This window comes from Dermacentor albipictus, chromosome 6 (genome assembly GCF_038994185.2).
Source record: "Dermacentor albipictus isolate Rhodes 1998 colony chromosome 6, USDA_Dalb.pri_finalv2, whole genome shotgun sequence".
Classification (NCBI taxonomy): domain Eukaryota; kingdom Metazoa; phylum Arthropoda; class Arachnida; order Ixodida; family Ixodidae; genus Dermacentor; species Dermacentor albipictus.
In genome coordinates this window covers 123085915-123634307 of record NC_091826.1, presented here as the reverse complement: position 1 = coordinate 123634307, position 548393 = coordinate 123085915, and the positions used below count along the sequence as shown (strand labels likewise).

The following is a 548393-nucleotide window of genomic DNA, read 5'->3' as shown; positions in this document are numbered from 1 at the left end:
ATTTTCGAGATATTTTCACAATGTGTGACAATATACACGGGCATTCAATTAAGTTTTTTACGCTTCAGTGCATACAACGGCATTTTCTTTAAAAATAATTGAAGCAATGTTCAATTTTTATCGCAACTTTCACAGAGCATATCTCGGAACATGTGGTATCCTTTGGAGTCGTTCTGAGTGGCCTGGCAAACGTACTGGCCACGATTCGTAAGTTGCCACGTGAGCCGTAAAGTAATGCATCAAAAAATCGCTTAGTGAAAGCATGTTAAACAGTCGAATAGGCATTTCTTTTACTCGTGTGAGTAATCTCCGCTGCTTCGAGTAACCCAGCTCCAGGACCAAAATTACGCAGCCACACAGGCGATTTCAAAATTACTGTGTGGTCTGAAAAAATGCCCCAGTTTCTCCCGAAAGGTGAAGCACCGATTACGATAGCAAATCAGTAGATAGCTATACGAAGTCAGGATAGTTGTTTTATCGGCCTCATAAACTTGTAAGCATTCGCTTACTAAATTAACAATAATCGAATGTGTAAGCGTGACTGAGCGAGGTCGCAGAAAGAAACAAACACACGGAGACAACGCTGTATGTGTATAATGCTTTTTTCTACGTCCTTCTTCACTCACGCTTACGCGTTCTATCGTGGATTGAAACCAACTAGTATTTTAACTAAATTAACAAGCATGGTGTCACGCGCGCACAGGTAAACATGAACGCATCTCTCTGGATGAGCGCGGAAACTTGATGTCAAAATACTGAAGTAAGGAATCGGGGCAGCAGCAAGCGAATTGACCTTCGTGCATCTCTCGCTTCAACGCGAACGAAACGTCGAAAGCACAGCGCATACGAAGCTACGGGGACTATGCGCACTCTGAAGTGCGCATAGTGCTGAAGAAGAGGCCCAGGCAGGCACGCACTTTCGCCACGTCGCAGATCGCATTCAAGGCACCCGATCGCCGGCAACGCGTCCCTGCGGCGTCCGCGATTCGCGTGACCAACGCCGTAGTCGGCGCCGTGGTTGTCTCCACTCTGTACAGAGCGGCGGGTGAGGAGGACGTCGAGGCACCCTAGCAGCCGCCGAAGAGCCTCCCTCCTCCCTCGCCTGACCACCGTGCCCCGCGCGCGACAGGAGAGGGCACGCATCCGGGCTGCGTTCCTCGCTCAGGCACGCGAGATTGAACCGCGTTCGCCGGCTCACCATCGCACACTTTAATTGCACACAACATACGGCACGTGGCGACGGCTTTATCGCCGTTGGACTTTATACGGAACCTCAAGCGGGACGCCAACGGCACAAATGCACCTGGAGTGTCCTTATAATTGCTATCGCAATAAAAGCACCCCGTAAACATCTGTGTGCAAGAAATAAGAAATGCAAGTTTTCGGTTGTGCAGAGTGGCTTCAACAGCCACAATTAATATATGCGCTGCGCAAAATATGCCTGCCACAGCATAGTTTTACTCATTTTTGTGCCTTTAACTTGCGCAATGACAGTACCGATTAAGTACAGTTCTGTCATAACAACAATGTTTCCTCATCATGCTTACTGTTTATTCAAGATGCCTCCTTTTGCCACTGGGTGACCGTGTAACGATTCGTTGCACTCCGTAGCGTTACTCAAGATGCTTCTGTACACGTAAGTACTGTTGTATTAGAGCGAATACACAGTTTTCCAGGGGGAAAAAATGTATTCGAGCATGAAACTGCGCCTTTGCTCCATACTCACCCGCTGTTCTCGATGTCGTCTCGAAAATTCGCCCATGCCACCGGGGCCAAGGCCGATGAACCACCAAGATGAGGAGCCGACGGCGGCTTGCCGTCGTAGATTTGCAGCCGACTGGTTCCTAATTCTGGTGCAGCCCAAGCCCATTTGCAGTCAGCCGCTTCACACGCAACCAAGAAACCGGCCAGGAAAGAAAGCGGAAATAATACACCAATAGCCATTCCCGAGTGCCTCATTTTGCTTTGGGTTTTCACAGTAGAAGACCTGCACATAAGGAAAACATAAGCATGCAAATATGATCCGTGATTTCTCGGTATATTGAGAAACACATGTGAATCATAATATTGGCCTTGTTTTGTAGTTTGGAGCATTTTGCATACATATTTTAGGGTTTCTGGCGTAGAATGATGTTTATTGATGCTGTAGGCAGCATTGTATGCCTTCGTGTGAACATAAGTTCAAAAAATTTGGAGGAGCTTAAACTACGCCTTTAAGAGCGGAACGTGATAGCGTTCAGAGGGCCTTACTGTTTTTCATGTTGCCCGGTAACTACGCCTTATGTAAGAGTAAAGTTTACCGGGAAACGCTCTGTGTCCGTACCCGGGATGGTGTGTACAATCTTCATGAGCCTGTCTGTGCATGGCCCAAGTCATGGAACAACCGGAGTATTTTGGGCTGCCGAATGCCAAGCTGAACATCCCACTCACGAAAGAAGAAATCAAAGCAGAAATTGCGGACATGAGAAAAATGCAGCTCCAGGTCCAGATCAAATAACAGCAGAGCTCTCATTTAACCTCAGCGATGACACCATCACCTCGCTTGTGGTATGCTTCAACGAGCAGCATTGGGCTACAGGAACGCTACCAATATCCTGGAAGACGGCCGAGGTTCGGTTGATTCCGAAGCCGAACAAACCCCTTAAACTGGATAACCTAAGATCGATATAGCTGACCTCGTGTTTGTTGAAGCTCATGGAGAGGGTCATCAACACGACACTCAGTAGATACTTAGAAGAGAACAACCTCCTACCTAACACTCAATTCGGCTTTCGCCCTCACCTATCGACGCAGTACGCCCTCTTGTACCTGTACAAGGACCTCCTTTAGACACCTCCCAAGTCACAGACAAGGAACATCCTGGCACTTGATTTGAAAGGAGCGTTTGATAACGTTCTGCATAAAAATATTCTGCAAAGCCTCGCCGACACCAACTGTGGCACCAGAAACTACAACTATATCAAAAACTTCTTATCAGCAAGGCAAGCCACTATAAACTTCGGTGGAATAAAATCAGATCCCGTCATTCTAGGCCCGAGAGGAACTCCGCAAGGAGCGGTACTGTCACCCCTTTTCTTCAATTTGGCTATCAAAGATCTCCCAGGCCTTCTATCCGGAATCCCAGGTATCAAACACACATTGTATGCGGATGATATCACTGTCTGGTGCAACTCGGGGAGTGACGCCGAGATCGAGGAGCGTCTTCAAGCAGCAGCGGACACGGTAGACCAGCACGCCAGCGAGAGAGGCCTCCATTGTGCGCCGGAAAAGTCCGAGTTGCTCATCCTGAAGAACTCGAGGGCACCCCTGGCGCAGAATATCACGGTGCATATAGACAACCACTCAGTAGCGAAATCCACGGAGATCAATATCCTAGGGCTGCATATGCCGCAGGGGCAACAGAACACCACCACTATGGAGAAGCTTACAACATCCACCGAGCAAATCCTCCGGATGATACATCGTATCAGAAATAAGCACCACGGCATGAAGGAAAGGGGACGCCATCCGCTTAGTGCAGGCTATCATGATCTCTCGGATAATGTACGGGATGGCATTCCTTAAAACCTCTCCAAGTCGGAAATTGAAAAGTTGGAGACACTGATCAGGAAGGCCTACAAGACGGCACTGGGGCCACCAAACTCCACGCCAACGGCAAATCTCATGGCTCTAGGAGTACATAATACCCTCAAAGAGATGTGGGAAGCACAATGCCTCTCACAACTCAATAGGCTTGCACTCACAAAACCAGATAGATATCTGCTCGAAAAGATCCATATTATTCTGCCCTATACGATAAACCAAAGGGAAGAGGTACAACGGGATGGGAGGAGACACATGAACGTGTACCCCATTCCGCGGAACATGCATCCCGCATATAACCTCGAAAGGAGAAAAGCGAGAGGGGAAGCCCTGCAGAAGAAATGGGACGAGCAACCAACACCCTTGACGTGAACGCTGCAGGGCCAAAGAATGGAGTGATGACTATTGTGGTCTCAACACCTTCAGAATCTATGGTGAACTGCGCCTCAATGAAAACATTCAACCCCACTCACGCAGAGGAAGCAGCTATTGCATTAGCTATAGCATCTAACCCCAACGCCGATGTGCTCACTGACTCCCAGAACGCCTGTCGCAACTTCAATAATGGATTAATTCACAGGTCACGGTTGTCATTGCTGATTAAGCATCCACCCAGCCAAGCCTCAGTCATCTGGTTTCCCGGTCACCTGGAACTACCAGGAGGAAACGAAGCCGCTCACAGGCATAACCGAGCTCTTCTATACCGGGCGTCTCCCCCTGATGACCTTGAAGGGTGCTGCGACCTAACTGCTATAGCAGTGTATGCTGACAATCTCGCACCATACAGAACAACCAGGAAGGCGTACCCAACACCACATAAATCCCTCAATAAGTTAGAAGAGAACACTCTCAGGAGACTACAAACTAATACATACCCAACGCCAGCTAAGTTACACCAGTGGTACCCTACACTATACTCCCTGCAATGCCCACACCGTGGAGAGGTAGCTAACCTCTACCACATGGTGTGGGCTTGCCAATTTAATCCCATAGTTGACCCCATTCCAAATCCCTCAGAAGAGCAGTGGGAGGCTATTCTGCTCAGCGATGATCCTGACCGTCAGCACTGCCTGGTAGGGAGGGCCAGCGCAGCAGCAATAACCAGTGGACTATCGGACTAGGTGGTCCACCCACGAGTTCTATGAATATTCTGCAAATAAAGATGTTTTCAATCAAATTACCGGGAAACACTGGCTGCGAACGCTATGCACGAACGGGAGCTTTCTGGTACAAACGCGGCCTCTTGCGTGGGTCGACGTCCTGTTATTGTTTCGCACTTTTATTATATCGGTCTGAGAAGAGCTAACATAAAGGACATGCATTGTCAGTATTTTTTCCATTACATTTGTTTGTTGGCTCACATTCACGAAATTAGGAGGAATAACGTTGTAAAGAAGGAAAGATAAGGTATGATCAAGCTTGGTGGTAGAGAAGTGATTGGTTATGCGTGATTCGCAATTTGGTTCGAAAATCTCTTTGCCGAGGCGATGTCCCACGCGGGACGCCGGGTTTTCTCTCTTCCTACTCAAGTTCATCCATCTGTTCAATACCGACTTTAATAAAGGTTAGATGTCATTCAAAAATTTTTCTTAAATTTTTATACCTCATTGGGACTACTTTGCGTTCTATTCACTTGACAAAAAAAGGCATTGACAATTTCGGTGCCTTCAATTGCCCTAATGCAGAATAATAGGTACACGTATGAGCGATTAAGACGGCAGCTACTGTTCTAACGCAGCGGTAACATCGGCGAGTTCTGAAATCCTGCTCACATTAAAATTAACTCAGTGTCCTTCCACTCAGTGACCAAGGATTTCCAGCGAAACTGTGAATGTGGGCCCCTTAATGATGAACTCTACCTCCAGGGCGGGTCGGTGCGGCATTGCACTATCTTAGGGATCAACCCATGTAAGGGGAGTTTTTTGCTTACGACACTAAAATTTCCTTGGAAGGCACAGTTATGCAGCTTCGCTGTAAAAAAAAATTTCGGCATTAGCTATCACCGTTTTCGTTAGTATGACCACATCAGCATTGTTTGTGCCGCGAAATGAAGACCGGTGATCGCGCTTGTTCACAAAGCTGTGAACATTAGAAAAAAAGAAGCAAAATATCTTCAACAGAGACAACAATTTGACGAACAGGTATCATGACCCAACAGATGCGGCTTCATGGGCGTGGAAAGGTAAACATATGTGAGGATCCACTTCTCAAACACTATCCTTTGACGGCAGAAATATGACTTAGTTTGCTGATATAAAAACCACTATAGCAAAAGGGAAGGAGCTGCCCGCCAGCTTTCCCAAATTCCATCAGCCTTTTTCCGAGATGTCTGAATGGAAATATAGTAATACCCCGTAGGACTCCGACACCAGTTGTTAGAGCTTCTGTTGTCTCAGCTTTTGAGCCAAAGTCTGTAAAAGAGCTGAAAGCTTGTCTGTCGTTACGGGCGCACCTGAATGCATGGGAAAGAGCCACACTCGAAGTTGGCGATAGGTTCTGTCAAGATATGGCACGAAGATAAGTCAAGTTCCGGCGATGCCCACAAACGGCTCTGCCGCACGTCGGCCACCGATATCCCGAGTATTCGACGCTATAAGAAATTTGGGTAGCTTTTCTCGAACTTGGCGGACGTAGTGACACCATGATGCCACGATACAGACGCAATATTTATGCTTTGCACATACTTCATTACGTGAACGAACGCATGCTCACTTATACCTAATCGTTTTCTTTGGTATACGCGCCGATAGCGAAGCTGTTTTGTCACACGCGATAATTATCTTCAAATGCACTGAAATATACGGTGTATAAGCAGCGCAATTGGACTGTGAATTATCCTGTAAAGTGTTGCTGTGGCGTAACATATAATGACGCTCTTTAACAATTAGTCCTGCATTAGGTGGGAGACGGCATGTGCTAATGTTGGCTTTGTCCATTTAAGCTGTACTTCATTTCCTAGAACATATACAAAGCGTTAAGCTGTTTTTAGTGCTAGCCGAGGCCAAGACTCGGTCCGGAAAATGATGTGCTTGCCGAGTACGGGATTCGAAAGCGGAAATTTAACCTCAAGTGGCTCGCAGTGCTCCGAATAATCAAAAACTTGAAGCGAATTGCATATCAGTCTAACGCCAGCCATCAAGATTAGTTCCGATCGCAGAAACGCGGACGCAGTTCGTCGATACAACTTGAACTGAGAAAGCTCACTCGGTAAAATGCAGAGAATTAAGTTGTAACTTCGCCAACTTCTGGGCGCATTAGCACTGGCATTATAAAGCACTGCCTCATGGTGCCCACGCGATGTAACCATGTCGTCTCTGACCTCACACACGTTGTTTACAATCTACTCGCGGCCAACAAACGAGAAGCGAAGCTTACCGTAGGGAGACGCCGGCGTCCGTCCGTCTTCGCTGCTCCGCGCAGCGCACTGGCTTATCGCGACGGGAACTACGTCACGTATTGGCGCTACTGGCGTCGTCGAGCATCCTCCAACGCCGCCGTATCCGGGCAAAGGGCGCGGGGAGACACAGGATTCGCTCGAAGCGTGCTCGTGTCGAATATCATTATGCGTGCTGCAGCGCAAATAGAGAAAGGGTAAATATCCGAGGACACCTAAGCCCTTCTTGTGAGTTGTGAATGCGAAAGGGTTATGCCAACTGCACGCAGCTGTGCGGTGCTTCGAGATTGTTCGTGGGCAAGCGAGCGCGTAGAGATGCTTGACCAACGCCTCGTAGATAGCACAAGGCTGGTGCACTTCGATCCGTGGTGACATGCTACCTGGCTCGACTGCTATAGTATCTAACGGGAACGCTCCCGAGTAAGCCGAGGTGATTTTTATGTCACCGCCTTCGTCACGCCAGGCTTGGCAATTGAAATTTCGCTCCAAGCAGCATGATGTAATAAAGCAGAGCACAAAGCCTAACTGCCTACGAGGCGCTGCTTTAGCCCAGCGGGTCTCTCTCTATTTTTTTTTTATATACGCTCGGCTTGAGCGTGGAGTCGTATGTTCGAAGCTCAAGTATTACGCGAAACGGGAGCTTTACGCTTTAAGTTTCACGCGCCAACGCTTTACAGGGAAATCTGTACATTACTAATCTTCCGCAGCTTTTTCGGCGTCCGGCAACCGAAACGGACTTGGCATCTTCTAACAAACCCATACTGGCGTAGTGTGGCGGCGCAGATGTCAAAATGAGAAATAGATTAGAACGCTCGCCGTGAACAATAACGTGACATCAGTGTTATCGCAATATATAAGCATGAGAGGTATCGCCACTAAAAACAGCTGCGTTATCGATGGCGCGGCACGTATAGTTCGTACACCCGAAAAACAACATGCGTACGAGGAGCGCCGGAGGGAACAGCAACGAGAATGCAGACGGCGCCGGCGTGGAACGACCACAGACAAAGAACGTTCCCGCCATGCTGAACAAAAACGACAATCGCGATCCCGGGCACCTCCGAACGAGGAACAACGCCAGACTGGCAACGCAAAAAAATGACACCCATTCCACTCTGCGAAGAAGGAATGACAGCGAAACAACTTTGTTTTTCGTTTGAGCGCTTTTACTGTCTTCAGCTTTCGCTGCCATTCCATCTTCTCAGAGTGGAATGGTTGTCATTTTTTCCTTTCGAATTTATTCTGTTTTACACCGAAGCTGTATAACTCCACCTCCCAATGTGTTTTTTCGTGGCCGTAGGTAGAAAAACTCAGCCCATCAGCGGGAGGCTCACACCGCTGGGTTGCTTGCAGCACCAGCAGATGGCACTCGCCTCCGCGCATTGGTGACAGAGGTGGCGCCGGCCGTGCAGAGAAAAAAAGAAAGAACCAGAAAGCTCGTCTTCGCGCATATATTCGCCGCAAGCATTTACAGGTAAAGATTGCGGTTGGACAAGCTGCACTTGCCGGAGGCTGACTGTAGCATACGAAGCAGGGAGTGGCGTAACTATTTTCATTTGCAAAAGAAGAATCCGCCTAGCAACTGATCGTGTTGTGACACTGCTATGGGAAGTCCACATATAGTGAGGACAAGTTAAATATACTTGGTAGCGAAGCTTCTGTGGAAGCCCATACATCCGAAACACGGCAGCCCATCGGTGGTTCATGTGGCTTAGCGCCATCTGTATGTGGAGGGAACACTTCCAGCGGAAGAGAAAATTATGTGACGCTATGTGTGTTAAAAATAGAAGTGACGTCATTTTGGTATCAAAGGCGCGAAATTTGTATAGGTGGCCTGTAATTAGAGCTGTATATTCAAACGCCCCGCCATTCGACTAGATGGCTGTTTAGAGCTTTAAGCGCGAATAGACAGCCGTACGGGGGTCAAAATCGTACCCCTGCACAAACATACTTTCTTTGGAGGCGGACGAAAGCTTCGGGTCCGCATTTCGATAGGTGCGAAATGCGAAAACACCCGTGCGCCTAGATTTAGGTGAACGTTAAAGAGCCCCAGGGGGTCCAAATTATTTAGGAGTCTCCCAATACAGCGTGCCTCATAATCAGATCGTTGTCGTGGCACCTAAAACCCCATAGTTTAATAATATTAAAGCTTTGGATGTAGAGTGCTGGTCACATCGTCGGACGTCAAGCCCGTCGGCCAGCGCAGACACGCGAAAGCAGCTAAAGTAAACAATTATCTGGCTGTCGTAACTCACCACATTTGACTGAACAGGTTAGAGAACAATGAAACTAGCCGCGGCACCAAATTCAGAGAAATGTTGACAAGCGAAACAAGACAACGTGGTAGGTGGGCGTATTGCAACAGATGAACTTTACGAGCGCGCTTTTGTGCACACTTTAAGAGCTACATTGCATTGCAAGTAACAGCGGCGTCAGGATGGGTGCTGAAAAAACTAATATTCATTGATAATAATAAAATAAAATTACATGGTCACATAAGATCTCCCTTAAGAGGTGAACGGCGAAAGCCTACTCCCCTCCTCTTATCCCTCGCCTGTTTCTCTTTGCCTCTTCTCCCTTTCGCTTCTTTCCCCCCTCTTTCATCCTTCTCTTCACCTATTTCTTCTTTCTTTGTCTTACTTCTTTTCTTTTCTAATGAATTGTAGCCGTTACAAGTTGCCGTAAGACATATTGGTCATTACTAGTCATTACAAGTCATTTCTGTCACTATTAGTCATTACTGCACACTAGTAAGCATATCTCCTCATTTGTAATCAGTTGTGATCATTAAAAGCAGTCGTTCGACATATTGGTCATATCGTAGTCGTTAGTAGTTATTACAAGTCATTAGGAGCCATTTCAGTCATTACTACTCATTACTAGACATTTCTAGTCATTTCTAATCAATTGTGGTCACTACAAGCCGTCGCTAGACATATTGGTTATCCCGGAGTCATTACAAGTCATTAATAGTCATTATTAGCCATTACGACTCATTATTAACCTCTACCAATCGCTATTATAACGTCATCATTGACCAACTGTCACTATCAATCATTTTCATTCTTTAATCTGTCTTCATATGCGTGATGACGCTTCGGCGGACACTCCGACGGTAAGGTCTGCTGACACAAACTTCACCATGAACCTAGAAAGGCTTTCGCCTTAAAATAGTTACATTTTCTTTACTGGGCAAGTATATATCATATTGATCGGGAATTTGACTTCGTTGAATGAATCTGTGCCTCGCTATAATTTAAAAAAGGCGTTTTTTTTTTCTTTACAAATGTTTGTTCCCTCCAACATAGTCGTCCTTCAATCGCTACTCCGTTGATGGAGGAAATGGAGGAAATAACTTTAATGTGTCCTGAGGAACCCCTCCCCACCCACTCTTGGTTTAGTGGGCGGCAGGGGTCGCGGGCCGCACCCACGTTGGGACGGGAAGCCCGTGAGCCTCCGCCCTTTCGTGAGCCCTCTGGACGGCCCGGAGCTGGGTCTGGTGGTCGTCGCTTTGCAGGGCGTCCACCCAGTCTTCTTCTTTAGTGAACACGGTGCCGCTTAACGCGGAGCATTGCCAAAGCATTTGCGCTAGCGAGCAGTAAGATTCGCCACAATCCGGACACTGCGGCTCTACTTCTGGTGAATAACGGCTCAGTCTGCCTCTCGAGGGGAACGACCCTGTCTGAAGCATTCTGAATATCGATGACTGTGGTCTCGTGAGTTTAGCGTGGGGGAGTGGGAAGGTCCTCCTCGACAGCTGATAGTGTGTTGTTATTTCGTTGAAGGTGAGCAGCGGGTCTCGGTGCTCCCCTCCCTCCCCGCCACCTCGCTCGCCACGATCGCCGCGGTGCGTGAGTGCTCGCGCGCGTCCGTGCGCCAGCTCGTTGGCGTTGGGAAATTCGGGGTGCACGTCGGCCCCCATGTGGGCTGGGAACCATTTGACGAGGTGCTGACCCGCGGCTCCCTCGCTGCCGAGGACGGCCGCCGCTTCCCGGGATATCGAGCCCGAGGCGAATGATCTTGCCGCCGATCGCGAATCTGTGTAGACGTGAGGACGTTCGGGGTCTCTCATTGCCATGGCTATTGCCACCTGTACGGCCACTTCGGACGTTACCCCCTTGACCGATGCTGCGTTAATTATTGTGCCATCCCAGCGTACCGAGACGGCCGCGTACCGGTCGCTGCGCCCATACTGGGCCGCGTCTACAAATGCCGCCAGGCCCGGGCAGTTGGCGGTCGATTTCAGCAGTGCTCGGGCCCTCGCCTTTCGGCGCCCCTCGTTGAATTGCGGGTGGACGTTTCTCGGAAGCGGTTCTACCTTGAAAGTGCCCCTTACCGCCGCGCTGAGCGCAATCTTGTGTGCGTTGCACTCTGCCTCGGCATTTATCCCTGCTTCTTCTAGGATGCGCCTGCCGGCCCTGGTGGTCGACAGCCACACGACCTGTGCCTTGGTCTGCGCTTCGATGATTTCTGATAGTGAATTGTGGACCCCTAACCGATCGAGCTGCTCCGTGCTTGTAGTGATCGGGAGACCTAGCACCTTTTTGACGCTCTTGCGCATCAGTGTCTCTATTTTGGCCGCGTCTCTCTTGGTCCATTTTAGCGCCGAGGCTACGTAATTGACGTGACTCATGAGGAAGGCGTGGTAAAGTCTGATGAGACTGCTCTCGCTGAGCCCTCCTCTGCGGTTCGTCACCCTGAGGATCAGCCGGAGCATGTTCTCCGTTTTGGACGTTAGTTTCATGACAGTTTGTGTGTTACCACCTTTCGCCTCAATTAGCAGCCCCAGGATTCGTATAGTGTCCACTCTGGGAATCGGCTGGCCGGCATTCGTATGTGATTTGATCGGTATTTGATCGATCGGCGTCAAATTCCTCATGCCTTGTTTTGAGGGCCTGTACAGCAACAGTTCCGATTTGTTGGGTGACAGACGGAGTCCCGTTTCCTTCAGGTACTCTTCCGTTGTGTCCAGCGCCTCTTGAAGAGCCTGCTCGACTTCTGCGTCGGACCCTCCCGGGCACCACACCGTAATGTCGTCTGCGTACAGGGCGTGATTGACGTTGGTCACTCTCGTCAGCCGGTCAGAGAGCCTTTTCATTGCCAGATTGAATAATAGTGGGGAGAGCACCGCCCCTTGTGGGGTGCCCCTCGCGCCCAGCGTGTACCAATCGGACGTGGCCTGTCCAATTTTGATCGTGGCTTTCCTGTCTCTGAGGAAGGAGCCTATGTAAGAGTGGAATTTCCGGCCGAGCCCCATCATCGAGATCGTTTCCATTAGAAATCTGTGTTTGACCGTGTCGAACGCTTTCGTTAGGTCCAGGGCCAGTATGCCCCTGGTGTCTCTGGTCATGCCGTCAATTATATGCTTTTTGAGTAGCAACATTACGTCCTGTGTGGAGAGGCCCGGTCTGAAGCCCACCATGTTATGTGGGAAGAGGCCCTCTCTCTCTATGTACCGGGATACTCGGTTATGTATGGCATGTTCGGCCGTCTTGCCTACGCACGAGGTGAGCGATATTGGCCGCATGTTCTCCGCCGCAAGTGGTTTACCGGGTTTCGGTATAAGTATGACCGAGGCCTCTTTCCACACCTCTGGTACTTCTCCCGTTTCCCACACTCTGTTGATTTCTTCGGTGAGCTTCTCGACCGACCTTCCGTCTAGGTTCCTCAACAGTTTGTTCGAGACCCCGTCCGGGCCTGTAGCGGAGCGTCCGTTGAGGCCTTGTAAGGCATCCCAAATTTCTGATTCCGTGAAAGGCGCGTCGAGTTCTTCGACCTCTGCCCCGGCGTATTGTGGATAGTCGCCATCGCCTGACGGGCCCAGTGGCAGATACGTCTCCGCCAGCTCCTTTAGGAACTCGCTTTCTGTTTTGCCCTGCTCCTTTTGCTTTTGTAAAATCCTATCGATTGCCAATCTCTGACTTCCTTTGGATTGTTTGTCGTCTAACAGTTGCTTTAGGAGGTTCCATTTGCGCCCGGTTCTCATTTGTCCGTCTACCGACGCGCACACCTCGTTCCACTGTTGCTTGGAAAGCTCGATCGAGTGCGCTTCGATTTCCCGGTTTAGTGCCGCTACTTTCTTTCGTAGTCTGCGATTCAGTCTTTGCGTTTTCCACCTGGCCGTGATGGAATTCTTTGTCTCTAATAGGTGTGCCAATCTCGCGTCCATCCTTTCCACGTTCAGTTCAGTTTGGACAACCCTCGTCGCGGTGTTAACGTCCTCTTTGAGCCTTCTAAAAAGACTGTCTAGATCCGCGTATTCGTTTGTGTCTTCCTTCCTTATTTTGCGGAAGGCGTCCCAGTCGGTGACCTTAAATTCTCTCGGTGGTGCCGCCCTGATGGGGATCGTGACCGCCAGTATGTAGTGGTCGCTGCCGAGGTTCTCATGCAGGTTGCGCCACTCGGCCCCTCGCACGTTCTTGACGAAGGTCACGTCGGGCGTCGTGTCCCGCGCCACCGACGTGCCTAGTCGAGTCGGATAGCGGGGGTCCGTCACCAGCTCTAGCGAGCACGTAGTGACTACTCCGTTGATGATGTTGGTGACAATTAGTTCTGAACCGGTTTTCGCCCGAAGCTTCGCGACCTATTTGGTCCCACTCCGGCGGCACGCGCTCCGCATTTTAGTCATTGTGTGTGTACGCACTGTGCTTTCCGCGCTCATTGACGCATGTCAACTACATGGGATTAGAAAGCTTACCTTCTGCGCATTCCAATGACACCTAGTATTATCGCCTAGTATGAAGTGTTACTTGACGGCAATAAAAACAGTCAGTGCGAGCAAAAAGCGGCGTTTTGCGGTGTTTTTGTTTCCGGCGAAACTGTTCAACATACCTAAATGAAGTTTCTTCCACCCCCGGCGCGGGTGCGGCCCGCGACTAAGACAGCGTAGTCCCGTAGGACCAAATAAAGTTTCTTGTTTGTTTGTCTTTCTGCCTGTCCGTCTGTCTGTCTATCTGCTGTGCCTTTAAATGAAATGTTATACAGGGTTTCTAAGAAGAGATATTGCGTGTAAAGCAATTAGAGATCTATATAGTGTGCTATCGCGGCCGAGACATGCGTCCGAGCCGGCCTACGGTTCGTGCGCCGCCCAGACGAGGCGCCCGAGAAGTCGTTCGTGTCGAGCGTAACAGACACACAACAATGCCAAACAGGCGCGTGGTGCCAAGAACCAATCTTTATTCGTATTGAACGCGCTTCTTATAGAAGTCGGGTTAGCAACGCCCCGACGCCACAGCGACGCGCCCGGCGCTTTAGTAGAACAGAAGACTCTTCCCTCTTAAAGATTTGTTCGTCTACTTATGGTATCTTTCACTGGTCGCCTCCATCCCCTAAAGCAGACTCGGGCAGATCCGCGGTTCTTCAAACTAAAGACGTAGAGGACAGGCGCGGAAGCCGAAAGTCTGACTCTCCCTGAGATGAGGAAATGGCAGATGCGAAATTACGTGAGTACTGTCAGGGTACGATTTTTCGCCTATCCAAAGCTCGCGCCGTTGCCGGGAAAACAGGCCAACGCGCCGGTGGGACGAGCGTTCGCCGAGACGCGAGCATGCACTGGCCTAGGTTGCGTTAGATACGGACCCTTTTCCTGGCATCACTCGAGTTCAGACCACATCCAATCGCCGTCGCATTCAATTAAGGAGCGCAGAAGTGCGTCTAACGCGTTCCCGGACCTGTCAGACAAGTTGGCGACCCCCACATCGTGCGCCGCACGTGGAGCAATTGTCCCACTGCTTGACTCTTCCTGAAAGTGCAACGGGAGCCTGGCACGGGCCCAGGTAATCTGGGTGCCGAGCTAAGTTGTTTTGCAGCTGTGAAAGATCGCTCGTCGAAAACAACCCGCCTAAGCCCCCCCCCCCCCCCCCCCCCCCCGCTGAGCGCTTACAAACCCGGAGGCAACGCCAAGTCACCTCTCGGACAATGGAGCCCTTGGAGCGACTCCCCTGAGCCGATTGTGACGGCTCTTGCAGGCTAGGGCACCTATCATTGGAGGAAAATGACGACACCTGAGCGGGCTCGACGATCGGCCGAAAGTGACATGACCCCGAGACACCCAAGGGGTTAAAAGCCAGAGACAGAGAGCAGAGAGAAGCACTCCTTCATTCATTCATCTCCTTCATGCTTCTTGCCACGGGCCGCGGCGTGCGATTTGCTGCCGGCCATCACTGACTTTGTGACTGTTAATTACTTTGTCTTATTACTGTCAATAATGTAAATAAACCTCCAGTTTTCATCTCAACGACGGCCAACTCCCACACTCAAAGGCAAGATCCAATACTTGCCTAGGTTGCGGTGGACGGTCGCCAACAGCGACTGCGCTGTGTTGTGATGACGTTGCGGGAAACGCTTCAGTCTCGACGACTGCTCCGACGACAGGGCTCGGAGCGCCTCAGAGCACTCGAAGAAGGAGGAAAGCGATCGAAACGAACCGGCCGAACGCAAGGCGCTCACCCTCTTTCAATCAGCGGAAGAAAACGCCGCTCGCGAGTGCAGTCTAGAGCACTTTGATACGGCCGACCGAAGATGCCATTAGGCTTCTTCTTTACGTCTTCTGGCTGATATCTGCTGAGAGGTCTTCGAGTACGGTTGCTTCTCCGTAACGACGGTGCAGTGTCTGAGTCATTAGCTGAGGTGGAAACTGTCCCTTAGGTTATTCTAGGATCAGGATTACCTTCGTCCTTGTCGACCTCGTGATAACTGTGCACTTACTGGTCCCCTTCACGTTGCCCAACCATGAGAAGCAACGCTTCACCCTGGTGGTTCTGTGCTTCCGACTGCCCAACTGAAGAGATCACTACGTGACACTGCCTTGTTTTCTTCGGACGACGGTCCGATGTCCGAGGTTTCGTCGTCTCAGCTGTGTAGGTGTTCAGGAGCTTCTGTGCCTTGTGATTGAGCGCGATGCGAGTTAGGCACAACAGTCCATCGTTGTCGCAAGTGGTCAACATGGGTGAATCGTACATGGTCGCCTATTCTAAGAAGATATGTAGCTTAGCTCGCAACTTCTTCGATGGTCCCCTCCTGCCGAAATTCCACTTCACCTCTCATAGTCTTGACATGACAGTCGCGTTGACATATATACTTTGTCGCCAACTGAGAAGTACTCGGCTGACCCTCTTTGCCGAGTGCGTTGCTCATTATCTCTGAGGATCCAACACGTTATTTGCAAAGCTTTGGATAAGTAGAGACAACATTACACGAGGCGAACGCTGGAAGAAGGCTTCAGCTGGAGTCTTTGGCGTTATCGAATTCGGTGTGTTTTGGTAGGATAACCAGAAATGACAGAGGCGCTTTTGCAGAGTACGATTTAACCCCACGGCGTAAGAATAGCGGACACTCGCATAGAGCCCAGCGGCCGAATTGACTGTAGCGCACCAAGTGAATCGGATTAACTCCTCGCGGTTTCGGTTTTGGGCGCGCGCGTTTTGAACGCTGGCTGGCACGCGCTACGCGGGCTGCGCTACTCGCACGCTTTTTTTTTTTTTTGCTTCTGCTGCTCATTTGCGCCCGGTCTTAGCGCGGAATCGTCTATTTAATTAAAATGATTGCGAATGATCTTTAGAAGCCTCCATCGAATCTGTGCCACGTGCAATTTCATAAAGTAGACGAGACACGCCTTGTAAATCAGGAAGTGTTTATCTCGTTCTATATAAACGCTCGTTCGAGGAATTTTTGTGATTCATGCACGCTATCACACAGCGTAATCAGCAGCAGTTCCCGTACGAAGCTCCGCTGGGTGGCATCAGCTGAAATAACTAAACTACAAGCATCCGTCAGTTTGGTATTTAGACCTTATAGGAATACTGCGTGTAGGGGGGACACGTGCGCAAGTTGTGAAAGGGTGACATTACAAGCAAAAGCAATTCGCTTTTACATACATGGTGTCTAAAATACCCGGCTCATTCCAAGCCATACTATCTATTAGGAAGAAAGCATCCGAGTTCCAAGCATTCCTCCATTCCCGGGCATTACTTCCTGCACTTTAGGAGCACAAATGCACGGGCGACTGCGCGTTTCCAAAACAACTTGGCCTCAGCTGACGCGATTGTACGCTACTTACACAGAGGAGGTCATAACACAGGCTCTTAGCCTGACCATGCTATTCACTCGCAAAATGCCTTTTACTCGCGCTCAAGAAAAATGCATGGGTGCAAAGCCTGTTTCAGTCGTTCAGAAGACAGAATGTTCGGGTTCATGGTTTTTGAGCTCCTCGGCGTTATCTCTTGCGACATCTGCGGCCGCAAGCAACACACTCCAGCGTTATCACCCTAGGCAATCACTCGCCGCGTCTTCGACAAGCGTGAGCACCAAAAAAAGGTATATGCTGCGGGGCCATAAAAAGTGTCACGAACTTTTCCCACTAAGATTCGGTACACGCTAAACTGTCACCATGGCCAGCTTGCTTTTCTTCCTTTTTTTTGCTAACTGTTCAGAACCGCAGGCGTGGCGAGCGTGCATCAAAAGAATAAAAAAAATAACCAAATTAGTTGCAATAATGTTCGAGGTCACAAAAAGCTCCAAAACTCGTCCCAGTAAGATTTAGTACACGCGAAACTAACTGTCACATGGCCGAAGTGCTTTTCGCTAACTGCGTCACAAAGTGGACTGCGGCGAGCGTGCCCGAAAACTACCGAAATCATTATAATATTGTGGCTCATAGAAAGCGTCGAAAACATCGCCCCGTTCGAGTGGTTAACTGAAATTAACTGCGCCAGGACGGCCGAGCTCTTTTTCGCTAACTGCCCCCCAACTCTCGGTTCTGTACCGTAAAAGCCACTATTGCTTCAGATGCGTCGCAGACTGTCAAACTAAATTTGTCTCCTTGCCGTAGTCCAATAGTGCAGTAGTGCAGTGTCGAAGTGTGGAAGGAACGCGAGAATACGAAGGGAGCCCAACAAACATGCTACATTCAAAAGAGACGGCTCGCCGAACGGGCGAACTTCACATGCGCGACCGGCCTCGCTGGCTCCGGTGGCCTGTCTGGCGCATGACGCATGCATCGGTCGTGCCAGGCGTGCCGTTAGCTTGTTGCTAGGTAACGCAAGAAAAATAAGTCGCAAAGTATAGGTTCATTTATACGTAATTTCCTTTTTTTTTGTTTTAGCGAGAGAGAATTAAAAAAAATAGAACGTTTTCTGTAAACTCATTTCACATTCTTTTTTTTTTCCGATGCTCGCGCCACCTAACAGACGGGGTTAACACTAGCTGTGACGTGTTTTCCGTTGCCAGTTTTCGCCGAGTGTCCTCTCTTGTGCGGCGTTGTCAGGGGGTGCTTGCTTCAGAAGCGCCGTCTTCATTGTTCTAACGAGCTTCTCTGCAGCGCCATTGGATGAGGCGTGGTATGGAGGCGTTTTCGTATCCTTAATTTCCCATTGTCGCGGCAACTCGTGAAAGTTATCCGAGGTAAAGGGCGGACCGTTATCTATCACTAATTTCTCGGGGTAGCCATAGGCTGCGAAGGGAGTTTTCAAGCACTGCATAGTTTTTGCACTAGTTGTTGCAGGCATCAAAACACCTCAACAGCTGCCATCATTCCTCCCGTATGGTCAATGTGAACGCGTTGCCAAACTCTTGTACGATAGGGCCACGGTTGTAATGGACCGGTAGTTTTGGCAGAGAGGACACTTTGACAAATGTGACAGTTACATACTGTCTTCAACGTTCTTGTCAAGGGAAGACCACCAAACATAAGATCGAGCTAGCATCTTCATCCGTATCATACCGGGGCGTCCATCGTGCAGTAGTGCCAGGACATCCTGTTGCAAACTCTTAGGCGCAATGACTCGATGACCTCACGTCAGACAGTATTGTTCAATTGAAAGCTCATCTTTGTGCATAAGAAATGCTTGTATTTCTCTAGTGCACCTGGCTGGCCATCTTGTGACCCTATATTTAACAACCGAACTCAGAAGAAGGTCGGGTTTGGTTTCTTTTGCAACCTGTTTCGAAATCCGACATGCTTCCCAAACGCCTTGAGGCATCAGGCGTAGCCATTATGCATAAGCAGTTCACTTGTCTCTTTCGGCGACCACTCCGTCCTTCGCCTTGTTCTTGCTTCTAGCTGACCCACGTTGCTACTATAGTATACGCCGTGCTTCACCAACCATCTTGCCGAGATGCCGCTGCGGCAATCGCATCCTTGTCTCCTGTTCTATCGCAGCGGAGACGTGCGTCCGAGCCGGCGTATGGTTCGTGCGCCACTCAGGCGGAGGCGTCCGAGAAGGCGTTCGTGTCGAGCGCAACAGAGATGGGGGAGTCCGAACAGGCGCGTGATACCAAGAAGAACTAATCTTTATTCGCACTGAACGCATATGAGGACAAATTCCACCACTGGCAAAGCTGGCGCCGCCGACGGCGTGACGTGGTAAGAGGGACCAAGGGGACACAGCGGCCGCGTCGGCTGTTTCGAAAGCGCCGAAGCGAGCTGAAAACGAGAGTTTAAAGTCCCACCTGCACAGCGCTTCTGATTAAGTGGGGATGTTTTGTCGCTTCGGGTGTCTGCTTGATGACACTTGAAAGTACTATAGTAGGTAGGGGCCGCGTACGAAGGCGTCCAAGATGGTAGGCTGCTGCTCGGTGTTGTAGGGCAGGACGTACACAACGGAGCCCCGTGTCAGCCTTCACACATACCCGCGGATGCGTAGAGCTTCGATCGCGAAACTTAGACGTGGAAAGCAGCCATCGGTTACAACTCAGGTGGGCAGCAAGTACATCCACGAGGAAGAGAGAGATTTACTTGCAGAAAGGCAGAGTTCGGCCTGAGCTATAACTTGCTCTGGCCTGCTACTCTGGGCTGGGGAAAAGGGACGGGGAGGAAGATTTCTGATACGGCGTCGGGACTGCGATGTTCGGTGAGTGGCGAAAAGCGCGCACTGATACGCTCGCCCGCGAGGGCTACCCGGCTAATGTTGTGAAGCTTTGGCCTATGAAGTAGTTGGTGCGAGATACTGGAAGGTTCATTGGAATGGGAAGGGAACCATAAAAAGTACATTAAAGACACGGCATATGCTTATGTGTGTGTTGCACCAAACAATTAAATGTACGGGATTAAGAAAAAGAAGCAGCGGGTAACTGCTCACTGAGAAGACCGATAAACATACAGTGCGACGAAACTTGAGAAATAATTATATTTACACGCCCAGGGCTTAAAGGGCCCCTGAAACGGTTCGGACAAATTTTGTAGGCGCGTAGGGTACAGCTTAAGCAGAACATTCGCACCACAATTTAAGTGAAGCGTTACGTATTAATGGAGGTGCAAGCGATTAGAAGTTACCCTCCTCCCTAGCTATGCTTTTCCTCCTCAACTCGCTCGCCGAGCGAGCGGTGCCAAATTCCGCCTTCACTGGTTTAGCGTCACGATGCGACGTCACATCGTTCACTTCCGGTTGTTTTGGAGCACGCCCCCTCCCGCGCGAGACCTCTCCGCTAGCCGCTTGGCCGTCGACCGACAGCTCTCGAAGCAGCGTGCGTTGCGAGCATTCTGTCGTAGCGCCGAACGTGTCCGGTATTCCGGTAACCACAGGCAAGCTGGTCATTTCGGCAAATGACTTGAGGCATAAACTCAAGCTGATGAAGGAACTTTAGCGTAGACGTACATGAGCAGCCTGATCGGTCTGCACGGTCCATACACTTGCTGGCGCAGCGCTTAACCAGTCTAACAAAGCGCTAATATTGCTCTAACCAAGTGTAAAACATTTTAAACATTTATAAAAACAACGTGTTGATGATTACACTCCTGCGAAAAATACACACCAGTAGCAAAGAATACACTTCGTTGCTGCTACTGTGTATGGTTGAGCTCTGTGTCACCAGGTGGCTGCACCGTGAAGACCATTCGCATTTGCCCTTCTGCTCATCTCGTGGCTCATCCCGGTACAGTTAGGCGGCCAGACCCTGTCCCCTTGCGCTTGCGTTTGCCCTAATACCGGACTTGCGAAACGCTATTGCGTTAGTAATCTTCCGGTGTAAAGTGACGGCCACAAACGCGCAAATCCTGGCGCTGATAGGATACCGGCAGTCCGATGCGCAGCAGCCAGTTCGCTTGTATACTGCCTTGCAGAGGGACACGATGTCGCAGCTTGACATATTGCCAGTCGCTAGGTTTGCAGTCCACAAGGCAACAAGGTCGAAACATAGTGCTCGCGAAAAGACTGAGACCGACTCTGACCGCGGAGCTCTCGTCAAAATGGAGTACGCTGTAACACAAGCAGATGACACTTGCTCTGTGCCGGAAGTGCTGAAGTGTACTGAAAAATTGTTCTTGTGCATTCTCTTCATGTTATTTTCTTTTTATAAAAACAAATGAACTAACATTCCAACAATTACGAAGATTATTTGTTCACCATAAAGTTGGAAAAATTATCGATCACGCGGCCTGGTCAGCCAATCGGATAGCTCACCCCACTGACGTCATATGGGTGATTTCCGTCATATGGGTAGGGGCGGCTTAAAATTCCGCCGAGCAGCGTGCTGCGATCGGCAGCGATGTGCATTTTTAAAACCTTATAATAAATTACACGCTTTACGTATAGCACTTAGATGTGTCAATTAATGATCAGAAGGACCTACTCTAACGATTCAGTACGTTTGTAGAAAATCGTCAAAATCGTTTCAGGGTCCCTTTAAGAAAAAAAACATTAAATCGTCGCGACGGGACATCACAAGTCGCCCTCGTAAACTTTGAAAGCCCTAGTTATAACGAAATTATTAATGAACAGCTCTGATAGTGTTGACGCAACAATGGTTGCTGGTGTACTGTCAAGTGCTCGTATGCTGCCACCTAAAGCTCACGGCAGGTGCGAAAACGCGCTCGCAGCGAAAGCGAAACATTGAGCACGGACATGCATGCAGATGCACAGTCGGTCACCGCGAATCCTTGCGATCCCTGCATTGAGGCTTCATTCTGGCATGTTCCATTTAGTTATACAGACAGCCCACTATAAGAACATATTTCACATAGTTCGCGCTCAGCGAATGCCGACCTTTCACGCAAGAAGCCGGTTCGAGGGACTTCATCGCGGCGACTGCGCGTAACGGGTGTTCACTGTACGTATTCGGTAAAGAGATATATAGTCTCTGCAAACTATTGTGTGTTTCTTTTGTTTGCCAAGATTATTATTTGGACAGAGAAAACTTCCTTCGTTTCGAGAGTACTGACAGGAATACTCAGGAGGGATCCCACATAATGTTCTTATTGAGCGCCGACATCCAAACCTATGAGGAGCGCGCCGCGTTGTCCCTCATACTACTCAAGCGTGGTGCTTCCGACAGATGGCGACTCCGTAAGCCCTCACCCCCTATAGGCTCCGTACAGTCGAGTTTGCGGCTACTCGCGCGCTATCTGACGCAGCTATACCAGGCCCCGCACACTCTCAAGTTCAACAAATGGCCACAGAGGGCGAAAAATCAATCGAGGCGTGTTTCAGCGTAAGCGCGCAAGTAGAGCTGCTGTAATGTGGTCGCATACTTTAATTTGTGCTTTTTCTGCTAGGGGCGCTGAACATTCTGAATTTTTTACTTTACACAAACCATTGACATAAACAATCGAGGTGTCTAAGGATGTTTTGTTACCTCAGGCAAATAGGCAGTTGATTTTTTTAAAATTTGATTGTTGAAGTTGCTTTTTAGTCATAGCGTCAAGGTTTTTGTACTTGTTTAACCACCGACAGCCGACAGCCTATTGATATCGACGTATTTCCTGGCCGTTGGCGTTCGAATACTACGGCGGTAAAACATTTTCGAAAGCATGCTGGTTAGAGATTATGGGGTTTTACGTGCCAAAACCACTTTCTGGTTATGAGGCACGCCGTAGGGGAGGACTCCGGAAATTTCGGCCACCTGGGGTTCTTTAACGTGCACCTAAATCTAAGTACACGGGTGTTTTTGCATTTCGTCACCATCAAAATGCGGCCGCCGTGGCCGGGATTCGATCCCGCGGCCTCGTGCTCAGCAGCCTAACACCATAGCCACTGAGCAACCGCGGCGGGTGAAAGCATGCTGGTTTCGTCTGTGAGTCATTACATAGACTTGCTGCAAAGAGGTCTACTCGGCAAAAAATAGTGCCTCATTTTGTTTAGGCGTTGATTATCATAATGAATGCGGCGGAGGTTGAGGGAGTACGCTTGAAGGTACGTTTTCATGCCGTTGATCTCCATAACACCGTAACTACGCAAACCGATGTCACAGAACACCCGATGCATCATTGTGTGTTCTCCGTCATCGCTTGTTTGCTGTACGCCTACTAATTCTTGCTTTCTTCAAGTGTTGTATCCTCCTTTTGTCCTTGTTCTCTTGTGCTTCACTTACAGTACGTCGTTCCGTCAGCTGTAATGCGCATTCGCAAAACCAATACGTTTGATAAGACGCAGTGGTTATCATAATTTTACTACACATGTATTAAGCTGGCACATATGGTTCAGATACTGTATGCCTGTATGCGGACTTGCACGACGTTGATGCGGAGATTAGGATAATTATGACACCCGTAAGGAAGAGGCAGCTGACGGCCGTAAGCTGTTGCGTTCTTTCCGCCAAACTACCCGGCCTGGTAGTGCTGTAAAGATGCTGTACAAAAGTGACACGCGGTGACAGGGAAATTATTATACTTAGCAGCCGACCATACGTTTTGTAGCTTAGGTCTTCTTTCTTGTGCGCTTGTGCTACCCTTATTAATGAGCCATTTCTTGACTATGTTCTTGACTATGTAACCGCGTTTGTGTGGATGCGTAGACGTGTGCTTTTTGTTGTACTTGTAAAATGGAAATAAAATATTTTCAGGCTTACTCAATCGTTAGTGTCGTGCGCGTTTATTCCAGTCGAGGCCATCGTGCCACCTGGAAACCGCATTCTGTCAGTAGCCCTACACGAAATGGAACAGCTGGAGTACGGCGGCACAACTCGGCGTAATGTCGGCGTAATAAACGAAAAACCGCTCGGGATGCCCTTAAAAGTCAGTTCAGAGTGTGCCTTAACTCGATATGACTCAGTGCTCCATGTATTCTGCTACGCCTCGATCGTGCTCCCGCCAGTTTGGTTGCTGCGTGGCAAACGTAGCGCCTACATAATGTAGGCGCTGCGTTTGCCACACAGCAACTAAACTGGCGGGAGCACGATCGAGGCGCAGCAGCCAGAAACCCAGTAAAGCTACAGAACACCTGGTAAAGTGTGTGCAAAACCCCGTTTCCGTTTCCTGTTGTACAGCGTCACCTGTGGTCCCATACTTTAGTTCACGACGCCACCGCTACGCTTATTTCCGTAGCACTGTGGAAGGTACAGTTTCCCTTCTCTAAGTTTGTATAGTTGTTCTGTGGTATAGCGCTACGACTGCACTGGGGAGGTTTTATCCGCTGTTGTAACCGTGGGGTCTGGGACCTCTGTCAGGCCTTCGTGCCTTTAGTCCCAGTCTCCCCTCGCTCGGACGAGAAATAATGTACATATGATGATGATGAGGTGACTCTGCGGCTTGGTCGGCTCGACGCGTATTCCTGCATGCGCACTGCATTTCGTGTCGGCCACGGTTTGGGGCCGTTTCGCTTTGTTAATTAGGACCATCCCCCTTCTTTTTGTTTCGGATACGTCTTCCGACAGTGCAGTGACATGCGCTTTACAGGCAAGCGTTGAAATTACAGAGGTGCGAAAAAGAACTAGTGGAACCGGCGATACTGCTGCGTAAGAGACTCACAGCCACGAAGGCCAGCACGGGATAAATTGGTACATGTTTCCTAGCAGGCTTTACGAACTAAAATGGCGAAAGAAATGGATCGCAGCTCTGAGGAGAGTAAAGCAAGTCATCGTCTGTCATCTCATTTGTTAGAAAGGTTTATTTTGTAAATCGTGCTACACGTGCGCGTTTCACTGTTCATGCGACGCCAGCGGTAATGGCCACGTCAGCTGCTCAACATTTAAAGGAAATTTGTCACAACTGTGCTGATCTCTCGACCGCTTATTGTAGCATTAGCATTTGGTATGATCAGGATAGCAGTGGCGTGTGTGATGAGCACTATTTTATGCTGAGGAAGCTTATTTTACGATGGCGAGCGCTAATTCATGACAATACTAGTTTCGGCAGCTGGAGTCAGTGGCGCTGTTTCACATGGTTCCTCTTTTCTTGCGGCTTTACATTTCTGAAATTGACTTGCAAAAGCCAAGCGCATATGCCAGAAAACGAATTCGAAAGCGAAATCCAAAGCATATTCATAGTCTCATGTGTCATATACAAATATCCAGGGAAAAGACGGGGAATGCGGGAGATGGAAATTCAAGACGATGAGCAAAGCGTGAACAAGGTGAATGCAGGAGCCAACGTTTCGACGAGTGGACTTTTCTTCAAGGCGACGTACGCTTTTCTCGCCACAGTATATATAGGTGGGGTTCTTCTAAAGGGGAGAGGGTGTGAGGCGAGAGGGTGCAGAAACGAGGGAAGGTATGTTGGCGTCTCAAATTAAGAGTAAAGGAACGCGGTGCACAAGGTCAAAGCCAGGGCCGCCCCTCACCCCCCACCCCGGTCTCTTAACCCACGCGTGTTAGCCGGCGTGTCAAGGGCGTCTGACACGCCGGCTGAAAAAAAAAAGGGGGGGGGGGGGATGGAGAGGAATGGAAAGGAAAAAAAGAAAAGAATAAAAGGGGGGGGGATACGCCAAGAAATGCAACTAAGTGTTGTTGTCTATAGCTTTTTTCAGTTTAGCATAGCGAATAGATTCTACAGCTCCCTTTGAAACATTTATGCCTATTGGTTGCAATGTCTTGAACTTATGGATAAGGTACGATTCTCTGTATTTTCTTTCTCGTTCAGAACGGAAATTTGATTGTAAGATGTAGAGCTTAAGTTCATCAAAGTTATGACCTGGTTGGTTGAAATGCTCGGCGACGGCTTTGGGAAGCTTTTTAGCTGTGTCCGCGTGGTGTCCGTTTAATCTGACGTTCATTGATTGTCCTGTTTCACCGATATATTGTTTCTTACAGAAGGAACAGTCAAGCATATAAATCACATCCGAACTTGTACAAGTGAAGCTAGATTTGGCTTCATGTGTATAACTATTTGCGGTGCTTTTAATTTCAACGTCACTTTGAAAGTTCCTGCAGGTTTTGCACTTAGGGCGACAACATGCTGTTATTACGGGGGAATGCCGTTGGCTGACTTTTGCGTGCACTAACATGTCTTTAACGTTCCTGTTTCGGCGATAAGTAACCCTAGGTACATCCGGGAACGCTTTTCGCAGACGCTCGTTACTTGGTAATATTGGGTGGTATTAGGATGTTGTTTATGTTTGGGAATGCATTAGAATATTTCGTTATAAAGGCCGGCGGTCTGTCAGATTCTAGTGTGGGCTGTCTCTTCGCCCATTCCGACTGTCCCTTCAATCTTGACGTGGCATCATAAGCTCTATCGAGAGCAACTTGGGGATAACTCCTTTCTGCTAGCGTTGATTTAAGGTCATTTAGGTGGTGGATATAATCGTGGTCTTCGCTGCAGATTCTTCTTATACGTTTCGTTTGTCCGACAAAAATTCGTTGCTTGCAATGTCGCGGATGATGACTGTTGTGGTCTAAATATTGCTGGCTATCTGAAGGCTTCCGGTAAAGTGTCGTTCTCAGTTTTCCGTTTTCTGTGTAACCGTCGTGTCCAGGAAGTTGATCTGACTGGGAGAGTGGTGAGCAATAAATTTAATACTCGGGTGAAAGCGATTGAAATGGCTAATTAAATCGGTTAAGGCGCTTGTGCCGTGTTCCCGTATTATAAGTATGTCATCAATGTAACGAAGATAGGGTAGGATTTCAGCAGGTCTGCTTCAAGCTTTCCCATGAAAATGTTCGCATTCGTGGGAGCGAATGGCGTACCCATGCTAGTGCCGAAAATTTGCAGGTAGTGTATAGAATCGAATTCGAAATAGTTGAGCGTGAGAACTAACCTAAGGAGCGATACGTAAACTTCAGGAGCGTGCGCGTGGGGATTGATTGCGAGGGACCTAGAAACAGCTTCAATTCCTTCACTCATGGGAATGTTGGTGTAAAGGGCAGAAACATCCAAAGTGACTAGAATAGCGCGGTAGGAAAGGATTTGGTTGGCGTTGATGCCGTCGATAATTCGAAGGAAGTGCGGCGTGTCCTGAACGAAAGATGGGGGGGGGGGGGGGGGGGGTATGTTTGACAGGTGGTGATTTAAGAATTTAGACACTGTCTCAGCGGGTGTGTTGTTATTAGACACAATAGGCCGACCTGGGATTTCTGCTGTAAATATTTCTTCCACCGGAACTTTATGTATTTTAGCAAGAAGATAAAAGCGGCCTGCTGTTTTGATCTTGGGCACTTGCACGATAAATGTGCAAGGTATTGAACATCCAGCCCACAATGCGTAAAGTGTGCATTACCATAGCTTGTCTCGCGTTAACTGGCATCAAGTTTTATTCCGCCGTGGTAGCATAGCAGGTAAGGTGTCGCGGTGCAAAGCTCGAGAACACAGGTTCGATTCACGGCCATGGCGGCCGCCTTTTCATGGGGGCGAAATGCAAAGACACCCGCGTACTTAAATTTAGGTGCACGCTAAAGAACCCCACCAAATTATTCCGTAGTCCAATCATCGTGGGTTTGGCACGTAATACTCTAAAAATTACTATTTAAATTTTGTTAATTCCTGCAACAAGAAATGTTGGCCCATTTTAGCAATGTACGACAAATAATAATAATGGATGGAGTTTCACGTGCCAGAACGTCTGCTTTCCACAGCTGGCTCCGTCACCGCTCATGATACGAGTGTGGAATTTCACTTTTGTCGCCGTAATGGGGAGGCCGCGGGGTATGAGGCACTGCTTAAGAGAAATATGAGCCATTCATTGTCTTACGTCATGGACAGATTTAATGTTTAAGCCATTTAACTTCGAAGAATCACAAGTGGCAATGGCGCGCGAATGCTGCTAATCACACTTCCGAACAAACTCGAGACATCGAACGCAAGCGACAACTGCGGGCACACGGTCAGTGAGGTCGTTCTCGCCGTCGCAGCCGAACGTGTGCGCAACCTCGTAATTGTTAAATATTTTAATATAAACACCGCGGCCGTACGTTTTCGCTTCGCTGGTTAACCATCTTCACGGAGTGGAAATATTCCGCAGCTGGCTCGTTGGCGCCCCTCTGTTTGCGCTCGTGCTCGGCACGCGCTCGTAGCACAAATGAGTCAACACAAGCTTCGCTTGCACCCGTCTTCACAGTAGTGGAAGGGCGGTCAATTTTTTGCACTTAGCGGCGGGCGGCGAGGGTCAAGGCGCTCATCGATCTCCATGCCAAAGACAGGGGTGCCGTGTTTGTGGACGCGGCAGAGTATCCACATGACAGAAAGGCATTCGCCGCTGCAGTCGTCGGGGCATCGACCGGTGCAACGAGAACAGCGGCGAGTGTGCGGACTCGAGGGGCGCATCAAGCCGAGGAGGTGGCCATTGCCCTGGCCATCGCCGACCCCGAGTTCACGACTGTGCTCTGTGATTCTAGGACGGCGGTGAAAAATTACGCCAGAGCAAGGGTGTGTGGTGAAGCCGCGCGTGTGTTGCGTGTGGTCGATCTCGCGAGTGAAAGTCGGTGTGTGGTGATAAAGTGGTTTCTGGCCCACATGGGCAGTGATGTGTCGGATCGCGGCAACGCTAACCACAACGAGACGGCGAACGCGGCGGCGCGAGGACTAACCAACCGTGCCGCTGCTACTACAGCCGACCCGTCGTGGTGGTGGGAAACCAAGGACAAAATGACTTCCTACAACGACATTGTGAAATGGTACCGACTAGAGCGAAGGACTATGCCGCCACCTCATCCGGGCTTGACCCGTAAGGAGGCGGTTTTATACCGACAACTTCAAACGGGGTCGTTATTCACCCCGGTGCTGATGAGGCACGTGTGTCCAAGTGTTTATGAAAGTGATCTGTGTTGTGTGTGCCGAAAGGAAAGAGCCACTGCAGCTCACATCCTTTGGGACTGTGCTAAGAATCCGCATGAAGCTGCAACACTAACAACGATCCCGCCGCGGCTCGAGGCCGCAACGAGATGCTATGACCAAGATGTTCAAACCCAGGCCGTCCAGCAGATCTCGGCGGCCCTCGAAAGGCAACGACCGAGCGAAACCGGAGGGAGGCTGCCACCCCAAAGGAGGGGCAGGCGCGGTCGACCAAAGGGAATAGTGCGGCCGCGGCCGAAGTAGAGGCGCCACACGCCGCGAAGACGTCATGGCCGCGTCACGGTAACGCCTCCATAACAGGGGAAGGCTAACCGTTCTGCAGGCATTCAGAACAAAGTTTCGTCACTCACTCACTCACTCACTTCGCCCCCATCGAAATGCAGCAGCCGTGGCCGGGAATCGAACCCACGTGTTCGTTCTTAGCAGTGCAATGCCTTAGCCTCTAAGCTACCACGATGGGACTAAGAAAAATCGGCACCTAAGATCGTGGTAATGTAAATCGAGCTCTTGAGTAGGCAGTAAACTGTACTTACCCTGCTATGCACGTGCAGTGAGCGCTCACAACAGCGCCGTCGTCTTTGACGACGCACCACGGTCGGTATGTTTTCGAGAGCAGCTGGCTGGCCTCCACCGATGCAGTTAAGAGGACGACGCCGACTCCGCGCTTGCCTGCCTTGAACGACATTACACGCTTAACTTTCCCACTTAGGAATGCATTGTAAGCGTCACTCATTTTGTGGTTCTTGAACTGTTCTTTTGAGTAGAAGCAAACGCCCTCCACTAAACATATCAAAATATCCGCTGCTGTGACAGGCGGAAAGTTTCTCGGGCTTGACGAAAAAGAAAATCGCACGACATCGTCGTCCAACGGGTCCGGCAGCTGTTGGCCTTCGAAGGACAGCTTGTCTTGGTAGCGATGCTGTGCAGCGTTGTCCAGTCCTCTGAAATATTCGCTGGACATGTCCGATAGCCGCAGTGCTGAGAGGTGCAAGCGATTAATGTCGACCACATAGAATAAAGAACCTCCACCACGCGCACGGAGACCATGCGGCGCGCTCGCAGTGCAGGCTTTCGAGACGAGAGCCAAGCATCCGGAAGTTGCTTGACTGGAAGCGTCTGAGGAGCACCAATAGGACGCGCGCGCGGCTTGTTTGCAAACATGAAAAAGGTATATATATATTAGGCATATGCATGATATATTCCATGCTGTATGACATGCGGTATATGAGGGCCATATTGCCGTAACCTTTTATCGCTAACGTTGCTCGTACTAGGATGTCAGGTCTTACATCCTTGATGAAATGGTACCTCAGAATTTTAAGAATGGCAGCCGACAAACAAATGTCACGAAACAAAACACCGACAGCATGTGCCAGTGACCTTAAATCTTCTCAGGCTAAATATTAAAAGTGTGAATTAGTAACAGCGCTCAAACCTGAAAATGATGTAATTTCACTGGCGCGGCCGTGGACTACCTCCGGGATCGGCCCAGGAAAGAGGTTTGAAACATATCCGATCGGAAAAGTGGTGGTAAAGTCTCTTAGCTGGCCGATGGCAGGATTCAAACAGAGGACCGCTAGCGCAACAGATCGTTTTTACTTAGGCAGCTCAGGCTTACTTCAATCCATCCTTCCCATACAGCTACGAGTCTTACACTACATTTTGTATTGTTACATGTTGCTATCGCATTCATTGCTTCGCCCTTATAGCGAAACTGTGATGTCTTTTCAGTATTTGTTGCTTACGTTAATGCGCAATTCAAATATCCCCTGTGTTTTTTGTCATAGAAGTACTCTGGAATTGCTAAGTATACCGTTGAAATTCGAGCGTCACCGTCTTATCATGGTAGCGAAAGTGTTCAAGAAAAAAAACGACATTTTAATATATTCATTAAAACAGCAATGGCTCTGTGGTTATGCTGTTAAGCAGATCAGCAAGAGGTTGCGGGTTTGGCCGCGTTTCTTATGAGTCGGAATAAAGAGCGCTCTTGTGCCGAGCACTGGTCACCCATTGCAAAGCACAAAGGCGGTAAAAATTACCCACGAAAGGTGTATTCTACAGAACCTCACTTCCGTTATGCTCGATTTGGACAACAAATCTCATCATTCAGTCCTTAACGTATTTGCATTTTAGCCACGATGTTCATTTACTCAAGCCACATACATATATTTGGGGCTAGCATAAAAAAAGCACACACAGTTCAGTAGTGTAGGTGCGCGAAAAATGTAGAGGTAGGAAAGCAAAGGTCATCCGCTACACTACAGAATTTCATTACACATTACCCTACAGAACTCAGTATGAAAGGCAAAACAAACAAACGCCGACAATAAATGAAAAGGTTTAAAGAAAAATTGAAAAATATAGAAGTTTTTCAAGCCTTTCTTATTTTGGTCGGCGTGTCTTTGACGTTTTTCAAACCTTTTCATTTTTGGTGCGCTTTTCTCTGTTTTACCTTTCATTATGCCTACTCCCGACAAGACGAATTGTCGTCGAACCATCGATTTCAGAACTCAGTATGAACTAACTAAGCTGCAAGACAGTAGTTCTTCAGCACCCTGACGAAACTGTATAGGTTCAATTTCTGCCTGCAGCAATCTGTCTTTTCGTAGACTACCATTCTTCTTATTTCCACATTTGCTGCATTCGTGTCATTGTAACGAAAAGAACAAAAAAGATTGACCCTCTGTTTTTCTCATCCTTCCTCATTGCATATAGAGTATATCGACTACTACAACGATGATGTCACAAGGTAGCACAAAATAGTTTATTGACGTCTTGCTAGCTCCACGGTGACATATTACGTGGTGACTCCGGTTGAAAACAGTGCGAGCGACGCTTGTCAATAGGAAGTTTTAGAAATAGTTTACTAACGTTACTCTTCTTGCCCAAACCCGAACTCAATTGTAGGTCCTTCGCGATCCCTCGTACTCTTTTTGCGTTCTTTTGCAAGCCCGCTGGTTGACATCCCTTAACTTCAGGTGCACAAGATCCGGAACACCAAGTTACTTCTGCGGCTATAGATGTAGTGCCCGTACCGAAACACCCAAGAAAGCGGACTGGAGATGCGGCCCCGAGACAGCGCAGTATAAGCGCACCGCATGGGCAATGCGGACGGTGTCTGTTAGGCTTACGCTTAGTGGAAGTTTGGCTTATTCTTATGCGGAAGCTGTGTTGGGGAAGTTCTGTCTTTTGGGTCACTTTCGTTGCTTCTTGCAGCTATTGCGATCATACGTACACGAGAGGTCATGCTGCCGCGGTTCGTGGTTCACGCACTGCCCGACGGCAGAGTTACCAGCGTTCAGCCACTGGCATGCGCATTGTGCGCGAAACACTAGCACTGCTACTTTGCAGTTATGCGCACAATAGACCCTGGTGCCCACGGTGGTCTGAGCGGGCAGTAAATTAGCAGCTACGAACAGCCGCGTTATTAATCGCAACGCGTATCTAGTGCACCATCGATGCACGTCGCCTCTAATGCCGCTGGTGTATGGTGAACTTGCGTACACGCACACACCATAGAAGGGCGTATGCGGGTGCGCGAATGACATCTGAATGAATGATAGCGTTGTGAGAGGCCTCGTGGCTGCCAGGGCGCCGGTACTGCAGCGCTGCAGCACTTAGATCGTGTGCATCGTCACGCCAGCCAGTCGACTCATATCGTTAAAGCAGTTGCCAACGAGCTCGAACGTACCGTTGACTGGTACGTTGAGCAGTATGAACGCAGTACGAACCTTCGACATTCGAGGCGTGCTACGTTGTTGGACTGCAGCTGTTATCGGGCCTCGCAGACAATGCACGCTACTCGGCCCTTAACAGTGTGAGTGCGCATCTATATATTTGTTTTCTTATCGTTTTCAGCTCACCAACTACGAACAATTCAAACAGCAGCAGTTCTTCGCTATCAGTGGTCCAACATGGAGCCAGCAGCCGGTGTTCCAGTGGAGCACCAGTGGTTTCAACGACAGCCACGTCGGCCACCCCGACCGGTGGGGGTTTGGCCCCGTGCTGAACTACTGGGGATCCTGCAGGTAGTGAGGTGGCACGTACTAGGATATTAATAAATCATAGCGCAATTGCCTCAAACAAGTCCTTTGTTTTTGTTTTTTTTCTATGGAATGAGCATCACCTTCACTACGATGGAACAGGGATAGAAAGCGGGTTAGTGTTTTGGGAGAATTCCTTTCGCTCGATTCCGTTCCCCTTTGATCACCCGCCATTCATGACCGGCAGATCCCGCTTGCAAAGCAGACGCCGTGCCGTTCGGACCAGTGATGAAGCGAGAAAGGAAATAGCATTAGAATAGAACTATATTATCCCGGTACGGCACTTCTGTGACCCGCACTAATTTATTTTAGCTTATAACGAGTGCACATCGGCATACTGAGATTCACTTTGGCAGCAAGTTGCTACGCGGAGAATTTTGATATGAAATTTACAGTAAAGTCGATGGGAACATAGATTATACGTTTATAATTTACCTAGAGTTTCTGTAATACTGTGCTAAAGTACTGCTCGGGATATGATATAACATGGATATCAGTGCAATAAGGCAGGAACTATTACCAGAATTGGCATGATGAATTATCGCAAGGAAAGGCAATACAGTAACGCATCGAAGACGATCAATGCTAAAAGCTGTGATTTTGACAGCATATTGCACCGAGACACTCGCATTATCTTGGAAAATCAGCATGGTGAACCCGCTATTAAAGTAGAGTGCACACCAATGGTGCTAGAAATATTTCGGCTACACTTATTTATTCACATATGGGCTTTAACGCGGGAAATGAATCGTGGTGCTATGGAAGAGGCGTTATTGGACTCCTCCACATTATTTTTAACATACTTGGGTACATTAACGTGCACCCAAAATCAAAGTATACGCGTGTTCTTGTATTTGGTCTTCAACGATAATGTGGCCGATGCGAGCGGGACGAACCTGTGAGCTCTGGCTTACAGAACCTCTTTTGACTGGTGCCTTTTGGTAACACTAAGTTCATTATATCAAAAAAATCAAATGAAGAGTGCCTAACTTTTCGCAGTCTGGCATACGGTCTGAAAGAAGCTACTCAGGTCCTCGCCAGCCACTTTTGTTTAAACAGCCATGTCTTTAGTAATTTTCTTTTGGTAATTTTTAAGAAACTTTAACTGCATATGACTGTCTATTTCTTCATCGAGCAGTGTTTTTAAACTTAGCCAGTATCTATTTTTTTCTCTTTTTCAAGTTTCGACATCACATGTATTCATACGCATTGCTTTCTTTTTCTATTAGCACAGTTCGCTCTTAAGCTTGTTTCGCTTGATAGAACCTACCTTTCTTAAGCTAATGTTATCACTATCCAACACCCACCGCTGCGCGCTGCCTTGTTTTCTGGAAGAAATACGCGGACCCGAGTTACACCGTCGGCATGCTCAAGAAAAAAAAACTTATATTTTAACTGAAAGAATTCGTTATTTCCACATTCGCTTTTTACCTGCGGTTGCTTTTGCCTGAGTGGGAACTTCGTTAAATAATGTCTGTTGATGGCGTTCGGACTAGCGCTTACCATCAAAATAGCCTAATGCTGTAACCAACCAGGCTGCGTACGACATTTTTCTTCGCGGTGTTCCCGACATTACGGTCAGCAATATAGCGTGCACCATATGCTTCAGCTATTGTAAGCAAACTTCTGAGACTTGGTCACCGATGTTCCACGCTGGAAGATCTGTGGCTGGCTTGTTTGGACGATGAGCGCGAAGTCGCGAATTCGATCCCGAGTGCGGCGACCAAACTTCGATGAGACAGAATGCAATAAAAAAAAAACACTCGCGTGCGTGTATAGGGGGCAAGTTAGAGAACCACAGGTGACCAAATATATTCCAGAGTCCCCCAATACGGTGCGCATCATAATCAGAATGCAGTTTTGGCACTTAAGACCTCAGAATTTTTTTTCCCTTACAGTCACAGATGCAATGATGTGTTGATACACTCATCAGATATGCAGGGACTTTTTTTTCGTTAACCAAATAGTTAGATGTCACCAGCGGCATGTAATATAATTCTACTTGAACTAGATTACATTGAGTGGCACACATTATTTGCACGAGACACTAAAATGATAACTTCGCTAATTAATAAAGTTTGCTAAATAGCTTCTACCTTTTTCTTTTTGTTTACGACCAATATTGCGGTATGTTAATTTTAGCCGGTCATTTCAAAAGTGAAATCCACTTCGAACGAAATATGATGACGCTAGTTTGGAGATATTCGTTCCCAAATTTTCTTCCCTTCGGTGCATTGAAGCGCGTTTTGGTAAAATGGTAAGTAGAACAGCGAATTTTCCCTGGAAGTTCGGCAGCGCTAATCTAGAGCTGGTCCTAGTTTCATAATTATTTACAAGAAAATGTGCCTTGGTAGATCATTGGCTTCAATTCGTATATGGCAATATGTGCCTTCAAGTAATTAGGTAAAAAGTTCATTAGCAAAATTTCAGTAATTAATCAAGTGCACACTTTGATTTTCAGTGGAGCTAATGTCCGCCTCTCCGAGTAATCCTGCCAAATGAATAGATTTGTGCAGCATGCCAGGGGCGTTGAAAAAAAGGTTCTGTTGACGTTAAAAAATACACACGGCATATGCAAAGCAATGACATTCACAATGGCAGGCGCAATATAGCACACACAATGACGACCATCAAACAGGCTGTTCATGCTTACAGGCATGCCACTAACATGCATACTTTCACTAGAAGGCTGACCTGTCGTCCATATAGCATACCAGGTCTGGCCTGAAGACTCCAGGTGTGCGGCGTTGCTACGCGACGCACAACTGCTCGTGCTCAGCACAAGAGAGAGCGGCGACGTCCAGCTCGACCCAGCGGTCTGACTGCGAGACGTCTGCTACACGATCGCGTTGACGAAGCTAACGATGCGGCATCCCGCGATAGTGAAGCACTTCACACGCACACTGACATTGCGGCAGGTGCCAGCGTGACAGACTACGCCAAACTCCGTAGGGTGGCCATCATTGCGTACAAGTTGCATGCTGCGCGCGTTTCTCTAAACGTGTCAACGCTGAAACGACAGCGCGCTGTGGACAAACTGCAATAGTGGAGCCACATCGGACCATATAATTAAGCAGCGCTGCGGTACCTGAAGGGCGCGTTTTGAACCGAAATGACCACGAAGAGTTCACCGAACTTCTGCTCTCTAAAAACATCAAAAACGGATGAAACGACTCACTGCGGCACTATTCCTTGACATAAAAGGCGCCTATGACAATGTAGCACATTATGCCATTATAGAGGCTCTGATTAAAGCAGGAATCGGTGGCCGCACTTTTCAGTGGCTGTGCAGTTATTTGACTGACAGGCATTTCTTCGTGATGACCGAGGAAGGCGCCACGACTCAACACCAAACGTTCTGTGGAGTACCGCAAGGCGGAGTGTTGAGCCCGACGCTATTCAACCTAGTGCTCGTTGGCCTAGTCAGATGCTTGCCCAACACAGTTCAAGTATCAATCTATGCCGACGACATCTGCATTTGGGCGTCTGCTGTAACACGACTGCAGGTACGAGCACGGCTACAAAAGGCAGCTACCTTAACATCACTGTACTTGCGAAAACAGAACTTAGAGCTGTCTTCAGAGAAATGCTGCCTTGTTACTTTCACTCGGAAGGCAATGAAGCGTTATTCTGTAAGTGTCAACGGACAAGCAGTTGCAAATGCACGTAAACACCGCTTTTTAGGGGTAATTATCGACCGCGACCTATCATGGAGCCCGCACGTTTCGTACCTAAAGAAGAGGTTGCTGACAATAATACATCTCCTCAAGTTTCTCGGCGGAAAGTCATGGGGCACATCGGTGCGATCAATGCTGCAGCTTTATAACGCCTTGTTCCTCGGCTTCGCAAGATACAGCCTCCCTGTGCTTGGAAACACCTGCAAAACAAACCTGCGTGTACTCCAGGGACTACAAGCTCAAGCCCTAAGGACGTGTCTCGGCCTTAATTCGAGGTGTGCGTCTACAGCGGCAACGATTGTCATAGCTCGGGATCACCCAATAACAACGTACTTGGTAACCGACGCTCTCAGAGCGCACATTCGCCACGTTGCCCGACTACCTTCTCACCACCTTGCCGCTCTACCCGCAGAAAGGCCACACGCAGCCATCAGTCGTATGATTGTTGCCAATCGCACCTCATTGCCAATTAACTACATGCCTGCAGCAAGACCATCCACACCTTTATGGTGCCTGCACAGACCTGAAGTACGCCTCACCATCCCAGGAATCACTAAAAAGGCTAACATGCCGTCGTTTGCCCTGAAGCAGGCCACATTACAACTTATACATGAGGTGCACAGCGGCCGCGTGCACGTTTACATCGATGGCTCAGTCACATCTGCAAGTTCAGCTGCTGCTGTGGTGATACCAACAAGATCCATCGAAATACAGCTAAAAACGTCGCATGTATCATCAACGACAGCTGCTGAACTGGTAGCCTTGCGTGCGGCTCTCCATTTCATTCAGGAGGAACCACCGCATGCATGGTCAGTCTTCTGTGATTCCAAGGCAGCCCTACAGAGTGTACTCTCAGCACTGCTCCATGGATCACATGAACAGCTCGTCGCAGAGATCAGAGAAGTACACCATCGCATAGTTGACGAAGGACACGATATCATATATCAGTGGTTGCCTAGTCACTGTGGCATACACGGCAATGATCGAGCAGACGCAGCTGCCCGATCTGCCCATGACGGCGTCAGGTGCGTTGCCATTCCACTTTCGAGAGCCGACGCAGCGAAAAAACTTGCCGTACTGGCAAACGACCTGACATTAGCTCAGTGGAATTCATCCAATTTCACAAGTGCACGACTCCATACCCTGGACCCTACTTTACAACTCCGTATTCCGCCCGAGCTTCCACGACGCGACTGTACCCTTCTAGTTCGTCTATGGCTTGGAGTAGCATTTTCAAATGCGTACTCGTTTCTTATCGGAATGTCCGACAACCCACTTTGTGACTTCTGCGGGTGCAATGAAACAATCGCGCACCTTCTTTGTGAGTGCTCTCGTTTCAACCCGCAAAGAGCAGTCCTCTCAGCCACCCTAGACAAACTGGACAAGCGCCCACTGTCAGAAAACAAGATTCTTGGACACTGGCCTACGCGAACATCAGCGCGATCGGCCATGAAGGAGCTGCTGCGGTATTTAAAAGACACTGGACTTTCTGACAGATTGTGACTTCACTGTGTGACTCAGGATTGTACGGTGCACTGCATCACAGTAGGAACGCCTTTGCGGGCTGCGTGACAGTGCCCACAGAAACAGTTTGTGTGTACGTGCGTGTGTGTGTAGTTTCGTTTTTTTTTAATCCTTCTCCCTCTCACCTATCGCTTCCCCTTTCCCCTCCCCCAGTACAGGGTAGCCAACCGGAGATAATCTCTGGTTAACCTCCCTGTCTTTCCTTTGCCTTTCTCTCTCTCTCTCTCTCTGCTCTCTAACACACTTCGTTGAGCAGGCTGCTGCGAGATATAATGAGTGCTTCGGGGAACAGAAGCCACGCGAAATAAAGGACCCTTTGAAAGGTTGAGGAAGTCCTGTCGGTCAGCGACGTTCCTTATGCAGGCTCCGATTGCGACCCGCAGTCGCCTCACAGCTCATCGGATGTCGTAGAACACCACAGAGTGCCAGCGCAATATCGATGACCGCGTAATCTCTCAACATCGATCTTATCTGTTACTCGAGGAAGTCCTTAGTCAAAGTAAGCCACAGAAAGCAGGGCACCCGATCCTATGCTTTTAATGTAAGAGATGAACACCTAGATGCGAGAATTGTATGTCAGAATGACTGGATTTCCTCTTACAAGAAAGGGGCTGGCAGATGGAATGGCACACTGTGGTATAAACTTTTTTAAAACAGGGTTGAAGTACCTCAGACAGGCTGGCCAACGTTTCGATAGGTGGACCTATCTTCGTCAAAGGCGGCCTCGTCATCCTCGGCGTGTTAGTTTTAAAGGGTTAGTGCAGTGACGTCACGTGCGGGTGTTGTCGCTGGCGGCTGGTTTTAAAGAGAGAGATTACAAGAGGGAACAGGCGCTGCCGTCCGACGTCTGTGAGCCTCATTCTCAAGACGAAAGGACAAGAGCGTGAGAGTGGGCACGCGGGGAGGAAAGAAAAGAAATAGAAGCAGAAAAAGGGGGAAAAGAAGGAAAAAAAAAGCAGGGGGGTGCCAGGGCCGTACCAAGACACAACAAAGGGGGGGGTGAAAGAAAAAGAAAGAGAAAAATGAAATCTTTAAGAAATACGGGGGCTTGGGAGCGTGTTGGGGATGCGAAGGGTTAGGAGGTAATCCGGGGGAGTCGTTGGCGGCATGTTTTTGAGGCATTAGAACGGCCGGTCAAGCAATAGGTCGAGTAATTTTGAAATAGTTAAGGTGGCGACGGGGAGTCTGCGGTGCAATGGTGGGGAGACTGAAAGGCAGCGGCATGGTCTTTCAAGGGGCACTGCCCCACGCGCTTAACGTAGGTGTCGTTACGGCGGCATCCAGAAGGCGATGGTTGAGGCGCCGAAAAAGGCATATTGACTTCGGAATGTGTTGTCGAGGGGGTTTCAAAAAAAAAAGACTAAAAAAGGGGTAAGGGGGAAGGGGGGGGGCGAAATCGGTATAGCAAACAGGAGGGCGACGCGTGCAGAAGCGGGCGCGGGCAAGTGTACATGGAAGAAGGGGATCGTAGTACACTTGGTATAGACGTAAAATCCTGAAAGAGTACATATTAAATTGAGTAGTAGGCAGGAAAATTTTTTTTTTCTTTTTCCCTTCCTCCTCTCTCCCCCTCTCCCCCTTTTTTCCCCCGAAATGAAAGAGTAGGTGAGGTTAAGAATTAAAGTTGGCTGGTGGCCTAATGTGTTTTGTGTATTGGTTGATGATATGAGAGTTTCAGATTTAAGTTACAGCTTTTAAAGATTCTAAGTTGCCGCGTGCCAAATTAATTCCTGTCGGGTGTAGGCAATTAAACTTGTGTATGAGGTATGATTCCGTGTACTTCCTTTCGCGAGGGGAACGGAAATTTGTTTGTAGTATATAGAGCCTTGCTTTGTCAAACATATGTCCATGTTCATTAAAGTGGCTGGCTACTGCTTTGGGTAAATTGTGTTTTGTGTCCGCGCGGTGACCATTGAGTCTTGTATTGATTTGTTGTCCGGTCTCACCTATGTATTGTTTGCTACAAGCGGCGCATTCTAGACAGTAGACTACATTGCTTGATGTGCAGGTGAAAGCCGAAGTTACTTTGTGTGTGTAATTCGACGCTGTACTTTTTACTGTAGTAGTGGATTGAATGTGTTTGCATGTAGAGCACCTGGGGCGACCACAGGGATTGGTTCCCAACTTCTTCTTTTTCTGTAGTTTGGCGTGCACAAGAACATCTTTAAAATTAGTGTTGCGTCTGTAGGCTACTCTGGGAGGGTCGGGAAAAATCTTCTTAAGTTTCTGGTTGCTGGTGAGAATCGGGTAGTATTTACTTAGGATGTTATTCACGTTTGGGAGTGCGTTTGAGAATTTAGTAGTAAGAAGAGGCGTTGTTGTTCTTGTGATCTTCGGGCGGGGCTTGAGGACCTCGGCTCGATCAAGTTTGGTTGCAGCGATGTAAGCTGTTTGAAGGTCACTGTTTGGGTGGTTCCTGTTTGATAGCGTTTCTTTAAGGTGATCGAGTCTATCTATGTAGTCTTGGTTTTCAACGCAAATGCGACGTAGTCGTGTGGCTTGGCCTTTAAAGATGCCTTGTTTGCAATGTCTGGGATGGTGGCTGGTATATTCTAGGTACTGTTGTTTGTCGAAAGGTTTCCTATACAGCGTTGTCTTTAGTTCACCATTGTCAATGTATATTGTTGTGTCCAGAAAGTTTATGCGCTCAGTTGAGGATTCTGATGTGAATTTTATTGTTGGGTGAACAGAATTTAGAAAGGATACATATTTATCTAGACTGTCTTGGCCCTGTCCCCAGATTATGAGTATGTCGTCTATGTATCGTAGGTATGTGTGGGGCTTGGTAGTGCAGCGCGATAGGAAATCTGTTTCTAGAATCCCCATAAATATGTTCGCGTAGGTTGGTGCAAAAGGCGTACCCATGCTTGTACCATGTATCTGTAGGTAGTAACTCTCTTCAAATTCGAAGTAGTTATGTGTGAGAACTAATTCAAGGAGAGACAGGTAAACTTCAGTAGAGTGTTGTGCACTGTGTTTAGACAGCGTTTGTTTTATCGAAGATAAACCATCAGGGATTGGAATGTTGGTGTACAGCGCCGTGACGTCTAGTGTTGCGAGAATTGTGTTGTGGGGTAGTGTGCCTTTAGTATTAATGTCTTCTATAATTCTCAGCAGGTGGGGCGTATCTTGTACAAATGACGGAAGTGTTTTCGGCAAGTTACCAAGGTAGTGGTAACTTGCCGAAAACACTTCCGTCATTTGTACAAGATACGCCCCACCTGCTGAGAATTATAGAAGACATTAATACTAAAGGCACACTACCCCACAACACAATTCTCGCAACACTAGACGTCACGGCGCTGTACACCAACATTCCAATCCCTGATGGTTTATCTTCGATAAAACAAACGCTGTCTAAACACAGTGCACAACACTCTACTGAAGTTTACCTGTCTCTCCTTGAATTAGTTCTCACACATAACTACTTCGAATTTGAAGAGAGTTACTACCTACAGATACATGGTACAAGCATGGGTACGCCTTTTGCACCAACCTACGCGAACATATTTATGGGGATTCTAGAAACAGATTTCCTATCGCGCTGCACTACCAAGCCCCACACATACCTACGATACATAGACGAAATACTCATAATCTGGGGACAGGGCCAAGACAGTCTAGATAAATATGTATCCTTTCTAAATTCTGTTCACCCAACAATAAAATTCACATCAGAATCCTCAACTGAGCGCATAAACTTTCTGGACACAACAATATACATTGACAATGGTGAACTAAAGACAACGCTGTATAGGAAACCTTTCGACAAACAACAGTACCTAGAATATACCAGCCACCATCCCAGACATTGCAAACAAGGCATCTTTAAAGGCCAAGCCACACGACTACGTCGCATTTGCGTTGAAAACCAAGACTACATAGATAGACTCGATCACCTTAAAGAAACGCTATCAAACAGGAACCACCCAAACAGTGACCTTCAAACAGCTTACATCGCTGCAACCAAACTTGATCGAGCCGAGGTCCTCAAGCCCCGCCCGAAGATCACAAGAACAACAACGCCTCTTCTTACTACTAAATTCTCAAACGCACTCCCAAACGTGAATAACATCCTAAGTAAATACTACCCGATTCTCACCAGCAACCAGAAACTTAAGAAGATTTTTCCCGACCCTCCCAGAGTAGCCTACAGACGCAACACTAATTTTAAAGATGTTCTTGTGCACGCCAAACTACAGAAAAAGAAGAAGTTGGGAACCAATCCCTGTGGTCGCCCCAGGTGCTCTACATGCAAACACATTCAATCCACTACTACAGTAAAAAGTACAGCGTCGAATTACACACACAAAGTAACTTCGGCTTTCACCTGCACATCAAGCAATGTAGTCTACTGTCTAGAATGCGCCGCTTGTAGCAAACAATACATAGGTGAGACCGGACAACAAATCAATACAAGACTCAATGGTCACCGCGCGGACACAAAACACAATTTACCCAAAGCAGTAGCCAGCCACTTTAATGAACATGGACATATGTTTGACAAAGCAAGGCTCTATATACTACAAACAAATTTCCGTTCCCCTCGCGAAAGGAAGTACACGGAATCATACCTCATACACAAGTTTAATTGCCTACACCCGACAGGAATTAATTTGGCACGCGGCAACTTAGAATCTTTAAAAGCTGTAACTTAAATCTGAAACTCTCATATCATCAACCAATACACAAAACACATTAGGCCACCAGCCAACTTTAATTCTTAACCTCACCTACTCTTTCATTTCGGGGGAAAAAAGGGGGAGAGGGGGAGAGAGGAGGAAGGGAAAAAGAAAAAAAAAATTTTCCTGCCTACTACTCAATTTAATATGTACTCTTTCAGGATTTTACGTCTATACCAAGTGTACTACGATCCCCTTCTTCCATGTACACTTGCCCGCGCCCGCTTCTGCACGCGTCGCCCTCCTGTTTGCTATACCGATTTCGCCCCCCCCCCTTCCCCCTTACCCCTTTTTTAGTCTTTTTTTTTTTGAAACCCCCTCGACAACACATTCCGAAGTCAATATGCCTTTTTCGGCGCCTCAACCATCGCCTTCTGGATGCCGCCGTAACGACACCTACGTTAAGCGCGTGGGGCAGTGCCCCTTGAAAGACCATGCCGCTGCCTTTCAGTCTCCCCACCATTGCACCGCAGACTCCCCGTCGCCACCTTAACTATTTCAAAATTACTCGACCTATTGCTTGACCGGCCGTTCTAATGCCTCAAAAACATGCCGCCAACGACTCCCCCGGATTACCTCCTAACCCTTCGCATCCCCAACACGCTCCCAAGCCCCCGTATTTCTTAAAGATTTCATTTTTCTCTTTCTTTTTCTTTCACCCCCCCCTTTGTTGTGTCTTGGTACGGCCCTGGCACCCCCCTGCTTTTTTTTTTCCTTCTTTTCCCCTTTTTTCTGCTTCTATTTCTTTTCTTTCCTCCCCGCGTGCCCACTCTCACGCTCTTGTCCTTTCGTCTTGAGAATGAGGCTCACAGACGTCGGACGGCAGCGCCTGTTCCCTCTTGTAATCTCTCTCTTTAAAACCAGCCGCCAGCGACAACACCCGCACGTGACGTCACTGCACTAACCCTTTAAAACTAACACGCCGAGGATGACGAGGCCGCCTTTGACGAAGATAGGTCCACCTATCGAAACGTTGGCCAGCCTGTCTGAGGTACTTCAACCCTGTTTTAAAAAAGTTTATACCACGGATTTCCTCTTAGTAATCTATGTAATCACATAGATTGTGAGCAGTTATTATTCACCATCAATTCAATAATAGCACCATTTCATTGCATATTGCACCATGGGATTGCACAGATTCACGTGATGCCATCCAGGCATGTGTGCACCTATGGGCGTGCGGCATGCGTAACATATATTTGTATCGTGAAGTGAGTGATTTCTGTGTAATATTGGGGGGAGGGCATTATTTTTTATGCAACGTAAATGCACCAAAGCAGTGAATGAATCAGACCAAATTAGTAAGGTTTTTATTATGTGTGAGAATGGGTTTCCACGTGATTCTTGGTACCCTGGTTAAACAAACTGTTATACTTAAACAATACGCTTCCATGGGCTGTCCTGCGCGGTTGCAAGCCTGTACATATCTGAGAACTACGCTTTCCTGAGAATATCGAGGACATTTTCTGGCACGTTGCCCATAATGCAGTCAATATCCTTCCTGAAAAGAGAAAGAAAAGTGCAGCTGAAAGCTTTTTTCACTTTTTTCCAAAAGTCGGCATAAAGCATTGCTCAAGTTTTGATGCGAGAGCATCAAACGGTCCATTGAGCAGAAAAGGCCGTTGGCTTTTTTCGAGTGAGGGGGCGTTTTCCAAGCGTCTCAGCGCGCTTGCTTCTCCGCGAGGAGTTCATAACTCAAAGGACCGCGCAGCGGCTTCCGACTGCACGTTAATGCGTTCGCATTGAAAACCCACACGAAGTGCTCAGGTGCCCTCGTATATTTTTTTATTGTGCTTGTTGGTTCCTGCGAAAATTTGTGTGCATGTCACTACGTAATAGCATGGTAAAGCAAACAGTAAATGAAGTCGAAGAAAGCATCGGGGAAATTAGGTGTGCTTGAAATTGGAAAGTAGAAAATAATAAAGAAAACGGAAATGAAAGTGGACGAAAAGATAACCTGTCGCCAATGAGAGCCGAACCTCCTACCTGCGCATTATACGTGCTTTGCACTGCTAACTGTGCTACGGCGACGCCTACCAACTCGTCCACTAAATTGGGAACTTATGTTTAGTAGATCTAGCCCTAGGAGTGTTAGTCAGCGCCACTCAGAGCCATGGTGGGCGGATGTGGAATATTTTGTGCCCCATTGCGTCACGTGACACGTGATTTTAGAAGAGCAGGCACGTGGCTATAAACCCTGGTATGCTACCTATGACATAGAAGCTCTCAGATACGAGACCCTCGCTATGATTAAACGAAAGAAGAAGGGGAACCGAGGGAACCTATTTTGTTATGTTGGGAGCATGGTTTGGCGGAGAAAAGGAATACACGTTCTGACAGCTTGAGATTGGAGAGTTGACTGGCTTTATTCAAAAGTAAAAGCATGTTTGCCGGGTGGTTGTGGCGGCGCCCCAGACCAGACGGGCAGCCGTTTCTGCCCCAAGAAAGAGAAGGGGGCAATGACCAACCAGGGCGAGGCACAGCTAGGTTAACTGGATTTATGGAGCAAGGGAAAATGACCACAACTGCGAGGCACGGCGAAGTAGCGGTAGGTCGCTATAACTATTACTAGACAAAGCCAACAGACAATGAAGCCAAGGAAAACGTCGGGGAATTTAACTGTTGTTGAAATTGAAACGTAAAAATGTAAAATGGGGGGGGGGAGGGGATAAACGAAAGGGTGCTCTCGGCGGTGGCGCTAAGCCTCTGGTCGGGCAGCTAGATTAGCATCTGTGGCGGACAAAGCATCTCCGCCGTTTGCATCGCTCTTTGTTCACAAAGAAAGCGGAACACGGGAACGCGTGGCTTGCGCAGAGCGCGTTCTCCAGCGGCAGGGGCGCAACTGAAGTAGCGCATGCGCAGTGGGTCCGAAGCCCACACCAGCGATGGACGCGCTCACCGCTCTTTAGAGACATGCTCGCACAAAGATAGGATGGTCGCCTGGTCACCGCCGTGTAGCATGCCTCGTGCGGCACTTCGCTTTCCTCCTCCGCTTTCGTCCTCATGCACCGCTGCACCCTCCTCCTCCGCTTTCCTCTTCGCGCTCTCTTCGCTCTGGACGTCTTTCAACCCTCGCTAGGCTCCTTGTTCTCTCTTTCATCCTTCGCTGTGCTCGTCCACTCGGTTACGCCGAGGGCCGCTGACGCTTAACGTAGGAACAGGCGCCTAAGATCTGCGCTTTAAAGAATTTGGAGGTCGCTTAAGTTTCGCCTTTAAGAGTGCAACGCGATAGCATTCAAAGATCCTCGAGTGCATCTCACGCTTCCCGGCAACTGCAGCTTGTGTAACCGTAATGCATGCCGGGAAACGTGCGGCGAACACTATGTACGATAGCGAGCTTTCTGATAGAAACGCGGCCTCTTGCATGGGTGGCAATGCGACGGAGGCGAGCGCCATCTGGAGAGAGAGAGACCAAATGATAAATCAAACGTAAGGAGGTTAAGCAGGAGTGAGCCCCGTTGGCTACCCTACACTGGGGAAAGGGAAAAGGGGACGGAAAGATTAAAAGAAGAAGAGAAAATCCACTGGGGATATCGTTCAGTCACTCAGTCTAGATCACAGACGCTGACTCAATCCGGTAGCTTTCAAATATCGCAGCATCGCAGCAGCGATTTTGTGGTCTTTTGTAGCAGCGATATGCGAGGCCACAGTCCGAAAATCTTATTCAAGGTGAACGGTTTTCTATGTAGTGTTGGGCTGCGTCAGTCCGCGATAAAAGCACAGAAACAAGGGCTGCTCTTTAGTGTGCTTTTTTAGCGGCTTCGTCAGCAAGGTCGTTGCCGGAGATACCGCAATGGCCAGGCAGCCATTGAAACACGACATTGTGTCCTTTCGCGATCAGATGATGGAGCACTTCTCGTATCTCCGACACGAGTTGTTCACAGGACCCGCGACGAAGAGATGACAGAAGACATTGTAATAGGTCGCCTTGAAGAATATCGCCCACCGATAAGCCGGTTGGATGTTAATGTAATCAACGGCACCTCGGAGGGTGACAAGCTCCGAGCAGGTCGATGTTGTCAAGTGAGAAAACTTGTATCGGATGCTTAGTGATCGTTATGGTGTAACCACTGTGCCGGTGGAGCTGCTCTGAGTGGAAGAGCCATCCGTATAATGTGGGACTCGGTCAAAGTAGAAAGTGTGCAAACAATCCAGAGCTGCTTGCTTCAAGGCCAATGTAGGCAGGTCAGTCTTCTTTCTTATCCCTGGAACCGTAATGCTATGTTCAGACTACGTTCGTAAGGCGCCGATTTTTCGTAACATACGTAAGCGGAAGCGCAACAAGCGTATGCGTCTAGTTCAGACTGCGAACGTAAAGGTACCAACGTGCGCAATTCTCGCAAAAATCGTGGGTGAGAGTGTTGAAGGGTCGGCAACATTTACGACTGTTATGTTACGACCGTTGCGACACAGCCAATGACCGATAAGCTTTCGGCTTTCAACAACCGGTGACGACACTTCCGCCCTCCCTTCTGCAGTCCGGGCGCGAGAAGTGCCATTCCGCCTTTCCGTGCGCACGATTGGCTGCGTTCGTGAAAATTTTTGCAGTGCGCCTTGCGAGACTGTTTTCAGTTCACCTGGTTTATCCGCCGAGGAAATCGATGGCCGCAGATGCGTGCTCCGAACTTCGATGAGTGGTCTCATTAGGTTTTCAAGGAAGCGGAACTGCTGGGGCGACATGCGCATGATGTTATGAAACATCGCAGCGTCACCAACTCGGAGCTTGGCGAAAAGGTTGCGAAAATCGCCTTCCGCGGCCCTGTCGAGAAATACTTGCCGCACCCAAACCCTTCTGCGTCGCCTTCGTCGTCTTTGGGCGATTGAATACATGACTATAAGTTTGTTTTGAGCGTGAATTTCTTCGATCTCGGCCAGCGCTCGCATGTTGGCAGGAGCCATATTGGACCGCTGGTGACGTCCATTCTTCAGCTCCAAATTTGATTGGCCTGTTGTAAAAGCCGTAATTTAAGCAGCAGTAAATGTGAACAAAGGTGCCGGCTTAACTGCCGTAACGTTTTTTACAGCCGTTACGTTCGATACGCCAAAAGAGCTGTTACGCGCGTTACGACCGTAGTGTGAACATAGCATAAGACGCACTTGAGGTTGTTTTAAACACTACAAAGCTGAGGTTGAACGTCCTGAGGGTGTGAAGCTCGATGGTAGGGAGGCACGATGGATGCTAACCTCGTTGGTGGTGGACGCCTGTGGTCGTCGTTCTGGCAGGCAGGCAAGAGAGCTTCATTGCATCCGTGAAATGTAACGAGCATGTGCCCTAAGCGTGTCGGTGCTAATGTAAGTTATGATCGGATGGTCTTGAGCCATTATAATAGTTCCTGCTGTTGGGGCGCTCCGCGGAACACCTAGGCAAACACGTAGTGCCAGTGCTTGCACGCTCTGAAGTTCTTGAAGATTTCACTTGCATGTTTTAGCAAGCACGGGACAGCTATAGCCTAGGAATCCGATAAATAGTGATCGATATAACTGTAGCATGGAGCCCACTGACGATCCCCATGTTTTCCCGGCGATGAACTTGATGTGATGTGAGCTTCTTCTTCAAGTGGGCAACCTGAGGGCTCCAAGAGAGGTCCCGGTCAACAATGACACCGAAAAACCGGTGATTTCTCCTGTGGGAGATAGGCTGACCATTGATACATACTGGATAACGAGTCATCGCTTTTCGCGTAAAAGCGACTAAGGCACATTTTTCTGTTGAGATGGTAAGGCCTTGTGTGTGAAGGTAGTCAGATGCCTGTGTTGCTGCTTTCTGTAGCCGTGCGCGAACCTGCAGGTGAGTGAGTGCTGATGTGCAGAGGCAGATGTCGTCGGCGTTGATAGAACCACTCACTGTTTCCGGTAGGGATTCGGCCAGCCCAAGAAGCGAGAAGTTGAAAAGAATAGGGCTTAGAACACCGCCTTGGGAACGCCCCGGCATGTGTAGTGGTCGGTAGTCGAACCATTTTCCGTACGTACAAACAAAGACCTTTGTGTCAAGTAGTTTCTGATCCATCGATATACTCGCCCTTCTAGTTCAACTACCAAAAGTGCGTATAGAATGCTTTGATGGGAAACGTTGTCGTAAGCGCTTTTCATGTCAAGAAAGTGTGCTACTGATAATCGCTTCCAAGATTTTTGCTGTTCTACAGATGCTACTAGATTGATGACAATGTCCATCGATGAACGGCCTCGTCGAAATCTCGCCGTAGGGTCAGGGTAAATTTTGTGGTGTGTAAAGTACCATTTAAGACGCATCAGGATCATACATTCCATGAGCTTCCCGAAGCAGCTGGCAAGTGCTAAAGGCCGATACGATGCCAGTTCGAGTAGTGACGTTCCTGCTTTTAGCAGCGGTACCAGGCGGCTGCGTTTCCATTCCTGTGGGACGACAAGGCACCCTCTCGCCATGAGCTATAAGAAGGCTGAGGAGTTATCTTCGTGCTTCTAGACCTAGGTGGCGCAGAGCAGTATACGTTATGACATCGGGACGAACACCTACAGAGCGCCATAGCAGCTTCTAACTCTTCCATAGAGAACGGAGCGTCCATACTTGTATCTCGTGGACCGGGGATGTCGCCTGAAGCCATGTCAGGGACTAAAACTGTGCCGCCAGCGACTTTCGCACAAAATTCCTCTGCAACGTCTATCTCCCTGCGGTTTTGATAGAGAGCAAGGGCGTTAAAAGGGCGTCGTTGCTGGGGGCATGAGCAAAGACCCCGTAGGGTACGCCACACACAGGACAATAGCTTGCGGAGGTCCAGTGACTCGCAGTTATTACTTCGAATAGGAAATTTATTGCTATACTTAGTCACGTATTACCCAAATAGTAGGCACAACTATTCAAGTTGAAACTATGAAATATTCTATAATCCAGCAGCAAGCCCTTCCCTGCAAGTCTATGAAGAGAAAATTGCCTTATGTTGATTAGGAAATCTTTAAGAGAGCAGTGAATTTAGCTAATTTTTCTGCTGGCTTAGTCCGTGCAAGCTGGCATATTTCTTAATCTACGCGCTAATTCATAACGAGTGTTGCCTATTAGTAGGGCTATACAATGTCTTGCAATTATACTAGTACTCGCTAGTTTTTCTAAGCCGTGCCTGAAACAAAAGTTTTTCAATAAATAATAAATTTCCCAGGCATTTTTTTTTTTGCTGGTGGCACTATCTATGCAACAGAATATCAAGCAGTTTCACATCAGTTCCAACTTTTGTCGAATGTGACGCCACTAAACATTACAAAGCGGGCAAAACGCGGATTTCTCCAGATTTCTCCATGTTTGGCTCAGTCTATAGTAGGATACAACTTTTAAAAAAAAACAGCAGTTGGCAACCAAGGCACACGGACCGCGCCAGGTTGTTACTCCGCCAGCCAATCACAGCAGCAGACAAAACTGTCGTCATGCGACCATTTCAAAAAGGCGTCGTACTTGATACCTCTGGAGCGTTTGCTGTTCGTTAATAGTCTTTTCATCGGCGGAAGCGATGAGGTGTGCAACAAACATGGGCAAAGTGCGTGGAGTCTGAGCATTTCAGTCTTCAAAAGTCCTCGGTACAATTCATTTCATTGCTGAACCCGTTTTACTCGTGAAACTTAACTGCCAACTGGAGTGAAACTTGACAGTAAATAGCTGCCGCGAAGCAAGCGTTTTATTTTGGTTCAATAAAGAATTAGGCTTTGACTGTTCCGCTATAATAGACGAGTGAAAACGTACAAAATTACGCACTTATAATTTTATTTTTGTCGCTACCACCTTATTTAGGTAACAGGGAAAGTTTGAAGCACGAACTATTTGCAGCCTCGCGGAGGAACAGTGGCTGGCGGTTATGAGGGCGTGGGCGGGGCTTCACTGCAGACAAGTTGTATTCGACTGTAGTCGTCTCACCTACCCCGCATTCCTTAAAGCACAGGTGTCAACAACCAGGCCTTCGACGTGGTCCAAGGCAGTTCACACATTTTTCGCTGCTGGGAGAAAAAGCAAGCAAGCAAGCACCGTGCACCATGACTGCATGCCAGCTATCCAACAGGTTAGGCTGTGCCCCGAAGATTTGCAGATAAAGTAAGATTCCAGAAATTTCCTGCGTGCTGACTTTTGTTAACAAGTGACCGTGGGAGCGTTTTTGAAGTGCACACAGAACTTACCCTCGCCTCCTCCTGGTTTCCAGGCTCGCACGACGACCTGGAAACTTGCTTACCTACGCGGTGATCTACGATGTGTTTGGCAGAGTATAGTGTATTTGCTCTATTCTACGCGAAGCCGTTTGAACGATAGGGTTATAGTAGGATACAGTTTAAAAAACAGCAGTTGGCAGCCAAGGCACACAGACCTTCGAGGTGTTGTGTTATTGCGCTAACCAATCACAGAAGCAAACGAAGTCATCGTCATGTGACGTTTTCAAAATAGCATCGCACTTGATACCTCCGGGCCGTCTGCTGTTCTTGAAGAGTCTTTTCATCGGTGGAAGCGACGAGGTGTGCAACAGACATGGAGAAAGTGTATGGAGTCTGGGCATTTCAGTCTTCAAAAGTCCTCGGTACATTTCATTTCATTTCATTTCATTTCATTTCATTGTTCATTTCATGAGGGCGTGGGCGGGGCTTCACTGCAGACTTAACTTGTATCCGACTATAGCAGCAAACAATAGGCGAGCCTCTGTTTCCGCGACTGCAGCGAAAATTGCGGTAGCCTGCGTCACCTGTAGCATTCCAAGCCACGCGCAACAAACCGAATGTCACGTGTTCCTACGCCCTGAAGTTTTGAAACACATGGTCTCCATTAGGTGGTCTTCCGGTACAAAGAAATGTCGTACTTACCCGCGTAATCATCGCTCTCTCACAATGCTTGAACCTCCACATTGCCCACTTTCTTTTTCGAGTAATCATCGGACCCTCGAAAATTACTGCAGGTGTCGCCATCTGCTTGTTGCCGTGCATGGCGCCGATCGAGCAGCTCGAAACGGACAGCTCGAAAAAGGCAGACAACGCGTGCACAATTCATGCTATGTCGACTGATGACCCTTAGAAAAAAGTACTTTCGGCGAATAATCTGTTTATGCAGTTCCGGCTTGTGCAGAGCGTGTGATCTTATTCCAAAGGCCAGTGTGAGAACTCGGCATAGGAAGCCTGTGTCATGGCGAGGTAGAAAAACCGTCCTTCGCGAAATGAACGAAAACGGCTGTCGTCGAAACTTGGAAAACGTCCGAGGGCCGTGCGCAAGGCTATGCGCGAGTGCTTGCGATGGCCGTTGAAAAATTTAATTAATCAGAAAGTGCCAAAACCACTTTCTGATTATGAGGCACGCCGTAGACGAGGACTCCGGAAATTTTGACCACCTGGGGTTCTTTAACGCGCACCTCAATCTAAGTAACAGTGACGGGCGTTTTCGGCATGGGCGATAGCATCACGGGCATAAGCGCTAGTTGAAGCTGTGGTGGACGGAAGCACGGTGTCCAGTGGTAGCGTCGGTTCGCGGCCATACAAGAGGTAAAACGGGGAAACACCGGCAGTTTCGAGACGGGAAGAGTTGTATGCAAAGGTAATGTAAGGTAGAGCCAGGTCCCAGTCACGGTGGTCGTATGAAACGTATTTGGACAGCATGTCTGTAAGGGTGCGGTTCAAACGCTCAGTGAGGCCGTTCGTTTGGGGGTGGTAGCCGGGAAGTGGTAAATTTATGCTGTATGCTGTATGCTGTATGACGTACACGGTCATAGGTTCGAGATAGGCCGAGGTGTCCTGCCGTTGGTGCGTCGTGGAGTTCTTCTAGAACGGTTGAGCGGAGGTGTTTAGGTATGACAAGTAGAAACTCAGAGCCGTCCGGATGAAGGTTACGACGATACAGAGTGCCGTCGCGGAGGACGAAGACGCGTAGTGTGGCATCGGCCGGAGAGTGTTCAAAACGGTCGATGAGTGCTCTGATGTAGGCGTCACGACGTTGCTCGTCGGGGAAATGAAACAGCTGCGACACAGAGAATACACAAGAAGCATTGGCAATATTGGAGGAGTCAGGGTCGTCAACAGGGTAACGCGACAGGCTGTCAGGGTCTTGGTGCAGGCGGCCAGACTTGTAGACCACAGAATACGAAAATTCCTGTAGCCTCAAAGCCCATCGACCAAGCCGGCCTGTAGGATCCTTCAGCGATGAGAGCCAGCAGAGAGCATGATGGTCAGTGACTACGGAAAAAGGGCGACCGTAAAGGTAAGGACGGAACTTCGCAATCGCCCAGACTACAGCAAGGCATTCTCGTTATGTTATGGAATAGTTGCGCTCCGATGGTGTGAGGAGGCGGCTCGCATAAGCAATAACGCGATCCTGGCCACGCTGACGCTGGGCTAAGACGGCACCTACGCCGTGACCGCTGGCATCTGTACGCAATTCTGTAGGGGCATCAGGGTCGAAGTGGGCGAGAATGGGTGGTGAGGTGAGAAGAGTGATGAGACGAGAGAAGGCGGCGGCTTCCGTAGTACCCCACGAGAATTGTACGCCTTTCTTTAAAAGATTAGTGAGGAGTCTAGCAATGGGCCGCAAAATCTTGAATAAAACGACGAAAGTACGAGCATAGCCCTACAAAACTTTGAACGTCTGCGGCTGTCTTCGGAACCGCAAACTCTCGGACAGCACGAGTTTTGTCGGGATCAGACTGTACTCCGGAAGCGTCAACGAGATGGCCCAGAAGAGTAATTTGTCGGTGGCCAAAACAACATTTGGACGAGTTAAGTTGCAGCTTCGCCTTTCGAAATACATCAAGTATAGTTGTGAGACGCTCAAAGTGAGTGTCGAACGTTGGCGAGAAGACGATGACGTTGTCGAGGTAGCAGAGGCATGTGGACCATTTGAAACCTTGGAGCAAGGAGTCCATCATGCGCTCAAAGGTGGCAGGGGCGTTGCATAATCCAAACGGCATTACTTTAAATTGGTATAGGCCATCAGGTGTGATGAACGCGGTTTTTTCTCTGTCCATATCGTCAACAGAAATTTGCCAATATCCCGAACGAAGATCATTAGACGAGAAATAGCTGGAACCGTGCAGGCAGTCAAGGTCGTCGTCTATACGTGGGAGCGGGTAGACGTCCTTTTTTGTAATGCTGTTCAGGTGACGGTAATCTACACAGAAGCGCCACGTGCCGTCCTTCTTCTTAACCAACACCACAGGTGACGCCCAGGGACTCGATGAAGGCTCAATTATGTTTTTATCGAGCATTTTGTTCACTTCATCTTGAATTACTCGGCGTTCCGACACAGAAACTCGATACGGTCGTCGGTGAATAGGCGCAGCATCGCCAGTAACAATGCGATGCTTTACCGCGAGCGTCTGGCCTAAAGGGCGATCGTCGAAGTCGAAAATATCGCGGTAGGATGATAATACTTGATAAAGGTCTTCAGCCTGCGTAGAGGACAGGTCCGTCGCAACCATTTTCTTTATGTTGGGATGGACGCCCGAGGCTGGCGCGAGGGGCATGCCATCGGTCGATAACGCTGCCACGTATTGGTCGCCGAGACAATCAATGGTGGCAAGGCAAATCCAATCCAAAGTTACAAACAGGCATGCGAGTGTGGTTCGCAGTAATAGTAAGTATACTGTGAGGCGCGGTGACAGGAACTGACAGCGTCAGGAACTGGTGGGAAAGACAACAGTTCAATGTAGGCTATGGACTTTGGCGGCAGGCGAAGAAAGCGGCAGTGGGGTGCATCAGAAGGTTCTGCGAGCATCGGCAACTCAAGGCGAAGGGTACTGGAAGAGCAGTTAATAAGAGCAGAATGGGCGGACAAAAAATCGAGGCCGAGAATGAGGTCGTGGGGGCAATGAGCAATTACGGTGAAGAGGACAGGAGTGTGGAGGCCGGCGATGCTGACACGTGCCGTACACGTGCCGATGATAGGCACAGTACCGCCATCCGCAACGCGGACGACGCGTGCCGACGCTGGGGTGAGGAGCTTGTTCAGTCGTCGTCGGAAGGCAGCACTCACAATAGAAAGATGTGCTCCTGTATCGATGAGTGCCGTGACAGGATAACCGTCAACGTCAAGAAAGTTTCGGTTAGTAGGTAACGTGAGCAGAGGATTTGAGGGCAGGGCCGACAACGCAGCTTCACCTCCAGAAGCTGCAGTGCCTAGTTTTCCGGCTGGGTCCGGGAGGCGATAGGCGGCGAAGAGAAGCGACGGGGTTGGGGTGAACGAGACTGGTGGCGTCGAGGTGAGGGCGAGCGGCTGTAGCGAAGGTTCGGAGCAGGGGCATCAGCGGTAGTGGGTTCATGGCGGGTGGCATAGGGTACAGGAGGTCGAAAGGTGCGGGAACAAGTGGCGGCGTAAGTCCGAGGAGGTGGTGGCCATCGGTTGCGGCAGTGACGGGCGACGTGGCCGATGCGACAGCAGTGGAAGTAGATCGGCCTGTCATATGGGGTACGCCATTCGGACGGGTTGCGGCAAGATGGGGCAGAAAAGGACTGCCGGGGACGAGGAGGGCCGCTAGATAACTGGGGAACGCTGGGTCGAAACGTGGAACACACGGTGTTCAGACCCATGTTTTCAAATTCCTGTCTGACGACCGGCCTGAATCATCGCAATGGTGGCTGCTGGCGGATCGGGAGGCGTCGTGGAGAAGGCTGGCAAACAGGCGGCCTCGAATTCGCGGCGATCAATACGGGTGACGCCGTCACAGGTGGCGGTCTGACGCGGTCGACCCTCACATGTCGACGTAGCAGCAGTGTTCGGTAGCCGCGCAATGTGGTGTGAGATACGGCGGCTCTTAGCCTGTTCAAGACGACGGCATTCTTTCATAATGGCGTCGATAGTCGAGACGTTGCCGAAAACAAGCAAATTGAAAGCGTCGTCGGCGATGCTTTTTAGCACGTGCCACTTCATCTGCTTCGGACATATTATCGTCAGCTTTACGGCATAGAGAAGACGTCGAGGATGTAGGAAACGTATGGCTCTGTAGATGACTGAACACGAGACGCAAGAGCCTTTCTCGCGGCAGCCTTGCGCCCAATGGAGTCGCCGAACAGTTCCCGAAGCTTTTCTTTGAAACTGTCCCAACTTGTTATTTCGTCACCATGCGTTTGGTGCCACACGCGTGGGGTGCCGCCGAGATAAAAGATGACATTGACGAGCATAATCGTTGGGTCCCACCTGTTATTAGCACTGGAATGTTCATAGAGCTTGAGCCAGTCGTCGACATCCTGTCCCTCCAGGCGAGAGGTACGGGGATCGATACCCCGCTCCTCCACCAGAAATGTTACGTGTGGAAGGACACAGACGAAAGATGCTATTTACACGCTATTTACACTGGAGCCAGGCAGCCAGGCTGACACTCGCTCGTGCCAAGGGCACCGACCAACTTCGTCGTTCTCGCTTCGGCTCGTCGCTTGAGCATCGCTCGAAGATACCGTAATAATATAGCGGGTCGTCACTGCGCATGCGCAGAACACTAAACGAACCATAGCGTATAGCATACGCACGCTTTATTTCTCAGATTTAGCGTTAGCCTCTTTGTGTGGTTTGCGGAGTTTGCGTGAAACATGGCAGCGGTCCGGGCTGCCCGCTTCAAATTGAATTTGGCGTTGCTTTTGTAAAATGCACTTCCTTCGTAGCAAATGATTGCGTAAACGGCTTTCGCTTGGTCTCAGGCCGCTTCTACGTCAGGGTGTTATGGATAACCTTGTGGTGTTTTCGAGATCGCTTCTCGTTTCGATCGAGTCGAAGCTTAATGAAAGAAACATTTGAGATGTCAGCACCACCTATCACTGCCGTCGGGAGATTGCCCCAACGACGGTATATGGCCTCTGATATCCGAAGGCATCGCAGTTAGAACTAATTAACGTGTGCAGCTTAGCGTTCTATATAACTGTCAAGTGCGGCGGAAGACGTTTCTAGCCGCCGTTACCGTACCTGCTGTATCACAGTAGGTGAACCTTTGAACTGGTCACCCTCTCATGTACTCAGTGGCGTAGCAACAGCGGGGGGGCCGGGGGCCCCGGGTGCAAGGGGCAGTGGAGGGGTGTCATATACGCCTGAAGACACCCCTCTTTCCGGCGGCTTGACTGGGCGCAAATTGCAAAGAATGCTCCGGTATCCAGTAGCCCGCGCTCATGCACCCGATGCGTTGCGCCGCCGAATTGTCGGCTGCAGCTCTATCAACACTCCACGAAATAATTGCACGAATGTGCAAGCTAAAAAATTTAATTCGCGAAATGGTCGCTAAACTACTCTCCTTAGCGGAACGTTTCGTGTGGGGTGCGCTCGTGCTGTGCGTTCATGCTGGGAGCAGGAGTCGCTAAACGTACAGTGAGGGGGTCCCTCTTCCGTTCAGAACGCGCAGCGAAGACGAACAAAGACGGCAGAAAGAGGGCGTTCAACCAGCGCGCCCGGCGCTCGCGTTTACGGCGACGCGTTCGTTGAGAGCGACGTTGCATAAGTGGGGCCGTCAAAGGTCGCGAATGGGATTCTCTGGATCGTCTTCAGACCCGGTTCGGCCGAAGAGTTTGTCGGCGTACGACTCGACAGGCTGTAGTCGCGGGCCCGCCGCGATGTTCGGCTCGCTTTTGCTTCCCCTCTCCCGCTCGCTCCGAGAAGCCGCTGCGAAACCTGCCGTTAATTATGTTTCACGCTTTCCTCTTTACCCTCGAAAGTTTCAGCAAACCGTTGTTGTTGTGTTACTTCATGGCACAAGTACAGTGTCTGTATCAGCTGCACAGAATTTTATTAAAAAGAAGGTGAATTTTGTAAGGACATTTCCCGATCGAGATTCTATGAAGTTATGTCTTTTTGTGATTACTAGGAACTCTCGGTAGCACGAAAAATATGGCAGATAAGTAATAACCAGATCCTTAATAATCCCGTAATTAGTACTTATAGAGGAAGTACTCTAATTCGAGAACTGGGGACTCAAAGTCATATCATTAACTCAACAGAAAAACAAAGTCGTTTTGGGTGCTACAACCTACAGTACTTTGGCACTGCGGGTGGCGCCCAGTATATGGCAGCAGCGAAAGAAATACGAAATAGTGGACCAGTGACGTTGGTCCCTTAATCCTCTTCATTGCTAGTGCAGACCAACAGTAGTGCGAGCTTTCGCTGGCACGAACTTCATCGCGGGCTTTTTCTTTTTTTTTTTTTTAATGGTGACGCCAAGAATCACCGCGAAGCGTGCTTTATTCTGTTCCCAACCATGCGGCGGTGCCGCAGCTCGGATAATCACGTTTGTCCGTATAGCAGCAAATGAAAACAAGGCTTTATTGATCAGAATGAAGAGAACTCGTAATTGTCATAGCATTGGCGCCCGCACAGCGGGGAGGCAGGTAGCGTTTTCTAATAGGGTGGGGAGATCAGCGTCACTGACACACAATTTAATTTTCGTTTTCGTTCAGGGCTGCCCACAGACAAAATACTGCGTGCCATAGTACCTACGACGATTTTTGTGAAGTTGTTGTTGGGCAAGATATGAATGTCGGGCTTCAATTTTGCAAATGCAATATTGCCGCTAAAATTGGTAATTAAAACTTTATTATAAAGATAATTTTTTTACTTGTGACGCGAGCCATATTTTCCACGATGCCGCATTTGTATTGGCTGCCAAGCCTTAGTCTGAAAGAATATGTGCACACATGCGCTTGTCACAAGTTATCAGTGCAGCACCCTGTGTTATTTGGCGTAGGAAAAACGGCGTTTATTTGCTGCATTCCCGATCTCTGGGAAAGAAAGCGAAGGAGAGGAGGAACCGGGGAACGTGCGCGGTATCCAAGGGGGCTGTACTGGTGCTGAAACCCGGAAATGGTCGATATCCTCGCCTTCCTCGTCTACACCAGGGGGGGGGGGGGGGGGTGAGAGAAGACCCTATGGAAGACCTATGGGCCCCGGGTGCCAGACGACCTAGCTACGCCACTGCATGTACTAGCTCAGATCAACGCTGCGTAGCTTCGGCGATTGCAGGAGCCGGCACTAATGCCGGCTCCTGCAAACAGGACATGGCCAATGGCCTAGGAGTATTTTTTCGCCACACCAATTCCTATTCATGTTCATGCAGTTTACAAACAGCGCTGAAAAAAAAGAAAGCGGCGCCTCTTACATAAACGACACCTGTTTTGGGATTCGCGAGGATAGCGCTTTAGTTGCCTACAGACAAAGCCTTTCCGTCGCGCATATATATAAAAAGCTCTGCGTATTGTTAGCACCAAAGTAATGGAAACGAGCTTGCTGGGGGGGGGGGGGGGGTTTCTGACCATAAAGAAATGGTCATCAGGTCACACGGCAACATGCGGTCGAAACAAAACTCGTGTCAGCGGTGCTCACAACTCTAACTTCTATGAACGTGCGCGTGGTCCGGGGTAGCTTACAAAAGCCCCGAGACTTCTTCGAGCAGTCGGGTCTCACCGCCCCTGCTCCACACGACCCAACAATGCCGGTGACAAGCTTTCTCGAGCAAGTCACTTCAAAACGATTTTTGTTTATTTTTACTTAGTCGCTCTGTTGTAAATATCTCGTTTTTACTCTGTACTAACCTTTACGCCTACTCTCTCCCTCCATGGACTGCTGACCGCTGTTTTGGCGTCGGCTAACTGCGCTAGGCAGCTAGTGCAGTCAACAGCAATTTTGTTCCGTTTCTATCTACGTGTTTATATGCATAAAGCTACATTTACCATATCAAGCATAGAGGGTTCCTTTAGCGGGCCCCTACATTGTAGAATGCTAAAAAAAGTTCACTAGAAAAAAAAAACGAAACTATAGTCCGATACAACTTTAGCAAAAAGGAGAGGCTCCGCCCAGATGACCCAAGCGCGACAGCCGATTGCCTCCGCGACTAAAATAGCTCCGCTCAAAAAATCGTACTCCTGAAACGCGCAATTCTTGGTATAAATAAAGACTTGTATTTTGATGACTGGTTTAGTAGAGCTCTGATGTGCTACAGCACATGCCGGATAGCGACAGAAAAATAACACCATGCCTTCTACAAAGCTGCCCGTCGTCTGCTCTTTAGCTTCATTGCAAGCGACAAAAGTATAGAAAGAGCAGCTCTGCATGGCTTTTGTGCTAGCTCGCATGTACACGGCGTATCTACTACTCGTTTTCCAAGCTTAAAATGAATCATTTGCTATTGAAAAAGTACTTATTTAAAACAATCCATTTATTGCTGAAGCACACAGCTGAGGCTACTTGGCCTAGTTCGAAGCGCGGGCAGTCATCTTCTCCGTCGGCGGGGTCACCGGCCATCTGGCTCATGTCGTCAGTCCAGAGTGTGCGCGCCCATTGGTGGATGCTCGTGTGCATCCACGTCAGAGGAGTAAACGCCCCCTTTTTTCTAAAGTTGTATCCGACTATAGTTGTTGATCAACGTCGCTCAATCTTCCGTCCATTTCAGTCTCTATTATTACACGGGTTGTGTTCCGCCGAGGTAGTGAGTACTGTAATCTGCAGGCCATCTACTGAGACGGTTTTCCAAGCAGCGGCCTGCACTTGCATGACAGCCACGTCAAAAGCAACAGTGACAAACCACAACCACGCCTATGGCCACCATCAGCAACACTGAGCATTTTACATAGTGAAAGGTTTGATTGAGCCATTGTTGAAAGTATCCACAGGGAGAAGGCCATCACGCACAGCAACAAACAATGGTTCCAGGCACAACTCGTCCCGACTAGAAGGGAGGAGGGGCATTTTTCTCGAATGTAGCAGATCGCCTGTCATAACAGGGACAGACCTTAGGCAGACCGGAGCATGCCGCGATGGCGAAGAGCAGATTTTCCCCCTTTTTTCCAAACATGACCTCGTGGTGCCGTCTGGCAGGAGAAACTGAACTGCACACAATATGGCAGTCGCGATACCTTCACCTGCATATCAAACACACTCCAAAGCATAGAGGACGCCGTCGTTTAGGTACTGAGGACGTCTGCAGCATTGGACAAAGATGGTTTCTCTGGCAGGTGATGAGGATGCAGCTACTGGCATCAACAAAATTTAGTAGTTGAATTTATGCTAAATAAGGGTGTGTCAAGTTCAAAGTCTTGTTTTTCTATACCGATATGGCTAAATCTATATTCAAATTACTATGTTTTTCATTTCTCAGCTAGTAAGATATATAGGGATCGACCTATGCTCGAGTAATTACAGTAAGCAGTGCAACCTTCTGCTTATACTATTAATCACCAGGCGAACACACTGCTTAGATTTAAAGACTGTTATATGGAAATTGGACAAATAAAGGCAAACTGAAATTTCACTTTTGCTCAGTTTGTTGTGTATTGCACACCACCTAAGCAATTGTGACCAAGCTGTAAGGCTGGTAATAGGAGTTTTATTGTTAGCCTTTAAACAGCCCCTAAACAGCCCCTGCTGATTGTCGCTATGACAATAGTCCAGCACGCCACTTCAAAAAAGATTTTTCAGCACAACCCCTTATCTCGGAGGTCATGCCAAGGAGCCGCACAGGTTCTTAATGTCCTTGATCGTGCATCAGTTCCAGCGAGCAGTAATGGCTGTGTATTTTGTTTTAACTTCCAGTATTAAAAATGGCTGTTTAAAAGCTGTTGTGATGCTTCCTCTCTTATTTCAAAAGTCAAATTCAGCACAGAGGCTCCTCTAAACCTACACTAGCCTTGGCTAGGCTTTACACGTGGTCCACCATTTTGTCGCAGCTGGCACTTAACAGCCTTGCAGCTTTCCCAAGATTGCTTCAATAGTAGTATATAAAGTATTCATCCAGTGTATACTACTCGTTTAAAACCATTTGAGCAAAAGTGAAGTGCCACTCCAGTTGGCCTTCAAGCAGCAGTCCAAGCAGAGAGGATTCTCGCACCACAATGCATAGGTGTGTGCCAGAAGCTTAGGGCTCACCAATTGTCTACAGTATTGGGCATGCACTTCTACGCACACGTCCACAAGCCAAGCCAAGATAATTCACAAAGCACTTTAATTTTCCTTGCCTATGAGTCAAAATATCCAGTTTTAGTCCAAATGTTGCTTGCCCAAAACGTTGCCATCACTCTGTGAGAGCAACATTACAGGTTGTTTCAGGCAGTAAAATGGGCTTGCAGTGTTTGTGAAAAAAAAAAGAAAGATGACTTCATTTCCTGTGCATACACACATGAGAAGAAAAAAAAGCGACAGTCCTTTACTCATGCCCTGTACATATAAGCAGTGTAAAAAGTTGATAAATTAGAATGCTACCCACCCTTTCCCCAAAAATGTAACCAAGGACTCCACTGCCCTGCCAACAACAACGAAAAAGGGGGAGCAGTTATGGAGGAGGACAAAGGAGTCGGTGACCAGCGGGAGTGAAGAGGACACGCCTTGCAGTGGTAGCCATTGTGGTGGTGGTGGTCTATCTGTACAGCAGCGCAAACACCACGCAGAGGTCAGAGTTCTTCGCGCATGTGCACCTTCTTCAGCTCCTCTATCCTCCTGACAAAGTCGGTCTTCTCGACGCAACCTTCGCACCGCTCGTCCCAGTCGTTGAGGATCTTTTTGAGGTCCTTGACCTTCAGCTTCTTTAGGTCCACTGTCTTCAAATCGATAACCTTTGCTGTAGAGGGAAAAAACAAAAAAATTTTTTGAATCGGTACACGAGTCTTTCCTATACATGTGCAACAGAAAATGAACACTAATAAACAAAACAATGCACATTACAATTTCACTGCCGAGCAAAGTGCGTAAAGGCTACTGACATCATCTTGAGTATGTTAATTTATGTTGCAGTTAATGAAAGTCATCAACCTTCATACCCGAGCAAAAAATAGTGAGTGCCGTAAAGAAGTGATAAATTTCTACCACCAGTTTCAGTTTTGTTTCCCAACAGGACACTGTTGCGACATGATGCAGTATGTGGTCATGTAGAAGCAGGACGATGCAAGGATTTTGACACTTGCTTCAGCTTGGTCAGTCGCCTTGTGTGCTTCTAATTATTGAGAGGGCCGATGCAGCAACATAGCAGGCAACTGGGCAAGCTGCCACAAGTGTCAAAACATCGCAATGACCTGCTTAAAGGAAGAAAAAAAAGGAAGACTTGAAAATATTGTTAGTAAACCTTCAAGGAGAACAAATTTCTGTGCAAGCCAGAAAGGCAAGCCATGCAGACAGTGTGCTGACATGCCCCTTCTATAGAACTCATAACTACTGTCAGAAGAAATTTATTTTTATCATAAATGTAGCGAATCCTGAGGTAACCCAGGCCTCTGCAGAAGGGCTTTAAACCGACCTTGTTAGTTAATACCGTACCTATTTGGTTATAAGACGAGGGTGCATTTGGGAGAACCAAGAAAAGGACTTAAGTAATGCATACTAATTGTAAGGTGACATAAAACAGCCATCAGATTATTCAGGCATGGCAGGGACTACCCAAAGTACTGAATTTCACCTTTTGGTGTAGCTTCATTACAGCATTTGACACAATGCCGGGAAAATTTGCAATAGGAAAATGTTTACTATTTCAGCACCTTGTGCTCTCACACACACACACACACACACACACACACACACACACACACACACACACACAGAGATATATATATATAGAGAGAAAGAGAGTTTTTATGCAGACATTAAGTAATATTGAAAAACAGTTGTTTTGAAATAAAAGGACGGTTTGTTCGTACATGCCACCAGTGGTGGTGACCAGGACGTGACAGGTGACACGTGGCCATTAGTTGCTGATTAACGAAAATTCCTTGCTAACTTTTAAAATTTTTGTTTCGCCAGGCTCATTGTAAATGGGAAAACGAAGTGAGCATCTCCATACAAGCCACATTACCTTTTGGATTGGGAAAAGTTAATGCAGAACCGTGGACAAAGAATTTTGGCTATCAGAGTGCAGGAAACCAAAATTGGGAGGCTGCAGCAAGCGCAAAAATGCGCCCGCTCTGCTTGCATCACCCAGCAGCGGGCAGCCGGCATGCTGCAACAGCGAGGAGTATAGAGCCACAGTGCACTGGCTGCCCGCTGCTGGGTGATGCAAGAACGGGTATGGCAGCACGTGCTTGGCCGTTGCCCATTCTTTGCTCGTTCACTCTGCATCTCCTACTCCTTTCGCATTCCCTTTGGTCGCTCTCCCATTGGGCAGCGCATCTCATTGAGTAAGCGCGCTCACTGCCTTGCTCATCTGCAGGATCTTCTGGCAGCCACACTGTAACTGGTACTTCGTCTCTCACAGCTACACTACAGTCGGTATGCAATTACAGTTATAGAATGGTTACATTAGTATTGATTAAATTCATTCGCACAATGAACGCACTTCCTTTCCTGAAAAATATGCACTACGTTCAGGGGTGCGTTCATTATGCGGGGTAAAATTTTGAACGATTTTTTTCCTGCGGACACTTATAAAGAAGTCAGTTTCGTTCGAAATGCGAACCATCGATTGCGATAGCAAATGTGTAGACAGCGACACGAATTAAGGATAGTAGTTGTATAGGCGTACAAACTTGCAAACATTCGTGTCCACGCAAACTGAGCGACGAGAACGCAGCACGCACAAAGGTATGAGCCGCCCGTCGACTCGGCCCCCGAAGCAGGTCACATTGAAGATGGGGTGAGCCGTGGCGGCGCAATGCGCAGTTTCTGCTGGAGTAAAATGCCACTCAATCTCCCCCCCCCCTGGCGCCATGCGCGCAACGGAAGACCATGTTTTTTTGTGCCTTCTTCCTTTGTACACGGGAGACTGAGATGGAGAACGAGCCGTGATCGGCAGTGCCCCTCGGGCGCGGTTGTGCAGTATGCAGTTGCTGCTAGAGTACAACGCCGTCGTCGGGCCTTCTGTCCTCCAGGTCTTTTGCGCTACGAAAGACTGCGCGCAAAATTGAGCCGCGATCGTCGGCTTCCCTCGCGCGCTTTCATTTGCACCTACGCCATGCGGCGACGACGATGGCAGAAATGCGCCTGGAGCGTCCATATACAGTCGCCGACCGATTTTCCGGACTCCAAAAATTCGGACATGCCCGATTATTCGGTCAGCTTCGTGGCACCACCATTCTCCCCATAGACCATAATGTATAACAACTGCCGAAAGTTCGGACACCTTGCAACCTCTCGTCTGATTTTTCGGACACTCCTTGAGCCAACTCAGTCGAGAGCACCATGCACCAACTCTGACCGGTGCATGGTTCGACTTGCTGAACGCCATTTTTATTTTGAACGGAGCTTCCTTGCTGCCCCACGAAGTGTCGCTACTGGAAATCCCTGCTAATCACTGTTTCTGCCTGGTTAGATAGAGTGGCTCTGCAGCAGTTCCGGTTTCAGCTTAGTAAGCCATGTCAAGACAATCCAGCAGCTGATTTGTTTCTTCGCGCAAGACGCTGCGAGCAGGCCGCGTTTTTCGTTTGTGCGACTGGTGTCGGCACGGTGGTGTTTGCTTTGTGTGATGTGTCGAGGTTTCGGTGATCCAATGCGGCATACGTAAACATTGCATCAAGGGTCTAATGGCGCCGACAGTGCCGGCGCAGACTGCGCTGGGGAATGCCGGCAAGCGGGTGCCGGGAGGACTAAGACTTGTCGCCTTCCGATGTGCTCCCTACTGACGCGGGAAATGTTCTGCCGAGACCTGCGCAGTGGTTGCATTGCGATTCCGGACACCGTCTCATTTGACAGTTTCATAGGTGCTGACACTGCTGTATTGACATGCGCAGAACTTGACGACGGCGAGATCATTCGTCAGGTTTCTGCTGCACCGCCGGACGATGACTCTGAGTCGGAAGATGACGCACCATGTGCTGCGCTGCCGTGGCATGCGGAGCGTGTACAAACAGTGACTGTGCTTTCAGCCGCTAATCGTGACCGTACGACCCTCTCCGAGATTCAGGCTTATCTGACAGCGCGTAAACAGAACAGCGTGCAACGGCGCATTCACGATTTCTTCCAAGCCTACTGCCGAGCCCGAATAAGTGCGTGGAAATAAAGGATTTCATTTTTTTTTCTTAATCTGCTTTTTCGGACACTTGTTTATTCGGACATTTTCGCAGTCCCCGTGAGGTCCGAATAAACGGTCGGCGACTGTAATTGCTATTGCAATAAAATTAGGATACACGGTGCGATTCGGCATATAACACAGTGTCAAACACAATTGCACTCGCCGAATGCCATATCAGACGCCGAATCGTATCGTGTGTCTCCTACTTCACGGCAGCAAGTTCAGAGTGCGATCATTATGTGAGAAAAAGAAAAAAAAAAACATTGCAAAAGTGGGGGCTGCATTCATTACGCGATTGCATCCATTATGCGAGTAAATACAGTATAATCGGTATGTGGCTATAGTGCGGTTCTATGGGAGGGTAAACGCTAATCACAAAATGCTGCACTATAGCTGGTCCCACACTATAAGTAGTCTGAACTGTACTTTCATAGCTTCCACAGTGCTACCTGCACTGTCTGAAATGGTGTACAGCGCCACTTTTGATGCTTCGTCAGTTCTTATGGCATTCAGCGCGAGTTGCCTGGAATTGTATCTCCCATCACAACTTGGGAGGGATAGCAAACAAATGACTGAAGGCATTTTCGGATCATGGCATTATTTAGGTCTACAGCAATACAAGCCAAATATCCCACGGAGGCAGGACTGTAATGAATCAACCTGACCAGCCCTGTGTGCAGAGCTGTTTTCTTACCGCCTGTTCTGTTGCTGTGACAGATTACTGATTATCTGTTCTACATATTGCATGTGATGAGCCTAAACCTACGCATTCCACGTCAGCCAAGGGCACATGAATTACCAACCCACATTCAACTGATAATCTACACTACCATCTTATCTCTCAACATTAACCCTATGCTTTCTTCCTTCCATCCCTTGTTACACGGCTCTTAATATTCCTTTTCAGTTTCTTTGCAGGCTTCAAGCTTTGTTCCTATAAACCAGTACCGACAAACCATTGTAATTACAAGTGCTTCCCTTCAAGGATATCCGCAGGATGGCATATGAAACTGCTGGGGAGATGCACTCTAATCCTTTTCTTTTTCACCTAAGTTTATATGGGAGATCTGGGTTAGCATTCCCACACAATCACTTCTGGGGATATATGACCGCTTTCCAGTGTCTCTGCATCAGATGGGTCAAAGTCTACAGCCACAGATGCTCCTCTCGCAGTGCCAAGCACACTTGACACAGTGCCAGGAATTCGGACACCCGCTGACGTGTTCAGTGTCAAGTTGGACAAAATTTTCAAAAATGATCATAATATTGTACATGAATTACCTACTCCTGTTTGGTGGCTCAAATAAGACTTAGCTATAAACACTCTTCTCAACACTGGAGAAGAAATTAAAATGGCCCAAGAGCTACACTTCAGGCACCATGTGAACAACTGTGCACACCAAGATTCAGCATCAAAAGCAAGAAACACTGGTGAAAACATAATCTAAGATGTGTCGCACAGATACTGAAACACTTCTGATGCGACCTGTGCTGCAAGTTTGAATAATGTGCATTAGGTGTTGCAGTAAAAAAAAAAAATGAGTTCGAAAGTGGCAGACGTTTGTTCTCAGTATCAGCATATCATGCAGCAGGTTCGCTTCATTGTCTTTCACAATGTTTTGCATCTAGCATATACTTAGAGTCACTGGATGGCTGCATTCAAAAAAAAAAAAATGTGGCAATACTAAACTTCAGAACTGCTGGCTGTTGGGCTGCAGACAGACTCAAGGCAACCGTCCTGTCCACATTGACTCCTAGCGACCATATTCCGTTCAACGACGCAACATATACTAAATTTTCAACAGACAGAATTACCTGGTGCATGATGGGGATAAGTACACAGGGCTGTGAAAGTGGTAAGCACGAGAGACACTGAACATGAGCAGGACACTCACGGTACTTGAGGTCGCAGATCTGGGCGTCCTTGGCCAGCAGCTTCTCGCACACCTTCAGAAGGGGCATGCCCCAGCTGAACGGCTTGGACATCTCGCCCACGATCCTTGTAGCCGACTCCTCCAGGCCACCAACATAGTAGCACTGTTAAAAAAAAAAAAAAGTCAACGATTACGATTTGCTAATGCGAAATTTCAGCGCAGCTCTACACATGAAATAAGTACGCCTGTCAATATTTCTTATAATGATTATATAGGTACATGGTTTATATTGGGAAGAGAATGCTGTGAGTAGGGTGGCTGGCATAGATAATCTGTCTCATGTGACACATTGCAAGTGGAGCGAAGTGTGGCACGACTACCTCGCTAATCGGGAGATCACGAGAGGGAGCACGTGGGTGATGCATGGGCACAATTCACAGCAGCCGCCGCACAGAGACATCCGCTCATGCAGTGCTTTGTTTCAACATACGGTAACAATGGACCGCATGCCTTATCGCATGCGGTATGCATGCATGCCTTACCGCATGCGTTATCGATAGCATCATCGGTGAACAGACGACGATGCGCTACTCTGGTGCCATCTTGTAGCAGTCGTCGCTGCAGAGCTTGTCTGCATAGCGCTATGCTTTTCTTCTCATGCTTTTGCCATACCTTCCTCCTCTGCTTTCCTCCTCACGCTCTCTTCACTATCGCTGTATTTTATCCCCTGCTGTGCTCCACATTCGCCCTTTAATTTTTCACTGAATCAACAGATTCTTATAATTTTTTTAAAGCTTTTGTACGTCAACTAGTTTGACAACTGTGACGTCGAATGGTGGAAATAACTCAAACTTTCAGCTTACCATTTACACACTAAAGACAACAGCCATACAATTAAGGTGATGTGGTGTCACACATCCCTATTCACCTTTTCCATGCAGTATAAACACAAGTCTGCCTGATGCCAAATTTATGATCATTAATGACTGACGCGCAGCCGCGCAGCCATACTTAAGCGACATTTGCATGGTATGTATTTACGGTGTAGCCTCTTAAATTCTGTGATTTCATGTGCCAAAACCATGACCTAATTATAAGGCACGTCGTACTGGGAGAGTGCGGAATAACTTACTAATTCGTGCTCTTTAACAAGCACTTAAGTCTATGTACCCAAGTGTTTTTGCATTTCGCCCATATCGACATCTATGATGTGGAGGTAGGCAATGCAATGCCATGGCTGCTGGGCCACTCCAGCAGGGATTCAGCGTTGTTGGTGTCGAAGTAAGCCCAGCACATTTCTTGCATATTCACTTTTCTATACTTCAATGTTACTCAACACGATTCTACTATTTTGTTTTGCTCGGGGGGTGGAGGGCATAATACAGGCAGTACAAAGTAGAAGAGCTTCTACTCTTCTACTTTGTACTGCCTGTATTATGCCCTCCACCCCCCCAACCCCCAGCAACAATACCGTTGGCACATATGTAGTAATCTGAAGAAATAAACACTTCTGATGATTCTGTTACACTTCTATGACATCAATTTTACTATTTGGTTTCAAAAAAGTACATACTGTATATAGCTGTCACTGTACCCCATTTGGTAGTGTAATGCATGCGTAATGTCGAGATAGTGTGTTTGGCTCCCACCGGCGGCTAGTTATCTTTGATTCTAATTTTGGTTCCCTTTTCTCCACTATTTTTTACATTTCGATTACAACCACAGCTAATGTCCCTGATGCTTTCCTCGACCTCACTGTCTTGACTTTGTATGGTCATTATATACACACACACAATTGATAGAAAGAAAAAGAGCAGGCTCAGAACCGCCACCAAAACGGCCACAATAATTGCCTACTCTTCAGAAAGGAGGATGCACACATAGAAATCGAAGATAGGAAGAAGGGAAACTAAAGCAAAAAATTATTCAGATCCCACGCACTGTAGGAATAGACGTTATACAAAGGATTTTGCAAGGAAATGGCTGTCCAGCACCGTTTGGGGTTCTTTGAAGGGTTACCAGATGGACCAACATGTTTGGGCGAAGCAAGCAGTGGTGTTTGCAATGAGCATGTGCGTATAGATGAAAACAAGATGACAATGTCGAAAGTACAACGACAACAATGCTACAAACATGCTCCGGTTTGTGATGCAAGGCAAAGATAAGAGCAGTACAAGCCTGTGGCCGAATGGAAACTAAGTGCATGCACATGCACTCTACCTCGTGCTTTAAAACATGGCACATGCAGAAACCGCCTACCTAACATCTAGTTGCTGTTGGCAAAGAGAAACGTGCCTGCAATCGTGGCCTAGTGGTTAGAGCAGTCAGCTGCTGCGCTCAGTGTCAGAAGCTTGATCCCTCCATTACACACTTGAATTTTCTCTTTATAAAACGAGGCGACAGGAACCTACCTACCTAATTCAAAGTGCCTGATATGAATCAAAGAATGCTTCAAGTAAAAAAAAAAGAAGCAATATGACAGATCACAAAGGCTAAAGTAAAAAAAAAACTATACAGAACCACGGAGGTGAAGGTTAACAATACAAATTTTCTTCACAGCTTCATTTCTTCAAAGGACACTAAAGGCTAATACTAAGTTGACGTGGACTGCTTAAATACCATTCCAGAAACCTCACAACGCTTTATTCGTACCAAGAAAAGACTCGGTTGACGAGAAAATTGCAGCTGAAGGGTTCGAATACCTTTTCCAAATTAAAATCTCTTGCCACCCTTTACTGCAGCGTTCGACAGAGGGCGGTACCAAGCCAAGACAGCTAAGTCAAGAGCGACGGATTCTCCGCTGCAGCTGCTTTTTGGCCAAGAGGCGTAGACCGTTTGCGCATCCCACAACATTACATGGAAGTTGAATCCTCTGCTACTTACAGTTTGTGCGAGTTTCGTGAGCCAGCAAAACCAGCGCAGCACAATGCGATAACTACTGAAACGCGTAAGCACGAGCGGCGTGGAGTCGATAAAAAACAACTGTTCGACTGGCTGCATCTTTGTCAAGGGTAATTTCTTTTGTCTAAAAATGAAATAAAACTGAAAAGCAGCATTTTATTTCATCTTACAATACAATGATGTTTTGTGCAACGAGTGGTTGAGTACTTGTGACAGAATTTAACTGAGGAGTGTTTTCGTCATCGGGAGAGTGTTTAAATTTCCCAGCAGAGTCTCTAATCACGTTCGGCATTTACCTAAATTTCTCAATAATTAAGGCTCTGTTCGCAATAATATTGACGCCTTAGAAATTCTCGAACACTAATCTATCACTTTAGCTTGACACATTAGCCTTTAGTGTCCTTTTAAGCTGGCGTCACTCGTTCATTGGTAACAAGACTTACTATGGCAACATAATGTACAAGAAGGGTAAAGTTGGCTATCCATCCACATATTTCCCAATGCTGCCACAGTCGCCTTCCGACACTATTGCAACACTTAGGCTACCACCAAAATTTCCAGGATAACTTATTCTTTTTCAGTGGTCACCTATGAAATATATCAATTGGGTTCTACTTTATAATGTGTTCCACATATGATGTGTGTAGTGACACGATATGGCAAGTTGTTTCACATCTAGCCTAGTACTCACTGTCAAGACTAGTTCAACCTATGAACTTTATAAAACTGGTGCTAGCACCCTTATTGCAAGAATTTGCAGCCTAAACATTGCAAAGTATTGTAGCTCAGTGGCAACTGATAAAGCTCCAAACCTCTGTGTAATTACTCAGTATGGACATATGGTGTGCCTGACTGATGGACTTTCATGTCTCAACACTACACAATGTGATAAAAACCTGATAATTCCCAATTTCTGCACCCTGATGAAAATTTATTAAGATATGTCGACGTCTAATTTTTGTTTACCACGCAAATGAATGCACCCATATATACAAAAAAAATTTCGGCAGACACGCTTAAGGCTGCCTACGTGTGGGAATGCGAAGGCATTGCATCGTTTGTAGACCTCGGAATGTCATGAACGCGCTCATGTTATATACTCATGGCGTGGCGCCACCGCCTCCCATTTGGCTGCGCCATCATGTGGCCAATGATGCACACACTAGGCACATATTTAGTCAGCCAGAACCGTGCAGCCATCACGGCATAAGGGAAGCGTGCTTATCTGGCAACCTGGAGGCCTGGGTTCGATTCCCACCTACACCGAAATGTACTGAATTTTCTTTTCAACGTCATTAATTTACTTTGGCTAAAGGAACCTCCCTGAAACATCCGACATCAATCGGAATATTTTCCGACATGTTTTTACTATTTGCAGTTAGCCATTTTTGGTACCACCTTTCGGCAGCACCAACAGATTTTCGTGTAAGGGGGCATATAATGCTTTCGCATTAATATGAATTCAATATCTACCAGTATTGAGCGAACAACTTGTTTCTGATTTACTATCTGCATTTGCACATATACTACCATTTTGCATTGCATCGAAATTCACGCACTTAGACGTGTAAATGGCAGTAATGGTTCCCAGTACTACACCAGGAAGCCAATTAACATAAAGCTCATGTTGGTCTGCATTGCGAGGGTACTTAAAAAACTATGTTACGTTCAAAGAAAGTTTGCCGATTCATCTGGTTGGTATTCCATTAATCTTGTTGCAAGAGTGAACAGTGCCAACTTCTAGAACAGGACCACAACATACAAGGATGGAATGCCCGACATGTATGACAACATAGACTTGTATCTAAAACTGAAGCATTTTTTATTGATGCTGTGAATGAACAAAACACTGGCTGTGTGCAAAGATTATTCTGTAATGTTAGGCAAACATGGTACCAATGCCCAGAATGCAAAGCTCTTGGTTAACTGAGATAAACCTGCTGGCCTAATCACAAAAGCAAATGTAGAATGCCATTGACATGCACCTCGGATAAGTTCTCCAGCTACAAAACCACTGAAGTCCAGTCCAAAGGAGGCTGGCAGCAAGTCTCTACATTCAAGAAAATCATTGGCAAGTTAGGTTTAATGATGCATCTCAAGCATTGGAGGAGCTGACTGCAAAACTTTACGTAAACAGCAGTAGCCAACCATGATGTGGTATGTATGCATCAAGCACACGTCGCTAGAACAGCTGGCAAAATGAATGGCAACAGTGTGCCGGGCGACATTCTCAATAAATTAATCTCCTTACCTTTTCAAAACTGCTGCATCTTGAACATGTTACACAACACTGATGGCAGTGAATTATGCACGAAAAAACTGGAAGGGAATCAAATGATGCTGGTCCTTTCTAGCATAAGGACTGAGCAGTCTGCTAAAGAGTGAGCATCTCATAACCAGGCAAAGAAGTTAAAAGTATCCATAAGGCAAGAAAAGCATGCTCAGTGTGTCGTCCCTGGTGTTTGCCTCTACAGCCAACCTTCAATGATTTCTTTATTATTAGTACGCTTCTATGTTATTTGCCCAGGAGGAAGTTTCAAGGGAGACCGATTTGACAGAACAGGGCACATTCCGATGATGATGTAATTGAGGATTCGACAAAACACTTTTTGATCAGAAAAAAGCATTGTTTGTAAAACAGGTCACTGAAAAATGCATACTGATGTTTTGGGGAGTCTTTGCAGGTTGTGAACCTCATTGCACATTTTTTTACGTTGTCAAGTGACATGCTTTAGTAACAATTTTCAGATTATAGCGTTACGGTTTATTTTTTGTAAGCTTGTATAATGTCCTAAACTAAACTGTTCCATACCTGCTTACGATACCCGACATTCTGTACAATGGTGCCAACCTTTTTGTCGCACTACATATCGTCAACAGTTTCCATCCTATGTTTTACCTAGGTAGCTTAAATTTTTAATGCAAATAACATTTTTGTTGAACAAATCTCCGAGGGCATGCTGATTAACCACACTTACATGTTTGAAAATGTTTAGTAATTATTTATCTGGCCTGTTCTAGCTTATCAGTGCTGTAAATGTCATTTCCTTATTTATCTATACAAATGCTCATATTATTGGCCTGCTGATACTAGTATGTTTTAGTAGAAGTGTCTATGTTACATAAGTGCATTATATCATGTTTACTTTGTGTTTTTGACCAATGAAAGTAAGTCAGTTTCAGTGAATTCTAAATCGTAGTCTAAAACTATCATTGGTGTTGCCGTTCTCCATTTCGTGTGTACAATGCATCTGTCTGACTGACGTGTGACCTATGGGTGCAGGGTGTTCCTCAACCTACAGAAAGCAGCTTCTTGCTCCATGTCCGCTCTCTATCATGTTCAAACTGTACCAAAAAGAGAAATAAACTTCCATTGTATTAGGCAGAAGGAAACGCCTCGACATGTATTTCAGTAATTGTTTCTATTAGGAATAAGTTATTTGTTAATATGAATGTAAATGTATGATGCTCAATACTGTAAAACATGCAAGACCATCAAGCATTCCTTGCTTTTACACTCACACCTTCCATCAACCCATGTATTAATGGGAAATACATAGTATTATTACTAATACAATATGTAACAGCAGCTGACTACCACAAACTCATTAAGAGTAGAGGATAAAGTCATGGCTTACAAAGCGCTGCTCTGGCCCTTTGACATCTTTGCAGAGTTCCATAAAGCCCGCTGTGATGGAGTCCTCATTGGTCCTCTCCTCGACTTCCAGCCTCGTGTGAAGCTTCTTGAGAACACCCACACACACTGCACGAAGAAAATAATGCAATCAGCAGGTTCCACAGAACACATCTAGAATACTGTCATCACATCAATCAGATATAAATCGAGCACAAACTTTACCTTATGGTGGAATATCACCCAATCGTTTGTTGCACTGTCGTGATCACAAGTGCATTCCAAAATTTGCAGGCAGCGTACTTTTGTTCAGACATAAAAACAAATAAGCAGGTGTTACAGTTAGACCTTGGCATATTATTAAATGTGGAAGCATGTGCGTAAGTGAGTTTTCGATTACCTTGCACAAAGAGCAACTGTAATGTCAAAACAGTTGAGTGCTCGACTGAGTCCATGATCGACAGGTAGGCACTGCCTTTTCTTGAGCATGTAGTTTTGAGTCTTTCTTCTTCCTCGCCACTACAGTACATTTCAGTTGATAGTCTGCATTTGTGTTGTGTTCATTCCTTCTTTATTCCACGTTTGCATTCATGCCTTTCAGTAACGTGAGCCCAAATGCCTCAACGTAGGGGCATGATCAGCCTAAGTTCATTTTCTGCCTGCTTCTAATGTTTCCTCTAACACAGTACCATATCTCTGGTATGCTTCAGATCGGTCAAGAGGCAACTGACAGGCCACTGACCAAAACGCACCAAAATGGCACGTAACATTGCAGCAAACACAAGTCAAGAGAATTACACAAGAAATGGCCCAGTGTCTGCTGCTCCTGCTTCCTGCACTGCGAATGAATTCACCCAAGCTTGACCAAGCTCATTTAAACACAGCAGATAACATCTCGAACTCTGTGATGGGGTTTACCAAGGTATTTTAACTTGTTCCGCGGAGTGGAAAAGCTTCCAGGCCTTCAGATTAGCACTAATATCTGATAAATCTTGACAGTTCCAAAGTTCCTCATCTTGCTTTTTTTTATCTTTTTTAATTCCGCATTTCATGCCCTCCCGTGGTATACAGGTGCACAACGAGGCGCATTCCAATAACTAACGCCAAACAAAGTGCACGAGATTGTTAACTTTCCGATGGCACATACATGTGCAAGGACTCACTGTAACCACATCTACGCCATGAAAGACGTCCCTCGCAATTGCGTAGGCTAATGAATGCTCCTTAGAGGGAACAGACTAGAAACAAGTGCGATTTCGCGCTTGCAAAGCCAGGTCTAGTAGCGACTACAAAATAAGATTTCTAGACTTGAAATAAGGTTGTCACGAACCGTACCATTTGGCAATTACGTGGCCACTAATCCCATACATAGTGTACCAGCATCGGAGAAACTGTCTACACGCTTTGTGCTCATTGTGAGCTGTTTGGCACCTACAGGACGAGAACACACACTTTGTTCTCTAGGAGGCGAAGCAATTGTGAAAGGTGATCTGCACCAACTGCACAAGCGACGGTACCGCACGTTCACGACTTACCTTCGCATTCACCTTCTTTCAACGTCTTCCCCGAGACAAGAAGTAACGAGGCTTGCAGGCACACCACAAGGATCAGCAGGAGCACTGGCACTTCAGTGCTGGATCGCATCATCTTGGCTGCCTCCTGCGACCACGCCGACACGACCCTCTTGACGCCGGCGGAGTCGACGACACTTGATTAGACTCGACGAGTAGCGCAAGCACGTGTATGTACCAAGCAAACTATAAGCGACGTGTCTCACACGCGCTGGTCAAGAGACCGGGGGCCGAAACAAACCTCTCCAAGCAACTTCTTTGAATGAAAATTCGACACGTCTAAGACAAAATTCGAAGGCGCCACCTACTGTAGGCCGGGATCGGCGGTATGGACATCTGGCTTCACGCGATTGGTTCGCTGTTATGACGTAATCAAAACGAACGCGTGTACGTAGACACATGCGTAGACATGTACAGGCTCCTGAATATTTCGCTGCGCGTGTTCAAAAACAGATTTTACGCTTACCGCTGTACTATTCTTAATAAAATTATGCAGAAATATTGCATTTTTGAGTCTATATCGTTTAGTACAACACTTGGCCGAGTTAATTGCTTGGTTTTCAAAATAAAAGTACAAAATTACCTTCACCTATGGCGATGCGAGCTTCTGCCGCGACGGCTTGAGCATAAACTTGTTCCCCTGCCTGCCGGCAGCTGCAGAAAGCAGCGTTTCAGGGAGGCTAGTCGCGTGTTCCAGGAGCGGGCAACAAACTCTAAAGTTTGTAACTAAAGCACTCTAAAGTTTTAGTTACAACAATTTCCGCAAGAGTTCTAGTATGCAAGCACAATAAACAAATTAAGGTTATTTATTGTAATTTAAAAATACTACTACACAACTTTGACTTCTATTTTGTATATAACCAATACTTTTAAGGCACGTAACATAACTTTTTAAATATAAAAGTAACGCTGCAAAGCTGCTTTTGCAAACATAAAGTAGTCATGCTTAATAAAGACGTTTAAAAAAACCTTCACTTTCTTTACTGATTATTTTTTTTTTACGTTTAAAATTAATTTTGCTTTCTGTCGTGTTCGCTATCCGATTGGGCCACTCAGCGTCGCTTCGGGCGCATCTTTGAATCGCAAGCATGGCGGCCTCGTTTGGGCTCTATTTCGGCAATACCAACCTTTGCCTGGCGATTCACAAGGTAAGTACGCCCGAGCGGGGTCGTTATTCACCGGCGAGACGTTCCCACCTCACCGTAGCTTCGAATGAAATCGCGAACTGCGACCCCCGGCGTGTGCGTAGGGCGAGACGCCTCGCGTCATTCGCGTGCACGTTGCGCGCCTCGTCGTGTGTCCCGCATGTGTTTAGCGGGCCGCTGCATCTCTGTCATTCACCCGGTGCTGGCAGTGGCGGCCCTCCGTGATGCAACGCTATCGCATCGCACTTCCCGCGCTGTCAACGACTGTGCACAGCGTGGTTTCGTGATAGTGGCATCTCCGTCCCATCTTGACTTATCGTAGCGTAAGGACCGCATGTCACCGCGCAAGCGTGTTTCACAGCGCGACTGAAATCCCGGTACTGATGATCACTGTAGCTATGCCGCGCTTTGCTTTCATGCCGTGATTGTCAGTGGTAAGCTGACGCCTTGTCTTGTGACAGCGTCGTGCACTGTGTCACATCGCTCAGGTTCACCTCTTCCGAAAGTGTCCGTGCTTGTTTATACAGCGGCATTGAAACCACTCGACGTATTCGCCGCTCTACAAGTGAGAAGCGTGCCTTTGCGGCCAATATTGTCTGTATTTACAAGCCTTTCCTCGCGTATCTCACGATTACGAAGGAGTTATCCTTTCCGGCTCTCATGTTGTGATACGTCGCGTGTTCTGTGGCAGAAATCGTTTCGTACGGCTATCTTCGCGAATGCCGCTCGCACTACAGTTATCCCTCGGGTATTGATTGGCCTGATACGTTTATCAATCCGGTTTATCTCGCGAAGGAAACGCATTGTCTGCAGCCTGAGCGGTATCGAAGCAAATTCAGAGCGTTCGTCAAGAAGTTTGCTTCAAATGAAAAGTCGCTTTAGAACCAAATTATTGATGCATTCCTCGGTATTTCCCGCTTTAATGGCGATGTCAAAATGATTACACTATGGTTTAAAAATGGCCACATTTAAGAAATTGGATTAATGTTATTACTTCATCATTTATTTTAACCTTAAAGTGCTTGGACATTACATAATCGGGGAGCAAGTACAAAAAATTAATAAAATCAGCTTGGTTGGCAAACAATTATAAGAAGCCGCTTTGGCACTGTGCTGCTGTTATTATGCACAGCGTTAAAGGTGGATCATGTAGTATTTGTTTGCTTATTACCATTGATGTAAAAAAAAAAATGATTCAGATGGGACACACATTGGAATCTATGTGAAGTGGTGAACTAATGCTCAGCAATGGTGGTGCGCACATTTGTGTTTTCTACCATCCTAAGTAGTGCGTAATGTCAGGCAGTGTTTCTGTTTGCGGACCTCAACAGTCACTTTAAGCACTTCCAAATTTCATACTTATGCACTACACCGTTCATTAGCTGTGCCAAAATGCAAACAGTAAATCAGGTGGATGCGCATCATGAGATGTTTACACAGTGATGTTTCAAGAATGGAGGTGATGTATGATGCTTGTCTAGCGAAGGATATTGAAGACAGATGTGTGCACAGAGAAGTATGACGCATTTCCTGCCACATTTGAGGATTCCATGCCTCTCATGCCGCAGTTGCACTTAGGCATTGAATATAATGTGCAGTTTCATTAAGAAGTCTGCCTGCTTTAAAAATATCCCTGAGCAGGCATTCTGTGTGAAAGCTGTACTGAGGGAACGTCTTTCATTTATTCTGTTACACAGCACGAAAGTGTGCCTACTGGTACATTTTGTCAGCCAACACATATGGCTACACTAAGATAATTTGCTGGAGCTTGCACTCATTGCACGTATAAACTTCATATATATATACCCACAAATGCATATAGAGAGATGCCAAGCCCAGAGGAGCAGGCAAAGAAAGGTTTGCTGTACCACTGTAACTTGCACATCAAAGAGAACACTTGTAATATCTGACTAGTCAATGTTAAATTCCTGGGAGCTTCCACATTGGCGCTTGTTCATGGAAACTGCTGTGTATATAAGCACAGAATAAGTGGCCAGCAGAGTATTTTGAGGAACAGCACAAACAACAGGACAAAAAAGAATGGCATCCTGTCATCTTCACTGTTCACTGGGGTTCCCACAAACCAACTAGCCCAATTTGGTACTCTCGGCTAGCAGAGGACATTTTGAATGGGACGGAAACAGAAACTTGGTTGAAAACTGTGAAAAAAAGTAACCATTTCCACATAAAAAATAAATCCGCAGCCCTCCAACTCAGTATGTCTCATAGCCTGATGTGGCTATAGCGCCGTGGTGGCTCGGTCGCCATGGCATTTTGCTGCTGAGTGCAAGGTTGCAGGCTGGACTCCTAGCCACGGCAGCCACATCCTGATGAGGGCAGAGTGCAAGAACTCACAAGTTGGTTACCCGCCGTGGTTGCTCAGTGGCTAAGGTGTTGGGCTGCTGAGCACGAGGTCGCGGGATCGAATCCCGGCCACGGCGGCTGCATTTCGATGGGGGCGAAATGCGAAAACACCCGTGTGCTTAGATTTAGGTGCACGCTAAAGAACCCCAGGTGGTCAAAATTTCCGGAGTCCTCCACTACGGCGTGCCTCATAATCAGAAAGTGGTTTTGGCACGTAAAACCCCAAATATTATTATTATCACTAGTTGGTTACGAATGTGTAACAGAAATGTTTAAAGGGCCCCTGAAACGGTTCGGACAAATTTTGTAGACGCGTAGGGTACAGCTTAAGTAGAACATTCACACCACAATTTAAGTGAAGCGTTACGTATTAATGGAGCTACAAGCGATTATAAGTAACCCTCCTCCCCAGCCATGCTTTTCCTCCTCAACTCGTCTGCTGAGCGAGCGGGGCTAAGCTCCGCCTACACTGGTCCTGCATCACGATGCGACGTCACATCGTCCACTTCCGGGTGTTTTGGAGCCCGCCCGCGTGAAACCTCTCCGCTAGCTGCTTGGCTGTCGACCCCAAGCGAGAGCTATCGAAGCAGCGTGCGTTGCGAGCATTCTGTCGTAGCTCCGAACGTGTCTGGTATTCCGTTAACCACAGGCAAGCTGGTCATTTCGGCAAATGACTGGAGGCATAAACTCAAGCTGATGACAGAACTTTGGCGTAGTTGTACGTGAGCGGCCTGATCGGTCTGCATGGTCCAGACACTTGTTGGCGCAGCGCTTAACCATTCAAACAAAGCGCTAATATTGCTCTAACGAAGTGTAAAACATTTTAAACATTTATAAAAACAACGTGTTGATGATTACACTCCTGCGAAAAGTACGCACCAGCAGCAAAGAAGGAAATGCTTCGTTGCTGCTACTGTGTATGGTTGAGCTCTATGCCATCAGGTAGCTGCACCGTGCAGACCATTCACATTTGCCCATCTGCTCATTTCGGCTCGTCCCGTTATGGCTCAGTCAAGCAGCCAGATCCTGTCCCATTGCGCTTACGTTTGCCCTAATACGGGACTCGCGAAACGCTATTGCGTTAGTAATCTTCCGGTGTAAAGTGACGGCCACAAACGCGCAAATCCTGCGCAGCAGCCAGTTCGCTCGTACGCTGCCTTGCAGAGGGACACGATGTCGCAGCTTGACATATTGCCAGTCGCTATGTTTGCAGCCCACAAGGCAACAAAGTCGAATCATAGTGCTTGCGAAAAGACTGACACCAACTCTGACCGCGGAGCTCTGGTCAAAATGGAGTACGTTGTAACACAAGCAGACGACACTTGCTGTGTGCCGGAAGTGCTTAAGTGTATTGAAAAATTGTTCTTGTGCATTCTCTTTATGCTACTTTCTTTTTATAAAAACAAATTAACTAACATTCCAACTATTACAAAGATCATTTGTTTATCATAAAGTTAGAAAATTTATCGATCACGCGCCCTGGTCAGCCAATCAGATAGCTTGCCCCACTGACGTCATATGGGTCATTTCGGTCATATGGGTAGGGGCGGCTTAAAATTCCGCCGAGCAGTGCGCTGTGATCGGCAGCGATGTGCATTTTTATAACCTTATAATAAATTACACGCTTTACGCAGAGCACTTAGACGTGTCAATTAATGATCAGAAGGACCTACTCTAACGACTCAATACGTTTGTAGAAAATCATCAAAAGCGTTTCAGGGTCCCTTTAAGCACCAGCTGTTGTGCTGGTTAGGCATTCTTGTACCCGATCTTGAGCACCAAACAAACTCTGCTTCTCTGGAGACTGTGTGCAAAGTTGGTGTGCTCTGCCACTAGGCACTCAAACGTAGCGTTGGCAGAGCGTGCACTTCGCTTTGTTGCTTTTGCAATTAAATGCACTTGGCGTCGACTCCAAAGACCCTCTATCTCTCCTTGCACATACTGCGCATGCATAGTTGATAGGGATTGTACAACTTCCAGGATACTGTGGACGCAGCTGGCGTGTCCCACCATTGGTGATGTGCGGAGGGCAACATCATTTGGTGGTGTTGCAGGGAACCATGACCGAACTGTCCTGTCTCATTTGTTGAAGCACACGCAGTGTCGTATGTGTTGGAACCAGAGACAAGCTGCCTGGGCCAAAAGTTAAACTGCTCCCAAAGCAATCAGAGAAGCCACATGGTCGTAATATCCTGTCAGAGCTTTGTCGCACTACAAGCTCGATGGTGAGAGCTCCTTCGAGTGCTCAGAACTAGTCAAATGTGTTCCGAGTACTTAATTTCAACCAGTTAGATGTAAACTGCTCCACAGTGGCACTCAAACTGTGGTTCTGTGCCTGTGTTCTCCACTTCGTTTCTACAGCCCTGCATTAGTTTATCATGAATGAAATAAGCTCAGTGGCAAAGGGGTAACTGATACTGAATTCGCTTTTATCATCTGAGGTGGGCATGTTATATTTTAACAAGTTGTTCCCTTTCCATTGCAGGATGGCAACACGGACGCTGTCACCAATGATTCTGGTGATCGAGTCACCCCTGCAGTTATTGCATTCTCAAATGGAGAGAAGGTTGGTTAATGTATTTTCTCTCTGTGCTGAACATTGTTACACCTTCTATCTTTGCTTGTAGGCTGATCCTCTTCTGAAAGTGCCGTGGAACTTGTGTTGCAAACTTTGCACAGCATCTGCAGCAGCGAAAATCCTTACTGCTTAGAGCCTCATGGCTTCAAAGGGGTGCTGACAATTTATTTTTTATTTTCCTTTTGTTGATTTAAATAAAGGTTTGGTACCTGTAAACAAATCGAAAAGCTGAGCCTTAGAGCAACCTTAAATAGTTAACATAATGCCTTTTCTACAGCCAGTTTCGTTTCTACTGTGTTGTGATGTCATGACGCCGTACGTGGTGACGTAGGATAGGACATAGCAACATTTTGACTCTTGCTTCTTGGTTGTCTGCACGCTGCTACATCGGCTGTCACAATGATTAATAGCACAGAGAACTTTGATATAGTGTTTTAGTGCAAGAACTTTTGCCCACGGACACAGGCAGGGAAGCACACAAGCGCTAACTTTTAACAGCGCATTTATTAGAAGCCGTATTACTATTTATATGATCACTATCATATACATCACTATCCGGCTTCCAATGAACATTCTGTTGAAAGCTGGCACTTGTGTGTCCCTTCCTGTATACATGTGAAAATGTTTCCGCGCTAAAATACTATATCAGAGGTATCATAAGAAGCCAACAAACACTGACACCAAGGACAACATAGGGAAATTACTTGTGCTTAACAAATGAAATAAAGAAATGATAAGCAATATCAGAGGTGTCACACCAACAAAGCCAAAAGTCAATCCTTGCTAAGCACCAAGAAGAACCAAACAAGTCAGAGAAAGTGTCAACACATTGTGATGTCCTCCACCCACGTTACCACATGCTGTGTCACGACGTCACAACACAGTAGCAATGAAACCGAACGTGGCTGTGCACAGGCTATTACAATCAATTGTTTATGGTACTCTCAGGCTCGTCTCTATTCTCTTTAGGGTTTACAGCTACAGGGCCTTCATGTAATGCAAGAAAAATGAATAGCTTAAAATATTGTCAGTACCCCTTTCATAGTAAAATGTGGTTTGCACAAGCACTATCTGTCTTTTCATTGACAGTACCATGTTAGAGTTGCTGATCTCTAGTATGTTACTACTACAGTATTAGACAGAAAGAAAGACCATTAGACAGGAACAGAGGAGACAGTGGGCACCCTGTCTGTCCAGCTGCCTTCATCACTGGGTCGAATGTGTGTTAGAATTGCTTAAGTAGATATTTTGTTGGCTGAGAAGCAACGCAACCATGTGTACCAACTACCTTGCAGGGCTAGTTTGCCATGCGGCTATAATTACACGCTCCACGCAGAGACACCAACCATGTGTAGGCTGCAATAATGATAATAGTGATGCTTTATTCAGAGAGAGGTGAACGGAACCAGAATTATAATGCACAATTGTGCTCACAGGAAAGCTTTGTATCCTGCCTTTCGTTGCTCTTTATTGGGTAGCTGTCAACTTCTTCATTATGATATGAAACCTCACTTTCTTGAGAGCACCATATTTAGGTAACTGAAACATTAACTTCCAGTGCAGCAATCTCAAAACGCATGCCAAGCGCAACACAGCTTCACACGTGGTTCACACCATCAGAACAGGAGGTGGTCGTCACAATACATTGCAAACAACCCAAGAGCATGGCAGTCATTCTGGTGCAGTGGTTGAATGCTGTACAATGGCTGCGTCTCCAAAGAGCTGCCAAATGGGCCCGTCCAATTGTGTGCTTTTCTTGGAAATGCAGGTGGACCCACTCTCCCCTTTTACGCCGCCGAGCATAGCATAGTGGTAGTGTGTGTGTGCATGTCTTTGGTGTCTGGCATCGTGACACCACAACCTCAGATTTCAGCTATGGGAATACTAGTCTCCTCGTGCACATCTGAAGCCACAAAGCACTCGGTAGGCACTCTGAAGTGACACAGTTGAGAGCTATCTAGTAAAATCATAAAACCTAGACAACATTTTCGTGTCAGTGTTCCTTTGAAGGGGCCCTGCAGCACTCTTTTACCATGGTAAATAATTAGTATTAAACATGAAACAGTGCTTCTTTGAACATCTCAGCCAAATATCAATCAATTCTATATAGCAGGAAAGACATAATCTAGCTGTAACAATTGGGCACGCTTTCCCTACGGCTCCTTCTAACCCCCCACCATGGAAAGTGCTCGTGATGTCGCCATGGTGCCCTCGTATGATGGCCAGGTTGGCGAAAACGTCACATGCAATGTTAACTTTATCAAGGCTCACCAAAGTTTCTTGACTACTAACACTATTCACGATGCCTTACGTATTTAAAAATTAAGAAATGCCACTGTGCTCAAAGCACTGACATAAAGGTTCACTTTTGTACTTCTGGTGATCGGCGGTCGTCATCTGCTGAAGTTGTGGCGCTTCCTGTGACATGCTAGATTGCGGTGTCGCTGAAGCTTTGCTGACTGCTACCGCAGTACGCGTTGGCGCGTAGTGGTGCGTCTTTGTCTATGTTGTAGAATTTGTGCTCACATAGGCTCACTTGAAGGAAAGCAGATGCACAGAAAGATCATGACGTTTTTCGTGTACACAGTTTCATGATTTGTGCAAACCGTGCTTTGCAAGTCATTCGATTAAAATTAATGGAAGACTACATCGTCGCTGTGCAGCTGTTGGCTGCAAAAGCGCTGAGATTGATAAAAGTACACTTGCACCGGTTGCTGCTAGACTCACAGCTTTGACAGTCCTGGTTAGAGAGCATCGTGCAGCTGGGCTTCAAGCAGCATGATTTCGCTGCTTGAAGCATGGGCACATTTATTTATTTTTTGTCAGCAGCCAGGCACTTTAGTGGCTGATGCAAAATGAAGTTCATCGTTGCGTTGACAACACGACCGAGCCCACTCGGCCACTGGCACAGTGCGCGTCAACTATGGAGAATACGTTACCCTAACTTCTTTGAAGTAATTTGAACTTGCCGCACCAAGTGCCAAAGCTAGAGCGACAGTGCTCGCAGTTGCAGGATATAAGCTCCGTACCAACCATAAAATGAGAAACACCCTATGAGTTTAGCCTGTCGAAGGCCGGAAGTAGTGGTACCTACGGGAACACCCAAACACAAATTTAAGCTATGACATCCAGTGCGCAGAGTGCTGCAGGTACCACCCTGCTAAGGCATTGCCTCCATTGTGCAAGCTGGTGAAGGAGCAGAAGCACCACAGGGAGGATGAAGGGCCATCTTTGAATGACAATAACACTGCTTCTAACTGAATGCTTTCAAATATTTTTTGTTGCTAAATATTTTAAGAAATAGGTCATTTCTTGTGCAGTGTTTTTGATGCCCTTGATAGAAAGTGTTGTGGGGCTCCTTGAAGTGTTGTGCCCTCACTACGTCTACGAATGTTTAAGATGTGCTTTCTTATTATGTGTAATATAGTAGTGGTGGCCAATATTGGAGGTTTTAAATATGAATAGCATATTACACACTAACAATTTGGTAGTTACGAATATAATATGTAACCAAATATTTTTACAACTGACTGCTATAATCTGGTTACTGTGTTTTGTCTGCTAAACAAAAGGGGTAATGCAAACCTTGCTTTCAGTTTTACAGTGGAAGCCTACAAGACAGCCTTGTGGTTTTGCTTGTAGCTTGTCATTTGTCATTTTATTCCAGCTCAGTGCAACTATAATTAATCCATTCAATTAGAACGGCATTCTTTCCTTGGAAAGGTTGTTTGGGAACCAGGCTCCAGAGAATTTGAGAGACTAGTTGTGCAGTTTTTTAAGTAACAATTAGTGATCTGTTGTTTAAAACTGGTCATGGTTATCCCTGATAGTCAGCTTTCTTTCTTTTCACTAGTCAGTACAAGCGTGGTACCTAATTTTACCAAGAGAATTATTCCTGCTGTAAATATGTGCGCCTTCATTTTACTATATCATATTCGATTGCATGCCCCTTATTTGTATTGGATTCATATTCGAAAAATTTGATCAGCATGTATTTTGAACTGATTCCTTGACAGGCTTGCATTTTTCATGTCTCGCACAAACAAAACTGCGTCAAAGTCTGTGGTGGCATTGCTTTGTCTTCTTAGATTCACACACACTCTCCCTCTTGAACTGCTGTATGCTCACCACTAAAGGAAATGAGCACAAGGGTGGTATTGTGCAAGCACCTCAATTTCCAAGTGTTCGCTTTACCTTGTATGTCACCGAGTAGAAAATGTTCAGTTTCCACTCTACCACTTTGCTATGCTGATGACCACTGACGAAAGCACAGTGCCAGGGAATCACCAGAGCGTAAGTGAACGTTTGTAAAGTGAGATGGTTGCGTGATCTCTCCCAAGTGGCCAGCAACCAGTGTGGACACTGCTATTGCAATCAGGCTTGCCGTGAAGTGGAGCTGTCGATTCTATTCCCATTCTATTCGACAGCAAGAATTAGCAGCATAATTTCATTCTTCTCAATTCTGAGGCTTTGAAAGGACAGTGCCTGTTCCAGGAACGGCTACATGTTGTCGTTAATTCTTTTAGTTTCTTGTAAAGTTCTCCACTTCTACCCACTAGGTCACCATGCATTTTACCATTCCTGACCATCTGGCAGAAATGCCTGAACAGTATTGTCTGTGCATGCTCCTTCCATTAAAAAAGAAAAAAAAGAACTCATGCCTTACGTGGTTCGTAGTCTGCTCTTGTCCTTCGTGTGGTTGTTGGCTTGGCACAGTGGTAAAAAGCAGCACATGTGTCAAGAAAAATGAGCCTTTGTGCCTCTTGTTCTGCTTGTCTGTTTGGGCACATAACCAGTGGCACATAGTTCTTTATCTATGCTTGTTTGTTGGTTGGTTTATTTATTTATTTATTTATACTTTCAAGGCCTATATACACTATAGGAAGGAGTGGTGGAACAGAACAATAATGCGCTAGGCTTACCAGTTGGCATGATAAATGGCTGTCTTAAAACTTGATGTGTCCAGAATGGCAGCAAGGGGTGCAGGAATGTGGGTTCAGTCTATGCATGTGCAAGGCAAAAGAGACTCGAAATACAAGCTTGTACAACACGGCGGCACCACAATTTTGTGTGTGTGGTCGGTGCTGGGAGAAATGCAGGAAGGAGGCACACAATTAATTGTCATTTTAGTGCCAGGTTGTAGTAGAAGATCTTGTGGAAAAGGCAAAGAAGACTGCTCTTGCGATGTGATGAGAGGTCTGGCAGGTTCAGTGTGCTCTTTGGGCACACACTCTGTGTCACATGCCTACTTACACATACCCAGTGGCCCCAGCTGTTTACTCAGCAAGACAGCATCTCCAATGTGGGTGGGAATAGTAAAGAATGCTTTGCTTAACAAGTAGAGCGACATCTATGGAAATGAAGCTATTCTATTTGAACTATATGGTGAATGGAACTAAACATAACAAAATCTAAGATTATGCATGTTGCCAGGAACACAAGCAGTCCTCCTCTTTATCTTTTGAACAGTGTTCCACTAGAATCCGTCACATCTTATAGATGCTTAGGTGTTCTTATATAATGTAATCTTAATCGGACAGTGCACACAGAAAACATTATTAACAATGCTAACCGTATGCTAGGATACTTAAGTCGCAACTTTTCCACTGTTCTTTCTTCAGTTAAGCTAACGCTTTACAAAACCTTAGCACGACCAAAACTTAAATACGCTGCTTCTGTCTGGGATCCTATGCATGTAAAATTAATCACTTCCCTGGAACTTGCTTAGAATAACTTGACTCGTTTCATTCTCTTTAACTATAATTCACTGCTAGCATAACAGCCATGAAAGCCAGCCTTTCCCTTCCGTCTCTAGCCACGTGTAGAAGACTTAGCCGTTTGAATTTATTTCATAACGTATACTACCATAACATTCTTCACAACAAATTTATTCTATCACCGCAATATATGACCCATCACATTGATCATCACCATAAGGCAGGTATTTCATTTTGTAAAACAAAAACATTTTCCAAATCTTTTCCGCACACAGCAATCGAGTAGAACCACCTTCCTGCTGACATTGCCTCAATCATTGATAACAAACGTATTGCGAGGCACTAACCACCATTGTTTAAGTCCATGCCTGCTTAAAATTGTTATTGTAACTTGCTGTATCTTGTTGTTCTCTTTATGATTGTATTTTTTTTTTCACTTCCCTCTGTAATGTCATTGGCCTTGAGGGTAAATAAACAAATAATAAATAAAGTAGCCCCAATTCCATTCTCCTACTGATTTCGTCGCAGTTTTGTTCCATCCCGAGCTTCTGACAACAGGTGGATTGTGGAGAGGAGAGAGTGTGCTGCAGGATGCTGTGGTTTGATACATGGGCATTGCTAACTTGCTAGTCAGCCAGCATGTTTGGACACGGTTTCAGCCTGTTGTCATCACACATGCGTGCGCCCTCCTTCCTCTTGCAGTCAGTGGGACTGGCCGCCAAAAGCGAGATGGCTCGCAACCCAGGTGGCACCATCTGCAACCTTAAAAGCCTGCTAGCTGCCACTTCACATGAGGAGGTGGAACGGATTGCAAGTGACAGCCCATGCAAGGTCAGCTTTCATTTGCTTCTTGATTAGGTTTTCGAGCGAAGCTATTGTGGACCTACCTAAATGCACTTCATTTCATGCATAGCAGGCACTGCTACTCTGGAAAGACTGTATGCGCCTGCGTTTTTAGACATTGATTATGTGTGACTACAATGAATTGTGTTGCACACTTGGTTGTAGTTTTGTTTTCAAAACAAACTACAGGTGAAGAACGAAGCATGCGAGTGCAGTATGTGTTGACCATCTGACGAAGACAATGACCTGGAGTAGCGACATCAACTCCCAAACAAAAGCCCACTGAAGACAATGGGCTGCTGTAGCACAAGGCTGTAGTAGAAACAGATCTGCATGGCCAATCAACATCCTTCATGGAGAGGTTGAAAGAAAAAGGAAGATGAGGACACACGAAGTCGGACGGTGATATTCTAGCGATGTGGACGAGGATGAAAAAGTTCTCCAAGCAACATGGTTCAATGTCAAGACCTGTTCAGTGTGGTTTTGTCCATGGTTGAGAGTCCTGAGTGTCGGTCAGCCCAGTAGGCTTATAACTCAACTCACTCCGACTCTGACCAACCCGTTAAGCGACCCCTGCCGAGTACAATTTTGGTGTGGGAGCTCAGAGAAAACAATACATGTTGCGAGTGAGTCCAAGTGAATTCTGTTCATTTTGCTGACTTATGGTGGGCAGGCTAACCTTAGCTGGTCCCTTGTAAGATCTTGTCGCATTTTTATGCAGCATTTCACGTTGTGCACATGTTTCGTGGGATATTGTTTATAAGAACAAATGTAAAGGACAGCCAGGCCCAATTCTTGAGAATGCTCGCATTCACAAAAAAAAAAAAAAGCGCTTCACATATGGAAGAAAGGTCAAACATGCATCAAGTAGCTTAATGTAACCTTAAGTCTCATACTTTTATTCCACAATATAGGATGTAATTATCACATGGAAGGTGCTCTTCCCCTTGCATACCCCCCTCTCAATCGCAAAATGTCCACCACTAAATGTTTTCTGGGGGAAAACCCTGGCTTGCACTCGCGACCAAGACATGGTGGGCTGCGCGTTGGAAGCATGAAGGTACACAAATGATACAAGTCATTTGATGTAGTTTTATATCCAGAAATAGTTATTTCATAGAAGTGGTCGCAGATAACTGCACTACGAAATGCACTGTGTGGGACTTCTATGACTGTACTAGTCGCATAGGTTGTTGCTTTATTTCTCTTGCTGTCTTTGTTCTTCCGATCCGTGCATTTTGTTAGCCTACTGGATAACACTTACCATTCTGAGTTCGTATGATCCTTGGTGCTGCTGTAATTGTAGCACACATGCATAGTTATTCATGGAACGTTGCCTGCCAAGTATAAAGCGAAGTGTAGATGTAGAAAACATGCGATTGCAGTCTAACCTAACCTATAAGGGTTCTTCTTTATTTATTATAGTTACCCTATTTACGCAGTGTCCGCACTTCTCTTATTTATCGGAAAATTGATTTGAAGATGGGAGGGTGCAGTAATTAGGTACGCAGGGAGATATTGCTGAGAGAACGTTCTGGGTGCTAACTAGAAAAATAGAAAGGTTGTTAAAATTGTTCTCGCCCCAGCCACTGTAAGCACCACATATTACCTACCTTTGTATTAAGATTGCAGGTTCTGCGATTTTTTTGTATACACTTTATTTGTATACACTAGCTGAACCTAGAGTTGCTAATTGAGTAAATAAATTAAGTCTGGGCTGACCTCTGATTTGTCACAGTCTGTGTCGTTACTGACATCGCTAATGGCTGCTTCATCACTGTTTCAGCATTTTTCGAGGGTGCGATTATTACTTGAGGGGGAAAAAGTTTTAATCTGTGATGCCCAATCTTGGGTGTGCGAATGTTGTGTGAGTGTGAGCAGCATGAGAGTAAATGCGGTAAATAGCTTCGTGTTTACCATACGGAAAAAAATGCAGCTTACGTTGTTTAACTTTTAATGGTAGCATCTTGGAAAACATAGTTTCTGCATTAGTTACCCTAAGTGAAGTAGATGTCCTGTTCCCCCAGCACAGTAACTGAGTAGCCATGGCATCATGCTAGTGGTCACTAGGTCACTGGTTTTATCCCCAGCCACAGCGGTCGCACTGCAATGGTGAAGAAATGCAAAGACACTTCTGTATTTAGACTTTAGTGCACATTAAGTTCAGAACCCTTCACTATGTTCTCTTTCGTGGCGTCAATATTGCTCTAGGGAGTTAAACGCCCATGAATCAAAGAAATGCAAATGGTAACAATTAAAAAAATGCTGTCCTTGTTAAAATTGATCCAGCAAGTGAAAAAATAAACTTGGGGATCTTTTGGCACCACATTGCTAACAACTCCTGTGGCTTCTGAAATGTTATGCATGATAGTAAAGTACTAAGTAATGGGGCTTCACGCGGAGGTACGGCATCTGTTGATCCCGCAAAGATTTTGTTATGTTCCTTTGGAGTTGATGCCGTTGTTTCGTATCCCAGCTGGGTTGACATGCTTTTCAGAATAAAGCTTAAAGTGTTTGCCACTGCTATTGCAGATCGTGGCGGAGGGAGACGAGGTGCACTATGAGGTGTCCTCCGCAGACGACGATCGCAGGACTCGGCACTCGCGCAACGATGTCCTGCTCTACCTCTTTCGCAAGATGCATGGTGAGTGCTTGCGATTAAGTTCTGTAAAAAAATTCACAAAAAATACTCCCTATGCTATTTTGCCGAGCCTTCTATTAATGTAAGTAGTCTATAGCTTATCTGTATGCAGGTAAACCTCAATATAATGAAATCGGTAAAATCAAGCAATCACGTTATTTTGAAATTTCATTATTTTGAAATTCGATCTTTTAGGCAAATAACTACAGACACCAACAGGTTTTTCTTGCACGGAAGAGGCCAGAAAAATGTTTCAAATGATTGTGCAGTTGGAAAAAGCTCATTCGAATGATAAAAAAAATTTTGTTGAATTTGGAAGTCCACTACAAAAGGTGCAGTTTCGTGTCGGGTCAACGGCATCTTCACATCAGTGGTACGAAGCTAAGCCCACCACGCTTTTGGATCCACTTTGCCCTCACAGTGGGACGACGCTATCGCGAAAAGCTCTGGCAATGGACAGTGAATGCTTCATCTGCCTCTCGCTGCAATGCCGTCTCCGAAACTTGAGATTATGCAACCTCCAGCACTAACCATGTAGGAATAAAGTGCACACTGCTACACCATCTCAGCTCGCACACGTGGCAAATTACCTCTAAAACAGGGCGCACAGGCCGTGTATGCGCTCAGCCATGCTGACAGCTATGCGCAGAGCCATGGCCATGCTAGAAAAGTTGATGTGCGCCGTTGATCACGGTACCATGCGCTTGCTCCCCTCCCGACGTTTGCTCTCGCTCATACGATAAGACGGTGCTCATCAAGCCACCGTTCTTCTCAGTTCACTCTCGTACGCTTTTACTTTTACCCAAAGCATGCATCCGGCGAGGCACGATAGAATCTCATCACACTTGAACATGATACAGAACATGACACAGCTCCACTTCGATGGTCATTCTCGATCATGCGGCGCATTATTTGAGATGTCCATTCGCAAGCAGCCGCCTGTAATTAAACCATTAGGCCATCTGCTCCGCGGAAGTTTACATTTTATTGTCTCGTATTCTTTCATGGTGGCAGGGAAATTTCATTATATTGAATTTCAACCTACATAGTGTTCATTCTCGGGCAGCTCACACACAAATGAAACTTAAGAAAGAAGGCTGGACAATTGCTGGTCCCGTGTTATTTCTCATGTTTCATTTGTGTGTGCTGTCCAAGAATAGATAGGTTCCAACTCACCCGCTTTTCCATCCTTCTTCAGTACACTTTTCTATGGACAGGAAGTTGTAAAAGGTTAAATACGTTAAATAAAAAAGGTTAAATTTTGGTGTAGTGTGAAACCATGTTGCTACGAAAACCACATTAACAAGGTTTTCAAAAATTCCCTGCTGACTGCTTATAGTTCCAGTGTAAAAATATTTCAGTACTACGGACTTCAGCACACCGAACTTTTCGTTTCAGAACGATCGTTGTTCAGTTTCTGTCTCATTTTAACAACGCCTGAGTGCTACGAACTAATATTAAGAAAAATGCAGATTCTTAGATTTCTGTCCTTACGGCAGCCGGGACAGTAGGCTAGCACATGACAAAGCACAGAAAGTGGACAATGTGGAGCATGGGTTTGGAAAACCCGAGACGGTGCCGGAAGAAAGAAACGTTGGGAGGGTTGTTTTTAATGTGAAAGCATCATACTGTATAGGCTTGTGTAAGGGCCACACCGCCAACTTGGCAGCCCAGAATTCGTAAAAAATGAAATTTCCAATGGAGAAGCAGTCAGATTCGGTGTCCCGATGCTGCACATGTGCATCGGCGAATTTTCACACACTGCATGCTTCTGCGTGCCGCTACTAGATGGCAACAGCTGCATGTTGACTTCTGATGCAATACTGTGAAATCTCATTGCTACGGACACCACACTAACAAACTTTTCGGAAATCCTCAGCTGACTTCTTATGGTTTAAATGTAAAAATATTTCAGTACTACAAACTTCAGAATGCCAAACTTTTCAGAATAACGATCATCATTCAGTTTTCGTGTCATGTTAAAGGGCCCCTCATTAGGTCTGGCCATTTTGAGCTGACAAGTGCAGAGCATACATTGCGCGATAACGATTGTGTCTGCAAAGTATTACATCACTACATGCCGTGGAAAGATCTGAAATTTCAAACCGAATGCCGTTTTACCTTCTCCTCGTGGCTGCTGCGTTCCAAGCCGGACGGTGACATACTCGCGTCCCTGCGCTTACGTACTCGGGTCCGCAGTGTGACGTCACTCATGGTTACACGTGACTTCGAGAATTATTCAAGACAACATCTGTTATCTGTGCGATCTGTTGCTTGAATTAAAGAATTGAAGTTTAGAGAAATAATGAGACACACTAATGGAATGTCTGCGTGCTTTTTTTTTTTATTTCGCACCGAAGCAAGAGAGATGTATTTCCACTTCGTCTGCTTGTTCCCACATTCGTGCGGTCACGTGCGCAGGTACCGAGACTCTATCATTTTCTACCGTGTTCCAGCGCGTGATCATGCTCTGCGATCCACTTGTTCTGCCTCGGTATTCCTGTAGCACTGAATTATATCGCTAGTCATGTTTCCTTGTGCACAGCGAACAAAATCGTGCACTGCGGGAACAAGACAACAGCTTGCGTGCGACGCCGTCAGTGGAAAAACGTAGTGCCAAAAAAAAGCATGAGAAAAAAAATGCAAGCTGTAACATATGCATCACGTGATCCTCGAGGTCCGGTATAGGAGAACGCAGGGAAGGAATTTTGCTTGTGGAGCCTAGACGGGGCGAGTGGAGAGAGCGTCTTGCTTGGTAGTGGAGCCCGCCTGCTGAAATCATGGGTTCGTTGCACTAAAATAATTATATCTCGGCTATTAATGAGCCGATTTGAAGAATTTTTTGCGCAGAACACTCCTTAGAAGACACGTAGTAACTTCCAGCATATAACCAAAATTTGCTATGGGGCCTGCTGAAGGGCCCTTTAAGAACGCCTCAGTACTGTGAGCTAATATTCCAAATTCTGGGGATTCTTAGATTTTTGTGTATCTTTCACAGCAGCCGAAACTGTAGGCTAGCAGATGACACCATGCAGAAAGTGGATGCTGTGGCGCATGGGCTCCGAAAGCCTGAGAAAGCACTCAATAAAGAAAAAAAAATAAACGCAGGAGAGAATTTTTGTTTCAATCTATTCCAGGGGCGACAACGCATCGGGCTTTGCGAGCGCATGCTTCGCCCAGGCAAGTGTCGCCCAGCAATGGAGGTGTTTCTCTTCCTTTTTTTTTTCGTGCTTCTTTCTGCGGCCATACTAGCTACGCGCACAAAGAAATTTAGCCTCTGTACTCATAGAGATGCCACACGGTCGCACTTTGCACTTTTTGGACGGTGTCACTTACGCGTGCTTTCGCTTTGAAATAGTTCAAGTGTCTGCCTCGAGTGAGACCGTTACGATGTCCACTGCAAGGAATGTGAAAAGAAACAAGCAAGAAACATTGTACTTTGGGAGCCACATGGAGCTTCCTTTTAGTCGGTAGTTTTCTCGGCAAGGCCGAGAAAACTACTGGCTATTTAGTACCGGCCACAGCAGTTGCATGTTGTGTTGATGGGGGTGAAATGCAAGAATGCCCGTGTATTGTGCATTGGGTGCACAATACACCAGGTGCAACCCCAGGTATTCAGTATTATCCAGAATCCCCCACTACAGCATGCCTCATAATCATACCGGGGTGCTGGCGTGTAAAAACCCAGAATTTGGGGTTTTACATACCATTGTTGGAAGCAGCGGTAGAAGGCTTCTTCCAGAATCTGTCGGACCAAAAACGTTTCATTCGCTTTGCTGTCCTCCACGGTTGCGAAACGTGTCTCCTTGAGGCCCATTGTCAGGGTTGTCAACTACCGTACTCTCCGGATCTTGCTCCAAGTGACTTTTGGCTGTTCCCTACTATGAAAATGGGCCTTGAAGAGACATGTTTTGCAACTGTGGAGAACATAAAAAGTAAATGTGACGGCTAAACTCCGACAGATTCCGAAAGAACCCTTCTACCGCTGCTTCTAACAACGGCAGGAGTGATGGAGCAAGTATGTGCGCATGTACAGGTCCTACTTCGAAGGTGATTAGGGAAGCATTGCCATAGGTCGTCACACTAGCACGCTGAACCACCATTCCAGGAACTTTTTAACTGCCCCTCATATTGTGAGGCCTTTTATTTCTAAAGCTAAATACAAAAAAGTTGAAGTTTCGCCTCAATGGCAAAGCATCGATTGCGACAGCAAATTAGCAGACAGCTATACGAAGTAAGGATAGTAGTTTTATTGGCCGTATAAACTTGTAAACATAGGCACACTAACTAAATTAACAAGCACGGTGTCACGCGTGCACAAGTAAACGTGAACACATCTGACTCGATAACCGCACAAACTCGCTGTCAAAACGCTGGCATGAGGAAACGTAGTAGCAGCAGCGAGCGAAGTGACATTCGTGCTGTCTATGGCTTCAACGAAAAGCGAGTGCCCAAAACATGTAGCACGCACAAAGCTACGAGCCACCGACGCACCTAGCCTCTGCCCCTGACGCAGATCGCTGTCGAGATACGGCCGCGCAACCGCATGCAGGCGCCACATGCGCAGTTGCAGCCAGTGTAGAACCTCTCACCTCCCCCCGGTGCCTCGCAATGTTGGGTGCCTCGTGCACGACGGAAAACAATGCGCCTCCTCCTCGCTTGCATCTCTTTCACATGGGCAAGATTAAGCCGTGATTGTTGGCTCAACTCACACCCCTTCACTGGCACATACAGCCTGAGGCACGGCCGTGATGGTGTTATCGCCCTTGGACTTTATACGGAACTTCATGGCGACGCCCATGCAGCTCTCCGCAGGCTTTTCCGCTCCTTTTGCATGTCTTGACGCCAGCAGAATGCTGCACATGACATTACCAGGGTAAAAGCTGTTAATTGGTCAGCAGACGAGGGACAACAGTGCAAACATGACAAAAGCCGGCTGTCTATTCTGAGAATTGAGGGCAGCTCCCCCATTGGATCCCACTGAAACTTTCATAAAGCTTCCATTCAGCTGGCGTCGCGCGACGATCAATTAGGGGCGGACAATAGAGGAGCCTTTCTTGCGATGTGATGATGCAACTAGGTTTTGCTACTGTGCATGGAATTGGTGAAAGTACTCATCAAGGAGGAGAGAGGGCCAGTGGGGAGGGTAGCGAAGGAGAGCAAGATACCATGTCTGTCGCGACTTGTTCATCAGGTGCCTGCAACTTGAATATTATTGCTCCAGAAGAATTGTTGATCTTGCTTTGCTGATGAGGAAAATTACTGCTAATAGAAAGACAACGTCCTAAGTTGAGGCCCAAGGTGGTTATACTGTATCTACACGAAGTGTCACATGACCTTACAAAGGTTCCCAACCGTCATGGTATGCCTCCAGCTTTTTTTCTGCCCCCAACAAGCTTTCATAGCTGTGCCCTCGAATTTGCATTGAAAGCAGACAAGGTAGCCTTACGATGCATGAGAAGCCCTTCATCAAGTGCTCCAGAGGTGTCGTTATATATCGGCCAAACTGAATGTTGCATAAAACGACTGCTTAAGGGAGCATGCGCAAAAAGTAAGCAAGAAAGAGGACAAAGGCGCACATATGATGGCCCATGTTCATTCTGGGCAGGAGCGGCAATGCTTCTAGACTTGCATTGGAAGCCTTCTTTTTTTAATCAAAAAGAGCAGAGGTTGTTGTATAAGTGAGCCGTTGATCACTCCTCTTAATTCAAAGTTCGACCTCTTGCTCTTTGCCTTTGACCTACACATGTTCCACTTGCGATGTTTCTGTGTTTTTATTGGGCGCATGTATGACAAAGTCATATACAGTCAACGGCCGATTTTCTGGATGCCTGATTTCTCGGACATGCCCAACAATTCGGACACCTCATTGCGGCACCACCATGTACCCCATAGAGTCAATGTTTAAGAACATCTGAAATTTTGTATGCAAGAACTCTTTGCCGTACGATTTTTCAGACTTTTTGCCATGACCGCAAGTCCAAAACTGCGTTAGCAAGGTCACGACCGCCTGCATTTTGTTATCTCGCTGCCGTGAACAGGCGCTCTCGCATGCAGGTCCACTGGCAGCTGTAGCTACCACCGTGGCAATGCTAGGCCTACCTGCTTCAACGTTTGGTACCAAGATTCCAGCTGTTCGGTGCCGTGTTTTTCATTGGAAGAATTCGCTGCTGTCAGCAATGGTGTTGACTCAGCTCTTGTGGTCCTCGCCAGTGGCTTTGAAGCTCAGAAAGCAGGACACATTGCATAATACCGGTTCCCAAAGGTCAGCTTTGCTTCAATACAGCCTTATTTCGCGGTGAAGCATACCAAGAGTGGGCAGGGGCAATTGTCACGGGACACAGTATGTATTCCTTAATATGTATGTCTTAGCATGTCTCCTGTCACAGTACTACGAGCATCGATGTGCATAATAAGTGTACTGGCATGCCTGTGGCCATTTGAGCCCTTGAGGGCAGTAAGAGTCATGTATTCGTTGTTTTTGGACGTTTTTACTGCCCCTAGGGAGCTCGAAAAATCGGGCATTGACTGTAAATGTGAAACCTTTCCCGCTTTAAGCATTTGAGTTTTACTAGTCTTTGTCTTTTCTTTCTTTGTGAGTTGTGTTTCGTTTTCTTTTTTTGCTTATTTTTCTCGTCAGTATTGCTACACTATTTCGAAAAATCATTATGTTTGTATTTTCATTGTAGACTGGTGCACAGCTTCCACTATGTAGCAAATTTTTGAGCTCAGGTTGTTCAGAAGCCATTTAAGTAATGCGAGACACTTGGCATTGATGTCGCTTACTCGCTTACAGAGGTCGCTGAAAGCCAAGGCAGCGATGAGTACCCTGCTGTAGTGACAGTGCCACCAGAGTTTGGCGAGGAGCAGAGGCAACTTGTCGCGTGAGTATTGACGCATCCCAATAACATTGTTTGTCAGTGCTCCTCTTTGCTGATGGGAAGATAAGTGCAGCAGTGAAATTGGGAGATGCGCATTCTTCCCTTTTATTGTGTGTGACGTATCTTACCTGTGCAAAATAAAATCGAACACAAAAGGATGATGCAGACACCACAAACAAACTCTCTCTCTTTGTGTCCCGTTTGATTTTGCACCTGTAACATGTATCACGATTCCAGCAGCAAGCTACAGTGAAACCTCAATAATTCCACCTTGCTTTATTCAAAATTTTCTTTATTTTGCGAAATTAGTGCAATCCCATAATTTGCAATGCAAATTATACTAGCTAAATTTAAAAGCCTGTGCTCATCCATCTCGATAATTTGTAGTTCCCACTTGTGGCCTCCAACACTAACATGCCTACGATGTACTTCTAGTTTTGCAGATCTCGAAGGCAGTGTCATAAATACGGCTGCCATGACATTGTCCCGGCACCTGTAATTAATTCTATCCTGTAATGTTGGCCACTTCTGGTGCTTGCAGTATGTTAATGTACGGCCTTCGAGATTGGATCCAACAGAGCTGTAACTGGCACTGTGGTTTGGACAGTTGATAAAGTGCTAGATTATGTGATATGGGAACTGATAATCCCCATGGCTGTACGAAGTGCCTGTGCTACGTTTTGGGGCAGTGCGCATTAATTTTTTGTGTTTCCACCCGTTGCAAAGAGGTGAGTCAAAACATCAATAAAGGTGGAGCTATACAAGCCATTTCTATTCTGGTTTCTCTTGTGCAAATACCAGCAGTGTCGCATGTGTCATCACGTTTTCTCCAGATTCGGTGTGCTGTGCATACGATTCCCACGTTGTGTGCATACAGCCAGAAATCTTGGCCATCTCTGCATTTCTACTAATATGCCCGGACAGCGGTGGGAGAGATGGACTAGGCCAACTAGGCTTCACTGACTGCCTGAGCGTACCATATTTTCCCGCATATAACTTGCACCCCCGATTACAAGTGCCCAGAAAGATGAAAACAAACAAAAAAAAAACTATCTATGTCTGTACTATCTAGGAATAGCCTTGTCTTACGATTTATTGTGGTGTGCTCATATTGATAACATCATTTTAGCATCGAATGAAACCCTCGGTTCTCTCAAGCACCATTTCCGTCTTTCCCCCCCTCCGCGCCACATGTAAAATCACTTGTATATAAATCAGTTATTAGACCAAAACTAAGATATGCATCTGTTGTATGGAGCCCGCACCAAGCGTATTTAATCTACGTATTAGAATCAGTCCAAAATCGTGCCACTAGATTCATTCACTTTTCCTTCGGAGAAACGATCTCCATTCGCAGATGCACGACTCATCTACGTCGTATCTTCAGCCAGTGGCTTTATTCCCCATCTCTTAGGCTACGCTGATAATGCTCAGCTTCTGCTGCATTCTAAAGTACATACTGCCCTCGAGCACGGCTCATTGTCATTATCAGAGTTCTGGTTCATCGGCGCTGTGTGCACTATTCGCAAACTACTACCGTATTCATTCGGATATAGGTCTACCTTGTTTTTTTGTTTTGTTTTGTTTTTTTTAGAATGTTATCTATAATTAGCTTTTGAACTATATTTGTGACCAAGGAATCTCGACCTATATCGTGAAGAAAGCTAGCAAGAGTACCGAGCAAACTGTGTTCCTCTGTCGCACCCCCCATAAAGCCAGTCTAGAGATTACCCAGATTGACTTTTAAGAAATGCTGCATATCTAACGCACTCGAGAGCATGCAGGACGACTCGTCTGGAACTTTCGACAAGGATGTAGTTTGTGACATTAAATGAAGAGCTTTAGTAGCCGACCTACTACCGTACCATTCGACCATTATTTTAATTGTAATTGTTTTTATTTCTCAGCAAATTCGTTATGTAGGGATCAACTTATATTCGAGTGTGATCTATATTCGAGTAAATACAGTAAGTGTTAAATATTCACCCATAAAGAAGAGAACAATAGGCAACCATGAAAGAGGAGAGAAGGGAGCTTCAACAGGCATGACTGAGGAGATGTTGGGATTTCCTAGGAGATAATGATGCTTTGAAGGACGTGGAACTTTGGCTTTGGTGTGCATTGAAATCCAGACAGTTGTGAAAAACTCAATTTTTTAGAAAACTGTATATATGTCATAAACTACCTTTTGTTTAATTATCAGTGCCTACTTTATCGTGAAACTACTTCAAATCAAATACTTAATGAGCCACAGCAGTGACGAGCAAGCACTGAAACAACCCTAAGTGAGCGCTGTTGTTGTGCCATCTAACCGGCCAGCACCATCGTGGTCTTATTTTGTTTGTGAATTCCTGTGCCTTTTCTTTTCTTTCTATCTCTCTCTCTGTCTTTCTCTCCCTGGCAGTGGGGGAGGCATGGTCAATGCACAATGCGCTTGTGAAGGGGGGCTCGTGGGGACTTTGCTATAACTTATGGGAACTCCGACATCGGAGCCAGCAGTTGAACTAGTGGATTACAAAGTGACTCGTGAGTGCAAGCGGTGTTTCGAGGCTTGGCTGAACACTCGTGGGCATGGTCGGCCGAGCCTCGAACCACCACGGCAACCATATACACATACGTAAGAACGGACCAGGTGTGCCTCCAGGAATGGTTTAGGGCCTTCTGGTTCCTGCAAGACCTCGACAATTCCCAGGCTCCACCACCTGGTCTGCCGCACCTTCGCGAAGCATACGTCTGGGAAGCCAGCCAGGTTTAGGGCCTTCAGGTTCCTGGAAGACCCTGGTGGCTCGGACGTTGCCTGCTCTGCCTATCCTCATTCGGTGCAGCAGTCTGCAAGGTTTTCTCGCCACCAGGGGTGCAGTGTCGTCGCTGCTAGCCGCTGTGGGCCAGTGCCATCATCGCATTCACAGAAGGAGGAGTAGTATGGGAACTCGGGCATCGGAGCCAGCAGTTTAAGAAGTGGAGGACAAAGTGACTTGCGAGCACGAGCTGTGCTTCGAGGCTCAGCTGGGTGCTCTTGGGCGCGGCCGGCCAGGACTGGGGCCTGCTGGTGGGGACTGAGGGAATACGCTGTTCCCACAAACTAAACCATTTTTCAAATGCGTTGCACATGCAAATCATCTAGGGTAAACAGCCTCGTGTGTCCGGGAATCGAAGCGTAAAACTGGGATGTGCCCTCCCTTTCGTTGGTGAGATGGTTCCTTCGCTTTCCAACTGCCATACAGCCACTGCGAAGCATTTTGATGACTCTGCACCAAACAGCAACTTGGGTCAACAGCTCCCGACAAGACAATGTCATTCAGGCCTAACCACCAGGGTTGTTGGGCGGCATGCCGTCATGGGAAGTTTGCCCTTGATGTATGCTTGTTTCCGTAATACGAAAAGATCTGGCGCGAGATTACGTGTACCAGCTGAACTGACGGTAGAGCACGTAAAGCGGGGTTTGCATATAGCAAAAGTTCGTATGTGCGCACATTCGTAGGAATGGCGAAAGCTCACATGTCCAAAACGTTCCAAACTGATGAATTTGTGGAAATTTGTTGAAACTGACAGCTGGCAGTGTCGGAGAGTCACCGTCGCACGCGTGGCATCTGCACTTCGTGACAAGCGAACACTCTCGTGGGCTCGACCAATTTCTTTCTGCAGCGCTGGAGTTGTAAAACAAAACAAAGAAACAATAATTTGGCTGTCGAATTTTGTTTTTCAGGCATGCTTCAGACATTTTTGCCTCCCCACCTATGTCCAAGAAAATATCATTTGGTGGCTGTATTTACTTTCTGTGGACAAACTGAAGTGCCAAAGAACGACAGTGTGCATGCGTTCGGTGTGGACCACGTGCCGCTGACAAGCGAACAGAGCAAGAGGCTTCTCTGTCGCCTAAGCAACCCTTGCCAGTGAGCCAGCATGCTGCTGCCGCATTTTTTTTCCCCTCTATTTCTTGTTTGCTCTCTTGCTCCACATCTCCTCCGCATCGCCCTCGTTGCTCTCCCCTCGGCCTAAGAACCTCGTTGAGAAGCAAACTCGCTGCCTCACTTGTTGCTTTGCTGGTGTTTGGCCATCCAGAAAATTTTGTTTGTCACCCGAAAGGCCACGTTCCGCCGGGGACAGCATGATTGTGCAACAACATGGAAGCCACCAGTCTGCACGCTGAACCCTGAATTTGTTCTTGCAACTTGCTCTCTGCCACAGCAAAAAAATAAATACTAGTAAAATCAGCCATTGCTTCATCTCGCCTCACACTGAGGGCAAAGTATTGGCGTTGTCTTGCCGTTATTATTGAGATTGATTTGTTTTGGCGCTGCCTGAGATGCCACCAAGAGCCTCAAAAGTGTTCCGTTTTGCTCACCATGTGGTGCCGCGGCATTTTATGCTGGCGGCAGTAAACAGATTTCGACTGCCGATGACAGTGTGTTAAAGCTCGACTTGTAACGCTGTTTTTAAAATATTGACCTTGTGCTATGGATATTTCTTTACGATAGTAATTATTTGGACAACCATGTAAATTTATTGGTACATTTTTCGTGATGTCGCGTCCATGTGGTTTCTCCATGCCGCGATGTGACAGCGCGACAGGGTCTGCCTGTCTGTTGCGTCACTTAAATATTGTGTGCATGTGGTTGCCGCTTTATGTAACCCTTAAGACCCCTGTCATGGTCTCCGCGCTTCAATGCCATTGCCAACAGCAGCGAATCTTTTAAGGGGGGGGACAAGGCACTGGATAACTGGCATAAATTGATTATTTTTTTTTAAACAGTTGGAATAAAATTTTTACAGTGAATGTATTTGACCAGCTTATTTCATAAATGTGGTTATATTTTTCCTCTGATGGACTGTAAAACCTGATAAAACCTGTGGGTCTTGTGCAGTCTTGACTAGCCAAGTGCTAGCTGTTACTGTTGAGTAAATACTCCCCATAACACTATAATATCCAAAACAGGATGTTCTTATTTAAGGCCTAATTAGCTAATCAACAGCAACTTTCACGGTAAAGCTAAAGCACACAGAATTGATTCTCAATGCTCATAGTGTGTCATAAGCTATAAGTCATTGTCTGATCTGCTTGAGTTGCATCTTCTTGAGCCAGGACAGCTTTCTAGCTTCTGCTGCTCGCATGAGCATTGTGCACACACTTTAGTGTTCCTGCTGAGCAGTGTATACCACACCGAAATGTATACACTGGTGTGATCAGAACAGACAGTAAACAAGAAGCGAAATCTATATTCAATCCTTTCATTGAATGCTCACACGCGCCAGCAGGTTTTTCTTTGATCTCATCTTATGCACCATCGAAGTATGTCTCCTGCAACGCTGCTGGCTGTGCTCCTTGTCATGCCATCGTTCCGAGATGCCTCTAGCGCAATGGTAAACCTTGGCATTGCTTTCGGTGCTTTGCAAAACTGCCTTTCTATTGCTGGCAGTGCTCCCATATTTTCCTGGTGCGACCCTCTGAAGCTTGTCTGTTGGTCATAGCATGATGGAATATGTATGTATCCTGTTTGTGCAGGTGTGCCGCCACCAAGGCAGGCTTCCAGGTATTGCGGGTGGTCAACGAGCCTACCGCAGCCGCCTTGGCCTATCACATGGGCACGGCCCCATCGCCAGATGTCTGGTGAGCATTCCCTTTGTTGCAACCAGAGGGAGGGGTTCAGTGAGATGCAAATGCGCAAATGTTCGTACCTGAAAAGTGTAGATACGGCATGGAAATAGAGGCTAAAAAAGCTGGCACTCAAGTGCCAGGTGGGTTGAAGTACAAGTAGGCAACCTAGTGTCGTCCAAGTGAAAGTGAGAGAGACAGAGACAGTAAATTGTATGCAAAGGATAAACATCAAAAAGAAGCCCATTGAGTTTTGCAAAGATAGCGAGCAAAAAAAAAAAGTCAAGAAAGAAAAGTAATACGACGACAGCAGAGCGATGTTTCAAATGGAAACATAATACAGTGAAACCTCTATATACCAAAGTTCAGTCTAAAGAAATTTTCTATATAACGACGTATTTCACTTTCATTACTTCTTGTCCAAGAACACCATGTATTTATAACCTCAGTACAGTAGAACCTCAGTGATAAGATCATGCCTGATACGAACTTAGGGATGATACAAGTTTTCCAACAGGCCCAAGTCAATTGACCTTGCAATGTGCTAAATTTTGCATGTTGCACACCACCTTTTGCGCTGCGGCAGACGATACAAATTGAGCTGCAGCATGGTCCCTGGCAAAGCAGGTGACCACACGACTCAGTCTTGCTGCATCAGCATGATTAGTGGCAATTGCGTCCAGGGACACTCTTATCTCTGCATTCCACGCCGTTCCCTGCTGCAGACTGCTACCGTAAACGTTTTCCGGCCGCTAAATTCCATGTGAACAAGAAAAGGCGAAAAGACCAGGCGATTGAGAACAGTGTATAACCACCCGTCTCATGTGAAAACGGCAGCTTGCACACTTTCTTATTCCAGTACCAGCACATCTCCACTCAGGCCGTCGCATGCCATATTCACAGCTATTGCCGCCAAACCTATTGCACTAAGCATCTTCACCTATCCATTCTGCAGTGGGGGGTGCGTAGTGCCATTGGTAGCGTGCCGCCGTTCCCTGACGGCATAATGTGGTCATCATGTTCTGCTTCGGAGGCATCCGGTGTCGCCCACCAGCTCGATTTCGCTTCGGTTTTGAGTCACCCTCTTAGAAACACCACGCAATAGGAAAACAGCAAAACAAGTCTCGGGCCGCCGGAGCACCACCAGCACATCGGCGATTCCTGCTGCAACAATCCGTGCAATGCTTTGCATTACGTAGATGTCAACAATAGTTCAGCCTGTCAAATGTTTTTAGTTACTTTGATTGTACGTTGCCCCAGTTAGTGAGTTCTTTCTCGCAGTTTTTTTCCAAACGTATGAACGAGGTTCTACTGTAGTTTGTGCAAATTGGCAAACATATATTCGGCAGGCTGCTTCGTGAGCGCTACATGACAGCAAGCTGCTGCATGTTTTTGTTATTCTAGGTAACTGCATTGCTTTTAGGGAGAAAAGCTTGACATTTTCCCCAGTCTTTTTTTTTACTGGTAAAGCAACGAGCAGCTTTTCAGGGAAATTAGGCGAGCATTTTCATGCGTAAAGAAAATCATGCAAATCCCACGTACTGCAGGAATAAATCTAAGCGAAACTTTGTTAAACCAGCGAGACAAAATTGCACATCTCGATAAAAGATGCACAGTCGACTTTAGTGAAGAACACACCTTGTAATTGTCAGCCGAGGCACGGGAGAAGTGTGGCACCCCACCCGCACTGACCGCAGCACCTAAACCTTCGAAAGACACAAAACTCAAAGCCCTCGCACAAGAGCACATGCGAAAACTGGTGTGCGAATGTGCTTTTGTGTGCTTGTGGTGTCGCGCACACATGCTACAAGGTATAACGCATGGACCAATCATCTCAAAGAGCTACCTAGTGTTGGCAGGCGAGAACTATGCGTGTGGTTGTGTCCTAATGCTTCAGAGCATTGGGCTGTCGTGCTGGGCGACCGAGGTTCGATCCCACACCATTATACAAGTAATTCTTTTATGCTCTATGTGTCAGCTGTTTAGCTGGACAGCAGGACAGCAGCAGCCACGGTCAGCAAAGTGTAGGAGGGATTGCTAAGGAAGCTTACCTTTAAAGTAAATTTTTTGTTGCAGAAAATTGCTCTAGTGCAACTATTCTCTGTTTCTTTCTCTTAGTGCTGTCAGTAACCTTTCCATGTCCTGCACGACGACTGTTGCGGGCACACAACAGTTGTTTGATTGCAGGGATTGCAGTTTAATGACGTTTGGTTTTCAAGAGATATGAATAAGTACCTTGAATCCTATGGGTGTTCACCAGCGTTACAAAAGCATTTCGCAATAATAATTCTGTTGTCTGGTTTTCATTATCACCGGATTTGACTGTATTGTAATAGACACTCAGCTGGGCACATTCACATGTGCTGTACAAGTGCACTGGTGCCTGCCCTTTGCGTATGCATATGGGCAAGTTTGCTGCCACGGCACACAACAAGCACTTTGACGCACACGAGGCACAGTGCAGTCTCTTGCTAAGATGGTGCGAACCGTTAGGGTTAGCATTGCAAGCAGTATATGAAAGGCTATCTGGCAGTGCGAACGACTTGCAATATTCGTGAGCAAAAATTAAGTCAACTTTTACGCCTCAAACGCAGCCTTGGGAAAGCAAATCGGTTCGTTTCTGCTTTTCACGATCTTGGGATACTGTCCAAGACCTGTGGATATCTCAGATAAGGCATGCTTTATATTTAGAATTATCAATATGTAAAACTATTTCCTTCGAGTGTGATTTATCCGGGGTCAACTGTAGTTCATTGTGAGCTACCGTTATAACTTTAAATTCTTCCTGGGGTGGGCTGAAAATGGCCATTTTTGATGCGAGATAATGTGTGTTTGGTGCATTCACTGTACCCAAAGTGCCACCTAGACAGACACTGCCTCTATTGGAGTCACCAGTGGGGTGATCATTGTGGTCAGGCACGTGCGTGGTGACCAACAAAGTTCAAGTTATTCGGCAAAGGCAAGTTTCAGGATCATAGTAACAAAATTTTAGGCCCGTAAAGAAAAGTATGGGCGCCAGCCACTACCTTCAATCAGGATCGAGATAACGGAAACATCAAATAATCGGAGTCAAATAATGAAAGTCTATAGAGCACTTAAAACTACAAAACAAAAATTAAGTTAGCGTTACTTTAGTAGAGTGTTTGAATTGTTTGAAAATTTAAATTGAATATGATAGACTTGGAGGCCTTTTGGGACTTCTGAATGCAGTCCAGTTCGAAGGCAGGCCCTGACAGAACTGAGCCTGAGTGCTATATGCCCTGCACTTTCTGCAGCCGTTACCTGCTGTATCGCCTGGGTGGTCGTACGGCGAGTGCGAGCGTGGTTGCAGTGTGCAACGGTGCCTACCGCATCGTGGCCCATGCCTCTGCACAACCTGCTCTGGGAGGCCGAGACTTCACCGCTGCGGTCGTCGACCACTGTGCCCAGGAATTCAAGCGGTGAGCACTCATTTTCAGCATCGATTAGTTTGCACCACTTGTCGTTGGAGATGGATGGGCGGCGCCTTTGTCTTGCACTGAACGTAAATAGGCTTATGGTGATCACATTCTTGTTGGTCCACTGTCCAGCTGTTTTGAAACGCACTGACTTGGTTGGGGCATTGCGTTGCCTCTTGCCATTTACCAGCTAGAGACCAGTAAAAGTTTGGGATTTTAACAGTAAAAGCTTGTGTGAAACTGTTGAGCAGTTAAAACGAATGATTGCAGCCAGAGCCGTGGGGCCGACCTGCGTGAGAGCCGGCGAGCACTGGCACGGTTGTGGAATGCCGCCGAGACGGCCAAGCACGTGCTGGCGACGCTGGAGACAGCCCAGTGTTTTGCCGAGTCCGTCTACGAGGGAATGGATATCAACCTCAACATCAGCAGGTGTGTACTTTGATAATAATGTTTCTCGGCTTCTGGAGCACCTGCGGACTTTGCGGTAGACCCTGAGAGGTGCAACATACTGCATTGTGTTTGTGTAACACCTTTGTTTCCTTGTCATTTTCTTTTATCTTGTCACTCCTTCTCTAGTCGTTATCATATTTACGTATTCGAATATAAGCGAGATATCCTTTTCCCAGTCTGCTCAATGCAGGCTTTTCCACGAGACACTGGAATCTTGCAAATGATGCTAACAGCGCAAGAGACGGAAGGGTTTGTCGGAGAAACTAGCAGTAGTTCATCTATATACCTTCCTGTCAATCACGGCACAAGCCTGTCCAACTTTAAGTTGGCAGAAAAAAAAACACATCCACTTTAAAACCATTGGCAATTTTTTTGAAGCGGAGATAGACTTCTTGTTTTCCCTAGTTACGGCAGTTTCTATTGAAAAATTGATTTTTATCTTTTTGATAAGTCTCTCGGATGCCGTCGCCAGCAGAAGTGCAGGATAACTTCTGTCTTTGAGACCACCAAACTGCTCCTGAAGACTTTCGTTAATTCTGTGAGCCTAAGACTTGGTAAGCGCGGAATCAAATGAATTGAAATCAACAACATTCTTCACAATCTTTTAATATTCTGACGCATGACTTGCAGAAGCTCGCGAAATTGTAGAAGGCCTTTACATACAAAAGATGTGCAGTGGTTGTATTTTGGAGCCGTCTATTTCTTTGTTCAATTGTGAGATGCAAATTCTTGGTGATTTATTTCATGGGGCCTAATGACATGCGCACGCAGAAGTTGTCTTCCTTTTTTGTGCTTTTAATAAGCTTCAGTTGTTAGACAGTGCTTATCCTGTGTCCTTCTTTTTTGTGCTGCCTTTGTTTTCCGTGCTGGTTCTAAGATTGCTGGCATGCATACATATGTCATAGGAGAAAACTTGAAATACACAGGGAAATAATTCTGTGGCTGTTCTGGAAAATTTGAGAAAACAACACGTTTTTATCATGTATGTTACGAGTCCATTGGTTTGACGTACTGATGAACCCATAGGCATTGTGAACAAGTAAGATTTATCTGAATTTAGTAAATTAGCAGCTTAATCCGATCACTCAGCTTTGAAGGCACTGACCTTGGCTGGATGGTTAGGGTACATAAAGCATGACCGGTCTAGAAGATAGCTGAGATGGTAGATTTTAGGGCCAGTGGGTGGGCTATGACTATGCTTCTCTGCTTGAACAATGCATCTACAATACTGCAATATAGAACAACAAAATAAATAAAATATAAATCCTGGATAATCCGGGGTATAGAGAAATACCATTGGCACAGACAAATTTATTTCCTTGCGTGTCCTCAATGTCTTAAACCAGGGCCCGGTTCGAGTCCCTGCTGGGCTCCCTGCTGAACCGATGTGCAGAGCTCATCGACGAGGTCCTGCAACAGGCCGGCCTTGATGCTTCCGACATCCACAAGGTGAGTGCTGACCTTTGTCGCGTGAGAGAACCAAATCTCAGTGCAACTGGGTGCACAATTATTTTGAACTGCACACTCATTATTTCTCACTCCTCAGCAGTGTTAGGCTTACCAAAGTAGGCACGCAGCGGTGAAAGAGGTTTGAAGTATGGCTTGACGCTTTCATGTGTATTTTTGGCTTTTTGCGAGTGCAGCTCTTCACAAGGAATGTTTATTGCACTGCCTGTTATTTCTTTCCTGCTTTTGCTGGAGTACAGTGCTAGGCAGTAGCAGACATCTTGAACAGGGATAGTTGGAGAAATCATTTTGAGACCTCATGTTTCATAAGGTAGCATGCTGATTGACCACATCTGTGCACCTCTGGGCCACATCTGTGCACATTAATGAACCAATGCAGTGAAGGACCGATTTTTCAGACATGCCCTGTAGCTCGGACGCCTTCACGGCACTGCCACGTACCCCATAGAGTCAATGTGTGAGAACGTCTGAAATTTAGGACGCAGAAAACCTTCACCATCCAATTTTCTGGACATTTTGCCATGACCGCAGTTCCGAAACGGCATTAAATGCCATTTTGATTATCTTGCCGCCTCAAACCGGCGCTCTCGCCCGCATATCCGCTGGCAAACATTCGCTACCAATCTTCTTGCTGTTGGGTGGCACGTTTTTCTTTGAAACAATACACCACTGTTCGCGATAGCACCTACTCCGCCTTTGTAATCCTCACCAGTGGCTTCGAAGCTCGGAAAGCACGGTGCATTGCATAATTGAGGTTTCCAAAGGTTAGCTTCGCCACAATGCTGTTGTGTTACGCGGTGACGCATATGCATTTATTGCGGTGAAGTATACCAAGAGTGAGAAGGGGTGACTGTCATGGGACACTGTATATTTTGCTTAATTATACACGCATGCACCCACCGTCTCCCATCGCAGTACGAGCACCGATAGGCCTAATAAGTGTGCTGGTAGGCCTTTAAGGCTATTTCAGACATACTTGTGGTGCTTAACCCTTTGACGGTCAATACGTAAATATGTGGCGCCGCAGACAAGACAGAAAAGGTGGATGCTGTATATTTATGGCGCCGTGTGTACGTTTAAAAAGCATGCCAATTTCCTAACTCTTTCTTTTCTGTCATGTGCTGCCAATATGTGGGGATATAGGGAATTTTTTTCGCGCGCCTCCCTCTCTCTGTTTTCGTTGCATGGTTTGTTTTAGCGCTAGTTTTCTCCCGCGGGTCTATATACTACAGCTCACGCATTGGGGAACACGCGTGCAGGCGGCTGTTTGGATTTTGTTTCGCAGGTGGTTTCAGCTTTTTGCGCTTGCAAAAGTGACGGCTATCTCGTTACTAATTGCTCTAAGGGCGATCGCTTGTTTCTCCCTCGTTTAGTGCTCACAGGGGTGCGCAGAGGAAGGATGCCGCCATGTGTGCATTTCCGTTTCTTTTGTTGTTTCTTTAAGACTCACAAAAACTAATTGCCCTAGCTGGTTGGCGATAAGATGAAGATTTGCGGAAGTTTGTCACGTGTTGCCTTTCTTGATGGGCACACAACCAAACAGTTTTCTTGAGTGTGCACACCTACGCAGTTTGATTACGCTATGGACGTACATATTAGTGTAAGAGCAGGAACATTTGAGGCTTGCGAAATATTCTCGTGTGCAGAATTTGAAAGGCTTGAACTATGTGCATAAAAATGCATCATATTTTTAATTCTGATAAGTTTATTTCCTTTTTTATTCTTGTTATTCATGAATGAAGAGTGCATATATACCAGCTCAAAAGATTTCTCATTTTGCGGTCACCGTAGAAAAATTACGGTAAATTTTGTTCGAAACAAGTCCCTAAGAATTGGAATGTGCAATAAAAAAATCGACCCTGGGCGGTCGCGTACGGCAAAAAAAATCGACCCTCAAAGGGTTAAAGCTCCTGGGTGCAGTAAAAGGCATGCATAAATTTTTTTCAGACTACCTGTTTCTTTTTTTTTTTTCTGACGTTCTTGTGGCCCCTAGGGAGTTCAAAAATCGTACACTGACTGTATTAATGCTTTGCCTGTCATAAACATGAATTAACAAATGCTTCCAAGCGCTTCACACTTGCGTATGTCAGAAGTCAGAAAATCTATATACATAGAAGAGCAGTGACATAATGAAATAATTCGAAAATGAGTCTTGCCGATATTGGTGTGTAACAATGACATGCCGTATTTACTCGAATCTAGGCCGACTCCGATTCTAAGAAAAAACCCCGAATGTCCGAAGCCAGAAAAAATAAAAAGACTTACACCTCAAATGTAGGCTGAACAAAAAGTGAGGGCAGCGTTCACAAAATGAAAACAGCATTTATTTAATATAATCATGTCGAGCTCACTACATCATCACCGCTGCTAGCCTCGTACGCTTGCGGACGTGCGCAAGCTTGCGCAGACAGTGCAGCACGGCTTGTACACGTCGAAACGTGGCGCAATCTCAGTGAACAACTCCTCTCTGTTATCGTGCGCTTATCTTCCTTATTGCTATCATCTCCTTGTTGCGGCAAACGCAGCAAGCATCTCCCGTTGTCCCCTCCAACAACGGACGTTTTTCTCATCTATGTTGAAGTCCTGCCCGGATTGAACGTTTGATGCTGCCTCTGCGGCAAGTATGACTTTTCAACTGAAAGCAGCACTGCAGCGGCATCACCTGTTTGAAGAGGTTTATTAGCGGCTCCTTATGCAAAGACACAGCGACCTGGAATGGCGAGGCAGCTCGAAGCACCTCCAAAAAGTCGCCAGAAATCAGCAGCCCAAGCTGAGCCAAGCCGCGCGTTGTCAATGCGGCTGTACCACGAGATGCATCTTCTTCACAATCTCCCCCCGGACAAAAAGAGCCATCCTGGCAACAAGAATCGGGAGGCAGAGGGTTGTGGTAGGGCTTGAGACCCGTGACGTGCGCAATGTCAAGTCCACAGCGGCGCTAGTCGTCAAGTGGTGACAGTGGCTCAATGAGAAAATTCACCAAGGATGTGTGCTCCAAGTCTTGGTAAGGCCTTTTGCATTTGAGTTTGTTTGGAAGGGGACAGACAGCCACACAAGAGAGCCTGGAGCATAGGTGGTGTTTGGAAGCAAGTCGGTGCAGTTTTCTTTCTGACGCTGCTGTTGCTCTGCCGTAAAGGTGTGCGCGCAAGCTGGCAGCATTCTTCGACTTGTTGGGCGATGTCGGACACAGGTAGACACTCAGAGGTGCAGCACGGTATGAAAAGACCGTGTCGATGGTATGCGTATGCATAGGCTCGTGGTCATACAGGAGGAAGAAAGTTTAAAATACTGTAGTGGCCTGGATCATGGCGTTGTACATAAACGTGATGAATAGAAGAATGTGGTCCCAGTTACCATCATCAGATGCCACGTACATCGAGAGCATATCACCAAGTGTGCGGCTAAATCGCTCTGTGAGTGTGTTAGTCTATGCCGTGCTTGTCCGATGAATAATGTGGCATTCCGAAAGCAATCCTTCGATGACTTTGTAGAATAAGGTGCGACGTCTATCACTGAGGAGTTCTCGAGGTGCACCGTGTTGAAGGATGCAGCGATGTAGGACGAAAGAGGCTACATCCCGCGCTGTTGCACTTGGTAAAGCAGCAATTTCGGCATAGCTTGTCAAATGGTCAACAGCAACTACTATCCACCGATTGCCGTCTGGTGTCAAAGGAAGTGGGCTGTATAGGTGGATGCCGACGCGATCCAAGGGTCTGGCAGGGCACGGCAGCAGCTGCAAGGCACCAGATGAGTGTAAAGCTGGCGATTTGCGGTGCTGACAGTCAAGACAGCTTCGGAACAATCTTTTGTACAAAATTGTACGTGCCACTCCAGTAGTAGCGGTTTGCAGCCTATCGGGTCATCAGTAATGTCTGCATTTGAGCTCGTTGTGGTAGGCAGCAGTTCAGGCTCTTCAGTTGCGGAGCCAGGCTCATTTGGACTGCAACTCAAGACTCATTTGGAGTCGGACTGCGAAGGCACCGTTGGTGCCATTCGACGTGTACTGTCTGTAACTTCACAAGAAGGACTTCTTGCAGCCAGCAGGGCGCTGTCTGGAACGCTTACTAAACAAACAAGCACAGAATGGCGGGACACTGTCCGGAAAGCAAATTCAACAAGCAAGAATGGGCCATGCACGGTGGTGCCAGAATGGATGTGATGATCGCGATGTTGATGCGACCTCACAATTCATACAAAGCCTCCAGGATTGGCATTTGCAGTTAAATCTCTGAGGCACGGTGCTGCAACCAAGGCAAGGCCTCAGGGATTAACATCTAGTGTGTAATCTCTGAGGCCGTACTTAATATCTCGTCGAGGTTGCCAGAAGAGATAATAGCAGCAGAGTCGGCGTACGCTAAAGCCACAGATGGAGTCCGGATAATCAAATACAGTCAACGTCCGAAAATTCAGGCAGTGCGAAAAGATGAATGCATGCAAAAAACCGCACCTTTTTTTCTTTTTTCTCGGATCTAGAGGTAAAGGGCGAAGTACCAATCTTCCGAAACCCTGCCAAAGCATCAATGAAGGTGCTATAAAAAGAGGCGTTCAAAAACTCTGTATGCAGCCGACTGCCGGTTTATTATGTACATGTGCATCGTCAAGCAGCCAGTGTTACAGCTGCAGTGGCTTGAAGAACTTGTTGATTGTTGTTTGGACGGCGTTCCGGTTGCATGCGATCATATTCGCCTCGATCTGAGGAAGGGTCATGTCAGCACTGTACACCGATGAAAAAATCAACAGTGCTCGCATCAACTCGGCACTTGTAGGCGGCACAGGCATTGGCTCCTCATTTTCAACATCATAGTCTTCTGAATCCCCCACAACCTGACGGACTATTCCCTCGTCAGTCAGTTCTGCGCAGAAGTTGAGCTCGTTGTCAGCGTCAACAAACTGTTCAAAAGTTATTTCCGTGGGTATGGTACTGCTTTCTGCGCTTCGATGCCATCGGCAAGGACGACGAAGACGGAGTGGGGGCCATCGAAGGCAAGCGAAATCCTCAAGTTGCTAACAGTGGAGTTCGCTGACGAGCGTCGAAGCACCTAGGCCTAGTGTTTCAGAGCACACTTGACACAACAGCACAACCACACACCACGCTAGCCAAAACGTGGCCTGCACAAACCGTGGCGCAAACAAACGAAATAGCGCTGCTCCGGAAACTCCGCCGTAAGCGGAAGTGCGGCCATTTGCGGCAATAAACATAGCCAGCGTGGCCAGACCAAATCGGTATGTGACGGCTAGATCTGGCTACTTGTGGTTCAAAGCGGTGATATGCCTCGGCTGCAAGTCGATTTCCTTCGCAAGGGCACTGCGCGAGGAGCCAAAGGACCTTCCGTCGCATAAAAAAGTCAGGAAAATTGGACGGCGGGGGGTTCGAGCGTCCGAAACTTCAGATGTCCTTATACATTAATTCTATCGGGCTCGTGGCGGTGCCGCGAAGACATCCGAAATATCAAGCATGTCCGAACATTTGGCCGTCCGAAAATTAAGTCGTTGACTGTATAGAGATGGTGGCTGTCCAAAATATTGGTTGTCTTTACATATGAAGTCTATGGGACCATTGGCGCTGCAACGAAGCTGTCCGAATTACCGAGCACATCCAGATTATCAGTGTTCGATTTATCGGTCGGCGACTGTATCGCAATTTATACTATAGTGTAGCACCAATAGTGTGCAGTCATTCAAAGTCGATCGCACAGTGCAGCAGGTTGAGGCTTACTGTAAAGCTACGTAATTGTGCAGCCTCAGTCTCTTAAAGGTGATGCGTGGAACATATTTCCAAATACTAAAATTATCAGTTTTTCAGTGCTTCGATGCCAAGTTTTGTTGGTTCACAGCATGCGGGTTCCACATAATTGTTTCCTGATTGTAAGTTTGTTATACTTGAAGTCTTCGAAGTGATTAGATTTTGTAGCGTCTGCCCAAGTGTGTATTGTGGTGAGAGGCATTGTGTTTCCCTTCTCCTTGCCTCACCAAGGTGGTGCTCTGTGGCGGCTCGACAAAGGTGCGCCGGCTGCGCAGCCTCCTGGCGTCACGCTTTCCCATGTCACAGCTCCTGGACACCCACAGCCCCGACGAAGTGATCGCCCTGGGTGCAGCCATGCAGGTGTGTTGCTTGTGTCAACTCGGTGCAAGTATCCAAGCTGAAATTGGGAGGAACAGTGTGTGTTGAAGAATAAAAAAAAAACACTCTGGGCAGGCTACCAGTTCTTATAACCCCTTCAGGCACCAAACAATTCTGTCCATTGAAAACTTGTTTTCGTTACATTTATTGTATCTATGGGTGGGACTACTGCGCCAAACGCCGAAGATTGACAGAAATCGCACCACACTGGGCTACAGCGGCTTTGGCGTGTGTGTTCCAGCGGTGGCCTCGAACAGCAAGCAGACTCATTCTTCAAAAGAGTACAGCCATTCACATTCCGCACACCGTGCGACGGCACCTGTTATGCAGTTTCTCGTAAGTTTTGCGCTTATAACACTAAACTTTTCAGTGCTTATGGCAAGCGGCCAGCCCGTGTGCGGCCAATTCTGGCCGTCGGTGCTGCTGTTGGAACGGCCGGGGTGGCTACATTTAGAGCGTGCTAGAATACAGTTGAGTGAGCCATGCGGTGTGGCCCTCCCTAGCTGAGACGCAGTATGCTGAGGGTGCTGCGAGCGAACTAGATATTGGAGAAGCGCAGACTGCAGCAGGTTCAGGTGGTCGGCGCCTCTGTCCCCAGGGCTGGTGTAATGTAAAACTGTTCCAGTCTGTTCTTGTGCCCACATGGGCTAGGCCCAAGCCATTTTGACCTATCACAAAGGGCTTATGGCGGATTTGGAATGAAAACAGATTGGAATAGCTTTACATTATTCCAGCCCAGGGTCAATTGCAGCTGTCTGGGTCTGCGGTAACATTGGTGACCCAGAAATTATGTTACTGCATTGATTGGAGCGCTCAATTTGTGAATGGTTTCCGTTATCATCGTGAGCGTCGATGTGGGACTACAGTAAAAGCTCGTTAATTCGAACCGCAAGGGGAAGCCGCTTCAGTTCGAATTAACGAAAGTTCGAACTAACGAAAGTGAAGGAGAACAACAGTACACTGCGATTTGGAAGCAGTAGGGCATGTCAGAAATTTGGCAAGTCAAAAAGTGATGGCGTGTGCCGCGGGCACACGCCATCTTCGAGTCGAAGCTCTGGGTCCGACTGTGCCACACCACCGATGTCCAATGAAACGAACGTTAGCCGAGGCTTAACACCATCACAATGAATCGCGATGGCCGATGCCTCCTAAGCTGAAAACAGAGGTGCACAACCGATGAAGACTGCCGAGACAAAGACGCTAAACATGTGAAGGTGGCGAAGGCCCTGATTCGTTGGTTCTTGATTGCAAGCGCAGCTGCGACGTACTTGATTCGCTGTGTTTTGGCGCTTGCCGTGCCATCTCCGCACAGCATTAGCAGCTGTACAAGATTTGCGAAGCCTCTGAGATTCGCAGCGGGCAAGAAGTCTTGGAGGTTACGCAGAACGGAGAGGCGGCAGCCGCCGCTGCCTTCTGGCTGACCCTGCGTCGGTTAGATTTTTTTCCGATTTTGCCTTCTCTCGCCGTTCTCTCCGTTTCGGAGGCAATACAGCCTTGTGTGTAGGCAGTAAGCGCGTTTCTCTGGCCGTGTGCCAGGCGACCGTAGTTCGAATTATCCGTGAGGGAACCTTCTCGTGTTCGAATTAACGGACTTTTTTATACATGGACTTCTGTGGAGCTTGGCCGGACCAAATCGTACAGTTCGAATTATCCATAAATTGGAATTATTGAAGTTCGAATTAACGAGCTTTCACTGTATATAGTTAGATCGTGGTTCCACCGATGTTTTTGGCTTTACAGGAAGGCATGCGCCATGCTGCCTATCGACCCACTCTTCCATATTCTAGTACGCTATAGCTACAAAACACGCTTCTACTGCCCCACTTTCTGACTGGCTTGCAGCAAGGCAAAACTTTTTCGGTTATGTAGAAATGGCTTTCAGGAACTGCAGTAGTTAGTAACTCTGGCTTCTCCATACAGTGTACTGGTGAAGGAAGATTTCCAGGCACTTCATCCACCCTGTCGAGACATTAAAGCAAATGTATTTATAAAAAATGTCTTGGGCTGCTCTTCTAAATTTTGGATTCGCTATTGCAGAGTGCATGTTTTTTTGTAGTTGCTACCACTAATTAAATATTTACGAGCAGTATTACCAAAATTTGCATGCGCTAGGTGGCTTCAGCATCAGGGTAATGTGCTTCAAAACTCAGCTTAAGATGCTTAAGACAGTTGCAGTACAGTGCTCATGTTGGTTTATTCTTTGTTCTGTCATGGTTTCGAAGCACACTGCCATATTTAAACACGATAGCATTAAGGACGCCATGTCACAGAAAATCCGGCTTCGGCATCTAGCGTCGTATGTCATTTTGGCAAAAATCATATGGAACCACGCATACCCAACCATGCAGGCTCTCCATGCAGCGCAAGGAAGTTACTGAACTAATCGAATTTCTTAAGGTAAAATACGTAAGAAAATGGTAAAGTACGACTTACACACAACCTACAGCCATGATAGCATCGGATTGTAATTTGAATATATGAGAAACTTACCTAATTCTGTTATGCGGAAACTCAAAAAGCACAAACCCCTTTTCCAGCATTTCTGCCATTCATAGAGCAGTCATAGTCTTTGACATTTGCGCATGCCGGCATGCACAAATCTTAGACCATAAAGCAGCGGGCCCAGTTCCTTGCAGCAGCTGCACATGGTTCTTGCCTCCGCTGCATCGTGGCCCGTGCAAGAGGCCGCGTTTCTACAAGAAAGCTCACCTTTGTGCATAGCGTTTGCGGCCAGCGCTTCCCAGTAAACATTACGGTTACATAAGCTGCAGTTGCCGGAAAGTGTGAGAAGCAGTCAGGGATCTTTCAATGCTATTGCATTCCACTCTTAAAAGCGAAGCTTAACTCTCCTCCAAATTTTTCCATATTCCATTATTCCACCAAAATTCAGATTGGCCTGCTCCAAACTGCTCCAAAGTGCAATTTTACTTGCTCCAAACTGACTTTGGGCAGTCCCACCCCCGTGCATGTTCAGAATCATCAAAAGCCTTCAGCTGCAGAACAAGTGAAAAATTTTGAGCGGCGCAGTGAGTTTTTTCATGTTTCCAGAATATGGACTTCATGCAAAAACCCTCGAATGGGATGTCAGATATGAGAACATCAGCAGTTTCCTGTCTAACGTACAATGAAAGCACCTAACAAGCCACTTGAAAAAGTGAACCCACTACACAGGTCGCACAGTCAACTGCAACTGGTGACCAATGCTCACACCAGCGAGCATGACATGCCCGTCGCCACACCAAAACGTCTCATGAATAGCTTCACCTTGCTCGCTCCACCACCCCCACATAATATAAACGTAAATTTCTTAGATGCCCTGCTCCCGTGCTACTTATTGGTTCAGTAAGCTTGCAACTGCACTCGCATGACTGAAAAATCAAACAGCAAGCGACTGGCGAAGCAGTCGCTTTTCAACCAGGGTGACCTTTTGCGACCAACTTGGTAGCACAAACTCTGCAACTTGCCAATGTGAATGAGCCCTTACTGCGACAGTGGCAGGCTCTCGCAGTGGACACGGCCATGTCCTCAAGCAAAACTTCTCAGTGCAAGCTACTGCTGTGACATTGCCTCCTGTGGACTCCGAAATACATAAGAAACTGCCTTTAACAGAGTCTGTGTGGTGCACAAAACATCACACAAATTGCAAGGCTCAAATGTTCATGATACCTCAGCGGTTAGTGTAAGATGGTGGTGTGCAAAGCTAATAGTTTCCTTTGCCCTTGTCACGGGTGGCTGGAAGGACAAACAGATGCAGCAAACCCAACTTTCAGCCTTTCACTGCTGTCATAGTAACAAAATCACAAGAGCATTTCAGCTCGTGAAAGATGAAAGAGGCTTCTGTTCAGAAGCCAAAGCTTTCTTGGATCTCTTTGCCCTTTAGGCTTTCTTCTTTTTATGTTTTTATGCGGTTGGGACCCTTTTTTCTTGTGCCACCCACTTCTGCAGAAGCACCCTGGTCTCTTTCCAGTTCCTAGCCATTAGTATCGGCTGCACTGTCATGACACATTCTGTGTGCACTCTTGCAAGTGTCCTAATTGCACTGCGCAATTTGCATTATCTTTTTCTGGTTTTCCACACACCTGTGTCATGTCCATTGCAGGCAGCTCTCCTGTCCTCTCGGGGCGAGTTAGTCCGGGACGTTCCCCATCACGTGCAAGTTCCAGCCCTTGCCTGCAGTGTCTGCGTCAAGGTGAGCTCGCAGAGAAAGCCAGCTGGCCTCTGCTGCCTGGCTTTTAAAGCATTGCATTTGCATGAGCATAATGCAAGAGTTTGTGTGGTCATCAGTCAAAATTCTTAAGAAGCAACTTGCATCATATATAAGGCTGTGCATCAAATTTAATACAAAGTTCTCCACTTATGCTTCAAGAGACACTAAAGAGAAAATTAGCTTGAGCTGTACTAGTAAATTACATTTTGATGAAGTGAAACAATGCTTTCTCAGCCTTAATTGGTGAACAAATTCATTTTGCTAACTCTGCATTGCTATGCCAGCAGCCATTGCTCATATCGGTCCGACTAGCAAGCAATGAATAGCTGTAACACTAATCGCCATTGTGTAGCTTATTCGTGCTGTTTGTAGTGCACATACTCCCTCCCACGTGTATGTGCAACTATTAAGGAGTTGGCTTTTTCGCAATGCTCAGTCGCATAGTCGCTGAGCTTGCTGCATGCCCTATAGACTCGTGTAAAGGCCGCACTTTCTTTTGCAACGTTAGTGAGGTGCAGCCCTTAAACAGGACCGAACCTTTTCATCAAAATGGTGCCGGTGCAGCCTTGACTTGTACACACCCCCCATCCCCGGATGTACCATTGCATCAGAGGTCACCGCACAGCTCTCGCCATCTAGTAGCGGCATGCGGAAGTACGCAGCGAGCGAAAATTCGTCGAAGCGCGTGCATGGCATCGGGGCACTGAACGCAATTGCTTCTCCATTGAAAATGTTTTCTTTTTTCTCACGTTTTTGACTGCCAAGTTGGGGATGTATGCATGTGCTATTGTTTTCAAGTGTGCGTCTCGACGTCAGTCCGGGATAGTTTCTGCAGACATTCTCTGGTTTGTGGCATTTTTCTCACACAAGAAAAAGAATTGCCAACACAATGCAACAATGGCACGCTTGCTGCTTTATTAGGAGCCAGTTGCAGATGAAACTGAGCCCGGCACAGCATGCACGTGGTTTTGAAATGTTTCAGAACAGACAGCACATTAGTGGCGCAGAACTTGGCGTCACTTAGTTACGTCACTGTTGGTGGGAAGGGCTAAGAAGCAGTGGTTTCAAATTTAAATTTATATTTAAAATGTGTACTGAGAGCCCAATATTGTGTGTGTGTGTGTGTGTGTGTGTGTGTGTGTGTGTGTGTGTGTGTGTGTGTGTGTGTGTGTGTGTGTGTGTGTGTGTGTGTGTGTGTGTGTGCGTGTGCGCACGCTAAATCATATTGGCTCCTCTACTTTTAAGTTGCAATGATAGGCCAAGAAAAGTGGCATGGCCATATGATGACTTCTTTAAAGGCCAACTGCAACACAGTTTTCAACAATTTAAAAAGCCCAGTTTTCAAGAATTTAGTCGCAGTAGCCACTGTAGAAAATTTTATGCTTTAAATGCAAGTAGGTGCATCACAATACGCTCGCGAAAATTGATGTTTTTCATACCAAAACTGAAAAACAAAGGACACCCCCCCCATTACCACACACCTGAAGTGACGTACAATGTAGACTGTAGAGAACCAGCCCCTGTATCATCTGCTTCCCTTGATTGTACCATGCCCATGTATCAGCAAACAGGCCCCGCATGTCTGCTAGCCACTGAGTTAGTATACTCTGCTAGCTGCTTCAGAGTATACTAACTGGCCAAGATGCTTCATGCTCTGTGCTGACACCGTTGTGTGCCTGCAATGTTCTTATAATGAAAAGCATTCTTTTCTGAGTCGAGCCTATCTTCTGTATCTGGTTGTCTACATTCAACAAGCAGGTCCTGGGTGCATCTAATCTCTGCTCGGAGATGAAGAGCACATTGGGGTGACCAAACTAAAAGCACAGATATAGTCCGGTGTAACAAGGAGGTGATCCACATGCAGCACAGTTATGCTAGATCGGCGAACGTCGGACGGTGGGACAGAGTGCACGATGCACTAGCTCGGCTGACCAGCCTACAGCTCACTGGAGCAGGCCTACAGTTCACTAAAGCAAGCATGCAGAGTATGCATCTTTGACAAACAACGAAGCATTCTGCCGCACACTGGTGTGCTTGCACCGTGGCACCGACTGGTCGCCGCTCTGCCACGGGCCATGTTTAATGCACTGAATTATACAGAGGACAAAATATTAGCGCCGCCAGCTTGGTGTATCTGACTTCGACAGCCGCTGCCCTCCGCGTTGCAAACACTGGACTACATCCCCCCACCTTAGCTCACCTTATAACGAGTCGACCGAGCAGGCAAATACTGCCATGTACAGTATAAGATGGGACGTAGAGAAGGCTCGGCACAAAGTGCACATAAAACCACGGCCAGACTCCAGCCTCTGTAAAGTTTTACCCGTGTAATTACCATATTTACTCGCCTAATGATCGCACTCGCGTAATGTTCGCACCCCTGAATTTTGTCACCAAAATTCGATTTTTTTTTTTTATTTCCCGTGTAATGATCGCACCCCGAACTTGCCGCAGTGATATGTCGTGTGCCAAATCTAGCTAATAATGATCGCGCTTACCATCTGTCAAATGCTACGCAAACGACTCTTCAAGACAAACCAAGCGGTCTGCACGCACCAAACTTTCTTTAGCACATGCCCCATTTCATTCCTTTCATTACTTTCCGCACTTCCATGACAAAACAAAACAAAAAAAAACCTACAACCACATTTGTCTTTATTATGTGTAGGCTTTTTATAATGGTTGTGGTCAACATCAACAACAATAAAGGCGCCTTTCGATTCTTCTCGTCTGCACTCGTGGGCACGCAACAAACCGCGAGCAGCAACGATAACAGCCACGTTTACACTGATGCATTAGAGGTGTACCCCATTCATACATCGACGCTGGTAACACAGCTAAGATATTCGCCCACCCTTAGCGGAAACGTGCCGTATTAGGATAGTAGTGAAGACAGATGTCGCAGTTTCCACAGCATGCTGGCCGTTTGTTTCTATGTCACTGGCAGCTAAGCGCTCCCATCTGTTTCTGTCCCCTCAAAGTGGACATTGCTACATTATTGCCACAAACTTGCCGATATTAACGATATTATTGATTACACATATGGAAGAAACTGTTTCAATGCACGTAATGTACTCACGAGAAGAAAAAAAAATCGCGTTTGGCTTGCTCCACCGGCCGCCATTTTTTTTGTGTGTGTCCCGCACTGCATACAGCAGCATCCGCCTATTTGTTGACCTGTTGTCATTCTGCAGCAAACACAAAATGGGAAAAAAAAAATTTTTTTGCGGGAAATTTAATCTGTGTAATGATCGCACCCCTGAATTAGCATCAATTTTTTTTTACAAAAAAGTGCGATCATTATGCGAGTAAATACGGTAAATATGTGTTCGCTTTGCCGGCACTTTTCAGACTGGTGCAGAAGGGTCAATGACTGAAGTGCTAGGACGAGGAACGCCAGTGCCTGCACGGTGGCAGCAAGCGGTGTCTCGGGCGGAAGGCGAGAGCAGTGTCATGCTTGAGGTGTATGAAGGCGGTGGCGACGGCCAAGATGCCACTCTTCTAGCTCGGGTGAGTAATCATTGTCATCAAGAGTTCGGCAGCATGTTACACTCCTGCAACACGTGAAGGCGAAAGCCTGCTGAACACATGGAAGTTCGTTAGGTTATACGATCAGAGGGGTTGGACATATTGCAAGATATAAGAAGTCGCAGGGTGAAGTAAAGATATGGTGCTGTAGGTCGACCTCCTCAGTGACACATGCAAGCACTTAATGCACTACCTAAAGATTCTTTTGCTCTTTAGTTCATGCTTTCTTTCATTTCTTCATTCATATTCAGCCATTGCATCTTTGCTTGCTACGGGGCTAGTAGCCTGTCCTGCAGTGACTGGCGCTACTGTGTGCGACCTGCGCTGTGTGTGTTATGCTTTATTTTACATTTATCATCTTGCTCTTTCTTTCTTCTCTCCTTCACTTCTTCCTGTCTTTCGTTTCTGTCTTCTCCTTTCTGAAGAGAAGGCAGGCGTTGTGCCCCTTCCAGTTGCCAGCCTGCTTCTCGCTTTCCCTTTCCTGCCATGTGTATACAGCGAAACCTCGTTATTACGAACACCACATTAACAAATGTTTCAGAGATTCCCTGCTGACTTCCTATAGTTTCAATGTAAAAGTATTTCAGTATTACGAACTTCAGAATAGCGATAGCGAACTTTTCAGAATAACGATTGGTAATCAGTTGTTTCCCTGTGATGTTAACGCCACACTATGAACTAATATTCTGAAATCTGGAGATTCTTAGATTTCCGTGTATCCTTCACGGCAGCCGAAACAATAGACTAGCAGATGACAGGGCGTAGAGAGCGAACATCGTGGCACCTGGGTACGGAAAACCTGAGATGGCACCGAGAAAGAAAGAACGTGGGCGAGCGCATTCTCTATCCAGAAAAGTGTTGCCTAGCAAGCAACGGAGGCATGTCTGTTTCTTCTTTCTGCGCATGCCTCTTTCTTCTCCACTTCTTTTGACGGCCACACTATTGGAGAACCTCATTTATACATTTTAGAAAAAAAAAACAAGAGAAAGAACATACGATCCGAAGTAACTGAAAAATTTGACATACTCAACTATTGTTGACATCTACATAATTCGAAGCACCGCGCAGATTTTGCTCCATGAGACACCAATGCACATTAGGCCAGTGGTGTTCTGGTGGCCAGAGATGCGTTTTGTTATCCTCTTGTGTGGTGTTTTAAGAGGGTTACAGGAAATCAAAACGAAATAGAGCTGGTGGACAGCACTGGATGTCACCAAAGCGAAAAGTGATGCCCACATCGCTCCGCGCTGCCTGCAGCAGGGAATGGTGACGCATTTGGATTATCAGCTACTAAAAGCGCGCGGTACGCTACCAATGGCACTACGCACCACATGTTGTAAACAGATAGGTGAAGATACTTATCGCAATAGGTTTCGTGGAGATTTGCTTGTACCGAAATAAGAAACAGTGCGCACCGTCATTTTCACGTGAGACGGGCGGCTGTGTACAGTTCTTAATCGCGTGCGCCTCGCGCCTTTTTGTTTACAGATGATCTAGTGGCCGGAAAATGCTTAATGTGATCGCAGTTTGGCAACATACTGAACGCTGGTGCCAAAAAATTGTGTTTTCCAGGAATACGTAAACCGGTAAAAAATGAATGTAACTTTATTGGGTCAAAAACAAAGGTTGCGGCACTAAGCAGACGAAGACAAAGTGAAACACAAGCAACATATACGGGTGCCCATACATGTAGTTTGTGTCTCACTTCGTCCTCGTCTGTTTAGTGCTGTAACCGTTGTTTTTTTTAACTCATGAACCAATGAGCTCAGCAACAAATTTTGTTAAATCCTATTGGGTCTTTTTTTGTGTTCTTGATTGTGAACGTTGGCACTGGGAAAATGTACGGAATGGGAATGTATCAACAAGGTTCTCCTGTAGCTACATGCGCGATGAAACTGAGTACTCACAGAGATGCCACACGGTCACACTTTGCACTTTCCAGATGCTGTCGTACAGTCAAACCCCGTTACAACAAACACCACATTAATGAACATTTCAGATTAATGAACTTTTAAGAAATCCCATGCCGACTGCTTATAGTTTCAATGTAAAAATATTTCACTACTACGAACTTCAGAATAACGATCGTTATTTAATTTCTGTGTGATCTTAACAACACCTCAGTACTACGAACTCATATCCTGAAATGTGAGGATTCTTAGATTTCAGTGTATCCGTCACGGCAGTCGGAGCTCTAAGCTAGCAGATGACGCAGCGAGAAGAGCGGGCGCCTTGCAACTTGCTTCCCGCAAAAACCTAAGATGGCGCGGGAGGAGAAAGATGCGGGCGGGGACTTTTTTTTCCCCTTCTCCGTTGCGGAGGCAACGACGCACCAGGTTTTGTGAGTGGAGAGGCAGGGAACATGCGCTCGTAAAACCTGAGACGGTGCGGCAGAAGGAAAAAAAAAAGTAGTAATTAATGCTGAAGTGTGCCTATATTTTTTTATACCCTGTCCATCTTGTTTTTCTTTTGGTTATATTATTGTGTTAGAAGTGCGTGCCGGCGTTCGCGTTGCCATGCAAGCAGTTTTCTTTGAGCGAGAAAGCAGACTTTCTTCGCGAGATAGAAGACGGGAAGAAACAATCCGTCGCGGCTAAAGAACGTGGAGTGGTGCGGTCAACGATCGCCACGATTCTCAAAGATAAAGAGAAAATCTTTAAGCACCAGCAAGAATCTCAGCTTACCCCATCAAGGAAGCGACTGCGGCTCGGCGATTTCCAGAATATTGACGCAGCAGTGCTGACTTGGTTTAAGGGGGGAGGTGGGGATCGGAATTAACTTTTTTGTTTCTTGACAGAAAGGGCTGAAATTTGGCACACACACTGCACATTGCAATAAAGAGACAAATCTAAAATTTCATTAGGATATCTTAATTAGTTTTTGTTTTATAAGAATTTATAAGTTCCTTGCTTGTGGAAAGCCTGGCACAGTAATGAAACGTGATAGGGAGCTGGGAATACTTTGCATGTTTGCCCAGATGTCTAATCTACATCAAGACAGTGTTCGATTTTTTTTTTTAGTGTGCTAATAATTTTTTGCTCAACATAACATGCACATGACTGTGCTTCACTGCATGGAGCCATGTAGTAATTGTGAAATAATTAAATAATGGAAAGATAAAGAAACATTTCAAGACTGTCTTTAAGTAAAGCACAGCTTGTGGATCACAGCAAAACAAACTGGGCCAAAATCGGTCCAGCCATTGTTGTGCTACGCTTTCCACGAGCGAGGTGATTGACAAATAAATGCAATTGAGAAAACTGGCTGCAAAGTTTTAACAGCACTGCAAATTTATTCAAAGGCACCAGGGCTGTAATATTTTGAATCATTGCTGTCAGGCATCTTCTTACACCTTTGCCTCATTGTTTGGTGGGCTTTGGATGCCTTCTTCAGGCGTTCTTTATCCTTTTCTTGCGCCGTCTGTAGTAGTGCATGACCACCATTTTCATTGCCAGACCGAGCCTGGTATCGCAGTGTACACCCACAGAACGCTGTTGCCATCTTGGGCACAGAGTTTTAGCGATCAAAGAGTTCATCGCGGAAACAGGCATAATAATGAACTCACAGTCACAAGGGGCCGAAATTTGTTATTGGCATTGCTGCTTCCGCTCAGTCGCGGACACTGCGCGAAGGGAGTCGCGAACGCTGCATGCCTGCGCTTCTGCAGTCACCGCTGACACAAAACGCGGCTCGAGGCGCGTCTTAATCGTGCGACGATTCATCTGGTGAGCCTTGAGTCACCATACAGTATGTAGCTCGTCGACGGTTGGGGCTCACTCGCAGGCTGCGTGTCCCTGTCGCACGATGCGTCAAAAACGCACACCGGCTCTGCCGGCGATGGAGACCTTCGACCCGCGTCGCCTCCAACAACGCGGGCTCGCTTGCCGACTCGCGCGGCCGTACGCACAGGTGCGAGAGCCTCCGTTGGCACGTCTTCCGGTGGCTTGGTTATCAATGCCGATCTCACAGTGCAATTGTCGGCTTCGCTGCTCGAATCGCACGGTGCAAGATAACGCGGCACGTTATCCGCGTGTTCAGTCGGGTTCTCCACTTCCCCCGCTGGCCGCCGTCTTGCTCTCACCGTAGGAGGCTTGCGCTTCCGTTTTCTGAAGGCATGCTTCATTTAAAAGTTCTTTTCGAACGAGCGACGATCCATCGCTGACCTGGGAGCTTTCATAAATCCGAATTCTGCGAGTGTCGAACGAAGAAAGATGCCGGCGTGGTTTTCAAAGCAGACAACTGCGGTCCGCTGTGGTTGCCAGCTTCCCCGCTGCTGCAGCAGCAACCAATGGCGAGACGCCTCTCAGTACGGCAACCAATCGGAGGCCCGCTTTCATCGCAGGGCCCGTGTGACCGCCTCTAGCAGACCCGCGCGTCTTTTGTGTTTGTGCGTTTGTTACAAGGTGGCGACGACCGAAGAATTCAGAAACGGAATGGCGAAACTTCGAGCTTTCGTACGATACCAAGATGGCGGCGTTCGGTGGCGGGAAAGACGAGTTAGGGCTCCGCGAACCGCGGTGATTTTACGCGATTTAAAGCTGTTTTCTCGCCCTACGCACTGATAAATTAATTTTTTTTCGGGCACTTTTAGTGCGTTTTCAGTCAAACCATTTTGATACAATGTAGATTAGGCATTGCAGATACCGAAACGCGTCGTTGCCAAAAATCGATCTTTTTTGCGATTTTCGCGATCCGATCCCCGCGTCCCCCCTTAAAGACGTGAGAGCACAGAATGTGCCCGTATTAGGCCCACTGCTGCAGGAGAAGGCGTGGCAGTTCGCTGCAGTTCTTGAGGTCACCGGCTTTGAAGCGTCTTCTGGCTGGCTCCACCGTTTTCGCCAGGAAATCGGCGTAACCTGGCAGTCTGTGTCTGGCGAGTAGAAGGCAGCAGATGAAGCAGCAGCAGCGACGTGGAGGGAGGAGAGTTTCCACGAAATGGTCGAGTCTTACGCAGCAGATCATTTTTTAATGCAGACTAGACGGCCTGCTTTTATCAGCTGCTCCCGACAAGACAATGCATTTTAAAGGAGAACAGTGCAGAGGTGGCAAAAAGTCTAAGCTTCGCATCATCATGCTGTATTGCTGCAATGCCCTATATAGCCCTATACTGCCCTATAGTTTAAGCCTCTGGTGATCGGGAGGTTTTCGAAGCCGCACTGCATGAAAAATGTAGTGTCACTGCCGTGCCAGTATAGTGCGAATTAGCGTGCTTGGATGACCCGCGAGCTCTTTTCCGAGTGGCTGCTAACGGTAAACGAGAAGATGAGGAAGGAGGGGCGGCATGTTTTAATGATTGTGGACAATTGCTCGGTGCACATTGTCAACATACGGCTCACGAATGTGCGTCTCGAGTATCTGCTGCCGAACTGCACATCAGTACTTCAGCCACTGGACCAAGGAATAATAAGGCGTGTGAAGTCGCACTTCTGGAAGCGCCTTGTTCAGCAGCCGCTCATCAACCTGCGCCTGCAGCACTCGACAGCCATCAACGTCCGACAGGCTGCGGAAATGCTGACAGGCGCATGTTGGAGTGTCACGTCCACCACTATCCAAAACTGCTGGAAGAAGGCCGGCCTGACGATCACAGATGGCCAACCACAAACCGATGAACCGGCAGTGGAGGACAGTTCGAGCGAGCTTTGGAGCGAGGCGGCCGAGCAGCTAGCCGTTGATCCTTCAGTCACATTTGACGACTATGTCCAGTGTGACAAGGCGACGTGGACCTCAGCGGAGCTTGCCACTCATGACATACTGCAGAGTGTCCAGGGCACGGCGACCCAAGATGAGGAATGCAGCCACAACATGGACGATGACGTTACGGCAGCACCCGAAGACCGCGACGAGTCTGTGTCGGCTATAGATGCGTTGGACTGCTTGCGAAAACTTAGCATATTTATAGCCAAAAGTGGCACAGCGACCGAAGGCGTGCATAAGAATGCGGGCGGTCTGGAATCGTTTGTGCTGCAGAGCCTGTGCTGCACCCATCAGAAGACGGATCACGGACTTTTTCAAATAAATGTGCCTTGTCTGACGATCACATGTGCATTGTGTGAGTAACGAGTTCAAGGAGGTACTGTTTCAAAGGTAGGGCGTTTGCGTTACTGAAATGCTGTTGTTATGGCTAATTTTTGGGCTTTCACTATAACGACCTTTCAGAATAACAAACATTTTCCTGCAGTCCCCTGAACTTCGTTATACCGAGATTTCACTGTATACGCACGCTTGCAAATTCAGGTGCCCGCCTCGAGTGAGACAGCTGCGGTGCCCACAGCAAGGAATGTAAAAAACAAAAAGCAAGAAACATTGCGCTTTAGGGGCGACACGGAGCTACTTTTTTGTCGGTAGTTTTCTCGGCGTCAGCATCTGTTTTGTGCGCATCACTCGTATTATACGGTTCTTCAGTGGTGCGTGGCGGCGGAATCTATGGAAAATACGAACAGCGCGTGCCGAGAGCCAACTTCGACATTTGCTTGGATAGCTAATATAGTGAAAACTTATGAACTGGTGGGTTGATTGCCAGAATGATTACTTTTGGGGCTTTCGCTATAACAATCCATCAGAATAACGAACAATTTACTGCGGTCCCCTGAAGTTTGTTGTATCAAGATTTCACTGTATATGTTTAAAAATGAAATAATAATAATATAAGCCATTCCTGTTGATATTTTTGTCTCGCAGGACTAGACGCCGCTTTTTTTTGGGTACGAGCCATTGCAACGAGCCACTTAAGGCTTTCTTAATATATATGGGATGACTGCAGGTCAAAGGGAACTTATGGCAACCTGCCCGAAAATAACCTAATTTTGTCATACCTCTTAGTTCCCTCTTTTCCTTCCTTGACAGCACTTCCCATCTCTTGTCACCCAGTGTCTAACTCTAATAATTCGACAACTATTCATCTGCTCTGTGCAGTATATGCTGAGCCCAGCTGTACTTTTACCTCATAATCACATATAAAGTATCAGCTTACCACATTTGTTATCTAATGTGCACTGCTGCCTTTCTGTTTCTCGATGGGTTCTCCCCACGGTGAGCGGCAGTGGAAATTCTGCCCACCGCTCTGTTTTGCTGCCCACCAGCTTCGGTTGACTAGCCAAATTTCAGATTCATTTTATCCTTTTCATGATCCTTTTCCGTTATCCTCAGGTGTTCTTTTACCACATGAGGAAATATTGGAAAGAAAACTGAGTAAATTGTACTTGTTCTGTGTGCTATCAACAAAGATTGGGTAGAAAAGCGCTCGACTTTGTGCGAATTTTCGGTGATGCAATGCTGCCTTTTTGTAGCCATTGTAAAGAGGAGAGACCTGAGCTTTAGATAAATGCAGTGCCATATTTTGCTGTACAATAATGTAAGCAAACGAAGCAAATCAAAAGCGAGAAAAGCTAGCATAATCATTCGTTACTGCTGCTAGGTGCCCACAGCAAGCGCTCCTACTGGCCAACACAGATTTGAATCGTCAGCACATTTTGCATGTATTTTCTCAGCGCTGAGCTGTGCATTTCTTTGTCCCTGCAAAGTTCAGCGATCGTGGCAGGATGCATCGCTGGCTCGTATTAATTTTGCTTGTGCGTCCAAAGTGCAAGACTGGTGAATGTACACTGCAGTATGGTCGCATTGTAAGAAAAATAGAGAGAGAGATAGTCAGTCTTAGTTGCATTTGTAACCCTTCCCCGCCACCTGGTTGCACACCCCTGGTCCACCCCTAAAAAATTTCACTGGAGAGCCCTGCTCTCGGCATTTAAATGTGCCTACTAACTCTCCCAACATTTTTTCGGAAGGCTTACGAATTCGGGCTGTTTTGACAACTTAATAAATTCTGGATCAACTTTTACGAAAAACAAATTTTGTTCGTGAGAACATTCTAGATTGCACAAATGCATGCGAACATACGTTGTGATAGTACCTGCACCACCCCCTCATGGCAGCGCAGGGCACCATATACAGTCATGCCTGCATATAACGACCCCAAGCACACATGTGCCTGCTCGTTATATGAGGAAGTTTGCAATAAGTGAAATGGTGCTCAGAAAGGTCGCCAGTCAGAGCAAAGTTTATGCCTTTAAAGAAATTCGGTGGTGGTCGTCTGGCTTCTACGGTGCAGACCTGATGACAGCTTTCTCTAGTTCATTTAATCTCTGTTACTGTACATCTTATTACCACATAATGTTCTTGCTGAAGATCCAGTTTGTGTGTATACTATGCAAGTTCAAATATAAAATTTTTCATCACCAATATTGGCACGTAACAAATAAATGCTCGTAATGAGTATCCGGCATAACCAATGTATTCTAATGTCTGATGTGCTTCTTATGACGAGGTTCTGCTGTAAGGCTCTAGCGTGTGGTGTATGTTGTGTGACTTGGTGTTTGTGCACTTGCAGGTCTGCATGGATGGATTGGAGGAGGAGTCTAAACTTGTTGCTAGCGTGAGCATCCGCAGGTAAGTTACCAAACATTCCTGTGTGCACAATGATGTAGTACTTGCATCTATGCCACTTGTAGCCAGGGTAATAACGCAGAACTGAACCAAAAACCGAAAATTTTTTTATTTTTGTGAGAACTGAATTGGAACATGAAATTTTTTTCACTCTAGAGACCGAAAAGAAAAACCGACGCGTTTCAGTTCAGATTAAGCATGCGCTCTGTAGCTTTTCATTCAAGCATTGCCTGTGCTTGTGGCTCAACTGTCACCTCATTTGGATATGGAAACAAGCTTGCTGTCATTTTAGAAGTGGCTGCTCTATTAGTGCTGCTTTCAGTATGTTTCATTAGAATACATGTCCATTTTTTCCACATGCTTCCGCACACTGGAATAGGCTTCCCAAAAGCATTGGTGAATGTAAAACGTGTTCAGAGTTTCTGTCTTTATTGTCTCGCGGTCTGCCGTAGCATAATATCATCCCGTTTACTTCATATAATTTGGCTGGCATTGCGCTTCATGCGATAGTGTACCCCTTCCATTTCTGTGTTGCAATTTTGCACCGCAGTTCACTGAAAGCCATTTTGCCGTCGAGATGACTCATCGACGTTACGTATTTTGTTACTTTTACCACCTGTGCTTAGCTGTTTTAAGTTTTTGTCACATGTTCATTTTCCTCCAATTGTCCACCCCTGCAATAATGCCCTTGTGGTGCTGCAGGTGCTTGTACAAATAAAAAAAGAAAGGAAGGCAGGCATGTTCATAATACATTCATGAACGTATGAGACTGGTGCCTGTCAAAATGTTATCCAGTGGTGAGAAACCTATAATTCGTGAAATCAAGAAGCCCTTTCTAGCGGGGCAGTCCCTTTTGATCATACCTGTATGTAAACTGGAGTAGCTGCAATAAAAATGATGTATCGCTTCTGAGGTGCTTCTACAATGTGAGAACAGCACACTTACCTTTTTAGAGTGCAGTTCTTAGGCACCTCGCCGTTCCTGTGTTAAGCATTGGCATCCCTCAGCATAAACAAGCGAACGAGCACAGTGAAGGATGAAAGAGCGAACACAGAGGGCAGTGGGGTATAAAAGACGGCGATAGCGAAGCGAGCACAAGGAGGAAAGCGGGGAAGAGAGTATGGTGGAAGCGTGAGAAGAAAAGCATAGTGCCTCCCAAGGCAGGCTCTACGGCGGCAACCGCTACGAGATGGCGCCAGAGTAGCATGCTGTTGTCTGTTCAACGATGACGCCACCGAACTGGCATGCAGCGAGCGCGTCCACTGATACCATATATGGAAACAAAGTGCTGCATGAGCAGAAGTCTGTTGGCGGCAGCTGCTGTGAATCATACCCGCGCGTCACTCGCGCGTCACCCACGCGCTGCCTATCGCGATCTCCTGATTAGCGATGCAGGCATGGCACACTTCACTTCGCTTGCAATGTGCCGCATGATACAGATTGTCCGCGCCAGCCACACTAGTCACAGCATTCTCTTCCTAACGTAAACCATGTACCTGTGGTTCCCAAGAAAGTGGATAGGGAAACGGCGCCACAGTAGCTCAATTGGTAGAGCATCGCACGCGAAATGCGGAGGTTGTGGGATCATTCCCCACCTGCGGCAAGTTGTTTTTTTTTTTCATCCACTTTGATTTCCATTATTTATCGTTTCTTTATTTCATTTATTAAGCACATGTAATTTCCCCTATGTTGTCCTTGGTGTCAGTGTTTGTTAGTGTCTTATAATATGTACCTTTATGCAGTGGAACCCCGTTCATACGTTTTTCACCGGACCGAGGAAAAAAAACGTAACAGCCGGGAAAACGCAACAGTGAGGAAAGCTCCGAAAATGAATGAAAAAAGTGCAGCTTCAACTATAGACCATTTATTCCACAGAGTGTGCTTAGGACTTAATAAAGTCTGGAATGGTGGCTTGCTGTTTCTTTCGCTCGCTAGAAATCACCACACGTTTCTCAATAGCCTGGAAGGCCGCATTGCTGTCAGCATCGCTGTGAGGTGCGACGTACCTGCAGAGGAGGTCCAGAGCCGCGACGGCTTCTCCAAAGCTAGGATTTGGCAACTCCCCGGCAACATGCGGCTCGAGCTCCTCCTCGTCACCGCGCCACAGCAATGGCAACAGGCGAAGGAATATCCGCGGGAAATTTTGCCCTCTTTGGAGTAATCATGCTAACATGCTAACAATTGTTTAGTATTGCTGCGGAGCGCGCGCGTCCGAGCAGCCCGGTTGCGCGTAGCGTGGCGTGGTTTCACGAGAAATGTAAACAAGAGAGGAGAGCTGGCCCGATAGGCGTAGCAACCCCATGAGCAACGCCAACTTCTGGCTTCACTTTAGCTTCACAAAGAGTGATGTCAGGACCTCTCCCGAGTTTCCTTCCTCCGCGAGTCGACCCGTCCAACAACCATGCGGTGACCATAATCACAGTGATGATAGTAAGAGCATTTTTCACGAATGGCCGTCTAGTGGCGGCCTCTCGAACTGGCGTGCGGCTTCTTGCAGCCAGTTCCATAGCCAAGCCCGGCCAAAACTTGTCAAAAGCCAAAATGGCGGTTGGAGCGCGTTGCCAACTTTAGCCCAGGTGGGTTCAGGGTACTAAGTTGCGACGTATCATGCGGGAATGTTTTCACAGCTACTACGTAACCTCGGGGTTCCTTATACATTGGATCCTATGGAAGCTATGCCGGGACCGGATGAAAACGACATAGCAGCCGGGAGAACGCACCAGTGAGCAACGTAATAGCGTGGTTCTACTGTAATTGTAATACAAGATATTCACACGCAAAATGAAAACACATATAGAGCTGCGCTCAAATTTCGCATTAAGGAGTACAGCATACCTGCCAACTCTTCCGAATTTTCCGTAAAATGTGCAAATTTCAAGCAGTCTTACGAAGTGCGAATCTTCTTGGAATTTTATGGAACACATTTTATTTGCACAAAAAAAAGCAATGTGATAGGGTAGTAAAACGACAACTTGGTACCTTGTGCCACCGCGAGAGGGCAATATGTATGCATGGTATCATCACCAGCAGCTGCAAGGTTGTAGTGACTTCTGTTGTCTTTTATGGGGGTCACGTATTCATATCCAAAGCTCGATGGTGCAGATATCGCCTCTAGCGCCTCCGCAAACCTGTTGCCATGCTGTTGCCTTTGTTTGCCCGGGCACGCGGGTTTAGACTTTAGTCAGCTTCAGTCACTGCAGTGTTGGCCTCGCCTTTTGTGTGACTAGCTGCCGCGTCGGACGCAGTGCAACTCCGGCCTGTATCGGCTTCGCAGTGCACTGGCATGCTCGAAGCCCCGACAGTACTTCCAAGTGTTTTTAAAATTGTAAATGGCAGAATTTCCGTGCTTTATGCCATCGAAGAAAGGAGAGAAGTTCGGATTCTGCACCACTTGTGCCTGTGATGTGACCATCTCGCATGATGGCAAGTCTGACATGTAGGTCCACATCGCTTCAAAAAAGCATCAGGGATACGTGCGAGTCACGGACAGCCAGCCAAGCCTAGCAGGTTTTGTACGCAGCGACAACGACCTCGGTGTGATTCGTGCAGAATGCCTCTTCAGAGCATTTTTAGTTGAACACAACGTCCTGCTGAGTGTCAGCGATCATGCCGGACCTCTTTTCCGGAAGATGTTCCCCAAGTGCGAAGAAGCGAAACGCTACGCCTGTGGACAAACAAAGACGACGTCAATTGTTCTGCAAATGCAGGCTCAACCAGGTTTGATAGGGGTTGGTTGCCCATGCCATCTCATCAACTTGGCCTCCCAAAAAGGAGCTTCATGTCTTCCTGTAAACCGTTGATGAGGTTTTGGTTGAGATTTTTCTTTACCTAGATAAAAGCTCGAAACGGGAAGATCGACTTAAAGAGTTCCAAAGAATTCATGACGCCGTGGTCAGAAAAATGTTGAAGCATTCGCCGCCACGTTGGCTGTCGTTGGGAAAGTGTTTGAAGAGGCTGCTCGACCAGTGGAAACCAGCACTCAGCTTTTTTTTATCTGAAACAAAGCAGTGCAACAAGCAGAGCTTGTTTTGGGGTCACACCAAATTCTGAAGACTTCCTCACAAACCCCCAAGAACCCTGCACTGACCCCAAAGTCTGCTACACATCTTCACAAGACTGTTGCAGGTGTCGGGAAAAAAAGCACTGACGGCAATGAGCTCTCGCTAAAGAAGAAAGGAGCTCATTCTGGACCTCAAGCAAAAAAACTGCTACTTCATACCAAGGATTTTGGGGAAGCCAGCCACGTGACCTGTGAGGAGCGCCTGTCCTTATTTTTTGTCATCGGAGCTAAACAGGGCATGCTGTCTTTTTCTCCAAAATGTTATACCGCTTTTTTAAGAAGGCAAATTGCCTTCTTCAGGCACAGGCTCCTCAGATTCATGAACTGAGGGCCCTCTTGAACCGCCTTTTCGAGGATTTCCTGACTAGATTTGTGCGCCCAGGTGTTGTTAAGGCATGTCATTCATTGCTGGAAGTGGACTACGGAGCTGCAGAGAACCAGAAAGGTGATGAAGACATAGTCATTGGCAGCACTACCTACTCTGCGTTTGAAACACTGAGCTGCATTGAGAGAGAGCAGTTCTCTGCTGTACGTCTCTACTTAACGAGTTCGAGTCCTGGATCAGGACGAATTTTTTTTGAACTGCGAGGCTTTTCTTCTAGGAATCCATATGAGTTTTCTTTGTAGCACTTGCTACGAATGGATGGATGTCTCATATTCCCTTAATTCTCTCCACCTTGTGGCTTTCCGCAGAACTTTTACGCCAAACATTCTATCATTGTTAATTTAGTTAGTAAGCGAATATTTACAAGTTTATACAGCCAATAAAACTACTGTCATTACTTTGTACAGCTATCTACTAATTTGCTATAGCAATCAGTGCTTCACCTTTCAGATGGAACTGCGAATTTTTTCATTTTAGATTACTCACACAGCCAAAACATAATATGGCAACCAAGAAATAGGTGGAAGGAAGCTTGAACACACCACGGAGTTTGGGTAGGATGCAAATTTTGCCTTTAGGTGTGGCTTCACGGGATCGCAGGGCGTGCTACTGTAAAACCATACTGTAAGTTGAAATTTCCTCTGTTGTGAAGCCACACTTGAAGGCAAAATTCATCTTCAAGGTGAGGGGGTGACTTAAAAGCTAAGGATTCTGGTGAAAAACCTCACCTTATATTCAAATAAGTACAGTAATCATCTTGCTCAATGTTGTGCTTACAATATGTTCCAAAATTTTATGCCAACTGAAACTCCTAAAAGTTGAGTGCTAGAAGTGGAGGTTGTTTGCTGCACTCCACATACAGATATTCAAGCAGATACAGTAGACTCCTGTTAATTCAGTTACAGTAAATTCAATCTCAACTGATGGTCCCGGCTGGCGCCCATTCTATTTCGGCCTCATGCGGTCGCAGGGCTTTGTCTCAAAAGCGATCTGCTTTGAGGCCACAGTCTAGGTGGGTCGACGGCTCGTAGCTTTGAGTGTACGTTGCTTTGTGTGTTCTCACTCCTCAGTTTGCATTGAAGCATCACTTCGCTTGCTGTTGCTGCCGCAATTCCTCATGCCAGCATTTCGGAAGCGAGTGTCCACGTTCATCAAGTGTGAAGTGTTCCTGTTTGCCTGTGCACATTGACGCCATGCTAGTTAATTTAGTTGGTAAGCAAATGTTTAGAAGGGGGCGTTCTATTCTGGTGGCTGCTGCGTATGGTGCGGCCGCAGGAGCCCCGTCTTGGAATAAAGTCTGTAGTGCAGACAGTGTAGGCATCTAGGCATAACAAGGGCCGATAGCACCGTGTGCACTATAGCACCCGTAGTCTTCTGGGTCACCCGCGTTCACAAAGTGAAATGTCGCTGCATATTTTTTCTGTCATTTTCTTTTAATATGACCCGCGAGATAATTCCACCAGTTTCGTCGGTACCGTCAGGATCGAATTAACGGAAGTCTACGGTGATGTAATGTGTGCATTGTATGTCCATTTTGCTTAAGATGCTGCAGTGTAGATGTGCTGAAGGCTGAAGGTAGACATGCTCTTTATATCCTGTACTGGACTTGTTCACTTTCGGTTCTTTCCTGGCACCTCTGTTCATTTTCATATTGCCAGTATTGCTTGCTTGCACCATGTGCATTTTGCTTGTGCATTAAATGTTAAGTGCAAATTAAATTACCGTATTTACCTGACTAAGTCGACTCGAATGTAAGTAGACCCCCCCCCCATATCGCTTGATAGGGAAAAAAAAAAATACAGAGCATACCCGAGGGTGCATTTCATAACGAAAATTTATTAGTAGCTGACATGGTCACTGGACTACTACTCGTTTTCACTAGTACTGTCATCGTCATCGTTGCTACGGTCCCACAGTGCATCGTCGTACAGCGAAATTTCACATTTGGCAAATGACCACACCACGACATCTTGTGGAACAGCAGCCCACGCCGAATGCACCCAATCACACGCAGCTGTCGGGAGGCTTTTTTGGCATGTCCGGTTGGCGTAATTTCGCAATCTACGTAACTACGTTGTAGTTGTTGGTCTCACTCACTTTTTTGGCGGTGCCATGTTTTAGTTTCGACTCCCCACTTCAGATTTTCAAATTTTAAAAGAGTGGTCGACTTACAATCGTGTAAATACGGTACATTACGTTGTCATAATTAATCACAAGCTCTTAGCTACAGTGTCGTCTCTTGTAGAATCTGTGTCACTTTTGGACATTCAAAACCATCACTCAGATTGTTCTAATTGGTCCCTATTCTTTATTTCAGCGATGGGTCAGTCCACATTTCATGCACGGACAAGCACAATGGCCGCACTGAGTCTGTTACGCTGGATCCAACAACCACGACTGCCACAGCAGAAGCTTCCGGAAGCTGACGATGCGGCTTTTTTAACTTAGGTTTCTTGCTTAAGCAGCCCTGCTTGGCTGTCATAGTCACTGAACGTGTTTTTCGCCGGCCTCCCTGCCTGTGAATTTTTTTTTCCTCACCAGTCAGCGGCACGGGTGTCGGTGCCCTTTGTGATGCGTGAAACTTGACGACAGAAGCAACGCCGAGTGCCCTGGGAGAAGTGTTTTTGTAAGTTAGTCTCCACGTCGTGATGTGTTTTGTAAGGTATGCAGTGTGAGCGTACTCATGCTGCTTGTTGGCTGGCAGTTTTGTTTGTTTTGTTTGTTTGATTTTTTTTTTCTGTGTAAATACAGTTATGCGTTAGGCAGGGCTCTGTGAAAAGCAAAATATGCCGCCATCTGCCAAAAGCTTTTAAAGGCACGAGCATTGAGGACCAGAGCATATAATTGACAAAATTACGTTGTGTGGTCCAAGGCCACTAGCCTTTTTTGTTCTAAGCTTCAGACTGGTGAGAGGTGAAAGACCAGGTTATGCAGATGATGACTACTGCTAGCGCTAGCATTTAATGCGTTGCAGAAGATCCTCCCCATTTTGTTGCTCTCTCTCATAGGCTCGGTCCAAGTCTCGCATATCGTCTCAAGCACACATTAAACAATGTGACACAAATTCAAGTTTCTTGGTGCCTTGCGCTGTTTACGCACACAACAAGGCTGAACTCTTGTCTTATGTCATTTTATAAAAATTTGTTTTGAACCAATTTGGATGCTTTCCTGTTTTTCTCCATTGAAGGGATGGTTGCATTGAATGCGAGATGTTATGGCATTCAATGGCATCTTCGGCTGGTCATTTTGAAGTGCTCTAGACTACTCTCATGAGCAGCGTTGTATTTGACTGGTTTAAAAAGAGCATGCCTTACATTCAGCTGGTTCTTTTCAATCACTCCTCTCGTGCTGAGTACTCTCAGGTGCTCAGAGTCTAGTTGTTGGAGCAGTCGTCACATGATCACAGCGTAGCGTTGCAGTATTGCCTGTATTAGTGACAGTTGGCTGTAATCCAGGCCTCTGCATGCTGGAGTCGCAACGAATGCTCGTTTCATCAGTGTGTCCGCCGCTTTTTTTTTCTGTCGGGAGCATGCCGAGACCTTTGGCACAAGGCTTCAACATGAAATATAATCTTTTCTTTAGTCACGTGGTTTCATTTCTGTCATTTCCTCCTCTAAGAGCATGTTACACATTCAGCTTGCGTGCTTGTTCTCTCCATCTGAGCTCGAGGAAAGGTGGGTCTGCCCGACCCTGAATTGAAGGATGGAGGTGACCAGTCGAAGATGCCACTAATGTAACATTCCAGCACTCTGCTAACTATTTACCACACCATTTGCGTTTGTCACCCTTGCTTACACTCCAGAACCTTTATTCAGCCGAACCCGCTGATAGCAGTACTGGTTTCAACAGTAATATCAGAATAACAATGAGCAGCCACAGCACTGTAAAATGAATCGCTGACTACAATGTTCCCATGCTGTGTTATTGGTTATAGCAATTAAATCTGGCTAATGGGTGTCTGCCTCAAAATGAAAAGGAACACGAAATCCTGGATTAAAAAAAACTCGCTATGTTCTGCTGTTGCCTGTGTGGCGGGCACCTTCACTGCACCAGCCTCACATGCCTCTTTCCCATCTCCCTTCCACCCCCCTGAAAACGCGAGTCGACTGTGCCGACAGTCATAGATGCCTGCTGGGGCAGTCAGTGAGATGGGAAAGAGGTGGTGCGAGGGTGGTGATGCGACAGGTGTACACGAGGCACCAGCTGTTGAGTATCTTTTTTTCTGGATTTCATGTTTTCTTTTTCGCACAGACACCCAGTAGCCAGATTTAACTGTTATAACCAATAACGCGGTGTGGCAACATTGCAGCGAGCAGGCTGTTTTACCATGCACACACAAAAAGTTCATGGTCCTGTAGCTGTGCATTTTAATTTTGTTAAAACCGGTAATGTCATAAGTGGGTTCAGCTGTATCTCATAAGTGTTTCCCAACCGTCGCCCTAGTTAACTGCTATCCTTTCACGTCCGAGAAGCATGTAACAGAGTATCAACAACTTCGGAAATGGGCCAGTACTGATTTAATTTTAGCAGAGTTCACGAAATTAATACGTTTTTTTTACCATGGAAGTACGAAATGCCAGTCCAGAAAAGGCACGAAACTGCAAACATGCACAATGTGCCTGTTACACAAACTACTTATAGGTTGTGAAACTGTTGGGTTCTACACTACTTTCTGTACCAAGAAGCGGCTGCATAGTTGGTACCTTTGAAAGAGGCACCCACTGTTGCAAAATCTGAGCCGACACCCCGTCCCTTCTTAATAGTGCCTGTCCTCTGCCGCATTGTTTGTCAGCTGAGAGGTTTCACTTTGTTACGAATGCGGTCTGGCTGTAAGGGGGCTCGTGGTGTAACAGTGTGCATAGAACACATACTTCAAGAAAGGAAAAATACAGATGCACACTCTCTGCTATAGTTTTATTACACATGAACCTACCTCTTTCAGGTACTGCATTTACATTGTATATGCCTAGATATTGCCTTAAATATTACCATATTTGCACAATTCTTTTTAAATTTCAGCTTAAAAAATGCCTCGCATTATATTCAGGGTTTGTGACACTGTTTCTTCTTTTTTCTTTCCTGGCACTTCAAACTGCATGGCACCAAACCACCAGGCATCACCGCAATAGCTATTGTGCACATAGCCGTGTTTGAAGCTTTGCCGTGTACAGTTGTGCCGCAGGCTTTTCTGAAGTGCTGCCCGTCCAATGACCTTAGAGGCATGGAGAATGACACTGTTCTCACTGACACTGACGTCGGCAGTAACGAGTAAATAGTGCATACACTCACCCTATCGCTTTATTTTGCGACGACAGGTATATACAGTCGAATCTAGTTAAGTCGAACATGATTAATTCGAACTTTCGGTTTATTCAAACTGACGCTGTGGTCCCGTCAAAGCCATGTGTATTCCAATGGGCAAAAACGCCCGGTAATTCGAACACGCAAACATTTGCGTCGGTTAACTCAAACCTACTGCGCTTCGACAATGCTCTCTGCAGCGCGCCAAAACACGCGGCGGCGCCTCCGACTAGCATTCCTCTGACCCCGCCATGGAGGAAAAGCTTAGGAGAGACTTGTCAACGCCGCGCGCGAAGAAAAAAAAAAAGAGAGCCGTGGCGGAAATTTGTGCGCAGGCGCGCATCACCGATGACTTGTGTTCGTGACGGGTTAGTGACGTCTGCTATGTCCCGGCACCGCCATGTACCCCATCGAGAACGTCTCAAATTTCTGACTTAACAAACCGCCGTCCGACTTTCCGGACTTTTTTGCCGTGACCGCAGGCCCGAAATGGCATTAATCGAAGCCACCGCCACCGCCAATTTGAGTGTCGTGCCGCCTCGAGCCGGCACTCTCGCACGTAGATCCGCTGTCAGCAGTAGCCGCTCCGCGGCGACGCTAGGCCTAGCTACTTCGACGTTCCCTACCAATTTTCTTGCAGTTCGGCGCTGTGTTTTTCATTGAAACAATTCGCCGCTGTTGGCAATGGCGCCGCCATCGCCTTTGTAATCCTCGTCAATGTCTTCGGAGTGCGGAAAGAACAGCGTATTGCATAACGCCGGTTCCCGAAAGTCAACTTCGCCCCGATACAGCAGTCTTACGTGGTGCTGCATACCAAACGTTCGAAGGGGCAATTGTCGCTGGACATGTTTCCTTTTATTATACATGCGTGCACCCGCCGCCTCCCCTCGCAGTATGAGCACCGATACGCCGAATAACTGACCGTAATTTGTAAATGCGTGTGAATAAATGTTGTAGAACTTCTCGCTTATGTGTTAGCTCAGTGCACATATGCCACTGATGTAAGTCCTCCATTCAATTAGCCTCCTTTAATTCGAACAAATTTTCGGGCCCCTTCGAGTTCGAATTATCGAGATTCGACTGTAATAATAGAGCAGTCTGGGCATGTGCTTTTATGCGGCTTTTCCAGTTTGCGACATCACTGTTTCATAACAGTAATACCTTTTTCTTTTTTTTCTTTGAGAGACCAAAAGTCCCTCCTCACGTTACATTCGTGGTCGCATTATTTATGTCCAAATACGGTAAATTCGGAAGCACTAATGAATGTGATCTGATTAACAGTGGTCAAAGACGGGTTGTTTCTTGTTTCTGGAGCCAGTGTTCTGACATATGAGCGTTGGCTCTAGATCTAGAGACATTCCTTAATTGACTAGTGTTGATACTTCAAATTTTCATCTTGCTCTGTACCTGTTTTCAACAAAACTGACATTTTGTTGGTGCTTCTGATTAGATATTTTTGGTTGGACCTGTCCTGCAGAATTTGTTGATATGTGTCAAGTGTGCTAGAGCACATTGCACACTGAAGAGTCGTGCGACCACCTTGGTCGCACATGGCGACTGTGGTCGAAAAGTGACCGTTTTAGGGCAGTCGTTCACTGTTCGGTTCTTCAAGTCCGACGGTAGTTGCAGAGCTGCTGAACCATTCAGGAGCGTGTCAAAGCAGCAAGTTGGAATATGCAAATGGAGGTGCATTGCCATGGCCACATTTGTGACATAGAAATAAATACTTCTGTCTCTTTCTTTGCCTGAGACACTGGCACCATCAGGGTATGTTAACTCCACTTGAACATGTAAACTAAACAGACCTTCAGTGAGTCTTGCATTCACATTGGCTGGGAAATCTGATGAAAACATGCACACACGCAAAAAAAACGTCAATTAGATGGAATCAGCTCGTCCTTTCTGTTTTCTTCCTTTGTATATGCGATTTTGTCACTTCTAGTAGGAATGCAATTTGTATAGCCATCAACTAGCTTGGCTTGACTGCAGTTACATCAATATCGCCATCAAAACACATAGGGAACAAGAATAATAAGTGAAAACTAATGATTGGCAAGCATGTACAAGATAGCATATGTGTGTAGCTTGGAGTGAATTTTTCTAAATTGGGGAGAATGTTGTTTTTATGGTAGACAGGACACAAAGAATACTGGACGTCTCTCTTGATGTCATCTTTTTTTTTATACTCTGTTTAATAATCTGGATGCAAACTTGTTCACGCGCCTACAAATGGCAGGTCGTGTTTGCTGATGTGAATGTTGCGAGATGTTGCTTGGTTGCCAGTTGTAGTCATTTGTGCAACCTCTGTCAGCTGCCACTGTGAATGCACCTTGGAAGGGTGGCAGATTGGACTAACTAATCTATTCTTATTGCAAAAACTTATACCGTGAAGCAAGAAACAGAACCCGAGCGCTTGTTTTTCTTCTGTCATTTTGCTCCATGGGTCGCACTGTTCTACTCTGAAACAGAAGCATTTGTACGCCTTCAAAGAAAATGGTTCCAAGATGGACATCCCCGTATTTCATCTGACACCAGTATGTTGTCAGATAGTGTGTTCTCTTGTTCTTTTTGACAGCAACAATTTTCGATGAGCAAATATCTGAAATGGCTCACTCTTTTTAAGGCACGATGTAAACGGAATGAATGTTGATGTTGCTCCCGCACCTGAAATATTTTGCGATTTCAGGCTTAGAGTTAACGTTTGTGAGTGCAACAAAGCTCACTGACAAATTTCTCAATCGGTTCTGACTGCGTTTTTAACAAGACTGCAGATGCAAAAAATCTGCTATAATGAACTCTTGAACGGACGTATAATCGTCATAAAAGGGGCTTATATAAGAGCACAACAGTGAATCCTGTAAACAATGGAAGCAAAATGGAACTGACTATTGAAATACATTTGTTTTTTTACTAAACAGAACCATGTGTATACATCTACATTTGTGTAATAAAGCTTTAGTTGAGATTCAGCATTTGTTCCTCTTCTATATTGTACCGTCAGTGTTTCATGCATGCCATTTTAGTACAACCAAATACCCAAATTTCTGTTCACTTACATACAAGAGGTGCACAATAGCTGATAACACACGCACACGATGGACATGTCTCCTCAAAGAGGTGGCCAGGCTTTGATAATAGTTTGCAGGTAGAAATCTCACCATTGTAGCTGTCACAAAAGCAGATGGTTTCACAAGTTGCTTTAATGTGGTCTCTCTGACACAAGTTCTGTGTTGCTCTTGTTACAAATAAAGTACATTGTAAGTGAAAAGTGACTGCTACCATTTCTTTCTTCGAACTTCTTGCCTGTATGTAACAATCATGATCCTAAATTGTGAGAAGAAAATTTCCATAACTAACAATCGTAATAACTCCTTGCCTATTTTTAACAGTCATGATAAATATTACGAGGAAATTTCTGAAATTGTCTAACAATTATGATCATATTTCTTGCCCATTTGTAACATTCAGTGGTCCTAGATTATGAGAAGGAACTTTCGAAAAAAACTAACATAACCAGAACTGTGTCGAGGTAACAGTGTCGTAATATGCCGGATCGTAATAGGAAATCGCCACATAGATAAATTTCAGGCAGAGGAAGGAATTGCTAGATAAACTGGAATGGCCCTGATGCCAGATGCAGCACTAAAAACAGTTCGATATAAAAGCATGCAAGCATCACCATTGTCGCCATATCTCAGTTTTACTCGTAATTCCAGTTCAACTTCATCTGGAGATTTCTTGGCTATCAAGATCACGATTGTCGCATCTGTCGGCTTTAGATTAACCATGGTTGGAAATCTGTGCACATCTGCCCTGCCATGTTTTAGTGTGAAATTGATAACTGTCAAATCACAAAGAAAGCACAGTAAAACTCCACGTCATCAAAACAGCAAATGTAGCTTTATTTTCAATGTTGGACAAACAAAAGGCAGGCAGAAAAAAGACATTCAGCATCTTCAATAACACGGATATGTTTAAATATTTTGCATCATGTACGTGCATAAATGCTCTAAAGATCAAGTAATGCATGTTTCGCAGCTGAGAGTCAATAGCAAATTCATAAACAGGTAGCACTTTCTAAAATCACTCGTTTGCTGGGTTGACATTCTTTTATACCATCTACGAGTACCACTAGTCGGGGGCCAGATCTAGTCGAACCTTGACGCAACGAATACAAACATAACGAATTATTGGATAAAACTACGCAAATGTGAAATGTTTATGACCAATATTAGAATGTAATGGATATTTGTATAATGAAGGTACTTTTGTGTCAAAAGTGGCTTTGTTATGAGGCTTGACTATACTATCATGACCACAGGTTAGCTCAGCTTGTCACATTGACTTGCAGTTAACGGAGAGTTGCTAGTAAGAATGGCTCATTGATTTACTTCCAGCAAGTGTTGGCTCTGGTTTTTGCATTTCATGTTTACTGGCTGCAGCGTCTGTTGCGCATGCATAGTGGATCTACGGGGGGAGGGATAGGGTTAGGATATGTTGGAATGGACATTATGAACTCCTTCCTTGTTATGAGAGCAGTATGGAGTTTCAATCTGGCACCCAGAATGGAATTTCCTGAATGCTGCAAAGCTGAACAGGCTTCCAGCGGGCAACATCACAAACTGAAAGGGGAGTACTTTCTTTTTGTTAGGAAGAGCTTTCTGGCAACTGATCAAAACATCATTTTGATAGATTTGGCACAATTTTGGTCATACCTTGGCTAAAAAAATTCACTAAGAAATCGCTGAACCTTCCCTGCACTACAGGAGCCTAAACTGCTTGGACCTTGGTTCCCAGTGTACTCCCGCACGGCGTGAACATTGAACATAACTGAAAATGCAATGCTACGATTCAGGCAAATTGATACCCTGCTTTGCAGCCTCGTAAAGTGAAAAAAACTACAAATGTGGCAGTGACGTACAGGAATGCCTGATGCCATAAGAGCCTGCAATGGCTGTGGCTAAAATCACAGATCTGGGTTGATAACAAGTCTGCCTTTCGCACCTTTTGAGTTTATGATGTCATGGTGGGCTGCCTTGGCATCACCCAGTGGATAGGTGCGATCCATCACGGGATCAAGCCAGCCATCTTCGATGCCCTTGATGACGGCTTCCGCTGTGGCTTGCCACTCTTCCTGCAAAGGTTGTATTGTGCCATCAGATACTGACAAAAATGAAGGCAGTTTTTAGAGCGCAGCTCTTAGATGCCCGTTCCTGCAGAGAACGTTGGCATTGCCCCTCATAACTGACCAAATGTGCACAGCGAAAGATGAATGCAGAGTGCAGCAGGGGATGAAAGACACAAGGAGGAAAGCAAAGAAGGACAAAGAAGCAAAGAACCATAAGGCAGAAAGTGGAGGAAAAGGGTGATAGGAACAGCGTAGTGCAGCGGTGGTGGCTACGAGATGACGCCAGAGTAGCACACGTCATTTGGGAGATCTTTCAGCAGTTGTTGCTGTGAATTGCGCGCACACGTCACCCGCACGCCGGTTTTCGCAATCTACAGATTAGCGAGGCAGTAGCACCACACTTCACTCCATTTGCAAAGTGTCTCGCGAGACAGATTGTCTACACCATCCAAGATATCACGAAATGAGAATACGTATGGAGCTGCACTCAAGCTTCGCATTAGGGAGCATTTTTACCATTGGTGAACTTTTTCCAAGTCACATAAACAGTGGAACCTCGCTGATATTTCCTTAAAGGGCCCCTCACCAAGTACCATAGCGAATTTTGGTTATATGCTGGAAGTTATTACATGCCCTCTAAGGAGTGTTCAGCCGCAACAATTTTTCAAATTGGTTCATTAATAGCCAAGATAGAAATATTTCAGTGCCGCAAACCCATGATTTCAGGAGGCAAGCATCAATGCCAAGAGAGACACTGTCTCCACTTGCCATGTCTAGCCTCTACAAGCAAAATTCCTTCCCTGCGTTCTCCCATATCAGACCTAAAGGACGCATGTGATGCATAGGTCACGGGCCCCACCTTCATTTTTTTTCCCGTCGCTTTTTTGCTGCGCGGCGCACTTCCACTGAATTCGCATGCAACCTGTTGTGTTTGTCTCGTTTAGCGCAGAGCACGATTTTGCAAGCTGTGCACGAGGACATCTGACTAGCGATATAAGCCATTGGTACATGAATACTGAGGCAGACACAAGTGGATCATAGAGCATGATCGCGCAGAAAATGACAGTTTCGGTGTCAGCGTGGGCGACTGCACGATGTGGAAACAAGCAGACGAAACGGAAGTACATCTCTCTTGCTGCACTGCGAAGTAAAAATGCATACAGACATTCGGTTTGTGTGTGTTATTTCTCTAAATCTAAATGAATCTATCGAAGCAACAGATTACACAAATAACAGATGTTGCTTTGGATAATTCTTGCAAGTCACTAAGAGTGACGTAACTGCAAAGCACATGCTAGCGTACGTAGACACACTAGCATGTATATGTCATCCCTCCAGCTCGGAGCGCGGCACCCACGAGGAGAAGGGCAAATGGTATTCGGTTTGAAATTTCAGCTCTTTTCGTGGCCCGTAGCAATGTAATATTTAGCAGACACGATCGTTAGCACGCATTGTATGCACGGTGCTTGTCTGCTCAAAATGGCCAGACCTGGCGAGGAGCCCTTTAAAAAAAGCAAGGGTTATTTGGGAAATTGTATCGCTAAAATTGTGATGACTTACTGTTGAACCTCCATATAATGAACATGAATGTAACAAGTAAATATATAGAGTTACCAATATCACATGTCACAAATACAGTCGATCCCGGATATATCGAATTCTTGCCTATATTGAGCAGTTGAAAATCCCCTTGGGAATCCCATGCAAAAGTATAGCGCTATTGTTCGCGTATATAGAACTCTCGTGCACCGGCATATCGATGTATCGAACTCCGTGCCGAGCTGCGCCTCGGCAAGTGCGCTTCTCCCATCGCATCCCACCCCCGCAAGTGCGCTTCGCCTTACGAAGCTCTCGCGATGTTCCCGCGATCTCACGCGCGCCGCCCCGCACTCTGAGAAAGGGGCGAGGCACGTGACGAGGAGCACTTGGAGTGCGATTGAGTGTGAAAGGGAAGCGGGAGGGAGAAACCACGCTGACCGCAGGCGCCCGTTTCCTGGGTTTTGGTTGGCTGACACCGCTGGCGCAGCGAGGTCAGTGTAGCTTGGGCTTGTGGTAGTGTGGAGATGCGGAGCGGTGCGTCTTTCGATTTGCTTTGTTCCTTTTATTCACAAGGCCAACGTGAAGACTTGAGACTCGTGTGGTGCAGTGCGTTTTTCTTTCCACTTTTGGCACGTGTTCCGGAGCCATGGCCGCGAAAAAAACGCAAGAATTAGGATTTTTCAACAAAGGCGGACATCATTTGACGGGTGGAGGCTGGCGAGAAAAAGTCGTCGGTCGCCGCGACGTTTGGCATTCCTTGCAACACCCTCGGTACGATTCTCAAGAACAAGGTGGCTACAGGCATGGGATGCCGAACTGGAGAAGTCTGGCCGCAAAGCTTGTCTTCTTTTTGACAATAGTTTAGCCCATCATGTCGTCTGCCCATTAAAGCAGTTCACCCTCAAGTTTATGCCGCTGAACACAATGGCAAAACTTCAGCCTCTCGACCAAGGCATTGTGAAAGCGTTTAAGGTTGGGTACAGACAACTGGTGCAGAGGCTCCTAATCAACCTTCATTTAGGAATCAAACTCAAGGTGGACATCCTCGGAACCATTCAAATGCTGGCTGGTGCTTGGAACGACGTGAAGAAAAGCACAATTGTGAACTGCTTCGACAAAGCAAGCTTTGTGGTAGCTGCAGACGATGGATGTCTTGACAGTGAACATGATAACGCTGGATGCCTGGACAGCGAATTTCGCGAGCTCTCGGCATTCCCAGGCGGCATTACAGCACCCGATTACGTCAGCACTGATGACGGCGTGCAAGCTGTAGCGGATTGCGCTGATGCGAAGATTGTGGCTTGCATGAACCTGGCACTCCTCCCTCTCCCGGCTTTGCTTCAAGACATAGAAGGCATCGATCACGCTCTCTATGCAGATGATATCACTGTGTGGACATCATGAGCAGGGTCGGAGGGTTGGAGACCCTTCAGAGAGTGGAAAAGACCGTGCACGTGTTTGCTAAATTGTGCGGACCCAGTTGCTTGCCACAGAAGTCAGAGTTACTCGTCATGAAGCCAAGAAAAAAGAAAGGGGACCAAGAGGACGTCCGCATCACCATCGATGGGACAACCATAACACCAACCACGCAAACACATATCCTGGGTGTCATCTTGCAGAACAATAGCAAGGCAGGGGCGTCGATCGACAAAATCATGGTTTCAATGGAACAAATTTCGAACATGATCAGAAGAGTCACAAACAGACAGAGAGGATTGAAGAAGGACGATGCACTGATGCTCGTCCAGGCCTTTGTGACGTCGCACATCGTTTACGCGACGCCGTACCTCAAGTTACTCAAGAAAGACGAGCCAGTTGAACGTCATTATACGCAAGGCAACCAAGATGGCGCTGGGCATGCCGAAGCATTCTTCGACCGACGAGCTTGGCCAAGCACAACATCGTTGAAGAGTTAATAGAAGCTGATCTGTCTAATCAAAGAGTTTGACTCAGTCAAACTATGGCGGAACGTCGCATTCTTGCCAAGTTGGGCTGGCAAGAGGCAGAGCGGAAGGAAACGAGGCCGTTGCCCAGGTTGTGGGTGCATAAAATCGACAGTAAGCCGCTGCCTCGAAACGTGAGGTCGGGTCGTAACGACGGCCGCAGAGCAGCTCGTATAGCGGCTTGTATAGCGGCCTTGATGGAGACTTTAGATCAAATAGTAGAAGAGGAAGAGGGGGTCACTCTCTTCACAGACGCTTCGTTACCGAAGTTTTCATCGAATGCCACGCTGGCAGTTACGACGCGGGATGTGCTCGTAACCTGCGCCTCCATCAAGACGTCTTTTCCGGAGGTGGCAGAAGAGGCCGCGATAGCACTAGCACTCGCGCAGCCCAAGGTGGGAAGAATTGTCACCGACTCACAAAAGGTGTATAACAGCTACAAAAAGGGGTGGGTGTCTCTTGCGGCACTAGATATTCTCAAGAGTAAACACGACGTACTTGAAAGGAAAGTTGAGTTGATATGGACACCGGCTCACTCTGGGCTGGAGGGCAGCAAACTTGCCCACCAGATGGAACACCGGGTAAAGGAAGGTGAGCCACAGTCCACAATTTTATAGGGACATTACGAACCATTACAAGACAAAGAGGCCCCGTTACCCCATCCCTCACAAATTGCTTAGCAGAGAACAGCAAGCGATCTACAGGCAGATACAGGCAGGATCCTTCCCGCAACCTTACCTTCAAAACAAGATGTACCCGGAAAGGTACGAGAAGTAATGTAATTTCTGCAAGACTCGGTTAGGCACGCTCTAACACGTCATTGGAGTATGCGATTTCATCAAGGCAATCCCCCCACCTCTTACCTGCCCCACTACCCTACCCCATCCCTCAACCACCCTTACCGAGCGATGAGAGACCTTGCTAACCAGCCCCGTCCTGGAAGACCAGCTCGTCCTGATCTCTATGGGCCAGGCGGCTAGGGAAGCATGTGGGTCCCGTGAAGAGGGAACCACTTCCATCGACGGCGTCTAAGAACATGTCGAGCTCGGCTCAATAAAGTTGTTCCTCTCTCTCTCTCTCATGGGTGACGAGGACGCAGACTCGAGCAGCGGCGAAGGTTCCGATGAAGAGGACCAACCACCATGCACTGCAGCTGAACTTGCATCAGCTTTCAGCGTCATTCGCCGCTGTTGTGGCACAATGGAAGGAGCTGGCTTTTCTCATTTGGACACTGTCAACAAGCTTTAGGACAGCTTAATGAACTTGATGGTGCAGAAGAAAAAGCTAGCAAAGGTCACAGATTTATTTCTTCCGAAATAAATTGCTCTGGTCATCGTGCTGTTTTTTTTTTTTACGCGCCTTGGAGGCACAGATCGGTAAGTTCCCGTTAGTCATGACATCGGGAAACTGCCTGGAGATGAGATGTGTGGAGTTGTTAGAGAAGCTTTTGACATGTATATTTTATATTTCGAATGATCTATATATCGAACTATTTCGCGATCCCCTTCGAGTTCGATATATCCTGGATCGACTGAATATGCTTATAACAAACGCGGCACATAAGAAAGGTATTTTTGTGATGGATGTCACTTCGTTATAACATGGTTAGAGTGTATTCTCAAGAATCTTTACGGCGAGCACATAAACCAAGAAATCATACGAACCAAGAATGTATCATGTAACCAAAACCAGACCAACTGAACTTGAGCCATTATTTCCGGCCCTCTCATATGGACTCTTGGGAAACTTAATATTGTCACTTCAGTAGCAAGACGGGATCGACTGCATAATCGGATGGTACTTAGGTACGCAGACACTGTAGTACTTTCCTCAACTGATGCAAGCACCACCTACTGCTTTGGAAAGCATGATGGCACATGCATAATGAATGCACCCCAGCAGTGTTCAACAACTGCTAACCATGTTTGCAGCTGTCATTGTTGTATAAGTATTGCTTTGCTTCGGGGCACAAGTTCACCAGATCATTCACCAAACGATTTATTAATTCATGGCTAAAACAGTGTGACTAGGAGACAAACCAAGAAAAGGCGAGGACACTACACGATGCTGTGAGGTGTCCCCTTGGTCTGTTTTACAGCTAAGCTTTACATGACTAGGATACCGGAATTTATTCGGCTCTGCAGCCAAAAACTCAACCAATCACAGCAATTCCTTGCAGCACCCCCAGATGGTGCTCGCCTCCGTGCATCTAGTTACGCTCATAGCATCCATCTATCCATGGAAGCAGTAGCGCCAGCCATGCGGGGGGGGGGGGGAGAAAAAGAGAATGAGAAAGCTCGCCTGTGCATAGTGTTCATCGCAAATGTTTCCCGGTAAAAATTACAGTTACTGCGTTTGTCTGGAAGCAGCAACTGTAGCATACGAAGCAGGGAGTGACGTCACTACACTTTCATATGTAAAGGAAGAACCTGCCTAGCAACTGATTTCATTTCTGTTGTGATGGTGCTATGGAAAGGCCACACATAGTTAGGAATCCCTAAGAGCAGTATGAACATGATGAGCAGCAACAGGAATAGCAACGTCAATACATGTACTGAATTCTGACCAATAATGGCAAAATAATTTTAGAGCGCAGCTCTTTGGCGTCCGTTCCTGGGTTTCGCGTCGTCGTCGGCCTCGTAACCAGCTCGCCGACGAATCTGCTCCGCCGCCGCCGCGCATGCGCGCTGTCGGCTCTCTGGGCGAGGGAGGATGATGGAAGGAAGGAGGAGAGACTGTGGAGGAGGGCTGGCTACACAAATGGCTCTTTGGCGTCCGTTCCTGGTAAAGCCCCTCCATCCGCGCGCCACCGCCGCTCTCTTAAGTACCGCCAACCGCCTTTTCCCCTCACACCAAATCCGGTTCCGGCATTTCCGCTTCCGGCGTTTCCGGTTCCGGCATGTCCGGTTTTAAGATTTCCGGTGCCGGCGTTTACGCTTCCCGGAGTTGCGCTTCGAGAATTTCCACTGTGATTGCAGACGATGGTGAGACGCCCGTGCTTAGCAACCGGTACTAATTTGAGTAGCTCGCTCTAGCCATTCCACCAAGCGTCATTCGTGTGCATCTACGTGCTTGTTTGCGTACGCTGCGCCCGCACGCTTTGCCTGTCGTCCCCTTTCTCTGACAAAGTGCGGAGAGCCATGGGCTGGGGCACAACACATGAACATAATTCGCCGTACACATCTGCTCGCGTCACAACACTAACACAATTCGCCGTACATCTTTGCACGCGTTACAACACGCGCGCACGCACCAATTCACTGCACAACTCCGCGCATATCGCACAAGAAAAGCACACTTGCTTTCACCATGTCACTGAATGCCTTCCACGCAAATTTGAACTTGTTATATTTCATAGCTTCACGTCATTGCAGTTCTTCACGCAGTGCACGCACTTGGGACGTTCGTTACCTTCGATCTGCCGTACGAGACAAGTTCAACGTCAGAATCAACAGCATAAACTCTATGCGTCTGCCGTACAAATTGGCGTCGCGAACTCCTTCACTTAAGTCCCTCCATACGTGCTGGCTGAAGGGGATGTATGCTTCAAAACAAGAAGAATTCAAAGGGGACAAGCTGTTGTATGCCGCTGAAGTAGTAGTTTGCGGTCGCTGTTTTCCAAATGCACGAAAAACGGGAGCGGTCTCCAAGCACCCAGGCACTGCATTCCACTGTACGTTGTCTCTCAAGGCACAACCCGTCGCAGGTTGACGCGAAGCAGCGAACACGACCAGATCGCCGATTACAATAGGCGGTGGTTCTTGGATGGAATCGCATTAACAGTTTCAACCGCAGCTGGTGCAATTAAAGCCTCTCCGTAGACGCGAAAGTAAACAACGCTAAAAACATAGCGTCACTTCTACTCGGAACAGGAAGCTGAAGCTACGTAAGTTCCGCTTGACGCCGGAAGCTGAGGGGGTGAGTGGGAGAGGAGCGTGGTGGAGGAGGGTAGGTTGGCGGTACTTAGCTTGGTCGGCGGTGGCGCGTGGATGTAGGGGCTTTAGTTCCTGGGTTTCGCGTCGTCGTCGGCCTCGTAACCAGCTCGCCGACGAATCTGCTCCGCCGCCGCCGCGCATGCGCGCTGTCGGCTCTCCGGGCGAGGGAGGATGATGGAAGGGAGGAGGAGAGACTGTGGAGGAGGGCTGGCTACAGAGAGAGAGAAACAACTTTATTTTGCCACTGCAGGGTAGGAAGTTAGGGCAGGTAGGCCTAGTGTGGCTCCCAGGTGGGGGCGACGTCTTGGGCCCACGAAACGAGTGCGAGTTGCGTTTTCTTGTCTTGCCTTGTCAGCAGCTCGTTCCAACCCTCTTCGGAGGGAACTGGCAGTAATGATCGTGGGGGAGGGTTACCCTCGCATCCCCAGAGAATGTGTGCCCGAGTGGCGAACACTCCATGGTCGATGAATACTTGAATACTTTGTTTAGCGCAAAACGACAGAGACAAGAAAGACGACAGGACAAAGCGCCTTGTCCTGTCGTCTTTCTTGTCTCTGTCGTTTTGCGCTAAACAAAGTATTCATGGATTCGCACCAACTAGCCCGCCAACGCATTGTGCTGAACTCCATGGTCGCACTTAGTGCAGACGGGGTCATAATCCCCTCCAGTGATTAAATAAAGTCTAGAATGACTGAGTATTGAATCGGTCTGCAGTCTGCGAAGCATGGTGGCTTGCGCTCGTTCGAGGTCGGGGTGGGGAGGCGGGTACACGCGTCTCGTCTCCTTATAGAAGTTTGTAATTTCAGCGTAGGATTTGGGGGCCTCTGCGAGCGCATCTGGGTTCGAGGGGCCGGCCTCCCGGTTAGTTAGGCCTCGGGCTAAACGGTCGACCCCTTCGTTCCCAGAGTTCCCCGCGTGAGCAGGTACCCACACTAAGCTTATAGTTCTGTCGAGAGTGCAACCGCGGAGGATGTGTGCGGCGGGTAGACAGAGTGAGTTTTTTGAGAAATTTTGGATGGCTTGTTTAGAGTCACTGAGAACCGTGCTTGTGCGGGGATCCGCGATGGCTAGCGCGATCGCAACCTCTTCGGCAGCGGTGGAGGAGTGTGTGCGCACTGTAGCGGCACTGATGAGAGTGGTGGTTGGCGTCGCTACGCAGGCTACGTATGTGTTACAGTCGCATTTCGCCGCGTCCACGTACATGGCATGTTCGTCGGCGGAGTAGGTGACGTCTAAGGCTTGTGCCTTCAGTTGGCGGCGCCTATCGTGACGGCCGGGTAGCATGTTCTTGGCCATGGGTCTGATGACTAGCCGACTGAAGACTCCAGTCGGGAGGGGAGCAGTGGGGTGGATGTCACCTGTAGGGTTGATATTAAGACGATTAAGAATGTAACGACCGTGTTCGGTGCGAGAAAGACGGTGTACCTGTGCAGTCTTGTGTGCCTCTATCAGCTCTGTGAGGGTGTTGTATACTCCAAGCTGAAGGAGACGCTGTGTGCTGGCGGACTGGGGCAGTCCCATTGCCGCCTTGTACGCCGAGCGGATGATGCTATTTACTGCCTCTTCGTCTTTGCGGCGGAGGTGGTAGTAAGGGTATGTGTAGACAATCCTACTAATGAGGTAGGCTTGTGTGAGGCGGCAGAGGTCGGTCTCCCGCATTCCCCTGCGGCGAGTGGCAATGCGGCGGATTAGGCCGTTGATTTGGTGGGCTGTGGTTCGGAGGCGTTGGATGGCTTCCGAGTTCTGCGTGTTGTTCTGAACCAGCATGCCTAACACGCGGATGGTCTGTACGGGGTCTATGGGGTGGGTGGCAATGTGAAGCGTGATTGGCTCTTGAGGGTCGGGGACGGGTCGGCGAACACGTCTGTCTCGTATAACTAACAGTTCAGACTTGGTGGGCGAACAAACGAGACCGTTTGCCTGTACGTAAGTGTGGACGGTGTCGATTGCCTGTTGAAGTGAATCTTGTATCTCCCCGTCCGAGCCAGTGTTTGTCCAGAGGGTAATATCGTCGGCGTATATTGAGTGCTTAATGTGGGGTATGGTGTCGAGAAGTGTGGGAAGGCCCTGCATAGTAATGTTGAATAGGAACGGGGACAAAACAGCTCCCTGTGGTGTTCCCCGGGTGCCCATGGTGACTTTGTCACTGCAGAGGTCTCCAATGTGGAGTTCAGCAGTGCGGTTGTAAAGAAAGTTGGCAATGTAGTTGTAGGTGCGAGTGCCTACATTCATCTGTGAGAGGTTGGTCAGTATAGAAGCGTGCGACACGTTGTCGAACGCTTTACTGACGTCGAGGTCGAGAATGGTGCGTGTCGCCCGGATGGGACCCGGGTCGAGTATGTCGTGTTGTATCTGCCACATGATGTCTTGGGCAGAGAGTCCAGCCCGGAACCCAAACATCGTGGGGGGGAGGAGATTCTCCTTGTCTGCGTGAGTGTGGAGTCTGTTCAGAATTACGTGCTCCATAACCTTCCCCAGGCAAGACGTGAGTGAGATGGGCCGCAGGTTGCCCATATCGAGTCGTTTGCCTGGTTTGGGTATGAAGATTACCTTGGCATGCTTCCAGGAGTCTGGAAGGCGACCTTCATGCCAGTGGTGGTTGAAAAGGTCCGCAAGTGCTGCGACCGACTGGTCGTCCAGGTTGCGGAGCATTTTGTTGGTAATATGGTCATCGCCGGCGGCCGCGGTGGTCTTGATGCGGTTGAGAGCGGCGCGGACTTCCGACGCCATGATGTCTCTGTCCATGTCTGGGTTCTGGGAGCCTTTGTAATTTAAGGGGGTGGGAATGTCGGTGGAGGTGTTTATGTATTTGTCTTTCAAGGTAGCGAGGAGTTCCTGGTTCGTGCCTGGAAACGCGTGTATGACGCGGTTGAGATTCTTTTGTGATGCTGACTTGGTGTGGGTCGGATCAAGCAAGTGCTTGAGCAGAAACCATGTGTTCTTGCATCCCAACTGCCCATCGAGTCGGTCGCAAGTCTGATACCACTGTTCCTGACTAAGTTTGGTGGAGTAGGCTTCGATCTCTCGTTCTAGGCGAGCGAGGCGAAGCTTGAGAGGGCGGTTGTGTTTGCGTCGGAGCCAGCGAGCGTGGAGGCTGCGCTGGGCCTCCCACATATGCATGAGTTTAGCATCTGGGGTGGGGCCACCCTCCTCCTGGGTGACTGTGGAGGTGGCGTTGGCTGCGTCGCGGAGCAGAGTATCTGTCCATGTATTGAGGTCGTCTATGGGGCTTTGCGGACGCTGAGTTCGTACGTACCGGAAAGCGTCCCAGTTGGTGTGTTTGAATGTGCGGCGAGGGCCCTTGCTGTGTGTGGCTGTGAACGTAGTGCTGAGAACATAGTGATCGCTACCTATGTTCATACCGAGATTGTCCCAGCGCGCATCTGGGATGTTGCGGGCGAAAGTGAGGTCGGGGCAGCTGTCTTTCGTGATGCTGTTACCGATACGGGTGGGCCGTTCGGGGTCGAGGAGGAGCGTCAGAGCCAGTGTCTGGGCAGTGTCCCAAACCTTGGCTCCTTTACGACCGCAGGCTCTGCTGGGGTAGCCCCACTCGGCGTGTGGTGCGTTAAAGTCACCCACTATAAGTAGCATCTCGTTCCGCGCGATCGCACACGCCTTGCGGAGGAGAGTGGCTACATTAGTGCTCTTGTCACTTGGGGGGCTGTACACGTTTAAGATGTTGAGTGGGGATTCGGTTCGGCTGTTTGGAAGGACCTGCACGAAAGTGTGTGGGACTTCGGGGTAGTCAAGATCGAGTTGATTGGCGGTGAGGTTGCGGTGTACAAGGATGGCGGTGCTCGGGCGGAGATCCGGCGCCACCGATTGGTTGTAAGCAGTATAGCTGGCTAGTTTTGTGTCGGTGTATGTTTCCTGGAGGGCTATAATGTGGGGTGTAAATGGCTGGGCCTGCAGGGTATACTCCAAGGCTCTCCGCTTTGCCTTGAAGCCCCTGCAGTTCCACTGCCATACTGTGATGGGCGCGCTAGCCATCGCGTTTCCTGTAGGGTTCGGGACGCTGCGGAAACGCTACGTCGGTTTTGATAATACCGCCAGCAGACGCACGCGCGGCTGCACTCTCGGTAGAGGGAAGCGCACCAGGCGACTGAGTGGGCTTTGATGTCGTGAGGGCGTCAGTTTGCGGAGGGCCCGCGAGGTGGTCGAGGCGTGCGGTTAGGGTTTGAATATTGGTTGCCATTTTAGTGCAGCCTTCAATGAGCTGGTCGATAGTGGGGGTCAGCCGTTTTAGGACGTCCTCTATTTTAGATAAGCGGGCGTCAAAAGTTTCGAATTTTGCGTCAAGGTCAGAGGTAGAGGAGGGGGGAGGTGCCTTGCGCTTATTGCACTTGGGCTGGTCGGTGTCCATGTTGGGGTCATTGGTGGAGTCGGAGGTGGGAGCGCGAGCCACCTGCTGCGGCCGCGGTTGTGGGTGCGCCTGTGCAGACTCAAGGCTATGAATTTTAGCATTTGCCTGTGCTAACTGTAGCTGTAGTTGCTTAACCATTTGTGCCAGTTCCCTTACCTGGGGGTCGGGCAGTTGGCTTGTGGCTGGTGGAGGGCTCTTCCACGCGACCTGTTTGGTGGACTTGGTATCCGGCCCGACCTGGGAGGTTGCCCGGGAGTCCCGAGAGCGCGATGGGGAGCGGCTAGGGCTGTTGTGACTGGAGCCGCTGCTTCGCAGTGGTGGGAAAGCGTCATTTCCTGGGGGTCGTTGTTGGCGGTCGCGGCTCCGAGAGCGAGACTGATGGCCACGTGACAAGGTGCCGGGGTCAGTTTCAGTGTCCGTGGAGGATTTGGAAGATTTAGCTCGGCTGGTTGGCACGAAACGGTATTTACAGCTTCTACTGCCGGTGGGATGTGGGCCTTTGCATACGATGCACGTGGCTTGACAAGTGGGTGGTTGGCCGACTCGTTGAGGTTCGTGGGCCACACCGCAGCGGCGGCAAATGGGTTGGCGCGGTTGTGGGCACACATCTGTTCTGTGACCTAGCTTGCGACAGTTGAAACAAGCCTCCGGGCGCCCCTTGTAAGGGAAGACCTCGAAAGTGAAGCCCAAATACCGCATGTATCGGGGCAGCTTGGTGTTGGCAAACGTGACGACAAAGTGTCGTGTCTGGCCCATACGCCGCGCAGCAACGATAGGGATGTCGGGATTGCGAGCCCGAAGCTCGGCGAAGATTTCGGCGTCGCTTTCATAGCTGTAAGCCCGGTACAGAATCCCTCGCACGGAGTTGTCTGGGGCTGGGGCGTAGGCGGCAACAGGGACTTCTGTGGTGTCGATGGTGATGGCGCGGACCTTGGCGTAAGACCCTGCACGAGCACTGTCAGGCGTGCTCACTGTCACTGTGTTGTTAGTGGGGTGCATTCTAACCTGGTCGGCAGTAACTGCCAGGCGTTGGTCGACGTTGGCTGCTGCGTAAATGGCAACAGCCAGCCGGGCGGGGCCGACGGTGTGGAGGTTGAGTGTGCCCTGCGGGCGAAGGACTATCTTGAGGTCGTCCGAGGGCAGGCGGGGAAGCGGGCGCTTTCTGGTCGGCGGTGGAGGGCGGCCGCGTTGCCGCGCATTCGGGGCAGACAGCGTCGTGGCCGGCGTCTGGGCTCCGGCAGGTTGTTGTTCAGGCGGAGATGGGCGTCGGTAGCGGCGTTGCATCTCGAACGCCGTCCATGTGCCGTCGGATAACTCCGCGGCGGTGATATCGGAGCCTTCTACGGTGTAAGGCATCTTCCATGCGGCGTTGGGCGCGGCAGGGTGCGGCGTCACCACCGCAGCTTGGTATCGGCTGGCTACACAAATGGCTCTTTGGCGTCCGTTCCTGGGTTTCGCGTCGTCGTCGGCCTCGTAACCAGCTCGCCGACGAATCTGCTCCGCCGCCGCCGCGCATGCGCGCTGTCGGCTCTCCGGGCGAGGGAGGATGATGGAAGGGAGGAGGAGAGACTGTGGAGGAGGGCTGGCTACACAAATGGCTCTTTGGCGTCCGTTCCTGGGTTTCGCGTCGTCGTCGGCGTTGTCGTCGGCCTCGTAACCAGCTCCGCCCCCCTTTCATCCCCCCAGCGCTAGCAGCGACCGACTGATACCGCTTTCGTGAGTCCGCTACCGCACTCACGAAAGACGTCGTGCACTTCCTGCAACTCGCATTAACCGTCCATCGATCCACACCGATGTTAGTAGTGGGGGACTTTAATGTTGACATAAAGACAAACAGCAATTTCCTAACACTTATGCGGGAGAACATCCCGTTCCTCTCGCTCGTAACGCGTCCCACGGCTGTGACAACCTCGCGAGGCACTTGTATAGATCTCGTCTTTGAGAATCAAGCATTGGTGTACCAAGTCGAACATATATCAGTCTATTTCTCCGACCACAAAGCTTCCTTCATGACTGTCAAGAACTGTTAGTGCAGTCTTTGTTAAATGAATACGTGTGAAAAATAAAAAAAAAATTCTGTGATAGCGCATACATGTGTTGCTCGATTTCTTTGACTCAATCTATCGAAAAGGTGAAACAGCTTATTTGCTGCGCTCAAATTTCGCATTAGGAAGTAACGTAATCGTCGGTAATTTTTTCAGGACACCCTGTTGCCAACTTGTTTTACTTCCTCTGCCAGAATAAACTCGCTCCTTCTTGCACTGCTCCCTCCCCCACCAGATTGTGTGCTGCCATCTACCAGAAGCACGACAAAGCACTCAGACAAAACAAGCATTGACAGAAAATGAAAAGTACCATCAACGAGTTGAGCTTGTCCTTGACCACTTTTACTAGAAGGGCATCGATGAACCCAGCTTATGCACGGCACAGAAGGGGCTAAAAAATTTATTTCAGAGGTTAACTGTGTTATTGTTTTACTGTGTCGTAACCAGAGGCGTGCACAAAGATGTCGGAGGTGCCGACATTGGAACAACTATTATCCTTGTCCTAGTTGCAGCTGCCAATGTATACCAACTAGCATATTTCTCAGTCCTCATTCATTCATTCCTTTCATGTGTTTCTGCCACGGCACTGTCACACCTAGACATCATACAGAAGTCGCAACCAACTACTACAGTTTCGTTACAACTTGAGACGTGGTTAACTAGCACTAAAAAGACATGGGACGAGAACGAGAAGCACACAGGACACTACGCTAGACTTCAACTGAACGGAACCTCGGTTCTGTCACTGGCTTTCACCAAGAAAGAGTCCCTATCTGGAAAATAACCTGCATATCGATTGTTCCGATAACTTCTGTGTTAGAATGGGGGAAGCGGAAACAGATAGTGAAAGTCACATACTGTATAGACTCGTGTAAGGGCCGCACTTCTTTTTTCACAATTTTGACAAGGTGGGTCCTTAACACAGAGTTTTGTCTAAGGGCCACTACTAGATGGCTCTAAATAGTACAGTCCACATTCGTTACAACGGACCTGTGTACAACAGACTTTCATATATAACGGACCATATTTCAGCCTTAGTGTTCTACCTATTTTATTAATGCAATGAAGTTCAAACGGACCGCACTACAATGGACTATCGGCTACAGCGGACGCTATTGGCAGTAATTTTTATAAATATCAGACGTATAAAACGAACTTTTGCCGTGTCGACACGGCCTGGCAGCTGACTTGGAGGGTCAGTTGACGAAGGTGGTCAATGCCTAGCATGCGAGGGAGGGAGAAAAGCGGGGCAGAAGTGTGCCATGGTTCGCACACGAGGCATGGGGGAGGGGGGGACAAAGTGCATGCCCACGCGGGTGCCGTATCTTGAAAGCCATCTGTGATGTGGAAAAAAGGGCGCCCAGTGCTGGTAACTTCATATGCGCTGTGCTTTTGATGTTTAGTTCATGTTGAAGCGAGAGACAGCACGAAGGTCAATTTGGTCGCTGCTGCTGCCACGCTTATCTTGCTTAATTTGCTTTGACAATCGATGCTTCACCTTTCAGGCGAAACTGCAACTCTCTTTTTTTTACTTTGGACATTCGTCACTCACTCTTTCCAATGAAGTTGTTAGACATCACAACGAAAGTTTCGGAAGTGAGGCATTTTGGATATTACGGTCTTTGGATAAAAGGGCATTTTTTATCAGGTTATTAGGGTCTGTTGTAACGAGAGTCTACTGTATATGCCGCTACTATATGGCTCTTGCCATCTGGTAGTGGCAAGCGGAAGTGCACAGCATGCAAAAATTCACCGATGTGTGCGTGTGGCATTGGGACACCGAAGGCAATTGCTTCTGCACTGTAAATTTTTTCTCAAAATTTTGGGCTACCAAGTTGAGGTTGCAGCCGTTACATGGGTGGGGCCCTTATACAACTCTATACAGTATTTGCATCGGGGGTCCTGCACATTCCATGAATGTTACATATATGTTTCAAAGTAGTAAAAATTCAGTTGAAGTCTAGCGTCATGTCCCGTGTGCTTCTCGTTCTTGTGGTGCATTTTTTTAGTGCTAATTAATCAGAGCAATGGTTAACTAGCACTGGAAGTCTGGAATGTGCACCAACTAGCCCAACTATCTTCTCTAATTTGTTACGAGAGGAGACGACCATAGAGTTTCCTACAAAAATTACTAGAGGGAACTCTGGCGCTGCAGTCGTTGTTCTACCATGGGAATGATGGGAAGTACATGGATTTGTCTGATCTTCGTGCTAGTGGATTCAGATGTTCTTGTGGCTTTGTATATTACGCTATATAAACCTTATTGTCGTATATTTCAGCGCAATCTATATTCTTCGAAGTGCAGAAGACGCCAGGAACGCGTACAATTGCTATTAATATCAACGATTGAGCTTGTCCAGGTGGCCAAATCGAAACGCGCCAAGCGTCTCAAGGCACTGGCATGCCCGCGATAAATTCATAAGGGCGTCTCATTCGCTTGTCGATACATGCGTCCGTGGCTTAATGGTTTCAATATCAGGCTACTGTGCTAGAGTCCCTGTGTTCGAATCCTGCCGTCGGGCAATTTTGATGACATTTATTTAATTATTTATTGCGCAACATACTGTTGAAAATGACGAGTTTACAAAGTCACAAAGCCGTTTGAAGCCAAAAGGACGAAGTTTAGGCAAATCCATGTACTTCCCATAATTCCCATGCTGGGACAACCGCTCGCATTGCAGCTGCCGTAGACACTAGCGCCAGAGTTCCCTCTAGTAATTCTTGTAGGAAACTCTATGGAGACGACTTCTGAAGGGGCATAGCACAGGAGACATACTCGTCTTACCCTCTTTGATCCAAGCAAGCTCTGTCAATAGCTAAATAAATCCCTTCAGCTTATGTTAGCAGTAGTCTTACGGGAGTAGAGGCAAACAGTGCTGCTCCGGTGATGGACGTCTCCTTCCCCATCATGTGCCTAGCATCGATTTTGGTGGAACCACGGTTTCCCACAACCTGCACAGCAGACAGCACCAGAGGTCTTTGAGAACACATTTTACGCATGCATGTCATTCTACATTAAGCCAACATTCAGCATGCAGGAAAAAACAAAAAAAGGCATCTCACTGCTTTTTTTTTTTAATTTTTAATGAAGCAATCCTTAAAGCGATACTAGTTACATGTTGGAACACTATAGGCCAGTAAAAGCACAAACAAAAGACAGGTCTCAAGCTTCTATGTGAGCCCATCATGACATCATCGTAACAACAGTGTCGACATCCAACTATATAGTAAAGGAATTTGCCACAGTGAACTTTAAAGAACGAACATAAATAGCCTCATGGCCAACGCAGGCCAGTGGGGGTGCGCAGTTTATACCGGGTAAGCCTAAGCCAATTAACAGCCGGCCATGTACCATCAGAAGATCATAAAAGCAATGGGGAAAAGAGTACATGTGGGTCAATTTATTTTTGTGTATTGTGGCACATCCTGAATTGTCTGACCACAGCTGAGATGAACTGCCCCACACATGTGGTCAAGTCATTGCTGCTTTGCATTCGGCTCTCGTGTTCTCGGTGAGCATTCAGCTTATCAGCATCCTGCGAACATGTTGATAGAGTACTGCTAGCCACTTGTTTCATACAATGCTTATCACTGGACGTGAGGAGATGATTCTAAACATCAGAAAAGGTATATCTTTATGCTAGCATCCAGCGATGAGCATTGTATGAGATCAGAGGCTTGCAGTGCACCAGTGTACTCTCATCAAGCGTATGGTCCGAACAGTTGCATTTACCAAGACACTTATAGTGCCACTTTTCTTTGAAATGCACAGGCATAGGCACAGCAAGCCTGGCTGTGCCTGGGCCAATTTTATCAATATGCTCCTAAAATGCTGCTACAAGTTTCGTTTTGTTTTTTCCTATGAAAGTTATTGATGGTTGTTACAATCACACTATTTAAAGTTAAGCAAAGCTTTGAACAGCAGAGCTTAGGCTTTGGATCCTGCGCTGAATATAACTATGTGCAAGAGCCAGGAGCTTGGGTGGAAACCGGCAAAAGAAGACATTGATAAATAGTAGGTATGTATATTGTGTTACCTTTTATTACTTTAATTCGTCCCCCCAATATTTCTGTTGATTTAAGTAGTACGTAAGTGTCTTCTTCAATAATGTCATTCAACTCTTGGCCAATCCCCTGTGGTAGGTAGGTGACAACAAGTAAAGGAAATCCGCACCAAACAGGTGATTGTGTGCAGCATCTTCCTGATTTTCTCATTGTCTGTCCTTTCAACACTGATCTCATGGGTTAACCTGCTTTTACAATTTGCCAAGTCACAGTGAGATGGGCATAGGCTTTTGCCAAGTTTGTAAACAAGACTGTTGCAATGTCTCCAGTGCAATGCCGCATGAGCAGAGAGAAGCTGGGCCTCCTGCTTGACGCTGTAGGTACTGCTATTTTTGCTCACTGGCATTACTCAGCTAGAGATCAAAACAAAATATAGGCGTTTGGCCATTTATACGGGTGGCACCATCATAGTACGTGTTTCTCAAGCCACTTGAGTTGCTGAATTCATTGACCTGTTAATAATGAATCACCCTCACTGCCATAAAGCATGGCCTATATTAAGACGGGCTATCCTGCCTAGACTGCAATTATGATAAGAAGGTAACAACATAAATATACTGTGTGCCACTGAAAGCTTCAAGCCTTTTGCCAGAACTTGGCAGCGCAGTGGTGCTGCATTAGGCAGGCATTGGTAGGCATCACATCTGACAGGCATCACATCTGACAGGCACCACATCTGACAGGCATCACATTTTCATTGAAATTTGATGGCCTCCCATAGCATCTGGTCAAGCAAGTAGTCGGTGTCACGTGTCACTTAACATGCGCAGAATTTTTTGTGAGATCTAAGTGTGGAGGAGGCCTAAGGCATCTTCCATAGGCAGCTAGTAGCAGTGGCACGTCTGTCCAGTTTGTGCACCTTGTCCAATCATATGCACTGTTCATCGGCTTGAACAAAAGCCTACTAGCCCAGCTTTAAACTCTTGTTCTCGCACAGAATCATGCTGAAATCATAGGATCCTAGTAATAGCTGGTAGAACCAGTTATTGACCAATGCCACGAAACAAAAAAATTGACATCTAGAGATCTGCACGTCACAAGGAATTGACATTTTGGGGTCTGTATGAATAACAAAAATTTCAGCTTTTATCTTGTGACATTGGTTGGCGACCTGCTTGATTAATGGCATTAAAGTCAAACACAGATATGTCGAATCTGAAGGGGATCACAAAAAAGTTCAATATATAAATAATTCAATATATAAAATGAAATTATTATTCAAAAACATTCAAGTGGATTTTATAGCTGTTCATTTTACACAACAATTCGTTATATGTGGGTTCGGTATATCCGGGTTCGACTGTATCACTCGACCAGACACTGTGAAGTCAAACTCTTTAGATTGCAGTAATAGTGCATGGCATCTATAATCATAGAAAACAGACAAGTTTGTGTTTCCCCATTCAACTTTAGGATGAGCGCACTTCACTGAATCACTCCTCAGTGCCAGGACAGAGCAGTTGAATCGCGCAGAGCCATCGTGAAATTGTCGCAGGATGGTATGGCATACTCACAATGACGACACCATTCTTGCGCAGGAGAGTAAGGTCGTTGTCCAGGTTAACATTGGCAAGCATTTCAATGATGACATCCAGACCCTGTCCTTCAGTCCATTCCTGCCAAGAAGGAAGGTGCCATGAACTACAAGATGCTGCGTTCTCACCATCATCATATCAATCAATCAATCGATCAATCAAGTTTTATTTTCGCCGCAGACAGTACATTGTTGCTGCGAAAATATGGGGCCAGAGAAAAAAAGCTGCATCTGTGCAGCCTGACTAAGCTCTAGCCACCCGTACAGCAGCAGTGACACTACGATTTGGTATAAGGATTCAGTTATGTGACCATCAGCAAATATAGAAACGATCAGACACTTCCATCACAAATGGCAATTACAAGAACAATTACACAGCATACATATTTCAATGAACAATTAGAAGCATAAGCAGTTTTAATACAGTCAAACAAACAGGTCAAATAAGGTTTTGTTAGTAAGGGCCAGAACGTCCACATTTTTCTGGTCTAGCTCATTTAGTGTAGTTGCTAGAGCGTAGTCAAGTTTTTCTTTCCCATAATGGCTGCACGAGAAGGGAACGTAGTATGGCGGTTCATATCGGAAAGGGTAGGAAATTGTGCTTTTCCTGAGATTTGATAATTCTTCGAATAGTTCTGCCCTACCTAATGTGGAGTTTTTATAGGTTCTTAATAATTTGTATTTGTATATATTGTGGATTTTTAAAATCTTATGTTTGTGAAAGAGTATTCTGTGTGTTCTAAGAATGAGGAATTTTCTATTGATCTAAGTGCTTTTTTTCTGAATAAGGAAGAGTTTCTGCAAGTTCGATGCTGTCGTGTTGCCCCATATTAGCATGCAGTAATGTAAGCGAGAGTTAAAGAGTGAAAAATATAACATCTTTTTTATGCTGACTGGAAAAGTGTGACGGCTCTGGCCTAATACACCGGCGGCTCTACTTAATTTTGGTAATAAAGTTTTCAAATGTTCATTCCAAGACATGTTTTCTGAAAAAATGACACCTAGAATTTTAACAAACTTTTCTATTTTAATTTTGAATAGTTTACTTGAGCCTCACCACAAATTGCATATGAAGTAGATTCCTGTTACTGCGGCAGCATTAAAATGACACCGAAAAGAAAAGTTATTTGAGCTGTATTAGTAAATTGCCATTCTATAATAGCAGAAAAGACGCCTAGCAAGCCATAAAGGAAGCAAACATGAAAGACACATGGTAACGCCACCTAAAAGTTCCTGCATCAGCTCGCTATGACGTCACCAATTTTAATACCGTCTGCTTGGGCCTAGTTAATTTTTTTATCAGTAGAGATAAATGGCGCTGCATTATAAAAGACCCGAAGACTGGACATAGCTGAACATAGCAAGTTTTGAGGACATTTACTGAACAACTTCCAAAGTACAAAAAAGCACTCTGAAGCACTCTTCTTTAACACTTCAGAGCACTTCCCATTTTTGTATCCAAAAATTTTTTTCTTTTCTTGTATATCAGATCATTTTGTACATAAACTATTTTGCTTTTGTTTCTGTATGTTCTTTAAAATATTGTGCAGTAGTACCTGCACATGCATGAGTGATGATAATTCTTTTTTTCTCTTTTTAAATGTTTTGTATGCATGCTGCCTTTGATAATGTACTGCGCTGCTGAAGGTGTACTGTGCTCAAATAGTGAAATGTACCATAATGTGAAATGTACTGTGCTGCTGTACTGCAGAAGGGCTAGAAATTTAGCCACGTACGTCAAGCTCTACAGAGCTTTTACTACCTAGTCCTCAGCTCTTTCAAGTGGAAATACACCGCTTGATTGATTGGATTGAAATTTGTGATGTCACCTAGGCATGCTGGTGCTGGGGCTCTGGCGAGAAATAAATGAGCGGTACTTCAACCTTTATTTTCTTCTCTAATAACCAACCTGCTAGCACGAAATCAACGAAAATAGACTTTTGAAAAATTACTTTATCAGTCTAAACTAAGTTTCCTTTAGAGCCCCTTCAAGCAGAGTTTTAGACATAGTACAATAATTTTCAAAGTTGCCAAGAGCATCTAAACACAGCCAAACCTCGATTTAAGGAAATTCCGTTTCACAAAATTTTCTATTTGACAAAGCACTTCGGGTTCCCCTGTGCGTGTTCATAAAACCTAGCGCACTCAAAACCTTGAATGAATAAAAGGAACTCAACCTTTCATTTGACTTAATAAAGCTTCGAGAAGAAATATGGGCAAAACATTCAGAAAATATGGGTAAGCTAAGTGATGTATGCTATTGACCTGTGAATGTTTGCCATCCCCACGTGAAGGAATGCAAGACACTCTTAATAGGCTTGTTGCTTGTTGTAAATGTGCCCCCCATTTGCAAGCAAAAACTGCATCTTTTCATTCATTCTTGTTTTATTTTTATTTTATTTTTTGCTCATGAGATATTGTTTTAAATCTATCAAAGCGAAATAATTATTGGGTCCCATTGTCTTCATTCAATCGAGGCTTCTTTGTATTGTAATTTAGATCTACTTCCAGGTAAATTCCTATATTCTATTTCGTGAATCTTCATCACCTTGTAGGTTTCTGAAGAAACATGGTTAGTTAATCAGTGGTCTAGCACGTCAAGGTAGACCTTGCCCTGTCATTCGCTAGCCTTTTAGCTAGCTTATTTGGCAAAGTAAGTGCAACAGAAACGCAGTAGGGACAAGTTCAATGTCTAAAACAAAACTTCGGACTGGTAGGTCTCGCATAGTAGGTAAACCACAGCAGATTAGAAAAGGGACGACCGCAGAAGCAAGAAACACAGGGCAATGCACCTTGTGTGTCTTGTTTCTGCAGTCGTTCCCTGTCTAGTGCGCTGCAATTTGCCTGTTCCGGTTCAATGTCCAGACTAGAGCAAACTTTTCAACCGCAAAAAAAAAAACATCTGTCATCTTTGCTTGCTTTGTTTATCTAGAAAAAACAAGAGGACTTGCAGTTTCACCTACAATGCGAAGCAGTGACAAGATATTTGGAGCAATAACTACATGCAGTAGGTTTTGCACATTTTGCATGCTATAGGTCACAGTAAACATTCACGGATCCACATGATAACCTGTTGTTCAATAAAAGGATTGCTACTCCCAATGCGATGCGGTTGGCTTCGTTCAGCCTCTGCTTTTCTTGCAGGTAAATAACAAATGTTCTTTATTCATAACTCAAGTTACACTGCCCTCATTGTGCTGCCGGGCGCATACAGCTTCTTGTTCACTGTGAAACAATGTATGCGCATTTTGGCTAAGCTACTACTACTCGCCGGAGACATCGAAGAAAATCCCGGCCCTAGCCTTCATTCTGCTACTACGCAAACGTTGGGGGACATCACGTCAGCTCTCGATGAAATTCATTCTGGGCAGGCCTCTTTGCTAAATGAAATTAAATCCATTTGCACTAAGCTATCGCAAAACGACAAGGTGTTTGGAAGTATTAAAAAAAGACTGGACAAGATCGAGGAGGACTGTTCGTGCACTGCTGTGATGAAAACAATATTAAATACCATCCATGACCTTCCAGAATGTAATGTCGCTGATATTGCGAACCTGGCAGCACGAATAGATGACGCTGAAGATAGGTCACGTCGTAGCAACTTAGTGTTTTTTTTTTGGGGTTGTCAGATTCCGAGCGTGAAACGTGGGATCAATCTGAAAGTCTCATTCTCAATCTGCAGTTCAAACCTTAATCCTGAAATCAACTCAAATGACATAGAGCTTGCCCACCGGCTTGGAAAATTCCAACAAAGTAAGAATAGACCAATTATTGTCATGCTCGCCAACTTAAAAGTAAAACAAAGTATTCTTTCCAGTGCAAAAAAAACTAAGAGGATCAGGCTTCAGAATATCTGAAGATTACTCCTGCAACACCCGTATTGCCTGCAGAAACCTCGTAGGATGTGGCAAATTCCAAGGGCAAGCTTTTAAACTTCACCACGACATGCTGATTATAGATAACAGGAGCTACGTATTTGATCACTCAAACAATAGGGTCATCCCATCTAAAACATAGCTACCTCACAATGCTTCCGGAAACACGTGTGACCCTTTCCCATTTCTTTACACCAACATTAGAAACATTCTTCTGAAAAGTGATTCACTTCAATACCTTGTCAAAACAACTGAATCTAAAATAACTGCATTAACTGAAACATGGCTAAATTCTTCCATTTGTAATTCTGAACTATTCTGCATTCTTCCCGATTTTAATATTTTTCGGCGAGACTGAGACGGTAGGCGTGGCATTGGTGTCATGGTGGTGACCTACCTTAGTCTTAGCTGCTCATTAATTGACATAGCTATGCCAATCAAAGCCTTACTTCTTGTTTGCAAAACTTCATATCCACCTGTCATGTTCGGTGTATATGCTATCACCCTCCTGACGCTGAGCCTTGCTTCATTGTTTTGCTACATGAATTACTCTGTTCTGTAATGTCCACACACCATGACGCTTCTTTCATTTTATACAGCGATTTTAACTTTCCATCCATAAACTGGCTTGACCTTCCATCATCTACATCAAGGAATAATGAAGAATGCGAATTTTTGAACATGTGCCTCACATTTGGCCTTACACACCTATGATCTGTTCCTACAACGTGTAAAGAAATGCTATGATGCTGCCTTCCCACTGAAATACTACAAAAGGCACAGAAAGTCCAGGAAACCATGGATTAATAGAAATCTTTACAATAGTATTAGAGAACGAGATAAACTATACCATAACTTCATTAGATTAAGAGACATATCTCTATTACATGAATACAAAAAAGTTCGCAACAAATTAAACTCAGATTTGAGAGAGCTCGTATTCAATAGTATCACGTAAGTTTTGCTGGCATCTGCTGTAATCCCAGGAAAGCTTGGAACTCAGCACGTCTGCTCATAGGGAAAACAAAGACTAGCCTTCCTACGACACTAACCATTGACGGCGTTCAGTTCACTGAAGCCGACCTAGCGGACAGATTCAATAATCATTTCCTAATTTCTGGTGCAGCAGGTCAGACAAACAATACAACAAATGACTGTGAACAATACATTTCTTCTTCCTGCACGCAATCTATTTTCTTGACTCCATGTAGTGAATTAGAAATAGTTACATACCTGAAATCGTTAAATAAAAATACTGCCGCTGGATATGATGACATTAAGGCTGACCCAATTAAACATGTTCCTGAATTACTTTGTGGCCCACTTCAGCACATCTGCAATCAAGCTTTCACGATGGGTACCTTTCCTGAAGGCATGAAGATAGCCAGAGTAGTAGTCATTCACAAAGGTGGCTCTCATAATGACTTGAATAATTATCGGCCTATATCTGTGCTACCTTCATTTTCTAAAGTGTTAGAATACACATTAATATCACGATTAATTAATTTTATTGGTAACCACCAAATGCTTTCCAAGCAGCAATTTGGCTTCCATAAAAAGAAATCAACCGAAATGGCGCTCTTAGATATTCAAGAAAAATTAGTTAATAATATTGATAATAAGCAACACATTCTTGGTTTATTTCTAGACCTTAAAAAGGCGTTCGATTCTATTAAGCATCCCATTTTGTTTCGCAAACTCCTGCACTACGGTGTTAGAGGTTTGGTATTAAATCTGATAGTAGTTATCTATCCAACAGGGTGCAATTTACTAGCCTAAATGGTTACCGTTCCCAATTACAGCCAATAAAACATGGTGCACCACAAGGCTCTATCCTTGGACCATTATTCTTTATTCTTTATATAAATGATCTTGTGAACATACCACGAACTCCTGACATAGTTCTCTATGCAGACGACAAAAGTATTTTTTTTACAGGTAAACACTTACTTGAACTTGAAAAGGCAGCTAATAAATGGTTAACAATCTATCAAACTGGTTGCATTGTAATCAACTTCAACTAAATGTACAAAAGATCAAGTATATTATTTTCAAAAGCCGTAATAAGCCGTAATAGGCCAGGTTTAAAAAATTGTGCTACCGAATGGGTTTCTATACTTATAAGTTTCTAGGTGTCGTCTTTGAAGAAAACTTGAGCTGGATACCACATGTAAACAAGATGCATGCAAATATGTGCAGGTGAATTTCTATATTGTATAATACCAGAACCTTGGTGCCAAAAATGGTTAAAACTACAGCTATACTGTACCCTTGTTCATTCACATATACACTATTGTCTACTAATCTGGGGTACAACTACTAAGGCAAATTTGGATAGGTTAATAATCCCACAAAAAAGAGCAGCACGTTGCATAGAAAACCTTCAACGTAGTGACCACACTGCACCATACTTTTCCAAGCTAAACATGCTCACAATAGATAATCTATTCCAACTAAGGCTTGCTATGTATACAAATAGGGAAATTATGCATGACCCAAATACCCTGTCCACATTTTTGTCATCCGACAACTTTCATCAATCAACTTCATCAATTTTCGTCAATGACCTACTGACCAGCATCTCCTCCTGTATTTGCCTTTTCACAAACGATTGTCATCTATCGTCCTATTCGTAGTTTCCATGATAACACTTCCCTTCAAAATGACTTACGAATGGTTGAAAAGTGGTGTAAGACTTGGTTAATGTCTTTAAACGTGAAGAAAATTTCACAAATCTCCTTCCTCCGCCGAGCTTCTTACGAAGCATATAAGTATGTCGTTCTTAGCTCTGAGTTATCTTCAGCATCATCGTATAAGTACCTGGGCATCACAGTATCTCATGATCTCAACTGGTCCCATCATATAACAAGTATAATCAACGAAGCTAACCGCATCCTTGGCTATGTCAGGCATAATCTTAAGTTCAACCCTTCTCACATAAAACTGCTAACGTACCAAACATTTATTCATCCCAAGCTGGAATACACATGCGCAGCTTGGGACCCACATCAGATTAGCCTACAAAAAGCTATTGAATCCATCCAAAACCGTGCCATTAGATTTGTTTTCTCAGATTATTCTTACTATTCTAGCATTACTGAACTAAAGCATAGAGTTAATCTTCCCAGTCTTGAGTCACGCAGAAAAATAGCATGGCTGTCTTTTTACCATAAGTTTACCATCACTCGTCTCTTGCTCGCTCGATTATCATACCTGCTAATCGCCTTTTGCTCCGCAACAGTCATTCTAAAGCTGTTTACCCACCTCCTGCGTGCACTACTGCGCATCTCAACTCATTTTTCATTCGAACAGTGAACGACTGGAATCATCTGCCCACCGACGCTGCGCCCCACTACAATCCTAACCACTTCAAGTCTTTCAGCAAAGACCTGGCACAAATGTAATACCCACCCATCATGTAAAACCCTGCACCAGAGGCATTTGAGGAATGAATTAATGAACCTCCTTTCAAGAAGAAAATGCTCTTCAGAGTTGACTCTAGTCCAAGCCATCAATTGTGAAGGAGAAACCGAGCACCCAGCAGCAGTCACGCCAAACCATGGGGAGGTATGGAAAGAAAGCATTGTCTTGAAAAACAGAATAGCAAGCTAACATTGGCTATAAACATGTAGCCACAAACAAACCATGATCTTGGGCAGGTAGTCTCGCTGCTTGTGGCAGGCAGTGAACTCGGCACCCAGACTCTTGACCAGCTCCATGCCATAGCTAGTACCCGCTGTGCCGGCCACCTGGCAACCCACCAGGCGTTTGGCAATCTGAATGGAGGCCGTGCCCACAGACCCACTTGCACCATGGACCAGGAGGCGGTGAGAGGCCTGCGCCTTGGCCCTGAGCACACCACAAGAGAAGAGATTCTTTAGAAAGACAGCAGCTGCGATAGTGTCCTCACTAGGGGTGGCCATGTAATAGAAGGTTTTGGTTCCACAAGGACTCTATAGAGGAACCCTAAATCTGTTTAAGCTCATCAAATATTATTTGAAAACAATATTTTGTTAATTTAGCAATACATTGACTATTAGAAGAGAAAATGAAGTGAAGGTTTCATTTTTTTTTAATTTCGCTTCGAAATCCTAATATCAGTATGTCAGTGCGATGTGTTGGATTCAACTTATTTTTTCATATGTTCTTGACACTTCTCAAGTTCAATCTGTGGCTCTTTTAGAATGCAATGCAGTCCATCTTTATCGATAGACAATTAACTAGGCCCTAACAGTTGCCATCAAAATTCATGACCTTACAGCGAGCTGGTGTGAACTGCTGTGAACTGGTGGGAACTTCAAGGTGGTGTAACCACCTGCCTTTCGTTCTTGAGCCTCTTCTTTGCTTTTCAGGCCTCTTCACATACAATCTCGCAAAACAAATGAAGCAAAAATGATTTTTTATTGCTGAAAGAGCAAATTCTTTTGATTCTTATACAAACACCACCTTGTAATGTAGATGTGGAAGTCTCGCAGATACCAAAAATTTCTTAGTGCAAGTGTAAAGCTCGCACCAATATGCCTGCCGCTTTCCAGCTGGTGGATTCCACTTCTTGCTGGAAACTGCTCTGTCCAGTTGGTTCCAGTTGGAGCTGGAAAACTTCCATCTAGAAGGCCAGCTGAGGTGGATTCCATTTCCAGCTGGCTTTGGGAAATTTCTAGCTAGAGGTGCTAATTCCAATAGGAAATCTGGCTGAAAAGCCTGTTTCCAGCTGGGAATTCCCATCCCGTTTTCATGTGAAGTGCAGTAAGAGTGGCATTTTTGGTATTGTTGAAGGATAATATACTAGTACAAGTGACATCATTTTTCTCATTAGTGTTCCCTTAAAGAGCCCCTCACCAGGTCTGGCCATTTTGAGCTGACAAGCGCAGAACATACATTGCACTATAATGATCGTGTCTGCAAAGTATTACATTGCTACGTGTCACAGAAAGACCTGAAATTTCTAATTGAATGTCATTTTTCTTTCTCCTCACAGCCACCACGCTCCAAGCCGGAGGATGACGTACTTATATTCCTGCGTACTCGTACGTACGTACTCCTGCGTACGTACTCCTGCATACGTACTCGAGTCCACAGTGTGACATCGCTCGTGGTGACATGTGACTTCGAGAATTATTCAAGACAACATCTGCTATCTGTGCAATCTGTTGCTTGAATTGACGAATTGAAGTTTAGAGAAATAGTAAAACACACAAATGGAATGTCTGTGTGCTTTTTGTTTTATTTCGCACTGAAGCAGGAGAGATGTACTTCCGCTTCGTCTGCTTGTTCTCACATTCGTGCGGTCATGTACGCAGGTACCAAAACTACGCCATTTTCTACCGTGTTCCAGCGCATTATCATGCTCTGCGATCTGCATGTCCTGCTTCAGTATTCATGTAGCACTGAATTATACCACTAGTCATGTGTCCTTGTGCACAGAGCGCAAAATCGTGCGCTGCACGAAACGATAACAGCTAGCGTGCAACGCCACCAGCGGAAGTGCGCATCACCGAAAAAAAGAAGAAAAAAAAAACAAGGAGAAAAAAAAGGTGAAGGCAGGGGGGCCCGTGACCGATTGTGAGGTCCAGCATGGGAAGGCTACACGGAGTGAGTGGAGAGGGAGTCTCGCTATGCAATGGAGCCCGCCTGCTGAAATCATGGGTTCACGGCACTGAAATATTTTTATCTTGGCTATTAATGAGCCGACTTGAAAAATTTTTGCAGCAGAACGCTCCCTAGAGGACACGTAACAACTTCCAGCATATAATTAAAATTTGCTATGGGGCCTGGTGAAGAGCCCTTTAATATGCATGTGTAATAAACGTGCAACCTGTCTGGTGACATTCCACAAAAAAAAAACCGGACCAAGATAGGACAGTATCAAATGCTAGTAACTCTCTTCACTGAAGAAAAAATTGTTCCGCCACATTTCCTGCACATTCAGAATCATCAAAAGCATACCACAGTGGTGCAGATTAACAATTTTCTACTCTTCAGGGAGTTGTGTTTAGTTTACAGAATACGGACTTCATGTGAGAGCTCTATATTACAGACATATGAGAACACCAGTAGAACCTAGTTAATACATTCTGAAAAAGAAAAAAAATAACGCAAGAAAGAACAGACTAACTGGAAAAAAACATACGACCTGAATTCAGTCACTACAAGAATTCGGCAGACTCAACTGTAGTTGACATCAAAATAATGCAAAGTGTTACTTCTTGATCTAGAAAACTCTCAGAGGCAGACATTAGTTGCATTAGATGTCAAAATGAATATATGATTAATTAACAAAGTTTTTCTGATTAACTTTAAACTAATAACTTTACAGCACGCTTTGAAGTTTACTAATTGTATAGCCAGTGACTTGGAAAGCCATATCCACTTGGAAGAAATTTTAAAGATGGCATCAGTTTCGAGATATGCGTTCCTGAAGTTTGCAATGAAACGTATAGGTTTTTCAGTAAATTTGTTACCTTAAATGCATAAAGACTTAATGCGTTGTGTTCAAAATTAGGTGGGACAACAGTGCATTTTTATCACAGGTTTGACAGCGTTTATCTTAAAACTGTTGCTAGACTGAAGTTTGTATATTGTAGGTTCACTAAAGTAATAAGTTAAAAAGCTACTTAGTGAAATTTCATCACTTAGTCAAAAATCCATTTTGATTTTCAGCATTGTAAGTAGTGTCTGCCTCCTTGAGTAATTCAGCTGAACGAATAGATTTGTGCTATATGGCACAGGACATTTTTACAAACTCTGTTAACATAAAAAAGAGACACCCAATATATTTGCGCCACAGAAACTCCATTGTTCAAGTTGTCCTGACATAAAGCATTCAATATACATAGTGCTCATAAGAATTTACAAATTAAGGCAAATTAATTAGTCATCCATTAGGCCAGTCACCCAAGCAAAGCTGGCTCCAGATATCCAGAAAGCCGATAGGGCTACTTTCTGCATCATAAGGAATTCTGAACAATTTCACTGCTAAAGTCGAAACTGAACTGCCACACCTTTAGCAGACGCCCACAAATAATGTGGCACTTATGCTCCACCCTCGCACGAGTACTAAGCGAGCATCCTTACAAAGCTGCGATCTCGGTCAGACGCTGTGGGCTGGCATGCTGGCTTCTGCTGGCAGCGTGTGGTCTGATCGCGCCCACTCAAAAGTGCCGATCATCTTGCTCAAGGCCACACTTAATACTGCGACCACATTGATGCATTCCTGACAGCATCTTATGTGGCAGGAGGAATAAAAAGATTCAGTGGAGAATTAGCAGTAAATGTGCAAAAAATAAGTTCGCATTATGTCGCACCTCTTTCACATCCTGGATTCACGATTTAAACTGCATTCGCCACATTACGAAGTGTTCTCAGGAGCTCACTCAACTTGTTTCCTGCCTCTTTGAGGAGCGAAGTGCAACTGACGGTGGTGCGAAGCAGAGCACCGTCAGTTGCACTATACACATATATGTGTGACTACGTGACTGGCTTCCCAGGCTTCAAACACACACAGTTTTTTCCACTTTGACAGTCCTAATGCTAACACGTTACAAAAAGGACTTCAACTGCCAGCTCATCACTGCTGTGCGAGGCCACAACAAAGTGGCAGTGAGCAGCAAATCGAGTATGCAGAGCGATGATAGACAGAAAGGAAGGGGGAAATCAGTAGCCTGGGCGGCCCAGCGCAGCATTTGACTCGGCTAGTGAGGTGCCGCTTGGTGAAAAGCGAGCACATACGACGCTTCTAACATTGCAAAATTGTCTTTCCCCTGGTATTTTTGAAGTCAAGACTACAAGATATCCGGAGTGCAGCGCAAGAACATTACTATTACTGTACTCTATGTTACTGTTATTGTGTGTGCTGTATTTACTGCTTCACGACACAGGTCACAAAGTTGCAAGCACACTCATTCTGGAGGAATTTCACAACCTGTTTTCGTTTCTTCATTTTTCACTCAGAGCCGATTATTTAGAGCGCAGCTATTAAGCGCCCGTTCCTGTGTTGAGCGTCGGCGTGCCTCGGCACTGTAGGCATCGTCGGCGTCACCGAGCAAACGAGCAGAACTACGGATGAAAGAGCAAACGCCGAGCACAGCGGGGGATGAAAAGTGAAGAAAGCGTGAGGAGCAAAGCAGAGGAGGAGGCTAGAGTGAAACCATGAGGTGGAAAGTGAGGGAGGACGGCATGGCGCAAGCGCGAGAAGAAAAGCATAGTGCTGCTCTGCGGTGATGATGGCTACCAGATGGCACCAGAGTAGACGTGTCGTCTGTTCACTAATGGCATGTGGCGAGCATGCCCAATGATACTATGTACGAAAACAAAGTGCTGCATTAGCGGAGGTCTGTTTGCAGAGGCTGCTGTTAATTGCACCCAGCCATCACCCACGCGCTGTCTCTCGCGATCTTCTGATTAGTGAGGCAGTTGTGCCACAGTTCGCCCCGTTTGCAACGTGCTGCACGAGACAAGATTGTGCATGCAAGCCAATATATCAAAAATGAAAACACACATGCTGCGCTCAAATTTCACACTAGGGAGTATCGTAATCGTCAGTGAATTTTTTTAACAGTCATTAATCGGTTGTACACTGGAATTACACATTTTTAAATGAACTGCTTGTCAATTTGGATATTACTCGCATGACAGATCACAGTGTACAGTCACTAGCAACTAAGTTCCACTTTTTAACTTTTCACTTGTTCACTTTAGCGGCTGTGTTGCAATTTCAGAAACGGGGTTCGCAGTAGCTGCGCCTGGTGCAGGCATTCGTCGTGTCACGTATAACGTACTCCGCCCCATGCCTCCAGCTTACGAGGGTGAACCACGAGATGATGAACACGACGATAAGGAAGCAGCCAAGCTCGCCATGGGCATCCCAGTCTACTCCTCAATGCAGAAGCTGCTGGACATGGATGCCCACAACATGGTGGAAGAGCTGGTGGAAGCACACCTATCCCACCAGAGAGTAAGGCTGAGCTGGACAGAGCATGGCCGGGCCGTCCTACGCAAGATAGGATGGCAAATTGAACAGCAACCAACAATGGAGCCACTCCCCCCAACGTGGAGACCCCTCCCCCGGAACATGCAGCCGGAGAGGAATGACAAGAGACGCTCTGCGCGGGCCAAGGCACTGGCTCGACACCTGGAAGAGGACCCCGAGGTTCTCTACGCGGATTCCTCGCCTCCCAAGCACGGCACCAGAGCAACGGCGGTCGTCATCACCATCAATAAACTGGTCACAGGCGCGTTGATAAGGACGACGAAAACAGCCGAAGCAGAAGAAGTGGCCGTGGCCCTCGCACTTGCACAACCGGGAGTGAGGACCGTGGTCACAGACTCCAAGACCGCCTACGCAAGCTACCGCAAGGGAAACATCTCTCCCGCAGCACTAGCGATCCTCACCAAACGCAAATCTCTGGGACGCGCCGTTGAGCCCGTGTGGGTCCCGGCTCACTCGCAAGTGGACGGTAAAGCACTCGCTGATCACTATGCCTGAGAACTGTCAATCTGGGCCGAGGACGAGCCAGAGCTCCCGCACGCTGTGACAAATTACAAAGACATCACCCAAATGTACAGAAGCGGCAGATGTAGGCTTCCCCATCCACATCCGCAACTCAACCGAAGGCAACAAACGATCGTGCGATGCACACAAGCAGGGCCGCTAGCGCATCCTGTGCTCTTGCGCACTATGTTCCCAACAGAGCATGACACTTCATGCTCGTTTTGCAGACGATCAGAAGGCACTCTAGCACACATCCTTGCAGAGTGCACTAAGCTCAATAACTCTCCACCATCCCTAGCCCCCACCCTTCTCAACCCCAACCCCCCGAGCGATGGGAGACCTTGTTGTCCAGCCCCAACCTACCGACCCAGCTCGCACTGGCGGCTAGGGGCCAGGAACTGCTGGACGCATATGGGACCTGAGAAGAAGGTTCCACCCCGTCTGGTGCCAGCGCGCACCAACCTTTACTGAGGGCTCAATAAAAGTTTATTCTCTCTCTCTCCCAGTAACGAAGTCATACCAATTCAGTAGACACCCTGAGATCAGCACCAGTTTTGCGATGTCTTTTCCCAGTATGCAGTATAACGCACAATGGTGTCCCAGTAAATCCTTTATAGACAAGTGTTGCCTATAGGCATCACAACAACAAAAATTGTTTTTTCTTTCCGAGTTTGAATTCTGAGTGCGGAGTTTTTAGCTAAATGTGTTCCACCAGCAGCACCAAATTTCACTCAAATCAGAGTAGCATTCATCTTGGAGAACATTTCTGTGTTTTACATGTATTTGAATAGGGCAGTCTAAGTGCTGAGCTAGAGCTTCCTCTTAATAGACATTCATATTTATCTAGCGAACAAGACATTACAATTTGTCATGCAGCGAATGTCTTCTTCTTGCAGTAATCCACACAAAGAGGCAGGACTATGCCGTCTGTCAGAGATGGTTCTTAAAGTTTGTGCTGATTAATAAATAAATCCAACCATTACGGCTATCACTGACTGTGCAGCCTGTCACAGGAAAAGTAAGGTCAGTTGGCCATTGCCAGCAATGTAACTCTGGCCTTTAGCACGATAGTGTTAAGGAGCTCGTGTCACAAAAAATCCGGTGTCGGACGTCGTTTTGGCAAAAAAATTTTCGAATCATGCATACCCAGGCCTTCCATGTGACGCAAGGAATTTACTGAACTAATTCAATTTCTCAAGCTAAAATATCTGGAAAAATCATAAACTACAACTTACGCACAACTTACAGACATGATAACTCTCAGATTGTAATTTGACTATACAAGAATACATAATTCTGTTATGCGAAAACTCAAAGAAACCCCTTTTCAATCGTCTCTACAATTCAGAGACTGGCTACAGCATCTGCGATTTCCGTGCGCCGGCGTGTGGGTGGGTGCTTGGGAGCCACAGAGCAGTGCGCCCGGTTCCTTGCAATACCTCCAGCTGGCGCTCACCTCCGCCTCATCGCGGCCCAAGCAAGAGGCCTCGTTTCTGCCATAAAGCCCACCTTCACGCATAGCATTCACAGCCAGTGGTAAACATTACGGTTACATATCCTCCAGTTGCCGGAAAGCGTGAGAAGCAGTCAGGCATCTTTGAATGCTATTGCATTCCACTCTCAAAGGCAAAGCTAAAGCGTCCTCCAAATTTTTTTGCTATAGGCTGTAAAAACGTGCTCACATGATGTGTACACAGAATCCACTTATTAATTTCCACGTTGTAGTCCAATGTCACCGCTGGAGTCGCAGCTTATTTATTTAATTATTTAATTAATTTATTTATTTATTTAATCGCTTACTTACAGTGCCTCTAAGGGCATTGTTACAGGGGGGCACAAACCTGCCAAGCACATTTAGTGACAATACCACACAAGACGCAGTATAGAAATGCAGTATTTTTACAAAAAGCATATATAATGTAACCAAGTGCACAGAAACAAGCAGAATAATAGCCTTTCACATGATGACTGCAATGAAGGCACAATGGCATTATATTAATAAATATTTTTTTCAATAGAAAAGAATCAAAGGGGCAGTGCACTAACAATCCACTCCCAGAGGCAGTTCTACTCATGTATTGTTTAACGAAAAAATGGAGATTTAAAAGCATTTATTCAGTACATGTATTCATGTGCCTTGTGCATCAGAATTTATAACAAAGTAGACACTAAAATCGAACCGAATAAACCTAACATTGCCCTAGTGGAAGTGGCTAACAAATGAAACTGCTACGATGCAGAAATACCCCGCAGCAAAATGGAAGAAAAGCATGCAACATCTGCACTTATCACTTTAACGTTTTTGTAAAGATAAAGAGCCTAATCTGGCAGGATATATTCACAATACTTCACTGCACTTGACTTGACCCAGTGATTGTTTTCACTGAAGTAACACTGTTGTCATTTTATCATCACTTTTCCAAAAGACACGACTGCTGTGCTTGAACCTCTGCGAACATTGTCATCACTTTGATAATCAAATTTTATGCACATAGCAACCAGTCTAGTACATTCTCAAACTTACGTAAGCAGCACCAAATGCACTGGAATGCACGATGACAAATGAATAAACAGCAGCTAAATCTAAGTAGTGTTTCAACGTGACAATTGCCAATCGTGCCCGCTGTTATCACTGTTGCCTAAGTACTGCATTGCTTTCCGTACACACAATAAGCAGTTAGATTATTCTCATTCACCATTTCTGCCAGTGTTTCTGCAGAAATGGCATTTTGTTGCCTCATTCTTTTTTTCTTAACTCTTACTACAGATAGCACTCCTCTTCTGAGTGAATTCCTAGTGCACAGGGAAAAGTCAGTGAGATAAGCAGCACAAAACTCGAGAGCTGCCTAGCAGCTTTCTGATTGCTTACACATGCCCACTGCAACTTGTGCCATTAACCTATGCCAGCTTTGTGAAGAGAATTATCTGATCTGCCAGCCCTGTTGGCTGTTGCCATAAAAGACTTTGCTACAATAGGAATGTTATCTCATAGAAAGACATCACATGTTGATGCTAAAAACGCGATCAGAGGGTTCTTAAGCCACATTTTCAGGCTGTCACCTCTCATGTCCAAATTCACATTTAGTAGTTAAGACTATAGAACCCTGCCTCTTAGAGGCCTCAGCAGACTTGCATATGAAATCAAGAAACAGAGCTGCACAAGTTTACAAGACACACAACAGGAACATGAACATGAATTTACCAGCACTTCTGGTATATCATCTTCTCTGCAATCACAACTGGCTGCTGAACATTCTTATAAACTGCCTATGTTTACGAGCAGCTCTTTTATGACAGCTAGGCCCCATTATCTGTTAACTCATGTGAACTAGTAGTCTCACTTGAGCACGATTGCCCGGTAAGCTGTGAAGTACGGGATGCCGAGAGCGGCTCCCTTCTCGAAGGACATGCGCTCCGGCAGCCTCCAGACGTCAGTGTCGCTCACCAGGCAGTACTGGGCGTACGAGCCGTGCGTGTTCTTCGCATCTCGGATTGAGAAGAACACACGCTCCCCACGCTGCACAGGGCATTGAGGAAACATGTTCAAACGCTCTGGTAGTGACATTGCTTATCAGTAATTCTTCATGTCTAGGGGTTCATGTCAGTTCTATTCTACACACACATGACCCACATTCTACAAGCTCACATCTCCAACAGAAACACACATTGACCGTGTGTGAGATAAAAATGAGTACATTTTCCCCCTGCTGGCTCGATAATATCAGTAACACCACCTTCAGTAGCATTTAGTATAGTCAAAGCTCAATATAATGAACACATACATAATGATTTAGTGGACGTAATTAGGTAAACTTAAATTCCTTTCCGCCAACGTTGGCATGAAACAAATAAATAACAGATACAACAGATACTTTTCATGTCTGCTGCGAATTCATTATAATGAGTTTCTACTGCACTGATGGCTTTGGTGGTTTCTCCACCAATGTGTTGCCATTGGGACTCTGCATTATCAATATCATAAATTATTTTTTATTCCCCCAGATCTACTATACTGTTAATGTTTTAGTGCAGTCTTAAATAAATACTAGTAAACTAACTTTGAGCCAAACCCTGTTAAGCAGAAGCCTCTTATAAGCTGAACAATTAAGGGATATTGTTTACCTTCCCACGGATTCAATGTACGTCTAAGCTGAGCTTGCAATAAAACAGATTTTGGAGGTTACATCAGTTTCATTTTAAATGATGGTCAATGAAATGGGCAAACACAAAGGGGCAGGAGAGATAGTACAGCTGGCACAGGAATGACATTGCCATGCAAAGATGAGGTAGCTATCACGAGCTGAAAGAGAAGAGTTCAGACAAGAAGCAAAAGGCAATAATGCATGCAAGAAAATGAATGGCCGTAAAAAGCTGACTCATTTGCTGCCAAAGGAAGCAATACTGGACACGTTGAGAGAAAACAATGGACTGATACCAGTGAGTTGCCAGCCTGAGTTCATTTACATTTTTGTGGAGCTGCTCTCAGGCAGCGACACCTCTCGATACCTCAAATCTCAGCTGAGTGAACACACAATTGCACTTGACAATCAAATGCATTGATTGCAATAACACAGTCTCCTGGATTTGACGAAACTGCATTCACTCTTTCCTCTAGTGATCAAAAGATGGCAAAACACTCTGATAACGATAAACAGTGGACATTACTCAAATTTTGAATTTCATAATACATTTTCAAGGCATTGAGAGTGGAACAGTTATTAAAAGCAGGCATTGAAAAATGAGGCGCAAGAGCTGAGAAAAGAGAGGAATTCTCTGTTAACAAAACTCAGCAGTGAGTAGATGCTACAGAAATATAAGCACAGCATGAACCATTAGTGATTAAATTTTTGACAAACGTTTTTCTAAGCCTGATCTAAAGCTACTTGGTCCGTACAGAATCACGTCTGCTCACCTCATTCATCACATTGAGTGGTACTGAAACATATGCGTCTGTATAAACTTACAATTGCGTCGAATTACACTTGATGTATGTGTTTCCACAGTAGCAGCTATCCTGGTTTCTTCCATGGATATGTCCATACAGGTATCGCCACATATACAGTAAAATCTCATTAATTCACAACTCGTTAATTCAAAATTTCAGATAATTCAAAGTAGCCGCCGTGGTCCGTCGAACAATGTATTGAAAGCAATATGTAACACATCCTGCTAATTCAAGCTCTGCGCCATCGTGGATGGGGAGTGTGCTAGTGCACAGAAGCATGTTGGCGACGCTGGCGTCGTCGCGCGAGCCACGCAGCTTTGCTTTTTGGCTGCACCAGTGATTTGAAGTATAGGCATTGTTGTTCATGCCAACATGACGTAGCGTGTGTGCACACGTGCTCACGCCACGTCAAACTATATATGGGCGTTAACCAAGTCATTTGTTTCTCCTACTTTCATTCATTCGAATTTTGTATAATTTAAATTTTCGTAGCATCCCCGCGGAATTCTAATTAACGAGCTTTTACTGTAACTGGCTACATTTGAGAACCTCTCAGTAGCATCAGTTTACTGTGTGAAGATTGCCTATATATTTCTCCAACATCTGTAACAGCTGTAAAGCGTTGACAACACCAATAAAGTATTCTAGCACAGGCATATTACTTTTAACCTAACATTGCCATTACCAGAAAGCTGGGTCCTGTGTGTGATATTGTCAGTGGCATTTTCAATTTAAACAAAAGTGATTATAAAAGGGTGACCCAAGGTTCCAAAAGTTATTTTAACAAAGCTGAAAGTACAAATCTATTTTGTAAGCACTTCAACAGCAAACTCGGGGGAGCACATTAAATGTATAGCATGCATATGGGGTAGCACAGAGGTTCTTCCTCAGTGACCCCTCATCTTTTTGTTTGTGATAATATAAAAATATGAATAACCTATGAAACTTATAGCCACTCTTTTCTACAACACGCTCTGAATATTTATGGCTCGTACGACAAGAAAAGTAGACATCAGCAGCCTCATCTTTACTGACAACAGTGTGACATTTGCCTTTTTGATGCACTTTGCCTGAAACAAAGTAAAGAACTGTGTTGACCATGGCTATCAAGCGTAGAATGAAATTGATAAAGCATGGACTGCTGCAGTTTCCTGGAAACATAGAAGAGTACACCGGAGCTGTAAGGGATGCTGCAGCACAGGGCTACTGATTAATTTTGACCGCCTAATGTTTGTTATCGACTGCAATAACTTGACCACAAGGCGTTTTGAAATTCCATTCCCACAGATGTATGGTCACTGTGGCCAAGAAGTTGGAAAATAAAAAGAGAGAAAAGCTCGGAACAGAGAGACAAAAGCACAGACCAATTTCATCATGAATCTGGATCCAAGCAATTTCTGTCAGCCGCAAAAGTTCTCATAACCTATAAGCCATGCACAAACAAAACACTCCTTCAAAGCCAAAAAATGCGTCTTAAGGCAACACACATGCAGTCCCCAACTCAGAGTGCAACTTTCGCAGTATGTCACTCAGCACCACTCTGTGCAGTCAGCTATGTACATGCTGCCACAAACGGAAAAAGGCAATTCAGTTCCAAGCTTCTATGCGAGACCAGCCAAAGCAACGGCCTCTTGCAAGTTTTCGTTTCACTAATGCCTCGCACCGTACCTTAACGTTGCCAACTCCCTCGCCGACCTCTTCTACTACACCGGCGCCATCCTTTCCTGGCGTGAAAGGCACTGGGTAGGTGTAAGTGAACGTGCCTTCGCGGATGTACGTGTCGACGGGATTGACGCCGGCTGCCTTCACGCGAACCAAGACCTGCGTGCAAGCAAAAGGTGTAGCGGCAGCATACACGATTGCACTGTGAAGCAGACAACAATGTACAACATCAAGTTGAGTGTGCTCTGTTGGCCTCTGCACTTCACCTGGCACTATTGTACCGTTTTCTTTGAGGACAAGCTACGCACAGCGGGAAGCTAAGTAGAGCTGGTTGACACAGCTCAACACCCAACACAAATGGCACAGAAGGCAGTCCAAAGAAAAAGAGATATGAGCCCATATGTAATTGTTTATGCCACTAACAGTGGTTGAACAAGGTATGTCCAGGCTGGAGCCAATGTTTTGGCAAAGGGTACATGACTTCACCCTGAGGAAGACAAGTCCCATTGTCGAAAAGTTGGCTCCAGCAAAAGTCCTTGTTAGACCACTGTTCATCATTCCAAGCCTCCATATTCCTGTGAATTGTTGTCCTGGTTGCTTATGCCAGTTTTATGTCACACAGTGTAGGAATTACGTGAAAACAGCAATTAACAGAATAAACAACTGAATTAACGAAATTATTGATTGAACGAACAACCACAAAGAAACATTAGGGACGAACCGAGCGGCGAATAACCATGGCAAGCACAGTAGCTGTCCGTGAATCGGAACTGAAGCAGCTCTCAGTCAGCTGCTATCTACATATATGACACAGAAGTTTCTCGATAACCCACATATATCACAGCGCATGTTAGTGAATGAACCCGAAGCTTCAAGGTGAAGACACACTCAGCTGATAACAGCACAGCTTTGAGAACATGCTGGTTGCGCTGATGTGCACAAGTAATGCGAGAACTCAAGCTTCGAAACATAAATGGTAAGACATTGCTTCAACGATGGTAACAAAAAAAAAGTAGATCAACGTACATCACGTGGCACTTCCTTTGCACTGTCCTTGGTGCAGTTTGTGTCAGTGTGAATTTGTAGTTGCATCCACAGTAACATGAACGGAGACCGCTAATGCGTATATTCATGAAACTGACAATCTCAAAAGAAGGCTCTGCAAACAATCACATGTTATGTGAAAAATTAAAATCTTGTGCCTAATGTCACTGCAAAGCATGCCAGCAGCGTCTACAATGGTGGTGTCAATGCTTGTGTCATCATCTCAAAAAGAAGATCAATTCCTCTCTACGCAGTCTAGCATGCTATGTACATCTCTGCATGAAATGTTTCTAGCATGCCGTGTATACCCTGCATAAAATGTTCAAAGGAATGCTCTGTAGAATCAATGCTGTTTCAGGGCACTGTAAATATGGTCTTGTACGCCATTGCTCACACTCTGACAGTAATAGGCCCACAGAGAAGAAAAGTGTCCTTACTTTCAAGGTATTTTGAGTACTACCACCACTACGGAAGAAGCACTAAATACAAGTTCATCAACACTCATTTGTGGCACAGACTGATGTGCACAGTACACAAGAAACAGGCAATCGAAATACAAAGGGAACAATTCCAACTGAAATGGTACAGTATCATTTACTTGCTCTTCTAAAGTGTAATGACAGCTATATAGCACTTAAGCGAAAATGCAACTTGTTACCAAACCTCCTTTAAGCAAATTTCATCTTTGATGTTCACATCAGAGCACTGCAGTTACATTCTATTAGCCCTCAATTACCAAGGCATGCCCATAGGCCAGTTTGCATAACCTACATTTCCTGAAAACTTTTCCGTGCACTTGCCTCCAGTATTTCTGGCTAAGATATCAATAATAAAGTAACAACAACAACAACAACAACAACAACAACAACAACAACAACAACAACAACAACAACAACAACAATAATAATAATAATAATAATAATAATAATGTTTAATGCCACCCAAAAATGCAGAACAACACGAACAGGCCGGTCTAAGCCTCAGATGGCTTGCAGCACCATGCCTGTGAACATGATACATACGGTGAATGAATTACAGCCATCGATGAGACATGCATGGAGAACAAGGAAAAAAATAAATGACAAAAAATGAAAAAGAAGAACAAGATAACATGTGGTTATTCTACTTAAACAAAAGAATTTGAAGCAGTGAATATTATGATGCCAGAGTGTCAGAGCTAACTAATTTCACTATAGGAGTCTTCAATATAATTCTTTCAGTGTGCTTTTCGAAGTCAGATAATGATAACATTGAAAAAAAAAAAGAAACTTGCATGCAGCCCATAGGGAGTACAAACACGTACTGCACAGCTGGCAGCAGCTGGCATTTACCTTCCTGTAAGTGTGTGACCCCTTCACAGCTGGCTGCTTGCAAATCCACACATGTTTTACTGGTGTAGCGTCGGTGCACTCATTTTCATATACATGAGTGCGATTCAAAGCATGTTCAGAAAGCGAATTTTCAAGTTGGACATAACGCTCAAGCTGGATTCGTTACCAATTTATTTTCAGACACTACATTAGCCTGTATAGAAACCTGCAGAAATGGGAAAGTTGTGCATGGGCACAATTCCACCGACTTTCTCTGCCAGCAGAGTACAAATCACAGACCGTACCACGTTCACATGTGCATGCCAACCTCAGACTATGCCTTCTAGCCTGTAAAAAACATCTTAATTTCGGACACGTGCCTTAATTCCTCAGTGCTCAGCATCTCTCATATGTGCTGACTGGAAAAAAAAATGAGGCGATGCTAGACAGAGGCTCTATTTGTGTGTCACCCTAACACCTCATTTCACAGAAACGTGGAAGTCAAGGCAGCAGTGCCAGTGAACCTAACAAATTGATCCCTGCCCCGGTTCAGATGACGAGCCTATAGAATGTATTGCACTTGCTGTAGACTTCCCAACTGCTGAAAGTATATCAGCAGACAGGATCGTAATGCCACCCAAGCCAAAGTCAGCATCCCAGGGCAGCACACACACACACACACACACACACACACACACACACACACACACACACACACACACACACACACACACACACACACACACACACACACACACACACACACACACACACACACACACACACACACACACACACACACACACACACACACACACACACACACACACACACACACACACACACACACACACACACACACACACACACACACACACACACACACACACACACACACACACACACACACACACACACACACACACACACACACACACACACACACACACACACACACACACACACACACACACACACACACACACACACACACACACACACACACACACACACACACACACACACACACACACACACACACACACACACACACACACACACACACACACACACACACACACACACACACACACACACACACACACACACACACACACACACACACACACACACACACACACACACACACACACACACACACACACACACACACACACACACACACACACACACACACACACACACACACACACACACACACACACACACACACACACACACACACACACACACACACACACACACACACACACACACACACACACACACACACACACACACACACACACACACACACACACACACACACACACACACACACACACACACACACACACACACACACACACACACACACACACACACACACACACACACACACACACACACACACACACACACACACACACACACACACACACACACACACACACACACACACACACACACACACACACACACACACACACACACACACACACACACACACACACACATGACGCGCTGAACGACATATCGCTCCTCCTAGCTCTCTTATACATCTCAGCTTTAAATTTTATTCCATCCCCGCACAAACCATACTCTTTCAATAAAGACGTTTTTACTACCGGTAGTCGAAGAACTGCCTGTGATGTACCAATTTTATATTTTAAATCAAACTGCTTAATTCGATCCCTTGCGGCATAAAACGTTTGGTACGTGCAAGTTGTACATGTGGCTGATATAATTAAAAGTCTCAACAAAAATATTTATCCCGGAGCAACTCGATCGTAATGACGACCCGCGACAATCGATCAGACGAGAATGCCCGTCGGCCGACTCACATCATATAGCGCAAGTCAGAAATATAGCGCAAGTCAGAAACAGCTAGGTTTCTAAAATTATTTCTGAGCGCATGAATATACGCGCGCTGCACTACCTAGGCCGGCCCACAAAACAACGCCAACCCTGGCGGCAGTCAATACACAAATGTATTAATTCTTCACAATATATGACGGTCGGCTTGAGTTCAATGCATGGAGCCGGGCTGTCGACATGTTTCTGTCCGATCGAGAGGAATCACAATTAAAATGATCCAACAAGTGGAACAACTCGTGCTCCAATAACTATTGCTTTGGCGGCCGGTATATGCATCGGCTCCAATAGATGACCTTGCCGCTCGGTAACTGGGCAAATGAATTCAAGCGGCAAAGTACTGGATGCCACATTTTACGCGCGATTACTCGAAAGAGGCACGGCAAGTACGGTATCATTACGCTGGCTCATTAGCGCAATATCAGGGAGCAATATATAGCGCAGAATATGTTGTCCACCCATCTGCGTCAACTGCGCGAGGCGGTCGCATTTCATGTCGTCTACGGTGCGACATCGTACGTAGGGCATCCAAAAGCAGACGACGCGCGCGTGGATGCATTACCTTGCGTGGTTCCACTTCAGGAACCGGCACTTTCTCCGAAAGTTGAAGAACTTGAGGACCGCCTAATTTGTTTACTCGGATTGCTCGCATCATCTTCGTTGCCTCTGCAGTTCTCTGTAGATCGTCGAAAAGTAGTGCTCGATAGATAGCTGACCTCGTTATATTGGCGCCGTAAAACGAAAATGATAACAGAGGGTCGGTTTCCGAGGCATGGACCGAGGCGTCAGAAATGTGGATCGTAAACAGACTTTTTATTTTTATTTTCTCATAGTATTCAACGCACTGTCACAGCGAACGCATCGCTTGCAGTTAGCAAAATATGTGCCGTTGCTTTTAGTTCAACTGTTGATTTGTTAGGTGTGTTAGGTATTTGTTTCTTACTTCTGCAGTTTCGCAGTTACCGAACTCTTCCATAAGCCATCGCAAGTCGAAACAAGTCAGGCTCAGAGAGGCTCTTGCGGTTGTTGTTTTAGCTTTTTTGAAGTCGCGCTAAATTTGTTGCGAGTAGATTTGCAATTGCAATTTATTTCGCACGCGAGCGAGTCTGCTCTCAGTGGCGTGCTAGGCAAAACAGATAGGCAAAAACCCTTGCGCGTGAGCGCCTGCAAGCGTGCCACCCAGTGCAAGGGAAGAAAAATAAGCAAAGGAACAAGTTTGAATTGTGGAAGTAACGGCGGTGTTTCCGTGCGGCTCTTCAGTTACACAACATTTGATGTGCTTGAACCAACTCGTCTTTATCCCGTGACTTCACTAACAAGGTAAACGTAAAGACGCGAAATCGCGAGAAAAGTTTGACTGCCTGAACTCTTCGAAACTTTCGCACTTGCGCGGTGTGTTTGACGTTAGTGTATCGAACGCTGGTTTGTTTGATTGTGTTGGTTGCAGCTTGTGTGTCATGGAGCCAGCGCTGAAACGAGAGCTCAAGGGCCTCAAGGGACGCATCACCGGCATCCACTTCAGTCCGGATGACAAACAGATGGGTGAGCTCGCGATGAACTTCGTTTTCTTCAAGCGCCGGTTGCCTTCGCGCGCTGTTCGGTTTTTGTGAGTTGGTAGTGCCATGTTGAAAAAGACTCAGCATCAGCATCTCTCTTCGTCAGTTCACGAAATTTTACGTCTCGAACACACGTTTAATACATAGGAGGGGCGTATTATTGAGTGTGTCGGATTAACGTTTGACGATCCGAAGTCTCGCTCGCGCGGGCACTTACGCATTCCATCTAGCCCTGTTTTGTTTTGACACTCCTATAGGTGCTCACATTTCATCGCACTCCTATCTCACATCCGCCGCCTTGGCATGTGAGCATCGCTGGCTAAATTACTCCCAACGGCAATTTTCCACACTGCTCAAATATACAAGAAAATGGACGAGCACATGTGTAATGCTGGAGATAGGGGGATTCGACACCAGCCTGCGGAATATTTACCTTTCTGTCCACTTTCACATCGATTTATGTTATTAATTCGACCCGTCGATTAAAAATGTGATGATTAATATCCTCTATGCTCTTTCATGCTTCATGTTCGTGTAGTATAGACTATAACAGAAATTAAGTCTATCGGATCCCGAAGATTATTATTTTCCGCCAATAACTTGATTGTTGTAAAGTACAAACCTGCACAGTAAAGTACCTCACGGCGGAGTGCTTCAAAGTAATTCAAACCACCTGGTGGTCTTTAACATGCATCTAAATCCAAGTACATGAGCGCTTTATTTCTACCTGATCTTTTTTTTTTTTCATTGCATTCCCTTTGAAATGCAGTCACTGTGACCAGAATCGAACCCACAACCTTGTGATCAGTAACAGAGCTGCACATACGCTCGCAGCTATGGGCAGCTTATGAGAACTGTTATATGCAGCCTGCAGCACAGTTTTACAGAGTGTGTGGAGTGGCCTGTAAACTATAGCACAATTTGCAGCTCAGGTTTACAGCTGGGCATCATAGCTGTTATGAACCAAAATTTGTCGTTTGCTGCCGAGCTCGATGTTGTGGGTTGGATTCCTGGCCACAGCAGCCACATGGCATGCAAAAATACTCATATACCGTGAGTTGGGCTTGAATAACAAACTACAGGAGATCAAAATATATATTTTTTAAAATTTTGTTTCATTTATTAGTACCCTCAACACCCGAAGGCATTACAGTGGGGAGTGGTAGAATTTAGAAATGCAGTAATAAGAGAAAATTCCTGGTTATGCAAGGTTGCAGGGGTAGCGCTAAGATGACATGGGACGAAAGAAAGACGCAATATGACGGACAAAGTGCTGACTTTCAACTGACAAATCTTATTTAAGAATGTGTTTATATGAGTGCCATGCCAGCTGCACTCTAATCATACGCAGGAAAAAGGGGGGCGAATGGAAAAAAAAAATATTGTGCTGAGTGCACTGCAATAGTTGTGAAGCGAAAAAAAAAAAATGCACACACACCCGAAGACCACAAAAAACAAGAACTGCAGATTTTTGTTTTAAAGTGAAATATACAATGCTTATACAATTTCTCTCGCCACCGGTTCTTGGTGGCGGAAGATCACCTGCACTTTGGTGAATCCTGGGCGGCATGTGCAGATCCGACAGTGCATTGCTAAATGTGATTGGGTTGTCATGCTTATAGTATAAGCATGCGCCGTAAGGCGCTTGTTTGGACATCTGCCTGCCTGGCCTTTGTAGATGCATCTGCAAGTAAGAGGTATCTCACATACCATCGCGCATGTGCATGGCACGTACTTGGTGGTGTGTGTGGTCTGCAGGCCACACCCTGCAGGCATCTATCCACGTCCACAAACATCTGGCCTAATTTTTATTTCTTTTTTTATAGATAAATTCCATCATTTGAAAGTGGGCTCTTTGTCCGTAACATTGTGTCATTCTTTCGTCCTGAGTCAGTTTAGCGCTACCCCTGAAACCATGAACAGCTACCAGCTCACAAAGTTTGCTATGCTTCTCAGTGGTTATACAAGGTTCATTTGATTCGCCTACAATTCGTTAAATAGCTCAGGCATTGCTGCGCTTTACCATTTGTTTCAGCGGTGCAAGGGTGGCATCTTCTGCATCATGCTGATTATTTAAAAAAGTGCAGGTAATGTTCAGGCCCAGTTTCTGAACCTTCTGCACCACTGGGGATTATCAGTGCTCATGGCCCGCAACACTGAAGCAGCAAGCGATTTCTCCAGTGCCATGGCAGTAAATACTACACGAAATAAGACGGTTCTGCTGAATGGTGTATTGACTGAAATGGCGCTGTTAATCGGCAGTGATGCTACCAGAGTCCACAAGAAAAGTCAGTATTCATGTGTGGCCAAAGAATGTGTCCAGAGGCAGGCAGGAAAGGTGTTTGAATTTGAACTCAAAGTGGTTTCGTACCGCCTGTTCATAATACCAAATTATATAGTTTTTGCCCACTTCGCTAGCTTACATGCCAACACTGCAACCAGATTATTATTTCTGCTCACTTTCACTGTTGGAGTGCTTCCAAGAAGCCACTGTCCATCATGTTCTGTATAGCATGGCAGCCGCAAACCTGACAAAAATGGGCATTCAATCACAGCACATGCTGGGAAATGCTAGCAACAAAAGGTTCGAGATGCAAATGTGGCAGCAGAAGACTTGCACCACATTAGCACTTTTACATACACTTCCAGAAGGCCCTAGTGTTGCACTGTGGCTGCACTTCTGAGCTGGCACTCCATATTCTTGCAACTGTGCAGTTTACTCATGGAAGAAGTGCTGGCAAATCAAACCGACCAACTGTGCTAGCTCATAATTAACAAAAACAAACAATGTCTGACAAGTGATTGATCTGGGGAGGCAATTCCTGCCCCCTGAAGTCCATAGGATGAATATTAATCCAGAGCCCTACCACTACAGTGCCCCTCATAACCCACTGTAAAGCTTCAGGGTGTTAAATTTCAATTTGATATCTCCACATCTCTTTTCTTGTCTACATGAGAATTTCTATATTTTAAATGTTTAGTAAGATGTTACAGCAGAGGCAACCATAGTTACACTGACTGTTAAATGCACAATAAACTACTTTTTGTGTTAAATGTACAAAAGACTAAGTGTGACACATGTGTTATTATATATTCAAGATTTTCATACTATATATGATGCAGGTTCAACTCTACCCTGCACTCAAGAAATGTTGAATGGTTCTTTTTGTCATTGAAGAGCAGCACATTCCTATTGACGCAAGTTGGTATTAATGAGGTTCACTGAAGAGCTGCATGTGTCTGGTAACCCAAGTTGGTGTCAAGGAGGTTCATTGAAGACCGGCACATACCCAGTACCCCAGGTTGTTGTCAAATAGGTTTGTTGAAGAGCAGCATATACCCAGTGACCCGAGTTAGTGTCAGAAAGGCTCACTGAAGATCGGCACATACTGAGGCTGGTGTCAAATAGGTTCTTTGAACAGCAGCACATACGCAGTGACTCAAATTGTTGTCAAAGAGGTTCATTGAAGACTGACTACAGGAACGTCATTACGGAAGCCAACCAGTAGCTGCCTGATACAATGCGTCCATTGTGAATGGAGGAAATGATAACCACTTATCTGGAAGGTCTGGTCTACATGAGACTCGGATATTGCCACGAAACGAAATTTCTAGGTACGTTGTCACCCCACATAACATGAATGAGTACATCTACGCAAAGATAGTCATTGGCAAGTGGATATTTACTCCAATAGCTGCCTACTTGGAGCCAGCGGCAGTACTTGATGTGCCAAGATTGGAAAATTTAACCTCAACAACAGCTGATCCACACATTATCTATGGCGATTTTAATGGCCATAACATAATTTTGGGCAGTATGCGCACCTGTGGGCGAGAATATAGGCTGGCTAATTTACTTGCCGACCATCGCATTGAACGATGGTAGCATTACTTACCTGAAGGGGCCACGAGTCGCCAGCTGCATTGATCTATCCTTTGTGTTAGTCTTTTGTTCAAAGGTGTAGCTGGTGCACTGACTTCGAGACAAGGGGCAGTGACCACTACCCAATTCTGATATTGGTTTCTAGTTTGCAAATGCCTTCACTAAAAGTAAAAATGAGATGCACAGACTGGGATGCTTTTAGAGATACCTCTAGCCGAGGTATTGCAGCTGCAACTCGAAGACAGCAAACTTGTGCTGACAATAGCCCATTGCCTGAAGAAAACATCGCGTACTACATTTCGGAACCCCAATATTCCTGCTAATGATGAAGAGTGTGAGCACTTTCATGCTATCCGAAGACGTGCGGAGCAAGAAGCACTGCCTAATAACTATCTTGAAGATCTGCGTGTGTCTCGATGAGCACAGCGTCAAATAAGATGCTATCTCACAAAATTGTGTCGACAACGGTGGAGAGATTTCTGCGCGACGCTGGATGTATGTAAACCCGTGGCTATTATCTGGCGTGTCAGACGATTGCGGATGCCAGTCTAGCAGTTATACCTTTCATCGCGCTCTCATTACACGAAGGACTAACTGTGAAACAAACTACAGAAGAATACTGTAGGCTTATTTCTGGATCTGGGCATCACAGTACATGCAACTATGGCTGACAGACAACCTCTGCGAATATCTATGGATGCAATGGACCTCCCCTTCACCATGGAAGAACTTTCAGCGACTGTAGCTGATACCAACAAAAAGTCCCCTCCCGGTCTCGACGAAGTCAGCACCTTTCCCGCCACTGCCATCTTCGACTGCTGGAAATGTACAACACTTTGTGGACATGTGGTACGATGCCTGCCGAATGTAAACTTGCTAGAAGTGTACCTGTCATCAAGCCTGGGAAACAGCCAACCAGCTACGCATCTTTCTGACCTATCGCCCTGCTCAGCCATGTTGGGAAACTAATGGAAAAAAATTATTCATAAGCAAATACATGGTTCCTTGAAACGCACGGCATCTATCCCAAAGAAATGAATGGCTTTCGGCGGAATAAATCAGCACTGGACAATATAATATCCCTGATTTCCTCCGTAGAAGAGCATCTAACTACTAGGCATATACCATTCGTCATCTTCCTTGACATCAAAGCTGCCTTCGATTCTGTTTTATATCACTCAGTTCTTGAGGCCGTCGAAGCTATAGGCCTTGGAAGATGCCTTTGTACATGGCTATCCAACTATATTGAAGGACGGCAGGTTTGTATGGTAACTCCAGAATGTCTGACATCTTGCTATGCTGTTGAAAAAGAAGTTCCACAAGGGGCAGTCTTTAGCCCTATACTATTCAACATCACTCTTCACTTGAAAAAGAGTCTACCAACTGGGGTACATATCACGCTGTACACTGATGACATCTGTATATGGTGTGTGTCACAATCTCGCCGAGTAACTCAGCAGCGACTACAGCGAGCGCTTTTCAACATGTCATCGTATCTTACATCGTGGGGGCTACATCTATCACCAGAGAAGAGCGTTGCTGTGGCCTTTACTCACAAGCACATGGATGGCTACCCACTGGTACTTGGTAGGCAAGCCCTTCCCTACTTATGGACACATCACTTTCTCAATGTCCTGATCGATTGTAACGTTTCCTGGACACCAGAAGTAAAACTGTTATAGGGGCAAATCTCCAGCGCATCCCAAATTATTATTCTTGCTGGACCCCGGTGGGGTAGCGGCTGCCGGTCAATGGTGATGTTTCATAATGCTCATGTTGATAGCCTCCTGCACTATGGCCTTCCAGTCCCCAACTACTGTCCCCAACTAATAAGAAAAGCCTGAAAGCGGCACGTAACAATAGCCTGCGTATTTGTCTTGATCTTCTGAAGGGGTCTTCTTGTATAGAAACAGTAGCCGAGGCCTGCTGTTTAAGTCTTGACCTGCTATGTGTTCAGGAAACCACCCACATACATATAATGCATATGGTCCAAAACAAGAATCATTTTGTGAGAAATATCAAAATCCAAAACAATTCTGGATTTGAGCAAGTTGGCGAAATTCCAGTCACTATCCCCAAACAGGCACCACAGATAATGCCACTGCAGTTCCCTCCATGGAGTTGTCTCCTCTACACATTCTAAAGTACATCCCTGGAAAGAGTCCAAGAAGAACATGCCTCAAGCCGCTATTTTACAGACATTGCTAGCCATTGCAGTGAGAAGTGCTACACTATGAAGCACATATTTACTGATGAGTCCTCTACACAACATAGTTTTTCCTGTGGTATGTTCATTCCTTCCACAGACCAGACATTTTCATGGCATTTAGAGCGAGTAACATCAACATTGTCTGAACTGTATGCAATGAAACAGGCGCTAAAATATGTACTAAGGCAACTTCAACAACAATAGACAATCTTGGACAGATTCGAAAGCAGCATTGCAATGCCTTTGCACGAAAAGCACTAAATCAAGCAATTACATTTCGGTCCGGGGCATAGCATACCTACACCACTTGGCATTTAACGCTAGACATGCGGTAGCATTTCAGTGGCTTCCAGGACACTGTAGTGTAATAAGTAATGAAAAGGCAGATGAGGCAGCCTGGAAATAACATGATCACATAAAATTTGTGAAAGTGTTATTCACTAAAAGTTAAGCTGCAGCTTTGGCGAAGCGATATGTACTCAGCTAACGGTGTAGAAGATGCTCTTCACCTTCAGGCAGTTACAAGTCTTTATTCAACATCGACCCAGCCCTCTGATCTAGGCTACCACAATGTCTACCACGGCATCAGGAGACCCTCTATTACCGGCTTCGACTGAATATTGCATACATGAACAATCTTCTTTTCCGCAATTGCCAACCACAAATCCACATTGTGACAACTGTGGTGTGGTAGAATCTCTAGAGCACGTCTTGCTCAAGTGCACAGCTTACAGAGATGAGTGACATCAATATAAGCTAAATATGGAAAAGCTCGACCAAGGCCCCTTGACATTGACACAGATGCTGGGTCCCTCACCTTGCCCATTAAAACAGCGCAAAGCCCTGGACTTCTTGTTCTCATATATTGAGTCAGTCGGTTTACTGTCTAAACTATGACTCACACACGTAGTCTCATCAAGACTGATTTTATTTTGCATTTACCCTCTACATGTGTCGCATCGGACACTTACCCTTCTACTGATAACCTCACTCGACCCACATGTTTTTTAATATTATTTTCCTTTTTTCTTCTGCCCACCTTCTTCTAGGACCTTTCTTCTCCTTCGTCGCATTCCCTGCAGAGTAGCATGTAGGCGAAAATACGCTGGCTAAACACTGCATTTTCAATAAAGAGCCTTCTCTCACTCACTGAAGACTGGCGCATACCCAGTAACCCAGATTGGTGTCAAAGTGGTTCGTTGAAGAGCAGAACATACCCAGTAACCCAGATTTGTGTCAAAGAGATTTGTTGAAGAGGAGCACATACCCTGTGACTCGAAGTTGCAAAAGAGGTTCACTGAAGACTGGCATATACCCTTTGACCCAGGTTGGTGTCGATGATGGTCGTTGAATAGCAGCACCTAGCTAGTGACTCAAGTTGTCGGATAGGTTCACTGAAGACTGGCACGTACCGAGTGGCCCAGGTTGTTGTCAGACAGGTTCTTTGAAGAGCAGGACCTACCCAGGGACTCAAGTTGGTGTCAGAAAGATTCATTGAAGAGCCGCACATACCCAGTTACCCAAGAAATAAACAGGTAGATAGTCCCCTCAAAGCACATGAAGTTCTCAAAAAATGCTAATAGCATAAAAAATAAATTAAATTTCTGGCAAAGGTGCATCCACTCAGGAGGTGGTTCAGATGTTGCACATATCTTCTAATCATGCCACATTATCGTAAGCAATAATAGTACCCGCCGTAGTAATTAGTGGCTGTGACGTCTCGCTACTGAGCTCGAGGTTGCGGGTCTGATCCCCACCATGGCGGCTATATTTCAATGGAGGCAAAATGCACAAACACTTGTGTGCATTAAAAAACCCCGTGGGCACAGAATTAATGTAGTGGACCCCGCTATGAGATTCCTCATAATCAGATTGTGGTTTTGCTCGTAATACTTAATAATTTATTGATTTTTCTTTTTTAATTACATGGTCTGCTGCCAAAGGGAAGTGCTGCACCATGGAGGTGCAGCACTTCATTAAAGCGAGGCCTGTACAGCGGTATAGATCATGTCACATTGGCACCGTATGCAATGTAGCAACTGCATCAATCACTGTGTTCCTGCTGACAACTACCAGTCGTGTCATCCTTTGTATAACTTGCCAGGAGGGTCTGCATGAAGGTAGCTTGTCATGTTTACATGTTTTACATGTCAGAATTAACTGATTTCTGGCCTCCTTTCTTTCTTCCCTAGCGGCCAGTTCAGCCGACCACTCGGTAATGATGTGGCACCTCAGCGAAGACAAGCGGGCACTTCGGTTTGCTGGTCATACGGTAAGAAATCTAACTAGCTTTTCATTGCAGTGTATTTCGCTAAGTGTCTTGGCGGCATTACTTGAATTCATCGAGTGAGCAGTTAGATCTTGATGAAATTTCACAGATCCAAATCTGGCTGAGGGAAACAAAATGGTGTGTGCTTAGAATGGAAGATGTCGAGCACAGCTGGCACCTCATAGCCTTTTCATTTGCGCATTTCTAATGCTTGTCCATTATAATTTTTTTATAGTATTACGATATTATCGGTAGATACCCGAGAGACGAGCCGCCGCGAGAACGACGTTTGAAGTTTTGTCGGGCTATGCTCGTACTTTCGTCGTTTTGTTCAAGATTTTGCGGCAATTGCTAGACCCCTCACTAATCTTTCGAAGAAAGGCGTACAATTCTCGTGGGGTACTGCAGAAGCCGCCGCCTTCTCTCGTCTCGTCACTCTTCTCTCCTCATCACCCATTCTCGCCCACTGCGACCCTGATGCCTATACAGAATTGCGTACAGATGCCAGCGGTCATGGCGTAGGTGCCGTCTTAGCCCAGCTTCAACGTGGCCAGGATTGCATTATTGCTTATGCAAGCCGCCTCCTCACACCATTTGAGCGCAACTATTCCATACGGAACGAGAATGCCTTGCTGTAGTCTGGGCGGTTGCGAAGTTCCGTTCTTACCTCTATGGTCGCCCTTTCTCCGTAGTCACCGACCATCATGCTCTCTGCTGGCTCTCATCCGTAAAAGATCCTACACGCCGGCTTGGTCGATGGGCTTTGAGACTACAAGAATTTTCGTATTCTGTGATCTACAAGTCTTGCCGCCTGCATCAAGACGCTGACAGCCTGTCGCGTTACCCTGTTGACGACCCTGACTCCTCCAATATTACCAGTGCTGCTTGTGTATTCTCTGTGTCGCAGCTGCTTCATTTCGCCGATGAGCAACGTCGTGACGCCAACATCAGAGGACTCATTGACCGTTTTGAACACTCTTTGGCCGACGCCACTCTATGCCTCTTCGTCCTCCACAACGGTACTCTGTACCGTCGTGGAGTGTCATGTAATTTTCAGTGTCATGTAATTTTCATCCGGACGGCTCTGAGTTCCTACTTGTCATACCTGAAAACCTCTGCTCAACCGTTCTAGAAAAGCTCCGCTACGCACCAATGGCAGGACACTTCGGCATATCTCGAACCTATGACCGTGTACATCGCCGTTCTTTCTGGCCGGGCCTTGCCCGTTTCGTACGATGTTACGTCGCCGCTTGTGAACTTTGCCAACGACACAAGAAGCCTTCCCAGCTCCCCACTGGTTACCTGCAGCCGCTCGACATCCCTGCCGAGCCCTTCAATCGTGTTGGCTTAAACCTTCTCGGCCCATTTCGGGAATCGACATCAGGAAACAAGTGGGTTGCAGTCGCGGCTGACTGCGCGACCCGTTACGCCGTAATGCGCACTCTTCCAACCAGTTGCGCAACTCACGTTGCGGACTTCCTTCTACATGACATCATTTTGATGCATGGTGCTCCGCGTCAATTGCTAACAGACCATGGCCGTAAGTTTTTGGCAAAAGTCATTGACAACATCATGCGAGCCTGCTCCAATCAGCATAAATTTACTACCTCCTATCACCCTCAAACGAACGGCCTCACTGAGCGTTTGAACCGCACCCTTACAGACATGCTATCCAAATATGTTTCAGATGACCACCCTGACTGGCACCTAGCTCTACCCTACATTACCTTTGTATACAACTCTTCCCGTCTCGAAACTGCCGGCTTTTCCCCGTTTTACCTCTTGTATGGCTGCGAACCAACGCTACTATTAGACACCGTGCTTCCGTCCACCACAGCTTCAACTAGCGCTTATGCCCGTGATGCAATCGCCCATGCTGACCATGCTCGTCAACTTGCGCGCGTTCGTCTACAAGTCTCTCAAGACAAACAGAAGCGACGCTACGACCTCCGTCACCGTGATGTCCATTTTGCGCCCGGCACCCTCGTTTTGCTTTGGTCACCATTGCGTAAAGTTGGCCTTTGTGAGAAACTGCTTTCCTGTTATACCGGCCCATATCGCGTGCTCCGCCAAGTGACCGATGTCACCTATGAAATTATTCTAGCCACGCCCACTACGTCCTCCGGTGTGACAACCAGTGACATTGTCCACGTCACCCGACTCAAGCCCTACAACTCTCCACGTGCCTTAGATATTTAAAAGCACCGTGATGGCGCTTTTGCCTCTGGGAGGTAGTATTACGATATTATCGGTAGATACCCGAGAGACGAGCCGCCGCAAGAACGACGACGAAGTGGGTCTGTGCCCTTGGTGCAAGCAAATGTCAGCCTGGCGCTCTGGCTCCAGTGCAGTGTAAATAGGTTGTAAATAGCCTCTTCCGTCTGTATCTTTCTACAGGTAACAATAGCAATGTAGTGTCCATCAAAAAGACGCCTTCATTATGTCCAGTATTTGTTGCAAGCCTATATGCTGATGTAGGTGGCAAAAATAAATTGCGATAGCATATATGTGAAGGAAATGCCAACCTGATTTAAAATGATGGCAGGTTGCGCTAGTTGGTTTTCCATTATGTTACAAGGGCAGATAGCTTGAAGCAGCAAATTAATGGGTACCAATGCAGACCGTCATTGCCATTGTCAACAGGCAACACCATTCCCATGCCTGGCTTTAAGCTTTACATAAGGTTGCCATAGCAGCAGAGTTATCAAAGCAACAAGGAACAATGAGTAAGAAAAAAAATTTGGTAGACATCAAGAGTTCCTCCAGCTCTGAACTCATTTGCTGCAACAGCAGCGGGTCCTCACAAGGGACATCATCTTTGCAGCAAGTGTAATGTGGTCTTCATCTTCTACATTATGATTTGCTATGGCCTCTGAAATATCTCCATGGACTCTCAGAGTTGTCACAGTCCACAACACCCATGAAAATTGGCAAGTGCACACCTGCCCACTTCTGCAATATTATTGTAATATATTTGGGGCTTCCGTACGGCTGTTGTATTGACACCGAAAATTGTACAAGTTTTCCCTTGCATCTAGTTTAAAGGGGCACTGTAGAGAAACTCTGAATCAGTTTAGATTGCACTTTCGTTCATTTTGCAGTAATTGGTTAAATAATGTAAGAGAAAATGACAGTTAAAGTTTCATTTCTGGATTTGACACGGAAACCCTAGCGCCAGTATATCAGCGTGATGTCGCGGATTGCAAAGCATTTTTTCACATATTGCCCATTTAGGTTCTTTGAAACTCTCAAAACTTCCTCAGTTCAGTCTTGGGGTCTTCTAGAATACAAGGTAGTTCCATTTTACTGATAAAATTTTGACTAGGCCAGAGCAGAGGGCATCAAAATCTATGACGTCACGGTGAGCTGTTGTGGGGAACATCAAGGTCGTATCGCCACCTGCCTTTCGCTCTTGCATCTTTTCTGGTTTGCCAAGCGCCTTCTCATGGCAAGGGTGATTTCATTTGTATTGGTGATCGCATGTAAAGTAGCATTTCAAGACAAGCAGGCAGGTTAAAATGTGCAGATTTCCCAGATCATGCTTTTGACTAGAACATGAGAAGCGGCACTTCGCGGGATCAAGTTGGGAAAAGACAGAGACTGCAGCAAATAAAGAGCAGAAAGAGAAAGTCGCAGTACTGCCCAAAAGGCAAAACACTGATTGTGATAGCAAATTAGTAGACAGCTGTACGAATTAAGGATCATAGTTTTATTGGCCGCATAAACTTGCAAACATTTGCTTACTAACTAAATTAACAATGATAGAATGTGTAAGCATGACTGAACAAGGACGTAGGAAGAAACACACACAGAAAGACAGTGCTGTCTTTGTGTGTCTGCTTCTTTTTACGTCCTTGTTCAGTTGCACTTACACATTCTATCATGGATTCAAATCAACTGGCCTGCCAACATGCTTTAACTAAATTAACAAGCACGGTGTCATGCGCGGACAGGTAGGGTGTCTACCAACCGGGAATTCTCAGGTAATTTGAACAGTCTGGAAAAACTCAGGGAATTTGTGCTTCTATCAGGGAACATTAGCTGTAAGTTTATTGAAAGGCAACGAAAGTCGTGTTAATGCTGGCTCCAGTAACAGGGGAATCGCAACGAATCGTCATTGACGCCGTGTCATCGGCACGATGTATTGCCAGAGTAGTTAACGACCGATTTTCTAGACGCCCGATAATTTGCACAGCTTTGCGGCACCACCACGTACTCCTTATAGTCAGTGTATATTGCCCTGACCTCAGGTCTGAAATGGCAATAATCAAAGCTGACACCGCCGCTATTTTGATTATCTCACCGCCTCAAACCGGCACTCTCGCACGCAGATCCGCTGGCAGCCCTAACCACCACCGCGGCAACGTTAGGACTAGCTGCTTCTGTGTTCGCTGTTAAGCTTCTTGTCGTGCGATGCCGTGTTTTTCATTGAAAGAATTCGCCGCTATCACCAATGGCACCGACTCCGCCTTTGTAATTCTCGCGATTGGCTTTGAAGGTCGCAGAGCACAGCGCGTTGCGTAATGCCAGTCTCCGAAAGTTATCTTCGCCTCAGTACAGTAGTGTTAGGCGGTGAAGCATAACAAGCGTGGGAAGGGACAATTGTGACGGGACACAGTCAGTGGCGTAGCAACAGGGGGGGCCGGGGGGCCGTGGGCCCCGGGTGCAAGGAGCCAGTGAGGGGGGGGGGGGGTGTCATATACGTCTGAAGACACCCCTCTTTCAGCCGGCTACACCCGGGGAGGGGGGTGACAGAAGACCTATGGGCCCCGGGTGCCAGACGACCTAGCTACGCCACTGGACACAGTATGTGTTCCTTAATTATACACACATGCACCCCCATCTCCTGTCACAGTACTAGCACCGATATGCCTAGTAAGTGTACTGGCAGGCCTTAGGAGCTTTTTCGGGCGTGCCTGTGGCAATTTTAGCCCTTAAGGGCAGTTAAAGATAGGCATTCATTATTTTTGGACTGCCCGATTTTCGGATGTTTTTGCGGCCCCTAGGGAATCCTAAAAATCGTACGTTGACTGTGCAACTGACCAAGAGGATGCTTTAAAAGATCCATGTGGTGAAAGCGTGGTAGAAGGAGGGTGAGAACAGAAAGGACCGACGCACTGAGGAATTAACGGGAAAGGAAGCTTGCCGCCGCCTTTTTGAAGGAGCTTAAGCTAAAAAAATTGGAGGACGCTTAAGCTTCGCCTTCAAGAGTGGAACGCGACAGCGTTCCCGTCGACCCGCCAAGGGGTGTAAGACAATGGGCTACAGGGCAGCCATCACTTACGAGGCGCCCCGCATCGGACGCGGTGGGCGTCGAGCCATATGGTCGAGCAACGCAGCGTTCGGCGCAGCAACGAAACGTGCGCCTGAGCAAGCGGAGCGAACCAAAGAACTCGGTATCCCGGAGGGGGAAATGATGCACGCCAGCCAAACGTCTTGATCGGCACGGGCAGAGAGATAGACAGAAAGCAAGAAAGGAAGGACGCTTGATTCTGCAGAGGGAGCAAGGCGAAGCGTTGTCAGGGGAGAGAGAGTCCGCGCCGCGACCCGCCTCGCACAGCTCCAATGCGCGCGTGGCGCGCCATCTGTCGGGGCAGTGCCGTACATGGAGAGGAGGGGGTCTTCTGTGTTTGCCGCAAGATGGCTCTGCGTGTGCGGAAAGCGCAGAAGGAATGCAGCGGAAACGCACTTCGCTACTCGTGTAATTGCGACTTCTGTAAGTTACATGTTCATAATTACCTATATACACCGCAGTATAACTTTCCACGGCTCGTTTCGAAGGCAACACCGCATTCACTAGAGGCGCGTTTGTACCGCTTGGAAGCATCGATCTTTTTGTTTGCGTTTGTGAAAAGGCAATAAAGAAAAAAAACTCGTGGCTGAGTGGTAGCGTCTCCGTCTCACACTCCGGAGACCCTGGTTTGATTCCCACCCAGCCCATCTTGGAGGTTGCTTTTTATTTATGAAGTGCCTGCCGTGATTTATCGCTCATGGTCAACGCCGCGGACGCCGACACCGACGCCGACGACACCGGCTTTTCTGCGACACGAGCTCCTTAACGCTATCGCGTTAAAACTAAGTGTTGGCTGACGCCGAGATACAGGTGTCCCTCATCCAAACCAAAATAAACTGTTTTAAGCATTGAAACCCAACACTGAGATGATGTGTACGGGCTGAGAGTATGTCAGGACAGTCGAGGTTGACTTCCCAGCTGCTGAGAGGGAACCTTAGTTGTGACAAAGTTCAGGCCTCATACAGATGAGCTTGCTATCAGTTGATAGAAATAGCTCATATTAAAAAATATTTACTTATGTATGCATCTCCTTTTCATTCGTATTTGAAAATGTTCGACTCAATTTGGAATGGGTTTTACCATTTCTTTCGCTGTGCATTTTACTAACACCTTCCTTCTGTTTCCTTTTTAAATAAAATAGATATTACTCCTTACTATTCAAACTGGATTAAGTCTTTTTTTTTTCAGCATGCTTACTAGAGAGTGACAGCATCGGGCAACATGGTGTCAGCCTGTCTTGACATAAAACAAAGTCCTGGCTCATTCAGGGAATTTTGCAAAAGTGCTCAAGGAAAACCTAGAAAACTCAGGGGATTTGGAAATGTCAACTTGGTAGAAACCCTGACTGGTAAACATGAACACATCTCGCTCGATGAGCGCGAAAACTCGCTCTCAAAATGTTGGAGTGAGGAATCACGGCAGCAGCAAGCAACTTGACCTTCGTGCATCTCTCACTGCGACGTGAACGAAACGTTGAAAGCACAGTGCATATGAAGCTGGTGGCACTATGCGCACTTTGCAGCAGATCGCTTTCAAGATGAGGGCCACGCGGGTGCGCACTTTGCCCACATTGCAGGTCACTTTCAAGACACACATGCACCGGCAATGCATCCCTACAGCATCTGCCAAAGGCATCAACTACAGTGTCTGCCATTCGCGTGCCCAATGCCATAGTAGATGCCACAGATTTCTCCACTCTGTACGGAGTGGCGGCCGAAGAGGACATCGAGGCACCCTAGCACCTGCCAGAGAATAATGCCCCCTCCTTTGCCTGACCTCCCTGCCTTGTGCGCAACGAGAGAGGGCACGCTTCCGGCCCGCATTCCTTGCTCATGCACGTGAGATTGAACTGCATTCGTGAGCTCACCCTAGCATGCTTTCACTCGCACATACAGCATGCGGTGCATGGGGACAGTTTTATCGCCTTTGGACTTTATACAAAACCTCACGGCAAAGGCGATGCCAATAGCAGAAATGCGCCTGAATATAATTATATCCATATAATATAATATCCATATAATATCCATATAATATACATAAGTATCCATATAATCCATATATCCATATCTATATAATATCCATAATTATGTCCATATAATTACTATGACACACACACAAAGAAAGAGAAAGTCACCTAGACCCACATTTTTATGCGCTTTTTCATAAACTAAAAAAATGTAGCTGCCAAATAGTGTTTAAAGCTGTCTTTTTCTGTGACAAAAATGTTAGGTATTATTTGTGCCCGTGTAGTTTGAAACCGGTGGAAGCCAAAAATGTTGAAGGAAGGTAGGCTGTGACATGATGCTCAGGTCACAGGCAATTCAGTGTGCCACAGGGGTGCTGTATAATCTCCTTCTCTCGTATGGCTCTGTCTACACAGTAAAATTTTAATTCAAATTCCACGAGGATGCTACAAAAATTCGAATTATACAAAATTCGTACTAATGAAAGTCAGTGAAAAAAATTGCTCGGTTAAGGTATATGTACGTATATAGTCCAAGGTGGCGTTGGTACGCGCGCACACATGCTACGTCATGTTGGCGTGAACGACATCTATACTTCGAATCACAGGCGCAGCCAACATAACTAGACGCGGCCAACGCGGTACGACGGGCTCGGCATCGAGACGACTCTTGCTCCATCCGCGCATTCGTCGCACTGACTGGCGCACAGAAAAGGAAATGTCGCAATTTTGCAAAGCATCGATTGCGATAGCAAATTAGTAGGTAGCTGTACGAAGTAAGGATATTTGTTTTATCGGCCATATAAACTTCTAAACATTCGCTTACTAACTAAATTAACAAGCATGGTGTCACGCGCGCACAGGTAAGCATGAACACATCTCACTTGATGACCGCAGAAACTCGCTGAAAAACGCTGGAGGGAGGAAACGTGGCAGTAGCAGCGAGCGAATATACCTTCATACAGCTTTCGCTTCAACGCGAACGAAGTGCAGAATGCACATTGCATACGAAGCTACCGGCACTACACGCACTCTGCAAACGTCGCAGATCGATTTGAAGATGAGGCCCTTGTGGAAACGCACTTTGACCACGTTCCAGATCGCTCTCAAGATACGGCGCCTGCGTAGCCGCACCGTAAGCAGCAGCCGCCGGAGAAGAACGTCCCCCCTCCCTCCCTCACCACACCCCCGTGCCTGGCGTGCGACAGGAGAGGCCGTGCTCCGCCCCGCCTTCCTCGCTCGCACACGCGAGATTGAACCCTTGGATTGAGCCGCGTTCGCTGGCTCACCCTCGCACGCTTTCGCTCGTACACAAATACGGCGCGCGGCGACGTTATCATCCTTGCCGCTGATAGAAAAAGCAAAGCTGTGTGGCCTGCGCGGTAACGCCAGCATCGCCATTGTGCTCCCGTGCACTAGCTCACTCCCCATCCACGATGGTGCGGAGCTCGAATTATTGGTGGTGGTGCGGATTTCAGTGTAAATTAGCTGGATGTGTTACATATTGTTTTCAATACATTGTTCGACTGACCGCAGCGGCTTTTTCGAATTACCTGAAATTTTGAATGAACAAGTTGTGAATTGACAAGCTTTTACCGTATTGCATGGACCGGACACTGTGTAAATATAAGATTAAGAGGGAATGAGCATTCTACTCGTGGCAACTGTTAGTAACACACTTCCTTGCACTGCAAAAAATATGGCTGCGCCCCTGAGTTCAGTCAAGCTGTTACCAGGCATGAGTCAGACAACTCAGAAAGTTATCAAGGCATCGCATATACATAGTAAAAAAAGACACGTGTATTAGTTTTCCTTCAGTTGTGTTGCACGAGAAATAACTTTTCGTTTTCGAACAGCTAACTTTTCACTTTGTTTTCTTAACCACGTTATATATTCTCCAATTTGTTGCGAATAAACCTTAAGTTGAGAAACAGAGCTTATGTCAGCATGTCTTCTGTGTCGGTGTTTTTTTTCTGTGGATCGATTTCCAAAATGAACTCATACCAACCTGCCCAACTGTCAGGTCTTAATATTGTGGAAGGGTAATTCACTTACACAGCTCGAGTAATTTTTCTCTTTAGTGTTCCGTTAAGGCAGACCTCTCATTTCAAGAGAACACAAGTATAGTCACTGGCCGATTTTTCAGAGCCCAATTTTTCGAACCCAACAATTATTAGAACCTGCTTACAGCAGTAACACCAACCTATCGAAGCAATGTACAAGACACTACATGAATATTCCACCAACAACCTTCGTAAATATTTCTTTTTGCTGCCACTGCATAGAGCAGAGCACCTGTTGGTAGAATCCTGGCAGAACAACTTAGTAAACAATCATCCTGAGTAATCGAACAATGTTTGGTACATCTCACTATTTTTCAGCTTTGTAATATTTTTTATATTCCAAGGTTGGCTGCTCTGCATGTGTGAATGTTGCATGGTAGCTCAGTAGTTAGGATGTCCAGCTCCGAACTGCACACCATCACGTAGCATGAGCTCGATCCCCTGCGGTGGAGGTGGTGGGTCAAGATTTATTTTTGTTTGCCACGCGATGAGGTTGGAGCTATGGTTGAAAAAGCAGCCTGACAACACGATGGCAACCATGTTAGTGTAACAGAGAAAACGGACACAGCAAAGTCAACTTTGAACTTTTAATTGCTGTCACTGTAAATCATCATTTCAAAGGCAAAGTCGGACTGCAGCGCTGGAGTGGGACGCTGATGGAATGCAAGGCCCAGGGTTGTTACTGTAACCGACACCGCACACAGGAGACTGCACACAATGCAATCTTTATTGTTACATTCGCAGACGCTTGATCCCCGCAAGGGCGTCTCTGTCAGCAGGCGTTTGGTGTGTTGCGACACCACGTTTGCGAGCATACGAGGTTGGACCCTCCCGTGTCTAACCATGCGCAGATTAGCCGTGTCTGGGGAAAAGCGGATCCGCAGGTTGAGCCAATGCCTGGCGTCTGGACCTTTACGGTCCCTTGGCGGCGACAGCACACCTCTTTGGCCTCGACTTCTCATAGATGGCACCCCCTGACTGACCCACCTGGGGGAAATCGGTAGTTGTCTTTTCCTACCCTCCTCTCTAATCTTCGTCTTTCTCTTACTTTCAATCTTTGCTATCTTCTGTTGGCTTCCTTTTCCTTACACTTTCTCCAGGCAGCAAGGGTTAACGTATTGTGGGGCAGCCAACCTTGGTTATAACAGATTTGGTTATAGTAGTGTCGTACAGATGGTGCATGCAGGACGTGCCTTTTCACGGTCCTGCAGCGTCCTCTTGTTGGGCTCCATGGTGGGTGGCTGGTGGTGCTGCCAAAATCCCACGTATATTTATGGCAAGTTCTTTTCCACCACTTCCTGACCACCCTCACTAACGAGGGCGCACTGAAGTATTTAGGTTCTATGGCCGTCATAGTGAAAATGTTCCCAAATTTCATGTCGTACAGTCCGAGAAAACCACAAGGTCAGCAAGAATGATCTCTCCTTTTCTGGTGTCTAAATCAATAACCGAAATTCTAGGCCAAGGCTATAAAGTTTCCAAACTTGCAAGTGGAGATCTCCTTCTGGAACTCCAAGATAAAAATCAGTATGAAAGGCCGCTGAATCTTGTGTCATTTGGGGACGTTCCAGTGAATATGACCTCGCATCGTACCATTAACACCAGCCATGGTCTCGTATTTGATAGTGACCTGATTGATCTGGCAGAGGCTGAACAACTTGAAGGCTGGAGTGACCGGAATGTGGTCAGTGTAAAACTAATCAAAATGAGGCATGATAAGAAAATACAGACTAAGCATCCTATTCTCACATTCGGTTCAAGTGTTCTGCCTGTAACAATCGAGGCAGGCTATGGAAAGATCGGGGTGAGGCCGAATATTCCAAAGCCCCTCCAGTGCTTTAAATATGAAAGGTTCTGCCACAGTTCTCAGAACTGCCATGGCCAACTAACCTGTGCCAAAGGTAGCAACCATGAACATTCGTCCAAGTCATACGAGAACACTTCACACTGTGTTAATTGTGAAGGAGAGCACGCCGCGTACTTGCGGTCCTGCCCATCTCGGAAAAAATAGAAAATTGTGGCAATCAAAATCAAAGTGAATATTTCGTTTAAGGAGGTACGTGGGCACATATCCTTCCTGCCAAAGAATAGCTTTGCCGAAGTGGCCCGTGAGGGGGCAGCACCATCACATCCTCCGGTGGCTGTCCATCCCACACACAGTGAACCGGCAGTGATGTCGCCCGCCCCCTCGGCAGCTGCGGCTGTCGCTGCTCCGCCGTATGAGAAGAAGGGTCCATCGATTTCCGGGCTGGTGGCCTCAAGGGCCTCATTCCTTGAGTAGAGGCCTTCTTGACAAACAAATCGCTCGGGTGTTCAGTGCTTTGCAGGAGGCGATAGACATGACACCTGGTCAAATGGCGCCACCAGCACCTAAGGAGCGCTGAGAATCTCTCGACCACTCCAAAAAAGAGAAACATCGCATTATGGGATCAGGAAAAGGCCCTGTAACCTAACTTTTATTGCTAGATGCACAGCACTAAAGTCCTTGTCATTATGGATTCCAAAATAATACAATGGAACGTAAGAGGACTTCTCTGCAATCTTGACAGTGTAAAAACTCTTCCATAAATTTACTCCTAAGGTGCTGTGCGTCCAAGAAATGCACCTAAAATTAACACAGACCAACTGTCTAAGGCAATATGCCACTTTCCGCAAGGACTGTGATGATGAACTCACCTCCTCTGGGCATGTAGCCGTAATACTCTATAAGGGCATTGTATGTCAGCAAATAAAACTCTGAACTCCCCTCAAGGCAGTTTCAGCCCTAGCACTGCTGTTTGGTAAGCTAATCACAATTAGTTCAATGTACGTCCCCCCTTGCTGTCAACTTTCTAAAACAGAGTTTCAAAGCTTCATCTATGAAGTTCCTCCGCCATACATAGTTGTTGGTGATCTAAACGCTCATAGCCCCCTGCAGGACAATTTGCGTTGCGATATGCGTGAGCACCTGATAGAAAGTTTTCTGTTTTCTTCAGGTGCATGTTTATTGAACGAAAAAGAACCAACATGCTACAATGTTACACATAACACATACTCGTCCATAGACTTGAGTGTAATTTCGAGCTCCCTATTTCCGTACCTGGAGTGGTGGTCTGTTCTTAAGAACCCCTATAGGAGCGACCACTTCCCACTTACATTAAAGAGGGACATGGCATCAGGAGGTTCTTAATTTATTTATTAAACAAATTCAACCTATATGCACAGATATATGTATTTTCCTGTGCTGATTTTAAAAATGCAATTACTTTTTTTGTGGCTCAAGTAATCAATGAGATTATTAAATGTTCATTAGCATGTTTTGGTGAAACAATAGGTAAAGGTATACTGGCCAGAAAGTTATATTTATTGCACGAGTGGAAAGCAGAATGTATAAGGACTGCAGTGCTGCAAGCAGTTTTCCAATCCAACAACAAATAGCAGTTTAGCAGCTCATTGAAGTTCAGTGTTTACAGCACAACTACTAATAAAAAAAAATATGGAAACAAAAAATTAGGAGGTAGACAAATAAGAATATGCTTGCAGCACCTCGAGCTTTATTCATTTAGGTGTCTGTAGCAAAAAAATTACAGCTGTAGCTGTCCTAAAGATTGAGATATTGTTGCTCTGAACAGGTAGGGTGAGTAAAAAGCTTGTTTTCAGAAAATCAAGAAAAACGAGAACAGCTTGATTTATTCAGAAATATTGTAAAATCTTTACACGTTACCAGCTGTAATTGGTTAGTATCCCCCTGGCACATAGTCAGTTTCAGAATGGTTGCCTGTGTGGCATTTTTGAGGGCTTGATGCATGTTTTCAGCTGATGCATGCTTTAGCTGATGCTTTAGCTTTAGCTTTAGCTTTAGCTTTTTCAGCTGATGCATGCTGATGAAGCTTTCAATCGCCACTGATCTTTTTCAGCCATGCGATCACTGCATAATGAGCTGGAGGTGAGGCTCAGCTCTTGCATTATAGATGCAGACACTTTGACGTTCCCTGCATTAAACTTCAGCACTGCCTCGGCCACAGCTGCCTGTATGGTGAACAGAGAGGCATGGTGATCCTTCAGTGCAAGAGACCAGATAACTGAGTGGAGGCTGTTGTTGCTGTTTTGGGTCTTTCCCCTCTGACACCTCTCAAGCAAATTTTTGTCACTGAAACGCTCATAAATGGACAGCAAGGCCTGGCAAACATGAGGAGGCAGGTTGCGAGGATGCTTTGGTGCTGGCTCGCCCCTAACCTCTGCAGCATTTTGACAGCACCACGAGTTGGGGCCTGTTGGGCAAAATTTGTGGTTTAGAGGTGATATTGGAGGTGATATGATAGTAAGTCATCATCACAGCCCTGTGCATGGCATCCACGTCTCCCTTGTGCGTTTTTAATGCCCATCCGTAATATGAGCTTAGTTTTGTAGTAAGGTCTGCTGTGAGCCCACCCTTTCCACCGAGGCTCTGAAGGCCAGATGCTTTGCTTTTTGAAACAAGGTTGCACACTGCTGTACCCATGCGTTTCTGGATGTGCTTTACGCAGTTCTCCTTGTCTATATTCATATAACCGTAAACATTTTCCTCTTACAGTGCAAGATAAGTACGGCTCTCCCCACCACTAAATATAGTGGTATAAAGGAGGTTGTGCCATTCTAGGGACCTCTTGGAACAGAATGAGGGCGGCCTCCACTTCCATATAGCCCGATTTTTTCACAGTATTCTTCTGGCACTGGCGATTCTTCTTGCAGTTTCCAAAACCAGGATTATATTAATTTGGGCTCATCTCGCATCCTGCGCAGAAATTACTCAATAGAACATAATCTAAACAAAGACCCGTAAACAGGTCAAATCACAAGGCAGGAGAACACGTTGACGTGCAAAGAGAGAGAGCTGGGAGTGGTACATATCTGGGATAAATTCTTACACAGATGAGACAAAGGTGTGGAATAGGGTGAATAATTTAAAAGGCCGGGAGACGAACCCCCTGCCCTTACTAAGTATCCAAGGAGATGGCCTGGAAGACCGGGCAGACTGTCTAGGTGAACACTTTGAATGTATCTCCAGTGCATCTCATTGCACACAATCATTCCTGAGGTTGAAACAGCACACAGAGCGACAGCCCCTTAATCAGAAACGCGCCCGAAATGAAGATTACAACCGCCTGTTCAGTTTAGTTGAGCTTAAAACTTATCTTGCTTGTTGCAACAGCTCAGCACCAGGTGGTGACCGTATCACATACGAAATGATCAAGTACCTCCACCTTGAAACACAGAAAACACTCCTCTCACTTTTTAATGTCATGTGGGCTGCTGGGTATATTCCATGTTCTTGGAAAGAAGCTATAATAATACCCATACTCAAACTAGCTACAGAACTATCGCTTTTACAAGCTGTCTGTGCAAGCTCTTTGAAAAGATGATAAACCGGCGCCTAGTCTATCTCCTTGAGAGCAACGGAATGCTAGATCCTTACAAGTGTGATTTCAGAGAAGGTAGGTCGACTGCAGACCACCTTGTCTGCATTGAGGCAAATATAAGGGATGCCTTCATACGCAAACAATTTTTTCTCTCCGTATTTCTTGATTGGAGAAAGCATATGACACCATGGTGCTTCGGTATTCGAGATTTTTCCGCTATGGGTATCCACGGCAGTTTGGTGAGTATCATCAAAATTTACCTTTCTAACCGCACATTTTGTGCAAGAGTGGGCCATGCCTTATCGAGGTCTTTTACCCTGGAAACTGGTGTTCCACAAGGTGGTGTAATAAGCTGCACACTGTTTATTGTGAAAATGAATTCTTTGCGCATGGCTGTCCCACGAACAATGTTATACTCTGTATATGTAGATGATGTGCAGATCAAATTTAAATTATGCAAATTTGCTATCTGCGAACGAAATGTCCAGAATGCCTCGATTAAAGTGGCAAAATGGGCTGAAGATAACGGTTTCAGGTTGAGCCCACCGAAAAGTACATGCGTTCTTTTCGCGAATAAGAGAGGAATAGTACCATGCCCTGCTATTGAGCTCTCTGGTAGCAGGTTACCTTTAAGTGCCGAGCACAAGTTTCTTGGCATCATATTGGACTCGAAGCTCGCATTCATCCCGCATATTAAATACTTGAAGGCTAAGTGCCTCAAAACAGTGAACTTATCAAAACTTCTATCAAGTGCAACATGGGGCAGTGACAACGAATGTCTTTTACACAAGCTTGCTTAGTTTTTCGTGCTGATTTCAAATATGCAATAATAAACTATATGACTGCTGCCACACTCTTCTATAATCGACCTGCAGCAAGAAGGCCATTCTCTTTGCATGCGAGGAACCTTAGTGAGGAAATGGGTATTCCAGTGCTTGAACATGGTCCTATGGCTCCAGCCAGCTAAACTGTTACTGCCATTGCAGTGGCAGCTGATAGAGTGTGACACATCCTTTGTAGAGGTCACTAAACATGCGCCCAAGGCACATATTAAAATGCATTTTGCATTAAATGCATTAAAATGCATTTCCTAGAACTCCAGTATAAGTACTCATGCACAAAGTTTTACACAGATGCTTTTAAGTTGCATGCCGGGGTGTCTTATGCAGCCTTTGGTCCATCCTTGTCAGAATCTGGTGTACAGCACCTGGAAACAAGTATATCTACGGCTGAGCCCCATGCACTATTGTTGGCTGTGAAGCATATAAGGAAATCAAAACATTAAAAAATAATTATATTTACAGACTCCTTAAGCCTTGAAGTCGCAACCTTGAAGCGACAACCTTGAAGCCACAACCTTCAAGCCACGTAACATCTACCTCTCATTATTCATAACTCCACTGCAAACTCATTAACAGCGGCCTGGCGCTCTTTGACTATATTTGGCCCTTGCGCCACAAAACCCCACATTCATCATTGCAGACACTTGACGTACAGACAACTATTATGCTTAGGGAGATCCTTACACTTTGTGTTCTCGTGAGCTTCAGAAACGTTCTACAGTTTCTGTCACTGTCGAGCTTGTGTAGGTTTTGCATGTAGCCTTCATTGACTGTTGCCGAGGGCAGGACTTCATTGTATCACACAGATTTGACCGGGCAAGGGCACTAGAGCAGCAGCCAATAGCAAGCCTGTAGCTAGTTGTGCTCAGAAACTCAGTAGCAGGTCTTGCTAACCGAAGACCATTGGACCAGACAATAGCATCAGTTCATCTGTTGGTACAAAAAACCTGTTCAGGGTTGCAATTGGAGATCGTTGTTCGAAACGTGCATTAAGTTTTAATTCAGTTTCGCTTCACGCGATTGGACTAGGCTGTGCTGAGTCGTCAGCCGCTGGGTACGACAGATGACTCAGCTCAGCTTAGTCCAATTGTGTGAGATGAAACTGAATGCAAACTGAACGCGTGTTTTGAACAATCATCTACAATCGCACCCCAGAGCACCAAACCCAGGATAAACACGGATAAGGATGGAGCCCCCATGGCACGTTCTCAAGCCACCACAAGCAACTGGCGCAGGCTGGTAGACAACATCAGGCCACAGTATCATAGGGATGCCTAAACCTTCCACAAAAGAGGCCCCTCGACTCGATATTCAGCCTAGCAAGCTGTCATTCTTTCTTATCCAGATTCTTCCTGGTATATGTTCCTGTGCACACTTCGTCTTGTGCCCTGTCTGATGTCCAATGGTTGCACGACACTTGCCAATGCTTTGTCATGTGCTTTGTGGCAGGCACTTTGATAGCTTTTTAATATCTTTGTTTTGTTTTCTTCTGATTTTTGACGGTCATGCCTGCTGCTAGCTGTTCGGACTCCAACTAAATGCTCACTCCCTAGTGGCCGCGTCTAGAACCAGCCGATCTAGGTTCAGCCTCAGGTTCTCGCATTACAGCATGCATTGCAACATTGCCTCGTAGTTCTCAAACCGTCGTGGTGCCGCCGTGCACAAGCCCAAAAGAGCAAAAAAGACGGATGTCGAAAGAATTTTACTGTGTACCATGCTTGCCATCACAGTGGAAAGATAGCAATGTATGATTTCATTGTTGCCCTAAAGCAATGAAGAGTAACATAGATAAGAAACTTGTGCATTGGGGAAAAGATGACCAATACTATGCTGGTTTATTTGAAACACTTCACTCGGGAGGACTTCTTTATCCCCAATGAGTAGACCATTGCTTCCTCTTTATACATTTTAAGTATGTTGCTGCTGTTTCAAATCGCGGAGTGTGCTTTGTTTAGCCAGGCACTCTAATAAATTAGGGATGTACGTTTAAGCTTCATTTGGTTTTGTTCAATTTTCTGCCCCTGCACTAGTGTTACTATAATGCCTTGATGAGAAGAAAGGGGGTTAACGGAGGGGCCCGATTTTTATTAATCGTATCATGAAAAGCCAACAAAGAAAGACACCAAGGAAAACATAGGGGAAGTTACTTGTACTTACTAATTGAATTAAAGAAATGTTATATTAATGGCAATGAAAGTCGATGAAGAAACAACTTGCCGCAGGTGGGGAACAATCCCACATCTTCGCATTATGAGTGTGATGCTCTAACCAATTGAGCTACCGCGGTACAGTTTCCCAATCCACTTTCCTGGGTATTTATGTGTACTACTAGAATTAACCTACTAGAATAGTCCTGCCTTAAGCAGCAGGACTATTTTCGCTAATGTACTTTTGTTTGCAGACACTGGTAGCAGAATTTACAACTATGTAAGAAGGTCTGAAGTTGATTATGACACATGTTATGCCGCGAGGCGACATGTCGTTTTGATAGCATGCTTTTTATTTTAGCAGTGTAAGCAGAAGATGCTGTTTGTTCATTCAGCATGGTGAGTTGTCAGTTTATTTGCTCGCAAAAAAAAATTAGAAGCAACTGCAAACAGCGCTCATTCCAAATTTGAAGCATTCGAGCTGGCCACAGCGCCGCTAGTTTGCTTTCAGACTCTGTGCACACAGCTAAATTTTATTAGAACTGGTTTGATTCATTTCCAAGTCATGCATTCTTACTAATACACGTGACATTGCTCAAAAGAAAACCCTCACTAAATTTCGGAAACCTGTTGGAAGAAACACAGTTTGTTCCGGTTGGCTGTTATTTATATATCTTGTTTCACTGGGGTTTGACAATTCGTACGGGCTGCGTGTGTCTGCTGTGTTCCCAAGCCTGGACCCTACCTTAAACATTACGTACTGCGAGCATCAGATGCCGACTACTTTATCACATTGATCAGCTAACTATAAAGGGAAAGGTGCATCCGGACTCACAAACTGAAATCTAATTTCTTTTTATCCCAAGACACACTGACCAGGTAAGCTGTCAGTTTTTCCCTCATTCTATCAGTGCATAATATCCTTACTTAGCTTCTAAAGACATGACAGACGTTACTGCCTATAAATTGTGGGATGCTGTGGGATATACTGCAACACGAGTCTCGGTGCGGAGTTGCCTGTGAAGGTTGGAAACAGTCAAATATTGTAACTGTGCCAGTGGGGCAGAGCTGCGAACAAGTGCTTACACCTTTTGGAGAATCCTGCTACATACGAGCACTTCCCTTTTTTAACCTCCGGCTCTCTTGAATGGCCCCTTGTCTTTAAGAAAGGACTGTTGCGGCTCGGTATGCAGGACGGACATCTGCACGCAGAGCACAACTATTTCCATGGTTTCGTCATTGAAATCCGTGAGACCAATCAAAATAAGGTAATCGGCAGCAAGGACCCTTTCAGCTTCAAGGAAACAGCTTGATTCTGTGCTAAAAACAAAAAACATGAGCGCAGCACCAATCAAAAGGACCACTGTGAACCTGCATGTTGTGGTCACCTTTGTTTATTTATACCCCTGTCACACTGGACATTTTAATGTCATTAGATTCCAATGACGTTTGGTGCAACAAATGCCATTCAGCCCGTGGTGGTGCTACACAGGAAAAATTAATTTCATTTCGTCATGATATCAATGGCGATCATTCAAAAAAAGAATTGGTGAGAAAAGTAAAACAAGGTATGTGTAGAATGTCTGAAAATTAAATCTATTTATTTTAATATAAATATGGGGCATCGTTTCACTGAAATAACACGCATATAAAACTTGTATTTCCAGAATGTCTTGCCGATATAAGCCAAAACAAGCCTTGGCCAGCTTAGTATCCATAGCTGATAAATTGAAGACAATATGACTGACATGGCAGCGCTGAACGATGATGCTCCGTTGCAAGAAGTGCAGCGGTTAGTTGATGTGTGCTTTGCATTGTGAGCAAAGCATACTAACCAGAGGAAGAGGCTCAGTCGTCAAATAGATGCAGATACTATTCGAGACGCCGAAAGCATGTGTATACAGGTGCCCAATTGTTTGTAGTATGGCAGATTGGTAAAGCAATGGCTAGCAGGTGCCGCTGAGGTGAAGAGTAAAAACATTTTGTGACAGCCTGCTGTAGAGCTTTTCTCTAGTTAAAATGACAGATGCCTTAAACCATGCAAAATTAATTACCCCCTTTACATGAATGCTTCTCAAATTATGAATGCTCAATGTCATAATTTGCCTTGTCTTTGGGGTAGAGAGTATACATTCACTTCGAGTGCAAAGGCAAATGAGTTTCTTGAACTCATTCGATTGCGGAAGTCATTCGATTCTAATGGCATTAAATATCGCCGTGTAGCAACCAAATAATGTCATTCAATGCTAATGCCATTCGATCGAATGACATTAAAATGTGCAGTGTGATGGGGGTATTAGACACTCATGAAACTGCAGCACCCACTCAACAAATGAGGCACAAGGCAAAGGTAACACACAAGCGCTGTACGTTGCCTTTGCCTTGTGCCTCAATTGTTGTGTGCATGCTACCCGCCATGGTTGCTCAGTGGCTATGGTGTTGGGCTGCTGAGCATGAGGTCGCGGGATCGAATCCCGGCCACGGCGGCCGCATTTCGATGGGGGCGAAATGCGAAAACACCCGTGTACTTATATTTAGGTGCACGTTAAAGATCCCCTGGTGGTCAAAATTTCCGGAGTCCTCCACTACGGCGTGCCTCATAATCAGAAAGTGGTTTTGGCACGTAAAACCCCATAATTTAGTTTTTTTTGTGTGTGCATGCTGCAGTTTCATAATGAATAGCTATCGATTCGCCCAACTTTCAACTTTCAGTACTTTTACAGGTCATATTTAGATAGTGTTGCCAACACAGGTAACAGATTCTGGAGTTGACAACAGCATGCTCTCTAGTACCCTACCGAACCATGACTGGAACCACATTCCTGCTGTCATCGTTTCCATCACAGACCCTTCAGCCTTCAAGTGTGCTGTAATTGATCATCTTATATAGCAACTGCTTATGTATAATAACCTTTTGTGTCAACCCATTCCTCTCTGTAGAGCCTTAGTGGCCCTGAGATTAATAAAATGCAATGAAATGGTTTCCCTTTGTTTCCCGCAGGGTGAAGTATATGGCATCCGATTTGCACCCTCAGGTAACCTCCTGGCGTCTGCTTCCAGGGACTGCACTGTGCGCTTTTGGTTCATCAACAGGTGAGAGACGACTCATTAAGTTGGCCCACTCGTTGGTGCAAAATTAAACCGGTCTTACCAAGAGAGTGAGACATGGAATCAAAAGCTAGTCAGTGACAAGTTTAGAAAGCAGGAGTGTCTGTGTGAAAACTAGGGGTGTGCAAATATCACACTTTACGATTATGAATCAAATATGAATACTTAGCTTCGAATATTGAATAAAGATATGCCCGTGCATTTATTAGCAAGTTGGGTTAATTTGCTATGAGGGAGCATTGCAATTGCATTGTCAATGTTAAAAAGCTAGACTAGTAAGCCGTTATACTAAAACATTGTGTATTTGGCTCATGTTAACTTGGATAATTTAGCGATACCCACTAGTTGTCCTTGCCAGCCTGTGCCTTATTATATATACCGCATGAAATGCCCGTAAACTCAGAGGCATTTGACCCTGTGCCAGTCATCACTCATTGCTAAGCCCATAATTGAAGATGGTGCTGCAAGAAAAGAAAGAGAAAGAAAGAAAAAAAGTGTGCCCTCGCTGTCTGCAAACCCATGACCCTTGCTGCTGAGAGGCTGGCTTTTCTGCAAAGTTGAGACGCTTAGTGGCTATGTCTGCTTTACAGGCAAAATTTCGCTATTGGCATAAAATCATAACAAAATTCAGCAGAAAATCGCCCCAGTATTTTAAAATTAAAGATGTGTTTGCTCTCACACAGCGAGCAATATATTCAATTTCATTCGAATATTTGTATCCACCCAAATAGTCGAACATTTCTGCATATCTGTCTTTCAAATCAAATATGAATATTAAAAATATAATATTCAATAATATTCGAACTTTTAGAATATTTCCGCACCCCTAAAAAAACATCACAAGAAATATGAACTTCATCAACAAGCTGAAAAGTGTATGCAACGGTAACATTGTTCTTCATTCCTGACGTATTAAAAAATCACAAAATACCTGCGCGTTCAGAGTGTTTGCACGAAAATTCAATTTTGTACCTCCGGTATTGGGCAGTCGTCTTCTGCTTGAGCTAAGCCGCCTCTTCCACAGTGCAAGATCGTGGCATCGCCGAAGCTTCACTGACCGCAATCACAGTGTGTGTCTACGTGTTCCAGTGCGTTTCGCTTTGTGTGTAAAGTTTGTGCACACACTGACTCGCTTGAACACAAGTAGATGTGCAGCGAGAATGTGACGTTTGTCATTTCTGCAGCTGTGGTATTTGTGGGATGCGCTCTTTACTAGCCTTTTGCTGAAAATTAGCCCAAGATAATGACATTGGTGTGCACTTGTTCACTGCAAAGGCGTCGAGAGTTGTAAAATTTCAGTGCACCGATCACCTCAAGACGAGGAGCTCCAGTGAGCCTTGTTAGGGGGCAGCCTCCGAGTTTAGTTTAGTGTGTTGTAGGTGCCAAAACTGGAAGCAGTGGTGTCTATGTGAAGATATAACACCAAACTTAAACTGCGCACATTATTAGTGGGTGAAGCGTTGTGGCTGCCGTAGTCTCCACAGTGCAAGCCTGCTTCTACTGAACAGATTGAAATACATTTTGCTGCAAGAGACTTCTAAAATTGTGTTCTTTCATGTGAAATGCTTTGCACAAAATCGATAAAAAGTATTGCAGGGCCCCTAGGACTCTTGACACATATTTTCGAAATTTTAGAAAGTTTACCACATACATTCTGTGCAAAAAGGATCACATTCAGCAAATATTAAAAGTAGGAAATGCTTATTAAAAAAATTGGTGGTGCATCTACCCTTTGCAGATGATTGGCAATGTTAATGCAATTAGCAGCCTATGTTATGGTGGGTGTGTAATCGGTGATGATATGGTTCATATGTTTTGGGGATTATTATAGATAGCAGCACATGCCCAGTGTCACATGCCCAGTGAGCCAAGTTGGTGTGAAAGGAAAGTGGTTAGGTTGGGACGTATATAGATACCAAAAGGTGGACGCAGTACCCTGACAATGCTAATCACATTAATATTTGAATTCGATACCACGGTTGTCTCTCAGCGCAGCACCGGGCATTGTCGACACTATTACGATGTTGTGTTCTGTTTGTAAGTTGTGTTTCAGTAAGGCTAGGCATGATGGCGTTGCTAAATAAAAATTAAAAAGGCTGCTGCACGTGTTCCTTTAGGCTGTGCTCGCATCCAGAAGCTGCAGGGATTGCAGGAATTGAGCAGGCCAGTGCATTCTGACATCATGGTACCGCCACCTGCTCAGTACTGAAACTGAAGGTGGCTCGTAGAAACAAGTCTCGCAGTGGATTAGTGAAGCGGCCTGGCCCTTGCCAGAATTTCTTATAGGATTTAGATGGTGCTGAGTGCCATTTAATGTAACAAAATAATTTGGCAGAAACCATCGACAATGATTGTCAATGTAAATAAATAGCAAAAAGCTGTGAAAAAGCTACTTGTTTTATTAAAAGGAAAGTGCGCTTGCTGGGATGTATTTCTTGCAGCGAGAATATTTAGGCAGAGTTTGTCGTTTTATCTGTGGCCGTAGTATAGGCGCATAGCAAGCGTGTCTCAAATAGCTAGGACACTTGGCATTCAGCAACGAATGTGTCCCACAGCTCATGCGTGTGTGCACACATTTCCTATGCGTCGGCACTAACTCCCCCCTCCGACCACCAACCACGAAAACGAGCAAAAGAGCCAAAGGCAGCTGCTCGCTTTAAAAGTCCAAAATGTCAATAGTAGGAACAGCTGGGCGAGTTGGCATGGTAGCATGATGATGTGGCACCAAAAATCCACACATGTATAAGAAACAAGACAGTGGACTGACCCTCAACTAAAGCTTATCAGAAAAAAAAAAGACATATACAGCCAAACCTCAAGATAACAAGCTTCAGCACAATTAAATTCTCGATATAAGGAACTATTTAACTCTTCATAACCTCTTGTCCATAGAACATGATGTAATTAGAACCTCTATATCGTGAAATGTGTTTGTATGCGGTTTCAATTTAACGACACCTTGCTTCTACAGCAAAGGAATGTCAAACAATACATGGAAACTTCCGCAGATGCAGATGCTCAAATGATTGAATTACAAGGGGCTGCATGCAGACACACCTCTCGAATCGCGCGCGCGGTGTGACAAGAGCGACCGCCAAAGTGGAGCCGGATAATGCTCAGTATAAAGTCCAAGTGTGATAAGATCCTCTTATGCCCCATGCACTTTGTGCTTTAGGTGCTAGTGAAAGTGTGCGAGGGTGAGACAAGAAATATGGTGGCTTCACGAGTGCTGCCTTCCCATGCAAGCAAAGGGAAAGAGGGAAAGGGAGTGCGAGGTAATGTGATCAAGTATGCGCGAGGGGCAAGGCGAGCAGGGGGGGGGGGGGGTCTAAACTGGCGCATGTCTCATTGTAGCTGTGCATGGCTGTAGGTGCGTCTCAGCGCATACGCAGCCGTGCACCCTGCTTTAGAGGTAATCTGCTGTGTATGCAAAAAATGGGCATGCCAAGACGGCGTGGTATTACATTAGCTGTCTTCCTGCGCATTTAGTATTGAAGACTGTGTAATCTCGAGTTTTGGTCACCTGTTGGAGCAAGAGGCAGATGAAGTATTCGCTCCCCTGTCACCGGCGCATTTCATGATAGCGTCGTACCACTGTGGTTGACGCTATCAGCCACGGGTGCGGAGTGCACGAGAAAGTGTGGCTGGCTTTGCTTAATTCTTACCGCCTATGTGAAGATATCGTCGCCGTGGCATGAAACTGTATCATTCAGTGCTGACTCTCAAATTCATCAAAATGATGAATTTGATATGCATGAAAAGGTGGTTTTCTCATTCAAATTTGCTTTTTTCGGGTGCCCAATAATTTGGGTAATTCTGCGGCCCCTTTCCATGTAAGAAAAATCGAGTGGCAACTGTACTTATTTGCACAAAAGGCCGAATTTTATAAAACAACATTTCTATACAACGAAGCAAATTGCCAATTTTAGCTACTTCGTTATATCGAGGTTTAACTGTGTAGTATGCGCCACCTGGTAGATATGAAAGATTTTAAATGTTGTTTCTGCCATGTTTCTGTTTCTTGTCTTTTGTCTTCCACGTGGTGCATGGAAAGGCTTTATGTAGAGTTAGTATATATGGCTCCCAAAGGGTCCATTTGGAAGCCATATAGAGTAACACTAGTTTTATGTACGTGTTTTTTCCCAATCAATGATAGAGAGTCAGCGCACTGTCTTGTTTATTTTTTTCTTGTTCATATTTGACACTGTTTTATCATGTTAATGTCATGTCAATAAAGTGGGAGGCCTGTTCAGAAGGGTGCTATGCCTCTAGAGATATTACTGGGAGTCTGGTGCTAAGTTGAGCCATGAGTTAGTGTGGAAAAATGCAAATAAATTGACCAAACTGAATTTTCTCTTATGTTTGCAATGCAGTACAATTAGTTTATTATTATTATTATTATTATTATTATTATTATTATTATTATTATTATTATTATTATTACAACATACTGCAAAACTACATGTGTGGCAGGCCGCAAATAGTTATGGTCGACAAGGAACCTGTCAGTAAGAAGCAATGGCTTAAAGCCGGTGTTCCCTAGGGATCCATATTATCGCCCCTATTGTTTAATATATTCATAAACAATCTTCCTATAGTAATCTCTAAAGGTACTACCTATCAATATGCATATGATACGGTGATCTTAAAGCATTTAAATTATGTAAAGGCTGTGGGTGCCCTGCAAAATACAATACGTTGTGTAATGCACTGGTTTGCAAAAAATTTTATTAACGTAAAAATCGATAAGAAGCGATTGATATAGATTTTGAAGTCCTTTAAAAACCGCAGCAATAAACATCCCAGTATACTTGCATGATCAGCACTGTGTTTCACGTACGTGTACTCCGGTTGCGTATGAAGACTGTGCAATATCTCAGTTTGTTTTTTGATAGCAGCATGTCGTGGCAGCATCATCTGGCCTACCTTTGGGGTAAACTTAGGAGTGACGCTTGGTTGCTTTTTAATATAAAAGGTTTCACACCATTATCTGTAAAGAAAACCATAGTGCACGGTCTTGCGTACAGTATATATTACGATACAGAATCACTGCATTCGCTTTCTGCGCATTGCGATGGCAAACGAGAATTGGCAGTTTATTAAAAATATATATTGAAAAGTTGCATATGGCTGTGGCCAGGTGTCAGATGACAATTTCTTTTCGGCATTGGGTTTTTATTCAGTTCAGTCTTTATTAAAGTAAACTGTGGTTCTTTGTAACTTTTGGAATGACCAATTCAGAGAGAAACATGTAGCTCCACGTCTTTTGAGGAACAACAAGCGTTTCAATGTTTCTTGTTCAATAACTAGGTATGATGAGGCCCGACGATCTGATCTGTGCCAAAAATGTTTGATAATCTGCCTGGCGAATTTTTTTCGGTTCAGTCAAAAAGGGTTTTAAAGAAATTGTTATCTTCCATTTGATTTTTCCATTGCTCTGTAGTGTGGGTACTTGTTCATTTCATGTAATTTGGTTACCTTCACCTGTATGTCTATATAAGTGTGAAAAATGTTCTTTCCGTTGGCATAACATGCATTACTTTTTATTTTATTTTGTTTGTTTTCACAATGGTTTCTCAGCACTAAGGTCAGGCCTGTACAGACCCCAATCTTATTGCTGTTGCTGACGCTGCCGGGCCTAGTCACACAAGCCATTCAGGCTTCGACAGGCCCACCTACCATGTATTTCTTCTAGTGGTGCATAATAAAGATTATTATTATCTTGGCATGCCTTTTGTGTTGTAGCTCTGTAAAGGAAAATTGTCATTCACCTGAATGTAACATAGAGCTACAAAGGAAACCAATACAGGTTTCTCAGAATGAAAGCTTCGCACTTAAAAAGTTCTCGGACTAGGACAAATTTTTCCTCAACGGCAAAGCTTTCTTACTTGGAAGCCCTGCGAGTTTTCTTTGTAGCTTTGTGCTACATTCGGGCGGTTGACAATTTTCCCTTTCATGATGCTTCCACTTTGTGGGATTCCTCAAAACTCATTTGCTTGTTTTAGCTCTAATTGCAGTGCAAGTTTTCCTGACAACACAACCTTGCTTGTGTAATTAACACAAAGCATGGTCTGCTAAAATGTACGCATATGTTAAACTATGTATAAATATTTGCTAAAGGAGCAAATGTCTCACTGCATGCAGTGCATAGAGCTGATTAATAGTGTTCTATTGAAGTAGCAGGAAGGGATGACAAGGGAAGGGAAGTACAGTCAAGGACAGCCAAGGTTAGATGGTGTGATAAAATGAGGAAATCTGCAGGTGTAGAATGGAGTCAGCTGATGCAACAAAAAAAATAATTGTAGATCGAGGACACAGGCCTTTGTCCTGCAGCAGCCATAAATTAGACTGATGACAACGAATTATGATGGGAAGATAAACTAGCATCATCTCCTATTCTTTCACCTCTCCCTCCAGGAAGGACGAAAGCCAAGTCTTGCGGGCGCACACTGCAGCCGTGCGGTCACTGGACTTCGCTCCCGATAGTCTTTCGCTTGCCACGGCCTCGGATGATATGACCGTCAAGGTGAGTGCAGGAATGGGTAGTTGTAGCAAGTTGTGGTCTAATACTACCAAAGTTGCGAAGGGAGGTTGTGAAGGGACACCAGAGGCAGACACTGTGGGGCCCCTCTAGCCAGCTGTTGACAAAATAACTGCTCCTTGCTTTGCAGGAGTAAAGAAATCTTCTTGGGGATTGGCCCTGGGACCAATGCCTCTCCAGGGCAAAGCAGCTTTGCTTCGAGTTGTTGACATATTCGACTTCGCCACCGTGCCATCTGCTAGCTGCCTGGTTAGCTCAGATGGTAGAGTGGCTGCCCCGGAATGGCAGCGGTCCTGGGTTCGAGTCCCGGACCAGGACAAATTTTTCTTCAACTGCAAGGCTTTTCTTTCAAGGAACCCGTATGGGTTTCCATTGTAGTAATTGCTACGATTGGGTGGATGTCTGATTTTTTCTTTATTAATTACTTCTCTTCACCTTTCCGGTTTTCACAGAACTATTGCATCAAGTAAAAGTTAATGAATACTCCTCTGAAATATCTTTTTTTTTTGCTTTCTTATTGTGTTTGTCCAGGTGTGGTCAGTACAGCGTCAGCACCTGCAGCAGACCATCCCAGTGCACAGCAACTGGGTCCACTCAGTGAGGTGAGTCAGCCAGTTAGCATCCTAAAGGCCTCCCACTTATCTGTGCTGCAATTGCTTAGGCAAAAAAAAAACAGTACAGATAGGCAAGGGTGAGCGTATACTCGCTGATGGTCAGTGGCCAATATTTTTGCTGGCTGTTTACTCACTCACATTCATGTGCACTCTCGTTTGTCAGCACTCGCTCACGTCCGTGCTCATGCTGACCAACACTCAGGCTCATAGCCACTTTGATTCACCTATACAGGCACCTCCTCATGCTCATACTTACGTCAACTTCCACTTGCTGACAGTCCACTTGAACTCGCCATTGCTGAGTTTTACTTGTTGCAATAACTCAAACTCACTCTTGTTCATACTCACATCCACTCAGGTCCCTTCGTCACTAACACTCAGTCTCGTGCCTGTGAAACGAGTCTGGAGAGAGTATAAGTCAGTGTAGTTGGGGGAGGGGGGGAGTGAGCATGCGAGCCTATGGTAAACGTGTGATATATATCTGTCGAGAAATCGACAGATATATAGCTAATCATCAGATATAATCTTAGACCCTTTTCACAGTACTACTCCCATCAGCTGCCATCATGTTTGATTACATGGTGATGCGTCCATTGCTTGCCTCAGCTGCTTCCATGTTTACAATGGTTTTGCATGAGGCCCGTGTGGCTCTGCAAATCTTTGTTTTTGTGGATATCATAGACTGGGTGGATGACACGAAGCTTTGGCCACGGCTTCAGAGGACTTGTAAGATGTTTTGGAGCTAATTATGCCTCATCCAAACAATGCAAGTAGCACATGCGGTGCTTGTACTAGAAGCGGGGCTAGAAGTCTATTCCAAGCTGGCTAAACTTCCCGCTTGTGGATTCAGTCATGATCAGTGTGTTTTACTCTTCATTCTTTATTTGGCTAACACTTTAAAGCAGCGGCTCGTCATGTTTCCGATTCAGTAAAGTTCCTCAGCACGGTCAGTATTCAATCGCTTATTTTCTGCCTAATCGATTGCGGGTGTGCTCAGTTGCGGTAGATTTGTTCCCGCTGTGCACAAGACTTGGAACGTAGATGTTCTGTGCTTTATAATAGCTTGTAGCATAGATGTATTATTGCCAGTCACTTGCTTACTCGGTGTAGCGTCACCTTCAGCTCGGAACATTCATGTGTTGTCGATGTAGTCACCATCACCCATGCTTCGCCTCATTGATTCAAGTGTGCACCCATTCACTTATTCTTAATACGTTGGCGATAGAGTGGGCGTAAGTTGGCACACAAGTTGGGCTGTGTATGTATGTGGATAACATGCAAGACACATACTACACCAGGCAACGGCACTACTCCCTCCGTCAGTGTGTGACAAACAGTGTACTCACTCTTCCCAATGTTCCGGGTTTGAAGCTCTTTTTTTGGAGGTTAGCCTACAATGCTGGTGAAAGAGTGAATTTCTTTATCCTCAATGAAAACCGCGCGTTGCAAAGTGCCGGTAACACAGGCGGTCCTTATGTAGCTGAGGTCCATCGACCAGGTCCATGGAACATGCAGTTTATTCCATACCTGAATACGCTATTCACTATTTTTGCAGCCAAATACTGCACACGTCTTCCCTCACTGTTGCACATTTTCAAGCATGAATGTATCACAGTCCCTTAGCAAACGACCAGTTGCATTTGTGACAGCTGACCGCACAGTAGCAGGGCAGTAGTGGTAATGGTTTTGTACTTGTGCACTATCGCTGAGGCAATGTGCTGTGCACCGCTGAAAGTGCCATCTCGTTCCTCTAGAGCAAACTGCTCCCCGAAAAAGGTCAATAATTTATCTTTCTGATACCAGTAGGTGACCAACATAGGTTCTTGATGAATTTAGGATACAACGAAAATATTTTCCTGTCGAATGTGACTTTGTTATCACAAGATTTGACTTGCACCATCCTAGAGCTTCCTGCTGTAGGTCTTTCTCTTCTCTGTGAAAAACACCAGTAAAATTGGTGAGCATAGAAAGTTATGCTTATTAATTATTGCTCGTTCTTGTCATTTCTTACTGATAATTGCTTTGGTCACTTTGGTGCTTCCTTCTTTTAATGTTAGTGAGAGCATATTCAAGCAGTTTGTGCATGTGCTAAAGCAGGCTGTTTGTTTTTAACTGGCTAATAAATTCAGATATGATGCAAAGATTTTAAACCCTTTGCAATGGGGGTTTTATTAATAGCACTGAGCAACCATGAAAGGAGCAGCAACACAATCAGTCAGTGCCAACAGCTCGAACTCTAGGCTTGCATACCGGTGACAGGCAATGGCAGTCTGCCCAACGTGCATGGTTGTCTGCTTCACAACAATGGCCCCAACAGCTAAGGGGGGCCATCGTGGTGACTCAGGGTGAGGACTGGACGAGGGGATCGAAGTAGGTTCTGAAGCAGTTGACGTGCATCGTCTGGCAAGCATGACACCACTAATCAGCTGGAGGAACCACGGGCTGGACGATGTAGTTCTCTGCTGAAGTGTTCGACAGTGCAGTAAGGCCATATGAACTTTGTGACAAACTTGGAAGTGGATAGTACCCCAAGCGAGACGAAGGTGTTACTGATAAGGGTGGGATCTGATTTGCTAATGTGACTCAGGTCTTTGTCATCCTTGGTGAATGGGAAAGGATGGGTATGAGAAAGTTTGTACCAGCTGAAGGCACTCTTGAGTGTACTGGGCTACGTCAGAAAATATCCAGAGGCAACAGGGCAATAAGGTAGGATTGTTTTCATGACCATATAAAAGAAAAAGAAATGGCAAAAAAGCCTGTGGTTTCTTGAGCAGTGGAGGTGTAGGCAAAGGTAGCAAAAGGTTGTCCTGAGTTGTCCAGGTTACCTTCCTCGTCCGAAGTTGTCCCAGTCCGAGTGGTTTGAGGCCACGTTTACCACTGGTATGTCACCGAAGGTACAATTAAAAGTGGTTTGAGGCCATTTGTCTGAGGATGATTGGCAGCAGTTGGACAGTGGACAGGGTGATGTGCTGCTAAGAGCTCTGGAAAGACTTAGGAAAGAAAGACATGACAACCACTTTTTGATCGACTCTCATGTCCACTGTGACAGAGTGCAATCTCATATTTATATGCTGATGGCTGTCACTTCCTTTGGCTGTTCTGGGGCCTTGTTTATTGCAGCTACACCTTGACATAATTAATGGACATGGGTATACCGAATTATCGGATACCAGCTTGTAATGAATATATGCTTATAAAGAATACGGGATATAATGAAGGTATTTTTGTATCAAATGTGACACTTTTGTACTGAGGTCCAACTGTATACTGTTTACTGCACTACAGGTAATTCATGGTAATTGATAGTGGTAATTCACTACTGGTAATTCATGGAATTATATTCTGTTTCACAGGTACTCCCCAGATGGCCGTCTCCTGGCGACATGCAGTGACGACAAGACCTTGTGCATCTGGGACACAGTGTCCAAAACATATGTGCACTGTTTTGCAGACAGCAAAAAGTGAGTCTTGCATGCTTTATTCAAATTTGTTTTCTAGGCTATGAAGAACAATGTTGTCTGCCTCCCAATGCATACAGCAATAATGAGAGGGTAACAGAAGTTGCAATCAAACTTAGTAAGAGGTATAGATTAAAGGTAGTGCAAGCCTACGCCCCATCATCCAGTCATGATGATGATGATGAAGTAGATCAGTTTTATGAATATGTTGAATTAGCGATGAGAAAAGTGCAAACTCAGTATACTGGAGTAATGGGCGATGTCAATGCAAAAGTGGGGGGAAAGCGGGCTAGTGAATAAGCAATTGGCAACTATGGCATCGATTCTAGAAACACTAGAGGAGAGATGCTGTTAGAATTCGCAGAAAGGAATAAGCTGCGAATAATGAACTGCTTCTTCAGGAAGCGTAGGAACAGAAAGTGGATCTGGAAAGGCCCTAATGGTGAAACAAGAAATGAGATAGATTTCACAGTTTCTGCCGATCTCAGCATAGTGCTGTATGTAAAAGTGTTAAATAGGGAAAAGTGCAGTGATCATAGGTTAGTGCAGGCTGGTATTCACCTCAATTAAAAGAGAGCAAAATTGGTCAAGAAGAAACAGGCTAATCTAGATGCAGTAAAGGTAAAAACAGACAAATTCAGCCTGATTCTTGCAAACAAATATGCAGCCTTAGAACAAAGAGATGAAGATGACATAGAGGTAATGAATGAAACCGTAACTAGGCTGGCTTCAGAAGCAGCAGTCGAAGTGGAAAGTAAGGCACCAAGGCAACTGGTAGGCAAGCACGCCCAAGTAACAAAGGACCTAATAAAGAAACGACAAAGAATGAAAGGGCCCAACTCAAGAGGTCAGATAGAGTTCGCGGAATTGCAAAACTGATCAAAAGGAGAAAATAAGGTATATTCGAAATTATAACATGAGAAAGAATGAGGAAGCCGTAAAAAATGGACACAGCATGAAATCAGTGAGAAGGAAATTTGGCAAACGACAAACCAAAATGTATGCACTGAAAGATAAGCAGGATAATATCATCAGCAATCTTGAAGGTATAGTAAAAGCAGCGGAAGAATTCTATACTGACCTGTACAGTACCCAGAGGAGCCACAATACCTCCATTCGAAGCAGTAATAAGCAGGTTGCAGAGACTCCTTTAATAACTGGCGTTGAGGTTAGACGGGCCTTGCAAGACATAATGGGGAAAAGCTGTAGGAGAAGATGGAATAACAGTCGATTTGATCAAAGACAGAGGAGACATAATGCTTGAAAAACTGGCAGCTTTTCATACGAAGTGTCATCGACTTCGAGGGTCCCAGAGAAATGAAAGAGTGCAAACATTATACTAATCCACAAAAAGGGAGATGTTAAAAAAATTGGAAAATTATAGGTCTATATAGCATACTCCCAGTCTTATATAAAATATTCATCAAAGTAACATCCAATAGAATGAGGGCAACACTAGACTTCAGTTAACCAAAGGATCAGGCTGGTTTCAGGAAGGGATACTCTACAATGGATCACATCCATGTCAGTCAGGTAATCGGGAGATTCGCATAGTACAATCAGCCTCTCTGTATGACTTTCATAGATTACGAAAAGGCATTTGATTCAGTAGAGATACCAGTAGTCATAGAGGCATTACATAATCAGGGAGTACAGGCTGCTTACCTAAATATCTTGGAAGATATTTATAGAGATTCCACATTTACCTTAATTCTGCACAAGAAAAGTAGGAAGATACCTCTAAAGAAAAGGGTCAGACAAGGAGGCAAAATCTCTCCAGTGCTGTTCACTGTGTACTTGGTAGAAGTATTCAAGCTATTAAACTGGAAAGGCTTAGGAGTAAGAATTAACAGTGAATGTCTCAGCAACCTTCGGTTTGCAGATGACATTGTCATGTTCAGCAACACTGGAGACAAGTTACAGCAACTGATTGAGGACCTTAACAGAGAGAGCGTAAGAGTGGGGTTGAAGAATAATATGTAGAATACAAAGATAATGATTAATAGCCGGGCAAAGGAACTAGAGTTCAGGGTCACCAGTGAACCTCTAGAGTCTGAAGAAGTATGTGTACCTAGGTCAATTAATCAAAGGGAACCCTGAATATTAGAAGGAAATTCATAGAAGAATTAAAATGGGTTGGATCGCATACAGCAGACATTGTCAGCTCCTGACTGGAAGCTTACCATTATCATTGAAAAAGAAAGTGTACAATCAGTGCATTTTGCCAGTGCTGACATATGGGGCAGAGACTTGGAGACTGACAAAGCAGCTTAAGAACAAGTTAAGGACGGTGCAAATAGCGACGGAACGAAGATTGCTAGGCATTTTGTTTAGAGACAGAAAGAGAGCGATTTAGATTGGAGAGCAAGCGAGGGTACTCAATATTCTAATTGATATTAAGAGGGAAAATGGAGTTGGGTTGTAATGTAATGCGCAGGTTAGATAACTGGTGGACCATTAGGGTTACAGAATGAGTGCCAAGAGAATGGAAGCACAGTCAAGGACGGCAGAAGACTAGCTAGGGTGACGAAATTGAGAAATTTCGTCACCTTAGCTGCAGAAGCGTCATTTAGAACACACAGAATTGTCCTCCACTTCCGGCAGCGTTTTTTTTACTTCCTTCTTAAATCCATAAATATTTCCATAAACAACGGTTAAATTTTTGAATTTTCGCTTTTCCTTCCTATTTGGCTGTTGCCTTGGCTCTCTCCCTTAGTAGATCGCTTAATTTCTCAAATCCTTGTGACTCTTTGTTTCCAGTTGGCAATTTTGCACAAAAAAAGAGCTATATAATTAGGGAAAAACCAGACGTGTTAATGGGTGACAGCCGTATTGCCTATGAGTTTAAGGGTTATTGCAGGTTTTGATGATGGACGCTGTCTCGCATTATTTAATTTTCCACCTTATTTAACCCATATCACGGGTATGTGGTTCCAAGGATCTGTCAGCATCGCGTTGAGTCACTCGAGGAAATAATGAAACAAAAAGAAAAGTTAAACACAATTGGCATTTTCTCTGGTCACAACTCGTTCCATGTGCATACAGACCAGCTGACCACGAACTGAATCCCTTTCCTGGTCCCTGGATCAGTCTAAATGAAGAAGGTTGAATTAACAAACCAACAATGATGTGCGTGACCTTTGAATAGACGGTGACAACTGAATGCATCTCGAGTTAATAGCGCGCGCACCGAATTGATGAGGAAACTGGCCTTCAGATCCCAGGAGACACCGATAACTACCGTCATCCAAAAGAAGTGAAAGAGGCAATAAAATGTTGACCGCCAAAAGCTGTGAAGTCTCAGCATTGATTTGGTGGCACTTTAGGAATGTGTGTCAGAAATGGGAGGGTGGGCGGGGAGGAGGGATATGCGTCATAACTTCAGGGAAGCCCGGGTCCCCCCCCTCGGGCCCCGCTTGGGTACGTGCCTGCATCCAAGTGCTCCACTTAAAGCGTGTAATTTATTATGTTTTACAAATGTACATCGCTGCCGATCGCAGCACATCACTCAGCTGAATTTTAAGACACCCCTGCCCATTTGACATCATTTACCCCAATGACGTTAGTAGGGCGAGCTATCTGATTGGCTGCCCAGTGTGCGTCATCAATAAGTTTTCCAACTTTGTGGTGAAAAAAGGTTGTTCGTTATAGTTGGAATGTTAGTTAATCTTTTTCTGTAAAAAGAAAGTAACAGAAAGAAAATGCACAAGATCAATTTATCTGTAGACTTGCATCAAGGTGATGTTTGCATGTAACTGCACCTCGACATTATTGTCAAATTTTAGAGTTTATGGTGTGGGCTTTACCTGCGAAAATACGGTATACAGGGGCTGTTTTTGTATCAGTGGGATTTCAAGGGCCCATTGGTGACAAAACCTTTTATTTCGAAGAGAAAATGAGAGGAACAGAGGAAAAAGAAAATGAGAAAGAGCAAGTGAAGTGCGATGATGGTGTCGCGACAATGTTGATGGCAGGACACTGATGGTGCGGGGGGGGACATACAACACGTGCTCACACTGGCATGTGATGGAGGGCTGCTGTCTAGCCGAAACGTCGCTTGTGCCTGAACATTTGCCGGGCGATGTGTGGGTAGTGCTTCTGGTGCTGCGCCGTTGCCGCATTTTTCCTGTGGGACGACGGGCTCTGTGCCACTGGTGGCGAGTAGTGCTTGAGCGCCGAACGTAGAGTGCGTGCCAGCACGTTGCGGGGCCCGCACATGCCCATGTAGTCGTCAGCTGCCACGTCCATGAGCGCCGCGCCACCCAGCGTCTGGTTGCGCAGAAAGGCCACCTGCAGCATTGGTACACGCGTTTGGGGCATTCGGTGGAGTGCCAACAACTGGACTATCGGTGGCACTAAAGCAGAGCACATAAATAATAGACTTTATTCTGCAGTTAAATTTCAACTGCAACGAAATTTCGCACTGCATTTAATACAGTATCTACTCTATCTCACAAGTAGTAACTTGTAGCACTGCCAAAGAGACGAGATGTACACAGGCAATATCCTTGCACAGCGGAATACACAGGGCTAGCATAAATGATTCATTCGTTTTGAAATGGCTATAAAAAGTATTACACCTACACACATGAAAGATATATGAAAAGAATCACAAACTCCCCAAGTTTATGCACCCCCTTTGGTGACACAATATATGTCCAGACAATAATCAAGCTCATTCCATACATGTTGTAGCATAGTCCTGTCAATTGTCTGCACTGCACCACTGATGCGTTCTTTCAGCTCAACTAAGGATTGCGGTAGTGGGGTACGTTAAGGACTTTGTTTATGTAAATCTCCCAAGATCAAGATCTCTTTCTATACGATTTCTGAAAAGAATCACTAAAAGCAACTCTGCCACTGTAATTGTTCAGCTACCATGGGAATGATGGATGGTGCATGATTTTGTCTAATCTTCTTGCTTGTGGCTCCAGATGTATTCATGGTATTATTGCACCTTGCCTTTCCCAATATCGAGTGTTTAAAACATTGTGCCTGTGACATGTGCCCGGCTTCCGCTATTGCTTTTGGTGCATGCAGCCAGCAAGAGCACAGCCTTCAAGACCTGTTTGGGTTTCCCAGCGAGAGCCGTCAAGTTTCTCACTCTATAGTGAGAAACTTTATGGGCCTGTTGGAGTCATCCATTGTAAATGAATGCTCGCGCCGCTGGGCTGACTCTAATTGCTGTTGCTCTTAGACGACTCCGCTAACTTTTGCTGCGCATTAACTAAGGTGGACGGCGTCGGCCGTGCACGCAGAAGCCTCGAAGGAAAGAACTTCACTCGTTGGGATCCGTTTCGAGACTGGTTTATTTACAAAAGGTAGATCGATGAAATGAGAGAGGAAAGAGAGAAGAAACACATAGTCAACATTCTATTTTGGCCGCACCGACGCCTTGGTCCCTGTCAGGGGTGCCGGCGCTTCGCACTCAGTAGGTGGTCCGCCGAAAAGCCGGTGGAACGGATGAGGTTGTTAGTAGAGGTCCCGGCCGGGACGTGGTGCAGTGGGGCGTCCCTCACCCGTTCACCGGCTCCCTCTCTCTTTTTCGTCGTCCGGCCCCCAACCACGGGTGCAACAATGTTTGACGGTCGCTTGCGACTTTCAACATCCGCTTCGTCATTCGCAAAATTTTTCTATGGCGGACGTACAATGTAATGCCACTGTACCATCTTGCTGGCGCTTTATGTCAGTGTTCATCGAAGCCGCACGGTACTGCAGAGTTTGCCAAAGGAGTATATCGCATAGTAGGATTAAAGGTAAACTTTTTTTATGTGTACGGGTGATAACGGGACTTTGCAAAGGAGCCACTGAGTTCAGAAACGCACATGGTGCAAGTTAAGAATGCTATTAGCGAATGTGGTACACGTCGAGAGCTGCCACTTCGGTGGGTGCCGCCATGATCATTGACGCAAGACTTCTGCGTCGAGTTTCTGTCGCTGTCCTGTTGTGGTGAAATAACATCGCCGATGCCAATGCAAAACTGTATTTGCGTCTCGCGCATGCACAGTAGCACAGACGCTTTTTATAGCGGAGCTGTCTTGGGCTAGTTTCCAGCGTTTCGTGATGTGCATGTGCAAAAACTATCATAATATGGACCGCGGTTACAGGGGTACGAGCCATTGCTTAAATGGACACTAAATGTTACTATAAAGCCAAATTAAAGTGATAAAGCAATGCTGTAGAACGTCTAAGGCATCAATATAATTGCGAACAGAGCTTTAGTAACCGAGAAATTGAGGTAAATGCATGACACGATTTGAGACCTCCCCCCCCCCCCCCAGCGACATTCTGGTACTAGCTCGATGACGAAGTCGCTCCTTATCATAATTTATGTCACTAGCACTCAACTACTCGTATTAAAAAGATCATTTCATTAGGTTACAAGATGGAAGGAAATGCTATTTGTCTACTTCTGTTCTATTCTAAGAGAAAATAACATTTTGACGTTACCCTTCTGTATAGTGTGGGTGGTCAATAGGTTTTGTTTTTGCTCGACTCTGTGCCACGCACGCTTTGGAGTTTCAGGTTTTCCGTTATCATGCCGTGCTGCGCTGGTTATGCTGGCTAGGGAAACCTGCATTTGGGACAAGCAGCGAGGATACCACATCCATGTGATGTCGTGGGATGCGCAAACAACCCGCGGAACTTGGCCAAGGGCAGTTGCAGCGCCGAATCCAATGTTACTTATCACTGTGTGCCAACAAATTAACCTCTCCGATCGAAGTGGTTAAATGCCATGCCTCTGCCACAGTGCGTTGGCAAAGAGCCGAAAAATCGCATAGTGGGCTCACTGCACTTTCGTTCAAAGGATTACGAGTTCAATGCCAACTCACTGAAGTCGTGTGGAGTGCCTTTCAAAGCAATGCTTTCCCATAGCGCTGTTCCGTCGGTCTCGCCTGCATTCTCCGAAGCACAAGAACAACTGCAGGTCAAAGACGGGATGGTGAGTGCGGCATTTGGTTTTCACAAAGGAAAAGGTACAAGTGTGTGAATATGCACAGCCATGACATAAGTTGCCGTCCTAGTAGTACGCAATGACGCTGGCAGCGGGAGTCCTCAGCCGCAGGTAACATTCATCAATGTTTAAATCGCTGGTCGAGCCCAGCATTGCGAGCCATTGTGTCGTTCTCAGGGTCGTCCGTTGCAACGAGCGTCAAAATTGGCGCCATAAAATGAAGAACCAGCTTATCGTCATGCGCTTTCTCTTCTCCTATCCACCATAGTTCCGCTTTCGCGCTGCTGTCAGCTCTGTCTGGGCTCTGTTTCTGGCCGCGTGTTTGTGTATTGCGCAGAAAAGCCGTAGCGCCGTCTGCCGGCGCCATTTTACTCACCGACGGCGCAACGTCACTAAGAGACCATGACGTCACCACTCCTCGATCAGAGGGCGGGCGATTTGAACTGCGCTAGAGGTACGCAGACGCTTCAGAATGCATTTTCTCTTAAAGTAAGTCTCTTCGCATGAAACAAGCGTTTCGAGGTTTCTGGGATGGTATTAGAACAGTCCACGTTGACTTAATATGAACCTTTAGTGTCCCTTTAAGGGGGTATGAGCCTGTAGAGGGTATGACTCTATATGCAAATGACATACAGATCGCGTACAAGTACGGCGAGCAGTTTGGCGGTCTGGACATCATAATGTGCAGCAATCTGCAACAGCTGCCATCGGTTCGTGCTAACGAGGTCTTTAGGAGTGCGCACGGTTACACCAATGTGTTCAGCTTGGTAGTGAAGTGGCATCATCTCCTACTTCCCGTTGAGGCAGGTTGTGTGTCAACAGGACGCCGCATTCTCGGCAATCCTGATGAAAGTCGGGGATGGGGGGCCCTCCAAGGGTAAGAGATGCACATCTTTAAGAGCCCGTTCGTCAGCGCCGGTCGAGCTTTGGTTGTGCTTGGTGCTGTGCGACTCTTCTACTGTAATAAGGGTGTCAACTCATTCAACATTGATGTTGCCTTACAGGGTGTGGGAGACATATATGAGGCTAGAGCAGTTGATGTGTATACCTCGTATACAGGCCCTGACGAGTGTGTTCGTGCACAGGCCGAGGTGGCTGGTATAACATATGTTGAAATGGGCAATTTACCCCATATGATACTGCTTGATTGGGGCAAGCCCTACATGGTCACATTCCACATCGATGTGAAGGACGGGCTCATGAATGGTGCCATCGATGTACCTTGAGAGATTGAATACAGGAAAAGCAACACGCGCGATGCAGTGCGCATTTGGGTGAAATTTGATGTGCCACATACTGGCCGTTTAGCTCAAGTCAAAGTCAAGCACCTCGCGCATGATGCTCGGAGATGGGAAATGAAGATCTTGGTCGATTGGATACCCATCGAATTGCGTACCTTCACCCTCACCCTGGATAGAAATACTGGACTGAGTTGCCAACAAAGACAGTTTTTGGTGGTTCAAGCTAGTGTGGTCGCCATGCAGATTGGGGATGAAATCGTCGCCACCGTATATGTTCATCCCGGAAGGTCACAGAGGGACTTTGAAGAATTTATGACTGACATATTTAAGTAGTTCCTCCCGGTGGACCCCAATCCCATCGTCATTGTGGGCGACTTTAATGTCGATGTGTTTTTTTTTCCTGATGGAAAGTGGTTCTTGGCATTTCTCTTGAGAAAGTTCAGCCTTCAGTGCTACACCAAGACCAACATCTCCACAACACGCCATCGGTCGTGAATAGACCTAATCTCCCCTAAAATCTCCAGTGTCGTCACAAAGCCCATGGCCATCTATCATTGCGACCATAAAGCAATAATTACTGTGGTCACGAGATGAACTTTGTTACAAATAAGCAGAAAAAAGTGCTTATTTGTGCAATATTGTTTTGTAGTGTTATTTTCTTTATAGTTATATAGAGCTCTGCTGGCCATCCACCTTGAGAGAGTGAAAGGGCTCCAAATATATATATATATATATATATATATATATATATATATATATATATATATATATATATATATATATATATTTTAGCCGCAAAACCTTTGTTGCCCCTATTTGAAAATTCCCTAATGTGCATGGCATGACATGAGTATATTGCATGATGTGATGTTCAGTGCAGGCGCGCATACTCGATCGGTCTAGCGGTAAGCCTCTACACTATTGCGATTGCACTTTGTGACTATGTGCACCTACGTGGTTGTCTCGTGTCTCCATCCTTCGTCTGTTGTTTTATTTGGTGCCTCCTTTGTAATCATGTATAACCAACTAGTCCACCAGCACGTGCTCAATGTTGACCCTGTCGCACGATGTTGCATCCTGTGTTAATAAGCATGCGTTTGTTGACGATCTGTCTGTGGTGCCTTCTCTGCGCCTTGTTGATGAGCCCGGCCGTAGCGCTCCTTGTGTGTTGCGGTGTATCAGAGCGTTGCTTCCTTTATTGACCATGCTTGCAGGGTAAGCTTCGTACAAACCTGTCTCCACAACATATTGACTATATCAGTTAATATTTGCATGGTGTATAATAAACATGTGCATTGGATCCTGCGCAAGGAGTGCTTGCTGCTGTGCCAAATCGACTTTTTGCTTGCGCCAGGACCTGTGCCGAAAGGTGAAATTATTGTTCCACCATTGAAATCCATGCGCTAATTATGTGTCATTCCTTCGGCTGCCATGCTGCAGTGGCAGTGGTGTTGCACTGCTGAGCTCGAGGTCGTGATTTGATCCCTACTGCAGTTCGTGTTGCGAAGGTATAGTGGAATGCAAGAACACAGCAGAACACTCGTGTAATAGATTGGCGTGCAGATTGAATGACTCCAGGTAGTCTAAATTAATTCGGAGTCCCCCACCTAGGCAGGCTTCATATTCAGATTGTGGTTTTGGCATGTAAAACTGCCAAATTTAATTTTCAGTCATTCCCATGCTGGCTTATTTTCCATACTATTCGCCACGCTTGTAAAAACTAGCGCCGGAGTTCCATCAAGCAATTTTTTTGTAGATAACTAGTTGCTCACCAATAACGTTGCTGTCTCCACGTACATCTTATCCAGCATATGTCCATCTAGTTCATGCTGAAAACACTGATTTCGTCGGTGCACATACGTACCTTTGCCCGGACCGAGTCAGCGTCGTCGTAGGTGACCCACTCCTGGCCACGGTAGGCATACGGGCAAGATGTGGCCGCGTCAAACACGCGCGCCCAGCTGTTTCGATACACGTTGTAGCAGATCTCGAAGTAGGCCAGCCGACCAGGCGTCGACGAGAACGGCCCAGCCTGGCCGCGGCCGTCGCCGCCGCGCAGAGGGGCTCGCACATCAGTGTCAGCCCTGGGAGCACATGCGCATGAGCCACTTAGGTCCCATCACATGAACATGGTGTAACATAAGCCAAAGCAGTTCTGTGGAAGCCCGCAAGGTGGAGGAAGTTTCATGAAAGGGAAAAATTTGCATCCACCTGGAATGTAACATAATGCTACAAGTGAAACTCATATGGATTTGTCAGGAAGAAAGCCTCGTAATTAAAGAAAAATTGTTCCTGGACCTGAGATCTAACCTGGAACTGACGCCTTTCCGACCTCTCTCTGCATTCTGCTAGCCTCCTGGTTAGCTCATTTGTATCCCTGGACCAGGACAATTTTTTCTACAACTGCAAAGCTTTCTTTCTGAGAAACTCATATGGGTTTCCTTTGTTACTTCGTGCTGCAGGTCGTGTGGACGGCAATTTTTTTTTCTCTTTCATAATATAGTGTACTGGGTGTCCCACCTAATTAGAACCAAACTTAAAAAATAGAATGGTACACTTTAGGCAAACAAGACCTACAGTATATTGTTCTCAGTCTCAAATTACTCAGACTTTTTTTTAGGTACTGTTAATTACCTTATAAGTTTATTTATAGAGAATTTTCAATATTACTTTTATGGTGTAAGTCATGTTTGAAAAGTTGTACAGCAGGCTCACAAAACACCCAATAAGTTATTTCCTTGATGCTATCTCTTACATGGTTCTTTTCTTTAGGCTCTGAAGAAGCCCATGAAGAGCGTATGAAAGGAAAATGACTTCACTGCGCTTTTGTGAGTTTGGAAGCGAACCGCTTGTGCGAGCTCTTCCGCCTTCTACCACCGTCCATTATTGGGCCAGTTTGGGGCTGCCACGCAAAACCTACGGGAAGAGGCATGGTGCCACTTGCAGGCATTCAGCGGTATTGTGCAGCGGTAGACGCGGGAAGAGCTCACGCATGCACAGTTGGCTCCTCACAGTTACGGGGTCATGTAATGGGTCAGTGCTACACAAAACTGTGGCTAACAGGGGACTTTAGTAGAACATTCTTGCACAAAGGAGGTTTCTTCTGCTTAATGCCACCTCATCATAAATGGCAACTATACTTGCAGAAATGGAGAGCTTTAGCTTGTGCACTCTTTACGGAAATACCACGTAACGTTAAAGGACTGCTCACCAGGTCTGGCCATTTTGAGCTGACAAGTGCAGTACATACAAATTGCATTAACATTCGTGTCTGCTAAGTGTTATACGTTCATCCCTACGCACTGTGAAAAGAGCTTAAATTTGAGACCAAATGCTGTTTGCCCTTCTCCTTGCAGTCACCGCGCTCCTATCTAGAGAGTCGAGGTCAATTGCCTAAGTGAGCCTGCATACATGGCAGTGCTGTGACGTCGCTCATAGTGACAAGTGACTTAAAGAATTATTCTAGGCAACATCAGTTGTTTGTTTTATCTGTTGCTTCAATAAGGCAATTAGAGTTTAAGAAATAATAAACCATTCAAAGCGAATCTCTGCATGTTTTTTGTTTTAATTTGTACCGTAGCAAGAGAGATGTACTTCCGTTTCGTCGGCGTGTTACAGCGCTTCGATCATGCTGTTTGATCCTCGTGCCTGCGTCAGTGCTCGTGATCGTGGCACTGACTTAAACCGCTAATCAGGTGTTGTCGTGCAAAGCACGCAAAATCTTCCTCTGCACAAAATGCGACAAACGCAGAGCTCACATGCGAGACCTTCACCGGAAGTGCGCCATTCAGCAAAAACACGCGCCATGTCATGTGATCTTTCGTCTGCAGGGAAAGAATTTTGCTTGTGGAGGCTAGATGGGGAAAGTGAAGAGAGAGTCTATGTTGGGTGGTGATGCTTGCCTCCTGAAATCATGGGTTCACAGCACTTCAAGTATTTCTATCTCTGCTATTAATGAACTAATCTGAAAAATTAGTGTAGTAGAACATGTGTACTCCTTAGAGGGCACATAACTTCTAGCGTATAACCGAAATTTGCCATGTGGCCTTGTGAGGGGCCCTTTAAACGTGAATGGTTGTAGCAAAGCCGGTAGCGACTTCCTTTGATGCTCTGTCCAACCTCAGGCAGAGCATTGTTACGTTACATGAACGTTCTCAGCAAAGCAACATTAAGCAAACGAGACTGTAGGTTGCTGACTGCTTGGCTGCTGACGCTTTATACAGCAGCAGATAAGTAGCATGTGGTCATTTACTATAATAACTCTATATCCTCTCTGGTTAAACTCAATGCTGCAGGATGGCACTACCAACCTTGCTGCTGCAGTTAAGCTTCTCCCTGATCTTGCAGTCTGCTGAAGTTCATTTCACGGTAACCCAGCATTTTGTGAATGAACAGTAATTAGGTATATGCACCTGCAAGCTAAAGCTCTCTCTATAGCTCAGCATTAGGTATCGGAGCGTGTTCCACGCGGACTGAATGGACCGGCGAATAGCGTCGGATGCACGCAAAAACCTCTACCTCGCGAGCGCGTAGCTGTAGCCGGACGCGGACACGGCCAGCAGCAGTTTGTTCCTGGGCGCTCCCCGATCCAGAAGCAGGACAACCAGCTCGTGGACGCTGTTGATGGGCGAACGGTTTTCGCCAGCCGGTGGCCGGTTGTACAGCGGGCTGGATACCTCGGCGCGGCCGGGCTCGACGAAGCCGAATGAACCCATGACTGCGTAGTGCACCGAGCGCAGGGCGTTGCGCAGCTCGAAGCCACGGTCCACCCGGTCATCCTCATGCGGCAGGTACATGGTCAGGTGCCACCGGCTGCTCTCGGCCTGTTCGAGACACCGTCATTGCAGGGAGTACCTTATGTTTCTGCAGAACTATTATTACCACAGATCCCGAGCGAGGTGTGTATGTGTGTTTGTGAGAGAGAGAGCACGCGCACTTTAACTGAAACTGTAACGGCACATTCAACAGGTCATTTTCGATCACTCCTGCGAAACCTCAAGGGTCGTTTAACAATGTAACTATAATCGGATACAGCTTTCTTTTTTTGCTTCAGTTGGCAGTGAAGTTTCATGAGTAAAACAGGTGCAGCAGTGAAATGAACTGCACTGCAGACTTTTGAAGAGTGGAATGCTCAGATTCCACACACTTTGTCCATGTCTGTTGCACACCTCATCGCTTCCACCAATGAAAAGGCTTTAAAGAACAGCAAACGCTCCGAGGGTATCAAGTGCGATGCCATTTTGAAATGGTCGCATGATTACGATTTTGTTTGCTTCTGTGATTGGCTGGCAGAGTAACAACTCCGCGAGGTCCTTGTGCCTTGGTTGTCAACTGCTGTTCTTTTTAGTGTATCATACTATATGAGCTTTACTATGACAACAAGAAAATCCGGGAAAATGTTTCGTTTTACAGTCTCCGTAATACGGCTTCATTGTCGTTTTGCACGGACATCAGGGCACTTTGATAATGTACCACAAGCGTGGTCAAATGTGTACCACAAGGTTACCACATAAAAGCGTGGTCGAATGTACCGCAATGTTCATGGGCTTTCCCCTAACATCCTGTCCAGGATTGAGCACCGCCCCCGTTTAGGAGGTCATGGGCAAAGTACATAGCCTCCCCTTAAGTTATAGGTTTTCACGTTACGGTCACTAGAGAGAATGGAAATGACGCTGCAGTCGTTCAGCCTTTGTGACAATCGTGTTCCACTCGTGTTTGTTGCTTATGACCTGCCATTGCGCTCGGCACCTTGTCCTTCGTTATTATAGCCGCGTGTTGAAAGACCAAAATACACGAGCCGAGCGCTCCTTCGCTGCATGCCACTTGCCCTGAAGGCGTTCCTGATCTGTGCGAGCAGTTTCGGGAAGTTCTCCCGGTCCGAAGGGCGGCCGTTGCCCTCTCCCGGATACATCCACTGCACGTGCATGCCGTCCAGGTGGCGGGCGCGGAGCCAGCGGACGCCTCGCTGTGCGAAGTGCTCGCGGCGACCCTCGGTGATGAGCTCGTCCGAGAACGACTTGGAGTCCACCTGCGAGGCCGTAGGGACGAAGGATCAAGGTGCCGCACAGTCAGTGCGCGAACTCAACAGACACTCTCGTGGGTTGCTTGTTCCGGTCAGAAAACTAGTTTCCCGATCGGCGTAGACGCTGGTGTATCGGCGAGCGAGCGAGTAGGATGACTCGCGCTGTAGTGCCGGCTGACTCGCGAGGACCACGCAAAGCCACCGCAGCCTTGGCCGAGCAGACGGCCGACTTGCCCGCACCATATAATGTAGGTCGGATCACAGCGCAGTGTAGGTTGACCTAGCGCATGGCAGCTAAGTACAATTATGGAGTTGTGGTATATCACTCGCCTTGGGTCCGCCTACCCCGACGAGCACCCTGAGCGTTGGGTAGAGCTGTTTGAGCTGCACCATCTGGCGGATGCGGTGGTCGGCATCCGCCATGGGACCCGCCTGAGAGGAGCCGCCCGACGAGCCGTTGTTCAGGTCCGAGGGGCTCACAAAGCCGTACACCAGGTGCGAGCAGAACCTGCGCGCATTGAGGGAGACGGGGATTTCGTCGAGGTGCGCCTTATTCGCCCCCGATTGGTAGGCGTGGACCCCGCATACGCAGCCTTTCGGCACAGAACTCGCGCCCCTCGTGTCACGCCGCCGTTTCAGGTGTCGTCCACCAGCTTCCTGTCTCACGCGTCACATTACGCTGTATGCGTCACGAGGTACTCGATTCTGACGCAAATGTACCGAATGTCTTTGCTGATAGAGAAATGCGTCGAGTGCCGATCACACTTTCGAGGTTCTCCAGGTTCGATTCCGGAGGGTACAACGCTAGCGAAAGATTACCGTGGAAAATTACGGCATTTCCCGTGTAAGTGACACCTTGCCGTGGGAACGTTAGGCTTAACTACACTATATTATATGGCAGCCTTGAAGCACCACTATTCTGGTCTGTTAACACGGGCGTTGCCTAATTGTATACGTCAGCCATTTAACAGTAGTACTGCGGTCGAATCACTGGCATGAAAACGAATTTGTACAGACGTGTGTCATGTTTTACGACCCTGTTAACTTGCCTTCACTGCGAAATATATTGAAATATGTTCGTGTGGCCATGCGTGAAACAGGGCTAGTTTATGCTCTTTCATATTTTTATTCAGAAAGCTACATGCGCCGAAAGTGCATTATTGTAGTGAGGGGACATTTCTAACAGTACCAGAGCAATTACAAAAAAGGGGCGAAAACATTGTTTATAACTTTAGTTGTCTTGCCATTTGTATCATACGAAAAAAAAAAAAGGGAAGGGTTTCGTTTTTGTGCCTTTGTTCGTGTCTTTTTTTCTTCCATGTGACACGCAGCGCAACATGTTCGTAAAACAGCCCGAGATGTCGGCTTTCGTGAACCGAAATTAGTCAGCTCTAGAGAGAGAGAGAGAGAGAGAAATGGATACATCACTCGCCTGGCAGGCAGGTGCTTGAGCAGCTGGTAGCGCACGGGTTCTTTCTTTCGCTCGGTGTATCGGTCGTAGAAGCACAGCAGCGGCGCCTCCTCCCTCGGCTTCAGCACCGACCCGCTCTGCCGCGAGAAGATGAAGCCCCGGGATCGCCTCACCGTCCGCTCGTTGGCCTGCGTGCACCCCGGGCCACGAGGCTCGCTGACGTCAGAAGCGCGAAACAGTGGTCTCTCCAGCCCTATAGCGACTGTACCTTAGCTGGTACCGTGCTGTACTCTGTCTTATACTTAGCAAGCAACGGTGCGGAAGCTACGCAGGTAGTGTGGCCATACACAAGTCTCACTCCGCGCGTTTTCCAGTACATTTATTACGAAGATGATGTCTTTGCCGAGTTTACACGTGTTTGGCGTATCTGGGAGCTGGGTGTCCTGTAACCACTTCGAGGAAAAAAAGAAAGAAAAAGAAAAACGGGCCTTTCTTGCCTCCAGAGCATCGTAGCGAGTCGCAAGGGGTATCGAAATGTAGATGTCACGAAGAAATAAAGCCAGAACCAGTTGCAAAGTAGTTAAAGTAATGGTCCGGGCGTAGTGAGCACCAATATATATATTGTCGAAAATTGGCCACATTCTACTATGCCCTGTAAATGGTGCACCGCCATAGATGTGCGCGTGTTGAGGCAAAGCCGCCGTATGGCGCACTTCGGGATCCTTTTTGCTCGGTATACTTTTTTTAAACCTGCGACGCTTTCTACAGCATAACTACATTATATATTACATCAGGAACGTGTGGTCGCAAGTGTCCGTCAAATGATGTGTTATTTGTGCACCTTTGCGCTTCGAGTATATGGCGTACTATGGTTTGGTCGCGAGAGGAAGTGATGCGCCGGGGCCGCTGCTTGGGGAAACATGGTGTGTTTAGTGGTATACAGGTTCAGACCTCCGACGCCTTTCATTTGGTAAATGCTTTATGCTTTGCGATATAAAAGAATGATTTTCAAGTTAGCGGCGTATTACGCGATGCGCTCACCCAATTTCTCTTTCATGTGGGACGCACTACTTTTTGGTCGCGGATGCGAACACTGAGCAAAGTTTCTCTTGCCATCGTAGCTTTGGCTGCTATGTATGAAATGGAGTGTGGGTTCTTGTCCGTGGCTAGCAGAGTGCGGTGCACAGGTGGACGCGAACGGAGGTTGGTCTGTAGCGCTTTTGTTGGTACAGGGCTTCCTAGATCGCGGGAGCCGCGCACCTCGTGATCTGGGAGGCTATGGCTCGTCCAACCTTCCTTCGTTATCGACCGCTTGAAGGAAGAACTATGGAAAGAACAGAATTGTGGGTATTTGCTTTCGTTGCACCCAGAATGATGTGGCACCCTAAAGACAGCGTTTTACGGAATGTTGTGTCATCCCGAATGCTATTGCACTTCGAAAAGCGTTGTCACGCTGAAGGCGATGGCACCGCGAGGACTGTCGTGCGTAGTGGCCTGGCACCTTGAGCTCTGTGCCACCCTAGAGGCACTGTAATCCCAGATGCTTTCATCTCGAATGCTGTGGCAAACTGAAAGTAACGTCACCCTGAAGGCAATGCCATTGCGTACGCTGCGTCGAATCGGGCGTCACCCTGAAGAGAGTGTTACACCGGAGACTGTTTCATCCCAAAGTATCTGTATGCTGTAGGTTATGTCACCCTGAAAAAAGCGTCATTGCAGGTGCTATCGTCCAGAATTCAGTGTCACCCTCAGAGAGCATCACCGCGAAGATAGTACTATTCCAGATTCTGTGTCACCACGACGGTAAGTCAGGGCAAAAACTGCCTCACGAAAAATTGTTTCATCTCAAATTATACGTCACCCTGAAGTCTGTACCATACTAAAAACTGTCACCCTATAAAGGAACGTCAACGCGAAGCCTTTGTCAACCCGAATGCTACGCCGACTCGCCGCGGTATGTCAGTGGCTATAGCGTATTTCCATTGGGCAAGGGTGTGGGCACGCGAGAGCCCGACGCTTGTGCTCACGCGGGTTGCACGTTAATGTGGGGAGAGCGCCTAGGTATTACGGAGGAGGACACGCTTTGCTCCGTTCGCCCCTGGCCTATATGCGAGTGTGCACTACGCGAGAATCGGCCCTTAAGTAACGGGATCGCAGCAGCCGAGACAGACATTGTAATGGCAAAGCATATAACAAGTTTGCAGTACCATCGTTTGCAGTACCATTCATTGGTATGCGGCTGCTAAAGTAGCATCTACCGAAGCCCGCACCCCCACTTTTCGTGCCGGGTCGCTTCGTTCCCCTTGGCAAGAACAGTCCGTGCCAGGCCTGCTGGTGAAGCATAAACAACTACAAGACATTCGCAGTACCAACGGGTCATTATTCATTGGTCTGCAGCCTCCAAAGCAGCATCTACCTCACCCCCGCTCTTCACGCGGAGTCGCCTAACACGGTGGGTTCCCAGCAAGGGTCCCTTCACTCCCCTTGGCAGGAACCCACCGTTTTAGGCGTGGCGGCGATACGTAGGTAAACAGCTACCGTAGTAGTCAAAGGGATAAACGATGTTATATAATGCAGATTACATAAAAAAAACGGAAGGCGAAGCACCGATTACGATAGCAAATTAGTAGATAGCTGTACGGAGTAAGGATAGCAGTCTTATCGGCCGTGTAAACTTGTAACCATTCGCTTACTAACTAAATTGACAATAATAGAATGCGTAAGCGTGACTAACCGAGGGCGCAGAAAGAAAGACACACGGAGACAGCGCTGTTTTTGTATGTCTGCTTTTTCTACTTCCTTGTTCAGTCGCGCTTACACTTTCTATCATGGATTCAAACCAACTAGCCCGCCAACGTGTTTTAACTAAATAACAAGCACGGTGTCACGATCGCACAGGTAAACATAAACACATCTCGCTTGATAAGCGCCGAAACTCGCTGTCAAAATTCTGGAGTGAGGAATTGCGGCAGCAGCAAGGCGAATTTACCTTCGTGATCTCTCGCTTCAACGCGAACGAAACGTCGAAAACACAGCGCATATACGAAGCTACCGGCACTACGCGCACTCGGCAAACATGACAGGTCGCTTTGAACATGAGGCCCGCGCGGGCGCGCACTTTGGCCACGTCGCAGGTTGCTTTCAAGACGCACGAGCGCCGGCAACTACTACGGCGCCTACTACGGCGTCCGCCATTCGTGTGCCCAACGCCTTAGTAGACGCCGCAGAGAAGAGAAGGAGATTCTTGATGGGAAGGAAAGGTTGGGTAAAGTGCAGCGCAGTAACTGTCTCTCAGCATAGGACACCTCAACCGCGCTGCACAGGGGGTAGGGAATGAGAGCCGCAAATGTCTCCACCCTGTACGGAGCGGTGAGCGAGGAGGACATCGAGGCAAGAACCAACCCCCCCTCCCTCACCTGACCCCGTGCCTCGCGCGCGACAGGAGAGGGCGCGCTTCCGGCCCGCGTTCGCCGGATCAACCTCTCACTCTCACATACAGCATACGGCGCGTGGTTAGGGTATTATCGGCCTCGGATTAATACAGAACCTCAAGCCGACGGCGACGCAAGAAATGCGCCTGGTATGTCCATGTAATTGCTTTCGCAATAAAAATAAAGGCGCGATTCGTCACGCGATCCGCCGATTCCACTATGCTAAAACGCCGGGAAGGAATTTCGCTTGCGGAGGCTAGACGGGGCAGTTGGAGAAAATAGAGAGCTTTAGCTTGTGCGATGTTCGGGTAAACACAGGCCGAGGCGTAAACGTGAGTGCCCTGCATGGTGCAGCCACTTGGTGGAACAGAGCTCAAAGAGATGAAAGCAGCTAATATTGCAGAGATCAAGTGTATTCTACTTTGCTGCTGGTGTAAATTTTCGGCACTGGCGTAATCATGTTGCTGCCGCAAATTTACACCCGCAGCAAAGTAAAAATACACATGGTTACCGCAATATTAGCTGTTTTTGTCTATTTGAGCTCTGAGCCACCAAGTGGCTGCACCATGCTCACGTTTACGCCTCCGCCATAACGTCCCGTCCGCTTGCGTTTACCCGTGTACCGGACAAGCTAAGACTCTCTAATGTCGATGTTGGCGGTGACGTTCGCCTCCTGAAACAATGGGTTTGCGGCGCTGCAAATGTTTGTACATCCGCTATCAATTAACAAATTTGAAAAATTCTTGCAGTACAACACTCCTTGGAGGGCACGTAACAACTTCCAGTGTATAACCAAAATTTGCTATGTGGCCAAGTGAGGGGTCCTTTAACGCACACCGAATGCACGGCATACTCCAGTTTCTTTTTTCTTTTTTCATTTCGCCCCCATTAAAATGCGGCCCGCATGTGACCCCGCGCGCGCCCTCGGGCTTATTATCAACGCGAATCCAGCAATTAAGTGAGGCGCACCAGCTGTGCGGCCACAAGCGGCGCGCGGTTCGCGGCCTCTCGGCCGGACGGTGTCAGGATGGCGAGCACCAGCATGAAGGAGGCCACGGCACCGCCCACGAACACGGCGCCGTACAGCACGAACGAGTTGGCTGCCGGCGACGCCGCACGGTTGCTTCCCGCCATCTTGGACGGCGGAAGACCTGCACACGACACGGGGCACTACTCTGCAGGCCACCTTTGCACGCGAGACAAGTACCACGCGTGTCATCTGACGTGCCACATTCTCGGTTTGAAATCAGCCTGGATACATTGAAGGGGCAGTAAAGGAAAATATCGAATTGAGCCAGATTCGAATTAGTAAGTAGTAGGGAATTTGGTATTCGCAGCGAGAACAGAGCCTTTGTATAGGCGAGAAAAATGACGAAAACTGAAGTGGTGCCGCCTGTCGTGGACTATGGTACATCTCTCATGCCACGTCAGCGCTGGCTGATTCTCAGAGCGACATAGAGAGAGGTGACGCGGTGACTAGTCAAACTCGTCCGCGTGCGGACGGTTCAACTTGAGTAGCAGCAGCGGAACCTTCGGTCGCAGCTTTCTACGCAACAAAGTGATGGATTGGCACAGAAAAAGCGATGATAGATGCCTAGACTAATAATATATATATCAATCAACCTGGACCTAATATTTTCATTTATTGTCGGTTTAAGTGAGTACGCAGTTCGATTGTATTGCGTATGGATTGTTTTTTTTTTTAATACATATTCCCCTTCGCAAGAAGCCGTAATTCCTTTTCACCAGTATCGTAAGCCCCTCTCTGAAACGAGCGATAAGAAATGAACAGAATCGAAAGATAGGGATCCTTATAAAATGCGGCCCCTGATGACCTTTTCTACTTGTCATTTTTATTTTCTTTAAATGAAAAAAGGCACGAAGCCCTCTAAACCCTAGAAAGCATACCGACAAGCTTCAGATAGCCCCGAATAACTTGCTTTAATACTTCTTTCTGCAAAGCGGTATCGGCACTCAGAAAGTGGACGGTTCGCGTTGTCATGATACGGTTCGTCGCTCCGCTCTTGCAATACCTGTGGCTGACATGCGAGCACAAACAGAAGAAATGCCCGCAGCATTCAATTTCTTTGAGCAAAGTCATCATACTTAGCCTTATTGATGTACGACTACTGCAGATATTGCTCCGCGTGGTGATGTCACGGTAATTCCGATGATGCCTTGCCCAGCGTTGCGAAACTACTTTGATGTCAAATCAAATTAAAAAACTTCATAAGAGTTTCTCATCGTTCATTCTTGCCCAGTGGAGTCCTTTTACGTGCGAGGGACATATGCTCGAGTTTGTATGCCAACTGCAACGAAATTATGGCCTGCGTAAAAAAGCCGAGTTTCAGATAATTTAGACAATACAATAGCCTCCGTGGAAAATTTTACGCTTGAAATGCGAGCGGGCGCCTCACAACACGTTCGCAAAAATCGATGTTTTTCATGCCGAAACTGAAAACGCCGCCATTATCAGTCGCCGGAAATGACGTACAACCAGCGCCCAGGTCGTCTGCTTTCCTTGCGTGTATTCCACTCCGGTGTACCAGCCAACACGTGTACCAGGTCACGCACGTCTGCTAGCCACAGAGTTAGTACCGAGTTTTAGAGAGTACACAAGCGGCTTGGCGTACGCAAGAAGTAGGGGCGGCGGTACTGCGCATGCGCAGAACCAGACGTAGGGGTCTGCGCGTGCGCAGTACCGTGGCCCGTAGTTGCGTACGCAAGTCGCTTGCGTCCCCTAATCAACGCCGTTGCGCGCCTGCGGTGTTTCTTTTATGCCAAGTATTCTCCGAGTCCAACCGGTTGTTTCTATCTGGTTGTCTACGTTCAACAAGTAGAGCCTCGATGCGTTCTGCCTCCGCTCGAAGAAGAACGCATTGCCGTGGCCAAGCTGAAGACGCAACACGACTTAACGCGCATGCGATCCGCGCGTGGCGCAGCTTATACGTCGGCGAAAATGGGACGCTCTACAGTTTAGTGTGGCTGACGCAGGAATAGAATGTGTCCTATCGCACGCCTGAGCCGCTGGAGCATCGCGCGCTAGCTTGGCTGACCAGCAGCGTGCTGTTCTGGTTCACTGAAGCCAGCGTGGTGCGTTTTCGCCATCGACAAACCAAGAAGCGCTCGCGCGCGGCGCACTTGCGCTGCGGCAACAACTGATCGCCGCGCTGCTGCGGGTCATGTTTAAAGCGCAGGATAAAATTTTAGCTAACTTTGCGTCTCCGGCATGACGTATCCGACCTCACCGTCCGCTTCCTGGCACGCTGGAAACGCCGGACTCGACGACCGATCGAACAACTACCGCCACCTGTAGTAAAGGATGATAAGTAGCCGAGGCTCGGCACGGCCGAGTTGGAGGAGCTCGGTAAGCGCGCGTGAACTCGCGGCCAGACGGGCCGGACGAGAGCCGTGATAAAGCTTCGCCCATTTCGCTCTGCGGCATGGCTTTCCGCCGCATCTACACCATGGCCGCCGCGTCGCCTTCTCCTTGGTAACAAATGTAGCACGCGGTTCCTGCTCGTTTCTGGAGCTGTGTCAGAAAGGATTTCGTTCGTCTGCTTCGACGCGTCCGATGTATACATGCAGTATACCGGAAATGATCGCTAGAGAATGTCGCCCCTGTATATACAACTCGCATTTGATTTTCGTGCACCATCGCGCACGCTTATAGTACTTATAGTCACCCCGAGGAAGCGTTTGCCAAGTGATCTTGATGGGCCTGTGCTATTGAGATGTAGCTTGTGCAGCTTCGTGAGCTGCAGTTTGCGGGCTTTGTACACGTTGGCTGGTCCGCGTCGTACGTGCCTGTTGCGCCGCGGCGCACGCTTTCGCTCTGAAAGCTGGGACAGGAAAGATGTATTTGGCCCTCCTCTACCCGGCGTTGTGTACTGCACAGCCATAGCTTGTGTTCGAGTACACATTCGCGCGAGCATCTGACGGTCGCGCAACGCATCGGCATTTTCTCAACAACACCTCAAGGAGCGCAACAGGGAGAACGCACGTGGAGAGAGACGCCCGTCAGTTCGCAAATGATGAGTGAACAATGCGCCTGCCTGGGCGCAGCGTGGCGCAATTGAGAAATCAACAGTTGCGTAAGGTTCTTCAATATTCGCCATATCCGCATCGCTACCGCTTTGCCGCCAGATGCACGCGTCGCCTGCACAAGCGCTGTTTAACAGCTGCTAATGACAAAATTAGGCAATTACCAGCCCTGCGGCTTTGCCCAGATTACTTTGATAGTGTACGTTAGGAATTTATAGTCAATTTATAGCCCAAGTGAAATTTCGTTGCAGTTGGCTTTTAAAGGCGTACTTTAAATAAGTATACTGGCATAATAGTTTGGACCATTCATTTTTCTCTCTAAGCCTAAGAACAAATATTGGCAAGCCCCAACGCCCTAAATATAAATAATCTTAACATAACAGCTGCTCTGCGGCCAGTTTCGCTATCGTTTGTATACTGTGCCGTGACGTCATGGCGCAGAAGGTGCTGCGGCTCGCTCGGTTGTCGGCTGTGCTGCTACATCGGCCCTCGTGAATACAGTCAGTGTTACAACAAACAAAATCAACAATTCCGCAAAATATGAGAAAACAAAAAAGTCAGGTGCTGTGAAAAAAAAAATGATGGAAGGGAACAGGTATCGCGCCAGATGAATAGGTGAATAGAACACGGGAGAAAACAGCGTAATTGAGCGTGTTAATAAGAGTGTAAAACGGCTTCCCGGCGACACCTCATGTGTGAATTGCGGGTCGAAAAGTGAATTTAACAAATGTTGGATATTCATTGTTTGGAGCCGACTCGAAGCGTTGCAAAGTATATTGTACAGGAACTTCAAGGAAACAAGTTCACGGCCGGGAGAAAGCGGTGTAAAGTACTTGTTGTATCTGCGGCATATACATGGTGTTTTACTTCACATGGGCCAAACATAAAAAATATGTAAGTGCTACGTAGCTCGACTGAACCAAGGGAATTGTTGCTTTGCTTGGAGGTGCTCAGGTTATCTTTGCATGCCGTCTAATATGATAATTAGTATTAATTAATCGTAAGTATTATAATTAGATGACAAGTGTCAATGAGAAAATTGTAGAGCAACATGAAAAACTATCAGGATGTCTACCAACCGGGAAAACCGGGAATTCTCAGGGATTTTGAGTAGTGTGGAAAAAACTCAGGGAAAACTCAGAGATTTCGTGCCTCTATCAGGGAAAATTGGCTGTAACTTTATTGAAAGGGTCGAAAGTCGCGGTAATACTGGCTCGAGCACAGACAGGAATCGTAATGAATCGTCTTTGACGCCCTGTCATCGGCTGGAGGAGTTGCCAGTGTACAGTCAACGACCGACTTCTCGGATTCCCGATACTTTGGACGGCTTCACGGCACCGCCACCACGTAGCCCATAGAGTCAATGTATCAGAACGTCTGAAATTTTCGGACGCAAGAACTCTTCGCCGTCCGATTTTCCGGACGTTTTGCCGTGACCGCAGATCCGAAACGGCATTAATCAAAGCCACCACCGCTGCCATTTGATTACCTTGCCGCCTCGAACCGGCGCACTCGCACACAGATCCGCTGGCAGCCATAGCCACTACAGCGGCAACGTTAGGCCTAACTGCTTCGACGTTCGCTATGAAGCTTCTTGCCGTTGGGTGCTGTGTTTTTTATTGAAAGAACTTGCTGAATAACTCGCTGCTGTCAGCAATGGCACGGACTCTTTGTGGTCCTCGCGATTGGCTTAGAAGCTAGGGAAACACGGTGCGTTGCATCATGCCAGTTCCCGAAAGTCAGCTTTGCCTCGATGCAGAAATGTTGGTGAAGCATACGCATAAGTATTGCAGTGAAGCATAACAAGCGTGGGAAGGGCCTATTGCCACGGGACACAGTATGTATTCCTTAATTATACACGCGTGCACCCGGTATTTCCTGTCACAGTACGAGCACCGATATGCCTAATACGTGTACCTACAGGCCTTCAGAGTGTTTTCGAATGTGCCTGTGGTGGTTGAGCCCCTAAGGGCAGCAATGACATGCATTTATTTTTCCCACTCGCCGATTTTTCGGACGTTTTCGAGGCCCCTAGGGAGTTCGAAAAATCGGACGTGCACTGTGCAACTGACCAAGAAGATGCTTCAAATTGTTCGTGGGGCGAAAGAGTGGCGGAAGGAAGACAGGAACATAAAGGACCTACGCATTGAGGAATGAACGGGAAAGGAAGCGTGCTGCCGCCGTCTTGAAGGAGCTTGAGGTAAAGGGGGGGGGGGGGGGGGTTGGCTGATGCCGAGGTGCAGGTGTCCCTCATCCAAACCAAAATAAACTATTTAAAGCAGTGAAACACAGCACTAACGACGCCCGGGCTGCGAGTATGTCAGGACAGTTGAGGTTGACTTACCAGCTGTTGAAAGAGAATCTCAATTGTGACAAAGTTCGGGCTTCATACCACTGAGCTTGCTATCAGTTGATAGAAATAGTTCATATTCGAAAACATAAGCTTCTGTATGCATCTCCTTTTTATTCGTATTTGAGAATGTCCGACTCCATTTGCAATTTTTTTCGAAGACATATTTTCTGCTGTGCATCTTTTAACTCATCCCTTCTGTTCTCTTTTTGAATAGCATAAACACTACTCCTTAGTATTCACATTGGATTAAATCGTTTTTTTTTTCATATGCTTATTAGAGAGTGACAGCATCGGGCGATATGGTTTTATAGTTCTGCATCACTTAGGGAATTGTGCAAAGGCACCCAGGGAAAACCTGGAAAACTCAGTGAATTTGGAAATGTCAACTTGGTAGACACCCTGTCAATGCAGCTTTCTGTTGCTCAATACGTGCTATGGTATACATAAAAGTGTTCTTTTCCGTGCGTGAAAGAGGTCCGCGAATACTCGCTAAATTGCCGCGCGACTGGCCGTTCAAGACACTTTGCTGTATGTGCTTTCACTCGCGCATACGGCGCGAGGCCACAACGTTATCGCCAGTGGGACTTTTTGCGGAACATCGCGGCGACGCCGACGGCAGAAATGCGCCTGGAGTGTCGACATAATTGGCAGTAAAAATAAATTCTGAAGTCTTACGTGCCAGAACCGCGATCTGATTATGAGACACGCCGTAGTGAGGGACTCCGGATTGATTTTGACCACCTGGGCGCGCGCACCTTAGTTTCATGAAGAGGCCGTGACCTCGGGTTCCTTAACGTGCCGCAGGCGCCTAACGAAACTTCACATCAAGCGGCCGTGAACATGCACCCGATGCACTGTGCACAGACGCTGTACACAAATGCGGCCACCGTGGCAGGTATTTGATCTCGTGCTTAGCAGCGCAACGCGCGTCGTTACTTGGCCTTCGGTCGATCTGTCGGGCACCGAGCCGGAAGAGCGGGTCCAGGTGGTTGCGACGCCACCGGGCCAGAGTGCGGTACAAGCCGTCCACGTGCATGGCTCGATCCGCTGGCGCTACGCGCCGGTCAGCGCGTCCCGCGGCTTGAAGTACCTGCGTGCGTGTGAAAGACTACGTACGGGCAGCCTGTAGCGCATGCAGACTGGTCGCCGTGTCCTGCAGCGTGTAAAAGTGTCACCGGAACTGCAGTTGCACTGATAAGCGGTGCGATCTCTTTAGCTGATGCCTTTATAGTACGTGCTGGAAATAATGTCCAGCGTTACTGGACCGACGGGCTCGCTTTCAGTGAGTTAAGCCTAACAGCGCGCACCGAATAACTGATATTCGCGCGAGCAATTTTAATCTGCTATGCTCTATGCCTTGAAGGCACTTACAGAAATGTACAGCAGGGCGCCCGCGTAACGTACCACGTCAGTGGGGCGCTACCGGCAGATGGCGCCACCGCATGTCGCCGCATCCATTGAAGGGGCCCTGACCCACATTTAATCGAAGTGTAGAAAGGCATATGCAGTGAAAATAGGCCATTTCAAGAACACTTTGCATCAAAAAGTTTTCAATGCGTTCAGCAGAAGCGTAGTTATTGTCAACCAAACACGGCCTCCGCCATGCTCTCGTTCCTTCTTCAGTGCCTTGCACTGCGAAGGCTACGGCGAAGTGGGACGCGCCCACAACGCCCCGCCTTCTAAATGTCACCATGGCACGCAGTTCAAACTTCATCTTGAATGTTAACGTAGCCGCCACGACTTCCGATTTTGGTGTCTACGACGCGCCAAACGCAAGCTAAATGCCGATGTCCTCAGTGAGCCACAGTGCGCAAAACCAGTGGACGCGTGGCGGCCGCGGTATCTACGCTACCTAGCCGACCGCAGCTGCCAATAGCAGCCGCGTATGGGAATCATCTTTATTGCGAAATAATTCGTCCAGAAGAGGACGAGGAGCAGGTTTCTGTTGAAAAGGGAGCGTTTGAAAGGTGACTTCGCGCTCCTATTTCGAGCTCCACGCACCGAGTACAACAGCGAAACTTGGCTGAGATGTTCACAGCAGCATGTGCTACCTACGGACTGCGTTATTTCGCCAAGCCCGAAGGGTGGTTCAAGGCCCTTTTAAGTCAAATACGAAAGGAGAACGAAGCGCTCTACTTAAGGAGGCCCCGCCCAGACGACCCAAGTGCAGCAGCCGATCGCCTCCGCGACTAAAGCAATAGTCACGCGCCCGCCACTCGGCCCAGTTCGAAGAGCGGGCTGCGATGTTCTCCGTCGGCGGGGTCACCGGTGCTCGGGCTCATGACGTCAGTGTAGAATGCGCGCCCATTGGCGGAGGCTCGTGTGCATCCGCCTTTGAGGGACAAATCCCGCTAGCTTCTAAAGTTGTACCCGCCTGTAATGCTGTCGAGTCAGCTTAAAGCATCCCCCAGTAAACATACCTATTATTTCAACCAGTACACACATATTACATAACAGCCACTATGTATTTAAGTATATATAACTGCTTTTATGGAAGAGTAGGGTGCGAAAACAGTATGGAACGAGATCAGTGCAGGGAAACAGTGCCCTGGTCGTTCTTCCCTGTCCAGGTCTCTTAGTAAGGATAACTGATTATGATGCAATTGGCCGCGAAAAAAATGTGAAGACCAGGACCGGAAAGAGCAAGGTCGTCACATTGTTCTCGCGCCCCATTACACGATAATAAATTACGAAACAACTAGCCTATAGCAATATGTAGGGATCTGTAAGTATAGTATGAAGGAGGTATATAGCATACTATCGATTCAGAATACGAGCGGGTCTTTTGGGGGAGGGCACCAGTCGTCCACCCCGCACCGCTTTCCTCTCTGCGCCGAAGCCGTTCTTCGACCAGCAGAGACTCACGTACCGTCCGTCAGTAAAGTAGAAGGCGCGCTCTGCTGACTACCGCGCCGCTTCCCACGACGGATCGAGTGCGTGGGGAGCGCGTACGGGACTCGGATGCCGCGCTTATCGTGCAAGCACCGTCGACGCGGCCAGCATCTGCTGCAAGTGCGACGAGTCAGGTCTGCGTAGGCAGGTGCGTGGATCGTCCAAGGCTGGTGTCGGCTTGCGCGTTGCCCGTGTCCAGTTCGCGGCCCTCGCGCTGGTTGACACTCGCCTCCCACGACGACGAAACGACAGCGCCGGTCCTCGCAACGGAATCGGGCCGGTTCGGTCCAAAGCCGCGGGGACGGTCGGCGAAGCGCGCGCTCCCTCCGCTTTGTCTTCGCATAGGGAGTGCTCGTTTTGATGATGATCATAATGATGATTTTCTTGATTTGGCACGTATCCACAACGGGGTGTTGACCAAGAGATAGAGAGAGAAAAAAGAAACTTTAATTGTTCAAAACGCTCCCTGCTGTAGGACCACGGTCGTGGGTGGAGCCCTCAGTCCAGGACCCCATGAGCCACAGCCGCTCGGCGCGCGCTCTTGACCAGGTAAAGCTGGTTCCCAGAGTCGACACTATACAGCAAAGCTTCCCGCTCTTCTGCGTACGGGTGTGCGTTACGAGTCATTGATTTTGTTAATTGGCGTGCCCACGTGGCATGGTAAAGCGTGGCCGGTGAGTTGCAATTGGGACAAGTGTATGCATGGATAGTGCGTGGGATACGTTGCGCGATGTAGCTTGTGATGTGGGAATGCGTTCGTACTGTCTTGTCGTGCGTGAGTGATGCGGGAAGCGGGGAGAATTTCTCTTTGAAACCTGAAGTGTTAATGGCGTGAAACTGTTTGGCAAAAAGCGGGCAGTATATTTTGCAGGGAGACTTTCGTGATTTTCTTTCTTTGTTTTTTTTATTTTTTTGCTGTTGGTGGTGATTATGGAGATGATCATAATAATGAGTCTTCGAAAACATGGCACGTACCCACAATGGGGGCATGGTACATTAAGCATTGCAGCAACGAATGTAGAACTAGAAAATGCGGTACTTGGGAAAACGACTGTTGGGTGTCAAAACAGCAAGCTGGGCGAGCTGGTAGGTTAACTTCCTCGAAATCAAACAGCGCGAAAGGTACGGCGGACAAAACATTCACGGGCAGCGCTCGTGTTGCCCGGATGTTCGGTTGTCGTTCGCATCGCGCTGTTTGATTTCGAAGGCTGTTTTGTAATTGATACGTCGTACATGATGAATAAAAATATGGCTTGTTGTACGAAGAACTTATAGAAAAACAAGGAAAGGTTAACCGTGCGCATGTTTGGTTTGCCACCCTGCACTGGGGAAATAACAGCTGTGTCTTACCAGTACTTACATACGGGGCAGAAACCTGGAGGCTTACGAAAAGGGTTCTACTTAAATTGAGGACGACGCAACGAGCTCTGGAAAGAAAAATGATAGTTGTAACGTTAAGGGATAAGAAAAGAGCAGATTGGGTGAGGGAACGAACGCAAGTTAATGACATCTTAGTTGAAATCAAGAAAAAGAAATGCGCATGGGCAGGACACGGAATGAGGAGGAAAGATAACCGATGGTCATTAAGGGTTACGGACTGGATTCCAAGGGAAGGAAAGCGTAGCAGGGGGCGGCAGAAAGTTAGGTGGGCGGATGATATTAATAAGTTTGCAGGGACAACATGGCCACAATTAGCACATGACCGGGGTAGTTGGAGAAGTATGGGAGAGGCCATTGCCCTGCAGTGGACGTAGCCAGGATGATGATGATGATGACTGGGGGAAAAGGATACAGGGATGAAAAGAGAAAGAGGGAACAGCGAGAGCAGCGGTTGCGCCCACACTTGAAAGTGTGGACCGAGTTTATAAACGACCACGGAGTCTTGTTCACTTCAGGTAGTGTAGCAACACCCTCGTTGCTTTCTGAACCAGCGACGCGCGAAAATAGGTAGCATGGTAAACATTTTGTAGCTCGAATAGCCCGCTGGGTCAAACACACACTGTGGCTAAAACCCAGTGCCCAGGCAACAAGGGATGATAAAACCAATTAACTCTGTTCTTTGTCATATTTTTACTTTAGTCTTTGGGATCTGTCTTCCTTTTCTCCTTTCGTTGTTCCTTTTTGCTTTCCTTCTTTCTATCTTCCATTTCTCTGTTTGTACACCTTCTTCCTGAAGAGTTAAGCAGGTGTTGTGCACCTTCCGAGGTCATTTGCCAGCCTGCTCCGTATAGCTTATTTTTTATCCGTAAGTGTATAGCACACATGGCTGTTTAAGCTGATTCGTTATACAGCATACCCGTTTATTCGACTCCGGTTAATTCGATTTCACGGTTAATTTGATTCCGAGCAAAGGTCCCGATCGGCGCCCATACATTTCTATGGGTCCACGCTTTCGTTATTTCGATCCTAAAATTCGCCTTCGCCGGATAATTGTAACTTAAGCGCGCGCGCGCTTGACTCCTATGGAGACCACAACAACTAACCCTTTGGCGGCAGCGTCTGCCTAAGCGAAGCTTCGGGGACAGTGAATGCGTTGAACACACCTCTTATCTCTCGTCGAAAATACCTACTTTACCTATTTTCGGCCAGCCCTAGGACGATTTAAAGGGACACTAAAGTGAAACAATAAATCAGTTTAGACTAATGGGGCATTGTTTGAGAGCCCTGTAGGCAGTCATTTCAAAAAAATATTTTGATTATTAGATGAGAAAATGAAGGTCCAAGTATCGGTATTTGAATTTCGCGCCGAAACCCCAGCGCCGTGACGTCAGCGTGACGTCAGGGATTCCAAAGTATGTTTTCGCATTTGGGCCACGTTGGCTGAATAAGGGTTCCCGAAACTTGCCATGTTTAATATTTGCTTCCTTTAGAACACAATGTAGTCAATCTGTACCGCTATATATAATTAGTAGGCCCTAGAAGATGCCATCAAAATCCAAGACGTCATGGCCCCCAGTAGCGGGAACTCAAGTAGGCGTCGCCACCCGTATTTCGTTCTTGCGCTTTTTCAGGCTTACCAAACGTCTTATCGTTGTAAGAGTGGTGTTTTTGGTGTTGTAGAAAGGTAATTTACTGATGCAGAAGAAATCATTTTTCACTTTAGTGTCCCTTTAAGCAATAACCGTAGATCACAATGTCTTATTACGGTGTTTACGCAATTCTAACGCACTCTTTATGTCTTAGGATAATTGGGCCGAAAATAGCCTGCGCGGTGCAATCGAATACGAAACCAAACCGTCTTCACGGCGTTTCTATGTTTTACCGCTTAACGCAGATATATTGCGGCGAAGTGCGCCTTGAAACTGTGAGGCGAAGCTGACTTTAGGAAACCGGGCGCCATTGTGCAACACGTATGAGACTCATGCCCATTTTTCTTGCAAAAAAATCGGGTGTGCGTTAGGTTCCCGCTTTTTTAGTAGCTTTAATGTCATTTCTACGTTACTTTTTTTTCCTTTGGATACATTGACTCAGGGCGTTTTAGAACCGGACTGATACTGCAAAATGAATCACTTGTGTTTTTGCATATTATAATACATTTTGTTCAATTCCTCCAGCCGGATAATTGAATCAGTTGCGTAGGTCTCATCAGGATTGAATTAATGAAAGTTGAGTCTATATGTGTTTGTCCTGTTAAAGCTTAGCAAAGTGTGGGTGTAGGCCAGTTGGTGTATAATGATTTTGGGAAATTACCACAAGCGAAACACAAGACTTGAAGAAAGGGACAACACATAGCTGTTGTAAAAGTCTCTGTGTGTCTTTGGAGCCCATCCAGGGCTCCAAAGACAGCTCTGCTTTAAATGAAGGTATAGCAAACAAAGATAGGTGGACTGAATAAACTCATACAAAATCTGCAGTCAGGATTTGTGTCACGCAAAGACAGTTGCATAGGTTTAGTCTAAAGCAGAACCCATTTACACTATCTTTTGCAATTAAGTTCAACATTTCTCTCTGTTTTTTCATTGACTTTTGATCTATAGAATACTGTAAGTGCCATTTTGACAGCTTGGGCTCTCCTTTGTGTGCATTTTCTTTTTGGTTGCAATGCATTGACTCTCTGTACCCACAGGAGCATTTGCCCAGCTATTTGTAATTTCTTGTGCAACAGGAAATATTATTTCACTTTGAAGTTCCAATTCCTGTTAAACTTCTTTAGCTCAGGTACATGAGCCTGTTATTCCTTTTTTATTTCAGTTTTTGTGGAAGCTTGTAGTTTTTAAAGTGGACTTTTATTTGCCTGCCTCATTGCAACTTTGTGTATGATTGTCGGTTGTCAAGCCAAGTAGAAGTTGTTGCACTCTAGCCACCATACTGTTGCTGTTGAGGACACAATCACTTTCACAAGGTTTCGTGTGACTCAACACTTGACGCATAGTGTTTCTGACACTGTGCTAAGCTTCTATCTTCTCACAGTGTCAGGAACGTTTTCAGCCGTCTACTTCGACGTGTCCAGTGTGTAGTCACGCGAAACATTGCAAGGGTGAAATGTAGTTTAGTGTCACCGACAGTGATCGCCCTTTAGAACACCGCCCCTGAGTAAAACTTGCTTTTGAGGTGCAAGGTACGCCACAGTAACTGATAGCATGCTCAGCATGCGTTCGTTGCCAAAATCTGCTGTGCATTTCTTAAAGTGGTGCATCGTTTTCTCTTGTAAGCTCAAAAAGCTTTGCTGGCACCGAATACCACAAGTGTGTGATCTGTGCTATGTTCTTAAAAATTATTTTTTTTTCCTACTGCTCACTTCTTAGCCTATCTCTCTGGTCAATTTCCTGGTACTCATGCTGTGCTGTGAATCGACTTTTCCTTTTCTTTTTTGTCTGGAAACATCTTTAAAATTGGTCAGAGGGGATCGCTTGCTTAAACTGCATGTAATGAAAACATGTTATAGCATTATTGCTTATATCTTTCCAACCGTTCTGCCCACTAGCCTTACCTTGGTATTGTTGTGTAGAGGAAGGAAGCCATAACTCGATAATGCAAGCATCACGTGCACAGATGGCACGATTGTGGTGCCACACATGATGCAGTCGCAGTTAAATTTAGGCTCGCCTGCAGCGTTTTGTGAGGCGCAGCTCATCAGTACATTTGTCCATCTGAGCAGGAACAGTCGCATCTGAGAGAGCTCATTATGTCATAGCAGGTACAATTTATCAAACTGAAGCTGGTGCTTATTGGGAATTATAAGGCCTATAAGTCTCCAATTAGTTGCAGGAATTTCACGCTTTCTTGGCTATGGCCCCCTCGTGTTCGACACGTACAGACAGAGAAATGTCTAGCCTCTTAGGCTACAGCGGAACATGTCTGTCTTCATAGGGAGCGCAAGCACAAGACCCCCAACCACGTACAAGTGTGGCAAGATCTATCGGTGCAGGCAGTCTTGGGAACCACCAGTAGAGGAGCCATGTAAAACATACAGGCCAACTACGAATAGGAACACAGCAGAATTGTAAAATTAGACTGGAAAAGCCCCAATAGCTGTAATATAAGCATGTAACCTTTCCTATCCTTGAATGAATGTAACTTTTGCATTTGGTTATATCATTTCTGTACCCTAGTGCCCATACACCATCTGTTGCACTGACACGATGTGACAAGAATTTAGGTACCTAAAAACCTTAGCCCTTTATTTGTTTTTCGAAGCGGATCTTGCTCTGGGCCTCCCGTATTTCGAAAACTGCCCAGCCAAGGTCTCTGTACTGCCTCAATTGTACATACCTGGCAAATCTCCCAAATGTGTTGTAAAATTCATGAATTTGGACTTGTTCTACAATTTTACAAACCTTGCGTCAGGTTTTACAAAGAATTGCTTGTGTTCATGAAAATCTTTTCTAAATGCTGATGGAAGGGGCAAACAAAACTGAAGAAAAAAATTACAAGGAAGAAATTGAGATGGTACTTGCACCGTGCCTTACTGGCAATACTAGGTTCTAAACAGAGGGCTAATAATTTGAGAAACATTATTCAGACAACTTTCTGAAGCAGGTTAAATCGGAAAAAGCAAGGTCACCAAAGAAGTCACTGTGATGTAAAAAAGTCAACTTCTCCCGAAATGCAAAGCATTTATTGCAATACCAAATTATTGGACAGCTGCACGAAGTAAGGTTAGTCATTTTATGAGCAGCAGAAACTGCTGTAAACATTCGCTTACTAAGTAAATTAACAAGCACGTTGTCATGTTCACACAGACAAACACGAGCACATCTCACTCAATGACCGTGGAAACCCACTGTCAGCACACTGGCATGATGAAGAGCAGCAGCAGTGGCGAGCGAATTCCCCTTGGTGCTGCCTCTCGCTTCAGAGTGGACTAGGCATGCGAGAACACAGTGCACACGAAGCCACCAGCTATTTCAGGCTGGCTAGCCTTCCAGCCCACCGCAGATTGCCCCCAAGATACGACGTGTGTGGTCGCCGCAGCTGGAGTAGAAGAGATGTGCACTAACCTGCTCCTTTCCCCCCCCCCCCTTTCTAGTGAGCACCTACCTCCATGCTCCCCTCCCCTTCCCTTACATGTGTGATGGGACATCTTTCTCCATTGTGAACGCACAAAGACACCAAACCACCATCCTTCTCAGCTTACCCACGCAGGCTTTTCCTCACACTTACAGCATACGGTGTGCGGGCTCGGTGTTGTCGGACTTGGAATTTATATAGAACATCACTGCAATGGCAGCAGTTCGACTGGAGTGTCCATATAATTACTATTGCCGTAAAATGCTGTGTTGCTTCGAATTCCCTTCTGTGCCTCGTTTGCTGCTCCTTATGTGCTGCGTGTAAATGTAAATAATTGCAAAAATTGTGCAGATGACCCGCACTGTGAGAATCAACGCTGTGCAAAGCCTTTTGTGGGTACCTGGCTACCCACAAAGTTAAACAAGGTGGGCCAATGAGTTCGTGTAAATTGGATAGTTTTGCGTGGGTATATCATGAGTGTATGTCTGTAAGAACAGCATGACGACAACCATGTTGTAGAGGATCGTCTGGTGGCGGCGGCATGGTGTCTACGCTGACCATTTGACGCGAGCTCATGACTGGCCAGCCAGCTCCAAAGACAATTTCTGTTAAGATATTCTCATTTTTACCCTGCTATAATGCCAAACAGGGATTGTAGTATTCATAAATAACTACAGTCTAGTGTGCACAGAAAATTCTGTTTGCACAGTGCAGTGAAACAGAGGAGTGGTGCACGGCGCACAGTCGGCCATTTTAATATTCCTTCTGTCCGTGGCACCTGCAACTAGAGCCACATTAGATCCATAATGCTGCATACGGTTGCTGTATATGCTCCGGAGCAATGTATAGTAACTCGTAACTCTAGCACCACATAAAGCCCCTTAGCATCCCTCACCATGCTGTGGTTGTTGATGTTGTCATCCTCTGATTGTTCATGTTCTTCGCTGATTTCACCACCACCTTGCTGCCTGTAGTGGTTCAACTCTGGTATTGCCATAACCTCCAAGATCGTTTGCCAAGCGCCGCCATATCTTGGGTGCCATAGTTTTGCATGGCACTGTCTTGTGCGATTTCGTGCCCAAGACATGCCGAAGCATTGCTTGAAAGAGTAAATTACTCTCCCTGCATGAGTGCATCTTGTTGCTCTGGTGCTCGCAGGCAGCTGCGTTGTGCCGAGTTCCACCCGGATGGCATGACAGTGGCCGTGGCCGGCAAGGACACTGCTGTTCGTGTCTATGATGTGCGTAACAAGCGCCTCCTGCAGGAGTACAACGGTGAGTCGGTCACACACTATGGATCGTGTGTGACCCCATTTGGTTAGAAACCAACGTTATATGGGGCCCCTCTGCGTGACTGCAAACTTATTTTTCATGCTGGCATCTTAAAAAAAGTACCTGCCTGGACACCAAGCTATGAATAGAGCTGTGCGTTATGTCTTTTATTTCTGTCGTCATCGCAACTGGTCTTGTTACACTTCCCTCCTCCTCCCTGCTATAAGTTATTGCCACCACTCACTTTTTTCGCTAGCGCTAGCTGACTAAGGAACGTGCCTCAGGTCATGTGTGTCTTTATCATTAAACTTTTCTCTCTCTATAAATGAAAGTCCTGCATTGCACATTTCTAGGCACATGGTACACTAATCGTGTTGATTTCATAGATTATTCTGATATAAACAACTATTAGTAAGAGCAACTAGGCATTACACAATGTAACACAGAGACATCCAAGCAAAAATGCATGGGTTCAAACCAGTAATCATTGCTTTCAAGGTTTCAAGCTGAGAGTTCTATAATGATAATGGTGATGATGCACCGTTAAAACATGATACATATACCCACATTGGGGAATGGGCTGACAATCAGGTGCTTGTGCGTATAGTTAATAACGAAAATGAGCTTGAAAAGCTATAACTGTGAATAGTAGAGCTTTCCGTAAATGAAAAGTAGGACCAGATGAATGGATGGTCAACCTGAAAGGAAAGAGAAAGAAGATGTATTGCACAATTCAGAATAGAAGCAATTTAGAAAAATTATAACAGGAATATGGTAAGGAAAGTAGGAATTAGCATGGTATCTGTTTTATTACTAAATGAAATCACTCACTGCCTTAAACATGTCCCTTTGATTAAAACTCAATACTGAGGGCCTAAAAGAGGGTAATATTCTTTCACTTGAATTCAACCATTGATTGAGCGAAATGACAACTTCTCCTACTTAGGTTTTACTTCATGGAAAAGGACATTAGCAAAATGGTAGTGCACAACAAATGCTAAGGTTTTTATCTACAACTGGTCAGATATTTAGCTAGGTCATGTGATCGCTGACTTTTCAGTGTGCCAGTGCCTCACAACAAAGGAAACTTTCCAGACGGTCAAGTTCTGTCTGCGCTTGACCGCCTCGCATGTTCGCTCCTTTGTGAGTCACTGTCGTGCAGAAAAGCTGGTACTACTGTTATGTAAAAATTTTTGGAGGGACACTTAATAGAAACACTAAATCGTTTAAGAATGTTAAAGTATTCTTTTTAAACCATGTTTTGGTTAATTCTGTGGTAATAGGTTCAGTATTAAGGAGAAAACAAGGGTCATTGCAAAGTTTCATTTTTTTTATCCTCATGCCGAAAGCTCATTGCCAATATGTCACTGTGACATGACAGGTCTTGGAGGAATTTTTCCTATTTCAGCGATTGTGATTAAAACCGGCTAAGTTCAGCCTTTGGCTCTTTCAGGATACAATGTAACCCAGTTTTACCAGTAAACAGTTACCTAGGCCTAAGCAGACGCTGTCAAAATTGATGATATTGCGGTGAGCTGGTGCATGGACACCACCACCCGTCCTGAGCTGGGCAGCATCACCACCCGTCCTTCATTTTTTTTTTTGGCTTTTGTTTCTTCTTGCAGCAAGAGTGGTTTTATTGTGTAAGGCTTGTTAGTTACTAATATAGCTCAAAATCTTTTCCTTCTCTTAAATGTTTCGTAAATATAGCCATGCTCTAAAAATTCATAAAGCGCCGATGCTCCTAGTGCTATTGCAATTATATGGATACTCGAGGTGTGTTTTTGCTATTGCCACTGCTGTGCTGTTCTGAGTGCAAGGCGCATGTGCCACAAGCACGGCCTAGCCCACTCGACCTGTGCCCATATTGAAAGTCAATGGGCGAGCCAAGAAGGTTGGTGCTTAGTCTTGAGGCTTGATGCCTGCTGTCTTCCCACACGCTGAAGTTCGAAGTCACAGGATCGAGCCTGCGCTCATCGCGCGGCGCATCACCACATACGCAACTCGCACGCCATGTTTTGGAGGTCATGTAATCTGCCACAAGTGCCAGGGCAAAGGGCACGCCAAGATGGCTAGTGTAAAGCCCATCAATTAACTAAAGTAGCACCATCTCTTGAGGTTTGATCCCTTTTGCCAGCTCTCCATTGTCCGCTGTTTCCCGTGCCTCAAGCTGCACGCCGTCTCCCTCCTCTTAAACTGCTGCCATGACGTGACACGGTGCACTTTTCATACCTTTGTTTTCGCTTCAAAGAAAAGTGCTTGCATGCTTTTAAGAGCCAGTGTGACATATGATGCAGACGCATTGGCATACACCGTGTGCGGTGCCTCCATCATAAACGCACCACCCTAATCAGTGCACTTCCACGTCTTCTGTCTATAATGAGCTGCCATTCGTACCATTGTAACAGACGTTTCAGTAAAATAAGCCACTCCTGGTATCATGCATACCAGGAAAGGAGGCGTGCAGCAAAAAATAATTTGGGTCTGTCTTAATGGCCGCAGAAACTTCAACGGACTACCACACTTGTGTGCTTGTTAGGTGAATAGGAAGCTTCTAAATTGGCAGTGGATACTACAAGCTTTTATACCGGAGGCTCTTGCCGTCAATCCCAAGTTGGCTGTGCATTTAGCTGTAAGTTGCGTCTGCGTATTTAATGTCTTTCAGCAAAATTATAACCTTGCTTTATAAAGGTTGTGGTGAAGCCCTAAATAGCAAAGAAGCATTTTATTTTAGATATTTCACTACATGCACTTCATCAAGAAAAAAAGCGCCAGCTGTCCTGTATACTTTTGTATACAGGCAGTTTGAGAAGGGAATTAGACTTTCATTAAACAGTAACAGCATACAAAGAAATACTTTCATCCCCTTTGGCAAGCAGATACCACAACGTAGCATTGTCACTGAAAAAGCTCTCCAGTATATTCATACCAAAAGCAATGATACAGCGAAACCGCTTAATGACTGTTAGAAGAAATGACACTTAAGTGAACCCACTGCCATCACTTCATCATTAATGACCACGTCACACACACATCAAATTTGGTGACTGCTATCGAAAACAGATAACTAACTGAAATACAGTAGAATTTCATTAATTCAAACCAGCCTAATTAAAAAAAAAATTGCGACCCGTCGAGTTTAAATTATCGAGATTTCTGTAGTGCGTTTAGGTTCTTTTGTAACAGCCATGTATCTGCGATCCTGTTAAGTAAAGTAGTGTAACTCTGTGGCACCATGCACGAATGTTTTTGACATTGTCAGCTAAGCTTTTGAGCACCACCTTCTTTCCGTTGTTGCTTGTTAAAAGTTTGCATCAAAGCAGCCACACATTATATGTGTTCTGTCACTGACACCGAGTCTGCTGAGATGTTGAAAAGTGAACTAACCTGTATCGTTGCATCCCAAAAAAAGCACAACGTGTGCTTACCACAGGAGAGGATGGCTGGAAGCATGGCTGTGCCACGACATCCTTGCCTCTGGAGAGCTTTTCTGCTCGTACCATGCATTTAAAACTATGCGCAACTGCAACTTAACTTGAGAACATGAGTGGGTGCAATGAATTCTAGCCTGGTGGGGCTCCGTTAACATACATTATGTGCAATGATGCATCTCATAAGCCTGGCAATAAATACTTTGCGGTTGCTTAATGTTGAAGTAAAACATGAAGACATTATTTCAGAAAGAAAAAAGAAGAAAAAAGAAATCACGGTGAAATTATCAGCCCCGAAATCCTCTTGCTATGAGGGTGGCGATGCCGCCTTGCTCATTGATCATCGTGGAATGGCATGAAGTATAGCGCAGCAAGAACAAGGACGTCTTTTTGTGTCCTTGTTTTTGCTGCGCTACAGTTTGTCATTCTGGTTACCACCCCGCTCACATAAAAATACCTGGGGTTGTCTGCTACATTTCAACAGTGTTGGCAGTGCCACCATCTAGGCGGAGACGCGCCAGAGTGAAAAAGGGAGAGCAATGAATGCAATAGCAGAATGTTAGAATATCACACAAATTTTATCAGTCTCATAGCTGGTAGTGGCAGTATGAATTAATGTAAACGTAGCTGTCTGGGTAAAAACAAGCTGTTGCGCTAGGACTCTTCTGTTTGAATCCTGCCATCAGACAATTTCATTTACGTCGATTAATTATAGCCAAGATCTTTATTAGCTACTTTACCACCACTTTACTGTATCGGGTATGTTTCAAACCTCCTTCCTAGGCCAATCCCGGAGGTAGTGCACAACTGCACCTATAGAATTGCATCATTTTCAGGTTTGAGCTCTGTTAATGTTTTGCACTTTTAATATTTAAGTCCTAGGAGATTTAAGATAAAAGGCATGCACTGTTGGTGTTTTTCTTCAGGGCATTTGTTTGTGGGCTGCCATTCTCAAAATTCTGAGGAATAATTTTGTCAAGAATGTAAGACCTGGTACAAGAAACATTAGGGATAGAATGGTGTGGCAATATACCCTGCATATACCGCATGTCATATAGCATGGCATACCATACAACCTACATATACCTAAATACAACTATATACAAGACCTCACGGGGACCGCGATGGCGACAGCAAACATTCGCTTGGACGGTCCATATAATTTCTATCGCAATAAAATGAATGCAGAGGTAGGGAGGGTGGTGAAAATGGTGCTACCTTTGTCAGGGTGTCTACCAACCGGGAAAACCGGGAAAACCGGGAATTCTCAGGGAATTTGAACAGTCTGGAAAAACTCAGGGAAAACTCAGGGAATTTGTGCTTCCATCAGGGAAAATTAGCTGTAACTTTATTGAAAGGGAACGAAAGTCGTGTTAATGCTGGCTCCAGTAACAGAGGAATCGCAACGAATCGTCATTGACGCCGTGTCATCGGCACGATGTATTGCCAGAGTAGTTAACGACCGATTTTCTAGACGCCCGATTTTTCGGACATGCCCGATAATTTGCACGGTTTTGCGGCACCACCACGTACTCCATATAGTCAATGTATACTGCCCTGACTGCAGGTCTGAAATGGCATTAATCAAAGCCGCCACCGCCGCTATTTTGATTATCTCGCCGCCTCGAACCGGCACTCTCGCAGGCAGATCCGCTGGCAGCCGTAACCACCACCGCGGCAACGTTAGGCCTAGCTGCTTCTATGTTCGCTATTAAGCTTCTTGCCGTGCGGTGCCGTGTTTTTCATTGAAAGAATTCGCCGCTATCACCAATGGCACCGACTCCGCCTTTGTAATCCTCGCGATTGGCTTTGAAACTCGCAGAGCACAGCGCGTTGCGTAATGCCAGTCTCCGAAAGTTAGCTTCGCCTCAGTACACTAGTGTTAGGCGGTGAAGCATAACAAGCGTGGGAAGGGGGCAATTGCCACGGGACATAGTATGTATTCCTTAATTACACATGCGTGCACCCCGTCTCCTGTCACAGTACAAGCCCTGATATGCCTAATAAGCGTACTGGCAGGCCTTCAGAGCTTTTTTAGACTTGCCTGTGGTAATTTTAGCCCTTAAAGGCAGTTAAAGACATGCATTAATTTTTTTCAGACTGCCCGTTTTTTTTTCAATTTTTTTTTGCGGCCCCTCGGAAGTCCAAGAAATCAAATGTTGACTGTACAACTGACCGAGAGGATGCTTCAGATGATCCGTGTGGTGAAAGCGTGGTAGAAGGAGGATGAGAACAGAAAGGACCGACGCACTGAGGAATTAACGGGAAAGGAAGGGTGCCGCCACCTTTTTGAAGGAGCTTGAGCTAAAAAAACTAAGTGATGGCTGATGCTGAGACACAGGTGTCCCTCATCCAAACCAAAATAAATTGTTTACGCAGTGAAACCCAACACTGAGATGTTGTGTACGGGCTGAGAGTATGTCAGGACAGTTGAGGTTGACTTCCCAGCTGCTGAGAGAGAACCTTAGTTGTGACAAAGTTCAGGACCTCATATAGATGAGCTTGCTATCAGTTGATAGAAATAGCTGATAATAAAAAAATATTTACTTATGTATGCATCTCCTTTTCATTCGTATTTGAAAATGTTTGACTCAATTTGGAATGGGCTTTACCATTTCTTTCTCTGTGCATTTTACACCTTCCTTCTGCTTTCATTTTAAATAAAATAGATATTACTCCTTACTATTCAAACTGGATTGAGTCTTTTTTTTTGTTTCAGTATGCTTACTAGAGAGTGACAGCATCGGGCAACGTGGTGTCGGCCTGTCTTGGCATAAAACAAAGTTCTGGCTCATTCAGGGAATTTCGCAAAGGTGCTCAGGGAAAACCTGGAAAACTCAGGGAATTTGGAAATGTCAACTTGGTAGACACCCTGCTTTGTTCATTGAAGGGCTAGTAGCTTCATTTGTGCTGGCTTTCTGCGTACTTGTTGTTACAGATCATGTGACCTGCTGACTGTTGAAAATGTGCACAGTTCAGATTCTGAAGGAAGTGGTAGTATGTACGAGATGTTTGCTTTGGGAAAACCATGCACGCTCCCTGCTGCTGGTGCTTCTCATCTTGCCAGCGTTGTGACACCAGTGTATGCGGTCATCGGCTAAACACTGTTCATGAATGCCTTTGGGCACATGAAACCATGCTTGTTTAGTTATCTAATGTTTAGTACAACTTATACTGCCCATAAGACCAGGAGCCTTACTTTGTGGAATATTCTCACACCTCGCTATCACATTCAATGCTTCACCCTTCAAGTAAAACTGTGACTTCGTTAAATATTTGCTTTAATGTGAACTTTGCAATAATTTCAACTGATTTCATATTCCAACTAAGATCAAAATGATGGACTCTGTTAAATGTCTTTATTTCAAAAGCCTTCTTAAGTTTGCCATTATATATTTGAACTTCTTGTCACGACAATGAGAAGTGCTGAATGAGAATTGCTGCTGATTCATTGAAATGTTCAGTATTTTGTTCAAATTAAGTAAAGCCAGTAGTGGCTTCATTTGCAAGCCAGTGTGGTAGCTGCCTCCCCCACTGCTGTTTTGATGTCACTCTCATTCGTTTTGTCTTTTGCATTACTGTGCCTGCTTGGCTTTGCAGCTCACGAGGGTATCGTAAACTCCCTGCACTTCCATCCGTCGGGTGACTACCTAGTGACCGGTGCAAGTGACTCACTCACAAGGGTCTTCGACGTGCTCAAGGGCCGGCTGCTGTACACACTAGTCACACACATGGTGAGTAGCAAGCCACAAATGCCAGCTGGCATGTATGTATGTATGTATGTATGTATGTATGTATGTATGTATGTATGTATGTATGTATGTATGTATGTATGTATGTATGTATGTATGTAAGGGTGCGTGCACATATAATATTGCAGCCCAAAGGTGGAGGTGGGTGGCACAAAAGTTAGTGTGGTGAAGAACTACCATCCTCCCTGGGAAATGCTCACTCGAGGACCACCACATATGCAGCCTGCGACACCCTGACACCCTAGATGTTGCTCCAATTTCGCCTTCGACAAAGTGCTTTTGAAAGCGTGCATCTGTGTCCCGCAAGCGGCATCCTCCACTCTGCGCGCTTGGTCTCGGTGGCCTCCTCGGCAGCCGTTTGCTTGGTGTGCCGCAGTTCTTCAGCTGTGCGTCGCTTCTCTTGTTGCTATCACTCCACGGTTGCATGTGTCTCGGCGGTCCATCGCTGTGCCTCCTGCCTTGCCACTTCTGTATGCACTGTATACTGCTGCATTCTTTGTAGAGCCTTTGCATTCTTATGCTCCTCTTCCACTTGACACTTTCGAGGGCTCATTGCTGGCACAGCTAGCATGGCACAGCCGGGGCAACCGAGCCACATCTATTTGTGGCGTTCACACCTGTACCAGTGAGAGGAGCAAGGAGAGGAGGCATCGCCAAGTCAGTAGCCATACAGTGGCCAGTAGCAGTATGTGAGCAGGCATGCGGGAAAGCATGCGCATGCATTTGAGGCAAGGAGGGGACGAGCCTATTGGGGGTGAGCTCCACCACTGGAAAAGCTAGCACCACCGTCGACGTGACCTGGCATGAGGGATCACATGGACACAGCAGCCGCGTCGACTGCTTCGGAACAGCCGAGGCGAGCTGAAAACAAAAGTTTGAAGTCCCACCTGCACCGCGGTTATGATTAAGTGGTGAGGCTTTACCACCTTGTGTGTCTGCTTGACAACATTTGAAAGTACTATAATAGGTAGTGGCTGGCTTTGGAGGCGTGCAGCATGGTAGGCTACTGCTCGGTGCCGCAGTGCCCGACGCACGCAACAGAGCCCAGTGTCCGCCTTATTCACACGTAGCCACAGGGCAAGAACCTGCATGAAGCTTGGCTGGCGAAACTTAGAACCAGCAGACAGCCATCGGCTACAACTTGGGTATGCAGGAAGCACAGACGCGAGGAACATTTCTGCTACGCTGGGGCTGCGCGATGTTCGATGAGTAGCAGAAGATGCGCACTGAAACGTTCGCCCGCACCCGCTGCCGGGCTAATGTCATGACGGTCTAGTCTATGAACTTGTTGATGCTAGATACTGGCAAGTTCACTGGAATGGAAAGGAAGCGGTAAGACTCACATAAAAAAAAGGTACGGCATATGGTAATGTTTGTGTTATGAATTAATGCACTGGATTACGAAACAGAAACAGGGAAATCGCACGCTGAAAAGACCGATAAACATACAGTGCGACGCAACTTGAGAAATAATATTGAAATGTCCAAGAATTTAGCAGACAAAAAAGATTGAATCGTCGTGACGGCACATCACAGTCACCGTAGCTAGGCGTCGAAGTCTCTATAACGGAATTATTTTTGAACAGTTCTGATAGCATCCATGCAAAAATGGTTGCTTGTGTACTGTCAAATGATCATATGCCGCAGCCTAAAGCTCACGGCATGGTGCGAAAACGCGTTCACAGCGAAAGCAAAACATTGTGCGCGGACATGCATGCAGACGCGCAGTCAGTCGCTGCGAACCTGTGCGATCGCTGGATTGAGGCTTCATTCTGTTATGCCCCATTTGGTTATACAGGCAGCCCACTATAAGAACATATTTCACATAGTTTACTCTCAGCGTTTGGCTACCTTTCACGCAAGAAGCCGGTCTGGGAGACTCCATCACGGCGACCGCATGCAGTGGCGTTCACTGTACGTATGTGGTAAAGAGATAGCATCTGTAAAGAATTCTGTGCTTTCAGTTTGCCCAAGATTATTATATTGACAGTCAAAGACTTCCCTCGTTTTGAGAGTACCTACATAAATGTCCAGGAGCGCTGCCGCATGGTGTATTATTGAAAGCCGTAAGCGAAACCTATGAGAAGCGCACCGTGTAATCCCTCATACTACGCAAATAAGGCGCTTCCGACAGATGGCGACTCCGTAACTCCTTGCTGCCAATAGCGGCCAGCGTGCACATAGGCGACGAACTCTGTGACCTTGGGTAGTCTCACATTTGACCTTGCCTCTGACTGGGCAAAGAAATGCTTCACATTTTAAAATTGCAGAGGGCCACTAAAACGAAGCATTGGTGCAATTTTTCAATAGCGGAAGCTGTTTCCCCTGCATTGTTTCCAGCTACGCATAAAGTTACCGTAACAACAAGGCAATCACTGGGATAATTCATGTCAATGAGCCATAAAAAGATGTCCTTACAAACAGCTGATGCTGTTAACGCTGACTAACAGTCTACTTTGGTATCCTCTAATAATTTTTATTTAATATTTCTCATTGTATATATTTCTCCTTCATTTTACAGGGTGTTGTTCAAGTAAAAAACATCCTGCAACAGAAGGCTTGTGGGACTACAGTGTTTATGATGTCGGCTTGAACTATGTAGTCTTCAGCATTATGTACTTTTCACCCCTTTGCTTTTGATCTTCTTTGCTGCCCCAGGACAAAGTTGGTGAAAAAACTTTAGGTGCATTATCTGGTCGTTCATACGTTTGCCCTAGCTTTCATGGCCAAGAACTATTTTATTGAACGATACTTTCTCACTTTCATGTTTGTTATATGCAGAAACCAGTGCACGCTGTTTGCTTCTCGCATGATGGAAACCACTTTGCCACAGGAGGTGACGATTGCCAGGTAATTTTGGTGCTTTTTATCCTATAAAAAGAATTCAATGCAGTTGAACCCACTTATAACAATATTCAAGTGCCACGAAAATTCCATTGTTATAACCGGTAATTGTTATCACCAGGTTGCATGAAAAAATCAAAATGGAGGGATGGCAGAGCTGATGTGAGAAAACTACAATGATGGGCAGGCCAGTGCCCCTCCCCACCACCTTGCTCCATCTGGCTGCTGATTGTGTGCACTCGTTTAACTGCTTCCCGGGTGCTCGAATTGTATGCAGCAAGCCGTGGCTGTCGGCGTTAAAGAATGACACTACTTTAACAACTGCAAATTTAAGAGGCGTCACGGGTGCCAAGCGATATGCGAGCACCACCGAGGCATTGCTTTAGTGGCTCCCAAAGAGGCCTTTTAAACAATGCGACAAGGTTGCCGCAGCAGCCTGTCAGCTTGACAGATCCAGAAGTGCAGAGGTGAGATCACCACAAGCATCTCGCCATGTACCTCTCACTGACTTGCACGAGAAAAACCCTGTGTCAGTCAGCCTTCCGTGCTTTACGCGAAGCTTGCTGATATTCTTCACCAAGACATCCAGGTGCTCCAAGTTTTGCAGCGGAAGGTTCCTCGTGGAAACGAAGCCCCAGGGGGACTTGATCATCTGCCGGGCCTCCTGTGAGGACAACGCTGAAGCAGCCTGCCCTACCGTGTTGTCGCCATCGCGATCCGATGCAAGCATGTTCGCGACAATCGTCTCATTGGTTAGAAGCACTTAGTTTCCAAATCTATAGCTGTGCGCTTTCTTTTCACCGGCAACGTTGTACAAGGCCAATGATCAGCGGCCGCATCAGCCATCTTCCGTTTCGGTGGCAAGTCAAACCAACTGTTGGTTAAACGAGGCTGAGAAACCACTTGACCAGAAACGATTTTGACACAACAAACAAAGACGAACGCAAGTGATTAAGTTGTTTGCAGAACTGCACTGAATGAGGAGCCAGTGAGCAACATGCGAGCAATCTGCGAGCAGCGCAGTTGGCACAGTCCATTCATGTTTCTGAGGGTGGGGCGGCTTAGAGCTATGAGCTCAGCCCATTCGTCTTCGGAGGGGTGGAAGGGCGGTGGGAGAGAGGTGCGCGGAGATGCCTGGAAAATGAGTGTGCAGCAGCCCATCGTGCAGCGGCTCGAATTTTTCATTTTTTTCTTTTCAAGGATTTCGCATTTCACTACCTTTCGACTCGGACACCCAGCAGCCGGTCTTCAACGTTATAATCGATAGTGCAGCATCGAGGCATTGTATTAAGCGTGTTATTTCACCATGGAAAACATACAAAAGTTGATGGTGCAGCAGTTTTTCATTGTTATAACCGATATATTGTTAAAACGAGTATCATTATAAGTGGGTTCGACTGTACTACTAAGCACTCTCTTGTAAGAGGCACGTTCAGATAAGAGCCACACCCCCTACTTGGCAGGCCAAAATTTAAAACAAAAAATGTTGAAAGACACTGCACATTGTGCTAAGTGTCTTTGAAAATTGCCAGAAGTGTTTTAAACTCAGATATATCTAATGGTGTGCATGGCATAGAAAACGCCTGTATTCACAAGTGTGCCGCCGTACTGAGCCTGAGCAACAACAAAAGTGAAGAGGACTAAACACACACCAGGTGCATGCTATGCACTTGTGCATGCCTTCACAGCGTTAAAGGCATGTATTCCTTTTCTCTGTGAGAACCAACCTCTGACAACAAACTGATCTGCCAAGCTATGCAACTGTTAGTTAATCCCAGGAATACCTTCTTACCACGTATACTTGTGTGTAAGCCGTACTTTCTTTTGTGTATTGCTTGGGTGCGGGTTATACACGAGTCAGGCTTGTAGCTACACATCAGCACACTGTATACCACTGCAACTACTGTATAGAATAGTGCAACAACTGGTGACAGATTATAAACATTTTATTTATTTATTCATCGCCATCTTCACGCTCGCCACTCTTGGATGAGTTCATAACATCGGCGTTCTCTCAGAGCTGATCATCTTCGTTGCCATCCACAGCATTTGATAGCCCCATGACTAAAAAGCACTTTTCGACGTTGTCCACTGACAATGAACGCCATGCGTTCAAGACCCAAACACACACTTGCTGAAGAGATGCTCTCTTCAGTCACCCTGTTGAAGTTTTTTCATGGCTGCCCATGGCCGATCCACTCAGAGCAACAATACCGAAATTCTGTCTTGAATGGCTGGTTTACACAAAAGCCAAGCAGCTGGAGTGTGCTTGTCAAGCCACCTGGAATCATGGCCAAGTTCGTTCGAGAGGTTATGTCGCAGAACGGTGATGGTGATTATGTGCAGCGAATGGCAAAAACTGCCTGGGGCCATCTTGTAGCACTTGGCGGCATGATAGACCCTCATTGACAGGCAAAACGTTGGCTTTAGGCGCCTTTACAATTTCTTTTTTCAAATTTTGCATCCCAAAGAAGGGGGTGCAGGTTATATGCGAGGGTGGCTTATTCACAAGTAAATACAGTGGTTATCTTTCTTTAGAGTTTGTTTCGCCTTGGCTCAACCAACACACAGTGAACAAACCAACACATTTAGCCCAATTTTTAGCTACCTGTATCATCTTCGATGATCCACACACCCGCCCTGTGATAACTGTGGTGCTTTCAAAACTGCGGAACACATTTTGTTGGAATGTCCAGCTTTCTGCATAGACAAACGGGCTTGTTATTTCAGTGGAATGGGTTCTGCTTCCCAAAGGCCACTAGCACTAGGAGAATGCTATGTCCTATGCCTTCGTCTTCAGAGCAGCCTGAAGCTTCAAAATTTTCTTTTTCGTATTCCTTCAAGATGTTGGCATAAATGACAAGCACTAGCCTTCTTTTACATCAACACCATCACCTTTGCTGCACCCTGTGCATGCCATGATCATTTATTTTATTTGCCTATACTTCTTCTCCTTTTTTTGCCCTATTCCTCCTAAAGCCCTTCTGTTCCCCATCTCTTTCCCTGTGCGGAGCAGCATGCATTCGCCTACATATTTGCCAGCAGAATTCTCTGCACTTAATAAAGAGCCTCCTCTTTTATGCAAAGCATTCTTTTCCGAGTCGAGCCAGGCTTTTGTGTCTCATCTTATCGCTGTCTTGAGTCGATGAGTAGCCAACTGTAGCTGTCTGCACTCAAGAATGGGAAGTAGCTGACACTTTGGTTGGCGGCCACTTGCAGGAGAACCAGCCAAGCACGTTAAGTGGGAGCGATGTCGACGCTCGATCTTGAATAGCTGTGCAAAGTGAGCATCAAACTGCAGGTTTAGATGCGGTAGCAGAGTGCTCACAAGGAAAACATTAGTTCGTTCTCTCGCTCCCTCACTCTAAGTCTTAAAGCACTAGGCAGTAGCAAGGCAACAAACTGTGTCTCATGCTGTCAGGGCCCGCCAGCTCAACACATGTCGGCGTTTCGTGATGCACCAATTCGCATAATGCTTTGCATTACCTGCAGGTCAACTGCACTTAAATCTGCCCCATTTTCTTTCAGCTCATGACGGCTGTCAGCAGTATGACTAGGTGCACATGATGTTACTGCAATCTTTCTTGCCACCATGTACAGGTGTTCCTGTGGAAAAGCCACGACGCTGATTCGGCTGCAGCGGAGCAGTCCGGCAGTGGTGATGCCGGCACACGGAGCAGCGATAGTGGGGAGCCAGCGGTTGTGACCACAATGGAGGCAGCCAAGCCAGTGGCTGCAGTGCGCTCTGTGGCACAGGTCTCTGCTCTGAACCAGGTGTGCACCGCCCTTTCTGTGCATTCAGCACTGCTGTAAATACACTGTTGAGGCACTCAAAAGGAGTCAGAGTGCTTAACTGGACTGCAGTTGAGCATTCTGCAGTCTAACCCACTTACAACAATATTGAAGTGCCAAGAAGATCTCATTGTATTAACCAATAATTGTGATAACCAGGTTTCACGAGGAAAGCAGAGGAGACAAATCTAAACATTATTATTTGACAAAAAAAAAGTACAGTTGAACACAATTTAGGAATACCAGTTTTAACATTACTTAGTTGTAACAATGAGCAGCTGCCCCATTGTGAACATTTTTCTTTATGTGTGTTCCATGGTAAAATAGTCTGCTTAATAGAATGTTTCGACACTGCATTATTAGCTATAACAATTAAATCTGGCTACTAGGTGTCTTCTCTGAAAAGAAACAGACCAGAAAATCGTCAAAAAAGAAATTGATGAAGCCCTTCCCACGATGACTGTCGACAGTAATGCGTTACCACCTATACACCTGCTAATTGTTTTCCCTCCTGCCACAGTCACTGGGTAGTCCTTGGTCAAATGGGCAGCGCGTCGGGCTGCTGTGCTGAGGGGACAGAGTTCAAAACCAACCATCGGACCAACTTGGGTCATTGAGTATGTGGTGATATGTACATTTGCCCATCCTCAACGAACCTCTTTCTCGCAGACATGGGTCACTGTGGAGCGGGACTGGGTAGGTACCGCTGTTCGAAGAAACGCTTTTGACTCCAACTTGGAGCACTGGGTTTGTGCTACTTGGTCTGTGCCTTTCTTCAATGAGCCTCTTTGATGCCAACTTGGGTCACTAGGTATGTGTCACTGGGAAGTGCCACTCTGCAATGACGAAAAAGATCCCTTAAATTTCTAAGATGGAATCGAATCCACGTCACAAGGGTTCCTCAAGCACGGCAACTCGACGCATTAGCAGGCCGCACCACAATTGCATTGGGTATTTGCCGCCCTTCAATGAACACCTCACTAACTTGGGTCACTGAGTACGAGCCACTGAGCGAGCGACAAGCCAAGGAACAATTTTCGACGTTCGCAAGCACCGGTGTGCCACGCTTCTCATCTCGGAGGCCATACACGGACTCCTTGGCAGCAGCACTAGATGGCACAGCGTGACCAGAAAGAAGCGCAAGAGAGGAGCTTGGTTGCTGTATGGCGCGTTTCTCCGCACGCATCACCCTGCCACGCATTTCGGAGCCCACGTGCAGGCTTTGTGGCAGAGCCGCCGCTAGATGGTGCGGAGCATTAGGGAAGTGCAAAAGAGGAATCCCGCTGCAGTACACGTTTCATGCATAACACATTTCGACAGAGGTGATACATTGTGTCACTATAATGATGCAATGATAAACACATTACTGTCGACAGTCATTGTCAGTAGGTTATGGCACAATGTTTTTTAACAAGCTTTCTTTTTCAAAATATTTTGTGAACAAATTACAAAGAAAGAAAAGTTCTGGTTTTGCCACAAGGACAAGAAATACGACCAACAGATTGTCTGTCCAGGATTTTACCTCTCAGCCACTCTGCCGATGCTACAGAGTGGCTGAACAGTTAGCTGCTGCCATGATTGAGTAAGGCCTTCTTAATATTTGTGTGCTGAATAGAGCTGGCATTTATGCTTTTGCATTCTAGCATGTCGCCTTCGCTGTTGCAGATGTGGTTCTAAATTAACTTTTCTTTCTGTACATGTGATGACAATGATTAAGCACGTCTGCTTCATCTTCATTATAGTGTAGGAAGTCGTGACGGCGGCCCACAAGCCATGCTGTCATCCCTACATTTATTTTGGCAAAAGGGCAAAGGTTGCGAGCAAAGCATCGGCTGCGGTGACCAACGTAGCAAGCAAGCTTCCAGAACAACTCTGTGTGTGTTGAGCTTGCACCTTGAGCATGCGCTGCCCAACTTTATTTTTCTCTTCCTTTAGCAGCCGGCACCAAGATGCCGGCTGAGAACTGCCGATCATAGTGTCCCCACGTTGCAGCTTCGGTGGCCGCTACAATAGACTTCTTAGTGTCTTCTCATGTTTACCAGATCATGCTGATGTCATTTTCTTCAAGGATAGTGCGAGGCCTAGTCATGGGGCAGGCCAAATATAAGTTATAAGTATAAAACCAAGGGAATCCAGCAGCAAGAAGCAAATAAATTAGCTTTATTAGAGACCAGCAGCTGGCTAAGTCCGGGCGTAGGTAAGAGGAGGAATAAAAGCAGTCTTTCCACTGCACCACCTTGAAGTGCAACTTCCACAAAAGGATATGACTTACGTTTTTTTTTCAAAAGGAGATCTCAAAAGGAGATCACTTGTGCAAGCAAGTAATTGCAAGTTGGCATGCTTAGCTGCTAGGTGCAAAAGGCCGATGGGTACTATACTATTATCTGGAGATCACGGTTCGTTGGCACTTTGTGTATTTTGTTGCTGATGAAAAATAGCAGTGCCATTTGTTTCAGACTTCGCACTTTTTCTACTGAAGTGATGCAGAAAATGCAACTTCATAACTCTCAACTCTCGGTGCACTCAACGTCGCACAGACGATCCACAGCCATAAAGGCTCTAACAGCAAAAGTGGTGGCATTTATGCTGCAGCAGTTCTCCCTTCAAGCCAACTGAAGCGCTTTATTCCCCTACCTGAAATCCACTGAATTTTCAGCAATTTAAAAAGAAATCGCAAGCTCTTGAACAAAATGGCAGCTGTGCTCACACTTTCGAAATGACAGGTGATTGGGATCAAGCGACGTTAAACCGTATGCTCGTCTGGTTGACCTTTCTGTATTTTCTCTCCTTGCTATCTCTCTCTCTCTTGAAAGAACTGTGACGTCAGATTTCGTTCCTTAGATAGGCATTACGCACGAATTAGGCGGATGTTTTCAATGAAAGTTCGCAGCTGGCATAAAAACCAAAATATAGATTTTTTTTCATTTCTTCAAGAAAATGTGCTCAAGTGCCCCATGTCTTAAGCAAATCTCAACTTTGTTTATTTATTTATTTATTTATTTATTGTACCCTCAAGGCATACAAGCATTATAGAGGAGAGGGGGTCAATCATTCAACATAAGTTCAGTTATTTACTTCGGTGCTGCACTAAAAAGTGATGTGGTGAATGCAGAGAAGTGAATGGGAGCATGGCATCACTCTACCATTTTAGGGTTTCCATTGACAGAAGGTGAAACAGTGCAACCATTGACCAAAACTTAATAACCAGAGCCACTGCATTGTCCATACTGACCTTGAAGACAATGTGGAGGAATTTCTTTGCAGGCATTGTTCAAACGTTTTCATATTAACGGCGGATTCGATTCATTGCCTTTGCAATGAATCGAATCTGCTGTTTGCTAGCCTGCCGAGTTTGCTCGTAAGCAGGCAAAGCTTAACGAAGCAAAACAGCTTCACTTATCGGCAGAGTGGTTGTTATCACTTTGTAATAAGACTGCAGCAGTAGAATGAGTGGGGTGCTAATATTTGTTCGTTTAGAAGGGCAAGTCAACATATAATGAACTACTGATCTAATGACCACTTTTCGCGGAACTACTGAGTTGTAAGCTGGTTCGACTGTGCCATACTCAAACTGGAATAGACGCATTTGTAACATCGTTCCAAAATTTTATTGAATTGGCAGCCTGTAATGGTATACTAATTGTGAATGTGGTGCAAAATGGGCATGGCACCTGTGGTGTAGGTGTGAATTTTTGGTTGTAGTCTGCCCTCCCCCCTCTAATGCCATCAAGATGCTGTGAGTACTGTGTGTAAATAAATAAAAGGGCCAAAAGGGGTTGACACCTTCACAGACGTATCTACTGCATGAATAACTGATATGCTTTATGAATGCTTTTGTCTTTTTAGTATTGCATATTTATTTATTTTGCTCCAGTTTTCCTTATGTACAATAGTTTAAACATCTTGTCGGCGTTTTCTATTTACACAATTCAAATGCCTGCTTTTCTTTCATGTGTTTTCTAGAAGTGGGCGAATATCAACCTTCTTGAATATGAATACTAGTAAGTACCAAATATTGAATAGTCAAATGCAGACATATATATTTAGAGAAGGAATATTTATTTCGGTATGATTAGCCAAGCTTGTACTGCCTAGCGAAAAAAAATAGAGAAAGAAATTTAATTATTATGGACAATTACAGTTTTTAATGCATAACATCACTTATTGTCATTAAAAGAACTGCACGAAATTCCTCTGAGCATCTTTAGACCCTAGTTGCAAACAAGCTTTTCAAAAACAAATGGCTACTATGTGACTAGCTTTTCAAGAATGCTAAATAAGCAGTTTTTGAAGAAACAATCAAGCTGTGGAGAGAGAAAAGAAAAAGTTGCTGAAGAGCTTGCGTGTGGTATACACATGGAAAAGAGCCCATTGCAAGGAAAACATTGAAGGTTGTAGCATAAACGAAAAACATTTGTAGGACGCTTAAGCTTTACCTTTAAGAGTGCAATGCAATAGCATTCAAAGATTCCGAGATTGCTTCTCGCGCATCCCGACAACTGTAGTTTATGTAACCATAATGTTTACCGGAAAATGCTGGTGGCGAATGCTATGCACAAAGGTGAGCTTTCTGGTAGAAACGCGGCTTCTTGCGTGGGCAGCAGATGCGCAGAGGCAAGCGCCATCTGGATGGTGTTGCAGGAAAGCGGGCACAACGCGCCTCTCTATGAATGGTAGAAGTGCCGGAAAAGGGGTTTATGTTTGGGTTTCTACATAAGAGAATGATGTTTTCTGGTGTATTCAAATTAGAGTCTGACACTATCATGTCTGTAGGTTGTGTTTAGTATGTACTTTATGATTTTTCTGACGCATCTTACTTTGAGGAATTCAATTATTTCAATAATGCTTCGGCGCCACATGGAATGCCTGCATGGTTGTGGTTCGGAATGATTTTTCGCTAAATGTCATCTGATGCAAGATGCCGACACCAGATTTTTTGCAACACGTAGGGCCCTTAACGCTGTCGCGTTTTTAAACTGCTTCATGACTAAACTGCAAGAAACACTAAATGACAGACTATAAGCAAAAATCACCTGTTGTCATGTAGGCTTCTGCCTCTAAACCAAATAAACTTGCATTACCCATTTTGTTTTTCGATTGCTTCAAAATCTTCTTTCGTTGTTTTGTTTCTGATAACTTGCAATACTTTGTCTAGTGTTCGAAGAACAGTAGCCCAACTTTAACAGTCGGTTGTTGTGGAATATGTGGTTAGTTTCGATATTTAAGAATACCAAAAGCTCCATTTTCAAATACGAATATGAATAGTTTGAATAGTTAGTAATTATTCAATTCGTTTTTGAAACCTTGAATATTTGCGCACCCCTAATTTTTTTGTTCATATGTTTCTGTGTGACACATTGTGTAACAGCTGCCCTTCCCCCTTTACCACCTCCATGTGTACCTCTCTTGGGATCTGTAGTGTATGTAAATGAATATGTATCACTGACCCCTCAAGAACAATATGTTGTTCTTACGGGCCAAGGAGTTTCTCAACACGGATGTGCTTGGTGAAGGTGAGAGCTCAGGAAAAGAGAGAGGTAGACTAGGACGAGGTGATTTGTTAGCTTACATTGTGTGAACTGGGATAGTGACATATCATACCTGCCAACTCTTCTGAATTTTCCATAATATGTACGAATTTCGAGCAGTCTTGCGATTTTATTAATCTTGCTTGAAATTTTACAGAATACATACTATTTCCAAAAAAAAAAGTGAAAATATAGTAAAACTACACCCTGGTACCTTGCACCGCCACGAGAGGGCGATACGTATGCGTAGTATCATCACTAGCAGCTGCAAGGTTGTAGTGACTTCTGTTGTCTACTAGGGGGGTCACGAATCCATATCCAAACCCCAATAGTGCCTCTAGCGCCTCCGCAAACCTGTTGCCATGCTGTTGCCTTTATTTGCGCGGTCGCACGGATTTAGACTTTAGTCAGCTTCAGTCACTGCAGTGTTGGCCTCGCCTTTTGTGTGACTAGCTGCCACGTCGGACGCAGTGCGACTCCAGCCTGTGGGCTCAAAGGCCCCATAGTACTTCCAAGTGTTTTTAAATTGTACACGGCAGAATTTCCATGCTTCATGCCGTCAAAGAAAGGGGAGGAGTTCTGATTCTGCACCACTTGTGCCTGTGATGTGAGCATCTCACATGGCGGCAAGTCTGACATGAAGGTCCACGTAGCTTCAAAAAAAGCACTAGGGACACGTGCAAGCCACAGACAGCCAGCCAAGCCTAGCAAGTTTTGTACGCAGTGACAACAACCTCGGTGTGATTCGTGCAGAATGCCTCTTCACAGCATTTTTAGTTGATCACAACGTCCTGCTGAGTTCTGCAAATCATATTGACCGCAAAAAAGACGGGGACAGAGGAAGAAAACACATAAACAGCACAGGCGGTAACTTTCAACTGTGTTTTCTTCTTCTGTCCCCATCTTTTTTGTGGTCAATATGATTTGCAGTAAATACCAACTAGGCCAAACTGAAGTTCTTCTGTCCTGCTGAGTGTCAGCGATCATGCCGGACCGCTTTTCCGGAAGATGTTCCCCAAGCGCGAAGAAGCGAAACGCTACGCCTGTAGACAAACAAAGACGATGTCAATTGTCCTAGAAATGCCGCCAACGCGGAGACTCCTTTGTTGGATGCCCTAAAACGGCAAGTATTTTCAATCACTGTGGACATCAGTAACAATAGGGATACACAGCTTTACCCCACTGTTGCGACATATTTTATTAAAGAAATGAGTAGAGTCGAAAGCCGCCTTCTTTGCCTCGGGACAATCCAAGGGGAAGCGATGGTTCACAAGATTGCAAATCTGGTTCTGGACGAGATGAAGTCTCGGAATTTGCCTGTTGGAAACCTGTTGGCTATGTGTTTGGACAATGCCAATGTCACGATGGGCAAGAAAAACAGTGTTCCTACTGTATTGATAGAGGCCCAACCAGGTTTAATAGGGGTTGGTTGCCCGTGCCATCTCATCAACTTGGCCACCCAAAAAAGAGCTTCATGTCTTCCCGTAAAGGTTGATGAGGCTTTGGTTGACATTTTTACCTAGAGAAAAGCTAAAAACGGAAAAATCGACTTAAAGAGTTCCAAGAAATGCATGATGCTGAGGTCAAAAAGATTTGAAGCATTCGTCTATATATTGGCTGTCGCTGGGAAAGTGTTTGAAGAAGCTGCTCGACCAGTGGAAACCACTACTCAGCTTTTTTTTTTATCTGAAACAAAGCAGTGCAACAAGCAGAGCTTGCTTTTGGGGTCATACCAAATTCCAAAGACTTCCTCACAAACCCCCAAGAACCCTACACTGACCCCCAAAGTCTGCTACACATCTTCACAAGACTGTTGCAGGTGTCGGGAAAAAAAGCACTGACGGCAATGAACTCTCGCTAAAGAAGAAAGGAGCTCATTCTGGACCTCAAGCAAAAAAACTGCTACTTCATACCAAGGATTCTGGGGGAGCCAGCCACGTGACCTGTTAGGAGTGCCTGTTTTATTTTTTGCCATCAGAGCTAAACAGGGCATGCTGCCTTTTCTGCACAATGTTATACCGCTTTTTGAGAAGGCAAACTGCCTTCTTCAGGCGCCGGTTACTCAGATTCATGTACTGAGGGGCCTCTTGAACTGCCTTTTCGAGGATCTTCTGACTAGATTTCTGTGCCCAGGTGTTGTCAAGGCATGTCATTCATTGCTGGACGTTGACTACGGAGCTGCAGAGAACCATAAAGGTGATGAAGACATAGACATTGGCAGCACAACCTACTCTGTGTTTGAGACACTGAGCTGCATTGAGAGAGAGCAGTTCTTCTCTGCTGTATGTCTGTACTTAACAGCAGCATGCGATTATATTTGCCACAAATTCCCGCTAGAGGACGTCAATCTCAAGTTGGCTGAAGTTGCTCAAGTACAAGCTCTGGAAACTGCTTCATTCAAAAGCCTACGTCATTTTATTATGGCGTTCCCTGCTATCCTACCCCAGCAGAGTGGCGAATCAAAAGAAGAAGCAATCGACACACTTGAAGTCGAATTTGCCAACTTGCAAGCATATCAGGTTCCAGCCGACATATTGAATGAGCCAAGGTGCAATGTGCAGTGGTGGCAATTAGGAACCGTTCGAAGTGTCGACGGATCACTCAGGTTCCACGGAATTTCAATGGTTATGCTGGGTATTCTCTCCATTCCCCGCAGCAATGCTGAATGGGAAAGAATATTCAGCACTGTGAACAAAACTCGAATGGAGTTTCGCTCATCTGTGTGTGAGAAAACACTCGAAAGTCTGCCGATGGTCAAGAGGCACCAGAGTGATACTTGCTTTGAGCAAACCCACAAAGCAAAAGTTTCTCAAGCATGCATAGTCGGCAACAGCAAAATCATTGCAAAAATAAATAGTGCCCCAGTGGAGTGGTCGCTCTTCACTCTCCAAGGCACGGATTTCACTTGCGGTTGTAGAAACGTGAGTAAGCTTGTCGCAAAAGGTAAATCCCTTAAAAGAAAGAAAGTTCTGTCGCCCCCCCCCTGCTGCTGCGATAGTTTTACGAATTTTCAAATCATCAGGTTGGCAGGTATGCTATATACCCCATTGCATACTTTGCAGGAAATGCTGTGGGAACTACATAAGTAGTGCAGACATGTAAATGTATCTCATCTTGCATTTTTTAATTAACTGGCCTTTGATCAACAACGTCTTCAACAGAAGAACTTCTCTATATACTATAACACATTTGTTTACTGCTGTATCAATTCATCTACTCTTTCTATGCCTTGAGCTTCCAGTATATGATGCTCTATGTTTCGGTCACAAATACAAGGATGGGCTATGGCCGCTGTGCAACGAGTGTGGTTGAGTAAACGGGGCTCTGTTTATCATTCCATAGTTATGATGCAGACTTGCGATGTCTTCTATGTAAAAATTGCTTCTGTAAGGAAGCAGATTGATGCCGTAGCTAGTCACATTGCTATCGCAAATCTCTGAGCCAGCCTGCCTATCTTGTTGAAATGTCAATCTTGTACTTTGGCACCGCAACAGATGAACTCAACGTAATGCCAGAAAACCTAGCGCATTTTTATGTCTTGCTCTCATGTGGAAGGCACTATTTTTCTGTTTCAAAGGCAGGTCATGTGAAAATTTGCTTTAACAACTGTAGCACAGCCTGCTATGTGTTAAACATATTATAAGAAGTAAAAGGAAGCTTGAGTGAAAAAGGAATAGACTACTGTGCAATAAATGGAAGCATGCCGTTTTGACCATTTTCATGTCTTTTTTTTTTTTTCTCTCATCCAGTGTTCCAGTGACCAGAGGCAGGAAGTGACCCCTTCTGCCAATGGGTCCAGTTTCGAAGCCAGGCTTGAGCTAGTGGTCAGTCAACTGACTGCCCAAATGGAGCAACTCAGCCAGGTGTGTATCGCAGCCGTACATTATGAATGTTGCCATAGCAGTTAGGGCACAAGACTACACTACTCCATTTCAGCATACAACGCTGTGGAAGCTATGCAAGAAGTTCAGTCATCAAAAGATATTGCGCTGCAAGTTTCATGGCCAAACCTTGTGGTCACATACGCTTACTGTACTTACACATGCCTGTGCATCAGGCTGCTAATAAAAACTTGAAAAAGACAGCAGTGAAAAACAGCATCATTTAAAATGTCATATTAACTGCCATATAATACAGGTTGATAATTTCCTAGAGATGAAACTTCTTTAATTTATTACTGAGCATAAATAAAGAGCGTTTTCACATAACGGCTGGCAAAACATGACGAACTCTAATATTTAATCGTGCAATAAACCCAATTTTTTTTCTAAATATGATGACGTCAATTTTGGTTGAGGGATCGTCATGCAGGGAAAAAGTTGCCACATGTTTTTAAGAGTAGAAATTCCATATCGCTATGTAGATAACGAAAAAATTGCGATCACAATATTACCTTTATAGTAAAAGCATACACAGTGTGAATAGAAAATTTGTGTTCATTCATGAAATGCCGCTAATCACTTACTCGGTCTCTCTGATGTGGGTCGTCATCGGCCCAAAGCGCATTGTCTTCAGTGCCGTCCAGACAGTTTGCGATGCCCATTTTCTTAAAATAGCATTTTGTAGAGCTTGCCTTGCTTTGGTCCTCGAAATGTGTGACGATGCTTCTTCGTAGCTTTAAGCTCTTCCTCTTGTTTTCTCCAGTAGTGCGCATCCACTGGGTCGACGCTGAAATGCGATGCAGATCGAGATTGCCATGTTCTTAGGCAGCATCTGTGACATTCGCTTTGAAACCGGCTGTGTCACTTGTGTAAAGGCCCATCGCACTGTGGGGCCTCAGAGGGAACCGAGTGCAGGGGAAAGATGTCAGGCTCAAACAAAAACCAGAAAAATGGAAAAAAAGGCTTTAAAGGCACAAATAGCGATGACGCGCTTGGACGTTGCTGTCATTCATGTATCATTTCCGCTGATGACTATGGCGATCCGAAATCTGCCCCTTTGTTTCGGTTGGATGCTAGTGCCATTTTTGCTCTTTTGCATGGCACATTTGCGCTGCGCCACGCTCACCGAGCTCCAAAAGTTGTCCGAGTTAACTGATATGCGGCCAAATAAGTCCAAATTAAGAAGAGCTTGATTGCAATAAATAATGCATACACCAGCCGGGACCAGGGGACTAGTGCGAATTATCTGATTTTCTGAATCGACGAGGGTCGAATTAACAAGGTTTTACTGTATTCTGAATATGTTAGCAGGTGCCCATAGTGCCTGTGAACCACCGCTGATGCTCTGGTGGTGGTTCAACAGAAGTGGGTTGCCACCCGAAGCTCTAGACAAACATGCTGCATGTGAAGGGTAGGTGCCTTGGTAGGAACTGGGCGGATGTCTTGGAACATGGTATGCAATTGTGTAACATAATACGTGGTTAGCAGCGGTGCAGCTGTAGTTCTTAAAGAGTCGGGGAAGGTGGAGGGTGGTGCTCTCGAGCTGCCCAAGTAGGCCTTGAACACCGTGCATATGCCACGAATAGCGAGGGGAAAGGGGTGAACCCAATCCCAAGGTGAGTCTTGAGCTGTGCATGCAGTCTTTAAGCAACAATGAAATCGCTCGACAAGGCTGTTGGCCTGTAGGTGCTAGGCGGGTGTACGAAGTCACGTAGTTCAATAAAGATGAGCAGTTCACTGAAAAAGCTGGCCTCAAATCGGTGACCTTGGTCTGGTAGTATGGTAGATTTCGAGATAAAGTGGGAAACCCAAGTGGACAAAAAGCGGCCGCGATGGTAGGTGCTGATATGTCTGAGATTGGCATAGCCTCTGGCCATTGTGTGCACTTGTCGATGCAGTTAAGGAGGTAGCGATGGTCTTGCCTGGGAGGAAGTGAGCCAAATATGTCCAAGTGAACCTTTGCAAATCAAGCATCAGGTGGAAGGAAGGTCTTTGATGGAGAGAGGGGGGTGACAGTGGACCTTAGACCGTTGGCATGGTAGACAGAAATGCACCCAGTCTCAGACTTGAGCATTAAGTTGAGGCCAGACAAAGCAGCTAGAGAGGATTTTCTGCATAGTTCTAATGCCGGGATGCGCCACCTCGTGGTGCTGCTAGGAACCCAGCAGTGCGTGCCTTCTGTTGTGATTGGTTAAGTTTCTGGCTACAGAGACGAAGAAATCCCAGGATCCTAGTCATATACAGCTTTGCTATAAAAAACATAATAACCCCCCGATACCTTCCCTCTTTGGTGTCATGTCCAGGTATTTTACCAATACTATTAAAGTATGCAGGTTGCCAAGTACATCTTACATGCAAATGGTTTTACAATTTCTCATTTTCGTGCAGTTTTGAAAAGTATCTAGTATATTAAAAATGCAACCACAAACTCCAACTGATTTTTAGAGCCATGTTCTTTTATTTATGTTAGTCTCACATCACAGCCTATCACTTTGCTGAACAATTGTTTAATGGCATCCAAATATTTGGCCACCATTGCATGAACGTTATTTCATAAATGAAATGTATATTTGTGATGCAGATCATTCTAGCTGTGACTGTGGACAAGAGAGACTGTTCATAGTGTCCTTACAGGACCAACTCTGCAATTTGTTTTAATGAACACTCAACATCTTCAATAATCAAGGTTGTTGACTAGATAATCTTTGGTTGGTATTTTTCCAACTCTAAAATTTGCAGGTGTGATAGCATAAGGATTCCCTTGCACTAGATCTTCTTCGTTCCTTATTATAGCACTCATGACTAGCCAATGACCAGCCATGACCAGCCAATCTTTGCCATAACGTAGGTGGAGCACTGCTCAGGAAAATGAATAGAAATGGAATATAATTATTATGTTATCCTAGCCCTAGCTTCAAGTTGATTTGGCACTCTTGTATATATGGTCCCTCTGTGCACCATTTCAGCTTCTCTCTCTGTTCCCATCTGCGACCAAAAATTTGTGTGTCACATATGAAATAAAGATATAGACGCACGTCATGTAATTCGATGTAGAATTAAGGGTCATATTTTTATGTCGCAAAATATTATGTATTCATTACATGAAAGGTATCGAAGTTCTGTACCTATTTACCACCAAATAAGCGGAGTGACATGTTTTCTGCGACCCATCATCTGCACTCACGGCCATAACATAGTATGCCACATGCTGGAAGCACAAAGGGGCACAAATACAGTTAAACCTCTATATAACTATGTCAGCAAACTAAGCAATTTGCTTCATTATATTGAAATATTTTTTGTATTGAAATTAATCTATTTCTGCAAATAAGTACTGTTGCAGATTCATTTTTCTTACGTGAAAAGGGGCCTCAAAATTTTAAAAAAATATATTGGGCAATTGTAGAAAGCAAATTTGAATGAGAAAAAAATTCATTTTGTTGAATTTGAGAGTTGGTGACGAAAGATGTGGTTTGGTGCCATGTTGACGATATCTCCGCACTGGCGGTACAAAGTGAAGCCACCCACGCTTTCGCATACACTCCACACGCCGCACCTGATAGTGTCGCCTGCAATGGGACTACGCTCTCACGAAAAGCGCCGGCAGTGAAGAGCAAATGCTTCGTCTGCTTCTCACTTCAACACATCTCTGAAACTCGAGATTACGCAAGCTCCAGTGCTAAACACGCTGGAAGACAGTACACATGACACATGTCATGTCATTGAAGTGCCCACTCTTTGCACATGAACTAGATTACTCTAAGACAAAGCACGTGAGCTGTGCATGCGCAACCATGGCTGCACTGAAGAAGAGGAGAGGCACGCCAACCTGCCCCCACCCTCGTGCACACTTTGTGATACCGCAAGCTCACTCGCCTCTACCTCCTTTTCCCCTTGCTCGTGTGGGAAGACGGCACTCGTCAAGCCACCATCCTTCTCGGCTCACCCTCGCACAGTCTCACTTGCACCCAAAGCATACAGGGCATGATAGTATCTTATTGTACACAGACTTTATGCAGAACATGATGCTGCTCCGCTTCGGCAGTGGCTCTTGGTCACATGGTGCATGATTTGAAAAGTGCATGTTTGCAAGGAGCAATTTGTAATTCAACCGTTTCACCATCTTCACTCGCAGAAGTTTGCATTTATTGTCTCGATGGTATTTCTTTGTGATGGCAGTGCAGTTTCAGTATATTGAAATCATGTTAAATATACTTTGTTATATGTTGAGATTCTAAAGACATGGTGTTCTGTACGATTTATACAAAGATAAATACTTTGTTGTATTCAAGTAAGTTGTATCCAGGCTTATCTGTAAGCCACAATTTGATGTAAACTTGCATTCACAAGTTGTCGTAAAACAGTTCGATCCCATTGATAGACCCGATTTATGATTTATGCCGGTTTGCTAAAGTTACCCATGTTCACCCATGTTATGCGGTGAAGCATATAAAGGGTGGAAAAGGGCCACTGTCACGGAACATGTAATTTGTGTCCCTAAATTGTAGATGCACGCACACACCTTCTCTGGCCAAAGTATGAGTGTTGAGATATCCAATAACTGTACTGGCAGCTGTCCAGGCCTGTTTCCAACGTTGCTGTGGTGATTTGGAGCCTTCTTTACTGTTCCGTTTTTCAGGCTGTTACATTTTGTTTTCACGGTTCCTTGAAAAGCGTATTAGCGGGGTTTGTCTGTATATGAAGTAGGTGTTCTGTCAAAATCATACAAGAATAAAAAATAATTGTACTGTGAAGTGCGTGAAGTGAGACTTCTATGACCATACTAATGTAGCTTTCGTAGCATTGCCTGCTTAGTATAAAACGAAGTATAGTTCCTCCACCTGTGCAGGTTGCTTGTGTTCACAAGATCACTGACGCCTCACGACTTCTGTTACGCAGGCCGTGGCTACTCTAAACTCAAAAGTGACGGCGCTCGAGTCAGTTGTGAAGGAGCAGCAGCAGCTGGATCAGCCTAAGCCAAGTCCGCCGAAGCACAATGGTGCCACCTGTGCCGACTGACCTCCCTCGGCCATCCTTCATCATCCTCATTTGGGTGGGACGTGACAGTGGACTTGCTTAAGCCCCACCAGTGACTTGTGTGTACCGTAAAAACCCGCATTTAATATAGACCACGAATAATACAAGGCGAGATTTGGGGATAGCAAAAAGTAAAAGTTTCGTCCGCATATAATATGAGGGAAGCAAACTCAGCGAAAACATTTATTTGCATTGGACTTCTCGCTTCAATCATCGTTGACCTCTGCTACACTAGCACTGTCTTAGACAATTCCTCGTCCAAGAACTTTTTTCAGATATAGTCATTGTCTGTGCCATTGAGCACGTTCAGAACGCCACACTTGTTAAAAGCACGACACAGAAGGTCCTCTGGGATTCTCACCCATGCCAGATCAACAGTGGTGCCTAGATGGCACCCCCTGTATGCTAGAGAATGATGGTAACCATGCAGCAGCTACAAAACCATAGCTTTGAGCCCCGTGTCTGGCTGAAATTTTGGTTTTGATCCGTATAGTATGTGGTGGAAATTTGAGATGTCAATTTGTAAAAAAAATCCTCGTATTAATGCAGGTTCTTACGGTACTTTAGTTTTTAGCAGGCAGTTTGACATCGCAGTTTGACACCAAGCACTGTGTTGGGTGTCAGAAGCTACCGAGTAAAATTAATAAATTCTATAAAACTTTTTAAACGGTGTGTCGGGGCCTCTTGTGTGTTCGTGTGTTCATTTTACCCTTTACGAATAAGTGCTGCCTAGAGGGAAGAAAAGAACAAAAAAATATTTTTTTTTCTTGGGGAGTTTTAGTTGTGAGTATGAGTTTTTTGGCTAAATGTCTTGGGCTGACATTGAATGACAGCAAGCATCATTTGTTGGATTAGAGCAGGAATGGAAGACTGTGAAGAAAAGGTTTGGCTTGAGACTCGCTTTCTTTCTGAAATCATGTTTAGGGAAGAAAAATTGGTGTAAAATCACTGGCTGTACTTGTATTATGCAGTTAAGGTAGAGAAAATAGAATGTGCGCCTCTGTTTTATATCTGCCGACTGCCTGTACAGGTTCCACACAAATCTGTAGAGGTGGCTTGGAACAAAGCTCACTTGCCATGTTGGGCCTGGTGTTGCTCACAGGTATCACACCTATTGCTGAAAATATTTCCAGATAATATACGTTTATTTTTGTGGAATTTTATTTTATTTACACCTATTGTCAATCCCTCATGAAATTGTAACAGGAAGGGCAAGTACAATGGTAGGAGTTGCAAACAAGGTGAATATGAATACAGTATAATATAAATACAGTAAGAGTGCTATTGCAAAAGCTTTTGCTATGCTAGAACAACATGAATGAAATTCATCATTACAGATTCCAGGTATGGATATAAGTTACAGTTACTACTTAGAAGAATCTGATGTAGGAAAAGAGAAACCAATTCAAGAAAAAATGGCAAACATGTGATAAGCATTATAAACGGGACGCACTTGCGCATATGATGCACTATACAAAACTTCAGTGTCGGTAGAAAAGCACTTTAGATAGAAAGGATGAACTTTTTAGATACTAGAACACAACAAGAATTGAAATTTTACGCAGCTAATAAAGTATGCAATATTATGTACGATGAGTGTGTTTACAAGGTGTATACTAAATATATTGATTACAGAGAAGCAAGCTAAATAGGGAAAAGAAGAATTGTTGGCATATGAAGATCAGTAACAAAGAGCAAGCAAATCAAAACAGTTATGGGAGTAGATATTTTTTCATAAAACAAGCAAATGTACAGTCTTGGTGAAAAAACTTGAACCCGCTGTGAACGGCCGGGGAGCAGCTGCGCTCCGATATCGCGGCGCTGCCACCGTCGGCGCGCGCCACTGCTCGCTTGCGTCGAGGATAAAGAGGGCGAGGGAAACATGTCTCTTACTCTCAAGCATCGTTTGACAGCAGTGCTCATGAAAAACTAGTGCGGCGAGCGCGACGGTGGCGAAACGGAAGCCACACGACTGGCTAGCATGTCGTTTGCAGCGTATGCTGGATGAGCGGGCGGGGGTCTCTGGCGACCGCTGTCAAAGGCGATAGGTTCAAGTTTCACAATTTCGAGTATCGTAATCATTAGTTATTGTTTTCAGGGACCAAATTAAAGGAACAGCGCTATGAATAGTCCTGTGCACGCTCGAACACGGGCACTTTGCGAGGATCGTAGCTAAGATCTGACTTCAGCAGCTTAATGATGTATTAAATAACATGCTACAATGGCATCCCGTATTTGTAATCATGAATGTCACAAGTAGCAAATTATTCAAGAAAGCATAAGCTTCAGGGTGGCACCTGCGCCTCTCGACGAAATCACAGGGGGGAGCATGCCTTCAAGGCATTGTGTGTGGCTTGGTGTGTGGTTGCCCCGAACAGTTGCAGCTTGCCCATGTGCTTGACTGTAAACTAGCCAGGGTCTCTGGTTGGTAGGATGCTACGTATAACCCTTTCTTTTTACCTGCCTGTGAAGTCCTCTCTCGTAGAGACGAACAATACCTCAGTAAACTATATCCAAAATACTTCTTCCAGTGAACCCGTGACAGCGACAGCACCGCCGGTGTGACACCTTCACTATATGAGAATCCTATAATCTCGTGGCGCTGGTCTACTTTACGCGATTCAAACGCGTGATTCCCAATGCAAATGGGATGAACTTACACTGGCCTCATGTTTGCATGAAAGTGGGCCCTAACGATAATGAGGCAGTATGCACGAAGATATCAAGAAAGGTGAGGTAGTGGGCACATTGCAAAATGCCGAGGGAATGGGTCTTAATCGGCTATCCAGACAGGGCAAACGTTTTCTAGTCCCGAAAAGTTTTCATAATCTCACTGTGGATTTAAATAAAGAACTTCAAGCCAAACGCACGCGTTTGGTCGGTCCTTAACGGATAAGTGCGGTCAACGTATTTGAAATACTACAACGGTGGTCACAGGCCCTTTCCGAAGGGAGCCTTTGTAGTCGAAATTACTGCTTCTGGTCTTTTCTAAACGAACAATGATTGGATTGCCCGCATATTACAATAAAACCTGGAACAACGCTAGACAGCACTGAAACATGTTAGTTGATTTTTTATCTTTTGTTTTCATCGCACTCAGAAACACATTATCTAAAAGCATAATGCGAACGCTCTCGCCTTTGAATTTGTAGGATAAGATTCTAATAGGTAATTTCGATTATTAGGAAAATTTTTATACTATAATGCGCTGCATGGGCAGTTTCGCCAAGGCCACTGCATTTACTCGCACGAAGTGCCGACCATGGCGGCCGCAAGATGACCTCGCAGCTGGCAAAACGAACGTCGTACTTGTTTTTCACGAGCCCTGTTATCAAAGGATGCTTGAGAATAAGAGACATGCTTCCCTCGCCCTCTTTATCCTCGACGCAAGCAAGCAGCAGCGCGCGCCGACGGTGGCAGCGGCGCAATAGCGGAGCACAGCCGCTCCCCGGCCGTTCACAGCGGGTTCGTTTTTTTACCAAGACTGTACCTATTGAGCCGCTGCTACTAGTGGACTTGCTTAGATTATTCCACTGTCTTATCGCTAAGGGAAACAATTCATTCCCAAAGCATGCTGTGCGAAAGGGATATATTCATTGATAGTTAGTGCATGTATGGCGTGCTGGCCATGTTTCAGTTCTGCACATCTTGCAGTGGCGTAGCCAGAAATTTCGTTCGGGTGGGGGGGGTGGCGGGCTGACATCGCAGCTCGGCCTCCTCCTTACAGAATTTGTCGAGGGTTGAAAAACATAAATAATAACTGCCTTGCCATTGCCAAAGATGCTGCAAACATATCCTTGAACGCTGTGCATTGACAACATGTAAAATATGTATTTTGCATAAAAGAATATACTCGTACGTCTCAAAAATTGCGCCCGAAATAACTGATATCAATGCTTCCATATTATCAGTCTATTTAATAACTAAAGAAAATATCACACGAACTTTAGAACTATATCAGTTTGAAACCAGCAAAGCAGGACAAATATCGTAATGAAACTTTGTCATTCAAGAACTTTGGGTACATTTTTGTACATATCCAATGGCCAGGGGAAAATCTCAATAACGCTGTCCTTTGTTCCAATGTATTGCGCAGGAGCTGCTGTCACCAGTCGTGTATTGGGAGTAATTGCACCGGAATTATAGTCTCAACAGAGAGCACGTATAAAAAGCCGGAGTTCGGCAAAATATACCAGGGCGAGACAAATGAAAGTGAGCCAATGCAAATATATGATAAAAGGGGTACTTATTAAAAAGTAGTCTCCATGAGCATTTAGACATTTGTCCCATTGACTAACGAGTCGCGTGATTCCCGTCTCATAAAGCTTCTTGGGTTGCTGCTTCAAAAATTATGTAACTGACTCTTTCACATCATCGTCCAACACGGATCTGGTTCCATTGAGCTGTTTTTTTCAAATGCCCCAAAATGTGAAAGTTCCAAGGTAACAGGTCTGGGCTGTATGGTGGATGTTGCAGCGTTTTCCACTTGAACTTCGCCAGCTGTATATTAACCACATCGGCGACGTGGGGACGGGCATTGTCATGGAGCCAGATGACCCTTTTCTGAATTTTTCACGTTGTTTGTTCTTCATTGCGGCACACAGACGATCCGAAGTTTCAAAATATCAGAAACTATTTATAGTCTCTCCAGGTTTAGCAAATTCTAGCAGTAATTGCCCTTGAAGATAGAAAAAAAGGTCAACACCTTTTCGGTGGAAATGAAGGCCTTTGCTTTCTTTGGGAGCAGTGAATTTTAATGTTTCCACTGTAAGCTTTGCGGTCATGTTTCCGGCCCATAGTAGTGGCACCATGATTCGTACCTGGTCACAATTTAGACAAGAAGTCGTCAACCTCATTGTGATACCAGATCAGATGAGTCAAGGCAGCGCCGAACCTCTCCGTCTTCTGGCGGTGATTCAAAATCTTGGGCATCCATTGCGCACCCAAGAGCTGACACCCGAGATGTTCATGATTTATAGTGTGAGACCTGAACCGTAACTGATGTTCACACAACCTGTCAGTTCATCGATGCTTATCCTTCGTTCTTGTCCAATCAGCTCATGAACCTTTGTGACTGTGTTGGGGGTGATTGCATGGTGGCTTTGGCCCAGTCTTGGATCGTCTTTGCAACTTTCACGTCCTTCTTTGAACAGTTTGCTTCAACGCTTCGCAGTGGCCAATAAAATGCAATGTTCAACGTACATGGCAGCCATACGGCGACAAATTTCTTTTTGGAAAACTCCTTCAGTTGTCAAAAACCTCACGACACCACAGTGTTCAACTTTTGGAGTGTCCGTTATGTCACAGAACTGTGTTCAACCCATTGTATGAGAGCATTAAAAACTTTCATCCTCACACTTGCATGTCACTTTTGTAGATGCCTGTCAACCTCATTGTGATACCAGATCAGATGAGTCAAGGCAGCGCCTGTGTGCCTTGACTGTGTGCTATGCACATGCCTCGCACATAATGAACCGAACCATCATTGCGAGGGGTGGGTTAGCTCATTTCAATTTGACTCCCCTTTGTACATTAGAATATGCAATGAAATATACAAATGCGAAGATACAGCTTGATAAAGGGCAAAAGAGTGTCATTGGAAACAAAGTTCACTGCACGTATACACAAAACCTCTCAACGAGATATTTAATTTTGCGTATAAATCTACAATAAATCTACGTATCTAAGCAAAAGTCATTGACATAATGCGTCAAACAGGGCTAATAAACATGTTGCGGAACCACAGATTCCCAGATCACAGCACCCCCTCCCCCCACTCCTCTTGATACGGAAGACGGCTTGCTTGCTCTCCGCTTTTCTCCTTTGCGCACACAAGACAGTCACCATCAGCGGCTCACCCATTCCAGCCTCCCCCTCCCTTTACGCTTTCACTCGCACATACAGCATGCGGCACGTGGTCACAATGTTATCGCCTTTGGACATTATACAAAACATGAGGGCGACGGCGATGGCTATAATGCGCCTGGACTGTCCATATAATTGCTAATGCAATAATATAATAAGGGGATCCAGCAACTGAAGTGTCTTGTGGGCCATTACTTTCTGCAAAAGAAGTAACAAAACCTAACTTTCACCAAGCGACAATTCACAGCACGGAAACAAGGTTTTCTTTGTGTGTGTGTGGGGGGGGGGGGCGGAAATGAAAAAAACTGCAAAGGAAAGCTGAAGCTATCAATAGTACACTGGTTGTGTAGGAAGCTCGTACACAAGCTTAGAATGGGCTAGTACTGCTCGGTTTTATACTGTTCGAATTCCAGCTTTGTTAAGTTGGGCGAGTCTGTGAGTTTGTTATTGTTTACGTACGTCAGTGCTTTCCTTTGCACACCTTCTGGTTTGTTGATTATTTGCTTAGTGTATGGGAACTGAACGATATTTGTGTACACAAGGACTGACCTGAAAATAGTTTTGGTAGCTAGAATTTTTGCGCCGGGTGGTTCTGGTCGGAGGTGTCCTCCAAAAAATAAAAGGCATTTCATTGCAGTGGATGTTATAGTGTGAATATGGAAGTTCCATCTGAAGTTGTGTCTTAACATTAATATTGACACGTGTACTTGTTTAACTTTCTCGGGCGACCACCTAACAAATTTTATCGCTCAGCACAGGACACGCCTACATGTATCGGAAGTTTCTAGAATGTCATCGATGCTTCTATCCACTGTCTGTTGTCGCCGAACCTTGTGTAATCCGATTGCATGAATGTGCAATGCGAATGGTGTAGAACTTTGTGGAAGGCATGCGGGTCCCAGCGATTACTCTGGAACATTCAACGACTGATGTATGAAAGCCAACGCGCTTGATCCGCTGATCAGATTTTGACGATCGCCGACTTTGTTCGCTGCTGTCGCCATTCTTTACGTGTAGCCTGTTTTTGTGGGCACAGGTTCACCCAATAAAAGTTACTTTCATCTTCCTCAGTATTGCTACTGTGCTCTTTATACGCCACTATCATGTGACAATATGTTCTTGAACTCGTACTAGTGGTACATCATTAATGGTATACAAAAAGTGTGCGGTACTTTTTTTTTTGTGGTGATTGATTGGAAAAGCAGATTTCTCAGTATTGATAGTCATCTGCCAGTCAGCCTGTCATTTAGACAGAGAATGCAGTCGTCTGCTAATAGTTTAATGTTTCCTGTGATTTTTGCTGGTAGGTCATCAATAAAAATTACAAATAAAACGAGCCAGAGTGCTTTCTAACATTACGTGGGCTGTTCGGGATATCTGTCAGCTCGCTTCCTCAAATTAGGTACAGTTAGTAAAGGTAGTTGTGAATCCAGTCAATTATGGGGCCTGTACCTGGTGTAACCTCAACTTTCCTTATGTGCTTACTGTGCCATACCAGATAGAAGGCTTTCTAAAAATCAAGTAGGGTGAAGTGTGTTTGCCACTGTCTATTGATACTAAATGATATGTCGTGTTAGTACTAGTAATTGAGTGACAGTAGAAGGCCCTCTGCGAAAGCCATGTTGATATGGTGATATGATGCCCACATTTTCTAAAAAAGTGGTTATATGTTTAAGTATGATATGTTCAAGAAGGTTGCACACCTTCGTAAGCGAAATTGGCCAAAAGTTGGACGGGTCGGTTGTGCTGCCTGATTTGTGTAGTGGGACAACTTTTGCCATCTGCGAATATTTTAGAAGGACAGACAATAATGATGACTTTTAGATATTATACAAGGGTAATACTTCGCCGTCCATTCTGCGCATTATTTCAAAAGAGCATTTAATATTTTGTCCGAGCCTGACCCTTTTATTGTGTCCAGGTTTAGAAGGAGGTTCACAATCATGAAACAGTGATCAATTGTAACAGGTTAAGAACACAGGCGGAAATTTGTTGACCATGGAACAAAACAGCCCCTTGCTATACTAACAGCACTTATCTAGAACTACCGCTAAATACAGCCCAAAGAAGAACATTTGGTTCCAGAAGGAATGCGCATCCACCGGACTCACTCAATTAGGCAAATCCTGTCGATGTTGCATATAGATGCACAATGGAGAAGACACAGAAAAAGTGTGCCCTTCAGTGCATCAGAGATTGCTTTGTGGGAGGTAGCGAAGATGTAGTTGACGCTAAAATTAACCTATGAAAAAATATAAATCATTTCAGCTACATCGAGGAATGTTCAACTTGCTGTGGGTGCATTTTTTCTTATCACTGACACAGCTGCAATATGCAGAACAGGGCTGCAACATTTCACATGCTAGTATCCTGAATGTTCGAAAGAAAAAACAAGTGAGAGACAAGTTGCCAGACAACAAGGTGAGCATGCATAAGCAAACTGTCGGTTATTCTTTGCAAGAAAGAATTTCACTACTGTATTGGCATCGATTTTGATAGTTGTATCTTTCACTACATGTTTGCAGCTTGCCCTACACGTGTACTGCGCATGCCTGACATTTGCTTTTTTCCTTTTACCTTTGTTTTTTTAATATCAGTTTAGAGTCAGCACCGTGTTATTTTTTTCTGCCTTCTGTCCATTTGTTTGCGATGCTCATAGTGTGACGTAAAAGTAGCGATAAAGGTATTTATTTGGCAGAAAGGCAGAGAGGTCGGCCCAGGCCTGCCACTCTGCATGGGGGAAGGGTGATGGTGATCCTTCTTCTTATGTCAGCGCTTGTGTCTCATCATTGTTCCTTTGCGTATACATGTGTTAGCGCTGTTATAAATTTCAAATTAAGTATGCACCAACTTGCCCAGAAAGAAGTTTTAATGAATGGTGATGGGGTAAAAAAAAAGGGGTGTTTTACATTTATTGTATATGTGCTTACACAGCACATATACAGTTTGACACTTTCTGGGATGCAACAAAATTGTCAAAGGGTCCTAAACAATTCTAACAGCACATAAAACCTTTAGTGGCAAAATATGTGAAGCGATGATGCCTGTTCTTTAAAAGAATTGTTGATACAAACAAGTCGGTGGACATACATGAGTATTTATTACAGCAACGCTTCAGACCAACAATGTGGTTTATGGGTTGTACAATACGACTTAAAGGGAAAAAGAAAGCAAATTGAGCATTATGGATTGAATTCGTATTCTTCTTTAATGAAACAAAAGCTGGAGCAAGCTTTGCATTATTAGTAAAGCTCTTACAAATTGTCATTCCTGTTAATTCTAAAGTTTTGCAACCATTACTCATTTTAGATAGCAAGAAGAAGTAGCGTGAGGTGCACTTCTTAGTGCAAGGTAACTGACAAAATGTAATTGTAATTAAGTGAGCTCACCATTACATAGTCTGTATATTATGGAAGCAATTATAGGTAATAGTGCAGTGATGATGAAGATAAGCAAGTGCGTAATATACAAATTCACGAGGTTGTGGCATTCCTAAAATTATTTCGTTCAGTGGTTTGTAAAAAGTCATAGAGGTGTGCTCACAGTCAAGCCGCACTGCTACGTCAAGCCAAGGACCCTAAACAAAGTTTTCATACTAGTCATCTATCAACTTGCACAATAAAAGAGACCAAACTTTTGCCTTTCTTGCATGCACACAGGACAAACTGCACTTGCTTGTGCGAGTGTTTTCGGCACCTAGAGTGTTCACAATTTTTACCAGTGCTACTGCAACCTTAGTGTGACGTTCAGTGCAACTGGGCATGACACCAAAGCGAATCTGGTGCACATTACTTGTTTGGTTGCATTTATGCTTGCAAAGTCCACAGAACTTAATTTCTGGCTGCCACTTTTGCAAATGCCTGTGGCATAATCTGGTTCAGTCCAGTAGTCAGACATCAATTTGCATGATGCAATGAAGCAGGGCATCTGTGTTTGTTTGCAAAAATGCAGTGCATGCCTCAGAGGGATCGTTCAAGGTTTTTTGCTTAAGTACCTGCCTGCTCATTTCCAACCACGTCACCATACGCAAGCGTGACAAGTAAAAGGGGCCAAAACTCGGTGTAGCACTTACACATGTAGCCATGCGCAATGCAATGCCTGCAGAATATACCGAAGGCAACAGCCAGTGAGCAATGACAGCCCTATCATGGAGCTGCTTCCGCAAGGGCACCTAGATGACTTATATATGTATGTATGTGTGTATGTATGTATGTATGTATGTATGTATGTGTGTGTGTACACACACACACACACACACACACACACACACACACATATATATATATATATATATATATATATATATATATATATATATATATATATATATATATATATATATATATATATATATATATATATGTGAAAAGTAGTCATATTGTCAAACCATTGGCTCTAGTCTGATTGTTCCATTGTTTGCCTGTTTGTTGACTACTTCAAGCCTTGGCATTCCTGTTAATTCCTTGTCTTGCTTTGCACTGAAGACAAGCCACACATGAAGTTGTTGCAAACTTCAGCACTACCACGCAAGGATACTTGTTCTATCGCTGCCATTATCTTCCTTTATATGAGGTGATTTTGTGACCTCTGCCAACCTCTGAGAACTGCTTTTCAGGAAGCGAGAGGAAAGGTACCACTGATAACTAAATATGCTATGGGCATAGTGCCATTTTTGACCACTTTTGCATAGTCACTGCACTTCTATAAAACTGTATAGAGTATACACTTGAGAGTGAGTTGTGGCCAGGCCCGTAAACTAGGGGGAGAGCTATGGGGGTATTGACATCCCCAGAGCTATTGCCGCAGTGATATGCTGCTCAATACGACTTACACATACGTCATTATGTTACGTGTATGTGTCATTAATATATGCGTTATGAGTTTATACTTGTACTACCATATGCCATCGACATACTTGATTCACATTAAAAACTAAGTGAATTTGAATATTTCAAAATGGCTGCCGTTGTCACCTCAAAACCCCTCCCAAAAAGTAATTTCTGGTGTATGACTCTGATTGTGGCACAAACCAACTCTGAGGGGCCGGTGAAGAATTCAGTCACACAAGTGCAAAAAAATAGAGTGTATGTAAATGAAAAATAAATAAAGAAACACCACTGCAGGCAATATGCCTAGATGGCAACAATGCATCTAGTCAGAACTGGCACCAACTTGCTTCACTGTGATGAAGGGTCATGGTGGCATGCATAAAAGATGATTAAGATGCCAAAGCTCCGCAATGTACCTCTTTCACATGAGTAGGACTGTCAGTGGGATGCGTCAGGTATTCCTCAAGCAGTTACTGTGACCCACAGTACAAGAGTGATTTCTACACTGAACTCTAATGGGATATGATAGGTAGCCATATGGTTCAGTCATTTTACAAAAACTTTACCAAGCTTTGAAAGAAAAGCAATATGTAGTATCTTAATGAGAGCAGCATTCCGGGCAAGTTGGTAATCCATTGCTTAATGATATTGCGCGACAATGTGTGCGCTTGGTGTGTCGTCTTCTCTCACGTCCGTGTCATTTTTTTGTCGTGCAATATCATTTAAGCAATGTAGTATCTATTGTGCTCCTTAATCATTTGTATACTTGTGCCATGTAGTACTTTGGTATTTCCATGAAATTTTTAGGATTAAGAAATTTAATTTTGAGTATTTGCGTCACGAAACAATGAGGCTAAATCAAAGACGAAAGAAAATTTTGTGTTTTGCGGGAATAAACAAAGACTAGGTGTTCCTTACGTCACCATGTGTACTTGGAGTGATGTGGGAGAAAAGTATCCTGTACTGCCCCGTCCAGTCGAGTGTCGCAGAGCACTTATGGGTGCACCACTCCACGAATGCACTATCGAGTAGTCGAATCTAAATGACATTACGTTTGTGAGATAGCAACAGCAGTGGAAGACACATGCACAGCCTCGTCACCTAGCTGTAGCTGCGATCTGTCTATGTCACAAAGAGGATGTACGATGTGTGTCAACGGAACAATGTTGATGAGGCATGTATGCATTCAAGACTGCTGTACCCATTGTGTCACAATGGCATGTAATCATTCTGAGAATTGGCCAAGAAAACAGTACCCACAAAGTAGAAATTTGTTACTATAAATAGCTTGATAACAGCTTGACCAAGCTAGCATATTCATGTTTATCGGGCAGGAGTCAATGTATGCCATTTCTGTCCCGCCCCCTTTTTTTGAAAGCAGGCTGCACATTGGCAAGTCCAACAACACATCTCGGGCCAAGTTTTAGAATACTGGCCACGTAAGTAATGCTTCAGAGGCACCAACTGAAGTGGGAGTCAAGGCACCAAGGCAACACAAAGAACCTAATAAAAAAACGACAAAGAATGAAAGTGTCCAACTCAAGAGATAGGGTAGAATTCACGAAATTGTCAAAACTGATCAACAAGGCAAAAATAAGTGATATTCAAAACTATAATGTGAGAAAGACGGAAGAAGCCATAAAAAAATGGACGCAGCCTGAAATCAGTAAGAAAGAAACTTCGCATAGGACAAACCAAGACATATGCATTGAAAGATAAGCAGGGTAATATCATCAGCAATATCGAAGATATAGTAAAGGAAGCAGAAGAATTCTATACTGACCTGTACGATACCCAGAGGTGTCAGGATACCTCCATTAGAAATGGCAGTGAACAGGGTATAGAAACTCCTCCTATAACTAGCGATGACGTGAGAAGGGCTTTGCAAGACATGAAACGAGAAAGAGTAGCAGGAGAAGATGGAATAACAGTCAATTTAATCAAAGATGCAGAAGACATACTGCTTAGAAAACTGGCGGCTCTTTATAAGAAGTGTCTATCGACAGCAAAGGTCCTAGAAAACTGGAAGAATGCAAACCTTATACTAATCCACAAAAAAAAGGAGGCGTGAAATAACTGAAAATTGTAGGCCCATTAGCTTACTCCCAGTATCATATAAAATATTTACCAAAATTATCTCCAATACAAAAAGGGCAACACTGGACTTTAGCCAACCAAGGGAACAGGCTGGCTTCAGGAAGGGATACTCTACAATGGATCACACCCATGTCATTAATCAGGTTATCGAGAAATCCGCAGAGTACAATGAGCCTCTCTACATGGCTTTCATAGATTACGAAAAGGCATCTGATTCAGTAGAGATACCAGCAGTCATAGAGGCTTTACATAATTGAGGAGTACAAAACGCTTGCGTAAATGCCTTGGCAAATATGTACAGAGGTTCTACAGCTACGTTAATTCTACACAAGAAAATCGGGAAGATACCTATAAAGAAAGGGGTCAGACAGGGAGACACAACGTCTCCAATTCTATTCACTGCGTGCTTGGAAGAAGTATTCAAGCTATTAAACTGGTAAGGCTTAGGAGTAAGGATCGACGGCAAACATCTCAGCAACCTTCAGTTTGCCGATGACATTGTTCTATTCAGCAACAATGCAGACGAGTTACAACAAATGATGGAGGACCTGAACAGAGAGAGTGTAAGAGTGGGATTAAAGATTAATTACAGAAGACAAAGATAATGATGAATAGCCGGGCAAAGGAACAAGAGTTCATGATTGCCAGTCGGCCTCTAGTGTCTGTGAAGGAGTTTGTTTGCCTAGGTTAATAATCACAGGGAACCCTGATCATGAGAAGGAAATTCATAGAAGAATAAAGATGGATTGGATCACATACGGCAGACATTGTCGGCTCCTGACTGGACGCTTACCATAATCATTGAAAAGGAAGATGTACAATCAGTGCATTTTACCAGTGCTGACATATGGGACAGAGACTTGGAGACTGACAAAGAAGCTTGAGCGCAAGTTAAGGACTGCTTAAATAGTGATGGAAAGATTGCTAGGCATAACATTAAGAGACAGAAAGAGAGTGGTTTGGATCAGAGAGCATACGGGTAGAGACGATATCCTAATTGACATCAAGAGAAAAAAATGGAGCTGGGCAGGTCATGTAATGCTCAGGTTAGATAACCGTTGGACATTAGGGTTACAGAATGGATACGAAGAGAAGGGAAACGCAGTTGAGGAGGGCAGCGAATTAAATGGAGCGATGAAATTAGGAAATTCGTTGGCGCTAGTTGGAATCGGTTGGGTGCAGGACAGGGGTAATTGGAGATGGCAGGGAGAGGCCTTCATCCTGCAGTGGACATAAAACAGGCTTATGATGATGATGATGATATACAATACACAAAAAGACGTCATCATGCCTGGAGGCGATCAAAAAACGTTGATGATCGAGCGTACGTCACAAAAAAGAAAAGAAAGAAAGTAAGAAACCAAAATGCTTTTTACTTAGCATTTGGAGTTGCTCAGTGCTATTTCGCGTAAGTTTTTGGCGGTGAAAACTCCGCGTAATGTGTGCCAACAAAGGCAAGCATAGTTTCCTACATATATTTTGAAGCTCGCGCATCCGGGGATTCAAATCTGGCGCCACATCGATGGCGTGCGATAAGGTCCGTAGATAAAACAAGTAGCGTGAGATTGCGCCGATTGCTTGAAGCGGTGTGCGAGGCCTAGGCGCCCTAAGCTGTAGCAGTGTGAGAAACAGCTTGTTTTGTCGTTCTTGAAGTCATTGTAACAGATCCAGAACCTGCGGAGTGATCGAAGGCAGCAAGCCGGCTGTGTGTGCACTCGCTAAGTGGTTACGCGAGCGTCGGAAGCAATGGAGCTGCTGATTTCATGTGTTTTGTGCTATCCTTCGGGCGTGCATTGCAAACGAGAAAGCCATCACATCAGCCAGTGCGATCACCTCGCCTGCGCACGCAATAATGTGGGTGTGTTCGTGTGTATGCAGCAGTTCATCGCTGAAAAGAGCGCGTACATACGTGTTATGTTTGTGGCGTTTCGTGAACGCCAGTCCTCTTCAAGTTTCAGAAGTTATGATAGGATGAGCAGTGACAAGTTTTATTCTCTCGTTATCGCTGTCCTTCGTCATGAATGAGCTATTTTGCCTGCGACGGTGTACCGCTGTGATTGCGAACGGCTACAGACCATGTCATGTCCGAGCGGTAGTCTTGTTTTCACGAAGTGTGTTCAGGAGGTACAAACCGTGACATATATGCGCGACGTGTCTCAACAGTTTTCTCAATGTACAGGCCTTGCATCAAGAGTGATTCTGTGTGTTTTCAACGATTATGGTTTCTGCGTGAGGTTCTTGAGAACTCCTCTGCTCTGAATCTTGTATCACTCCCGCTGTCTCGGTGATCAGCGTGATCATTCGCATTTCCTTCCATTCACTGAGTATCGGGACAAAGCTTGACGCATAATGACCCTGTCGTGGCTTCCGTTCGAACAAAGCCTTTAACATTAAAAGGTGAGCAAGCTGGGGACGTGTTCTCGGACGGTCACTTTCCGAGAAATCACTTTCAGTGCGCGCGGATTGACTGGTTGAGCAAAACCGTACGAATCGTAGAACGCGCCGTATATCCGTGTACTGCGTCACAGGAAAGTGATAGTATCGCCGAGAGTATCGCCCGAAAATACCTCCCGTGCATTGTAGCGTTAAGCAATTGTTGCCATTGAAGCACTAATATATTACCTTTCTTTTACGATGGTTTTGTCCACTGCCACTTATGGAACTTGCCTTTCTAAGGTGACTTGGTACAGGATAAAGTGACATTCATTTGTGGTTAATTACAGATGATCCCTGTTCAAAATGTGATGATTGATGTTGTGGCAAACGTAAACCTGCAAACCAAGTGAGGTTATTTTTCTTCTGTGCAAAATCGCACACTCCTCTGTTAAACTTAAAAGGGCACTAATAGAACAGTGATTGGAGTTGGGTTAGTAAATTACGTTTACAGAATACCAAAAAAGCCACTCTTATACCAGGAAGGCAGTCGGCAAGTGAGAAAAGACTCAAAGACAAACCACTGAGGTGACACTGCCTTGAAGTTTTTGTACCAGCTAGTCTTGACAGTGGGGATTTGGACGCTGTCTGCTCAAGCCTTGTTAAGATTTCATCAGTAGAGAGGGACTACATTGTGTTCTAAAGGGGCCAAAGACTGAAATAATGAAGTTACAAGAACTTTGGCTGATCCTTGACAACCCACATGCGAAAGAAATTTTTGCATGCTTACATGCTCCATGTTGGCGGTATGCTGACAAAGCAATCCAGGCATTTTGGCATAAAACTCAAAAATGAAACTGACCAACTTCTAATAATTAACCCACTACTGTGAGATCAACGAAAGCCTATTTCTTTTTTTCAAAAATACTGTATCAATTTAAATTCATTCAGTGTACCTCTTTAGTGACCCTTCAAGATCGAGTGAGAGATTTACATTCAGGCAATATCTCTAAGTAATTTTTATTCATTGCCACCTCGTTTAGTTTCACTGTTCTACACATATGGTCTTGCTGCAAACTGAACAACTGGTTAGCAGCATTTCAAATTGTGACATCTCTAGTGCACACTTGTATCTTGTTGCTTGTGGCATTGCTTGGATCATGTGTTGCGATTTATTTTTAAGTGGATACAGTGTGCTCCAGACAGTATTGCACCACAAGGCATCAAACTAGGTGCAACTTGTGCCTTCTCTACCTAAAAAAAGAAACTGCGCTTCACTATTATACTTCTCTGCCAGTGCGTTTTTTGTGCTGTTCTCAGTTCCATCTTTTGAGATATTGCATTGCATTCTTAAAGCAAAGTTTTCTTTGGCTCTTCTGCCAACTTTGTCTTCTGCCTGTTCACACTGTCATTGTCAGTCAAATGTTGTCGTTTCACTGTCTCGTCACTCCTTCCTCATTATTCCTTCTTCACATGCAGTCGTGACACCTTCACAATCATGCAGTCTATCATTGGTGGGCCATCATCATCATGCAGCTGTAGTCACTCGGTAGTCATCATGCCGCAGTTGTTAGACCTTTCCATCATGATCACTTCGGTCATAAAATTTCCATCAAATTGCTGCAAATACCCACTGCCCCTTAGCAGACACAAGAAGTAAAGAACAAATCTGCAAGAAAGAGGTAAAAAAAAATGCCAACATAAGCCATCCCTATAGTGTGCGGGTGTATTTGCCCACACTTGCATGTAAGCATTTGTCATTATGTTTCACTTTCCTGACCATGTTGAGTTTGGTTAAACATTGAATGCCCTTTTGTCATTAACATTTTATTTGTGTAAACTAGCAGTTCATTTACATCATTTTATGCAAGCATTCCAATCATTAGCGCTGAAAGCTTCACTTAACATCGCTTTCCACATAAGCATGGGATACACTAAGATTTTCATTCTACAAACTTTCAGAAAGCATTGGAGCACCACCATGATGAGCTGTTAATGTGACTCTGAACAAGACGAAAATTGAAAGAATCATAGAACTGTGTGCTGTAATGGTTTGCTTTGGAACCGGTTTGCTCTCACAAATGTTATTGGCCGACACTTTGTTGTTGTCATCCCGAAAGGGTGTTACTGCAAATTTTATTGTCGCTGCACAAATCAATCATCTGGAAAGGGAACCTGTCATCTGCTATGAGCGAAACCACAGAAAACTTGTTCGCTTGAGGGTGGTGCACAGCCGCAAGCATGATATAGAAGGTTGCTAAGCCAACCGTGGTCATCCGCTAGTCTCGTACTGGCCAACATGACGAGACAGAGGCACCAATGGCTGCTCCATTGATGTGTTGCTGGCGAGCATTGGCGAAAGACAACCATGTTACGAGAAGCATCGGTGGGACTTGTTGACATGAGCGAAGGAGAGTTACAAAGACATTTGAGACTCTCCAAAGACACAGTATGATCATTTACGACGAGCTAGAATATCTTGGACCACAAGAGCTAGGGGTGTTGACATTGCAACAAAAGTGGTGTGTGTGCTGAATTTTATTTTGCCCCAGGTTGTTTTCAGCGGTGCGTCTGGAATGAAGAAGTGATTGCGTTGTTGCAACTGTCAGTCAGTCAGTCAGATCATTACTGCCGTAGCCAGGGCCAATACGGTTGAGGGAAAATAAACAGTGTGGGTGAGATTTCCTTCCATGCTGCAGGAGAAGGCCACAGTCAAGGAACGCTTCCTTGACCATGGCAAGATTCTCGAAGTAGTGGGATGTGGACGAAACTCATCGCAATCGTCCACCCTCAGGAGCTCAACCTCGGCGAAACTAAGTCCTATTAGAGCCGCAGCCCCCTTGATTGCTTATCGTATATGGCGCACCACCTAGCAACTAAAAAAGAAAACGGAAATAAAATTAAAACATCAATGGCTGTCTTTACTGGTAGCTCAAATTTTTTGCTGGAAATTAAATATTCAAGTGTTCTATATAAACAAATATTTTTATATCAAACTAACAACATCCTGCAATTACAATATCATTCCCAAAGTGCAAACAAAAATAATGATGTGACCTTCCAGCAGACCGTCGCTCGTTGATTGGCCTCCCTCGCGCTGCGCCATTCCACTCTTTCTCCGAGTGATGTAATCCTTATGTAACAGCCAGAGTGAACTGGTTACAAAGCAAACCGATACAGAATGCGGCCCATGGAGTTCTGAAATGATCATCAATGGTTTAATAAGGAAGGTCATAGTAGCCATTGCTTCAACAAGTTAATGTGCCTTTGTCGAGTCCTCTTGTTGAATTGTTGGCTACGGCAGCATTCAAGTCCCCTTGTTAAAACATTGGCTACAGCGACACTGCTTGTTAATGTGAGTGTATAACTATAATGACTAAGGCAGAGCAAATGAACCTAATCTTTAAGCACATGTAGGGAAACATTTAGCATTCCACAAGCACATTTAACCTTCCAAATTAAAACTTCCAAATTTTATTTCATCATTTCCTGAGAAATTTTTGAGGGTGATATCACCCAGTAAACAGATTATGTTTTCATGATTAACGATGTTACAACTGATGACAGTGTTTTGATGATGGATGTGTTTAATCAACACTTCAGGTCTGTGTTTACACACAACAATGGTTTTTTGCCATGCTTTCATGCTTCAAATCCCCCTATGCCAGACGTTACTATTTATGAGAATGAAATACTTAATGTGCTTCTTAATTTTGATGTTAAGAAATCACCTGGTCCTGATGGTTTGCCAAATGAGCTCTTAAAGCAATATGTGCAATGGGTTTCTAAGTATCTACATGTACTGTTTTTCTAGATCACCATCTAAGGGTGATATACTATATACCGGTCAATTGGGGAATGGCAACAGTCAAACCGCTTCATAAGAATGGAAATAAGCGACATATTTCAAACTACCATCCCATCTCTCTAATCTCAACATCATGCAACTGCTCGAGAATACCATACTGCATTCCACATTTCCGAATTCCTTTCAAAGCACAAGATATCATGCAATCAGCACGGTTTCAGAAAAAGTTTTTCTACATGCACTCAATTGGTAACTGCTATACATGATTTTTCTCAGGCTATAAATTCAGGTAAGCAGGTTGACGCTATCTTCATAGACTTTGCCAAAGCACTTGACAAGTTTTCCCACAAAAGATACTCCATAAACTTCATGTCATACTTGGTAATACCGAAATTGTAAATTGGCTGTCTGCATATTTTCCTAACTGGCAACAATATGTTTTGTTTAATAACCATTCCTCTGGGAGGCGTCCTGTCAACTCTGGTGTTCCTCTGGGGTTCTGTTTTGGGATGACTTTTGTTTCTTCCGTTTATTAACAATATTGTTGACAATATTCTGGTGCACATTAAATTGTGCGCAGATGACTGTGTTATGTATTTACAAATATAAAGCATAAATGATCAGCTATGTCTAAATGAGGCCTTTGAGAAGTTTGTAAACTGGTGCTATGAATGGCATATGAATATCAACTTTGACAAAACAGTCTTCACGAAAATCTCTTGCAAGCCCACTCCTCTGCACTTCCAGTATTCTGCTCATAATGTCCTGCTATCTGAGGTTGACCACATAATATATCTTCATATTTGGGCTTCTAAGGGCCTCAGATGGCAGAAACAAATCAATTCTCTGTGTAATTGAGCCAATCAAAAGCTATTCTTCCTCAGACGGGCTTTGAGGCTGACTACTCCTGAGGTTCGCCTTCTTGCTTCTAATGCAATTGTACAGCCCTATGCTAGATTATGCTTTCATAATGTGGTAGTCTTACAAAATAGACATTGATAAAATAGAAGGTATTCAAAAATGGGCAGTTTGGTATATGTATAGCAGCTTCGGATGCATGTCAATTACAGCTTTGCTAAACAGCCAACCTGCCGATCATGACTCAAAGGAATCAAGTTTTAAGATAAATTTTATGTTTCAACTAATCAAGAAACATTACAGCATAGACATTTCCCAGTTACTTTTTCGGTCAGCTATGCTATAAGGCAAAAAACATGCACTAGTAATCAGCCCCTTCACCAGCCGCAATAACTGTTTTAGGTACTCCTTTTCCCCAGGACGATAATTGAATGGAACCAACTACCAAATTATATGGTTTTACAGCCATCTTTGAAGTTGTTTTTGTCTATTTCATGCTACCCTGTATTTTAATTTTCTCATTTTCCTTTCGCCTGAGTAGTCGCATCATAAAGATTGCATCCCCACCCTGTGAAAATCGCATTGTGAAATTGCAGTACTTGTATATAAATCAATTAAATAAACCTTGCTTCACTACATAGAAAAGAAAATGATTACATTTTGCTGAAGTGGACAGATTTTCTTGACTGCAAAGTGTGACATCAAGAGAAACGGTGTTTGATATGGAAAGATGCCCATGGAGTACGGAAGATCTAGTGTACAGTTAGTATGTCTGTGGTTTGGTTTCAATGTGTAGATTTCTCTGCTCTATACACATACTTGGTACAAATTTTCGTAAGCATTCAGGTGAGGAGGATATGACAGATGTGGCCGCAATTCCTCAAACCTGCAAAATTTCTTGCTGGCAATTTGGCGGGCAGGGGCTTTTTATGTTTCCCTTGGCATTGCTGCTACTGGTCTGACTGGCTAATGCCAAGGAACATTTCAGTTCTACCTCTGAATAAGGCCATAAAAGTGAGAGAGAAAGTGCAATGTCATCAGGACTGTGCGACTATTCTTTTAGAGGTAGGACATGTATTGCCAAAAGAGGGCATCTGATCACTTTTTGTTCACCCAAGATGGCTGCACTGATGATTGCATTCTAAGCTTCTGTAGAGATGATAAAAATGTGGCATTTCTTTCTTTTTTCTACAGTGAACCACCAAAGGAGGCACCAATGCAGGAAGTGCTGGCACTGTGTCAGAAAAAAAATACTCTATACTTTGCAGGAATCTTGCTGATTGTGTCTGTGCTCAGAGTGGCAAGGCTTTAGTTTGTTGCATCGCACAACCTGAGAAGCACTGTTTCTGTCCTGATATGTACATGTATTCCATATGCTGTAAGCATTATTGCCTTTTGTATTGCAGGTTATGGTCTTGTGTTACAATTCAAGTGGTACATGTTGAAAGCAAGATTGTTTTCTGCATTCAGTGAAAGCTGTATTGAATTTCACACACTGTTGAAAAACTATTAGTATTTGCTGAAGTGAAAGGTGATTCAAGTGAAAACATAAATACATGGGCTTAGTATCGTCCTAGGATTTTTTAAATATGGTATGTATTCGTTTCATTGCTCTTTAGCAGAGTGCATCACTGTTGTGATACTTGTTCTTGCTTGATCATTTTTGTTTTTACAGTGATATTGATAATCACTTGAAAGTCATGCAATAATGATTTGCTATTGTGGTGTTCAAGAGCCTACCAGGATTTTGAACTACATCTTATTGTCACAGATATAATCAATTTTGCATTGAATAATATGGCTTTACCTTGATGAGTAACAGCATTTGAAAATACCCGTTCACTTAGATTTGGGTCCACATCAAGAAAACTTGTGCATTTCCGAATTATTTTGGAGTTTTTTCACTGAGAGTTCTTATTTCACTTCTTCATTGTTAGACTCCGTGAGTTACTGCTGCCTCTGTAAAAGCAATGCACAAAGGAGTCTGCTTCACCGTTCTGTTCACTGTGCATAAGAAAGACCATATATGATTCTTTGGACACAACTCTTCATGGTCATTGGCCTGCTTCTTCTCTCATATAATGCATAGTCTGTAAAAATAATGTTCTGTGTACTTTATTTGTGTCACAATATAGTGAATGCACAGAATGGAACAAACTCAAAGTCAGATTGTCTTTATTGATTCACTAGTTCTCTGTACTTTGTATACACATTAGGGTGCATTGCAAGTGGTACATTGCTAACAATTCTGCGTTTGTATTTTCAGGCCATGCACTTTATGCATCAGCATGTACACCAAACCACGGCAGGGCACAGCTAGAGTCATTGTCAGGAGTGGATGACGACAGCCAAGAATTGAACAGGTTGCAAAGTGACGAGAGCCAGTACACTCCAGACAGAAAAAGCAGCATTGCTCAAAACAGTGAACCGTTAGGTTCCGGCAAAACATTCCGCTGTCAGCTATGCTCATATGTTGCAACATACCCTTCAGTGATGAAGTGACACATGCTGGTACATAATGGGGAGAGACCCTTCAAATGTCCATATTGTCCGTCAACGTTTGCGCGAGTGTCAAATGTCAAAGTTCACATGCACCTACACACTGCAGAAAAAAGCAGGCAAACCAAGAGCCAGCGCCGTATAAGCAGTCGTCATTTTCCGTGTTACCTGTGCCCTTTTACTTCTGCAAATCGGACAAATTTAGAGAATCACCTGCGAACCCATACAGGTGAGAGACCTTTCAAGTGCAACACATGCTCTTATGCATCCTCCACTCAGTCCGATTTGAAGCGACACATGATACTGCAGCACAGCACGTCTAATCTAGGAGTCTAATCAAGTCTAAGCACGTCACATCTAAGCATGTCTAATCTCCCATTACTTGTCCCTTCAATTCATGTCCATGTATGTTGTGTTGTGTCATTCATAACATTGAACTATGTACCAACTAACCCAACAGAGATCTTTAAGCTAATCTTATAAACCCATGCAACGAATATGCTCCTAAAGAAATGTGAAAATTGGAAACGACCGATCTAACCACACAATTAAACAGGCACAAACAGCTAAACATTAGTGGAGCCGTTTATGATTTGGAATATGTCCTGCGATTATGATGCTGATGGAAGAATCCCTTGTCAAACTGATGGAAACAAGTGCAGTTTTTGAACCCTTCACTGACAAATTATATCTATAATTTAATGCGGAAAGTCACGAGAGTATTACAAGTCAACACACTGCATGTCCGTGCACATCTCATGACATAAGCATGTACATTTTAGTCGATACAGCTTTTTTTTTTTTTTGAGAAGCTATCTCTTTACTAGTGTCCAAGGTTTTTCTCTGTTCATTTTTTTTTCTTTTTGCAGTGGATATTTGCATCATGTACTGTTTGCAGCCTTGTGCATATTTTTGTTTACCTGGCATTTCAGTTGTCACGTCTCCATTGGCTGCTTCTTCCTTCAAGCTCTGATGATGCTGTGTGTTGCTTTGGTTCTCTTGTACCATTGTCTTTTTTCAGAAAGCTTATTATGTAGTGATGCCAAGGCCTTTTTTAATCACTGCAGGTAGCTAGGATACTTGCTATTTCAGAAAAAGATTAAAACGTTTCATAGCTATCTAATTTTCATATAAGAGTGTCATAATTTGTCAATTTTCACATAGAGATATTTTCTTTCTACCAAACCTGCACTTAGAGCTTAACTTTAATGGACTGCTATTACTATCACTCACAGTGATGAGAGTTATCTGTACACTTGTAATACTGAAGGAACTGCTGTAGCTATCAACACAGTTAATAATAACCTTCCGATGCATTACAAAAGTGTACATGTTATGCTATGCATGAATGTTTTGTTTTATGTAAGCAACATCATATTTGGTTGATCAGATTTAGCTGTTCTTAAACTATACTTTGGAATAAAAGTTCTGATTATGTTCATTGACTTTTGTCTTCTGATCTATGCTTGGTAATTCAACCAGTGTTTTGGCCAACTTAGTGTAAAGCTAGTTTACCCCTGAAGAATGGCACAATTGGGGATCAGCATTATCTGCAATATATAGGTGCAATATATCACGTTATGCATATATAACATATTTGTGGTCTTTTAATATACACCATTTCCTGTCTATCACATGGTTCTATAAAATGAATATATAAGCACAACATTTATCTTTCTGAAAGAGTAGAGAAGAAGACAGCGGTGTGTATTAGAGTGCAGATGCAAGTATGTAGCTGCAATGGCAAAGCATTTATGTCAAATGATTGAAGTCGTTTACATTGACTGCAATGGAACACGCAAGACCAGAAAACTTTTTCTGCTGTCTACGTCCCCCATTATGAGCAATAAGTTGCTGCTGGTATTGACACTACAATAGTTTACCATCAAATGGATCAGCAAGAGAACTTGAGCTGTTCAGTTATAACAAATTCACCACAGTGATGAGGCAACTCGAGCATTGTTGTACAGCTAAAAATGTGGTGTTTTGTTACACATGTCCAAAAATGCGAGTAGCACTGGAATGTTGAAATTTATACCATCATGCACTGCATGGGTACTGCTTCTCGTACAATCAATCCATTTTCACCAGTGTAAATAGAGACAATGTATACAGAGCGCAGATGTTTAGTGATGACAGTTTGCTTCTTTATTCTAATTTTGCTGAGCAAGCTTTTCATTGTACAGGGAACAATTACTCGGAGAGTCTGAGCTACCACGTAATAAAGTTATTCTTATGCAGCAGTGATACTACTGCCTTTGCTAATATTTTTACATTTTCATGAGAACTGCAGCTGGTTGTTTGTGAACAGGTATTTCAAAGTGATATCACATGTTCTATAAAATACAGCAGGTGGCACATCCAGCTTAGCATAATGCATTCTACACCAGATGATGTTAGGGTGCTTCCACTCTTTAAGAGTACACATTGTGAGGTCTCTCGCACAAGCTGGCACTAAAAAAAAAAGAATGTGCCTGATTTTGGGATTTGACTGAACTATGGTGCCCATGTGCAACAACACAATTGTGCTCTACCCGTTCGGTCATGATGCATGCACGATACGAGTGTGAAGCTAATGCTTGATGATGGCACATGCACCACATGATCCACATCATAAAGCAACAAGTTACTTGCCCCATGTGAGAGTGCTACAATTTCCTCCAGCATTCTCACATTGCAGCTGGCGCTTTGAGATGCTAAGTGATTGACATGTCACCACCATTAAAGGGAAGCTGAAACACTTTTCGGAAAAAATGAGTTCTCTGCGGCATTCTACAGTTTTGAGTCCCCTGAACACGAATATCTGGTTCAAAAAAGGCAGGAACAAACGCAAGCGGCTGTTTTTTTTTTCATGAAAACGTGCACCGGCGCCTCAGGGCATCGCGCGAACGCCGCTGTTGCCCGCGATTGGTCGGGGCCGCTGTGACGTCATTCGAGGCAGTCGCCGATCGGCGCCGCCGTTTCTGAGCGTAGCACGCTGTTTTGTTCTGGCTTCATAGCTGAGTTGTAAGCATTATGGAACGTTCTCGCTGTCTCGGACAGCTTGTATTTTCGCCGTACATACATGTTCGAACCGACAGCCGATACGGAAAACGATGGCGGCAACGACGACGTTGAATGTGCCAACAGCGAGAGCGATGTGTGCACCTTCTCGCGCGTTGGAAATCTTAGCTGGTACTTATGTTTTTTTTTTCATGTAGTGGGAGAATATAGACGGAACAACGCCGGGCTTCAGTCGCGCCGATTTAACTGGAATACCGATTGCCCGCATCGTTGTCAAGCTCCAATGATAGTCACTGTCGCGGAAATGGTCCGAGCACAGCGCAGTTGATTTCGCGGCACGAACTTATCTCTCCTCACCGCACGGACCTACTGCGCTGCAAGCTTCTTGTCCTTCGGGAACCTGTGAAACACCACATCGTCTCGCCCACCTGTGTTTGCGCAGCCGAATGCTGCACACAACGAGGGCATGTTGGGCGCCCTTGGCTGTAGGCACTCACGCAGCACAGAAGGAAAGAACAGTTTACGAAAATCGCAAAAGAAAACAAACGTGAGCGGCGGCGGCGACAGATCTCGTAGCGTCGTTTAGTAAAGCGCAGGACGGAAAGAGGCATGCCAGCACGCCGGTCCGGCAGCTCAGTCCCCGCGAATGACGTCACTCTCGCCGGTTCTCTCCTCTGGCAACCACCTCACCCGGCGCTCCGGGAAGCGATGGGGGCGTGTCCGCGGGGGTGATTTAGAAAGCGATTTCCGGCCCCTATATTAACAAAATGCAGAAAAAATTTTCGGAACCGTAAATTATTAGGTCTGTTCTTCCCAATCCCAGCAATTCATGGAAATTGAAAACCGTTTCAGCTTCCCTTTAAGACCCACCTCGGATATAACAGATCTGGATTTAATGTCTCCTCACATGAGTACAGTAAATAAATCATTGTCATTGTTGTGCCATAACATTGCCATTGTTGTCATGCACACAACATCCTGCATTGTAAGGACATGTTGCACCAGCTGGTACTATGTTGCAAAGCCCTAAACGTTGCTAAGTAACCAGTACCTGCAATATGTATTGGGTGGTGTTTTGTCCTAGGGAGGATGGATGAAGCAGCCAAAGGTGAAAGGCTGAGACCATGAACACCACAATGCTGGAGCGCCGAACATGCAAAGAAGAGATGAACAAGCAAAAATCTGACAATGGCAAGAGAGGGGAAGTGTGTCATTGCTCATTTAAATAGGCTCGCTGATCTCATAGAGCACATTAATTAGCATATGCAATGCTTGCCAAGGTACATATATTTGACACTAACGAAATCAAATGAATTAATTTTTTTTATTCTTTGACCCATTGAACATTACAACAAACAGATAAAGACCAGTCCCTCCTGCAGAATAAATACACAATATGCTGTGCAAGAGGAGAGATACTATGCCTTATAACATTGTTCAAAACAGCTTGTGTGCTCTGATGCATGTGGCAGAAATGCTGGTTATTCTCGACAACCTTGTACTGAGCTTAAACTTGTGAGCAGGGAAGAGTTTAGGCTGAGAAAAATTCAGCATGCTGTTGCTCACTCTGAATCTTCCTGATCTCCATTAAGATTGATTGAGGACCTGAATGCTTTAGCTTCGTCTTGGAGATGACAAACAAAGGGCATCTGGAATGGCTTTTGTAGGTTTGAGTTGGTGCTTACACTTCAGTTTTCAGACATATTACTGCAGCACTTTCTATATGACAAAATATTAACTTAGCTACCTTTCGGCATGTAATGGCTGAAGAATAAAAGAACATATACTAATGCTATTAACCTCAAGCCAGGGTTGCCAGGAGAAGACGATATACAGGGGTATTTTTTTCCCCATTCTGAAGATTTGCAATTGCCAGTAAAATTATCTTGAAATGCTGTATTTTGGTGCTGCACTGACCCTTCAACCAAGAAGTATAAGGTTTATTCTGTAAGAAAATGTTTCCTGACTCGTTCTGCTGATGAATAATGTTTAATTGGGCTGTCAGTGGCTTGGTCTACGTACTCCAATGGAATCCTCCTCCTGAAGGGAAGTTTGTGCTTCAGACTAAAGTTGACAAAGGTTAACACACATCTGCTTCTGCAGGTTTGTTGGCAGCAATTTTTACCTTGGGAACATGTTAACTTCATTGGGCTAGTCCAGCTGTCACGTGGCAGGTTTTTTTTTATCAAAGCTGGGCAGTTTTCAAAACTGCAGTTTCTTTTGAACTTTGTAATGCACTATCCACTTGTAGCTTTCTGTGGCAAAAGAGAGCTACGGGGGCGGAGCTTCTGTACATGTGTTGCCGTGCCAGGCAGTCTGGCAGCATTTGGTATAGCTTTTGGTTTCTCGGAACAGACTCTGTATGAATCGACGCAGCTTCCACATGCGACAGTTTCGCGTTTGGCCGGACGCGGAAGAGAATAAAAGCTGCAAAATGAGCTTATTTAAGGCGTGTTTCGTCTTATTTAGCTGTTGTAAACAACGTCTTTTTTTTCTTCCTCTGCTTAATGTACAACGCGGATGAAAATGTGGGACTCTTTAGTGCGATAGCAATTGTATGAACACTCCAGAAGCATTTTTCCCGTCGTCGTGATGTTCTGTATAAAGTCTAAGGGCGATAACGCATTCGCCGCGCACCGTATGCTGTATGTGCGAGTGAAAACGCGCGAGTGGAGCCGACGATCGCTGCTCAATTTGGCGTGCGCAATCGAGGAAAGCTGAGAGGAAATGCGCCGTCTTCCGTCGCGCGAAAGGCCGTAGGGGGATGGGAGGGAGGGAGGAAGGCGGGGCGGCGTTGTTCCCCGGCAGCAACGGCGTATTTCGCGCAAGCGTGCAAGGGGAACCGACGATGCGGCTCAATCTTCAGCGCGCAAGGGACCCACGAAACACAGCACCTCTTCAGCACGTATTGAAACGGCTACAAACAGCTATATAGACGTCTTTAGACTACGATACGACTGAAAATAGAACTTGTAGACAACCTAAGCACCTGAAATACACTAGCATATATTCTGTCTGCGGTAAAAACCCACTGCTGGTGTAACTAGAGTCTTTTGGTAAACGCCTTCAGAAAGTATAACTTAAGAATTTTATGGATGTTTTTGTCTGAAAGTGAATAAAATTCCAAACGGCGTGTTAGAAGTACGGTGACCGTCGAGGTGAACGAACAAAAGACAAACGAACTGGTAGGTTGCAACGTAATAAGTTGGCTTCAATGCTGAATGATTTCACACTGGAACTCCAACCATAGAGAAAGAAATTCAACAAGAGGGGACACTCATGCTCCAACAGTCAAGGACGTGTTCTCGTTTTCAACCCAGGACGCGCACACGACGCCTGGAAGCCATTAATCTTCTATGCTCGCGCAGCAAACGCTGACAGCCTGCTCGGACTTAATTTTACACTGCGGAAGGTCCGGGACCGTTATCCGGTAGACCACCTAGGCTTCAAGTACGGTGAAGGACAATATGCTAGAAGAGCCGAGAGCAGCTAGAGCGTCTTTATTACGCGTCTGTTTATTCCAGCAAGAAGACGAAGAGATCCCGAGTTACGCGCGCTCGATCGCCGCTCTTAGTTATATGGGGAGGAATGGGGAGCCATTCCCATTGACATGGGAAATGTTGTAGAGCAGAGTGTGCGAAATAATTATCGGATTCTTACTGACTCGTACGAAGCTGTCACCGAATTAACGGTGCCTACGACAGATGATGCTGTGGCCAACGACACCAGAAAAAAGCTAAAGAGAATACAGGACAATAAGACAAATGTTGAAATCCTGTGGACACCATGGCACACCGGCACGGATGGGGGAAACGCAGCCGCTCACGTAGTTGCCGCGCAAGCGGGTGGGCTTGACCACACGTACAGCTCCCCATACTCCATTTCCTCGCCAAACCCCGCGGACCAAAATCCATACCTAAAGATATTGTCCGAAGGCTCTCCTAGCAGAGCACTGATGCATTACATTCGCGCTAAAATAAAAGCAGACAATAAACGGAGACTATGAGAAGCTGCGTACATGTGTTTGACGACAAGGGCGGGCTTACTCGCACGGAACAGGTTTTTTTTAACAAGGTTATGGCCACTGTGCTTACACACCACACGTACTTGAGAAATGGCACGAACCCAGAGAAGCTACAATTGCGAACACTTATACCCGATGCACACATTGCCAGGAGTCATGCAGAGCAGACTTGCAACACCTCATTTGGAGCTGTGCAGCTTTTTCGAAAGGGAGATCCAACATTCAACATTTACTACACGGAAACATTAGAACTCTAGGCATTGGAATACAAACTAACCCTGAAGCACAGAAAGCCATTGCGGCATATGGTAGACAAGTGGCCTGTTTCGAGTAGTCTAGAAAGGGTCGACCAGCCCATGTGACAGCGGCGGAACTGAACATGCACCTGAGTCTGCATAAAGCGGAAGATCGAAGACTGAGATGAAGAACTTGCTTCAGCCAACAGTCGGAGAACTCACATTCCTTTCTCTCCTAATTCCCAACAGTGGCCTAGAGCCGTCCCCTCCCTCAAAATAAAGGTTCATCCATCGAGTGAATATGTCGAAACCGTTTGACATTGTTGGGGTGGATTTTACGGGACCAGTACACCTGAAAAGCGAGCCTACGTAGAAATCCTACATCGTGTTGTTCATTGGCGCAGCAATTCGTGCGATTCGATTAGAGCTTGTCTCGCGCTCAACGGCCGACGGTTTCTTAGAGATTTTCTGGCCTTGTGTTGCACGTCGTGGATTCCCTGCGGTGATTCACTCTGACAATGCTTTGTGCTTCTCATGAACTTCGCGCTGTATATGATACTGTTCGGGAAGGTTGGCGACTACCTGTCAGCTCATGACATTACGCGGAAATTTTCTGCTGTCCATGTTCCTTAATTGGTGCGCTAGATTTGGGGAGCGTATATATATGGTGCGATCAGATGAAGACAGTTTGAGGAAAGCACTAGGAAGGTCACTTCTACATTATGATCACATGAGCATGTTCCTGACAGAAATAGAAGCTATCATAAACAGTAGACCGCTTATGTAATCATATCCTACCCCAGAGGAGCCAGAAGTCTGGACACCTGCTCATTTCTTGCACGGCAAACGACTGACGGCACTTCCTGACTTACAAGCTGCAGCCGCGGTGCTTAGCTTCCATACTGAGCTGCTTAAAACGTGGATACAGTGTCAATAAACGCAAAAAAAAAACTTTTGGAATCGCTGGTACAAGGAATATTTAATACTCCTCGGAAGCGCTCATAGTAGACCAGTGTCAGACATCACTAGCATTGCTGAAGGCATTATCGTTGTAGTACGCGACGACTCCGTGCCCAGACTGTGGTGAAAACTCGCACTTGTCCTGGAGAACATTACTGGAAACGACGCAATTGTGCGCGCATGTCGCCTAAAGCTTGGAAACGGCAAAGTAGTCACGTGACCTATGCAACATTTGTGCTTCTTAGAAATGCACCCGTAGCACTTCGTGCTACGGGTGCATCGAGGCCGGGATCGAGTGTTGATAATAGCAATGAAATAGCTCGGCGCAAAATAGAAAGAACGCCGAAGTGTTGCGATGGAGAGCGCGTGGCACGGAAGTTGTTCGTCTTCTTGCTGGAATAAAACGGCAGCGTAAGACGCGTTGCTCTCGTCCATGGAGTAACGTCCTTCACCGTACTTGAAGCCTGGTCTACCGGACAAGGAGGTCCTCGTACTTTACAAATGTAGCACGAATCCACCGAAGGGAGTGCATTCGAAGAGGACGCGCTGGTGGTACTCATAAAACAGATCGACAGACATGAACTCGCCCTGTTTTGCGTCCTTTTGGTTTTGTATGGGTTACACCGTTGGGCGCGTGCACGCATGAGTCTGACTGTACAGTTTGTAGTGTCCCCACTTCATAGGAAAACAAACATTTCATGTAATAGTTCTGCGGAAACCAGTAAGGTTGGGAGAAGTAATTAATAAATGAGACATCCACAAAACCGTAGCAATTGCTGCAAAGAAAACCCTTATGGGTTCCTCAAAAGTCTCGTACTCGAAGAAAAATTCATCCTGGTGCGGGACTCGAACCCTGGACCATCGCCTTTTCGGGGCAGCTGCTCTACCATCTGAGCTAACCAGGCGGCCAGCATATAGCAGGACGAAGTCGGACTTATCGACAACTCCAAGCAAAGGCAAGAGTGACGTAATAGTTCTGCGGCAACCCGCAAGGTGCAGAGAAGTAATTTATTAATGAAGGGAAAATGAGACATCCACCAAACCATAGCAACTGCTGCAAAGAAAACCCATATGAGTTAAGGCAAGAGTTTGACGTAATAGTTCTGCGGAAACTCGCAAGGTGCAGAGAAGTAATTTATTAATGAAGGGAAAATGAGAGGTCCACCCAATCGTAGCAATTGCTACAAAGGAAACTCATACGCGTTCCTTTAAAGAAAAGCCCCGGGCGTAGAAAAATTCGTCCTGACCCGGGACTCGAGCCCGGGACCACCGCCTTTCCGGCTCGGCCGCTCTACCATCTGAGCTAACTAGGCAGCTAGCAGATGGCAGGGCAAAGTCGAACTTATGAACATCTCCTATAGCAAAGGCATTCAAACAAACAAACACACACAACAAGCATACAAACGGGCATTTTTTTTTTTTGCGCTGATGCTATATAGGCTGCCACTATTATTCCCAGCTTCTCAGCGCCAGTGTGCACAGTTAACTTGTACTACTACTTAGTTTCCATAAACCTTACAAAACTTGAAAACTGTAGGTAGTCAATACCATGAACATACAAGTTAACTCTGTTGTCATCGTTTACCAGTATTACATACATGAGTAAAAATTTGCTACAACAGTCTGCGTTACACCTTGCTTCCCTAATGCGCAAATATATTCAAGTCAGTGTATGTTGAGTTCTGTAGTATAAAGTGTTTTTTGTGTGATTTAGTTGCTTTACAGGAATTTACCATAATAATAAATAATAATAATAATAATAATAATAATAATAATAATAATAATAATAATAAGCAAGGATTCTGAATTTAGATCTTTGGGTGTGCTGCAGAAGGTATGCTTTGCCGCTAATATTGATAAAACATGGGCCGAGGCTTCCGTACAAGAATGAATTTCAATTTGGCTCTACCACTTCAGCACTTGGCTGGCGCCTGTCGAATGAATCACATCAGGTAGCTTATGCAGCCTGTTTTTTTAACCTTATTGTGAGGCGATCGCACAGTGATGTGTGGAGATGCCTGCGTCTGAGATAGAGATTGTGCTGTCACATGTGCGTGTAGAACCGGCATGATGCCGAGGGTTCCAGCAGTTTGCAGAGGTGCTTTGCAATTTAGTCATAACTCTAATTTTTCCTGCGCTATCTTTTATCATTTATTTGAATAATACAGTTAGAGGCGTTATCGGAATTGAGCAACTTATTTGCCTTGGCTCCCTGATTAGGCTGACACGTTCGATATTTCACTAGGTGGGCAATTATTCCACATGGACCATTACTTCAATACATCTTTTTTGTGTAGTGGCTTCTCAATTGCTAGTCAATGTAGATGCTTAGAATTACCTCAGGCTATAGATGCACTGATGAATTTGCTACTTATGAAAATCACTTCGCACTTTCTGGCGCAACCAGCATGTTAAAGCTTCTTAGATAGGGGGCAATGTACTTGTTCGATCACATCGTGAGATACTTTCAATTTCGTATGACGCATCATCCAAGGTGTTGCGTTACTGGTATGAGTTATTGCCCTAAGCGAATCAGGGTCACATGAAAATATCCACAAATGTGATTGACCCAGCTCCAAAAGCGTTGCTCTGGGATACCACTTTATCACCCGTCATTTGTGTGCTATCTGCTTACCCTGTACTATGTCTTGTTTAAGCTTGAAAAAAGGCAACAGATAGTGCAAATTGACGAACTTGCTTTTGGTTTAACATTACAAAACGCTATTTACCTTTTTGATCAAGATAGTGCATTATTTACCTGCAGAATGGATAATGGTCTTAAACTGATTTGGACGGGAGGTTCTCAGACTTGTTTGACAAGTCGATAAGTGCCTATTCAGCCACAAAACACCATATATTATTTGAAGGCTTACTCTGTCTGACCCTGCTCTGCATTTTAATAACTATATGTCAAAACATATACTATAGCAGTATTAAACGTCACATACATACATTAAGAGCCCCATAAGTGAAGAGATAGAAGTACTTAAGCTTATATTTCTTGCAAGCCAAACTTCTTGCTTGGCACATATTGCTAATTGAAGTCCCAATTTGCGCGTTCTCATTTGCTAGCTCGCTTTTCTTCCTTTTCCGTGCAGCTTTTGCTTGCCTGTGTGTACAACAGCCTTCACGCGTGGCCTGTGACAGTAAGCTTTCGTGGGCAGCCAGTGTTTTCCTACGAAGGCGGGCCTGCTCTGGCAGCGGCGGCAATCATCTTCAAGATCCATGCATGGCCATCTTGTTTGTCACTCTTCTTAAGTACACGTTCTGCATTTTTTCTAATTTATTAGGTAATAAATTTTGACTACGTCACGTGGTGTGAAGTAGCTGTCTTGCTGCATTTTAGCTTGCAATCACGTTTTATGGACTGCACTGCACGAAAAGCTCATCGTACAGTGCATGAAAACAATAACGGCGTATTTTGATTTATCTTTCAGTTCCGGTAACATGCGACGTGCAAGGAATTCACTAATGGGTGGTATGGGCGAAGAACTGGCCATTATTTCTGCTTGATGCTATGCAAGCATATGGCGATACTTTACAAGGGGCATCCATAAAGTAAGTTAAATTTACTTTTAAATGAGGCGCGGACATCCGAAAAAAAATTATATTCTCGGATAGAGGCAGTGTTTTTCAGGTGTGAACTATCAGTTATTTTTAGCAATTCAATGTAGCACAGCGTTCTATTTCGTATACTGGTGTTATGCTATCCTGCCGCCTGTAACTGAAAGCAGAACGTCATTTCTACCTGAACCGCAGCATCACTGACAATGTTTCCCTGCTGGAAACTATTTCAGTTTGCTGGAGACCCAGTACGGCAAAATTTTCTTAACAACGATGCGTTTCATGCAGAAGTGGGACCCTCGTTTCAGTCAATGGGGGCGCATTGGCATGACCCGCCGTGGTTGCTTAGTGGATATGGTGTTGGGCTGCTAAGCACGAGGTCGCGGAATCGAATCTTGGCTACGGCGGCCGCATTTCGATGGGGGCGAAGTGCGAAAACACCCGTGTGCTTAGATTTAGGTGCACGTTAAAGAACCCCAGGTGGTCCAGATTTCTGGAGTCCCCCATTACGGCGTGCCTCATACTCAGATCGTGGTTTTGGCACGTAAAACCCCATAATTTAATTTGTGACATTGGCATGACATCAGCATACAATACAGGTATTGTTTTCTTTACAAAATAATTGATACAGGCGGCATTCAATTGCTTGGTTTAAGCAAAGTGCCCTAGTCGACCAATCGTGCTCCGCTACATTATTCCGATGGTCCACATCTGGAAAAACTACCTGTGCACATCCCTATCCGACAACATTAACTTTTTTTTCTCATGTCCATGCCTCATTTAAAATAAATTCTAAATATGGGCAAACCTTGTGTTACTGTAACCACTGCCACAAAACATTTGAGGGAATGTCTAATAAAAGTCTTGAGTTCTTGTCAAGGTTTCCGTTAGCCAACTTTTAGCGTAACATTAGCACGGCTTACGTAAGTACTTATAGGCGTCCGCGGCTACAAAAAATCTTGGTCAAGATAGCTACTAGACTTTCGAATGAACCATTCAAGACATCCTTTAGACATCAAATAGCTGCTTCCGTGTTTCGTGTGGAGAAAAGCTGGGAGGCAGCACGGGAGGGAGGGGGCGGCGTTCTAGTCCCGTTTATAGCAACTGCGTATACTTCGAGCGGTCGCACGCGCCCTATCTTGAAAGCGATCTACAGGTGGCTCATACCTTTGTGCGTGTTGTGTTAGCCTCAGTCAGTTTGCGTTCAAGCGACAGAAAGCACGAATGTCACTCCGCTCGCTGCTGCTGTCGCGCTTCCTCACGCCAGCGTTTTGACAGCGAATGCCCGCGGTCATCGAGTGTGATGCGTTCATGCTTGCCGGTGCGCGCTGATACCATGCTTGTTAGTTTAGTTAGTAAACGAATTTTTGGAAGTCGGTACGGCAGATAAAACTACCATCTGTACTTCCTATCGCTGTGTACTCATTTGCTATCGCAATCGATGCTTCGCCTTTCACGTGAAATTTCGACTTTTTCAGACGCGCGCTCACTTGTGCACTCTTTGGCCTCGTAGCTTTCTTTTCGTTACCAGAGAAAGTTGTCCACTCGAAAATATCAAATCTAAAATAGGTTCAAACAAAGGTAGCACAAACCGACCAGAAGACGTCTACATTTGGGCTTGTTCAGCCAAGAGTTTGTTTACAATCCGGCTTGTACAAGCAGAGCAATAGCCCTAGAACTCCACAAGCCCATATAGCTTCCTATGAAGGTCGTCAGATATCGTACCTGTGCTAGCAGGGCAACGCCGCGAAAAAGTGCTTGCATCTTTAGGAAAACCCTGCTACGCACATGCACTTCCCTTTTTTAACCTCCGGCTCGCTTGAAAGGTTCTTTCTCGTTAAAAAAGACTGATGCTGCTCAGGCAGGCCGGACGTTCGTACGCGCGGCGCAACTATTTCCGCGGTTTCGTCGAATTTCATCGAATCCCGGCCACGGCGGCCGCATTTCGATGGGGGCGAAATGCGAAAACACCCGTGTACTTAGATTTAGGTGCACGTTAAAGAACCCCAGGTGGTCAATATTTCCGGAGTCCTCCACTACGGCGTGCCTCATAATCAGAAAGTGGTTTTGGCACGTAAAACCCCATAATTTAATTTAAGGGAACACGCACACACAGAAGTTACAGGCACTTACTGTTACATCGTAAGTCGGACACTGCGCTTGACGCAGGCGAGGCAGACACACGCTGACAAGCTGGAAGAATGGGCGTTTATTTGCAGTGCACGTCAAAATATAAAGACAGGTTAAGGAAGGAGGGGAAGGGAAACGAAGTTTGAAAACATAAGATAGGCAACCAGATTGGCACGTGTAGCTGTAGACTTCAACTGAGAAATGATAAGAACACTGCAGTTATAAAATTTTTCCATCAATAATACTGAAGACGCTGCACAGGTCTGCGCTCTCGTGTTGAGCGTCGGAGTTCCGTGGCCACTGTAGGTTCACCGTTTCTCTCTTATGCGTCCAGGGGTGTGGGTGATGACTGACGCTGTGCTGGTGACGTTTCACGAGTTTCGGCTTTTGCGTTTAGCTTTGCTCCGAAAGTTTCTTCCGGAGTTCCCGAGATGGACGAGCTTTCACTTTCCTTGTGGCCTTGGGTAGCCATTGGGTCTTTCCTTGTGTGAACTTGATCAACGCGTCGCCGAACGAGGCCCTCAGGCGTTTGCACTGTCACCATCCTAGCTCCGTCTGCTGACTTTACCGTGCCCGTTTTCCACTTATCACCTTTACCAAAGTTACGGACCTAAACATTTGTGTCTGGTGCAAGAGTCCAGTCATTCGATGTTCCTCATCTTCCTGCAACCAAAGGAGGAAGACATGTGTCGAGGCGGGACCGGATTTGGTAGCCAAGAAGTTCCGAAGGAGATTGAAAAGAAGGAGTTGAAAGAAGGAGTTGAGAAGTAGTTTGCAAAGGCAATCTTCTAATCTGCCCTGGTGCATCTTCTTCAGCCCATCTTTAACAGCTCGGACAGCTCTCTCTGCTAGGCGATTCGACTGTGGATGAAACGCAGCCGTGCGCAGGTGGGTTATGTTATTGTTGTTCGCAAAATCAGTAAATTCTTGGCTAGTGAACTGCGTCCCGTTATCTGAAACAATGGTGCGAGGGATGCCGAACCTGCTAAAGAGGCTGCGCAGGCAAGTAATAGTCGAAGGTGCGGTCGCGTGTTTCATTGGTACGGCCTCAATCCATTTGCTGTGAGCATCTACGAGAACAAGGATCATGTTTCCTTTGATTGGCCCCGCGAAATCTAGATGCACTCTTGACCAGTTCTCCGGGCAGGTCGGCCAGTTAACTGGCGGAGCAGATGCCGGCATTGGTCGATTACGGATGCAGCTTGCGCACCCCGCTGACAGTTGTTCTATGTCGTGGTCCATTCCTGGCCACCAGAAATCTGACCGAGCGATTGATTTCATCGCCGATGATCCTTGATGTGTCTCGTGCGACATGTGCAACATTCTATGTTGCGCGTTAACTGGAATGACAACTCTACGGCCCCAATACAGCAAACGATGGGCCAATGACACTTCCAGTTTGCGGTCGTAAAAGGGCGAGTAAGCTTCGTTCTAATGCTTTAGAGCTTGGAGGCCACCCGTCTCTTGTGTACTGCACGACCTTTGAAAGTACTGCGTCACCTGCCGTCAGCGCCTGCAGTTCTTCTACCGAGACCGGCCCCTCCTGGACACATGCGAGTGCCAGAACGTAGTCAGGTGGCTCCCCTTCCGTGGTTGGCTCCAAGGTTTCTTGTGGCAACCTACTAAGCGCGTCCGAGTTCAGGAGCTGCTTGCCTGGCGAATACTGTAACTTGTAGCGAAATCCTCCCAAATACAGCGCCCAGCGCTGTATGCGAGCAGCAGTTAGAGGCGGAGTGGGCCAATCCGGTCTCAGCAGGCCCAGGAGCGGCTGGTGATCTGTGACCAGGATGAATTCTCGGCCTAGAAGATAATCACGAAACTTCATTACTCCAAATACGAGGGCCAGTGCTTCACGTTCAAGTTGCGAATAATTTTTTTCTGCTTTCGACAATGTCCTTGAACGAAATCCGATAGGCTTGTTGACGTTCCCTTTCGTGTGAAAAAGCACTGCGCCGATACCTCTTTGCGATGCATCGCACTCTAGTTTTAGCGGTTGTGAAGGGTCGAAGTGAACCAACACACCTGCTTGCTGCAAACACCGTTTTGCTTTATCGAACGCCGTTTGTTGCTCGTGTTCCCAGAGCCAATGTCTGCTCTTTCCCAGCAGCCGATACAGTGGAGCGAGCAGAGACGATATGTTCGGCAAAAATTTTGCGTAGAAACTGATCATGCCAAGAAAAGAACGAGGATCAGCTACATTTTTCGGGCTAGGGGTTCTGTGATAGCTTCGACATTCTTTTCTATTGGGTGCAACCCTTGCTGATCGATTCGATGGCCGAGATATGTAACGGACACTTGCCGAAATTCGCATTTGTCGAGGCGCAGTTTAACACCATTCTCGTGGAAACGCTGCAGAACGGCTTTGAGCACGTCGTCACGTCCTGCTCTTTCGGACACCAAGACATCGTCCAGATAAGCTTGCGCGCCTGATAAGCCTTGTAGAACTGTTTCCACTCTGCGTTGAAAAATGGCTGGCGCAGAGGCAATGCCGAAAGGTAATCTGTTGTAGCAGAAGAGATCTTTATGCGTGTTAATCACGCATAACTGGCGTGATTCCTCATCGAGAGGGACTTGGTTATATGCGTCATTTAAATCTAGTGTGCTGAAATGTTTTCCACCGATTAAGGGCGCGAACATGTGATTGATTACTGGCAATGGGTACTGCTCCAGCTCACATGCTGAATTTAAAGTGACTTTGAAGTCGCCACAAATCCTAACGGTGCCGTCATTCTTAAGGACGGGTTAATGGGCGTTGCCCACTCAGAATGCGGCACTGGTGACAAGACGCCTAATGCCACGAGCCTATCAAGCTCTTCAGATACCTTGTCGCGTAGAGCGAAGGCAATAGATCGGGCCTTACAGAAGAACTTGGGCGTGGCTCCCTCCTTCAGCTGTAGGTGTGCCGCGGGTCCTTTGATGAGGCCCAGATCTGAGCTCAAAACATCTGGAAACTCGACAAACACGTCAGCAGTGACCTGCGTGGTGGTAGACGGCTGTGCGGTCAGCGGCTTGGCTGAGAGGCTGAGGACGGGGGAGCATGCGTCGCTCAGGAGGGAAATTAGGTCTCGACCACATAAGCTTGGACCGGGGCAATCTAGCACCACCAATGTGCATTCCACAGTTGTGCTGTCGTACGACACCGGCAAGAGGAGCTCTCCAAAAACTGGCAATTTTCTGAGGTAGCATGATAACTTCGTGCGTGAAGGCCGTAGCGAAGGCCAAGCGTTTTTGTGCTGCTCAAATAGCTGTCGGGACACGACGCAGACCGGGCAACCCGTATCGATAAGCATTGATACGTCCACACCTCCCCATGTGAAGGTACATCGCAATGGGGGTTTCACATTTACCTCCCGCGTCGATTTTAGCGTCCAAATGTGCATGCTATCCTCTATGTCTTCATCTGTCTCCCCTTCCTTAACAGCCAGTACTCTGCCACAAAATCCCCGGGCTCCTTCTCGAGTTCGAGATCTTGCGCTTTCTTCGTTCCGGCATTTTACTGCTAGGTAACCACGTCGACCGCAGTGATAACAACGAGCATTACTCCAACGGCAGGCATTACTGTTGTGCTTTATGCTGCCACAACGCCCACATTCGGCCAGTACCTCTTTCGTTGAGGCTGAGCGCGCCTTAATTTTAAGCACCGCCGACGTGTCTGCGGCCATTTTATTGGCGTCCTTATTTGCAGCTTCAGCCGGCAGTGCCATCGTTTCAGCTTCATCTACGGACAGATCTTTCTTTGTCAGGAGTTGTTTCTGCAGTGCACTCGATCTTATGCCGCACACAATTCTATCCCGTAGCATTCGGTCGATGCATGGTACCAAAATTGCAGTTGTCCGCGATTCGATGAATTTCAGTAATGAATTCTTGGACAGACTCACCAACAAGCTGGTAGCGGTTGAAGAAGCGGACGGTTTCGGTAATCTCATGGCGCTTGGGATAAAAAAACTCGTCCAAGACTTTCACGACGTCTTCGTACTCCAAAGAATTCGGCTTCTTCGGCGCTACTCGTCCTGCTAATATTTGAACGGTGCGCGTGCTTAAAGCTGCCACCAAAAGCGCCCGTTTCTTTGCCGACTCCTTCACGCCCGTTGCCTCAAAGTATGCCTCTGCCTTGATAACATAGGCCTTCCAGTTGTCTCTTTCGTCGTCGAAGTCGGGCAGTTGCTGGTGTGCCATCGTCGAGTCGTCGCCCTGTAGCGTAGCTGCCGTCCTGTACTTCAAGGTTTTGCCAGGGGTTTTGCCTTCCGTTTGTCGTCGCCACTGTTACATCGTAAGTCGGACACTGCGCTTGACGCAGGCGAGGCAGACACACGCTGACAAACTGGAAGAATGGGCGTTTATTTGCAGTGCACGTCAGAATATAAAGACAGGTTAAGGAAGGAGGGGAATGGAAACGAAGTAAGAAAACATAATATTGGCGGCGAGGAGTTACGGAGTCGCCATCTATCGGAAGCGCCTCGCTGGCGTAGTATGAGGGATCACGTGGCACGCTCCTCATAGGTTTTGCTGTCAGCGGTCACTGCAAACACCACGCGCGAGCTCTCCCGGACATTTTTGTAAGTACTTTCGAAACGAGAGAAGTTTCTTAGTGTCTAAATAATAATCTTGGGCAAACTGAAAGCACACAATCGTTTACAGACGCTATCTCTTTACCGAATACGTACAGTGAACGCCACTGCGCGCGGTTGCCGCGATGGAGTCTCCCGAACCGGCTTCTTGCGTGAAAGGTAGGTAAACGCCGAGAGCAAACTATGTGAAATAGGTTCTTATAGTGTTTGTATAACTAAATCCATGGAGCGTAATGGAACGAAGCCTCAATGCAGCGATCGCGCAGATTCGCAACGACCGACTGCGCGTCTGCATGCTTGTCCGCGCACTGTTTCGATTTCTCCGCACGCGCGTTTTCTCACCGTGCCATGAGCTTTAGGCCGCAGAATATGAGCATTTGACAGTATACAAGCAACCATTGTTGCGTGGGCGCTATCAGAGCTGTTCAAAAATAATTTCATTGTAGAGACTTCGATGCCTAGGGGGACTGTAATTAATATGCCGTCGCGACGATTCAATCTGTCTTTCTTCTAAATTCTTTGACCTTTCAATATTATTCCTCGAGTTGCGTCGCACTGTATGTTTATCGGTGTTCTCAGCGTGCAATTTCCCGCTGCTTCTTTTTTGTAATCCAGTGCATTAATTCATAACACAAGCATGACCATATGCCATGCTTTTTTTAAATGTGCTTCTAACCGCTGCCTTTCCACTCCACTGAACTTGCCAGTATCTATAGCATCGACAAGTTCGTAGACCAAACCGTCATGACATTAGTCGGGCAGCGGACTCGGGCGAGCGTCTCAGTGCGCGTGTTCAGAACATCGCAGACCGGGCGCCGTAGCAGAAATCTTCCTCGCGTCTGTGCTTGCTGCATACCCGAGTTGTAGCCGATGACTGTTTGCCGGTTTTATGTTTCGCGAGCCAAGCTTCACGCAGCGTCTTGTCCTGCGGCTACGTGTGAATAAGGCTGACACCGGCCTCCGTTACGTGCGTCCGGCCCTGCGGCACCGAGCAGTAGCCGACCATGTTGCGCGTCTTCAAAGGCAGCCACTACCTATTGTAGTGCTTTGAAGCGTTGTGAAGGAGACACTCGAAGCGGGGAAATTTCGCCACTAAATGAGGACCGCAGCGTACGAGGGAATTTAAACTCGTTTTCAGCTCGCTTCGGTGCGCCCGAAGCAGCCGACGCGGCCGCTATGTCCACGTGATCCCTCCTAGCACGTCACGCCGACGGTGGCGCCAGCTTTTCCTGTGGTGGAGCTCGAGGCCAATAGGCAACCAAATTGACACGTGTAGCTGTAGACTTCAACTGAGAAATACACTGCAGTTATAACACTTATATTCTGTGCACATTCAATGAACACTTCTGATGTCTTGGCTGCAAGAATCAGGCTGGTCGAAAATTAAGCTGTACGCGTCCATCAGCAACCGACAGGAAACGGCATGGCCACTGTTGAAGGAACTCTTCTCGCCCAAGGAAGAACAGCTCCTTCGGCGACGACCATGTTTTCGGTAAAAATTATTCCAAACCAAATTCCGAGCCACGCATACCCAACCACTTCTCTACCACCAAGTTGCTCGTATACCTTGTCTTTCATTCTTTGTCATGTTATTCCTCGGAGTTTTGAGAACGGCAGCCCACAAACAAATGTAATGGGGAAAAACACCGACAGCGCATATCTTTTATGTTGGATCTTCTTAGACTGAAATACTAAAAGTGCAAAATAATAACGGAAAATAGACCCACGTAGGAGGCCGCGTTTCTATCCCGAAAGCTTGCCTTCGTGCAGCGTTCGCCGTGTTACGTATTCGACGGCAGACGCCGAGGGCGGCAGGACGACCGGCCCAGGGAACAGACGACCAACGCAGCGCCAGGAAGACAATCACGTTTATGCGTTCGGCGACGCGCTTTTTGAGCGCTAAGCAGCCAATCAGGGAGTGGCAAAAGAAAGGAAGATATCGCGGCAAGCGGGGCAATCTGATCTGTAGATTGCAACGGTTACAGCCGCCAGCGTTTCCCGGTAAACGTCATGGTTACAGAAGCTGCGCAGTTGCCGGGAAGTATGAAAAGCAGTCAGGGGTCTTTGAATGCTCTCGCGTCCCACTCTTAAAGGCGATGCTTAAGCGTGCTCTAAATTACGACCACAAGGCGTCGCGCCTAACCACCAGCGGAAAAACCGTTTGCGGCTGCCGCTGACGGTGCGTGCGCATTTCGGAAAATGTCCATTGGAAGGGCCACTTAGGCAGATATTGCAGTCTTAGAAATTATTCCATCAGTGTAGCCGTTATCTGCAAAGGAACAGCCTGGTTTGGCTCTATGTCTCGTTCTTAGTCTAGTTTTGTCTCGCACTTGTCGCCTGCCTCCCACCAATGCTGACGTATAATCGCTATCGCGCTAACCTATCATTTTTTTCAGCATGCTTCCAATCAACGACTGCATCCTCACTGCCGATGAAAAAATTCTAATAAAATTGACCCACTCTGTTTTCTGCGTGAGCACATAATGATTAGACACTCTGACCGGTAAGCTTTCCATAGTACTTCAAAAATGGGCGCCATGAAAATTGTTAGGCAGTTCCTTTAAAGAGTACAGCATAGGGCGTAGATTTTAGACCACACGTGTGTGTGTGTGTGCGTGTGTGTGCGTGTGTGTGTGTGTGCGTGTGTGTGCGTGTGTGTGTGCGTGTGTGTGTGTGTGCGTGTGTGTGTGTGCGTGTGTGTGCGCGTGCGTGCGTGCGTGCGTGTGTGTGTGTGTGTGTGTGTGTGTGTGTGTGTGTGTGTGTGTGTGTGTGTGTGTGTGTGTGTGTGTGTGTGTGTGTGTGTTTTGCTTCGTGGGGTTCTCGCGGGCGCCCTTATTTGGGATGCTTTGAGAAAATGGGTTTTAAAAGGGTGTGATGGAGAGTCTGAAGTTGAAAAACACCCTCGTAGCACACTTAAGGGTGGTACAATGTTTATTACTGTGTGCAAAGGTAGCAACAACCGAAAACTTAACAGTTTTACAAAATCATTAGCAACAAATACTGCATTACAGCGAACCAAGATTCGATCGCAGATACATGCAGGACTGAAAAGAGAAAAAATAGACGAAATCGTGATTTAATTTTAGAAATGCTACATTTGAAACATTTGAATATCAGAAAGTTTAATTTTGAATGCGTAAGATAATGAAGCCAGAACTGGCAATCAATTAGATCACACGTGACTTACAAAAATTCTTGAGTAGTCGCGGAAGAAAATAATGACAAGAAAAATGTACGCCTGAATGAGCATTACGTTGTAGCGTGATTGTTGCAGGGTATTGAATTGCACAGTTTGATTCCTCGTAAAAAAGGAACAGTATGAGCGCTGTAACTTGTTCAAACTTTTGAGTGAAAGAAAATGTAGGCACATTTGCAACAATCGGGTACATGTGATCGCACATGTAATTATCTTCTCCGTCGACAATATATAATTATACCAATGGCTCAGTCGTGCATCTGTCGCAGCGATGTGAAACAGCAACGATATAGTTGTTGTTAGGAATCGTTCGCATAATTATATTTATTGCTTTTCCTACCACCGCTCACTTGCAACGCTGTTCTCTGTAGTGGGTGTTTGCCATTCTTAAGAGCTCAGCTGCAACTGAAGAAGAAGAAGAAGAAGAAGAATCCGTGACGCATGTTTCTGCAGCTTTGCGGGGCGTCTTTGGCTTTCGCAAGATCTCCAAAATGAGGTACCGTTCATGATCATTGTTTCATGCATATCATCTTCTGTTTGCTCGCGTACGGCAAGCTCAAGGATACGAATTGCGTGATGGAATTGAAGCGCGAACCGTTCGAAATGGGATTGCATATTTTGCTCGCAGGCGGCAAGGAAATCAGGCTCTCAGCTCGCTGGCAGTTCGTCCGGCAGTTCTTTGCTCGAGAATAACGCTAAAAGCCAGTTAGTGAGCCGGTTTTCTCGGCGCAGTATAGTCGGTAAACATTGGTGCGGTCGCATGCTGCTTCGGACAGGCCGGGCAGTGGTTTAACACCGCGCAGGTTTCTGCGAACGTTCCTTTGCAATTCTTCACTTGCGCAGCTGACCCAGCGCTCAGCGTAACGATAATGAATCGATACCGTAAGTCTATTCGATTTGGCTGCACTTTTGGAACTAGTTCTGTTGCGGTGCAATGGGAGTGGAGTAGAGTACAGCGCCAGTTCAGGAAATTCAAGTGCAGTTCCTGCAATAGCGTTGCACGTTTATTTCAAAAATGAATAGGAAAGTGCAGGCCTCGTTGCCCGCTCAGCGCATTTCGCGTGTTTGGCTCATGGTGCCGTAACGTCTGCTGCTGTGACACGACACAGGCTACTGCGGGGCATGTGGTAGTGTCTGTTGCTGTTGCTGCCACTGATCCCTGCTAATAGAGATCAGAGGCCGCTACATGGTTTTAAGTTCCTTTTTTTTTTTGGCGTGACTCCTCGCGGTTCAAAATATGTTTTGCTCTCAAGCGCTCTGCGTTAAAAGTTTGGCTGCGGTGCGTACATGCTTCTTCACTTTGGCAGCACCTCCCATCAACTTAGTTCAAGCCTGTCGCGAACTATTCGGACGAAGTTGCGTGTAGCAAAATTGAGGGTACTTTCTTTTCGTGATCGCAGTAATCGCTATCGTGGTAGTACCACACCGTGAAAACGATATGGTGGGCGCGGATGCTGTTTTATTTTTTCGCCAGAGAACCCGTTCCAAGCAATTTATTGATCCAAATCGATTTAACACGTCACATGACTTTACTAAACTTTCCTCACAACCATTCAGACATCGAACTGGTACCTCACGTTTTTATGCCATCTGTAGTGACAATATTTAGCTATATGAGATGGCGCCCGCGCGCCATTATTAAACTGGCGCGCTGCACCGTGTCGTCTGCTACCGAGAGCTTGCACGATGCGTGCACTTCCAAAGTGGCGAGTGCAGGCGAAATGTGCACTCGTGCAGCACTTGCCTTGCACGAGGTGAAATCGAAGAGCGCGGCGCATGCGGCGGACGGTGCGCTGCAACCCAGAAGGTGCAGCCAAATCGAAGAGACCACATGTATACAGACTCGATTTTAGTTCAGTTGCGAATTCTCCATGGTGACAGGCAGCGCGAAATTGACGGGGACACGGGGATAACTTGAAACACGCAAGTGCTCCGTCACGTGGCTTTTTTTTTTCATATTTCGCGGGCTTTGCAACCCGGAAAAGAAGGACTAAGTGAGAGGTATCGTAAAGGAAACAACTGGGTCGGTGGTTTCCGAAGGTGCTCTACAAATGTGCATATCATACTTGGGGTCCTCAGCCACTAATTAAAAAGTTGGGTAATTGAAGTTAATTAGTGAGTTACGGGGAAAAATTATGAGTTACTTTAGGTTATCGCGAATAGTAGGTGTTTGGTTCAATTCACTTCCGATGCGCCTTTAATTTTTAAATTCTTGGCTCAAGTTATGTGGGACACCCTGCATAGGGCAGCGCATCGCGGCGCTACCAGTCGGTGCGGTGATTTCGGAGAGTTCTATCGACGAACCTAAGAAGTCAAAAAGGCGAGAAGTGTGTGATACTTCAATATCTCTGCGTGCGTCTGAGATGCGGTATGTCGGGAATGTTTTATTGCGATATCAATTATATGGACACTCCAGGCGCATTTCTGCCGCCAGCCGTGAGGTTCTGTATCAAGTCCAAGGGCGATGAAATCGTGGCCGCGCGCCGTATGCTGTGTGTGCGAGTGAAAGCTAGCCAGGGTGAGCCGGCTATCGCGACTCAAGCTCGCGCACGCTACGGAGCAAAACGGGGAGGAAGCGCGCCGCCTTCCGTCGCGCGCGACGCTTGGGGGCCAAGGGGGCGCATGTTCTAATCCGGGTGGCCGCGCGAGCCCGGCAGGCCGCTGTATCTTGAAAGCCATCGTCGACCGGCAGAGTCCGTGCTGGGCTGTTTTCGCGGCTTAGTTCGCGCTGATGCGATCAGCAGCACGAAGGTCAATTCGCTCGCTACTGCTGCCGCCTTTCCTCATTGCAGCGTTTTGACAGCGAATTTCCGCGGTCATCGAGTGAGATCTTTTCGTGTTTGCTTGTGTGCGGGTGACACCATGGTTGGTAATTTTGTTAGTATGCCTATGGTTACAAGTTTATACGGCCGATGAAACTACTGTTCTTACCTCGTATGGCTGTCCACTAATTTGCTATCGCAATCACTGTTTTGCCTTCCGGGTGAAACTGCGACTTCCTAATATTATGAGGTGAATTTATCTAGCATTGGAATAGTGCGCTTGCACTGGTGGGGGAAACAGGTATGTTTATGTGTTGCATTGCCTTGAAAAAACTGGTGGTGGTACCTGACCGGTCCCGTCTTTTACTACTGCGTGTCTACCTTTCTAGTGCAATATTAAATGAAGGCGGCTTTGAGTTTACGCTTTACGTTCCGCACCGTAGGTCCTGTTCAGTAGGTAGTGTCCCATCCGTGGGCGACTGTATGTTTGTTGCTCGTTGGCTTTCTCTATAACAATCAGACATATCGCCTCTCCGCGTACGCGCGCTACGTTATGGCGAAAAAACAACAACTAATTAATAAACAAAGATTAACCTGAAACACGAAATGTATTCTCCACATCGCTGCTTCGGGCGACTTTTCTTGAGTACTCGATTCGTCTCGCCGAACAGTCATCGCCTCTCCCCACTGGCACTGACGGCCAGCCAGGCTTCTGTCACGGTTCCTGTGAAGGTTCGCGTCTCGGAGCCATTGTTCGCATGGAGCGGCGGTGCGTGACTTTACACAAGCGAAACGCAAGCATCTTTAGTTTCCTTACCTAAAACGCTATATCCTTTCGTACCATGCTTGCGTCTGTAGTGTCGACACGGGGAAATTTCATCGGAAGTGGAAAATGTTCTAGCAGTATTCGAGTCACAAGAAGAGACGCCCCATTGGGTGCCTCTGTTAGATGATCTTGTCGATCTTCAACCACAGTTAACGTGAGCTCCACCAATAGCATGATGGTGTCGGTGTTACATTTTGCGCACGATATTGCGCAACGCATAGAAAGAAAAGTTTATAGTATTTTTAATAGAGCATTGGGCTACTGCTATGGAGATCTTGGTTGGAGTCCCTCTAACGGACGTGTAATGTATTTTTTTTAAATGCCCACACGCGCGACGTTGAAGGATGCGGATGCCATTCGGACGGACGACCACGTAACAAAATCTGGGCCGGGATATGATAAATCATCATCATCATCAGCCTGGTTACGCCCACTGCAGGCCTCTTCCCACTGCAGGCCTCTCCCATACTTCTCCAACTACCCCGGTCATGAACTAATTATGGCCATGTCGTCCCTGCAAACTTCTTAATCTCATCCGCCCACCTAACTCTCCGCCGCCCCCTGCTACGTTTCCCTCCCCTTGGAATCTAGTCCGTAACCCTTAATGACCATCGGTTATCTCGCCTCCTCATTACATGCATTCAGACTGGGATACATAGCGCAAAAAATTACACAGGGACAAGCAGAACACAGGATGAGCGCTCGTCCTGTGTTCTGCTTGTCCCTGTGTAATTTTTTGCGCTATGTATCCCAGTCTGAATGTATCCCACCAACACGCCCAAACTTCTTCCCTGCTAAAGCTCATTACATGTCCTGCCAATTCCCATTTCTTTTTCTTGATTTCAACTAAGATGTCATTAACTCGCGTTTGTTCCCTCACCCAATCTGCTCTTTTCTGATCCCTTAGCGTTACACCCATCATTCTTCTTTCCATAGCTCGTTGCGTCGTCCTCAATTTAAGTAGAACCCTTTTCGTAAGCCTCCAGGTTTCTGCCCCGTACGTGAGTACTGGTAAGACGCAGCTGTTATACACTTTTCTCTTGAGGGATAATGGCAACCTGCTGTTCATGATCTGAGAATGCCTGCCAAACGCACCACAAATGCCTGCCAAAAGCACCACAGCCCATTCTTATTCTTCTGATTATTTAAGTCTCATGATCCGGATCAGCGGTCACTACCTGCCCTAAGTAGATGTATTCCCTTACCACTCCCACTGCCTCGCTACCTATCGTAAACTGCTGTTCTCTTCCGAGACTGTTAAACATTACTTTAGTTTTCTGCAGATTAATTTTTAGACCTACCCTTCTGCTTTGCCTCTCCAGGTCAGTGAACATGCATTGCAATTGGTCTCCTGAGTTACTAAGCAAGGCAATATCGTCAGTGAATCGCAAGTTACTAAGGTATTCTCCATTAACTCTCGTCCCCAATTCTTCCCCAATCCAGGTCTCTGAATACCTCCTGTTAACACGCTTTGAATAGCATTGGAAAGATCATATCTCCCTGCCTGACGCCTTTTTTTTATTAGAATTTTGTTGCTGTCTTTATAGAGGACTACGGTGGCTGTGGAGCCGTTACAGATATCTTTAAGTATTTTTACGTACGGCTCATCTACACCCTGATTCCGTAATGCTTCCATGACTGCTGAGGTTTCGACTGAATCAAACGCTTTCTCGTAATCAATGAAAGCTATATATAATGGTTTTTTATATTCCGCACATTTCTCTATCACCTGATTGATTGTGTGAATATGGTCTATTGTTGAGTAGCTTTTACGGAATCCTGCCTGGTCCTTTGGTTAACAGAAGTCTAACGATTCTATTTGCGATTACCTTAGTAAATACTTTGTCGGCAACGGACAGTAAGCTGCGGTCTATAATTTTTCAAGTCTTTGGCGTCCCCTTTCTTATGGATTAGTATTATGTTAGTGTTCTTCCAAGATTGCGGTACGCTCGAGGTCATGAGGCATTGGGTATACAGGGTGGCCAGTTTCTGTAGAACAACATCCCACCAGCCCACCATCCTTCAACAAATCTGCTGTAACCTGATCCTCCCCAGCGGCCTTCCCCCTTTGCATAGCTCCCAACTCTTTGTTTATTTCTTCCGGCGTTACTTGTGGGGTTTAAAGTTCCTCTAGACTATTCTTATTCCGGTACTGTATAAATCTCTATAGAACTCCTCAGCCAAATGAACTATCTCATCCATATTAGTAATGATATTGCCGGCTTTGTCTTTTACCGCATACATCTGATTCTTGCCAATTCCTAGTTTATTCTTCACTGCTTTTAGGCTTCCTCCGTTCCAGAGAGCATGTTCGATTCTATCCATATTATACTTCCTTATGTCAGCAGAAGATTAGGAATAGCAGCAACATGACACGGTTGTGAAAGTGGTATCTGAAGGGCTCTCTATTTGTCCAACGTACTGTAATTTGCAAACAGAACATTCGAGCTAATAGATGCAGTTGTTATTGTCGCAGGCAAAATTTCCTCTACTTTTCATGTTGAAATTGGAGGCAGTGCTTTTGGCAATACATGATGTCGTCATGTGTGCACAAACCTTGCACCGTGCGTTATAGCAAGGTCGGCAACCCGCAGTCTCAGGAATCCTCGTTTTAGGTTACGTCAACATGTCATGCAGATTACTAGACCACCTGAAGACTACGCGAGGTGGCTCTGGAAAGATAACTCTAAGGTTATCACTCTACGCTAGTATGTTGAAATGTTTTTAAGGACTGACGAAACATTTGGAACTCATGCTGAATGGGTTAAAACAAGGTTACTTTCTGTCTCAATGGACGATTGCCTTTTTGCGCAGAACAAGTCCTTCCGATTCAGCGCATCGGCCCTTTTAACGGCATCATCAACAATGTGACGAGGATATTCCTGTTGAATTAAGGCTTCGCGAAGTTGTTCACAGTTTTTATGAACGTCTGACTGTTCCGAGCAAAGCTTTTTAAAGCGGAGCGCCTTACTATGTGGTATACTGGTTTTCCAGTGTTTTACGAATGAACTTTTAAAGCGAAGATAAGGATGCCTGTCCGTTGGCTATCTGTAGAGTTTAGTGGTTAAGTTGCTTTTAGATAGGTATACTGTAACGTCCAGAAAGTTAATAGTAAAACGAGAGTACTCATGCGAAAAATAAATGAATGGGTGGGCGGTATGAAATTCAGCTGTATGGGATAGCAGTTCATTTTCATATATAAACCGTTTGTAATAAAGAGGTCTTAATTCTCGCTTGCTAAGAAAGTCATTCTCCAGAACAGACATAAAAATACTTAAGTCCGATGCGAGTGCCCGTTGATGTGCCGCTTACTTGAAGGTAATGCCAACCGTCAAATTCAAAATTATGGAGTTGTAAAATTTATTTCAAATTTCAGTGCCATTCCACACTGTGAACAAGGGTGACCACTGAAGCTGTGTATGTGGGCCATTTAATGGCGAAGTGCACCTCCGCTGCGGATCGGCCCGGCATTGCACTAACTTCAGGATTTTTTTCTGCACGCGGACACGACAGTGGGGAAAGTAGCCCTTAACAGCTTCGCTGTAATAATGTGGACCGTGTGTCACTACCAACGGTTTCTTTTTTCATCAGACGATCAGTCATATGCATGAACATCTGCGAATGCCATCAATATGGGGTATCTTTTTTTTTGTAGAGTGAAACCACATCTAATGTCACGAGGAGGATATTCGCTGGTATCAGGAGGTCACCATGTCCAACAAAAATGGTTCGTACGTTTAAGATAGGATGGAAAAGTACATGGAAGGCTGCACCGTGACAGCGCCCAGTTTCTCGTGACAGCGCCCATGCCCGAAACAACGGGGCGTCCGGGACAGTTTTCTTTGTTTGTTTTAGGCAGCGAATAGGGCCTGCCAGGGATGGGACTGAGTGGAACGAGTGAAGCTACTGCGTTATCACCTAATTGCTTAGATTTTACGAGACCTTCTATGGTATCTTCGACGATTGCTTTAAAATGTGTAGTAGAATCACAGTCTTGGCGCTTACAAAAAGTCTGATCATTTAGCTGTCTCTGGGCTTCACTTATAAACGCGTTTTGCTCGTGATTGCCACGGCACCACCTTTGTCCACCAGCTTTATTACATCACTGCGTTTAGTCAATGAAGTGATAGTTTTCCTTTCTTCTAGTGAAATATTGGTTTAAATGAATTTTTATTTTCATAAGCTTTAAGGACGTCACGTTGGGTGGCGGCAATATACTTGTCTAGGTATTTGTCACGCTGGGTCGGAGGTTGCTACAGCGGTTGCTAAAAGGCATAAATGGCTGCTGCGTGTCCGAAGTGGATGAATGATCGTAGAAATATACCGTTCGCTTATGTTACGTGAAAAGTTATCCAGATCCTTAGCCAATTGATAATCGTCATATCCGCCATTTGCAGGACAAAAGGTTGGGCCCCGTGGTAGAATGCGAAGTTCATCCATAGTTAGGCTTACATTGGATAGGTTCACTACGTTCACTAGCTTAGGAAACGATTTTATCGCGATCACCGTTATTACCTGCCTTGGAAACAACGAGTGGTCCGTGGCATTTTTAACTCGGCGATTTCCTGCGTGCCGGAGTCACCACTGGCGCACAGTTCTCGTTCCGTATTTAGCACATCATTTGAAATCATGCTAATAATGATTGTGAGTAATACGGGTAAGACCTAAAGAGGTCGTTTTAGGGTCTAATGCCACCGAGCAATATTCTTATCGGACATTTGACTGGTGGCTCCTTTTACTGAAAGACTGAATCCCCCTAGGTGCAACGCGTGCCGATAAGTATGCACTAAACTCGACACATGCAGTTCGTTCCGAGTGCGCTCTCCGCCACTCTTTCTAAGCTTCACGAAGGCGGTAGATGCACTAGAAGTATTCGCCTTACGGGCGCTAGACAAACCTAGTCAGTTTGTTTGGTTCATTCTGTTTCGCCTAGCTTTCGGGATTTGGTCCGCACGGTGCTTTGCGTTTGCTGATAGGGATCTAGTTCGCAGTGTTGTCGTAGAGGTTTCGTTGTCTATTTGTCGTCGTGGAGACCCGAATAGACAACCAAATCCCAGCGACAAGGCTGCGACCTAGGGGCCCCAGTCAGCAACGTAAAGCACCGTGCGGGCCAATTCCCCGAAACGCCAGGCGAAACAGAATGAACCCTACAAACTGACTAGGTTTGTCTATAGACAAATCTAGTCAGTCACTACGAGTACTCGCCTTACGGGCGCTATAGCACCCGTAAGGCGAATACTCGTAGTGCCTCCACAGCGCTTGTCCTTATTGCTCTTTTTGTGTTCCGTGTCCACGCTCGCGCTAACTAAATCATTATGTAAATTACAGTACGTTGCACAAATTGAAACTCCATTCAGATACCGCTTTAACAAACATAAATGTCGTGCTGCTTCTCTCCCTAATCTTCTACTATCAAAACACGTGCGTATTCCGGGTCACTCAATTGGTAAAATCACCGCAACAATCATTCAATCTGGTTTTCGTTCCCATCACGAAAGAGAGCTTCAAGAATCGTATCCAATTAATCATTTTAAGGCGGCAGCTTGTGGAATCAATGAAAGTGCCGGTAAACATGCCTCTTTACCTGTTTAGTATGCTAACTCTTCGCGAGTATCGTCGCCCCTGATTATATTAAGGAGAAAGCCTTAAATCTCAGTGTTTCAACGTCTCGTTGTGAGGTACAGAAAATGCAATGGTTCATACTCCCGTAAGGCAGAGGCTACGAGCACTCATCAATGTGCAGCAAACACTGCATACATTTTAAAGCGAAAGCCTTAGATTTCAAGTTCGAGTTAAGAGATACAGAAAAACGGAGCGCGCCGGGAAAGGGAAACAGCAGCGCCGGAGGAGCGTTCTGAGAAAGGGCGACGGAGGAGGGGGGAAATGTCAGCGGGGCGCCCGTAGAACGTTCTGCACGCGGCGGCAGCACGCTCGCACGTCTTATTACATACATCGCCGCGTGGGCCCAGAGCTTCATTTCCCATGGCTATGGGTGACGACGCACCAGGCCCTATAGTCGCGGTCGTGAAAGACCGAGAAAGTACGTCACGGCGGGAAAGGCTAGAGCAGCTCGAAGTGCCGCTGGGCGTAACCGCCGTCGGGAGGAGGCGAGTATGGATAAAGCAGCGGCAGCGGCCCGACGAGAGCAACATGCGGCCATAATGCGACGCAGGCGTTCTGGGAATGTAGGAAGTTCAACAGATATTTCAACTGAAGGTCAGCAGAAGGTCCAACTATTCTTTCGCCTTCACATTCTTAGAAAGTTCTAAGCTTCTCCCGTAATGTTTTTACATTGTAGAGAATGGTTGGAACCATAAAGTTGGCCTTGGCGAATGGTGAAATGGTGCGCTTGGCGATGTAACGCGCAAGTGGTTGGTTGTGCCGATGGATCAGAGAGCAAGTCTATCAACGAGGTGATCCAGTAGTCCTTACGCTGTTCGGAAGCGATGGGGCGAAAGTCGATGGAAGAAACGGCAAGCTGGGATACGGAGCAGCGGGCATTGTCGTCGGGCGAGGGAGAGCGCGAGAAGGCGTCGGCTCAGAGTGCTGGCGGCTGCTAAGGTACGTAGAGCGCGTGGATATCGTATTCCTGTAAGCGGAGTGCCATTGGGCAACACGGCCTGAAGGATCTTTCAAGGGCGATAGCCGACATAGTGCACGGTGGTCCATGATTACTTCAAATGGACGGCCTCACAATAAGACCTGAACTTGGTGTGAGCCCAGATGATGGCCAGGCATTCTTTTTCTGTCACAGTATAATCGATCTCAGCTTTCGTAAACGTACGTCTTGCATAAGCCACGACATATGCAGGAAACCTCTGTTGGCGCTGGGCAAGAACAGCGCCTAGGCCAACACCCCTGGCATCTGTGTGCACCACAGTAGGGGCTATCGAGTCGTAATGGCACAAAACAGGCAGATACGTGAGCAAACGACGGAGCTTTGTGAGGCCTCGTCGCACTAAAACGACTAGGAAGCGAGGGACCTGTTGCTTCTATGTAAGTAGCTTCTTCAGGGCCGATATGATGTTATGGCGGCGAAATTGCGAATGAAGCCTCTGAAGTAAGAACACAGATCGCTGAAACTGCGCAATTCTTTGACGCACGTTGGCTTAGGGAATTCGGCGAGGGCCCGAAGTTTGGCTGGATCGGTGAGAATTCCGTCCTTGCATACGAGGTAACCTAGAAATGTCAGCTCCCGAGCAGCAAATCGCACTCGAGGTTTTGTAGCCCAGCGTTTGTTACACATGTTAAACAGCACTGAGCGCACTGGAACTAGCACAGTAATTGTCGTTGGGCATTTCCATAACTTGCACCCCCTTCGATCGCTTCTACACTTACAAGACATTTCCCTCGGAGCAGCAACACAGGGTATGGAAACGGGTTGCAAACGGAAAATGGTTCTGTAGCCCTGTGTCATGTCCACTGCCGCAGAAGGTAGCAGCAGACCTTTCCGAGTGAGGAAGCAGTCAGATGGAGACAGTAGTGCAAAGCGTCTGAGATTCCGCTGCAGGACATGGACACGACCATTGAGACGTTCGGAGTAATGCGGGTGTCGGCTTCGACAAGTTGGCCCGTGCGCTATGAATAACGGCATTGTGGCGCGAGAGAAAATCCCAGCCGAGGATAACGTCATGAGAGCACGAGGAAAGGATGAATTCTACGGCCGATAGAACGTCGGCAATGGCAACACGAGCAGTGCAAGCCGCCAAGGGGTGAATATGCTGAGCACTGGCTGTGTGGAGGGACATTCCAGAAAGGGGCGTCGTGGTTTTCCTAAGTAAGCGGGCAAAGCTTAGCGTTCCTAACACATACGGCGGCTCCAGTGTCCACGAGTGCAGATGCGCGAACACCGTCAACAAACACATCGATTACGTTCGAGGGACTGCGGTGAGGACTTTCATATGTCGACCTTGTCGCAGACCTTGCCTCTTGGACTGCGACGATTAGTTATCGGTGACAGTGAGCAAGGGCGTGAAACGGCGGGTAGTTGCCGTCGGGCGCAACGTCGGCGACATAGCCGACTGGAGGCTGTAATAGGGACCGGTTGAACTGGCTTGTCACGGGTGGTGCAGCACTAGGCCTTTACTATATATATATATATATATATATATATATATATATATATATATATATATATATATATATATATATATATATATATATATATATTGAAAAGGCGTTTTTTAGTCACCGGCATTTAGGACCAACCGTTAGAGCAGCGCATGGACTCCCGACACGAGCGCCATTCACGAGCAAAAGCGCTGAATAGGACGACCCACTAGAAAGCGCTACAGAGGGCGACTCACTATGTAGTTCCAATCCTTCTTTACCACATACACATTTGTACCTATCGCTTTTGGTCGGTATGATGTGAAAGTGTTTGCACGTGCATGTCTAACTTTCTTTTATTTAGACATTTGATCGTGCCGGTGCCACATCTCCATTGCCGACCCCCGGCCCATTGTTACCTTATATATCACCACCATTGCACGTGTGTATCGCTCCGACGAAGGCCAGTCCCGCGTCCGGAACGTCAGTAAAGTCCTGTTATTTTTCCTACGTGCTTCTATTCTTCGGACTGTTTTTGTGCCGGAACCTGCGATGCCATGTTTCACAGACATGTATATTTTTTTTTTGCTTGCAGCTCGCACCACCTTCTGCCCGTGCCGCAGCTGCGCCGTCGATTTCGCAGCATTTTCGGACTGCCAGAGCTGGTGCTTTTAGCCGCCACTCTTTCCTGCGCGCGAGGACAGCCGCCACTCTGCTTGGAGGAGTACCGTAAGAGGAACCCCCAGCACACGGCCTGCAAGTCGTTGCTCAACCTTACGGGACTTCCAGCTTACGGGGGACAGAGAGTGAACAAGAACGTCATCCTGGGGCTCATCAACTCCTTCCGCAGCAACGTAGCGCTCGGCAACTGCAAGGACTTTCCGAGCGCCTCCAACATGTTGAAGTTGGAATGGGACGAGGAACTGTTTAACCTAGCCTACGTGCACGCCAGTTACCTCCTCAACGCTTCAGGCTGGCCCTTCCACGACGACGTGGCGAACCGTTTCACGAGGAGGTTTGAAAAAACGGGCCAAAGCGTCACTCGGCTGCACAACGCGACGCACCGGTACGTCTCGTACTGGAACGGCGTGATCAGGGAATGGTTCTCGGAGCACGCCCGTTTGACGCCTTCGTCGGTGAGGTATTACGAACCCCTGGCCTCTGCCGAAAACGTCACCCAGATGTGGTGGGCCGAGACGGGCTTCGTGGGCTGCAGCTACTCGACCATGGTGTTCACTGTGCCGAGTGCGTCGGGCGGGCCGGATCAATACGTCTACGAGCACGCCTACGTCTGCAATTTCGGACCGGCGGGCAACAAACCCGCGAGCCCGGTCTACTTGCAGGGCCCGCCGTGCAGCCGCTGTCCCAGAGGAACCAGATGCGAGCCGACGTCGGGCCTCTGCGGGACCGAGCCGGTGCCTCCGTGGCCACAGCTGCGGGACGACGAGCCACTGCCGCCACTGCCAGTGGCGGCCGCCGCACTGGCTCCAGCAGCGGCGCTAGTTGGGGCCACTGCTGCGCTGCACATTATTTAAACCACGTGCGCAACTTGTGCTGCCCTCTACGATAAAAAAATTCTGCGCGTCTCGTGCATCATGGTTTGGCGACCACATCACATCACTTTGTTACCCTAAAGACCCAAAATTTGGGGATATTCCATGACGGGTGGATGCAGGTACACGTGATCGCGTATACAAAAAAAAATAATAATTGGGCGATTATGGCAGTTATGCAATTAGAAAATGTAGATGGGCAGGTGATCGCAGTGACGTCGTGTGGAAGGCCATTCGAGTCAATGGCTGAGCTAGGAAAGAATTATGCAGCAAACGTTGTATATAGTACGAGCGGGCGGACGATCAAATTGCAGGGGATGACCAAAGCGGAGTGAAATGCGTGCCGGAGGGCTTGGTGTAGCGCGGAATACGAAGTGAGCTGAGAGAAAAAAAAGCATATACTGGCGATCTGACAGCGACAAGCCAGGTTTGTTAGGGCGGATTTCGCTTTTAACGATGATATGCAGGCATTCTATGAATAACTCGAATGAATGAATCTAGTGGCTCGATTCTGTAGTGATTATAGTGAAGTTGAAGATATCAGAAAGATTTGGTTAGGGCTTCACATAGGGGATGTATATTCTAGTTTTCTTCGTACCAGGGACATGTATGCAAGAAGCTTTACATTTGCTAGTGCGTGGCGCAAGTGCCGTTAAAAAAAAAGAAATTTCTGTTAGCTGATGACAGGATGTTTGTGACATGCGCATTTCAGGTTAGGTCTTCGCACAAGGTTACGACCAGGACATCCGTGATCCTGAATCGACTCGCATCGCCTTCAGTTACGCTCGACAAAATGAGGAAATGACGTCGTCGTGCACTCGTTCTGAAATATCTGACGAATCGCCCGCCGCGGCGCTGCTATGCACGAGGCCACAGGGGCCGCATTAAGATCGTTGCGAAAAAAAAAAAAAACGCCTGCGTGCTCTGCGTTCGGTGCACCTTAAACATCCCCAGGTGGTCGACATTGAGCCGGAGTTCTCCACTACGACGTGCCTCAGAAACAGATCGATGGCTCTGGCACGTAAAACTCTGCAATTAATTTTGGAATATATATATATATATATATATATATATATATATATATATATATATATATATATATATATATATATATATATATATATATATATATATATATATATATATATATATATATATTCCTAGACGACGTGGTCAATTTCCTGCATGAAGTGAAGAGGATGGCTGAGCACAGACTTTTGATTTGTTGTTAGCAGAGTGTGGGTTTTGCTGATGCCTCAACTGCCATCTAGTTATTTAGATTCGGCGGTGTCTTTTTGGCGTTATTCTACTCGTATTTCGTTAGTGACTCCCCAAGGAACCTTCTTTTCATTATTGAATGTACTATTGAACACTGTTTTATTGCTATATTCCCGTCCACCGTGTCCATACAAGGTTCACCGAGAACATTTTAAAAATCAGTTTGTTTCTTGTAACGGGCAACCCTTTGCGTAGCTCGTTCGTCCTTATAGGACTAGTGACGGAAAATGTCTTGTTTGTATTTATTTACTGGGCAGTTGGGTAAACAGCACGTCACGCAGCTTAAATTTTCCCAGGACCTCAGCCAATAAATACATACACCACCCTTTAATGTGGTCAGATCACAAAACACGCGAAACTGAAAGAATACCTTCGACCATGAAGCAGGAAACCATTCGCGCCACCGATACCAGACGTAACGGTCACGACGCATATGAGACTGTCAGGATTACGCAGACTACAAAAAGAAAAAAAAAAGTTAGGAAAACGTACTCCCGAAAGCCAAGTCAACTTTGCAACTAGACGGGACAATAGGGGAGAGCGGTTAATGTGAGGGTCACTGCGATAGGCCTATGCCTCCCAGACTGCACTATTAAGGCCTGTGGACGTCATGCTACCTTGCTGGACTGCCGTAAAATTGAATTCCTATTCTCCCCAGTAAGCCGCGGTGATTTTGACGTCACCGCTTTCGTCCCGCATGGTTTGACTGGAAATTTCGGTCCAAGTAGCATGACGTCATAAAGCAGAGTGCACAGGCCTGCTATCTAGGAGACGTTGGATGGGCGCGGATGAGAAAGAAGCTGATGTTATTGTTCGTAAATGTAGTCGGCACCGCACAGCCCTTTTATGAGGGTGAGGTGCTCCGGCGCATCCAGCAATATACTTCACTTGTATGCACTCGCAGTAGTAGACCCGTTGAAAAGAAGGTGGATTTGTAAACGCCTCTGGGAAATGCTGCTACTTCTAGAGGATGTTCATTCTCTTTCGAGAATTATTCTACACCACTATTTAAAGCAGGGTTTCAAGTCGAAGAAGAAGAAGCCGTGGAGCCGTTTTCGGCCGTCAATCGGTCCTTCCTCTCGCTGCGCGTGGCGGTAGATCTACACCTAACTAGAACGCCTCGACACCTCGAACGGCTCCGCCGCAGCGGTGGCTGAGAGAGCTCGGCCTACCGACGAATGCACCGACCGTCCGGGCGACGCAATTTCGCCACGAGTCACAACACACACACTCACTACGTGGTCTTGGGAGGCGAGACTCTCCGAACTGGACCTAGGAAGCCAACTGGCGACCCTCGACCAGGCCCGGCGAGCCGCGATCGCCAGTGGAGCCCTGTCAGAGGGAACCACCCAGGAATAAACCGCGCAACGGTTTCTGCAATAATAAAGTTTCTCCTCCTCCTCCTCCTCCTCCTCCTCCTACCGACGGAGATACCCAGGCCCTGCTCCATAATGGAAGTCGTGAGCGTGGGAGGCGAAGAAATGCAACTGGAGGAGTTCGGAAAAGAATCAGGTTGGTGCGAAGTTAGAAGAGGCACAAAGAAGCGATGCAGCGGTGGTGCCGGATTGGCGGGACGCGAGCAGCAGGAACGAACCTTCGTCGGGGAAGCAAAAAATAGAAACAAATGGAAGAACCAACGCAAGGTGCGACAAATCATCAAAGCAAGTAGGGTGCCTAACCTGCCAAAAGAAGACTACAGGGTTATCGTGCGTCCACGTGGCGGACTTAAGGTATCAGACTACAAGCTGGATCGCATTTACTACTGTCTGCGCAACGCTGCCGGGGTCGGCCGAGAGACAGCGGAGGAAGACAGCATATGCATAAACAGCAAACAAAATATAGTGGTGCTCAGCACGCCTTCCGAGGACCGAGCCAGGAAATATGGGGCTATCAATAAGCTACGCCTTGGAGAACAAGAATTTGAAGCAAGTGCTTACAGAGCAGCTCCTGATAATACATCCAAGGGTCTCATCAGAGGAATATCTCAGGAGGAGAGTCCGGAGGACATAGTGACCAGTCTGGTCACGCCACGCAATCCTGGAATCTTGCACGCCAAGAGAATGGGTAACACTGACAATGTGATCGTTTTATTTGAAGGTTTTCACGTCCCAAGATATGTGAGGTATGGAGCGATGCTTATCCAATGCTCCTTGTATAAAAAACACATCGACATATGCTATGGATGCGGAAGAACAGGGCACAGGGCTGACGTGTGCCCCAACCCTGAAGACAAGATTTGTCGGGGGTGTGGGTGCAAGAATCCACAGCAGGATCACAACTGCAACGCGGAGTGCCAACTGTGCGGCAAAGACCACCTCACGGGAGACAAGAAGTGCCAAGCAAGATACAAGATACCGTACCTGGCCAGGAGACGCCGCTGGGAGCGACAGAGGAGGAAAGAAGAGGCCGAAGAGGAAGAGTACCACTACCACAACTACAATGAAAACAGAGGGAGCAACAATAATAATCATAAGACTGTAGCGAGCAAGCAGCTCTCAACCGACAGAGAAGACACAAGCAGGAAAAACTATGGAAGACACCGCTCCGGTTCCTTCCCGAGACTGCCAGGGGAAGCCGGTCGCCAACGCTCCAGGTCCAGGTCCAGGACCAGATCGTGGACGAGATCAAGGTCGAGGTCCGGTTCGAGAACTAATCGAGGGGGAGACGGGAGCAAAGCACAGGTGAGCTGGGCAAGCGCGGTCTCCGGCACTGCTACTCAATCGCCTAAAGTTAAAGGGTCCGCCCTAGAACAGGAAATGACACAGATTAGAAACATGTTAGAACAGATTACCCGAGAGAATGCAATGCTTAAAGATGAGATCAAGCAGCTTAGGGCAGAAAACGCGAAGCTTCAGCAAGAAAAGAATGGCAACGCACCCTCCGCCAGTACGACGTCGACGCGGAGTCGGGCTCCAACGCCCGTTCCCACGCAAGCGAACGGAGAAGCACCACCGCACAAAAGGAGGGCGCCAGAAACGGCTGAAGAAAAGAGCGTCTTTGCAATCAGCGAGGTTATGGGAACGTTTAAAGGAATGTTCGATGAGTTACAGCAACAAATCACAAACATGTATGTAGAGATTAAACAACGATTCGATGGATTAGAGAAAAGAGTAGCGGCACTAGAAAGCACACCAAACGATATTAGGCCAGCAGGCGCAGGACCGGTTAAAAGCAAGCCGTATAGCAGGCCGAATGCGGTAGAAAATAGCAAGGCCACCGGGGAAGAACAGATAAATCAACATGGCGCCGCGTAACCAATACGCGATTTGGCAATGGAACTGCCGCGGGTATCGTCGCAAGCGAGGAAACCTGCAGCAGTTCATAACAAGTAAGGAGGCGCCAGATGTCATCGCCCTGCAGGAAACCGGGGGGATCGCAAAATTATCGGGGTATAAATCGTATAGTGCTTCCGGCGAGAAGGCAACCGTCACGACGCTCATACACAGAAACCTCTCGGCTGTCGAGCACGATACCGGTGTGCGCGGCATAGACCACGTCCTGATTGAAATAATCCCCTCCCGTAAAGAAGAGAGAAGTCTATTTATTCTGAACATATATAGTCCACCCCGGCACAAGCCCAAATTCGGCCCACTCTTCCGCAAAGTGTTGAGCGTAGCGCACAAGCAGGCACTAGTCGTGGTCGGCGATTTTAACGCGCCACACGCGGCTTGGGGATACAGCATAGAGAACATTAAGGGCCGAAGCCTGTGGGCAGACGCTCAGCACGAAGGCCTAACGCTCATAACTGACCCTCAGGCACCAACCAGAATAGGAAACAGCGTAACCAACGACACGACACCAGATCTCACATTTACGAAGAATGTAGCAATTTCTCAATGGACAAACATGCAGGAAAGCTTAGGTAGTGACCACTACATCGTCGTCACAACGGTACAAGCAGGCCCAAGGAAAAAGAGGGGGAGAGAACTGAAGCTAGTAGAATGGGACTCTTTCCGCAAAATCCGACAAGATGATGCGGAAGACACTATAACGGACATAGAGAAATGGGCAGAGAAACAGCAAGAAAACATTAAACGAGCTACCAAAACTGTTCCAGAGGAGGCAGGTATAGAGGAGATGGATAGCAGATTATTGCACATGTGGGAAGCGAAAGGTAGCATGCTGAAAAGATGGAAAAAGCAAAAACATAATCGGAAATTAAGGAAGAGAATTGTGGAATTAAACAAGGAAATCGAGATATATGCAAATAGGTTAACCCAACAGAAGTGGGAAGCCACGTGCGACTTGATGGAAAGGCAGATAGGAATGTCCAAGACCTGGAACATTCTCCGATGCCTCTTGGACTCCGGAAGTACAAAAACCATACAAAGACACAATCTACAGAAGGTTATACACAGCTACAACGGTACAGAAGAAGAGCTCTTTCGAGAGCTCCAAAAGATGTACGTTGGAGATGCGGATAGAGAACTACTTCCGGATTACCTAGGTAACGAGAATCCTGATCTTGATACCCCTATTACGGAGGCAGAAGTCAGATATGAACTGACCAGGCTCAACTCGAAATCTGCACCAGGACCTGATGGGATAAGTAACAAAACACTTAGAAACCTCGACGATGTATCCATCCGAGCTCTCACGGACTACATGAATAACTGCTGGGAGCAAGGCAGCATTCCAAGTCAATGGAAATCAGCCCAAATTATTTTTATACCAAAGACAGGAAAGAAACCACAACTGACAAACTTAAGGCCCATATCCCTGACATCCTGCGTCGGTAAACTCATGGAACATGTGGTTCTCACACGTCTCACGAGATACATGGATGATGGAGGACTTTACCCACATACCATGGTTGGATTTCGACCAAAGTTATCGACGCAGGATATTATGCTCAAACTAAAACATCAGATCATAGATGCGGGTGAGAAAAGTCTAGACACTAAGGCCATACTAGGTCTCGATCTAACTAAGGCCTTTGACACCGTCACGCACAAGGCCATATTACAAAATCTCCAAAAACTGGATGTAGGACGTAAAACATACGCGTACATCAAAGACGTCTTGACAGATCGTACCGCAAAGATTTCAATTGGAGAATCCAAATCGGACGCACTCAAGCTAGGTAATAGGGGTACCCCGCAGGGTTCAGTCCTATCTCCCTTTCTATTCAACGTGGCAATGATTGGTCTTCCTGCGAGACTCGAAAAGATAGAAGGACTCGGATACAGCCTCTACGCGGACGACATCACCCTTTGGGTGGCGGGTGGAAGCGATGGGCATGTGGAAGAGATCCTTCAAACCGCAGTAAACACGGTAGAAGACTACATCAAAGACAAGGGACTGAGATGCTCCTCGCAAAAATCAGAACTTCTGCTCTATAGGCCCACATGCCGCGGTCGAAAAAGCATTAGGGAAAGGCCGGGCATTGTGGTCACAGTAGGAGGCACCACAATACCGATAGTGGAGAGCCTGAGAATACTGGGACTCCGCATATCCGAAAACGGCCATAACGGAGAAACCATCAGACTACTTGACAATAGTGTTCAACAAACAATCAGACTAATAAAGCGGATATCCAACAGGCACTATGGCATGAAAGAGCACAATCTCATCCGATTAATAGAAACATTCGTAATCAGTCGTATTGTATATGTGGTTCCTTACCTCAAGCTCTACGCTGCGGAGAAAGCCAAGATAGACTGCATTATTAGAAGGGCCTATAAGCAAGCCTTGGGACTTCCGGCAAATACGTCAAACGAGAAATTCTTGGCGCTCGGCGTGCACAATACATTAGACGAACTTATTGAGGCACAGAGAGTAGCGCAGTATGAAAGGCTTACGCAGAGTTTGACGGGGAGACACATCTTAGATGACATCGGAATAACCTACGAAGCACAGCACGGAGTGCGGAGAGACATCCCAAGGAAAATAAGGGAATATCTATCAATACCCCCACTCCCCAGAAACATGCACCCGGAGTTTCACCAAGATCGAAGAAACGCACGAGCGAGAGCTCTCCACAAAAAATTCCGTGATGCCAGGGACGTGGTCTATGTGGACGCGGCGGAGTACGCAAATGGACAGAGTATGTCGATCGTTGCTACGAGTCTAGAGGGTGACTGCAGAGTTAGTGGGACGGTGAAAACATGGAAGGCAGAGGTGGCGGAGGAAGCTGCCTTAGCACTGGCAATAGCCTCCACGGAAGCCAACATCGTAGTAAGCGACTGCAAGACAGCAGTCAAGAACTATGCAAAAGGAAGAATCTCGCCGGAAGCACTCAGAATTTTAAACAACTTTCGTGAAGATCGCGACATTCACATTATATGGGCACCCGCACACTCCTCCCTTCCCGGGAACGAAATAGCGCACAACCTGGCTCGAGAACTGACAGGCCGAGCAGGTGACACGCAACAAATACTGGGAACGGAGAGAGACCGGATGACCAGCTTTAAGGAGATCACCAAACACTATAAATTGGGAAGGGCCCATTTCCCCCCGGCACACTCCTCGTTAAATAGACGGCAAGCGACGGCATGGCGCCTCTTACAAACAGATACATATCCGAACCCGGTGGCCTACCACCGCTACTACCCGGACCTTTACACGGATAGATGTAGATTCTGTGAAGAAAGGGCGGACCTACAACACATGGTATGGGCTTGTCCTCGTACACCCATACAGAATAAAATAATTAAAACCAGAGAGCAGTGGGAGACCGCGTTGCTCAGCTGTGCACCGGAAGACCAACGCAAGGCAATCCAGCAGGCCGAAGATGCCGCCAGGGCCCAAGGGCTCGAGGCCGTCATTTAGGTAGAGGCCTAGGTCTCAAATCTGCTGTGCACAAATAAAGTTTATTCCTCCTCCTCCTCCCAGTTCCATTCGCGGTCTACGCGCTCCGATTTCTTTTCACCGTTCAGTTCCAGTTCGGAGAAACAAAAATTCACCGATGATTAGGATAATCCGTAATGCGAATTTTGAGCACAGTTGTTTAGGCGTTTTGAATTCGTGATATATTCTGGCAAATAATTTGACTCCGAACGACCGGGTCCTCTCGGCGGCGGCGCTGAGCCTCTGTTCGGGCAGCTCGTTTAGCAGCAGCGGCAGGCGAAACATTTCCACCGGTTGCGTCGCTCGTTTTTCAGAAAGAAAGCGCGAACGCGGGAACGCGTGGTCCATTCTCTCGCACATTCTCTAGCGACAACGACGCAGGCGAGGTAGCGCATGCGCAGCGAGTCCGAAACCCCCGCCAGCGCTGTGTTTCCATAGCGCTCTCCGCATGCCTGGTCGCCGCCTTTGAGCGTCTCTTATACCCGTGTCACACGGGCGTCTGGAAGGCCTTCCAACCGATAGCCAGTTGGCTCAAAGGTCAAGTTCGAGCTGCTACACGGGTGGTTTCGACGGCCGCCGAGTCAATTCTCTATCGAGTCAACGGAGCACCTTACAACTCTATCGAAATCTTGATGGCCTTTGAGCAACGGAAACGGAAACAGTGCGAACATGCCCTCTCGTTCACAGTGGGCTCGTACTATCGGTTGGAAAGAACAAATCAAACCAAAATGTTCTAAAAATACTATATATGAGTGTTATTAATTATTCAATAAAGTATTTTTGCTACTTGATATGCGCGATCTGCACATACTCTCGACAACAGCGACATGCAGCGACGCAAACGTTGCCGCAGTTTCGCTACTCAACAACTTAAAAGCTTAACATATATGTATGGCAATGTATAAACATTTCTTTAAATGCATAAACAAACATAAAAGAAATGATAGGGCTCTTAAGTGGTTTTAATGTTGCTTAACTTTTCGGTACATGAAAACGAAAGTAAAGATCCGCAGCGCCACACAGTTTTACGAGAAACGAGCATTATGAGCATTATTATTATTATTATTAATATTATTATTATTATTACGAGCATTACATGTGTTGTGTGTTATGGCTGTTCTAAATATCTGACTTTATAAATGCGTACGTGGACTGATCTAATGCACAGAACTTTGCGACTCATGTACTGTTGGACTGCATATTTTTTATTCATCCAGTGTTCTACTGAGTGCCATATTTCGTGTCGCTATTCTCCCTTTTTACGCAAATTTGTTTCCTTCGCCAAGTGACAAGGAGTAGCTGGTGCCACCATAAAGGCGCCAACCTCTCCTAATATTCATTTCAATAAAAAAAAATGTTGGGATAAAGGCGATCTCCCACAACAGTGGAAGACGGCAAGCATTATTTTAATACCAAAACACGGGAAGCCTCCGCTATTGGAAAACTTACGGCCCATTTCCTTAAGTCATGAGTGAGGAAATTGATGGAGCACGTCGTCCAGACCAGGCTGATGGGCTTCATGGAGCAGGGCGATCTGTGGCCACATGAGATGGTCGGGTTCCGACCTCAATTGTGTACGCAGGACGTCATGCTCCAAATCGAACATGACATAATGGACTCAAGGTCTAAAGATGCAAAAGCAATTCTGGGACTGGACCTCACGAAGGCTTTTGACAACGTAAAGCATGAGGCGGTCCTGGAAGGGCTGACCAAGATTAATGTAGGTACCAGGACATATCGATACATCAAGGACTTCCTGACGGGAAGAACTGCCTGCATGATGTTCCAAACGCTAGAATCCCCCACAATTGAGCTAGGGAGTAATGGTACGCCCTAGGAATCAGTGCTGCCTCCCCTACTCTCAATGTGGCTGTGAGGGAACTCCCCGAGCAATTGGCAAAGCTCGAGGGATTAAAATTTAGTATATATGCGGATGATATCACCCTCTGGGTCAACTGGGGAAGTGATTCAGCCGTCGAAAGCCTTCTCCAGGCCGCCACCGACATCATAGTCGATTACGCGCCCGAGAGAGGCCTAGCATGCTCGCCGCAGAAATCATAATTGTTTATATACAATCCGAAACACTTAAGGTGCAAGACACCGTCGCAGATCAAAATAAAAGTGGCGGGTAAGGAGGTGCCAATAGTCGAGCAAATTAGAATCTTGGGCCTGATTCCCCAGTCACACGGCCACAATGGCGAGACCGTCAAGAGGCTGCAGAATCACGCAAAACAGACCCTGCGCCTAATTAGGCAGGTGGCCAGCAAAGGCCGAGGGTAAAGGAGAAAATTTTATTAAACTAATACAGGCGTACATATTCAGCCGGGTGGGCTACGCAACGCCATATCTCGATTTGAAAGTGGTGGAAAGAGAAAAGATTGATTCTCTAATGAGAAAATGCGTACCTGGAGCGCTGTGGCTGCCCATGTGCACATCCACACAGAGACTGATGGCTCTATGAGTGCACAACGCATGGGCAGAACTGGCGCAAGTGGTGCGAACCTCTCAAATTGAGAGACTTAGCACCACGAGGACAGGAAGAGCATATTGGCCAAAGTTGGAATAAATCCGGACAGAGGCCCCACCAAAAAGGTGGAAGTAGATAGGGAAGTGAGACAAAATCTGATTATCCCCCCACCCCCCTGCCAAAAAGACATGCACCCGGAACATTGCAAAGACAGGAGGCATAAACGAGCCGAAGCATGAAAAATTAGATTCGGTAACATTTCGGAACATGAGGTAGCCTATGCAGACGCGGCGGGAGGTAGCGGCGGTTTTACGGTGGCAACGGCCGTCAGCGGCCTGGGTATTCCCGTGACCGCTGTCACTCTGCGCGGGCGCAGCATAGAAGTTGCCGAGGAAATTGCGATCGCATTAGCTTGCGCTGGAATGGACGCGAAATTTGTGATCAGTGACAGCAAAACTGCCATACAAAATTTTAGCAAGGGAAGGATCTCGCCCGCAGCGGCCAGAATCCTAGGCCAGAGAAAGTTAAATAGAACGATTCAAATAGTTTGGACTCCGGCGCACGAAGCTGTCCCCGGCAACGAGGCGGCCCACGAGCTGGCTCGAGATCTCTACCGCCGAGCCGCTACGGGGCCCCTCGATGACCGAGGGAGCGGAGAGCGCACGCTAAAATATGGGGGGATCACGCAGCATTATAGATTGACTCGTAGACTGGTATCCCCGCCAGATCCGAAATTAAACAACAGACAAGCAGTAGCGTGGAGACAACTAGAAACTTATACGTATCCGCACCCGGTTATGGCGAACCACATGGTCCCCGAGGCCAGGAGCGATAGGCATAATCTTTGTGGGGCGAGAGGGACCCTTGACCACATAATATGGAAATGTCCGTACTCTCCATGGGGAACGCACAAAATAGGTAGTAGAAACACCTTGGAGAACCTGCTGCGCAGCTCAGACTCTGAGCTCCAGCTCCGGCTCGTCCAACTGGCTGAAGAGGCTGCTGGGACACAAGACCTCCCAGCCTGCATCTGAGGCGGCGGCACTCGCCCCCTGACCTGCGTGTCGGGGGGCGGGTAGATCACCTTATCCGTTGGAAAATAAAGTTTATTCTATCTATCTTAAGAACATCTCGTTCTGTACTTAAAACAAATACTGTACGATAGAACGGTACAGGCAAGAATACACCAACAAGATGTTTATACAACTTCTTACTAGTAACAGCGGCCAGATATTCACTAGGAAATCTTGCTTTTAGTATTTGGAAAGACGCGACCATTTCACGCAAGAAAGCACTTAAAGGCATTGGCCCCGTATACATGGACGACACTACATAATCAGGCAATGAATCGCATAGTCGAGCTTGAATCATTGTTCTCAGAAAAGCATCCTTTTGATCACACACAAAAAAGAAACCTGCTTACAATCTGTTTGAAGAACAAATGTGACAACCCCAGCCCACCATTCAACACTCTATGGAACAGATTACTACGACTTGTACGTTCCTATGTTGAAGCCCAAATAAACGTCGCAAATACTATATGCAGCATTTGCACAGATATCCTCGTCAGACATAACTCTTGCATCACGTAAAAGATTTTAGCGACTAAAAACAAAAGTCTCAGGCTTGTATTGCCAATTCCCATGCCAAAAACCAAGGCACTTGTTCCATAGCACTTCCACTTGCAGTATAAAATTTTACAGCCCCTTGTACAACTGCTTTAACACTGTCATGGTCCGTACAAAATACTGCTACATCATCAGCATATGCTAAAGGGCTGGCGTAATGATAGCGGTAACGTCAAAATCACTGTTGCCTATTCGGGAGCATCCTCATTATATTTTATGACAGTCGGGTCAGGTAACATGATGTAATGGATCGGAGTGAAAAGGCCTTGTCCTGTGTAGGTGTTGTTGGATTAGGTGCGCCAATAGTGAGGCCGTTGCTCTCCGTCACAGCCGAGCGCGCGCAAGAGTTTCTCTCCTGCTCCGAAATGTGTAGGTCACGCGTCATACGTACTCCTGAGGAGCAGGCAGCTTTTGATCAGCAACGCCGCGAGCACAACTGGGAAGGAGCTCGTCAACGCCGTGCCTGTGATGCAGCCCGGGCACAAGAACAGGCTCGTGCAGCCGAGCGCAAGCAGCAGCTGCCTACCGAGGATCAGGCACCCTACCAAGCGGTCGTTTAACGAGCCGTCCGGATTAACCCAGTGATTAACACCGGGCCGCACGTTTCAGCTTCGCTGATTAACCACCTGTACGGAGTGCTTGGGCGGTGATTTAAAAAAAAATATATGTCAGTTGGCTAGTCTACTTTTGTGGTATCTCGTCTTTGATTCTTATATTCGTCTCATTTTATGTATTTTACTAGTTTTGTACCTTCTGGTGGACGGTATCGTAATATATTGTATTCCATCTGTGCGAGTTGATTGTGAGTACGTAGTCGTTGGGCTTGTGCCAATTTGTTCTCTATTCTGCAAAAATGAATGCAAAAAAAAAGTTACAGAGAAAGTTGTTTAATCTGTTGGGGAGAATCAACAATATCGCGGTTGGTCACTTAATACGCGCTTATGAGGCGCTATACTACTATTCTATTGGGCGAAATTTGGCTTTTATTTTTAATTAGCTTACGTTTGGTATTGCAGTTCAGAAGAAACGAGCTTTTCTTTCAATTTTATTTACATAATTTCGCTAAGATGGAACAAGAGTTTGGGTTTGGGGCTGTTCAGCGTCTAACACCTCTCGAGCACAAGCTTGCAGACAACAGCCGCCAAAATTTCATAATTTCAAAATTTCATTGCACAGGCAATGTCCTCGAAAAGCGGAAAGTTGTATGTGCCAGTCAAATTCGTGCATGAGCATTTCGTCAATAATTGTTAGGCAAGATGCCTAGATGACAAAGTAAAAAAAAATTGATATTTGAAAGGAGCCTCTGAGTTTGTGTTTGAGGGATAATGCATGCATACGGGCAGGTCGGTGAGCCATATCTTCCACATCTTTACATTTTTTATTACCGCTGTCACAGGCCTAAGCTAACCGGATCATGGATTTATCACGCCCTCAATTTAGGCAGAGGTAGCGAGCTTTTCACGCTCGAAGCGTGCCTCGTTTCTTTGATGCAAAGTGAAGCAGCCTGTGAATCAAAGAGCAGCTGCTCTTGTCGGCCATTCAGTATTGTTGCTTCTGGACGTAGGTTATTGCCTCTGTGATCAGCTCACGACGAGTGAGGCGCCAGATGGGCATGCAAATGTTCGCGTATACCGCAACTGTCCAGGGTTTGGCAAATCCATCATACGGGGCCATCGCTTTGCGAGGCCTTCCAATTGAAACCTTCCAGAAAAAGCCAACGGCGAAGCGAAAGGTAATTCAGTTTGCATCCAGACGTTCGATCTCCCAGGCACGCCGAATTTCCGTGCCGCACATTGAAGCTTTGAGGCAGCGGCATTCATTGCAAAAACCCAACCGGACGACATGACGCTGTTTTCGCCCAACGATCACTTTTCCGACAAGCACATGGCGTTCCGAACACAGGTCCTCGCATGCAACGGCGTGCATTTCCTGTACACGGTGAGTAGCAGCGCGTCTTGCTTCACTTATGAGGACATGTTTATTTCTTTTCATACATCGTTGCCGTATTCGTCAGCCCGCAGTCATCCTAGTTCATCTCCCAGTTCATGTCTCAGCGGCCACTAGAAATGCTGCACCCTTGAAGGTACTTTGAATCAAGCCGGTGCTATAAAGCAGATCAAGCAGGCGCTTCATTTTAGAGAAGAGCGTAGTGGAGTAAAATCTTGTCTGAAGAAAGTAAAATTTATTGGAGTAGCGTATGTCACTCTACGGCTGAGGACTAACGTACATCGGCCGTGCACATGGAGCGACGCGTCTAAAATGGTGGTTGAAAGGCCCGCATGGCGAGCGTCCACTAAGAATTGCACGCATAGTTTATGACTGATTTTCAACTAAACATTTGGTATAGTCAGCGCCCGTCCTGTCTCTGTGTACATTACCCTTGCAGTTCTCTGGTTAGCTGAAGGTTCTCCTCATTTACTGGTTCGTGGAGAAGAGGACTTTCGTGGTTGCCTGATATCTTAAGACATTGTTTAGTATCGTGGCATATTGTTGCGATAACAATTATATGGGCACTCCAGGCGCATTTTCTTCCGTCGCCGTGATGTCCCATGTAAAGTCCAAGGGCAATAACACCATCACCGCACGTCCTGTGCTGTATGTGCTAGTGAAAGCGCGACAGGAAAGCCGATGAAGGGCGCATTTCGCGACCGGGCAAGAGCAACTGACGATCGCGGTTCAATGCCGCGCGCCATATATGGAGGAAAGTGTCAAGGCAACGTAGGAAGGAGGGAGGAAGGGGGGGGGGGGAGAGGGGGCGGCTTTGACTCCGCCAACAAGTGCGTGACTTTGCACGGACGCGTGCTCGCCTTACCTTGAAATTGATCTGCAGACGACCTTGGAGCGAGCTGTATTCTCGCCGATCTTGCGTTGGAGCTGTATACATCGCACGAAGGCCACTTCGCTCGCTGCTGCTGCCGCGCTTGCTGACACTGGCGTTTAGACAGCGCGTGTACGCGCTTATTGAGTGAGATATGTTCATGTTTGTTTGTGCCTGCTGATACCACGCTTGTTATTTCGCTTAGTAAGCGAGTGTTCGCACGTTTTTACGGCCGATAAAATTACTATCCTTACTTCGTGCAGCTGCCTAGTAATTTGCTATCGCAATCAATGCTTCACCTTTTTTGGGTGAAACTCCGACCTTCCTAGTGATTCCATCGTTGTAATGAAGGGGTATCCTCTGGCAAGAAGCGAGGCTTAAAGCATGAGGAACTATATTTTTGCAACCGTTCTGCTCGACTTTGGCTGCGCGTGCTCGTGAGCACGGGCTCTCTGGTGGAAGGAGGCGCTTCTTCGATCCGAGACAGTGCTAAGCTTAACTCAACACATTCCCAGCCGCCAAGTCACTCGCTCAGCTCGAGCATATGAAGTTCTTTAATCGAAAGCTTCACTAACTGCGTCGAGCCGAGTTGCGCCGTCGCCATCAATTTGGCCTTCATTTGACCGCAGCTGCGCCGTAGCCTTGGCAACGCATTGCGTGTCTCGCTGCCGCCGGCTTGGCGCATTCAATGTCCGCTGCTGGGTCACTGCCAGACCACGTGATTCGCCTCGCGCATGACTAAGAGGAGCGCTGCGCTCGCCTAGTCAGTATGTATCAGTATGTAGCCTAGTCAGTATATAGTGCCTCTTTACTTCATTGGTGGGTTTCATACGAGAAAAATTCTCATCGAAGTTGCAGCAGATATTCTTTAGTTCACCTTATCCAGTAGTCCTCAGTTCAGGTTTTCTCTAGGCGTTTCTTCGGACAGCTTCCTTGCGCGTCAATTTCCCTAACACGTCGTTGCTTCCCAGCTCCCTGTGGTAGCGTCATTAGTCTCCGTTCAATGATGAGGTCTGCTGGCGTTAATGCACTCTTAATGACCGCTTCTAGTTTCGTTAGCACAGTCGTCAGCTCTTCAAAGTTAAGTCGTGCTTTACGGAGAACCTTTCTCAGTGGAAGCTTGATTGTCCTGACCAGACGCTCCCACCAGCCACCCCACTATGGAGAGCAGAGAAGAATAAACTTCCAGGTGATGCTCTTCTGACTCAAGTATACCGTAAAGTCGTCTTGGAAAACAACTTGAAGAGCTTCTTTAAGTCCTTTCATGCCTTCCTAAATGTTCTTGCGTTGTCTGAATAAATGAAGCGAGGTAGATCCCTTCGCGCTACAAGGCGTTGTAATGACATGAAGAAGGTTTCTGAGATCTTACCGGAAACCAATTCCAGGTGCACTGCTCTTGATGTGGCACATGCGAAGAGCGCTGTGTAAGATTTTGTCTCTCCGGCTAGATTCACAACAAATAGTGGTCCTGCGAAGTCGACTCCAGTGACTTCGAACGGGTTCGCATGTGTTGACTCTTTTCGCGGAGCAGAATTGTTCCACAGAAACGAGATTGCGTTTTCGGCGGCACGCCCGACAGCGCACGAATACGGAACCATTACGGCTTGCGTTTTGCTTCTGTGCGATCAGCTGTCGGAAATGTAACTGTTTTCGCTAACTCACTGTGCTCTAATCGGGCTGGAAATTGTGGAGCGATGGAGTGAAGACTTGTGCAGTAGTTGGCTGCGAAAATAGTGACTGGCGCATATTAAGGAATGGAATGAATCTGTGTGACCAAGCTCATGGGCGGGTGCTACATAAGGACAGCCTGTACTGCCGGCCTTTCGCGATGCATGACTTCACTAAGCTCCAAAGAATGGACTTTCCTACCCCGGAACGTCGGCATTAAACAATGAGAAAAGGAGTAGCGCCGTCTACCGCCACAGTAAATTCCCCGCACGTTATCTACACGTATGTAACCCAACCAGCACACAAACTTTTGCCCACTCTGTCGCCGACGTATCAAGAATAACTGAATGTTCGCACACTTAAATATATGCACACTTTATACCTAGAAAAAATGACAGACTATACACCGACAGTACACGGATGGCCCAAGTTGTATGTTTCGTGACAGTCCACAAGAGTAAGCGAGTGACTAGCGGTAATACATCTTTGCTACAAAGTGTTACAATGCACGAGACAGTTACATTTCAAGTCTTGTGCACAGTACGAACAAATCTATCGGAACTGAGCGTACCCATGAGCGATGGCAGAAAATGAGACAGTGACCGCGCCAATGAACTTTACTGAGGCATAAACGCGACAAGCCGCTCTTTGAACGTATTTGCCAAATGAAGAACGAAGAGCAAAACAAGATGATCCTGATTCAATTCATAGGGGGAAAGTATGGAGAGCTTAGAACACATATATAGCCTCGCTTTTAGAACAAACACCGAACACCGTTTGGACACAGCTTAATCAGCTGCGAAAGCGCTTTTACATGTTCTCTGAAGCTGTGGCCAAAGCTTCGTGTCGTCCGCCCAGTCGATGTCTACTATATCTCCCGAAAGAGTGGTTTGCTAAGCCGCACCGGCGTCATGCACATCCATTGCAAACATGGAGGCAACGGGCGCAGCTGAGACAAGCAATGGACGCGTCACACGTGATCAAACATGGCAGCGCCCACGGGATCGCCGAGAAAAAAAGTCAGTAGCAGCCGTCTATGGTCTTCACCAATGCTCGTGCCCGGTAAATCCAATAGTGCTCTCGCAATGGAGTGTCTCGCACGCCTCCGTAGATTTCGCAGTGCGTTCTCATTGCCAGTAACGTCGACAAATAATGATCGTGTGGGAGGATCAGTGGCGTAGCAACAGGGGGGGCCGGGGGGCCGTGGGCCCCGGGTGCAAGGGGCCATTGGGGGGGGGGGGGGGGGGTGTCATACGCCTCAAGACCCCTCTTTCCGCCGGCTTGACTGGGCGCAAATTGCAAAGAATGCTCCGGTATCCAGTAGCCCGAGCTCATGCACCCGATGCGTTGCGCCGCAGAATTGTCAGCTGCAGCTCTATCAGCACTCCACGAAATAATTGCACGAATGTGCAAGCTAAAAAAATTTAATTCGCGAAATGGTCGCTAAACTACTCGCCTTAGCGGAACGTTTCGTGTGGGGTGCACTCGTGCTGTGCGTTCATGCTGGGAGCAGGAGTCGCTAAACATGCAGTGAGGCGTTATGGCGTTGGGGCTCTTTGGTCCCTCTTCCGTTCAGATCGCGCAGCGAAGACGAACAAAGACGGCAGAAAGAGGGCGTTCAACCAGCGCGCCCGGCGCTCGCGTTTACGGCGACGCGTTCGTTGAGAGCGACGTTGCATAAGTGGGGCCGTCAAAGGTCGCGAATGGGATTCTCTGGATTGTCTTCAGACTCGGTTCGGCCGAAGAGTTTGGCGGCGTATGACTCGACAGGCTGTAGTCGCGGGCCCGCCGCGACGTCCGGCTCGCTTTTACTTCCCCTCTCCCGCTCGCTCCGAGAAGCCGCTGCGAAACCTGCCGTTATGTTTCACGCTTTCCTTCTTACCCTCGAAAGTTTCAGAAAACTGTTGTTGTTGTTGTGTGACTTCATGTCACAAGTACAGTGTCTGTGTCAGCTGCACCAAATTTTACAAAAAAAAGAACGTGAATCTTGTAAGGATATTTCCCGATATTCTATGAAGTTATGTGTCTTTGTGATTTTTTGGATACTCGGTAGCGTGAAAAATATGGCAGATAAGTAATAACCATATCCTTAATAATACCTTAATTAGTACTTAAGGAGGGAGCACTTCAATTCCAAGAATTGAGAATTCAAAGTCATATTATTAACTCAACAAAAACTTCTTAAACAAAATCGTTTTGGGTGCTACAGCCTACAGTACTTTGGCACTGCGGCCGGCGCCCAGTATGGCAGTAGCGAAAGAAATGTGAAATAGTGGACCAGTGGCGTTGATCCCTCAACCCTCTCCATTGCGAGTGCAAATGAACAGGTTTCGCTGGCACGGACTTCATGGTGACGCCAAGAATCGACGCGAAGCCTGCTCTATTCTGTTCCCAACCTTGCGGTGGTACCGCAGCTCGGATAATCACGTTTGTCCGCATAGCAGCAAATAAAACCAGGCTTTATTGATCAGAATGAAGAGAACTCGTAATTGTCATAGCATTGGCGCCCGCGCAGCAGGGATGCAGGTGGCGTTTTCCGTTTCTCCAATATGGTGGGGAGATCAGCGTCACTGAGACACAATTTAATTTTCGTTTTCGTTCAGGGCCGCCCACAGCCAAAATACTGCGGGCCATAGTACCTACGACGATTTTTGTGAAGTTGCTGTTGGGCAAGATATGAATGTCGGCCTTCAGTTTTGCAAATGCAATGTTGCCTCTAAAATTGATAGGTAAATCTTTATAAAATGTTTTTTTTTCTATTTGTGACGTGAGCCGTATTAGCCACGATGCCGCATTTGTATTGGTTGCCAAGCCTTACAGTCTGACAGAAGATGTACACATGCGCTTATCACAAGTTATCAGTGCAGCAAACTGTGTGCACACTGGAAAAGCTGGCGCCACCGTCGTCGTGACGTGCTATTAGGGATCACGTGGACATAGCGGCCGCGTCGGCTGCTTCGGGAGCGCCGAAGCGAGCTGGAAACGATCGTTTAAGTTGCTTCGTACGCTGTGGTCCTCATTTAGTGGCGAGATTTTCCAGCTTCAAGTGTCTCCCTTATAACGATTGAAAGCACTACAATAGGTAGTGGCTGCCTTTGAAGGCGCGCAACATGGTAGACTACTGCTCGGTGCCGCAGGGCCGGACGCACGTAACGGAGGCCGGTGTCAGCCTTATTCACACGTAGCCGCAGGACAAGAAGCTGCGTGAAGCTTGGCTCGCGAAACATAAAACCGGCAAACAGTCATCGGTTACAACTCGGGTATGCAGCAAGCTCAGGGCGAGGAAGATTTCTGCTACGGCGCCCGGTCGGCGATGTTCGAAAAACGCGCACTGAGACGCTCGCCCGAGTCCGCTGCCCGACTGATGTCATGACGGTTTGGTCTATGAACTTGTCGATGCTATAGATACTGGCAAGTTCACTCCAGTGGAAAGGGAGTCTTAAGAAGCGCATAAAAAAAAGCATGGCATATGGTCATGTTTGAGTTATGAAATAGTGCACTGGATTACAAAAAAAGAAGCAGCGAGAAATCGCACGCTGAGAACACCGATAAACATATAGTGCGGCGCAACTCGAGGAATAATATTGAAACGTCTGAGAATTTAGAAAAAGAAAGGTTGAATCATGGCGACGTCACATCACAGTCCCAGTAGGCGTCGAAGTCTCTACAATGAAATTATTTTTGAACAGCCCTAATAGCGCCCACGCAACAATGGTTGCTTGTATACTGTCAAATGCTCATATTCTGCGACCTAAAGCTCATGGCACGGTGCGAAAACGCGCATGCTGTGAAAGCAAAACAATGGCGGGCAAGCATGCAGACGCGCAGTCAGTCGCTGCGAAGCTGTGCTATCGCTGCATTGAGGCTTCATTCTATTACGCTCCATTTAGCTATACAAACACTATAGGAACATATTCCACATAGTTTGCTCTCAGCGTTTGCCTACCTTTCACGCAAGAAGCCGGTTCGGGAGACTCCATCCCGGCGACCGCGCACAGTCGCGTTCACTGTACGTATTCGGTAAAGAGAGAGCGCCTGTAAACGATTCTGTGCTTTCAGTTTGCCCAAGTTTATTATTTAGACTGTAAAAACCTTCTCTCGTTTCGAAAGTACCTACAGAAATGTCCGGGAGAGCTCGCGCGTGGTGTTTTCGCTCAGCGCTGACAGCAAAACCTATGACGAGCGCGCCGCGTGATCCCTCATACTATGCCAGAGAGGCGCTTCCGATAGATGGCGACTCCGTAACTCCTCGCCGCCAATACTAGCTGTATTCGCGACCTCTGGGAAAGAAAGCGAAGGAGAGGGGGACCCGGGGGACGTGCGCGGTATACACGGCGGCTGTCATCATCATCATCATTAGCCTGGTTACGCCCACTGCAGGGCAAAGGCCTCTCCCATACTTCTCCAACTACCCCGGTCATGTACTAATTGTGGCCATGTCGTCCCTGCAAACTTATTAATCTCATCCGCCCACCTAACATTCTGCCGCCCCCTGCTACGCTTCTAATCCCTTGGAATCCAGTCCGTAACCCTTAATGACCATCGGTTATCTTCTCTCCTCCTTACATGTCCTGCCTATGCCCATTTATTTTTCTTGATTTCAACTAAGATATCATTAACTCGCATTTGTTCCCTCACCCAATCTGCTCTTTTCTTAACCCTTAACATTACACCTATCATTCTTCTTTCCATAGCTCGTTGCGTCGTCCTCAATTTAAGTAGAACCCTTTTCGTAAGCCTTCAGGTTTCTGCCCCATAGGTGAGTACTGGTAAGACACAGCTATTATATACTTTTCTCTTGAGGGATAATGGCAACCTGCTGTTCATAATCTGAGAATGCCTGCCAAGCGCACCCCAGCCCATTCTTATTCTTCTGATTATTTCAGTCTCATGATCCGGATCCGCAGTCGCTACCTGTCCCAAGTAGATGTATTCCCTTACCTATTCCAGTGCCTCGCTACCTATTGTAAACTGCCGTTCTCTCCCGACACTGTTAAACATTACTTTAGTTTTCTGCAGATTAATTTTTAGACCCACCCTTCGGCTTTGCCTCTCCAGGTCAGTGAGCATGCATTGCAATTGGTCCCCTGAGTTACTAAGCAAGGCAATGTCATCAGCGAATCGCAAGTTACTAAGGTATTCTCCATTAACTCTTATCCCCAATTCTTCCCAATCCAGGTCTCTGAATACCTCCTGTAAACACGCTGTGAATAGCATTGGAGAGATCGTATCTCCCTGCCTGACGCCTTTCTGTATCGGGATTTTGTTGCTTTCTTTATGGAGGACTACGGTGGCTGTGGAGCCGCTATAGATATCTTTCAGTATTTTTACATACGGCTCGTCTACACCCTGATTCCGCAATGCCTCCAGGACTACTGAGGTTTCGACTGAATGAAACGCTTTCTCGTAATCAATGAAAGCTATATATAGGGGTTGGTTATATTCCGCACATTTCTCTATCACCTGATTGATAGTGTGAATATGGTCTATTGTTGAGTTGCCTTTACGGAATCCTGCCTGGCCCTTTGGTTGACGGAAGTCGAAGGTGTTCCTGTTTCTATTTGCAATTACCTTAGTAAATACTTTTTAGGCAACGGACAGTAAGCTGATCAGCCTATGGCGTCCCCTTTCTTATGGATTAGAATTATGTTAGCGTTTTTCCAAGATTTCAGTACGCTCGAAGTCATGAGGCATTGCGTGTACAAGGCGGCCAGTTTTGCTAGAACAATCTGCCCACCATCCTTCAACAAATCTGCTGTTATCTGATCCTCCCCAGCTGCCTTCTCCCTTTGCATAGCTCCCAAGGCTTTCTTTACTTCTTCCGGCGTTACTTGTGGGATTTCAAATTTCTCTAGACTATTCTCTGTCCCATTATCGTCGTGGTTGCCACTGGTACTGTATAAATCTCCATATAACTCTAAAGCCACTTCAACGATTTCATCCGTATTAGTAATGATATTGGCGGCTTTGTCTCTTAACGCACACATCTGATTCTTGCCTATTCCTAGTTTCTTCTTCACCGCTTTTAGGCTTCCTCCGTTCCTAAGCGCATGTTCTATTCTATCCACATTATACTTCCTTATGTCAGGTGTCTTACGCTTGTTGATTAACTTGAAAAGTTCTGCCAGTTCCATTCTAGCTGTAGGGTTAGAGGCTTTCATACATTGGCGTTTCTTGATCAGATCTTTCGTCTCCTGCGATAGCTTACTGGTATCCTGTCTAACGGAGTTGCCACCGATTTCTATTGCAGACTCCTTAATGATGCCCATAAGATTGTCGTTCGTTGCTTCAACACTAAGGTCCTCTTCCTGTGTTAAAGCCGAATACCTGTTCTGTAGCTTGATCCGGAATTCGGTGGCTGTACTGGTGCTGAAACCCGGAAATTGTCGATATCCTCGCCTTCCTGAACTACAAACGGGGAGGGGGGGGGAGTGACAGAAGACCATTGGGCCCCGGGTGCCAGACGACCTAGCTACGCCACTGGGGAGGATGGCTGAGTGTTTTACCTCCTCAGATGCATCAAGATCTAACAGGCGCCTGCCGACCCGAAGGATGCTGTCAGCATACAAGAATGCATTAGGTCTTTTATGCGAAAGGTCGCCTTCACAGGTGTACTTGTCGAAATCGAGCTTAAATATTTGCTAAAAGCTTGCTACTGTACATGCCTGATCGAATATGGTTACAAAGAGGAAGCCCGATGCACAAATGTGCAACTATCTATATAGGGAAAGTTAGTGGTAATCGCCCAGGCTGGTACAAATGTGACGGCTCCAAGAGACAGTCTACCACTTTCTCTTCGTTTCCCTCTTGCGCGCACGGTCCTGTCCAAATGGACCATAACATAATAGCCGGGGGCTAGAGCGCCGTTCCGGCGCTTGTTAGAATGCTAGCGTACTAGATGAACAGTACGGTTTCAAACGGGACACCGGGCAATATCAGTTCATAGCCGGGACGAGGACGGCGTGTCTTCGATAGGTGCGATTTCCTAATTTAGGTGACCTAATCCTCGCAATACCGGGTAGGGTCTGGATTAGCGTGACTAGTTTTTCGAACAGGCCGACATGGTGACTTGGAGTCTACAGTAGAACGAGATTTTCGGGAGAGAAGTGAAGTTTCCAGTGGCGACTGGAAACTTCACTGGAACCACAAGGTCGTGTGGTAAAGCCCGAAGCAGCAGGTCGCACAGCATAGTGGAAAAGGACGTCCTGCTCACTCCAAGTGTGTCCAGTCCTGGGACGTTGACGGACGTACAGCTTGCTAAGAGATGTCGGGTCGCTTAATCGCACCTAAGGCTACGCAGGAAGCCTGGAGAAGTACTCCTGTTCGAGTGTCGTTCTATCATCGAAGCGCTTGTTGAGTATGTCGATGACGTCCTTGTAGCAAGCTCCTGTGGTTGGCAGGCCCATTATAGCTTAGGCTGCGTCGCCTCTTAGGAAGAACCGGAGGTAGTTGAACTTGTCCGTCGCTGTGAGGCTTCCATTGTGGTGAATCATCTGGTCGAATTGTTCCCAGAAGTCGTTCCATCGACACAGATCACCAGAAAACGGGGCGCTGGTAAGCTTGGGAAGTTTAGTTCCAGAGGCTCCTGAGGTACTGGCCATCGACGAAGTCTGAAGCTCTGGTGCTGATGGCGTGGACTGAAAACTAGGTTTTGCTTGCTAAGTAACTCACTTGTGATGCCGGTAGCGTTGGCCCGTTGTCCTCGTATTCCGCAACGGTGCTGTATTCTTGATCGAACTCTTCCCCAGCTATTTGGCTTTCTAGATCCCCGTGTATATTGTGCAGCGGATCATTGTTCGCTTTGAGACGTCCGTGAATAGCGTTGAGCTGACCTAAGGTGGCTGTTTCATCGCTGACAAGAGATCTTGCCTCGTTGATAACCTTGGCCTTCCGGGATCGTCTCGACGTCAGCTTTGATATCAGCGTCTCCGTGAAGGTCAGTTCGTAGCCTTCCGTGGTCTTCGGTAGTAGCCCCCGTTACTTCATCACTAAATGTTTAAGGTGGCGTACAGTTCACTGGCAAGAAGCGCGGAACGATATCAGGAACGATATTTATTTTTTCGACCATTCTGGTAGACTCTGCCTGCGCGTGCTCGTGAAGCACAGGCTCTCACGTGGAAGGAGGCGCTTCTTCTTCGATCCGAGACAGTGCTAAGCTTAATTCAACAAGCCTTTCGCTTTTCCGTGAAGAACCCACCGTGGTTGCTCAGTGGCTATGGTGTTAGGCTGCTGAGCACGAGGTCGCGGGATCGTATCCCGGCCACGGCGGCCCCATTTCGATGGGGGCGAAATGCGAAAACACCCGTGTACTTAGATTTAGGTGCACGTTAAAGAACCCCAGGTGGTCGAAATTTCCGGAGTCCCCCACTACGGCGTGCCTCATAATCAGAAAGTGGTTTTGGCACGTAAAACCCCACAATTTAATTTTTTTTCCGTGAAGACGACGGTCTCAAGAGTGTCACGCAACGCTCCCGCCTAGTCTTTCTTCTTCCCATGCTACCGAGGAGCTGCGCAAGTTCTGAGCGTTTTGTGAGATGCATCACTTCTGGCGAGTAGTAATAGGCGTCTTCTTAGAGCGCAGGTCTTAAGCTCCCGTTCCTGCGGTGATCGTCGGCGTCCCTCGTAACCGAGCGAGCGAGCACAGCGAAGGGTGAAAGAGGGAACGCCGATTGCAGCGGGGGATGAAAGACGGTGATAGCCTAGAGAGTGTGAGGAGGAAGGTATGGCGAAAGCGTGGGAACAAAAGCGTAGCGCCACTAAAGACGGGCTCTGTGGCGACGATGGCTACGAAATGGCACCAGATTAGCGCCCGTCGTCTGTTCACCGATGACGCCACCAATACCGCATACGGAAACAAAGCGCTGCGTGAGTGCAGGTCTGGCTGCGGCGGCTCCTGTGAATCGTGCATACGCATCCCCCACGCGCTGCCTGTCGCGATCTCCCGATTAGCCAAGCAGTGGCGTTACACTTCGCTCCGTTCGCAATGTGTCGCAAGAGACAGATTGTCCGCGCCAGCCAATACATGGCGAAATAAAAAAAAGCTATAGAGCGGCGCACTAATTTCGCCTTAGGGAGTATCCTAATCCTGGGTGAATTTTTCTTTAAGCGATTAAGATATTTAGGGCACTTCACGAACTTTCCATGGTTTCCGAGGTGTCGAAACACATGATGAACTTATACCCGTGCCACACAGGCACCTTGGATCACGATTGAGTCCGGTCCGAAAGGGGTGCTGGGTGCACGGGCACTTATGACCAAGATTTTGCACGAACCGAGCCAGGTAGATCGCGATATTAAGCTGTCGTCTGCACTATCCCGCTAAGTGAGCTCAATCAACTCAATCCGCAATGTTAGACTAAGCAGCAGCGAGCATTGTTCATCGCAATGGAAAAATTTGAGCCGGATCAGCCTTGACCGCGATCGAAAGTATCCGTCTTGCACCGGTATTGGAAAACGGCCGAAGGACAAAATCATGGAACCCGCCGCTGCCCTCCTCTCGCAGCACAATTCATGGAGTCAAGATGTCACACAGGACAGTGCACATTATTTTTAGAAATGGGCTATCTAGCCATACGCCTGTGCTAAAGAACTCAACTTCTTGCAGCTTACTACTACACAAATGTTGCCAAACACGCGTGCTCTTTCAAACAAACACGAGAAATCACTACGTTCGTCAAACGCGTGAATGGGCCGTCGCTCAAGGCGTCCCTCAAAGCACGTCGAAGAAGAGCTGCAGCGATATTCTCGTCGTCATGAGAAAACTGCACCGACTGAGCTACAAGGCGAAACAACACCGCTGCATCGAATAATAAGGAACAGTCAGGAAAACGGCAAACTTTCGCATTCCGACTTACTTGATTCTGCGGACGGCGGTTATGAATGCCTGCCGGCTTTCCTTTTCATATCATTTAGCCGGTAAACTGTGGAACATGACAGACGGCTACAGGCTCCGGGTATATTTTTTTCAATGCCGACCTTTATACATCCGACGAGCGTAAAGCGTGCGGAGCCAGAGAGACGCTGCAGCACAAGCTGTGGGAATGCACCGGTGGCGAGCAGCAGGAGTCCCCAACAAACGGGGTAGACATGGCAGTCTCAAACCGCGGGGCGCGATAGGAGACGGCCCTGCTCAGCAAAGACCTCGCCGATCAACTGCGGGCCGTCCGGAACGCCAGGAAGCCGCCCGCGTCCAAGGACTCGAGACCATCACCTAGGCTAGGGTGCTTATGGCCCCACCCCGCCCAAATCGCCGGACATTTTGAATAAAAATTTCACTCAATATGGTAGTCGTTCCCCACGCAACATTACTGGACCTTTTGGTCACCCGACCGTCGAGGCATAGCGAAACCGCGAGACGCGAAGGAATTTCACAAAGACCGCGGACATCGCGAGTGCCTCACGGTGCTGGTGACCTGGTGACCCAATAGCAGGTGAAGGAGAAGGGGAAGAAGTGGCGCTGGTATCTGTCAGAAAATTTCATGTTGGGACCCCTATATTGGCATGAGAGATGTTAGACTCCGACAGACATGCTACGCATACTGGGGGAAGTTCCCAAAATTTGCTAATCGCATTCAAACACGTTCGACGGTTGGTGTGCACAGCACAGCATCCCGATGCTGAAACAATTAGTCCATCGACTACCCATACCCAGCCACCCATGTTGGCGTGAAAAAGGCTAGATATGGACAGACAAATACACCGCATACTTGGTGGAGATCCCAAAGAATGCGAATCGTAATAATATCACCCCGCTAAAACAGGTGATTAATGATTTATTGACGCGTCATCCTATAGCACAAACAGCTTTCTTACGCTGAAAGGACAGTAGTCAAGGCGATCAAGCGCTAACCTCCATGCCCATTTCCATGTTAAAATTTGGAACAGCTGATGAGGACGTGTTCTGTGTTCTACCATGTAATCATAACAAGGCATAGCTGCACGACGTATACGCCTGTACGACACCGAATGCCCCCTGTATTCGCGGCTTCTAACCTGAGACGCTGCGTGAGTGTTTGTATCGTGGCCAGCACCGACAGGGGCACAAAACTGGAGACTGGATGCAGCTTTTTTACAAAAGCTTGTCCATAGAATTGGCACGAAATTTAGAAACTGTTTATTTTCGCAAGAGCATCTCCAGAAATGCAGGGCATGAGGCGTCCTCTTTTGGTCGGCGTACGCTCGGCGCTGCATATGTAAATGGGCATCGCAGTTCGAAAAATGTATTCTAGTGAGCAGACGTCGCCATCAACTAGGATTGAAGTGCTATACAAAAATGATCCATTCGGAAACATAACACGAAATATTCAGACATGCGGCGTTAAAACTATAAGTTCCTAGGCACAGATTAAACGGGTTGTCATCATACCATTTTATTCCTTTTAGTATTGCCATGCTATTGCCCTCACGCCGTTCTCATTCCAGTTCTGTAATTACTTTCGTCATGTCGTCGTGTCGTGGCTTCGTCGTCTGTTGAAATTCGCCGGCTAGGTTGCCAAACAACAACATTTCGTATATAATTAAAATCTTAATTCTTACCGACGTTTCTTCAGAAGGGTAAGTGTTTCGAAATTCCCAATGATTTACAAAACACTGTGTGGACGCTGACCGAGAGGACAGCGAGCGTATGGTGCGCCTTGTGTCCCAACTTCTGGGCAATGCCACACTGGAATGCTCAGTTTTGCTGGATATTGCAGTAGGCTAAACAGCAAGTGACTCGAGAAGCTACGGATCGTACGCGCTGTGGGAACCAGCTTAAGCGAAGTTTCCGTTGTGTTTGGCATGAAGGTTGTTTCTGTTTAGCGATACTTTGCAAGTAGATGCCACACGAAATGATGCGTTCGATCATGCACATACCGCGCACGACGGAACGACCACGATGGCACGAGAATGACTGCATGATGATGACGACAGCACGACGACAATGACACGAAACTAGAAATACTGAGACAAAGTGACAACGATGAAGCAACCGCGACGGCATGACGAGGACTGCATGATGACGATGAGCTGATAACAATGCCACGCCGACAATGTCACGATGATGGCAGGCGACCATGGAATGAGAACTACGGCGTGACAACAGCGACGTGACGACATCATGCCGACGTTTGAAGGATGCTGATGGTATGGCGACAGAGATGCAGAACTGGAATCAGAACGATGGCATGACCATGCCAAAATGATTGCAATGGTATGACGACAACGGCATGCCAAAAATAGCATGATGAAGCTGGATTGACGACGACGGCCCGACGACGACTGCATAGCGATGATGCAATGGTGGTGCAATGAGATGACGGCAATTCGATTATGACAGTGATCATTAGGGCAAGATGACGGCGACTCTGTGAGAGCAACGCATTGATCCCGCCGGCATGTCGACGATGGACGGACTAATGACGATGGGTCGACGACGACGGCGTGTTGGAGCTATCGCTCTCGCACACACACCAGGTGTGGTATATATATATATGTATATATATATATATATATATATATATATATATATATATATATATATATATATATATATATATATATATATATATATATATATATATATATATATATATATATATATATATATATATATATTGTTGCGCCCACAAAAGGCGTTACTTTGAAGCCGGGTAGAGTTAGCAGCGATGGCCTGGATCAGCTGAGCGCCTGGCGAGATTCAGCCAGCCAGCCACATGTCGTCTTCCTCGTTCACCACCCTCCGGTGCCCCCGCATACTTTTTGTTGAGGCGTGAACCCACTATGCTCCTAAGAGTGTCACATTCGTGAATCCACTACACACCTAAGAGCGTAACATTTCCCTCCGCGCAGACGAAGCCCGCCGGGCAAGTCTAACAGGCTATCGAGAAATAAAGGGCTTTAAACGGGCGACATGCGAAAGTTCAGTCTTTGCTGATCGTCGGCCATTTGATGTGAGACGTGCTATGCGGTAGGTTAATTCGCTGATGCGCTCCGTAATAACATAGGGGCCAACATAGTGGGCCAGCAGTTTTTCACATAGTCCACGTTTCCTGGTTGGTTTCCAGAGCAACACTAAATCACCAGGGTCATATATCACGTGTCGGCGTCGGCGGTCGTAGCGTGCCTTCGAGCGGTCTTGTGAAAGAAGAGTGCGTAAAGAAGCAAGTCGTCGGGCTTCTTCAGCAAGACAGGCTGTCTCTGATATACAAAGATTATCGTGGCTGGAGAACGGGAAGATAGTGTCTAGTGTATAACGAGGCGGACGAGCGTAAAGAAGAAAGAAGGGACTGTAACCCGTAACTTCATGCTTTGAGGTGTTAAATGCGTACGTAATGAAAGGTAGCACGCTGTCCCAGTTCTTATGATCTGACTCGACATACATGGACAGCATGTTAGTGAGAGTTCTGTTCGTGCGTTCCGTAAGGCCATTTGTTTGGGGATGATACGGGGTGGAATGTCGAAACCTTGAAGCACATAGACGAAGCATCTCTTCGACCACGTCAGCAGTGAACTGCCGCCCCCGATCGCTGATGATGACTCTGGGAGGTCCATGTCGAAGAATGACAAAACGCAGCAGAAAAATGCACACTTCGGTTGCAGTAGCCGATGGTATTGCAACTGTCTCACAGTAGCGTGTCAAGTGATCGGCACACACGATAATCCAGCGGTTCCCATCGGATGAACGCGGGAAAGGACCGAGGAGGTCGATGCCAACTTGCTCAAAGGGAGTGCTGGGGGGTGGCACTGGATGGAGTTGACCAGGAGGAGCACTCGTCGGACGCTTATAACGTTGACACTCGTTGCAGCTGGACACATACTGGGCGGTCGTCTGGCGCATTTTGGGCCAGTAGAACCTTTCTTGAAGGCGGTAGAGAGTTCGCGCAGAACCCAATTGTCCAGATGTTGGATCGTCATGCATAGCGCGCAAGACGGAGACACGGAGACTCTCCGGGACCACCAGAAGATATCGTGGGCCTGTAGTAGAATAGTTCTTTTTGTAAAGAACCCCATCACGAACACAGAAACGAGGTGATGGTGCTGATTGCCTTGCAGTAATGAACAGTGGTTCTAAAGTTCTGTCTTTTTGTTGCTCGACCTTGAAGGTATCTATATCAGGAAATCCCGGCTCCAGTGATGCAATATAGCAGTCGAAGTTGTCCGCGTCGCAGTCCGTCGTTGGAAGCGGCATGCGCGAGAGGCAGTCAGCGTCGGCGTGTCGGCGGCCGCTTTTATAAGAAACGGTAAAGTTATATTCCTGTAAACGGAGTGTCCAACGCGCTAGCCGGCCCGACGGATCACGGAGATTAACCAGCCAGCAGAGAGAATGATGGTCTGTCACCACAGTGAAGGGGCGCCCGTACAGGTACGACCGGACGCGCTGTACTGCGAAAATAACTGCAAGACATTCTTGCTCTGTAACGGTGTAGTTACGCTCGGACTTACTAAAAGAACGACTCGCATAGGCGACGACGTGTTCTTTGGTGTCAACGCGTTGGATAAGGACAGCGCCGATGCCAATACCGCTAGCGTCCGTATGAACTTCTGTGGGAGCCGCATGGTCGAAGTGTCGGAGAATGGGGTGAGACGTCAGACGAGACTTCAGCTCACGAAAACTAGCTTCACATTCAGGAGTCCATTCAAAGGGAACGCCCTTCTGGAGGAGGCATGTCAGCGGATACGCGATGTTGGCAAATCCACGAATAAACCGGCGGAAGTACGAGCAAAGCCCTAGGAAACTGCGTAGCTCTTTTACATGGCGAGGTTGCTTGAAGGCTTCCACCGTAGCAGTCTTCGCTGGATCAGGTCGTATACCGTCCTTATCCACTAGGTGTCCCAGAACGAGTGTTTGGCGCTCTCCAAAATGGGACTTCTTCGAGTTGAGGACCAAACCCGCTTTGTCCAAGCAGTCTAGCACAAGATCGAGACGTGCGTTGTGCTCACTGAACGTGCGCCCGAAAACCACTACATCATCTAGATAGCACATGCATACTTCCCACTTCAAACCACGCAGGATGTTGTCCATGAAGCGCTCAAAAGTTGCACGCGCATTACAGAGCCCGAACGGCATCACATTAAATTCAAAAAGTCCATCTTGTGTTACAAATGCCGTTTTCTCCTTGTCTGCCTCGTGCATCGGAATCTGCCAGTACCCCGACCTCAAGTCAACAGACGAAAAGTAAGACGCTGATGAGAGGCAGTCGATAGCATCATCAATACGCGGAAGAGGATATACGTCCTTTTTAGTGATGGTGTTGAGGCGGCGGTAGTCAACACAAAATCGCCATGAACCATCTTTCTTCCTAACCAGGATCACTGGCGCTGCCCACGGACTACAGGATTCTTGGATTACATTCTTATTTAGCATTTCGTGGACTTGGTCATTGATCACCTTGCGTTCCGATGGTGAGACTCTGTATGGTTTCTGTCGCAGTGGTTAGGCAGATCCCGTATCTATGCGATGGTGTATACGAGAAGGAGGAAACAATGGTGGCCCCTCTTGCTGGGAGAAGTCAAACAGTCGGGCATGCTTTAGCAGAATATTCGCCACTTCGTGACGCTGCTTAGTGCTGAGCGACTTGTTTACCATAGTCAGAAATGAGGAGTGCGCCGCAGGGCAGACATTAGCGAAATGGCGCTCATCCGCAGAATCAAGGGCCTCTGTAAGAATGGCGAGCGATAGCACGTGATCTTCATGGTAGGCGGCAAGTTTCAGACCCTGTGGTAGTATTGCAGGTTCACTGGAACAGTTTACGGCCCATAAGTTGGTGCGTCCCTGAACAACTGACAGCGTGCAATACGGTATCAGTACATTCCTCTTGATGCAACTCAGGTGAACGGGCTCCACGGTAGCGTCAAACGTTCCGTCGGTGGTTGGAAAACAGGCGACTGAAACGTACGTTGCGGATAACGGAGGCACAACGGTATCCCGGGATACACAAAGCACACTTTCACGATTCGGTGGGCCTTCCATAAACGCAGCAGAAAAGCTCGTACCTACACTGATTTCACCCGTTTTGCAGTCGACAGTGGCACCACACAGTTTCAAAAAATCAAGGCCCAGGATTACGTCATGCGTAGAATGCGGTAGAACAGCGAACTCCGCGTTAAATATTTGGCCACCCAAGGTTACGTCTACATTACACACGCCCACAGGATACAACAACTCCCCACTCACTCCGCGAAACGTATCGGCACGGTCCCAGCGAAACATCACCTTTCGTCCTAGGAGGCTTTTAAACGCCAGACTCATCACTGAAACGGTTGCTCCCGTGTCCACTAAGGCCATGGATGAAACCCCGTCAATTAATACAAACACCGTATTCTTAAACATACAAATGGTTGGAGGTATCTCTGTCGACAGCGAAGATTGTCCAGCGACCTCACCTCCAACGGCCGCGCTGGCTAGTTTTCCGGAGGTGGCGACGGGTATCGACGCCGCGGAGAGGGCGATCGGCTTACACGAGAAGCGGGTGGTGGTGTCAAGCTGCGATCGGATGCTGGAGAACGGTTCCGCAGCGGCTCCGGGTGCTGGTGAGGCAATCTTCCTAAGTAAGTGTGCGAGGGCCAGTATGTTTCGCCCAGAGGAGCGCGGTACCGCCTAGACATCGTCGATCGGTCGAACCTCGGTGGTTGGCGGCGATTGCAGTACCTGGCAATGTGACCCAAGTCGCCACAGCTATAACACACAGGCAAACGACGATCGAGGAACTGCCCTTCGAAGCGCTCAGCCGTGGGGGGTCGTGTAGCAGAGCGAAGCGGCTGAGCCTGCTGCACAGGAGGAACGGTCGGTCTGCGTGCAAACCTGCTGGAGCGAGGGTGTTCTGCAGGTCGGTGTTCGGTCGTAAATGTGTCCTCACGTGGCCATGGAGCACCTCTGCGGTTGACGTCTGTGACACATACCGCCGGTTGCCAGGAAGCGCAGGGTGCGGCAGGCGCCATGTGTTGCGGGTAATAACCGTCAGGTTGTCGTATGACGTCGCGCGCAAGTTCCTGGTGCCGCAGCAGTTCCTCACGCACGATCTGCCGTATAGCAGACGAAAGATCGGCAGACGGGCTCTCATCTACGCTGGCAATGGTTGTCACATTCGCCAGGCGTCCAAACTTTGGCACAATGCGACGTGTTTTCAACGTCTCAAACGTATGGCAATGACGCACGACATCTGAGACGGAATCAACGTGTTCCCGACTTATGAGGAAATTGTATACATCTTCTGCAATTCCTTTGAGGAGATGTCCGACTCGGTCTTCCTCGGACATGTGCGGATTTACGATTTTGCACAGCTTGAGGATTTCCTCGATGTATATAGTGCATGTTTCTCCAGGAGCTTGAGCTCTTTGAGCAAGTGTTCTCTCGGCGCGTTTCTGTTTGGCGTGGGTGTCGCCAAAACACTTCTTTATTTCCTCGACAAAGTGCTCCCATGTTGTTAGGGAGTCTTCGTGGTTTTCATACCACATCAGCGCCGTCTCACTCAGAAAGAGCGCGACATATTCAAGCTGAGTGACAGAATCCCAACGGTTGTAGCGGCTCACCCTTGCGTAGTGAATCAGCCACTCGTCGACGTCCTCGCCCACTTTTCCCGCGAACGAGCGTGGCTCCATGTAGTGCCGCAAAGGTCCAACTGGCGTTGACCTTTGAGAAGGTGAAACTAGAGCTGGCATTTGTCCATCACCGTCCTGAGCCATAGGGAAGGTCGTTGGCAAGAGACCGGCAAGACGACGGCTCCGGCGAAGTTCTGGATGTTGCGACTCCGTGGTACGTCCTGTCGTACCCAGCACCTCCACCACTCTGTTGCGCCCACAAAAGGCGTTACTTTGAAGCCGGGTAGAGTTAGCAGCGATGGCCTGGATCAGCTGAGCGCCTGGCGAGATTCAGCCAGCCAGCCACACGTCGTCTTCCTCGTTCACCACCCTCCGGTGCCCCCGCATACTTTTTGTTGAGGCGTGAACCCACTATGCTCCTAAGAGTGTCACATTCGTGAATCCACTACACACCTAAGAGCGTAACAATATATATATATATATAGTATATAAAGAAAGACAGTACGACGTGTGCTTAATTAGCACAGTGTATTTCACGGACGTTTCGGCTGTTGGAACCTGCCTTTGTCAAAGTGTCAAGGTCCACCAGCCGAAACGTCAGTGAAATATCCTGTGTTAATTCAATGTACGTCGTACTCTTTTTCTTCATTTTACTACCGTGGCCAGCGTGGTTTTCTCAGCCATATCTATCTATCTATCTATCTATCTATCTATCTATCTATCTATCTATCTATCTATCTATCTATCTATCTATCTATCTATCTATCTATCTATCTATCTATCTATCTATCTATCTATCTATCTATCTATCTATCTATCTATCTATCTATATATATATATATATATATATATATATATATATATATATATATATATATATATATATATATATATATATATATATATACACACACACACATATATAGTCAGTCGTTGCCATTCCTTCGTTGTCATGCATGGTATGCGCATGACCAAGCGCTACAAGTCCACATCAAGCGAGGCGGTTCGCGGTGAAAATGTGCCCAACTTCATCATGTGCTCTATATATGCTCATAGTTGGTCGCTTAACAACACCGTTCCTCGTCAACGCCAATGAAAAATTCGCCTAAATCGATTTCCACCGCTCGGGGGATCCGCATATCTGCAAGTGTTTGTTGGCGCTAAAAACTGATGTAAGTAGCCACCATGAACACGTTCTGGATTTCTGCACCTGCTTGTCTGCCACGTGAAATGAATTGTTCCTGCCTGCTTATTCTTAGCGTACGGTGCTGTACAATACTTTTCCAACTTGCAGATGGGGCGTGACACTGCGCTGCCTGCGATTAATAACGTGCCAGGATACAGTGGTTTGGAAGTCATTTTACTCGGTGTCAGAATCAAGGACGTTCCTGGAAAGTAAGTAACCTGTCCATCCTGCATTGTCATCCTGGTTGTGACAGCAAACACGATCATCAGCATCAGCTTCTTTGCTGAGGTTTTTTAGCGCACGAAAAGGGACGAAGGACAGTGGCAAGACGCGGACACAGCGCTAACTTCCAACAATTGTTGAAAGTTAGTTTCCGCGTCTTGCCACTGTCCCTTTTCATGCGCTAAAAACCTCAGTTATGAACCAACACGCCCTAACCTACGCTCTATCAGCTTCTTGTTCATTTTATTTGGCCGCCTTTCGAAGTGTGATAAGTCACTAACACTAGGGCTGGACACGTCCATTTAGTCATAGTCTTGCTCAAAACGAGGCAAAGCCTACGAATTTCTTTCTTAGTCACCATAATCCTTAACTTTTGTTGCTTCTATTTTCAATTCACCAGAGAGCATTCGCAAGCTAAGACGCACTAGCCGCGGACCGATCTATGTTCCTTTTATGCGCGTAGAATTACTGTATCTCTCTAACTATTTTCCCGGGGCCGGAAAAGGCAAACCTGAGCATGGAGTTCAATGTCAACATTTCGTCAAATACCTTTCCTTGTATTTCTCAAAGTAAATCACTGTGTCGAAACGGTGGCTCCAGACTTTCAATGCTTACACGCATTTGATCCCTACATGTATACACTTTCCCGCACAAATAACACGCTTCTTTGGCAACACAAAAATAGCTTTGCTAAAGTACGAGAATCTTGGTTTACCAAGGGAGAAAGGCGGATGGAACATTCCATCAGTTGTCGTTTTAGCAGAGATCCATGCGCTCAAAACTACAATGAAAGTGTGACAACTTAGTCCAGATCATCCAGCAAGGAAACTTGCTTGCTACTTTTTAGGGGTTCAAAGTCGTTTGTTTTTACAGGCTCAAGTAATTGGACCTGAACCAGTGAGCCATTCAGCTTTTTACAAGCGCGTCGTAGGTATCCATAAGAGAATTACCCCATTACACGTATAAACCCCCCCTCTTAGAAATAAGTAATACAGAATTAGCACAAGAACTCTTACTATAGTCTGTAAGCGAAACAAGTGAGACGTAATTCACCTCGACTTAACTTGATATCTGGTAAGGAATAACTGCCAAATTTGCTATGAACCACGAATGGCCTGTCAAATCATTCATTGAGAAATATCTTCGCACACTAAAAGGAAAGCTAAGCTTAAAGGGAAGCTGAAACACTTTTCGAAAAAAATGAGTTCTCTGCGCCATTCTACAGTTTTGAGACCCCTGAACACGAATATCTGGTTCAAAAAGGGCGGAAACAAACGCAAGCGGCTGTTTTTTCAAGAAAACGCGCACCAGCGCCTCAGGGCACCGCGCGAACGCCGCTGTTGCCCGTGATTGGTCGGGGCCGCTGTGACGTCGTTGGCGGTAGTCGCCGGTCGGAGCCGGCGCATGTCTCCGTTTCAGAGCGTAGCACCATTCCTTTCTCTCTGGTAGCACGCGGTTCTGCTGTTCCGGCTTCATAGCTGAGTTGTAAGATGGAACGTCCTCGCTGTCTCCGACAGCTTGTACTTTCCCTGTACCTGTTTGAACCCACAGCCGATACGGAAAACGATGGCGGCAACGGCGGCAACGGCGGCAACGACGATGTTGAGCGTTCCAACAGCGAGAGCGATGTGTGCACCTTCTCGCGCGTTGGAAATCTTAGCTTCAAACTCTTCATTATATGCCTGTGTCACACTGGCTGCTTCAAAATCTTCGATTGGTGATGGTAGTGGAACAGGTTCATCAGGGGCTCGGTTCTCAAGGAGCTCTGCTAGTATCTGAAAGAGTGCAAGACATGGATGTCATGAATTTCAGCATATCAGTATACATGACAGCAGTTGGATTACTTACAATAATTGAAATACTTTTTCAGTAATTTATGTGATGGATTAGTTGTCTAGTGATAGTAATGTGAAATATTTTGTCTGTAATTTCATGGCTACAGTAATTTAGTAATTGCGCTAAATATGCACCAGTAAGCTGTGTACGGCGTCAGAACGTTGATAATGTGGTGAGGTGTCGTTGAGAAACATGGGGGGAGGGCATGAAAGTGTATGTTACCTTAAAGAAAGGTTGGCGTCCCTTTATACTTTGCTTTTTGCTTCTTGTATGCATGAAAACTTTTTGGAAGCAATCGTAAAGTAATACCATTACTTTTTTAAGGCGGTAATTGGTAATGTAATTCAAATCGATGAGCGTAATAAGACAGTAATGAGTAATGTAATATAATTACTTTCATATAATAATTTTCCCATGCGTGATGCATAGCTAGGAACAAGGCCAAGATTTTTTTTTTTTTGCCAAGCAGCGATGCTTGTATTAGGCTAGACCACGTCGAACGCTGATAACTTCAATACCTCACAACGTTATTTCATTATTTGAGCCCGTTCGCCTTGCCACGGGCGCGGCTGTGCCGACACTCGCTTTCGCGGCATTTCACTGCTGGTAGCAAGCTGTGAGTGCGAAATCTACGGAACGAAGTTTTTACACGCCGAGTTCAACTACTCTAACGCGAGCATGAAAATATTACCGTAACGCCTCATGTCGTGCGATTTGAACACGAATGCTGAACAGCTAAATCTGCGGCACCGCGAGGTAGGACGAATAACAAATATCACTGAATGCGCAAGCGTACCCCCGGCCAGTTATTTCACCGTATCAGAACAGCGCCGAACAAACAGCTGTAGTACAGTGTTCCGTGACAAAGCGGAGAAGCAAAACAGGATAAAAACGGCAAACACTTTGCACGTAGGTGCATATTCCCGGCTGTGCCTCCACTTCGCTTCGTCGTAGACCGTTTGTTCGACACTAAGGTGATCATCTGGTAAAAAATTGCCCGTGTGCACATTAAAACCCTTACCTCACGCTTTCTCCTCTTGGCGAAGGCCGCTTTTGGAGGTGGCGAGGTGTTTCTCTTGTAGGAGAATATAGACGGAACAACGCCGGGCTTCAGTCGCGCCGATTTAACTGGAATACCGATTGCCCTAATCGTTGTCAAACTCCGATGATAGTCACTGTCGCGGAAATGGTCCGAGCACAGCACAGTTTATTTCGTCGGCACGAACTTATCTCTCCTCACCGCACGTACCCACTGCGCTGCAAGCTTCTTTTCCTTCGGGAATTTGTGAAACACCACATCGTCTCGCCCACCTGTGTTCGCGCAGCCGAATGCTGCACAGAACGAGGGCATGTTGGGCACCCTTGGCTGTAGGCACTCACGCAGCACAGAAGGAAAGAACAGTTTACGAAAATCGCAAAACAAACGTGAGCGGCGGCGGCGGCGGCGGCGGCGGCGGCGGCAGATCTCTCGTATAGCGTCGTTCAGTAAAGCGCAGGACGGAAAGAGGCATGCCAGCACATGTCAGCACGCCGGTCCGCAGCTCGGTTGGCTCGGCCTCCGCCCATGACGTCACTCTCGCCGGTTCTCTGCTCTGGCAACAACCTCACCCGGCGGTCCGGGATGCGATGGGGGCGTGTCCGCGCGGGTGATTTAGAAAGCGATCTCCGCCCCTTATATTAACAAAACGAAAAAAAAAAATTCGGAACCGTAAATTATTAGGTCTGTTTTTCCCAATCCCAGAGGTTCATGGAAATTGAAAACCGTTTCAGCTTCCCTTTAAGGGCTTGGATAACCTGTCCCTTGAAGGACTGAAGCTCTTTCTTCCAGCTGCGAACCGATATGCCCTTAGCGCTATATTCTATCCCTATAGTATGCGAATCCTGTTTACTATTGTGACATCATGTATAGTGTTGTTAATGCTGAAGGGTGCAGAAAAAGTGACTTACTTTTGTTTACATTAAGCTTCGCACCAGAAATTGCCACATATTCTGAAAATACAGAACTGTTGGGTCGACGAATTAAAGAGCCGCCATCTATCGGAAGTGCGTAGTACGAGGTATAACGCGGCGCGCTCCTCATAGGTTTGGCTGTCGGCGCTCAGTAAGAACTACACACGGGAGCCCTCCTGGACATTTCTGTAAGTACTCTCGAAACGATGGAAGCTTTTTACTGTCAAAATAATAACCAAGGGCAAGCAGAAAACTGCGAATAGTTTACGGACACTATCTCTTTACCGAATACGTACAGTGAATGCCAACTGCGCGCGGTCGCTGCGATAAAGTCTCCTGAACCGGTTTTTACGTGAAAGGTCGGCATTCGCTACGAGCGCACTATGTGAAATATTTTCTTATAGTGGGCTGTATGTGTGACTAAATAGAAAATAATGGAATGAAAGCTCAATGCAGCGATCGCATGAATTCGCGGTAACTGGCTGCAGGTCTGCATCCATGTCCGCGCACAATGTTTCGCTTTTGTAGCGAGCGAGTTTTCGCACCGTGCCGTGAGCTTGAGGCCGCAGCATATGAGCATTTGACAGCACACAAACAACCATTTTTGCATGGACACTATCGGAGCTGCTGAAAAATCATTTCTTTATAACTATAGGGTCTTGAACGCCTACGACAGCGACTTATGATGTGCCGCCGTGACGATTCAATCTTCTTTTTTCTTCTAAAGGCTTGAACGTTTAAATATCATTATTTCTCAAGTTGCGTCGCACTTTATGTTTATCGGTCTTCTCAGCGAGCAATTACTCGCTGCTTCTTTTTCTTAATCCAGTACATTTCATTGTGTGATGCTATACAAGCATGAGCATACGCCATGCCTTTTTTCATGTGCTTTTTGCCGTTACATTTTTATTGAACTTGCCAGCATCTAGCGTCAACATGTTCATGGACCAACGCTTCATGACATTAGCTAGGCAGCGCGCGCGGGCGAGCTTCTGAATGCGTGCTTTCTGCTACTCACCGAGCATCGTAGCCCCGACGCCATATAAGAAACCTTCCTCGCGGAAGTGCTTGATGCACACCGGAGTTGTAGCTAATCGCCGCTTGCCGGTTCAAAGTTTCGCGATCAAAGCTTCACGCAGCTTCTTGTACTGCCGGTGCATGTAAAGGATGACACCGGGCTCCGTTGCGTACGTCTGGCACTGCGGCATCGAGCAGCAGCCTACTATGTTGGACGCCTTCAAAGGCAGCCATTACCTATTAAAGGGCTTTCAAGTCATGTCAAGCACACACCCGAAGCGGGAAAACCTCCCCACTTTAATGAGAACCGCAGCGCAGGTGGGACTTCAAACTTTCGTTTTCAGTTGGCTTCGGCGCTTCTGAAGAAGCCGACGCAGCCGCTGTGTCCACGTGATCCCTCATACCACGTCACGCCGACGGTGACGCCAGCTTTTGCAGTGGTGGAGCTCGCCCCCGCTAGCTAGACTGCCTTCATCTCTGTTGTAAATTGTGACATCATCTGCATACGCTGTGATCTTAACCGAACAGCTACCTGATAGTTGTAACCCTAACTCGTCATTATGTATTTTTTTATTTGCAAAAAAAAAGTATTATTGTTGATGCAAAAAGCAACGTGGGCAGCCTTGCCGCACACCTCGTGAAACCTGGGAAGACGAGACTATCTCCTGGTTCATGGTCAATTCACTGCGAATATCACTGCAATTCACTGCAATTCACTGCGAATATCAGACACCCACCCGTTCGTAGAAATTGCTACAAAGGAAACCCATACGGGTTCCTCGAAAGAAAAGTCTCGCAGTTGAAGTAAAATTCATCCTGGTCCAGGACATGAATCCGGGCCAATGCCTTTCCGGGGCAGCCACTCTGCCATCTGAGCTAAGCAGGCGGCTAGCAGATGGCAGGGCGAAGTCGAATTTGTCAACATCTCGAATCAAAGCCAAGAGTTTGACGTAATAGTTCTGCGGGAACCCACAAGGTGGAGAGAAGTAAATAATAAAGAAAAAAATCACTCATCCGTATTGATTTCCTTTGTAGCAATTGCTACGAAGGCTTGTGGATGTCTGATTTTTTCCTTTATTAATTACTTCGCTCCACCTTGCCGATGTCCGCAAAACTATTACGCCATAAAGTTCCATTATTAGATACACAAAGTGCCTAGGAAACCCGAAGGCTCCTAATGTTGCGAATATATATGTGGGCTCTACTTTATGAAATGCTTGTGCTTGATCGAGAGATGTTAACTGTCCTTTGGCATGTCTTTCACAAGTGTATTCTACAGGCACGTAGCTGGGGGGGGGGGGGGGGGGGAGGGGCAGCCCCCTCCCCGAAATTAAGTGGCCGGAAAACGCCAGTTGCATTTAACTTTTCCTTTTGCTTCATTATTTCCTCGAGTGACGGCTCGCCGCGACGCTGGCAGATCCTCGGAAGCATATATCCGCGATATGAGCTAGATAAGGTGGATAATAAAATAATGCGAAACAGCATCCATCATCAGACCCTGCAATAACCGTTAAAATTATAAACAATGTGATTGTAAACCGTTACATCGTCTGGTTTTTCCCTACTTGTCATCATCATCATCATCAGCCTGGTTACGCCCACTGCAGGGAAAAGGCCTCTCCCATATTTCTCCAACAACCCCGGCCATGTACTAATTGTGGCCATGCCGTCCCTGCAAACTTCTTAATCTCATCCGCCCAGCTAACTTTCTGCCGCCCCCTGCTACGCTTCCCTTCCCTTGGAATCCAGTCCGTAACCCTTAATGACCATCGGTTATCTTCCCTCCTCATTACATGTCCTGCCCATGCCCATTTCTTTTTCTTGATTTCAACTAAGATGTCATTAACTCGCGTTTGTTCTCTCACCCAATCTGCTCTTTTCTTATCCCTTAACGTTACACCTATCATTCTTCTTTCCATAGCTCGTTGCGTCGTCCTCAATTTGAGTAAAACCCTTTTCATAAGCCTCCAGGTTTCTGCCCCGTAGGTGAGTACTGGTAAGACACAGCTATTATAGACTTTTCTCTTGAGGGATAATGGCAACCTGCTGTTCATGATCAGAGAATGCCTGCCAAACGCACCCCAGCCCATTCTTATTCTTCTGATTATTTCCGTCTCATGATCCGGATCCGCCGTCACTACCTGCCCTAAGTAGATGTATTCCCTTACCACTTCCAGTGCCTCGCTACCTATTGTAAAGTGCTGTTCTCTTCCGAGACTGTTAAACATTACTTTAGTTTTCTGCAGATTCATTTTTAGACCCACTCTTCTGCTTTGCCTCTCCAGGTCATTGAGCATCCATTGCAATTGGTCCCCCGAGTTACTAAGCAAGGCAATATCATCAGCGAATCGCAAGTTACTGAGGCATTCTCCATCAACTTTTATCCCCAATTCTTCCCAATCCAGGTCCCTGAATACCTCCTGTAAACATGTTGTGAATAGCATTGGGGAGATCGTATCTCCCTGTCTGACGCCTTTCTTTATTGGGATTTTGTTGCTTTCTTTGTGGAGGACTACGGTGGCTGTGGAGCCGCTATAGATACCTTCCAGTATTTTTACATACGGCTCATCTCCACCCTGGTTCCGTAATGCCTCCATGACGGCTGAGGTTTCGACAGAATCAATCAATCTTTCTCGCAATCAATTGTACAGCACTTTTTCTGCAAAACTGGCAACTAGAAAGAAGTGTCGCAAAGAGTTGATAAATTAAGCGATCTACTAAATAGAGAGCCGAGGTAACAGCCAAATAGGAAGGAAAAGCGAAAATTAACAAATTCAACCGTTTTTTGTGAAAATATTTATGGATCAATATCTCTTTATTTAAAAAGGAAGTAGAGAAAACGCCGCCGGAAGTGGAGAATAATTCCGTGCGTTTTGAATCACGCGTCTACAGTTATCAGTGGAGCCGCCGGACGTAGCCCCTTCTCTGCTAAGCTTATGTAGGTGCTTTTCTAACCTTCCGCAGTGAGCGCAGTACGTGTAGAATCGCAGCTTCCGGCGCCATACACGGTTTTACGCGACTGGCGGCCGCGCACGTAACTTCCCAAATAGCAACAGGGGTCCGTTTTGGCACTTAAATTGGTAGAGCAGTAAACGAGGGATCCAAAAGAACTGTGATTGTTCCGCAAACTTATATATTTCTCTAATTCTTCCAGGGCTAATTCAAAAAACGCTACGTTTGCTGACTTATTCTTGGCAGCGTTCTTCCTGCACTTCTGTCATGCGCGAGTCCATTTGATATGGTTCCTTGTTTGCCAAGTAAAGGAGAGGTGTATCTCACAGGCGTACCTGTGAGGTACACCTGTGAGGTACACCTGTGAGGTACACCTGTGAGATACACCTTATTTCAATTCTCTTTTGCAGGTTTACGCGTCTTTATGGTGAATGGTGGGCGTTATTCACTTTTGTACTAGTAAAGCTACCCCCCCCCCCTCATTTGCATAGAAAGAGCTACCTTGGTACGCTACCCCCCCTGAATTTCCTGGGCACGGCGACGGCGTGCTGCGCAGTCGCCGCTCATTGGTCACGAAAGCACAGGAAAAATTAGAGGCTCACACGTGCTCTTCTTCGTTCTGTAGGTCAGTTACAAGTCTAAACTACCTTATTATTGTTCCAGATATGATGATGCGTTTATCGTTGTGCTTCCATGCCCTGGAGCCTTTTTTTTTATTGAAATGATATAAGGAGATGTTGGCGCGCAATTTAAGGCGCCGGCTACTCCTTATCTCTTGAGTGGTTCCGTCATACATCATTCAGGGTTCACGGTTACATATCAAATAATCTTTTCACACAAGCACCAGGACTTATAACGCAACGTTTCCACAGGAAGACTATGTAAGGAACACATGGTACATACAATATACATGGCAAATGTCTCCACACTTATGATGTCGAAAGTCTCAAAAGTACAAACGATACTGTCGCCTAATAACACATTGTCTAGTCAGCGGGTAGTATATACATCGTGTAAATATATTAGCACATACAGTCACAAGAGAACAGTCAACGTAACATAATTCCCAAACAGATGCATATATAGAGTGACATTGAAATGAACAGAACAATGAAAGCACTAATAACGTCCAACGATGCCGCTGTCTTCAAGAAAAGTCTTTAGTGCTTTTAGAGCACTTTTCTGCAAGGTCGTTGTTGGCCAAGGGCCCAAAAGTTTCCTTAAACTGAAAGGCCTAATTTACTTAGCGCTGACTTAAGTCGTCATCTTGGTGTGTCGTGATGTGGGCAATCTAGAAGGAGGTGATATATATCTTCATCTACAAATCCACAATCACATTCGGGGGTTTCCGCTCGGCCAATTCTGTGTAAGAAATGCTTTGTGTAGGCAGTGCCTAGCCTTAATCGATGAATAAGCGTTTCCATGGTTCTATCTAATGACAATGAAAATTTGAATTCAATAAATGGATCAATATGATATAAGTCAGAGCTCTTAGAATTCTGGTCAAACCAAGTGTTTCTAGACATGTTGAAAGACATTGTCCTCATAATGCAGCGTAATTCATTCTTTGATATTGGGAGCGGAGCCGTATCATCTTTCAGGTGCGCTTGTCGTGCTGCTTCATCGGCTGCTGTGTTGCCAGGAATGTTGCAATGCCCTGGTATCCATTGGAATGCTATTGCATGTTTCGCTTCGCTTGCCTTTGTGAGGTTTTTAAGTGTTTCATGTATTATACTGTCGCTGAATGATTTCCCCTTTGTGCTGCAGATTGATGTTAGAGCCGCCTGTGAATCGCTGAAAATTACCCATTTTTGCGCTTCTGTTACTGAAAATATAAATTTTACCGCAGATAGGATTGCGAACAGTTCAGCCGTTGTGGACGAAGTCGCACGAGATAACTTAAATGATTCTTGTTTGTTGAGGTGCGGTATAATGAATGATGAAGTTGAAGAGGTTGCTGTACTGGAGCCGTCTGTATAGACGTGTGTGTATCCTGAATACCGCATACATATCTGGTATAGCGCTAGTTGTTGAGCAGCTTGAATGAACATGTCTCTTTTGCTGAATATCCCTTCTACTGACAATTCGCTTTTTGGAACTGTAAGCAGCCATGGAGGATATTCAATGTCTGAGTGCCAAAATTCATTTCCTGGCAATATGTGAAGATTTTTTAAAATTTCTATATAAACATAACTTATACCTCCTTTCATTATGTCTAGAGCCAATGGGTGGTTTTTATGCTGGTTTTGAAGACGGAAATAATGCCGGCATGTTTCTGTAGTTCGCATAACTGGAAATTGTGATTGGCGAGTCTCGGCTATTACAAGAGAACTCGAAGTCGCTCGTGGAACTCCTAGACATAGGCGTAGTCCTCTAGCTAAAAGTCTTTTAAGTCTCTCTTCTGATGTGTGGGAAAGTCCATGTAAGATGGGCGCGGAATATGCAATTTTTTGTCGTATTAATGCATTGTAAATAGTCAGCATGGACATTACTGATCCGCCCCATGATGTGCCTCAAACTCGAAAACGAGGTCGAGGTCAATGCCATAGTGACTGTACTTCGCCCTGGAGCCTTCTTTGAACCTATTTGTTCTCTGCTGTTGATTTTTTGTGGGGATATTGAGTCTAATCCGGGTCCAGCTGAATCATCCTAAGCCCTTGCAGAAGTCCTTAAAACAGTCAAAGATTTACACTAGCGATCAATAGGGTGAAACAAGTAAAAAAAAGACGTTTGCCAAAACGGTGATTGAACTGAAAGCCCAACAGGAAAATGCTTTTCAGGCCATATCAGACATAAAGCTGTTGAAGGCCAGACTGCAATACCTCGGGAATGGCAGGTCGATGTCAATGTGATCGCGTTGACCGCCTTGAGTCGGAAACCTGCGCACTACGCCATCGACTAGGCGACGCGGAGGGCCGTTCTCGACGTGACAATCTCTTTATTTATATAGAATAACAGACGTTGAAAATGTAGCATATTCCGATTCTGAAACGAAAGTTTTGGACGTCATTACCGATAAACTGAGTCTCAGCTTAAACAGTGACAGCGTATTACGTGCTCACAAGATCGGACGATTTATCCAAGAGAAAACACGGTCGATCGTTGTCAAATTTGCAACATATAAGCACAAAGAATTGGTGTTTGCTAAGTGTTCCTTGCTAAAAAACAGTGACTTTGTTCTGAGTGAGGACTTCTGTCTCACCACGCGCAACATTAAAAATAAGCTAACAGAGTATAGTAAAATCCCGCGTAAACCATATAAACTTGGGTACAAAAAACTGCATGTTGCCGGCAAGTCCTGTGCTTATAATGACGTGACTGGCACTGTTTTCGAGGTCGGCCCCTCGATTACCACACCGAATTCACACGCTACATCACCTCGAGCACTTCGCTGTGGCCGCCTTCGATTACCGAAACACCGATAGGAATACGCGAGGGGAAACAGCCGCTTCTCGTTCAAAATAAAAATTTTCTATTTCATGTGTTAATTTCTGTAGTATTTCCCGCAAGTGGGATGAATAAGGCACCCTAATTAAGATCTGAAAGCCAATATAATTGCTCTAACTGAACCTGGCTCCAGCAGCAAAATACTAAACTACGAATTGTTTCACTGTGATAAAAAGTATGCTGTCTACCGTAGTGACCACACTGATAGAATAAGGGGTGGTGTTTTACTCGCAATGGACGCGCGCTTTGGTTGCTGCTGCATACCAGTCGTTTCGAATGTTGAATCGGTGTGGTGTTGCCTGAATGCAGATTTCAAGAATGTAATTGTTGGTGTCTGCTATCGCTCGCCTTCCAGCGATACGTCTTTCTGCGATAGCTTGCATGACTGCTTAAATCAAATCATGGTTCGCTATCCCAATGCGCAAGTCGTACTTTTCGGAGATTTCAATTTTCGTAACACTGTTTGGTCGCGCACGTGCCCTTTTTCTAACCCATCGACTACCGAAGCCAACCAATTTATCGCCACCTGCATGGATTTTGGTACAGCACAAATCGTTACTTCACCCACACGTGTTACTCCGACTTCTTCTTCCCTTCTAGATCTAGTACTGACATCGCCAGAAAATACCACTGCATCCGTAATGCATATGCCTGGCCTGAGCGATCACGATGTCTTGCGTTTAGCGTTCGCATTGTCACGTGTACCATCATCAAAACGCCCGAAGAACATTAGAGACTATAAGAAAGCTAATTTTCCATCCATTAATAACGAACTGGGCTCACTCTTAGATATTTTCTTGCCAGGTGACCTCGAGCACTCAGTGTAAACAAACTGGTGTATGTTCCCAAATAAAGTGTCTCATTTGTTCAATCGTCATATCCCTTTTCGCTCCGCTACTCCGTACTCCGCTAACCAAGCACCAGGGTATAACAAATATATAAATCGACTTTCTAACAAAAAATATACTTTTTCGAACTCCAGAGCATTCACTAAAACCTGCCCACTGGACAGTATAGAAGACAGCTGCTTCAGCATATTCGCGAGCACTCAAGTCTACTGAATCCCCGTTCTTTAATGTAACCCTCCCGAACATCCTCAAGACTAATTCAAAGCGCTTCTGAAGTATAATTAAACCTGGCAACACCAACAAAGCTTCATTACTTGCACCCACCGACGACCCTGTTCCCGACTATCTTTGCGCTACTGTACTAAATGATACTTTTGTCAAGTCGTTTACTTCATCCAAAGACCCCCAACGTCCCAAGCTTCAATTGTGCAATCATTTTGCCACGGATCCCATCACCTTCGACTCGCATGGCGTCGTACCACTTATCGACAATTTGAAGCTAACGTCTTCTAGCGAAATAGATGGCATTCATAGCAATTTTTTTATGGAGTACCAAAGAACATAATTCTATCATCCTTAAATGCATTTTCTCACAATCGTATCAATATGGTGTACTACCTAAAGACTGGAGGGCTGCAGTGGTCATACGAGTGCATAAAGCCGGAGATAAACACAATCCATCTAACTATCGACCCATATCTCTCACATCAATACCATGCAAAATAATGGAACATATAATATTTACTCATCATGTTAATTTTCTAAAGGATAACAGTTTCCTCTCTTTAAATCGGCATGGCTGCCGAAAGTTCTTGTGATACTCAACTACTTTCCTTCAATAATGGCTTGCATTTCTATTTGGGCAGTACTTTTTCAAGTGAATACATATTTCTTGACTCTGCTAAAGCGTTGGATAAAGTTAACCACTCGCTGCTTTTATGTAAACTAAGTGTTCTAAAAATTTACCCTGCAGTTCTTTACTGGATTCGTGCATTTCTATTTCCTCGTGTTCTCTTCGTCAGCACTGATGACGCTACTTCTTTGACTGCATCGGTTGGCTCTGGGGTTCCTCATGGATCTGTACTTAGCCTTCGACTATTCCTAATTTATATAGATGACTTGCCTACTGCTGTTACTTCCAGAATTTGCTTATTTGATGATGGGTGTGATTTACCGTAAAATAACTAACGATTCAGATATTCATTCGCTGCAGGTAGATCTCAGTAGCATGCTTGATTGGTGTCATACTTGGTAAATGGAAGTAAGCATTAAAAAGTGTAAGTCTACAAGGGTTTCTCGCTCGAATACAACTTGTCCAACTTATTTTCTTCACCGTTATCCCCTTGAAAGAGTAACATACTACCGGTATCTCGGCGTCCATATAACTAGCACTCTGTCCTGGAAATTACATACAGAACATATAGCATCAAAACCAAACAAAATCCTGGGTTACCTTTGAAGAAACTGTTTTCTTGCTCCACTCTCACTAAAGACATTATTGTACACCACCTATGTGTGACCACAAATGGAATATGCTTCATCTGTATGGGACTCTGGACAGGTTACACTAGCACTCATGTTGGAAACTGTAGAATTGTGCAGCTCGCTTTATCTTGGCTAACTATCATCGTTCGATTACTGTCACCCAAATGAGAACGTCTTCAAACCTCCTCCCACGAGCTATCTGCCGAAAGCACACCCACATTTGTCTGTTCCATAAGATTTTCTACCATGACTCTAATCTTCGCTTCCGATTATTTCAACCAGCACCCTTCATTTCTCATCGCCGATATCACCTGCAAAAAGTTTCAGTACCGCATTGCTATACACCGTAGCATGTGCACAATCATATTTTCCAACAACTTGTAAAGAATGGAATTCCCTACCCACATCACTGACGCACATCGCTGATTTCATTCAATTTAAAAATGTCCTTACAACACTGATTACCTAATTACCGATTTTGTGTTCTGTTTTATTGGTGTGAATTGCCATTCCCCTCTGAAATGTACTCTGTACCCTGAGGATAACATAAATAAATAAATAAATAAATAAATAAATAAATAAATAAATAAATAAATAAATAAATAAACTAGGTAACAGTACTCCTCAGCTGTGGCAGGTGTACTAGAAAAGAATGTTCAAGCATGTTGTATAATTCCAGTTCGAGGGTTTAGAGGCTCTCAAATAGTGCGTAAAACCATGAAGGGACTGACAAGCGATTTTTAAGGAGCTACTTTTATGGCGCAATGCAAATCTTACCTTCGGTAGTACTTACTTCTGCAGCGGTTACTTCCAAAAGCACGTGGATATATAGTAAGCAGAATTTTCCGATCTTACCAGCCTTTAAAAAAGTAGGAGACCCTCCTCCAGCAACGCTGAGAAGTGAGGGCGGTGTCGATAGCCCACCCCGAAAATTGTCAAAGTTGCCCATCGTTCTGCTTTCACAGGAATGGGTTTAACTGTGGCTAACTACCCACATTTCATCTTTTAGACCACTTTTGGGCATAAAAAGCTGGTGCAATAAGCTCGCGTTGTTGTACAGACATTTCTTGACTCTGTGCTGTATTTTGCCTCAAGTACACACCTACGTCATGGCTGGCTGGCCCCTATCGTCATCGTTCTGTTTACTTATTTATTTTTTATTTATTCAGGATTGATTTAGACACAGTGAAGGTCTTGGATGGCAAGGCTAAAGGTAGAACATTGTCTGCCCGACTAAGGCCCGGTCACCCATACATTGCTCAACGGTAAAGTAGCATATCATAAAATATAGTATACACACATATCAATAGCCAAGACACATATTATATCAATGTACGCATATCAATAGATTAGACAAGCCAACTCACCGAAAACGAAGGGGAAGGCAGCGCCACTTTGCTGCTCACTACAAACGATGGCCTATCTGCACACTGTGATTCAGAAAAAACTTATAATAAAAAGTACACTGCATTTCAATACTAATAAAAATACCGGGGACCGCGTACTCTAGAACAAGGCCACGTGGTGGACCTCCTATGGAGCTTCATGTTTTTACCGCGTGGGACGCCAAAGGTCATTTTTCGCATAGTGATGAATTAAACATATAAACCACGTTTAATGGGAATAACATGGCTCGTTTTAGCCACTACGCTTGGAAATAATTCTATCAGCGGGGTTACCTAAATTCATGTTCTGAGCGGTTGTCTGTTCCTTAAATGTATCCTGTCTGGTGAAGTCTTGTTTCTCATTCGACGTAATCGACTACTACTTACATAACTCAGAACTTCTGGATGCTAACTTGCCAAGTGCTTAGCTTGGAATGAAGGGCTAGACGACGTTAGATTCCTAAACCACGTTAATCTTATTTTGAGATCGTTCGGGTGTGTTTTCGTAGCGTCTGCTCTCGGGCTAGTTGGCACATGGCTTTTAGGAATGGTTTTAGGCGCACAAAATCAGACACGGACAGGCGCACACTCGCAAATGATCTTTATTTTTGGTATTCGTGCGCTGTTCACCACTTGCGAGAAACTACATCATCTTGCAGCAAAATCAACCTACGTGCAAATCCTGCAAGGCAACGAGCACTTACTCTGGTCGTTCGTATTCTGAAAGTAGGTGCGCTCAACCCTGCACCTCGACTCAAGGAAGTAGATGGTAGCGCCCCATCTATATCTGTACAGAAATGGTTACTTGGACTGATTGATATATATAACAAGATTCCTGAGAAGCGTAGCGTCGTCTTCAGCCGAGGGTCGGTGCTTTGCCATACTCGGTGAAGTGGAGGAATTGAGCGTACAGTAGAAGATCGTTGCAGAACGCGAGGTTGAAAACCTCAATAGCTACCAAACATGGTCCCGGAGCCATCTGCTCACTGTTTCTAAGTTTGTTTGAGTTGAAGGGCCAGAATAAACTCGCCGATGTGAGGACACCACGGTGGTAGACTTCACCGGCATCCTCCGAGGCTTCCTGCAACGCGTGCAGAAGAAGCCTAGGTACCACGATCACAAGACGACATCGGCTTGGACGGGGACCTCTCATCGCCGATGCAGTTGCCAATGCCAAAATGAGCACGGTGATCATTGTGACGAGTGGACGACGAAGAAGTGTACCCGGTCGTGCGCGTCGGGGCGGCACGGGAGGAGAGTGTGCGCTGCGGTTCGGAATTGGACGAGAACGATCACGGGACGGCGACGACCCGGTGGTACCTGTTCCAGAAGCGACTGAGATGGCTACCGGTCTGTCTCGATCGCACAGCCCAAGCACGAGCGGCTAACGGTCCGCCCGGGCAACTGACCGAGGCTCACGGGGACCAGGGAACGACTCCGGCGGCTAACGGTCCGCACTGGTGACCGTAGCTGTGGCCCTGTCTCAGAGCCGCCGCCAAAACCGAACAGCGCTGCAGTTCGCGTGACCGCCAGCAGTGCTTCCGGCCCTGTTACGCTGGCAGGAACCAGCAGAGCTCGCCGCCAACGGGCCTTTCACGCTCATAGAGCCCAGAGCCGTGAGCGACTTCTTCGCCCTCATTCCCGGTGCCTGGGCTTGGCGGCTCCACAAGATGACCCGGCTGCGGGCATTCGGAGCACCCTGAGTACACTGCCGTCGTTCTGCGCGTGAGTTAGTCGCCCGTCGGGTGAGAGCGGACACTTTACGACAGCGAACTTTGCCGCGTAGACACGAACGACTAGAACAGAACCGCGAAGCGTGCTCTAGACTTGTTTCAGTGTTGTAAGTACCCTTGTGTCTTGTGTGTATGTAAATGCTCTGCGCACCCTGGCATAGAATTTATATAAAGAATGTCAGTTTTCCATGCCTTTCTCTATGTGTGTTGAGCCCTGGGTCCATGAACCCCCATGTGTATCACACAATGTACCCCACAAAAATGCGTGACACTGGCACAATTTTCGACACATCGGTTTCAACATATCCGTGTAATAACAAACCAATTACTATTTTTTTCTTTTCAGGTTGGGGATACAGTGTACTGTTAGCCAAAGTCAATTGGCTGCAATTGAGATTGACGGCTCAGTACTCAGGTCTGCAAACAGCAACGGAAAAGTGCTACTTAGGCCTTACGATAGCGTGACTATCAAAGAAAGGGATAACTTCTCCATTTCGTTGAAATGTGTCGCGGAGAGAGACCATTATTTCCACGTGAGTGTCAAGCAATTCCTGCAATTTTTCATGAGGAGCGCAGTGAACCTTACAATAATTGCGTGCGGGCAGCACTCATGCAAGTCGCCCTCTGATATATGCAGCCACCTGCGGAACATCTTTTGCATATATTTTTCACTTACGTAAATGGGACCGCGTTCGACATGAACTCACAATACTATGGGTCTGCGTTCCATATATTCAAACCCCTTGCTTTTTTGAGACGCCACACAATAAACCTGTGAAATAGGGCTCTTGTGAAATGGTCACTTTTATCGACAACAGGGTTCCACAGGCTTGTACCTATTATCCGAAATATTATTCTATCCTCCGTTACATAGAGTCATACTTAGCGGTCGGAACATCGTTCCACACATTTAAGGTACACTTGCTGGAATACAGTTCCACATATTTATTTTCATCTGTATCTAGAAAGCATTCATTTCAAATATCAGAATCGTCGTTTTGCATATTTTGTGATGTTATGGAGAATGGTGTTACATTCTGGTAAGTGGAAAACGGCTGTGAATTCTCCCGCTCCTATAGCTAGAACCAAAGTGGAACGCGATTAACAGCGTAGTTCTTTTCTGTATATTTCTATTTTTCGATTTCTTGTCATGTTTATTACCATTGATGTAACCACTCCTGCTTGGGCCCGAATAAGGCGTGCAGTATTTGTAAACAAATAAATATTCATACATGCATATTGCGTGTTTCCTGTGGCCGTATCACGTTGGCGCCCCGACGAAGACGACGAACGCTCGCTGGCTCTCGAACTGTCGGCTGAACTGGTCAGCTCTGCAGTTACCTCTTGTAAATACACTTTGTAAATAGTTTCCAGTCTTAATCCCTTAATGCGCTTAGTTCACGCATTTATTATGTGTCATTTCTCGTATGTGGCAGCTATGCTAAATTGGAATAGGGGCGAGAAAAATAAATTGGAAGCATTAATCAGAAAAGCCATCAAGGCTGCGCTTGGTCTGCCTATGACTACGTCAAACGATATGTTGTCACGACTGGGTTTGCATAATACTTTATATGAAATTGCTGAGGCTCAACGTACCGCACAAAGGGAGCGGTTGCTAGGTTCACCAGCGGGTAGATTTTAGAGTAGGTATATTTTAGAGTCAATTGAAGAATCAGTGGCTGTGTCGCACGATAGGGCGCCCCTACACGAGTTGAACGTGAACCTTAGGGTAAACATCATGGTTCGTCCGTTTCCGCGGAATGTGCACCCCGTGCACAATGTAGGGAGGCGGGTCGCGAGAGCTAGGGCTTTGTTGCGAGAGGCAAAGGATCAGGAGGAGCAGTCTGCGTTTGTTGACGCCTCATGGATTAATGAAAAAAATGCTTATTCGGTGGTGGTGGTAGATGGCAAAGGGAGCGTTAGAAATGCTGCTTCCATTTATACCAAAGATCCGGTGGTTGCTGAACAGGTGGCTATTATTCTAGCAGTAATTGATTCAAGAAGAGTTTTGGTGTTTAGTGACTCGCGATCTGCGATTAAAGGCTTCTCGAGAGGACTTGTTGCGAAACCGGCCAACAGACTGCTACAGAGTAGGGATATCACTTCGCATACAGTTACTTGGTTCCCGGCGCACATGGGGACAGTGGAGGGAGCCCCGCGTAACCTCAACGAGGTGGCGCACAGGGAAGCACGAGGATTAGTGTGCCGTGTACTCCCTGAAGGGGCTGGATCTCCCGCTCCTGAGTACAGGGACCAACTGTTAACCTACAACGAAATCCCCAAGCACTATTACTTAGGGCGCAGGGCATTCCCGCTGCCACATCCTAAATTAAATAGGCCGCAGGCGGTTACATTAAGGCTTCTGCAGACACGAACGTACCCAAACCCGGTCATCATGAATAAAATTAATCCGGACTGCGGGGTTTCAGTCTATTGTAGTAAGTGTGGTGGTTTGCTCGATTTAGAACACATGCCGTGGTGCGGCTTGGCGTTGGCCGGTGATGGTTCTCGAGGTGAACAGTGGTGGCAGCGGATGCTGCACAGTGGAGTGCTGGCGGACCAACTCAGGGCTGTCCAGAGGGCCCGTGTGACGGCAGAGGGGCTCGAACCTCTGTACCGACGTGGGATGCGGCCCGCATCAGTCCCAGACTGATCCCTCAGGACATAAATAAAGTTCTTCATACCATACCTTTAATCCGTTGTTCGCGTAACATTTTGGTGGAGGGTGCCGTTCCCCGTTCTCGCCACGGAGCTCCGCAGTGGCCGCGCCATCCTGCTTTCCGCCATGCCTCCCGGTGACGACACCTTGTCTGCTTCTACTCCTGCGACCTCGACAACAACGTACGTTACCGTTACCAATCCCCGCGATCCTGGCATATTCTCCGGCAAAGATAATGTCGACGTTCAGGACTGCCTCAACTTGTATGAGCGTGTTAGTCGAAACAACCGCTGGGACCCTACCATTATGTTAGCCAATGTCCTATTGTACTTGGACGGAACTCCTTGTGTCTGGTTCCGGACACACAAGGACGAGATCTCTAGCTGGGATGCTTTCAAGGAGAAGCTCGTCGACCTCTTTGAAAACCCCACCAGTCGGCAGCTGGCTGCTAGAAAAGAGCTTGCTACCCGAGTTCAGTGTTCTACTGAATCGTATGTCTTGTTCATACAAGACGTGCTCGCTCTTTGCCGGAAAGTCGACGAGAAAATGGCCGAGGTTGACAATGTAGGCCACGTACTCAAAGGGATCGCGGCCGACGCCTTCAACTTGTTGGTCTTCAACAATGTGTCCACCATCGATGTCATTGTCAAGGAATGCCGCCGCTTTGAGCTCGCCAAAAGCCGCCGCGTCATTCCAGTTCTCGCGGCTCCCTAACACGGCTGGGACGTCGTCTTGCGTAGACCTTACCGCTTCACCACCCTTAAATGAGCACGTCACACGTATTGTTCGCCGCGAACTCGAGGCTACATGTCCTGCGTCGTTCCATTCACTCCCACTTGAACCCACCATTGACCAACCAGCCCCGGCGATCTCTCTCATTCAGGCAGTTGTACAGCAAGAATTTGCACACCTAGGCTTTCCTGCTGCCTGCTCCGTCTCACCCCGACCTGACACCCGACCGGTGCCGACTGCTTCGCCTCACGGCGATGTGTATTCCCATCCCAGATACCGCAACCCTACCGAGTGGAGAACTTCGGACAAGCCCATTTGCTTCAGTTGCCCCCGCGATGGCCACGTCGCTCGCCACCGCCGCACCTCCTGGAGGTTGCCGTATTCGAGCTCCTTTCCCCCGTGTGCTCGCCCATATGCCGACCCGCGCCGTTACTCGCCTCGCCGTATGCCTCCTACTTCTGACGTATCCGTCGATGTCAGTCGTCCTGTTCGCTCGCCATCACCTCAGTGCCGTCGGTCGCCGTCGCCCCAGCCACGCCGCTATTCGTCGCCGACCAATTATGGACCATCCCGGATGGAAAACTAGACCATGCAGCTCCTGGAGGTAGTGCTGCATTATCTTCGTCCTGTCTAAATCCTCCGTTGACGCTCCTCATCAACACGAACCTAATTGAAGTAGACGTAGATGGCGTTCCGTTGACGGCATTTGTTGATACTGGAGCCCAAGTGTCCATAACGAGCTCTAACCTATGTCGTCGCCTCAAAAAAGTTCTTACGCCTGCCATCACTCGAGCCATACGCGTCGCCAATGGCACCACTGTTGTCGTCAGGGGTATGTGCATTGCTCGCATAGGCCGCCAAGCTCCAGTCCTATTCACCGTGCTGACCAGTTGCCCTCATGGCCTAATCTTCGGGCTCGACTTTCTGATGACGCATTCTGCCCTCATCGACTGTTCCACAGGTACGCTGTGCCTCGAGCTGCCTCTCCTTTCGGCCGTTCACCCCTAACAACCAAACACCCTCGGCACTACAGCATTTGTTCGCTTACATCCAAAGGCACTAACCTTCGTCGAACTGGCCTCAACGGCAACCGTGCCTGATGGCGACTATGTCGTCGCAACTATTCGTGATGTCCTCCTGGCGCGCAACATCTTTCTGCCACACTCTGTCGTAACCATTGCCGCCAATCGAATGTGTTTCCCCGTTACCAATTTTGGCTTGACGAAGCAAGTATAACCTGAAGGCATAGCGGTGGCCACACTCCGGTCAGTGACAGGTGACCACGTCACTGCTTTTGCAGCCGACGCGTCTCCAGATCCTCCTAATTACCCGCAGGATGCCTTGAACCTCGACGGCCTATTGCGTCCCATGGTCGCTCCGGCCCTCGCACCTGACCAAGCAGCCACCCTATATCGCCTTTTGCTTTCCTACCACGACATGTTTGACACTGACAATTGACCACTTGGTGCATTATCCATTGTTTAGCATCGAATAAACACTGGTGATGCTGTTCCCATTCACCGCCGACCGTATCGCGTGTCCACGCCAGAGCGGCAAGTTATTCAGCAGGAAGTAAACAAGATGCTCGCCAGAGGCATCACTGAGCCCTCGTTGAGTCCTTGGGCGTCGCCGGTTGTACTCGTCAAAAAGAAAGATGGCATGTGGCGTTTCTGCCTTTATTACCGCCACTTAAACCGAATTACTAAAAAAGACGTTTACCTTGTACCGCGAATCGACGACGTTCTTGATTGTCTTCGCGGTGCGAAATACTTTTCGTTCATGGACCTTCGATCTGGTTATTGGCAGATTTCCGTCGATGAGCAACACAAGAAAAGACCGCTTTCGTCACTCCAGATGGCCTCTACCAATTCAAGGTTATGCCGTTCGGTTTATGCAAAGCCCCCGCCACGTTCGAACGGATGATCGACTCTCTGCTTCAAGGTTTCAAATGGTCAACTTGCCTTTTCTACCTCGACGACGTCCTTGTATTATTTCCTACATTTTAGACGCACCTTGAGCGCGTCGCAGCTATCTTTGACGTCTTCCGCAAGGCTGGGCTGCAATTTAAACTCATCGAAGTGCCACTTCGGGCGCCGACAGATTACAGTGCTAGGCCATCTGGTCGATGCTTCCGGAGTACAACCCGACCCGGAGAAGGTTCGAGCAGTAACGGTTTTTCCTGTACCTCAGTCTGTCCTAGACGTCCGGAGTTTTGTGGGGCTCTGTTCTTATTTCCGACGGTTGGTGAAAGATTTCGCAGCAAATGCTCGACCACTCACTGAACTTCTGAGGAAAGACGTGCCTTTTACGTGGTGTTCCCCTCAGGCTGCCCTATTTTCACACCTTATCACGATTCTCACCAATCCACCTGTCTTGGCCCACTTTGACCCGTCCGCACCTACGGAGGTCCGAACCGATGCCAGTGGTTATGGGATCGTCGCTGTCTTATCGCAACGCCAACACGGACACGACCACGTTCTAGCCTACGCTAGCCGGCTCCTGACAACTGCAGAGCGCAACTATTCGATTACCGAGCTCGAATGTCTTACAACGACAGAAAGCTGAGCTAGTTGGTAAGGATTCATTATGCCTTGTTAGTTGGTAAGGATTCAATGTCTTGTTGGTAAGAGCTAGTAAGAGCTAGTTGGTAAGGATTCAATGTCTTGCTCTCGTTTGGGCTGTTTCAAAGTTTCGCCCATAGTTATATGGCAAGCCCTTCTCAGTTATCAAAGACCATCATGCGCACTGTTGGCTTTCGTCGCTCAAGGATCCTACTGGCCGGCTTGGTCGTTGGGCGATCCGACTACAAGAATACCCCTACACAGTGACTTACAAGTCGGGACGCCAACACCAGGACGCAGATTGCCTCTCTCGCTATCTAGTCGAAGACGCGACCTCTACGACTGATACTGACACCGACGCCTGTGTTCTCTGCTTTTTTTTACTGCTCCATGTCGCCGACGAGCAGGGCCGTGACCCGTCCTTGCGTATCATCACTGACCGCCTGGAATTGCCACTTCCCGACAGTTCCCTTCGCTTATTCACACTTCAAGATGGCGTACTCTACCGCCACAACGTTCACCTCGACGGCCCCGCATTACTCCTTGCGATCCCTAAACATCATCGTTCGGCTGTTCTCCACGAACTTCACGACCTCCCCACTGCCGGTCACCTGGGTGTGTCACGTAGCTACGACTGGATCCGCCGACGCTTCTGTTGCTCATGGCTTGCTCGCTCCATTCGAAGATACGTAGCTGCGTGTGAGAAATGCCAGCGACGCAAGACACCATCGACGCTCCCTGCTGGGTCCCTTGAACCACTCGACATTCTTGCGGAACCATTCTTTCGGGTTGGTTTGGACTTACTTAGCCGTTTTCCTCTCTCTACCTCTGGGAACAAGTGGACCGCTGGGGCCATGGATTAGGCAACGCGCAACGCCATCACCAGAGCGCTTCCTACAACCTGCGCCACAGATGCCGATTTTCTTCTACGCGACGTGATTTTATTACATGGAGCTCCGCGAAAACTTCTCACAGACCATGGCCGGACATTCCTATCAAAAGTTATCGCAGACATCCTGCAGTCCTGTGCCACAAGGCACGAGCTATCTACGTCATACCATCCGCAAACAAATGGCTTCACGAAGCGTCTCAATTGCACTCTCACAGAAATGCTCGCGAAATATCTCTTCAGACCACACTGACTGGGACCTCGCTCTACCGTTTGTGATATTTGCTTATAATTCCTCGCGCCAAGACAAAGCTGGTTATTCCCAATTTTTCCTTCTGTTTGGCCGAGAACCAGCACTGCCCCTCGACACAACCCTCCCTGTTCACGTGGCACCGACCAGTGAATATGCACTTGACGCCATCGCCCGCTGTGCCCACACAAGGGAAATTTCCCGTGACCGCCTTCTGAAATCCCAAGAGAGTCAAAGGCATTCGTACGACCGGCGACACCGAAACGTGCAGTTCCCGCCTGGTTCTTTGGTGCTTCTATGGTTTCTGTCGCGTCAGGTCGGCCTGTCAGAAAAACTCCTGTCTCATTACACAAGCCCATACCGAGTGCTTCGTGCCGTGACTCCCGTCATCTACGAGATCGCCCCTGACACCCCATCTGCTTCCCAGTTCAGTGATATCGTGCACGTTACACGACTGAAGCAGTGTCACCCTCCCAGTGATGACATTGAGACGCTCCCGGACGTCGCTTCTGCCACCGGGGCTAATGATACATGCATATTGCTTGTTTCTTGTGGCCGTTGCACGTGGGCGCCCCGACGAAGACGACGAACGCTCTGTGGCTCTCGAGCTTGCGGCTGAACTGGCCAGCTCTGCAGTTACCTCTAGTAAATATACTTGTTAAACAGTCTCCAGTCTTAATCCTTTGTTGGCGTAACAATATTAAGTAAGATAGTAAAAGTGTGTGAGTCTGCATCTTGTTAAAAAAAAGCAGGGGTGACAAAATGGCATGCAAATATCTGTCACAGATAAGGAGAAGAAAAAACGAGTTATGCAAAAAAAGGAAAGTACGTTATTGTATAAGGTGTCAATTAGAAAGGACAGCTTTATTACGGGCATATGTTTTGTAGAAAGCTGAGAATACAGAACAAATAGATTCACAAAATATAACATAGCTCTTTCATGAAAGCCCCAGACTTCATGAATGACCGCAGCAAAAAAAAGGAGACTTCACTAGTAATTAACAGTACTTGTGAAGCCATCGTGATAAAATAGTGGCTTTGGCGTTGTGCTGCTAAGCCCAAGGCCGCGGAATCGAATTCCGGCCGCGGCTGCTGCATTTCGATGGGACGAACTGCGAAAACGCCCGCGTACCGTGCAGCGTGTGCACGTTAAAGAACCCCAGGTGGCCGAAATTAACCCGGAGGTCCTCACTAGGCGTACCTCGTAATGATATACTGGTTTCGGCACGTGAATCCCCACAACTAAAGAAGATATCACTTGGAAAATAATAAATTCGGAAATCGCCTTTCTTTTTCATTTCAAATCATTCTTACGATACGTTTCTCAAAAATCTGTCCTTGAACTTTACTGACTTTTTGTTTCTTTAATAGCTACCCTATATTCTCTGAATCTCTTTGAGATCTTCTTCTGTGTCAGCTTTTGAGAACCCACGAATTTGTACTTATTGATTTCCTTTCCTGCTGACTGCCACCTTTAAGTGAAGCTTTCTTTGGCTGCTGGCAGCTGCTGCATTGCCAGTTATACAACTTGGGTGACCAGTCATGCGCCACAGGCTATGCCATGTGCTGGGTGCTGGATGCTGCCGAGCGCGATTGCCGTCCCAGGTAAAGTACAGAACGGCATCGACTATATTGCAAAGCGAGGTGGCAGGGGCGGTAGATGATTTATAAAAACGGCGAAGTGATTTCGAACTCAAATACACTTTCGCAGTGACCGTGGCACGTCGTCGCTGTCACTCCTTCGTCATCCGGTTATACCGCAGGCTAGTACCGGTATAATCAGTCATCGTCACTGCGTGGTTGCCATTTCTTTGGCGTCTTTCGTTTGTCACACGCTCTCTTCATCACTTCGTCATTGTCACACGATTCTCATTCTGACGTCTTCCTCGAGTAGTGGTCACCCCGTCGTGATCATGCAGTCGTCGGCATGTTGTCAACGTCACACTGCTGCCGTCATTCCATCATGGCCGCATCGTCATCCTTTCGGCGCCATCACGCTGTTCTCGTCACTCCCGTCGTGATTACACCGCCATCATTCCACCATCATCAATATGCCGTTGTTATTCACTGTGTCATGTCACTCAGTCGTCATCATTCCATCATGGCCATGCCGTGATCCTAAGGTCCTTGCATTTAAATCGTCATGATTACGCTCTCGTTACTCGGTAGTCCTCACTTAATCCTCCTCACTCCCATCGTGGTTCCATCGTCATTTCTCTGCCGTCGTAAATCTGTCGTCGTCACTCACATCCTGTGAGTGACGTCACAGAGTTGTAATTTTTTTTGTCGTCAATCAACTGTCGTCATTACACTGCTGTTACTCTTTGGTTGTCATTCCATCTTCGCATGCAATCGGGACGCCTTCGTAATCATGCAGTCGTCGGCATGCCATCAATGTCATGCAGCTGTGGCCACTCCGTAGTCGTCAAACCATCGTAGTTTCATCGTGATCATTCCGTCGTCGTTGGTCCTCTTCGATTTGTCGCCTTGGACTGTCGGGGACTGCCCGAGGTGGTGTAACGCCACTCTAATTGGCTAACAGCACCGCCTGGGGCAATCGGGGACTGTCAGTGATGGATAATCAGAGGCCTATTGTAGCGTTGCCATGTCAGTCCCCTCAGTAGCCCATTGCCCATTACCCATTGCCAGGGACAAGAAAAGAAGTCAGCAGCAAAACTTTACACAAGAATTCGGCAACATAAGCCATCCCCGTTGTGGGTGTGTGCGTTTCGTGTGCATTTCCGCCTCCTTTAAAGGGAGGCCGTGCTTGCATCTTTACATTTGCGTCATTATGTTACACTTGCCAGGCTGCGTTATAGGTTTGGTTAAACACTTGATTGCCCTTGCGTCATTGTCAGTTTATTAGCGATAATAACGCTTCGTATACGTCACTCTCTGCAAGCATTAAACTATTTAATGGGACGCAGGTACAACACTTATTTTGGCCTTTGTGCAAGCATCGCCAATAGCTTGCGAAGTTGCCGTCACAGATGTTTGTTGAGGAGCTGCGCACACGCATAATGGCACATATGCCAAGTGACCGAAGTTGTTATCTAGGAGGTTCATTGGAAAAGCAGCACAGACCGAGTGGAACGCACACATTGCTCTATGTCAGCATGAAAGAAATTAATTGAAGAGCAATTCATGTCCATTCCACATACCCAGTGCCATGTACCCGGTCCCACATCCCCATTGATCCATGTCGGCGTCAGAGGGAAGAAAGAGAAAATCAGAAGGCAGTGAGGTTAACCAGAATAACGTCCGGTTGGCTAGCCTACACCGGGGGATCGAATGGGAATGGGAAAGGGGAAAACCAAAGGTAGTCAACTAATCCAATGAGGGTCAGATTGAAAAGCGTCGGGCTAAGCACTCCGCCTTGAGGCACTCCTCGGCTACCGTAATGGTCGGATGTCAGGCCACTTTCTGTGCGCACTTAGAATTACCTCCTCTGTAAGTAGTTGCATACCCACATATATATCTTACCACCAAGTCCGACGGCTGCTAACGCGCTAAGGAGGGCTTCATGTGTGACACTACCATAAGCCCCTTTAACGTCTACAAACAGAGCAACAAATAGTCCTTTACAGGCCTTTTGGCGTTGCACAAATATTATCAAGACAACAACGTTGTCTGTTGACGAACGGCCACGCCTGAATCCGGCCATAGCATCTGGGTAGAAAGGCTCGCTGGAGAGCTGGACATATTTACGCAGTGACAGATACCCAGGGAGCCAAGATGGTTCGATGGTTGATTTTGAACCCTGTTTCCTCAGCGTAGCCGCCCGCCGCGCTACCCATTCCACCATAGACTACCCCCCCCCCCCCTCCACACACACACACACACACACACACACACACACACACACACACACACACACACACACACACACACACACACACACGCACACGCACACGCACACACACACACAAACACACACACACACACACACACACACATACACATACACACACACACACACAAACACACACACACACACACACACACACACACATTGTTATGTGTAGAGAGACACACAGACGAAAGAGCGCCAGGCCGACCTTCGCTCGCGCCAAGGGCACAGACCCAATTCGTCGTCGTTCGCGGCGGCTCGTCCCTTGAGCATCGCTCGATGATACTGTAATACTACCCCCCGGCGGCAAAAGCGCCGTCATGGTGCTGTTAAATATCCAAGGTGCGTGGAGAGTTGTAGGGTTCAATCTTCATGCAATTCTAACCGTGGCCCCCTGCCGGATGTTTACGGCAGTTTCATAGATAAATAGGATGTATTTCTCATTTGTTGCCATTGTGTACTGACGATGCCACCCGCATAGGTGGCGAAACGTCTATGTTTTTGTTATTTTTCGTTAAGTAAAGCCAGTGAAAACAACACTTTGAAGCATGAGTTCCCCTGGCTTTTGGAACATTTTCTCACGTATCCGATACAGTTACGGGTGTACCCTTCTTGGTCCTTTGAGGAAATACGTCGACCACTCTACGAAGATTGTCCGCCATGAATGCCACTTGCGTTTCAACTACAAGTGTCTGAACAGCAACGTTGTTCCCAAAAGCCTGCACTGCCGGACACTGGCCAACACGCTCTACGGACGCAAGCTTGCAAGAGACTTCAGCCGGAATTGCTTAAAGGCCCGTATCCAGGAAAACAAGCAGCAAATTAACCAGGCACGACGTAAAATCTGCAAATTTGAGGCTTGTCTTCGCGCAAAGCTACAGTTGCTTACTTCAGTGAGGTCCTGGTAGCAAGAGCGAAGGCAGAACTCCTCGAAAGGGAAAAGTACACGCATGCCCACAACAAGAAATTGACTACCCTGATCCCCAGTCTACCGCAAGGAAAGTTTGAGGCCACAAGTGTTCACAACCTTTCTGAAAAACGGCTGTCGCAAGACCAAGTGAGTGTTTTGTCGAAAGGGATGAACTTTGCTATCGCACCGCGGTTTATTCCGAAACGCGATATTATAGTAGAAACGGAAGAATGTTTCCGTCACACGAAAGATACTGCAGCTGTATGCCTTGCTCGTAGCCGCATTGTGAGCATTTTGGCAAATGCCCAGACGCCTCAGTTTAATTTAACCACTAAGGAGCGCGCAGCGCTTCATGACTTGAAGTCTGACGCATCGGTCGTAGTCCTCGAGGTTGATAAGGGCGGAGGCATTGTAATAATGAACCGCAAGGACTACGATAGAAAAATGCAACTGCTTTTGGATGATCCTCTGCACTTTCAGAAGATGCAGCACGACCCCACTTCCACTTGCGAAAGGCAGTTGGTCGACTGTTTACGCAGCTTGAAAACGAAAGGAAGGGTCGACCAGTCGTTGTGCCGTCGACTCTTTTCGTCTGACGGAGCAACGCCGAGAGCCTACGGGTTGCCAGAAGTTCACAAAGATGGCTGCCCCCTACGCCCTATTGTTTCTTTTGTTGGGTCGCCGACATACAACTTGTCTAAGCTTTTGGTTGAAATTTTAAAGCCGCTTGCGGAAGAGAGCACGTTCACGGTCAAGAATTCTAAAGAGTTTGTTACCGCGGTACGCCAGCAGCAGCTTCGGGACGACGATGTTAGGGTATCCTACGATGTCACGTCCTTGTTCACGAATGTGCCGATAACATTGGCTACGGATATTATTGAGAAACGCCTGCAGGATGACTGTACGTTAGAAAGCCATATTTCCCTGACTGTTGACGACATCATGATTCTGCTTAGGTTCTGCTTGAAGAAAACATATTTCTCGTTTGCCGGTACCATATATCACCAGATAGAAGGCGTCCCGATGGGTAGTCCTGTTTCTGTAATCGTGGCTGATCTGTTAATGCAACACGTGGAAACAGGTGTGATGACGTCCTTGCCCTTCCCTGTCAAAATGTACTGTCGCTATGTAGATGACACCTTTGTGATTGTCGAAAAGAAAAACCTGCATGCCATGTGTGAGGTGCTTAATGCCGTCCATCATGTCATTCAATTTACATGCGAGACGGAGAATAGTGGCAGCCTAGCCTTTCTAGACGTGCTGGTACGACGGAGCGAAGGAGGTTCGGTGGAGACAGCCGTATATCGCAAATCTTGCGATAGCGGGAGTGTGCTGAGTTTTGACTCTCACCACCCTATAGCACACAAACATGCCGTGATACGTACGCTCCTGTCCCGTTGCGATGCGCTCTCGTGAACGCAAACTTTGAGGGAGCAAGAATTAGCGAATGTTGCCGCTCTTTTGCATAAACGGAGTTACCTTCAGCACTTTGTCAATGATACGCAGCGCAGCATGCAAAAACCCCGCGACAGCAAGGCCGAAAGGCCAGCTTCCTTTGTGTGCATTCCGTATGCCCGCGGTGTATCAGAAGCAGTGCGCAGGGCTTTACGGCCTTTGGGTGTTCGAACTGTGTTCAAACCCTCGTACACATTGGGAAATGTGTTCCCGAAGCCAAAGGACCGCACACCTCCGGACCAACAAAGAGGTGTCATCTACAAGGTCGACTGCTCGGACTGTGGTGCCAGCTACATTGGCGAGACGGGGCGGCGACGTCGCACTCGAATCAAGGAACATTTAAGAGATGCTACGAAAACCACCCATGCTAAACGTGCCAAGACGGAATTGGTTGATCGTTGTTTATCAAAGGGACACATGTTCGATGTTGACAATGTAAGCACACTAGCACGGGAACACCGATGGGGCCCAAGAAAGTTCGTAGAATCATGGTTCATCCGTCGTAACCAATCTTCATGCAATTCTAACCGTGGCCCCCTGCCGGATGTTTACGGCAGTTTCATAGATAAATAGGATGTATTTCTCATTTGTTGCCATTGTGTACTGACGATGCCACCCGCATAGGTGGCGAAACGTCTATGTTTTTGTTATTTTTCGTTAAGTAAAGCCAGTGAAAACAACACTTTGAAGCATGAGTTCCCCTAGCTTTTGGAACATTTTCTCATGTAGGGTTTGAGTCGGGCGACGTGGACAATGTCACTGGTTGTCACAGTAGAGGACGTAGTGGGCGTGGCTAGAACGATTTCGTAGGTGACATCGGTTACTTGGCGAAGCACGCGATATGGGCCCGTGTAGCAGGAAAGCAGTTTTTCACAAAGGACAACTTTACGTGATGGTGACCAAAGCAACACGAGGGTGCCGGGCACAAAATGGACATCACGGTGACGGAGGTCGTAGCGTTGCTTTTGTTTGCCTTGAGAGACTTGCAGACGAGCGCGCGCAAGTTGGCGAGCATGGTCAGCATGGGCAATAGCATCACGGGCATAAGCGCTAGTTGATGCTGTGGTGGACGGAAGCACAGTGTCCAGTGGTAGCGTCGGTTCACGGCCATACAAGAGGTAAAAAGGAGAAAAGCCAGCAGTGTCGAGACGAGAAGAGTTGTACGCAAAGGTAATGTAAGGTAGGGCCTGGTCCCAGTCACGGTGGTCGTCTGAAACGTATTTGGATAGCATGTCCGTAAGGGTGCGGTTCAAACACTCAGTGAGGCCCTTCGTTTGAGGGTGGTAGGAGGTGGTAAATTTATGCTGTATTGAGCAGGCACGCATGATGTCGTCAATGACTTTGGCTAAGAACGTATGGCCACGGTCAGTTAGCAATTGGCGCGGAGCACCATGAATCAAAATGATATCATGCAGGAGGAAGTCCGCAACATCAGCTGCGCAACTGGTCGGAAGAGCGGGGGTTACGGCGTAGCGGGTCGCGTAGTCCGCCGCGACTGCAACCCACTTGTTTTCTGATGGAGATTCCGGAAATGGGCCGAGAAGGTCTAAGCTGACACGATGGAAGGGCTCGGCAGGGATGTCGAGCGGTTGCAGGTAACCAGCGGGGGGCTGGGAAGGCTTCTTGCTTCGTTGGCAAAGTTCACAAGCGGCGACGTATTGTCGTACGGAACGGGCAACGCCCGGCCAGTAAAAACGGCGACGTACACGGTCACAGGTTCGAGATACGCCGAGGTGTCCTGCCGTTGGTGCGTCGTGAAGCTCTTCTAGAACGGCTGAGTGGAGGTGTTTAGGTATGACAAGTAGAAACTCAGAGCCGTCCGGATGAAGGTTACGACGGTACAGAGTACCGTCGCGGAGGACGAAGACGCGTAGAGTGGCGTCGGCCGGAGAGTGTTCAAAACGGTCGATGAGTGCTCTGATGTTGGTGTCACGACGTTGCTCGCCGGCGAAATGAAGCAGCTACGACACAGAAGATACGCAAGCAGCACCGGTAATATTGGAGGAGTCAGGGTCGTCAACAGGGTAACGCGACAGGCTGTCAGCGTCTTGGTGCAGGCGGCCAGACTTGTAGACCACGGAATATGAAAATTCTTGTAGCCTCAAAGCCCATCGACCAAGCCGGCCTGTAGGATCTCTTAGCGATGAGAGCCAGTAGAGTGCATGATGGTCAGTGACTACCGAAAAAGGGTGACCGTAAAGGTAAGGACGGAACTTCGCAACCACCCAGACTACAGCAAGGTATTCTCATTCCGTATTGGAATAGTTGCGCTCCGATGGTGTGAGGAGGCGGCTCGCATAAGGAATAACGCGATCCTGGCCACGCTGACGCTGGGATAAGACGGCACATACGTCATGACCACTGGCCCGCAATGCTGGTACGCAATGCTGTAGGGGCATCAGGGTCGAAGTGGGCGAGAATGGGTGCTGAGGATAGAAGAGTAGCGAGACGAGAGAAGGCGGCGGCTTCTGCAGTACCCCACGAGAATTGTACGCCTTTCTTCAAAAGATTCGTGAGGCGTCTAGCAATTCCCGTAAAATCTTGAATAAAACGACGAAAGTACGAGCATAGCCCTACGAAACTTCGAACGTCTGCGGCTGTCTTCGGAACCGGAAAGTCTCGGACAGCGCGAACTTTTTCGGGATCAGGCTGTACTCCGGAAGCGTCAACGAGGTGGCCCAAAACAGTAATTTGGCGGCGGCCGAAACGACATTCGGACGAAATAAGTTGCAGCTTCGCCTTCCTAAATACATCAAGTATAGCTGTTAGACGCTCAAGGTGAGTGTCGAACGTGGGCGAGAAGGCGATGACGTCGTCGAGGTAGCAGGGACATCTGGACCATTTGAAACCTCGGAGCAAGGAGTCCGTCATACGCTCAAAAGTGGTAGAGGCGTTGCATAATCCAAACGGCATTACTTTATATTGGTACAGGCCATCCGTTGTGATGAACGCGGTTTTTTCTCTGTCCATATCGTCAACAGCAATCTGCCAGTATCCAGAACGAAGATCAATAGAAGAAAAATAGCTGGAACCATGCAGGCAGTCAAGGGCGTCGTCTATACGTGGGAGCGGGTAGACGTCCTTCTTAGTAATGTTGTTCGGATGACGGTAGTCTACACAGAAGCGCCACGTGCCGTCCTTCTCCTTAACCAACACCACAGGTGACGCCCAGGGACTCGATGAAGGCTCAATGATGTTTTTGTTTAGCATTTTGTTCACTTCACTTTGGATTACTTGGCGTTCCGACGCAGAAACTCGATACGGTCGTCGGTGAATACGAGTAGCATCGCCAGTAAGAATCCGATGCTTGACCGCGAGCGTCTGGCCTAAAGGGCGATCGTCGAAGTCGAAAATGTCTCTGTAGGACGATAATACTTGGTAAAGGTCTTCAGCATGCGCAGATGACAGGTCCGTCGTGACCATTTTCTGTATCTTCGGATCGGCGGCCGAGGCTGGCGCGATGGGCCTGCTAAGCTCGCAAGAAGCATCGGTCGATAAAGTTGCCACGTGATGGTCGCCGAGACGATCAACGTTGGCAAGGCAAATACCTTGCGGTAGAATTTGCTTTGCCAATCCAAAGTTAAAGATAGGCATGCAAGTGTGGTTAGCAGTAATAGTATACTGTGAGGCACGGTAACGTCATACTGTAGTGGAATGTCGGGCAGAGGAGTGACGAGGTACTTGCCATCAGGGACTGGTGGGAAAGACAAGAGTTCAATATGGGCTATTGATTTTGGCGACAGGCGAATAAAGCCAGTGGGGCGTAGGCGGCACTGGGGTGTATGAGAAGGTTCTGCGAGAATCGGCAACTCAAGGCGAAGGGTACTGGCAGAGCAGTCAATAAAAGCAGAATGCGCGGAGAGAAAATCGAGGCCGAGAATGAGGTCGTGGGGGCAATGAGAAATCACGGTGAACAGGACAGGGGTGTGGCGGCTGGCGATGCTAACACGTGCCGTACACATGCCGATTATGGGCACAGCACCGCCATCCGCAACGCGGACGACGCGTGCCGACGATGGGGTGAGGAGCATGTTCAGTCGTTGTCGGAAGGCAGCACTCATAATAGAAAGATGTGCCCCTGTATCGATGAGTGGCGCGACAGGATAACCGTCAAGAAGGTTTCGGTTAGTAGGTAACGTGAGCAGAGGATTTGAGGGCATTGTCGACAACGCAGCTTCGCCTCCAGAAGCTGCAGTGCCTAGTTTTCCGGCTGCGCCCGGGAGGCAATAGGCGGGGAAGAGAAGCGGCGGGGTTGGCGCGAACGAGACTGATGGCGTCGAGGTGAGGGCGAGCGGGTGTGGCAGTGGCATTGGGTTCATGGCGGGTGGCATAGGGAACAGAAGGTCCAAAAGTGCGGGAATAAGTGGCGGCGTATGTCCGAAGAGGCGGTGGCCATCGTTTGCGGCAGTGACGAGCGACGTGGGCGATGCGACAGCAGTGGAAGCAGATTGGTCTGTCATCAGGGGTACGCCATTCGGACGGGTTGCGGCGAGATGTGGTAGAAAAGGAATGTCGAGGACGAGGAGGGCTGGCAGAGAACTGGGGAACGCTGGGTTGAGATGTTGAACACACGGAGTTGAAACCCATGTTCTCAAATTTCTGCCTGACTACGGCCTAAATCATGGCAATCGTGGTTGCTGGCGGATTGGGAGGCGTCGCGGAGAAAATTGGCGAACAGGCGGCCTCGAGCTCGCGGCCAACAATACGGGTGACGTCGTCACAGGTGGTGGCCTGACGCGTTCGACCCTCACATGTCGACGTAGCAGCGGTGTTGGGTAGCCGCGTGATGTGGTGCGTGATACGGCGGCTGTTGGCTTGTTCAAGGCGAAAGCATTCTTTAATGATGGCGTCGACTGTCGAGACGTTGCCGAAAACAAGCAAATTGAAAGCGTCGTCGGCGATGCCTTTTAGAACATGTGACACTTTATCTGATTCAGACATAGCATCGTCAGCTTTGCGGCATAGAGCCAAGACGTCGAGGAAGTATGAAACGTACGGCTCTGTAGATGTCTGAACACGAGACGCAAGAGCCTTTCTCGCGGCAACCTTGCGGCCAATGGGGTCGCCGAACAGTTCCCATAGCTTTTCTTTAAAAGTGCCCAAACTGCTTATCTCGTCGTCATGCGTTTGGTACCACACGCGTGGGGTGCCGGCAAGATAAAAGATGACATTCGCGAGCATAATGGTTGGGTCCCACCTGGTATTAGCGCTGGCATGTTCATATAGCTTGATCCATCCGTCAACGTCCTGTCCCTCCAGGCCATAGAACACACCAGGGTCGCAATGTTGGGCAACCGTGACGATTGGAGCAGTTGGACCAGCCGAAGCCGTTGCGGAGGTGGGCTCGTCACCGGGAGGCATGGTGACAAGCTCGGTGTGCCGACCACTTCGGAGTTAAGTGGTGAGGACGGGGATTGGTGACCTCCACCAGAATGTTATGTGTAGAAAGACACAGGCGAAAGAGGCTATTTACAAGCTATTTACACTGGACTGGAGCCAGAGCACCAGGCCGACATTCGCACGCGCCAAGGGCACAGACCCACTTCATCGTCGTTCTCGCGGCGGCCCGTTCCTTGAGCATCGCTCGATGATATCGTAATATATATATATATATATATATATATATATATATATATATATATATATATATATATATATATATATATATATATATATATATATATATATATATATATATATATATATATATATATATATATATATATATATACACACACATTACAGTTTCCACACGGACAGGGCGTGAAGTAACCTATGAATGCTTACCATATTGATACGGAAGAAGACGACGTGTGCCCGCTGAATATAGCGTCGCCATCTTTGCCACCGTTGGTCTACGTGTAAATATATATTAAATAAACTTGTACTTCAGCTACACGTAACATTAATTTGCTGGAGGCGGACGTTCCTCGTACCCGTCATGGTGCTCCTCAGCGGTCGCAAGGGCGACAGTGTAATTTCGGCTCCTGCGGGCGGGACTTCATCTACGCAAGCGTCTCCGCCTGCAGTCGCGACCTACGTCGCCGTTTCCCCCCTTCTGGATCCTGGTGTTTTCACCGGAGTCAGCAGTCCTGACGTTGACGACTGGCTCCGCTTATATGAACGTGTCAGCACCACTCAAAGGTGGGATCTGCCTTGCCAACGTTCTTTTCTACCTCGACGGAGCTGCGCTGACATGGTTACAGACTCACCAAGAGGAGATTTCGAGCTGGGATCTTTTGAAAGAGAAGCTTCATGACCTTTTTTGCAACCCGTTCGCTCGCCAAGTCAATGCCAAGAAAGCTCTTGCCACACGTGTACAGACGTCGACCGAGTCCTACGTGTCGTACATTCTCGACAGCATCGAGCTCGGACAGCGTCACAGTCGAGCTCGGACAGCGTGATACCCCCAGGGTTCCGTCTTCTTGCCGACGCTGTTCAACCTGGTGATGATTGGGCTTTCCGAAAGCCTCTCCAAGACACAAGGCCGAAACCATACGGTATACGCGGACGACATCACCATCTGGTGCTCCGCGAGGTCGGACGGCTTTATCGAATCCGATCTGCAGGAGGCTGTTGAAGCCGCCGAGCCGAGTCTCACCTCGACCACACGGGCCTCAAGTGCTCCTCCGGAAAGTCGGAGCTCCTGCGGTACTGTCCAAAACGACAAGGCAAAAGGCCCAAGGGGTGAAAACCCCCTACCGAGCGAGACATCACCGTCCGCACCAGAGATGGTCGCCCCATCCCCAGGGTCGACTCCATCCGAGTACTGGGAATGATAATCGAGGCGGGCGTATCAAATATTCAAACGGTCCTCAAGCTGACGACAAAGGCGGACAACGCGATACGACTCGTACACAGAGTAGCTATTTGTAACCGCGGCCTCAAAGAAGACAATCTGCTGCGTCTCGTACACGCGTTCGTCCTATGCCACTTACGTCGCAGCAATGCACAAGTGGAAACAATCGGAGCCAGACAAGCTCAATACACTGATCCGAAAGGTAGTCAAGCGGCCCGTCGGGTTCCCGATCACCACACCGACGCATCGACTCCTCGAGCTCGGGGTGCACAATACGCTCGAACAGATCGCTGAGGCTCGGAAGAGGGTGCAGATGCTACGACTGCGACCACCAAGACGGGCCCGCCACATCTTGCGCGAGCTCGGCTACTTCCCACTGAACACCCAGGATTCACTGGTGTTTACGCCGGTTTCCCGCGAGCTCCGCGACCTGATCACGATCTCACCCATTTCGCGAAACGTGCATCCGGAACACAATCGGGGCAGGAGCCCAGCCCGGGCGACCGCATTCCTCAAACGCATAGACAAGAAAGCGGACGCCGTCGCTTTCGCGGACGACGCCGCCTACCGATGCAACCGAGCCTTCGCCGCGGTAGCGGTCTCGCCCTCGCAACGAACTTTAAACGCCGCCACGGTACGCACACGTGATCCCGAGGTGGCGGAGCAAGTGGCCATAGCCCTGGCAATGCTCGACGATACGCGAACGACAATATTCAGCGACTCGAGACCAGCCATCAAAGCGTTCGAGAGAGGAGTCAACGTGATCTAATTTTGCCTTCACTGACCTGTAAACCAAAATTTCTTGTGCAACATCGCTTACTAGAAAACAGTCTAATCCTGATAGAAAATAAACACGGCCTCCTTAGGACAAGTAGTAATGTTTTTCTCATGCTTCGTATTTAACGAAATAGATTTCTCTTAAATCACGGCTTATTTCACGGCAATCATCAGTATATATATATTCGTGTGTGTTGTTTTTTGGCGCAAAATCTGTTCAGTATGCAAGATCGCCAACTAGCCTAGCAGTTAACTATTCTACTCGATAATGAGTGAGAATGCCTAACCTGGGCTCTTTACTAAGGCTGGGTCACGAAGTGCGTTTAATGAACGTAACCTTTTTCTTTCTGTTTCAGAACTGTTACTACGACATAAAATTTAATCAAGTTAAGATCCCCTACATCAGTAAGTTCGAATCACCGTGGTATCAATTAAGATTTATTACATTTACCACTTAAATGCTTAAAGGCAACGTGCAAACACGGACTGAATAACGATGAAAATGACAACACAGACATTATATGTGTGTGTGTGTGTGCGTGCGTGCGTGTGCGTGTGTGTGCGTGCGTGTGCGCGCGCGCGTGTGTGTGTGTGTGTGTGTGTGTGTGTGTGTGTGTGTGTGTGTGTGTGTGTGTGTGTGTGTGTGTGTGTGTGTGTGTGTGTGTGTGTGTGTGTGTGTGTGTGTGAACGAGAGAAGGAGAACCAGGGAGCTCGATTTTGTTAATCATGACCATATTATGCCAACAGACAATGAAGCCAAGAAAAGTACCGGGGAAATTAACTGTAGTTGAAACTCCAATGTGGAAAATAATAAATAAAGGGAAATGAAAGTGGAAGTTTCTAGAGGGGAGGGGCACATTCCGCAGGCGATGAAGATGTTCCTAAAATATTTCAGAAACTAACTGCTACGTCATCAGGACGATGAGCGAAACGGGAACAAGGTGAAAGCGGGAGCCAAGGTTTCGACAAGTGGGCTTGTCTTTTCCAAGGCGACATTTGTGTTTCTCGGCGCAGTATATATAGGTGTGGTTCCTCTAAAGGGGAGAGGGGGTAATGCGGTGTGTGCGGCAACGACCGAAGGTGTGTTAGCGGCGAGGGCGTAGAATTGAGAATAAAAGGGGGCTATGCACACGACCGTGGCACACGGCCGGTGACACGGTCGTGTTTCAGCCGGCGTGTCAATGGCTGTGTGCACAGCGCCCCTCTATTATCTGCTTCGCTGGAGGTCGCGGGCTATCGTCTCTCTGAAAGAGATAATAAAAGGAGCGGCAGGAAACTGTGCTTGCGAAAGAAAAATACTGAAATGGAATAAATATGTAAATGAACTAAAGAAAAGAAAGGGAGTAAAAAAAACACTCAGCAACCAAATGCAAATAACTAGGTGTTGTTGCCTATAGTTTGAAATTTAGCATAGCGAATAGATTCTAAAGCTCCCTTTGAAACGTTTATGCTTATTGGCTGAAATTTAACTTATGGATGAGGTATGATCCTCTGTATTTTCTTTCTTGTTCTGAACGGGAATTTGACTGCAAGATGTAGAGTTTGAGTTCGTCAGAGTTATGACTTGGTTGGTTGAAGTGCTCGGTGACGCCTTAGGGAAAATCTTTAGGTGTGTCCGCGCGATGTCCGTTTAATATTGTCACCCAGCTATGGCAACTAAAACAGTTTAGCACCGACAGACTGGGACAAAACGTCTGCCTTTAGCGATGGCTGGTCCTCGGAGAGCCCGCGCGCAACCACGAACTTCGTCGTTCTCGCCTTAAGGGTCCGGTGTCAACACGTGCAAACCTATTTCGCTTCATTGCTCCCCTCTCAAAAGCGACCGGCCCGGTCGCTCCAAGGGCAGCGGGCGCGCACTATGGGCAAGAGTGTCAACATGAAAAGACAAAAAAAACACATAAAGGAATGTACACAATGCTGAAGCGGTTTGTGAGGGTTGCTTAGCCCTGGCGTGCGTAGTACGGCTTAATCCGTACTACGTGGACGACTTCAGCACGTGGACGGCGTCGGTTCGAACCAGGATCAGAGGTTCGATGCACCACCTCGTAGTTCACATCACTGAGGCGGCGTACGACTTCGTAGGGGCCGAAGTAGCGGCGCAACAATTTCTCTGAGAGCCCGCGGTGCCGGATAGGCGTCCACACCCACACGTGGTCGCCTGGTAAGTACTGGACATTCCGTCGGGTCCGGTTGTAACGGCAGGCGTCGGCATTCTGCTGGGTGCGGATGCGATTCCGAGCAAGCTGGCGAGCTTCCTCGGCTTTCTCGACGAAATCTTCAGTGTTGTCATTCCTTGTGGTTCCTTGGTCTACCGGCAGCATGGCGTCTAAGGGGGTTGTAACGCGACGTCCGTAAACAAGCTCGAATGGTGTAAACTCGGTGGTCTCCTGCACAGCGGTATTGTAAGCAAACGTGACGTATGGCAAAATTTCATCCCATGTTTTGTGTTCCACATCAATGTACATGGAGAGCATGTCGGCTAATGTTCTGTTTAGGCGCTCTGTTAAGCCGTTAGTTTGGGGATGATAGGCTGTGGTCTTTCGGTGGTCGGTGTGCGTCAGTGTGACGACTTGTTGCAATAACTCCGCTGTAAACGCTGCACCGCGGTCAGTAATGAGTACAGCGGGTGCACCGTGGCGAAGCACGATGTTGTGGACGAAGAAGCTGGCGACTTCAGCAGCAGTTCCCCGCGGCACAGCTTTTGTCTCCGCATAGCGAGTTAAATAGTCAGTTGCCACGATTATCCACTTATTTTGCAAGGAGGACGTGGGGAACGGCCCAAGAAGGTCCATTCCGACTTGCTGGAACGGCGCCGGAGGCGGATCCAAAGGCTGGAGGAGGCCGGCAGGCTTGACGGGTGGAACTTTACGCCTCTGACAGTCACGGCATGTTCGCACATAGCGCTGAACCGATGAAAATAGGTGTGGCCAATAGTATTTTTGCCGTATGCGCGCTAATGTCCTCGGGAAGCCTAAGTGGCCGGCACAGGGATCGTCGTGACACGCCTGTAAAACTTCCTCGCGCAGTGTCGTCGGAACGACGAGAAGGAACGTTTCCTGGCTGTTCGCGAAATTTTTCTTGTACAGGACATCGTTTCGCAGGCAGTACGACGTCAATCCTCGTGAAAGTGGGCGTGGGACAACAACGTCAGCTCCCTCGAGATATCGGATGACTGGAAGCAGCTCAGAGTCTGCACGTTGATAGTCAGCCATGCGCACCACGTCGACGACACCAAGAAACGGCAAATCTAGCTCCAAGTCGGAGGATGGCCAGGGAATAGGAGAACGTGACAAGCAGTCAGCGTCGCTATGCTTATGGCCGGATCTGTAGACAACAGTTATGTCGTATTCCTGGAGGCGGAGGCTCCAACGAGCGAGGCGACCTGACGGGTCTCGTAGATTGGCAAGCCAGCAGAGCGAGTGGTGATCACTGATCGCTCGAAATGGCCGGCCGTATAAGTAGGGTCGGAACTTGCTGATGGCCCACACGACTGCTAAGCATTCTTTTTCGGTCGTTGAATAATTAGCTTCTGCTTTTGTCAGACTACGACTGGCGTACGGAATTACACGTTCTGCGCCATCTTGCCATTGAACCAGAATGGCCCCGAGTCCTACGTTGCTGGCGTCGGTGTGTATTTCAGTTGCCGCGGTGTCATCAAAATGCGCCAGCACTGGAGCGGATTGAAGGCATTTACGCAATTCGGCGAAGGCCTGCTCTTCGTCCACGCAAAGGGCACATATTGTCGCGTCAGTCTCGTGAGCGGTTCAGCAATCCTTGAGAAGCCTTCAACGAAACGACGGTAGTAAGCGCAGAGGCCCAGGAACCGCTGAACAGACTTTTTGTCTTTAGGACGAGGAAACTCGGCAACGGCAGCGAGTTTTGCTGGGTCTGGTCGTACTCCTTGGGCGCTGACCACGTGGCCTAGAAACTTGAGTTCCAGGAAGCCAAAGTAACATTTTTCAGGCTTGATGGTGAGGTTGGCCTTGCGTATTGCGGTAAGAACACTTCGTAGCCGGGTGAGATGTTCATTGAACGTGCTGGAAAACACAACAACGTCGTCTAGGTACACTAGACACGTCTGCCACTTTAGTCCAACGAGTACAGTGTCCATCATTCATTGGAACGTAGCAGGGGCGGAACAGAGACCGAAAGGCAGCACTTTAAATTCGTACAGCCCATCGGGAGTCACGAAGGCGGTTTTTTCACGGTCACGCTCGTCCACTTCGATTTGCCAGTAGCCTGACTTTAGGTCTAACGAAGTGAAGAACTGAGCATGACGCAGACGGTCCAAAGCGTCATCGATCCGTGGCAGGGGATAAACGTCGCGTTTGGTGACTCGGTTAAGCCGTCTGTAGTCAACGCAGAAGCGGAGTGTGTTGTCTTTCTTTTTTACTAGTACGACAGGCGATGCCCACGGACTTGTCGACGGCTGGATGACGTCATCATTTAGCATTTCTTGAACTTGACGCTTAATCGCCTCCCGCTCCATAGGTGACACGCGATACGGATGCTGACGAACAGGCCGCGCCTACTCCTCTGTAACTATCCGGTGTTGCGTAACGGAAGTGCGCTGGATTTTGGATTCGGTGGAAAAACAGCCGGAGAATTCTGTCAGTAGGCCCAGCAGCTGATCCTTCTGGACATCTGCTAAGTCAGCATTAATGTGGACGCAGGTATTCAGGCTGGCGTGAGCTGTTGCGTCCAGTGAAGTCGCTTGTAACGTGCCGATATCGGAGAAGTCAGCAATTTCGTTCAGGAATGCCACAGCTGTACCTTGAGGGACGTGCTGATACTCGTGGCTGAAGTTTGTCAACAACACTTGCGAGCACTTATGCTGTATTCGAACAAGGCCGCGGGCGATGCAGATGTGTTTTTCAAGCAGCAGCTGGATATTTGCCTCGGCAATACCCTCATAGCCGTCGAATGCGTCGCAGGTGACGAGGGTCAATACGCTGCTCCTTGGCGGCACCGTGATGTTCTCGTCAACAATCTTCAAGGCGTTGACATACGTGTCGTCAGTGCTGCTCCCTGCTAAGGCCTGCGCCGTCGAAAACGTTACCCGCGACTTTTGTAAGTTGATCACAGCTCCATTAGCCTGCAGAAAGTCCATTCCCAGAATTAGGTCCCTCGAGCAGCTTGGGAGGATAACGAAATCTCCGAGGTACGTAAACCCACGAATGCTCACTCGGGCTGTGCATCTTCCTACCGGGGTTAGCAGATGTCCTCCTGCAGTTCGAATCTGCGACCCTGTCCACTCGGTAGAAACTTTCTTCAGCTTGCAGGCAAGGTCCATGCTCATAACTGAGGTGTCCGCTCCAGTGTCGATTAACGCCGTTATTTCTTCGTCGTCTATGGTGACGGGAATGTTCGACGTTACTACCTCTCGTAAGGTGTTCGTCTCCGTCTGTACGTCTGCGTCGTTCTGTTTTCGTCGTTGTCGTCGTAGTGGAGGATATTGCGTACGGTCGTCGTCAGCGGCCTCACCTCCGGAGGTCGCTGAACTCAGTTTTCCCGACCCGCCGGGCTAGGCGAGCGGCGTCTCAGAGCGCCGCGAGTAAAGGATTGGCTTGGTGATGGAGACCTGTAACGAGCAGGAGACGATGAACGGGGCTCCGGCCATCGCTGATCAACATTGCGACGATTTGCGACGAAACTCTCTATATCCGGCGGCCGCTCACCAGGTCGTGGACGAGGTGCATTCGGCGAGAATCCACGAAGCCCCACATGACGATAAGGACGCATTCTGTAGATGTGCCCGGCTTCGCCACAATGAAAACAAAGAGGTTTGTAGTCTGGGGTGCGCCAGACGTCGCTCTTCCTAGTCCTTGCTTCGGCGATGTGTGGTGGGTTGCGAGGCGGCCTGAAGCTTACGTCCATTTGTTGAGTGGGGTGTACCATGCTGCATGCACTTGAGGGTGGCGGACGGCGTACTGCTTCAGCGTAACTCATTTCGGCGTGCGGTACCTGCTGTGGTGCCTCGTACTGTCCAGGAACATGGACGGCCTGTCGGACCTCGGCGCGCACCATTTCCGCAATGGAAAGTTGTCCCACAGGGGCCGTGGTCGTCTGCATCTTCTGCAGTTCCTCCTTGACGACAGCCCTGATGAGTTCTCGCAAGGCGCCAACGTCGTTACCGAGGGTAACGGCAGAGAGCTCCCTTGAAATCACGGCGTCGCGGTTGTTTTGCCTGGCCCGCTGTTGAAGGGCCTTTTCCATAGTAGTGGCTTCGTCATGGAACTCTGCAAGTGTCGTCGGCGGATTTCGAATTAGGCCAGCAAAGATTTCCTCTTTGACGCCGCGCATGAGATGGCGCACCTTCTTTGTTTCAGTCATCAAAGGGTCCGCACGTCTGAACAGCCGATTCATGTCTTCTACGTACGCAGTCACTCGCTCATTGGGGCCTTGAATTCTTGCCTCCAACGCTAACTCCGCTCTCTCCTTCCTGTCCGCCCTGGCGAAGGCATTGAGGAACTGCCTACGAAATTCTTCCCATGACGTCAGTGTCGCCTCGTGGTTCTCAAACCATATTTTCGCGGAATCTTCAAGAGCGAAGTACACGTAGCGTAGCTTACGCTCGTGGTTCCAGTCGTTGAGGTTGGCAACCCGGTCAAAATGGTCAAGCCAGTCATCGGCGTCCTCGGAAGCACTTCCGTGGAACAGATTCGGCGTCCGGATGTGATTGACGACAACGTGCGATGCTGCAGGAGTGGCGGGAGGTGGTTGGGTCGTCATTTTAGTTCGTTCAGGTAGCAGACCGTGCTGTGGCTGGAGTCCCTGGAGGCGTCGGCTGGCACGTACGTGCACAGGGGTAAGCTCGGTTGAACTACTCGCCGGGCTTAGGTCTGGGGTATGCTCCGGAGATCTTAACATCGACCGTACCCAGCACCTCCACCAGAAATGTCACCCAGCTATGGCAACTAAAACAGTTTAGCACCGACAGACTGGGACAAAACGTCTGCCTTTAGCGATGGCTGGTCCTCGGAGAGCCCGCGCGCAACCACGAACTTCGTCGTTCTCGCCTTAAGGGTCCGGTGTCAACACGTGCAAACCTATTTCGCTTCAATATGACATTTATTGACAGCCCGTTTCACCAATACATTATTTCTTACAGGAGAAACATTGAAGCATACAAATCACATCCGAACTTGTACAAGTAAAACTAGTTTTCACTTCGTGTGTATAACTATTTGCGGTGCTTTTAATTTTGTTGTCATTTTGAAGGGGTCTGCAGGTTTTGCACCTGGGGCGACAGCATGCTTTTATTATGGGGCAATGATGTTGGCTGACTTTTGCGTGCACTAACAAGTCTTTAGTGTTTTTGTTGCGGTGATAGGTAACCCTTGGTACATGCGGAAACGTGAAGAAATATTCCAGGTTGTGGCAGGAAAGTCGCTAGAGCATGGCGTCGAACTGCTTCCATCGTTTGATTTGCAGCGGTGACTGACAAGGAGGCACCCATTGGAGTTCCCTGCAGTTGCTTGTAGCCGAAGCTTTGGAAAACCAAATAAGCACTTTCAAGTTTCAAGCTTGCGCAGGTCCGTAACCTCGAACGGTGTCCTCTCGGATAGCGAAGCTCAGCGTGTAGGGCAGCGGAACCCACGTGCACAGCGAGGTCGATTGACACACAAATAAACAGGGACGTCGCGTAGAACGACACCATAGTGTGGTCATCGTCGAGACTAAGATCCCATACTTTTTGTTAAGATATGTGGACGACGGCTTATGCGTGATAAAGAAGGTTGTCCTGTATGCTCTTTCATCGCATTTAAACTCGACAGAACTTGCCATAAATTTTACGGTTGAACTGGAGGAGGATCGTTGCTTGCCTTTTCTTGATCTTATTGCACAACGTGAATGTACAGGACCTCGTTTCAATGTATTTCGAAAACCTACGAACGCGGGACGCTACTTGGACTTCTTCCATTGAGTGCAACCTGCTTGCCACAAACGTTCCGTCGCGGCATCACTCGTAAAACGTTCGCAATAAACGGGCACAACTAATTTTAGTGGCCGCTATCTCGGCTATGACTTCACCCCTCCTCTTTCCACCCCAGCGTCTTCGACGCATTTTAATGTGGAATAAACGTGGTCTCATTCATTCACCAAAAGCCGGCATCTTGGATTTGGAAAATCGAAACTATGGTGCCATTTCGTTCCATGACGTCACAATCACGCGGTTCCTCATCTATCCGCCACATTGGACTGTCACGTCATCGTTGGCACCCAACCTCGAATTTCGAAACTATGCCGCCATCTTTGATTATCACGTCATAATCACGTGATTTCACTTCCATCCGCCATATTGGATTATGACGTGATCATTGGCACCAAAATTTGGCCGCCATCTTGTATTTGAAATTACTAAACTATGTCGCCATCTTTGATTACGACGTGACAATCACGTGGATTCACTTCTATCCACCATACTGGATTACGACATAATCATTGGCACCAGAATTTGGCCGCCATCATGGATGATGACGTCACACCAATCAGCACTTGGGTTGCTATTGATTTACTATGGGGGCCGCCATGTCGAATTCTTCGGACTTTGAAAATTTCACGCCGAAGGGAGGTGGTAGCAGACCCCAAGAAATCGAGAAACGTGATGAGTAAGAGTTAACGCTTTTAAAAGATTATTCTAATGCTCTTGCCGAGCACTCTGTGTCAAAATGACATGGCATTGACGCGGGTTGCAATGTGGGCTTGTTGGTGATGCATCTTCAAGGGGGGTATGGTAGCGCGATTCAAAGACGGGACAAAAGAAGACACTTTGTGTCTTTTGCCCCGTCTTTGAATCGCGCTACCATACCCCCCTTGAAGATGGCAATGACTGCAGTAGGGCGCATGTACCAGCCACCGAGTGCAGTTTATCTCGCGGTTGCATCTCCATTCATTACTAAGCCAGACTACTGATAGCATGCCGAACCCCAGTGACGGCAGATATCTCTCCTTTTAGGCCTAGCTGTTTGTGCCATCTATTCACACGTGCGTAGTAGTCTCCCCTTCTTGTTTATTTTCGTTGCGAACAAGGCCCCCGTATGGAAGCCGACACGTCTTGTTTTCGTTTCTTGTCTTTTTGGTCGGGGTCCGTTTTACCTTTGACTACGAGCAATCTCGACCGGCTGAGTTTTCGTCGAGCTCCTGATTTCATTATTCTGGATATATCGAATGTCCATTCATTATTCGATCTATTTCCTTTTAATTCACGGAAATGCGATTTCGGCGCTAACACTTGTTTAGAGTTAATTAGGTTGATCATCATCATCATCATCATCATCATCATCACCACCCTGTTTTATGTCCACTGCAGGACAAAGGCCTCTCCCTGCGATCTCCAATTACCCCTGTCCTGCGCCAACTGATTCCAACTAGCGCCTACGAATTTCCTCATTTCATCGCTCCACCTAGTCTTCTGCCGTCCTCGACTGCGTTTTCCTACTTATGGTACCATTTCCGTAACCCTAGTGGTCCAACGGTTATCTAACCGGCACATTACATGACCTGCCGAGCTCCATTTTTTTTCTTGATGTGAATTAGAATATCGCGTTTACCCGTTTGCTTTCTGATCCAAACCGCTCTCTTCCTGTCCTTTAACGTCATGCCTATCATTCGTCGTTCCAGCGCTCTTTGCGCGGTCCTTAACTTGTTCTCAAGCTTCTTTCTCAGTCTCCAAGTCTCTGCCCCATATGTCAGCACTGGTAGAATGCCCTGATTGTACACCTTCCTTTTCAATGGTAATGGTAAGCGTCCAGTCAGGAGCTGACAATGTCTGCCGTATGCTAGCCAAGTCATTTTTATTCTTCTGTGAATTTCCTTCTCATGATTAGGGTTCCTTGTGATTAATTGACCTATGTAAACATGCTTCTTCACAGAATCTAGAGGATGACTCGTGATCCAGAACTCTTGTTTCATTGCCTGGATATTCATCATTATCTTTGTCTTCTGCGCATTAATCTTCATCCCCACTCTTACACTCTCTCTGTTTCACTTCAGTTTCATAATTTGTTTGCAATGTTTGCTTAGAAGCATGAATAAGAAAGACGATGCTCACATTTTATTAAATTATACTTGTATTTCTAAAATTCTATTGAATTCTTATTCTAAATTGTATATATTTGTGTATGGTCTAGGTATTTTGTTGTGTTTCTTTGTGATCTGCTTTTGTCCCTTTCTTTAATGTGCCCCAGATTCTAAGGTCGTTGTATCCTATTGTTGGGCAAATAAATGAACAATTCAATAACTACCCTAATAACGTCATGAAATCATGAACTATTACAACGTTTTGGAAGACGCGAACCGACGGCGGTCACTGTCCGTATTGTAGGGAAGAGTGGGTGCGAGGATAATAAGGTGTCGCCACCCGCTTTTATGCTTGGGTCCCATCTGGCTTAGCAAGCTTCTGATTCCCTTAGCTATAATCAATATTGCATTTCGTAGGCGTGCTCTACCAGATTACGCCTAATAATTCTGTTCTGTACTGCTTAAGAAAGATAAGTTATCTACCTCGTGCCAGGTGAGGAATACCATATGCCGATGGTACATTCTCGCCTCAGCATCAAAGCGTAGTTCAAAACATTTTTTTTTATATATGACAGACTATAGAAATACGAAGCAGTGGAGTAACTCAATTTCTGATCTACCTAAAAGCATTGGGGGTTTGACGAGCATAAATTCTAATACGACGCGCATATTGTCTTAATAGTCATCTTCTGCATGGTGTGAGTTGATGCATTTTTAATTCTATTAGCATTCTTTGTCTACCCGAGAAATTTTTAGGCTATATCTAGCCGCCTACGCTGATCCAGACAACCGCGTTATCGACTAGATTGCGGTCATGGTCGAGGTGCCTTAGTGGTCATTTTATTGTCGTCAACTCAGCTTCGTTATGGCGCTATCTTCATGCCATCGTCGTCCTGCTGTCACCGTACCATGGTAATCGTTTCAGAAACGCCATTCCATTGTCGTCGCACATATCACCGCCGTAATTCCTCCTTTGTCGTTCCATCGTAATCAGTTCTCTTCATTCAATTGGGATTATGCCTTCGTCGTCACGACATCGTCATTACATCGTCGTCACAGAAGCGTCGTCGTGCATTCTTTTCATGTCGTCGTTATGCTGTCATGGTCGTTCCATCTTCGCATTCCATCATCGTCATCTCAATCTCGTCAAACCGTCTTTGCAACGCCATTGTCGTAACACTGTCGTCGTCACGGCGTCGTCATCAAACACTCGTCGTCATCTCGTTGCCCTATTTGCCGTCAACGTTAAACTGTCTTTGTCACACCATCGTGATAACTTTAGGATCGATATCCCACTGTCGTCATCCCATCGTCGATATACCACCGTCGTTCCATCGATGTGATTCCTTCTCCGTCAATCCATCTAATATTGCGATCGTCATTCAATCGTGATTATACCTCCGCTGTCATGCCACTGTCGTCATTCCGTCGTCATCATGCCACCGTCGGATACATACGCCAAATTGTCGTTATCAGTCATCATCGCTTCAGAACCATTATCTTGTTGCCGTCATGCCTTCGTCTTCATATCGCCTTCGTCTGTCTATTGCCATTCCATCATCGTCTCTGCGTCTTCGTTATGGCGTCTTCATCCTGCCGTCATGGTCACGGCCGACCCTGGAGAGCGAGTGTCATAGCGAAATGGGTATGGCATAGCGAAATGGAATGAGTATGTCGCATATTACCGAAGCAATGGAAATCTCCGAATCACACCTATTACAAAAACCGGTCTCGCAGTGCCTTTCAGTGTGAAAACAGCGTGTTTATAGAGCGCAGTTCTTAGGCGCCAGTTCTTGCGGAGAGCGTCGGCGTACCTCGTAACCGAGCGAACGAGCGCAGCGAAGGATGAAAGAGCGAACGGGGAGCACAGCGGGAGGTGAAAGACGGCTATATGGTGAAGAGTGCGCCAGGAGGAAAGCGGAGCAGTTGGGTGCAGCGGAACGATGAGGCGGAAAGCGGAGGAGGAAGATATGGCGAAAGCGTGAGAAGCGTAGCGCTGCGCCAGGCGGGCTCTGTGACGACGACAGCTACGAGATGGCGCCAGAGTAGCGGGCGCCGTCTGAATGCAAACAATGGGCTGCATGAGCGGAAGTCTGTTTGTAGCGGCTGCTGTGAATCGCGCCCACGTCATACACGCGCTGCGTCTCTCGATCTCTCAATTAGTGAGGCAGTCGCGCCACACTTCCCTCCGTTTGCAACGTGCCTCATGATACAGATTGTCGGTGCCAGCCAATATATCGCGGAATGAAAACACATATTGGAGGCGAGCTCCACCACTAGAAAAGCTGGCGCCACCGTCGGCGTGACGTGGCCTGAGGGATCAAGTGGACACAGCGGCCGCGTCGGCTGCTTCGGAAGCGCCGAAGCGAACTGAAAACGAGAGTTTAAAGTCCCACTGCGCTGTGGTTCCGATTAAATGGTGAGGTTCTCCCGCCTTGGGTATCTGGTAGAACCGGCAAACAGCCATCGGCTAGAACTCGGGCATGCAGCAAGCACAGACGTGCGGAAGATTTCTTCTACGGCGTCGGGACTGCGCGATGTTCGGTGAGTAGCAGAAAACGCGCACTGAGACGCTCGCCCGCTGCCCGGCTAATGTCATGACGCTTTAATTGCTCTACGAACTTGTTGATGCTAGATTTTGGCAAGTTCACTAGAATGGAAAGGGCGTGGTAAGAAGCACATTGGAGAAAGGCATGACATGCTCATGTTTGTGTTTTGAATTATTGTACTGGATGACGAAAAAGAAGCGGCGGGAAATCGCATGCTGAGAAGACCGATAAACATACAGTGCGACGTAACTTGAGACATAATATTGAAACGTCCAAGAACTTACGAGAAAAAAAAAAGATTCAATCGTCGCGACGGCACATCACAGTCGCCGAGTGCGTCGAAGTCTCTATAATGAAATTATTTTTGAACAGCTCTCATAACGTCCACACAACAATGGTTGCTTGTGTACTGTCAAATGCTCACATTCTGCGGCCTAAAGCTCACGGCTCGGTACGACAACGCGCCCGCAGCGAAAGCAAAACAATGTGCGCAGACATGCATGCAAACGTTCAGTTGGTCGCTGCGAACCCGTGCAATCGCTGCGTGAGGCTTCATTCTGATATGTTCCATTCGGTTATACAGACAGCCCATTATAGGAATATATTTCACATAGTTTGATCTCAGCCTTTATTATACCTTTCGCGCAAGAAGTTGGTTCGGGAGACTCCAATCGCGGTGACCGCGCGCAGTGGTGCTCACTGTACATATTCGGTAAAAAGATAGCGTCTTTAAACGATGGTATGCTTTCAGTTTGCATAAGATTATTATTTTGAAAGTAAAAGACTTTCCTCGTTTTGTGAGTACTTACAGAAATGTCCACGAGGGATGCCACGTAGTGTTTTTACTGAGCGGCGACAGCCAAACTTATGAGGAAGCGAGCCGCGTTATCCCCATACTACGCAAGGGAGGCGCTTCCGGCAGATGGCGACTCCGTAAATTCTCGCCTCCAATAGCGCTGCGCTCAAATTTCCACTAGGAAGTATCGTAATCATCGGTGATCTTTTTTTTTTTTTTGACCCTGGGTCACACAGGGGAGGCTGGCTCTCGCTGAGAGTCGCTCGGACAGCGGTGAGACGTTGGATAAGAGCTGGGTCGCACTGGACGAGACGCTGATGCTGATGCTGGGGCGCAGTAATATTTGCTGTAAACGCGCTGTTTCCCGCAGGAGTTCGCTGGCTCATAGTGGAAGCCACGCTGGTTGCGTTTGCACCGCACAGGTTCCAGTACGCAAGGAGTATAGGCGCTGTTGAATATTAAATGCTTGAGACAATTTTATCGGGTTTGTTAGCCTCTAGTCCAAAATAACGCTATTTTCTGAGGTCATAACTGTTTCGTGTCGCAGCTTGGAATAAGGTGGTGTGGGCTGCTCCATTTAAACGTGCATATATGACACTGAAGAACACTTTTGTTTTTGCGTTTATGCTTTGACTGTGCGATAATAGCGATATGCTTGAACCCAGATAACGCCTTGTTCTTTAGTGCTTGCATTTCTTTATCCATGCATCTGGTGCCAACGAGAGCTCATTGCTCTGCAGCAGTGTGTGTTAGCAATTCGTACACGTTCAATGCACTTGTGTCAGTGTCCGCGACGTGTTGCTGTAATGGTTTTAGATTGGTTAATAAGTGATGCCGTAACCGATGACTCCATTCATATTTGTCTGTATATATAGACAGACGACGCAACCGATGACTGCGAGTTGTCGCGACACTAAATAAATAAACCAAGAAGTCGTTCGGACGCGTTCGAACGGACCCCAGAAACTCTACCGCTGACTGATATGATCGCACCCGCCGTGGTTGCTCAGTGGCTATGGTGTTGGGCTGCTGAGCACGAGGTCGCGGGGTCGAATCCCGGCCACGGCGGCCGCATTTCGATGGGGGCGAAATGCGGAAACACTCGTGGTACTTGGATGCACGTGCACGTTAAAGAACCCCAGGTGGTCACAATTTCCGGAGTCCTCCGCTACGGCGTGCCTCATAATCAGAAAGTGGTTTTGGCATGTAAAACCCTATAATTTTTTTATATTATCGCACGGGTAATAAAGCTGACACAGTTCTTGCGCTTCTACTCTTCGTAGTCTACTAAAGAATAATGCTAAAAAGGCTCTGAGACTCAAATACACACATTTTAGCTAGCCTCAGGTACCCACCCTCAGGTACTCATGGGTACCAGGTACTCAGGTACCCACCCTCAGGGCGGTCCGGGCGGCCGCGCGCGCCCACCCGGGCTGCTGCATCTTGAAAGTCATCTGCGAGGAGGACAGAGTTTGCCGTGCGCTGTGTTTTCGCGGCTTAGTTCGCGGTGATGTGAGAGGCAGCACGAAAGTCCATTCGCTCGCTGCTGCTCCCGCGCTTCCTCACTACAGCGTTTTGGCAGCGCGTTTCCGCGGTCATGGAGTGAGATGTGTCCATGTTTGCTTGTGCGCGCATGACACCATGCTTGTTAATTTAGTTAGTATACCTATGTTTACAAGTTTATACGGTCGATAACTACTATTCGTACTTCGTATCACTGTCCAGTAATTTGCTATCGTAATCGATGATTCGCATTTCGGGCGAAACTGCGACTTTCTTTTCTTTCAGCATGACGATGAGTTGCGACATTGCTTGAATGCTAATCGCATCAACTTCGACAGTCATCGAGTGATGGGTTCTGCCGGAATTTTCGATGCTGATGCGCGGCACATGTAAGAACCTTATTGTCGTGCAATGCTTATGCACTATGTGCTTCACAGCTATGTGGAAAGTCAAACAGCAGTTCATGCTAATGGACGCTATCAGGCATCATCGCCGTCATTTCACGAGGATGAAGGCGATGTTTAGTGTTTGCCGAATAAAGAGTGCGGAGGAGACGTGCACGCAGAGTTCGACGCGAAAGACAGTGGTAGGGCAGACTATTATTCGCCCATTTCATCCCTGCGTAATGCCACTGTAACAAAAGTTGGCGCGCGCTCATGCGCTCGTGTGATCTCGTGTGCTCTCGCGCGGACGTTCTACGTGACATGACGCACGCATCTGTTGTCTCGAAGAGCAGTGCACATGAAGTTTTCCCAAGGGAAATGAGCATGCGACTGGGGCCTAACAGCTAGACCTGGCTGCTGTCTCCGGAGACTGCGCCCCGTATTTCTCTTAGAATTCCTACCTTCGCTACCTTCGTATTCCTACCTTTCACTGAGTAAGGTGCCGCCCCTCGGCTAAAGAAGATACTACACTTCTCAAAAAGTTAGCGTGTAGTGGACAGTGAGAAGCACTGACCACATTTATCGAGAACCGGTGCTGTCGTCCACTTTCTTCAGTCGGGGTGAAGTACTGAGTGGAGGAACGTTCTGGAATACGGGGGTCAGGCTCGATCCCAGCAAGCGGCAAGCAATACTTTCGTTTTCGGCGTGCGACCTATTCGGCAAGTTAGCGGCCGCATCCAGTTAGCGGCAGCATTCGTGGCCAGATAAGCTTGGAAAGGATCACAAAAAGAACTTCGCTTGAGAACTCCAAACTATGAAACAAGCTGAGCAGTTGCATCATTAGAGTATTCCCAAGAGTTCGTTCAAATTATGAACAAATATCAACAAGAACGAATAAGACTTACATACTGATTCTAAAAGTAAAAAAATATTCGTGACAACTACGCCTGTGAATAGGCAGATTCTCTTCGCAGCAAAGACCACCAGAAGGCTCATAACCACACCGCCACTTTCTCTCGCAGCTTTCGATATCACCACGCACATGGACGCAAGCAACTTCATTATACTGTCCAGCCACATAATCGACCGAAGCGGCGCCAGGCTCCCCAGCAAGACCGTGAGTGACATTTTAAATGCGAAAGCGTTTCTTCAACTGTCCTATAACACACTTTGGGGTGTATAAATGTGGCCTCGACACAATGACCACGTAACAAGTTACAATAAAATTGAGACCCGCAGTATGGTAAGCGAGTATGTGTCCTTTGTGCCAGGCGAACATTTGAGAAGGGAGCACATATTGCGTGCAACAGCAGAGCGTAAAAGCCCCGGCACATATATATGTATATGTACATATATATATATATATATATATATATATATATATATATATATATATATATATATATATATATATATATATATATATATATATATATATATATATATATATATATATACGTACAATGATCAAAATGACGTCGCCATGCTGATTGCTGCCGTCACAATTTTGCGTTCTATTTGCCCAAAGGGAAGGGTGGAGGACCCGGTTATTGACGCTCAGAACGTAATTAAGAAATAGGGGCTAGGACTGAACGTCATGGTTGAACAACCTCATGAGAACACGCTAACGTATTTGGATATTCGCCTGCACTTTGAAGTGGCTTATACATGCTGGCTATTTTGACCTAGATCCATGAAAGCACCGTTGAGTTTTTCTTCAGGTCATTCTAAAACAGTAAAAAACGGCATCGTGGTGTCCAGCATTGGTGCTGCCGTGATGAAATCATGTGGCCACACAGTAGCGGAGAGTGTTTGAACATCGAGCGGTTAGACTAGATACAGTTTGTTCTCTGCGCTCTGTGGTAACAGCGGCTTGCGAAAAACTGATTAAGAAAGTTAAGTGCAACGTCACAGCTTCAACTCAAGACAACAACCAGGAGCGTAAGAAGCATGCTGTGATCCCTTACGAACATAAGGTGTCGCACAATTTAAAGAATGTGGCGCAATGTTATGGGGTGATTGTAGTGTTTTCTGCTCCTCTAAATATGGCCCGTTTGTGTGCACAGGTCCTGAGAAAGACTGAGAAGATTCCTAGCAACAGCCCTTTTGTTTGCCATGTAAGCCACAGGTCACAGTTTGTTCCTTGCACGTGCGGTGTTTTTTATGAATTACCTTCCCCTTCGGCTGTGTTTATGTCGGTCAGACCGGGCGCTGTATTATTATCCGTGTAAAAGGACATTTAAAGAATCCGTCATCTGACGAGCATCCCCACGTAGCAAAACATTGCAGGGCTTTTTGTGAAAAGAAACAAAGGAGGTGTGCCTTCCGCTTCCAGAAAAAACAAAAATTTCATGCCGTCATAAGGATGGTCGCACACGGGAGCTTTCTTTTCGAGGCCTATGTTATAAAGAAGAAAGCGCGTGTACGTGTTAGTGATACTTCTATTGTGCTTGCTGATTGTGAGGTGCAATTTCTGGACGCAAGATTGTGACGGCAGCGATCTTAGATGGCCTTTCAGCTTGATGACGTCATATTGATAATTGTATATATATATATATATATATATATATATATATATATATATATATATATATATATATATATATATATATATATATATATATATATATGTCACCTTTCACTCAATAAAATTCAGTTGTGAGTCTGCGCGCGTCCTGTCCATTTCTGCTTATGTTGCCCGGGTGTTTATAGCCAGTACCGCCATTATTACAAGATTATCTTAACAATATTAAGCAGTAATTTCTCATAGGCAGTTAGAAATGTGGACGGAGTGATTATGTGTCTGATTGCCGTCCTGCCGCTCGAACGTTAACGTTAAAACCTTGAGGAAAAATAAAAGAAGACAAAAATGCAGAAGTGATGTTATTGCCTGTTTTTTTTTTATACTAAATTGGTAGCATTCGGTGGATTCTTTGAACTGATATTCACGCGCTAGAGATTCGCAAATAAATGACCTCACAATTTGAACAACTACATTGTGAGATATTTTCCTGGAGGATTACACGAAGATATACATTCGGATGTTTTTTTTTTTTTTTGCTACTTACTGTGGCCGGAAATATGGTACTTAGAACTACTGAAACTTGAGCTAGTTGGCGAGCATTTTAATAGTATTGGAAAGCAGGCGTGCCAACAGGGAAGCAATAAGTAACAAAAACGACAAGAAGGGTGCCTACTGTCAACTGAAAGGTCGCACAGTGGTAGGAGAAATAGAAGCCGCAAAACGTTTTAGCGATTCATATCGTCGATGGCCAGAGGACACCAGAGAAGACCGATGCTCGCTTAAGAACGCAACAATAAACCGATGTAGTCACATTGCCTACGTAGAAATTTTACATTGGTGCAGTCAAAAGGATTGGAAGCAGCAAAAACAAGCACTGATTGTAACCAATACTGCACTGTCAGGCTCAAGGCACTGTGTGAAGACTTGGCTAAATAAGGCTGCAATAATATCAAATAGTGTTTCTCACGAAGACACATATTTTGATGTCCAGGTGCTAGTGAATGGCCGCACTTTGTCAGCTTTATTTATAGCTGGCTCTTCTGTGAGTTCATTCAACGAGAGCCTAGATAATCCTCAAAACAATGTGAGTGGGATGTCCATTCGCGTCTGCAGCTACGATGGTTTTTGTCGAAGATATAGATAGGCACCAGTTTGTCTGGAGTTTAAAAGAGAAAAGTTAAACGTTGAATTAACAATGGCGTCCAAAATCAACTTTGACTACTATTCAGGCCTGATATGGACCTATATTAAAGAATAACATTAAAGAGCGTGCGATCAACTTTATATTTCCAAAAAGACCAACCGTAAGTTTCCTTCTGCTGAGGATGCACCTTTGAAGTTTGCAGAGATTTTGTGTATTGGCCAATATCCGGAAGCTACAACGGCCATTGAGGGGCCTTTATTTTTACGCGACAGCACTATCGTCAAGGGAAAGACATTTAACCTGATTCATGCGAACAAAGTGTGGCTAATGCGGCAGTTTCCAAAAAAGCTGGAGGGGCAAATCATCAGGCCTTCCGCGTTGTTCGTCGCCCGTCACGGTTTTTCCGAAAGCAGAGGCGTCAGTTCGCCTCTGCGTGAATTATAGACTAGTAAAGAAACACTTTCCCTACCAATTGCCGAGAATCGATGAAAACATTGACGAGACAGGAGGATGTAAATGGTCTTCGCGCCTTTTCCTGTGGAAGGAGTATTTGCAGGTACCTCTTAAATAGGGAACTAAGAAATTTATGATATTTAGGACGATTCATTTGTGACTAATAATGATTATTTTATTTTTAAACCAAAGTCCCGGGCTGAAGCCGACGTTTCCAAAAGGCTCTTCCTGTGCTCTTATTCAACTATCGTGTCCCAATTTTCGTTGTTGTTTAATAAAACGTTACAGTGGAAAAATAGGCTATGGAAGAGTCGGCTACCCTAGTTGTAAAGGATGTGGAAGAAACAAAGAAACGAAGAAAAAGATAGCGTAGGCAGGGTACAGCAAGGCGTAGTCTGCGGTACAATATATAGAACACGCCGTATCAGTGGATTCCTGACCAGTGGCGTAGCAACAGGGGGGGGGGGGGGGGGGCCGTGGGCCCCGGGTGCAAGGGGCCAGTGGGACGGGGGGGTGGGGTGTCATACGCCTGAAGACACCCCTTTTTCCGCCGGCTTGACTGCGCGCAAATAGCGAAGAATGCTCCGGTATCCAGCAGCCCGAGCTCATGTACCCGATGCGTTGCGCCGCAGAATTGTCGGCTGCAGCTCTATCAACACCCCGTGAGATAATTGCACGAATGTGCAGGCTAAAAATGTAATTCCCAACATGGTCGCTAAACTATTCGCGTTAGCGGAATGTTTCATGTGTCATGTGGGGTGTGCCGTGCGTTCATGCTGGGAGCAGGAGTCGCTAAACATACAGTAAAGCGTTGAGGCTCTTGGGTCCCTCTTCCGTTCAGAACGCGCAGCGAAGACGAACAAAGACAGCACTAAGAGGGCGTTCAACGAGCGCGCCCGGCGCTCTCGTTTACGGCGAAGCGTTCGTTGAGAGCGACGTTGCATAAGTCAAAAGTCGCGAATGGGATTCTCTGGTTCGTCTTCAGACTCGGCGCGGCCGAAGAGTTTGGCGGCGTATGACTCGACAGGCTGTATATAGTCGCGGGCGCCGCTCGCTTTTCACTTCCCCTCTCCCGCTCGCTCCGAGAAGCCGCTGCGAAGCCTGCCGTTATGTTTCACGCTTTCCTTCTTACCTCGAAAGTTTCAGACAACTGTTGTTATTGTGTGACTTCATGTCATAAGTCCAGTGTCTGTGTCAGCTGCACAGAAGTTAAAAAAAACGCGAATTTTGTAAGGATATTTCCGGATATTCTATGAAGTTATGGGTCTGTGAATACTAGGATTTATACAGTACCAGTGGCACCCACGACGATAATGGAAGGGAAAATAGTTTCGAAGAATTCGAAATCCCAAAGGTAACGCCGGAAGAAGTAAAGAAAGCCTTGGTAGATATGCAAAGGGGGAATGCAGCTGGGGAGGATCAAGTAACAGCAGATTTGTTGAAGGATGGTGGACAGATTGTTCTAGAGAAACTGGCCACCCTGTATACGCAATGCCTCATGACCTCGAGCGTACCGGAATCTTGGAAGAACGCTAACATAATCCTAATTCATAAGAAAGGAGACGCCAAAGACTTGAAAAATTATAGACCGATCAGCTTACTGTCCGTTGCCTGCAAACTATTTACTAAGGTAATCGCAAATAGAATCAGGAACACCTTAGACTTCTGTCAAGCAAAGGACCAGGCAGGATTCCGTAAACGCTACTCAACAATAGATCATATTCACACTATCAATCAGGTGATAGAGAAATCTGCGGAATATAACCAACCCTTATATATAGCTTTCATTGATTACGAGAAAGCGTTTGATTCCGTCGAAACCTCAGCAGTCATGGGGGCATTACGGAATCAGGGTGTAGACGAGCCGTATGTAAAAATACTGAAAGATATCTCTAGCGGCTCCACAGCCACCGTAGTCCTCCATAAAGCAAGCAACAAAATCCCAATAAAGAAAGGCGTCAGGCAGGGAGATACGATCTCTCCAATGCTATTCACAGCGTGTTTACAGGAGGTATTCAGAGACCTGGATTGGGAAGAATTGGGGATAAAAGTTAATGGAGAGTACCTTAGTAACTTGCGATTCGCTGATGATATTGCCTTGCTTAGTAACTCAGGGGACCAATTGCAATGCATGCTCACTGACCTGGAGAGGCAAAGCAGAAGAGTGGGTCTAAAAATTAATCTGCAGAAAACTAAAGTAATGTTTAACAGTCTCGGAAGAGAACAGCAATTTACAATAGGCAGCGAGGCACTGGAAGTCTTGAGGGAATACACCTACTTGGGGCAGGTAGTGACGGCGGATCCGGATCATGAGACGGAAATAATCACGAGGATAAGAATGGGCTGGGGTGCGTTTGGCAGGCATTCTCAGATCATGAACAGCAGGTTGCCATTATCCCCCAAGAGAAAAGTATGTAATAGCTGTGTCTTACCAGTACTCACGCACGGGGCAGAAACCTGGAGGCTTACGAAAAGAGTTCTACTCAAATTGAGGACAACGCAACGAGCTATGGAAAGAAGAATGATAGGTGTAACGTTAAGGGATAAGAGTAGATTGGGTCAGGGAACAAACGCGAGTTAATGACATCTTAGTTGAATTCAAGAAAAAGAAATGGGCATGGGCAGGACATGTAATGAGGAGGGAAGATAACCGATGGTCATGAAGGGTTACGGACTGGATCCCAAGGGAAGGGAAGCGTAGCAGGGGGCGGCAGAAAGTTAGGTGGGCGGATGAGATTAAGAAGTTTGCAGGGACGGCGTGGCCACAATTAGTACATGACCGGGGTTGTTGGAGAAATATGGGAGAGGCCTTTGCCCTGCAGTGGGCGTAACCAGGCTGATGATGATGATGATGATGATGATGATGATTATGATGATGATGAATACTAGGAACTCGGTAGCGTGGAAAATATGGCAGGTAAGTAATAACCATATCCTTAATAATCCCCTAATTAGTACTTAGAGGAAGCACTTCAATTCCAGAATTGAGGAGTCAAAGTCATATTATTACCTCAACAGAAACTTATTAAACAAAATCGTTTTGGGTGCTACAACCTACAGTACTTTGGCACTGCGGGCGGCGCCTAGTATGGCAGTCGCGAAAGAAATATGAAATAGTGGACCAGTCAGGTTGATCCTTCAACCCTCTCCATTGCGAGTGCAGACTATGGGCACATTCACACCGGCGACTTGAGGAGGTCGCGCGACCAAGTTGGTCGCTTTGCGACCAGTCGCAAATGGTCGCAAACGGTCGCCTTTCTCGAAAAGCGACCATTTTGGGCGAGTCGCTCTCTGCGCGATTTTTCAGTCGCGCGACCGTGGTCGCAAAACTGCTAAACCAATCAGCGGCGCACCGGAAGTGTTCTTTCGTGTGTCTACATCCGGCCTCCTCAGGCGTCGCATTCAAATTCCGCGTAGATTCCGAGCGTTCTCGCTGAGAACGATAATCTCCGGGATAGCGACTTGCGGGTCGCGCTCAGCCGGGCTTGCCGGTGTGAACATCAGTCGCCTTCGGTCGCTTTTTGATTGCGAGTCGCAAACGGTCGCGCGACCTCCTCAAGTCGCCGGTGTGAATGTGCCCTAACAGGTTTCGCTGCGACGGGCTTCGTCGAGGTCATTTTTTTTTTTATGGTGACACCAAGAATCGACGCGAAGCGTGCTCTATTCTGTTCCCAATCTTTTGGGGGTACCGCAGCTAGGATAATCACGTTTGTCCGTATAGAAGCAAATAAAAACAAGGCTTTATTGATTAGAATGAAGAGAACTCGTAATTGTCATAACATTGGCGCCCGCACAGCAGGGAGGCAGGTGGCGTTTTCCGTTTTTCTAATATGGTGGGGAGATCAGCGTTACTGAGACACAATTTAATTTTCGTTTTCGTTCAGGGCTGCCCTCAGCCAAAATACTGCGGGGCATAGTACCTACGACAATTTTTGTGAAGTTGTTCTTGGGCAAGATATGAATGTCGGCCTTCAATTTTGCAAATGCAATGTTGCCGCTAAAATTGGTAATTAAAACTTTATAATTTTTTTTTTACTTGTGACTTGAGCCGTATTTGCCACGATGCCGCATTTGTATTGGTTGCCAAACCTTAGCCTGACAGAAGATGTGCACATGCGCTTATCACAAGTTATCAGTGCTGTGTTATTTGGCGCAGAAAAAAACAGGGTGTATTGGCCTCGAGCTCCACCACTGCAAAAGCTGACGCCACCGTCGGCTATTAGGGATCACGTGGACATAGCGGCCGCGTCGGCTGCTTCGGGAGTGCCGAAGCGAGCTGAAAAGGAAAGTTTAAGTTCCCTCGTACGCTGCGGTCCTCATATATAGGCGGGATTTTCCCGCTTCAAGTGTCTCCTTTACAACGATTGAAATCACTAGAATAGGTAGTGGCTGCCTTTGAAGGTGCGCAACAGGGTAGGCTACTGCTCGGTGCCGCAGTGCCGGACGTACGCAATGGAGCCCGGTGTCAGCCTTATTCATACGTAGCCGCAGGACAAGAAGCTGCGTGAAGCATGGCTCGCGAAACATAAAACCGGCAAACAGTCATCGGCTACAACTCGGGTATGCAGCAAGCACAGACGCGAGGAAGATTTCTGCTTCGGCGCCGGGTCTTCAATGTTTGAAAAACGCGCACTGAGACGCTCGCCCGAGTCCGCTGCCCGACTAATGTCATGACGGTTTGGTCTATGAACTTGTCGATGCTATAGATACTGGCAAGTTCAATGGAGTGGAAAGGGAGCGGTAAGAAGCACAAAAAAAAACGCATGGCTTATGGTCATGTTTGTGTTATGAATTAATGCACTGGATTACAAGAAATGAAGCAGCGGGAAATCGCACGCTGAGAACACCGATAAACATATAGTGCGACGAAACTCGAGAAATAATATTGAAACGTCCAAGAATTTAGAAAAAGAAAGAAGATTGAATCGTCGCGACGTCCGGCACATCAGTCCCAGTAGCTGTCGAAGTCTCTACAATGAAATTATTTTTGAACAGCTCTGATAGCACCCACACAGCATTGGTTGCTTGTGTACTGTCAAATGCTCATATTCTGCAGCCTAAAGCTCATTGCACGGTGCGAAAACGCGCACGCGGCGAAAGCGAAACAGTGCGCGGACAAGCATGCAGATGCGCAGTCGGTCGCTGCGAAGCTGTGCGATCGCTGCACTGAGGCTTCATTCTATTACGCTCCATTTAGTTATACAAACACTATAAGAACATATTTCACATAGTTTGGTCTCGGCGTTTGCCTTCCTTTCACGCAAGAAGCTGGTTCGGGAGACTAAATCGCTGCGACCGCGCACAGTGGCGTTCTCTGTACGTATTCGGTAAAGAGATAGCGTCTGTAAACGATTCTGTGCTTTCACTTTGCCCAAGATTATTATTTAGACAACAAAAAACTTTTCTCGTTTCGAAAGTTCTTACAGAAATTTCCGGGATAGCTCTCGCGTGGTGTTTTCAGTGAGCGCTGACAGCAAAACGTATGAGGAGCGCGCCGCGTCATCCGTTATACTACGCCAGCGAGGCGCTTCCGATAGATGGCGACTCCGTAACTCCTCGCCACCAATACCTGCTGCATTCGAGACCTCTGGGAACGAAAGCGCAGGAGAGGGGGACCCGGGGGACGTGCGCGATGTCCAAGGCGGCTGTACTGGTGCTGAAACCCGGAAATTGTCGATATCCTCGCCTTCCTCGACTACACCCGAGAATGGGGGAAGGGGGGAGGTGACAGAAGACCTATGGGCCCCGGGTGCCAGACGACCTAGCTACGCCACTGTTCCTGACGTCCCATCACAGCGTATGTTACCAAAACACTCTCTGTCTGTATAGTAACGCATTAGAAAAAAATCACACCAAATAATAAAGTGCATAAATCTAGCACAACTTTTCATAAACCCACCCAAGACACACACTGACCACATTCACAATGCCTTGCCTATCAGAGACTGCATAAGTTCACTAACGGAAAATTACGAAGAGCTGTGACAACGTATCTTTGGCTGCCTCCATCATTCCGTGAACCTCTGTATGGCTTGACTTTTCTGGGGATTATATTTTACAGTGATTTTTACGAGAACGGCCGGCACAGTGCAGGCAATGTAAATATTCCTGGTAGCGAAGCTTCCATAGGATCCCATACGTTCAAAACATGGCGGTTCATCGGCGGTTCATGGGGCTTAGTGCCATCTGTATGTGGATGGAACACTTCCGGCAGAAGAAAAAATAATGTGATGCCATATCCGTTAAAAGCAGAAGTGACGTCATTTTGTGTTCGAAGACGCGAAATTTGTTTTGTTGGCCTGCCTTTGGAGCTACATATCCAAATGGCCCGCCATTCGACTTGATGGGCGTATCGAGCTTTCAGCGGGGAAAGTGATGCAGGAAAAGGCCAGCCGTACGGTTGTCGATATCGCACCCCTGCACAGAACATACTTTCTTTGGGGGCCGATGAAAAGTTTAGGCTGATCCTATCGTCGGATGCAAAGCCCGTCGGCCAGCGCAGTAGCACAAATAACTACACAATTATCTGGCGGTCTTAACTCACTACTTTTGACTGAACAGGTTAAGAAGCAATGAAGCTACCCGCGTCACCAAATTAAAACAAACTTCCACAAGCGGAAAAGCACAACGTGTGAGGGGGGGGAGGGGGGGCTATTTCAACAGGTGAACTTTACGAGCGCGCTTTACTGCACACAAGGTCGATACAAATAGGTCGCGAAGCTTCGGGCGAAAAGCGGTTCAGAACAGATTGTCACCGACATCAGCAAGGGGGGTTATGGGAGCAGCGATTGAAGCGTGACTATGTTTGGAGGGAACTAACGCTGGGAAAGAAAAAAGCGTTTTTAATTCAAGCGAGACACAGTTGGATTCATGCAACGAAAATAAAATTCCTGGTCAATTTCATATATTCGTTTCGAGTTAAGAAAATACAAGTTTATTGCATTTTATTATTATTAATAAATGCATTTATTTTCAGCGCCCATCGTTAGAGGGGGCATTGACGCCACTATCACTCGCAATGCAATGCACGTCTTAAAATGGGCAGAAAGGCGCACCCGTAAAGTTCACCTGTTGAAATACGCCCCCCTCACAGTTCATGCTTTCTTGCTTGTCGAAGTTTGTCAGTATTTGTTGACGCGGGTAGCTTCATCGCTTCTTAATCGGTTCAGTCAAAAGTTGTGAGTTACGGCCGCAGATAATTGTGTAGTTGTTTTCGTGCGACTGCGCCGGCCGACGGGCTTGGCGTCCGGCGATAGGATCAGCACTCTGCCCCTTAAGCTTTCGTCGGCCTCCAAAGAAAGTATGTTCTGTGCAGGGGTGTGATTTCGACAACCGTACGGCTGGCTTTTCCTGCATCGCTTTCCGCGCTTAAAGCTCGAAACGCCCATCAAGTCGAATGGCGGGGCATGTGAATATATAGCTCCGAAAGCAGGCCAACAAAACAAATTTCGCTCGATTAGGCTCAGGCGCGACCTATTTTAGAACTTAACCTGACTCGCCGACAATGACACCGCGCAAGGACGGCATGACTGAACGCGATCCAGCGAGGCGTAACAAGACCACGCGAATGAACCTACGTGAGCCGGCAGAAACCACAGGGATTTAGCAGCAGCACCTAGCAGCGTCTTTCCCTAGGCGTACAAGTACCTTTCTGGGGGCAGGGAGTACGCCACTGGCCCACGTCACATCCGGTTTGCCTCCAAACCGGGTACAGCCGGCCTGCGGGGAGACGCTTCTCCATGAACCGCCGATCGACCACCATGTTTTGAACATATGGGCTCCTATGGAAGCTTCGCTACCGGGTATATTTACCTTGCTGCACATTTCAAGACGTGCATTGCATTGCGAGTGATAGTGGCGTCAACGCCCCCTGTAACGATGGACGTTGAAAAGAAATGTATTTATTAATAATAATAAAATTAAATAAACTTGTATTTTCTTAGCTCGTCACAAATATATAAAATTGACGAGGAATTTTATTTTCGTTTAATGAATCTAACTGTGTCTCACTCGAATTGAAAACGCTTTTTTCTTTCCCAATGTTTGTTCCCTCCAAACGTAGTCACGCTTCAATATCTGCTCCCATAACCCCCCTTGTTGATGTCGGTGAAAATTTATACTAAATTGCTTTTCGCCCGAAGCTTCGGGACCTATTTGGATCGACCTTGGTGCAGGCGTGAGCGAAGTCGTTTTCCGCGAACGGATCGTCGATTGAATGCGTTCGCATCAGGCGGAATCTGACGACAGATTTCCTTTCACTTTGTTGCGTCGCCTCGACAAATTATGAATAAGGCGGCCTCGACCACACCCGCTGTCTTATTCAGGTACGCTGTTTCTTTGCTACCTTTGTGACGTTAACCATTTCCACGATGACAGCCTCCTACATGCTGTGGGCGCATTTCGTTAACTGCGAATGAGGCCAGGGTTCGCGCTGAAGAATGTAACGCTCCGTTTTTGTTACGGGTCGTACAACCCTGTTATCGCAATGCGCTGCATTTCGTTAACGTGGGATGCACAATATTTCTGGCATTAGGTCTCTTTATAGTGAGCACTTTCGTAATGACTGTGACGCTGCTATATTTTGTGCTTCCATAAGCAGTTTGCTTTGGGTTATAATTTATAAATTTATATGCACGTCGATGTTCCACTCCTGCACGCCACCGGAGGCACGGGTGTTTGCAAGTCATTCGTCATATTGGCTTTTTTCTGCGTGTGTAACCTGAGGTAATAAGGGTGAATAACCTGAATTTAATGGGCTCAGTTCGTTCGGAGCATGACTTATACGAGCACTGCTTTCAAAGCGTTTTCCATCTCTCTTCTTTAGAATCCCCTTGAATACTTCTTGAAAGGAGGGTGGTGTCGCATGAGTGTTGGAGCTTTCGCCAGCTGCCAAGCAACCTACCGGCCCAGTGATGCGTAAGGCCGCTCTTCACTATTCAGTTGTAATAGTTCTTTTTTTTTTATTTCTGTACCCTAGAGGCCCAAAAATTACATAGGGGGGACTATTGTACAATAGGAAGGTGCAAGAAGGTTAGAAGTAACAAGAAAATCAGTGAAATGACATAATTACAAAAGAAATGGAGCGTTCACCAGTCAAACCATGATAGCACTACAAAAGTGATATAACAAAAGAGAAAAATGTGCTATATGAAATACCAATTTCATGCACACAGACGGGATCAACGTCGCTGAATGTCGCTTTGAAAAATATGTATAAGCAGTTCTGTATCGAAAGACGATAAATCAGTAAAAGTAACTGTTTGTTCCCGGAAATCATTACATTCTTGTACTGACAACACAAATAGCGAGTTTTTATATTTCAATGTTCTTGCAAAAATCGGTTGAAGTTTCAGACGAAGATATCTGCGTAAAGGGATGTGATGCGCGGAAGAATAATAATAGTTGTAAGAACTGCATTGTTGTAATACATCGACTGAAACAATGACAAACAAGATATTCTGTGTCGTGTGTTAATACTAGAGAGAGTAAGTCTTTTGTTCGAGATCGATACGCTTTGATAAGATAAAAGGAGCCTAGCTGCCTTTGCTTGGACATATTTAAGCCGGCTTGTAAAGTCAGCGGTATTCGGATACCTTAGCATTGAAAGGTATTCCAATGTTGACCTAATTGTGTAGGCATGCACTTTTGTTTAGGTATTGGCAGCCGACAAATGGCGCTTTAATTGCCGCGCACAGCAAGTGAGTGGAACCACCTCGCTGCTGACGTTGCACAATCATTGATAACCAACGTTTTCGCCAGGCACTAACCACCATTGTTTATATACATGCCTGTTTGCAATTGGTATTATTACTCATTGAATATTACTGTTGTCTTTATTTTTGTATATTTTCCCACTCCCCTGTGTAATGTATTTGGCCTTGAGGGTAAAAAATAAATATACGTAATTTTTAAAAGCCTTATTTGTAATTTGCTCTATGTGAGAGTCTGCTTTAGATAAGGCGGAACGTGAGGGCTCGGATACCTAAATGGGGTTTCTCTTATTATGATGTTGCTTACAGAACAGGTGTTCGCAGGATAATTAGTAAAGCATATAAAGGTCATCAGCGTTGCATGATCAGTGTTAATCTCCATTTGCCATAATACGCAACACTCATCTAAACGGGTTATATTAGCCTGTAGGAGCTTTACGTCAAGCGGGTGATTGGTTCGTCTGTGTATCACATATTCGTCGCCGAAAAGGCGTGTATTAGAAGCGATGTTATTCGAAATCTCGCTAATGCAAATGAGAACAGAAGTGGCTCTAATACTGATCCCTGTCGCATGTTAAAAATGTGAACTTAGCTATGTTTAGGCTTGATAAGTAGCATTTACCTTTTGGTATTTAAGCCAACATGAAGCCGACCCATGTGTGCGCGCAGCATAATAAAGCGTACAGGTGCAGGTACAGTTATCTATGCCTGCAACAACTCCGCTTCTACCAATCATTCACAGTTTTTTTTTTTTTTACCAAGACGCTAGACGTCCCTTGCTTATCTCCACTGCTAACCAGCTAGTGCATCTATTCGCTTTGAATCCCAGTGCTTCTGGAAAGTGAATGTTGGCTACGGGTCATGCTGGATGAATATCTTGTCATTCCAATACGATGTGCCGAGTCTTTGCCTTAGTTTTGCAGCAGCGGACAGATGCATCATCCCATTGCAGATATCTGATCCGGTACGTTGTCGTCGGGCGCCCGGCTCGGCTTCAGACAGCAAGATACTGCCTCACCGCTCTCCCATGTATTCGCGCGCCATTACCTTTTGCCCACTGTCTCGGTATTCTTGAACACTGTAACTGTTAGGGCTTGATGACATGGCACTTTCAAAAAAGTAGTTCGTTTACCGCTAGTACATGGAATATAATGAAGCTCTGCTTCGTGGATCCTTTCTTCCTTCCCGTGCACTTGTGCTAAACAAACACTTTTATAGACCATTCTCTCATTGCGCGGCTTGTTTCCATATCACTATACTATTTCCGTTCTTGTCTCCCTTCCAGAGTACGAGTTACCTCAGCCACAGCTGTCGAAGACCTCGGCAAGCCTTCGGATCCTGAGTTTACATTCACTGTACGGCGAACTATTGATTCATTCGTTTTCCTGACGGATTACGGCAAAGCGCTGGCCCTAACGGTTGGCAGCGTCCTGAACAAATTAGACGACGACGATCTTATGCCGCAGTTCTCCGACAACGTCGGCTTGAAACGCGTGGTGCTAGTAAGTTCCCTGCACTAGGACACTAACGCGCACCACGCCGGGGCATGGTGCAGATATTGTCAGATCTGCGCGCGTCCACTGTTGATCCGTTAGACGGAAACGCTCAGATAAGTAAATTACGCTTTTGGGGTCGTATTCCATAGACATCAATGTCGCGTTCTTCATTTCTTACCAAGACCCGCATACCGAAAGGCCAATCCAAGCGATAACGGTGGCATGATAGACCACCACAGAATACGTTAACGCGAATAACGTGCAGAGCTGTGATATAAATCTTCTGCGCTTACATTGGTTTGGCTCGCTTTTAGCAACTGAGCACGACAAAAGAATATGTATTATGCTTACCTATTGCAACGCCGCCCGAGGAGCGTAGAAGAAGAGGAAGGAGGAGGCATGGGGGATGGGTGATCGACAGTTGTATAGTCCCACGCTCCATTATTTAAATATAGTTTCGCTTTATTTCTAAGCATACGAAAAACCGCCTGCTTCTTAGCCAATCCCCCTTAGTGGGCATGCGCCACTGTCTGGGATACAAGACAAGACAAGACTGTGTCGTGTTTTGAGGCAACAATAACAACAACAACGACTGCGTTGGACCTTCTATGTCTTCTTTGCCCTTTCTTACCCTTAGCACAGTAACTAAATTCATCACATCATTGACAACTTTGGTGGAAGTACTTGGTAATGGACGCCTGTGACAACCCAGTGTTTCGACATCTTCGAAGAAGCAGACATGTCACCGGACTACCACTATATATAACAGGCAGGCAGGTCAAGGGCCACCGACGTAGATGGCATCATTCAAGTCAGACACCAAGCCAAGGCAACCTATAGCTACTGGACACTGGAACCGCGCATATTCTATAGTAAGACAGACAAAGACGCGGATGAATGGCTGATGCAATAAGAAAGAGTAAGCCGCTACAGCGCATAATGTATATCACCGCAGCTCGTGAACGCTGAATTTTTTTTTCATCAATACCGCTCTACTTTAGTTTGAAAACTGACTTCGTGCTTGGGAGAGCCTTGTCCGGAAATAGAAAAGTTGCTTTTGAGACTTGAGTTCCAAAAATAAGAAAGCTGAACACACGCTTTTGTTCAGAGGTTAGTTGCCTGGCGAAGCCTTATTAATAATTGGCCAAAAAAGGGAAAGAAAGACACGGACAAGATAATGCTAACACGAATTCACATCAAATCACTTCAATTTGGATCCCTCTAATACCTGGTGAAACGTGTACGACGTATATAGAAGGAATGCTGAAGCTTTGCTTAATTGTAAACGCGGATATGTCCGACGAAGACGAAGTGAAAGATCTGTTAAGGCACCACCGCCGCCGTTTACAATTCTTTAACTGCAAAAGGGAACCTGAACACTCCTTCCGAATTTAGGCGGCAATGTCGCACGTTCGAGGCTCTGCAGATCTGACGGATTCTATCGAAGTTCAGCCATTTGGACAACGTCACCGCATTTGCAAGTATGGGCGTTGTCGCCTGCGATGACATCGCCTCGATCGTGCTTCGAGTAGTTCAAGAAGAGCTAGCACGGCTTCAGAGAGTAGACACTGTTTACCGCTGCGTGCTTGACGAGTGCATTCCCGAATCATCGCCATCCTAGTGACGAGTGTAGAAAAAGAATAACTGCACGTGGTCTGACACCGCGAGAGAAAAGAAGAGGTTTGAACATGCAGCAGCTGGCTCTCCGTCTGGTTCTTTCGCGTCGGTCCTGAAATTTCTGAAAATATTGGTACCGAAATCCAGGATTGAAGCAGGGTTCGAGACCAAGCGACCAGCGCGACGAGCCGGAAGCAGAATACATAACTGCTGCAGAATATAACGACCAAACCATCAGCGTGCTTGCCGAGATTTGATGAAAGATTGCCGTTTTGTAAGGCGCGGACAGTGTAGCCGAGGCTGCTAACCAGAATGAGACCCTAGGAGCTCTTCCGGCTGTGCTCAGAATTTGCCCACGGCTGCAGAACCTTGACATACGAACATTTAACGGGGACATTCATAAAGGTCCAAGTTTTTGGGAGCAGTTTCAGCATGACTGTTCATCCGATCAACGATCCATCGACAAGAACCGAGGTTTTTTTTTAATGTACGGCATTAACTTGAGGGCCAAGCGGAAGCGGCCATTGCCAGGTTACCGACTTTCGAAACTTCATATGCCGATGCCCTCGAAGTTCTAAAAAAACAAAACATTTGGGCAATCGCATACAAAGATAGAACATCATTTGTCGATGCTTCGCAATATACCGCACGTAAAGTCGGAAAGGGACGTACGAGGCCTCAGGCAATTGGATGATATGCCGCACTGCTAAATGTCAGCTGTCCGACTACACTAAAAGTGCCAGCGCAAAGCTTGTCAGCAATGTTGATTGATATCCTGCATGAGGCTTTGCCGTACGAGATCGCACCCCGCCGTTGTTCCTCAGTGGCTATGGTGTTGGGCTGGTAAGCACGAGGTCGCGGGATCAAATTCCGGCCACGGCGGCCGTATTTCGATGGGGGCGAAATGCGAAAAACACCCATGTACTTAGATTTAGGTGCACGTTAAAGAACCTAAGGTGGCCCAAGTTATTCCGTAGTCCTTGACTATGGCGTGTCCAATAATCAGATCGTGTCAAACCCCATCAATATATTTTTTGCGCCATTTGCACTGACATATACTCAATAAAAGTGTAGCAAGGCTTCAAAGGAATGCTAAGCTGGTAGCCAGCTGTGGCAGCTGCTTCATCGGAGGACGAGTTAAAGGAGCTGCTCAGGTCCATATGCGTTGAGCTCGAAAGCCGAGATCAATGCAGCCCATCATCAACACTCAACGACCATGCTGAGTGGACTGGAAGCGGCAGCTCCGCTTCCATACTGCACAGTAAGTACCTCGTCCAGCTGGAGCGAATGCTTGTTCTGTCCCTCGAAGAAGCACGGCACATGCGTCTGCGACGCCGGCCTCTCGTTTGCTTCTAAGAGAGCACAGCTCACCGTAAACTGCTGCTACCGATGTGCTTCGTCATGTCACCAGGCAAGATCTTGCCAGGTAAAACTTACGCTCTCAATTTGTCATGAAAAACACGCCTCGATCATGTGCGACTCAAACTACAAAAAGAAAGGCGCCATAACAGAAGCATCGGGAAGCACTACAGTGTTGGTCTCGTCGCGATCGGTTCTGCTATGCGACAAAGCTCCATTGAACATTATCGCAAGATGGACAATAAAGTTTACCTGCAGACTTTTCACGTCTTTGTGGTTAAGAACGACAAGTCAAGGTACCCCAGAAAGACTGTGCGTGGTTGAAGTCAGAGATGATTTATTACCGAATGTCTCGCTGCAATATTGCGACTGCAGACAGTGGGCAAAACCAGTATTCCAATTAACACGTTTGACAACGCATACCCAGGCCCTGCTGGTCGTTGGAGTCTCACTGCGTAGCCAAAACAGTCCAGATACTCACATCGCGCAAGGCGACGTGCTTTGCGTTATTTGCCACGATGTAGCCACTTAGCCGCGGATAAAAACTTCATCCGGGAGCTACGAATTGAAGTGCCTTGCTGTTGAAAATCACTTTCTTGAACCAGACACCTCGCCTGGCCTCAGCTTAGTCATCATAGCTGACCATCTTTGTGAAATTGTGACAGTAAAAGTTGTTAAGAGCAATGATATTTTACGATTAGTCGCGATCTGCAGACGATTAGTCGGTCTGCAGACCACATCTGATTCTGGTGAGTCACCTTCACATGAGTCCCTAGTTCCCTACTAAGAAACGATCCATAGGATTAGTGGCAGATACACTGTTGCGCTGCCTTCGGAAACGTCTACTCGGAAACAACCGTGACACTGCAGTCAATCGCCTACGGAACTTGGTAAAGGGGTTACCGATGAACAACGGTTTACTGGAGCGATACGACACAGTCATCTGGCAGTCCCTGGTGTTAATCCACGCGGAACTGGTACCTAAGAGTGCTCGTACGGTTCGGGCTATCTATTACATGCCATACCGGGGAGTTATAAAAAAGGAATCGCTTAATACCGAGCTCCGGCTAGAGTTAGACGCATCGTCGCCCGCTCATGCATTCCTACCTCTCAACGAGTGCCTGGATAAAGCAGCGAACCTCATTTTAGAGTTGCTACAAGTCCTACTTAGCTTTTGCTGGTTCCCAGTTGCCATAAGCTCGGATATCGAGAACGCATTAGTACAAATCGAGCTTAAACAAGACCGACGATATGCCTTCCGGTTTCTTTAGTTTGATACCATTTCCGGCAGCGAAAACAATTATGTTATCAAACGGAGGATGACGAGGGTACCCTTTATTAACATCAAGCCCTTTCTTGTTCATGGAGACTATTCATCACCACCTGGGCAGAGCCGCCGTCTATGTAGACGACTTCCTGGGGAGCGCGGAAGCTTTCGAAGAAGGTGTGAACGTCAACGAGAGATGGAACGCCAACATGAGAATTGCGGGAATTAATCTACGAAAAATACGAATAACCGGCAACTACAGAAAATTATCGACAGCGAATGAGAGCAGATGGAAAGTGTTTCAAAGGATTCAGCTGCAGTTTTGGGAATGCAATGGGACACAGCCAATTATTACTTGATTTTTTTCCAGATCTGTAGCGCAATACTTAGCTGCAGCCCACACCAACACAAAGCGTACGCTGCTGAAGACTGTGTCCCCAATTTTCGACCTTCTTAGAACTCTATCGCCTTTCACAGTTACTGTAAAGCTTCTTTTTCTTTTCTTATTTGTTTCAACACATGAGGATTTTACGGCAGTCATGGTATGACGAATGGCCAGAGGATATCAAGACGCCATGGATAGCATGGTGCGCAGACGTAATTCAGTTTGGCTTCATTAGGATCCTGGGATGCGTAACAGCTGAACTAGAAGAAGAGATCGAAAATTATAAGGTTCACATCTTCGTCGACGCCTGCCTGAGGGCCGATGGATCATGTACTTACTTGAGAGCAATTAATGCCCATGGGAATTCATGTACATCAGTAATAATATTCACATCGACAGTAGTACCTCCCAAACTTGAAACATATGGCCGGGTTGGTAAAGGCAAGGTTATAATATACCTCCGCTCAACTTGAAATCCAAGGTACTTTATCCTGTGTCATGTGAACAGACTGAACAATCGCACTGAGCTAGATCCGTGGAGACCATAACAAGCTGAGTCAGTTTGTGAAGCATAGAGTGACTGAAATCGTTAGAGTAGCCCACATCACTCGCATAAGTATGCGGAACTGCATGTTTATGCAAGTGATATGCGCATTGGTGCTGTAAGTGTCCAGTTTCATGAAGGACGCCAACATGTGTTTGCAAGTCGTGCTCTGACGAGGACAGACAGCAATTACACAGTGAAGTAAGTGGAATGTCTTGCTATTCTTTTCGCCATCCACAAGTTCAGACCATATTTCTACGGCTACGACTTCAAGATTCTTACCGATCATTATTATCTCTGCTGGCTTGCTGCACTGCGCGGGTTGGCTCATTGGGCCTTGCAGCCCCAATACCACTTCTCCGTTGCTTGCAGAGGGGCCGATGCCATACAGATGCCGACTATTTATCTCGTCTTCGCTCTCATAGTAAGGGACCTGACGACGAGGATTTTTACGACTACTTAACTACAATTTCATCAGACTTACTTGATTTCGCCGCCTTTAAGTACGAACAACAGCGCAACCCTTCATTAAGGCGGAATGGTGATGCAACCCACAGAGCTGAGTAAGGCATTGATGGAGACTATTTTAACGACTACTTAACTACAGTCTCATCGGACTTACCTGATTTCGATGTCTTGAACAAGTCACAATTTTGCACTTTATGTACTTTACTTTAACATCGTATAAGCCAGCACTCAAGTTCTTATTTTTTTCTTCTCCATAATGTTACGGTGCATTTGGACAGGACCATGCGCGCAAGTAGAAACTTGCGCGCATGGTCCTGTCCAAATGCACCGTAAGGAGAGGAAGTGGTAAGCTGTCTAGTGGAGCTGTGACCTTTACTAGCCTGCGCATCTACCACTCAGTTTTTTGTATGTAAATAGTTATGCTTACGTTTTTGTGTTGGGCTTCCTCTTTCTAACAAAATCATCATATACCTGTACTATCTGAGTGAAGTGTTCGTGTCTGCATTATTCTCGGCTATTACTGTTTTCCTAGCTGTAAGACGTTGCTGCCTAAACGTAAGGAGGTGAGAAACAGTCAAGCTGCCTCATTGGCAGCTTTCTTATTTTCACCCTTCCACGTACATTTTTACATAAATAAACTGATTGATTGAATGATTGCTTGAATAATTATAGTATGGACAACAACGCAAACCTTTATTCAGGCTGTTTATTAACGTGAACGACGGAGCTCAGTAAGGGCACTGATTACAACCATTTTGACGACTACCTAGCTACAATGTCATCGGGATTACCTGATTTCGCCGTATTCAAGCACGAACAAAAAAGTCATCTGTCTCTCTCACAGCATTCCATGAGTCATGGTTTCTAGTGCATTCGATTATCTTCCCTCACGGGTCCCCTTGTGCGGGTAATAAGTAATCGGAGTCAGCATTTCACCGCTGAAGTTAGGAACCCTTAGGAACTCGCTGTTGCGATTGTAGACGTAAGCCGAATTTTTATCGCTGTGAAGTGCTGAAAAAGCGCCGATCACAACTTATGCGAGAGATTATTAGGGGGCTTTAGTTTAGAGGACGCAAGCGGCTCGCACACGCAAGAACTAAGGGCGACGGCACTGTGCATGCGCAGACCTAGACGTGGAGGTCTGCGCATGCGCAGTACCGTGGCAATAGAATGCAATACCAACTTGCCTGATCCTCAACCCTAGTGTTAAATTTACGTAATGGCTAGAACTGTACATAGTAAGCGTAGGTCTGGCTTTGTGCAGCATCAGTTGTTAAGCGACGTTTTCTTTCTTTCCAGACGACAATGTTCTGACCGCTGCGTTTCCGCAGTGTGTGCAGGAACTTTTCAGCTGCTTTAACGGTAACTTTTAAACAGTGTTTTTAAACGGCAGAATGCATTTCTAAGTACTCATCCACTGATCCGAAGCAAAATAAACGGCTTATTCCTGTGTGCGATTCTTGTGTCCACGTGCTTCACTGCGTGCGTGCAGCTCGCTGATGGAGCCGAGGAAGAACAGCACGAAAATGGGTAAGATGCAAGGGGCAACCATTGGACTCAATTCCTCTTCAGTGCCAGCCACATGAAGCCTAGACAGCGTGACCTAGAGAATGTGATCTGGAATTCAACTGTTCCGTTTTTTTTTTTTTAACAGTGGAGGTAAAGGCAACTTGCCGCTGGTGAGAGCCTAACGGACGTGTTCCGCATTATGTGTCTGGTGCTTCGCAATTGAGCTACCAGGGCGATGTCCCTCTCATCCACTTTCTTGTATATTTCTGTATGTGTACTATACCTAGCCTTAGTAGTGTCAGCCAATGCCCGTGACGGCCATAGCGGCGGATGGGCCTAATGTCACGTTACTTTAGCCTTGCAATTAAGCATGTGCAAGATGCTTCCTCGGTATAAAATGGACAAAGCCAGCTGTATATGCACAAACTCAAGATTACTTTGCAAATAGAAGCTAATGACACACTTACAAAGCTTCACACTGAAAATTCACATAAATTAAGCAAAGGTCAGTAAGGCACAAGACCTATAACATAGTTACACAAACATGAAGCTCACGGACGTATCACGTTATAACGAATGAGTACGCTAGAAATCACCGATAATGTTTGTCAAAGACAGTGTTAGGTGCATTGAAATGCACTGTCACATGATTCAGCTTCGACCTCAGAACGCAGCTTTCCTTCACTTCCTAATGAATTCCTTGACCAGATTTCCCCTCATACTCCTTCAAAACCGCCCCTTCCTATTAATTCCAAGTAATCTTGCACCATGTAATTATTTTGCATGGGACCGGTTTAGTTTTCATTACATCAGCTATAGACTCGGCCAAGTTCAGACTGCATCCGGAAAGAACCCACTTCACTTAACTACCCGACCAAAAAGAGGCGCCGGGGAGAAGAAGGTAGAGAAAACTTCCGTTTCTGGGTGATTATGCACTTGAATCGATGTAACTGTTGCTTCAAAAATACCTTTCTTACTCTTCACGTATCTTAAAGGCACATTCCGGGCATTACATAACGGGCTGACAGTAAAGAAAATGTCCAATCATGAACAGCAACACCAATAATAGAAACCGACATGCAATAGAAACCACCATTCAACGAAAATTACAACAGAAAGCAGTAAACATTAGAATTCCAAAACAACTATTATCCTATGGTAAGAAAGACTGTTCAGCTTTTATACAAATGTGTCATGGATTATTATGGAGACGATGTCATATGGTAAATTATTCCAATAACGTACGGCAAGAAATAGTGGCGAGTGATGCAGAAGGTTAGCACACGCGAACTGAGCTTTAACTTTAAAATTGCGATCTACGCGCGGAAAAAATGCGGTGGGCAGGCCGTGCTTAAGACGATGTGAATGACAAGTGATTGTGATAACGCTTGTGAAAGTGCGATAGTAGTGCTAACAGCCTTCGTTTCTAAAGTGGTGGAAGGTTAGGCGATTCTTTGATAACAGCGATGCTGGAATTGCGCTATTTTTGCAGCGAAGCTGTATACTTCTACCGTCCAAAGAAATTTTCGTGTCGTTGTTGTAAGCAAAAAACTGCCCACACGTGGGCCGATCCCGAAGACTGTGCAATGCTGGGCCGACCCGCCGCGAAGGTGAAGCAGGCGTTAAGCACTCCCCATACGTGGGCCGATCCCGAAAATAGTGCAATGCCGGGCTGACCCGCGGCGGAGGTGAAGCAGCTGTTAAGCACTCCCAATACGTGGGCCGGTGCCGAAGTAGTGCAATAGCGGCATGACACGCGGCGGAGGTGAAGCAGGCGTTAACCACTCCCCATACGTGGGCCGGTCCCAAAGATTGCGGGGCCGACCCGAGGCGGAGGCGAAGTAAGCGTTAGGCACTCCGCATACGTGGGCCTAGCCAGAAGATAGTGCAATGCCGGGCTGACCCGCAGCGGAGGTGAAGCAGCTGTTAAGCACTCCCCATACGTGGGCCGGTGCCGAAGATAGTACAATGTAGGCCGACCCGCTGCGGAGGTGAAGCAGGCGTTAAGCGCTCCCCATACGTGGAGCGGTCCCGAAGATTGTGAAATGCCGGGCTGACCCGCGGCGGAGGTGCAATTCGCCATTAAGGGGCCCACATACACAGCTTCGCTGTTCATCCTTCTTTACAGAGTGGAAGGGGACTGAGTTTTTTGTTATAAATCAGTCAGGATTGCTATAAATAAATAAATAAATAAATAAATAAATAAATAAATATTTTATTTGTGGATTTACAGGGTACAAATATGGGCCTGTCAAAGACAACAGATGAATTGTGGGGCAGTATCCAGCAGCAAGGGACAAATCAGAGAATACACCACTATCGGTTTTCATCACGAAAATAAGTGGATTAAGCAGAAAGAAAGGGAAAAATATCCAGCATACAAATCAAAGATAATAGACCTCACGTCTTTCCGGAAGCCTAAAGAGAGCGCACTAATTGGGAGATCATTCAGAACCCTTGGAACATAGAAAACACGAACACGTTCCCGCACTCTAGGCAAAATGAAATGGTCTCTTGGACGCAGTGTTCGAAAAGGGATGATATATGGAAGGAGATATTGATTATTCCACAGGTACGTGAGAATAACCGTTTCTTTAAATAACAACTTGAACGAAGGCATACATGAGCAAAGGAACAGATTAGAATTGTTGGGAGTTGGAGCACCATACATCACGGCACTAATTATAGATTTAGTAAGCAAACAACCTTACTGTGCCCAAACAATGAACAAAAGTAAAAAATAACAAATTCCATAGCGCACCACAGTGTATGCTAATGTATGGGCTATCATTTTCCTTATATAAACTGGGCATAATGCTTTGATAGAGTATAGCAAACACACTATTTTGCACAGCCGTTCACAAAGGTTCGCCAAATTATTGTGCGAAGACATGCTGGAATCAAAATGAACACGCAGATATTTGACATTTGAAAGGTATAGAATACGAGAGCAGGCGCAATTATTACACTTAGCAGAATGAAGAAACAAAGGAATGATGACAGGAATATGTTTCAGAGGATTGTGGGAACATACTAGTTAAGTTTTATTTTGATTGACAGAAATGAAGTTATTACTCATGACATTTACAGTGTCAATTTGTCATTCGGCTACGGCTTGATCATAATTAGCATTACGGGACACCAGAAGCATGTCATCAGCGTACTAAAAAACTCGTCAATGAAGAATGGATTGAATGAGATCGTTAACATATTGCTTGAAGCGGTATGAGCCTTGGAATAGAAGATGAAGAAGCGCAGGAGTCTGGGTTCAGGAGAAGAGAAGAAGGAAGTGAGAATAAAATGTAGACAAGATGGACGCCAGTTCCACATCAATGCTTTACGTTTACTGTGTCCTTTAAGTAGGAACGCTACATTATTTTGGCGCAGCCGACAGCGAACTCCAACATGTGGGTGAGATTTTTCCTTGAGGAGACCTCCGCGGACAAGATCATCTTTTCGAGATACCAAGCTGAAGATGAACCAGCGGTGGAACTACCTCGCGAACTCAACTCAGCAGAACTCATGAACCTGGTTTTAGAGAAGGCTTCCATGGACCCTGATGAACTACGTCGGAAGGGTGCTGTGAACGTGAACTTGCCTCTGGTGATCTTCGACGAATTAGTTCTTCAACCGATGCGTCGGAAGGACTCTGGATCACAGTCGTCGACGGAAGAGGTGAGCCTCGTTTTGAAAGCACTTCGGCTACAACAAGAACAGATTTCGCAACAAAACCAGCTGGTGACATCGCTTATAAGCTCTTTAAACGCTGAGAAGCCAGTGACTAAATTTGTAGAACCTGATGCATTCGACGGCATGTCATCAAGTCCAGAAGGTTGGCTTGAATTCTATGAATATGCCGCTGGAAAGAACAACTGGCACTCTAATGAGGACAAGATTACTAACATGCGTGGTTACTTAAGCGGTGTTGCACGGAAGTGGTATGATTTGCACATTATTGAAGAGGCTGGAAACTCTTGGAATCAGTGGAAAGAAAAATTCTTGACGACATTCCGAAGCAACCCAGTGCAAAGGTGGGACGCCGCGCTTAATTTCAAATTCAAGCAAGGCTCCCTCGTAGAGTATTTCTTTGACAAATGCCGCCTTTTAAAGCTGGCCGAGCCTATGCTTCCTCCGTCTGCCGTAGTAGCCCTAATAATGCACGGACTGCACGCGCAAGTCCTGAAGCAAGTGCAACTACTGTCACCTAAAACTATGGACGGGCTCCTGGAGTGCCTTCACGACATATCATTTACTTCAGAAGAAAATATAAACGCTAGCTCAAGCGGTCACTTCACACGGTCCGGCACGGATTGGTCAAGCCGTAATCAGCGAGAACCGCGCCGCCTTGCAGGCGGCACAGAGAGCTTGGGTTGGCGCGCTCCCAGAGGTCGGGTGCATAACATCGACAGCGACCCTGTTCCCCTACTTTCGGACGCTGAAGAGGCTCCGACGACAAAAAACTGATAAACAAGGGTGATCAGTCCGACCCGATGACTACAACTGAGACTGTTTATTTAACTTGCTCTAGCCTACTTCACATCCCTGTGAAAGTGGGAAACAGACACATGATGGCTTTGGTTGACAGCGGTGCTTCTGTGTCTATAATAAATGCCAAGCTGGTAGATGCAAGTCACCTGCATAGTGGAAGAGTACTACGGGTGCAAGGCTACGATGGAAAAGTGACAATGCATAATCAGTGGGCCTCAGTAAACATCGAGTTCCAAGGTCATGAAATAGCGAGTGAAGTACTGGTGATTGAGGGGGTGACGTATGACTTTCTGCTATCCAGACCAGATATAAAGAAACTAAAAATCAACGTATACTGGGACGATGCGGTTTTAGTGGAAGGACTATCAAGGCAAGAGACACAGCCGGATAGAAAGGATAACCTGCGAGTTGTCAATTGCGCGGAGGATATTGCAACGACCTATCCTGAACTAGTATGCATAGGAAGCTATCCACCGGCGATGACGTCACACAAGGTGCCTTTCGAACTCACCGACAAGACCGTCATCCGAAAATCACCTTACAACATGTCAAGAGAGCGCAAGATATGGTTGAAGAAGGAATTGCAGGAGATGCTAGACGCCAATATAATCCGGCCTTCGGTGTCACCCTTCGCCTCTCCCATAACTATTGCGCCGAAAGAAGATGGAACTTTCAGACTGTGCACAGATTATAGGGTTCTCAACCGACAGACAGAACTTATACCATTTCCCATGCCGAAGATAGACACGATTATAGATGAGACAGGTGGTTGCCGATGTTTTTCACGTATTGACTTGTGCAAAGGTTTCTGACAGATCCCGCTAACCGAAGAAACAAAAATGTACACTGCTTTTATCACGCCCTTCGACCTGTACGAGTATAACCGGCTTCCTTTCGGCTGGAAAAACTCACCAGCATGGTTCCAGAAGATTATGAACGAAGTCCTGAAGCCTTTCCTAGGTGTCTTTTGTAACGTGTACATAGACGATATTATCGTCTTCTCCAAAACAGAGACGGAGCATCAGGCACACCTGTCCCAGGTATTAAATGCCTTGAGCTTGGCACACCTCAAGGTTAATTTTAAGAAAAGTGCGTTCTTTCAAAGAAAAGTGGTGTTTCTTGGAAGAGTCTTTGATGGGACTACCAAAAGCACGAAACAAGAGTCCGTCGAGAGGATATCCCAACTGGTAAAACCATATGACGTACACTCATTGCGTGTATTTTTGGGATTAGCAGGACATTTCAGGCCCTTCATAAAAGACTTTGCCATCAAAACAAGATGCCTCACGCGCCTAACACAGAAAGAAGTTCCATTTGAGTGGAATGAGGAATGTGAGAGAGTCTACCGTGATCTGGTGCACAGAATATCTGCTGACCCTATTCTACGCATACCAGATTTCACTTTACCCTTTGAACTGAATACCGACGCCTCACACTATGGGACAGGTGCAGTCTTGTACCAGAAATGTCCAGAAGCATCCGGCCGAGAAAAGCGACACGTAGTAGGTTACTACAGCTACACCCTCAAGCCACCTGAAGTCAACTACACCACTACTGAAAAGGAAGCTCTTGCAGTCCTCAAAGCAATTCAGTACTTCCGTACGTACCTAGAAGGTGCGAAGTTTACTTTGTTCACCGATCACCAAGCCCTCACTCATCTCTTGAATATGACCCAACCTAAGGGACGTATCGCCAGATGGGTGAACTATTTGCAGCAGTTCGATTTCACCATCTCCCACAGACCTGGACCCCTTTTGACTGATGCAGATGCATTGTCTAGACTGATGATACAGGCCAACAACGAACAATCGGCAGAAATCAATGAAATTAAATTGTGGGAAGGCACTGAACAATTGATTTTTAGGGAAGGTCGCTATCAAGTCCCGCCAACGCTGGTTTCCAGGGTGCTTTATTTGTACCACGATAGCCCAGAATCTGGAGGACACGACGGATTTTGGCGCACCTACAACAAGCTAGTCAAGAGATTTACGTGGCCTCACATGAAAGACGACGTCAATCGATACGTTCGTTCATGCCACATTTGTCAAATCAACAAAGTGAAATATAAGCAGCCTACGGACGCCATGATAATACCTTGCCACTCAAACGTGCCTTTTGAAGTTATACACCTGGATTTCGCCGAGCTAAATAAGAAACGAGAAGGAGTCCGAAAAACGCAAGCTTTTCTTCTGGCCATAGATGAATGCACCAGGATGGTCGCGGCACGGGCAGGAAAAGAAGATGCGAATAGTGTCATCGCCCTTCTCGAACGGGATATGTTTAGGACAACCAAGACAATTGTATGTGACAACGGTCCAGCGTTCAAGAGCGAAAAGCTAGCAAGATGGGCTCGAGACCATAATATATCAATCCAGTTCTGTGCGCCATACCATCCCGCAGCGAATGGGCTTGCAGAGCGTGCTATACGAGATGTTAAACAATACATCAGGATGTACGATAGTTTCCCTGGTGGTTGGAAATGCTCTTTAGAAGCAGCTGTAAGACATCACAATCGCTCCTACACAAGCGGCTTGGGATGCAGCCCGCAATTCGCTTCTTCAGGAGAAACCCCTATTCTTCAGGCGGACCGTGAACTTGGGCTGTTAGAAAATCTCCAGATCGTCGAGGAAAGGAAACAGAAATCGCAGGAGGAGAGGTACCGTAAACGAATGAAAAAAAATTTTGACAAGAGACATTGCTCAGACATTCCAGACATTCAAGTCACCGACCTCATTCTAGTTAGGAAAGGAGTAAGAGAATCCAATGCCAAATTTTATGGTCCTTACTCTGTGACAAAGACGGCCACTCAGAAAGGAATATTGAAGACTGTGTGGTACATTGGCGAACGTGGCTCAGTTGAATGTACTTCGATTGGAAACGTTTTCAAGTATTACCCCAGGAGGGGTTAGCAAAAGAAACCTGGAAGGGTGAAGCGGTATGAGCCTTGGAATAGAAGATGAAGAAGCGCAGGAGTCTGGGTTCAGGAGAAGAGAAGAAGGAAGTGAGAATAAAATGTAGACAAGATGGACGCCAGTTCCACATCAATGCTTTACGTTTACTGTGTCCTTTAAGTAGGAACGCTACATTGCTTAAGTAAATAGTTGCTAAAATCGGTCCCTGAGGAGCTCCACTGGACAACAGCGTGGGCCTACTTTAATATTTCCGATTACTACAACTTCAGATCTACCATGCAAATAATTCTCAAAGAAAATTAAGAAAGCCCCTCGGAAGCCATAGCTATAAAGTTTACAAAGTAGAACATCATGGTTCACAGAATCAAAAGCTTTTGATACGTCTAAAAATAATGCGCAAGCAAATTCGCTGTTAAGGAAATCAGTTAGTTCATCTAACGCTAACCGACTGCCGCGCCGGGAGGTCAATTCATATTGGTTGTGCGATATTAGATTTTGTGCATCATTGAAGCTTTGCATTACATGAAAAATATGCTTTTCAAGTATCAGAGAAATGCACTGAAGTGCCGATATAGATCTGTAGTGTGTCACAACATTAACCTGTCCGCTTTTGAAAAGGGGAAATACAAAAGCTTCCTTGAGGCCAGGTGGCATGACTTGTGCTGCTTTAATGTCGTTTGTGATTGCTAACAGAACACTCTTCAGGGCGTCAAAGTTTCTGCGAAGAACGTCCACAGACACGCCATCTAATCCCACTGACCTGCACTGTTTGAAGTTGAATAAGAGGTCGTCATCACTGCACTCTGGCAGACAGGCAGACCCGGCCACCGATTGCGGCATAAGATGACTGGTCGTATTATCAGATAAGTTTCTTGCAGCAGAGGATAAAAAAAATGATTAAAGTGATCCTCTAGAAGAATAGATGGAGGTCGAAAACTTTTAGCAGTTGTTTCATACACACCTTTACGGGGACGACCCCATAATTCGTTAAGAACAGACCAAGTTTTAGACTATTCCTAGATTCATAATAACTGTTTTAAAAGTCTTTTCGTCTTCCGGCTCTAAGCACGGCAGTAGCTTTACTGCAAGTCATTGGATAAGCTGCAGGAAGAAACTCATTTTTACGGGAACGACGATAACGCGCCCAAGCTGATTCTTTTTCTGCTATCGTGGATAAAACATCTCAATTTGTCCATGGGAAACCAGATTTTCTTCGTTTTATGACGACCACCCTTTTACATGTGTGCATGATCTGTGCGTAGACAGCAGTAAAAGATCCGTACACTTGCGGAACTACCTTCCGAAAGGAAAGATCACCGATCGTAATGCTGTAGCGAAAAGTGAAGTTTTCTGTTATCAACCTCTATTTCTGATATCGGTTTCTGGACAGTGATATGCTGTGACGATAAAAAAGTACACCCCACAATGAAGTGATCGGACAGCTTTTGCTCAGCAATTAACGCAATGACCTGGTCCTTCTCGGTACGGACATTCACGTGATCTAGACACGAAAACACGACTGATGCGCCTAAAACTTCGACACGTGCCGGAAGGTTGATAACGGCTTCTATCCCAAAGTGAGCAATCGTGTTCAATTTTTTCAGCACGTCCATGTTAACGTAACCTATCATGCATACTTGACCACATGGCAAAGTAAGTAGACGCAACTCGTACACAAACTTTCTTACGCTTTGGTTTGGAGGCCTATAGATATCGAACAAAGTGATCGCAAGAGATTGTGTGTGAACACGAAGTGCCAGTGATTCAGCAGTTGTAAAGGCTATGCTCAGAGGACTCGAAATCCAGCAACCATTGCTAAAAACAGCTAATCCACCACCACGGCCACCTTTGCGCGTAAAAAAATGATTGTGAACGGACGCTCATGTAGTAATTCAGTACATTCGATGTGGGTTCCAAATGCATGACACATGTTCTATTTCTGAGCGAACTAGAGACACATGTATGTCAAAAGCTTAATCTGTCGGTTAGTTTGATGCATCGTGATCGTACACACTTACCAGCGCAACACACGTTATTATTTCTACTCGGCCCGAGCCGTGTCCTTTCTCTTTACTTTTTCATCTTTACTCTTGACGTGTCTTTATAAGCAAGCACAATAAAGGACGCAAACAGTTCTTCGCCCTTCACCATGTTGGCCTGGTCTATGCTTTGCATATGCCCATAACGCACGGAACGTTGCATGGTGTCAGTGATGGCCGCCCGGTGCAACACTTTCCAGTGGGAGCAGGACTTCGGGCGCACAATGGAACAGACATGGACGTGCTGAAACCACCGGGACCACTGCTCATGACAGGTGATATGGGCAAGAATTGGCAACGATTTCAGCAGATGCTGGAGCTCTACTTCACGGTAACAACGCCGCATGACAAACCCCTGAGCAAGGCAGCGAAGACAGCAGTACTACTGAGCTTAGTAGGGGAGGACGCATTAGAAGTGTTCAACAACTTCTCCTTCAGCGAAGGTGAAAACAAAGAAGACTACGAGACCGTCGTCGTCAAGTTTCACGCATGCTGGGTGGCTCAAACAAACGAAGTGTACGAGTGGTATTTGTTCCGGAAGCGGATGCAGACAGCGGGGGAGAGTTTTGAACAGTTTGCACGAGACTTGAGGATGCAAACCCGATCGTGAAATTTCGGAGAGCTAGCATACTCCATGATTTGCGACCAAATTGTGATCGTCGTTAGCAATGACAGCCTCCTGGCCAAACTCCTGCAAGACAACGAGCTCACGCGGGCTAAAGCCGAAAAAATATGCAAGGCACCAGAGGCTTTGCAATGCGATGCATGGGCTGATAAAGTAAACCAAGTAGATCCAGTCGATGTCGCTCGGATCTCAACCAAGCATCCAAAAACGTTCAAATGCTCACGTTGTGGCAGAGAGCATAGGCCACGCGACTGCCCAGCTTATGGCAAAACTTCCAGACTCTGTAACGCAAGAAATCGCTTTGCTGTTTGCTGCATAAGAGCGGCGGGCGTAGATGAGCTCCAGGATGACGGTAATGGCAACGACTTTGAAATTTTAGATGTGGGTACCGGTAACACACGGAATGAACGTGAATGGATGGTGATAGCGAGCCTTGGCGGCGATGAACTCAAATTCAAAGTCGACAAGGAATCTCAAGCTAACGTCTTACCGTATTCAGCCTACAGGAAGCTGTGGCGAATGCCGCCTGTCAAACGCAGCAACACCACTTTGCGGTCATACGATGGGGCCATCATCAAACACCTAGGTGTCATCAGCCAAGAAGTAGTCATCGGTGACAGACTCCAGCATTTGGACTTCTTCGTCTCCAAGAAAGAAAGGCAGGCACTGCTCGGGCTCAAGGTAAGTGAATTGCTCGGGCTAGTTACCAGGACAGCCGACGCAGTGGCAGCAAGCAACTCCGAACAGGTAATGCAGGAATTCGGCGAGCTATTTGAAGATACCGGCTGCGTACAGCGACACAAGATGGTCCTGTCTGCGGATGCTGTCCCAGTGGTTCAAGCTGCCCGACGAGTTCCTTTGGCCCTAAAGGAACCACTTCGCAACGAGCTGAAGCGGATGGAGCAAGCGGGCATCGTGACAAAGGTCAACGAACCAACTGAATGGGTAAGCTCATCGGTAATTGTCAAGGAAAAAGATGGAAAGTTGAGGGTTTGCCTGGATCCGAGGATAATCAACGCTAGCATAAAACGGGAGCGTTACGAAATGCCGAGGCGGGGGTACAGAGGCGGAACTGGCCGGTGCAAAGGTGTTCAGTCGATTTGACGCGAAAGCTGGTTTTCATTAAATTCCTCTCGATGAGGAAACGTCAAGAGTCTGCACTTTCGCAACTCCTTTAGGAAGGTAGTGGTTCTTGCGGATGTCCTTTGGAATTGCGTCGGAAGTATTTCAAAATACTCTCAGCGAAATATTCGATATTTTACCGGGCGTTCATGTGCATGTAGACGACATTTTGATTTGGGGAATCTCGCTGGAACAACATGACCATCGGTTGAGATCAGTACTCGAAGCTGCTAGGCGAGCTAGTCTTAAGCTAAACGCAGAGAAGTGCAAGGTTGGTGTTCACGAAATCGAATTTCTGGGTGATATTATCTCTAAAGACGGCATAAAGCCCAACCAACGGCTGATCGAGTGCATGACACATATGCCCATTCCGGCCGATAAACAGGGAGTCCAGCGTCTTCTGGTTGCAGCCAATTATTTTTCCAAGTACCTTCCCTCCTTGTCGCAGAGGACGTCTTCTTTGCGCAGCCTAATCAAGCATGATGTAGCATTTGCATGGACACCAACCCACACGCATGAATGGCACAGTATCTGCGAGAGCCTTGGCAAGCAGCCACTGCTAGCTATATTTGCGCCTCAGAAAGAAACGAAAGTGACCTCAGATGCATCAATGAATGGTTTGGGTTCAGCTCTCATGCAGCGCCACGGAAGTGAATGGCGTCCTGTGGCGTACGCATCAAGGGTGCTGACTGACGAACAGCGTTATTCACAGGGAGAAAAGGAAGCATTAGCAGTGACTTTCTGCTGCCAGAAGTTTAATTACTTCATCTATGGTCGACAGATTGTCTTGGAAACTGATCATCGGCCGTTGATAGCTATAGCTCAAAAAGCAATCGCTGATATGCCGCCTAGACTACAAAGGTCTTTTATGCGTCTGCTCAAATATGACTGTCCTTCGATACGTTCCAGGAAAAGAACTCATCGTGGCAGACATACTCTCGCGAGCCACAGCCGTGATGCCGGACCAGGGCGATGCGGACGCTGATGCCGATGTGGAAGTCCATGCTGTGAGTGCGGTTACAGCCCTTGTCAGCAACGTCACGTTAAGGCGGCTAAACGAAGAGACTGATAAGGATCCCTATTTACGCGCCGTAATTCAAGCCGTTCGCAATGGTGCAAAAGTTGAAGGAGAGCTGAAACCTTTCACAGGCGAGCTGTCAATTGTGAAAGGTATTCCACTGAAAGGTACAAAAGTGATCGTGCCTCTGTCACTGAGACGCGAGATGATGGCACGAGTGCATGAAGGCCACATGGGCCTTAAGAAATGTAAAGCAAGAGCAAGAAGATTCAATTTTGACCAAGCATTACCGCAGATATCACAGAAATAATCCAGAGGTGTGCTGTGTGCAAACGCTATGCATATAATCAGCCCACTGAACCACTCACCATTATACCTACACCGCATTACCCATGGCATAGGGTCGGTGTCGACCTATTCGAATACTGTGGAAGGTCGTATCTTTCAGTGTATGATGCTCTTTCTAACTTTCCAGAAGCGGAGGAGTTGCGTGACACATCGGCGACGACCGTCATCGATAATCTGGGAGCCATATTTGCGAGATACGGTGTCCCGTATGAGGTGTGTACAGACAACGACCTCAGTTCAGAAGCCGGGACTTCTGCCGGTTTGCAAGCAAGTATGACTTCAGACATGTCACCTCAAGCCCGGAGTTCCCGAGGTCCAACGGACTTGCAGAGAAAGGCTGCAGGCAACTAAAATAATTTTGAAGACGAAAGAAGCAAGAGAATACTTCTGGCTGGGGCTACTTAGCTACAGGTCAACCCCCTTAGAAGATGGACGATCACCCAGAGAACTACTCCAAGGAAGGCGATTAAGATCGACTCTTCCTGATTTCAGCAATCAGCAGAGAATAAAAGTGTGGAAACATGTGAAAAGGGACAGACTTTTATGCTGAAGAAAAAGTTTTGGTCACGGAAAGCGAAAGCGGTTAAGCAAGTGTATCCAAGATCGTACGAAGTGTTGACAGAGGACAACCAAACACTCCGTCACAACAGGAAACATCTGCTCCCCACAGGTGAAGCTTTCATTCAGGACGCACTGGAAGATGACCACGGTACTGACGAACGCCAGCAAAGTACACACAACGCTCCCGACCTGCCCTACCAGATTAACGCACCGCCTGTAATGGCAACAGCCCCCCCCCCCCCCCCCACATCATTACGAAGATCTCGCCGCCAGTTCAGACCAACCACCTCAACCTCTGCAGTATTACTCGAATTTCCAACAGTTCTCTTGAACGCTTGACTTTTAAATACTGTGAAGACGTGCATTACATAGCTGCTGTTCTAATGTATGCTTTCAAAAGGAGAGGGATGCATCGTGATCTGATAGTACGCTTACCAGCGCAACCCACGTCATTATGTCTTCTCGGCACGAGTAGTGCCCTTTCTCTTTACTTTTTCCTCTTTGCTCTTGGCGTGTCTTTATAAGCAAGCTCAATAAAGGACGCAAGCAGTTTTTCGCCCTTAACCATGTCGGCCTGGTCAATGCTTCGCACACGCCCATAATGCACGGAACGTTACAGACGTCTAATGGATCTTAGTGCTTTGGCTGCTTTAGTAGTTATTGCGCCAGTGTAGGCACTCCATGTTAGAGCGGCAAAGAGGTCCACGCCTAAGTATTTTACCGAAGAAACGTACTCGATGGGCATGGTATTAATGACATAAGAACTGCGCGAGCGGGGTAAGCAGCAGTCGTAAAAGTTACGACTTGTGTTTTCGAAGCGTTAATTTCCGTTTGCCAGTGATCCACCAAATGCTGCCAAGGTATTTTTGCGAAGAGTTGCTGTCGTCGCTGTCAGTAATCTGTCTCTTAATCACGCAGTCGTCGTTTCAGTGCACAATTCCGTAAAGAACAGAGCCAATCACCGACACATCTTTACAAGTGCCGCAAATGCTGTATAGAAGCCTACCCAGTACAAACCGGGTGTCCTTGTTCTTTATAAAATACATAATATAAAAGAAAAATTGCCTGTGATAGACAGCATAGTTCTAGTCATTGAGCTGGATTACTCAGAGGCAGACATTGCTTGCTTTTGAAATTTATAATCGGCTAAATAAAAAAAACTTATTCACTTTTTCATAATTTTACGGCACATATTGTAATTTACTGATTGCAGCTGGTGAGTTCGCAAGGCGCATCCACTTGAAACGAATTATCACGTTGCCGCCAGTTTTGAGATATGCACACCCAAAGCGTGCCTTAGAAATAGAGGGGCATTCCATTTACTTTCGTGTTTCACTGCTTAACAGGGCGTTCTGATAAGAAAAGTAGTTAAAACAATTGTGCATTTCTGCCGTAAGTTCCACAGTGCATATCTCGATACCCATGCGATTCTTTGAATTCGTTCCAAGTGGATATGCCTTTAAGTCTCACCGGCTAGAATTCATAAATTTTAACACGTGCCGTAAAGTAGTTAACTTAAAAGTAACTTATCGATCTGTGTTACCAGATTATGCATTACGAGTTTTGGTGCGATATATGCCCACAGCATCAAGCAATCCTATGCGATTGGATGAGGGCCAAAGTGGGAACCTTACGCGTCCGCATGTCATGGGTGCCAGTGCAACATCACATGCATACGCAGAAGTCTGTGGTGTGCTATAGAGATACATATATTCCGGAACTAAAGATAATAACCAGGAAAAAAACGCTAAAAACAAAACACGGAAGAGGGACGAACACAACGCAATTTCCTCGTCGGATGGTACGGTCGAGTCGCTCCTTTCAACCGTAGATCGGTTCTCAACGGAGCGGTGGTCCCCTAACGATCCTCTTACGTTTACTTTGATACGGCTGGCGCCGTTGTGTGCAGTCACAGCCCGTCTAACCGCCCCTTCTCCCTTGCCCATGCCCTCCCTTCTTGTACCAGCTGTTTCTCGTTCACCTCAGCCTTAGCCCTGTCCCTTCAGTGTATGGATCTTGCTTCATGCGCAATAAATCTTCACCTGAAAGTCAGCTTTGTGTTTGTCTCTCTTCCTTGTCCCGTTCGTTACCCGCCGCGGTGGCTTAGCGGCTACGATGTTGCGCTGCTAAGCACGCGGTCGCGGGATCGAATCCCGACCGCCACAGTAAGATGGGGGCGAAATGCAAGAACGCCCGTGTCCCGCGCGTTGGTTGGATGAGCGTCCCCTTTGGAACGGGGTGGTGGGTTGCGCCACCAAGCTCTTGTTATTTTATTGCCTAATGTCCTACCTGTGTTAAAAAAGAAAAAAAAAGAAAGGGAAGGAAAAGCCACGATGAATTCCCATAACCACAGTTTCTGAACCCCTATTGTGAACATTGTTTTTGTACGCCTCCGTTGTTTGTCCTTCTCCTACTTTTCTTCCACCAATCCTCCAATCGCCTCGTACTAATCTCTACAGCAGACATGTTTACTTTCCCCTTGCTCTCGCTGAACCCAAGCGCTTCAAGGAGGCCAGTGATTCCTAAATCAACCGCTGCAGCGGTTGATTTTCACATTTTAATACAACATGCTCCATGGTTTCCCTATAGCTTTACCGCAGCAAGCACATGCTTCTTCTTCCTTCTTATATCTCGTTTTATAGGTGCGTGTTCTAAGGCATCCTGATCTCGCTTCGAAAAGTACTGAGCTTCCCTTTGAGTTATCATCAATTGTTTCTTACCTGATTTCATTTTTTCCTCTTAAGTAGTTACTCATGGCAGGTTTCTTTTTATCATTGCCGTCACCCATGAGATTATTTCAGCCTCTCTGACTTTCCGCTCAAGGTTCTTTGTTGCTGTGTTGCCCGCCCTACAGGCCACATACTTGCTGTTAAGCGTCCTAGTTCCTTTCGTCCACTGTGAATCAATGTTTTTTCCTGTACAGGTAACTCAATACTCTCCCAGCCCATTTACTTTATTTTATATTCCTCTGTCGTTCTTCATAATCAATGTTATTGTGAGCTTCCCTCACTTCAAAACTAGTCCAGCCCATATCGCCCAGCCCAGCTTCATTTGTAGTCTTCCCGTGAGCGCCCAATGCGAGGCGTCTCACAGACCTTTGGCTGCCATCGAGTCCGGATTGTACCCCTTATTTCAAGCAAACAACCGCATTTTCAAATGTAAGTCCTGCAACCATTACCCTTTTCCACGTACCTCGGAGCACCTCATACCTATTGTATCCCCATAGCGCTCTGTGTTTCATTATGGCCGCATTTCTCTTCCCCTTTACTGTTGTTGTTTTTTCCTGTGTTTCCATATATTTATTGCCTTCGTTTAACCATATACCAAGGTATTCATATTCTTTTACCCGAGGTATTTCCTGGCCCTGTTTTGTCGCTGCTTTCATTCAATACCCTAACACCTTATTTGTTAACGCTAAATTTCAGGCCTAACTTATCGCCTACCTGTCCACAAATATTAGACAGACATTGCATATCAGTTTGATTATTGGCTAGCAACCCAATGTCATTGTGGGCACCTTAAGGATCCCTTGGTGGTCAAAATTAACCCGGAGTCCCCACTACGGCGTGCCTCATAACCAAATCGTAGTTTCGACATGTAAAACCTCAGAATTCAATTGTGCCGCTGCTTGCGCTGGTTTTGTTCAATGCATAATGTAACAACTAGGCCGAAAGCAAGCTCTCCTAAAATTGTGTAATGACAAACGCAGGCGCATGCCTTTTGCACTGAACTTAATTTTCAACATGTAGTATAATATGTGTCTGGCGTAAATATCTTGTAAAATTTACGCACGATCCATCGAAGATTGTTGCCAAAGTAAGTGCAACTTTGTTTTTCGTCGTCTTGCGACTGCAGCACCTGCCGCGGCTATGGCGGCAATGGCTATCGCGCTGCGCTGCTCTGCACGAGTTCAGAGGTTAGATCCCGGCCGCAGCAGCCACATTCCGTCGGATAAGAAATGCGGGAGCACTCGTGCATGGTGCTCTGTGTGCGCGCTAAACAATACCGAGCATACGCGGAACGTTTTCATTTTTCCGGGGGGGGGGATATATATATATATATATATATATATATATATATATATATATATATATATATATATATATATATATATATATATATATATATAACCGCGTGCTTATATATATATATATATATATATATATATATATATATATATATATAACCGCGTGCTTATATATATATATATATATATATATATACATATATATATATATATATATTCACTGAACTGACGGCCTTGTATGAGCATTTGCGAGACCACATTGTAGGAGTCCAATTTCACAACCCGAGTCCTCTCCCACCACCAAGAATCTGGCGTCGCTCGGTGGTGTAATTGCCGTATACTTCGTTATCACTAATACTGCTTCGCCTTTCCGGCGAAACTGCAGCCTCTGTCTGCCTTTTCTTCCTTTTTTTCTTTCTTTACTTTTTCTATGGGTCCGAGTATAAGCGCTCCCTCGCATGACTGCTGTTGATTCTGATTTCGAGTGAATCCGGCTTGGCCCCATTTTGGTTACTGAGTGAATTATACAGGGTGCCCCATCTATCGTGCACCAAGACCTAAAAAAGAGCCAATTGCGTCACTCGAAGATAAGCTACTGCATATTGTTTCCATTACAGCGGAGTAGCCACCAGTAATTCTTTCGTTCCTGAAATTTTATTCGACAATTCGAGGAGTACTGTCCTAATTATCAAAGCGCCAATGAGGCATTTGTAGGCACCACCAGGCACCCTCAAATGACATCTAACTGCTGTGTTTCCAGCGACGTAGTAATTGCGTTCGATTTTTTGAGACTGGCAAACAAACCTCCCCAAATATGAAAAATACCACGCGACTGCGCTCCCACCCGCATGATAAAGCAACGCAGTCAGATAAACTGATTGAAAGCAACTACATTGCCTGTCGCAAACGCGAAGACACCCCGCGTCACCTTGATAATGGTATGGAAGGAGCACCAACAGCAGGTTTCGCCGCTTTGCAGCTACTCTTTCCTCTCTACCTCACACTTATCCGTCTCTCGAGGCTGACTGATTACACTGGTAACAAAAAACCCCTTGATATCGCGGCTGAAGCGCCACTCTGACCACGCGCCAAACGAGAAAAGCAATGTAGTAGGCATAGCACGTTTGAAAATCCCGGCTTTTCTCGCACCGCATCGAAAGAGTGCGCGCGCAGCTATTTTTCATGCCAGAAACTTGCTTCAACCAAAGCCAAATTAAAGCGACGGTTTTAGTTTTCATGAGAGTGTATACGTGCTGCGAAAACAGGTTCATTCCATACAATAGAAGCGAAATAAACGGACGAGGAAGCGACTCACGTGTTGAGAAAGGCAAAACCGATGCATTCAAGAAAATAAGTAACCACTTTTAAATGAGCTGAGTTGGCAATCGGGACGCCTGCACAAAAGAAAAAAAGAATACATCGGATTTCAGTATGCCCTTATTATGTACGAATTCGTAAGCGCCGTTGAACATCAGCTGCTGCCTAGAGGACGTGTTCTCTTCTGCATGCTACGCAGTAGCATGCAGAAGAGAACACGTCCATAAAGTCACACGTCCATACTGAGTCCATAAAGTGGACTCAGTATACTGAGTCCACTTTATCACATCTTCGGTGGCTTTCCTGTTGACCGACGCTTGGGTTCTACGATAGACATCCGCTATCCTTGCCTTGAACTCTTCTGCCGTCCCTCTCGATCATATTGCCGCAGAGAGCTCTCCACACGCCAGGTGCGAGCACTCTCGTGAGGCACCTTTCCAAGCGTCTCATCGCTAAAACCCATTACTCGTCGCATCGCAATTAGAAGAGCGCCAGCAACGCCTCGCGCATGGCCATACAGCGCGTGTCTCCCGTGCACGCGCTCAGGGCCGCGCCCGAGTCTGCCGTCCAATGAGAAGCCACGGCGTGGCTCTTGGCCTTCGGGGCGCGTGAAAAGTGCGTTCGGCGGAGAGACGCGGTTGACTGTGGAATAGGCTGCTGTTAACTCTTCTTTTAAAGTGTGTGAATGCTTAATTTGAGTTTCCGGGCACAAGTTCGCCCACAATAAACCAGTGTGTTTAATGTGCTTCATTGAAGAGTGCTGCAATATAAGCACGATCTTTCACATAACCCCCAAAAAAGTAATCGAGTGGAGAGAGGTTAGGTGACCTAGCCAACACTACCTGAACGAGAGAAGGCCTGAGCGCTCGGCGAGTGACGTCACGGAGAAGAGGCCGGCGGCGTGCTCGTGGATACGGGTTGAATGAAGGGATCACGCCCTTGTGGGCAACGTTAACCAGAGCGCGGTTATTAATTTTTAGGCGTAGTTGAACAGATGGCCCGCAGAGAACAGAGGTTCTTCCAATATTGTTTTATTTATGCAAAACTATTTACGCGCTGCATTATTAAAAAGCCCGCCCATAAAAGATGAGATGGTTCAACCTTAGGACTGAGAACGAATTTCGGGCAAACGATCACAGGGAGCATGGCTTATATTGAAGAAGTCACAGTGCTGCGCTCTTCTTTAGAGTAGCTTCTATACCTTGATTTGTCGTCGGCGCCAAAGAGTTTGCCGTTCGTGCGACCACAACTGTTCTTCAACAAAATTTTAGCACTGCACCATAATACATAGCTCATGACAACTTCACTGGTGTGCCCTTCTTCACATTCGGGACACAGGTATTTATTCCAGTCTAGATCAGGCTCTAAACAAATAATTTCGCTTTCGAGGCATTATTACATACAGTACCACAGTCCAACATATTTACAACACCTCAAATGAGTTTAGCAATGAAGATACGAAACATTCGTGCAACTATTTACAACGAAACAGCTGCTTTATTCCGCAGAATTCCAGCTTTTCTTTCCTTTGCTTTAGCATTGGCACCCAATATTCTGTCATTCATCTTGCGGAAACATTAACGCATGATTTTTCGGCCCCGATTTGTAATTGCTCCAGCAATTGGCCACGCAGCACTTATTAGGCATATCCTGGCATGAACGTAATCCTACATTCATTGGCAATGAAGGCTTGCCGGACACACTACCGCAATTGCAGCACAAGCGCAGAGACTACATGCACGGTTCACGTCCAGAAAAAAAAAAGTGCGCTCGGAAGCATGTCGCAGCATGCCAGGACTTTTCTAACCCCGCAGCTATAGTGTACTAGAATAATACTATACCTTAAGCTATCCAAGAAGCGACAGGGTTCCCGGAACTAATCGAATTGTTATCGCCGTCTTCGCCCACTCGGTCTTCCGCGTCTCATTTTCTACACAGCTGCGCCACTCGTAGCTTCGTAGCACGCTGCACGGCACTTAAGAAGGTAATAAGAAGGTAATACGAAGGTAATACTTCATTAATACTTAATTAAGAAGGTAATACTTCATGATTTCATTGTATGTGGAAGGGGAGTCTCTGTTCTCGTGGAGTACCGCCACGCCGTGGCGCGGTGCAGAGCGGAAGGTAAGATCTCGCACTGCCTCATGAGCGGGCTCATTGAGATTCGGAGGGGCTCCCTCAATCATCCCAAGGTGAGCAGGGAACCAACATAAGTAGTGTTGAGAGATCTCACATGTCTGCATAATTTTAAAAGCAACCTTAACCACCGAGCCCTTCTCAAAGGCCCTAACGGCCGACTTGGAATCGCTATATACAAAAGGCCTGTGCCTGTCAACCAGGGCGAACGCAATAGCCGCTTGCTCCACGACCTCTGGCCTATCAGTTTGAACGGTTGCAGCGTTAACGACGCTGCCCTCATTTTAGGTGAATCACCCGCCATTTTGCTGGCCAGAAGTTTTGGAAGTGGAAGGGAGGGGGTGATTTGGGGTAGGGACGCCGCCTGCGTTTGCCGGGTATCCTCCACCACCATTAAGCTCATTTGTGTGCTGAGCTCGGTACAGAAGGTATCGAGTTTGTTCTATAAAATTTTGAAGCTTTCGTCAATGAGGCAGTCCATACGAGTTTCGAGTGTTGGAAATCGAGCCTCGAGTGTTTGTAGGCGATTTTCTAGGAATTGCTGTAATTGATCGCGCATCTGCTGTTGGAAGTCTGCTAGTTTCGCTGTTAATTTTACCTCAAGTTTGACTTCAAACTGAGCCTCCATCTCAGCTGTTTTGTCTGATGGTTCAATCTCAGCTGTTTCGTCTGACAACTGAAGAACTTCTTTTCTTTTCTTTTTTGTAGGTGGTGTGGAGATTGAGGTTTCTGCGGGACATGTACTCTGAGCGTCTAGGGATAAAGGGTGACCAGGAAGTGTGTGCGAGGGATGGGTAATGGTTTGGGAAATGGGTGAGGGGTTAATAATAATAATAATAATAATAATAATAATAATAATAATAATAATAATAATAATAATAATAATAATAATAATAATAATAATAATAATAAAGTTTATTTCTGCCTCAAAGATACATGAACAGAGGAGCTGCAGAAAAAGCTGTAAAAAAATACAGCTTGACAAAGCCGCAGCCCCCATTTTACAGGCAACAGCAGAAGACAAACGACTCAACTTCAGGTGTCGTATAAACGAAACAAAAGAACAAAAATGTAATGTAAGTTGGGTGATTGCCTGTCGTAAGCCTCTTACCTCCTCTCGAAGGCGGGCCAACTCCTCGTCCCGGGGGTCTGATTTGCGGGCGATTCGTTCTGCCCATGTGAGCTCCTCGGGGGCCTTTGTGGGGGCTGGTGGATTCCACTCTGGGAAATCTTCGGGATGTAGCTGCCATCTTCCTGCTGTGCTCTTGTTAACTAAAGGCTTCGTTGTTTGTTGTCGTTGTGTTGCTTTGCACCATCCTGTTCCTGTAAGGTGCTCGCCGCCGCACAGAATGCATCGGGGCCCACACTAACGCCTTCTGTCTTCGCCGTGATCTTCACGGCATCTTGGACATCTTGGTATTTTCTGTTGTGGGCACACATGATGCCTGTGTCCTGCGGCGCGACAGTTCGTGCAGGCCTCTGGTCGCGTCCTATATGACGTGCACAGGTGCACTCTCCCAAAGTAAATAATTCTACGGGGGATGGGCCCCTGAGCAAAGGTTATAAGGATGGACTTACACTTGCCCATGCGTCTTGCTAGTAGGATGACTGCTTCTGGATTTCTCGCTTGTAGATCTTGTAGAAGCTCTTCCGTTTCATTCCAAAAAGCATTAGCAATCACGCCTCGTACTGTGTCCGCCGCAGGGACTATATACGCTGCAGCCCCATACGCTTTTGCGTTTAGGGTATTGTTTCTGATTTTAACCAGGTTAAGGGCTATTTCCTCGTTAGTGGTGGCCACTGTGCACGTGTTGTTCGTTGGGTGCACGCGTAGTTGCACTTCTGCTCCTATCGGTATCTTAGCCGCTTCGCAGAAGCAGCGGAGCAGCAGCTGCCGCTGTATCTTGGGTAAGAAGAGGCCTTCCTGCGAGCGGAAAACTACCTTTATCGCATGTTGCGGCAATGGAGCCATTTGGCGACTTCTGCGCGTGACTTGCTGCGTTGCACGCATCTGCGCCGGGTCCGGGCGGTACTTGGACGCTCGTCGACGTGGGGAGCCTTTCGGTGCGTTCCTCACACGCGTTCTGTTTTCCACGTACCCTGTTCATATCCTCCCTTTGGAAATTTAATGCGAAGCATATTAACGTAGGTTTCGGGCCTTCGCGCGACGCCCGGCGGTGGCCACCATTGACCCTGAAGTAGGGTCACGTGACATGACGTCACGTGATGACGTCACAGAGGCTGCAGATGGGGCCTCATATCGCGCCGTCGGTCGCCTCCCGGCGGTGGCCACCATTGACCTTCAAGTGACCTTCAAGTAGGTCACGTGACATGACGTCACGTGATGACGTCACACCGGCTGCAGATGGGGCCTCATATCGCGCCGTCGGCCGCCTCCCGGCGGTGGCCACCATTGACCCTGAAGTGAGATCACATGATGTGACGTCACGTGATGACGTCACACCGGCTGCAGGTGGGGCCTCATATCGCGCCGTCGGACGTCGCCCGGCGGAGGCCTCCACGCTTCGGTTCGCGCCGTCGCGCGCGACGCGGCGGCGGCGCCACCATCGCTGCATCACGTGATACATGCTTCGCATCCACTGGGCTTAACCTTGATAAGCCTCCAATTTTTGATCGGGACTTGCCTTCATAGATTCCGATTATAGTGATCCAGTCTGCTGGGATGTAGTCCTCCTCCCGGAGGGTAGTTCCTTCGACTTGTACTTCCGTCATTCTGGGCTCTCGGCGCCTGGCTTGGCGCGGCCTGTACGCTGTGTCGGTCTTCTCGGTCTGATAAGTCGGGTTTGCTCGGCGATAGGGTCACTAAACTTGCAGAGTGGCCTCGATCCATGCACCTTTCGGTAGCTGTACAAGATTGATGAAACTAGGTGAAGATTCACTGAGCACTGGTTTTACGGAGCCGCTGGTCGTTCCGTGAAGCGTCTTCCCGAAGCGAAGAGGACCCAGCGGCCAGTCTCGTGGGCCTCTCTTGTGTGACGTAGCTCAAGGGGAGAGGGTACGGCCAGAAGGCCTAAAGTTCTCTAGAGGGTGTTGACCTAACCGGCCTATTGACAGGCATATGCCTTCCTACCTATTGCGCAGGAGAAGTGACATCCAGCCAGTTTCATTCTCGGCTGCGGCTGTGGGCGGGTGCTCCATCTCGCGCGCAACCGCAAGATGGAAGACGTGACAGCGGGACTTCGCTGAGAAACTCAACAACCACTCCTTCAATGATTTAGTATACGTAACGCACTCAATGTGTGATCGAAGAAGATAAGACTGATTATAGCACCGTCGTAAATACCGCACCCCACATTGAACGACCAGTGGTACTGGTGCCGATAGCGCTTTACCCAGTGTGCATTGTAGTCACTCCAATAGTGTGCATTATGCAAATTTATCTGGGCATTTCTGTGAAAATTTGCTTCATCTGTTCACATGATGTTGTTAAAAAAGTCCGGTGCTTTATCGGCTTTTGTGATGACCCAATTCGAGAAATCTAGACGACTCCGCAGATCCCTATCTTTCTTCCAAGCATTGGTGCAGGCTAAGCTGGTACGGGTAAAAGGCCGAGTCGTTTAGAATCCTCCAAACTGTTGACTAGGAAATTCTTACCTGGACGGCCACGTCTAACGCGCTAGCATGATGGTTTGAGGTCCTAAATGCTAGAACATCCGTTCGTAAGGACTCAAATATGGAGTCCTACGCCACTGTTTCTTGAAGCTGCCGGTTTCTCCCTCGCTTTCATCATTTCTGATGATAGTCAACGCGTTTGGTCTACCGCCACACTTCCATAACTGATGAGTAGTTGCGGCCTTCCTCTTGTTGTCATTTGCAGATCCCAAGGCAAGGATTATTTTTACCTTTTGCTCATTAGAGAAAGACACGGACTAGGACGAAACAAAACGCACCTTTAATCATTTGCACTGATGTTGTAAATTCGCTTTTCTGGTGATAGGTTTTGTGGCAGAAAGAAAGAACCATCCGTGCACTTTATCTACGCTAAGACAACAGCTATCACAGCTTGTTTCAAACTAACACCAAACGCGATGTGTTACTTCGGCTGAGGTGCAGCAGATAAAGCACTAACTCGATCACGATGCTTTACAGCGGAGCTGTGTTTGGCTAGCCGATTCATCCGTCCGTCCGTCTGCCGCATGTACACCGATAACTCCTCGGGCCCAATCTCATGCAAATGCACAAAAAAAAGCGAAAGAGAGGCGCGCGATTGGCTGCATCAGTAGTGACGTCGTAGCTCGCTGTCGCAGCCGAGCGGTCGCGCAGCAGTTTCTCTCCGGCTCCGGAATGGGTAGGCCACTCGTAATACGTGCTCCTGAAAAGCAGGCAGCTTTCGATCAACAACACCGTGAACAGAACCGGGAACGAGCTCGTCTACGCTGTCCCGATGCATCGCGGGGGGGGGGGGGGGGGGTGACTGGGCGGCTTAGCCCCTCCTCCCGGAAAACTCCGAACGGGGCTCGGGCCCCGGAGCCCCCCGCTGTAGCGGAGCCTCCCCGCCCCCGGGCCCCCCGGTGTAGCCAGTGCCTATGAATTACCAAGTATTCAAAATTAATCCGAAAAGTTTCTTTCAGCTAAAGCCGTTTCACGTACTGTGTCAGTCTTCACAGTTAGACTCGCTGTGAAAAAAATGGCTGTGGCTTAGCTAAGGTTAAGCCCAGGATGCGAAGCATACTAGCCTTTATTTTAACGCGACAGCGTTAAGGAGCTCATGTCGCAGAAAAGCCGGTGTCGTCGGCGTCGGCTCAGGCGTGCGGCGCTTGCTCAGGTGCACATTTCGTTGTCGCGCCGAACGCTGCGTTGCTCGACGCTCACCGCGTCCGATGCGGGGGGCGACGCCGCGAGTGACGGCGCGAGTTGGAGCCCCGTTTCTCCTCTGTCGTGACGTCACGGTGTCACGTGGTATTGAAAGCGACACCGCCGCGCCTGAGGAGCTGGGTTGAGCTCTAGTAATATGCTTCGCATAAAAGTGGCTGTGGTTCAACGTGGCTTGAGCCTAGATACACGAGCGAAAGCTCTGTTAAGCATGTTTAGACACGGTTCGCCAGTGTTTTGTACCGGCGAGCTATTGGCCTCGAGCTCCACCACTGGAAAAGCTGGTGCCACCGTCCGCGTGACGTGCTAGGAGGGATCACGTGGACATAGCGGCCGCGTCGGCTGCTTCGGGCGCGCCGAAGCGAGCTGAAAACGAGTTTAAATTCCCTCGTACGCTGCGGTCCTCATTTAGTGGCGAAATTTCCCCGCTTCGAGTGTCTCCTTCACAACGCTTCAAAGCACTACAATAGGTAGTGGCTGCCTTTGAAGGCGCGCAACATGGTCGGCTACTGCTCGGTGCCGCAGGGCCGGACGCACGTAACGGAGGCCGGTGTCAGCCTTATTCACACGTAGCCGCAGGACAAGACGCTGCGTGAAGCTTGGCTCGCGAAACATAAAACCGGCAAACAGTCATCGGCTACAACTCGGGTATGCAGCAAGCACAGACGCGAGGAAGATTTCTGCTATGGCGCCCGGTCTGCGATGTTCTGAAAACGCGCACTGAGACGCTCGCCCGAGTCCGCTGCCCGACTAATGTCATGACGGTTTGGTCTATGAACTTGTCGATGCTATAGATACTGGCAAGTTCAGTGGAGTGGAAAGGCAGCGGTTAGAAGCACATTTAAAAAAAAGCATGGCATATGGTCATGTTTGTGTTATGAATTAATGCACTGGATTACAAAAAAGGAGCAGCGGGAAATTGCACGCTGAGAACACCGATAAACATACAGTGCGACGCAACTCGAGGAATAATATTGAAAGGTAAAATAATTTAGAAGAAAGAAAGATTGAATCGTCGCGACGGCATATTACAGTCCCCGTAGGCGTCGAAGTCTCTACAATGAAATTATTTTTGAACAGCTGTGATAGCGCCCACGCAACAATGGTTGCTTGTATACTGTCAAATGCTCGTATTCTGCGGCCTAAAGCTCGTGGCACGGTGAGAAAACGCGCGTGCGGAGAAATCGAAACAGTGCGCGGACAAGCATGCAGACGCGCAGTCGGTCACTGCGAATCTGCGCGATCGCTGCATTGAGGCTTCGTTCTATTACGCTCCATTTAGTTATACAAACACTATAAGAACCTATTTCACATAGTTTTCTCTCGGCGTTTACCTACCTTTCACGCAAGAAGCCGGTTCGGGAGACTCCATCGCGGCAACCGCGAGCAGTGGCGTTCACTGGACGTATTCGGTAAAGAGATAGCGTCTGTAAACGATTGTGTGCTTTCAGTTTGCCCACGATTATTATTTAGACACTAAGAAACTTCTCTCGTTTCGAAAGTACTTACAAAAATGTCCGGGAGAGCTCGCGCATGGTGTTTTCAGTGACCGCTGACAGCAAAACCTATGAGGAGCGTGCCACGTGATCCCTCATACTACGCCAGCGAGGCGCTTCCGATAGATGGCGACTCCGTAACTCCTCGCCGCCAATATCGCCAGGGTGCTCAGACTCAGCCTGGCGCCTGCGGAGTAGAGCAGAATGCGCTCGCACCATCGCATGCGTCATCCATGGCGAGACTGAGCGACCAAGCGCCGCCGAAACGGCTGTCAAATGGACACTCAAGGCAAATACTAAGTCAAGCTAAAGTGATGGATTACTGCTCGAGGATCTCTAAGGCGTTAATATTAGTGCGAACAGAGCCTTAATAATCGAGAAATTGAGGTAAATTCAGGACATGATTAGAGACTCCCCCGAGACATTCAAGCACTTGCCCGATGACGCAAGCACTCCTCAGTTAAGTTCCGTCGCTAGTACTCAGCTGCTCATTACAAAAAACCTCCTCATATTGTATCATAAGATGAAATAAAATGCTATTTTCGAGTTCCATTTCATGTTTAGAAAAATGAACGCATTGAAATTACCGTTGACAACGACGCGGGCGATCGAAAGGTTTCGTTTTCTCTCGACTCTGCGCCACCCAAGCTTTCGCGCTTCACTACTTTCCTGATCACGTAGTAGTGGGCGCTGGTTTTGCTGGCTCACGAAATTCGCACAAACTGCAAGTAGCAGAGAATTCAACTTCCATGTAGAGGGATGCCCGAACGGTCTACGCCACTTGACCGAAAAGCAGTTGCAGCGGCGAATCCGCTGCTCTGTCGTGGCTCGGTGCCGCCGTGTGTCGGGCGCTGTTTTACTCAACGACGGCAGCATGGACGGCAGCAAAGAGCGGTGATAGCATATGAAACGTCACCACTCCCCCGGTTGGGTGGCGGGAGATTTCAATTCCGAAAAAGGTATTCGAACCCTTGAGATACAATGTTCTATTAAACTAATAAGCGTTGTGAGGTTTCTGGAAAGGTATTTAACCAGTCCACGTAGACTTAGTATTTGCCTTTATTGTCCCTTTAAACCCTCGCCTAGTCACGTGGTACACAGCGGCGAGGCTCGCGCGAGCGCAGCTGCGACGCCTCTCCTCAGCGGATTACGTGACGGGACGTCAGACATTCACACGTACGCGCCGGCGACTGAAGGCCAAACGCGCGCCGAGATTGACCTTGGGAGTTGTACCTTGTACGTTTTCTTTTCGCTCTAAAATACACATGTTTGTTGGCCCGCAGCCGTTCTTCTGTGTTCTTAACGTTGTAGACGAGTTGGTTTGACATTCCTTCTTATGGACAATGCCCTGATACTGGAGCCGTATTCTGAAACGATCCACCTCATCGATTCTATCGCCTTGGCCGACGTCGGGAGCTCATTGGCTGTTTTAACAAAATCGGAAAATATATAGCGCCATCTATTAGTTTCGGCCTGCGTCGAGTGTTGCTGGGTGCTCCCAACATATAGGGTGTGTTCCAATTCTGGCCAGCATCGGCGACAGTCTACGTAGACAGCTAAGGAGACAGCCGCGACAGCTTCGAAGCCAAGTAATGGGACGCGCTTAGACTCGTCCGGAAGACGGATGGATGGACGTTATGAGCGTCCCCTTTGGAACGGGCGGTGGGTTGCGCCACCAAGCTCTTGCTATTGTACTGCTTAATGTCCTACCTAGGTTTAAAAAAAAGGAAAAAAAAACCCCGATGACCTCCCACAACCAAATTTCCTGACTTCTTATTGTGAACTTTGCTTTTGTACGTCTCCGTTTTTTGTCGTTTCCCTACTTCCACCAATCTTCCTATCGCCTCTTACCAATCTCTATTGCGGACATGTTTGCTTTTCCTCTGCTTTCGCTGAACCCAAGGGCTTCAAGGTGGCCAGTGGTGCCTAAATCGACCGCTGGGCAGAAGTCTTCACATCCTAATAAAACATGCTCTATTGTTTCCTTAGACACTTTTGTGACGTGACACCACCTCGTGGCGACAAGGAAATGTTGGGAAAAGCACTCATTATTTATGTATTGCAAGCCCTTGCACCTGCAAACCTATAAAAAACACGACGTGAATTACATTAAGAGCATGGGAAAGCGTGTCTACGTTTTCTTTTGCGCAGACGACCTTTCCGTCGAATTTCCAAGCGTCCTGCTTAGCCGCCATCTTGTTTGGACAGAAAAGTAGCCTGCATCGATTTTGACTTCCATGCTATCTTCGCGAAGCTGTCTACTGTGACGTTTCGGTGAGAATTGGAACAAGACTTAAGATGGTCGCTGCCCGCTTAGTCGTCTACTTTAGCGTCTACGGAGAGTATTAGAACACAGTCATATTGAGTAAACAAACGCGCCTTTTCGCGCTCGGTTGGTGTGTAGTGTAGTAGAGACAAGGAGAGTTGGTAATTTATAGTATTTTTTGATGGCAGTTTGCGCGTAGTATTGCGCAGCGATGTTTGTTGACTGTTGACTGGCTATTTCATTTTGTTACGTCGTGTAGGTGACAATCTTCGGCGACCGTGTCTTGGAAGAGCTCGCAACGGCACCATGAACAACGCGTTGCACATGTGTTGGCTGGTGACCGGTCGGTCACCAGCCAACACATGTGCAACGCGTTGTTCATGCCAGACAAGCCAGACGATGCCGCTCTGGCGATGCACGATGGCTGATACACAGACGCAGAAACAGTGCGCCGCTTTATAATATCATCAAAAATGTGTTTCGAAACAGCGTGAGTCATAGCACAATTTATTCATTAAAATAAAACATTTCGCACTTTCTTCTTCAACTTATGCTACCTAAACCGGCCTTAGTCAGTGCGCAAGACCCGTAATGCGGCCATTACACTCGAAAACACACCATAGACGCTCTGCATTCGCATGGTGCGCTTTCTCGTGCGTTGTGAAGCGCCCCAGAGCGCGTGTAGTGCATGCTGTCGTCACGGGTAAGCAGCGCCGAAGTGTATCGATTCAGAATACGGGCCCCGTTGTCACACTCTTCGCTTTCCTCCTTTTTTTTTGCTCTGTTGCACGCAGCTAAAGATCATGTGACAAAGCACGGCTTAGTAGCGGTTGGTAATCTCTGTTTATGATCCCCGTTCATTATCTATCCGTACCTGGGCATAAACCTTTCAGTCGCAATTAGCGCTCTGTCTCTCTGTATGCCTCTTCGTTTGTGGTGTGTGAATCCTTACGCTTTCCATGCAGTAAGCCGGTTTCTGGGCTCCCAAAATCTTTCATGCTAGCACTCGCGGTAGAATTATCGCTGCAGTCTAACCCGGCGCTCCAGGTTACTGCGCATGTCTCTCTAGAGCGCTCATATGGTGAAATCGTCAACGTACCTGACTGAAAGATAGGTGTTGCCTGCGCTATTATCTGTACTGAGCACGGCCTCACGTGGTGCCAAAACTTCTTAAATACAGACCCGGATTCCCTCTTTTGGCCATTCCCTTTATGTCTAACGAGAGTATCGGCTGGCCATGGAAAATTCCAGCTATCCGCTGCCGCCGCGCCCCAGCCAAGGCCTCCCAATGCTGAGGGCGTCGAGAATCCACGATTTCGGGCACCTTCCTGGCCAAGCATGGCTGCATGTCCTCGAGTACCTCGACGCAGAGTCGCGCCTGAACGTTGGTGACATCGGACCCAACTTTAAGGAGCTAGCTGTCGACAACGTCGCACTCTTGCGGACCATACGATGCGACGCCCACAGCGACGCGGCCTCCTTGCGATGGCTCCTCGAGCTAGGCCGATGCGCGCACGTGAGGAGGCTGTACCTGAACGACTGTGTCGTGGCGCGTCCTGCGGAGCTGCTTCAGTGCATCGTCATGTGTACATCCCTGACCGAACTGTACTGCGTCCGCTGCCCGCTGGACCTCGAAGCGCTTTTTTCGACCACGTGTCTTCTTTTCCTGCGGAGGCTGGAGTGGACGCTGCGCTGCGACGATAGGCTGCAACGTTGCTTCGAGGGCGCGAAAGCAGGCCGCTTCTCGTTCGCCCTGAGCGCGCCGCTGTCCGACATGTACGTGGAAGTGGAGAGCGACGAGCACCCCAGCTACCCTTTCCTGGAACTGGTGCTGCGCCGATGCCGGAAACTGCGGCGCCTTCACGTGCACGCCGTGAAGGACACCTGCGGGACCTCGGTGCAGCAGTGCTCGACGCTCGCCGCAACGGACTGCACAGAGTGGCTCCACACGTTCGTGTTCACGACAGACGCAGACGTGACGACGATGCGCAGGTGCACCGAGAGCGTGTCGCAACGCGCCCTGGAGTTGCAGCGCAACGCGCTCGTGTGTGGAAACGTCGTCGTAGACTGCAGGGACGCAGTCTCGAGCTGCGTCCGGCTCGACGACCTCGCGCGTAGTCCCCGGTGGCTGGGCACCCAAAAGCAGGTTGTCCTCGTAACTGACGTCGCGGCCACGCGCCAATTCGCCTTTGTCGCCGCTGCTTGCGCGTGGCAAACAGTTAGAGCCCTGACGCTGGTCTCGCCGATCCTGCAAGCGCCGGATTTACCAGGGGCACCCAGATTGTGCGACGGCATCGCCACTTTGCTGTACGCCTGCGGCAACGTCACCGAACTCAACCTGAATGCGTTCCACTTTCCCGAAAGCGCCTCCTTCTCTCGTTTCCCGGGGAGCCTTGTCCTTCTGCGGGCCCTTTCGGTGGCCCCCTGTTTCCTAATGGGGCAGCGCTTCTGCCTGGAGTCGCTCGCGAAGGTGTGTGTCAGGCTCGAAGAGCTCGATGTGCGCGCCAACTACGTTGGAATCGCCAAGGACGCGTGCGTGCCTTGCAGCGAGGGTGCGTTTTCTCTGCGCCCACCGGAGCGCCGAAATCCGCTGCCCGAGAAGCTGATTCGTCTGAAAAAGCTCACGCTTTCGTACACGGCTCAGCTGAACTGGTTCGCCTTCGTCAACGCTTGCGACGTCGCCGAGCTGCGACTGTGCGGCCGTGACTTCGACCTTGGACGAAGCAGCTACGCTGCGCTGAGCTTGTTGCTGGCCGGCAATCACCGACTGTTTGCTCTGCTCGTTCAGGGAGACGGCTTGCGCCTGGACGACGACCGTTTGATGCTCGACGTGACGAAAGCGCGGAACTTGCGCTACTTGTGCCTCCTCTCGAACGTGCGACTTCCTTCCGCCGTGGTGGAGCGGTCGGGGCACGAACTAGTGCGGGCGCTGCCCGCGCTGATGGCCTTGCACGCGCAGTTCAGGCACGTCCACACCGGTCAACTGGAACGTGTCTCCTGGATTCGCCAAGGCTACGGCCACCGCTACGAGCCTCGTCGGTACATGACTGTTGCCAACAGGTCTTGCGCACTGTGCACCACCTCGACGTTCATCGGGCTCGCGAAGCCGCGCTGTTAGTACCATGTTGTGAGCTCTAAGTGGAGGGGGGGGGGAGATTGGTCTCGCGTTTTATCTTTTGACGACGTCCTTTATTGGCACGCGTAAATGTATGGTCTCTCCACTCTTGTTCGCAATCCCGCAGCCTCCTGCAGTTACAGAAAGCCCGCCTTGAAGTTCGTGGGAGCCAACGGCAGGTTCCACGTGAAAGTGTTCTAAATGTGCGTTTACCGCTGTTCCGCTGTCGCATACATCTGCATGAGCGGCGATGCCAAACGTTTCCACAGCTGACGTCCTCACAACCGATTCTAAATCGGAAACGAACACCAAAACCGTGGTGTGCTCTAAGGCATTCGTTTCCAGGTTTTGAAGTCACTCGGTAGGCATTGCGTAGGTGTTCTGGTGGGTAGAGCCTTCTAGATATTTGGTAATCGGTGAAATTTTACATTACAGTGTGGATAAATCCGAGTGTGCGATTTAGTGTTTATTTTTGTCACCTTTTATCCTTCTCTGATGTAGCATCTGTCGTCTTTTTTTAACTTCATATTGACGTGTGCTTAGTGAAATAAAAATAAGTACCATCTTATGTCTGACAAATTGGTAGAAACAATGCTGCTTTACCTTCTTTTTAACATGATGATGCCCACATGACATATGGTCAAAAGGTTGTTCTTGCTGTACCAAATGCCCGTTTTGTACGGCAGTCATCACACATATGTCAAGCACACGAGAGCCGCGGCTGTAGTAAACTCAAGGGTGTGTCCCTTGAAACGGAGCGGTGGCTTGCGCTAAGGCATGTTTATATTCATGTTTTACCGAATTTCCTACCTACCTTAATTTTTTTTTGAACAGAATGCAATTGTTCAGCATGACGCTTTCTTGTCCCAAGTATCACTATATATACTGTTGTGGTCTCCCTCCTTTCTGCCACTAAACCGCTCACCACCTTCCGTTGGATGTTCAGCTAAGCATCTCTTGACGGTTGCCGCCATCCTCCCCTCCTGCGCGTTTTTTTCTTTTTTTACGTTTCGCCCTTCCATTAGCCAAAGGCCATCACGTGATCCCGCGCTCACTTAGTGAAAATGTGTATGTCACGCCGGTCCGGTCGCCCGTACACGGAAAGCTCCTCCGGCTCAACCCTATGCGCATGCGCGAAAATGAAGAGGAGGCGCACGATTAGTTAACATCTACATAGCACAAGGCCTGTTTACTCCGACCCATAACGTCACGCTTCTTGGCCTGAAATTTCAATTCACAAGGCTGGCATGATGACAGCGGTGACGTCAGAATCACTCTTGCCTACTCGGGAGCATGCCCATTAGATTATGTGCTAGTCGGGCCAGGTAACATGAAGTCATGGATCGGAGTGAAAAGGCCTTGTGCTATCTAAGCTGTGTTGGATTAGCTGCGCTAGTGGCAACGTCGTTGTTCTCCGGCGCAGCTGAGTGAGCGCGCAGCAGTTTCTCTCCGGCAACGAAATCTGTAGACCACGCGTCGTATGTATTCCTTAAGAGGAGGTAGCCACCGCTGCACCTGAAAAGATGTGCAGCGGTGGCGTAGAGGTAGAGCATCCGCCTCGCGTGCAACAGCACCGTGGTACGAATCCCCGTGCCGCGCAATTTTCCACCGGATTAACGAAAAATTCGCGTGTTGATACAATTGCATAAACACGCCTGGATTGCGGCCTGATCCCGGTGACCAGGACAGGCAACGCACTCCCTCACCAGAGCAGGATTGGCCACCCTGGTGCAGTACTTGGCCAACCTCCTATATGAATACAACAATCAAACCCCCGCCCTCAGTTCCCAGCAGCTGCGAAGCAACTGACCACGGCGGCGGTCAGACTTGTGACGCAGCAGAGAGCGTTAAGAATACCTGAGTCGGAACAGGCCGCCATTGGAATCTGAACGTGGCAACGTTTAACGCTAGAACGTTATCTATTGAGGCGAGTTTAGCAGTGCTGTTGGAGGAATTAGAGGGCAGTAAGTGGGATATAATAGGGCTAAGTGAAGTTAGAACAAAACAAGCATATGCAGTGCTAAAAAGCGGACACGTCCGGTGCTACCGGGGCTTAACGGAGAGACGAACTAGGAGTCGGATTCCTAATTAATAAAGACATAGCTAGTAACATACAGGAATTCTATAGCATGGGCGCGAGGGTGGCAGATCTTGTTGTGAAAACCAAAAAGAGGTACAAATTGAAGGTCGTACTGGTCTACGCCCGTAAAGCCAGTCATGATGACCAGGAAGTCGACACCTTCTATGAAGACGTGGAATCGGCGATGGGTAAAGTCAAAACAAAATACACTACACTGATGGGCGACTTCAATGCCAGGGTAGGCATTGAAGCTGGCAGAAGCAGGCTGCAGACAAGTCAGTGGGGGAATATGGCATAGACTCTCGGAATAGCAGGAGAGAGTTATTAGTAGAGTTTGCAGAACAGGATAATATCAGGATAATGAATACCTTCTTCCGCAAGCGGGATAGCCGAAAGTGGAAGTGGAGAAGCCGCAATGGCGAGACTAGAAATGAAATAGACTTTATACTCTGCGCTAACCCTGGCACCCTACAATATGTGGACGTGCTCGGCAAAGTGCGCTGCAGTGACCATAGGATGGTAAGAACTCGAATTAGCCTAGACTTGAGGAGGGAACGGAAGAAACTGGTACATAAGAAGCCGATCAATGAGTTAGCAGTACCCGCCATGGTTGCTCAGTGGCTATGGTGTTAGGCTGCTGAGCACGAGGTCGCGGGATCGAATCCAGGCGACGGCGGCCGCATTTCGATGGGGGCGAAATGCGACAACACCCGTGTACTTAGATTTAGGTGCACGTTAAAGCACCACAGGTGGTCGACATTTCCGGAGTCTCTCACTACGGCGTGCCTTACAGTCAGGAAGTGATTTTGGCTCGTAAAACCCCATAATTTAATTTTTAATTTTTTGAGTTAGCAGTAAGAGGTAAAATAGAGGAATTCTGGATCAAGCTACAGAACAGGTATTCGGCTTTAACTCGGGAAGAGGACCTTAGTGTTGAAGCAACGAACGACAATCTTATGGGCATCAGTAAGGAGTGTGCAATAGAAGTCGATGGTAACTCTGTTAGACAGGATACCAGGAAGCTATCACAGGAGATGAAAGATCTCATCAAGAAACGCCAATGTATGAAAGCCTCTAACCCTACAGCTAGAATAGAACTGGCAGAACTTTCGAAGTTAATCAACAAGCGTAAGACAGCTGCCATAAGCAAGTATAATATGTATAGAATTGAACGTGCTCTCAGGAACGGAGGAAGCCTAAAAGCAGAGAAGAAGAAACTAGGAATAGGCAAGAATCAGATGCATGCGTTAAGAGACAAAGCCGTCAATGTCATTACTAATATGGATGAGGTAGTTCAAGTGGCTGAGGAGTTCTATAGAGATTTATATAGCACCAATGGCACCCATGACGATAATGGAAGAGAGAATATTCTAGAGGAAATTTAAATCCCACAAATAACGCCGGAAGAAGGAAAGAAATCCCTGGGAGCTATGCAAAGGGGGAAGGCAGCTGGGGAGGATGAGGTAACAGCGGATTTGTTGAAGGATGGTGGGCAGATTGTTCTAGAAAAAGTGGCCACCCTGTATACGCAATGCCTATCATGACCTCGAGTGTACCTGAATCTTGGAAGAACGCTAACGTAATCTTAGTCCATAAGAAAGGGGATGCCAAAGACTTGAAAAATTATAGACCGATCAGCTTACTGTCAGTTGCCTACAAACTATTTACTAAGGTAATCGCAAATAGAATCTGGAGCACCTTAGACTTCTGTCAAGCAAAGGACCAGGCAGGATTCCGTAAAGGCTACTCAACAATAGCCCATATTCACACTATCAATCAGGTGATAGAGAAATGTGCGGAATATAACCAACGCTTATATATAGTTACTGAACTAATAAAGCGCCAAACAGACGACACAGGAAGAGACACGGACGAGCGCTTACTAACAACTGATGCTTTACTGCTTTACAACTTTACTAGCAAGTGATGCTCGGGGGGCGCTGCAAGCGCTTGATTTCGTCGGACGTGTGTTCCTGCAGCTCCGGCTTTTGAAGTGCTTTTTCCCTTTGGAAATGTGAAATTCCGCCACCTCTGGCCACTCCTCGTAGCCAGTCCACCTGTGGAACCGAACCGAGCCATCGATGGCCCCCGGGATGCTCCCGGGGGCAATACAGCGTCGCCTAAAGTGAGTCAGAGTGCTTTAAGCTTAGCCGCCTCATCGCGTGAACAGCGATCCCACCAAGGCGCAATAACGCCATTCAAGAAAGAGCAGCTGCGGGAGCAGTTAGCTGTGGAGATCATGGCGACTACTCCTGCTGCTGAGTCGGTTACCGCCACCAACGAAGAGTCGATGGAAAACGAGGTAGGGGACCCGCGAACCCAGGCGTCTCTGTGCAACGCTGCATCACCGGGCGCGTCTCCAGTGCTTGCCTCGTCAGTTGCTACTGTCCAGAAGCGTCCGTGTCTGCTGAATTAAGGTCGATTAGGGCGGAATGAGGTGAATTCATCTACCTAATAAAAATCTAATCTCTGACAATAATAATAACCTAATCATCTAATAAGGGAATACATCTACTTAGGACAGGTAGTGACCGCGGATCCGGATCATGAGACTGAAATAATCAGAAGAATAAGAATGGGCTGGGGTGCGTTTCGCAGGCATGCTCAGATCATGAACAGCAGACTGCCATTATACCTCAAGATAAAAGTGTATAACAGCTGTGTCTTACCAGTACTCACGGACGGGGCAGAAACCTGCAGGCTTACGAAAAGGGTTCTACTCATATTGAGGACGGCACAACGAGCTATGGAAAGAAGAATGATGGGTGTAACTTTAAGGGATAAGAAAATAGCAGATTGGGTGAGGGAACAAACGCGAGTTAATGGCATCTTAGTTGAAATCAAGAAAAACAAATGGGCATGGGCAGGACATGTAATGATGAGAGAAGATAACCCATGGTCATTAAGGGTTACGGACTAGATTCCAGGGAAGGGAAGCGTAGCCAGGGGCGGCAGAAACTTGGGTGGGCGGATGAGATGAAGTTTGCAGGGACAACATGGTCACAATTTGTACATGACCGGGGTAGTTGGAGAAGTATGGGAGAGGCCTTTGCCCTGCAGTGGGCGTAAACAGGCTGATGATGAAGATGATGATGATGATGACCCGGGAGCATGCCCATTACATTCTATGCTAGTCGGGCCAGGTAACATGAAGTTATGGATCGGAGTGAAAAGGCCTTCCGCTATCTTGGTGGTGTTGGATTAGCTGCGCCAGTGGTAACGTCATTGCTCTGCGTCGCAGCTGAGCGCGTGCGCAGCAGTTTCTCTCCTGCTCCGAGATGGGTAGACCACGCGTCGTATGTACTCCTTAGGGGGAGGCAGCTTTCGATCAGCAACGCCGCGAGCAGAACCGGGAACGAGCTCGTCTGCACCATGTCAATGCTGCAGCCCGGGCACACGAACAGGCTCGTGCAGCCTAGCGCAAGCACCAACTGCCTACCAATGATCCGGCATCCTACCAAGCCGTCGTTTAACGAACTGTGTGTGTGTGTGTGTGTGCGTGTGCGTGTGTGTGTGTGTGTGTGTGTGTGCGTGCGTGCGTGCGTGTGTGTGTGTGTGTGTGTGTGTGTGTGTGTGTGTGTGTGTGTGTGTGTTTGTCGCAGCCCATACGTAGACATAAAAAAATACACGAAATGGCTTGTGATGTACTTGAAGTTCTGTGTCCCCTTTCAAGCAGAAAGGACAAACATCTTGAAGGGGCAGCGCAAGACGACAAAAAAAAACGGGGGCGTGATCGGAGATCTTTGTTCGATACGCGTTCTGTTCCGTTGCTGCAACGTCACAAAGTGGCAGTATGCAAAATTTGTGAAAACGGGACGGAGAGGGCAGCCAATCGCCAAGCGGCGAACTCTCCGGAAGTTTACTTCCCTCGTTTGTCGTCTGCTTGCAGACAGTATCCTACAAAACGAACTGCTTCTCGTCTTCCAATGAATGAAATCTTTAAGATACATATTTTCTTCTCAAGCTTAAACACGTTTTCAAATAGTAATACGTGTGACTACTACAATTTATAACTATTAGTTTCTCAGCGTCGTCCTTAGGTGGTGTCGCGCACAGAAACGACGAATTTTTGTTTGAACGAGACGGGATCCACTTCAATTACAGGTTGGCACGAGAAGTGGGCTGGCGACTTGGCGGTCGCGCTGTTGCTTTTTTTAGGGGGCACGCGGGCGCTCAGGAGGCCAGAGTAGATAGTAATGAAGGTCCCCTAGGGGAACATCAGAAGAGCATCGCCGTCGATAACAGAAAAAAGGAGGAAAGCACGAAAAAGCATTCGCCAAGCAATAGGCTACATAAACATGCAGGGCGGCAGAAATAAGGAAAAGTGGGCAGAGATTGAGGAGCAGAGAACAAATAGGTGTATGCGGTTACAGAAACGCACCGCAGAGACTCGGAAGAGCCGCCAGTTATTGAGAATTATGTATGGGAAGGGTGCAACAGAACTAAGTTGAAAAGAAAGGGAGGGGGATTCGGAATGCTCATCTATCAGGGAGCCAAATGGAAAAGAGTAAATTCACGATGTCAAGAGCATCTTTGGTTATCAGGTACAATGAGTGGGAAAGAAACTTGGCTGGGCGTTACGTATTTCTGGACCGGGAAAAATTGCACAGAGAAGAATGAAGAGTTAGTGAAATGCATAAGCGCTGATATTAAGGGTTTCGGGAATGGGGCTGAAATTGTACTACTAGGTGACATGAATGCCCACATACATGATTTAGATGGCTATACCTACAATAACGGGAAGTCAATGCTAGACCTTTGTGAGCAACATAACCTCGTTGTCGTGAATACAGTGCTTAAGTGTGAAGGAGAGATCACGTGGGAAGTGGGAAACCGGCAATCAACCATTGATTACTGTCTGATGACAGAAGGAATTCATGATAAGTTGAGAGAAAAGGTTATCGATGAGGAAGGGTTTAGCAGCGTAGGGAGTTACCATAAACGCATGATTTTGAAAATAAGATATGTAGTTGGGAAAAAGAGCAAGGAGAGCAAAATGGCTAGTCCAAATTTGAACGCTGAGCAAATAGCAAATATAGTCACTAGAGTTGAGGAAGAACTTGGCAAATGGCCAAGTATGGTGAGCTTTTAAGTGTAATACCGACAGAAATACGGAAAGAGAAACAACATGTTCGTTGGAAAGGAAAAAAGGAACCGAAAAGCTGGTGGAACAAGGAGGTACAAGAAGCGATCGCCGAACGACAGAAAGCATCTCGAGAGCACAGGCAGGCAAAGAAGGCGCAGTTGCCGTAGGATGAAGTAAACAGTAAATGGGAAATATACTGGGAGAAAAAGTCTATGGTTCAAATACTGGTACAAGCAAAATTAAAATGTGAAAGTGAACGTTGGTTGTCAGAAATACGTGACAAAAAGAAGGCCGCACTTAGAATACTTTGGAACTACATAAAATTATTAGGCAGGAAGTCAACCACAATGCAAACAACATAACCTAAACGAAGATGAAAACAGACTGGAAGGAGAAGCGGCAATAAATTGCATACGAAAAGTAACAGCCGCATCTTTCCAAGGCTATGACGAGGTTGTATTTGAAGAAAAAAAGAGCATGAAAGAGACCCAAGTGGAAAAGGAGCTGCTGCTGACAAATTTAAACTGGAAGAAAGCGGAAGAGAAAATTCCTAAGCGCACAGCCACAAGGCTAGAGAGGTTCCCGTTAGGCCGATAAATGAACTAGGACCAAAAAGCAAGCAAGCTCTGGTGAAAGCAGTGGAAAAAACTTTAAAAGATAGACGATTACCAGACAGTTGGCGACAAAGTAGAATGAATTTAATTTATAAAGGTAAGGGGGAGAAAGACAGAATTCACTCGTATAGACCGTTGGCCATTACATTGGTAATATACAGGTTAGCAATGCAGGCAATCAAATTAAAGCTTCAAGCACGGTCAGAGAATAATGGCATTTTGGGAGAGCTTCAAAATGGCTTCAGAATAGGTAGGCGTTTGGATGACAACTTGTTTGTTCTTACTCAGTGTTTTGAAATATCAAAAGCAGAAAGCAGACCGTTGTGTGTGGCCTTTTTAGACATTACAGGAGCCTACGACAACGTAGACCGCAACATTTTGTGGGAAATTCTGGAAGGGGAAGGCTTAGGTAACGATTGTCTACAGCTTTTGAGAGAGATTTACCTAGAAAATACTGTTTGCGTTGAATGGGAAGGGCGAGGAGAAGTTCATATCAACAAGGGACTGAGGCACGGTGCCCTTTATCCCCGCTGCTGTTTATGATGTACATGATGAGGATGAAGAGGGCGCTAGAAGGAATTAATATCGGGTTTAATCTCTCATACAAACAGGCGGGTACAGTAGTAAAGCAGCAACTCCCAGCTTTATTTTATGCGGACGGCATTGTATTGCTAGCTAACAAGCAAAGTGATTTGCAACGTCTGGCTAATATCTGTGGACAGGAAGGCAACAATTTAAGTTTGAAATTTAGTGTTAGAAAATCAGGTGTTATGGTATTCAATGAAAACAGTGAACAGACAGTGGAGATACAAGGCCAGGAAATACCTCGGGTAACAAAATATAAATACCTTGGTATATGGATAAACGAAGGCAACGGATACATGGAAACACAGGAAAAACCATAACAGTAAAGGGGAAGAGAAATGCAGCGATAATGAAGCACAGAGCGCTATAGGGATACAATAGGTACGAGGTCCTCCGAGGTATGTGGAAAGGTGTAATGGTTCCAGGGCTTACTTTTGGAAATGCGGTTGTTTGCTTTAAATCAGGGGTACAATCAGGACTCGACGGGAACCAAAGGTCAGTGGGTCGCCTCGCATCGGGCGCTCACGGGAATACTACAAATGAAGCTGTGCAGGGTGATATGGGCTGGACTAGTTTTGAAGGGAGGGAAGCTCGCAGTAAAATTGAGTATGAAGAACGGCTGAGGAATATGGAAGAAAGTAAATGGGCTTGGAGAGTGTTAAGGAATTTTTACATAAAATACATTGATTCACATTGGAGAAGAAGAACAAGGAGGTTTGCCAGCAAGTATGTGGCCTGTAGGGTGGGCAACACAGCAACAAAGAACGTCAAGCGGAAAGTCAGAGAGGCTGAAATAATTTCCTGGGTGGCGGCAATGGAAAAGAAACTGGCCATGAGGAACTACTTGAGAGGAAAAAACGAAGTCAGGAAAGAAACCATTTATGATAAATCAAAGGGAAGCTGATTACTTTTCGAAGCGAGATCGGGATGCCTTAGAACACGCACCTATAAAGCGAGATATAAGAAGGAAGAAGAAGCATGTGCTTGCTGCGGGAAAGCTAGGGAAACGACGGAGCATGTTTTATTAGAATGTGAAGACGTCTACCCAGCGGTCGATTTAGGCACCACTGGCTTCCATGAAGCCCTTGGGTTCAGCGGGAGCAGTGGTAAAGCAAACATGTCCGCCATAGACATTAGTAAGAGGCGATTGGAGGATTGGTGGAAGAAAAGTAGGGAAACGACAAAAGACGGAGACGTACAAAAGAACAGTTCGCAGTAGGGGATCTGAAAATTTGGTCCTGGTAATTCATAGTGTTTTTTTTCATTGTTTAACCTAGGTAGGACATTAGGCAGTATAATAGCAAGAGCTTGGTGGCGCAACCCACCGCCCCGTTCGAAAGGGGATGCTCATAACATACATACGCACGTATACATACATACATACATACATACATACATACGTACATACATACATACATACATACATACATACATACATACATACATACATACATACATACATACATACATACATACATACATACATACATACATACATACATACATACATACATACATGCATACATACATACGTACGTACGTACGTACGTACGTACGTACGTACGTACATACATACATACATACATACATACATACATACATACATACATACATAGATACATAGATACATACATACATACATACATACATACATACATACATACATACATACATACATACATACATACATACATACATACATACATCCGTCCATCCATCCGTCCGTCCGTCCGTCCGTCCGTCCGTCCGTCCATCCATCCGTCCATCCGTCCATCCGTCCATCCATCCGTCCATCCGTCCATCCGTCCATCCATCCATCCATCCATCCACCCACCCACCCATCCACCCATCCATCCATCCATCCATCCATCCATCCATCCATCCATCCACGGGAACAGTGGCGCACTTTTCAATAGGCAACAACAGCATTCAAGTGGCTCGCTGGCAGCCAATGATGGGTCGAGTTCGGCGCACGTCTAACGCACTACTTGTTTCGAGAAACGAAAGCTACGCCGGTAACGCCGGTATTCACTTTCGGTCTTCAAACGCGTTTCGCACCTCCACTGCTCTTATTCTTCCTAAAGCAACGCCAATGCAACAGCCGAAGTTCCCATCGCAAACGCCGTTTTTTAGAATTAAACTATGGATTGGATCCGAACGTGCCACTCCACGACCAAAGCCGCCGTTTGGATCCAATCCAATCCACCTGACGCGCCATGCGAACCTGGTCTCGTACTAACGTATGATCGCTCCAAACTTCCCAATTCCCGTCGCGTTCGGCGCCTAGCATACGACGTGCTCGGTTGCAAGATGTTTGACAGGAGCGTGTCGTCATTTCGACGTCACCAAAAGCTTGGCCGCGCCCGAGGCTGGCTTTTAAGGAGAGAGGTTTACTGATGCGAAATGCAGAGAGGTCGGCCTGAGGTATATTCCTCTAGCCAGCTACTCTGTGTTGGGGTAAGGGGAAGAGGGAAAGAAAGAGGCCCATGATGGGTGACGGTGACGAGAGAAGGAGGATGTAAAACATATGGCAAGCAATTTGGCATGCTCAAAGCCTACTGTCCAGACCCGTACTTTTTAAAAAGTTCAACTACGTCTGGATGGCCTTGAAACTCGATTGAGCGTCTGGCCAAGGGCCTAAAATAACGTCCTCTGACAACGGTGGACTGTCGAGACGCGTACGGTCATTGTTCAGCTTTTGACGCTCTTCCACGTATTTAGGGCAGTCACAAAGCACCTGACCTGTAGTCTCATTCACACTGCACAACTCACAGACTGGAGACTCAGTGCGTCGCATGAGGGGCATATATCCGCACTTATACGCTACCCCCAGTCTTAGTCTGTGCAGAAAACTGGCACAGCTGCGTTTAATTTTCGGTGGTAGCCTAAATATTATGGTGGGGTCCAATCTCTGGAGTCACCTGTGGCGATTATCCGGATTGTCCCAGTGCTTTTCTGTCGATTTTCGGATGACACTGGAGAGGAGGCGGTTGGCGTCCACTCTTGCAAAAGGAATTGAAAGCAGTGACTCTGGTTCTTCGATTGCTTTCTTCGCTTCCGCATCGGCCAGTTCGCTGCCGTGCATACCACAGTGATCGGGAATCCACTGAAATGTGATGTGGTGGCCGTTTTCTTGCGCTAAAGTGTAGAGCTCAGCAGTTTGAAAAGCCAACACTCTGTAAGCGCTTTCTTTCAACACCACTCTAAGTAGTTGCAAAGCCGATTTTTCGTCACTGAAGACTGTCCATACTTGAGGAGGCTGTCGCGAAATATATAGAACGGCCTCTCTCATTGCCACTAGATGTTGGAGTCGTCTTGTTACACAGTAGAAATCGTCGAATCACTTGATGCGCAGGCACAACGAAAGCGGCACCAGACGCATACGACGAGACCGCTCCGTTTGTATACACTTTCACCTAGGAGTCATATTCTTTCGACATATATTCAAGTGTTAAATGTCTGAGGCCGACGGTAGGTATTCGCGATTTTTCAGAAATTCCGGGGATAGACGTACTCGTATTTTGGACATCACCCATGGGGGCATACATGGAAGGCCAGCAGGGGCAAAGTATGATGGTATGTCAGATTCTTGGCATTTAATGGCTCTTGAAAAAGTGGAGTCCAGCCGTATGTGGGGAAGTGCTGAAAAGGGGTGGCGTCCATCACGGCACAGCAGTCGCAGAAATACTCAGAGGTTCGCATCGTAGATGGACAGGTAAAGGGGTGACGCGAGCTTCCTCAGTTGTTCCGTATAGGTTGAGGTGCAAAGTGGAACACCGAGACATGTTTTCACCATCTGTGCGCAGGATCTCCAGAACACCCAAGGGGTATACCGGGGGGATCAAAGCTGGAAGCAGGGCGGCCCATGGGTTGAGGCCGCGGAGGCCGAAGCACGCCAAGGGGTGTTCGCATTAAAAAAAAAAAATTGGCTGTCTGCTATCTCGGACAGTCGATCTTATACACCCCTGGCACGCGCAGGCCTCGGCGAGCTCCAACCCACGCACCAGTTCGGGTTCTAGCTTTGGTGTCCCCGTTGCCGCTTTGGTATCCTGGCGAAATAATGACACGTTGTTATAATTGGCAAAAACATGATTGATTAAATATAATGACGTGCAGCCGCCAGCTTGTGACGCTAAGTTCAGCACTACTGCGCCCCGCGACTTTTTGCAATGTATGTGGCCCGGGCTCTACTACGGGCGCTACTGCTCCCACAGAAACATCTGTGATGTTATTTACAAGGTACATCGCCGAAAGGCGCGAGAAAGCTCTGATCCGCCACGACTGACTTAGCACGAGCACCGCAGGTGTGAGACAGTCTGTCCGACAAAGAGGCCGCCAAATCGGGCGTGAGTGCCCGCTGCTTTTTACAGGGCCGGCCGGCAGCGTCCGAGAGTAAAGAAACTCGACCGCACTACGCAATGCCGGCAGGCCTAGGGACAAATGCCTACAACACGCGCTAGGAAACCTCCTCGGTAGTGCCTAGGCAGAGTCATATATTACACCACTGGTGGGCACTGGAGGCACCGAGTTGATGTATTTTTGTGTCACTAGAGAGGATTTGTAATGCATTGTGAATTACCCATTGCTCACCGGTGATGCAAAATGCTCCAGCCGCCATGTGGTCTGAGTATTATACTTCAATCAATGATCATTGTGACTTGGTTCACTCTCATATTTCGCTGCTGAGCATGCCAATAAACTTTACACCGTAGTGTTGGCTGCAGTCGCGCATGCTGGTGGATGTAGTGCGCAGAAGAAAATTAGCGACTTAATTTACAAGTATCTCTGAGTTTATGTCAATTATCTTCTTTTGCAGAATGGGTTTAGCCTGCCGTATTGCAATTGATACAGTGCACGACCTTTGCACCGAAGTGACGTGTATGATGAAGAATTTTGGAGGTCCCAAGTGCTTCGTTCTAAAGATGTTTGATTGCACATATTAGAATTTGGAAATTTGTTATCTGTGCAAACGAAACAATGCTGCTTGAGGCATGATGTGCAACTCTAAGCCTGTCTTGTATCTAGGTACTTGTTTTATATTGCCTGGTGTGCGTTCTTTTTCTTTGGTTTAATGGCAAAATGCTGCGGCATTTGTTCTCTTTCTCTAAGCTGAGCAGCAAATAAAACATTTAGTGTTAAAAGTGGATACCAGTGATACATTACTAAGTGCGGACACCATTCTTGCACATGTATATTGCAAAGCAAGCAGCTACGTTCCTTGTTCCTTTGAATGTCATTCTGTTATGTTAGCACTGAAAGTAATACATTTTACACTTTGTTTTCAAGACTCAACTCCTGTACAGCTCATATCGTAAGTAGACGACCTTGCGCTGCTTCAGAGAAAGATCCTTTGCTACGGACAATGATAGTCTTCCTGTATATGGACATTTGTGGGCTTGCAAGTTCAAAGTGTTAGCTCTCTCTTTCATAGCATGAACAAAGTGTTGCTGTTTTTGTCAGAGATGAGCTGCTGGGCATTTGATACGAACATTTTTGGTTCCTCCACGGCAGACGATGTTTTTTTGTATTCATGTATGTGTAGTTGTCCACAGAACAGTTTCAAGAATGCTTTCTTTGTTTTACAGTACCCTCAGTTTTGGCTTACTGTTGTCGCTCTTGGGAACGGCTGCACTGAACACTGGCTATGTGTGCTTCTGTGTCGAATTGTTTGTGTAGTCAGAGTGACTTCCACTTGTATAGACAGTTGCACTGTTCCGCTGCTCTTCCTTTCCCTACTCAAGAAGTTCCTCCACCTTAAGTGCACTCATCCGTGATGATTGAGCTACATCTTTGTAGTCAGGCACTTTCAACATCAACTTAAAGGCATTCTAGTGGAGTTTGTTGTATAACTTATTCTTTCACAAGTATAACTAAGCAGCATGCATTAGGAGAAGACCTCAATAGCTTCTAAGCTAGACATCGTAATGCAAGAACTTCTCGAGAAAGAAAAAAACTGCGCCTGAGGCACTATGCCTAATTTTCAGTTAGTATGACTTGACGTCATGGCTTAGTCTTTCAGGTGCCGTAAATATACTTGTCTGTGCAATAATTTATTGCCTATATACACTTTTCACCAGTATTACAAAAGGTGGTGCTGGAAGTCGGAACATCATAGAACACTTGACCAGTTTCTACTGCGCTCAGACTTGGGTTGCGACAAAACCTGATGAAAGTTGGAAGTAGAGAAAGCCTGAACAGAGCAATCAGAGACTGCAAGCAAAAACATGTTAGCACTGCTTCTGTAATAAATGGACGTGGTAGACACAACGCACAAATATTCAAAGCCCACGTCAAGTTCACGACGAAGGTAAACTATTTATAGGTGGACATTGAAAACTCCCAGATTTTTGTGAGCCATATAATGTGCGAGCTTTCTTTTCGGCATGTGCATTTTTTTGCTGAGCCCATAATTTAAATTTCGACACTGGAAATGCTCTACAGATACGCTGCTAGGTTAGATTACATTTCTCGAAATGTTATCTGAGCTAGGCGGTGTTTAAATATATGAACAAATTATGTAACTCTTCTTGTAAAATAATGCAGCATGTGTTTGTTGTAGATCTTGTTTGCTTATAAGCCTAGCCATATAAAGTGCGAACTTTCTTTTTGACACCGGCATTTTTTTGCTGAGCCCATAATTTAAATTTCAACACTAGAAAAGGTCTACAGATATGACGCTAGGTTAGATTACATTTCCTGATATGTTATCTGATCTAGGCGATGTTTAAATATGTAAACAAATTATATAACTCTTTTATGTAATGTAAGGTGGCATGGGTTCGTTGTAGGCTATGTTTATAAATCTAATTGCTTTTCCCTATAAGGTGTACAAGTTGTACAAGTTACATTTTCCTGTAGTTCCCCAAACCAGTGTGCAGGAGTACAAACACGAGTAAACTATTCTTATAAAAGTAATCTCACCTTGTTCAGAGCACCAAAAATTGTTTTTATCTCTGTGCATAAATTAGCAATGTTTGTCGACCAAGTTAAATTTTCATGGAAGTGAATTGAAAGGAATTTAGTTGACTGTATATTCTTCAGAACTTTATCTTCAAATACCAGTTTAAATCTGATATCTCTTTCTTATCTAAATAATATGTGGTTTGTTTTATGGGTGTTGTTTGTTAGCCAGTTGTATGTGCCCATGGAGTTAGCTCATTTAGTAATGCATTGGCGTTGTGCATTGTTTTGGCAAGATCGTCTCTTTGAAAGATTGTTTTAGTGCTGTCTTCGCATAACGTCTTATCAGGCTTTTTAATGATTGCTTGCTTTTCAGCCAATTCAGCCAGAAATTGACAAATGGGTCATAGCAGTTCTTGAAACCCTTGAAAATCTTTGAATATGAAAATGTCATTTGGAAGGTGATGAAAGTAGTTTTTATTAAATGCTTTAATAACTCATTTTGTTTTTTATAGTAGATACCTGCAACCTTTTATCTCTGCAATGAGCATTCTGAAAATCTAGCCTTGAGCGAGACAGCTCTGTATGATGCTTATGCTCATTCTGACGTCTTTTCTATGTGCATAACTACCACTTATTTCTCCATTCATTATGTATAGTGTCTTTGTTTGGCTCTTGTCATTGTTATACAGTTTCTTCCCAAACCCATTATAATTGTTTAGTGGCCATGGTTTTTGACTGCTAAGCACGAGGTCACAGGATAAAATCCTGGCCACGGCGGCTGCATTTCGATGGGGGCGAATGCAGAAACCTCCGTGTATTATATTTACGTATACGCTAAAGAACACAAGGTGGTCCAAATTATTTCGGAGTCCCCTACTACGGTGTTTCTCATAATCAGATTGTGGTTTTGGCACATAAAACCCTATAATTTAATTTTAAATTTTGTCCCGTACTGATTGCAGTCACCATTGTTCGAAGTTAGCCAGCTGCGCATACTTCATTTGTGCACAGCATTGCATATTTTGAAGGGCATAAACATGCCATTATTACTCCACTCTCCATCTGACCATTCTAAAATTTGATGAGTAAATTGAGCATTCAGTTCAGTGTTCTACGCTAAACTTTCAACCCCCCCCCTGATTTGGTTTATAGTTTCCCTTTCGGACATATCCAAGAATTCACCGTGCATTTCAGTACCAAGATTGACGAAAAACTCAGTGAAAACACTTTATCCATAGGACATTTGAATCATGTCCCAACATCCGTGCACCATTTAAGACTAATAGGATATCTGCTGGACGTTCAGTTTCGGATATCCTACCATGGATGTCCCAAGGTTATCTCATATCGACCTTTTTTGACATACATGTCAATATTTGTGCTCCATTTGAGGCTTTTGAGTTTCCTCGTAACAGAATTATCTTTTCTTGTGTGTTCAAATTACAATCCAAAGCTATCGTGTTGCAGCTCATGAGTGCACCGTGCTTTAAGAATTTTCGGATGCAATTTACTTCGAAAACTTTAGTTAGTTCAATAAGCCATTTGCGCTTGGTGGAAAGCCTAGAAAAATTAGTATGCTGCACTTCCACACACTGCATACAAGGGAAACTTGTGCACACAATGCATCTGTTGCATTGTCACACAGCATGTGCTCCTCCTATAATATACATTATGGCAAGTACTGCAGAAAGACCTGACATATGTCCTTAAATGTACGCAGCATGTCCCCATTATGTCCCTCATGGACATGCAAAGGATGTCTGTAGTACACAAAAAGTGCAGCCAAATGGTCATCATGTGAAGGACGTCCACAGGACGTATTCAACATACATCTTTAGGACAGCCATATCCTGGCAGTGGATGTTCATAGTATATTCATAGAACATCATTCTTTCACTGTGACGAAATATTATTGGTGCTGCCACTGCTACTTGTGCTATTTTTATAGTGTAAAAATAATTCTCATTCTCCCTTGAGGTAGCGTGATGCTTCAAGAAGCACAAGCTTTCTAATGAATGGCAATGCTTCCTCTCATGTAACTTTCCCACCTTCTAGGCTTTTTAGAATTTGATTATTCAGCCTTGTTTACCCCAAGCCTTATTCATCCCCTCTCAAAGTTTTGAGGCAGTCCCTTAATTGAACTTTTCATGATGTTTTGTTTTCATACTATATGCGGAGGTTTTGGCCAGAATAGACAATCTGATCATTTCGTCGTTGGCATAACACTGACGTTGCAGCAAAATGGAAATATATGCAGACGTGTTTCGACTTACAGGGACTACAATATGGCCGATGATACGGCTATACTTTACGAATTGGACATTTCTTTTGAACGGTTTGAGGAGCTTTGTCTCCAACAAAAAACGGATATAAATAAAGTTTGGCTAATGTTTAAAGCCCTTGTAGACAAGTGCATAGCCCAGTTTGTGCCCTTGAGGGTAAAAAAGAAACGTGTGCATAACCCCTAGATATCACGCGAAATTATCCATTTGAAAAGGAGGATACAACGATCCAAAGCATGGTGCAAACGTGTTCACGATCTAGATCTGTTAGAACAGATTATTGCGCTCAAAAAAGAGTTGAAGGACAAAATAGGAGAGTCCAAACAGAAGTATTTTAATGTTACAATGCCAAAGTTCCTTAAAGACTTACCCCAGACGTTCTGGAGGCACTTTTCAAAAGGTAAAAAGGCCATCTCTGAGTTGAGTATGACTCAAGGCTTTATTACTAATGAAGAAGATATTGCAAAAGAGCTTAACAGCTTCTTCTCCAGTGTCTTTACTACAGACAATGGCGAAGTAGACGACTTTCACGTTTCTCGTTGCTTCCTTCTTCTAGGCGAACTCCAGCTTTCCGAGCGAGGTATAATTAAACTATTGCTCAATCTAAAACAATGTAAATCATCTGGACCTGACGAAATTCCTAACGCATTCTTAAAGAGGTATGAGGAGTGGATGGCCAAATACATCTTAGTTATCTTTCAAAAATCACTGTCGTCTGGGGCCCTACCTGACGATTGGAAATTAAGTAAAATAATCCCAATACCGAAAGACGGAGATCTTAAATGTGTTTCCAACTACAGACCTATTGCACTAACGTCAACACCGTACAAGATTCTTGAACACGTTGTCTCCAAACACATCAGAAAATTTCTGATGAGCCAAATATTCTTCAGTGAGTCTCAGCATGGTTTTCGTAGCGGCCTCTCCACAGTGACCCAACTTGTGGAAACAGTGCATTTCACCTGTGAAGTGCTAGATCGAAGAGGCCAAGTAGATATAGTTTATCTAGACTTTGCATTTCACCTGTGAAGTGCTAGATCGAAGAGGCCAAGTAGATATAGTTTATCTAGACTTTGCATTTCACCTGTGAAGTGCTAGATCGAAGAGGCCAAGTCATCATCATCATCATCAGCCTGGTTACGCCCACTGCAGGGCAAAGGCCTCTCCCATATTTCTCCAACAACCCCGGTCATGTACTAATTGTGGCCACGCCGTCCCTGCAAACTTCTTAATCTCATCCGCCCACCTAACTTTCTGCCGCCCCCTGCTACGCTTCCCTTCCCTTGGGATGGGAAGCGTAGCAGGGGGCGTGGGCGTAGAAATGGGCATGGGCAGGACATTACATGTCCTGCCCATGCCCATTTCTTTTTCTTGATTTCTACTAAGATGTCATTAACTCGCGTTTGTTCCCTCACCCAATCTGCCCTTTTCTTATCCCTTAACGTTACACCTATCATTCTTCTTTCCATAGCTCGTTGCGTCGTCCTCAATTTGAGTAGAACTCTTTTCGTAAGCCTACAGGTTTCTGCTCCGTAGGTGAGTACTGGTAAGACACAGCTATTATGTACTTTTCTCTTGAGGGATAATGGCAACCTGCTGTGCATGATCTGAGAATGCCTGCCAAATGCTCCCCAACCCATTCTTACTCTCCTGATTATTTCCGTCTCATGATCCGGATCCGCCATCACTACCTGCCCCAAGTAGGTGTATTCCCTTACGACTTCCAGTGCCTCGCTGCCTATTGTAAATTGCTGTTCTCTTCCGAGACTGTTAAACATTACTTTAGTTTTCTTAGTTTCCGTTCGCTCCTCAGGTCTAGGCTAATTCGAGTTCTTACCATCCTGTGGTCACTGCAGCGCACCTTGCCGAGCACGTGCACATCTTGTATGATGCCAGGGTTAGCGCAGAGTATGAAGTCTATTTCATTTCTAGTCTTGACGTTCGGGCTCCTCCACGTCCACTTTCTGCTATCTCGCTTGCGGAAGAAGGTATTCATTATCCTCATATTATTCTGTTCCGCAAACTCTACTAATAACTCTCCCCTGCTATTCCTAGCGCCTATGCCATATTCCCCCACTGCCTTGTCTCCAGCCTGCTTCTTGCCTACCTTGGCATTAAAGTCGCCCATTAGTATACTATATTTAGTTTTCACTCTACCCATCGCCAATTCCACGTCTTCATAGAAGCTTTCGACTTCCTGGTCCTCATGACTGGATGTAGGGGCGTAGACCTGTACAATCTTCATTTTGTACCTCTTATTAAGCTTCACAACAAGACCTGCCACCTTCTCGTTAATGCTATAGAATTCCTGTATGTTGCCAGCTATATTCTTATTAATCAGGAATCCGACGCCTAGTTCCCTTCTCTCTGCTAAGCCCCGGTAGCACAGGACGTGCCCGCTTTTTAGCACTGTATATGCTTCTTTTGGCCTCCTAACTTCACTGAGCCCTATTATATCCCATTTAGTGCCCTCTAATTCCTCCAATAGCACTGCTAGACTCGCCTCACTAGATAACGTTCTAGCGTTAAACGTTGCCAGGTTCATATTCCAATGGCGGCCTGTCCGGAGCCAGTGATTCTTAGCACCCTCTGCTGCGTTGCAGGTCTGACCGCCGCCGTGGTCAGTTGCTTCGCAGCTGCTGGGGACTGAGGGCCGGGGTTTGATTGTTGTGTTCATATAGGAGGTTGTGGCCAACTACTGCACCAGGGTGGCCAATCCTGCTCTGGTGAGGGAGTGCGTTACCGGTTCTGGTCACCGGAATCAGGCCACACTCCAGGCCTGTTTGTGCAATTTTGTCAACACGCGGTTTTTTTTTTAATCCGGTGGAAAATTGCCGGCACCGGGATTCGAACCACGGACCTCTTGCACGCGAGGCGGGTGCAAGAGGGTGCAACCTCTACGCCACCGCTGCACCCAAGGCCAAGTAGATATAGTTTATCTAGACTGCATTTCACCTGTGAAGTGCTAGATCGAAGAGGCCAAGTAGATATAGTTTATCTAGACTTTAGAAAAGCATTCGATACGGTTAGTCACACGAAATTATTATTGAAGTTAAGAGTCATGTTAGGTAACTGCAAGGTCATCCAATGGATCGAAGCTTTTCTAATGAATCGCCGACAGTTCGTTAGTGTTGAAGAAAGCCAGTCTACAATATGTGAGGTCGTCTCCGGGGTGCCGCAGGGCTCTGTGCTGGGACCCCCTGCTATTCCTAACATATATCAATGACCTGATAGCAGACCCATCGATTCAAGTCAAATTATTTGCAGATGATTGCGTTATTTTCACTGAAGTAACCTCCGCAGCTGACCAATTTAAATTTAATTCTTACTTAGATCAAATACATGAATGGCGTAGAAAATGGCAAATGTCACTGAACTTGGATAAAACTGTATGCGTGACATTATCACACAAATACGCCCCTTTAAAGTACAACTACTCCCTATCGGGTACTCCACTAACTCAAGTCACCGAATACAAGTACTTGGGCGTAACTTTGACTGCAAATATGAGTAGGACTACCCACATTGACAATATAGTAGGCAAGGCAAATCAATGATTAGGATTTATTCGACGGACTTTCAAACAAGCATCCGCAGAATCTAAGCTTATCGTATACAAAATGCTAGTTCGTCCTATAATGGAATATGCGTGCAAAGTCTGGGATCCGTACGACCAAAAGAACGCACTAAAATTAGAAGGTGTACAATGGCGTGCCTTGCGCTTCATTTTTTCCAAATATAGAAGACAAGACTCGGTGTCACCGCTTTATGAAAAGGCAAACCTTCCTTTGCTTAAAATGCGAAGGAAACAGAAAAGGCTGAGCCTTTTTTACAGCATTATCAATCATACGGTGCTGGTAAACAAGGAATGCTACATAACCGAGACAGCGTCGTGTGTAGTAAGGAATAAACACTCAAGGTACGTGAAAGAAGGTAGATTTTCTAAGGATTGTTTTAAATATTCTTTCTTTTTGCAAACTGCGAGAGAATGGAATAAACTGCCGGAGAGAGTGGTAAGCGCGAGAGACTGCGAGCAGTTTCGGGCCCAACTTCAACAATACTCTTCTTAGTTGCGGGAGATTCCAGTTTTTGTTACCCTATAGTGTTGTACTGAGTACCACAAGCTGATGCACTAAGTGTCACGAATTGTTCTTAATATTGTTTGTGTATACCTGATCATATGCACTGCTGTGTGTTTAGTGTTTGTTGTTGTACAGCATCTAATACGTTATTGTACTTATTCCTATCTTGGCCCTGTAAAGGGCTGATAGTATGTTCAAATAAATAATAAATAAATAAATGAATAAATATTACGGGATGTTTGTTTATTTGATTCTCGCTTTCATTTAACTCCATCATACTTACAGTTTGCGCCTGCCATAAAACATCATTAGAGAAAAATGTGCTCGCATAAATTAAGTGCTCATTTTTAGGCGGTGTTGTTCTTTCGCGAAGATGCGGCTATCATCATTCACACCATTGGCATAACGGAGCTAGACAGTTGTTTATGCTGCTACATACCGAATGCACCATCTCTTGTTTCCTGTTTGACACAGAGGTAGACAGTACATCTCTGGAATTGAGAAATGTGTCAGCATAACAACACGTACAGTCGCGGACAGAATAAAATGGACCACGGCGAAGGCGGCCGGAGCGGCTGCGGGGGCGGCGCTGCTATCGCGCTTCGTGCGCTCCCGACGAGAGTACCCCGGGTGACGTCAAACTTCTCCGCACCCTCGCTCTCGCGCTGGCGCTTGTCGCGCTTGATAAATTTCTAGTGCCACGTTCGGCTCCTCTGCTGCTGATGGTCGGGACGAAGGGGCGCGTGAATCACCAGTAGTTCAGCACTTAGCGCTGTCGCGCAGTAGCGGACGGCCGCAGCCCATCGAAGCGCCGCGCTGTGAAGGAACCAAACTCGATGTTTTTCTTTTGTCGGCGATTTACAGTCGCGGACGCAATGAAATGAGCCATGGCTTCGGGCGAAAAACGCGAACCCGTGCCAACAAGTGAAAGCGCCTGATACGTGTTGAGATGCCTGCTCTTGCATGCGCGTCCCTTTTAGTTCGCAGCCTCTCCAGACCTCTAACATCGGCTTAGCGCTATTTAATCGTAGGGCGCAGCGCGAGATGACGCCGCTACAGCGCCGCAACGTCTCGTGCGCTGCCGGAATGGGTTGTCGGGGGTGCACTGTTCTCTGCACCCAGCTCACGCTGCTGCTGACGTCTGGCACCTTAAAGCCGCAGTACCTATACATTTATTTTTTCTGTCGCGTGACCACGATACCGCGTAGTCAAAGAATAACTGCCGCGTCTCGTCCACTAGACTCCGAATTATCCCTGCGTTATAGGTTGTTGGAATGACGGTGCGCGACCCACTCTTTATATTATTTGCCCATGCTATCTCGCACAGCTAGGGTTTATGCGCAGGAGATAAAGCGGCTTCGGTAGGCTTTCTCTCATAAGAACTGCTATTGACAGATTTTAATACCATGTGCCAGAAACGAAATTCTGTTCAACATGGTCGCCTCCCTAACAAGGCCCCTTCAGTGAAACTGTCGCCTGGAACGTACTTGAGTAAAAACTGCCCGCCAGCAAGCTCACTACACCGGCCAAGCAGTCTGCTAATAGGAAACCGCCAGGGGTAGAGGATCAAGCAGAACGGTTTGCACGGCGTCAAGCGCTCCACCTTCCAGCAAAAATAAATAAAATCCAAGATTCGACGATGGCAGTCGTTATAGGAGAAGGCCTACCGAAGCCGCTTAATCTCCTGCGCATAAACCCTAGCAGTGCGAGATAGCATGGGCAAATAATATAAAGAGTGGGTCGCGCACCGTCATTCCAACAACCTATAACGCAGGGATAATTCGGAGTCTAGTGGACGAGACGCGGCTGTTATTCTTTGACTACGCGGTATCGTGGTCACGCGACAGAATAAATAAATGTATAGGGACTGCGGCTTTAAGGTGTCAGACGTCAGCAGCAGCGTGAGCTGGGTGCAGAGAACAGTGCACCCCCGACAACCCATTCCGGCAGCGCACGAGACGTTGCGGCGCTGTAGCGGCGTCATCTCGCGCTGCGCCCTACGATTAAATAGCGCTAAGCCGATGTTAGAGGTCTGGAGAGGCTGCGAACTAAAAGGGACGCGCATGCAAGAGCAGGCATCTCAACACGTATCAGGCGCTTTCACTTGTTGGCACGGGTTCGCGTTTTTCGCCCGAAGCCATGGCTCATTTCATTGCGTCCGCGACTGTAAATCGCCGACAAAAGAAAAACATCGAGTTTGGTTCCTTCACAGCGCGGCGCTTCGATGGGCTGCGGCCGTCCGCTACTGCGCGACAGCGCTAAGTGCTGAACTACTGGTGATTCACGCGCCCCTTCGTCCCGACCATCAGCAGCAGAGGAGCCGAACGTGGCACTAGAAATTTATCAAGCGCGACAAGCGCCAGCGCGAGAGCGAGGGTGCGGAGAAGTTTGACGTCACCCGGGGTACTCTCGTCGGGAGCGCACGAAGCGCGATAGCAGCGCCGCCCCCGCAGCCGCTCCGGCCGCCTTCGCCGTGGTCCATTTTATTCTGTCCGCGACTGTACAGGCCCACCCATCTACGTAACGGATGCGACCGCCAGCGTATACGAGTACGGTGACGTACAGATATTGGCACAGCGCTGGTTCGCTGCTTGCCACTTATTGTGTACACACCATGCGAAGTGAAGTGTGCTGGTTTCAAATCGCCAACGCCTGAATTGAACTATAAAATCAGTTTCGTGCGACTTAACTGCTTACATTTCAGTTCAGGTGCGCCGGTAGCGGATGCACAAACTCGACGGCGCCAAGCTTAATATTCGCTGAATATAATCGACATTGGCTCAAACTTCATGGGCACAGCTTGAGAGCGTTGAAGCTTGTGCATTTCAACTTGGTAGGCATGTTTGACTCATTTTGAGCATGATTAATTATATATACAAGCGAAGACGCTGTCGCTACTGTGTTGTCGGTTCGACGGCTGATCGCGCGGCGTTCGGTCGAACGATGGTCAGCATGCTTATTTTATCGGTACTGTCAACAAGAAAGCCCGTCTCAGTACAACTCGTGCTCGCCGGTTGCGTCGTTGTCGACCTGGTGTGATAAAATCGTTTCAGTGACGCACAATAGTCGGTCAGTCGTTGGCGTGAGCGCCTTGTCGGTCTCGTAACGACCCAGTGTTACCGCGCCTTACGAGTACGTGAAGTCACGCATGCACTGCCACCACCAAGTGGGGACCGACGCTGCAGAAAGACTTCGTCAGCACTGTGATGTATTTAAGTGTCGCCCAAGTATAACGTATGGATTTTTCACTAAATTTGCTAGCCATCAATGAATGGCGGCAACTACCTGGCTCACGGTGCAGTCCAGACAGTTTGGACGAAGCCCTGGCCGCTGTCCGTTTTAAAGTGGAGTTGCAGTCTTACGCTACGCACGTTTTTGGCACCACACCGACGTTGAACTACCAGTAGAGTTTCAACGCAGTACATGACACGAGTGTTTGCAGCAGCACGCGTCCGTGTACTTTTTTTTTCAGGGAACTTTCCAGCGCATATGCCACTTGCGCGACCCTTTCAAAACGTTTCGCGACTAATCCGCTAGGGCAGGGCGCATGCGCCGTCGCACCATGAAAAGGGTGGATTGTGTGGACACTCCAGGCGAATTTCCGTGGTTGTCGTCGCCGTCGCCGTGATGTACCGTATAAAGCGCAATAAGATCGCGGCCATGCTCCGTATGCTGTAGGTGCGAGGGAAAGAATGCGAGGGTGAGCCGAGAAGGATGGTGGCTTGGTGCGGCGGCGTCATATCGCGCCCGCAAGGGAGGAAGGCGGGGAGGGTGTGCGCCGACTTTTCGCGGGCGCAAGAAGGCGGAGGAGGGAGGGGAGCGGCGAGATGTGCGCTTGCTAGGAGGGTGTACAAGCGCGCGTCTTCGCTTGTACTGCGGCCACGGCTGAGCGCAGCCGCGCGCTCCTATTCTGGAGGTAATCTGCAGTGGGTTCCAAGGCTAGCCGACCAGAGAAAGCTGATGCCTTCGCGTGCGCGGTGTTCTTGCGCGTCTAATTCGCGCCGAAGCGAGAGGTAGCACGAAGGGGAATTCACTCGTAGCTCTTTTCATGCCAGCGTTCTGACAGCGAGCGTCCGCGTTCATCGAGTGAGACGTGTTCATGTTTGCTTGTGCTCGCCTGACACCGTGCTTGTTAATTTAGTAAGCCAATGTGTACAGCAGTTTATACAGCTGATAAACTATCTGTGAACTGTAATCCTGGAAGCCATACTTTGTATAGCTGTCTAATAACTTGCTACCGCAATCAGTGCTTCGCCTTTGGGTGAAACTTGAATTCCACGGTGTAAGTTGGATTCCAATGGCAGATCGCGAGCGCTCGGCCGGATAAGAACGGAGAGCGTCGCTCCGACTGAGATCGCTCTCGTCAAATCTGCGAATGGAATGCGTGCGCTCCCGCGGGGCACTTAGTACAGGGAAATCAAGTGAGAGAGCGCTAGACTAGAGGTGGATTTAGGTCGGTAGGGTAGCCCTCATCATCATCATCTGGATCATCCCGGCATTCAATGTGTTTGTTTTTCTTCCGTGTCGAAAGAATCATCACTGAACTTGGAAACTTGTAGTATTATTGTATGAAACTCTATGCTTGTAGTGCTTGTGTAGGAGCTGTCACTATCCAGGAGCAGGAACAAAAACGCATGGCATGACGTAGCATCCGTGTTTTTCATGTCGTCCGTATCTGCATGCGACCGGGAACAAGCGACCATGACACGAAGCAGAGACATGTGAAGGAGGGGCAAGAGGGGCACTTACCCCTCGACTTTCAAAAGTGTGGAGTATATGTCTGTGGGTTGTCCCAATCTGCCATTGGAACACACAACTCACGCTGAGTAGGATTGTTCCATACAAAGCAAAAAACTTGATCTGGATCTACCATTGGAATTTTACACTAGTTGCACATCACGCGCGCCGCCGATCGTGGCCAAGTCTCCGGCGAACCAAAGACGGTCACACACGATTAGTGGATAGAGACAGTGACGCCTCATTATGTCGCGGCTGCGCCAGTCACGGTGCGCGTTCTAGTGCTCCGCACAGGTGGCCGCCGAAGAGGGCGCGCCGCGGTACTGTGGCCCGATGTAGCAATATGGTTTGCTGAGAGGATTGCTCACGAACGCTCCTGTACTCGAGGCTTCAGCGACGTCGTTCGTAGCTAAGTACTCTTTTATCTTTATTAGCTAGTGTTCCGAAATGTTTTCTTTTGCATGGAGTAAACGCGCAAATTTTGAATTCTTGGTAAGAGTAGTAAACGTGCCGGCTTTGTCTATATATGTCTGGCGGCTCCCCCGTTAGGCCTAGGTGGTAGGCGGGATCTATTTGAAAGGCTTATTTAATTCTTTCAGTTAGCTCTTCGGATTCTTACATGGGGTAGGGAGTGCTAATTTTTTTATTTTTGTTTGGGATAGCGGTCGAGGTCGGCTTTGCTCGAGTGATTTGGTGAACTTACTCGTTGGGCCTAGGGACGTACGCCTAGCGATGAAACCGAAGAACGCGAAGGCCGCGGGGGACCGGGAGCAAGTGCGGTGCGACGAGTGCCTACGATGGTGCTTCCTCGACGAGTCTAAATTCCAGAATTTAGCAGACACAGAGGGGTCTAGCTTCACGCGCAGGTCGTGCGAGGGTGTCAGGGAAGCCGTCCAAAAACTGGAAGGGGCTTGGGCGGCTAAGTTCGAAGAGCTTAAAGCAGACCTGAGGGAGGAGCAGGAGAAGCGGGTAGCACTGCAAGCGAAAGCTGACAATTTCGTCAAGGTGGAGGCGGCCCAGGCCGCGCAGTTATTAAGGACCGTGGCCGAGATTGAGTAAGAGAAAGAAAGGAGCGCCGAACTGGAAAGGCGGCTCGATGCGCTTGAGGCCCGGGCAGCGGAGAATGTCGGGTCAGGACATCAAGGCGGTGGCAAAAACTCAAAAAGTAGGGTAGACCCTACAGGCGAAGTGGGAGGCAGGGAGCCAGAGCAAGCGGTAGTCAGCTCACCACCGGTGAATCGGCGTAGTTATAGCGAAGCAGCGCAACACGCCCTGAGTGATCGCGACGCTGCAGCCACAGGGGCACCGGCGGGCGCGAAGAGAGAGGCAGCGGACACAGGCTGGCGCCGAACGGTTCGCACGCAGAAGGGTCCTTGTGATAGGGGACTCCAACGTGGGGAGGGCTGAACAAGGCGTGATGGCGAGAGTGAAGGTGGACAGGCAAGTACAGGTGGAGGCGCAAGCGGGCAAAGGCATGGCGGAAGCGATGACCAAGGCGCGGGAAGTGGTAGGGGACAGCACGGAGAGCGACAGCTTGGTCATTATGCATGCTGGGCTCAACGACGTGCTTAAGGGTAGAAGCCAGGACCTTGAGAAGCACACTGAGACTGGGCTGCGTAAGCTCAGAGAGGCTTCCGGGAGGGTGCATGTGACCATATGCACTATCCCAGAGGTCTAGGGCCAGACTTACCAGATAGAAAGGAGTGTGGTTGAGGCCAGTCGGATGGTTGAGGCCAATTAGGAGTCTGAGCGGATGACTCGGGTACAGCGTGATGGAGGTCAACAGGGATGTGTACGGAGCCGGCTCCCGGCTTTTTGTGCAGGATGGCATTCACTACAGTGGTGCCACTGGCAAAAGGATAGTGGGCAGGATGGGTCGCCAGGCAACAGCTTTTTTAGGGGGACCCAGAGCCCTGAAAGAACCAGTGTAGGCGTGGACAATTCGAGACAGGAGCTACAAACAAGCAAACATCGGTACTGTAGGAGAGGCGACAGAAATAAGTACCAGAGCCAAATTAAGTCAGACATAGGGTTCATTAACATGCAAGGTGGCAGAAATAGGCTAAAATGGGAGGAAATCGTAGAGCAACTAAGGCAGGAGAACCTAATGGTTTATTGGTTTCTAGAGACAAACCTTAGGGAAATGGAACAACCGCCCTGTAACCCTGATTATGCATGGGAATACTGCAACAGAGTGCAGGGTAGCAGAGAGGGCGGGGGAATTGGAGCACTCATTCATAAAAATACAAATTGGCGAAGGGTCAAACAGCATTTATGGCTAAAAGGAAAAGTAGCAGGGGCGAAAACACTTCTAGGCTTTGTATACCTTTGGACAGGATCAAATGCTAAAGAGGAAAAAAAATGTACTGTATAGCAGCGGACATCAATGAGCTAGGAAAAAGATTTGAGATAACTGTATTAGGATACATGAATGCGCATGTTGAAGATATCGATGGGTACACAGACTCCACAGGTAACATGCTGCTGGATATGTGTGAGAGACATAACTTAGTTGTCGGTAACTCTACTGAGAAGTGTGACGGGATCATAACATGGGAGGTAGGGGATCGACCCTCGACAATAGATTATGCGTTAATGTCACATAGGATGTACGATAGATTAGGAGCCATGATTATAGGTGAACAGGGCTCCAGAAGTATAGGTAGCGACCACAAACGTATCAAGTTGAGTTTGAAGAGGGAAACTAAAGCCCGAACGACGCGTGAGAAAATGCCAGATGGGATTTTTTAGTCTGAAGACCAAGTGGAAATAGCGACCAAACAAATTGAAGAGGAAATATCAGAGGGTACTGAAACTGATTGGACTTACCAAAGTTAATGAGACTATTTGAGCGTGAGCTAGGTAAGGCGCGAGTCAGGAAAACAAGGCAAGGAATACGAAAACTCAACAGCTGGTGGGATTTAGAGGTTAAGAAGGCCATAAAGAAACGTCAGGAAGCCTCCAGGGAACACAGGTATTCCAAAAGTAAGAGAGAACCTGAAGCAGATGTAGAGAGGAAATGGGCATATTACATAAAATGCAGAAAGGAAGCATCCTATTTGATCAAACGAGAAAATCAAGACAAAAAGGTCCCGATGGCTGTCAGAAATAAGCAATAAAAAGATAAACAGGCAGCTACGAAATTCTGGCAACATCTGAACTCCTTGGGTAATAGGACAAGCCTAGAGCAAAGGTATATAGTAACAGCTCAAGGTACTTGGTTAGAAGGAGAGGAGGCAATGGCGCATATAGGAACCATGATGAGGGGAAAATTTACAGAACAGAGAAATGGTACATGCAGTATGTCGGAAAGGGATAGCCCAGTCAATCCACTGCTTTCGCTTGGACAAAGAGAGTGGGAAAGGGCCGAGAAGAGGGTACCAAGTAGCACATAAGCAGGCCCGGATGGTATTCCAATTATGTTAATAAAGAAATTGGGCCCGAAATCTAAGAAAGCATTAAGGGAGGTGGTGAGCAAAATGCTAATGGATGGTAAAGTACCTGACGAATGGAAGCTAAGTAGGATGAGAATGATATATAAGGGAAAGGGGGACAAAGCTGACATAAATAACTACCGGCCTATAACAGTAACGTCAGTGGTTTACAGGGTGGTTATGCAGATTATAAAGGACAGACTGCAGGCATGGGTAGAGAACGAGGGGCTGCTTGGAGAGCTACAAAATGGGTTCCGGAAGCATAGGAGGCTAGAAGACAATCTGTTCTCACTAACACAGTGCATTGAAATAGCTGAAAAGGAACACAGACCCCTATGGCTGGCTTTTTTGGATATCAAGGGAGCCTATGACAGTTTTCCTGATTCCTGATTCCTGATTAATAAGAATATAGCTGGTAACATACAGGAATTCTATAGCATTAACGAGAGGGTGGCAGGTCTTGTTGTGAAACTTAATAAGAGGTACAAAATGAAGATTGTACAGGTATACGCCCCTACATCCAGTCATGATGACCAGGAAGTCGAAAGCTTCTATGAAGACGTGGAATCGGCGATGGGTAGAGTGAAAACTAAATAATCTATACTATTGGGTGACTTTAATGCCAAGGTAGGCAAAAAGCAGGCTGGAGACAAGGCAGTGGGGGAATATGGCATAGGCACTAGGAATATCAGGGGGGAGTTATTAGTAGAGTTTGCGGAACAGAATAATATGAGGATAATGAATACCTTCTTCCGCAAGCGGGATAGCCGAAAGTGGACGTGGAGGGGCCCGAATGGCGAGACTAGAAATGAAATAGACTTCATACTCTGCGCTAACCCTGGCATCATACAAGATGTGGACGTGCTCGGCAAGGTGCGCTGCAGTGACCACAGGATGGTAAGAACTCGAATTAGCCTAGACCTGAGAAGGGAACGGAAGAAACTGGTACATAAGAAGCCGATCAATGAGTTAGCGGTAAGAGGGAAAATAGAGGAATTCCAGATCAAGCTTCAGAACAGGTATTCGGCTTTAACTCAGGAAGAGGACCTTAGTGTTGAAGCAATGAACGACAATCTTGTGGACATCATTAAGGAGTGTGCAGTGGAAGTCGGTGGTAACTCCGTTAGGCAGGATACCAGTAAACTATCGCAGGAGACGAAAGATCTGATCAAGAAACGCCAATGTATGAAAGCCTCTAACCCTACAGCTAGAATAGAACTTACAGAACTTTCGAAGTTAATCAACAAGCGTAAGACAGCTGACACAAGGAAGTATAATATGGATAGAATTGAACATGCTCTCAGGAACGGAGGAAGCCTAAAAACAGTGAAGAAGAAACTAGGAATTGGCAAGAATCAGATGTATGCGTTAAGAGACAAAGCCGGCAATATCATTACTAATATGGATGAGGTAGTACAAGTGGCTGAGGAGTTCTATAGAGATTTATACAGTACCACTGCCCCCACGACGATAATGGAAGAGAAAATAGTCTAGATGAATTCGAAATCCCACAGGTAACGCCGGAAGAAGTAAAGAAAGCCTTGGGAGATATGCAAAGGGGGAAGGCAGCTGGGGAGGATCAGGTAACAGCAGATTTATTGAAGGATGGTGGGCAGATTGTTCTAGAGAAACTGGCCACCCTGTATACGCAATGCCTCATAACGTCGAGCGTACCGGAATCTTGGAAAAACGCTAACATAATCCTAATCCATAAGAAAGGGGACGCCAAAGACTTGAAAAATTATAGACCGATCAGCTTACTGTCCGTTGCCTACAAACTATTTACTAAGGTAATCGCAAATAGAATCAGGAACACCTTAGACTTCTGTGAAGCAAAGGACCAGGCAGGATTCCGTAAAGGCTACTCAACAATAGATCATATTCACACTATCAATCAGGTGATAGAGAAATGTGCAGAATATAACCAACCCTTATATATAGTTTTCATTGATTACGAGAAAGCATTTGAGTCTGTCGAAACCTCAGCAGTCATGGAGGCATTAGGGAATCAGGGTGTAGACAAGCCATATGTAAAAATACTGAAAAATATCTATAGCGGCTCCACAGCCACAGTAGTCCTCCATAAAGAAAGCAACAAAATCCCAATAAAGAAAGGCGTCAGGCAGGGAGATACGATCTCTCCAATGCTATTCACAGCGTGTTTACAGGAGGTAATCAGAGACCTGGATTGGGAAGAAATGGGGATAAAAGTTAATGGAGAATACCTTAGTAACTTGCGATTCGCTGATGATACTGCCTTGCTTAGTAACTCAGCGGACCAACTGCAATGCATGCTCATTGACCTGGAGAGGCAAAGCAGAAGAGTGGGTCTAAAAATTAATCTGCAGAAAACTAAAGTAATGTTTAACCGTCTCGGAAGAGAACAGCAGTTTACAATAGGCAGCGAGGCACTGGAAGTCGTAAGGGAATACATCTACTTAGGGCAGGTAGTGACTGCGGATCCGGATCATGAGACAGAAATAATAAGAAGAATAAGAATGGGTTGGGGTGCGTTTGGCAGGCATTCTCAGATCATGAACAGCAGGTTGCCATTATCCCTCAAGAGAAAAGTGTATAATAGCTGTGTCTTACCAGTACTCACCTATGGGGCAGAAACCTGGAGGCTTACGAAAAGGGTTCTACTCAAATTGAGGACGACGCAACGAGCTATGGAAAGAAGAATGATAGGTGTAACGTTAAGGGATAAGAAAAGAGCAGATTGGGTGAGGGAACAAACGCGAGTTAATGACATCTTAGTTGAAATCAAGAAAAAGAAATGGGAATGGGCAGGACATGTAATGAGGAGGGAAGATAACCGATGGTCATTAAGGGTTACGGACTGGATTCCAAGAGAAGGGAAGCGTAGCAGGGGACGGCAGAAAGTTAGGTGGGCGGATGAGATTAAGAAATTTGCAGGGACGGCATGGCCACAATTAGTACATGACCGGGGTTGTTGGAGAAATATGGGAGAGGCCTTTGCCCTGCAGTGGGCGTAACCAGGCTGCTGCTGCTGCTGCTGCTGCTGCTGCTGCTGCTGCTGCTGCTGATGATGATGATGATGACAGTGTGCTTCAAGAGGGCTCGTGGGCCATTCTGGAAACTTCAGGAGAGCAAGATGGAGTAACTAATTTCTTAAAAGATATCTATAAATGTAACCGGGTGATTATACAATGGGAAAAGCAGGTTTCGGAGACTGTAATGATTCGGCGGGGGCTTAGGCAGGGGTGTCCATTGTCACCTCTGATGTTTATGCTTTACCTACAAAGTTTAGAGGCCAAAATACAGCAAAGCGGACTCGGCTTCAACCTATCATTTTTCAAACAAGGAAAATTGATTAAACAGTCATTACCAGGACTGATGTATGCGGATGATATTGTAATAGTGGCTGACAATAGAGAAGATCTGCAGGGATTGATGGACATATGTGGTACAGAAGGAGACAGATTAGGCTTGAAGTTTAGCAAAGAAAAATCGGCAGTCATGATTTTTAATGATAACATTTGCTGCGAGCATAAGATACAGGAGGCTACGCTGGAGATAGTCGATAAATACAAGTATCTTGGGGTGTGGATAAATAATGGCATTGAGTATCTGACAGAGTACGAAAAATATGTAACGACTAAAGGTAATAGAAGTGCAGCGATTATGAAGAGTAGGGCACTGTGGAGCTACAATAGGTACGAGGTAGTACGAGGGATATGGAAGGGGGTAATGGTTCCAGGCCTGACTTTTGCCAATGCAGTTCTATGTATGAGAGCAGACACCCGGACACAGTTGGAAGCTAGGCAACGTGGTGTGGGTAGGCTCGCTCTGGGAGCACATGGCAAGACACCAAATCTTGAGGTGCAGGGGGATCTGGGATGGTCTTCTTTCGAGGGCAAAGAGGCTAGTAGCAAGATAGCATTTGAGGAGCGATTGAGAAAAAGGGGGAAATGCGGTGGGCTAGGAAGGTTTTCAGTTACTTATACACGAGGAATGTTGACACAAGGTGGAGGAGGCGAACTAGAAAATTGTCAAGCAAATACTTGGGCAGCAGTGGGGAGACAGGTAAGGAATCATTCGTCAAGAAAAAGGTTGAGGAGACAGAGAGGGGCATGTGGAAAACAGAGATGCAAACCAAATCAGCATGCATTAGAGACATACAGGACGTTTAAGCAATAAATAGCCAAAGAAAATATTTACGATAACTCTAAGGGAAGTTCATTGTTGTTTGAGGCCAGGACAGGTGTACTGCGGACTAAAACGTACCGAGCCAGATACCAGGAGATAGATTTGTTGTGCGAGGCGTGTGGAGAGGAGGAGGAAACGGCTGAACACCTGATACTTGCTTGTAAACAACTTCTCCCTGCATAATGCAAAATAGAAGTGAGGCTTGCAGACAGGACACAAGAGTAGAGAAGTGGACAACACGAACGCCGACTATCAACTGAAGGGAGCACAGAGGCGAAAAATGAAAGAAGACACAAAACTCATCTGCGCATGCTCAGGAATGGTAACACCACGTGTCAATCGGGTACACGTGCTGGTCTACGTGAGAGATAACTGTTAGGGCACTTAATCTCTTCCTTATGTAAAGTAATCGAAGGCTGACTCACGCACGCACTTCCACCATTATAGATATGCCATGCCTCTACCATAAGACGCGTATCTTCATTCTTATGCCTGTACAGTATCGCGCATTCATCTAACTCTGGCTTGCAGTTACAATCTCGGCAATGTAGCGAAAGATTAGAAGGCGATCCACCGGTTAACGACCTTTTATGCTCCATTAGCCTCTGATTGATACACCGTCCCGTTTGCCCTACGTAGAACTGGCCACAGCTAAGGGGAATTTGATAAACCACACCCATACGACACTCAGTAAAACTGTTGTTCTTATTGTGCTTCACTGGACAAGTATCTGTTCGTTTTTTGCCTTTAACCCGCTCCTTTTTATTCTGTACGGCAGCGCATATCTTACCTAGCTTATTGGGAGCTGTGAAAGCAACATTAACATCATATCTACTAGCAACTTTTTTAAGCCTGTGCGACACTGAATGAATATACGGAATAGCCACTACTCTTTTTTTGCGATTGCTGCTCTCTGTAATTACGTCCGTCCCTCTCGAAACCGACTTCTTTAGGCGCTCAGCTACAGTGGCCACCGCTACACTAGGATAACCTGCTTCTAATAGGCGCCGGACCTGCGCATTAAAACTGGCGCTCATTTTATGCAAGCAAGATCTTGTGAGGGAAGACTTAAGGCACGACATGGCGATTCCGTTTTTTACTAATTTAGAATGCTTGGATTGAAAGTTTAGCAACGGCTTCGAAGATCTTGGGGAGTACTGCCAACAAACATGATTTTGTTCGAAGATCAAGGAAATGTCAAGAAACTGAATTACGCGTCGCTGAGGTAATTCCTTGGTAAACTTTCATCCTCCCCCATAAAGTTTAAATTGCTCGCTTACCGAGGTAGCAGCAGAGTCTAATTCTTCCCTATTGCAGAAAATCAGGTAATGATCAACGTAACGAAATATCTTGATAACGCTATCACCTAAGGCTTTCTCTAAGCAGTTGTCAACCTTACTCAGGTAAATGTTGCTAAGAATAGGGGCAACCTTTGAGCCAATGCAAATGCCTGATTTGTGCAGAAAAACGCCATCTCTCCACCCAATCAGCGTCGACCTCAAGTACATTGAAAGAATTTCTGGAAAAGCTCCCGTGGAAACACCGCATCTGTCAATAAAAGCCGACTCTTGCACTTGTTCTTTAATGCACTCATTTACGGAATTTAGCAACCCGTCATGCGGCAAGGAATAATACAGGTCTTCGATATCCATACTAAAAGCTGTACAATCACCCGGATTCTCCTCTCTTAAATAGTGAACTAGCGCCTGGGAATTACGTAGGCAAAAGGGATCTGAAAAAATTAGTGAAGCTAGGCAGTTCTGTAGGTAACTAGCGACACAGACCTGCCACGTCCCTTTCTCTGACACTATAGCACGAAAAGGAATTTCTTGTTTATGGGTCTTGGCCGAGAAAAACAGTTCTAAGGTGAGGGATTTAGCTTTCTTGACATTTAGCTTTCTTTCAGTTGAATGTAACGGGGAACTATTCAAAGCTTTGGGTTTTAAAGACAGTGAAAGTAAAATAGACTTTGAACAGGTAGAGATAACTAAACGGAGGCTATCTGATTGGTGAATAATATCAGCGCAAAAGTAAAGGAGTAAATACATAGGTATGCATGCATATAGTACCAGTCAAGGCTAGGTGGCGCGCGCCGCCGCCGCCCGCTTCAAAGGGTTGAGCCTCATTCATCCATCCATCCATCTATGAGCAATGCCGGGAGAAAAACGACGCTCGTGGCGAGTAGTATAACACAACTTGGGAAAAAGGCGTCGGCAGTGGAGAGGAGTATAAATTGTCGGTCTATGCCCACGGAGACGAGAATTGCCAGAACCTAGCCGTGAACAGGTTCGCTGTAAAATCATGTTAAAATTTGTCACGGCTAAAATTTGTCACGAAGGCGCATGATTTAGCTGCGTCGTCTGCTAGAATTGCGTTGCGCGGCTGAGTGGAAGTTGTAGCAGATGCAAGGCAATCCATTGCCAGCTTTGTTCGCATGTTTGTTGGTTTTGCTGCAGTGGCGAGGATCTCGTGCGAGCAGTCAAGCAAGCCGGGGCAAGCACATGGCAAACATGTGAATTTCAACAGCTAGCTGGCAGCGTGTAATTGTCACTGCTGTCGCTATCGAGCTTTGTCATCGTGATTGGCTGTATCAGTGAGTTTGGCATTGTCATTGCGTCGTCCATTGTCATTGCGTCGTCACTGTTTACCTCAAAACCGGGCGCTGTTTAGTCAAGTGCAGTCTAGCGCAATTTTAAGGCAATCGCGCGAGTGTCGACCGGCCTAGCGGCCCGTTTCGGAACAGAGAAGTGGTTCGTTGTGAGAAAGAAGTGAAAATAAAGATTTCGCATTGTTCCCTCCCTCTCTGGCTGTTCCATGCTGCAACAATCACTTCCGCGACAAACTCGCCACCCTTCCTCTCTGTTTATGATACCGAAGAATACGTTGCGCGCAATATCATCACTGCCTGTTCCCTGAAAAAAAAAAAAGAAAAAAAGGCGCCTTCCTCAGACGGGAGTGACTGCAGTACAGTATACGTTTGTTTTATTCTCATTCACTATAACTGCAGCTTAAGAACAGCAAAAAGAGTGAGGGAAGCTGACCTGATAACTCCCGCTCGTTGAGAGGATTCTGAGCCGTGGCGCTGTTCTTGTTCAAAGAAATTCAACAAGAGGGGACACTCGGCGAAAACTGGCAGCAGGACACGCGTCACGCCTAGTGGTAGCCAAATATTAGCCCCATCCGTTAGATGACGCGAGCATCGGGCTGGCTGGCTTCGCATGTGGGCTTCGCCTGTTCGGCGACCCGCCAACTTTAGATGTAGACTTTTGGGCTCGCGGCGTATTCTTGCGTTCCTCCTGTACTTCGACACGGCACCACTGCACTATTGGATGACGGCAAGGTGAGACATTTTGTTTGACAGTCCGCGATGCATTTCAAGCAATTTAGGCTTTTACGGCACGGAACCGGGACTTGGGATGTGCAGTTAGCGAAGAGCAGCTCGGCTGTTTTGTCGTAGTTAGCTTGAGTTAGTGACTCATACTGGGATATGTTTGCGACGCTTTCTGTGAGCCCCAACATTTATTGTAACTTATTTCAGTAGTTTTTGGGCACGCTCACCACACCCGGCTGAACGAAAAGCAGTTCGGCCATATGACCAGTGGCGTAGCTAGGTCGTCTGGCACCCGGGGCCCATAGGTCTTCTGTCACCCCCCCACCCCCCACCCACCCCCCACCCACCCCGGGTGTAGCCGGCGGAAAGAGGGGTGTCTTCAGACGTATATGACACCCCCCTCCCCCACTGGCCCCTTGCAACTGGCCCCTTGCAACCCCCCTGTTTCTACGCCACTGCGTATGACGCAGTTTCGCGTGTACTGAATCTTGCCGGGACAAGTTCGCGACGCTTTGCCTGACCCCTAACATTATTATAACTATATTTTCGTAACTTTTCGGGATACTTTTGACGCAGGCACGCCGCGCCTGGCGTCGTGACGCAGTTCGCAAAAATTTAAGCAGCCTGGCCGCAGTGACAAAGTTCGGTGTGTACTGAATCTTTAAGTGGGACAAGTTTGTGACGCTTTCTATGGGCCCTAACCTATACCTTCTTTCGGTACTCACGCTTGTCGAAAACGCGACGAGCGAGTGCCAGGAGTGATAACACAGGAGTGTGTTGCATGCGCCGGCAGAGCGCTTAAAGGATAACGCCGAGGAGCTCAAAAACCAACAACTAAAAAATTCTGTTTTCGGAACGACTGAAAATAGGCTTTGTACCCACACATTTGTCTTGAGCGCGAGGAGAAGGCATTCTGCGAGCGTCTAGCGTCTGGCTGAGAGCCTTGCTGGGTTGTGGCCACCTCTGTGTAGGTAGCGTACCATAGCGTCGGCTGAGGCAAAGTTGTTTTGGAAATGCGCAGTCGCCTGGCTGTGTATTAAATATAGCGCGGTAAAGGGGGAATGCCTGGAAATCAGATGTTTTCTTCATATTTGATTGTATTCTTTGGGATGAGTCTGGTATTTTCTACGCCATGTATGTAAATGCGAATTGCTTTTGTTTGTAATGCCACCCGTTCACCACTTTCGCACGTTTCTTCTCTACACCCAGTATTCACATGCTTATAGTTTACTTCTTTCAGCTGATGCAGTCCGGTGGAGCTTCGTACGGGAACTACTGCTGCTTACCTGGTGCGATAACGTGGTACGAATGCACAACAATGCCAGAAATGAGCATTTATATAGAGTGAAATAAACATTTCCTCATTTGCAATGCGTCTTGCGTCTATTTTATGAAATTGCACGTGGCAGAGATTCGTTGAAGGCTTGTGAAGATAGTTCGCGATCATTTTTTTACTGAATAATAAAATGATTTCGCACTAAGACCACGCGCGGTTGAACAGCAGAAGCCAAAAAAGAAAAAAATGCCGCGCCCATCAGCGCAGCCGGCGCAACGCGTGCCATTTAGCGTTCAAAGCTCGCGCGCCCAAAACCGCAACCACAATTCTGCAGAAGTGTGGTTCAGCTTCTAATCTCATCCACTCGGTGCGCTACAGTCACTATTTAAATATAAAATTATATATTTTTATAGTTTGGCTTTACTTACTACTTAGTTACTTTACTTACTTTACTTTACTAAGCATGCGAAACACCGCCTGCCAATCCCCCATAGTGGGTATGCGCCGGCCGGCGTTGGGCGTACCCGGTGAACGCAACGGGTACGTTGCGTTCACCCAAATAGCCAACTTATTACTGATTTGGCTTGGCTCCCGTTGGATTTTTAAAAGGCGGCGGTAGTGCGCTTTGGACATTTCTTGAATTTCTTGTGAGCGTCTGTCAAACAAGGTGTAACCTTTCTCTATGGTGAAACCTTTACGAGGTGTTTCTGCGCTGTATGTTCGATTTAAGTGGTCTTCGCTGCCGTGGTTAATTTGTTTGGCTGGTTAGTACATGTACAAACGGTCTTTTGTGATGTTCTGGAGTTGTGGAAGTTCGTCGCCCCTATTGCAAGTACTTGCGTTGTCGCGACATCATTCGAACACTTTACGATCAGAGCAGAAACAAGTGCTGTAACTTACCCTGGTTATTGTGTAGGCGTCAGCTCTCGAAGTATTGGTCAATGCACGGTGGGAGCCCGTTTTATCTGCGGATGCGTGCTTGCACCAACTCTGACGAAACTCTGATCATTCGGGACCTATGAAAGCAGTGCTGTGTTGTTTTTGTTCCCTGCTTAGTTCGCCTGTTTACATACTCGCCTGAATGTGTGCTATTCTGATTTGTAAGTTTTCCCCCGTTGGTCTGTACCAGATACCTCGCATTCAGCTGCTTGTCACCTGTGGTCGTTTTATAACTGCTGCAGAATTTTGTCCTTAAGTCGAATAAACTTGGGAAGAAAATCGTGAAGCTTTACTCCCGAAAAGCACTTGTACGTCCATAGAATTTACAGTTCAAATGCAACACATATCCTCATTTAAATTTTAGAAGAATTTATAATTTCAGTAAATTGAAATTGCAGATAAACAGAATTCAATAAATTGAAGATTTCTATATGCACACCAAATAAGTTCTGCAAAGTAAAACGGTTTGTTACATTAAAGTTCAATATATGGAGGTCTAATTGTACAAAATTGATTGATATAGGGGTTGATTGGATACAGGGTGTGCATATTCACACGCCTGGTTCCTTAGTCAGTCGTTACGTGCCGGTCTACTTGGGCAATAAACCAAGCAACAATGTTAATGTTTTCGAACTGTTAATATATCGGGAGCACACCAAGAAGGTGATCTAAAACCTCCAGGCATATGGTGACTTCCTGTTCCAAAAGAAAAAAAAGTAATAGTAATAATGTGTACAGTGGCATAGCAGAGTAAACAAACAAGAAAGCTGTCTTTTTAAGACAATCCTACTTTTTTTTTCCTAATTACAGCAGCTGTGCAAGGTGTTCTAGATCAGTTACAATATTTGAAAATTCATTGTGATGGGCCAGTCTGTTTCGCTTAGTGTTATAATGGCCTCATATTCTTGCGAAGTTAATCATATTACTCCTGTATCCTTACTACATTGAACTCCTGAAATGTTTTATCCCGGCCACTGCTCCTGCTGCTTCTGCTTAATAGTTCTCAAGGCAATTATATTGCCCTCCTCTCCCTATTATTCAGGCAGAGAAACAGATCCACATGGCCATCACAAACTAATTTTCACTTGCACATGCCCTGACGTTCAAAACATTGCAGTTGAGCTGGAAGCTAGAGGGAAGCTAGAATTAGCACTAGTGAAATGTGAAGGTTGTTAGCAAAAGTGCCCACAGTGTGTGAGGCCACAGTTTATGCGAAGATAAAAGTTTTGAGAAAGATTGTATAAATTTTGCAGTTGATGTTGTTTTATTAATGCTGCTCTTGCTTTAGTTATCCTTTCTTTTTAGTCACCATATGTGTTAAATGTCGCAGCATTTGATATTATAGCATTGACATATATCAGTGGGGTGGGGGGTCCTCATCTGGATAGTTCATTTCTGATGCATACACTTTGCATGGCTTGTTCGCGTTGCCAACACCTACTGTATTACTTTGCAATTAAAACCTTCTCAATTGTTTTTCGCACAAAAATAAAACAAGCAGTCTGAAAATGTTCCTTTGTATCATGCAATATAGCGCTCCTCTCACCTAAAGCTGTATGTTCTCGAGACACAAGTTAACAGCTACATGTTAGCTGCAAAACCTCTTAAATTTGCAACAATATCGAATATATTGAGACAAAAAAGCTATCTCGGTGAACATATTGCTGCAGATGCTGACCAGCACATGAGTAGTGCTTCTTTTATTACAAACATATAATCACATTGCAGAGAGTGTGTACCACTTAAATCACAATCATTTTATTGAGATATTTTTGTGTCATTTGCATGTGGCAGAAGCAGGAAATAGTAAGCTGACTCTGCCTTAAAGCAAACATATGCATGAGAAAGCGCTTAAAGCATTACTTGTTCAAACCGAGGCTTTGGTGTCTAGATTTCACGACGAAGAGAGTAAAATGTGAGGTCACTTACCCTGTATTCTGAAACCATCTATGACTGGAAGCTTCATTCCACTGAGATGAGCGCAGTGCCACCCCTTGACTGAAGACGACGCTGTGTTTCACAGTAATTGACATGAAGTTTAATTAAAACTAAGCAACCGCCTGTGTCAAGGAGTGGGGCTACTGTGCATTTGAATCCACGTGGAGGGTTGAGTGGAGAATACAGGAGTTAGTCATCTTTACCTATCCTCGAGCCTCTTAAGAGATTTCCTACAAAATTTAAGCTCAGCCTTTCTGTTTTCTTACAGCATGGTTATTACAGGTGGTACAAAACATTCCATTGTACAGTTTCTATAATTCTTTGGGAAAACATCCATCACCTCACTAAACAAGAATAGGCTCAATAGGTTCACTGGTATCATCTATAGTGTTTCCCTCCAAGACCTATTGCTATTACAAGGCATTGCAGACATTCAGTGACGTAGCCAGAAATTCATTTCAGGGAAGGATTCTCCACTGGCCACTACCACTCCCCCATCACCTCTCTCTCTAGCACTATATAAATGTGTGAAGGGTTTTACATCACACCAAGACAAACTCCTAGCACTCCCCGGACAGGAATACTTTAGCAATGAGGATGCACATTTTTACGTTGCCAAAACTTTGCTTAACTTCTGACAAAAGTTTTTCATTGCTAAGACTACGCCTAAAATTATGCTATCATCCTTGTGCTGTTTTTAAAAATGACTATATTAAAAATAACATTTTGTTTACAAATTGATGTATTTGTATAATGTATATTATGACCTTGTTGGTACATTACTTAGGAAAGCGAACCGTGCTAAAAACATGACAGCGCTCTGTCTTGTGTCTTCTTGTTTGCAGCCCAGACTTGTTGCAGCCCAAGTAACAGTGAAAGTCAGCGTTATTTTCTTACCAGATTTGCTAGTGAGTGGTTCAGCCATGGCTGTGTATAAAAGAGAGCGGGCACTATTTTGCAAGTCGCCTATTACTTAATTGCAGGCATTATGGGCATGCTTCCCTGACACCTGCCTATTCTAAAGACTGCAGAGCAGCAAGCACAGCATATGCTATGACGGGGTAGGTGAATCTCGGCTAAGGCAACTGGCCACGGCTATCTGGCGTTGAGCGATCGAGCAGTGATGAGACAATCCCCCTGTGTTCCATAATTTTTCACTTCATTCTTGATGCCCTTAATGCGCGTCACCACCCTAGTAGCCCCCTTACCGTATCATCCTCCCCACTCCCTGGAGCTCTCTGAAACTCTTTTCAGCTAATCACTGTCCCACTTTTCAACATTCACGGGGTTGTTGAATGACACAGCATTCTATAACATTCCTATATTTATGTTTCTGTGTGGACATCGAAGCCATTCACCTAGCTCCCATAGTTTGTTGTGGCGGCTTCTTAGCTCCCCTGGTCCAGCACCCCGTCCTTGATATAGATTGCCGCGCGCAAATCAGCATTCTGTAGGCCTTTCTTTCTTGTCCCGTTGTCTCTCCATTTTTTCATTCTTAGCAGTGTGTACAAACTAGCCTGAGAGCAAGCTCTTCTGAAGTTTATTAGCATAATGAAAGTCAGAGTCAATGGAAAGTAAAAGAAGAAAAAAAGAGGTGAGGGGAGTGTTTTTTATGAGTTTTCTAAACAAGCAAGTTGTAATATAAGTAAGTTGTATAATAGCAAGCACCAAGTATGAAAGATTAAAAAACGCATTTGCACTTCTCGTCTGACGAAATTTACTGTGCTTTTACAGAAATGAAAATCATTGAAAAGGAGGTAAGTGTTTACGTTGAGATACGAGCACGTAATCTGTAAGCCTCGTAAGCTTATGTCAAGTAAAGCAACATGAAATCCTGAGAGATTGAGCTTCTTAAGTACACGTGTTATAATAGGAACACCAACCTTCTTCAGTATGATAAAAGCACTGTAGATCAAGGTTCTCCACGTAGTGGAAACATTGTTAAATCTGTTAAGATGTGAATGTGGGCAAGTTGGTAACAAAGTTCTAACTTGCTAATGCACATTACTGTCCTCATCGAACTAATGACTATAGTTTCTTGTACATGTGTCTTGATCACATCCAGCACAACATTATGCATTTTTAGCTTTCTTTAATACATTCTGTAGCCCCTCAATGGATTCAAGATGCTAGAAACCTATGTTGAACTACAAAGTGCTTGCCATTAAAAAAGACAAGAAGTCAGTTCCTGTGTTAGAAATATTTATTAGTTAGAGAAAGGCTAAAATTTAGTATGAACATTAGCCATGTCTTGAAGTTTTCATCCTACACAGTTTACAGTTGAAGCTAGCTTGCTTCTCAGGTTACTTGTGCTTAGAATTAAAGCACAAAAAACAGATGAATGGCTTGCCGGGGCGTTATTCACAGAAAGTGGTCACTTTTCTCACTCTCACCATAGTGTTTGGGCTACTGCTGGTACTGTTGGCCGCATAGCAGCCAGTGCAGAGCCACTGAGTGTCGTGTGCCGATGTGCCAGTTTTTCTTAGCATGTGGACACTTCTCCCACAAGTTTCTTCGATGTTGTCTTGACGAGGGCCGAACAGTGAATGAGCCAGTTCATCTTGAAATTTTATAATTGGCATAGAGTTTCCTTCAAGCATGCCACGAATGTTCCACGCATTTATGATGACACATCCAACAAGCAACTCAACAGCTACCTTTCTGTACTACTTGAGTCCTTTTCTAAGGAAGTTGTGGTATAACGTCATTTGGTCACTATAGTCGACGCCCTTTTTTGCTGCATTGTAATCGAGACCGGCCTGATGTTTCATGATTGGTGCACCGTCCCTTGTTTTCTTCCCACTGTCCACCAAAGTTGCTTCATATTTGGCGACAGATGTGAGTATCAGAACAGGCCTCTTGTCCATCCACTTCAGTGCCTTCACTCCATTTTTGGACTGAAGTTCGGTAACACTGCCATTTGCAACCTTTACTTCAGTGAGATCTTTTGGCAGCCCTTTCCTCACTGATCGAACTGTGCCACGAATGAAAGTGTCTTCCTTTAGAAGGCGAAAAGTGAGCAGCAAGCTCATGTAGAAGTTGTCTACGGACAGCGGGCACACAACTTCCTTGTAATTTTGCAGGAGTTTCAAGCATACATCTTTGGCATGTCCGATGCCAATTGTTCAGTCACACTTTCCGGCATATACATCAACCTTTAGCCTGTAACCGTCTTTGGTACATGCCTTGAACAGCCTGACTCTGTAAGAACGAAAGTCTGCCACGCCATGGCACTATTGTTTCATCTATCACAACCTCCTTTCCTGGCTCAAGCACAGTAGCAAAAATTTTGGTTCAATTTCTCTACCAGAGGATGGATCTTAAAGACATGATCCTGCAACTCTGCAACCAGTTAATCGTCCGCAAAATGCCGGAACCTCAAAAGTAGGGAAAAGGCAGTCACGGCTCATATTTTGACGAATGAGTTCAACACCATACAGGTTACTTTTTGCCCAGTAGTGACTCGGATAGGAAGATGGACGAGATTAATACAAATTGATATTCCAACAAATGCTTTTGTTTGTTGGAGATTGGTTTCCATCCAATTTTTCAACTTTGATTTAGATTTGGGAGTAGGAAGACGGAGGAGACCAATACAAATCAGTATTCGAATAAATGCTTTAATTTCTTTGGCATTGGTTTCCGTCCAATTTTTCAAGCGTGATTTAGATTTAGGAGTAGTTGACTTCAACACTTGTGTGAACCTGTTTGTTTCATTGACCATCATTTGCCAAATGTCATCCGTAATAAACAGTGAACATAAAGATGGGGCATAACGGCTAGATGGCAACTGAATGATAGTGGGCGGCCTAGAGTAGGTGTGGTGTCACACTAGGCGAAGTGGTTGTTGCCGGTGTCCATTTCTCTAGAGATGGGCTGAGAGAAATGAGAGCATTGTATCCTGAATCATTCACCTCAGAATCATCAGTCAGGTCTGACTCTCCATTCGACATGCTGGCTGAGGTCTGTGATGGTTCGTAAACACTATCTTTGTCACTGATTTCACTGTCCACTGCTGAACATCTGACACTGAAGCAATTGACTCATCCGCTGGTGATCGCGAAGTTGCTGGTGCATTCTTCTGGCCCAAAACTAAGTTTATTTGTTTCCTCTGCATTGTACATTTTTTTTTCATCCGTAAGGGGCATGAGGATATATCTATTGGACACGCTGAAAAGTTTGGGAGTAGCAAGAAAAATGCAGGTACTTATTCCAAAGGCACGTATTTCAAAGACTGCTGCGAAAGTTTGCAAGAAACCCAACTGAGAAATGCGCCGCCACTCCACTCTCCGAAACAAACATGCCACCCCATGTCCAATGCAATAAAAATATATATTAGTTGCAATTTCAAACCTCAGATGGCAACACAAGAGCGAGAATTCTTGCGTGTGGGTCACTGGCGAGTCACGCCACACACAGCATAAAAACGTTTTCGTTGAGTGCATCGTGGATTGCCAGTGGGTCATAGCATTTAACATCAGACAAGTAGTCTACTGGCTATCTATAATCTCACACAACAAAAATCGTACCTCTGAGTTAAAGTGTCATAATGTTATCGCAGCAGCAAGCAGATGAATGCCCGTAACTTTGCTGCTGCATAGGAGCACAGGCTGTGCTGTGATGGCACTGAGAGTGACACGTGACTTAGATTCAAGGCAGCATCAGTTATTTGTTGAATCTGTTGCTGCAGTGAACTAATTAAAGTTTAGAGAAATAATGAAAAATACAACCCGAATGTCTGGGTGCTTTTGTTTTACTTCGCACTGTAGCAAGAGAGATGAATTTCCGTTTCGTCTCCTTTTCCCGACGTTTGCACGCGCGCAGAGAACGAAACTATACGTCATTGTCTACTGTGTAACATTGCGATCATGAATGCTCTTTTATCCTCTCGCGTTTGCCTCAGTGCTGGGGCACTAACTTATACCGCTAATCACGTGTTCTCGTGTAGAGCGCGCATTATCGTCCGCTACAGGAAACGAGACAAGCGCAACACCTCGCGCGACACCGTCACCGGAAGTGTGCCGGTGACGGTGAAAAAAAAGAATACGGCAGGGTATACCCGCCGCGACCCCTCGGCTCCGGTATGGGAGAACGCAGTGAAGGAAATTTGCTTACACAGGCGAAACGGGGAATGTCGAGAGAGTGTTTATATAGGCGGCGACGCTCGCCTCCTGAAATCATGCGTTCGCGGCACTTCAATCATTCTCTATCTGCTGTTAATGAACCAATTTGAAAAATGCTTGCGGTAGAACACTTCTTAGAGGGCACGTAACAACTTTCAGTGTATAACCAAAATTTGTTATGTAGCCTGTGAGGGGCCCTTTAAAACAAACTCGGTAAAAATCGGGTGTACTGTGGGATGTTGTTACAGCTGCGTCGAGCTTCACAGCCCTCTACACAAGCATTGCTGTAAAGCCTGTGGCAGAAATAGAGTTTTATTAAATCAAAGGACTGCATAGAGCGCGCTCTCGTGTTGTGCTACGTGAATTAAATCATTCGTTTCCTGCCTGCACAAACGTTTGCATCTCGAGTGGATTTCAAGCACACCGTATAATAACGTGCAGTTCCGTCGTGCTTCGTAGCACTATACACAAGCACTGCCGTAAAGCTAGTGGCAAAAGTACGATGTCATGAAACCAGATCAATGCATATACCTCGCTATTTTGGTGCGCTGCGTGAATGGAAACATTGCTTGCCTGCCTGCACAAACGTTTGCATCTCGAGTTAATATCAAATAAATCATATAATATGTGCAGCTTCGTCGAGCACTTCACCGCACTGCATGCAAGCATTGCCGTAAAGCCTGTAGTATAAATAGGGTTTCATGAAGTCAAATTAATGCGCAAACCTCGCACTTGTGGTGTACAAGGTAAACAAAGAATTCGTTGCCATGTCTCCGCAGTAGTTGGTCACGTTGATTTGTGTGAGCATATTGGTTCATGTGCCCCATCTACCTCTGTGATGAGAAAATAAGCAAGAATATCAGCTGCTATGTGTCGATGCATATGCTTTTTATTACAAGGTGTAGGAGCAGTACATCTTACTGCATGAGTAAACCACTCATGGAAACAGTACGTTCCTTGAACATTGTAGCTATTTAATAGCCTTAGCCTAGGAAGCGCGCTATATTGGAAGTTGCATTTTCTTTTCTGTTCGCAAAATTCAATAACTCTATGCTTTTTCTAAAAGCAAAAAATTATAAATTTCGCAATGATACGTATGCTGCGTCAGTAAGTTAAGTAGGCAGCACATAATTAGGCTAAACCAGAGGAATATCCGCAGGTAGGGATTTATACAAATGTACAAAGTATTTAAAAAAAATGTTTTCTCAAATGTTTTCAGTGTGGAGTAAGGAGTTGCATGTGCGTCCAGCGCTGATTTCCAGCGCTTAATTTTTGTTGAACCTTGATGTAACAAAGACGTAACACTCAGCACTCTATTTTGTTACATCAATTTTTTTTTTACAATGGAACACTGCATTCTACTGTACGTGCCGCTCATGCGCCCCAAAATTTTGGCCCCTCTAAGGAAGTCACTGTTCTCTAAGTTTCGCCCGAAACTTAGATATCGCTACTTCCAACACTCGTGAAACCAGCAGCCACGTCGGCTTGCCGCCTTTACACCGGCCGCAAATTACTTTTAAAAAATGTGGCACGCGCGGGCCGTGTATATGCACTCTGCTGCGCACGGACAGCCATATGCATGGGCACGGCCGGGCAAGAGACGTCGCGCGCTCTCTGACCCTAGCGCGCACTTGATCACGGGACGTGGACAGCGCGCATAAAGCTGCCATCCTTCTCGGCTCACAATCGCACCCTTTCATTCGCAATTAACCCCAGCATGTGGGATGCAACGGAGCACTATAATTTTTGTCACACTTGGACTTTAAACCAAACATCAGGGCGATGGCGAAAATTCGCTTAGGGTGTCCAAAAATTGCTATCGCAATAATACACTATGGAGAAAGGTATTATGTAAATTATCTGTGGATGGGTCGAAACCCCCTAATTTCTCAAACACGCACCCATCCACTGGCACGCTGCACACATGGATCCCGCGCGGCACGCTGCATCATTAAGGCGTATCGTTCTTCTCTAGCTCTATGATCATTTATGCAGTAGTCACTTGGCGAGAAGCTTAATTTCCAACCTATGCGCAGGTGTCGTAGCTGAATTTCGAAAGTACACGGACCATATATATGTTGGCAAAATAATAGGAACTCACTATTTAGACTCGCCAAAATTATAATTAGCTGCTCACTTGAACTCATAAGAATATACTACTCAGCCGAGCACACTCGGGCTCAAACTCGCCAAAATACTGCTCAGCTGGGCTCACTCAGACTCATGGGATGATCTCAGGGAGTTGACTCATCAGTGAGTTTGCCAGCGTATGATGTGTGCTGAACCACAAACCTGGCTTTCTTGAATAAAAACAGTTGGTCGCTGCAGCATATGGATGCACATAAGTGTAATTCAGAGAGCGCGGCATTGTAAAGGCTGCCACAGTTACCATGCCGTGCTGCAGCTCATTTCAATCATGTCAAATGCAATACCCCTGCCGGCTTTTAGTCAGTCGGTCAAATGTGATTGCTATTTACCTCATCACAACACCTCATTTTCCCGCCTAAGGCTTTGGGTGAATTTTCCTTGGCATCCATTTTGTTACTCTAACAGGTTACCAGTTATCTGTTGCCTATACGAAATTTGAAGTTGTGCACATGTCATGTGGACTCCATGCCAAACTCGTAGTACAGCATGCGTTTTTGCAGTTAGGTCTAGAGTTACAGAATCGCATGTGGGAGTTACTTTAGTTAGCAACTGTGGCTTTGGAACAAACACGTGCATGAGAGTGTGCTTAAGTGTTACCTGTCAAGACTGGGAGCACCAAGGCAACTTGTGCAGTAAAGGCATGGGCAGTACGAGCCCACAGATTTTACTAAGTGTGGCTGAGGTGATGCGTCTAGATTTCACTATGAAGAGAGCCAAATAAAAGGTTGCCTATCCATCATACCTATTCTGGAGCCTTTTCTTGAGCTTTTCTAAAACATTAAGCTCAGCGTGTACACTTTATCACAGCATAATTATTACATGTGATATAAAACATTGTATTGTGCACTTTCTCCAACTCTTCGTGAAGGCATCTATCCATAGATTAAACAGGAATAGGCTCAATGTTGACATATCTCCACAGTAGGATCTCCAGGACCTCTTACTGTCACAATGCATCACAGACATTATTTAAGTGAACTCCAGAAGTGAAGCTCTTCGTTAACATTGGCTAAAATTGTATTTTTATATAGCCAAGTGATCATGCATAAATCTGTATGTCATGACAGAACACTTTGTTTCTCACGGACTTTAGTTTACAATTGTTTTCAAGATCAGGAAAATTGTGCAGTGTGCTAGTTGGTTCAACATACTTAACACTGTTGTGCGGAGTGACAAAGGGACAGGACTTGAGCGAGAAAACAATAGACACCTGAGCACAAACTATCAACTGGTAATTATCACAAGGCAATGATTCTGCTGAAAAGTAGGAACCAAAGGAAAAGACAAGTCGTGGAAGCATACAACCTCAAGGTGGACCCACAGGGCTCATGTGTCAGCCCGCCGTCTATTTCACTCAGCAATAAAGAGATTAGCATAATCACTGACAATAGAGGGTGTAGGTAGACCGGGAAGAGGACTCCTGTGCATGCGTGTAGGCTTTATGTACGCTTCACTTGCAGAAAAATAAACCAGTTCATAGTTTGCGCTCAGGTGTCATGTGTTGTTTTCTCGCTCAAATCCTGACCCTTCATCGCTCTGCGCAACAGTGTTAAGTTTTCAGGTTGTTCACTATGTGATGTAGGAAGGGTAAAATTGATGGGAAATCCCAATATTCTCGGGCATATCGCGAAAAATATGGCCCAAGTCAAGTGTCATTTTAGGCTTCACTGTCCCCTTATATAGGGCAAATAGTAATAGTTTGAATTCTATGGACGCTGGTTGCTTTTTCTGACTTAACCTAGGCAGTGCTCAGCTCTCAGTTGAAAGGAACAGGTAAACAGGACTTGCCACATAAGCAGAAGGTAGCACTCCAGACTTAAGCTTAATATACTGCGTGCTTCCACAGCCCTAGGGGGCTAGTCTGTAAGTGTTGACTAAGTGGACTGTCCATTCCAGTACACGCTGAATGAATAGAGCACGAGAGCCCATGGTGATGATTGCCACTTGCTCTACCAGCTTATAGCTCTACCTAATCAGTGTGTGCTGAAACAGTCCACTTAGTGGATCCTTACAGAATCCTTCCCTAGACTGATGTTTATGTTGGTAGGCTGCAAGTATTGCACTTTCTTTCCTTTGATGTGGGCAGTTCCCAAATATGGATGCAATTTAACATATTGTATTCATATTGCCTTTGGTCTATACAAATCTAATTCATGCTTATAACCAGGCCTACAAGCTCTTGTCCTGCATATTTATATAGCCTTCTCATTGGAGAATGGAGTCATTTTCCATTATACCCTCAATCACTTGAAGTAGACACTGCAATAACCCCAAGGGAGGGGGGACAGTAACGCAAAAACCTTACTGGGCTTGTGGTGCTGCTGAAGGATGCACACATACCATTTATGCTAAAATTCCCAGCAGACATTCCAAAGTTTGTACGAGTTCAACTTTAGCTGGCTAAACTGAATGATTCATATTGAAGGCAATTCTTGCAACATTTGGTCAAACTGAATGAAACTGGACAGCACAATTAGCTGTGTTCATCTACCATTTATACGACTGCTGCCCCGAGCATTTTGCCTGTTACTTTGCCTTTCGTTTCTGTACTATCAAGTTCAAGTACACATGTACTTTATCACTGTACAAGTAGAATGGCTTCAAGGCTTTTCCTGGGCATTCAACAGTCACTATTTATTCCTATAAACCTTCCTGCATGTGAAGGCAAAAGAAACTTATTAATTCATGCTGGAAGTATAAAAAGACAGGTATTTGCACAGAAAATGTTTATTTTGAGCACCGAGGTTCTTGCTGATGTAGATATGGTGCTGGCTCCCTCCTTGCCCGAAGCATGTGCTTGCTGTACACAGCACCAGATGATGGCTTCCTAGGTCAAAAGATCAAAGTGAAATAAGAGGCATTTTGTTTTAGCTCCGGAAAGAAAAAGCAGGATTGAGACATTAACATGTATAAAAAATACTTGCCTAAAGAAAAATTAATACACAAGCAAATTCACTAAAGAGGTTCACTTTCAAGAGCGAAAGTATGGTTACGATGAAAATTACAAGGAAGCTTCACTGCTCATTGAGGTTTCGGTTCAGTAGTTGTTGAGCCACGAGGGTTAGCATGCTACATCTTGCATATTATGTTTTGTAGAACAATATTGCACTTTGAACAATGTAGTGCCTATTTAAATGAACTGACAAGGAACGCTGAAACTCCAGGCTAGTTTGGTCTGCACAAGATATGATACAGACACTGTACTGCATTCATTTAGTGTTTTTGTCACTGATCTCGTGCACAAAGGTCATTCACACCTATCCTACATGAAATGCAGTTACTTCTTTGAAGCTTCATCTAGTCCTTGAATTTGCTGCATGCTTATGTCTAAGGGAGTTCGTTTGGTTCCTGTTAATGTAGTACATCTAAGCAACTGTTATCAAATGCCCATAGTGTTCCCTTGCATGTACAAAACATTTTTGGCCCTTTCAATGCACAATACTCATTACATTTGACACTTGGGACTCGTGCAAGGCGCCATTTAGTATTATATGCTTGTCCACATCTGATAATACTTTCATAGCTGGGTCATTCCCATGCCAAATGCCTTGGTTATTACTGTGACCATCTCACACTTTTCCTTTAGAATCTTCTTGTCCACTTTTAAGGAAGCACCCCACGACACAATGTCTCCATCCTAGTGGTGCTATGGAGTTAACTTATGTGCTAGTTGTAGCAGATGACGTCAACTGAAGGCCACTGAAGATAAAACTCTCTGCGACAATTCCTTTTACACAAAAAATGCAAACAATACAGAATAGTCAAAATGTAGTTATCTGGCAAGACTGGCTGCATCCATCATCTTTGTTTGGCGCAATTCTGAGGTGGCTCCATGTTACAAGAAGCTTGGCGATTATTGCCATGTGACTGTTTGGGACTCTATAAAACACAAGAATTGCCTTACTCCGGCCTTTCTCTTTGTGCAGCGGCCAAGGTTATTATTCGTCCAATCGCACCGTGTCCTGTTCGTTTGTCCATAGACTAAATTCTTCACCACATTGTTTTTGCGGTATTTCGTGAGTGACCCATGAACTCATCTTGGGGTGGGACTTCTTATCTTTGGCG

The 548393-nt window shown here is 46.5% G+C and overlaps 8 protein-coding genes and 3 long non-coding RNA genes across 18 annotated transcripts in view; 5 read left to right on the top strand and 6 right to left on the bottom strand.

The window, feature by feature from the left end:
* Window positions 1-7111, bottom strand: part of LOC135899470 (putative phospholipase B-like 2) — an 80707-nt gene extending 73596 nt beyond the window's left edge. The window contains exons 1-2 of the mRNA XM_065428743.2: window positions 6958-7111; window positions 1727-1987 (exon numbers count right to left, since the gene is read on the bottom strand). Coding sequence (XP_065284815.1) covers window positions 1727-1959 — 233 coding nt within the window. The 5' untranslated portion in view covers window positions 1960-1987; window positions 6958-7111. The remainder of the gene's footprint in view (window positions 1-1726; window positions 1988-6957) is intronic.
* A 54790-nt stretch (window positions 7112-61901) lies between these two features.
* On the bottom strand, window positions 61902-76385 carry Manf (mesencephalic astrocyte-derived neurotrophic factor). Of its 2 annotated transcripts, none has more exons than XM_065428746.2 (5): window positions 76277-76385; window positions 75658-75781; window positions 74127-74251; window positions 67609-67750; window positions 61902-62338 (listed from the first exon to the last, which is right to left on the bottom strand). In XM_065428746.2, the coding sequence occupies exons 2-5, from the start codon at window positions 75767-75769 to the stop codon at window positions 62172-62174; spliced, it is 546 nt and encodes a 181-aa protein (XP_065284818.1). In that variant the 5' UTR covers window positions 75770-75781; window positions 76277-76385; the 3' UTR covers window positions 61902-62171. The 2 variants fall into 2 exon arrangements, with proteins under 2 accessions (XP_065284818.1, XP_065284819.1); XM_065428747.1 differs by having other exon boundaries at window positions 76283-76301.
* A 354-nt stretch (window positions 76386-76739) lies between these two features.
* Window positions 76740-143816, top strand: LOC135899471 (heat shock 70 kDa protein 14-like). 2 transcript variants are annotated; one of them, XM_065428744.1, is made up of 14 exons: window positions 76740-76841; window positions 81688-81768; window positions 88200-88328; window positions 90873-90984; window positions 97778-97865; window positions 103366-103470; window positions 106731-106895; window positions 107163-107321; window positions 108689-108791; window positions 114781-114909; window positions 119027-119116; window positions 122486-122644; window positions 131046-131104; window positions 137864-143816. In XM_065428744.1, the coding sequence occupies exons 1-14, from the start codon at window positions 76782-76784 to the stop codon at window positions 137970-137972; spliced, it is 1548 nt and encodes a 515-aa protein (XP_065284816.1). In that variant the 5' UTR covers window positions 76740-76781; the 3' UTR covers window positions 137973-143816. The 2 variants fall into 2 exon arrangements, with proteins under 2 accessions (XP_065284816.1, XP_065284817.1); XM_065428745.2 differs by lacking the exon at window positions 76740-76841 and adding an exon at window positions 76879-77161.
* Window positions 143817-144725: 909 nt separating this feature from the next.
* LOC135899476 (quinone oxidoreductase-like) lies at window positions 144726-190403 on the bottom strand. 2 transcript variants are annotated; one of them, XR_010563622.2, is made up of 8 exons: window positions 190163-190403; window positions 185378-185530; window positions 182106-182281; window positions 172919-173123; window positions 165380-165481; window positions 162657-162752; window positions 145633-145981; window positions 144726-145597 (listed from the first exon to the last, which is right to left on the bottom strand). XR_010563622.2 is itself a non-coding variant. In XM_065428751.2 (7 exons), the coding sequence occupies exons 1-7, from the start codon at window positions 190253-190255 to the stop codon at window positions 145814-145816; spliced, it is 993 nt and encodes a 330-aa protein (XP_065284823.1). In that variant the 5' UTR covers window positions 190256-190403; the 3' UTR covers window positions 144726-145813. The 2 variants fall into 2 exon arrangements, 1 of the variants encoding a protein (XP_065284823.1); XM_065428751.2 differs by having other exon boundaries at window positions 144726-145981.
* Window positions 190404-190568: 165 nt separating this feature from the next.
* LOC135899475 (POC1 centriolar protein homolog A-like) lies at window positions 190569-295926 on the top strand. Its single transcript, XM_065428749.2, has 13 exons — window positions 190569-190920; window positions 191048-191142; window positions 199441-199520; window positions 220205-220296; window positions 226729-226837; window positions 227384-227454; window positions 230820-230927; window positions 266882-266997; window positions 274026-274159; window positions 276959-277027; window positions 280622-280795; window positions 290091-290204; window positions 295122-295926. The coding sequence occupies exons 2-13, from the start codon at window positions 191058-191060 to the stop codon at window positions 295239-295241; spliced, it is 1272 nt and encodes a 423-aa protein (XP_065284821.1). The 5' UTR covers window positions 190569-190920; window positions 191048-191057; the 3' UTR covers window positions 295242-295926.
* On the bottom strand, window positions 234788-259626 carry LOC135899474 (chitinase-3-like protein 2). Its single transcript, XM_065428748.2, has 9 exons — window positions 259251-259626; window positions 257318-257471; window positions 250954-251135; window positions 246575-246741; window positions 245473-245650; window positions 244948-245148; window positions 243639-243943; window positions 240985-241204; window positions 234788-235214 (listed from the first exon to the last, which is right to left on the bottom strand). The coding sequence occupies exons 2-9, from the start codon at window positions 257415-257417 to the stop codon at window positions 234966-234968; spliced, it is 1602 nt and encodes a 533-aa protein (XP_065284820.1). The 5' UTR covers window positions 257418-257471; window positions 259251-259626; the 3' UTR covers window positions 234788-234965.
* On the bottom strand, window positions 267576-331569 carry LOC135899477 (uncharacterized). 2 transcript variants are annotated; one of them, XR_010563623.1, is made up of 4 exons: window positions 331509-331569; window positions 321643-321730; window positions 311214-312092; window positions 267576-267692 (listed from the first exon to the last, which is right to left on the bottom strand). It is a non-coding gene; the product is annotated as an uncharacterized lncRNA (long non-coding RNA). The 2 variants fall into 2 exon arrangements; XR_011515397.1 differs by lacking the exon at window positions 267576-267692 and adding an exon at window positions 309604-310821.
* On the top strand, window positions 312092-319033 carry LOC135899478 (uncharacterized). Its single transcript, XR_010563624.2, has 2 exons — window positions 312092-316681; window positions 317356-319033. It is a non-coding gene; the product is annotated as an uncharacterized lncRNA (long non-coding RNA).
* Window positions 331570-337496: 5927 nt separating the features above from the next.
* LOC135899434 (venom allergen 5.01-like) lies at window positions 337497-352688 on the top strand. Its single transcript, XM_065428674.2, has 3 exons — window positions 337497-337565; window positions 339641-339765; window positions 351502-352688. Exons 1-3 carry the CDS (start codon window positions 337497-337499, stop codon window positions 352439-352441), a joined length of 1134 nt encoding a protein of 377 aa, XP_065284746.1. The 3' UTR covers window positions 352442-352688.
* Window positions 352689-366303: 13615 nt separating this feature from the next.
* LOC135899479 (uncharacterized) lies at window positions 366304-463238 on the top strand. 2 transcript variants are annotated; one of them, XM_065428753.1, is made up of 8 exons: window positions 366309-366559; window positions 387919-388019; window positions 405032-405218; window positions 425924-425972; window positions 441844-441938; window positions 453767-453858; window positions 455938-456154; window positions 463088-463238. In XM_065428753.1, the coding sequence occupies exons 1-8, from the start codon at window positions 366464-366466 to the stop codon at window positions 463100-463102; spliced, it is 852 nt and encodes a 283-aa protein (XP_065284825.1). In that variant the 5' UTR covers window positions 366309-366463; the 3' UTR covers window positions 463103-463238. The 2 variants fall into 2 exon arrangements, with proteins under 2 accessions (XP_065284824.1, XP_065284825.1); XM_065428752.2 differs by lacking the exon at window positions 463088-463238 and having other exon boundaries at window positions 366304-366559; window positions 455938-460962.
* Window positions 463239-547047: 83809 nt separating this feature from the next.
* LOC139061363 (uncharacterized) overlaps window positions 547048-548393 on the bottom strand; it is a 9223-nt gene continuing 7877 nt past the window's right edge. Inside the window, exon 3 of one of the 3 annotated variants that reach the window (XR_011515394.1) lies at window positions 547048-547155. This is a non-coding gene — a long non-coding RNA (uncharacterized lncRNA). The other 2 variants (XR_011515396.1, XR_011515395.1) reach the window with 2 other exon arrangements.

Bases quoted from the DNA above. Each gene is read 5' to 3' on its own strand.
- LOC135899476 (XM_065428751.2), bottom strand. From the start codon at position 190,255: ATGATGCGAGCAATCCGAGTAAACAAATTAGGCGGTCCTCAAGTTCTT. The intron at 182,282-185,377 runs GTACGGTGCGAG...TGCCCTGTGCAG, and splicing joins AGGGAGTTGGCAACGTTAAG to CGTGGGGAGCGTGTGTTCTT. The intron at 162,753-165,379 runs GTGAGTATGCCA...TCTGCTGTGCAG, and splicing joins GCAAGAATGGTGTCGTCATT to GTTGTGGGAAACCGTGGTTC.
- LOC135899479 (XM_065428752.2), top strand. From the start codon at position 366,464: ATGACGCTGTTTTCGCCCAACGATCACTTTTCCGACAAGCACATGGCG. The intron at 405,219-425,923 runs GTGAGTGTCAAG...TTTCTGTTTCAG, and splicing joins AGAGAGACCATTATTTCCAC to AACTGTTACTACGACATAAA. The intron at 441,939-453,766 runs GTGAGTGACATT...TCTCTTCTTTAG, and splicing joins CCAGGCTCCCCAGCAAGACC to AATCCCCTTGAATACTTCTT.
- LOC135899434 (XM_065428674.2), top strand. From the start codon at position 337,497: ATGGCCACTGTTGAAGGAACTCTTCTCGCCCAAGGAAGAACAGCTCCT. The intron at 337,566-339,640 runs GTAAAAATTATT...TGTTCTCTGTAG, and splicing joins CGGCGACGACCATGTTTTCG to TGGGTGTTTGCCATTCTTAA. The intron at 339,766-351,501 runs GTACCGTTCATG...TTTTGCTTGCAG, and splicing joins CGCAAGATCTCCAAAATGAG to CTCGCACCACCTTCTGCCCG.
- Manf (XM_065428746.2), bottom strand. From the start codon at position 75,769: ATGATGCGATCCAGCACTGAAGTGCCAGTGCTCCTGCTGATCCTTGTG. The intron at 74,252-75,657 runs GTAAGTCGTGAA...TTCTTCGTGCAG, and splicing joins GAAAGAAGGTGAATGCGAAG to TGTGTGTGGGTGTTCTCAAG. The intron at 67,751-74,126 runs GTAAGCCATGAC...TTTTTTTAACAG, and splicing joins AAGGGCCAGAGCAGCGCTTT to TGCTACTATGTTGGTGGCCT.
- LOC135899471 (XM_065428744.1), top strand. From the start codon at position 76,782: ATGGCGGCCTCGTTTGGGCTCTATTTCGGCAATACCAACCTTTGCCTG. The intron at 90,985-97,777 runs GTGAGTGCTTGC...ACTCGCTTACAG, and splicing joins CCTCTTTCGCAAGATGCATG to AGGTCGCTGAAAGCCAAGGC. The intron at 122,645-131,045 runs GTGAGTAATCAT...GTGCACTTGCAG, and splicing joins ATGCCACTCTTCTAGCTCGG to GTCTGCATGGATGGATTGGA.
- LOC135899475 (XM_065428749.2), top strand. From the start codon at position 191,058: ATGGAGCCAGCGCTGAAACGAGAGCTCAAGGGCCTCAAGGGACGCATC. The intron at 274,160-276,958 runs GTGAGTAGCAAG...TGTTATATGCAG, and splicing joins ACACACTAGTCACACACATG to AAACCAGTGCACGCTGTTTG. The intron at 280,796-290,090 runs GTGTGCACCGCC...TCTCTCATCCAG, and splicing joins AGGTCTCTGCTCTGAACCAG to TGTTCCAGTGACCAGAGGCA.
- LOC135899474 (XM_065428748.2), bottom strand. From the start codon at position 257,417: ATGCACGTGGACGGCTTGTACCGCACTCTGGCCCGGTGGCGTCGCAAC. The intron at 246,742-250,953 runs GTGCGCCTCACT...GGGTGCACGCAG, and splicing joins CGCTTGTGGCCGCACAGCTG to GCCAACGAGCGGACGGTGAG. The intron at 235,215-240,984 runs GTACGTATGTGC...CCAATGCTGCAG, and splicing joins CTGACTCGGTCCGGGCAAAG to GTGGCCTTTCTGCGCAACCA.